The following is a 576,716-nucleotide window of genomic DNA, read 5'->3' on the forward strand; positions in this document are numbered from 1 at the left end:
CCCACGCTAACACCCGTGTGGTGCATTCAAACACTTGTGGACAAATTTAAACCACAGCACAAAGACACCATCTTCCAAATTCTCAACTTCTGTTTAGTGGTCAGGGACCTGATAGGCCATAACAGCACCATGTGATCTAGGGCGGATCTTGCAGCATGAGGGGTTGGGCTTTGAGGGTTTGCCTGGGTTGCCCTTCTGATGTCATGAACCATGTGGTGTTGGTGTCACACACCACGTGTTTGGGGTCAGGGGCGGAGTTGCTGATGTCACGCACCATGTGATTGGGTTCAGGGGCGGAGTTGCTGATGTCACACACCATGTGACCGGGGTCAGAGGCGGAGTTGCTGATGTCACGCACCATGTGACCGGGGTCAGGGGCGGAGTTGCTGATGCCATGCACCACGTGACCGGGGTCAGGGGGTGTGGCTGATGATGTCACACACCATGAAAGGGGAAAGGGGGTGGGGCAAAGGGGGTGGGACTTCCGGTCCCGCCCACCTGTCACATTTGCATTGAAGGGCGGAGAGCCATATACTACTGGCAAAGTCATGATTCATCCACTAAAAGGGACCCTAGTTTCACACCAGAAAGTAATTGGATTTCTCTAAATCTTCTGTGTTCCACACCTTTTTGAATTTCTGAGCCTAGCACATGGCTTACCTTATATACTCAAATGAATAGACTCTGACAAGATAAATTCCTTTCTGTATTGCATATAGCCATAAACAGTATTATGTCTGCACCCCTCAGAAATCAAATATTTAGATAGTTTCTTTGGTAGCTTTTACTGCCAAAAGCCATTTTAACTTCTTTATGCTTTTTCCATCCTAAATTCCTGGTGCTTCTTCAGGGACGTGAGTGCAAAGAAAACATCACTGGAACCTTCAAGAAGGTTTTTAGTTCTCTCACCTCCTGTGGCACTGTACATGTGTGAAAGACCTGCACATCTCCCTGCATTGCAGCTGTCTATTTTCTGTATGGTTTTGTAAAGATTATCATTGTTTAGCTTTCAAAAATTAGCCTGCTGCTCTTAAAGAGACACAACAGGTAACACACAGTGTGTTGAGTATGAGACCTTGCTTCACTTGACCAACTATAATAAAATCCTGATCCAAAGGACACATTAAAATTACCAAATCAAATTCCATTGACTTCAGTGGGCTTTGTATCAGGCCTCTACAAATCTGGAAGCTTTGGTGGCTAGCTATTCATCCCTTTGCCCATCTTTATAAAGCCAGTGGGACTAATCATGGAGTACTAATGAGCTATCCAGTATTAAAAAGAAGCACAGAATCTGACTCTTTTGAACAGCACCTAATGCTGGCCCCATCTATGCTAAGCTTGTGCATTCCAATATGGACAGCTATAGGTGCCCAAGAAGGACTGTCTATACTAGCTAAATTTGGCACATCTCAGTAAACTGTAACCTGTTTTAGGTATTTAGGTGAGACTAATCACTATTGTGTCCCTATTATTGCTGCTGGGAAACTCAATGTGAGATCTAACAGTATTTGTCCAGATTATTTCTCTAAGTAGGACTTCCAGTGCCTGGCTGGGCTCAGGCAGATTGCTGTTGTACTGCACTATGTCACATGCTTATAGAACAGGCTATACTTACCAGATAAAAAATTGCCTATCTGCTTCTATTCCCAGCAGACCATGGCTATTTCCAGTCGTGAGAGCTAGCATTAGATTATTTGTTCCAATGCTGTAATGGCTTCCTCAAGTCAAATATGACTTGCGGAAGAAATGTACCTTTTGAACTCACTGTATTTTGTTTCAAACTACCCAACACGATGGAACTGATCTTTATTTATTCTTAGTGTTTTTGCAACACTTAGACCCCCATTCATGGATTCATTCAAAGGGGATATACGGGCACAAAATGAAAAGAGGGTTGTTGTACCAAAGAGCTTACAATATTGGAACCCTGAGTATTACTGACCTTTCATGGTAGGGCTTAGATGGGAAGGAATTTGAGAGTGAAAATGCTGGGAATTAGAGCAAAAAATATTTCCTACCAAAAATGGGGAAATGGGGTTAATGCTATTTAGGAAATTGTTTAGATAAAAATGTAAATTTTCTTTTTATTGTTTTTATGAAAAAACATTCTAAATGAAACAAAAATAAAATAGTATTTGATGTAATTTTGTGAAGTACATTTCATTTTGAATTTCAGGAAAAAAGAATGGTCTGAAATGTCAGGTTTTTAATTTCTTTCTCCTTTTTCTTTTTTCTCTTTCCACCACAAATGCAAAAAATTAATGCTGATTGTTTTTTGTTTATTTTTTAAAATTCTCTCATTTTCAGATATATAACTTTAAAAACATCCTTAGCTTTGGAAAATGACAGAGTCCCAGACAGAATGAATATCCAAGACAGAGTCCCAGACAGAACCAACTTGTTGTAGAAAACCATGAGAACTGAAACTGCAGAGTTTCACACAGTTATAACAAACAACCCATTGGAGGGCAGCTTAAGAATGAGTAGGCTTCTGGTTAAGAAGTTCCAGATCTCTAAAATCAAGGTGAGGTTGAGTCTTTTCTAATTCATACTAAAACAAAGTCTCTTCATAGGTCCTCTCAAGAAAAGAGATGCCAAGGTAGCATTCTGTGTTCTGTTGTTAGTCACTGTCCAATAATTGGCATGCAGTGACCAGAGTGGGCAGAAACATAGTACCAGGAGTTCCCCTTACATGCTTCCTGAAGATGGAAAAGCCTTTCAATGCATTACTTCATCATGCATTACCTTTTGACTCTGATCTTTTTAGAAACAAGAAGGCCTTGAAATGGGTTGTTTTCAAACCATAGGTGCTATAGTTGAATGAAATTTTGCTTTGCTTTGTTTTGTTTCCTTTTAATTATTGTTTTCTGCAGAAATTTGAGTTGAATGGGAGATTGCTTGACCTAACAAGGCTGTTCAAACCCCTGACAAGAGTTCTGGAACAGGGGTAATTGAAGAAGTTAAATAAAGATGTGATCTTACCCTTTTCAGATAGTCCTATAAGTGAGCTGAGAGAAAATTCATTGTAAAATCTGTTCTAAGAAAGTAACATTTTACTGTATTAAAAAATGGTGCTTTGGAAAGGGCCTTCCTATTCAAGAAAGGAACAGTTTAATATATTCCAAAGGCATTTTATTCCTTTCTTCTGACTTCCCTTAAGCTGCTCTCTTTTCCTCAGAAATCCTAAAGACTGGCAGAAGCCACTGGGTTTCTCCTTACTACAGAAGAGGGATTCCTAAATTTTTGTTCATGGAGGACTACTTAGTGGGTAGGCCATCATGCTGGAAGCTTGATAACAATGTGAATCTGCAGAGCAATACCTCTATGCTCAATAGGTGTAACATAATACATTTTATATTCAAAATTACAATAAGGGAAATCCTGAATCATTGCTTAAGCAAATTACAAGGGGGGCCTGTGTACTTGAGATGCTGTAATGCGCAATAGCCTATTTACTGCACATTAGCACATCACAGCAAAACCATGCTAATGTGCTAATGCACAGTAGAATTAGTCCAGTGTGCATTAAGCATGACAAAAAAAAAATTTGCCTTTGCTACTGCGCATAAGTGTGGGCTAATGCAGGTTACAGGGGTGGGTCGATGAGAACAGGATGGGGTTCAACACTGACAAGTGCAGGGTAATGCACCTGGGGAGGAAGAACCAGCAGCACACCTACAGGCTGGGGAACTCCCTTCTTGCCAGGGTCAAGACAGAAAAGGATCTTGGAGTCATCATTGATGCCACAATAAACATGGGCCGACAAAGTGGGGATGCGGTCAGGAAGGCCAGCCATACCTTGTCGTGCATCCACAGATGTGTCTCAAGCAGGTCCAAGGAGGTGATCCTCCCCTTCTATGCAACACTGGTCAGGCCGCAGCTGGAGTACTGCGTCCAGTTCTGGGTGCCACACTTCAGGAGGGATGTGGACAGCATTGAGAGGGTTCAGAGGAGGGCCACCCGCATGATCAGGGGTCAGCAGGGCAGGCCCTACAAGGAGAGGCTAAGGGACCTGAACCTGTTCAGCCTCCACAAGAGATGGCTGAGAGGGGATCTAGTGGCAGTCTACAAATTAGTCAAGGGGGACCAGCAGGCATTGGGAGAGTCCCTGTTCCCCTGAGCACTCCCGGGAGTTACAAGCAACAACAGACACAAGCTAGCGGAGGGTAGTTTCAGGCTAGACATTAGGAGGCACTATTTCACTGTCAGGGTCGCTAGGACCTGGAACCAACTTCCAAAAGAAGTGGTGCTGGCTCCTACCCTGGTGGTCTTTAAAAAAAGGCTGCACGAACATCTGGCCAGGGTCGTTTGACCCCAGTACTCTTTCCTGCCATGGCAGGGGGTCGGACTAGATGATCTCCTCAGGTCCCTTCCGACTCTACCAACCAAGAAACTATGACCGCACCTGTAACAGAGCCGCAGCCGCGACGCGGTTACTAAAATGAGGGAGCAGCTGCCAGAGATGAAGACATCCAGGAAATGGATGACGGAATAACCTCAGGCAGCCAATAAGGAGCCAGGAAAGGGAAATAAAGAGGGGAGGAAACTTCCCAAGGGCGCCTTTGGACACGCACGTGTGAGGAGGAACCAGAAAGGACACACTCCTAAACAAAGTTGGGACTTCTGGAGGGAATCGAGACGTCCTTCCCCGGATCGCATCATAACTGGAGAAGACAGCCTCAACTGTGAGTTAGAAACGGAGTGGTGGCGCAGAAACCCCCACAGCTCCGAAGTCTCAGTGGGGGTAGATTCCCCTGAGCGAGGGGGAAGAAGACGAAAGAAAGAGGCAGAAAGGAAAAGGGCAAAGAAGCCCCGACACTGCCCTGTAGCCCCTGTAACCCAACCCCGCACAGGAGGGTGGAGGGGAAACAGAGGCTCCAGAAAGTGAAAGGAAAGAGAAAGGAAATTGACGGAGCCGCGCTCCACAAGCCGGCACAAGCTGCAGCTGGGGAATCCCCGATCAGCGTTAATCAGCCGCTAATTGCCTTGTTAGTGGCTGATTATTGAAGAACAAGCAAACAAGTAGCCCTGCGTGGTTCCCAGACTGCAGGCAGTGAGAACCCCGGAGGCGGTCGCCTAACTTTAATAAAGCACTGGCAATTAAGACTTGACCCGCATGTTCATTACCAGGGTACTGGTATATAACAACTGTTCCTCCCCACCCAAAATTGAATTTGGATGAAGTCGTGGCAGGCGGGAATCGGGGGAGCTACCAGAAAAATGGGTACCCAGGACGGACACGCCGACAGCACCTTTATGTAGTACCTCATATTACAGCTGCTAAACTTAATGTACAGTACCTAAGGCACATTAATGAATGTATAGATACACCTGGGATATCAGTAACACTTAACATTGGATCACAGGGCTGCTGCTATGGTTTGTCAGTCTCATGGTAATGAACAGTCTGTAGCTACAGTTTTGCTGATCAGCTGATCTTGTTGAGGTTGGCCACCGTTATGAAGTCCCTTCATGGGAGACATAAACTCTTTAGAGGCTGCAAGTGGCCTGTGGGATGGTCTTTGGGAAGCCTTGCTGTAGAAGTTAGACAACATAAAAGATTTCACGTGATGTGTGACCCATCAAATGATAGTTGACATTTAATCTTTAGTTATTGAGCATCTCCTAGTCTTATGAGCTTTTTATAGAAAAATATGAAATTAGAAAAAGTTCCTGTGACCCATGAATGACTGGAGGAACTATTCCAACTCCCCATTCCTCTCAACTGCCTTTCTATCTCCTTGCTTGCAGTGAGACATAACCTGTGAATAACTTCTTCTCTCCCTCAGAGTCCAGAGATGCAGTTAAAATTGAGTATTGAGGAGATCCTCCACCTTTACCATGTGACTAAGATTTGGACAACCTGGCCTGAGTGAATCAAACTAAATTCAAAGGAAACTGTATGCTGCACTCAGAAATTCTATGAGGAGAAAGACGCACTTCTTCTCTACAGACTGTTTCCTCGTAGTTGGCTCATGCATGTGCTCCCCACTCTTTCTCTTACTACATTGAGTATGAATCGCACACATGCACGCACAAGCACAGAGCTCCATTATAACATCAGCATAGTACTTTCCATTCTCAGCCCTCTATCACTCACCTACTGAGCACACCTAGGTTCTAAAGTGACTTCACCAAGTAAAGGGACAGGAATCCTAAAGCAGGAAATTACCAAGAATAGGCAAAGTTCTTGTTGTTTTTGGTTGCTGTAGTAATGCCAGGGAGAGGACTCATTTTCCTGAATCCAACTGAGAACTAAGCATCCCACAGATTTTTATTACAATTTGCCTTGGAATTGGCAGGAAAATGTAACAGAGGCACAAGCCATTTCAGTCCTTATTATCTCAGAGCCAATGAGCTGAATTGCTTAGGGAATCTGACATTTTTAAGACCATGTATGAACATGCATTGTGATCCAAACCCCACTGCTGCCATAGAGCACCACCATTATGTGCTTGTATGTAGGTTGCATGTGGAAATGCTGTTAATAATACTATAAGGTGGAAAGAGTATTATAGAATGCCTTCATGATGGGTGCTTCTCAGTGGGTGTGTCTACAAGTGCATTTGATCTAGGAGCAGTTTACTCTCAAGTAAACTACTCAAAAGTAAACACTCCAGGGCAGGCATCTACACTGCAGAGAAGCAGGAATAGATTTCCTGGGGCCCTGTAATGGGCCCCTGCTACCACCAGGGGAAGCTGGAGGCTCTGGCTGCCGCTGCCTATGGCTGGAGACCACCTTTAAAAGGCAGCCCCGCTCCCTGCTCCTGGGCCAGCTGCTTCTCTCGCCAAAAGCAGCATGCACAGTGCAGAGGCAGCATGTGGCAGCTTTCTCATTGCAGTGTCTGCCTCCTCGCACCATAGCTGCTCCAGCCCCTGCCCTTGGCAGCAACGCCCAGTGTCCTGAGCTCTTGCTGGCCACCATGTTGGCCCTGCAGCTCTTCCCACTCCTGGAGTGCCAGTACATCACCACACGGACACCCAGGTGGCCATCACCCTGCTCAAGCTGGCCATGCCCACCAGTCTCTGCTACATTAGGCCACCTCATCAGCATGGGCAAGACACCACTGGGGAGGCAATGGAGGTGTGTGGCACCCTCCAGGACATGGTGGGGCACATGGCGCACAATGTGCATAATCTCCTGGTGGTGGTAGCATGGGTTCTATGCCCTGGGATTCCCCCAGTGCATTGAGGCCCTAGACAAGGCCCACATCCTCATCACCTGCCTGCCCCATGGCAACCACCCCTACTACAGCCGGCAGGACTTCTACTCCATTGTGCTCCAGGCTGTCATCGATTACTGCAGTGCCTTCACAAATGTGAGTGCTAGCTGGGTGGGCAGTGCCTATGATGCCTGCATCTTCCAGAACTCTGCCTTGCCAGCCCTGGTACAGAGCAGGCACTCCAGCTTGGCATGGTAGTGGTCCCACCCCTCCCCATCAGGAACCCTGAATACCCACTCCTCCCCTGGCTCATGTGGCCCTACATCAGCTACCTGACCATGATGGTGCAACATGGTTACCAACTGCGGCCTCTCCCTTTGTGCAGCTGCAGGCTCTGTAGAGCCATGAGAAAGAAGCTGTTTGCAAGAGTTTGTAACATGCCTGAGAAGATGCTGTACCAGGGGGCCATGTAGTGCCTGGCCTCAGATCAAGGGTCTTGTGTGCACGGGTGCCCACGGACCATGGTAAGTTTGTTGGGCTGGCCCAGGCCCAGGTGGCTGCCAACCGAGCCCCCCATACCTGCTCACTCACCAAGAGCCACTGGGGCACCGGGTGATGGCTGCAAGCAGCCTGGCTTCCATGCCCCATTCCCAGTTCAAGATGGGCCTGGCTTCTGAGCTTCAGATCCTCCCAGCCCTTCTCCTCTGGCAGGCCAATGGTGCCCAGGCTTGTGGGGGGGCATGGGGCTTCTGGATGACTGATGTGGAGCTGCTTATGCCCTCCCCCTCCCTGCAAGCCTCCTCTCTAGGGAGGTTCCCCAGAGCCAACCCCCCCCCCCCAGCCAGTCTGCACCCTGAGCATGTCCCATCTGTGTGTGTCCCAGGAACAGTGGAAGGAGCTGTTTGCATGGACTGAGAGGTGCCTGACCCACTATGCCCTGCTGCTGCTGCTGGCCATGGTGCTCCAGGTATAATTGTGCACCTGGCATGGGACCCTGAGTTTTGACGGTGTTGGGGGCCAAGCCTGTGCTGCCTTGCAACCTTTACTGCCACCTGGAGGGCTACCTGTGGCTGTGCTACACATCCCTGCCTCCTGCAGCTGACGATATCACTACTGGCATTGATGCATTCCTTGGTGTGTGTGAGGCCCATACCCACCTAGCTGTGGGGGCACAGGCCGCTCAATAAAGTTTTGCATTGTCTCCCACCTCCTTGCTAGCAGTCAGGGTGGGGAGGGAATCTAGGGGCCAGGGGAGTGTGGCTGGGCTGGGTGGGGAGGGGGGCAGGGCAGGGGCCAGGGCACAGAGGGCCTCTCTAGTGTGGGGTTTACCATGTGGGTGTGGCTAGCATGCCCAACAGCTCAGGTCAGTTCCCACTGGCAGTGACAGCATGTGGCTCCCAGCAGCGTTGTCAGTCAGAGGGGCCTGGTGTGCAGCTGCCCAGGCAAGGGCCCCCCTCCCAGGCATGAGGATGGCATCCAGTTGCCAAATGAAGGGCATGGACTTGCAGGCAGTTCCTGACTGACAGTTGTGGTCGGTGATGGTGGCCCACTGTGTCTGCAAGGCCTTGACCTTTTTGTGGCACTTCCATGCTGACAGGTCATGCCCATGCTCCATGAATTCAGCATGACAGCCCCTCATACACATGCGCATTGGAGTGCCTGCCCCGGACTACCTCTGCACCTCAACCTCACCCCACAGTGCCATGAGGTCCCCAGTCGCCTCCTGTGACCAGTTCAGGCTCTGGAAGCAGCCTGTGATGTCGGCGAGGATGCCGTCCTGGATCCTACAATGGTTTTCCTCCACACAACTGTCCTGACACTGCTGGCCCTAGACAACTGCCTGCAGCACCAAGCACAGGGACACAGCATGAGACTAGCAGCCTAACAGCAAGGTGGTGCCAGGCAGCAGCTGCAGGGTCCAGGCAGGGTTTTGGGGGTTCCTGTGGCCAGCTGGATCTAGCCCTGGTGACCACAAGCTGGCTGCAACTGGGCCCAGGCACTGGCAGGCCTGGCAGGTGCCTGCAGCACCCTGTGCAGCTGAATGGAGAGGCCCTGGCAGCTACACAGCACTGCAGTGCCAGGAAGCAGAGCTGGGGTGCAGGCCAGCTAGCAAAGCTGGCCTGCAGCCTGTGCAGGGGGTCACGGTGGCCAGGTGTGGAGACAGGCTACCTTCCTGTGCCCCAGGGCTCCCAGTGCCTGCAGGCTTTTAAGGGGCTGCCATGGAGCTGTACTCGGAGTAAATTAGGATAACAATATCCAACTCTTTGCTTCCATATACACAACCTTTCAACATCACATCTACCAATTATTTTTATTTAACTGGGCCCAGAGTTATGAAATACTCATTTTACTGGGAGTACAAAAGTCTTACTCCAGTAGCTTAGAATCTTTTTGTTTATCCAAATATCCTAAACTGCATTTTAAAAACTTAACAAATTGAACCTTGCATCTCTCCTGATTTAGAGAAATATTATTTGTTTTCTCTATTTTATAAATGGGGAAATTGAAATGCACCAGGTAAAATCTTCAGAAGTGTTTAAATGATTTAGGGGATAGATTCCTTAGGGGACCTAAGCACCTAACTCTCCCTTCAGGTTTCTAAAACCAACATTAATGCCCCCCTGGGCACATCTACATGAGATGCCGTAATGCACAGTAGCTTATTTTATTGTGCATTAGTGTATCTCGGCAAAAACCATGCTAATACACTAATGCACAGTAGAATTAGTCTACTGTGCATTAAGCATCACAAAAAAAAAATAAAATCACCTTTGCTACTGTGCATTAGTGTGAGCTAATGCACCTTTATGTAGTACCTCAAATGAAAGATACTGAACATAATGCCCAGTAACAAAGGCTCATTAATGAATATGTAGATGCACCCACTGAAATCCTAACCTTCTCCTGCCATCTAATCCCCTACACACTTAAGTTTCATTGCAAGCCCTGGAGCACTGGGATGTGGAGCTGCTATTTAATCAGCCCAGCTCTAAGAGAGAATTCCTGGCTGAGAAACCCAAGTGGAAGGAGGTGCCAAACTACTTAGTGTTTCTTGGCTTGAGCTCCCCACTCAGGTTCTATTTTTAGGCACCTAACTTTCCTTATACCATATGTAGGAAACAGCTTAACTCAAGGTTGTGTATAAATTCAGGTGGCAAAAGGGCACCCAGGAGTTAGGCCTTTTGGTGAGTATGAGCCACTTGTGAATCTAACTCCATGAGCCTACATTGCACTTAAAGACAGTGCAATCTAAATTCTTAAGTGATTGAGATGCTCTTGAAATTTTTATCCAGAATTAGCAAATCACTTACCCATGCTCTCAATGAATCAGTAGCAGAGGCAGAACAGAAAGTAACTGCCCTGACTCCAAACCCCTTCTTGGACACTGGGGCTCAGACTTTGAAATGGGCCTGAGAAAGAGAGGTGCCCAAATCAACAGGATGAATCCAAACAAATGAACCGATTGGGTACTTAATTCCTTTATGACTATAAGAATCAGGTGCTATGTCAACCATTCCTCTGCAATTATATCCATACTCACATATGAACAAGTTAGCATTCATTCAGGCTGTTTCCTTTGCCCTTGCCTAAGAAAATGCCTACCTGATTTGCTTAAAGAAATGCCATTTGAGCGCGCACACACATATATGCAACTGTGTGGGTATAACACTGAAAACACACAAAATCATGCTCACACAGATTTGAGCATAAAAAAAGAGAGTGCAATTTTAGAATCGAATCCTTTTCAGCAGTTTTGGACAAGGTTGCAGGAACAAAGATGCCAAATACATTCCGATGATCGTAATAAAGTATAACCATGAAGGGTATGTGATAAAAGTACTTTCAGGGCTGCTCTCTATAACCCCCAGTATAAATCCTAAATGGATGCAGAGATATCAGTAAAGTTATTTGTCATTTACATCCATGTACCTGAAAGGAGTATCTGTCCCCATGTAGCAATGCCTATTATTTACAGGTGAGAGATGACCTAGAACACAACATCCTGATCCTTGTATTTATAAGAGATATATTCAATTGCAGGTTCATGCCATTTTATTCATCTCTTCGAAACTGTTCTTTTGATTCAAATGTCAGCAGGCTTTATTTACAATATACCATACGGCAGATAATACAAGGGCACATTCTGAAGAGAGAAGGGCAAGATTGCTAGGTTGTTTGTATGGGTAAATGGATGCAGATGTTAAAGTCATCAAAATGATGATGTCACAGACAGGTGGAGTGAATCCATTTACTTAGTTTGGGCTAGTTCTCTCAAGCACTCTGAACTTTGGGATGTTTATTAACCTAATTGTACTTTTATTTAGTGAGCGTGGTCTCAGTTCTGTCTCCAAAAGGATTGCATTGCCTTTCTAGATCCTCTTCTAGCAAAGCCAGCCTAATTTATGCTGATTGCACAGTAAATACAAGGGTGAACTTTTAGTAGAAACTGACTCGTACTCTTTATCCTATCAAAAGTAACTGTCGTTTTACAGCCATAGCTATCTCCCAGTACAAAAATTCATCTGAAAAGCAATGAAATGTACATTAATTAGATACTGAAAGTAGTAAAAGTGTTGCTTTCTTGCATAGACCTGCAATGTGAGAGGTTTCACTTCATAATAACATTTTAATGTGATTACATTCCAAGGAACAGTATTATACCAACTAACTACCGTCAGTGGTGTAAAACAGGTGAGGGAACCACTGCTAGCTCACTATAAAATCAAGGCTGTTTGAAGTTAGTCCTCAGGCATCATCTATACTGTTTACTCCAGTAACTAGACAAGTTGGAGACATTGTGATTTGGAGACCTGGAAAAAGAAGCAGAAGGATTGTATTCCTACCCTGATCATCATTGAAAGGGTACATTTGCCCTGCCTGAGTATCCTGAATGAATAAATGGGGTGCATTCATTTTTTTTTTTTTCACTCCTTTCCTGAGTTTTGGTTGCAGAATCATTGCCTGGATATTAGACAGAGTCTGTTTAGATTAGAGTTGGTTGAAAAATGGTAATACATTTTCGAAAACATTTTCAGTCCACAGGTTTGCACAATGTCTTTCCCCTGAAACCAATATATTAAAAAAGCTTTGTGTTTGGAAGATGTCAGTTTCATTCCTCTCTCTCTCACACCTTTTTTCCTTTTGTTCCATTAAAAAGGAGGATAGAAAATCATAACCAAGCACTTCAAGAAAAAAAAAGAAAGAGAAAGAAACAAAATGGTAAAAAAACAAAAACTGAAAAATGTTATTTTCATGTTATATTGTAAAAAGAAAAGTTAAAAAAAGTGGAAATAATGCTGATTTGTATTTTAGAAACAATATATTTTGTTCAACAAGTTTTGAACAACTTCAGGTTCTGACGTAGTTTAAAAATGGTGTGTTTGGTATAATGTCCAGTTAAGAAGAAGAAAGCAAAATTCTTTCAGAGCTTCTGAACATTTCCCATCAGTCTGAGAACAAAAAGTGCTAAATGTGTCAGTACTGTGCAGGTTGCTGACTATGTGCTATAGATTTAACATGTAGTACATAGACCTGGGTAGTAGAAGGAACCTTCTAAAGGAACAGAGTCCACTTAAGTAAATGCTCATGATCAGCATTGTTTTATTTTCAATCGGAAGAACAGTCCAGGTCCTTCACCAATACATTTATAATGGCCATCAAAATAGCTAAATTTCTGCTAATAATCTATCCCACTGGTGTCAGGAAGAACACATCAGACTCAGCAGCATGGAAAAATCTCAGTGGTTGCCTAAAATTAAAGTAATTTTAAAAGGGTTTAAAAATTGAAAACATTTCTTATCAGCCAACTTCTTTTGCTGTTATTTTCCTGTGTTTTGGAAGAAATGACACTAAGTGCTGGGTAGTTCACCCTAAGTCCCTCACAGATCATGCCTCCCTATTATTAAAGATGCAGATAACCCATGGAACCCTTAATTGGGCAATTTTTGGATGCTTTTCCTTCCCCAAAATATGGCAGTGGTATGTGAATTGTTGGTGAGGCTGACAGAAAAGACAGAAAGGCTGCAGTCAGTTTTCATTTTTCTCAGGGAGGAATTAAAGTGTTTACACTCAAGGGGTGAGCCCTTCAAGCTGAAAAGAAAATGGATACCATGGAAACTATTTCAGATGAAGACAGAGCTGAGGCACAGAAACGAACTTTCCAAATCCCTGACCCAGGGCAATGTTGCAACACAATGAAGGACTGAAATTTCAGCATATCAAGTGCGGTTACAAATAAGAGAGTGCTGGGAACTCCACATGAGGTAGGATCTCCTGAGCTAATTTTACTTAGGGAGACAGCAGGGCTTACTTCTGCTACTATTCCTTGGTGCTTTAGTCCCTGGAGGTTCATTCTCTTCCCACCCCCTTTTTTTTCTGTCAAGGGTATATTTTACCTATTGCTGGTAATTCTTGTTAAGAGCTCTTAGGCCTTGGTCTGTGTTATCACCCTATCTTCTTTCTTTGGCCATGATGCCAAACATCATTGGAAAGACCTACTGAGACACTTAACTGATCCATCTTCTGACTTGTAAGCACATACACTGCCCACTGAAGCTGTTAGGATTTTACTATTATTTAGTAGACTTGGCTCTTCATGGACATCCTGCATTTCCTTATGAAATCTTCTCTGCACATTGTTTTTCTAAATGACCTCAAACAGTTTATTTTAAAAGATATTATGCTGTCGGTCCTTCTTAATAAGTGCCCAGTCTAACAAACATATATTGAATATAATAAAAGGCTTAGTCTGTCTGTCTACCTGCAATACTTCTGGCCAACTGCACATGTGCCCAGCTGGGCAGCCTGGGCTGCGTGGGCCCAAGTTTGTGCAGCTGCTAGGGAAGTTCGGTAGTGGGGAACACACCCCGGCTGCCCGAGCAACGGGGCTTCCTTCTACCTCCCTGCCTAAGGGCAAAGGTGGGGGTCACGGTGGAGATGCCCCCCAAAGCAGAGAGGGGGAGGCAGCAGGGAGGGAGGAAGGGGAGCAGGGAGGCAAGTGGACATGGGCCAGGTGTACCGAAAGTTGGGGGGGGAATGGGGTCAGACCCAAAGTGGCAGGGCAGGAGGCAGGCAGGGTGGGAGGGAGGGAGGGGAGTGGGAAGACAGGCTGGTATGGGCCAGGCAGGCCTGAAGCAGTGAGGGAGGGGGAGGGAGAAGGGGTTGGACCCAAAGCAGCAGAAGGTGGGCGGGAGTGGGGCTGGACTTGAAGTGGAGGGGAGGGAGAGAGTGGGGTTGGACCTGAAGTGATGGGGGGAGGTGGGGGGGGGGGAGTGGGGCCAGACCAAAGTGGCAGGGGGGAGGGGGGCAGCAGGGCTGGACCTGAAGTGGAGAGAGGGAAGTGGGATCAGACCAAAAGCAGCAGGGGGATGGGGGGAGAGCGGGGTTGGACTCGAAGTGGTGGGGGACAGGTGGCAAAGTGGGGCTGGACACACAGTGGCTGGGGAAGGAGGGAGAGTGGGGTCAGACCCAAAGTGGTGGAGAAAAGAGGAGGAGTAAGGTTGGACCTGGAACAGCGGGGGAGGGGGGGAGCAGGGTCAGACCCAAATTGGCGGGGTTGGAGGGGGCAGGGAGCAGGCTCAGACCTGAAGTGGTGGGGAGCTGGGAGTGATGAGCCGAGTCGGATCTGAACCAGGGGGTGGGGAGAGCAGGGTTGGACCTGAAGCGGCAGTGGGGTGGGCGTAGAATGGGGCCAGATGAGGAACAGGCAAGAAGAGGGGTTCAGGGCCAGATGCGGGGCTCCATCCCTGCTGTCCCCCTCCTGCACCCCCATCATTCTTGATGGCCAATTTGCTAGTTTAAAATAATAGGCTTTATAGTAGCATTGTATAGCTATAGTTTGGTCTTTTTCAGCATTTGCTTACAGGTAAAACTTCTCTGCAGACAAAAATAAAAGGCATTACTGTTTCATTACCAGGTAGAATTTCATCCCTCTTTGAACTGTTAAGTAATGAATATTACTTAACAGTTATTATAATAGCTATTTAAACTGTCTAATGTTTTGATATCTATGATTACTTATGACATGTCTTTTCAAAGATTTCTTTGTCAGCTTGTACCTATTTTTACGGTTTTGTCTTCATTGATGTGAAGTTCCATTTTTTTTCTGCATTCTCCAAGTGCCCTATCATCTTTTCCACCTCTGCTACTATAACCAAAACATCAGTACATCCAAAAATTGTTGCTGACCGTTTGACTTCATCTCTTCCTGTGAAGACTTCATCTCCAACTGTTCACATAGGTTCTTCCAACCATTCATGTAGGTTCTTAACCTGCATGCAGGACTTTCACCTAATGTAGGAGGTATATGGTCCCACTGGGGGAATGGCTTACTGGACTTGGTATTGGCTATGGGGGAGGACCTAGTAGGGGAGCTGCAGATTTGTGGTCATCTTGGAGACAGTGACCACCAATCAATCAAATTCACCATATGGTGTAGGGTGGGTAAGATAACTAGTAGGGTGGAAGTGCTTGACTTTAGGAAGGCTAACTTCAGTGTGCTTAGGAGTCTAGTCAATGACACACTGCAGGATAAGAGTATTGATGAGATGGGAGTCCAGGAAGGGTGATTGTTTCTAAAGGAAGTGATCCTTCGGGTGCAAATGGAGACTATCCCAGTACGAGGGAAAAGGGGGAAAGGAGCCAAAAAACTTCCTTGGCTGAACAGAGAAATCCAGGGGAGCCTAAGGGCAGAAAAGAAGGAATATAGGCAGTGGAAACAGGAGGAAGCTACCAAGGAGGGGTATACCTACTTGGCCCGCACTTGCAGAAAGGCAGTTAGAAAGGCCAAAGCAACTACAGATCTGAGGCTGGCAACACAAATTAAAGACAACAAAAAGTCTTTTTTTAGTTATGTATGGAGTAAAAGGAAGGCTCAGGGCAGCATAGGACCCATACTGAACAAGAAGGAGCAATTAGTGACAGAGAGGGGGGACAAGGCTGAGCTATTCAATGAGTTTTTTGCCTCTGTGTTCCTGAACAGGGGTCAAGATCAGTCTCCTAATGAGTTCTTAGATGGGTATCAGAGGGACACCAGACTACCAACTGTCAACGCTGACTTGGTGCAGAGTCACTTGGATGGACTGGATGTGTTTTAGTCAGCAGGCCTGGATGAGCTGCATCCAAGAGTCCTGAAGGAATTGGCTAGTCTCATAGCAGAACCACTGGCACAGTTGTTTGAGTGCTCCTGGCACTTGGGTCAGGTCCCGAAGGACTGGAAAAGGGCCAATGTGGTCCTTATTTTCAAGAAGGGAAGGAAGGAGGATCTGAGTAATTATAGATCAGTCTCACCTCCATCCTTGGAAAAGTCTTTGAAAAGATTATGAAGGATCATATTTGTGGGAGTCCCGTGGGAAAAGTAATGCAGCAGGGAAACCAGCATGGATTTGTAGCAAGTAGATCATGCCTGCCCAATCTCGTTTCATTTTATGATGGTCACAAAATGCTTAGATTCAGGAATAGAGGTGGATCTCATTTTCTTGGATTTTAGCAAGACCTTTGATACGATATCTCATCCTATTCTCATAAATAAATTAAGAGGCTGTGACATAGATGCTTACATGGTCTGATGGGTTGCAAATTGGCTTAGCAGTCGCAAGGTTGCGGATGATACTAAATTGTGGGGTGAAGTGCACACTCTGGAGGGTAGGGAATGATTGCAGGCAGACCTAGACAGGTTAGAAGAGTGGGCAGTACACAGTAGGATGCAGTTCAGCAAGGACAAATGCAGAGTGCTGCACCTAGGGCACAAAAATATCCAGCACACCTACTGGCTGGGAAGTGACCCTCTCAGCAGCACAAAAGTGGAAAGGGATCTCAGAGTCATAGTGGACTCCAAGATGAACATGAGTCATCAGTGCGACAAAATCATCATCAAAGCTAACCGCACTTTATCATGCATCAGCAGATGCATGACAAATAGATCTAAGGAGGTGATACTTCCCATCTCTGCAGCACTGGTCAGACCAGTTGGAGTACTGCAACCAGTTTTGGGTGCTGTACTTCAAGAAGGATGTTGATAGACTCACAAGGGTCCAGAGAAGGGCAACTCATATAGTATGGGGCTTACAGGACAATCCCTATGAGGAGAGACTAAGGGACCTGGACCTCTTCAGCCTCCACAAGAGAAGGCCGAGAGGTGATCTTGTGGCCACCTACAAATTAATTAGGGGGACACAGTATGGGATCGGAGATGCTCTGTTCACCAGGGCGCCTCTTGGGGTAAGAAGGAACAATCGTCACAAACTGACAGAGGGCAGATTTAGGCTAGATAGCAGGAAAAACTTCTTCAGGGTAAGGGTGGCCAAAATTAGGAATGGGTTTCCAAGGGAGGTTGTGCTCTTCCCTACCTTGGGGGTCTTTAAGAGAAGGCTGGAAAGGCATCTGGCTGGGGTCATGTGACCCCAGCAATCTTTCCTGCCTAGGCAGGGGGTTGGACTCTATGATCTGTTGAGATCTCTTCCAACCCTAGCATCTATGAATCTATGAATTTTGAAGACAACTGCACAAACTTTTACATAATCACATTAATAAGTACCAGGAACCAAGTATTTCCTAGCCTTAATCCTGCATTGGACTCACTCCTAATTCAGACTCCACTTTCTGAATCATAAACACACCGCTGTTCCATCTCAATCATTTTATCAGGGATTCCAGAATTTTTAGTCATTCATAGATTCATAGATGTTAGGGTTGGAAGGGACTTCAATAGATCATCGAGTCTGACCCCCTGCATAGGCAGGAAAGAGTGCTGGGTTTAGATGACCCCAGCTAGATGCCTATCTAACCTCCTTGAAGACCCCCAGGGTAGGGGAGAGCACCACCTCCCTTGGGAGCCCGTTCCAGACTTTGGCCACTCTAACCGTGAAGAAGTTCTTCCTAATGTCCAGTCTAAATCTGCTCTCTGCTAGCTTGTGGCCATTGTTTCTTGTAACCCCCGGGGGCGCCTTGGTGAGTAAAGCCTCACCAATTCCCTTCTGTGCCCCCATGATGAACTTACAGGCAGCCGCAAAGTCACCTCTCAGCCTTCTCTTGCGGAGGCTGAAGAGGTCCAGGTGCCCTAGTCTCTCCTCATAGGGCTTGGCCTGCAAGCCCTTAACCATACGAGTGGCCCTTCTCTGGACCCTCTCCAGGTTCTCCACATCCCTCTTGAAGTGCGGCGTCCAAAATTGTACGCAGTATTCCAACTGCGGTCTGACCAGCGCCAGATAGAGGGGAAGTATCACCTCCTTGCTTCCGTTCTTCATGCATCTGCTGATGCACGATAAAGTGCTGTTAGCTTTTCTGATGACTTCGTCACACTGACGACTCATGTTCATCTTGGAGTCCACTAGGACTCCAAGATCCCTTTCCACTTCCGTGCCACCAAGCAGGTCATTTCCTAGGCAGTAGGTATGCTGGACATTTTTCCTCCCTAGGTGCAGCACTTTGCATTTCTCCTTGTTGAATTGCATTCTGTTGTTTTCTGCCCACTTGTCCAACCTGTCCAGGTCTGCTTGCAGTTGTTCCCTGCCCTCCGGTGTGTCCACTTCTCCCCACAGTTTTGTGTCATCCACAAACTTGGACAGAGTACACTTCACTCCCTCGTCCAAGTTGCTGATGAAGACATTGAAGAGTATCGGTCCAAGGACCAAGCCCTGCGGGACCCCACTGCCCACACCCTTCCAGGTCGATACCGACCCATCCACCACGACTCTCTGGGTATGACCTTCTAGCCAGTTCACCACCCACCGGACTGTGTAGTCATCCAAGTCACAGCCTCTTAACTTGTTCACCAGTATGGGGTGGGATACCATATCGAAGGCCTTCCTGAAGTCTAAGTAAAAGACGTCAACCCCTACTCCTGCATCTAGGTGTTTTGTAACCTGGTCATAAAAAGACACTAGATTAGTCAGGCATGATCTACCTCCTACGAACCCGTGCTGGTTTCCCCTCAGCATAATTTTTCCTGCCGGGCTCTTGCAAATGTGAGCCTTGATAATTTTTTCAAAGACTTTGCCAAGGATGGAGGTGAGACTGACTGGCCTATAGTTGCCTGGGTCCTCCTTCCTCCGCTTCTTGAAAATGAGGACCACACTGGCCATTTTCCAGTCCTCCGGGACCTGGCCCATGTGCCATGAGTGTTCAAATATTCCCGCCAGTGGCTGCGCAATGATGTCAGCCAGGTGGGTTAACCAAGGTTAACGTAACCAATGACGTAACCAAGGTGGGTTACCCCCTTGTAGGGCTCATGTCCTAGGGCTCCTTACAAACAATAATGCTGAGCATCATATGGATTCTATACACTGTTTTCATTTTTAGAGCTTCATGGAACTTCACAAAGCTAGGGCTCTAACCACTAGGTTATTCTACAAAAGTGGGATTGCAGCACTTTACCCATGTCAGCGCCTGCACTCTGTGCCACTGCAACTTTTTGTCACCCCCTCTGCCGCTTCAGTGAGGGCACAGCTTCCAGCCAGTAGGGAGCTGTATTGGGACTGATCTATACACAAAGGGATAGAATCATAGAAAAAAGGGGTTGGAAGGGACCTCAGGAGGTCATCTGGTATGACCCCCTTCTCAAAGCAGAACCATCCCCAACTATATCATCCCAGCAAAGGCTTTGTCTAGCCAGCTCTTAAAAACCTCCAAGCATGGAGATTCCACAGCCCTCCTGGGTAACCTGTTCTACTACTTTACTATGCTCCTAGTGAGAAGTTCTTCCTCATATCAAACCTAAACTTCTCTTGCTGCAACTTGAGACCGTTGGTCCTTGTTCTATCTTCTGCCACTACTAAGAACAATCTAGCTCCATATCAGAGGTGCCTCAGCTCAAGCAGTGGTCTTGGATTTTGGCACCTAGGTCCCCACCTCTCTACCTGCCTGTGGCAGGGTACTATTTGTGCCTGCCACTTTAAGGGCCTAAATACAGCCACCAGCAGCCATTTTGGATTCAGGGCTGCCCATATAAATATGGTATTTTGCTGCTGGAGGTCAGGCAACAACATTGCCTGGCTGCAGGGCTGCTGGTATCAATCTGGAGGTAAGGGAGGAGCTGTAGGGGATGGTCAGGAGGCTCCTGGTCCTACGCATGACCTAAAACTGCACCCTGGCAAGAGTGGGTGGCCTGGTGGGGCTCTCAGTGGTGTGGAAGCCCCCAGGAAATGCCAGGCCAGTTACCACCCCAGTGAAAGGTGGGTCGGGGCACCTTAACCCCAGCTCCCGCAACTGGGTGGGTTACCCCCTTGTAGGATCTGGAAGGTGGACCCCAGCGAGAGAGTGGGACCATAGACTCAAACTTGTCTTGACATCCCCTGACTGGTCCATGCTGGGGCCAGGACTGGAAGGGTCAAAGGGCCAGGGGCCCACCACGAGGGATGCCCAGAGCTAAGGGACTGGGGTTCTGACTGGCCTGGAGGTGGGCCAGGGCCAGTAGAGCCAGAGGTCCCAGGGGGACCACACCCATAAGGGGGAAACAGCTGAGGGAGCTATGCAGCCTGGAATGAAGGTGGAGTAGGCTGTCAGAATGGAGGGATCCAGGTGGGGTTCAAAGAGTAGGATTCTGGGGCCCAGTGTGGAGCTGGTGATATTGATAACATCTGGATGCCATCTGTGACGCTTGGGCTGTGGTGTAGGGGAGGAATGGAGCTGCAGATAGTGCCCCCTGGCAAGAAATGGGCAGCCTCCTGCTTAATTAACATCAATTAATTAATTAAAAACAAGGCATGGCAGATGAGAAGGCAGGCAGTTAGCCCAGAAACAGGTGGGTGGGCCTCAGGAAAATCAGTCCTGAGAAGGGTCCCTGTTATATTGCCCCTTCTTTAGCATTTCACTCCTGGTTAGCTTAGGCAGCCCTTGGTCAGCTGGCCAGTTTTCAGCCTCCTTTCCCTCTAACTCTCTCACTGATTTCAAAGGGGAACTTAGACACTTCAATCAGACCTGAGGATTTCCTATATGGAAGTTCCTGGGAGTTACATTTCCCCATCTGTATAAAGGGGATATTAGCACTGCCCTACCTAATGAGGTGCTGTGATAATATATCCATTAATGATTGTGAAGTGCTCAAATAATATGGCGAGGAAGCCATACTAGTGCCTCAAACAGAAAATATGAATAGTGAGAAGCAACAAATAACATGGTTCTACAGCTAAGGGTGCATGGAACTGGCCAGTTATTTTTGCAAAAATATTTAACTAGCACTTTTTACGTTCTTTGACCTGCTCTACTTAAAAATAACACCAGTAGAATAAAAGAAAATAGACAGTAATGGGAGACAGTAATGTGCTTACAATATAATAAGCTAACCCCACTACAAATAAAATCCAAAGCAATTACTTTCCAGCTATTATGCTTATTTATCAAATTGCAGTTGAAAGTCAAGAAGAGTTGAGGATACAGTGATAAAATGTCTGATCTAAAATTGGACTCAAAATTACCTTTCTGGCCAGCACACTTCTTCATCCAGAAAAAAATATTTTTCTGATCTCCCCCCTTCAAAAATCAGAGTTCAAGCTGATAATTTTGTACTCCTCACATATTCAAATAAGTACTTTGCATGTATTCTGTGTTGTATAATTAGATACTGAGAGTGCAGAAGACACTTTGGAGTGCTGTGCCAATCTAACACAAACTGTGTTTGGTGAGGGATCAAAAAGAAAATGGAAGCAAAGCTAATGTATTTTAGAAATGCCTGCCCAGGACAAAGATCCTGGTACGGGTACTTTAATACTTGACAAAAAGCAAGAAATTAAAGACCAAAATGCTGTCCTTGGTGCTGGCATGCAACTCCCAGTGGCTTTGACTAGCTATACACATACCCAAAGGCAGGCTCCGGCCACCTAAGACTTGGGTCATTGTGGGCGAGTTGGAAGCAATTTTACCTCAGCCCTGGGAGGGCAAAATAGAGTTCACTAGGTCAAGCCCTACACCCAGTTGACCTGGGCTATGAGTTTCAGCTGCTGCTGTATTGCAACCCTGGACTGGACTGCTGCACCATTCAAAGGACTATCCTTGAGGCGACATGGTAAACTGATTTTATGCTGGGGTAGTCTAGCTAAAAATGAAAAAAAAATGGTGCTAATCTGTGCTTTCCTTAACTACACAAAACTATAGGTTTCCAGACTGAGAAGATTATCCTTAAGCCCTGGTTAGTAATTTTTTTACATAAACCAAGGAAACCAAGAACTAAATTCTGTTTGAGCCCCTTCCTGCCCCCCTAGATCTCCAGCTCCCTAGCAAAGTGTCTTAATCAACACGCCATACATTTGGCATTACCCACCCACCTTCTCTAGCCCTCCTCATGACACCAGGGCCCTGGGTATTCAAGAGAAGAAAATATATGTAGCCAGGAAGAAGCAAGCAATCCTGAAAGTGTTTGGCCCAGTAAGATGGATATGACCCTTGCTTCTAATGGGCTGAAACATCCCAGCATTCTTTATTCTATGATACTAGCCCTTGCCAGCCATTATTTTCTACTACGCATATCTCTGTAGATCTTTTATCATGATTCACTATGGCCATGCACCATGTGTCTTTGTTTACACTCAGGATATTAGCATTCCTATGAGATATGCCTTGAATGTGGTTATTAGAATCCAAGTTAACTTTTCATTTAGTTGAATTTACTGCTGGCTAATAATCATAGAATCATAGAACCATAGAAAATTAGGGTTGGATAGGACCTCAGGAGGTCGTTTAGTCCAACCTCCTATTCAAAGCAGGACCATCCCCAACTAGATCATTCCAGCCACCACTTTGTCAAGCCAGGTCTTAAAAACCTCCAAGAATGGAGATTCCACCACCTCTCTAGGTAACCTGTTCCACTACTTCACCACCCTCCTAGTAAGAAAGTTTTTCCTAATATCCAACCTAAACCTCCCTTGGTACACCTTGAGACTCCTTGTTCTGTCATCTGCCACCACTGAGAACTGATTAGCTTAATCCTTTTTGGAACCACCCTTCAGGGAGCTATCTATCACATAGATTTCATAGACATTAGGGGCTAGAAGGAACTTCATGAGAACATCAAGTCTAGCCCCCCTGCCACAGGCAAGAAGTCTGCTGGGATCAAATGAATCCAGCAAGATAAACATCCAAATGCCTTCTGAATGAATCCAGAGTAGGTGCTTGCAACACTTCTGGGGGGAGTCTATTCTATACCCTGGACATCTGGACTGTAAAGAAGTTTCTCCTTATGTCTAGTCTAAACTGTCCTTCCAGGATTTTGTGGCTGTTAGACCTTGTTATACCTTGGGGGCCCTGGTGAACAACTGTTCTTCCAGGTCCTGATGTACCCCCCTTATATACTTATAGGCAGACACCAAATCCCCCCTGAGCCTTCTGTTCTCCAGGCTGATGAGTCCCATGTCCCTCAGCCTCTCCTCATAAGGCTTACTCTCTTGGCCTTTGATCATATGGGTAGCTCTCCTTTGGATTCTCTCAAGCTTATCCAAGTCCCTCCTTAAGTGAGGGGCCCAAAACTGAACACAGTACTCCAACTGTGGCCTCACTAAGTCAGAGTAGAGTTGGAGGATGATGTCCCTGGTTTTGCTTGAGATGCATCGGTGGATGAATGCCAGTGTTTGGTTTGCTTTGCCGGCCATGGCATCACATTGGTGGCTCATGTTCATCTTGAGGTCAATCAAGATCCCTAAGTCTCTTTCAGTCATGGTGCTTGTGAGCGAAACACTGCTGAGCCTGTAAATATGATGCTAGTTCTTCCTCCCAAAGTGGAGCACCCTGAACTTCTCTACATTGAAGACCATCAGGTTTTGGTCCACCCACATTGCTAGTGTGTCCAGGTCGGCCTCTACCTTCCAGTGTGACTGCCTTCCCCCATAGTTTAGTGTCATTCGCAAACTTTGCCAGTCCGCAACTGATGCCTGAATCCAGATCATAAATGAAAATATTGAAGAGTACTGGCCCTGAGTACTGAGCCCTGATGGACACCACTGGCTACCTCGCACCCTGTTGATTTGCTCCCATCAACTAGTACTTTTTGGCATGACATGCCCTTGGTGAATCCATTCTGACTTCTTGATCACTTTATTCTCTCTCAAGTGCTTAGCAATGGATTCCTTGAGGACCTGCTCCATAATTTTGTTCAGGGACTGAGGTGAGGCTGACTGGTCTGTAGTTCCCTGGATCCTCCTTCTTCCCTTTCTTAAAGATGGACAATATATTTTCCCTCTTCCAAATCATCCAGGACCTCCCCCAATCACCACAAGCTTTCAAAAATAATGGCCAATGGCTCTGTAATCACATCAGCCAACTCCCTCAGCACCCTCAGATGCATTACATCTGGACCCATGGACTTATACATGCCCAGCTTTTCTAAATACACCCTAATCTGTTCTTTCACCGCTAAAGGCTGCTAAACATCTCTCCAGACTGTGCTGCCCAGTGCAGTAGTCTGGGAGCTGACCTTGCCTGGGAAGACTGAAGTAAAAACTGCAGTGAGTACTTCAGTCTTTCCCACACCATCTGTCATCTCCCCCATTCAGTAAGGGACCCACACTTTCCCTAACCTTCCTCTTGTTGCTAACATACTTGTAGAAACCCTTCTTGTTACCCTTCATGTCCCTTGCTAGCTGCATCTCTAAGTGGGATTAGGCCTTCCTGACTTCATCCCTGCATGCCCAAGAAATGTCTTATACTCCTCCCTAGTCATCTGTCCAAGCTTCCACTTCTTGCCAGCTTCCTTTTTGTGTTTAAGATCACCAAACAATTCTCTACTAAGCCAAGATGGTCTCTTGCTACATTTGCTATTCTTCCTGCACATTGGGATGATTTGTTCCTGTGCCCTCAGTAAGGTTTCTTTAAAATACAGCCAGCTCTTATGGACTTCTTTCCTCCTCAGACTGGCCTCCCAGGGGATCTGGCCCATCAGTTCCCTGAAAGAGTCAAAGTCAAATTTTCTGAAGTCCAGGACCCATATTCTGCTGCTCACCTTTCTTCCTGAATGCAATTATCTTGTGGTCACTGTTGTCCAACTTGCCATCCATTTCTACATTCCCCATCAAATCTCCCTTGTTTGTGAGCAGCAGGTCAAGAAGAGCATGACCCCTAGTTGGTCTCTCCAACCCTTGCAACATGAAGTTGTCTCCAACATTCTCCAAAAAAACTCCCTGGCTTGCCTGTTCACTACTTTATTACCTTCCCAGGAGATGTCAAGGTGATTGAAGTCCCCCATGGGAACCAGGGCTTGTGATCTGGAAACTTCTCCTAGTTGTCTAAAGAAAGCCTCATCTACCTCATCCCCTTGATCTGGTGGTCTATAGCAGACAATCACCACAACATCACATTTGTTGCTCTCCCCTCTAACTTTAACCCAGAGACTTTTAACAGATCTATCTCCAATTTAGTTTAACATGGAGCAATCATGCAGCTCTTTTACATATAGTGCAGCTCCTCCTTCTCTTCTCCCCTGGCTGTCCTTCCTGAAGTTTGTACCAATCCATGACAGTGCTCCAACCATGTGAGCTATCCCACCAACTCTTTGTTATTCCAATCACATCACAGATCCTTGACTGTGTGAGGACTTCCAGTCCTTCCTGCTTGTTTCCCAGGCTCTGTACATTTGTGTACAGACACCTGAGGTGACTAGCTGATTGCTCTACTTTCTCAGGAAGAATGAGGCGGCCCCCTCTGTTGCCCCCTCTTCCTTGTGCTTACTCCAGGTCTCCAACTTCCCCACTTACCTCAGGGCTTTGGTCTCCATTCCCCAGTGAACCTAAATTAAAGCCCTCCTCACTATGTTAGCAATCCTGTCTGCAAAGATTCTCCTCCCTCTCTTTGTCAGGTGGATTCCATCAAAGGAATATCAAAACATAGCTTTGCTTTACATTCCAAATATATTCAGTGCTGGCAAGCATGGCAGCACTCTTGTCCACATTTGTGAGTGGAGTAATTATATTTCTGAATGTCCTTGGACAAACACAATGTGTAGCAATTACATTTTTCAAACCATAAGGTCAGAAAGTTACCCAGGGTACCCAGGCAGGCTGTGGAATGTCCATCATTGGAGACTTTTTAGAGCAGGTTAGACAAGCAACTGTCAGGAATGCTCTAGGTATAATTTATCCTACTGTAACCATCCTGGGGTGTCTTGATGTAGGCTGCAGCCCCTTGATAGTCAATTCCAGCCTGTTGACCCTGTTGACCCTTTGTGCCTACCAGTCTTCCATCTGCTACAACTTGATGATACTGCAATTATGTAGCAGGCCCTAAGTTCTGTAGGACAGGAGCAACTTTGGGTGCTTCTCTGTATATGCACATCCCTGAGCCACCTTTGCCTTGTCCTCTACAGTCCTGCAGACTCTCTGGCTCAGATCTATATCCCAGAACAATCTACACAACAAAACAGCTTGGATCAGGCCAGGATAGGCACCTACCCTTATTATCTAGGTATTGCCTTCCCCTTTCAGCTACTTCTCACCACCTCCTACTCCAGGCAGTCAATTCCATGGGTCTTAGCCACCTCACTCAGTTTCACTGGTCTCAGTTTCCCTGAACTCAGTTCTACCCAAGGTGTCTTTTCCCAACTCTATACAAGCTTCAACCCCAAACCACTGTGGACTTCCATACCACAACCATCCTAGATATACTTATATCAACTAAGTCCCAGAACTGCTTCCTCCAGCTCTGCCTGGGCCAGACTCCCCCACTCAGCCCTTGGAGCTGAGCTTATATACCCAAGACACACCTTTTCCAGCATCCCAGCAGCTCACCTTAAAGTGCAGTCCCTATTTTTTATTCTTACACTGATTCTCTAGTGGCAGGGTGGAGTCCCCTGTTACACCTACTTTTAGGTAGAGCCATGACCTATGTGATTTCTTGAGGTCCCGTCTAACCCTATTGTCTTTGATTTACTGTTACGTATTTAGAGTGGGTAATGCTCTTCGCTGTTTCCCAATGGCCCTGAAATTTGCTAAATGAAGTTCTTTGCTTTGATCCTAAATGCATAAAATTTTCGATATTACTTGTCATCATTGTTTTCAGTTGATTTCTATCATCTTAATAATAATAACAACACAAACTTAACAAAGACAAAATATTCTTCTATCAGTGTACCAGTGTGGCACCAGAGACTTCCCTATGCCACACACTTAGTCAGGGTTCATGATACACTTTGCGGTAAACACCTAATGTAAAGGGCACAAAAGGTGGGCATTTTAACAAAGAAAATGCCAAAGATGAGTGGTCCAAGGAGATATAGCTAGGAGTAGTGCAATGAAACAAAAGAATATTCTGGCTGAATATTAGGTGAAATTTCCTATGGAATAGGCTCCTAGATGAAATGCATTCTTTTTAATTATTTTAAGCTGTACTGGGAAATGTATTTCAGGGGACAGTTTTTATATTGCCAATGGGACAGAGTAGACAATGATAGTGTTCTACTATTTCTAACTGCCATGATCCTAATGGGCAGGATCCCCTAGGAGGCAAGTCTGTTGGGAAAAGAAGTATGGGAGAGTTGGCTATAGTTTAAGAAGGCTGTATTATAGGTGCAGCACCAAGCCATCTCAATACAATGGAAGAAAGGTAAGTGGAACAGAAACTGGCCTGTTTAGACAGTGATCTCTTCAAGGATCTGAAACTCAAAAAAGGAGTCCTAGAAAAAGTGAAAACTTGGTCATATTACTAGGGAAGAATATAAGAATACTGCTTAAGTATGCAGGGAGAAAAATCAGGAAAGCCAAGCCTGGCAAGGAGCATAAAAGGCAAGAAGAAGGGATTCTCCTTCTTCAGCAATCCCTTACAGTCAAGGATGATTGTTTTCCATAATTGTCTTATTTTTGTGTCCAAAGATGGCTGATGAGCCCTATCCAGCATCAACATACTCTTTGCAGCTCAAACATGTGTTTCTGTGTGGGGTGGGTGGCTCTGAATTTTTTTATTTGGTCCACAACACACTGTTTCTGCTGCTCCCACTTTTCCATCTCCTGTTGTTGTCATGAGGTTTCCAAGTACTGAGATCCCTGCAGCAGACTCTTCCTTCACATGGGGCGCTCCTAGGCAATAGTTTCCCAGGAGCTGACCTTGATGTTGTATTTTTTTTAAGTTAGCCTTCGGGATGCCTTCAGGATGTCCATGAAGTGCTTTCTCTGTCCTCCTCTTGAGCGTGCACCTTGATGAGCTGGGAGAATAAAGCTTACTTCGGGGGTCTGGAGTCAGACATCCAGATGACAGCCCAACAATGTTGATGCCAGATGATAATTTCCTCTATACTCATGGCATTTGCTTGCAGGAGCACACTAACACTGGTGCCTCTCTCTTCCCACTGGATTTGGAGGATATTCCACAGGCAGCATTGATGGTACTTCTCCGGCAACTTTAGATTGTCTCGGCCAGGCTGAACCGACTCGAGGTGATTCAGAATTTACCCGTTCGTCAGGGCGGGCTGGTGAATAGAGAGGCTGACAAGCTTAATGGTTGCAAAAAACTTTACTTACGTCACGGGTGGCTGCGACGGAAACGGTTCGGTCGTCTGGACAACAATGTGAGTTGCTCCAGCTGGCAAGGCCAATGCCAGTAAACTCGTCCGTATTTCAAGCCGGCGGGAAAAGGGTACGTCTGGGACTGCGTTCGGCGACGGGAAGAAGGATCGATAGGTGATCAGTCTATCGATCAGCTAGCCGCAAGTCGGATCTCTAAGAGGCACTCTGCAGCGTGCTCAAAGTTCTTCGACTTGGGCGGAAGTCGCGCTAGTTTTTAAACGGCCAGCAAGCCAATTACCGGCTGCCACGTGTGAATAATTTAGCACTAGCCAATTGCGGGGCACGAATTTGCATCCGAATGGTGGGAACTCTTTGCACCGTGCACCTCCGTGCTGCAAAGAGAAAATGCATCCTGCAAAGGCAGCTGCAAAAGTGGCGGGAACTCCCTCCTGCACACGGGTTCTTTATGCAGCAAAAACCCTCGCTGTGCAAGAGGCTCTCGTGTGTCAAGAAAATTCCATAGTGCCGAGGCACCAAACTCATTGGGTTATGACACAGCTATCTACTGTACATTGTCCACATCTCCACTCTATACAGAAAAATGGGGATCACAACTGCTTGATAAACAGGGATCTTGGTTTTCTCTGTTTAAAAATCACAAGGTCTCTGATTAAAAAAATCTCAAATTGTCTGATTAAAAAACAAAAAACAAAATCCACGATTAAAATGAAATGCCACACTATATTTAGGTATCAATTGAACACAATGTTTTATTGATATATGTACAATTTTAAAGTAATTTGAAAGCCTACCAGTGCTATCATAAAATAAATTCTAAGTACATGTAAATTTTGGTATTTGATTTTGGGTTTTTTTACTATGAAAAATGAGAGCTCCCCCTGTCCACTTTGCTCACCATGACACAGGTCCAGGCCCCTCACTCCCAAGCCACAGCTCTCCAGTCCTGCTGGTGCCCCTGAGTCTTCACTGACAGCTCCCCACCCCCTGTAGCCCTGCCAAAGAGGGGCCTCCACCTGCCAGTTCTACAGGGCCAGGAACCAGGTTCTTCAGCCCCCTACCCACTACAGCAGCACCTAAGCCCTGGCTGCTGCCCACGTGAGGTGGTGCCTGCTGCAGTGGAGTGGAATGTGGAGCCCAGCTCCCCTACCACATAGGCAGCATGGCTGGAGTAGAGTGTGTGGTGGGGGCAGGGGTGGGTGCAGCCTGCCCACTACAGACTTGGGCTCCCCACTATGCTGCTTTCCCCCTGGGGCCTCCGGGGCTAAATGGGCAGGACCCAATGCATCAGGACAGAGTGGGGCTGGGTGGGGAGGCTCATTGCCATTGCTGGGAGCTCTATGCCACCTTGGTGAGGTGCCCCCTGCCTGCCAGCAGCTGCGAGGGACACAATTCTGTTCCTCCAAACCTGCTGCTGCAGCCAGGTGGACAGGGGATCCTTAGCCAGGGCAGCATGGATCTTGCAGTGGTGGCAATGAGCTTCCCTACCCTGCCTCACTCTGCCCTGCTGTGCTGGGTACCACCCACTGGGATGCAGAGGCCCGGGGTGGGGGGTGGAAAGCAGCTGGATGTGGAGCCTGACCCCATAGCAGGCAGCCCACATCTGCCCTGTGTAGAAGTCTGGGGGGCATATGTCTCCCATGCATCCTGGGAGTGCACATAGCAGGGAGCCAATTCCAACCCCCACCCCCCAGACGAGATGCCCGTGGCCCCATGCCACTCCCCACCTGGGCCCTGCAGCTGTGCATTCTGGCCCTGGGCCCTAAGCCCCACACATTGCTTGGGCTGGGCAGCAGCCCCAGCCCAGCCCTGCCCAACTCTCTCTCTCCCTCCCTATGGGGGCCTCAATCCCTGCTTCCCCCCACTGCCAGACTTACCTGTGAGAACTACTCTCCAGACTGCCTGATGGCCATACGCATGTGTGAGTGCACACATGCACATGCCACATCCTGCCTGATCACCCTTCTCCCGCTCCCCACAGCCCCTTGCAGGCTTGAGCTTTGCCAGCCTGAAGAGATCTCTTTGCAAAAGTGGAAAATCCATGTCTCTCTGTTAAAATGAAATATTTGCTTTTTTTTCCCCTCAGTTAAAAGGGAAAATCCATGGGGTTTTTCCATGGGAAATGCAAAACCTAGATCCCTGTTGATAAACCATGAGCTTGATTTCAGATCTCATGTCATGATCTTTGAATGCCCATTTCTTCAGGCATCTAAAGGCTGCATTTGCATATTTGAGGCCATGTTGGGTTTCTTCATCAATGTCAGCCTTCTGTGAGAGATGGCTTCCCAGGTATGGGAAATATTCAGTGTTCTCCAGAATCTCATCATGGATATGGATTACTGGAGTTGAAGACTGTTCATTAGGAGCTTGTTGGTGGAGGACCTTAGTCTTCTGAATTTTAAGTGTCAGTCCCATTTTCTTGTATGCCTCGGTAAAGACGTTGATGATTGCCTGAAGATTTGCTTCCAAGTGAGTGCACACTACAGCATCATCAGCATACTGGAGCTCAGTGATTGTTGTTAGTGTGGTCTTGGTTTTGACTTGGAGTTGACTGAAGTTAAATAGCTTACCTAAGCTCCACCCGGACTTTGTCCCACCAGCCATCCTCAGCAGCCACCTGGGTTTGTGCCATCTTGGGTTGGCAGAGGTGCAATTCTTCCAGGCTGCCCCACAGTTTTCCTGGCAGCTGGAGCCCTTGTCTGGCTCCCAACACTGGCAGCCCTCCCCCCATAGCTTCCTGAGCTCCCCAGCAGTCCCTCTCCAGCACCTCTGGTTCACCGAGCCAGCTCCCAGTTCCGTCCACACCTTCTCTAGCTCCCCTGAAGCCCCAGTCCTAGTTTCCCTCTCCCCACTTACCTTTTGGCTCCCCAGTAGCTCCAGCTTCAGTCCCAGCCTTTATGTCGGCTTCTCTCTGGCATCACTCCCCCGTTCTGCAGGCTTTGGGCATTGTCCTTTAATCAAGTAAGGTCAATTAACCTAAAGTTACCCCAAGCCTGAGTTCCTCAGCCGGCTTCTCTGGAGTCTGCAGTTCTATTCCCGGTTCTGGCAACTTTCACTCCCTACACTTTAACTCTCTCTCTCACCTTAACCTCCCCCCCCGGTAACCCAAGCACCCCAGCACAGGTTTGTGGCGGGCAGATCGTGCCTGACCAATCTAGTCTCTTTCTATGACCAGGTTACGAAACGCCTGGACACAGGAGGAGGGGTGGATGTCGTATACTTAGACTTCAGGAAGGCCTTCGATACGGTATCCCACCCCATACTGGTGAACAAGCTAAGAGGCTGTGATGTGGATGACTGCACAGTCCGGTGGGTGGCGAATTGGCTAGAGGGCCGCACCCAAAGAGTCGTGGTGGATGGGTCGGTCTCGACCTGGAAGGGTGTGGGCAGTGGGGTCCTGCAGGGCTCGGTCCTTGGACCGATACTCTTTAATGTCTTCATCAGCGACTTGGACGAGGGGGTGAAATGTACTCTGTCCAAGTTTGCAGATGACACAAAGCTATGGGGAGAAGTGGACACGCCGGAGGGCAGGGAACAGCTGCAGGCAGACCTGGATAGGTTGGACAAGTGGGCAGAAAACAACAGGATGCAGTTCAACAAGGAGAAATGCAAAGTGCTGCACCTAGGGAGGAAAAATGTCCAGCACACCTACTGCCTAGGGAATGACCTGCTGGGTGGCACAGAGGTGGAAAGGGATCTTGGAGTCCTAGTGGACTCCAAGATGAACATGAGCCGGCAGTGTGACGAAGCCATCAAAAAAGCCAATGGCACTTTATCGTGCATCAGCAGATGCATGACGAATAGGTCCAGGGAGGTGATACTTCCCCTCTATCGGGCGCTGGTCAGACTGCAGTTGGAGTACTGTGTGCAATTCTGGGCGCCGCACTTCAAGAAGGATGCGGATAACCTGGAGAGGGTCCAGAGAAGGGCAACTCGTATGGTCAAGGGCCTGCAGACCAAGCCCTACAAGGAGAGACTAGAGAAACTGGACCTTTTCAGCCTCCGCAAGAGAAGGTTGAGAGGCGACCTTGTGGCTGCCTATAAGTTCATCACGGGGGCACAGAAGGGAATTGGTGAGTATTTATTCACCAAGGCGCCCCCGGGGGTTACAAGAAACAATGGCCACAAGCTAGCAGAGAGCAGATTTAGATTGGACATTAGGAAGAACTTCTTCACAGTTCGAGTGGCCAAGGTCTGGAACGGGCTCCCAAGGGAGGTGGTGCTCTCCCCTACCCTGGGGGTCTTCAAGAGGAGGTTAGATGAGTATCTAGCTGGGGTCATCTAGACCCAGCACTCTTCCCTGCTTATGCAGGGGGTCGGACTCGATGATCTACTGAGGTCCCTTCCGACCCTAACATCTATGAATCTATGAATCTATGAATCACACATGTACCCACACCGTACCATCCAAGTTAGGAACTCACCTGTGTCTATGAGTAGGTGGGTGGCTTGTGTGCAAACTGGTGAATATAGATATATATGTCATCATGTGTGTGATATATGAATTAGTGATCCATGTATGTGTATTAGGTGTGCAGGTATGGACAATTGATTTTTGTATAACTTTTGGTATGTATAGGTGCTCGAATTGGTGATAGGTCTGCATAGGCCTAGACTGGTAATTTTGGATGTGTATGTGCCTGAGTTGGTAGTGTGTGTGTGTGTGTGTGTGTGCGCACACGCTGCTGGTGGGGGTGTATGTACCTAGAGTGTGTGTGTGTGTGTGTGCCTGGTAGGGATGTATGCACCCAGAGTGGGTGTATGCGCCATGTGTGTGTATGCGCTTAATTTATTTTTGAGTGTGTGCATGTGCAACTGTATACCATGCCCTCCTAACAGCATGATATTGGGATCCTGAGCATTAGCCTGACCCCACAGGGCAAAAAATATAATGTCCATTCCCCAATACTTATAAGTCCCCAGTCACACATCCTTTTGCATCTCAGGAACAAAACTCGTTCTTTGGGTCTCTGGAGGAAACTCTGATGCCATAACCACATCCAAAGCAGTGTCCTCTTCATCCTCCTCCTCATCTGTCCTACTCTGTAAATCAGAGGGGAGCCTGGGGTCATGACCAGGGTCACCTCCTCTTGGTCATTCTTCTCATCCAGCACCATGGAGCTGTCACCCCACTGCTCCGACATACTCATGGTTTCTGTCTCAGGACACTCTGAGGCTGCTTCCTTAGGTGTTCTCTCCAAGACAATGCCAGTTCCAAATGACTAGAGACAGGAAGCCTCCTTGGAGAGAATGATGGACAGCTGGTAGTAGAAAGGAGCAATTGTGCGCCTTGCCCCAGAATGTGAGTTCTTATCCTTGGCCCAATTAAACACACATCTCAGAGCCTTGATCTTACTCTGATGCTGTGTCCAGTCCTGGTTGTGCCCTTGTGCCTTCATTTCTTTTGCTCTTCTGGTATACACTGGCTTATTACTCCTACTTTCCAGCTGCTCTATGATCTTTTCCTCTGACCAAATGTTGAGCAAGTCCTTCAGATCATTCTGGGTCCCGCTGGGGCCACGGTTGATGGATGTATCAGGCTCCTGCTCTGTTACCGGCATACTGCTGGACTTGGTTTTCTGAGACATCAGGGAAGCTGTTTGTGCCAAAGTAGGTGTCAAGACTGAGGTATCCTGACAATAACAGAGTCATGAAAGGTCACTGGCAAACTTGGTGGGGCTATTATATAGACATTTCTTGATGACATTTCTGCTGTGCCATCAAATCAAGGGCACTGTGCCCTTGACTGCCAGAACCCCAGCTTTTTTTGCAATCAATGAAATGAACAATGGAACTATATTGGGGGTGGGGGGAACAGAACTCATTCTAACAGGGTATGGGGGGGAGAGCGGGGTGCAGGAGGCTGCAATGCTCATACAGCACTACAAATACAGCATGTCTGCTAATGAAGCTCCATTCCAAAACCGTGGGGGGGTCAAGTACGGATGGACATTTGTTGGGAGAGGACTTGATGGTTGTGGTGCTTTGATGCCTGCCTTAGTTCCTGAGGTGTTAATGGTAGCTACTGAGAGAGCAATGTCCATCACACATCCCTGCTTCAAACCTTAGCTAGTGTGGGAGAAGGCTGTTTTCTGGGTAGATGTTGCTTTCAAACCAGGATTTTTGTAGGCCTGGGCTCTTTTCTGTGGAGAATTTGTTTTCAAACCAGGGATCTTGCACAGGGCATGGCTGTTCTCTGGGGAGATGCTTTCACTAAACCTGGGCTAGTGAGGGGCAAGGCTCTTTTATGGGGAGATGTTTCTTTCAAACCAGGGTGCTTGCAGGGCATTGTTTTCCCTCAAACCTGGGCTAGTGTGGGGCAAGGCTCTTTTCTGGGGAAATGTTTCTTTCAAATCAGGGTTGTAGCAGGGCAGGTATGTTTTCTGGGAAGATACTTCTTTCAAAGGACAACAACCCGAGAATGAGTAGGCACACCCAAGATCTACCCTTCTTGGGTGTGCCTATTCATTGAACCAGTAAAAACCAGTATTGTGCATCCAGAGCACATGAATGGGTTCCAGGGGTCATCTTAAAGCCCACATTTAAGTTCAAAGTGAATGGGTGGTACATCACCTTCCCAACACCCACCCACCATGGTAAAGGATAAAGGATCTGCTGCACCAGCACCCAGCACACAGACACCTGATCAGGGTAATTATTGACATGCAGCTAGGAGGTCACTTGCAATGCTAATTATTCAGCTCTTGTTACTATTCAGAGCCTCTCCCTCTCCCCCTATCCCCATGAACCTTGGTGGTAGTGCTGTGTGCTGAGAAGCAGACCTGCTGCATACATGCAAACAACCTGGCTTCCTGGAATCCAGACAGGATGAGCAAGAAGGATGAAATGGAAATTCCAGATGAAATACATGAAGACATGGACATGAAGAATTGTGACAAAATTAGCGAGGAGGCCAAAATGGAGAATCTGGACAAAATGGGTGAGGAGGAGGAGGGGGGACTGTTGTTAAGTATCCTGCTGCTGGCCTTGGACTTACTGCATAAAACAGAGGTGCAGCTAATGATGGCAGTGCATGCTACCTTACTACTTGTAAACACTTCTGATGAGATGCCAGTGCGTAGAAGTGCCTCACAAAAAAAGGAACTTAGATGTGTGGTGGAAGGGGATAACCAAGAGGCAGGCATAGAAGAAGATGCTGAAAGGGCTCTGTGGATTACCCTCAGGAGTAGCAACTGCAGGGTCTGGGCCCATGTGAGCAGCACAGACTTGTGGGAGTGAATCGTACTGACCACTTGGAATGATCAACGGTGGCTCAAGTTGCTCCAAAATACCAGGGAGACATTTAATCACATTGTCTTGATGCTGGGGCCAAAAATTTTGAGGCAGGATACTGTTATGTATCAGGCCATCACTCTGGACAAGACGGCACCCATGGCTATCATGAAACTGGCCACCCCTGCCAGCCTCTGCTACATCATGAACCGTTTCAGCATGGCTCCCTGAATGGCCAGGCTGGCAACTCATGAGGTATGCTAGCTGCTGCAGGACATCATGGAGAACAACTTTATTTGCCTTGGTAACCCCTAAGATGTTAGTGATGGCTTCAATGCCATAGGGTTCCGTAACTGAGTGGGAGCTTTAGACAGCACATCCCGCGCCCCCCCCCCCCCCCCCCCGGCGCAATCCCCCTGGGGGGGGGGAGGGGAGGAGAAGCAATCATTCATGAAGAAGAAGGGATTTGTCTCAGTGATCCTGCAAGCCATGGTGGATCACTTGGGCTGGTTCATGAACATTTATACAGGGTAGGCAGGCAACACACATGATGTGTGTGTGTTTACAAACTCTCTACTGCCTGCCTTGAGGGAGAAAGGATACTATGCACCCAGAGTCCTCAACACAGTGATCCATGGTGTTGCCTTCCCCTTGCTTATAATAGTGGACACTGCTTACCCCCTCATGCCCTGGCTCATGAAGCCTTATGGAGGCCACATTACCAACCCACAGAAGATGGCTTTCAACTACCATCTCAGCAAATGCAGATTGGTTGTTGAATGTGCCTTTGGCTGCCTCAAAGCACAGGGGAGGGTGCTGAACTGCAGGCTCGAGTTGGAGCCAGGAAACATAATGGCCTTTATAGTGACAGCCTGTGTGCTCCACCATATTTGTGAAACCAGGGGAAAGGTTTTCAGTGAGTTGTGGGCTGATGAAGCACTGGAAGCAGTGGCCAGACAGTGACAAGGGTGGGCAATGCATGGCACCCAGCAATACCAGCATGGAGATACTGGTCAGGCGGCCCTTGTGTGGGATTGCCTGGCCACACATATTATGGATGCTGCCAACAACTAGCACTGACTGGTTCTTCCCATAAAAATAAAATTCCTGTCTATTTACACCAGAAAACATCTATGTCTTTAGTACATTTTTGTCTGTAGTGGTAGGGAAGAGGTTTCAGTGAGGAGGGTGGGGGGGTCCCTGGGGTGGAGGACTAGGCAGGGGGCTCCCTGTCGACAGATGCGGCTTCCCACAGTGACCTGAGTAGCTGGGAGCCACTGGGGACTGCAGCAGAGCATGGGGGGAGAGTGGGGAGTAGCTGCCTGGCCTGGGGAATGGGGTTATTGTTTGCATGCTGGCATTTGGGGGTGGGGGTGAGGTCATGCACAACTTTGTGCCTGACATTTTGTCACCTAGTCACCCTGGATGGACCATGATCTGTGAAGGGTTAATTAAACCTCTCCTTGTCCAGGCAGGGGAGGTGGGTGACAGTATGAGCATCCTGCAGGAGTCCTCAGCTTTTTGGTGGGGGGGCATTTGCCAGCTTCTTAGCCACCTTTTAAGACTATATCCAAATAAATGACCAAGAATGCTTTTTGGAGTAAAGGAAAGGTGTCCATTTATTATGTTTCTCAATGTGCTGAGATGCATCTACATGCCATGCCATTAGGTCTGAAATAAAGATGGGGGGGTGGGGGTGGGAAGCAGTGCCGGCTATAGCCACCATTCCACAGAGCCGTGCGCATTGCCACATACAGTCGCACGCGTGTGTGCAGGTATTCACAGCATCACAGTGCAGGCCTACCTGCAGCAGGGGTCCCCATGGAAACCATCCCAAGCCCTAACTGCTGAGGGGTGCTGGGAAATGTAGTCCTGAAACACAGAAAACAAAGTGTTGGATGGACACGAGTTTTTGGTCTACCTCTCCGTGATGTATTAACCTGTGGTCCTGGTGGTGCATGCACTGCCACCACCACCACCATGGGTGGTGTACATCCTCCCCCCACTCCAGCCGCAACCACCACCAGCAATGTGGAGGAGGATGAGGAGCATGCGGGTCACCCATTCCTCACCCTGTAACAATTTATATTTATATATTTATAATTAAAATTATATATATTTTACACACACGCGCGCACACACACACACACACACACACACATACATTTACATTTGTTTTCTTACATGGGAGTTCATGTAGTTGGGGGTGTTGGAGGGGATGCATGCAACTTGTCATGGGGGGTCCCTGGCATGGGCCACCTGCTGGAGATCAGAGCCTAGAGGGGTGCAAGTGGCAAGGGGCCTATTTGGGCAGGTTGGGGAAGCTGGAGGGTCCCCTCACTCCCCCCCTCCCCAGGTGGGTTTGGGGGTGGGTGGGATGGGCTTATGATTACTGTGGGTTACCATGGGGATCCCTTGCTTGGAGACAGGGGGGCATTTTGAGGACCCTTTAAGGGGCTTATAGGGGGCATGGGAGGAGATGGGGTAGGGGTGGGAGTTCACGTGGGATGAGTGAGTTCACAAGGGGTGGAAGTTCACATGGCTTCAGGGTACCCACGGTTTGACAGAGGGGGGGGTTAAGGTGGGGTTAGCATAAGGCTCCCAGGGCGGGGGTGGGGCGTTGGGAGTGAGAAGGAGGGGATTAGTGGTGTATTACTGGCCTACATACACCCCCAGCTGTAATTCAGTAGTGAAGACAGCAGCCGGGTAGATAGGTATGTGGCTCCCCCCTGCTGGAATTTACAGAGAATTGCATACCGGGCTTAATTCATTCTAAAGCCTAGTACATGCAAACACTGATGCAATGCTCTAAAATAAATAATTTTCAATTTTATAAACCTATTTAATTTAATGAGGATTAAACCCCTGGATCTGAACAGGCACCCACTGTCCTTACATATGCTCCAGGTGGGGAGGGGGTGCTTTAATTAGAGGCTGTCTCAGGAATTGTTCTAATTAAGGAGCCCACAGCATCTCATATATTCAGCATCCCACACTTCAAAATGTTGGCAGGGGCACTGTAAGTGAAGTTCTCCCAACAAGCTTTAGTTAAAGCACCCTGCCACCATTTTGAAGCATGAGGATGCTGAATACTGAGACGCCAAGGCTGATAGAGCATGCTAATTAGCCTGCTCCAGAAAACTTCATTAATCAGTTCATCAATTAATCAAACCTGCTCTCCCACACTATAATTACAGTGCATTGGAGCAGGCATCTTACACCTCTACAGGCACCCTGAAACACCAACTTGTAAGATTCTAATTCTTTTATTGTATTTAGTCTCTATGCCCTGATCCTTGATTTTACTTAGGCACCTAGCTCCCAAACCAACAGGAATTAAAGCATATATGTCTCAGTTCCTTATCTTCATGAAGTTGTGGGCACCAGGCCAGGTACCAGAGGACTGGAAAAGGGCCAGCGTAGGGCCCTTTTCCAAAAGGGCAGTCTCTTTAAAAAAGGTAAGAAGACGGACTTGGGGAATTACACACCAGTTAGCCTCACCTCAATATTTGAGACGTTACCATAGCATATCCTAAGGAAGGCCATTTGCAAGCATCTGGAGGAGAAAAGGCTGATCACAAGCAGCTAGTATGTGTTTATGAAAAACAAATGGTGTCAAGCAACCTTGATCTCCTTCTTTGACAAAGTAACTACTTGGGTAGATAAAGGGAATGCTGTGGACATAGTGTATCTGGACTTCAGTAAGGCTTTTGACATGGTTCTGCATGACCTTCTCATAAACAGATTGGAGAAATATGGCCTAGATAAAACTACTATAAGGTGGATAGATAAATGGCTCAATATCCACAAGCAAAGGGTAATATTTAACATGCCTGTGTCAGAATGGCAAGAGGTTTTGAGTGGAGACCCACAGTGTTCTGTCCTGGGCCCAGTACTGTTCATTGTGTTGATTAACAATTTGGATGCTGGAATATAAAGCTTCTTGAGGAAGCTTGCAGATGACATTAAACTGGGAAGGACTGAGAACACACTGGAGGATGGAAGCACAATGCAAAAGGATCTCAACAGATTGGAAAGTTGGTCTAGAGCTAATAGATGAAATTCATTGTGAACAAATGTAAGGTGCTACACCTCAGGAGGAATAATTAAAAACACAAATATAAAATGTGTGACACCTGGTTGGATGGTAGCACAATGAAAAAGGACATGGGAATCTTGGTAGATCAGAGACTCAGTATGGGTCTGCAGTGTATTGCAGCTGCACAAAAAGGCAAATGTGGTTTTGGAATGCATCAATAAAAGCATTAAGTGCAAGACAGGCTTAGGCCTCCTCAGGAGTACTGTATATAGTTCTAGGCTCCACATTTAAACATTAAAAAAAAAGGACATGGAGAAGTTAGATAGGGTCCAGAGGCAGACAGCAAAGATGATCAAAGGCTTAGAAGGCAGGTCATATGAGGAGAGGCTGAACGAGCTTGTAGAAGAGGTGCTTAATAAGGGACACAATAGCAGTCTTCAGGTACATGAAGGGCTGCCATGAAGAAGAGGAAAAGCAACTTTTCTTTCTTGCTGCAAAGAGAAGGACATGGACCAATGGCTTGAAGTTGCAGCAAGGTAAATTTAGAATGGGTGCCTGGAACTTCTTCACTGTTACAACAGTGAGGCAGTGGAATAGGTTACCTAGGGAAGTTGTAGACTATACATGACTGAAGGTGTTCAAGAAGAGGTTGGACAGCCACTGGTTGGATATGATCTAGGCATAGCTATGCCTATGCTCTACCATGGATATTTTTGATGCTTATAGACTTTGCTGGTTGCCATCTCCCACTCTCCCCCCTTCTCCCCCTCCCCCCACCTCTTTTTCTGCTACATGTGTCAGGCTGTTTTTAAGTTTCCCAGAGGCAATGGGTGCTGGCTATAGCCTAGGCTGGGAACTTTGATTGGAATGAGCGAATGCTCTTGTTGGGACCAAAGCCAGAGGTTTTTATCTAGAGGGTCTTGACCCTCTGCTCCAGGTCAGACCAATTGCTATATTTGGGGTCAGAAACAAATGATGTGACATGGTCAGATTAGTACAGATTGGGTGCATCTACATGAGATGCTTTACTGTGAAGTAGAGCTAATTACTGCACAGTAAGCATCCACATCTACATGTGCAGACACTTACTGTGCAGTAATTGGTTCTAATAGTGAGTAAAATTGCTGTCTGCAAATGCAAGTAGCAAATTGACTCATGATTAGTAACTGCACAGCAGCACATGTGTAGATGCCTCCTGGTCAGCTGGGCAGCAGAGGATGGGATCTGCCACCAGAGCCTGGGTGGGGACAATGTCATCCTGCCCCAGCAGCAAGGAGGTCCCAGCTTCCACTTCATGATCACAGAAAATCCTTATCTCCCAGCATCACCTTCACAGTCACAGGGCTAGTGCTGGGATATCTCTGGCAGCAGGAAGCTCCTGGGGGCAGGGATCAATGTCCCAGCCCCCACCAGGAGACATCTGTCTCCTGGTGCCTGAGACAGGAGGGTTGCAGGGCCACGGGGAGTAGGAGCAGTCTGCTGCTAAGAGCAGCAAATCTTCTCGCACATCTCTGCATGTGTAGACATGTGCTCAGGAGAGTATACTCTTAAGTAGTTTACTGTAAAGTAAACTGCTCCTGGATTATTTGGATATGTAGGTTTTTGCCTTCCTCTGTAATGGGAGGCATGGCCCTTCACCCAGGATCTCTTGAGCACATATTGACAACATTTTATAGAAGTAGGACATTAGCTGCCATGGTTTCTCTGCTTTATCCGTGGCAGGTTAGAATGTTAGGTCTGTGTTGTGTTAGGGTTGATGGTAGTTTTATGTAGAGTTTAGATGATAGATTGTATAGGTTGGTTTTGATAGGGCTGATTCTTCCTCAGGCAGGGTGTTGGGACTAGATGACCTCTGGTGGTCCCTTCCAGCCCTACTTCTCTATGATTCTATGGTTCCATGATATGTAAAATAGGAATAATCCCAATGTGCTATCTCAGAGTGCTGTTATGAGGATACAAACATTTAATGGATGCTCTCATAAAGGAAAAACCATATACATGCCTCACATAAATTGAGTTTTGCTTTGTATGGTCCTAAAGTGGATGCAGTCTACCTATCAACATGTTTAGGAAGAGTATCAAGGTCTTCTCTCAGCCATGAGGGAGATGACATTAGACTCTTGGGACTAACATCATCTATAGTGGAAATTTATCAATTTGTCCAGACTCTGGAATTTAGTAGAGGTTGACTGCATGCTTAATGTTTTAGCAGGGCCACACCCTCTGGTTCTACCCTTTCAATGTAACTACTCAGAGTACTCTCCATTTCATATCCTGGCTGTGTTATGGAGTCATTACAGGCATGGTGTTTAGCAGTTCTTTGCCTTCACCGCTAAGCAGCACATTTTTATTTTGACTTTCTTCCCCTTGTGCAGTTCTTGGAATTACTGACATGATCCCTGTCTTCTGGGTAGAGAGGAAACATTGCTTCCACCTGTCTCTCTGGAGTGACTGCCATGTATGATGTTTAGCTGGCAAATTGAATACAGCCTAGGTAAACTTGCCATTGTGAAATTTTAGGGAGTATGAAGGATTAAACTGATCTGGAATATTGTCTAGTCCCATCCTAATTCCTCAGATCTTGTAATAGCCAGTAGGCACATCTACATGAGATGCTACATCACCATAGCAATGAGCTACAGTTGTTTAGTCCATTGCTATGGCAACATAGCATCAGCAGGCACAAGCGGTGACACTGCTGCTACTGCACAGTAGTTCACTGCTACTGTGCAGAAGGGTTGGAAACAATCTGTGCAGCACCAGCACTGCAAAGTCATTTAGGACTTGCTAGAGCAAGTCCTAAATTACTTTTTACTAAATGCTAAGGCAAGTACTAAATGACTGCACAGTCAGGCACATGTGTAGACATGCCCAGTGACCTGTATCTGATGAACTGACTTCCCCACAATTATTGTCACTATGCCCACAGAGACTTGGAGATTACTGAGGAAATGATCTTTTTGTCAATGCCTGACTACAGAGGACAGTGGAGAAGAGGAGGTGGTGCAGGCCTGCAATGTACTGGATAACAGTTGAATGATTTAATATTGTTTTCCCTCTAGTACAGTTAATCTTACATCTAAATGCACAGAAGCAAGACATTTGTTGCTTCCCATGCGCATATTATTAATCCCTTTTGTTCTCATTGCACTTCCATCTGTCTTCCTTCCCCCTCATGCCAATAATTTCTAGAATAATGCTGCTTTTTTCCAGGAGAGTGATATCTATAAGGTTACTGCAAAATGACCTTCTGCCATGTAAGGAGAAGGATGGGAAAGTCAGGCACTTGTGGGAGGGGTTTTATAATCCTTTCATTTTCACTAGGAGGAAGTGGAATTGGTGTGTCAATACTTACCTGCAATTTCTACCTTTTATAATCTCTTCTTTAGTTCTTAGAGAATGGCAGGCAAGATGACTAAGATTGGCTTTTGGAAGCTATGAGGCTGTTTGTAGGGCTATTGCTGATCTGATTGTGAAAATGATTACTTGCCGTAGTGAATGTGAAATAGAACCGTGACATATTTGGATGCTCTAGCAAAAGTTGGGTAGTTTCCTGGAAATATAATGTGACTCTAGGTTACAAATGTTATCATGCCTGCCCCAGGATTAGTCAATATTCACTGCCCCCAATGCCACTATTAAACCAATGAAACAAGGCTCCAGTCTGAAGGAGTTTTCACAATGTCCTCTGGGCTGTGAGTATTGGAACATGCACAGTGGGCGTATCTACATGAGACACTTTACTGTACATTAGACTAATATAATTCACAGTAAAACATCACCATCTACGTGTGCACAGCAATTACTGCTCAGTAGAGTAATGCACCATTTCCTAGTACCTGTAGATACACATACTAGAAATCAGTGCAATAAACTAATGTGCCAAAGCCCGGGTGTAGACATTGACCAGAAGCAAATTGCTTCCTGTTCATCCTGGGCAGAGCGGGCCACAGGGGGTGGGGAGAGGTGTCCCAGCTGCCAGGTAGCTGCCTTCCACCATGTGGAGATTGGGACCAGCTCCCACGCCCCCTGCCAGCCTGGAGCTTCCCCTCATTGCTGCAGGAGGGACAGAACAGGGTAGGAGCAGCTCTGGACTGAATTGCTCCTGTCAGGAGCAAATTTGCTCCCAATGGGTGCACTTTCAGATGCATGCAGGGGCACAGTTTAATACCCTGGAATTTTCCATACAGGAAATTCAGGTGTATTAATTGCATATGTAGACATGCCCACAGTGTGCAGGTGGGTGTTTCAAACGTAAAATGAAGACTAGGTTGATACATAGAAATCTGCAAGTCCTTATGGTCTGCTGGGATGTTTGGGATTGGCATCTTTATTTGACTCTCCTTCACAGAAAGTGAAGTGCTTGGAAACCAGTCAGATATACTGGTTTCAGTGAGAGTATGTTTCATAGCTTCTAGCAGGATTATTCCTGGCGTTTTGTTGCACTTTGGAAATCTGGTAACCCAATGTCTGTGAACTTGGATATCTTGAATGAAAAAGAAATAAAGTTGGTTGGGAACGATATATGTCCTGTAAATCAAGATGGATTTCCTTCTTATCCTTGTTCTTTTCATACTTATGGAAAGTGGAGAATACGAAGACCCTTAAATCTTCACAAAACGTAATCTTCACAATGTGATGAGCAAAGTGTAAACTCTTGTTCAGTGGCCCACACATGTTTGTCCAGTGGACCTCAAGATCAGCTATTACTCCAAATAAGTCATCATGCTAAATTGGAAGGTGGTTAAATTAAATTAATAGTTTTCGAAGCCAGATGAGGACTATTCTGATCATCTACACTGGCCTCCTGCATAACATAGCCCAGGTCATCCTGTAATTTCTGCATTAAGCTCAATTTGTCTTCTAGGACCTGGGTTGTCTAGCAAATAATTTCATAGAAGTCACTAGATGCACACAAAATGGGAACAACCTTATTTTGCTGAAGACATAAGAAGACTTCAACCCTTTGGCTTGGTGTGAAATCTTAGCCCCATCTGAGCCAGCTGAAATCTCACCATTGTTATCCATAGTAAAAGTCTCCAAGTCCCATTACCTATCTGCTGAACCAGCCTGCTATAATTTTCAAATTCCCAGAGCTACACTCATGTTACATAATATAATATTAGCATTCAAGCACCCTCCTTGAAACACATCCTAGCTTCTTGCTGTGATATTTCAAGCTATGTTTTCATCTTAATGGTCTGTTTCTCCTATTTTAATAATTGCTAGGTCTGTGCAAAGCTTCAGTCACCAATTCAATTTGGTGGAGATTCGCCCTGATTCCACGGCTGAATCTCCAAATCTGAAGTGAATCAGGAGACCCCTTAATCTCTCCGAATCAAATTGGAACCCTCCAAATCGATTTGGAGAGATTCAGAAAGGTTTGGTGATTTGGACACAGACACAGCTTTAAATGTTTTTTCTACATACCTCAAGGTAGCAGGCAGCTCGTGAATGCTGCAATGCTGTGGTGGATGGAGCATTCCACAAGAGTGCAGGGGGCTCCCCAGTGTGCTTGGCTGCAGACCCAGAAGTGGACCAGAAACACTTCCGGTCCACTTCTGGGTTCGCCGAGGAGTGTGCCGGGGAGCCCACCCTTGCCCTCCCAGCTCAGTGACTGGTGCCTCCTGGGTCTGGGGGGGCACCCAGGGTCCCCCTGCAGTCAACTGCCAAGCTGGGTGGGACACGGGAGGAAGGGGAGGCTCCATCCGCCCCGGCATTGCAGCATTCACAAGCCACACCTGGTACCTCGAGGTATGTAGAAAAAGCATTTAAAGCTGTGTATATGTCCAAATTGCTGATTCTCCAAATCAGCATCAAATCTTCAGATTTGGATTCAGCCAAATTGAATCGGGGACAGTGATCCAAATCAACAAATCAAATCACTATCCCCGATTTGGGCCAGATCTGAATCTGAATCAAATAGAGCCCATTTCTCACACCCCTAATGATTGCATATTTTGAGGAAACCTCCTGCCTCTGATATTGGAAAATAATTATCTGCTTGACACCAGAAACAAAAACTTGTCAAGATGTTCTCATTTGACATGTTCTTTAAGAAATTTTATTAGTCTCCCAGGTTCAATTTTAAAAGGGATCTAGCTCAATAGTGGTAAAAGGGATGCAGGGTTATGCAGATCATCATCATGCAAGAGTTTTACATTTGTTGTCTTACTCAAAAGCTCTTCCCTCTTGACCAGACCTCTGTAGTCATTGTGAATATACTCACCATTAGTCACACTGAGGAAATAATGCTGATTTCTGCAGTGATTTGACTGTCATTTACATTTTTCTTCACTGGTCTAGGACAGCCAGATTTATTTTAATTTATACCATCATCAGGAATAAAATACATGGCCATTGTGTTTGATTGGAAGAATAACAGGACCTAACAGCTTTACACCTCATTCGTTATTTCTCATAATGGAGGGGTGGGGGTGTGAAAGGAATAGACAAAAGAGGACTGGAACTTCTGCATTAATGGTATTAATACTGTAATGGACAGTTTTGTGATGGAGTTCTTACTGCATCGCAGTTTTCTCTCTCTCACACACAGGGAAAGTAAATATCTTCAGTGGAAAGAACTTGTGCTTTCAATATTATGCCAACATCAGAAACTGGTAACATTATAGATTTTATAATAAACTGATAGCAGGATGAATTCTTGACCCACATAGATTCTGTAAAATATATGCAGTTACCCCATAGCTGAAGACATACCAGAACACCTGGTCATGCCCACATACAATAGGAAGCCTCAAGGAAGCAACAACCTACCTAGAAAGTAATATTTGTGAGTAGAGGTTGGCCCATCAGAAAAGACTGCTAAAGTTTTACCAAAATGGGTTACTGTGTTTCACAGAGAACATCAGACACACTGACAGTGGTGGCCAGAGATAAAAGGTAAAGAGTACCTGTTTGTTTTCATTGCAAGAAGTTACCAGACTGAGGTGAAGAGTGGTATGAATCAGTGTATAACATGCATAAATATATAAAAAAACTAAGACTGATAGGAATAGCCTTCATTTCAAGGATTCATATAAATAGGAAAAGGGAACAGTTAAAAATTCAGTTAAGAGCATATTTCTGTAAGGGAGATTCGTTGTGACTGGATGGCAGAGCAGTTATGGTGACTTGCTAGGCCTTCTGAGGTTTGAGTTTAAGCTTTGTTCTTAGCTCCAACTACAGATTACCCCCAGTTGACCCTCCAGTAAATGGGGATGTGATTGTTCAGGCCGGGGAGCCAAAAGTGGCCTGATGTCATGCTAGCCACATCCCTCCCTTGTGTGCTCTTGGCTAAGACACTGGTGTGCCTTAGCCACCATGGCCTGTCTGGTCTGGAAGGACATACCATCCCATTAGGCTGGCCCAACTGCATTAGGATTGCTTTGTGGAAAACAGTAAACCTAGATGTGTTCTGTAATTACTGGGATTGCATCCCCGAACAACCTTAATGCTCTCCTGGTGTAAAGTCGTGAATATGTTGCATTCAAAAGCTTGTTTAACTCTATCTAAATGACATAGTTGGTCCAACAAAAGATATCACCCTAGCAAATCCTTGCCTCTTGCCTGAAGATGGAAAAAAATATTTAAAAAAAAAAAGAACTACTGGAAGCATCTACATGAGAAACTACTGTGCAGTGGTTACTGCACATTTATTGAGAACTTGTATAATCAAGTGTGATGAACTAGTTGGTAGTGATTTAGCCCAGGGGTTTTGAAAGGGTAAAAGATGATTGGAGGGCTTGGGATTCCCTTTTCTCACCAATCAGGCCCCAGAGACTCACCCTCCATGTCTCCTGATTGGCCCCTTGGGTCACCTGGAGGGGGATAAAAGGGGCAGTGCTGCTGACTGAAGGGAGACCAGTGAGGGACCACAAGGAAGGAGTTTCAAATAGCTGGCGAGAGCTGGGCCAGCGGGGCAGGAGCAGTTGCCCCAGAAGAGCCTGAAGGAGTGGGACCTACAGGCAGCAGTTGGACCCTCAGCAGTGCGGCGTGCGGCCAGCAGTAGAGGCTCCCTGCTGGGCTCTAGGATCCCCTACGAGAGAGTGTGGCCAGCGGGAGAGATTCCCCAGCTCCAGCAAGGATCTGAGCAGTGACCTGAGAGGTTCCCAGCTCTGCTTCCAGCTCCCCCAGTAAGAGGCCAGGAAGCTTGAAGTGAGGCAGGGGCTCCGCGAAGGTCAAGACCCCTAGCAGAGTGGAACAACATAAGCCCTGGTAGCTGTGTGGTAGTGTTTTTGTCTACCATGTGGGTGATCTGAGTTCAAGTTCCCAGTGGGATCACTTAGGTTGAGTGAAGTGACAGGGAGAAATTCTTGTTGCAGTGGAAAGAGGTCACTGTGTTTTCCCTCCCCCCTGCCCCTCCAGGTACCTAGGCCCTATATTTCTTATTATTTGACATTTTGTATTTTCTACCTTTTATATTTCACCAACCAGTATTGTATGTTATGCTGTTTGTGCTTTATATTTTGTCAACCCTATCTTTTGTTAACTGGATGAATATGCCTATGATTGTAAGTGTCTAACCTTTATTGAATCCTGCCCCCTCAGGGCCTTGTAGTGTCCCCTATACCCCATGGTTTATACCTGTTATGTTCCTGCTACTGTTTTCTCATTAAAAGGTATATGGTTAAGCCCCACTGGTGATCTGGTACTGCTCTATAGGGGAAGGAGGGTCTCTATACCTCCCACAGTGCTTGTGCACCTGCTCTGATCCCTTCAATTGGAGAGGGGTTTCAACTTGGAGTACCGCCTGGGTTACACAAGGACTAAATAAATGCACAGTAACTGGAGTTACTTCACAGTAGCACCAGCAAATGCCTTTTAAATGACACTACTGCGCAATACCCTGACATCTGCTGGGAGGAGCGGTCAGCCAAATCCAACCGTTCACGTAGGTTCTTAACCTGCATACAGAACCTTCACATAATGCAGGAGTTATACGGTCCCACTAGGGGGAATGCCCTACTGGACTTGGTGTTGGCTCTGGGGGATGACCTGGTAGGGGAGCTGGAGATTCGTGGTTACCTTGGGGACAGTGACCACCAACCAATCAAATTCACCATACAGTGTACAGTAGGTAAGATAACTAGTAGGGTGGAAGTGATTGACTTTAAGGAAGCTAACTTCAGTGTGATCAGGAGTTTAGTCAATGACACACTGCAGGATAGGAGTATTGGTGAGATGGGAGTCCAGGAAGGGTGGTCATTCCTGAAGGAAGCGATCCTTCGGGCACAATGGGAAACGATCCCAGTGTGAGGGAAAGGGAGGGAAAGGGGCCAAAAAACTTCCTTGGCTAAACAGAGAAATCCTGGGGAGCCTAAGGGCAAAAAAGAAGGTATATAGGAGGTGGAAGCAGGGGGAAGCTACCAAGGAGGAGTATACCTACTTAGCCTGCACTTGCAGGGAGGCAGTTAAAAAGGCCAAAGCAACTATGGAGCTGAGGCTGGCAACACAAATTAAAGACAACAAAAAGTCTTTTTTTAGGTCTGTAGGGAGCAAGGAAGGTGCAGGGCAGCATAGGACCCCTACTGAATTTGCATGCTCCAGCAGACTTAATTACTCGAGTCTGCTCCAATGCGTTGTAATTACAGTGCATTGGAGCAGCACCCCTGAATGTCTACAGGCACTAGGGCTGTGTGAGGCTTCGGACCGTGCTTCAGATCCAGAGAAGATTCGGACACTTCGGATGCTGAAGCAGCATGTCGAAATCGAAGCGCTGGCTTCTTTAAGCTTTCTGAAGTCATTCAGAGCTTCTGAACTGCTTTGGAAAAGCTTTGGAGCCGCTTTGGTTCTTGAAAACATCAGTTCCCCCCAGCCCCCTACACCTATCTTCCTGAAACCTGGCAGGCTTTGTGGCCTCTGCAGTGGCCACCACCCCTGCAGTTTTCACCCCCCTGTGGTGTAACACATACACGTGACATGAATTTTGCTTTCAAGAATTTGGGGTGCAGTTTTCCCCTAAACCCCTATACCTATCTTCTTGAATCTTGGCAGACCTCATGCTCTCAGCAGTGGCTACAACCCCTGCAAGTTTCATCCAAATCAGACAAAAAACAACAAAGTTATAGATATTTCATTGATTCCCCATTATACCCTAAGGCCGGATCTCTGAAGCGGCTCCAAAGCTTTGTAGCCTCTTCTGCTGAATCAAAGCAGGAAACTGATCCGGAGCTCTGGATTAGATCACTGGCATCCGAAGCGGCTGGGTCCAAAACTGAATTGAATAGCTGCCTATTCACACAGGCCTAACAGGCAGCCCTTGCTTTTCTGGTTTTCTTTGGAGTGTGGCTGCTTTATTTCACAACAGAGGGCACGTTTACCCAAGATGCCTTACTAGAGATTAGAAAAAAATGCTGCCCAGTAAGCATCTCTGTCTATATGTTCAAATGCTTACTGCATAGTAATTTGCTCTAATCATGAGTAAATTTGCTACTTGTAAATACAAGCAGCAAATATACTCATGATTACTTACTGCATCATGCGGCATTTGCACTTGTAGACACACCCAGAATTGTTATGTTTGTTATGGATTATAGACATGGCCGGGCCAACTATTCAGACTATTCTTAAATGGAGCCATTGTAATATTAAACACAATCAGTCATCACCCTTGCTTAGCTGTCCTGCCACTCTGACCCATTTTGTGGTTGCACCCCAATTTGGAAGTTTGTTCTTGAAAACCTTGCATCTCTGCAGGAATGTATGAAGATCCATCAAGTGGAAAGACACTGTGGTTTTTCAACCTCAGCTCTGGTCTGTATCCACTGCACACCCCGCCCCTTCTGCCCTTCCTTGGTGCTTTCGGGCCCAGTGGGGCAGTCCAGCAGTGTATAGAGAGAGTAGGCAGACACAGTAGGGGCCACAGGGTAGGGGGAGGCCCAGGCAGTGGCTCTGGAAATCCTGTGATGGTGGCAGAGGTCACTGTGGTAAGCACAGGGCTGGGGACTGTGGCAGTGACTGGTGCAGCCAGCTCCCTTCCCCTCCCTCCCTCCAAGTTGGCTTCACTCCGCAGCTGAGAGTAGAGTTTGCCAGCAGCCAGCTTCTGCATCCACAAAGGCAGCGGCAGAGCCCTGTGCTCACAGACGAGATCCACCTGCAGCTGCTCCACCCTGGAGCAGTGGCTTCTCCATCAGCAAGCTGTCCCTGACCACACAGCAGCCAGTGCTAGCTCTCACTATGCTGCATGTGAGTCAGGTGCATGGAGCAGGGTGCTTCTGGAGCCATAGGGCTGGAGACTGGGGTTTGCTGAAGCCCAGTCAGGTCTGAGGGCTCTTTGGGGATGGCCTCACTCTTCCCTGCTACCCAGGGCTAGGCAGAGGAGGGGAGGGTACTGGCTCCAGCACTGGACTCAGTGCTGATCAGGAAAGGTACCCCAGACCACTGTTCCAGGACTCGGGGGCTGGAGGCTGGAGGCAATAGAAAAGCTGCAGCTCCAATCCCAGGGCCACTCCACTAAACAGCCAGGTGTGTGAAAGCCTACAGAACAGGAAGGTGGATGACGGGACCACTGTATCCTGGGATATTGGAGGACTTCAACTTGAGTGGCACATCTATGGGGAAGGGTGACACATGAATGGAACAGGAGCTGGGTTGTATGGATCAGAGATAATCCTGCCCTTGAGTGGCATAACTTTGAGCTGCAAAACAAGTGCTTTAAACCACTTAAAGGTGTTAATGTGTGGACAATTTGGAGGTTAACAGCTCCAGAAGCTGCCCAAAATTAACGTGTAACAGGCCCTAAAACTGCTTTGCATTTTCACACTTTGTTTCCTTTTAGCTGAGCTTGTTTTTCTGGAAATAAGCTACAGACAGGGTCAGACCAATAGCTCAGCTCATTCTGAAGTGAATCCTTTTCACACTGGTCATAATTTAGTCCTATATTGAAGTCAAATAGGACTGTGTGTAAAGTAAAACCTTTGCCAGAGTGAGTCAATGTGGCATTGGTCTTTATGAGTACATATTGGTGCTGCCCGCAAAATAAAGGAAGAGACTGGTTTATTTCTACTTTTCATATATTTTATTATAAAGAAAGGTAAAATAAGCATTATGAACTGAGTGTGCAGGTGCTGAGAAAACAGCACCATTGAAAAAATAACACCCCCCCCAAAAAATGCACCTTATGATAAGCTGTAATTATGCTTTCTAATTCTTCATAAATAGACAAAATCATTGTCAGCAATTTTAAATAGATGGACATATGGCTGAAAAAAATAATAATGCCATACAACATAGATATAAATTGTCCATTTCTTGCTGTACAAATAATAGAAACAAGTTTGGCAGGCTTTGTTGTTGTTTTGTTTTTATACACATCTCCCTTCTATGTATAACTAAAAAATGTGCTACAATTAATATAAAATGCTTTTACTATAAAGTAAACTACTAATTTTTTTCACAAAAAAATCTTAAAGATGTCTTTAGCACAGTTCTAAAACACTTAGTAAACTACTTACAACTATCCATCAAATTATATTTGTCATTATCTTTTTCACATTTTCCTTCTTGTATTTTGCCAGTTGCTCTGTCCACCCACATACCTAGGAATAATTTTACTTTTTTATTTTATTTTACTTTTTTTTGTCAGACATCCAAGGCCTTTGCATGTACAATATTCACACAAATTTCACATTTTTTTTGCACAAAGTTTAGTGCTGTTAGCAAGTCAAGAGTGCATCCTCCTATTGAGCTGGCCTAACGTTTCAGGACACCAGATCCTTGGCCTATGCTGCAACTAAAAGCAGTTCACTAGGAAAAGAGTCCATAGCTAAGCTGATGGCAAGCAGAAAAACTGTGTCCTTATACATTTTTGTTTGTTTTGTTTTTGTACTTTTTTTCTTTTTCATGATTTATGAGGCTTGGGCTTCCACAAAAAGGAGACTTTAGAGTTAAAATAATGAAAGAAAACTGCTCTTAGAGCCTGGAAATGAAACCAGCAACGAGGTGCATTAGATCAACTCTCTTGCCTATCTGACTTGCTTGATGTCCCTCTAGGTGGTCCATGTTCAAGACCCTCTTAAGTGTCCTTCATTTGACGCTTATTTAAAAGTGATGTCAGGTTTTAGGTGAGGTAGAGTGACTTATCCCTTGGCAGCATGCTGCAGTGGAAACAAAAGACAGAGGTACAATAGATGGGCAACAAAGCAATTCTTAAATAAACAGCTGTGGAGGAAGGGGCACTGCGGGGAAAAGCCAAAGAAATGAGCCATTATGCAGATGGTAGCCATGGCTTCTGGGTAGGTTTACAATTTTTACAAAGCAGTTTTTAATGTGAGCTGTTAAGTGCACTAGGTGGCTTGGTGTGGTGGGGGAAGGGCAACATTAAGGTTTGATGTAAGAAACAAGAAGGCAATTAAAAAAGCAGTGACACCTTTCATTCTTAATGAACTTTAACAGTAAACCTTGCTAACCCTCAAGCACAAGACCAACGCCAGTGCCACCATCTGCTTTTAAAAGGGACTTTGCTATGGCAGAGAAAATGAACTTGTGCCATTTCACCTTTTTATCATTTTTTTTCTCCCTCTCCAGTTTTCATACAAGTTTTTCTCCAAGCAAGTACTTTATTTCATAGATTTCATAGACATTAGGGCTGGAAGGGACCTCGGAAGATCGAGTCCAGCCCCCTGCCCAAAGGGCAGGAAGTCAGCTGGGGTCATAGGATCCCAGCAAGATGAGCATCCAGTTTGCTCTTGAAGGTGTTCAATGTAGGTGCTTGAACCACCTCCGGTGGCAGGCTGTTCCAGACCTTGGGGGCTCGGACAGTAAAGAAATTCTTCCTTATGTCCAGCCTGAAAGGGTCTTGTAGTAGTTTATGACCATTCGACCTAGTCGTCATCCCTTGGGGCGCTCTGGTGAGCAAACGTTCCCCCAGATAGTGGTGGTCACCCCTGATAAACTTATAGGTGGCCATCAGATCACCCCTGAGCCTGCGCTTTTCCAGGCTAAAGAGCCCCAGGGCTCTCAGCCTGTCATCGTAGGGTCTGCTTCCCTGACCTCTGATCATGCACGTGGCTCTTCTCTGGACTCTCTCAAGCTTCTCCACATCCTTTTTGAATTGTGGAGCCCAAAACTGGACACAGTACTCCAGCTGCGGCCTCACTAAGGCCAAGTACAAGGGGAGAATGATGTCCCGGGATTTGCTTGAGAAGCATCTATGGATGCAAGCCAGCGTTTTGGTCGCTTTACTAGCCGCAGCATCGCACTGCAGGCTCATGTTCATCTTGTGGTCAATGATGACCCCCAAGTCTCTTTCTTGCATAGTGCTAGCCAACATAGCACTGCCAAGCCTATAAGGATGCTGTGGGTTTTTCTTCCCAAGGTGGAGAACCTTGCATTTATCGGCGTTGAACACCATCAGATTCTTGTCTGCCCACTTGCTGAGCCTGGCCAGGTCAGCCTGGATCACCTGCCTGTCTTCTGGTGCGGATGCTTTTCCCCAAAGTTTGGTGTCATCAGCGAACTTGGCCAGTCCGCTTCTGACTCCAGTGTCCACATCATTAATGAAGATGTTGAACAGTATGGGTCCAAGGACAGAGCCTTGGGGGACCCCACTGGTCACAGGACACCACGATGAGTGACTTCCATCAATTACTACCCTCTGGGTTCGACCCCGGAGCCAGTTTTCCAGCCAGTGGATCGAAGTTAGTTTCTAATGTGTATATGTGTGTGTGTGTCTGTCTATGTGTGTAAGAGAGCAAACAAAAGAAAGCACTCTGGGTGCCCAATGCCCATGGCAGAAAAACCTGATACTACATCTCTTCCTGAGGTGTGACCACTGCTTTCAGGTCCTGGTTTATGAGATGGTGTACAGGGAAGTGCAGCCTTAGTATTGACTCTATCTTGCCCTTTCAGAGCATGAAAGGAGCAGTCTCAGCACTACATAGGGAGCAGGAATAGACTTCTCACGTAATGCTAGGCAGATCTATTACCAGTATTTCCAGGCCCCACATATATTTAACAGACCTCCCTCTCATGGCTGTCCAGACATCAGTTTTAAAAGGTATACCAGAGAAGGGGCTGGATAGTGGCTCCTTGTGATGGGGTGGTTAGAGTGCTGTGCGGGGAAATGAGAGAGATAGGTGTGTTGGTGGGAAGGCTGAGATACCAAGACCTCCAATGTCTCAGCTGAGTACTCTAGCCACTGAGCTGTTTAGTGGAAAACATGGGAGAAGCACTCTCACTCACCTCTCCCCCTTCTTAGTCTACATGGCTATGTAGCCATCCACATGTGCAGGGCTACATATCCAGAGATAGAATAAATAGAGTAAGTGCCCAAAATACCCTGAATACAACCAAAAAATGACCATGTGGATTAGGAAAGCATAGAATGCCGCATTTACCAGCCACATTTACATTGCTATGGTATAAGACAAATGAAAGAGGTGTCTCAGATCCATTTTCCAAAGTCAGACAAATAAAATACTACAGTGTGCCAAAAAAAACCATACAAACTTTGGAAGGTAAACTAACGGTTGCAAGAAAATGACATAACTTTGGGAGATTTTGGCGCATGTAATTATTAGTTAGAATAACAGAGAAAAAGGAATATAAACATCAGGGCTAGGGACAGAAATTGCACATCAACTGGTAGAAGTGATCAGAAACCGGTTCAAATCTGTAACACAACAGAAGTTTAGTTCAGATAAACCACTTTCAAAATGTCTGAAACTGGTTTCAGATAAACCTGGATGGATGCAATATCAGACTTAACTGATTTAGGTTAAATAAGTTTACTGAAATTCTGTCTTAGATCACCTTGATTCAAGTTACTTCACAGTCCCCCAGCATCCCAGGATGCTTTGTACCTCTCCCGCAACCCACCCCTCCGCCCCCTTGCAGGGTGTGCAGACTAGCCTTGGCCCAAGCTGTCTGCTCCAGCTGAGCAGGGAGCCAGACTTTAGCACCCCCGAGCTTCTAGCCTGAGTCACGGCAGGCATGTGGCTGCATTTCTGGAATCAAAAGTGAATGTCTGTTCATTTACTTATTGGTTCAATTTATACAGCTTAGAATAACCTGCAAAGACTGAATGAATTCAGCCTTGGGCTTTTGACTGTCTGTACTTAGCCGAAAAAACACCAGATTGATACACTTTGCTAATTTAAACATTTTATAATCTGCACTTAAAATGTAGAGTCTTTCCCTGCTGCTTGCAGAAAAAATCCAATACCAATGGCCAGGAGTGAAGTATTCTTGTCCTAAAACTTCATTAATTTTACACAATACAGTGAAGAACACTTCCCAGTATATTACAAAGTATTACCATAAATTCAATGCAAACTCAATGCATTTATTATGTATTATCTTTTAATTTTTATGGTCACTGATTCAGCAAATTCAGTTTTGGGACAGGTCTCTATCATTAGTATCACTTAACAAGATATTCTTCATTTGGGTACACCAAGTATATACAAATCTGCAGGTCTGGGTGATCACTGCTTAAATCACGATAATTAGTTATGTGGATCATGATGGTTTGGACATGTGACCATATATCTGAGAACTAGACAGGTACCGCATAACTGGAATCAAAACACGTACCAAAGTTTAAAGGGGGAAACTCATGAATACTGGCAATCACCTTCTAGTAAAATCAGTTCCTACTAAAAGAATGCACCAAATACAAAATGGAAAGCTAGAGTATTGAGACTCAAGATGTGGCTTTGGAGCTTAATGTGCCTTTAAGCTTACACAGCAACTCTTGCTGAGCACCTGGATCTGATCAAAATCTCTGGCTATGCACGAGACCAAGCTGAGCCGTGAGTCCAAAAGCACTTCCCAGTTCTGTGAAACTGCAGGGGCTCCAAAAAGGGAGAATAAATGGAATAAAGAGGGAAACCTCCCCTGTTCTCTCCTAGTAAACTCAAGGGGAAAGTAGGAGGGGAGAAAACTTACTGAAACACAGGAAATATGAATCTGAAAGTAAGGCAGGACTGCCTGTTTCCAAAGGGTTGTTGGTATAATCCTAGCTAATCCTGAGTCATAACACCACAAAACATTCATTTTCTTACCAGCCAATTGCTGATTTCATTCTTCAGATTGTTGCTTTAATTACATTTATATTGTGCAAAATCTTGAGGCTGAAATGAGCAATTACATATTCTAGAGATTTCTTGACTATTGTGCTGATGAATCAAAACCAATACCACATGGATTCTTTTTATTACAGAGCATGCATTGTAGGATTCTGTCAAAGCAAAGGCAATTTATTCAGCTGCCCACACCAAAGAATAGAAATGACGGGAGAAAATTGGGGACAAGTTGTGTCCATCTTAAATTTCAGTGGGGTGTGTTAATTATTGTAAGAAATAGAGGTATATATATATACTAAGGCTGTGAGAAGCTTCAGGTGCTGATTTGATTCAGAGGAGATTTGGCCTGATTCAGTGGCCAAACCTCTGACTCCGAATCGAATCAGGGGACCAATAAAAAGCATGAGGCGGGGGAAGGGGGGGGGCAGTGGGGATCGCCCCCACCTGGCACCACCTGCTGAGTTGGGGATTTTTTCCCCCGAGTGCCGGGAGCTGGGGTGGGCAGGGCAGCCATTGCTGGGCTGAGAAAATGGGCAGGGTGATGGGCCTGGGTGATTTAGCCAAATTGATTTGGGACAGTGATTCCAATCACCGAATCGAATCACTGTCCCCTGAATTGGCCGAATCCGAAGCAAATACTAGCTGCTTTGCACAGGCCTAATATATACCTATATAGATGAATGGAGTTTTATACTCATTGAAACATACAGGGGCAAGCATTCAAAGTTAAGCAAAATAGGAACTCATCCAAACATGGCTTGTACCATACAACCTTTACTGTACCCCTATTGGAGGTTCTGTACCATACACCTTGGCAACAAATACCAGGGATCAGCATATGCATGGGGTGCAAGGTCATTTTTGTGGACACTATTACTTCTGACAAACTGTGCTATAATGCAATGAGAACTTGGCTCTAAAACATGACAAGACAACTTTGAAATGTTGGCTTCCAGCAGAATGAATCTTTCTGTACTGGGAGGCTTCCTCTTTGCTTGGCAGAGATTTTTTCCGCACATAGAGCACCTCTGCTGTAGTGGAAAGACAGGAGGCACAGTCCACAGATTGACTCATGCTCTGCACAGTTCATTGTTATAAACTACTAAAATTGCTATCTGGCAGTTTATGCATAATCTGCCTGGTTTTAATATGAATCTGATATAAAACCGTGAAATTTGATATTTTCACTGTGACAAAGGCATGAAATGCATAAGCTTTGATCACAAATCACATGAGGCCTTGTGCTTATAATACAGCATTTTGTTAGGTTGTTAAAGAGATTGTTTTAGGTAAAAACAAAGATCATACTGGCCTTATTACATTAATGCTTCACTGGCTACTAGAGTCTCCCTAGGATTCTGCATAATACAATTTTTATCAAATTAGCTATATCAGGATACATGAAGAGGCACAATGGAGGGACTTCCATCTCTACCCAACCCTCAGAGTTCTCTGAATGAGGTCTGGTTTCCGGTAGTATTTCACCAAAGATAAATGTAGAGATTTATAAAACAAACTCCAGTGAAGTCCTGTGTTAACTGCTTGGATGACACTCAGGAGAGCCTTGATGCTGATATTCCCAAAGGGCACCATTTTCTTCACTCCTGAGGTTCCATACATAATGTAACAGCTGGACCCCACACCAGTGTGGCCTCCTAGGAGAGCAACAATTCACTTTGGAAGTCTCTGTGCTACTCAGATCCCCAAAGGATTAGCAGTGGGAATCAACTGTTTTCAGAATGCCAGCTTGATTGTGCCAGAAGACCATGTTGTGAAACCCTTTCTGCCAGGTAGAAGGCATATGATGCTGGTAGAATTGAAGTCTCAGGCACTGGGAATGTAAAGATTCTGTTGCTGTGGTTGGATTTCGGATCTTTTTGCTTGGCTTGAAGGGGAGAAGACTGTTTTGCTTTGTTTTTTGTTTACACTTGTGTTGGGTGTCTGTGGCTCACATTTTGAAAACTGGCCAGTGATTTTGCATGTGTTAAACCTGAATGCTGGAAATGTGAAGTTTTGGATCTGATATTCATAAAAGCCATAGACTGGTAGGGGGTGCACATGCCCCCCCGATGGGACTGGTGCCCCCTCAATGGCTGACACTGATGCTGTCGGTAAGCCATCAGTGGGTGCCCCCACCCCCCAGATTCAGGAGGCACCAGTCACTCATGATAAGAGTTTATAGATTCATAGATTCATAGATGTTAGGGTCAGAAGGGACCTCAATAGATCATCAAGTCCGACCCCCTGCACAGGCAGGAAAGAGTGCTGGGTTTAGATGACCCCAGCTAGATGCCTATCTAACCTCCTCTTGAAGACCCCCAGGGTAGGGGAGAGCACCACCTCCCTTGGGAGGCCGTTCCAGACTTTGGCCACTCTAACCGTGAAGAAGTTCTAAATGTCTAATGTCTAGTCTAAATCTGCTCTCTGCTAGCTTGTGGCCCTTATTTCTTGTAACCCCCAGGGGCGCCTTGGTGAGTAAAGCCTCACCAATTCCCTTCTGTGCCCCCATGATGAACTTATAGGCAGCCACAAGGTCGCCTCTCAACCTTCTCTTGCGGAGGCTGAAGAGGTCCAGGTGCCCCAGTCTCTCCTCATAGGGCTTGGCCTGCAAGCCAATAACCATACGAGTGGCCCTTCTCTGGACCCTCTCCAGGTTCTCCACATCCCTCTTGAAGTGCGGCGCCCAAAATTGCACGCAGTATTCCAACTGCGGTCTGGCCAGCGCCCGATAGAGGGGAATTATCACCTCCTTGCTTCTGTTCGTCATGCATCTGCTGATGCACGATAAAGTGCCATTAGCTTTTCTGATGACTTCGTCAGACTGACGACTCATGTTCATCTTGGAGTCCACTAGGACTCCAAGATCCCTTTCCGCTTCCGTGTCTCCAAGCAGGTCATTTTCTAGGCAGTAGGTATGCCGGACATTTTTCCTCCCTAGGTGCAGCACTTTGCATTTCTCCTTGTTGAATTGCATTCTGTTGTTTTCTGCCCACTTGTTCAACCTGTCCAGGTCTGCTTGTAGTTGTCCCCTGCCCTCTGGTGTGTCCACTTCTCCCCACGAGTTGAGGATCTACAACTCTAGCTAAAGTCAGTGCGCTCTCCAGGGGATCAGCATGTCCAGAAACGAAGCCCAAAGGTCTAATTTTTATTCAGATTGTCAGCTTTTGAGGATAGGATGCTTTGTTCTGTTTTTATCCAGTGCCTAGATCATTGGGAGCTGTTCCAGGAGCAGGGCCTCTTGGCACTGCTGTAGTACTGATACTGAATAACTAATACCAGTAATACACAATCTCAAAACTAATATCTTCATGGTGGCTTCATGTTTACTTCGAAAAATCAGGACCTTTTAATTTATTTTGATACCTAGAACGTAGATGTGTACATCTAATTTAAGCACTCAGGTTTCAGTATGCTGGCCTTAATAGGATGAGGGAAGCAGTTTCTCTTTTTTCACTCTGTTTGTACAGATAGCAAGAAGGTCCCCTCAAGGTTTCCTTGGAGATCCTACAATAATCCATGTAGCTGAATTCTCTCAAGTAGACAGAATTCTGGAGAGCATTCTACTGGCTCAGCAGATTATTCCCCCCCCCCCCCCAAGAAATAAAATTTACGTATTATCTGAACCCAATCCTCTGATTATTAGTGCATTGCTGGTACAGATGAGTTCGGTATTTTGAAAGGGCTCTAAGTGTGCTATTACCTGTTGTGAAAGCATTCTGTTCCAGTACAGCACTGTACATCAGTTAAATCAAAACAGCACTCAGAAAACTGCCATCCTTCCCCCTCTGTACTTGCTGTCTGAGTGGACTGCATGTACATCTTGCAGGGTACACGTAGGGCGCTTGTCCATGTTACAGCTCTCCTGTTATCATGTTATACTTTTCCCATGTCCACATGACAAAAATCACCATTAGGCTAGTTAAATAGTGCCTATGTATCCACACTGTCAGCTGATTTTATCATTTAAGATTTTTTTTGTCATGGTAATTTAAAACACCTCCAACATGTTTTATTTTTAGCTCCTGAATTTTTTCCATGAGGGTTTTTTTGTAGTTTTAAATTTTCAACGTGGATCTGACTTATGCCTGAAAACATGATTTTTCCCTACTGTGCAACTGTTACAGCACCAGGTGCCACTTGGATTCACTCGATAATCCATGGAAATCCATTGAATCTCTACTGTAATACTTCAACAAGACTCCAGGTGCTAATCTTGTAAATTTTACTGGTGATTTATTTCAAGGTTCAGATTAATGAAAAATAGAACTTTTTTGGATTCCAAAAAAAGTGTGCCTCATGTTCACATGCACTTAGTGGCAAAGATCAAATTGTTATGGGTCAGGCAATCCAAGACTCAGGTTAATTGAAATTACTTTTTGTTGGACTGGGTTTTTGGTTTGGCAGAGCTGGGGGGGCAGGTCAGGAGTGAGGGGGCTGGGAGGATAGGGGTAACCCCGGTGGTTAATGTAACCCAGGTGGTACTCAGATGAGATACCCCCTCTCCAATTAAAGGGATTTAGCATATGTTAGTGAGCTATGGGAGGGGGTAGCCGCCGATGGGGGAGCAGCTCTCCTCCTATCCCCTACAGCTGAGACCAGTTGGAACATAGCCATATAAGGGTTTAATAGGGAAAGAACAGAGTGGAATATAACACATATGTGGGGGGCAAAGGGACCCTAGGAGATAATGATACCCCCACTTTGGGCACTCGCGGGGTGGGGAGCAGAGGGGAGTCAAAGGGATTTTAGGTAAACATACACATATAACTGAGACAAATCAACAACAGACTTGAGGCGCAGGTTTCACAAAATATGAAATTCAGTGTTTCCCAAAATATGAGGTGCATATCTCACAAAATTTGAGGCACAGGTAACCCAGTGGTGTGGGTTAAAAGAGGTGAGGGGAGCACCCTCTCCAGTGGGGATGTCCTTGTGCAGGCAACTCAAGCCTCTGGTGCCCTGGCCGGGAATCAAACCCAGGTCTCACATGTAGCAGGCAAAAGCTAGGCTACTGAGCTATCAATACCTGAACCATTTACTGCAGCTGTCTCTAGTACCTATGGTATCCTCTATGTGCCATCTGCACACTGAGCTACCTGACTTCATGCCAGAGGGGGTCAGAAAGAACCTGAGCTGCCACCTGCAGCTCAGGGCTTTGATCCCTCCGGGACCCACCACACACCACTCCTAGGAGGGTAGGGAGCTGTGGATCAGGAGTGAAGGGCCCTGGAAGTGAATGGTGAGGGCTGTGCTAAACTGTTATATGTGGCTGTTGCATCCAGCTCTGGGGCGTATCTCAGCCCTCCTCATACACTGTTATATGCAGCTGTTACACCCCAGAGCTGGGCACATATGTGTCATTTCCATGCACTGTGGCTATGTGGCTATTACACCCCAGAACTAGGTCTACCCCATGCCGTGCCTCTGTGGCACTGGGAGACTCACTTGGACCAGGGGCTTCACATCTCATCTATCAACCTTGCTGGGGTGCTGGTTTTAGGATGACCCCACTGGTCACCCAGGAAGTTCCCTAATTGCCAGGACAGCTCCCCCTGACACTGACCACAGTTGTCATCTCTCCGGACACAACTGCATTGACCCAGGATATTGTGAGGGCTGTGATGAAATGTTACATGTGGCTGTTGCTCCCAGCGCTGGAGTGTATCTCAGCCCTTCCCATGCACTGTTATATGTGGCCGTTACACCCCAGAGCTAGGGCCACCCCACGCCATGCCTCTGGCACTGGCGACTCTCCTGGACACCCCTGTCCATGTGGGCTAGCCCAGGAAGGATTTTAAGCTGCCATCCCAGCCCAAAAAACAGTTCCTTATTGAAGCCCGTATACTTAGTCTAGTGTGCATGGGGGGCTGTGAGTTGGCAGCCTGGCATGAACAAACAGTACTTTGGGCCAGGCAAGATTCTAGTCAGAGATGTCTGAGAGAATCCCCCAGTGGCACAAAGTCATGGTGTGGGGGGGCCTAAGGAGGATTTCCATTTCTAATCCTAGCCCAAAAGAAATTGCTTATTCAAGCTCATATACTTATTACAGTGTGCATGGGGGGCTGTCAATCAGGCCATGCTTTGGGCTGCGCAAGACTCTGGTCAGAGGTGTCCACGGGAGTCCCCTGATGGCACATGGGCATGGTGGATGCAGGAAATTAATCTACATATTTGGTAAATAGGCATAGCTAGTTAAATTCTCTCTCTTTAGAATACACAATTCATTAATAAGAAGCTTTTATTGGGTATAGGTTAGCTTTGAAAAAGGAACCGGGAACCAGGAATAAGGATTTGGGACTTAAAGGAACAACTGCATCCTCATGAACCATAGCATGTAGCCTTGATGTTGGCCGCCCCAAAACAGTGGACTGGAAGGCCGGTCACTGCCAGGCAGGGGTCCCTGCACCACACCACTGGGGTGGGGGGGGGGGGGGGGGGGGGGGGGACACGACTGTGTGGTGCAGATGTTCCTTGACCTTCAGTAGAGGCAGGCAGTTTGAATTTCAGGGAGCTAACCCTAGCATGTGGCCTGGGATGCCCCAAAACAATGGATGGTGAGAGCAGGCCACTCACTGTGAGCAGGGGGTCCCCCACAGCCCCAGACCCAGGCAGAGTGGGGACTGAAAGGGAATTTTGCAAGTGAAATGTTCCTGGGACCTCAGAAATGCCGGGGGGAGGGGGAAGGTGGCTGACTAATAAACAGAGAAAATAAAGTGCATGGCTTGCCAAGTGCAAGTCACAGCTAAGCAGGCTTTTGCCAATTCTGGGAGAGAACCCTAACATGTAGCATTGAGTGCATGTGATATGGGTTGGGTAGCTCTGGGTAATTAATCATGAAATAGTCCTTTGGCATACTGGAAGGTAATGCAGGGATTTTTCTCTGTGGACTGCTTGTTAGGGCATGGCTGTAACAGGGCCCTGTCCTGTTACTAGGGGTCCGGGGCAGTCTGAACAGCCTCACACCCCAAAAACACCTCTACAGACCCACTCCAGACCTGGGAGAACTCAACGGAGGCTGGGGAATCAGGTCCTGGGATATACGGAGTCCCTCAGCCAGGGAGCTGACACAGGTGTGGGGAGTGAGAAAGGGTTAGCCATGTGAGCCCAGAGCAGGAAGAATAAAAGACTTTGAAAGCAGTCTCAAGTGGCTGCACCAGGCCAGGGAGCAGGCTGCCTGAAGCGAAGTTACCAGGGGTTAAGCAGCCACCGGGAAAGCCCAGAGCCTGGCTCTTCTCTGTTTGCTTATTTGTTTGCTCAATCATTTGGTTTGTTGCAGAATCCCCCAGGCTCTGCAGAGCCTCTGAAAGATAAGAGGCAATCAGAAGGTGAAGCCTGGAAGAACCACTGGAAGATAGCTAAGTGCTAACTTATTTGTTTAACTTCTTTTATTTGTTTTGCATCACTAAAAAGCCTGGGGTGGCCTCTGGGTATTATCTACTAGCCTGGCTGCAGCAGAGCCAAGGGCCCCGAACAGTGGGTCCTTGGCCAAAGCCAGCAGCAAAAGTAAAACTGGTCAGTGTAACTAGCTTGACCAAACATACCCTGCTGTGATCTGCCCAGACTCTGCCCATAGCAGCCTACAAATTATTTCTTTGACCAGGAATCTTCCCTTTTCTTTTGCTGCTGTGGTTTAAAGGCAGGGACAGGCAGGCTTTCTAGGAAGGCCGGTGGGGGGAAAAATGGAGCAGATACTGCAACAGGGAGCCGAGATGATAGGGATGCTGCAAATGCAGGTACAGAGCACTAAGCAGTTATAGGCGGCAGTGGAAGAAAACCAGCAGGTGATAGCTCAGGCCCTAGAAGCTGCCAGGCAGCTGGATCTGGGAAAATGTTATGCCTAACCAAAGATAATAACCCCAAGATTTTTTTAGAGGCATTTGAGTGGATAGCCAGCCAGACTCAGTGGCTAAAAGATGCCTGGGCACCACAACTGGGGCTCTTGCTGATGGGTGAAGCACAGGTGGCCTATGGCAGGATGCCCTTGAGGCCCAGGACTATGATTAGGTTAAAAGGGCTATCCTACATCGGCTAGACGTGACAGAGGAGGTACACCAGCAGAGATTCCAAAAGCAAAAGGCAGGAGCTATGATCCCATATCAATTATCACAGACTGTCTGGGATGAGGCTCAGCGATGGCTAAAGCCAGAAGAAAGGGATGCTGTGGAAGTGGTTGAGAGGGTGGTACTGGAGCAGTTCATCTGGGATCTGGAAGGGGGGACAAGGACCTGGGTCCAGCAGCACCAGCAAAAGACAGTGCAGGAGGAAGAACAGTTGGCAGAAAACTTCTGGGCACCCAGGAGGAAGCATGCCCCATCAAGGGGGGAGACAGACCCTGCACCCACAAGAGGGACCCCAGTTCCCTGAAAGCAGACAGAAACCCAAGAAGAGGGGTCAAGGCAAGGGATTAATGTTACATGTTTTTGGTGTGGGCAGTCAGGGCATTATGTCTGAAGTTGTCCCCAGGGCCTCCTTCAGACATGGAGTAGAGAGAAGGAGGCAGTGAGGAGGCATGAACCTTCCCCAGTAGAGAGCATGGAGTGGGCTTGGGGACGCTGCCCCTAGAAGGCTGGGGAAGCTTACAATAGGCAATACTGGCATTATGGTGGAGGCCTGGGTTGAGGGGCAGCAGGTGACTGCATTGGTTGATATGGGATCTGCCCAGACAATAGTGAAGTGGGTGCTAGCGAAAAATGTAACATCTCGCTTTGCAGACCGCTCTGAGCTACGGTGCCTGTATGGGCAACCATTAGTGTTTGAACAGGCCTGGGTCCAGCTTACTATCGGAGGCTGTAACCACCAACTACTGGCATGCCTGGCTATACAGCTATCTTGTCTGGTGTTTCTTGGGCAAGACTGGCCCTCACTCCGGGAGCTATCAGGCACATTAGCTGAAGGACCCAAGCCTACTTCCAAGCCCAATAGGAAAAGGCTACTGGGGGAATCCCCCGCTAAAGAAACCCAAGGTAGAGAAAGATACCCTAGAATGGAGGAGGATGATATTGGACCAGAGCTGGAAGCAGGTCAGTTTGCAGTTAAGCATACTCATGAGGATGGGTTCAGAAACGTGTATGAGGGAGGCCTGGCTAAAATTGAGGATGAGGTTGTGTGACTTGACCTAGCTCAAATGGTGCTTTTTTTTGAGGTGAGACATGCTTTGTTCTACCATAACGATATGGGGCGAGGGCTGGGGGCAGAAACTGCACAGCTATTTGGGGCCAAAAAGGTACTGACAGGCCCCAATGCGAGTAATGCATGAATTTCCCTTGGGAGGACAGTTAGGGGAAGATAAGATCTGTGAGCGGCTGCAGGATCACTTCTTTTGGCTGGGGGTTAGGCAGGAAGTAGGCCAGTTTTGTCAGTCCTGCCCACAGTGCTAACTTTCCCACCCACAATGGCCACTGCGTGCACCCATGGTGGCTACCACTCATGGAGGAACCATTTGAGAGGGCAGTGGTAGATATTGTTGGCCTATTGTCACAGAGTGCCTCCGAGTACCAATTTATTATGGTACTGATTGACTACACCGCCCGGTCCCCAAAGGCTGTACCCCTGCAGTCAGCAAGTGTGGAAAAAGTAGCAGAAGAGCTGTTGCGCATCATCACTGGGGTAGGCCTCCCCAAGGAGATTTTAACAGATCAAGGAAGCAATTTTATGGCCTAGGTTTTTAAGGAGATGTGTGACACCCACTGGATTTGACACCTGAGAACGTCAGTTTACCATTCACAGACTGATGGCTTTGTACAGTGGTTTAACCACACTTTGAAGAGCATGCTTACAAATTTGCTGGGTGGGCGAGGCATCCAATGGTGGGACAAGCTACTCGGGCCTTTAATATTTGCATACCATGAAGCCACACAAAGTGCCACAGAACAAGAGGCAAAGCACTGCTACGAGAGGCAAAGCGCTGCTCGACCTGGCAACAGGGGATGACTTAAATAGCGACCTAATGATCAAAGGGAAGCGGCCTAATAATCAAAGGGAAGCTTCATCATCTGCCGCAAAGCAGGCAAGTCAGTCAGCAAAGCATAAGTCCTTGACTTCAGGGAAGCTGATTTTAAGCTCAGGAGGCTTGTTGGCGAGGCCCTAAGGGACCACGACCCAAAGGGGAGGGGAGTTCAGGAAGAGTAGATGCTCCTCAATGGAGCGATCCCGGAAGCTCAAGCAATGTCTATCTCGTCTCGGAGGAAAGGCAGCGAAAGTTTCTCTGTAGGGAACTAGTGGACCTCCTGCATCTAAAAAGAAAGACCTATAAAGGATGCAAGCCTGGATTCACCCCAAAGGAGGAGTATTCTGCACTGATCTGGACCTGTAGGGAGTGAACCAGGAAAGCCAAGGCTGTGAATGAACTCCAACTGGCTACACATATCAAGGATAATAAAAAGTCCTTTTTTAGATATGTGGGGAGACAGAGGAAAAGCAAGGGTAACGTTGGACCCCTGCTAAACCATATGGGTCAACTGACAACCGACGCTCAGGAAAAAGCCAACTTGCTTAATGGGTATTTCATGTTGTTTTTTCACCAGCCCCAAGGGACGGCCCTGCTCAATATAGTATGGGATGGCCAGAACAAGGGAGAACTATTACCCTTCATCAATGCTGACCATGTGAAGGAACACCTTGAGAGGCTGGACACCTTCAAGTCAGCTGGCCCAGATAGCTTACACCCCAGGGTACTTAAGGAGCTGGCAAGCATCATAGCTCTGCCACTGGAATGGATCTTCGAGAACTCGTGGCGCTCAGGCGAAGTGCCAGAAGATTGGAAGAAGGCCAATGTGGTGCCTATCTTCAGGAAAGGGAGGAAAGTAAATCTGGGGAACTACAGGCCCACCAGCCTGACCTCCATCCCTGGGAAGATCTTGGAAAAAATAATCAAAAAGACCATTCTTGACAAACTGGCTGAAGGCAACTTCCTGAGGGATAGCCAGCATGTGTTTGTTCTGGGTAGGTCTTGCCTGACCAATCTCATCTCCTTCTATGATCAGGTGACATACCATCTGGACAAGGGAGAAGTGATTGATGTCCTATATCTTGACTTTAAAAAAGCTTTCAATCTGGTATCCCATGATCGTCTTATAGAAAAACTGGCCAACGCGACCTCGCCTACATCACAGAATGCTGGCTGAGGAATTGGCTTTGAGGTCAGACCCAGAGAGTGGTAGTTGATAGAAGTCAATTATTGTGGTGTACAGTGAGCAGTGGGTCCCCCAAGGCTCCGTCCTTGGATCTATCCTTTTCAACATCTTCATTAATGATGTGGACTTTGGTGTCAGAAGCAGACTGGCCATGTTCACTGATGACACCAAACTTTGGGGTAAAGCATCCACACCTGAGGACAGGTTGGTAATCCAGGCCAACCTTGACAGGCACAGAAAATGGGTGGATGAAAACCTGATGGCCTTCAATGCTGAAAAATGCAAGGTACTCCACCGTGGGAAGAAACACCCGCAGCATGCTTATAGGCGCAGCAGCGCTATGCTTGCTAGCACCACGGCCAAAAGGGACTTGGGGGTCATGACTGATCACAAGAGGAACATGAGATACCAACGTGATGTTGCAGCCGGCAAAGTGAGCAAAACTCTGGCTTGCATCCATAGATGCTTCTCTAGCAAATCCCAGGATGTCATCCTCCCGCTGTACTTGGCCTTGGTGAGGCCACAGCTGGAGTACTGTATACAATTCTGGGGTCCACAATTCAAAAAGGATGTGGAGAAGCTTGAGAGAGTCCAGAGGAGAGCCACAGGCATGATCAGAGGGCAGGAAAACATGCCTTATGATGAGAGGCTGAAAGCTATGGGACTCTTCAGCCTGGAAAAGCACAGGTTCAGGGGGGAACTGGTGGCTGCCTATAAGTATATAAGTGGTGTACATCAGGATCTGGGGGAGCGCCTGTTCACCAGAGCGCCCCATGGGATGACAAGGTCAAATGGTCACAAACTTCTCCAAGATCGTTTCAGGCTGGACATAAGGAAGAACTTCTTTACAGTCCGAGCCCCCAAGGCCTGGAACAGACTGCTGCTAGAAATGGTGCAAGCACCTACTCTGGACTCCTTTAAGAGTCAATTGGATATTTATCTTGCTGGGGTCCTGTGACCTCAGCTGACTTCCTGCCCCTGGGGCAGGGGGCTGGACTTGATGATCTTCCGAGGTCCCTTCCATCCATAATGTCTATGAATCTATGAATCTACTTTCCCCCTTTGAGCTGCTGTATGGTCATTGCCTGTGGGGGTTGTTAGACTTGGTTAAGGAGGGATGGGAAGGACAACAAGGTTCTGCCTGCCGCCTGTTGGCCCATGTCTTACAGATGAGGGAAAGATTGAAGGTGGCCTAGTCTATGGCCAAGGAAAACCTATAAATGGCCCAAAAGCAATAGGCAGCCGGGTATGACCTCAGGGCACGTGACAGGTGGTTTGACGAAGGTGACTGGGTATTGGTTTTGTTGCTAGATGAGACATCTAAATTCCTGGCCCGGTGGCAAGGGCCATATGAAATAACCCACAGAGTTGGCCTGGTAGACTATGAGATATGGCAGCCAGGCAGGCAGAAGACTGGTCAAATTTATCAGGTAAATCTGCTGAAAAGATGAGTCAATACGGAAGCCCTCTTTATTGCCACAGGCCCACAGTAGCAGGAGTTTAGGCCAGATGTGGCTGAGGTCCAGAGGCCATACAGCAGGGATAACAGTTAACTGCACTCCAGCGGCGGCAGCTAATGCAGTTAATGAAGTCTTTCTTGGAGGTTTTCACAACTTGCCCAGGGAAGACCACCTTAACCGAGCACCAGATACAAACACCACTAGGGGAGGTGGTCCAAGAAGGATGGTGAAGGATCCCGCAAAAACTTGGGCAAAGGTAGAGCAGATGTTGGCCTATGGGGTCATTAGGGAATCACAGAGTGAATGGCTCAATCCTACTGGCATGGTCTCCAAAAATAATCAGACCATGCAACTCTGGAATGATTTCCGCAAAGTTAATCATATGGCCCGCTTTGATGCGTACCCTATGCCTTGAAGAAAATAAGTGGGGGGCATGCTTCATATCCACCCTCAATCTGTCAAAAGATTACTGGCAAATACCCATGGAAAAACACTCCCAGGAGAAAACTGCATTTGCCACCCCTTGGGGTTTATATGAATTCATGAGCATGCCCTTTGGGCTACATGGGGCAGCCACAATGTTCCAAAGACTGATGGACAAGGTGTTAGCTCCACACTAAGGCTATGTGACGGTTTACATAGATGATGTGGTAGTCTATTCACAGTCCTGGGAGGAACACCTAAGACACCATAAGGTTATGCTCCAGGATCTACAGTCTGTGGGGCTAATGGCCAAGCCAAGGAAATGTGCCCTAGGGCAAAAAGAGATCCAGTGCTTAGGATTTTCCATAGAAGGAGGCCACTGGCCTCCTATTCAGCCACTGGTAGATAAGGTGCAAGCCCTACAGGAGTACCCAAGGCCATGGACAAAGAAACAAATGCCCTTCTTGGGACTCACCAACTACTATTGGCACCTGGTACCCAGGTTCTCAGACATGACCGCGCCATTGTCAGAACTAGCTAAGGATGCAGCCCCAGGCAAGACCAGCTGTACACCTGAGACAGAGCAGGCATTTCTCCAGCTCAGATGCTTTGTGTACCCTTGTGTAGCCCTAAGTGTACCCCACACCCAGCACCCGGTGCAACGAGTGTGCAGGAAAAGCCGGGGAGGCGGGCAAAACTGTTTCAGGACCAGGTTTGGGTAGGGGGATAGCCCCTTTGGGAGGCCTTCTATACAGACTCAAAATGCCAATCCAGACTTGTGAAGGGGAGGCAGGCAGGCTCACTCTTGCGGACCTTTGCATGGAAAGATTTTCTGCCCTAACCAGCAGTGTCCCGTGCAACAAGTAACGAGTGCCCAGAAAAAAGCAGGAGGCCTTCCAAGGGAGATGGGCAGCACTGCTTATTGAACTCAACCTCCCCCCGCCACCAAAAAACCTCCCCAACAACCTGTGGCTCTCAAGCCACCAAAAATTCCTTGCAAAAAAGCAACCCGGCACAACCCAAGAAAATAAACTGAGCAAAATATCGAATCTTGTCCTAAAACGCCACCTGGCAATACAGTAGTACTGAAAGGGCAGGAGGGTAAAATTGTTCTGACATGCCCCCTAGCACATTTTATTAGTTATAGCATAATAAACCATTACATGGTAAATCACATCCACGTTACTGAATTAGTCATCATAAACTAAGAAAGGAAAATTAAACCAGGAACATTTTTAGCGAGTAAATGCTGATTACGTGCACAAGCACACATAATGGCTTGGAAACTGCTCACCACTGCATTTTATTGCCAAAAGCAGTGGATTCAGCAGTAGCAAGAGTGGCTTTACCACCACCACCCACCATCAATTTGGAGAACAAAGAGCCTTCCAGAGCTTTAGTTTATTTTCCCCCTTAGAGTTCAAATGTCACCAAACTGAACTTCTCATTGACATGTTGTCAATATCAGAGTTCTTAAGGTGTAATGGGAAAAAGCTCTCTCTAGTCCTGTATTATTTATGGGTCTCCTCCTGAGAGATGAGAAAAACCTGTAATGTCCTTTGCATGTGTGTATAATACATGATGCCCTCTGGTGATTAGCCCCACAACAGAAATGATAAGGGACCTACTATTACTACTACTACTGTTAATTTGGGGAGTTCTTCTTTAGTTCTTTATCATATGCAGCAATAAAATGGTGATACCACAGCTCCTACTAAAGTCAAACATCTCTCTGTGTAAGGCCCTGGAAATCTGAATACCTATAAAACACAGAAGTTATCTAGGCAAAAGTAAAATCTAGTTTTCTGAAGGGTATGGGGCTACAAACCAGTAGGCCTGTGTGAAGCTTCAGTCCCTGATTCAATTCAGCAGAAATTCAGCCTGATTCAGTGGCTGAATCTCTGAACCTGAATCGAATCAGAGGACCCTTTAATCTCTCCAAATCGAATCGGAACCCTCTGAATTGATTTGGAGAGATTCGGAAAGATTCGGCAATTTGGACATAGACACAGCTTTAAATGTTTTTTCAACATACCTCTAGGTAGCTGGCAGCTCGTGAATGCAGAAATGCTGGGGTACATGGAGTGTCCCACAGAAGCATGGGGGTTTCCCCAGCATGCTCAGAAGCAGACCCAGAAGTGGACAAGAAGCACTTCCGGTCCACTTCCAGGTCTGCTGGGGAGCATGCTAGGGGGCCCCCCTCCCTCCCCCTGGTGCCCCAGCTCAGCGACTGGTGCCTCCTGGGTCTGGGGTGGGGGGGGCACCTGGGGTCCCCCCATGGCCAATCACCGAGCTGGGGGGGCAAAGGGGGGTCCCCCAGCACGCTCCCCAGCAGACCCAGAAGTGGATTGGAAGTACTTCTGGTCCCTTTCCAGGTTCACTGCTGAACATGGGGGGGGGGCTGCGCTCCTGTGGGATGCTCCATCCGCCCCAGCATTGCAGCATTCATGAGCTGTGTGGGTACCTTAAGGTATGTAGAAAAAACATTTAAAGCTGTGTCAATGTCCGAATCACTGATTCTCTGAATCAGCATCAAGTCTTCAGATTCGGATTCGGCTGAATCGAACCAGGGACAGTTATCCGAATCAACGAATGAAATCACTGTCCCCAGTTCAGGCAGAATCAAATACGGCCCGCTTCGCACACCCCTACAAACCAGCCATCCTCTGGTTACAGGAAGCAGCCCCCTTTGGTTGACCTGCGCCTGCTGGAGATAGATGAAACTTGCTAACATGTTTCCAGTGCATAAGGCAGGGACACAGACGGCTGCTCTGTCCTGCTCTAGAAGCACACCTGCTATTATTGTTCATTTACTTGACAGATGAAAACAAAAATGTATACAGTGTGGAAAAAAATTCTGTGTTTTCAAAGCATCTGTTTATGCTGCCTGGCTGACAACAGGCTGTGCAGGAGGAACAATTTTGCTGCTTCTTTTACCTAATTATCAGTTTGGGTAGAATGTCAGCAGGTACAAACTACTAGTACTCCAACAATTCACACCAGTTAAGGATCTGTCTCCCTTTTGGAGTTTGTACATCAAAATTCCTGTTTAAAACTTTGCTTAAAGGAGATGGAAAATGCACTAGAAACTGTAACTGTTTCCACATTTTAGGAATGAAAGTCAGCTAAAGTTAAATAGAGTTAGTCCTCCATTGTATTATCCTCTTTAGTTCTAAGGCTCCAGTGATTGTGTAGAAGACACATTCCTGGAAGTTTACTAAACAAATATGGCATGATAATGTTATAAGCAATTGCATTTTTTTTTGGAACATGGTATTTTCATGTCTTTATCATTTTCCATTCTTTTACTTCAGTTGTAACCTGGTGGATGTTTACAGTTCAAATAGCTCCCTAAGCAAGGTAATAGCACCCTATTTTGTCTACTGACCTGCAATGGTTAATTCCACACTCTCTGCTTGGGTAATCACTTTCCCAATCACTATTTCCTGGGGGGTTTGATGCACCAGGTGATCGAGGTCCGACACTGTTTTGAAACTCAGGTGGAATGTGTGAAAAGTCCTATGGGGGAAAGGAACCAAGAAAAAAAAAAAGAGGGAAAACAGGAATTACAAATGTACAAAAAAGCAGAAGCAGCAGAGGTTTTGATTAACCTTTGTTGTAATCAAGTTCAAATATCCTATCCAGAGAGCAGTAAAATGGATGGAGAGCAGAGCTCTTAAGCATTTATATAGTATCCTAGAATCCATGGAACTTAAGCACATGCTTAATACATGCTTAATAGCTGAATAAGGACTGTAGCTCAACTGTTGTAGAATGTAGTACACAAAGGACCCAATACAGCCAAACTGCTTCACATCTCTCTTTCTCTCCCTTATTTTTAAGGACCTTTCTTTAAAGAAGAGCTTTGGTAAATGGCTATAGAATATTAGAAGTACCAAAAGCCTTTGCCTCAGCATTCTGGCAATCAAAGCCATTTTTCTACTTCAAGTACAGCTCTCTTTGCGGTAATGCATTAGCCCATCATAATGTACAGTAACAAGGTAAAGAAAATCCACACAAGCAATATTCTCTCCATCAGCTGTTACTGCTTGCAATTTATCAGGGACTGTGGGAAACCATATTATCGGAAAAAGCATCATGCTACTATTTGCATGTGACCTAATTAGCAACATACATTAAGACTGGAATCCAGGCAGCTAATTGACTGAGAATGTAGTTTTCTCCAAATCATTCATTATGAAGTGTTTTAGTATGCTATTTTTTTGCTAACAAAATATTTGTAATTAAGCTGCCAAATAATCTGCCCCCAACATTGACTAATATCTCCACTTTAAATGATCATGATGTGATCTCCTATAATATACACTATTGGATCTGAGTAAGTGCAAACTCCATATCAGCAGTCATTCTGATTTAGATATAGCTATGCCATGCCAATATTATTGTTTTATCAGACTCTTAAAGTATGCCAGATTCTGGCTTCTGTTTCAGGATACAGCTGTGTTCGATGCAGCTTTTAATAGCTCAGGGATATATTTGCTACTTTGATCTTTTTCACATTGTATTTTTCTCAATGCTCTGTATGTTAAGGTAAACAGTTTACATTTCCTCAAAGCTGGTCATGAACAAACTGAATCAATTAACAGATGAAAAGCTCTATTCATTAAACCCATTTAAGCAAATATATGATGCAAAAAATTGTTCAATCATTGGGTGATTAAAGCAGTTAGAATATTTGGCAAATTCATTGCATTTCAGCTGTGAAATGTATAGCCTAAGTCCTTTAATATGAATAGTTCACCAGACTTATCTCATGCTGGCATAATCTGAGAACTCAAGAATTTAGAGATGGAAAAGTTCTGTAGATCACCCTGCCCATAAAGAAATTCCCTCTTCAGAGCATGGGACGTGCTTTACTCCATTGATCAAAAAGCCCATTTCCCCTCCCATTTCAATTCCCTTCTTATCAAATTTGAAAGAGAACTCCCTTGTCTGAAACCCATGACCAACTCCTCTGCATGTAGGCCAGCTGGCTGAGGCTGGGCATTGCAAAGAAGAGTCTGTTCATCTTAGAGTAAGCAGCCTTTACATAAGGAATGACTCTTCATATGAAATTTTTCATGGCTAAAGCTGTTCACAATAGGTCACAGAGTTGTTGCCTCAAATACCAAGTAACGGGCTCCAGGGGGACCAAGAGAAACTTAAACCAAGTGTGTAGGTTCTGATACATGGAACCACAGGTGACTGGCAGGGCGGGCATGTTTCCCACCCTGAGACTGGCACAGAAGTATAGGCAGTGCTGGATTTAGGCACAAGCTAAGAAAGCTGCATCTTAGGGCTTCACATTATGAGGGGCATCTAAGCCAACCCCCAGACTGGAAGTGATCACGGACACACAGAGCCAGGTGGAAAGGATGCAGCTCCTCCTGCAGTGCCTGCAGCAGCTGCATTTGAGGTTTGGGCCCACCCTTCTGCCTGGGGGGTGAAGGTAGCTTTACCTGCGTTCTGGCCAGAAATTCTGGCTGCAGGGCTCTGCATGGTGGTCCACAGTTTGCTGGGCTGGCCTCTTCTGGTCATATGGGGCTTTTGGCCCACCCGTGGGCCCACCCACAAATTGTGCCACCCCACCAGATGCAGGAGGCACCAGTCACCCCTGCATAGAACATCTAGTATTGAAACTATGCTCCCTTGCAAACCAGTTCTAAGGACCCAGAGCACTCACCTGCTGCCCTGGAGGTGAAGAGCTCATCGGGGGCTGTACCTGTAGTGCCATGGAAGGAGACAAGATGGATTGCTGTGGGACCTGCTGCATGTTGAGTGATTGATTGAGGATGGAGCTCTGTGGGTGATGCAAAGACAGTTGCTGATGGAGAGGAGGACTGATCTGGAAAGAAGGAGGTGGCGAGGCACTGATGCTAGGCAACATGGGTTTGGAATTAAGGGTTCTGGAGAGGCTGGGATGAGGATGTCCACGGTAACTCTGAAGATCTGATGCGGACAGGAATGAGCCTAAACCAGGATAAGGTGATGAGGCCTGGGGTGGCATAGTATACATGGGCTGTTTTGGTGGTATCATTTTGGAAGGTTGATTGGTTTGGGCACTTTTCGTCTCACCCTGATCGGCAGAGCTCTGTGAGAAAATGGAAGAAATGTCAAATGAAAAAAAATGTTCCTTAAATGATGAACATGTTATCCACCTCTGGTCATATCCCCAACCCTCTCAATCACACTTAAGATGATGTTTATCAGAGGAAGGAAAGATACAATTATTTAAATAAGGAAAGGCTGCACTGCTCTCCCTATATTACTCTTCACCCCTGAAATCTTCCAGCAAAGTCCTTTTATTTCCTAGATTCCTTTTCTTTCATTTTACATTATTTCTCACACAATATAGCCTACTCTTTCCCATGCACAGACTGGCATCCTTACCCACTGCTTTCAACAGGTCATTAATAGTTTGTTTTCCTGTTTCATACCCCTTGTTGTAACTTTTAATTCCTCATGTTGGGTACATATGAAGATGCAAAGGCAACATCTTTTCCTGTCAAAACAGCAGACCTAGTCAACTTATGTGTGTACACTGCCTATGTCCTGTTATGTAAAAGCAGTACTACTACAGTATCCAAAGAAGGGAAAAATACAGCCCAGTAACTCATCAATGGTTTCAACACAGCCTGGAGCACAAGAAAAGCATTAAACAACTCGGACAGAAACTGCTGCTTGACTGCAGTTTGTTTTTAAGCCCAGAGAAATGTATGATAGAATCACTTTCTTTTCCAATAAAAAAAATAAATAAGATTGTAAAATTTTGCTTCTTTAATCTTGTGCATTCCCAAAATCCTGATAGGGTTTTATAAGGCATAATACAATAACATCCTCAACTCTGGGAAAAAGGAATAATCATGATAATCTTAGGCTTAAGCAACCAGGATTGTTCATGTTGAAGGCTCTATAATGGAATGGCTGGTCTTTTCCATCCTGCAATGAGGGAGCACTCCCTGTTCTTATTTTTATTCCCAACAGCACTACTGTACAAAGAACTGTTTTTTGGAGAGACTGACAATAAGAAAAAAATTCTTCTCCCCTCTTACATTTTCACACAACCTTTCTGCAAAGGCATCAAAATAGTAACAGCAGTAGATGTGGTTTCCTTGTGAAGAGCAGTGATTCTTTTCCATTCATTTCATCCTTCTTTTCCCACATTCATTTCCTGTTCCTGAGACATATCCTTTTCCCCTCATTCCTGCTGCTCCAGGCTTTATGCCTGGCTACAGAAACTCTCTATTGGAGATAGATAAAACTCTGTGGGGATATTTCCAGTGAGTATTTCTGCATATAAACAGTGGCTCCACCAGTGATGAATTTGGAGTGCCAGGTGAGAAGACTGTGGTGGTGTTCATTAAAGAAGAATGTACTCAGAGGGACTAAGCACCCATCTCTCCCCTACTGTCTTCTCATATCTGCTTCTGTATTTCTCAGATTCAAGGCTCAATGGCTGAAGTAGCACAACCACAACACTGGCACCTCATACATCAGACACAGAAATGAAGCAGCATCTCCAAATTCTGTCTTTACTCCAGAAAACACTGTTCTAAGCAAACCCTGCTGGTGATCTAGTGTCTTCTTTGTTAAGTTGGTTAGTTCACTACATATTATCATTTCAATGAACGATCCTTGGAGTTTCTCTGGACATGTTTTAGAGAGGGACTGTTAAGCTAGGTAGAATTTTTAACTTCACCAGACTTCAAACAGCCCCTTATGTCCATTCACGTTTGTTTCATCTTTTTTGGCTGTTCTTACCTGGCTTGCCTACAATGAAAGCTACTGTGCACATGGTGCCAAGGATTAGGACTTTGTTGTAGGACCAAGGAGAAGAAGTTGGGCTGGGAGGAAAAAAGCCCTTATACATACATGTACACACACAAAAATATGCATGCAGGATTTTCCACCACACATTGAAGTTTTGCTATCGGCCCCAAAGAATAGATGATCAAACCCATAAACACATGCACACAGACCTGCACATGTGCATGTACTCAGGAACTGCAGACATTCTAGGGATGCTTTTAAAAGTCTGGTAGTCTTGCGTGAGATAAAATGACTATTTTATCTCCCATCCACATGCAACAGGGCAGGAGTGACTAGGACTCAGTGCAGGAATGCAGCTCAGTGTCTTAGGATCAGGTACACAAAGTTTCAAAAAAACTACTGATGACTAGCACAGTTGGATGGGTCTTGTTAGTATTGATGAGGGTATAAATGTGTTTGGACTGTATCTTTGGGAGAGTAGAAACCAGAGTGGAAAAGAGAAGGTCATGTAGGGAATTACTAGCAATAGCTATGTTGGGGAGAAAGCTAAGATCAAGTTTACATTTTGTTATTATCTGAAATACCAATAAAGCTTCTCCCCTAGCTGGAGGTTAAGATGGAACTATTCATTGTGTATATTATATATGGAGCATCCTGCCAATATAAGAAAATAGAATAAATGTGTCCTCACTGCCAATGCCCCTGGTACCACTCTATGCTCACAAGAACACTGCAAGTTCTGAGTATACCTAACTGCAAATAGTTTTTGTCAGTCCAATATGCAGGTTTCTGAGGCAGACACTTGCCAAAGGAAATTTCTTTGCCTATAAAATGCTCTCATTTCCAAGTTTATTTAAATATGAAAGTCATCCTTTAAAACTCTCTCTTGAAAAATAAAATAACCTCACAACAGTGATTATTGCTTCCTTGCTGTCTGCAGAGATACTGCACCACTGTATTATAGGTGGCATGAACAGAATACCAATATCAAAATATCCAGCCAAGCTAGTACTAAATACATTCAGAGCAGTTAAGAATCTTTTAAAACACTTAAAACCAATGAAAGGGGCTTAGATTACTTCCTTTTTTACCTTTTTGCCACAGCTCTTAATCTTCAAAGTGTGGCTGAATTAGGCAAGACTCCTCAGTACTCAGTTCACAGCATGAAGCACATGTTTACTTCAGCTGTAATTAAATCCAATTTCAAGTGATATGGGTTTATTTGTAAAATTAAAGATTGAACTGCACAACTAGCAGTTGGCATCACTGAAGTCTCAGTTTGACACAGCATCATGCAAGTGACTGTCAGACCCTTACAAGTTTTACAGGTTCCCAGGGCTTTGCTAATATCACTTCTCAAAAGAAAGCTAATATTTTCTGTGGTGGCACCCTTTTTGAGGGAAGAGGAGATTGCTAAACTTAGTTCCATTGCCATACACTGGCCAATTTATTTGGTTTGGTATGTACAAGCATAGGCGAATTAATGCATGGGCAGCAGAACCCAGGCTTAGGGGCCCCTGCCAATCAGGGGCCCCACTTGTTGCTTGCTCCTCATCAGCAAGGAAGCAGAAGCCATGGTTTTAAACTTGGCACCATTTTTTTTGTTTCCTTGCTGTCAGCAGCAAGCAGCAGGACTGCTGGGGCTCCCCAGCCAATCAGCAGCAGGGAGACAAAAATGGCACCAAGTTTAAAACCACAGCTCCTGCTTCCCTCCTGTTGATGCATGGTGGGGAGGAGTGGGGAGTGCTCAAGACTGGCCCTTTCTAGGAGCACTGGGGGTGCAGTGCTAGACATACCCTTGTGATATGGATGGCGCGGGTAGAGGGGAGAAGGACAGAGAGAGAAAGAAATGGAGATTGAAAGCTGGTACTTTTTAATTTAGATACTCCTGCAATTTTGAAGTGAGTTGGGCTTCTCCATGGCTGACTGATATTAAAGGGAAACACTTATTGGTGATTTGTCTCTGTGCTTCTCATTTCTTTGCAAAGGTTGATACAAATGCTTAGGGTGTTTGGATATCATTGGCTGAAGCCATGTGCAGTAGCTGAATAATGTCAGCTGGCCATATATCTGGAACTGTCATGTCTATAGAGCTGTCTGACAGGCATTTGTGACATTAGCTTACAAGGGCCATGGACACATGGATCTGCCTTTGCTTCTTCTGGAATATCAGCAAGAGTAGAGATGTACAGAGAAGGAGAATGAACACCCTGTGAGGACAGGCAGTCCCTGTTGGCAATGAACTAGCAAGGAAATAAACATAAAGGTGGAATTCCAGCAATAAAACCCATGTGTTTATCCAAACCTGTCAACTTTTCCATCAGTCCTTATCTCTTGTTTCTCCCCACTAGGTTTTCTGCTCCTCCTTTGCCAACCTGCTTCCAAGTTTTGCCCTTATCTTCCTCAGCTGGGTGGCACTTGTCCCTAAGCAGTCCTAGTAATCTCTGCCTTTTGGTTAGAACCTGTTGGTTGGTTCCTTTTCTCTCCCCACTGCCACAATGTCTTTTGTCCTTTGTTCTTATTAATTATCATCAGTTTTTTGTATCATTGTAGCACCTAGGAGCCACACACCATTGCGCAAAAAGAAAAATGTTCTTTACCCATGTCCCTAGCCAACATTCTGAATGTCCCACAGAGTCACAGAAAGTCTGTCTGTCAAATCCCTACTGTGCACTTGACTTAGGTCATCACTCAGCTCATCAGAAGGCACAGTGCCTTCTAGGGACGCTTTGGAATCCATGTGATTTGGTCAGAGCTGACATGGAACCAATACCTCAGGGCCTTCTTTATTCCTTCCTCCTACTTTCTGCTCCAGAAGATGTTGGGGGGAATGAAAAGAAACTTAGGTATGATAGAGAGAGGAACTGCTGGAATCGCTCCCTCCCCCCATCCCTCTTCCTTCTGGGAAAGGACTAAGGGTCCAAACCAGGGTACCATCTTGGCCACCTAAAGTGGGCGGAATGATCTGGCAAGCCTGCAGACCCTACAAGCTGGCAGGTGTCCTTGGGCAGGCACCAAGGAGAGGGGAAGGGGAAGGGAGGGAAACAGAGGGGTGGGGAGTTAGCTGCATTTGTTGTGGGGACGGGGTGACAGCCACAGCCCTTCTGTAGAAAAAGGGGTGCATGACTGGATCTTCCCTGGGATTGAGGCAGGGTGGTGGGAGTTGGTGTGTGGGACGTGACAGGGGCAGAAAAAGATTTCTTGTATTTGGGTGTAAGTGACATCTAAGATGTGTGGTTGAGACTAGCAACAGGGTTTGCTTGTTCAGGGACTTGGGCAGGGAAGCAGCTGTTGTGGGGAGGGAGGAAGTTGGAGTTCTCAGGTTTTTTGTTTATTGTAAGCTGCTCTGAGCCCTTTAAATAGGGTAGGATATAAATCTAAAAATAAATAAAATTAATGTATATGATGATAAAAAAGGCGAGGCACTCAAGCAGCAGCAGCAGCAGCAGCAGAGCTTGGAACTGGAGGTACTTATCTCCTGTAACTTCACTGCAACTCAGTCTTATTCTTCCACAATGAAAACTGAAATATGTGCTCATATGCTGATAGCTGCTTATTGGTCTCCATCCTTATTCCCCTGTAGTGGTTTCCTTCTCAGGTCTCTGCTCTACAGCATGGCTTGTTTTGCTTTTGCTCTGACTATTGCCATGTGTTGTTTACTCAGCTCTCAGCTGTTATGACAATAGTTAGGTTTTCATTTCTTCATTGTTTGGGATAGTTCACTTTCTCATTCTATACTAATTCACACATATTTCTCATAGCCTTTTTGTTTCACCTGGCTTGGGGAAACAGCACCTTTTGCCTTTCCTTGAACACACTGCAGATTCCTATGTCAGTCTAAACTGCTGACTTATCCCTGAGCAAACACCCCGAAATTCAAACCCTTCATACATCTCTATTGGAAGGAAGAACAAACAGAAAGGAAGCTGGGAGGTCAGATCAGCAGGCTCACTGACAATTTCCACTACAATGATGGTCCACATGAGCCTGGTGGTACCTGTTTGTAACACCCCTTGCCTGATCCAGCACTTGTCAGTGGGACAGCAGGGCACAAGAGAATCTGTGTTATTTGTAAGGTACTACTGACTATGGTATCTATGTATTTATGTTGCTGCCACATTCTGTATTATCCAATGATCTGGCGATTGCTGGGGTTTCATTTTCTGCACTAGTGCCCCCATTTTGAGGTTCTTCAACAGCTACCATCTCAAACTGTGCCCAGAATTCTCTGCAATGCCTGCAGCATATCAAGAGAGAGGAAGGAAGCCACCTGGGTGTGCTTTGTAGGGCTGTATGAAAAGGGAAGTATTCAATTTGGATTTGACGTATTCAGAAGACAGTGATTCGATTTGGAGATTCAGATCACTGTCCTGAATAGAGTTGGCTGAATCTTCTTTGGAAGATATGGTGCTGATTCGGAGAGTTTCGGTGATTTGGATCAGCCGGGGACAGGCAGGCACAATTGGGCAGCTGCAGGTTCTCCTGCGGCTCCTTTGGCAGTGCCTGCCTCTCCCCAGGCGGGGGGAGCCGTGGGAGAAGTTCCCATGGCTGTCCTGCCCAGCCCCATCCCCTGCCTGGCTGGTCCCAGTCTAGTCCTGGCATTTAAAAAAAAAAAAAAAAAAAAAAAAAAGCTCCACACTCACCGGCTACAGGAGCAGCAATTGGGACCTCTGGGCGCTCATAGCAGAGTCCCCCTGTGCAGTACGGGGCAGTGGGAATCGCCTTCCCTGCTTGGCACCGATGTAGCAGCTGTCGCATCGTGCAGGTACAGTGTGGCTTGGCAGGCTGGGAGGGCTGGGGCTGAGCAGTGCCAGGCTCTAGCTGAGAGGTGGAGCCACCCCAGTTCCCAGGCAGTGTGCAGTGCCCTGCCGAGAACCATGGGGCATCTGCAGCATGGGTGCCAAACAGTGGGGGCAATCCCTGCTGCCCCTCACTGCCCCACACTGCATGGGGGGGCTCTACCATGAGTGCCCAGAGGCCCCAGTCACCACTGCCAGAGCTGGTGAGTGTGGGTTTTTTTCCTTTTTTTTTTAAAGTGCCAGGAGGCTGGGCCAGGCAGGGGATGTGGCCAGGCAAGGCAGCCATGGGGGCTTCTTCTGCGGCTCCTCCAGCTGTGCCTGCCTCTGCCCTGGCAGAGGGAGCCATGGGGGCTATGCCCTACTGCCACTTGCCCAGACAGCATGGGGGGCGCAGAGCACAATGCAGGCACAGCATGCTCCCATAACTGCTGCACCCATATCAGTGCTGGAAGCGGGGGCTCTCCCCTGCTGCCACTTTCCAGCCAGTGCAGGGAGTGTGCGATGCAGGCGCGGTAGCTCTTCCCTGCTGCCACTTGCCCCCTTCTGTCTGGAATGAGCTGTGCCTGCATCCCACCCCCTGCCACCCCAGCTGGGCAAGTGGCAGCAGGGAAGAGCCCCCGATCCCAGTGCTACCGCACCCTCATCCCACACACCCCCTGCCCCTCTCCCCAAGTAACATGCCCCCCCACTCCAGTTGGGCAGCTTGTCCCAGCCCCAGCCCCAATCCCTTTCTCCCCACTCACCCACCACAACACACTTACCAGCTGGAGGCAGCTGTGTCAGCTGCCTACTTAGTCTATGGCCCTATCTTCAAAGCAGCCAAATCTTTTCTGAATCGATTCAGATGCTTCAAATTGATTCAGAGCTTTTAATTGGTCTCCTGATTCAATTCAGATTCGGAGATTCAGTCCCCAAATTGGGCCAAATCTCCTCTGAACCGAATCAACTACCAAAGCTTTGCACAGCCCTAGTTCTTTGTGACATGTTGGACTGGCACACACAAATTGTGCCCTAGTCTGGATAGACAGCCCCTTACAGTGCCATATCTCAAAGGGATGCCATTATTTTGTGGGGACTTCTGATCCAGAAAAGAGACACCAGGTCAAGACTCCCCTCAACAACATGTCAGATCATCCCCAGAGCACGAGCTATAGGAGGAAGCTAGGTTGCCAGGAGGCAAACTCCTGCCTAATGGAGATGAGATGGGAAAAAGGGAGGTCAGGGAATGGGGACAAAGAGATGAGGAAGGCTGTGGAATGTCAGGTGGTGAGCAAAGAAATGCTGGGTGTTTGGAAGGATTGAGGAAAGAGGGATATGGGAGAGAGGTAAGTAGGAATGCACCCCATTTTGAAGACTACAGAGGAGAGTCACCAGAGATCTCCTCTGCTAAGGGAACAAATATAAACAACACATATCAAGACAATGGTGGATCCCAGGAGGGATCCACTCAGCAAGCTGTCTATTCTGCACTGGGCTAAGAAACACAAAAGCAGATGCTGGCCTGAGTCCAGCCTGAACTCAGTTTGAATCTGTTTGGGGTAGATGCAGGAAGTGCTGCTGGAAAGGGTGGGGGAGGGGTGGGTCCGTCCATGAACAGAAAGGCTTTGTTTTTTCTTCCTCCTAGTCAGGTACTCCTTACTGTACAATAATGCATTCACTGACAGCAGTGTGACTTCAAAGCAGAAACTGATAAGCAACTGCTGTGACTGTACATTTACACTGGTGTAGGTGGAGCCAGATCAGTGTGACTCTTCTGTGCCTGCTGGGCTCAACCAGGTTTCCTTCATGGTTTAGTGAATGTGACAGCTAGGAGGCACAGCTCTGGAATAAGGTACATCTACTTATTGAGCTTTGAGCCCCTTCTGAGGGCCATAAGCATCACCCCTGCAGTGCTCACTGGTCCTCCTGGCTCAAGGACTAGCAGAAGGACTCTGAGATGTAAGAAAGCAGTTGCTGGAGGGCAGTCATAGTCATCAGGCACCTTCTCTCCTCCTCACTGGCAGAGATGTACTACTCTCCACTGGTGATATGGCACCTGCCAATGAGGACACATGGTGAATGGCAGGCTCTTCAGTGAAAAGCCAGGAGTGGAAAGTGGGGAATACACATATCTCCACAGAGATGGGTAGAAGGTTTGTGGATGACTTGCTTCTTCCCTCTCAGGAACTGAATCCTAACAGATGGATATTTCTTCCTCTTACTATTGATGGCATATATTGAGTGCCTGATCAGTGGCAGTGGGGGATTATAGAAGTATGTCTGGGAGAATGCAGCATCTATGTTAGATTCCGGGAGACACTAACCGTTGAGATGGGGGATCCTGGGCTTGGGATGGGAAGGGTTATTTATATTCTGCACAGTTCCATGGGGGCTTTTCTATAATATATGGAGAAGCCTACAAATTTCTTTCTTGGAATACATATGAAACCCCTGTTGGGAACTTGGAAGGGACCTAACTGTCAAAGATTTATAAAAGCACTGGCCCAAATCTTCTGCTGCTATAAAACTATGGATGGTGTTACACCAGCTCACACCAGGTGAAGATTTGACCCACTGCTTTTTGTGGCCTCGAACAGACATTTATTTCTAGCAAATTTTCCACAGTCTGGGGAGCAGGCAGAGAGCTTTGAGAGCTGCTCCAGTGCCCTTCTGGACTAGTCTGGGAAGGGACTAGAGCTCCAGTGCCCTCAAGGACCACTCCCCACTCAAGATCATACTGGGAGGGAGTGTACATTCATTCAGTCTTATGAGAGAGTTTCTTGTGCAATGCAGATTTTCCAGGTTGACACCTTGAAGATCTTTCTCTTGGAGGGGGTATATTTCCCCCAGGAGAAACTAAGTGAACATCTGTACTATTGTAGTTTTTACCAGAAGAGCAGTGATTCTCCTAGGAGAAAAAAATGCCTGTACATGGCCAGTGCCTGGGTATCATGTCCGCATATTGCTGGGATACTAAGTGGAAGCAGAGTGCAAAGAATTTGAGCATTGATAACATAGTGCAGAAAATTTAGTTTCACTGTGATTTCATGGAGGTATCAAGATAAAATGGAAACCTATCTAAACTTGCATATGAAATTTTGCAGTCAGTGTGGTTTAAAAAAAAGCAATCCAGCTGCAGGAAATATCACAGAAGCCTGGCCTTCAAACATTGCAATGTGCCAGAATAAACAAGATTTTATTTTGGTGTGTTAAGGAAAAAAACTGGCTGCATTGTGTATGCTCAAGCTGTGCTGCAGATCATTTCATTTAGCTCCTACAGAAGGTAGTTAACATTGATATTAGTTTTGATAGCACGGTTACAGTGTATTTCTTATAAATGTGCTCCTCCCCAGAGATTTCCATGAGTTGCAACTAATTTATCATTGCCACATCCATAGAGACTCATGTATAAAGCACATTGTCTGTTACCTTGGAAACCAAGCTGGCCCTGTAGGCTGCCAGCGCCTTTAGATACTCCTTCTTCGCTGCTTCTGTTTTCCTCTTATATGCCTGAAAGGACCAAACAATGAATAATAATTAATAAAGCAAAATAGGGTGCTGTTTTGCTTTGCTACATTTTACCCACTTTATATACCATTCACACCTCCACTCAGCCACATTTTTTGTTACAACAAGTAGGGACAAGGCTGAAAATATGTTACCAAATTTGGGAAGAAGAGAAATTTGCCCACTTGGATGGCCTCATATTTCAGGGAAGTTAGGATCTGGAATTGAAGCCTTCCTGTGTCTACCTAGATATATATGCAGTACCTTGACAGCTGAGAGTGTGACTAGCTGGGTTGAAAAGACAGCTTCTTTCTCAAGTAACATGAAAGTTGAGACAGTTTTGTGGTCTTGGTATTTGCCAGAAAGGAACAGCTCTATCAATAGAGTGAATTTACTAAAAATATAATCCCAACAAGGATTCCAAACTCCCTCACTGCCCATTCAGAGAGCTTCTGTTTCAGAGAAAGAAACACACTCTGATTTCTAGTCATAAGCGCTTTCAAGCTGCAATAATGTAAATGAATGAGATTTTGGTTGATTCCATGAAACACACGGGACAACCTTTCATGGAAAAAAATGTCTAGGAGGAAGCAGATTCTGCACTTAAGATGTGAAATCAGTGAAATCCCTCCATACTGATATATCTGATGTGAATGAGAACACAATCTGAGCCCAGTATTTTAAAAAATAAATATATATCATGAACCAAGTACCTCCAGATCATGTGACTGGCTTAAACTTGTAACACACTAAATCCTGAATTTCACAGGGTTTTGTCTCCTAGTTTTGAAGCCATTAGAATTCACATTTTCAAGTTTTTCTGTGGCATGTTGGGAGATAAAAACTTTTCCTTGCCACATACAAGTTGAGATTTTTCATGATCTCACAATTCCAGGAACTGGGTTTAAAGTAAAACACTGAATAACAAACAAGCAAGCAAGCAAACATGGAAAAGTGGCACCAAAAACAGCTCCTGGATAAGGTAGGATAATTCCCTGATGGAACAGAAGGCTCTTAAATCAGAATAGATTAAAATGATCAATTAAGAAAAAATACTTTAAAGTGAAGAGAAGTTCACACGGAGAAGGAAAGTATTGAAATTTAAATACCTGACAACCCTTCCCCCACACCATCAAAACCCCAAGCTCTCATTAAATCAAATCAAATCAAATAATTTCAATTAGAACAGATTTGCTTACATTTAACTCTGCTCAGAAAAACAAAACAAAACACTCAGTACTTTACAATAAATATCCTGAAGTCTAGTGAGGATTTTCAGTTATTTTCTGCTGTGTATTTAGATGCATTAGAGTCAAATCATACATTAGAGTCAAATCATGTAAATGAACAAGAGTTCAATGTTGAGATCTGCTGTGTGCGTGCCCAAGAGAGCAAAGGAATACAAGAATTCCCTTGTATACCTCTGTTTGAGCTACCAGCATCACCAATGAGCTGCTACTCATTGGGCAAATCTGTGCAAGATGGTTATAGTAGACTAATTAGCTGTGCAGTAAATGTCTCAGCATCTACAAGTGTTCCCCTTTTAGGCTGAGTAAATTACAGCAGCAGGATAGTACTTGTAAGTACTTGCAAAAAATTCTGCAGCAGCACACATGTAGATGCTGCCCTGGCTGGCTGGGGCACAAGGGTGCTTCAGTGCAGGGGTTGCCTGCTGGTAGTAGAATATAATACACTTATTCTAATGGCATACCATAATATGTCATAATTGTTGGCATTTTTAAACATTTATATTTGATTTTATTTTTAAAGATTTTAAAGGCAGCTACTATTAAGGACTAATTGATTTGTCTTATCTTTTTTCATAGATTCATAGATTCATAGATGTTAGGGTCGGAAGGGACCTCAATAGATCATCAAGTCCGACCCCCTGCATAAGCAGGAAAGAGTGCTGGGTCTAGATGACCCCAGCTAGATCCCCAGGGTAGGGGAGAGCACCACCTCCCTTGGGAGCCCGTTCCAGACCTTGGCCACTCGAACTGTGAAGAAGTTCTTCCTAATGTCCAATCTAAATCTGCTCTCTGCTAGCTTGTGGCCATTGTTTCTTGTAACCCCCGGGGGCGCCTTGGTGAATAAATCCTCACCAATTCCCTTCTGTGCTCCCGTGATGAACTTAAAGGCAGCCACAAGGTCGCTTCTCAACCTTCTCTTGCGGAGGCTGAAAAGGTCCAGTTTCTCTAGTCTCTCCTCGTAGGGCTTGGTCTGCAGGCCCTTAACCATACGAGTGGCCCTTCTCTGGACCCTCTCCAGGTTATCCGCATCCTTCTTGAAGTGTGGCGCCCAGAATTGCACCTCCCTGGACCTATTTGTCATGCATCTGCTGATGCACGATAAAGTGCCACTGGCTTTTCTGATGGCTTCGTCACACTGCCGGCTCATGTTCATCTTGGAGTCCACTAGGACTCCAAGATCCCTTTCCACCTCTGTGCCACCCAGCAGGTCATTCCCTAGGCTGTAGGTGTGCTGGACATTTTTCCTCCCTAGGTGCAGCACTTTGCATTTCTCCTTGTTGAACTGCATCCTGTTGTTTTCTGCCCACTTGTCCAACCTGTCCAGGTCTGCCTGCAGCTGTTCCCTGCCCTCCGGCGTGTCCACTTCTCCCCATAGCTTTGTGTCATCTGCAAACTTGGACAGAGTACATTTGACTCCCTCGTCCAAGTCACTGATGAAGACATTAAAGAGTATCGGTCCAAGGACCGAGCCCTGCGGGACCCCACTGCCCACACCCTTCCAGGTCGAAACCGACCCATCCACCACAACTCTCTGGGTGCGACCCTCCAGCCAATTCGCCACCCACCGGACTGTGTAGTCATCCAAGTCACAGCCTCTTAACTTGTTCACCAGTATGGGGTGGGATACTGTATCGAAGGCCTTCCTGAAGTCTAAGTATACGACATCCACCCCTCCTCCTGTGTCCAGGCGTTTCGTAACCTGGTCATAGAAACAGACTAGGTTGGTCAGGCATGATCTGCCTGCCACGAACCCGTGCTGGTTTCCCCTCAGCATAATTTGTCCTGCTGGGCTCTCACAAATGTGAGCCTTGATAATTTTTTCAAAGACTTTGCCAAGGATGGAGGTGAGACTGACTGGCCTATAGTTGCCCGGGTCCTCCTTCCTCCCCTTTTTGAAAATGGGGACCACGTTGGCCCTTTTCCAGTCCTCCGGGACTTGGCCCATGCGCCACGAGTGTTAGAATATTCCCGCCAGTGGCTCTGCAATGATGTTGGCCAGTGCCTTCAGCACCCTCGGATGGAGCTCACCCGGGCCTGCCGACTTAAAGTGTTCTTCCAAGTGACTCTGCACCATCTCAGGGTCTACGCATGGTAGTCTGGCGCCTTGCTGCTGCCTCTCTACAACCCCAGAGAGAGAGTTGTCGTGTCCCTCGCTTAGGAACACTGAGGCAAAGAACTCGTTGAGGAGTTCAGCCTTGTCCCCCCTGTCCGTCACCAATTGTTTCTGCCCATTTAGCAGGGGTCCTATTCCTCCCTGGGTCTTCCTTTTACTCCCTATATATCTAAAAAACAATTTCTTGTTGTCTTTTACTTGGGTTGCCATCCTCAGCTCCATGGTAGCTTTGGCCCGTCTAACTGCCTCCCTACAAGCATGAGCAGAGGAGGTATATTCATCTTTGGTGATCTCTCCCTGTTTCCACTTTTTATGTACTCCCCTTTTGGCCCTTAGGCTGCCCTGGATTTCTGTGGTCAGCCAGGGAAGCCTCCTGGCCCCTTTCCCTCTTTTGCCTCGCTCGGGGATCGTCATGCTTTGTGCCCGAAGGATCGTTTCCTTAAGGCACAGCCACCCTTCTTGGGCTCCCATCCCTTCAAAAATCCTACTCTGCAGTGCATCCTTGACTAATCACCTGAGTTCATTGAGATCAGCTTTCCTAAAGTCTAGCACTTTCACCCTACTAGTTACCTTACCCACTCAACGTCTTATGGTGAAGACGTCGAGTTGTGTAAGTTGTGTTTGACTCCAAGGCAAAATGTTACCACTCCTGAAGATACCTACAAACAACTATGCTAAGTGACCTACTGTGTTCGGGTTGCTAAACAGTCAGAATTGTGAATATTAACACAGTTGTTTGTAACCTTGTTTAGAAACAGTAACCTTTCATAGCATAGGCCTGACTTCCTGGGTGAAATCCTGGCACAACTGATGTCATTGGCAGAGCTCCCATTGATTTGAATTGGGCAAGGAATTGACCCATTAACTTTAATAGGAATCATGTGGCTAAAACACCGCTCTTCATTTTGAAAATGCAGGTCTTAAATGTGAATAGCAGGTCCGATAAGAACTACTTCAAAACCCTCTGTGCAAATGGAGCTTTGAAGCAGTATTTATGACCTTTTAAAATTTTAATTTAAATATTGACAGAACCATGTTACTTTCTAATTAAATCACATTTCCTCCAGGGGATTTTAATTTCAAAGTCATTTATCAGATTTAAAGATCCTCAAAATATTTTGCATGTTTTCTGTATAACCTGCCATGCCTGCTGATTTATTTTTCTTATGCAAAGCAGGAGGATTCATTAGTCATTAAGGGAGTGGGTGGGTGGTGAAGGGGGAAGCAAATATGGTTAGTGAATATGAAAAAAAATCAGAGCTGTAAGAAGCATATGTTGGAGTTGTAATCTTGACACCTCTGTGTCTCAGCAAAGCAGCTAGTAATTGTACCATAATGAAATGTTCTTGTTTGATAACCAGTTAATTAGTAGAGACAATTATTCCAAACCCTACTGACGCCCACGGAACTGCTCTGTAGCGCACACACACAATGACAGGAATAGCTGTTATCAGTAACCTTTGAATCCCAGCCTGGCTGCCTGAAAAGAAACAGTTTCCTGTTCCAGCAGAGGAATGAAAAAGAACCAAAACTCTCAAAAGGAAGGAAGGAAGGAAGGAGACTTTTTAGACCTGTATTATAAAAATATTGAAAAAAAAGTAAAAGTGCAAGTGTGTGGCTCTCCCAAGGGCTAAGCATGAAACACTAGTCAGTAACAAAAAGAATAAGAATTCTTGGTATGCGTGATATGTTTTATCAGACCAAATAGATATTTTGGGGAAAATAAATAAATACATACATATATATTTAATTGCCAGCTTTCAGGCACAGGAACAAAGCACCCTTCATCAGGCATAGGAGAAAATATTGTAAAATGATTTTACCACACCTTCCACTCTCCTATGAAATATGAACCTTCATTTCTACCTAAGATAACTTTTACAATCTTTTCTCCTATGCCTGATGAAGGGTGCTGGTGCCTGAAAGCCTGCAATTAAAGAATTTGTTTTTGCAAAAATCTAGTTGGTCTAATAAAAGATATCACCTCTACCATGAGTTCTGATTCCTTTTGCCTCTAGAGCAATATGGCTACAACCTGGATACCTGTCAGTAACAAAAACATTCATATCACCTGAGATTGAAACCCTCTTTCCTTCAACAACCTTCACAGGGTTATACTTTTAGGAATAGCTGTCCATTTTCTATCTGGCAGAGTGCCCTGTTGATGGCTCAGGAGAAGGCAAAATGGTCTGCATGTTGTTGCAAGGTGAAGTGCCCAAACTCAAATGAAATGCACACCCTTACCAAGAAACCAAAGTTAAAGGACGTTGTTGGAGCTGGCCCCTGTGAGGCCAGCTCTTGGCTGAGTGAAAGTTGCCCACCCCACAGATGCACTTGCTGCTCTGGAGGACCATCTTCCCATGTGATAAGCCCTCCTCAACAGTAGCTGACTAGACAGATCCACCCATTGCTGCCTATTTCTCCAGATAGGGACAGGGATGAGGGTGGTGGGTCTGGTACCCTGCTGTCCCTCCTCAGGCCCAGCAGGAACCATGGTGGGATCATACTTCATCGTTCTGTCTGGGAAGGCACTGTACACGTGGACAGTCAAAGTGCATCGTGCCCAGGTCTTCACTGCCCCCCTTGACATGACTTGGAGGAGATGCCTAGTGGCAGCAACACTAGAGCAAGACCACTGGCCTGGACCACCCTGTACAAGCTATTCAATACCAAGAGAACTGGTGACCACCAGTGGTGACTGCTGCACAGCAATCACCAGTGGTGACTGCTGGCCACAGATACCTTTGTCAACTAGTGAGCTGCTGCTGGGAAAGGTTAATCATGTATGAAGGTGGTCCTTCAGAGCAGCAAGTGCATCTGGGGTGGAGGGGCAGCTTTTACTTCAGCCAAGAGGCACGTTAGTCAAAAGCTAGCCTCGCAGGGGCCGGCTCCAACACCATTTAACTCTTAATTATTAAAACTCAGTGATGTCAGTGACCTCCCCTTTTTGGAAGGATAAAGTGAAGGAGACTCTTCTATGCCTTCCTGGACTCCCCCCCAGTCATGCTATGCTTCCCTCAGCACTCTGTTTGGTGTGCTGGACTTGGGACTTCTCTGAGACTATGTACATTCTCTCTATCCTGTATTAGGTGGCTGAGAGGAAGGAAGGAAAATGTTTTACACCTTGGAGTTTGGCTTCATTTTACCACAACTACCACCAAGCCTGATTGCTTTTACCTAGTCAATCTAGATCTCTCTTTCTGGAAGTCACCTTTTAAAAAAAAATCAAATATGTTACTTTTCAAAAAGGAGCATTTATGCAATCTAATGAACCCCAAATCTCAAAAATGTAATTAAAATGGCTGGATTTAATTTGAAGATTAATTTGGGGCCAGTACTCTTCAACATCTTCATTAATAATTTGGATTCAGACATCAGGTGTGGACTAGCAAAGTTCTCAGACAACACTAAAATATGGGGGAAAGTGTTCACACTGGGATTCACATAGGCTGGGGATACAGGCCAACCTACAGGATACTCTTGAAAGGTGGGCAAACCAAAACCTGATGGCATTCAATGTACAGAAGTGCAGGGTGCTCCACCTTGAGAGGAAAAGCCAGCATCATACTTATAGGCTCGGCAGCGTTTCGCTCTCTAGCACCATGACCGAAAGAGACTTGGGCGTCTTGATTGACCACAAGATGAACATGAACCACCAATGCAATGTCATGGCTGGGAAACCAAACCAAACACTGGCTGCATCGACCGATGCATCTCTCGAGAAACCAGGGACATCATGCTCCTGCTCTATTTGGTCTTAGTGAGGCTGCAGCTGGAGTACTGTGCCCAGTTTTTGGTCCCCCATTTCAGGAGGTCTTGCAAGCACCTACTCTGGATTCATTCAAAAGGTGTTTGGATGTCTATCTTGCTGGGATCGTTTGACCGCAGCAGACTTCCTGCCTATGGCAGGGGGTCTGGACTTGATGATTTCACAAGGTCCCTTCCAGTCCCTAATGTCTATGAAGTAGCTGATGCATCTGGTTGAAGAAGCAGATGTATTGGATTGGATGGGTAATCTATTATATTCTTCTGAGTAATTTCGTCCTTGGGTGATTTATCCATTTATCTGCTTCTTGGCCTCTTGAAGGCTCAGATCAAATGTAAGCTCTGATCAATTCCCATGTACTGGGAGCATCATGTGTGCATTTTGCCGGGAGTACTATATGTAGCCGCTTGGCATAGTGACTGTGTTTCTTTCTAGGTGTAAAACAGCCATAGTGAGATATATTTCACTTAGTCATTTGTGCAATCCAATGAACCCCAAATCTCAAAAATGTAATAAAAACGGCTGGATTTAATTTGATTTTGCATTAAAACTCTGACAAATGGTGAGTTTCATAACAGGAAACCCTACGTTAGTCCAGGTCCATTTGTTGAGTTTGCTTTTGATGATCCTGGTGTGAATTTCAAATGCTTAGTGAGATACCAAACCTACAATGCTCCTATGTTCCCAGGTTCCATAATGAAATTCATATACATCTAAGTTATTTATCTACAGGATGATCTAATATTTTCTGGTCTTTTCCTTTTCTGATGTACCCCTATCACTAGGTCCCTAAAAGAGAGCCATTTGGATTTTATTCCCTAGAACCAGACATGACCTTTGGGAATATCAAGGAGAGAATGCAGTTAGGGAAGAAAAAGGCTAAGAGAATGTGAGAGCAAAGAGACTATCCTTACCTATTCCTATACATGACAAAGCAGGCTGTCACCTGTGAAAGTTTATGCCAAATTTACTTTCTGGGAACAGCAACACCTGCTCAATGGCAAATAAATGGCTACAACACTGATGTTGCAGTCTATATAATCATTAGTAAACCAAATGACAAAGGATTAACCCTCTGTATGCTGTCAGAGGTACTGGCCAAAGGGTGGCATTTCATTTCAATTTGTAGAAATGCCACATATAATAAACACTATTGATCAGCCAGCTATATGACAGTATTACATTTTGTCTGCCTGGGAGACTTGCACATGGCTACCCTCTCTGGTTAGACAGACTGGATACATTATTTTGTAATCCTAGCTGAAAGGTACAGGCACATAATATTCACAGCTCATTCTTTACTGGTGCAGAGATAGTGAATAGGTTGATTGACTACTGTGCATACTTCTAAATTCAAGACAAAACTGGGGCAAATTGGCCAATACGTTTGTGGTACCCAATGTAAAATGGTCAGCCTTGGCAGTGGGAGTTGATACTGCAATAATTAGTCTCTAAGGTACCACCATGCCTTACCATCTGTCTTAACTTAGGTAAGATTTCAGTGTTTCATAGTAGTTTCATAGTAGCTAGGGTCAGGAGGGACCTAAACAGATCATCTAGCCTGACCCCCTGCCACAGGAAGGAATGAATGCTGGGTTCACAAGACCCCAGACAGGTGATCATTCAACCTCCTCTTGAATTTGCCCAAGGTAGGGGCGAGGACCACTTCCCTGGGAAGTTGGTTCCAGATTTTGGCCACCCTAACTGTAAAATATTGCCTTCTGATCTCTAACCTAAACCTATTCTCCATCACCGTATTACCATTGTTCCTTGTCACCCCAGGTGGTGCTGGGGAGAAAAGGGCTCTGCCTATTTGCTGTTGATCCCCCCTGATGAGCTTGTAGGCAGCCACCAGGTCCCCCCTCAGCCTCCTCTTGCTGAGGCTGAACAGGTTCAGGTCCCTCAGTCTCTCCTCATAGGGCCTGTCCTGCTGCCCTCTCACCAAGCGAATGGCCCTCCTCTGAACCCTCTCCAGGCTGGCCACATCCCTTTTGAAGTGTGGCGCTCAGTACTGGACGCAGTACTCCAACTGCATCCTGACCAAAGTCACATAGAGGGGGAGTATCACTTCTCTGGACTGGCCTGAGATGCACCTTTGGATGCATGACAAGGTATGGTTGGCTTTGCTGGCTGCGGTCTGGCATTGGCGGCTCATGTTCATCTTGGAGTCAATAATGACTCCAAGATCCCGTTCTGCCTCTGTGCTTTCAAGAAGGGAACTCCCCAGCCTGTATGTATGCTGTGGATTCCTTCTCCCAAGGTGCAGCACCCTGCATTTGTCTACATTGAACCCCATCCTATTCTCGTCTGCCTATTCTCGTGTTGATGAGAACACTTCTAGATTTATCAACCTAATATCACCTCTCAGCTTTTGGACAGTCAGATATTGTTACCTGCCAACTGCCAACTATAGGTCAGTTAGTCTCACCTTGGTCCTTGGGAAGACCTTTGAGAAAATTATCAAGGAACACATCTGTGGGGGCCCAGCATGGGAGGTAATGCCCAGAGGCAACCAACACGGGTTCGCTGCGGGCAGATCCTGCCTAACTAACCTTGTTTCCTTTTATGACCAGGTCACAAAGTCCTTGGATGCGGGCACTGAGGTGGATGTCATCTATCTGGACTTCAAGAAGTCATTTGAAACTGTTTTTCACTCCATTCTCATAAAAAAACTAGGTGACTGAGGCTTTGATGCCTACACAGTCAGATGGGTGGCAAATTGGCTTGATGGTCGAACCCAGAGAGCAGTGGTGGATGTGTTGTTTTTGACCTGGAAGGATGTGGGCAGTGGAGTTCCTCAGGGCTCAGTTCTCGGGCTTGTGCTATTCAACATCTTTATCAGTGACTTGGAGGTAGGCATGGAAAGCATGCTGTCCAAATTCGCTGATGAGAATATCTAAATTCACTGATGACACAAAGATGTGGGGAGAAGTGGGCACACTGGAGGGGAGGGACAGAATCTAACTAGATCTAGACAGGTTACAGAGGTGGACAGATGAGAATAGAATGGAATTCAACGCAGACAAGTACAAGGTGCTGCATCTAGGGAGAAGGAACCTGCAACATACCTATAGGCTGGGGAACACCCTTCTCAACAACACAGTGGCTGAAAGGGATGTTGGAGTCATTGTTGACTCCAGGATGGACATGAGCTCCCAGTGCAAGGAAGAAGTCAATAAAGCTAACTGCACCTTGTTGTGCATCTACAGAAGTATCACAGGCAGGTCCAGGGAGGTGATCCTTCCCCTCTATGCGGTGCCGGTCAGGCCGCAGTTGGTGTACTATGTCCAGTTCTGGGTGCCACACTTCAGGAGGGATGTGGCTAACCTTGACAGGGTCCAGAGGAGGGCCACTCGCATGGTAATGGGGCAGCAGGACAGGCCCTACAAAGATAGACTAAAGTGCCTGAATCTATTAAGCCTCCACAAGAGAAGACTGAGAGGGGATCTGGTGGCTGTCTATAAACTCACCAGAGGGGACCAACGGAAAATAGGTGAGGCTCTGTTCCCCCAGGCACCACCTGGGATAACAAGGAATAATGGCCACATATTGATTGAGAGCAGGTTCAGGCTTGATATCAGGAGGCATTAGTTTATGGTTAGGGCTGCCAGGCTCTGAAATGGGCTTCCAAGGGAGGTGGTGCTCTCCCCTATCTTGGGGGTCTTCAAGAGGAGATTGGATAGACATCTGGCTGGGGAATTATGATCCTAGCACTTGTTCCTGCCCAGGGCAGGGGGTTGGACTTGATGATCTGTTCAGGTCCCTTCCAACCCTAGAAACTATGAAACTATGCTGTCAGGTAGAGACTACTTATACAAAGCTGAGGAACAGGAGAAAGTGATGATCATTTGGGATCTTCCACCCTTATTCCTCCTTTTGAATATGAATAAAATACCACTGAAAGAAGGCTAAATCTAGCCCTAGTTTACGCCTGATACCTCATTGCCCACAGCAGAGTTGCACTGGGAGTGAGGAAGGGTAGAATGTGAGCTACAGTTTTAATTTGGCAGTGCCTCTGAGAAAACTCCACAGACATGGAGTGGAGTGGGGGAGGTGGTGCATGGCTGGATGCGGAGCAGTGGCAGTGCAGGGTGGTGGGTGGTGGTGGCAGCAGCCACATACGAGCTCCCCCTCCCTGCATCTGGCGAGCTGGGTGCTTGTTCTCCCTTTCCACCCTGGGAGGTGGTGGTGTGTGGTGGTAAGTGGCAGCGCTCCGTCCCTGCCTGCCTGCCTGCCTGCGCGTACCCCCTAGGGCCTTCCCAAATACCCCTGACAACCTCTGCATTAGAGCCACAGTACCAGAGCAGCAGTGAACAGATGGAATAGTTACATTGTTTCAAATAACATGAGCTCTCCAGCAGCAAGTCTTCCCTTAAAAACAAGTGTTATGTCTGTCTGTGAACTGTCTGTTCTAAGGCACCATCTTCTCTGCTGAATTAATAGAGCTCATTTCAAGCTAGTTTTTGAACCTGCTACAGTTAGTGTCAAAATCAGCCTACTTGTTTAAATCTCTGTGTTTAACATTATGAACACTAGTATATATCCATTTATTAAAAAAATTACATTGAGGCAAACATTGTGTGAACCTAATATAGGGAGCTGGGAGCTAAAGGCAGATTATTACAGACAGGTACCCTTTCAATGATAATAGATGAATTAGCATTTCTGGTTTTTAGTAATATATATGCTATCTCTACAGGAACAGCTGCTAAACTATTTGAAAAGTTCAAAGAGTGTGTATTTATTTTTTTAGTGTCACATTCTTCAGATTCCCATGTAAGCTGTTTAGGAAGGACCATGCCAGTTGTTGAAAAATGAAGATTATAATTTCTTGCAAATGCAGTGGTGGAGATATTTAAAGTTGCCATTGTTGTTGTTGTTCTTATTATTACTATTGCTAGCATGTGGCAAGTACAATGTTGGAAGGGGTTAAGGTGGGGAAGGAAACTGTGCAACTTGCTGAACAGGTGTCCTTGAGCACTACTCAAGGATAGGGAGATTACTAATCCTGTATTCCATAGCATGATCAAATCACCAAGCAACAGATATAAATAAAAAAGGCAGGAAATGAGGAATTTAGATACAAGTGTGTCAGAGGGAAAATGAAGATTCATTGTGAAGAGGCTGGGAAAAGAAGAATGAACAATATGACAAAAGCACAAGTGATAAACCAGAAAAAAGGAAAGAGAGAAAAAAGAGGGGAAAAAAACCTTTTATGAAATACATGCCTCTGACAGCAGCATCCAAATCAAAGATGTTCCTTGATTATATGTTTTCTGCATAATGCATTCTGCTTCCTATTCTGTGTTTGATTTTCAGCTACTGCATGGAGGAAAAACATATTTGAAAGAGGATGCGAGCAACCTTTATTTTGCTTATTTTATCAGCAGGAGAAAGCAAATTTACTTTCTGGGAGCAAGCAACACCTGCTCAATGGCAAATAAACGGCTACAACATTGATGTTGCAGACTATAAAATCATTAGTAAACCAAATGACAGGAGATTAACTCTCTGTATGCTGTCAGAGGTACCTGTCAAAGGATGGAATCTCATTTCAATTTATAGAAATGCCACATATAATAAACACTATTGATCAGCCAGCTATATGACAGTATTAGATTCTGTCTGCCTGGGAGACTGCCTGGGAGACTGGCACTTGGCTACTCTCTCTGGTTAGACAGACTGGATATATTATTTTGTAATCCTAGCTGAAAGATACAGGCATATAATATTCATGGACCATTCTTCACTGGTGCAGAGATAGTGAATAGGTTAATTGACTACTGTGCATACTTCTAAATTCAAGACAAAACTGCGGCAGATTGGCCAATGTTAGCGGTACCCAATGTAAAATGGTCAGCCTTGGCAGGGGGAGTTGATACTGCAATAGCCATACTCAAACATTAATGGACTTATCAGCCAACATGCTTTAAACCTGTTCCCTTGCTGTTCCCCTCCTGTCCTCATTCTGAGCATTCTTGGGAAGTGTTTCCACCAAGCCAGGTAGGAAATAAGAAATATTATTGTAAGAAGAACTCACATCTTCTCTGCACCTTACTTCCCCCATCTATTAAAGGAATATATAAGAATCATTATGTATCTGTTTACCAAGAAGTGTTTGAGTAAATATATTAATGTTTGAATCATGCTTCGAGATCATGAAGTACTAAACAATGGCGCAGTACCAGCCCATACTGCTCTGTGCCAGCAGTGCACAGTTATTTTTAACTGCTATATCACCATAGCAATGCGCTATACTGAGGGAGAGCGTTGCTACGGCGATATAGCAGCAATGTCACAGTTTTTGGAACATACCGTCATGTGTAGAAATGCCCTTTATGTTCTGACTCAGTGGTTCATAAACTTCTGAGACCCAAGGCACCCCTTGTTAGACTCAAGATACCCCTGGGAAAATGTCAGCTCTCAGCTTTCACTCATTTCTTGACTGGAAAAATAATACAGTAATTCTTTCATTGCAAAGAACTCAGAAAAATGAAAATGCTTTTGACACTATGAATTGTGTGGCGGTTCATGACACACTTAAAAAGATCTCTTAGCACCTGAGTGCTTTGGCATCATGGCTGAGAATCTTTATTCTAAACATTAGTCAGTATTTGCATATATTAAAGAAGTTTGCTTCTATAACATAATTTTTTTATCCGCCTTAGCATTGGCTGGGAATACTGGCACCATGGCCAGGAGAAAGAAAGCTAAATATGAACTAAAGCCATAACCCAGCCTTGCCCTTCAAGAGTTAACATGTCCCAGCTCACAAACCACCAGTGTCAGTCTCTGTGTCAAAGTAAATATTGTCCCCACTGCCAAGGCTAGAGGTGGAGAAGGTAACTGTGTCTAGGAGAAATGTGTACAGATGGAGACAAAACTAGGAAGTTAATATTTAAGTATTCAGACAAGGAACAAATGACTTAATTATATCAATTAGATAGAGAAATCAAGCCATTTAAAAGCATGTAAAGAAACAGCAAGCACTGCTCCTATCTTGTAAAAGAAAAAACAGGAGAATTAGCAGTGAAAATAAATGGTTGAGTTTGATCTGTTTTGTTACTCAGAGCTGAGTAACCTTGCTAAGTTTGCACCTTGCTAAGTCAGGGGTCATACCAGTGTTTCCATTATACAAACCAAATTTTCAAGCTTGCTGAGATGAAACTAGGTCACCTGCCTATAGAATTTTCTTAATATTTTAACAAGATTAAGAAAAAAGGAGGTAGTTTGGGTTGCAGTTATATGGCAGGAATAAAGGCAGAGCAAATGTCTGTTTCAGAAGCCTAAGCTGGGTTTCTTCTGTGCTTCTGTTATTGAGAGGTGACTTGGCTTTGTATAGTGAATTGTGCAAATATCTGGCCACAGAGATGAGAGTGAAGCAGGTGTAGGCTGGATGAACCAATGTTACATAGATTCTCCTGTTCCTCCCTGCCATGGGATGCTGCACAGACTCCTAGCCACTAGGCAAGAGGAACCTTTGCAATGTTGTGCCATCACTGATCATTGGTCTGATAGTCCTTTCCCTTGGCCTCCTGCATTATTAGCATTTCACAAGCGACCGTAGCCTATTAAATTCCATAAAGTGTCCTAAATAGCATGATGTCACAGGATGATTTACTTTGAGATTCAGTCATGAGCTAGAGAGGAAAGAAAAGTTTTAACTGAATATTTAGGAATAGAAGCTCAGGAGATGAGAGGGAAAGAGAGATTTCCAGAGGCAAGGTGCAGCCTAAGCAGATAGCCCAAGCAGCCCAAGCAGAAGGGAAAGTGGGAGGGAAGGGAAGGTGCAGCTCAAGCAGCCTAAACAGATAGCATGGAAGAGGAAGACAGAGAGGAATCCAGACTAGAAAAGTGTTCTGTGGGCTATATTCTTTTTCTGGCTAAACTTTTGCAAGTCAGGAGTAACTCTGGAATTCCTTCTCTCCTACATCCTGGCACCTGAGATCAAATCAGGGTAGGCCCCCCTGAGATCAAATCAGAGGCCAGCAGGTAGGACGCTGATTGGTAGGAGGTCAGGTATCATAAAGCTATAGGTGGATCTGAAATTTGCAAAAGCCATTCTGAATTTCTTTTATGGGGAGGTAGGGCAAAGGTGACAGTCATGATAAGAACAATACAATTTCTGGTCCCAGAGACCATCTTTAGAAAACACAGGAACTGCCAGACCTGACCAGACAAATGTATCTACATCAGTGTGTCCAGTATTTCACCTCCAACAGTAACTAGATGTAGATGAATCAGAAGAAGTTCTACTTGCAATAGACATTTGTGGGAAGATCAGCCAGAGTAAGTTTCTTTCTGACTCCATTATTGGGAATTGGCTCATATCCTGAAGCAAGATGGTTTATATTTTTCCAAAATGAGGAAGTGTTTGTTTAAAAAAATTACCATAGTAGTGTGCCCCAAGATGTTCTTTTAATCCATCTTCTGTGGATTAAAAGAATCCCGTGCGCAGATGGTGCTCATGCACTCCCGGGAGGACTCTGGAACACCCCTACAGCCCTTCTGGGGGTAGGCCCTCAATCTACACACGGGATGACAGGAGCTGGGTGCTGCTGCCTGGGACTGGTGGCAGCACCCATCTTCCTGGCACTGGTCCCAGCTGGCAGCACCCAGCTCCTCTCATCCGGTAGGCAGATTGGGGGCTCACCTGCACCCCCGGGAGGGCTGCGGGGGCTGTGCCAGAGTCCTCCCGGGGGTGTGTTCCCCCGATCTGCCTACCAGATAATAGACCAGCACTGGGCACAGCCCACACCCAGCACTGGGAAGATCAGTGCTGCCACTGGCCCCAGGCAGCAGCACGTGGCTCCTGTCATCCTGCGCAAAGATAGGGGGCATGCACCCCTGGGAGGACTCTGGCACAGCCCTTGCAGCCCTCCAAGGGATGCGGGCAAGCCCCTGATCTGAGTGCCAGATGAGAGAAGCCAGGTGCTGCTGGCTGAGACCTGCACTGAAGCCAGTAAGCCTGGCTTTGAGTTCCCTTGTTTCATTTTGAAGCTGTTTCAAAGGCTTTTGTTTCATTTTGATTTCACTGTTTCAAGTTCAAAATGCATCAAAGCAGCTTCAAAACGAAACGCTGGGTGAAATTTTGCATGGCCCTACTCGATAGCAACCAGCTATAAAGTTAGTACACCTTTTCAAGACCTAACTTTATAGCTTGTTGAAGCTTTTTATGGCATGACAGGTACTTTGCACGGCTAGCTGGTATAAAAATAAGTGTACAGTTAATCAGTTATGTGTGTGATACCTGCAACATATAGAAGCAGCCTGAGTTTCTGAAATAAATCATGTGCCTTGTAATGAAGTAGGAACATAGCTTCCTAGACTCACCAGACTTCAGAGAGCAGCATTTTAGAAAGACAAGATTCATAGTCAAGATTACGGCAGGATTAAATACTTAGTCAGATGCAAGTTCAAGGTTAGGTCAAACCCAGCAATGTTCAGGAGATGTTGTTGATCATGAGAGACAGTTAAGATGTGTGAGGACAAAGAACCCAAGATCAAATCAAATAGATTCCAGGTTGTTTAGCTTTGAAAGCAAAGTAGAAGCGACTTTTATGCAACAGCCAAACCAGAGATCTGGAAAAGGGCAGTTTTTACTTTGGGGGAGTACTTCCGTCTTTGGATTTTTGGGGAATAGGAAGCTATAGCATAGCAGCAGAGAGAGAAATGAGGCAACAATAACAGCAAGGGATCACATGTGTTAGAAAGTAATTTGCAAGAGTACATTCAATAAAACAGCTGTTAAGCCCACTGTAAATAATAACCAAAGTATTGACTCAACTTCGAAACAACTTGTCACACTACTTGTAGTCTCACCAAATCTTGTGGCACTCTGCATCAGAAGCATTCAGTGATGGGGGCGAGGGCTGTGCCACTGAGTTACATCAAAAGAGCCTGTCTTTTCTATTAAAAGAGCCTGTGAATATTGGTATATTATATTTTGATATTTGCACATGTTAATGATTTCCTTCAGAACTACAGAGAACAAAATACATCAGGGGATGACAAATAGGAATGGTATGAAAAAGAGTATGGAAGTATCCGGCAGCCTTATAAACACTACTCATCTGAAGTCAAACATCCTTGCAGTTCAGCAAAATGGCTTTTATCCCCATTTTATATATATAATTTATATCTGACACAAAGCAAAATGAGACATAAAACTACTCCCCAGCATGTGTCAGTTTTACATTAGTTTTGTTCTATCTGCTGCACCTTTCCTAAAAGTTACTGCTAAGAATCCTTTCAGTGAGTTCTCAGTGACAGGTGGATCAGGCCCTAAGTTGTTGGCCAGTGTTTAAAGCAAGAGTCCATGCTTTGGGGCAGAATTGTGAATTTCTGTAAATGTGAACTATGAAACACACAGGAGAATACCAGATCTCTCTTTGACTGATAATGAGAAACCCCTACCGGACTGGAGCTCTACCCGACTGGAAGGGGCAGGGCTTAGGCAGTATATAAGCCTAGGGCCTGAGTCAAGTCAGGCAGTTTGGCCCAGTAAGCTTCACAGTGAAGAGCTCCTTGTCTGGAAGGCAGCAGAGGGATACCTGGCTCACTTCTGTGCTGCCCTGGGGACTACCTGTAAGAGGCTGGTGCCTTACAGAAGAATAAACTTAGGGTAAGGGGAAGCCTTACTGCAAGGCCACGAACTACTATTGATGTGTGCACCTAGAATAGGCTAAATGTATGTTATAGTCAGTACGCTTATTCCTTTGTTACAGTTTAAACTGGTGGTTGGGACTATCAGGGGTTGGCAGAGATCCCAATAGCGCCTGAGGGCATGCAGATGTCCCAAGCCTGCCACGTGCTAGAGGCCCAGGACATGGTGTGGCCTTTAGCTCAAAAACAGGTTGCAGCCAAGAGAAAGAGGGTAGCTTAGCTCAGGCGGAAGCCACGCAGAGCCAGGGGACCCAGGCACACAGACCCAAAATAGGTTCAGCACCCAGAGCAGGGTGGAGATAGGGCCCAAACCAAGTCAAAACAGGCTCATTGCCCAAAGCAGGGCTGAAACAGCTCATTACTCAAACCAGTACTGAAACATGGCTAGGGGGCCCAGGCAGAGCTGAAGCAGGCTCACCACTTGGGTAGAATGGAGATAGGGCCAGGGGTGCCCAGAACTAAAATAATCAAGACAAGAGCTGGTGCCCCAAAGCCAGGTCCAGCACAGTAGGCCTGGGTTAGAAGGCCCAGCTATACAAATGGGTTAAGGCCAAGAAGGCTGGGGCCCTGACAAGAGAGTGATGGTACAGTAACATCTGTGAGGCATAGGCATGGCTGCATGGGAGGTTGGAGGCCATGAATAGCCCTTAAGGCTACAAGTGCCCTGTGTGGTATCAACAGGTCAGGCAGGCCCACTAAGCCCAAGAGGGGCACAGCTGAGACCCGTGGGGAATGGGAGAGACCTGCTGACTGCCAGGAGGACTGGGGCTTGCTCTATGACCCTTAGGCAGCCTCCCTTTTGATCATCCAAAGGATACATGAAGGTGTAGCAGGTGAGCAAGAAGGGGCAGATACCCTAAAGCTGGAGCAGGACAGGGGTTGCGTGATCACCAGACGGTGTCACAGCCACCCCTAGAACCTGAATCTTACTACAACTTGCTTCAAGTAGCAATGGGTGTTAGGGTGGCAATATCTGGATCTTGGGGAACACTGGATTTGCAGCTGAATAAAAGGCCTAGCAGAGCTGCTGACCACAAGGCAGAATGATATATTAAAAGTATACTGCAAGACACTTAGGCAAACAGATTTTGCTTATGAATGCTTATGCTAAGCCAGCCATTTGCTTATGATAAGTAACTATCTTAACTGTGTCAACCATTTTTAAATGAGTCTGTGTGAGTCTGTGTGCTGTGAATGAGGTGAAGTCTCATGTAGAAGATGGTACAACCGAGAACTGAAAAACAGATTGGAATGTGAAAAACAACATGTAACTGGTAACAGAATCCAAGACGAACATATGAAAAAAGGGTAAATGGTGACTGGTGAAGAAGTTTCCAGGTTTTGGTCAAAGTCCACCCATTGACCAAAGAAGTAAGTTCATGGCCTTGGACATGAGCTCATGGCAAAAAGGCATGTAAATGAATAAAATGCATAGGCAATTCCATGCTAATGAAGCAAACAGTAAACAGAGGTAGAGCTTGAGATGGGAGGAGAAATGGGTGGAACAGAAGGAGGGGTGAATCTTAATGAGCATAGACCAAGGTGTATAAAATGTGGAAAGAACCATTGTTCATGGCGCTCCTCAGTTTGTTGTTTTTTTGGGAGCTAGTCCAAAGCTGTCTCCATTTTGAATAAAGCTGCTGCGAGCAATGTATGTTGGTGTTTTCTCCCTGCTTGGTCTGGCTGATGAGTAACAGGACCCATGAGGAATTGGATCGTCGTTTCCCTAGTCGTTGGGGTCTAACAATGGGCACTTATATAAACACACTCAAAATAGCCTCTGTTTCTGTGCATGCACTTTTAGGTGCCTATATTCCTTACTATACTTCTAAAATGCTCTGCAATTCTATAGCCCTCTATATTGTTTTAACAGGGGAAAAAAAACCCAATTCAACAGCTTCAATAAATCGGGTCAGAAACTCACTTGCTTTTGTTCTTCTCCCAAACTGTCCCACATTGATGCAACAATTTTTGATACATCTCCAAAGGTAGCATTGGGGTTTTGCCCTTTGATAGCCGCTTGTGTGTCTCTGAAAAACAGGGCATAAGCTGACACAGGTTTCTGTGGCTCATTTGGGTCCTTCTTTTTCTTCTTCTTTTGGCTTTTGGGCTTTTTGCCCAGGTCTGCTGATGGTCTCTTCTCTCCAGTAACCTGTAAAACCAAGAGCTACCTGTTAATGATTTGTTCACTTCCACTGAGGTTAAAGATTCTAGTAAAATTTGTATGGGGAAAACAAGGAGGCAGGAAGGCAATACAAGGAGAGTTCTTACCACAGACACACAGTAGCATAACTGGGGTAAAGCAAGTGGGCACCAGTCCTAGGTCCTGACTTAGAGGGGGCACCGGTATGGCCACCTCCCCCAAACAGTTTTTGCCACAGCAGGCACAGCATAGCCATAGGAGCTGGGCAGATACAGCTCCATGCCCAAAAATATATCTTGCGGGGTAAATGGGTGCAGTGACCCATAAGAGGCAGAGCCCTGCCCCAGGGAATGTGGGTTGAACAGAACATCAGGAGCAGTCCCCTGGGGAGCCCATGCTGCTGCCTATGCTTCAACAGCAGCAGCCTGACCCATGCTGCTATGGCAGCAGCAGTAGCAACTGCCACTCAAAGGAGGTGAGCCCTGGCAAATAAGACTCCTCTCCCTCTCCTCTCCTTCCCTCCACCCCCAACTCTCCACTTGTCAGCATAATTCACACCCATCCTCCACCCCAGGTGCTGAAAGACTGCAGACAAAGGATCACACCTGATGATACCCTCTGAATCCATTCTCACTTCTATACAAATGCCTTGTAATTCAAAGGGGTGAGGAACAAATCTAACTGCTTAGGGCCAGGCCTACTGAATTCTTCCTTCTCACTGCCTCCCTAACCTTCCAAGGCATCTTATTCCCTGCCTATGGCATCTACTGCTATCCCAGTCCTGCCTCCCACAGAACTCTGTCCTGTTACTGCTGTCCTGCACTGTGACTTTCCATGCGTATTCCTGTCTCCAGGTTATCAGTTCTATACAGAATGAACAAACCTGGAATGGAAGACTGTTTTCTATCTGCCTCACACTTGATGTCTTACCAGCACTTCTCTATGTCTTCTCTACCCATTGCTGCTCCTATTGTTGCTGCTCCAAAGATATTAATCAGGTTAGTTAAACATGACCTCTCTTGGGATATCCTGTGGAGTTTTAGTGCTCAGTCATCTCTACCTGGTTTCCCACTGCATGCTTGATCAGTCATTCAGGAACATCTCCTAGTCATTCAGGAGCATTCCCTAGACTTCCTGGTCTGAGTTTTCCACAGCTCTTTCACTGATCTCTTTTGAATAGGAGGGCCTCTCAGACTGGCTTCTCACTCATTTTCCACTCTGCTTCACTCTAGCTGTGCCTCAAGTCCTGTATTTTGTATCTATCCCAACTACCTGAACTGTGAGACGCAGCCTTGGAAAATTCATTACTTTCAATCATAGTGCTGCAATCCTCCCTCTTCATATTAGTTTCATGAGCTCCTCATTGTTGCTCCAGCAGTGCATTTTCTTCTGTGGGGTCATATTTATTTTCTCCTGTGAACATCAAGACTGAAATGGTAGTCTGCTACAACCTACCTGCTACCCACTTCTTTTACACAACTTTCCATTAAACATGTCCCAGGTGTTTTTTCACTTGCTTTTGCTAATTTCCTCATATTCCTTCCTAACTCTTCCCATTCTTTATTTGTTTTGCTTCCCTGTAGTTTTTAGTCAGTAGCACACACCCCATTTTTTTCTTCAAAATGTGCTTCTGTATTGTTAATTCCCTTGATTGATTGATTCATTCAGTCTTATATTGTTTTCTCAACCAGCTCTAATCCTGATTTCAAGCCTAATAAAGTTATCATTCCTCTTTACAAGTTCTTCCCTACCTTTCATCATCCTATGTTTTGTGTGGGTGTTTCTTCATACAGTAGAAACCTTGCCCAGCACCAGTCAGGCAAGGGAACCACATGCACTTGTAGAGCACAGAGAAAATAAGCACACATGATCATTGTGCTTTTTCAGAGACATTTGACATTTGAAAGGCAACTGTGCCTCACCCCTGTTGATGCAGACCATGCAAATTGCATGAACATGTGCAGACAGGTACGCACACCAGCAGGAAAATTTCACCTCTGGGGTATTCACAAAGCAAACTGTGACACAAGTTTAGGAAAATACTCAGTGATCAACTTAATGAGATACCAGTTTTTTCCTTAAACAAATACATACAGCTGCTTGAATGCCATGGGCTTTAGGAATGCTATAAATACTGAGGTAACATAAATTGATTTTTCTGTAACACCTAGGAAGATTTCAAGGGAGATCCCTACAGCATGGGTCTAGCCCCAGAATTCATGTTCTCCACAAATGCCCACTGAATCTGGTGGGAATTTAGAATGTATAAAATGCACTGGATCAGTGCTGCTTTCAATTCATCTGGGATTATCTTGGCTCATGGGATCAACTGTTTTGGGTAGGCCATTCTGTGGGACATTGGACTATAACTGGGTGGGTCTTTTGTGGGGGTCTAGACTCAAGATATAGACATAAAAACAACTGACTGCAAGGTGAAAAGTGGCAAGGATTATTATGTACCAACTGCTCCACAAAAACTGTCATTTACTCAATATAGGTAAATAGAAGTTAAGCCAGAGAGCCTCAACCCTCAGTGACAGAGGCTTTTACTTACCATAGAAGAAGAGCAGTTACCAAGAAGCCGCTGCACTGCAGTAAAGCCATGGCCCCTTCTTACCCCATGGAACACTATTTACATGCCCATACCCTCTGCTTACACAGAGGTTGAATCTTTTGCTCCCTTTTAGTTTGTGCCACTGACCAACTTTTTCTGACGATAGGGTTAGACTTCAGATTGCATTAATACCCCTTGCTGAACCTTGCAACCCATATTGCTTAACTGTGACTGCTTTTTTGAGACTGTTCTGTACTTGTACCCCTAGGCCTTCCATAATTACAAGATAGTGTCTGACATCTGTGATAGCTGATAAACAGAACATATAGTCACCCTTGAAAGTAGGGGAATATTATTATCTCCATCTTTTAGAAGGAAAAATGGAGAGACAGAGAGATTGACTTGTCCAAAGGTAACAGCTAAGCCAGGAAAATAACAGGATAACTGTCTGCCAGTCCCATATTCTAGCTTCTGGAAACATTTTCCCTGAACCAAAAAGATAGTGAGTCTTCGTGCTTATGAAGCCCCTGCCATTCACAGGCTACTAAGCAATTATATTAAAGAGTTACCACTTGATCAGGAAGATTTGTTTTAAACATTTAAAATAGACACAGACCTGAATATGAATTCATTAAGCATAAAATGTAATGAACCATGACTGACTGTCTGGCTAAAGAAGGTCCTTGTTATGATGGTTTTGCTGATTTGATTGCAATGCTAAGAAACTGTAGAGTTTTTAAGAGGATTCATTTTAGCTGGCACAGTTCTAGTCATGGGGACTAAAGGGCAGTAGTACTAATGTTCTCTGTTCATCAGCTCTTGACTGGTCATTAAGTCCTATTTCAGTGTAGTGAGATTTGTCAAATGGACAGTTGCCCATTAGCAAATGAGCAAGGAGACTAAAAAAATTGCACTTAATTTAAAATTGCCAAACAGACTTGAATTGGAGTCCCTAGAGGTGAAAGGCCACCTAATTAGTTGGAAAAAAAACATAAGAAGGGTTCTCCCTACTGGTGAGTGTTTCAGCTAATTTTAATCTTATTTGATCTTTTGCACAAATCAGGATGGGAGGGGGAGGGAGCAACCACCCTGCAGTTATTATATTCATTCCCCTTCCCCACCCTCCACCTGTCTATCACCCATTGACTACCTCAATTTACATTTTCACTGACTGGCTTTCTCACATGCATGCTGGCTTCTGGCTTCTTTACTATTCCATCCAGGAAGAGCATAGACCAACTGCAGATGGTTCCTCAGCCTGACAAAGGGTATTGGTACCCAAAAGCTTGCAAAGAAGAATTTTTCCAACTATTTGAGTTGGTCTAATAAAAGATATTGGATTTACCCAAAGGACCTTGTCTGCCTATGCCCTTAGACCAACATGGCTACAACCTACACCCCTGGCCAAAGCATGACATTAAACCAAATGGCCAAGAACAACCATAAATTATCAGAAATTCTTATGAATTCACGATCACTTCCATAACCATTCATGATACTTTTCAGCTAAATGAAAGACTATGTGAGGGCTTATAGCTTATACCATTGGAGTATCTATAATTTTCATAATCTGTGCACCAAGAAATAGACTATGGTTTGAGTTAATATTCTGGTGAATGAATCTGGTGCAGTGTAGTAAGACAGTCTGAGTATATGCAGGTCTCTTGAAGGCAGGTCACATGCAGGCTTTCCACATACAGGGACTCCCAAAACATGTGTAAATAACATAACACATTATTACTGGCCCAAGTCAAAACTGAAGAGAGGACGCATCTCACAGTCACAGCAGGTGAAAGTGGAAGGACCTAGTCAAACAGTGCCATAGGGCTGTTTATTTCAACTGGCTGAATTCCCTCGAACTATTGCATCACTTTTGTCCCCTTCCTAAAAGTGCTGAAGACAATCAAGCTGCAATCAGAGAAACACACTAGCTGCTCCTTCCCAGCCACTTCACTGCACAGAAGGCCGAAGGAAGTCTGGCCATTTTCTCTTTTTGTAGGATTACCATATGTCTGGGTTTTCCCTTGACATGTTCTCTTTTCTGGACCCCTGTGTTGTGTCCTGTCTGGTTTTTAAAATAACAGCACATATCCGGGTTTTCTGCTCTCCGGGGCTGGCTGCTCCAAGCTGGGAGCAGTGGGCAAGGTTGGCTGTTGGGGGTCACGTGCTCCCCGTGTGGGTCCGACAAACTCGGTGGAGAGAGAGAGAGAGAAAGAGAAAGAGAGCGCTCACAGCGAGGGAGCTGCTTGGGCAGCAGGGCTGGGGAGGCAGGGGTCTGTGGGTTGGGAGTGAGGGGCACTGGAAGGACTAGGGGACAGGGGCTGCAGATCAGGAGTGAGGGGCATGGGGTACAGGATGGGTGACTGTGGGTTGGGTGTGCAGGGCACTGGCAGCACTCGGGGGCTGTGGGTTGTGAGTGAGGGGCACCAGCAACGGGTGGGGGGCAGGGTACTGCTGTTTGGGAGTGAGGGGCACTGGCAGGGCTGGGATCAGTGGGTCTGGAGTGAGGGGCAGTAGCAGGGCTGTGGAGGTGTGACTTATCAGTGAGGGGCCATAGAATGGGCAGGGGTAGGGCAGCAGCATGTCACTCCCCCCCGCCCATCCCCCACACACTATCATATTCCTCCTGCCTGCCCCCACCCCCTGGTGACAGGTGTCTTCTTTTTTGGACCTGGAAATATGGTAACCCAAAAAGATGGTGCATCATGCATGATCCCATCAAAGCCTGGGGAGCTTAGCAAGGCATCCCTGTAGGTGTTTCCTGGATAGGCTAGCTCCACCTGAGTGATCCAGTGCTTTCCTGGTACAATCTGGCTCACTGAGCACTCTTGTACTCTCCAGATATGATACATGAGCTTACTGCTTGGTGCAGAGGGAACTGTTATGAGGGTTGAATGCCTCTTGGTAAAGATCCTAAATAATAGCTGTGGGATGCCTCCAAAAGATACTGTTTGGGATGCGTGTACATCTTAAGGTGTTTCCTGAGCTGCAACTGACTTTCAGATAACTGTCAATTTTATTTAAACATGGTAAAGCTCTTTGCTATTTATGAAATTGTAACCGATCTGTAGTAAAATATTTTCTTCCCTTGGAGAGGCAGAACACTGGGTGTAACCAAGGAGTAAGACGGGACAATTCACAGGTTAGAACTATGAACTTATAAATAGGATGTTCTGGACCTCTGGACTTCCACAGGTTACCTTTTGACTTCATAAAATAAGGAAGGAGATTTCTAAAGTATTGATGATGGAGGCTATAGAGAGTCCTGGCCCCCCACACTGGGAGAGTATGGCTTTGAATGCATCTTACTTCTACAGTCAGGCCTGGAATTTCCAAGGGGATTAGACACCCCAAATCCACTAAAATTGCTCTTAAATTTTCCTTTGAAAATCCCATCCCTGGCAATATAATGGAAGCAATTTCAGACCACTGCTCTTGGATGAAAGAACACAGATTCAAGGCTGTTTAGCTTTCAGGACACAATGAGTGAAAATAAAACCACTACATTTTCTGATTTCATGCAAGCACTAGCCCTCACTTTTAAGCTTTAAATACACTGGAAGTGAGGTCAATTAAGTTATGTCTCTACTATCTCCCACTAAGACTGGGAATGCTCCCAAGAAACAAGTCCGCAAGCACATTTGATCCCACTCCTTGAGTGGCCAAGCCTAGCAATGAGCACATATAGAAGCTCAGAGGGGAAGCATGGTGGAGGAGGCAGCTGGTGGGCACATGAGCTCCTGCGACAGGCGGCTACCAGGCTCCAGGACTGCCAGCACCTCCAAGCTGGCCTTGGCAGCTGCAGGCATAAAGGACTTGTCCTTCATGGCCAGTCTGGCTGCCTAGGCATCTGCCCACAGCTGCAGCAGCATTGCCTCTGAGCCGCTGTCCTGCCAGCCGCTGCCTGTGCATGCTGGGCCAGGCTGTCATGGAGCTGCAGCTCGCTGGGAAGGGCCCACTATCCACCTGGCACACCCAGGGCTGAATCAACCTGGCAGCAGGCACTGGTGAGGACAGGTGTGAAGGTGCTGGCCTGGGCTGGGCTGTGGGGGCAGCTCTCTTCCCAGCTGGCTGTGGCTCCTTTACAGTCTGGGCTGACCTGGGCGTGGGGAGCTGGAAGCAATCCGGAGCTCCTGCGGCCCAGCCCAGGCCGGCCCTTCCACGCCCACCCTCAGCAGGACTTGTGGGCAGACCCTGACTGGGGTCCCCATGCCTGTACGGGGAGATAGGAGAGTTTAATCCCCCTCCCTGCTCCCTACCCCCGCTTCGCCTGAGAATGCTGCCCTGGCCAGCTCTGGCCATGCCCCCTGCTGGATGAGCGGCTAGTATGGCAGAAATTCAGGCAGACCCTGGCTGGGGTCCCCATGCATGTGGGAGAGAGGGGAGACAGGGAAGTTTAATCCTCCTCCCTGTCCCCACTTTGCCTGAGGTGCTGTCCTGGATGGTGTCTGGCCACCCCCTACCCGGGGACTATCTTGGCATGGCTGCTTCCCTCTTTGCCCTCCAGGCACACCCTGGCTGGGGTTCCTGCAGGGCAGGGTAGGGATTAAAACCCCTCCCCACTCATTCTCAGTGGCCTGCCAGGGCCTGGCCATGGCCCGCCCCCCAAGTCAGCTTCCTTCCAGTCTTGCAGCTGCTGCCGAAGGGAACTGAAGGCTGCTCTAGTGCCCAGCCCCCACCCAGCTTCTAGCCTAAGCCACTGCAGACATGTGGCTGCATTTCCAGAATCCAAAGTGAAGGTCTATTCACTTGCAAATTGGTTCTATCTATTTAGGTTAGACTAACCTCTAAAGATTGAATCAATTCAGGCTTGGGCTTTTTGAATGTCTGTACTTAGCTTAAAAGTTGCCTTAACTGTCTTGTAAGAATCTCACACTTCCTCCAAATAGTTCATTATCACTAACATCCATCATTGACACAGTGGATGTATAAGGAATGTATCAGCAAATAAAGAGTGATTTTACAGCCTAGTCCTATGGTACTGCATTATCAGACTGAAACTGGAAGAGATATATTGGAGAACAATGAAGCCGACACAGAGTAAGTCTCAAACTCATACTGCATTGACAAGGAGAATTTTAGCTGCTAGCACTGTGCCAAAAAGTCACCATCAAATTCCAACACTGCAAAATCTGAGGAATTCAGAAAATCCATCTGTTTTTAGATAAAAATGTCAATTCTTGCAATTTAGTTCCTATGAAGATCTACATCCACACACAATGCTCTGATATATCATGTTCTGAGGTGAAAACTGCCATTTATGGAAAATTAAATGAAAATAGAGAATTTTTTTCCTGAAATCTCATGAGGAAGGACTTGTTATTTTTGCTTAGCCCTGGTACTACTACATCTCAGTTGTCACTGTATTATTTGTTAACCCATTTATACACACAGAGCTTGTCACAATTTGATTTTCAGAAAGTTTTTCTTTTGAAAATGTGGTTGCACTGCCAACAAATTACTGATCCTTGTAAAAGTGTGTAATCATTTGAGACCTTAGGAATGACAGTCTGGCTGCATCCAGATGTGCAGGGGTGTGTGCCTGTAGTGGCATAAATAGTAGTGGCACAAATTTGTGCCGCTTTGTAATGCAGCATATGCCCCTGCATGTGCACTTTGTTGCAGGACACAGTGTCCCACTTGGGGCAAACTGCCTTTGTCCAGCTCCTCCCAAAGCAGCCAGGGTATGAATGGAGGAGTGGAGATGCTTTGGCCAGCAGCCACATCATTTCCCTGGAGGACCAAGCCTCTGTTTATTCCAGAGCATGCTATTGTAGCATGCACCATGCTGGTTTTTTTTCTGTTTTTATTTATTTTTTTGCTGCCAGGAAATCCTGGTAACAAATTTTGTCCCCATGCTGCAAATTTGCAGTGCGGGGCACATTTTAATATTCCATGTGTGCAGTTTGTGGAGCCAAACTGCATGTGGGCTCACGGCCTTTGTGCTCAAAAACTTGTCTAACATTTCTCTCAAATATAGAGCTGGTCCAATAAAAAGATATCACCAAAAAAATCCTTACCTTTCATTTATTTCCTAGACCATCCAGGAAATAACAATACTTCAACACTATTACATCATTAGAAGTAAGTAAAAGACTTCCAGGGGTAGTCTTTCCATGAAAGTCTTTAAAGAAGGGTCAGCATTATCCCACAAAGTTGCTAGTTTAAGCATCAAAGTACTGAATGATCAGTGAGCGCCCACGAACACTGTAGCTGTGCCATCACTATCACTACGCTCTGCCTGGGCAGGAGGAGTTTGCTCTGCTGGTGTATTATCTAAGAAAACTGTAGGATGACTAAAGTGGTCTAGAAGTCTTAGTCCAAGTTCTCTTTTGATCCTTCTTTCCTATCAATCCCATTGAGGCAAATTATTTTTACTCTATAATCTCTTCTATGTATTTAATCCTGCCTTCTCAACATTTTGCATATACCAAGTCACCTCATCTACTGAACACACTTCACATCTACCAGCTTTTGACTGGCAGTCTAATAATAATAGCAAGCAAATTTCACAAAAGCCAAGATGTTTATTGACACTAGGGGTGTCAAATTCATCTGGCTCTGTGGGCCAGATGAACAGGATAGGGCTGGTCCATGGGAAGGATAAACGGCATGTGGCCAGCTCCATGGGACAGATTGGGCCCATGAACCTACTCCCTCCTGCCCCCACCCCTGTACACTGGATCCAGTTCAGGCAGCACTTTCTCTAGCCAGTACAGGACACACATTACACCCACTCCAGCTTGGCAATGACCCATGCTACACATGGCACCCACCCTGGAGCCAGGGACACGCAGCACCAGAGGCCAGATGATAGGACTCCACAGGCCAGATCTGGCCTATAGGCCATGTCTCTGACACTTGTGGTCTACGCTGAGATGACTACAGTGTACTATACTCATAATTGAACTAGCTTTAATATAGCTGGCTTGAGAACTGGTAACACTCTAACCAATGCAACATGGAACTCACTGGGCATGCCTACTCATGCCATTAATGTGCAGCAATAAACTCTGGAGAATTGCTGCTGGGAAGCTCCCAGGCATACTATTTACATGTGACCCTGGACCACAACACACTGAGATGGGCTGGAGCAACCCTAGCTGGCAGGGGGCTGAGGAGGGTCAGCCTGCCTGCGTGGGGCTACTCCAACCAGGCTCAATGTGATGTGGAGGGGCTGGCTAGAGCATGAGTGCTGAGCTAGCTAGCAAGTAGCCCCCACATTGAAGCCATCTGGGTCAGTGTCTACATGTGTGCTGCTGTGCATGAGAAAACTCTGCAGCAGGATAGTACTTGTATTTACAGGGTAGTATTTACAAGTACTACCCTGCTGTGGAGTTTATTGGTTTCCTGTGTCCCAATAAGGGTGCACGTGTAGACAGCGAGACATTTACTGCAGAGCTAATTAGTCAGCTCTGCAGGAAACTTCTTGTGCAGATGCATTGACTGAAGCCAATGCTTTTTTGCTTGTTGTGACTGTTGTGTAGATATGCCCTGTGTCATTATCAGTTTACTGACTGTTCTAGCTAAAAACTTTTGGCTAAAAAGCTATCCAGGTGAATTAAAAGATAGATGTTTCTCTGTTATTTGACATTTGTGCTGCTATTGTTAGCTAACACATACAACTTCCAGTGGGCTAGTTAAGCTCCTGGCTCGATTTTTGCCTTTTGCCCCTTATTCCCCCCCAAAATCTGATATGTGTTTGCAGAGCAGTCTTGCAATTGGAAAAAAAAATCAAGCATTAAACAATGTATTTATTATCAAAATCCTATCTGAAAAAACACTGTAGCATGATGAATCTGGCAATTGCATAAGATCAAAAATCTTTTAGGGGAAGAGATTTCTCTCAGAATTAGGGGCCTTCACTATGATTTGCAAACCTGTCATGGTTTCCCACTTCCCAGCTCAGAATTGCTCTCTGTAACCAATCTCCCTGTCTCAGGGAAAGTCTCTTTTTTGTATCCAACAGAAAGACAAAGGCATATCCTCTTATTACTGCAAGTTATTTCTATAACTGTAAAAATCATCTCTCATTCTCTTACAGTATGTCTGTCAAAAGAGGCATGGCTGCACGTACCTTATAATGTGATTCTGTCTCCTCTTCCTGAGTAGAACTGGAGGGAGAAGGTGTAGCAGATTTACTTCCTGGGGGTGATGGGGAACCATGGGTAACACCGCTCCGCATACCCATCTGAGAAATCAGCTGTGACTGGCTGAGGGCAGTCATGGGACCGGCTAACATCCCTGGTCGATTGATCAGGGGAACTTGACGGTTGGAATCATAGGAAGTGGCATCCGAATGGACCATCTCCTGGATCTGAGTTAGGAGAATATTACTTTTTAATTAAAATGTATTTATATAGTATAAATTTATTATAAAATTACTTTCTGTTGAATTTGATTGTTTGCTTTAGAAATTCTATGTAGAACTGGTTAAGAAAAATCTTTCCTGCCCTTTTCCAAAACAAGAGAAGAAAGCAAATCGCCCAATGTTTACTCAGTGTTTCTACTTCCTGGAATTATCTTTTCTGCTGTGAAGAAGTCTAAGGGTAAAAATAGACACCATATTTCTTCCAGGACAAAGCCTTTTATTACACAATTCTATAGCTATACAAGCTCATTGTCTCATTTAAGTACCTGTGAAATATATCTGAGATAACAGTTTTTCCCTGCACAGTTGAAGCTAATTTGAGGGGGGGGTATTTTTATTTTTCCTTAGTACCCAAGATCCACAAAACTGGCAACTCAGGATGCCCCATTATCTCTGACACCATCATTGAGGGAGTTTCTGGCTATCCTATTCCTGACTCTGCCCTATTTTTATACACTACTTGGGGCAAGAGCTATTTGAAAGACACCCCGTATTTCCTAAAGAAACTGGGCTCTATTGACAAGTTTCCAGCAAACACTATATTATCTGCTATGGATACCATGTCTCTGTTTACCACCATCCCCCACGAGGATGGACTAAACGCCATAAAGAACACGATCCATAATGAGGACACTGCTTTTGTTTCCATTATACTCTCCTGATTTGTCCTCACACACAACTATTTCAGGCTGGGGACTCCCTATACCTATAAATAAAAGGCATTGCCTTAGGCATGCCTATGCCCCACAGTATGCCAATATATTTATGGCAGACCTTAAAGTCTGTTTCCTCCATGGCAGCCCACTCAACCCTCTCGTATACATTAGGTACATCAATGGCTTCTTAATAATATGGACACATCAGAAGGAATCTCTAGAGCAATTTCACTAGGACTTTAACATCTTCCACCCCTCCATCAAACTACTTCTGGAATACTTCACAAAGCAGATTCATTTCCTAGACAGTACAGTGAAAGTCTGAAGTGCTTACATCATCACCACATTGTATAGGAAACCAACCAGCTGCCACAGCTACCTTCATGCCACCAGCTTTCACCATAAGCACACCACTAGATCCATTATCTACAGCCAAGTTCTTTGTTACAGCTGTATCTGCTCTGATCCCACCAACTGGGATGCACACTTTAATGCTCTGGAGCGGGGATTCCTACAATTACAATAAAATCCCAAATTTATGGCCACTCAAATCAACAAAGCCAGAGCCAGACCTCATTCTGACCTGCTACAATACTAACCGTAGGACAAGGACAACATAATCCCTCTGGCTGTCATTTGTAGCCCCCAGTTTGAACACTTCAGACACAAAGCGTGCTTGCAGATGTAAAAAAAAACAAATAAAAAATAGTGCTTTACTTTAAACTTGACACCTTCCTGTGCTGAGCCCTGCTCATGCCTCAAAATGGTAGTGCGTTACTTCAACCCAGCTCACTGGATTTCAGCAAAGGTCCAGTGCGTTAGGGGAGATTTTTGGTGCTTTTATCTAATAGCTCATTGAATCAGCTTTAGTTAAAAGCTCCAAAAAGCCCCACTGAAGCACACGATCTTTATAGACATTGCAGAGCCAGGCTGAAGTAACACCCTGCTTCTTTTGGTAAAGCACGTTTGTTTTTTAACTTCTGCAAGCAGCCATAATTAATGACCTCCAACCCCTCCTGGAAAGGGATGACTGTCTCAAGGTAGTCATGGGGGACAAACCTATCTTGGCTTACAGACAGCCCTCCCACAACCTCAAACTGCATCTCTCAAGCAGCAGATTAATTAACTCCCATCCTCACTGAGTCAGGCTTTGCAATAGACCCAAATGACTTCTATGCCCCACATCAGTAGAGATCACATCATCACTGCACCAAATAACAAGGAGTAAACATCTAAGGTTCATTCACCTGCAGCTGTATATATAATATATCCCACCACCTTCTTATAATGCCCGCTTGCTGTTTATATTGGACAAACAGTGTGATCTCTATGTGTAAGAATGAATGAACACTAATCTGACATCAAGTGCAGAAAGACACAAAGGCTCCCTATACATGTGCTTGGGGGTGGGTAGGCAGGGTACTAAAACAGTACCCAGAGGGTGGGTAGGTGGGGTGGTAGAACAGTTCCTGGACAGGCACTCTAATTAAAATGGCTCACTGTCACATGTATTAAGGCCCCGCACATTTTAAAATGGTTGCAGGACACTTTATCTCAACTTCATTCAATGAGGTTTACATAAAGCACCCCCACAGTTTAAAGTGCACGGGGGCTTAATACACGTGACTGTGAGGTGACACTAGAGCATTCTAATTAGAATGTGAACAAGCACAAGTATAGGCAGCTGAAGGTCTGTGCCAGAACACTTTAACCTCCCTGGTCATTCCTTCACTGACCTCAGTATTGTTGTTCTTAGGCAGCAAAATTTTGAAAAATAGTTTGAATGGCAAACAGTGGAACAAGAAATCATCCACAAACCAGGTTGTGTTAAGCAGGGTTTAAACAGGGACTATGGATTCTTATGCCATTACCTGAATTTGCTTTTGTGACCCCTTTGTTCCTATATGTTCTTTATCTGTATGCCTCTCCCAGCACTGCCTCCCTTCCTTTCCCACTCCCTCCTTCCTTCCTACCTTTTCTATTCAAATCACTTCACTTTATACACTGCTCTATGCTGCCCTTTCATAGCATCTGATAAACTGAGCTTGAGTTTGTGACAACTTATGCTCTTTATATCTTTTTTAGTTGATCTATAATGACCCAACACCTCCCTACCTGCACTGCTACCTTATATTGTGGAGAACAGCTGAATGTGTGTTATATGGCACTGCAGATGTGTCTGTGCTGCCACATACTGCACAGCCACGCTTGTCTGGATGTGGCCCAGGTGTCAGGACAAAACTGTTATGTGGGCTTTCCACCCTCAGCCGAAGCATCTGATTCTGGTCCTTGGATGCCAAATCAACTGAGCCAATGGTGTGAGTAAATTCATATGATATGCAGGCTTGTTTCAGGCCTGCATGCTTGAAAGCTCAGCCCTGGTGTACTCGGTAACATAGCTTTATTAAGTTCTGATTACATATGCACTACATATGAACAAATACAATTGACACTCTAAAAAAGAGCTTCCAGTTTTAAAAGTTGCCAAAACTTCTTATTATGTATTGTTATTTATCTGGATCCTTAGTTTTCTCTTGGGCTTAAACTGAGATTTAAAAGTATAAGTAAACATAACATGATGGAGCAGAGCAAGTGGAAGCCCTCCCTTTCATCTCCTCGACCAGACATGCCTGGGTTTGGCTTTGGGACACGAGACAATGTATAAATAAGTTTTGTTGTAAAATGTGTTCTTTGGTCTGAATACAAAACTAAAGGAAAAAAAAAGGAATTAAAAAAAGAATGATCATTTAGCTCAAAATACCATGGGCCAGATCCTCAAAAGTGCCAGCCACTGCAGTTCCAGTGAAGTTTATGGAGGCACTATAGCAATTTACAGTTAACATATTGTGGGCTTTCAGGGAGAGTGTGCTCCCAGGGGCTACACTGGCTGACAGGTGCACACAAAAGAGGGCTTTAAGTATGATGCAAGAGACTGAGCTCCAAACCTCTTTACCTGCCACTGCCCTGAGTGTAGTATGAATTTCACAGAGGGTTTCTGGAATATATTTTTATTTTTTAAATAACAGATACAACTGATTAACTCATTCACTAACATCAGGCCTCTGTACTTAAAACAAGGGGCTCCATTCAGGTAGGTCTGAGCCCGCCAAACCGCCAGAGAAGACAAAAGTTTCTAACTGTAATCATAAGTTTAAAACCTTCCACCCAATGCCCTGGAACACAGAACTAATGGCAACCTTTGCCTTAAAACATGGGGAAAAATGTGAAGTTAGAGTCTCTGAAAGGGCTGGAAACCATTAAAAATCAAACTGTGCAAGAAGGACTAAAAAAAAAGAAAAGGAAGAATTCCATTTTTTTCTGGGTAGAAAATCTGTACATCCAGTTTGTATGGAAGATAGAACAGACCCTTATCATCAGTTTAACTGCAAATCCTATCTGTAGAAGGTGCTACGTAAACCATCAAATAATACAGCACTAGTAAAATACCAAATGATCCTTAAGGTGTGCTATGGAGTGTGGCTATATGGAGAAACATTATTGTAGAGAAGCTGAAATTCATGATTTATACCACTAAAAAATATTTCTTGTCCTGCTGTTTCCAGTCTTATCATGCTGCCATTCATTTCTCAAAAATTCTTGATAGATTCTATCTATCTATCTATCTATCTATCTATCTATCTATCTATCTATCTATCTATCTATCTATCTATCTATCTAACCAGCCTCCATTTAGATGTCTGTCCTTTGAATATGATCTTCTCTGGCTGCAAGTTTTCTACTGAGGTATCACAGATATCCCAGCACCATGGTGATAGGCAGAGTATGGGAACCCACTTGCTGCACACAGAGTGAATAGATAAAATACATAGATAAAGGGCAGATGTTCATGTGGTGTAAATCAGGGTAACTTAGCCAAAATCAATAGATCTATGCTGATTTACAGCTGGTGAACCTGGCCAATAATCTATCTATTAAAGATGTTACTAAATCAGCCTGTCACAACAGTATCTGAGTACCAAGTGACTTTAACTCAGGTTTAGGAACATGATTTTTTTTCATGAAGGAGAAATCTGGAGCAGATTAAGCCACATGATAAGAAGACAGTTTTCACTGAGAGGAGAAACACTATTAGACACTTCAGGCTTAAGAAACTGTGCTATTTGTATCCAAAGAGAACCCAAGGTAAGGGCCATTAACCCCATAGCAGTGCCTATTTTATTCAAAGTCTATTTTCAGGTTTTATTGTTTGATGTTTCAGAACAATGTCTACAAGGTACAGAATCATGTACAAAAGCTAAACATTCAAACTCCATTCCATGTACACAAATATTACGCTTGTATTATATCTTGAGGTTCTTTGTACTAATTTCCATTGGTAATGTCACCAAAGGAAGCACACACAGTTGCTACTGTATATTTGCATGGAGAATCTTCCTCTGCTATTGAAAACTTTGCCCTGTAATAAATGCAGAATTGTCAGATAGAGAAACTCAGGAGGACAAATCTGAATCCTTATCCTGCCCTGCTGCATGCCCTTGTACTTTTCAAGGATGACTTTTCTGGAATCTGCTTATCTGGCATAAATACTCTAGCAGAAGTACTACATAATGGTCCTTGTTTGGATCTAAGGTTGTAGAGAAATACTGAAAATTATGTTGCAATACTTGAGAATGTTGCACACATATAATTAAATACCATACTATAATGAACAGGCACAAGGAGGTAGTTAAGATTGAAGGTCCAATCATAGCCTTGAAATTTACTGACATTTGAAACTTTAATGATTTAATAGAATTTAATATCAAATACTGAAATAATTTCTTTTTTTTTTTCACCCTAGGGATTGGAAAAATAAGAAGCCTTTTACACAAGGGCTCCAAACCAGCCAAAGATGTGACATTACTCTGAAGCAAGATGGCTTCACAGCTAGCAAGTTCAGAAACAAATCTAAATTCATTTTAAGATGTAACTCAGATAACTCAAGGTGAAAGGTGCTTTTCTCACACATGATGGTTGCACCGCTGGCCAATATGGATACAATTTTCTTTTGAGACAGCTCTTCAAAATTTCAAAATTGCAGTCAGTTCTGATCACATTTAGGGAAGATTTAGGAGAAATAAAAGGTGTCCAGACAAAGATAACAAAACATATCAGAGGCCTGGAAAGAGTTCCATGTGAAAAAGAACAGGAAAGATGAATACATAGTTTTCAAATGAGATTTAGGTGAGGTGAAATGCCAGAGCTGAACATAAAAATAAACCGCCTACTTTAAAATTAAATTTACATTTGTTGTTTCTCACAATTCAAGAATGAGGTGACAGGTGATAAAACTGAAAGGCAATTAACCGCAAACAGAAAAAAGGATGCATGAACACTGCATAACTAATTTGCAGATGTACCACTGCCTCCAGATATTATTGGGCATGTGTAGACGAATTGAGGGGCATGTGTGAACCACGCTGTAAGGCTGGTTAAATGCTTTTGCACTGCTTGAATGGTGCTAGTGTTTGCACATGTTGGCGGCGTATTGCACATTAGTTCTAGCCGCTTTAGCACATTCGGTGGCATAATGTGCCTTAAATGACTTGGGGTGCAGCAAACTAAAACACCTCCAGGGCAGTTTTAGTTTGCTGCCCTACAGCCATGGAGTGAAGCACTGGGCTTCGTGCAGGCAGCCTGGCAGCAGCCGGGGAAGGCAGGCTGCACTGAACTAAAAAAGAAAAGTGGCAAGCCTGCCTGCCTGCATGAGCTGTGTGGGGATCCGGTCCTCTCCTCCGTGGCTGCAGTGTTCTCTGGGACTGCCTGAGCTGGGTGCCTGTGGGTGGGTGCTGCCTGGGGGCGGGGGCTGCCGCTGCCGCAGGGGGAAGCACCAGTCCCTCCTCTGCCCCTCCCCACTGCAGCCCAGGGACTGCTCTGCCCACCAGCAGCTCACCCTCCCCACCCTGCTGCTGGAGACACAGGTAAGAGATGGGTGTACATGACACAGGGGTTTACTTCGCCTTAAACTGTAGTGGTATTTTAAAAAACTCACTGCTCCAATTTAGGGCTCCCATTTCTTCTACACACCCACATTGACTCCAGCAATCTTGGATGATTAAAAAAAGAATGAGATGTACATGGGTAATGAGAACCTCTACTGATACTTTAGAATAAAATATTTTAAGGGACATAAAGCATCAAGGTCCATGGTGTAAATCAATCTTAAATTGGCTAGGGCTAGAAAGGAGTATCTTGCATTGTGCAAAGACAGCTTGAACCAGATAGGTACAGAAGTCCTCACTGTAGTACCAGCTACTAAACAATGTTGGTATTTCTGGAAAAAGAATACCAGTTTGTATAATTCTTCTTCAATAAACCCAGTATCACTTCACTGGGGTATTCTTAAGCCCTGATTCTGAAAAGATATTGGAATGCATTCAGCTCTCCAAATATGAGAGATAGGAGACCCAGGTGTTCAACATCACTATAGCCCTGATTCTACAAACACATCAGGGATCTGTGCACATACAAGCAGTCATATTTCATTCAGCTGAGCTACCCATATGAATGAGAACTACTTAGGTGAATGAGGCTGGCAAGTCAAAATTCACTGTTACCCAAATAACAGTGGCTTCAGATGTGCCAAGAAAAGACTAATCAACTTAAATCTGTGCTGCCTTCACCAGAGAAAATCCAGCCAAGGTTCATAGGGAAGTTCTTTGTTCCTTTCCCCTTCTTGCACACAGATCAAAAAAGTACACTTTTGCCCTACAAATGAGGCCTATCCACATGTCATTGTTGGTATCAGTGTATCAGAGTTCCCTGACTAACTTCAGAGGCAGAGTTAAGCCAACTACTTCTGGATGATCTGATTCTGCCATAGAAGAAGCCAGCAGGAGGGAAATCAAACACTGTCCTAAACATTTTCCACACTTTTTATTTTTATATTAATCTGATTAATGTTAATTTGAGTTTAAAGACCCAGGGCTTTATTTATTAACAATCTTCATTTCCAATAAGCCCATGGAGGTGCAATCTCCCATTAACAGGGGAGGCCTGCCAACTCCATTAATAGCAAATAAAGTTAGAAATAGAGGGAAGATCTGTAAAGGCTCAGTAGCCTTCAGTAAAAATAAATCCCAATGTAGAAGCAGATTTACTGCCATGGGCCAGGAATTGGGAGCTTTACCACAATGCTAGACAGCACACTGTGCTCTTACATTCAGATTCCTACGTGTGTAGGAGACCAGAGGGTGGGGAATAGATTTTACCAGAGCAACCTGTTTCCGTGCTAATTACTAAATGCTGGGTTTTAACCTGAATGCGGGAAATATGTCCTGCATTGAAATAACAAGAGTTTGATTTAGGATGACTGTGATTCATATCCTTCAAGGTCAAGCTGAATCAGTGTATTTGGCTCACATAGCTATGAAAAATTCAAATATATAAAAGGAGAAACACTGATGAAACCGGCCTTTGCTATCAACCTGTAAGGAGCTATCTGAATCTGGGTCATTTTAGATGTCCTTAACTCTGACCAGGGCTTCTTGGAAGTTGACTGGTCACAGAGATTGAGCCCATCCTTGTTTCCAAAGGCTAAAATGGCATAAAGAGACACTTACAAATACACCAAATACTTGTCTGTTAGAGTGAACTGCTGCAGTTCACCACAGGAATGGTGAACAATCATAAATGGGAGGGGAGGTATAACTGAGAAACCTTGTGCATGGAAATGTGGTCAACGTTATGAAAGAGTTTGTGAACAGCAGGTTCCTTTGGCGAACTAATCTCAAAGGCTATCTCTGGCCACAAATACAAAAGAGATGATTGGGAATGACGTAGGTTCCTGTGGGTGTGTCCACACGAGATGCTACTGCACAGTTGTTACTGTGAATTAATTCAGCACTTGTATCAACAAGTACTAAATAAATGCTCAGTAACCAGAGTTTCTGCACAGTAGTGCCAGTGAATGTCTTTTAGGTGATGCTACTTGCACAGTAGCCTAATAATACTGTGCAAAAGTGTATTAGCACTGTCTGTGCTGTGACGCATTACTGCACAGTAGTTTTTGGCTACTGCACAGTCAGCATCTCATACAGACGCGCCCTGTGTGTATCAAACAAAATACCTTATGGCAGGCAGTATCTGTTTAAAAAGGTTCAGAAGTAGGGCCCAGTTCAGCAAGTTATTTAAATATGTGCCTCACTGTAAGCATATGAATGGTTCTATTGACTCTAAAATTAGGCATGTCCTTAAGTATCTGATGAATTGGGGCCCTAGCCTTGGACCACCTGAATAGAGATTGTCTTTCATATGGTCTTTTGTTTTACCGTTCTGACAGTTGGAGGATTAGAATACTGGACAGACTACTCAGGGAAGTGGTGGATTCTTCAAACTATACCTGACTGCCTTTTTACAAAGAAGGCTTTAGCAAAATACAAGTTACTGATCTCAATAGAGAGGTAACAGGGAGAAGTTCTCTCACCAGTGTTGCACAGAAAATCAGGATGGTTCATTCTGGATGGAAAACATACAAAAATCTAACTCTAAATCAGGATTGTGTTGCAAACACACTGACAGAAAGGGGTAGCAATCCTAGAAAAGAGTAGCAGAGATTACTGCAGATATCAACATGGGGTGTATTGGCAGTAGACGGAATTTCCCCTACAGAGGGGTAGGACAGGCTGGGAATAATAACTGAATGACACAGGAAAGAGAGAGGTGAGTGGAGAAGCTAGATGGGGAACTTGTATGGACCCTGTCTGGCTCACGAGCAGTGAGTTCACTTGCAAACCGTGAAGGAGAAAATGGTAAATATGTCTTGATTTTTGTTAGTTTAATCCAGACCTTTCATGTTTAAGATGATCTGCTAGCCACTAAGGAAAAGAATAATTCATTGTCCTCATTTTAAATTTAAATGAAGAAAGGTTTACAAGATGGGAGTTTTTATAAATGGGAAGGCTATGAAATGAGGTTTAAAAAATCCTAAAATTTAAAACAGCTCATTCTCATTTACAGTCTTGTCAGTCTCCTGGGTAAATGCTGTATTAAGACATTTTTTTAAAACTCTTATTATATGGTCAATAGACCACAATGGCTCCATTTATCCATTAACTATGTAATCATACACTTTTTCTTTAAAGTGTATATTATTTATGCATCAGAGCAGAACAAGCCTTAGAGCGTAATCATGGATATGGGGCACATGCTGCACATTCTTATGAAAATTTGTAGGAATAAGTTAAGGCCTGAGCCCATGCCCACTGAAGTCAATGGAAAGAGTCCAATTGACTGCAATGGACTTTGGATCAGGTGCTCACAGAGCCTATTCAGCAGTCAGAATGGAAATGGCAACAGCTCCACCTTCTCATTGTCTTTCAAACACTTGAGCATGAATTTTATCACCAAATGCCATTGAATTCTAGGAGCAACTGGGATTCCAGGAGTACACCAAGAACTGTGAGCCTCCATAACAAGTGCTGAGTGAGCTTCTACTTAAAGGGAATAGGTATGTTCCCTGACTTAGCCTCCAGACTTCTCCTTAACCCGCTTTGCTCCAATTAGACTTCAGTCAACCTCCCACCTAATTCCTAACAACAGGTAGGTGTTTGGAAAACTGATAAACTGAACCAGCTGCACCCACAGATGGAGGGAGAAAATATTATTTGGGGAGGTTGAGAGCATGCATCAGCATAACTACAACTTCCATTGTGCTCTGCATGGTTAGCCTATTCTTCCTCAGCTGTGTGGAGCTAAGCACGCATGGGGTTCTGGCCTGGCAATATGCTGAGTGGTGCTATGGTGCTGCTGGTGTCACTGACCACTGCAAAATTAGTTTCGGAGGGGGGGGGGGGGGGCTATGCCCCCCAAGCCCCAGTCTTCCACTGCCTACGGCTGCACCCCTTGAAAAGGAGAGAGCACTGCATATCATGTTGGTAGCACTACACCCATGCCACATAACATTCTTCTTGAGCAGTCCATATATACAATGAACAGAGGATCGGAAGTCCTGGGTGTCTTGCAGGACTAATTAACCCTCCTAACTCCCAGAAGAAAGCATCATTATTACCCATTTTACACAAGTGAAAATTGAAACACACAGATGGGAAGAAATTAAATGAAGTTTAAAAACAATAAAATTTAAAACAGCTCACTCTCATTTGCAGTCTTGCCAAGTAGCAACCATTTGTTCCAAACCATGTATGTATCCCCTTCGAAGAAGAAAGGACTCCAGTTTCATAGTTTGAAAACAAGCAAACATGTATTTTGAAATAATCCTAGAGCACAGAAAAGAAGGAACAGAACCTGAAAATGGGAAAAGGACGGACAGACAGGTGGGTTATCAACAGAACATGTCCTGCCACTCAGCTCAGAAATCCCAGATGCAGATGGTAACATCAATGACTGCAGTAAACAGCAGGAGGCAGCTTCTTATTTCAATATCTCCCAACATCTGCAGAATTAAAACATTTTAACTAGCACCTAGTCAAAGATGAGCAATGGAGGCCAAGGGCCAAATACTTCTAATACCTCTGAGGCTGGGGACACTACCTGGAGCTGCTCAAGTAGAAAGTGTTTCAGTAATGGGAGGTAAAAGTCAAAGAATCATGGAAAAGCAGGGAAGGTCTCCTTAGCCCTCATCAAAGACAGGAAGACCCTTCTGGGTAATCAGCATTTAAAGGCTTTCTTTTGTTTCCAGGAGCTTCCACTATTCAGCACAGGAGGAGTATTTGCATTCTTTCTTTCTCAAGACATTCCTTTTCCCACTTACCTTCTTTTCTCTTTCCTTTCCTTTCCTCACTACTTCACTCCTTCCTTCTTTCTCTCTCAGTCTTCAACAACTCACTAAAGTAATTATCTGAATAACAATAATGAACACAGAAGGCAACAGTCTGGTCCCTAATCTCCTTGTTGACTACATTAATAACAGAGAGTTCCCACTTATGACTAGGCCCTGAATCACATGGGTATGCAGTGTCAGCACTCTGTACCCAATGATCAGTTGTACTAAATGCCATGGGCTATTCAAGCCTGCAGGATCTGATCTGCTATCCGTCATTCACATTCATTTCCTTCTTATAAAAATAGTTCTTTAAAATGAGTCCTGAAACTGCCCCTGCATACCTGTTTCCCTTCATTTTCCTTGACTTACTTTTATTTCTGTTTATCACAATTGCTGATATTTTTATTAGAGGACAGGAATGATTTTGATGGTCTCCAGGCACTTTCTAACAGCAGGTGTTTATCAATAATATTCACTGGCCACATTCGGCAAGGAAAGAAGTCTTTCAGGCTCCAACCTTTCTGATCTCTTCAAAAAATGGTCCACCTGCCTAAAATAGCCTAACTTGTTTCTAGCCTAAATAAATGACAAATACAGATACAAACCAAAACTAAAAAAAGATGACAAAGACAATGGCTGTCTTGTAACAGGAAGTGTCTCTTCACCTTCTCTTGAGTAAACCTCTCTCACTTGCCTGATGTAATCTCCTCCATGCTTCCTGTCATGTTGAATGCAATCTACATCATAGGCTCAGTGGGGCAGGGTCTATGCAGGTATGCACTGTGAGGCACAGACTGTCCCTACAGAGCCATCTGCAAATACATTCATAATTAAATAATCATCACTAAGACATTAAAAATGGAAAGGTGAGAAGACAGTGTAGTAGTGAGTAAAACAAAGCACAGATCTGGGTCATAAGGTAGTTAGGTACTAATCCTAGCTCTGTCCTAAATTTCCTATGTGATTTTGGGCAAGCGACTTCCCATGTCCATGCCTCACTTTCCCCAGCTGCAAAATTAAGGGAATACTTTAAATTCTGCCTCCAATGTGTGTACGTAGTTTGCAATGATTTACATGGAAACTCTGTGTGAGTATCTGAGGGGAGAAATTGGCCCTTTATATTTACTAGGGGCATTGGCATCCTTATAGCAAAGCACAATGGAAATACAAAATTTTAGTCTCCAAAGGACACATTTGCTGCCTCTGCTTATAAGATGTTATGCATCTCAGAGGAAATATGAGATGAAATGTGATGTAGTAGTTGCTAAAGTAATTAAGTGCATCTTACTTAACAGAGTCCCAAAGGCTGTGCTAACTCAAAGAGAGCCTCCTTTTTCACAGTAGTTCAGGTTTTTTTAAATGAATATGCATATCAGGCATATAAATGTTCCGCTAATCCTCTAAAAGGAAAGAAAAATACGTTGATAAGCCACACATGCGTTAAACTCTTTATTTACAAGAAAAACAGTAATCTATGTTTCTGCAGCATGAGTGGCAAAACACCATTAGAAGCAGTAAAGATTCTGATTTGGGAATTGGAAACTGGCAGCAAAGATAATGTTTTTAAATCTATCAAATGTAGTTTTATGTTAACTCCCAGTAAATTCACGGGTAAAAGGCACCTCTTTCCTGCAGTAATGCAGTTCAGCACTACCCAATCTGTCCAAATAGACAGTATTTTCTTATTCTAAGCAGCCTCACACTACAGAGAGTGGGATCAAGAATTATTTCAGAGTGAGCAGCAAAACTCAGTTGTTTTACCACTTCTGGCCTTGTTTTGCAAGACTCAGGGTGATAGCCCAAGCACTGGCTGAATTCTCCCTTGGTAATTTCGTTCTAAAAGTCCTGTGGCAGGGCCCTGTTGGGCACCTGCTTGTAGCAGGCCCTGTGGTGCCTGCCATTCAAAGGGCCTGAGCAGGCAGCAGAGGCAGCCTGCAAGTCACTGCATTCCACAGTCAGGAGTCACATGGCCAGCAGGAGACTACCTGACTGGGGAAGAGGGCTCAGCTGCTAGCCATAAGAGCAGCCTTGAGCAGGAAAGCCAGCAGTAGTTACTGCAAGCAGCCAGAGGCAGAACTTTGCCCAGTTGGAGCTGCTGCTCAGGGACATCCAGAGGACAGGGTAGGAACTATGGGAATAGCAGGTGGTTCCTGGTCCTGGGCATGACCTAAAACTACACCCTGCTGGGGCTGGATGGTGTGATGGGGATGATTTTGGCAGAGCAGCTTCCAGGAAATGCCACATCTGTGCCTCCCCAGTGAAGGGCGAATATGGGATGCCAGAAAGCTTCAGCCCCCACTGCCTTATGGGTTACCCCGTGGAGAGGAAAGGCTAGGGGAGTATACCCCAACAGAAAAGCACAGGGTCCGAGGCCCACTGCATGGGGCCTGAGGTAGGGTCCAGGTAAGTCAACAGATGCCTGAACAGCCACAGGCTGAGTTAGTGGTTTAAACCTGTAAGTCATCAGATGCCTGAGGAGAGGCCCCAGTGAAAGGGCAGAGTTGTAGGGACCTGGCAGCCATGTAGCATAGGGCCTAAGATGGTCTGAAGGGCTGCATAAGTCCTGAGTAGACTAGCTGCACCTGGCAGCAGTGTAGAGTAGGTCCTGAAGATGGACTGCACAGAAGCTGACCAGGATAGTTGGAGGAGAGGCCCCAGTGAGGGGCATGAGTTAAAGGCCCAGGCACATCTCTGGATACCTGAGGCCTATTTTAAGCCAGAGGCCAGAGCGGCCCAGAAAGGAGCCAGGGGAGTAGTGGAACATTTGGGTGCCATCTGCGAGGCTTGGGACACAGTATAAGAGCAAGTTTGGAGCTGTGTAATACACCTTTGGCATCAGGCTTTAAAATGGGCAGCCTCTTGTTTTAAAAATAAGCAACTTATTGTTTACATCAAGGTGTGGCAGACGAGTGTAGGCAGGCAGGTTGCCCAGACAGGGAGGTGGGCCAGCCTGGTGCCCGGCCCTGATAGTTCCCCCATTATAGTCCGTGTTTCTTTCTTTATGGCATTTTCTTTCTGCCCCTAAACTGATATGTATGTGACTTGTGCTGTTATAACTGCTGTTATTTTGTACCTCAGATTCAATCATGCTTTGGTGGTTGGAGGTCAGATCCCTTTATATACCATAAAGAAGGTAAAATCGTCCTCTCAAACCACTTTTCCTCCAAATATATCTATAATATATTTTACCTCTTCTTCTTCATGTAGAGCCAATAGTTTCATATCAATGAAGGTTCCCCACACAGAACGCTGGAGAGAAGTTTGCCCTCCAACAGATTCTAATTTTGCTAAGCAAAAAGAGGCAAAACTACAGTTTGCAAAAAGGTGTTAGCTAACTCTGACTTCACACAGATGATTTTACCTAGCTTTAACAAGCCCTGTGTACCTGATAAAAAGTTGCTATGTAAAAACTTAAAGGTGATGGAAGATGAGATGAGCCACAGATATCAAAGCAGACAAGTTGTCTATCCTTAACCAACCTCCACAAAAAACACCCTACATACTAGTAGGTGAGGAGAAAACTCCAACTTGGCAGGTCTTCTATGAGGAATTCCTGCAGCCTGTCTCAAAAGGCAAATTCTTATATTTTCAAATATTCTCCACAAAGTTATACATTTCTATGTCTGTGGCTAACCAAAAACTATATCACCCTGAGGGAAGAGTGACTATTTCAACAGCAGATTATTCAAGGGTTCCTCTGACAATCCCCATCTCTGTAGATTACGTCTTTTTAGGCTTATTTCTGGGAACAAGAAATTGCAATCACAATTAACCAGGGAGAGAAATTCACTGAACAGCTCTGAAGCTTTGTTTTTCCAGCAGGCTTTTTCTGTACTGAAGTTTAAATGTAAACACCTCACCATAGCTGAAATATTTCAAGATGATTTACTTTAGAGAGAAATTGATAATATATATATATATATATATATATATATATATATATATATATATATATGTTTTTCCCCAATTGCCACCACTCCTGTTCCTGATGTGCAACTGCTTCTAATAAACTTTCATGGTATATGTAAAATGCTCTAGTGCAGTGACAAATTTCTGCTGGAATTTGAGATAGCTATTACTCTGAACAAGACATCTCACACAGGTGCCCAGCTGCTATTGTAAAATCAGCAAGCAGTTAATTGAAACAAATGACTATAATAATAGTACATTATCCCTGCAGGTTTATAGCTATAACAGTTTTAATTATTGAGTTAAGAGTCAAACTAATTTATCCCTTAAAGTAACAGCCACATCTTTGGTTCCACTGATCATCCTATTATGAGGGGAGCAGTAGGGAAGGACTTAAAAAGGAAGCAACTTATTTTTGTAGGGGCTGCATCTATAATTTGCTACAATCTTCCTAGTGGAGAGGTCCCCAGACATTCGTTTGTAAACTACTGTTGCTACTTCATAGTAATGGCCTCTCCTCCCAGCTGTAGGGGCCAATCATGCAAGCTAAAAGACATTCAGTGCACATAAACCAGTTTGAAAATGGCTAAAACTGGTTTGAAATAAACCTGGTTGAATATAGTATTAGACTTAACTGATTTGGGTCAAATCAATTTATGCATTGTCTGTCCCAGACCCCTTCCTGGTTTAAGTTAAACTAGACTCCCTCAGCATCCTGGCATGCTCTCTGGGCTGGGTGGGGCTCTCTGCTCCACAGCAGAGCTGATCCCTCCCCTCTGCTCCCTGGCTGGAGCTTCAGCAGACACTGCAGGCTACTTCCTTCCTGCCTCCTCATCACCCCTGATAAGCAGGAATTCTCCCCTCCCCTCTGCTTTGCTGAGAGATGTCTGTGTATTAGCTAGCAGACCACATGCTGGCTATGATCCCTGCTGTAGCAGATGGGACAAAGGCAGAATCAACAGGTAGCTGGTCATGTCCCTGTGTTGTTTTCTTAAAGGGGTGATAAACACTGAGTTAGGTGTGATAAACACTGTGTCATCAATTCCCTGCTAGGCTGGTCGGGGTAGGGGGGAACCCCTCCCTAATAAGAGCATCCTGCCAGGGCCTGGTCATGCCCCCTTCAGTTCACCACTGTGGAAGGGAATGGAGGGTTGCTCTAGTGCCCCCCAGCTTCAGGCCTGAGCCACTGCAGGCATGTGCCTGCATATTTGGGATGTCTGTGATTTAGCCTAGCCAGGTCAGACTAACCTGAAACGATTGAATCATTTCAGTCTCTGCCTTTTTGAATGTCTGTTCCTAGCTCTGGAGTCTGTACTGTACCTCAGATTCTGAAGAATGGACCTTCCTTCTGAGCCCCTAGTACAGGAGTTGTCAACCAGGGATAAACATACCCCTAGGGGTACTTAGAAAGGTCATAGGGGGTATGCGTGGGTGGGCAGAGACAAAGCGCACCCTGGGGTGCAGCTTCTCCCCCACTGCATTTCCACTCTTTGCCTCTTACCCAAGGGAGGGGCACTGCAGCAGCAAGCTGCAGCAGCCTTGCAGGGCTCTCTTCCCTTTGGTAGAGGCTGGCAGGCATGCTCTAGCGCCCCCTGGCTTCTGGCTTGAGCCACTGCAGGCATGGGGCTGCATTTCCTGAATCAACTGTCTGTTCATTTCCTTGCCAGTTCAGTCTCTGTGGTTTAGACTAACCTGGGGAGAAGTGGCTGTAGGGGAAGGTGGTGGTGGCAGCAGCAGCAGCTGGGTTGGACCTGAGGAGGGTTGTTCAAGGCTGTGGCTTCAAAATGTTGCACACCACTGGTTTTGACCAAAGCTAAGGTAGATAGGAAGATAGATTGATTCACCACTCTTGATATATTTGGACTTCCTTTGACAAAACAAGAATGCCTCCTGTGTACCAAGCTGTATTAACTCTAACTTGAGCGACAGCATGGAATTAAGAAAACACATTCAATTTTGATTTTGAAGTTCTCAGTGATGAAGAATCAACCTTAGATTTTGGCAAACTGTTCCGGTAGTTAGTTGCCAGTAGGGGCAAAAATCTGCACCTTGTTTTTAGTCTGGATTAGCCTAGCTTCAATTTCTACCCATTAGTTATTACTGTTCCTTTATTTACTGATTGAAGAACCGTCTCAAAAACTTTCTGTTTTCCATGTATGCACTTATGAACTGTGATTAAATAGCCCTTCAATTGCCTCTTTGATAAATTCACCAGATTTAGCCCCTGAAGTTTTGCACTGGGCAGACTTCCCATTTTAAATCATTGTTCTGATCTTTCTCTGAACACTCTCCAATTTATCATTATCTTTCTTGAACTGTGGGTATTTGTCTTGGACATATTGGTCCAGAAACAGTTGCCTAAGAGCCTTATGCAGAGTTAATATAACCTCCCAACTCCTGCTTGATATTTCTTTATTCATACATTCAAGTATTTCATGTACCTTTTGGTCCAGAACATTGCACTGGGAGCTCACATTCACCTGGCTATCTACTAGGATCTCCAAACCATTTTTGGAGTCACCCCTTCCCAAGATAAATACTTCTTTTCTGTAAGTGTGGCCTATATTCTTTGTTTCTAGCGTGTGACTTAACATTATATGAATATAAACACTGAGGGCTAAATCCTATCGCATCCTGTGACAAAAATAGAATCACCCTGCAGGTGGAAGGCCAGAAATAAAGTGGAAGAGTAAGATGTAGTCTAATAGTCTAACTTAAGAGTCAAGAGTACTCACCTCACTCTGGGAGAAGGACCCCCCAGAACTCCTTCACCCAATATTTTCAGGGTGCTGTATCCATAAGACCATAAACTAGGAAATATCCAGGGGCCTTTCCAACCTTCCTCTTGAAGTTGGCATATTGCACCTTGCATTTGATACTCATTGGATAAAACTGATGTGCAGCACTGGCAATCTCTCTGCCCTAGGCTAGAATTCAAGGACCCCACCTATCCAGGGCCACATTTTTCTCACTGAATCACACACACTCTGGCTTCTCCTCTGCCTCCTAACCCCACTTATTTCCCTCTCTTGGTGGCCTACAGGCCACCTTCAAGAGAAGGGTTACAGAAGGATTCAGTGGTTAGAGCACTATGATGGGAAGCAGGAGATACAGATTCAAACACCCTGTGGGTGAGGTGGGCCTAAAACTTGGTTCTCTAGCTCCCTTAGCAGATGCCCTGAACACTGAGTGATATAAGGCTGCCTAAAGTGTTAGTTATGGATGTTGGCCAGCTACAAATTGGGACTTACCAGGCTTTATACATGTATCTAGGGGATCCTATTTTGCCACGCAGCTGTGCGCCACAGTTGAGTCCCACTGAGTATGCTCAGTGGGCCTGTGTGAACTTGTACAACCAGAGCTCAATCACAAACTCTGGATAAGTGCCCAAAACTACAGCTACACAGCTGTGTAGATGCCATTTAAGCCCATAAAGTGAAATAGGATTTAATCCTTAATGTTTGTTTGTGAGCAGTCTACCCAGTGATCCAGAACTCTTGTATCCAAGACTTTTCCTGTTTCTTACCCATCCTCCATTCCTTGCGTCATTGGTAAACTCTTATTGGTACTTATTTTATGCTCTCTTCCAGGTCACTATTAAAATATTAAATAGATTATGGCCAAGAATTGATACCTGAGGGACTCCCTAGAAACACAGGCAGTTACTGGTGATTCCTCATTTAATTTATTTTTTAATACACTTAACCTGCACCACATTGATTTGTATATTGTTTTAGTTCTCATTCAAAAAACTTTTTGGTACCATGTCATGCCTCATAGATGTCTAAATATATTATATTAACTCTCTGTTTTTTATCACTCAAACTTGTAATATTATCAAAAAATATATTAAGTTACTTGGGCAAGACATTTTTTCCCTAACTCCATGTTGACTGGCATTAATAATATTATCCTCCTTGAATTCTTTATTAACTAAGGCCAGAATCTTCCATCCTATTACTTAGCCTTGGATTGATATCAAGCTGACAGGCTTATAATGACCTCAGCTGTTCTATTTCCCTTTTTAAATATTTGTACAACTTTAACTCTCTTCCAGTCATCTAGAACTTCCACAGTGTTCTAAGACATACTGAAAATAAGTATTAACATTTCACATGGCTACTAAGCCAGATCTTGTAAGACTCTTGAATGGACGTTTTCTAGACCTGCAGATTTAAAATCCTCTAACAGTTACCTGTGTTCTCCCTATATCTGAGAAGAGGAAGCTTTTAAGGTTTACTTAAAAAGTTAATTGTCTTAAACCCTGACATTTTTTTCTCTCAAAGGTTCCCCTACCTCAGATGTGTCTATTTTTGCATCATCACGTTTAATGTTTTTGTATTGCCTTAACCCTGAAAGTATTAGGAATGTCTACTCTGGTTTCTTCTGATTTTGCAGAGTTTAGGGTGGTTCTTAGAGGATGTATAGAGGTACTTTTATGCCTTAATTGACTGAGTGATAGTTGGACATTTTAACATAAAGCTCCTTTTTCTGAAATACTATTTAGTCACAGACTCATATAGGTGTTAACAAAAGTAAGCATTTTGCTCAGTTCTCTCATCATTTCACTAGTTTTCTAATCACTTCAGTCTTTAAAAAATCAATAGGATCTGATAATTGTTTATATTAAAAGGAGGGGGGGAAAAGAAATAAACATTGAATACTCCAACAAAACCCTTCCACGTATTATTTTGCCCAAAGGAAAGAAGCAAAAAAGGCACATCACATTTTTTCCTTTTGCAGGTCACCTTTAAATCAGGATATGTAAAAGTATTGTATTTTGCAAGCAGTGTCAAACCAAAGGACATTTTTAATATACCATAGAGCATAGGCCTGAAAAACACTTTAGTATGTATGCAACTTACTCATGTGAGTACCCTCATTGACTGGAAAGAAACTACTGACATGCTTAAAACATTTGCAGAACCCAGCCTTAATACATTTACGGAAAGATTAATTTAATGGTCTATATTTCCATCAGTGAGCAGTGTAATAATTCCATAGCCTTTCGGGAATTACTTCACCTCCCAGCAGAGTGCTTTAATTCAGAAGGGAATCTGGCTTGATGTATAATGATATGGGAACAAGTTTACAGGTAAGGGAGGCATATATTTATACATGCTTATTTATTTCCACATTTGAATATCCTTTGACCAAATAAATATCTGATAACCAGAATCACAGATTTTAAGTAACTTATGAAAGGTACCCCAGAATTTTCTAACATAAAATGGTCTCCATAGAAATCATAATGCAGCTTTGTGCCGTGATCCCAAAGATAAAAGCAATTATATATGAAGAATATAGAAGATGTACATGTGAGATTACATCATCAGTGCTGTATAAGGCCTAAGTACTTGGGCAAAACATTTTCTATGGTCCTTATTGGGGATCTCAGTTTGCAGTCCTTATAAAGACTTCAGTAGGAGCTTTACTTGAGTATAATGATGGGAAAATTGGGCCCCGTATATGTCAGTTTTGACCATAATTTGAAATGGTTGCTAAGTTAACAGTTATGATAAATGGGTAGCTGTACATTTTTAATCAGAACAAATGTTATCACCAACTTACTCAAAAAGAAAAAGGAACCTGGTATTGTTTTGGAGCATACCTGCATAGTAATCTGAAGTCAGCATTTTGACAGGTTACGATCTAGTGTCGTTATCAAGGATCTTGGTTTTCTCTGGTTTTCTTCACATTTTTCCACGATTAAAATGAAACACCACTAATATATACATGTGTGTGTATGTATATGTGTGTATTAGTGGTGTTTCATTTTAATCACGGAAAAATGTGGATTTGGGGTTATTTTTTTTATATCCAAAAATTTGGGATTTTTTTTGGAGAAAACCAGGATCCCTCCTTATGATATCCTACTATTACCAGGTAAATAATCATCCAAACACAATTAACACTTCATTATGAAAATAAATCACTGTAACTTCTGTTCAAGAAAAGCAATGGAAAACAGGATGGAGACAACATTTAACAACTGAAATACATCTCTCATTTATATGCTGACTTCTTTCTGTACTGTAAGGGCATGACCAAGAGGCTGTTGGGAGAGCTAAATAATATTTTTTCATATTACACAAACATGCCATTGTGTAAATTTGCCAATATGAATATTGCTGGTGACTAAAGCAGCAGAACAATCCATAGTGATACCAAATCTGATAAATGTCAACACCCGGGAAGGTACGTTACTCTTTTTAACCAGGAAATCTTTGGGGCAAGCAGAGTTCTTGCATAAACTACATCATGATTTTATCTTTCACGAAACATGTTTCTGGGGATTCAAAAGAAATAAAAGTATTTAGTCAACTGGTCTCACTTGTTCCACCAGTGCCAATGCAAACCAGAACATGGACAAATGTTCACTAGGAGAGGGTTTCACAAGAATGTGGGGAGCTGCTGCTGCCCCAGCCTGTGAAGCAGCTGATATGCTCTAACTCCATGATGGGCTGGAGGCTTCTAGTATTCCACACAGAATGCACTTCCAAATAGAATCAACACTGTGTTATTCTACACCCAGGTCTGCAAGTGACTTCTGAGCAAGCTTGGGCGAGTCACATCATCTCTTTGTAGCTATCCCTTCCCATTCTTTGATGCCTTATCTGTTTAGACTGTAAATTCCCTGAGGAGGAAGGCCTACCTCTCACTATGTACATTGCCTGATGGGCTTCAACCTCAGCCCAGGCTTACAGAAATTACTAGAATACAATAATAATAATTATAACCTGAGTGCGAGGCATAACAGCTGGGTTTAGTGTTAACAGCTAAAGTACTTACAGCTGACATTGAAAATATGGGGGTGAAAAGGACCATAAGGTGCCTTGTGTTTTATATTCATTCAACATATATTTATTTGAATGAAATAAAAATAATAACAGAATGATTTTCAGGGTTGCATTCCACTCTTTATTGATGTAGTAAACTGGAACAGAATTTGGGACAAAAGGATTTTCTCCTGGATATCCCAATCCAGGGAACAAAGTATCTTTGACACATTCTACAATGCCTGTGAGTTGCCCCTGTGTTACCTTGGCCTGTGTTAGCTATTTCTTTTCCTTCCCCCATTTCTCTATTTCACATCTGCAAGTGTGGGTTTCCATAGACATTTAGGCACACGTATTTATGTACTTATGTCTTATTAAAGATCCAGGAATTTACTGTATTTTATATTACACAATGCTGTCTGGGAAAAGAAAGCATTCTGAGATTTATGGGGAGCCCTGTAGAGAGTGGGTTTTATAGGAAACATCTGGAACTCTGTAGAGAAAGGAAAGCATTTGACTGAGTTGGGGAACAACAGGGAACTAACTAGGTATTTTCATTATTCAAGCACAGGTTTGAGTCAGGGGTAGAATTGTATAGGACTCCAGCATCCCCTCCTCTGCTAAAAGCTTCCTCTACTAAAAGCAGTGTAAGATACCCACCTTGAGATAATACCACAGCCCCAGACCTCCCTCTCTTAGGGGTATGTTTCAGAGAAGTTTCCTCCAGCTTCATTCTGCTTTAATTATTATCCTGAATCTCATTTCGTTTACTTGTCAGATGTCAGGATACTGAAGTGTCTGTTCACCAGTTACCATTCTGGAGTTTAATCACTGCACTTACTACCCCCTAAATCTGCCTGAAGGTAGATGTGAGAAGTTCTGAGCTATGCTCCTAACATATAATACTTTCCGCACCCACCACTCTGAATTAGGAGGGTATTATAAGATTGGAGGCTCACTCAGGAACCCTGTGGCAGCCTCCTTTCTACAGCAGAAAAATAATTCCATCAAGGCATGGCAGGAGAGAGAAAGGAGAGTACCCTGGGGCAGAAGCCACATAGCCACCAGGGGGTGTCATGGCCATCACTGGGGCACAGTCCTTTTACAACTGGGAAACATACTCTTGAGAAGCCCCTAAAGCAGTGGTTCCCAAACTGTGGGTTGTGACCCCAGATGGGGTTGCAACATCAATGGGTGGGGTCACATCCCCCTGAGATTTCCATGCCCACGGTGGGGTGTGGGGCTGCAACAGGGCTAGACCAGCTCCTGGTGGGAGCCACCTCCATGGCCCAGTGGGCAGGACCCAGTGCAGGAGGGAGCATCACACCATCATGGCCACCAAGGTGAGGTGTGGCAGCAGTGGTGGCATGGAGCTGTGCCCCCACTGCTGCCAGGAGGGCAGGGGGCACCTCAGCTTGGTGGCTTTGGCAGCATGGTGTTCCCTCCCATGCCAAGTCAGGAAACCTAAAGCCCACAGCAAGCAGCCTGCATCCTTCCCCTGATGGGCTCTGCTCTGGCCATGCCACCCACAGGGGAAAGGACGGGTGAGGGGTGCAGAAGCTGGGCTCCAAACTCTGCTCTGGCCACAGCAACTGCTGCTTTCTGTGGGCGGCAGCCAGGGCTTGGGCGCTGCTGGGGGACGGGGAGCAGGGGGCTGCTGTTCCTGGCTCTGGGGTACCTGGGAGTTGTGGGGAGATGCAGGTTGGGAGGGGCACCAGCAGGACCAGGGGGCTGTGGGTTGGAAGTGAGGGGCACCTGGGGGGTGAGAGGCCATGCTAAGGAAATGGGATTATGCCAAGAAAAAGTGTGCCTTAAAGTAAACAGGTTATTGCAGTCTTCGGTAGTCAAATTCTTTGAGTGACCCTTAAGTGTTACCCAGTGTCTGGATGTGACAGAGCTAATCCCAGTAGTTTAATTTTGGAACACTAGTACTAGAAAGATTTTTGCCCCTCATTTAACAGAAGCAAGATTAAGACCCTAAACAACTCAATGGTAACCATTTCTGGTTACACTCACTCAAACAAGAGGGCCTGAAACTGCCTGCAAGTTTCTCCATGCAAACTGATGTTCTAAGTGCAGACAATTATCATAGTAGACCATTAAGAAACACAGTACTGAAATGCTGATACTTGAGATGAGTCAGGTTCATGTTGCACACTCTAAGTAATCAGGATACATGAGTCATCCAGTTAGGATCACTCCAGACCTCAGCTAGAGAATGTCAATTAATATTCTTCAAATAATGGATTGTAGTGAACTTAGTAATATTAAATATATATATATATTCAGGTGAATTTGTTTAATTATAGCCAACTAAATCACAAAAATTATTCAAAAAATATATTTGCAAATAATCTTTTCAATTAATTTCCATAGTATTTGTACATTCATTATTTGATCTTTTTAAAGTCATCTCCAGATGAAGACAATAGAAACTTACCCAACCATAAAACCTCTGCATCACAGTGATGAGCCAGGATTTCTTTTTCATGTATATAACTGTAATTATCTCCTTTTACTGTGATGGGCAGTTGGGAAGTTAATTAATTAAGGCCAGATTCTGAGCTTACTGCATGGGCCCAGAAGGCAATAATAAAGCAAAAAAGTTATATTTCTTCTGGGTAGGTTGGAGAGGCAAAAAGAGAAGTGTTTTGTTTTAGGGGCGAGTCATGGGGTGCCACACATGGTACACACACAGTGGGCACATCTACACATTAATTTACTCCAGTCTAGATTTACTCTAGTGTAAACTAAGATGGAGTATGGGTGTTTAGGTAGGTGTCTACACATGCAGGGATTAGGGAGACAATTTGCACCCAGTTCCCTGTAGCCCTGCCATGGGCCCTGTGGCCACTGGGGGAAGCTCCAGGCTTCCCCTGGGTGCTAGTCCAGGGCCCAGCCAGGAGCACCGGGCCAGGAGACAGATGTCTCCTGGCCCCAGGGGGCTGCCTGCTGCAGGGGCAGGGACAATGTTCCCCTGCTCCAGCAGCAGGGAGCTACTGGCCCTGGCTCCCTGTTCAGGGGCATTGGGCTTGGAAAGAACTGCAGAGGAGGGGCATGACCCAGCCCCTTGCCCCGATCCACCAGTAGGGCAGCTAGCAGCTACTGGGACCTATCCAAAAGTGGGACCTATTCCATCCCTGCAGCACTTTCCAAGCCCTGTGCCTCAATCACCCAATCAGGGCATGGAGCTGGGACCTGCCCCTGACCAGGATAGTTTCCAGCCAGGCCTGGGCTGCAGGGGGAAATCTGAATGTGTAGCCCGGATGGGCTGCCCAAAACAGGACAGTCACCAACCGCCTCCAGGCTGTACGTGCTTTGCTGCACAGCTTGGGGCTGGCTGGGAACTGTCCAGGTCAGGGTCAGGTCCCAGCCAGCTCCAGGCTGGGCAGGGAACTGTCCCCATGTAGGGAGCTTCCAGGATTGCGGGCTGGGGAGCTTGTTCCCAGTCTCCACTCCATGATTGTGGAGCTGGGGCTGGGAACAATCTCCCAGCCTGTTTCCAGCCCTTAGCTCCATGATTGCAGAGCTGGGCAGGGAGCAGGTTCCTCTGCCCCTGCCAGCAGGGAACTCTCAGCCTGAGCTGCACGGTCAGGGGCTTAGGCTGGAAGACCCTTATCTCCTAGCAGTGGCTCCATGACCATGGGGTTCTGTGCTGCCAGGGCAGGGGGTCATAGTCCCCTGCCTGAGCTCCTGTGGTGGAGCCCACAGCAGCAGCAGGCAGCTTCCAGGGGCAGGGAGCAATCTCCCGCTCCCTGGTGGACAGAGGACTGGCAGCAGATTTTGCTCCCGGTCAGGCATCTACACAACTGCTATGGCGCCATTACTAAGCTTGTGTAAATTTGCTACTTGCCTTTGCAGGTAGCAAATTTACTTGGGATTAGGGTAAATTTCTGCAAAGTAAGCATGTACTCATGTAGACACACATGCTTACTTTGCAGTAAGCTATAGTAATGCAAAGTTAAATGTCTTGTGTAGACGTGCCCAGTAAAATGTTTTTCTTCAAATATGTGTATTAAGTTTGGTTTTTACTTAGTTCTGGCAAGGCCTTCACTGGCCTTGGGACTCAAAATTCTCATCCAAAAAAAAAAAAAAAAAGCGAAAACAAATAAAAGAGATTACAGAGGAGAGAAACAAATAAAGCTTTGAAAATAAGATCAATGAGAGAAGGCTTGCAAAACCCAGGCATATGTTTTGTAGAAAAAAAGCTTACAAGAGACTTTGAAAATGTCTGCAAATTTGTAGGGAAATTGCAAAAAAGGCAGAGGTCAATCATTTAAGCAACAGATTGGAATATTCCAGTTAAATATTTGGAGAAGTTTTAAGAAAACCTCAGCAATATGACAAACTGCCCCAGAAGAATGTCATTACTGAAACATGGAGAACAAAGACCAGGTGCCCCTCGTTAATAATGAGGAAAGAAGGAAAGGAAAATTAGCAATCAGACTGCCCAGAGGAGGTACCATATTCAACCGAAACATTCCTATCAGCACTGTTTCCTATCTTCTGGATCCAGGCAGGGCGAACTCTGATGTCTCCAAACAAACTGCCGGATTTACTTACAGAAAAGGAGAGAATCTGAAACTTCCACTGAGGTTATGATAATAAATAATAATATTTTTGCAGTTCTATGTGCCTTTTACCCCAGAGACTCCAAATGCTGTGCCAGACAGTAGTCTGCTTTGGTACTGCAAAGGAAGGGAAGAGAAATTTAGGGCAATTAAGTCTTCTTTGCAGCACTCAAGTGACAAATTATTTTGACAAATACCCAGCAAAAAATGTCTCCTGTGCAGTTCAACTATTAGAACTGCCTCTTATAAAGGATACCTCCACACATCTTCCTGAGATATTGGAGGGTATGTTGGACACATGAAGGGAAATGGCAGAATGCACTAGCTATGCTTGATCTTTTTCTCACATCAGGTGAGAGGGAGAACATGAACCAGTGGCATAAATTAGGGCCATGCCTCAGGAGCTCTAATATGTCTCAGAACTGGCAAAAAGAGGTTGGGGGACTGCATCTATAGACCCTCCACCCCTTATTTTTGGAGGTTTTCTGGGACAAAGAATTTCACCCTCAAAGTGCTAATAGCTAAGTAGTTAGGGCACTCACCAGGATGTGGGCGAACTGCAGCCATTGGTCTACCTGATACAGAAAAAGGATTTGAACTTTACTTTCCTCCATCCTGGGTGAGTGTTCTAAGCACAGGCCTACAGAATCCGTTCCAAAGTTGCCAAAAACGTATATGTCCTACTCTGTATCCTAGTGGATAGAAACTTAAGCTAGGATTCAGGAGACTTGGTTTCTGAACCTAGCTTAGTCACTGGGCTGCCGGTTGACCTTGGTCAAATTATTTTATCTGCTTGTGCTTCAATTTCTCCATCTGTACAATGGGGATAAGGACATGGACCTCCTTGGTAAAATGCTTTAAGCACTAATGATGTAAAAGAGCTATATGACAGCCACGTATTTCTGAGTGAGGGAGAGCTGGCCACTACAGCAGCTTAATGAGGGTTCTCACTTGCAGTATGGAAGTCCGTACTCTGGGACCAGTAGAGTAGGGCTGTGCGAAGCTTCGGTGGCCGATTTGATTCGGAGGAGATATGGCCTGATTCGGCGGCTGAATCTCTGAATCTGAATTAAATCAGGAGACCCATTAAAAGGTCTGAATTGAATCAGAAGCCTCCAAATCAATTTGGAGAGACTCGAAGATTCAGAAGCCTTGCAGCAAACAGAAACTGAGAAGAGGGAGGGGGATGGGTTGATCTTCCATATATGGAAAAGGCTGAGAAGGGGGAAAGACTGCTCTTATATTGACATCTGTAGATTCCAGTGACTGTGCTCTTTCTCCGAGTTCCCTTCCAATCACAGTGCTCTGGGGGAGGGACATAGAAACAACATATAAAGCTGTATCTGAGGTGATCTGTGCCTTTTGTAAGCTGTGTCTCTCTTGGAGCAGCAACGTCTGAAAGGCTTAGTCTCTTACTAGCTAGTCTCTTTTCCTGTAAGTTGTTACCCTTACCTACAATCCCTATTGTTATCCCTATCCATTCTTTTCAGTTTATTCTTCCTGTGCTTATAATAACTTCCTGTCTTCCTTCTGTGTTTTCCCTGACAGTGTGTCAGCACTGGGGAGGAAAGCACAACATATATTACATATATTATACACACACACACACACACACGCACATTTTGCAGCACACCAAACATCATGAAACGTGCTGGAAAGGCAGGTGCCAGGTCTTCTGGCAAGGGAGGGAGAGGGAGCAGAGAGAAAGTTGCAAGTTCCCCCCCACCCCAAACATAGATGCACCCTCTTTCCTGGAAGTAATGAGTCTTCTGCTAGTGGGAGCAAGGAGGTGGTCAAGGTGGTGCATGATGCCAACTTCGTTGGCATCCGCTGTGTGGAAGTTCCACCTCATAGTTAGAGATGCCTTGGAGGGGCACAAGGCTCCCAGTGATGGTGCCATTACTACCACAACCATCCAGCTCATTTCAGAATGCAGGAAGGTGGTGGGTTACTTCTACCGGAGCATCAAGCAGGGCAAGATGCTGTGGAAGAAACAGGCAGAGCTGAGCATCCTGGAGCACAAAATCATGCAGGATGTGGAGACTTGGTGGAACTCCACATACCTGATGCTGGCAAGGCTGGCAAAGCAACAGAAGGCCATTCATGAGATGGCCTTGCTCAGGGAGATTGGGATCATGGGCCCCTTAACAGAGCTGAGTGGGGTACCATCTCCCAGATCTTGGTGGTCCTCGAGGCCACCGAGAGCCTCAGTGCTTCTGATACCCCACCTTTGCGAGGTGATCCCCATAGTGAAGGAGCCTGAGAATCAATTGGAGAAGTTCCAGGGGATCGATGTTCCTAGCTGAGGCAGGAACACTTTCACCAGAGGTGCAGGCACTGGTGAAGTAGCTGAAGGAGGGCATCAAAAAATGGCTGGATCTGTTGCAGTCCAGTACAGTCCACATGCTGGTGGGCATGTGTGAGTCAAGGGTGAAGGGGAGCATCTGCAGCAGCAAAACCCTTGATCACTGGACAAACCTTTGATCCCTCTGCTGGTGAACAGAGACAGGGAGGCAGAAGGGCAGAGCGGGGGGATGTGGAAGAGGGGTATCTACTGTCCCGTGCCAGCACCCCAAGCACCAATCAATCTTCTCCACCACAACTACTAGCAATGTGGGCCAAAGGCATGGCTTCAATGTTGGGGTCTAGAGGCACCAGACCCCAACACCCAGCAGGTATCATGGAGGCCTCGGTGGCTACATATCTCGCCGAGGATGTGGAGCCACTGCAATGCGACCCCTTGGCCTACTGGGCAACCCACAGCCAGATGTGGCAGGATCTGGCTGTGGTTGCCTGGGAACACCTGTCCTGTCCACCAACAAGTGTTCCAAGCGAGAGGGTGTTCAGCATTGCTGATGATGTTCTGATACCCCATTGCATCTCCTTGGATCCGGTTTGATGGAGCAGCTGGTGTTCCTGAAGGTGAACCTCCTGCTGCTGGGGTTCCCCAAGCTCCACGTGTAGATGGAGTGAATGCCACCCTCCTTACTTGGCACTTTTTAAATTTGTTTTCAGAACCTTGAGGTGCACTTTCACAGAAACCCCTGCACCAGTCTGCCTGAAACCTGGAAGGCCTCATAACTACATGAGGGGCATCCCTGCTGTTTTCATCACTCTCTGCCTTAACACACACAAGTGATATAAGTTTTGCTTTCAACAGTTTGAGGTGCACTTTCACAGAAACCCCTGCACCTATCTCCTTGAAACCTGGCAAGCTTCATGCCCTAAGAAGGGGCTTCCATCCCTGATGTTTTCATCCAAATCTGAAAACACTTGACAAAGTTATAGGTATTTTAGCGATTCCCCATTATAGTCTATGGTCGAATCTGAATTGGCACCGAATCTTTGAATCTGAATCGGGACAGTGAATCGAATCATCAAATCGAATCACTGTCCCTCTGAATTGGCTGAATCTGGTGCATTTCTGAGAAAAATGTCAGTTTTGGTTCTTCCAGTGGAAAAATATATTTTGTTAATTATCCCTTTTTCTCATAAGTCAATCCATTAACATTAATTGGATTACTCAGGTGCTTAAAGTTACAGGTGTGTGTGTGTGTGTGTGTGTGTGTGTATCTATATATCTATCTTGTTCAGGAGTGGGCAGATAGCTTTGAAGATGGTAAAGGAATCTAGAGAAACACAGGGTTTGAATGCTTGGCTCTATAACCTTGACATTCTTTGAACATAGTATTTTGCAAATAACTCTATACCTAAAGAGCAATTTAGGCCTCAATCCTGAAAAGCCTTAGGCACTAGGGCTATGTGAAGCTTCAGCCCCTGATTTGATTCAGCAGAGATTTGGCCCAATTCGGTGGCTGAATATCTGAATCCAAATCAAATCAGGAGACCCTTTAATCTCTCCGAATCGAATCAGAACCCTCTGAATTGATTCAGAGAGTTTCAAAAATATTTGGAGATTTGGACATAGATACAGCTTTAAATGTTTTTTCTACATACCTTAAGGTAGCAGGCGGCTTGTGAATGCTGTGAAGCTGGGGTGAATGGAGCATCCCACAGGAGCATGGGTTGGTCCCCAGCGTGCTCAGCAGCAAACCCAGAAGTGGACCAGAAGCACTTCCAGTCTATATCTGGGTTCACCGGGGAGTGCACCCCCTGACTCAGCAACTGGTGCCTCCTGGGTCTGGGGGCACCTGGGGTCCCCTCACAGCTGATTGCCGAACTGGGGAGACCCTGGGGGGGCCCCGTGCACTCCCTGCTGAACCCAGAAGTGGACCAAAAGTACTTCTGGTCCACTTCCGGGTTCGCCACCGAGCACACGGGGGGGCCCCTGCACTCCTGTGGAATGCTCCATTCACCCCAGCATGGCAGCATTCACAAGCCATGCCTGATACCTCGAGGTATATATAAAAAACATTTAAAACTGTGTCTATGGCCAAATCGCTGATTCTCTGAATCAGCATCAAATCTTCAGATTTGGATTCGGCCGAATCAAATCGGGGACAGTGATCTAAATCAACGAATTGAATCACTGTCCCCAATTTGAGCCAAATCTGAATCGAATACAGCCCGTTTCTCACACCCCTACTAGACACGTAGTTTTATGCACTGCTATTACCTCTGTTGATTTTACTGGGGTTGCCCATTGTGCAAAAAGTTAAGCCCATACCTAAGTCTTTGCTGAGCTGGACACAAGGCATATTATTTTTCTGCAGCCATAGGTACAGAGCCTTATTTTATATCTACATGGTGAAAATGAAACCAAAAGAAAGTTGAAGTGCTTAGTTAACTGCACAGAATAAAAGGGAATCATGTAACACTGTGAAACATTGGTGTGGCCACTGTCAGCTGCAGAAGATACCTGACTAAATGAACCACTGTCTTGTTCTGGTCTGGCAGCTCTTATGCTCCTGTGAAAACCTCTCTTACAGTGCACCAAGCTGGATCATCCTCTTCCATGGAAAAGTCCACAGGAGTTAGGATAGCATGCAGTTCACTCCAGTTGCAGAATTAAGAGTAAGGGTGTTTGGAGCTTCTGGGAACAAGAGTGACCAGAGACATCTAAAAACAATGATCTCATTGAACTCAGGGAGCTATTTACCTTGTGAAGCTCCATAAGAATCTGTACTTTAGCCCAGCCCATGAAAACTATGGGAATTAACAGTGAGTGTGTCTACATGAGACACGTTACTGCACAGAAGACTAATCTACTGCGCAATAAGATGTCACTATTTAACTTGCACAGCAGCTACTGCACAGTAAATTAGTCTAATGTGTGGTCTTCTACTACCTGTAAATACAGGTAGTAGATTAACTGTGCATTAGCTACTGCTCAGTACTGCTTGTGTAGACAGCTGACTGACAGCAAATTGTTCCCGGTCAGGCAAGGCAGCAGGGGGTGGGGGAATTGTCCTTTCCCTCGTAGCTGTTTTCCAGCCCCCTGCAAGGGAGGGAACACGCTCCCAGCCCTCTGCCCAGATCAGCCAATTGGGAGAGGGGGTTGGGGAACAGCTGCAAGGGAGGCAACACTTTTCCAGCCCCCTGCCCTAATTAGCTGATCAGGACAGGGGGCTGGGAAAGTGTCCTGATTAGGACACAAGACTGGGAAACATTTGCCTGGGAGGCAGGGCATCCACCCAGAGCTCAGGCCTAACCCTGGTGCCCCCTGCCAGCTCAGGGCTGGCACCTGAGGGATCTTAGAGCTCCCCCTGGCTACTGTATGTAAACAGAGGAGGGCAGGAGTATGCCAGCCTTGAGCTGTTCCCTTTGGGAACAAATTTAATGCCAATGGACGTACGTGTAGACATGCTCCCAGGAAAAGCTTACTGCGCACTATTTCACTGTACAGAGAGCTTTCTGTGCATTAATTGCACATGTAGATGTGCTCGGTGACATCAAAAAAACTCCCATGGGGATTAACATAGGAAACCAGGTGGGGCTGATGGAAGAAGATGCTAAGAAGCATTTCCGACTTTTCTGCCACACGGTCACACTCTCTTTTACCCAAAGAGATCTGGCCAGGACAGGAAATCATACCAAGATGGCTCACATCTGTTCCCTCAACATTTATGGGCCACTTGTTGCATAGTTTCTGCTATTCCATTCCTCCCACATCATAGAGAAAAAGGAGTGACAGGGTGTACAATGGTTATTTAGCAATGAATAACATTGCACCCCCTCCCACATCAGCTTTTGCATTTTATTAGACTTTTTTTTGCTCAGTTCCACCCACCCTGTTTTATGTCTCTCCTGGCCTTTCCCAGACATCTTCGATATTGCATTCCCATAAAGTCACAGGCTCAAAAGTAATGACAGGCCTCCAAGTTTTATTGCATGGAGCATGAAAAAAAAGAGTGATTTTAGAACCCAACAGGAAAGATGGGAGGACTACACAGAAAAATCACCCCTGTGGGACTGTGCTCTGTGAATTAATTTTAAAAGCACTCTTTTTTCATTGCAAAGTTAAACAACTCAGCTTTCAAACATCATAAAAATTATTCAGGAACATAACACTGGCCATGTCAACATGTGCGCTTAGCTGTGGAGTAGACTAATTAGCTGTGAAGTAAAGCATCGCCATGTATATGTGCAATGCTATTAGGCTGTAATACTAATTAATGCTGCTGTAAGACAGTACTGTGAGGGACAGTATTATCTTATGGCAAGGTAATTAACTGTGATTAAACACACATGTGGATGCTGACCTCAGGCATAAATTGTGCCCGATTAGCCCAGGCAGCAGGGGGTCAGACTCCTGCCTGCTGCCTTGCCATATGGTCTACACTTTCAGCACCTTTGTGCCCCAGCCAGCCCCTCCGTTGCCTGACACTGCTACCTGGAGCCCAGGGTTGGCCCCCCGCTGTGCCTCTGGTCCTGACCTAAACTGCTCCACCCCAGCTCAAATTGCTGCTGTCCCATGTAGACACTGTGCCCAGTAGTTAACTCTGGCTCAAACTGCTCCAGAGTTTTTTGCTTCAAATTAATTGAATGTGTGGATGTGCCCAGTGAAGACTAAACAGCTCTATAGGGCCCCTGCAAAGAAACAGCAATGTGGCACCCCAAAATGTATCGCATGTAGTCCACACCTGGGATAAACTGAACCTTCTGCTACTTCCCAGACAAGCACAACAAACTCACTGGAACTGCACAGCAAACTCACTGGAACTACAATTAAATTTAGGAGACTTTTGTCCCATTTATGACTATACTGGAGCTGTTGCTTTGCAACGTGTTTTATTATAACACTGCTGACTTGCCAGGAACACAAGATTATGCGGGGGGAAGGGGGTGAGGAGTGGGGGAGAATGGTCCTATGGTTAATGTGCTCTATTGGAACTCTAGACACATGGGGCATTTATATGTGCTGTCCAGGAGGCGGGAGGAGGGGCTTTAATTAGTGCAGCTCTGAGGGCCACAATAATTAAAAATGCCTAGAGTGTCACATGTATCAGCATCCCCATGCTGAAAAATGACAGTGAGGCACTTTGAACTAAACGTTTGTCAAATGAGCTTTTAGTTTAAAGTGCCCTGCTGCCATTTTTCAGTGTGGGGACACTGATACATGTGACTCTGGAGTCTGCTGCAGCATGGTAATTACCACGCTGCAGCAGACTAGATTAATTGAGTCTCCTCTGACACGCTGTAACTACAACATGTTGGAACAGCCTCCCTGCACATGTATAGGAGCCCATGGTTTCCAACCTCTGGTGCAACACATAAATCTTAAACAGGTCACTTACTCTCTGTGCCTGTTCCTCTTCTGAAAATGGAAATGAGGATATTTGCCTGTCTCACAGGGGTAAATCCAATATCCTGGAAGGTGCTCAAATATAATTGCAGCAACAGCCATATAAGTAGATAGCAGACTAGACAAACAATCCATCTAATGTGGTATGGATTACTTCTAAAAGGGGTGTGAAACATCTGTCAAGCTCTGATATGTCCAGTAGTAACACCACGAGGAAAGAGACACAAGGGAATTACCCCTTTAACTTAGATGCTAAGCAGTTCAGTTTCTTTTTCATTTCATGATAATTGATACGCTCTTGTAGTTTTTGCCCCAGCCAAGAGAGGTGCACTGATACATTGGTCCAATATTGGATTGGTACTGATATAAAGAAAATTGGCTGTATCTGAAATTGGCCCAGTGGGGCCAATAATTTGGCCAATAAATGGCAGTGCATAAATGCAGCTGCAGTGCAGCACTCAGTCAGTGAAGAGCAGAGCCCGACAGCGTGGAGAGCTGCCTCCAGCTGGTAAGTCCGTTGTGGTGGAAGGGGAGGGGCGAGGGAGGGAAGCGGCGTGGTGGGCGTGCAGATCAATGCCCGCGGTGAAGGAGGAGGCAGGGGCAGGCATTGCCCAGCTGGAGTATGGCAGGGCATGGGACGGAGTCATGGCTCATGGGGGGGAGGGGGCTCCCACCGCTGCTTGCACTCCAGGAGGACATGGGGGCAAGGGGGCATGTGCCCCTGGATCTGTGCAGAGTGGGGCGGGAGGGCTGCAGCTGTGGGCTGGATCCAGGGCTGTGCCGGGCTCTTCTCACTGGGGGTTGGGCTCAGGGAGGGGGTGATGGAGGGGGCTGCAGCCACCCCAAATTTCACTGTAGCTCTCTCCCAGCACAGCTGGTGCAGCCCTGGCTTTCCTGGCTCAACTCCTGCCCCCACCCACACTCTGGGAAGAGCCAGGGCTGCACTGGGCGCACAGCTGCAGTGGTGCTGGGAGGGAGCTATAGTGAAATTTGGGGTGGCTGCAGTCCCCTCTGTAGCCACCACCCGGAGCCCAGCCCCTAGTGAGAAAAGCCCAGCACAGCCCTGGCTCCAGCCAGCAGCTGCAGCCTGCCCCAGCCCTCCCAGGTTTTAAGCAGCAGTGGAAGCCACGCCTCCCACCCACATGAGCCACGGTTCCATCCCGTGCCCTGCTATGCCCTGGCTGGGTAGCACCTGCCCCTGTCCCTGCCCCCTCCCTCACCGTGGGTGTTGATATGCCCCCCCAAGCCCTCTTCCCTCCCCCCTCCCCTTCTACCACAACAAACTTACCAGGCGGATATGCCTCGTTAAAAATCGGATATTGGTATTGGCCCCAAAAATCGATGCATCCCTACCAGCTAGTATAATTGCAGATGCTATTCAGAGACTAGACTAAATGCAAGAAACTATAAAACTGAAATATTAACATCACACAAACTGTCAGAAAATACCATGTTTACAGTTAAAATCTGTAGCATTTGGTATACCTATCCTGACAGTAATAATTTATTAAAGGGGACCTAAAAAGGATTGTTAAAAATTGGGCTTCTGCTCTTTTTACTTTGAGGTATAACAAATAAATTAACATTTTCCTTCTTTCCCCTCCCTTGTTAATATCAAGAAAGTCAAGGCAGTTTTACTCCTCATTTGAAATTCACTGGATCTAAGGATGTCCTGGATTTCCTATAAGAAGAATATTTCAACACACAATTTCAAGCCTTAATTAATCAAGATAATGGTCTTATACTTAGGTCATCAAAACCCCTCACTCCTAACTACTTCTAAATGTTTACTCCCAAGAGGAAAACATAGAAGAACATGTGACCCTATCTCAGTTTTGTTTCTCCCACTAGGATTACATCTGGGGGAGTTTCAAACTCCAGTCAGTAAGTGTCAAGTACAACATAATGCATTGTAGTTACACTATTCACTTTTAATACTACATAATCCCAAGCAACTGAAGGGAGATGTGCTAAACTAGCAATCAAAGTCTGAGGGTATTTCTACCCTTTATTCACTGCTCTGACTTCATGTAGATGTACCCAAGATAGCTTTAAAAGCAGCTTGAAAAGCTAAGTAAATATTCAGGCAGCTGGAAAGTACTGAGCTCTGTGCTACCATAACTAAACTGCCAGCAGCAGTCAAACTAGTAAGTTAGTTTTCTCATACTTGCATGTGCCCCAGTCACAGCAGAGACTGTATTATAAACATACCTTCAGTCACACAGTAACAGGAAAGTTCTCTCTATCTATAATGTAACAAAACACAACACTATGTGGACACGGTATTGCATTTGTATTTTGGAACCACAGTGATCAAATGGATGCTGATTTACCACAAGCACTAAAGAACAGAACAAAGCATTTTTTCAAAGCCCTTGGGGAGGCAAAAAGAGAAGGCTTCAATTTTGGTATTGCCCACATTATACTTGACAGAGAACTACATACTTAGGAGAAATAGTAAAACTTGAAGGCAACAGCAAACATTTCAATTAGGCCCTTTAGAAAAGACACCTCTTTTTGCCTTATATGTCAGGTCAGAGTGCCACACACAACACTGTATTTGCATTTCCATCCAATTAGACATTAAGGATCCATGCCAAGTCAATGTCTATGTGATGGGCCAGCTGGCAGTGACCTAGCCCAGGGGTTTTCAAAGGGCAAAAGATGATTGGAGGACTTGGGATTCCCTTTCCTCACCAATTAGGCCCCAGAGACTCACCCCTCATGTCCCCGGATTGGCCCCTTGGGTCACCTGGAGGGGGATAAAAGGGGCAGCACGGCTGACTCAGGGAAGAGACCAGCGAGGGACCATGAGGAAGGAGCTTCAAAGAGCTGGCAAGAGCTGAGCCAGCGGGGCGGAAGTAGTTGCCCCAGAAGAGCCGGACCTGCAGGCAGCAGTTGGACCCTCAGCAGCACGGTGTGTGGCCGGCAGGAGAGGCTTTCTTCTGGGCTCCAGGATCCCTTATGAGAGGCTGTGGCCAGCAGGAGAGGCTTCTCCGCTCCAACAAGGATCTGATCAGTGACTTGAAAGGTTCCCAGCTCAGCTTCCAGCTCCTCCAATCAGAGACCAGGCAGCTCGACATGAGGACAGGGCTCCAGGAAGGTCAAGACCCCTAGCAGCTTAGAACAGTACCAGTACTGGTGGCTGTGTGGCAGTGTTTCTGCCTACCAGGTGGGAGATTTGAGTTTAAATCCCAGCTGGGGTGACTGAGCTAAGAAGGAGAAATTCCTCTTGCAGTGGAAAGGAGCCATTGTGTTTTCTCCCCTTCCAGGTACCTAGGCCCTATATTTCTTTGACACTTGGTATTTTGTGCCTTTTTATATTTCCCCAACCAGTATTGTTTGTTCTGCTGTTTGTGTTTTATATTTTGTTAACTCTGTCTTTTGTCAATGATTGTAAGTGTCTAACCTTTGTTGAATCCTGCCCCCTTGGGGCATTGTAGTGTCCACTATACCCCCTGATTATGCCTGTTATATTCCCAGTATTTTTCCCTCTTTAAAAGGTATATGGTTAAGTCCCCAGTGGTGGTCTGGCTCTGCTCTATAGGGGGAAAAGAGTCCCTACACCTCCCACAGCACTTGTGCACCTGCTTTGATCCCTTCAATTGGAGAGGGGGTACCTTTTGGAGTACCGCCCAGGTTATAGTTACATTCTAGATCAAATGGCACATTCCACAGATTTTATTAACCTGGTGACCTGGTATTAATACCACCTACAAGGGAAAAACTTTCATTTACTATAAACCAGTGGTTCTCAACCTATTTGCCATAGCAGGACACATTTGTAGCTCTCAATGTGTTATGTGGGCAATACCCACACAATTTACTTCCTGTGTATCCATTTAAAAAAGGTTTTAATAGGATGTCACGTGGACTGCAGCAGTGTGCTGATTGGGCCACATGCAGCCTGCAGGCTGTGGGTTGAGAATCATTGCTATAAGCCAAAAACTATCTTCCAAATCTTCATGTCAGGCACTGAATAGGGCTGTGTGAAACACCATCATTTCGTTTCAACATCCATTTCACTGTTTTGAAGGGACAGTGTTTCGTTTTGTCATTTAATTTTGTTTAAAAGCACTGTCCTGTTTCGTTTTGTCGAAACTGTTTTGCTGTTTTGACGTGTTTCGACATTTTGCCCGTGGGCTATAATGGGGAATCATGAAAATGCTTAAGATGATGTCATTTGCTGCCTGATTTGCATGCAAATTACAGGGATGGTAGCCACTTCTGAGGGAATGAAGCCTGCCAAGTTTCAAGGAGATAGGTGCAGAAGTTTCTCAGAAACTGCACCTCAAAGTCTTGAAAGCAAAACTTGGGAAACTTGCCAGCAGTGGCAGCCTCCTGTCATCCGGGTGCAGATCTGGGAGCCCACACCCCTGGGAAGGCTGCAGGGCTGTGCCGGACTTGTCCTGGGGGTGCGGGCCTCTGGATCTGTGTCTGATGACAGGAGGCTGCCACTGCTGCCTGGGTCTGGCACTGGGTGCAGCCTGCACCTAGTGCCAGGGAAGACAGATGCTGCTGCTGGCCTCAGGCAGCAGTGGCAGCCTCCTATCATCTGGGCACAGATCCGGGGGCCTGCACCCCTGGGAAGGCTGTAGGGCTGTGTCAGACTCCGCCTGGGCGTGTGAGCCCCCAGATCTGCACTGGATGACAGGAGGCTGCTGCTGCAGCCTGGGATCAGTGCTGGGCACAACCCACACCTAGCGCCAGGGAAAACGGATGCTGCCACTGGCCCCAGGCACAGATCCAGGGACCTGCACCCCTGGGAGGGCCGTGGGGCTGTGCCAGACTCGTCCTGAGGGTGTAGGCCCCCGGATCTGTGCCAGATGACAGGAGGCTGCTGCTGCTGCCTGGGACCGGTGCTGGGGGCAGCCTGCGCCCAGCGCCGGGCTCCATGGAGCTCAGTCCAGTGGTGGGAGGTGGAGTACAGCCCTAGATCTGCCCACCTACCACTGCCAGGCTGCTCTCTGAGCAGTTCCACAGCCCCACGGAGTTCACCCCGGTGGCAGGAAGCAGAGCGCAGCCCCGGCTCTGCCCACCTTCTAGCCCCGTGACAGGAGGCAGGGGAGAGCCAGGGCTGCACTCCGATCAGCTCCACCAGCCCCATGGAGTGCAGCCCAGTGGTGGGAGGCAGGCAGAGCCAGGGCTACGCTCTGCCTCCCACCACTGGGCTGAGCTACATGGGACTGTGGAGCCACTCAGAGCACAGCCCTGGCTCTCCCCGGCCTCTTGCCACTGGGCTGCTTTGAAATTTGAAATGTTTTGAAACTTTCAAAACATTTCAAATATCCTCATTTCATTTCAAAGCTGTTTCAAAGTTTTTTGTTTTGTTTCAATTTCACTGTTTCAAGCTTTGAAATAAAATGCTCGGTGAAATTTCGCACAGCCCTGCTGAATATGTCCTGCCTAGCATAACCCTAAAGCTCTGTGTTCTTTAAAATATTTACTAATTTTCATTGTCCCCTGAATTTCACTACTCATTTTCAAGGCCCTTCAAGAAATTCAGCTGTCTCCATGCAGATGAACAGAGTACTGTTTTAGAGCTGAGAGGAGTATGCCCCTATACCAGGCTGAATTGATGATGGTAGGTTGAGGGAAGCAGCCAGAAAGGCAGACTGAGGTAACATCAGCAGTTTAAGTTTAAAGAGTGAATCTGACAGTTCACCGACACTGTTCAATGTTACCACCACAATTACCCCATTAGCTTTATACTGTCTGCATCCAGGCAGGAGGTTATGATCTTCCCTTTCTAAGACAAGGAATAGCTGCAGAGGTTTCTCGGAAACGGCACCTCAAAGTCTTGAAAGCAAAACTTGAGACACTTGTCAGCAGCGGCAGCCTCCTGTCATCTGGCCTGTTATTCATACTTTTGTTGCCAGAGGAGTAGACCATTATGATGTTCTCCATATGAGGCTGCACCTTAAATCCATTGGAGATGGATGCTGGTGCAAAATGCAGATGCATTTACTTAACCAGGCAATCTCACTGGAAGTATGTGACTCCAGTGCTCCAGAGGGTGTGTGGGCTACCTACTGACTTCTAGTTGGAGTTTAAGATGTTGATTATGACCTTTGAAATTATAATGGCCTAGGACCAGCCTACCCAAGGAACCAGCTTTTTTCCTGGGCCATAATATCTCATCTGCAGTTAGCAGGGGCATTTCAATTAGATCCTCCTTGTTTGAATGAGGGGTGGTGTCTGACAGGGTGTTACACACAAGGAATCTGAGGCTGTGGGACATGCATACAGGCCCAACCCCAGTCTAAAAAGAACCTACATTTCCTGAATTCATTGGTGCACTACAAAACATACATTTTGACAGGGTTTTACAGAAAGCTGAGAGCATGTTCCCCCTAACAAGCATAGGACAGCAAGGAATTTCTGTGGGTGTCTGGCTGGATGGTTACACATAAAATGGTGATTTTAATGCTGCTGTGATTTTACTATACTGTTATTGATGTGATGGAGAGCCTACACCTTCAGATTGGTGTAAGTTCATTATTTTAAATCTAAATAATTAAATAAATAATAAAATAACATTTTCAATTTAGCTAAGTAATGATGAGCCCAAGTCTGTTCCATATAATGGCAGCACTGTAAATCACAGAACACTCATCTCCTGGATTATCCTTTCCCTCTATTTATATCCTGATTGACAGAAGCAGCTCATGTTCTGGTAATCCACAGACAGCCATTGAAGAGCAGAACTCCAGTGCACAATCTGTATCTGATACTTTTTACATGTCTTCCCTTTGATCTCTGTATCACTGAGTTTTATTTTCATACTTATACCCTCAACCTGAACCTGCATTCTGCTTCCCTCCACAAGGATGGAGAGAATGAGGCTTCTAGAACATACTGAACCTTCTTCAGCTTTCTTAGTATGTTGAATAATTGCAAATGTTACCTATAGCTTTGTCTACTCTCTCCAAAATGGTTATTACATTCTTGTTATCAGAGGCTCACTCCTGGGCATCTCTCAGTATCCTTGACTGCAACAATCATCACTCTTTATGGGGGGTACTCAGGACTTCACAGTAGCCCTCAGCACCTTGCTGAATGTCATGAAGCCCACTTCAGTACAAAAAGGAAGGAACAATTCTCAAACCCACAATCAATGCTGGTTGTACAGCTGTACTCCAGGTTCTCTGCTATGATTTCAACCTGCTGCCAAGGCCAATCTACATGACTTGAAATGTGAGGTGACCTCCTTTCATGGTAATATTTAAGTAATGTAAAAATGGCAAGGTTGTCCCCTCTGTGATATTGGCACATAGCAGCTGGAGCTCCTTCTAACTTGGCAAACACACAAATATCCAACAATGAGCACTTCATAAATATGCCACAATGGTGATGAACCATCCATCACAGGGCCTGGTTTCACAACTCCACTGTGCCAAACTTCAAGTGTTATTGAGAACAAGAGAGAACAAGCCAACCACATGCAAAGAGCAGAGCACCAGGCACATATCCTTCCAACAACCAGACTATCCCTCCACAATCAAAGATCTCATCTAAATAAAACTAAACTGAACAATGAGAGAAAAAAGGAAAGGCACTTTAACAGACTCAAACAGAGAAAGCATGGCTTGTTAGCTCATATGCAATACCATACTAACATGGCTATATTACTCCTGGTTCTGTAGACATACCTGATCTGTTAGAGATAATATCAATAGATATTATGTTCTTTAGTGCTTAAAACTTTATATTTGAAATATTTCTTTAATGAAATATGGCTTTTTATTTTTGGCCAAAATAGGCATTTCCCAGGAAATACCAGTTTTCAACCACATTTTTCTGAACCCTCCCCCCCCACCAGAAAACTATCCAGAAAACTGTCCATGAAAAACAGAAAACTGTCCAACAATGAAAACTGAACAGTTTCAGCTGAAACTTTTTGGTTTTGGAGTTTTTCCTTTTTAAGAAAAGCTAAAATGTTTTATAGAAAAATGTTGATGATTTCTTTCTCATTTATTGAAAGTTTTGCAACAACATGAAATCTTTCCCAACCACCAATAACTGTATCAAAGAGGCAACACATTAAGGTTAATAAAACTTAGGCACAGGATCAGGACTGTGGGAATCTGTTATCTCTCCCACTCATGACACTACAACTTCAGGTAAGCAGCTCAGTTTCACTGTTGCTCAGTTTCCTAAGATAAAAAAAGACTAATTATGCTTAATTGTCTTTTTGAGTTACGGGCAATTATTTTGGGCAGAGGGCCGCTTGAGTTTTGGCAAGGCATCAAGGGCCGCATGACAGGCAGCCAGGGGCAGATAAATATTAACTTTCTAAAATTTTTAGGGGCCCTGTGGGCTGGATAGAATGACCTGGCAGGCCACATCCGGTCTACAGGCCGCATTTTGCCCAACCCTGGTGTAAGCACTGCTTTTCTAGATGGCAAAGAGTTGCAGTTACTGGGACTGTTCTAAAACAGACATCCTGTATTTGAGAATCAGGGGGCATATCTACACATGCAATTAATGTGCCTGAATGTTCTCCACTGAAAATTCAGGTGCCTTAAACTGCATCCCTGCACGCATCTGAATGTGTGCCTGTAGGGAGCAAATTTGCTCCCAGTGGGTGCATCCAGACGAGTGTGGCCATGATGTATGTGATGCCACAGACATATCTGCAGTGTCACATAGGTGTTCTCTGTGCTGCAAGGGCGTGCTCCATTTTTTTTCCCTCTATGGGTTTTTTTGACTCCTGGATATCAAGGGTCAAAAGAACCTGTAGAAAAAAAACTAAGAGCAGCACACAGATGGGTAGCATGTACCCCTGCAAAACTGAGTTAGACTGACCAGAGCTGCGCTGCAGCTGCCAGCCAGGCTCTGCCTGGCAGGTTCGCTGCTGCTGCAGCCCTGGAAGGACCCCAGGACCCCAGGTAAGGCTGCTAGGGTCAGCACAGTGCTGGCCCCCAGCCTTTCCTACCATGCCAGGGGTAACTTGCCTTGCGCTAAAGTGTGTGGCACAGGCATTCCCTGGGTACAAGTAGCTGCGGTGCAAGGTGCGCTGCTGCTACTTGTACCTGGGGAATCAAACGTCTGTACTCATCTGGACATAGCCAATGGGAGCAGTTCAACAGGACTGCTCCTGCCCTGCTCTGCCCCCCTGCAGCAGCTGGGGAGAGCTTCCGGCTCTCCTGGGTGCCAGCCCCTGGCTGGCAGGGGGCACACTGACTGGTACCAATCTATGTGGGATAAGGGAGAGGTGTCCTGGCTGCTGGGCAGCTGCTTGCCAGCCATGTGGATATTGGGATGGCTCCTGATCTCCATGGGACAGGGAGAGCTGCCCCAGCTGCCAGGCAGCTCTCTCCTAGCCACATCAAGATTGGGATCCATCTCAGTCTCCACGTGGTCCTGGATGCTGGGCAATGTTGAGATTGAGACCTATCCCAATCTCCATGTAGCTGGCAGGCAGTGTCCCGCTGAGCTGGAACAGCTCTCCTGGCTCCTTGTGGCCCCCTGCTGCCTGGGCTGACCAGGAACAATTTGTTCCGGGTCAGCATCTACATGTGTGCTTCAGTACAATAGTATAACAAGCGAATTTCTAGTGCCTGTATATACAGGTACTAGAAAATGGTACATAAGACTAATCCACTGCATAGTAATTGATGTGAACGTGTACACAGTGATGTTTTAGTGCACATTAGATTAGCCTAACGTGCAGTAAAGCATCTTGTGTAGACACACCCAGGATGTCAAAAACTAAACATAAAAAAAAGAGAAATACATTATCTGGGAGGAAAGGGTTACTTTTCAGTTGAAAAATAATGCACTGCATTACAAATTAACATGTGAGATAATTAAAACCATCTTTCCAATGAATTTATTATAGGATATACAAAGCTAATTATAAATTCTCTGTTGCTAATCCCTTGCAGTTTGCTAATGCAGCGTTGAAATCTCTTTGGCCACACTTGTTTAAATTATTCATTAGACATAGCAACAGTTGTGAACTGTAATTTAAATTGGCATCTCATGAATATTCAATTAATATAATAAACATTAGAATGTTTTACTGCACAGTGCTCAATATTTTCTGTTCCATCCTGTGTTTACACATTTTTATTAACTCTTTATAAAGGTGTTACCTATTTATGTCACTGATTACAATGAGTATAAAAAACCCCACTCATAAATATTTGTGTTGTTGTCTTAAGAGAGGCAGTGTGATTAGGCAAAGCTTAAAAAGTCATAATTAATATCATGCAGATATTCTTCTCCTACTGTTTTGCTCTGAACTTGTGGACTGGCACAAATTCAAAACCTGTCCAATTTTCATACAAGGTAACTGCAGCATCACAGATTTCCTAAGCAGCTAGGACCAAAACTGCCAATCCCACCCTCCCCTTAGTAGGTGCAGCTGGACTACCATGGTTTCACTGCATAGTTATACACAGAAACCACAAAGCACAGCTCTATGTCCTCTATTACTGTGGAGTGGTCTAGGCCAGCTTTCTTAGCAACCATGAAGAAAACTGGGACCTGAATGTATGTATCCTCTATCCTGAATCTAACACAGTAGTTGGGCACATCCAGACACGAGAGCATATGCCTCTTGCAGCATTTCAAAACAGTTTGAGATGCCACAAGAGGCACACTGGGAATAAAAAAAATATTCCCCGCGCTGCATATTTGCAGTGTGGACTCTAAATTTGATATCTGGAAATCAAGGTATTAAAAAAAAAAAATGGTATAAAAAAGCGGCGCAGGGTCCCATAGTGTGCCCTAAGGCAACCGGAGGCTGGGTTCTCCAGAGAGACACCCTGGCAGCTGGCCAAAGTGTCTCTCTGGCTGCCCCTTTCCCCAGTGCTCCAGTACACTGCCTCAATGGGTGGGACAAACAGGAGACAGGCAAAGCTACAGCGCTGACCTGGGCCCAGGAGCTGTCCCAGGTAGGTAGGGATGTGGGGGGTGGGGGACTGTGAGGGTGTGGGGGATGTGTGTGAGTATGTGTGAGGGGAACCATGTGAGGGGAGGACTGCTCAGGAGGGGTGGGTCCCCTGCCTTCGCCCTGCATGGCTCACAGCCCCGCTGCAGCAGCAGCAGCTGTGAGGATGCTTAGGGTCCGCTCCTGGCAGACCCCTCTGCAGCACAGTGTTGCGTGGCCCTGGCTGCCTGGCACCCGGCACTGCCTGTGCCACATTGCGTGGGACCAGCCCAACCTGGAAGCATATGCCTTTGGGCAGGACCAGGCAGCTTTTGCTGTCACCTGGGGTCCTGGCGCTGCTTGCAGGGGCCAAGTACCAGTGAGCCAGCCCGGGTCCTGCCTCCATGGAGCTGGCTTGAGGGTGCGCAGGCCCTGTGAGTGGTGCCATGACTTTAGCCGACAGAAAGAGCGGCCCAGTCCTGCCCAAAGGCATACGCCCCTGGGTCGGGCTAGACCTGCACGGTGTGGCAAATGTGGCACTGCATGCCAAAAGGCCAGGGCTGCACTACGCTATGCTGTGCTATGGAGGGGCCCTGCCAGAAGCAAGCCCCAAACACCCCCATGGCTGCTGCTGCTACAGGGAGGCTGTGGGCCCTGTGGGGGGTAGGTGGGGGGCCCACATCTCCTGAGCAGTCCCTCCCCAACCCACGCAGTCTGCCCCCAAACCACCCCCACAAACTCCCCACTCACATACTCAGGCACAGACTTCACACCCCCCAAACCCACGCACAAACCCCATACCCCCCAACAAACCTTACACCCACCTCTAATCTCCCTACTCCCCCTACAAACCCCATACCCATTCCCCACACCCCTTCCCCCCCAAACTCCACCCCCCCACACACAAATTACACCCTACATGCCCAGCTGGCCACAGGTGATGGGATGGGACTTGCTGGCAGGAGCTGTGCCTGCAGGGGCAACTTCCAGCCTGCAGCCCTGCCCCATAACCTCACCAGTGCTGGGACATGAGGCCTCAGCCTGGGGTGGCTCCTGGTCCCAGGATCCACTTGTGTGTGTGATGGGCTGGGGGGAGGGGTGAAGGTGGCAGCAGAGGTGCGGGTGAGAGAGATGGGGTTCAGGGGTTGGGGAGAGCTCTGGGTAAGAGAGGCTACCAGAGCTGGGCTTAGAGTCCCCCTACTCCATGCAGGAAGATTCTGGCCTGGAAGGGAAGGGCCTAGACCAGTCTAGTCCCTAACCTCCAGTCAAGGGCTTCCCAAGAACAGTACAGGGACCTGGGCACAGGTGCAGGGAGCAAAAAAGCAAGGGCTGGCACTGCTCAGAGCCACAAAGCAGCCAGTGAGACAGCTACAGTTGGACTCATGTCCTGGCGCTGGGACAGAGATGTGGCTGGGAGGGAGCTAGTGGGGGCAGGCAGGGGCTGCAGCTCAGGAGTGAGGGGCACTGGCGGGCTGTGGGTTGAGAATGAAGTGGCAAGGGCAGGGCCAGGGCACTGGCATATCAGTACTGCTCAGTGCTCCAAATCCTGGTGAAGAAAGGGGGCAGGGGCAGCTCTGATTTTTCTATGGCAAAAATACCAAAAGCAAATGTTAAAGTGTATAAATATTTAGAATTAATTTGTTATGAAGACAGAGGCACTGGTAGGCTTCCAAATTGCTTTAAACTTGTAAATATATCAATAAAACATTGCCCAACTGATCTCTCTCTATATAGTGGTGTTTCATTTTCATAGCAGAAGAACATGGATTTTGAGTGTTTTAATAAGAAAATTTGGGTTTATTATCAGAGAAGTTGCTATTTTTAAACAGGGAATACCAGGATATCTGCTGATGAGGCAAGGGATGAGATCCAGGCAGAGGAACCTGCCCAGGGACAGCACCAGGAACCCAGCTGGAGGGCAGACGAGGTGGCTGAACTCTTGGCCATTTGGGGCCAAAAGGACACATTTTGGCAGTTCAGTGAGCCACTTCAAGGAGCACATCTTCTGGGTTATAGCTGCCCAGAGGCAGAGCAGGGTCACCAGAAGACATGACAGCAGTGCTGCCCAAAGGCCAACTTCCTGGCCACAGCCCACTGGCAGCTGGCCCAGAGTTGCAGGAGTCTCTTCTGCAGTGGCCCATACTGCAGCCCAGGTAGCCTTGCAGTCCCTGTCCAGGTCTGGCAGGCACACAGCCATGGAGCTACAGGTCCAAGAAGACAGATGCTGTTGCAGGTGGCAGCAGGTCACAGCCAGGCAGCAGTCCCCACTGCCAGACTGCTGCAGTGGGTAGAAGGTGCAGGGGCCACTACAGGTTAGGGCTGCTTCAGCAGATCAGCTGGCACAAGGGGTAGTGTCCCCAGATACCAACTGGCTGGGTCTCACAAGGTCCTGAAGGCAAGTAGCCCTGAGCTGCTCACCAGAGCAGGTTTTCATACTGCTGGTGCCAGCACAGGACAGGTGTTTATACTGCTGGGGATAGCACAGGTGCTGGCCTCAGCCTCTAGCTCCCCCTGGCTGAAGATTTGGGAGGACCTGGGAGTGGTCAGTTTGGCCCAAGTGGCACAATTTGCCCCATACCAAAGTGCATGTTCAGCCATGTGTGCTGAGGCAGAAATCCCCGGCACAAATTTGTGTCCCTGCTATTTGAGCTGCTGGAAGCGCACATGTCAGCATGTGTGGATGCACCCTATAGAAACCTGTGCTGTAGCTTCGTACCTTGAGCAGAAATTATATCACCACATCCCCTAGGGAAGTTTACACAAGACATGTCTGCAAAGGTTCATATGTGAGCATTGGCTTAAGATTTGACTGGATGTGAACAGTGGCTTCAGAAGTCAACACCTAGTACTCATTTAGGACTTGATCCTTCAATGTACAGAGAACTGATCTCAATTCGTCTTCCCTTTCCTTTTTAATTGAATATTGGGTTTGGCTAGATTTGGTATAGATGAAATATTATATTTATTGGACCCTAAAAAGGTTCAGAGCAGAGCTGTTGGTAGTAAAAAATTCTGAGAATCTTTATCAAACAACTTTTAATACTAAGTTTGAATTTCTATATGATTATAACAAAATCAAAGATTAAGAAATCATAGAGGGCTATACATAACCATAATGAAGTACAATTAATTAGACAGTTCAAACAATGAACAGATAAGAGCAGAATCCAATAGAGCAGTAGTTCTCAACCCAGGGGTTGCAACCCAAAAGTGGGTCACAAGAATATTTGAAAGGGTTGCAACCATCACAGAAAAACATGGGAAACCATGGGTTTCCCCTTGCAAACTGGCAGAATCCCAGCCTACAAGGGGCTGCTTGGTGCTCGTGGAGAGTAGAAGGAGGGTGATTAGGCAGGGGGTGCCATGTGCATGAGTATGTGCACACATGCACATGGCAGTTAGGGTGAAGAACAGCTCTCACAGCTCCCTGCAGATAAGTCTATGGGGCTGGGTGGAGGGCATAGATGATGTGTCAGGGGAGTGAGGAGGGGCACAGGTAACACATCAGGGTCGGGGGGCATGTGCCTCCTGAGATTTGTGGACCTGCAGCAGACAGTGGGCTGCAGCCTGGCCAGACTGGCACAGGCAGGAGCTGGCTCCATGGCCCAGCTGGTGGGTCCCAGCACAGAAGGGCAGAGCAGAGTAGTGAGACTTGTTGCTGCCACTGTGGCCACCATTAACCCTGGGCCAACTGCAGTGCTAGCAGTGCAAGGAGTAATGGATGGGGGGTGAGGGGAGGCATGCTGACCTCACCTTCTCCCACTGCCAGCTGCTTGTGTGCCGGGCCATGGCTCTACCCCACCACCATAGCCTGGCTGTTGCCGCCACTGCTCCCCTCAGGCTGCTGGTGCTGCTCATCACCCCAACTCCCCTCTGGGGTACAGCCATGGTTTGAGGGAAGCAGTGGTGGTGGCAGCCAGGCCATGGCACAGGGTAGAGCTGCAGCCTAGCACACAAGCGGCTGGCAGGAGGAGGTGAGGGCAGTGCATCCCCCTACCTCCCCCCATCCATTAATCTTTGCGCTGATGGCACTGCAGCTGGTATTGGGTTCATGGCCACAGCAGCAGCAGCAACAAGTCTCGCTGCTCAGTTCTGTTCTCCTGTACTGGGAACCAACCACTGGGCCACAAAGGTGGCTCCTGCCCATGGTGGTTCAATCAGGCTTCAGCCCCATGCCTGCAGTGGGAGCATAAATCTGGTGAGCATGTGCCTCCCCATGCCCCACACCCTCCCCCTGCCCCACACACCCAACCCCAGCCCCACACACTGAGGGACTGGGGGGTGGGAGGCAACACTTTGGGAGTGAGGGACACCAGCAGGGTTGGGAAGGTTGGGGTTGTGGGCTGGGAGTGAGAGGCACCATCAGGACCAGGGTGCTGTGGGTCAGGTGTGAGGAGCACCTGCAGGGCCAGGAACCTCTAAGTCTGGAGTAAGGGACCTGTAGGTCAGGGCCAGGGGGCGTGTGGGTTGAGCGTGGAGCACCAGCACAGCCAGGGGGCTGTTTTCTACCTAAACTATTTACCGGGTAGGGACTGGCTGTCAATGTTTACAAATCAGTCCTTGTATAAAAAAGGTTGAGAACCACTGCAATAGAGTACCAGGATGTGCTTGAAGTTGGAGACCCAAATCTCAAAAAACCCTTTTAATACTATTCTCCTCCATTACTAAGCCTACTTGGTTTATTATATTAAGTTTATACATGTGTGTCAATATCTAAAATATGAATTACTAAAGAAAAGGAAAAAAAAAACCCAATTTGTCCTGGAGCTTAAAAACATGGTACATTTCAAACTCTTCATCTGTATTTTTTTCATTTCCCAAGGGCAACAAAGATCAGTTGTAAACTTTCCAAGGTCTGAAAACCCTCATTCTCTTGTTTCTATACCTGGCAGTGCTTTATTTGACCTAACTCAGCTTTGCTAAAAACTATATAAAAATTATCTGTTCTTTCTTAAAACGCTTTTGGCTGGCAGATTAAATTTTTGGTAACACATATTTAGGCCAACTGATTCCCTGGGCCTACTTACACGCTTAAAAAGTAAGGTTATATTGCCATGCTTTGTAGGACCAGGGCCAATGTCCTTAGCATCCTATAGGATTGAGCTCACAGGCTAGGGACAGACATTACACATACACCAGTTTAAGTGATCAGAAACTGGTTTTATCCTGTAACAGAACAGACATTCAGTGCACATAAACCAATTCCAAAATGGCCGCAACTGGTTTACGATAAACCTGATTGAATGTACTATCAGATTTAACTGATTTGGCTCAAATTAGTTCATGCAATGCCTGTTCCAGACCCCTTCCTGGTTTAACTTAAACCAGACTCACCCAGCATCCCAGCATGCTTTCTGAGCTGGGCGCTCTGCTCCAGCCCAGCCAGGCTGGTCCTGCCCTTCTGCTCCCCAGCTGGAGTAGGCATAGGCAGGGGGTCTAGCCAGAGAGGGGTTTAATTTCCCCCATCCTGTGCCACTGGCAGGGACCTGAGCTGGGTCTGCTAGATGCTCCCCGCTCGCTGCTGCAGCAGTGGGGCACCATGGCCCCTGAGGCAGAGACAGGTGGGGCACCGTGGGGCACCATAACTGGGCAGATCTGTGGTGGAATACGGCCCCTGCTGTCCGCTCTTCCAGATGCTGGAGGGAGGGTGAATAACTCCCATCCCTCCCCCATCCAAGGGGCCCTGCCCACCAGCATCTGGCCGTGCCTGCCCCGCCGCTGCACCCTGAGGGGACAGGGCCTTTGATGGGGGAAGAAGCCCCTGTCATGATGGGAGCGTGATCCCCTTCCTGGCAGAGGCAGTGCATTGCAGGGTTGGCAGAGCTGTGACGGACTGCACACAGCACTACTGTGGTCCAGAGAGCATCAGAACCCTTCCAGCCCCCCTCCCTCCACTCCGCCCCCAGCATTGCCATGCTCCACATCATCTTCCCTTGACCACAATATGGCTCCACATTGGGAAGGGGCTCACACTTGAGGAAAACATGATGAGGGCTGTTGTCCACCACAGTCACTCCCCCTCACTGCTCCAGCAGCTGGGGGCAGGGGCAGGGCCAGGGCCAGATGCCACCTGCAGGGCCTCTGGGGGGGGGCACAGGGAGTGGGGTTATTCTCTACTCTGTCTTTGGGGCACAACAGCTGGGTCTGCCCAGCCCGGCTGCAGCTGTCACTTGTTCTGCACTCGGGGTAGCGTCCAGTGGAATAAGCCCCCTCCTGCTGGGAGGGGGCTAGCCCCAAGTGCAGACCAAGCGGTGAATGCAGACTGTGAGACGCTCCCCAGTAGGGAGCCATGCTGTAGGGGAGCTGGGAGGGCTCTGGCCCTCTCTGGACCCTGGTGCTGCTGCGCATAGCCCACTCCAGCTCTGCAAGCCCCACAGCACAGCGCCCCTACCAAGAAGGGGTTTGCGCTCCCCGACATTATGACAGGCTGCTACACCCATCAAAGGCCCTGCCCCTTCCCGCTGCAACAGTGGGGTTGGACACAGCTGAACACCGGTGGGCAGAGCCCCTTGCGGGGAGGGGGTGGGCAGGGTTGGAGGTTACTCCCTCTCCTTGAGGCATCCAGCAGAGGGGACAGCAGGGGGCTTATTTCACCGCAGGGAGTGAGTGTGGTGGCTTTGGCAGGCAGACCCAGATGTCAGTGGGGGTAGAGGGGAGACTAACCCTCCTCCCTATCCCCCTCTGTCTCAGGGGCCATTCTGCCTTGCTGCTGCAGCAGTGATGGGGGAGAGCCTGGCAGACTCGGGATGGGTCCCTGCTGGTGGCACAGGGAGGGGGGAATTAAACCCCTCTCTGGCCTTTTCGGCCCGGACTGGCCATGCCCCCCCTGCACACTTCCCTGCAGCTGAGGGTGCACTCTAGTACCTCTGGTGCCTGGCCTGAGCAACTGCAGGCATGTGCTCAGTTCCTCAGTCCAGAGAAAATGTTTGTCCTGTTACAAACCAGTTCAACCTAGGCAGGTTAGACTAACCTGCAAAGGCTGAATCAATTCAGGCTCCAGCTTTCTGAATGCCTGTCCCTAGCCATACTGGCTAAGACTGCTCAAGGGGGTTTGATTTGGCTCTAGAAGTGCGATATTGTTGACCCAACTGGGTCACAGTACACTAACAGAAGGTGAAATTCTAGGACAGGATTTTTAGAAGGGCTGAGCACAAGCAGCTCTCTTTGGCACTGACTGGAGTCATTGGTCCTTACCACTTCTGAACAGACTCTTATCAGAAACTGCTTTTGCTAATAATAAAGGAGTTATGTCTTTTGATAGGCAGGATACAAGAGTAAGAGACACTGCCTCTCACTGCAGACTGCCAACCACAATGAGAGTAATGAGAAAGGTCGTGCCTTTAAATTGAAATGTATCTGAAAGATCTTGGCAAACTGACTTGTAAAACAAAAGCGCACCCAGGAATTTGCCAATCCTAGCTCTGCACTTTGGTGGTGAGTGAGACTGAAAGTAATTAGCCCTGACATCAGCAGGAGCTATTTTATTGTAGATATAAATATTTACTCCCTGGTCTCAAGACCTGGGCCTGCAAAAATAAGTAAATAAAATGCATCTGGAAAAGAAATCCCAGAGTGCAATAGCTTGACAGAATTCTATGGTGACATGCTACCTATTAATGGGCCATTTTTAGCAGCAGCACTAACAAATAATTATCAAGTGTTGTATAATTCAGCGTGTATTTCTATTTGTTGCTTTTCAGTGGCACCATATAACATTTGCTCAGTTAATAAATTAAAAGATTTTCCCATTACCTGTCACTCCTGAAAACTCAACTTGGGAACTGAGAATCAGGCTGGGTTATTTCAGACTTAGTTGCTCCCCTTATTAAGAAAGGTTCAGGAAACTATATTAAATAAAGTACGTAGGCTCATAATTAAGCTCCATTACTTTCAACAAACAATTAAAAATTTGTTTATGCATTTTATATTTAAGAGTCATTGGATGAAAAAAGAAATAGTTTTGGGACCAGAGGCCAGTACTCCTATTTCCAGGGGAGCATCCTAACCCCAAACTACAAAGGTGTCTTCTTTGTTTGCTCACCGTCTGGATCCAGGACTCTTGCATTCCTTTCTACCCAATGATACAGCTTTAGCTGGGGATCTGCTATAGCCTGGTGATTAGGGCACTTTTCCTGGAGGTGGGAGATGTGGGCTTGAATCCCTTTAGGCTGAAATGGGCCTAGAATCTGGTTCTCCCATTTCTGAATGAGTCCTACTTCATGTGTGACCTTACAAGATCATTAGGTCCAGCCCCCCTGCACTTGGGCAGGAAAGACTGCTAGGGTCAGATGACCCCAGCAAGGTGGGCATCAAGATGTTTTTTGAAGATCGCCATGGTGGGTGACTATACCACTTCCTGCTCCTAACGTCTATGAATCTATGTACAAAAGGCCACTACTGAATGAAAGCTGCTGTTCTGTTTTCATCTCAGCTCAATGCTCTGAGGGCCACTCAGGGATACGCTCACTGCTGCCTTGCTTCTGGAACCCAATGCACCATACCTTTCTCAGGCAAGGTGCCAGACAGCTCAGATTGTGACAGTTCCACGCTTGTGCAGAAGCAGAACTGCAAGTGCCTTGGGAACTTTCAGGTCAGAAAGGAAGGTGTTTATTAGATGTCTCCAGGGATTAGAGTTTCCTGAACAGGGATTTTTTGTTCCACATTTTTGAACCCAGGCAGACATAAGTGTTCCTTGGATCTGGCCTGCAGGTTCCAGCTTAGATCTTGTGCTGTTTCCTGTACAGGATTATTTCTATTTATAGGGAACAGAGCTATGGAGTAAGAAGGTGCTAATTTTACAGTCATTTCCAGCCCATAACTGCATTTCCAGCCTATAACTGCACTCCAAATGGTCCTTTTCCAGAGAAATAAAAAGAAATTTCACACCAAACACTCCATTGCCACAGTCTCACACATAATAGGGGGTTTGTTTGTTTGAGTGATATCATCACTGTCCCTCTGTTTTATGAAGTAATCCGATGAGCAAGTGGATAAACTAAGTCAAAGGCCAAGCAGTTTATGACAACAAGGGATTTTGGTTAATTGCTGAGATAATCAGAGACTCTATGACATTGCTGCTATTTTAAAGTGAGGGTATGTAACACAATAGTAGGTCACTAGACTAGAACTCAGGAGACCTGAGTCAAATACCACAGACTTCCCAAGTGGTCCTGGGCAGATTACTTTACTTCTCTGAATGCCAATTTCTAAGTATAAAAAAAAGGATAATAATTATATTCCTGCCTCCTGGGGATGCTGTGACTGCGGAAAAGCTGATGACTACTTGCAAAGTAGTTAAATGCTATGCTGAAGGGACCATATGCTTACAGAGGCTTCAAAACTTTCACCTGTAAAAATTAGTTAGTTCACCTGAAATCTTTGCATTCAAACAAATAGAGAACTAACAAAAGTATCAGCAATATTGTTTTTGTATCAAAAAGCGTAAAATAATCCTGTTGGAGAGCTTTAAAAGCTTCTGGTATAAATCACAGTGACTTTTAGGTGTGTTCAGGACTTTACAGTCTGCTTATGCTCTTCTATATAGTCCTTTAACTGGTACCCCTAGGAGACATTTACAATTCTTTTCTAAAATGTTTCTACTTTTTGTTACAAGTAAATATGATTAACACAAAGGAAACACCATTTCTTTACTCTCCATAGGCACTGGCCAACAATCATCTTGCCAAAATCTAACACCAAAACTCCACAATAAAGTTTTTGTGTTTTTAGGCAGGATAAAAGTCTGAAGTCTATGTTATAATTCTGCCTCTGCTTTCTCTAATCTCTTTTGCCAAGATCACATCTTTCTCTTTTGCTTTATATCTGGTAATCAAACTTGTACACATCTGTCACACTGAAGCAGTGCTGGTGATTTTCCATGTTGCAGCTGTGTTGCTGTGTAATTCATTATTGCTAGGGTAAGTAATTTTCACTTGTTTTTTCCCCTTTTTTGAAGCAAATTCTTCACCCTAATATTTCATATGTACTGTTTGCTTGTGCATATTCATGACTAGACACCTCATGATTAAATTAATACGTTTTAACAATGCCTAAGAATTCTTTAATTTTGAACTGTTGTCCTCTTGTCTATTTTTATAGTCTTTGGAATTCTCAGGCATATCAACAAAGAATTTACGAGCTTAATCATAACCAGAATTTTATCTTCAAGTGCCACTATTAGTGATTAAAGTTCATTAGAATTATGTGGTCACATGGCATATATTAATTAGGATGCTGTCCCATGGGATGGCAGGTTGTTCATGTCATATCATATGTTCTGGCTACCCATCTCTGTACAGAGATCCTGCACTTGTTCAGTACTTGCTTAATATTACTACAGTATTCATCTCTAGTCAACATACAACTTTACCAGGTCTCCAGCCAGTCTCAGGTATCCTTCACATACTCTTTCCAGTACCAATGTTCTAGCCCCTGCAGAAACGAGTCTCTCCTATGACTACTTCTGAATTAATATTGCTTTTTACATGGGAAATAAAACAGATGTCAATTGATTAATTATTTTGTTTTATATTCAGCTGTGTCTATTTCCACTCATTCCCAATTTCTGGTAAAATATCTCACAAGACTACACTAGGCTATTATGCACTAGTACTGATTGTTCTAAATCATCTGGTTGTGGGTCAACAGTAGGACACACAATCTTGATGCTGCTGCTGCATTACTAGGTGTTGCCCTGGCTTGAACTTCAAGGATCCTTCCAAGTAATTACTGAATCTTTATTGATGCGTCTTCAAGCATTACCTTCTGTGCTGCATTCAGCAGCTTATGGATATGTCGCAGGGCACCTCGGTACGCCTGCTCCTAGAGTGGAGAAACTGCCAGGGAGCGAGTGAGCGCGCCCTGGCCTGACATAACGAGCCCAGCTGAGCATGCTCAGGTAATGAGCGCAGCTGCGGGTTGCCGGAGCAATCAAGCAGAGCCAGCTGCCTGTAGGGGGCAGGGCCTGGCCCTTATAAAGCCCAGGGCTGAGGCCAGGCTGGCAGTTCTCTGCCAGCAGCTGGAAAGGCAGGAGCTCCCTCAGCTGAGATATGGAAAGGAGCATGACTTGCAAGTACAGCTTGTGATAGCCCTGAGAGGATTGGACACTATGGTTTAGCCAGAGGGCTTTATGTTTGTGTTATAGCCAGGAGGCTCTAGTTTACGTTTGGCTCTGTTGTTACACCCGGAGGCTTGGGTGAGGCTGTAGGGGTTGGAGGAGGCCTCAACTACAGGGACCCCAGAGAGTGTGGGGTGCCCTAGCGCCAAGAGGGCGCCTAATCTGTATAGCGCCAGGGAAGGCGCAGGCGCCAGGGAAGGCGCAGCTCGCACGCCACTGCGCGAGCAGCTGGCGGCGAGGAGCGCGGCCAGTGGGTCGCGGGCGCAACCCGTAGGTTGCGACAGGGACCCCAGAGAGTGTGGGGTGCCCTAGCGCCAAGAGGGCGCATTATCTGTATAGCGCCAGGGAAGGCGCAGCTCGCACGCCACTGCGTGAGCAGCTGGCGGCGAGGAGCGTGGCCAGTGGGTCGCGGGCGCAACCTGTAGGTTGCGGACGGGGACCGAGACCCCGGATTGCGTGTGGGGAAACATAGCCCCCCGGCCCCAGGAAAGGGGCGGTATTGCTGAGTAGCCCAGTGTGGGCGTGGCGAGCCCCAGAGAGGGGGAACGCCATTGCGTATTATTGAGCAGCCCAGTGCGGGCACGGCGAGCCCCAGAGAGGGGGAACGCCATTGTGCTTTGTTGAGTAGCCCAGTGTGGGCGCATGGGCATAGCGAGCCCGGCCGCAGGCCAGTGCGGCAATCCCCCCCAGACCAAGGCAGGGCGCTGCGGTTGCCCCTGAGAAGACAGGAAGTAGCAGCGCGGGGAGCCAGAGTCAGGGAGGGTATCTGTGCGGTTGGCCCATAGGACCGGAGGCCCGCTAGAGAGTCCCGGGGCAGAACCACACTGGCAGGGGAGGCCCAGAGTGGGCCAGACGAGAGTCCCAGCAAGAGGCTGGGCATGAGAGAGGGAGCCCAGGGTGGGCCACAGTAGAGAGACAGACCGGACAACGTCCTTTACATCTGCGAGGCTTGGGACGTGGTATCAGGGGAGGTAGGAGCCACGCATAGCCCATAAGGCTGGGGCGCTTGGGTAGCGCCCATTGTACGGGGAGACCCACGAGGGGTCCAGGAGCTGACAGGCCCGAGGAAACACAAGACAGCCTCCCTATTACATATTCCATCAAGACGTGGCGGGCGAGAATGGAGGGTGCCCTCGGGCCGGAGTAGCGCAGTGAGAGGGCCTCAAGGAGATCACGGCCCTCTGCGAGGACCCCGCCGTGACAGGATAGTTTTAGCTTTGCAACTAGGCCACAGAGAAAATGATGATGTTCTGGACTGCCACATTTTTGGGGGTTTTGGTCTGTGAATAATTTCCTATACCACTGTCATACTGCTCACAGCATACATTAAAGCAACCCAGTCCCTTGTTGCTGTTCCAATACAACTCTGACAATAAGTCAAAGAGCTCCAACACTATTGATAGTATCAATGTATGCTTCAAAGAATTCAAACCATTTTCAGGCACTGGCATCTCTGCCCATTCTGTCTCTAAGGAGTAAGTTGTTTGAGCTACACAGATGAGTATGAACTTATCAACACACCACTAATATAACATGCACAGCAGTTTCTGAATCCCCAATGAATCTTTTGATCTCTACTTGATCTCTGTACCTCAACTCTTAGAATTATCAGCCATTATTCTCATTGAGGTCACTTTCTTTCCTATGCAGGGGATTTTACTCATTAGAAACTGATAGCACCCTGGGCAACTAAAGCATTTTTCTTTCTCCAGTTTTGACCGAGCGCTCCCCAAGATTGTGCCTGGTACCCAAGAACTAAGTTGGCGCAGTACACTTTCACTCCCTCAACAGTTCTACCTTCAGGAACACTGAATACTTCTGCTGCTGACTATATTTCTGAAGGCAGTCTCCAGAATCAGTGTCAAATGAATGGTGTACTGAAAGAGCAAATGTTGAAGCATTCTGTCTCAGTGGGATTCTACCAAAACCCTACTAAGTCATTCTGATTTTTGTAAGAATTTGGTTACTGCCATCTTGGCAGACATCTTGTTCCTTGTGGGCAAGTCAAAATATTTCCTTTATATGTCCTTGCTCAGCTCCCTGAGGTCAATATAAAGTCTCAGTCTCCATCTCATGTCCTCTACAGGAGTATATCCAATTTGTTAATTCTCATGCAAATTATGCCATCAGCTGCAATGTTTTATAGCTCTTCTTCTAGGTTCCTTTACAATGTCCGTGGGATGTAAAAGGTTCTGTGTTCTCCCACAACCAGATCTTGTATGTTACCACAGGACAACCTTTTCCTCTGAATAGAACTTCATACCATAAGACAAGCCCATTCTCATTTTTTATTTTTCTACCTACTATGGCCTTTATATTCAGTTCAAATTGTTGCTTGTAACCATACCATGTTTCCTTAGCATGCCACATGGCTCTCTATGGTGCAGCCACACAGACTTTGCAGCAGTCATTTTTAGTTTACGTTTTTTCTGGCTGACATTGGCATAGCTGTGCTCAAACAGATAATTTTGCTGATCTTTTCCAAGATTCACCAGTACTGTGGGTCTGAAAGAGCACTGATGGTCCAGTGATTTAACCTGCCTTCTCTCTCTGTCCCATTCTTCAGTTAGTTTCATAAGCAACTGAAGCTGTAAGAGTCAAGACAAACTGTGGCAGTGCAAAATGTCCTTCAGGACCAACTTTACATTTTCTGCTGAGATCTGTCCATTTAAAGTATTCAGAGCTCCTCATTCAGAGAAACTCACCCCATCTGAGTGAGGTGCTTTGATGGGTAAGTTTTATTGTGACCAATAAAAGAGAGCTCCAAGAGCCTTTCTGAGCAGACAGCTGTAGAGGCTGGAATGTAATCAGCAAGCAAGGATTGCTCCTGTGAATACGATAACAATAGCATCCTGTGTTATAATCTCTGAAGCCAGAAACCTGAGTTTATTCACATAACGTGCCACTGCAATCATCTAAACAGGAAAAATGCTCAAATTACTATCTAAATTGTTTCATCATTAACTACAATTATTCTTATGTTGAATCTTGACTGGCTGAGAGGCCTGGTATACTTGTGTTATATAATTAAATATACAAAGATTGATATTTACCAGGGATAAATGAGTAAGTAAATGTTTAAGTTAAATATTAGGCCAGGTTTTCATTTACATAACACCACTACTGATCACTCTGGCTGTGTAAAAGGACCTTAACATGGGAATCAATTACATTTACCATATATCTATATTCCCAGGATGTCCCCATAAGGATGCTCCTGAGTGTCCCCTACCCACTAATTTCTGCTTGCGTGCTCAAAATCTGAGGTTTTGACAGCAGCTGTAGGAGAAGCTTCTGAAGCAGGTACACTGTTGTATTTCCAGGTTTGGTATGTACACTGGCCCAGTACAGACATGCCCTTATACTCATATACTCAACTGCACCACAGCATCAGAGCTGTAACTGCAATTCAATTATTATTATTTATTATTTGTACAGCTGCAAAATGCGTGGGTGATTGACTGTAAAGGTGTCACTGTATGGGCACTTCCCCACAACACATCAAACCTTCTTGTTCTCCTAATCATACTGTTAAACTCCCCTGGAAGATGATCAGTTAAAAAATACAAAGCTACCACATAATTATAAAATATTTATTGTAAAAATTCTGCTCTTGCATCCGCACAGTGAATCTCAAGTTGCACACTCTGCTTAATGTATGTGTACAGATCTTCCAGGGACCACTGAATAGTGGAGTCCGGCTATGCTCTGAGGATGTGACAGCGGAAGCCTAGCTGTGCTAACTAGTGCCTTTTGGCCACTTGTGGGTAACAGGGAAAATCAACATGAAATTCAGATGAGCATTACCACTTCAATGTACTTCTCTTCTTCGAATGGCTCAAAATAAATCTTCATGGCCAAGTTGCTGCTGACTGAACAAAATTCATTGTACCGTATATGGCTTTTCTACATTGGTGAAAAAGCAAAACAAGAGGCAATGAAGAAAGCTGTCACTCAAGAGAATTCCAGCTTCAATCTACCATTACAGATGATGAGATCCAGATTTTCAAAGGGGCCTCACTCCAGTCTTTGATTCTGAAGTCATATGATCCAAAGGATAAAATCAAAAGACAGCATTTGCATGGACAAATAATCTTCCTGGGTCAATTCTGTCACTGGCAAATGGTCATGTGTGCAACCCTTTCATTAGACGCAATGTTCTGAAAAATGTGGTCCTGTATAAATGTACCAGTTTCCTTCCCAATTTCATACGTTTCACAGAAATTAAAGTTGAAAGAGACCAGAAGATCTTAGCCAGTCAATGCCCTTAAAGTTCTGGGGGCCTAAGCAGCATTACTGCTGCTTCTCCATGAGAAAGTTCAAGCTAGTTTTAAATTTCTCAGTCATTAGAGCTTCCACTGTTTCCCATGAGAGACTGTCCCACAGATAGCCAGGAAATAAATATTTTTTACTTCAGAACAAATATTGTCTAGACTAGTAAAGGATATGTTTACAGGACTGTGAGGTTCAGCAGCACACAAGTGTCAGAAAGTAGCCATGACTTGTCCATTTCACTGCTGTTCCCTAGTCAGGACATACTACTCTGCCTTTGGCTTTGGATTTTGTCCACTCAGGAACTCAGTTATTCATAGAGTCATGTGACAGAACCATACCTACCTAAATAATAGGAAAGTAGATGTCAAACATGCTGTTCAGACACAAGAGAAGCAGCAATGTCCTGCATGCAGGGGCAGCACATAGGGGGTGCATGCAGGTGCACCCCCTGAGTGCAGTACACCCCCTACAAAAAGGTGCTGCTGATAGTGTTGGTGGCGCCTGCGGACAGTTGCCTCTTGCCACTCCACCGCCGACACTGCTGGCGGCATCTGCAGGCTGTCCGTGATCCTTGCTGGCGGCCAGGGGGCACGCCGCCATGCTCAGGGGGTTCACATGCACCTGTGTGCAGCCCCTACATGTTGCTCCTGCACGCAGGACTCTGCTGCTTCTCTTGCATCTGAACAGCATGTTTGATACCCACTTTCCTATTATTTAGGTAGTTATGGTTCTGTCACATATGCAGTGCCCCTATGCATCACCTGTCGATGCTCCTGGCGGTGGCTGCGGGTGGTCGCCGACTGTTGGTCGGCACTCGCTATCCCCCCCTCCCACCGACAGGGTCGGTGGCATCTCCAGAAGCTCCCCTGCTTACTGCCACTGCACTCCCGCCACTGCCATGTCCCCCCAGTCACTAGGGGTATGCATCATTCATGCCTGCATGGGACACGAATCTGTAGAAAACTGCAGTGGCTCAGGCTAGAAGCCAGGGGTGCTAGAGCATGGCTCTCTATTTGTGTGTTCACTTCCTCTTCCTGCTGCCCCCTAGGTCTCTGAGATTTGCAGTCAGGACTCTGCAGGATTGCTCATCACTTCCTCTTCCTGATTCCAGGTGCCTCTGGGATTTGTAGTCCATACTTGCAGCCAGGGGCAAGTTTGAGTGGGGGAAGGGGTGTTTAACACCCCTCCCAGGCCCCAGACCCCACATGGGGTTTGCCTGCAGGGAGAGGGTGAATCCCCTCCCTGCAGACTGGGCTGCATCCCTAGCCAGACTTGCACCCCCACGCACCCTCTTATCAACCAGCCCTCACTGCTTCAGCTAGGGATCAGAGGGGTGGGCCCAGCCTTGCTCTTTGGACCAGACAGCACAGCCCAGTCTAGGCCTAGAATGCATGCTGGGATGCTGGGGGACTGTGATTTAACTGAAGCAGGAAGGGTTCCAGGACAGAAGTTTCATAAACAGGGTTGACCCAAATCAGTTAAGTCTGATACTACATTCAACCAAGTTTACTTTATGTTCACTGAACTTAAGTTCTGTTACAGGTTTAAACCAGTTTCTGATCACTTAAACCAGTTTACATCTAACTTCTGTCGCTATCCTGACTTTCTGGTATGGATGCAAAGTACAAAGGGCAGCTGTTGCACTAAAGATGGGGGGGGGAGGGCGGCAATCCTTTTGGCTGGCAGATCACAAATTAGCCCTGCACATTCCCCAAGTACTGCTCTGATCCCTTTCCCCTGGTTTGATCTGCTGCTCTGCTTTCTTCTCCCTGTCCTATGCTTCCTGCTTGATCTGCTGCTCTGTCTGCTGCTTACCCTAACTGCCGCTATGCTGTGCATCTCCTCCCTGATCTGCCACATGCCACACGCACAGGATGCCTGCATCATTTGTGGCACTTGTACTACAGGTAGGTCCCCTCTGAGCTAAGAAATCCTCAAAGCTTCCCAAAAATCCATAGCTAGTTTTTGGACTATGAAGAGGATTCTTTCTCTGGTAAGTATATTTTCCAGGAGAGCTACTCTGGGAGGGTATATGACATGCTTTGTTCTGTGTAGCTGTCCATCCAGAAAACAGCCTTCTGAGTATGTTCACTAGCCATGTGGGTACTTGCAGGTCTGTACCACACATGCAACAGGACTGCTAAGTTTAAGTGCCAAACAGTGGCTATTCAGTTGGGTAGGTGCTATTTGGGCACAAAAAGTAAAACAATATTCTGCCTGTAGACCCTCCTGGTCTGCTGAGTGCTTTGGCAAGGGTGAGTTCTATTCTCAGTTTTTACTACATGAAAAGTAGGAGGCCACTTCAGGAAAGGAAAGAACCTCAAACAGAAGCCTACTACCCAACAGTAGATGGGTCTTTGCACGTGGAAAAGAATGTTATTACTCAAAATCTGATGGAATTTTATTATTCCAAATCTCATTCCTTGCAGAGAATGAGTTCCCAAAAGTGATGACTCAGCTTTTGCATTAAGCAGGTAATATTGACCATAGCCCAGTCATTAAAGCCTAAACTGCACCATTCTCTACCATGGGGAAGACTAAAAAAGTTTTTTTTCCTTCTTATATCGCTTGTTCTTGGAGTAAGACCAGGGAGATCTTATACCTCACTGGACTGCCTGGTTATGTGGGTTCAGAATCTGTCTTTATAAGGCTCTTTTTGCTCAGCCCCCCATTCCAGCACCATTCTCCAGCTCTTTGCTCAGTCTGACATATGTTCAACCCAACTCAACATTACTATACAAATATACAGGAGTCTTCTTGAAAAGGAAAGTGATTCTACTGTAGGTGGGTAATCTGCCTCATAACACAAGTTATTGCTTACCAGCCTGTTCCTATTTTGTTCCCACTAAATACAGTGCTGAACTGTTCAGAAAAAATCTAGGACAGTCACAGAAAACCAATATAGGCCATGACTGAACTAATTCACAATAGGAAATCCCACGGAAATTCTAAATAAAAAACAAACAAACAAACAAACAACTAAGAGCAGTATATCAAATGGGCAGAACTGTTTTGCAATAAAACAGTTAGCTGACAAAACCAGATATGGTTGCTGTCCCCAAAGAGAATATGAAACCTGCAATGTATTAATAGTACAAACTTAGATCTTCAAATGACCAGATTTGTTAATGCAAGCCAGGTGAACATAAAACTATACCTCTGAAGACCAGGGTTATGACTTAGGAAGCATGCTAATTGGTTGTTATTATCACAAATTAAAAAAGAGGCATGATACTGGCCTTCCCTTTGCATTAGAAAGAATAATATTCATAGGACATAGGGAAGAATTGTTGAAATTATTAATATTACAAGGTTTTATCTGGATGTGTGCCCATGTTTCCTCCTCTCCTCTCTTCTTCAGGGTAAAGAGGAGACAGGGTTTGTAAACTTCAGTAGCAAACCACAGCCAATACTGTGTCAGCCACATTATCCAACAATGATCCAGGGCAAATGAATATACTCAAAGCAACCAATGGCTGACAAAAGGTATGGACTGATATATTTTGTATACACCCTGTTCTGTTCTGCTAAAAGTCATCACTAAATTGCAACAGAGGAACATAGGAATTGTTAGGCTGGATTAGGTCCAAGGTGTAGCTGGTCAAGTACCAGTCACTGACAATGGCAGGAACCCCACTATAGGCAGGGGTAGGAAAAACAACCTGTCACCAGGGCCATGTTACAGACATTACACTTTTATCAGTCTAAGTGATCAGAAACTGGTCTATACCTGTAACTGAACAGAAATTTGGCACACACAGACTGGTTTAAAAATGGTGGGACCTAGTCTAAAATTGGCCTCACCCCACCAAAGGGGGGATGGGTGTTCTGTCCTGGGCGTGTCCACAAGAGCGTGCATGTGCCTCTTGCAGCATCTCAAACCCCTTTCAAACACTGCAAGACACATATGCGGGAACAAAAAAGCATTCCACACATTGCATATTTGCAGCACGGGCTCAAAACTTGGTGAATAAGTTTTAAAATAAAACCTGGGCAAAAAAAGGGGGGCATGGCATGGTCTGGGACTATGCCCTGAGACAACTGGAGGCTTGGGCCTTCCACAGAGATGCTATGGTAGCCAGGCAGAGCATCTCTATGGCTGGCCCTTGCTCCGGTGCTGAAGCACACTGCCTGTCCATGCAGGACAAGCAGCTTGTGGCCTACAGGGACACGGGCTCTGCTCTGTGCCAGGTAACTAGGGGTTGGGGGGAGGGCTGGAGGAGGGTGGAAGGGACCATGGGAGGAGCCCCCACCTGGCCCCAGCCCCCTGCTTACTCTCCCAGTCACCCAATTGCTCCCCCGCCCAGCCCCCACATTGCTCCCCCAGCCCCTGCTTGCTACCCCAGCCCCTGATCACTTCCTCGGCCCCCACTCACTCCCTTAGTCCCTCTCCCAGCTCCTGCTCACTCCCCCAGCCCCTGCTCGCTCCTCCAGCTCCCCTGATCACTCCCCCAGCCTTTGATTGCTCCCCAACCCAGCCCCAGCTTCCCCACTCGCTCCCCCAACTTCCTGATCACTCCCTTGCCCGGCCCCAGCCCCAATCACTCCTCCGATCACTCCCTTGCCCAGCTCCAGCCCCCCGCTGATTGCTCTCCCAGTTCTCAATCGCTCCCCCAGCCCTCCAGCTCACTCCCCCAGGCCTCTGCTCGCTCCCCTGCCCCCCCCCACCTAGCCTCAATGTCTCTGTACTCACCAGCTGCAGAAGCGGCCATTGGGGCCACTTGGGGCCTTGTGCCACAGCCCCTCTGTGCAGTGAGGAGCAGTGCGGGGAATCAGGGCTTGGTCCCATCTGCCTGGCACCTGTGCTGTTGCTGCCACATTATGTGGGTGCAGCCTGGCTTGGTAGGGTGCCGCCTGGCACCACACACTTTCAGGCAGCTCAGGGCCATTCGGACTGAGTAGTGCCAAGCTCCGGGTGACAGCTCCAGCAACCCTGAGCTGCCAGAGAGCATGTGGTGTCATGTGGTGCCCTGCTGAGCCAGGCTGCACCCACACAATGCAGCAGTGGCAGCAGGGGAGCAAGGCAGCTGGGGCTGAGCCCTGCTGCCCTGTGCTGCGCAGGAGGGCTGTGCCATGAGGACATGAGTGGCCCTGACAGCTGCTGCTGCAGTTGATGAGTGTGGGGATGCTGGGGCTAGGTGGGGGGCAAACAGGGCTTGGGACCAGCTGAAAGAGTGAGTGGGGGGATGGGGGAGTTGGCGGGGACCAGAGGCCAGGTAGGGCAGTGAGCAGGAGGGGCTGGGGGTGGGTGGGGGGCATGTGGGCCCTGCAGGAGGCTGTAGCTGCTGTTGGTGGAATTGGGCCCCTGTTGGGGGGCTGTAGCCACTGTTGGGGGACTTGGGCCCCTGTTGGGGGGCTGTAGCCCCTGTGGGAGGAGCTGTGGCCCCTGTTGGGGGAGCAGTCTGTGAGCTATGTGGGGAGACTGTGCCCTGCAAGGGCAGGGGACCCACCCCTCCTGAAAAGTCCTCCCACATGCCCCTCCATACCCACAGTTCCCCCACAGTTCACCTACAAACCCCACACCCCCAAGCCACCCCAACAAACCCCTCACTCACATACCTGCCCCTGTGGGTCAGGAGTGAGGGGAATGAGGTGGGGGACAGGCTGTGGGTTGAGAGTGAGGGGCAGGAGCAGGAGCTGGGCACTGGTAGGGATGTGTGAAGTGGGCCCTATTCAATTTGGATTTGACCTGAATCAGGGACAGTGATTCGATTTGTTGATTCAGAACCCTGTCCCTGATTTGATTCGTCCAAATCTGAATCTGAAGATCCAATGCTGATTTGGAGAAAAAGCAATTCGGACATAGACACAGCTTCAAAAGTTTTTTCTACGTACCTCGAGGTACCAGTGAGGCTTGTGACTGCTGTGATGCTAGGGCAGATGGAGCATCCCAGAGGAGGGCAAGAGGGCCCTCTATGTGCTCAGCAACGAACCTGGAAGTGGACCGGAAATACTTCTAGTCTACTTGTGGATCTGCTGAGGAGTGTGATGCGGGGCTCCTCCGTGCTCCCTGGCTTGGTGATCGACCACGGGAGGACCCCAGGTGCAACCCCCAGATCCAGGAAGCACCAGTCGCTGAGCCAGCACCCCACAGTGCACTCCCTGGCAGACACAGAAGTGCTTCTGGTCCACTTCCGGGTTTGCTGCCAAGCATGCTGGGGAGACCCCCATGCTCCTGTGGGATGCTCCATCCACCCCTGCATCGCAGCATTCATGATCTGCCTGTTACCTAGAGGTATATAGAAAAAAACATTTAAAACTGTGTCTATGTCCGAATCACCAAATCTTTCTGAATCTTTCCGAATCAATTTGGAGGGTTCTGATTTGATTCAGAGAGATTAAAGGGTCCTCTGATTTGATTCAGATTTGGAGATTCGGCCATTGAATCAGGCAATCTCTGCTGAATCGAATGAGAGACTGAAGCTTTGCACAGCCTTAGGTACTGGCATATTAGTGCTGCTCAATGCTTCACATCCTGGTTAATGAAGGGGGCGGGGGCAGCTCTGATTTTTCTATGACAAAAAAGCCAAAAGTAAATGCTAAGCTATATAGATATTTTGCATTTTTATTATGATGATAGAGGTACTGGTAGGCTTCCAAATTGCTTTAAAATTTTAAATATATCAATAAAACATTGCCCAACTGATTTGATCTCTCTCTCTCTCTACATATATAATGGTCTTTTGTTTTAATTGTGGAAGAAAATGGATTATTGGGTATTTTAAAGAGTGACTGTGGGATTTTTTTTATCAGGGATTTTGCAGTTTTTAAATAGGGAACACCAGAATTCCTGTTAGTGAGGCAAGTGGCAGGACTCAGGCAGATGGACCTGCTCAGAGCTGGCACCTGGGACCCAGCTGGAGGTGAATGACCTCCTGGCCAATTGGCGCTAGGAGGACATGCTTGCTTTGACAGTTCAAATCAGGCCCCCGCATTGAGAACATCTGGGTGCCCAGATAGCTGCCCAGATGGCCGGGCAGTGGCGCACATGGCAGTAGTGCCACCCAAAGGCCAGCTGTGCAGCCACAGCCCACTGGCAGCTGACCCAGAGGTACAGATGCCTCTAATGGTCATGCAGTCCCCATCTGGGTCTGGCAGGCATGCAACCTTGGGGCCACATGTTGTCACAGGATGGCAACAGGTCACAGCCAGGCAGCAGCCCCCACTGCCAGACTGCTGCAGTGGGTAGAGGGTGCAGGGAACTCTCTGGGCTGCTTCAGCGGTCCAGCTAGCACAAGGGGTAGTGTCCCCAGGTACCAACTGGCTGGGCCCCAGAAGCTCCTGTCTATTTGTAACGCATACTGCGGACCCTAAGGCCTACCTGGCTAACTAGTAACCCCTTGTGGGGCTAATTAGTGAGTGGTACAACTAAATTCTTGGGACAACTAATGTAAAAAACCAGGATAGGAGTGTTGTGTGGCTTAAAGGGTCAAAATGTGAAAATAAGTGCATCTGAGGGGGACACCGAGCGGAGCCCCCCAGGCTGCACCCACCAGTCCTCAAAGGCATCCAAGGAGCTGGTGAACACCGCCAACTGGTGGTCTGCCTGGAAACAAGTGAGAAGAAAGCGGCTCCACAATCTCTGGGTACCTTCCTGGCCAGAGCCTCCTTCCTTGTCAAGTACAGGGCCCACTTGGCAAGGGCCAGGAGAAGGTTGACCAGGAGATCCTGGGACTTGGTGGGGCCATGGGTAGGGTGACCAAAACCAAAAGGTGGGGGGTGAAATTCAACCAGAACCTCAAGAGGAGGCTCTGGAGGTGGAGGGGCTGCAGCTTGGCCCACTCAAGAGTCATGTGTGCCAGGGTCTCCCTCTGCCTGCAGAAGGGGCAGGAGACCAGGGTGTCTGTGAAACTCACCACATACACGCCCATGGCAACACATCCATGGAGGATCCGCCAGCTGAGGTCCCCAGGGGCTTGTGGGATGAGGGTGGAGTACAGACTCAGCCACTGGGTTGCCCCAGCCACGCCCTCACTGAGCAGGTCCCACCACTTGGTGTCTGGGCAGGACATAAGGGCGGCATGATGGACAGTGCAGCACACAAGCATGTAGAGGTGGCAGCGATGGACAGTGGAAAAGTGCACCAGTCTGGTGTCCTTCAGCTGGCTCAGGTGTTGGAGCAGGGAGCGCCATGAGGCCGGGCAAGGTGCTGGCCCCACAACAAACTCTGGTGGGCTGGAGGACAAAGGGGCAGGGGGTGGGGACTGCAGCCACATAGAACCTGGTCAACAAAGGCAAGGGCGTCAGGAGGCATGGCAGATTTCACCTCCTGGACCAGACGGCAGGTCGCACGTGTTGTGGGCAGACCCATGCACCAGGCCAGTGCAGTGGGCCCACCCACTCCTACCCATCATAGTCCAGGAGGTCTCCAATACTCATGACACCAGCCAGGATCAACCTCACCCAGTTGCAACTGGAGTGCCTCTGCTGTTGGCACCTCCAGCTGGGGATTCCAGAGGAGGGGTTCAATGAGCAGGTCATCACCCTGGGCGACTGTTGTGAGGGAGGTCCTGGTAGAAATCTGACAGCCCTCACAGGTCCTGCAGGGAGAAACCCTGCAGGCTGAGGAGCTGCCAGTTGTATTGGATCCCCTGGAAGTGGTGGATAAAGCATGCCCCAGGTGGCCCCATGCCACGTGGCTACCAACACTGTATAGCAGTCACTGCAGGGCCTGAAGGCAGAATGCCAGGACCAGGCTGCGCAGGCAAACCAGGCCCTGGCCACCCTCCTGCAAGGGGACGCTTAGGACCTCTGCAGCAACCCAGTGCCATCCTGGCCAGGAAAACTCCTGCATCCATCTCTGGAGTCCTACCAGGACCTCAAGGGGCACAGGTAGGGTGTGTAAGCAATGCCAGAGCATGGAAAGGACCAGCTGGTTCAGCACCAGCACTCTCCTACGCAGGGAGAGACATCCCCAGAAGTTCCTGAGAGCTAGTAGCCCTGAGCTACTTGCCAGGGCAGCTTTTTATACTGCTGAGGCCAGCACAGGTGCTGGCCCCATCCTCTAGTTCCCCCTGGCTGCAGATCTGGGAGGAGCCAGGCAGGGTTATTTTGCCCCAAGTGGCACAATTTGCCCCACACCAAAGTGCATGTCCAGGAACCTGCACTGAGGCAAAAAGCCCTGGCTCAAATTTGCTTCACTTCTGTTTGAGCTGCTGCAAGCACGCATGCCTGCATGTGTGTACATGCCCTACCTGACTAAACGATGCTGTTTAGAGAAAACCACATAACTTGGATTGATTCTGCTTCAGTCTTTTTGAATGTCTGTACCTAGCTCAGAGGTCTCAGCTTGATCTCTAGTAGCTCGAGGCTAATTTAAGCCCTGAATTATGAAGTTTACTATCCTTGTTATACTATTTTGACAAAATTAATTCTAGATATCCATATAAATGCCCTTGCCCTTTTCAATCTCATTAAGTTCATGACCTCAAGTATTTTCTGTAGCTGAAAGTTCCACAGTTCAATTCCACAGTGTTGTGTTCTAATCACTGTTTTGAATTTCCCAACTTTTAATTTAATTGAAGTTTCCTTCTTCTGATATAATGAAACAGAAAGAAAATAAATTCCTGGTTTTCATTATTTTATAATCGATTAACATGTTCACTCTTATTTTCCTCCTTATTAAGATACTAATTCCATCCTTCTCAGTCTCTTACTCAATAAGACTAAAGACATATTAGCTTTCACCATTAAGTTTTAGAAAATGACCTCCTTGCTAATATAGCTCCAGCACTGTAACAGCATTGCTCAATAAAGATAACTATTCAGCATAAATTGGCCACTGCTTGAAAGTTAGAATATTTATTTCCACTCTTGCCTCCCTTACAAATACAAAAGATGTTAGGATTCTGCATGGAGAAACAGGATCATATCTGAGGTTATATCTAAAAGCTTCTAGTGCTGAGGAAGAATTTTCTCCCTCAATTCTGGAAACTATTCTTGACAATATCAACCTCTGGAGATATCAACAGGAGTTCAGAAGGCCCAGTATGAGAATGTGAAATTCTAGAAGTAGCGTCTCACACTCTTGGGCTTAAATTATACCCTTGAATGAACACACAAAGTTCCATAACCTTTTTGTTGATTGTACCTATTTCTAAAGGGACCATTGGACTCTATCCCTGGAAATTAAGTTTCATGTCTCCATATCAGGGGAGTATTTTGTCTACAAAGCAGTCAAAAACATACTGCAGCAGACTTTTCACTAAAACTTTTTAGTAAAGGACAAACTTACACATACTTTAAACAGAAGATTTTTTTAATAGAATAAACTCAGAGAAAATATGAGCAATCCCAGAATATTTGAGTGCAAAGATAAGCTGTGGTTTCAGTTGTTAGATATTCATAACGCTGGGCCCAAATCTCAAGATAACTGAAAATATTAAACAAGAGAGAGTACACATTTAAATAGGTAAATCCAGAGACAAAGGGATGGGCAGCAACTGAAGTGACCTTAGTCAATATCCACTCAAAGCTCCCAGGCAGACTATATGAAGCACTCATAAACTAGTTACCAACATCTCAGCACACTCCTTCCTTGCTTGCCTTGAGACAAAAGACTAAATGGACATGGTGAGGGAACCATATGGTCACTCTCTAGGCCATGGATGAAACAAGGCTTGTGTGAAATGTTTTGCTAGGATACTGAACAAATACAAAATCAGGGTAGATTTAGATGTTATTCAAACTGATGAACACTATCCCAAGCCTGCAAACATGCAGTGGGCTGCAGAAAATACAATTTGCATACCTCCCTTAAGCCTCTGGGCCTTTTGGCATTTCTTGCATTAATGGTTAGAGACTGGTCCAACTGTTCCAGATATACTTAGTCATCCTTGACCTTCCTTTCACCAGAATACATGAAGAGAAGAATAAACCTGGTATGGGCTGTTATCTTCCCTGAAAACATATGGGACTCCTACATTTAAGGCAGCAAGATCTGAGAAACAGGAGAACCAAGGCCCTAATGCTAGTGGAAGGCAGAACATCATTATCTAAAATCAGGGGTCTACCCAACTCAAGAAGGTGGCCAACCAATTTTACAGAAAGATTCCAGGGCTGGCTGCCATTTTCAAGGGCTTATTATGACAGGCCCCCCACTACACCTCTGATTGGCTGAGGGGCCCTGCTGATTCTGTCCTCACCTCTGACTGCCTGAGAGGGCTGTCTATCATGCAGCCTCACCCCTCACTGCTGATTGATGGAGAGGGGTGGAGGCGCACACAGGGAGCCCTCCCATCCAGTCAGCAGTGAGGGGCGAGGGGGCGGCAGGCATCTTGCCTGCTCACCTTCATGCTGGAAGCTGCCCTCTCCTCTCCCCCCCCCCCCCCCAGTGGGCTGCACAGCTGGGAAGACTACTGGCTCCCCCTGGGGAGTCAGCATTTATTTTTAGTACTTTTTTTCCTGTGGATTTTGCAGAGATTGCCTGATTTTGCAATTTCCAAGAAATCCATGCAATCGTGATTTGGGTAGTTCCCTATCTATAATGCTAGTAAGCCACAGATCCCACCTGCAGGAATGTTGCAGCTGCATACCATGACAGTTTCTGTAGTTACTAGCTAGCATTTAGGGTTAAGATAGGTGGAAGCTTGGAGATTTAAATTCTACAGAATCCAGATCTCCATGACAACCACTAGAGATCAGTGCCCAATCTCTGTGAATGAGGTTTGCAAGATTACTGCCAGCCTAGGTGAGGCTGATAGGTAGGACGGTATGGGAGTATCTGATACATGAGAGAGACAATGAGTTGCCTTGAATCCAAAGGTATGTCCCACTTGACCATGCCGGGCCGCTACAGAGCTCTCTCACCTGAGTCTTCAAGCTTTCATGTCTCTTCCTTATGGGCACAGCTGCAACATACTTTTTGAAGACAAGGGTCTTTCTTTAGGACTTCATTGCCAGTGCCAGTTGCTGGCAGGAGATTCTGCTTTTGCATAGAGCAACCCTGGTACCCATTTGGTCTAACCATGTCACATGTACAACAGTATTCAGCAACACTAACAGGAAGAGCTCTGGAACTACATCACTATTTTTAGTAGAGGAAAGAAAGTGCAGATTGTTAGGCTCCAACAGCACAAATGTGTTTTAACAGTTGGCTAGAACAGGTTGCTGGACATCTCGATCTATAATAAGAAATGAAGATTTGGAGGAAGAGATAAGTGAGAAGGATGATACTGGCAATTTTTATGGATGTTGAAGAATTGCAACAATACAATTTCCCCTTCTTTCCAAGACAGTTCTGAGAAACCAAACAATTTCCATAGTGTAAAAAGAAGTTTAGTAATGGGATTCTATAGAGCTGAGAGACAAATATAATAGCCACATACAGCATAACAGGACACTTTATAACCAACAGAGCCAGAGAGGAATATTCAGACACATAACATTACCAACTGGTTTACTGCCATGCATCAGATATTATGGAAACGCTTCTCTCCCCCTCTCTCTCTCTGATGAGCTGTATCTGTAGCAGTCATCATAATTTATCTTGCTATTACATACACCTTTTTATGGTAGCAGGACTCAAGAAGGATTCTTTATTTAAATAATAGCTAGTCCTTGTAAATTTAAACTGTTTCAACCTATGCCACTGAGGCACAGCGAAGAAGTTTCAGGAACTATATACACTGGGTACATTTCTGGATGGTGGTGGTCTAGAATCTCTTTTCAAGGCTGTCAGATTTTGCACCTGCAACCAGGTACCTCATTATGTCTGCAATATTCAGAGTTGTGCTGTTAGCTCCCTTGCTAATGCAACAGCATTTTTAACCTTGCCCCGCATTAAAAATGTATCTACTGAGTCCATGGACAGGGCAAAACAGTGTAAAGAGGTTAGGCTTGCCACTGATATTTATCAGCTAAGAAATTCTTACTCAATTAGAGCCTCTTTCTTAGTTCACTTAGCATATGCAGAGTGGCTGATCTAGCTCTTTGATCTACTCATTGCATAACAAAGCATTTTACAACCTATTATTTTTCTTGCAAGTATTTTCTGTTATTTGCCTGTAAAAATGGTTCACATTTAAATAAAAAAAGACTTGTTCAATGTACATACACCTACACCAGTGTATAGTCGTCATAACCCCTACATCTGAAACAAAAGCCCTGCAATTCTCCATTCCGCTGTGTTATTTGCCTAGAGTATATCTTTGCAGCAGTTCAACCATAGGGATGGCATGCAGGCTGTGAGATTCCATATGTTGTATAAACAAATGACTTGAAGATTTGCTTATAAAACTTTCCTAAAAGAGGTTAAAAGAAAGCAATTGAACACAACATATATTTTGATTGAAAACAGGTTCAAGAAGTTGGTTTAAGCCCACTTCTTAGTACGTACACTCAGACCATCTTCAGCAGCTATACATAAATATTGTGAACACTTGAATCCAACTTGCTAAGATACTAATAAGAGGCAACTGTAAGCAATGAGATAAATAATCTTCAGCTGAAACAATTTAAAAAGACAGGCAAAACAAGTTGTTAAGGGTTCTGGAAACAACAACAAAGACCATGAACAATTACAGTGTGGGGTTATTTACAAAGTACTTCTCAACCTATGAGATGATGCTGTTTAAAATTTGCAAAAACATTATTTTACTTCAACAACCTACTGCACTTAACACAGGAGTTGGCTGAATTACCATATTGTGTACACAAGCGTATGGACATATAAAGACTTTAGGAAATCAAGATACAAATTAAAACCATAATTTATACTATTTTTCCATAGCATTAGAACATACCACAAAACTATACCAATAAAATAATAATGTTATTTCTGTGATAGAGATCAGAAGGCAATATTTTACAGTTAGGGTGGCCAAAATCTGGAACCAACTTCCCAGGGAAGTGGTTCTCGCCCCTACCTTGGGCAAATTCAAGACGAGGTTGGACGATCACCTGTCTGGGGTCTTGTGAACCCAGCATTTGTTCCTGCCTGTGGCAGGGGGTCAGGCTAGATGATCTGTTCAGGTCCCTCCTGACCCTAGCTACTATGAAACTATGAAACTATGGTAGCTAATGTACATCAAAAGGGAGAGAGCAGTGTAAGACACAAAAGGAACAGAAATTACACATAAATCGGTATAAGTGATCAGAAATCAGTTGAAATCTGTAACATAACAGAAGTTCAGCAAATATAAACTGCTTTCAAAATGGCAGAAAATTGTTTAAGATAAACCTGGATAGGTGTAGTATCAGACTTAACTGATTTAGTTAAATCAATTTATTGAACTTCTGTCCCTGGTCCCCTCCAGATTCAAGTTAACTCACAGTCCCCCAGTATCCCAGGATATTTTGTACTTCCTCACAAACTCCACCTCACAGGGTGGGTGGCCTTGTCCCAAACTATCTGCTCCAGCCCAGCAGGGAGGCGTGGTCTAGTACCCACTGGCTTCTAGCCTGGGCCACTGCAGTCATGTGGCTGCATTTCTGGAATCAAAAGTGAATGTCTGTTCACTTCCTTATCAATTTAATCTATGCAACTTCGACTAACCTGCAAAGACTGAATTAATTCAGCTTCAGGCTTTTTGACTGTCTGTACATAGCCAAAAGGACAACAAACCCACAAAACAGGTGGCACAAACAGGCTTTGAGAAAGTGGAGCAGGGCCATTTATTTAGAATAACCAGCTCTGCCCCTTTCTTGATGCGTAATGAATGAAAGTGAGATACAGTACAATGCTCAGAGCCACAGGCTTTGAGAATTATTGTCATGTGGCAATTACCACTGCAGCCAAAGAACATCTGAGCAGAGAGGAAGTAAATATCTGTGTCTATAAAAGTTAAACACTTTAGAAACATCTTTTGCCCCCACTTATAGGCAATTAACTTCTGATTAAATGTCTCTTTTTTGTTCCTGCCTTTGTAAACACTGAAAATTATTATCTTTATTTATTATTTCTGAAGGGGTTACAGTCTAAAACAGTGATTCCCAATGTTATGGAGCCATGACCTCGCACTGGCCCAAGGCTATACAAGGTAAGTGAGTCTCTGTGAAGTCTGACCCCATTGATAAAGGGCAGCAACCTCATTTTGCCACCCTCCTCTGCCCCAAACTGTAGATTTTAGACTTGTGCTAGGGACAGAAATTACACATAAACCAGTATAAGTTATTGGAAACTGGTTTAAATCTGCTACACAACAGAAATTACTTTCTGTTAAATTACTTTTACAGAATTTACTTTTAAATTACAGAAATTACTTTTACACATAAACTACTTTCAAAATGGCTGACACTGGTTTAAGATAAACTTGTATGGATGAACTATCAGACTTAATTGATTTAGGTTAAATTGGTTTATTAAACTTCGGTCCCAAATCTCCTCCAGATTCAAATTAGCTCACAGTCTCCTAGCATCCTAAAATGCTTTGCACCTCCCCTGCAAGCCCCTTCTTGCAGCTGGGTTATCCCTGGACCAAGCTGTCTGCTCCAGCCAAGCAGGGAGTTACACTCTAGCACCCCCCAGCTTCTAGTCTGAGCCAATGCAAGCATGTGGTCACATTTCTGGAATCAAACTGAATGTCTGTTCCCTTGCTTACTGGTTCAATGTACACAGATTAGACTAACCTGCAAAGACTAAAACGATTCAGTCTCGGACTTTTAGAATGTCTGTACTTAGCCCTGCTGTCCAACAACTAATGTATGCAGGTTCCAGATCCTGAAACTAAAACTGGTCACCTTTGAGAAATTGCAATCTTTTCCTAAGCTAATTCTGATGTTTTATATAATGGTAAATAGTATGCCATCATGACATTTGTAATATCCTTCCTAATGTATATATAAGAGGGCCTGAAATAAGGCTTCAGGGGCAACCAGAAGTTTGATGGTTCCTTGCATTTGAGTGCTTTTATATGCAACCTCAATACTCTTTTGAAGTAAGTTTTTAGATGTAATTTCCTAAGCTAAAAAAAACTGATAAAAATGGAAATTACATCATATGTAACCATACTGATCCCACCCCGGTTCACCAGCAGGGCAAGAGGTTTTTATGAGTCCATGTATCTCCTGCAGGCTGCTGTCTGCTTAGCTGCTCAGTGGGAACGGTGTATGTGGAATCCAGTTAGCAGGCAGGCACTACAAAGAAATGGAGGTTACCTGGTATTGATAAAATCTTTGGACAATGTAGCTTCTAAAACCCACAAATATGCCCTTCAGGTAGCATGAACTGAAATCCCTGTTTCAAAGCATGGAGTTGTCTATCTTCACATTCCCAAGGGAAGAATTTTTCATGCGGGCAAAATATTTTTTCTCATCTCATGCTGAGCTATAGCCAAACTTTTGCTGAAATAAAAAAAAAAATCAGCTCAAGGCAATACCTGACATAAGAAAGTTAAACCCAAAGAGCTGTGTATGCATGCATATGCATAAATATTCATATCTGAGTATACATACAAACACACAAAGACATTTTCCAATCATTATTGCACTAGAAATGGAACACTGATTCCCTAACCATATTTCCTATGCATGTTTCTGGCCATTTTACATTGTGCCTGAAAATCTCCTTCATTCTGCATTCATCTTCTTTATTACAGTAATTCATAGTTTTTAGTTTCCACAATATTTTTAATTTATATCACAGTTTATGTATATTACTGACTTTTATTAAATTGAAATGTCAAAATTGACATGAGCATTACACATATAAAATAGGCTTCTTACTATCAACCTGGTATAGAAGACAAAAAAAAATGATTGAAATAAATCTTGGATTTTATGTTGGCAAGGCATTTCACACAGAGGAAGTGACATTTCTCAGCAATACAAATTGTACATTAAAAGATAGTTTTCAAAACACAACACCAAATATACACTTGAAGTGCAACTCCATTATGCAGAGTAATACTGAAGCTGTGCTTTAACAAATGCTGTTGTAATTTTGTAGTAGTTCAGCTTCAGGATTCCATCAAGCCTTGTGAGTAGATTTAGGAGTGATTAAGTTTACTGTGCACAAAAGCCAGCTATTTGGCAAACTGTCAACATAGTGTAATTGATATTTTAATTACACTACTAATACATACATGCTGCTACTCACAATGAACCTCTTCATTGGTGTTAGACAAACAGCTTATTTACAGCTTTGATTATTGTTCCAAAGAAGTTTGCATTTAAATTGGTAATATTATAAATTGCTATAAAAATGAACCAAATTGTTCTGCAAATTCCTAATGGCAGGCAATACATAGTACAATACAAACAGGAACAACTGTCTCACTTGACATATGTTCTGTGGATGATGCTCACGATGCTCTTCATATTTACAGCATGGTTATTTTACAGCTGATTAGATGACTCTCTCTAGCTGGCAGGACTGCACCTGGATCATTGGCTTACCAGAATATGTAGCCAAACCTGAGGGAATTCAGAGGATGACTTAGGGGCTTGGAGGGATTTGTGTAGAATGGTTTAAAGACACAGTTGAGTGAAATCCTCATCTGATATAAACATGCTTGGTTTGTTGAAGACAAAGAGCTACACTGCTTTATACTAGTTAAGCATTTAGTCCAAAGACAGTTTTTCAGCTAATTATTGAATATGGAAATGTATGATTAGAGTTTACATTTCATGGGTGGAAAACAAAATAGAGAGAGCAACTGATCAGGACAGTCTGAGATACAGCCCTGTCATTTTCTATAAAGGCTAGTTTGCATATTGGACCCCCATGTGCAAGACTCTTTACACAAACAGAAAGATGCAGTCCCTCTAACGAGAAGCACCATTTTGGCCTGTTTCTGTGAAATTTCCTTTCGTCTCTGCTTCAGGGATCCTGAATCTCCTTTGTTTGTGGGATGGGTATAACGAATGATGAGCAATTCAAGTTGGCTGTGCCACGTAGCACAGCAGAAGCCAGGGAATTAGACTTGGGGAAAATAAATGAATAAGGAAATGTGGGCATAAGAGAAAAAAAACCTGCTTATTATTTAGTAACCACCAGTTTCTGCTTTTCTGTCATGTATGTTTAGATTGTACATTTTCAAGGCAGAGACTATCTCCTACTATATGTTTACACACTCCCTAGCACAACAGACCTGTGATCCTTAATGCTACTGTAATGGAAATAACAGCACTAATGATAATGATGGTGATGAGATGAATGGGACAAAGGGACTTACACCTGTACATCCAGGAAAATTTCCTAAGGTAGAGCTCTATTTGACAGTAAAATAATTTCTCTCAAGTGGTACAAGTTTATTCTTCCAGACATATCAGATAAATGCTGAAGTGCTGCAAAATATACTGTAGACTAGAATTGTGCACCGACTGCTGGAAGACTTCAAAGGCCCAGCAGATACCTTTTCTGGTTATGCCTTTGTGATCGTGGGAAAAACTATATGAATCTCATATAACATGGACCTCTGGTCCTCCCTGAAGTATGCACATTAAAAGGGAGAGCAGAATTGATCCACACCAGTAGCTGGAAACCACCTATGGCACATGCTGGAGGTTGTGGTCAAACCCATTTCCTTGGAAGGATCAGATGACAGGATGAGTTTATTTGAACAGGGAGTTACCACATTTATAAAACATAGAGGAGAAGATTTTCAAAAACAAAATGGGTGCCATGGATTTGAATGTAAATTGGGTACCTACTTGTCCTGTGGCCCATCATTTTTTTAAATACACATTTAACAAAAGCTACTGCCAGCCAGCTTCTGGGACCCTATTCCCTCCTCTCTCCTCTGACTTTTCAGAAGGCACACTACAGACAAGTGCAACCAGGAGGCCCAGCAAAGTTAAGGCAGCTTACAATAAGAGACAGAAAGAGGATTTTAAATGAATGAAAAAGCAAGTCAGTTTAGTGCAAATTAAAAGCTATGCTGAAGATAACATTACTCCTTGGATAGAAGGACCCATTGGCCATGGTAGCAGAGGTGGAACTGAGATAGCTAGTACGTATAAAATCTCTTGAATTACATCTTCCTCCATTTGATGCCAGAAGGACACTGAAATGCTCTGCCAGCCACTCTTTTAGCTACGATAGGGGTTATCAAAGCAACATCAGTCACAAATGAAGATGATTCAGCATATCCCAGGATCCAAAGTGCCTGGGGACAGTATGACTGTAGAATGATCCAGGCACCAATGCTTTGGATACATTAAGCTATGATATGTTGTGGAGAAGCTGATACGCGCAGCAGGGGTCATTCACTGCCATAAAGACTACCAGTAGCTTCTTACACAGGCACATTCTCCATCGTTTGCTTGGACTGAGCTCCCCTGTGTTTTAGCCACATCATGTTGCCACCTTGTTGAAACAAAGGTCTTATCTATAGGTGAACATAAAGATTTATTGAAAAAAAGATCTCATACAGTTGCCCCAGCCAGTCTGTTCTCAGCAGTTCAATTTTAGCAGTATCTGCTTATTGTCTGAGCATCCATTGTCAGGATCTGCCATTAATATCACCCTGGTGTTGTCCATGTGTCCAACTGGCAAACTGCCAAGCCCCCCTCTAGTGTGTCTTACACTAGCTATTGACATAGATGAAGTACCACTCTGAGTTGCAGCTGCTTCAGTGGAGGTTATAGTGTGTAGAGGACTGTTGGATGGCACAGAGAAGGCCCTCTGCACAACTTGAGCTGAACAGAATCCATGCTAATACACAAACTTTCACTGTGCAGCTCTGGTCTGATTTTCAGCCTGCCTAGGCATGTGATAAATCTTTGAATACACACACCAGCCCATGCACCTATAAACTCCAATGTGCACTAGTTGCTGGGAAAATATGACCATTAGCTACAGAGTTTTGCCTTTATCTTCCGTAATGCAAAAAAGATCAAGCATGAGTGCAAAGCTGAATTTTGTAACTAACTTCTTAAAAAGGCATGTCTCTATAAACTAGGAAGAGTAAAGTATATGCTTTTTAAAACATCTATAAAAACAATTTACTCCTAGATTGGGAATTTCATCATCCAGGGTCCAAACTGGAGTGAAGTTTTATGGTGAAATAAGTGATAAACGAAGAGATTTTCAGATGAAAATGCCACTGGATTCTTAATGAAAGGAGTATGTGTGGGTGATGCCAAATTAAGCTTGCAAGTAGGTGGGGCAAATGACTTAAAAGAGTTAGTGAAGGTAAAATAATGTTCATTAAAAATAGAAAAACATCTGAAAAAAATATCCTTTGTATTCAACTTCACACTCGTACATCATAATGTTCCAGTAAAAGCCCATTTTCCCTTGAGATAATAAAAGAATTGAATTTTTCCTTATCGGTCATCTATTTTTCTAGCTAAAGCTATTACTCCCTCTCCAAGGTTGCTAGGCAACAAGAAATATTAATAGCAGCTTTTATTAGCTTAGCTTTAGCAGCGGAGTACCAGAATGAGAAAATGGAAAACATAAATGTGTTACATAAATCTTTCAACCTTTCAGGGTTTGTGTTAGTCTCTGTTTTCATAATGATTTATTGAAGTGATGGTTCATTTATGAGAAAAAGGAGTGTGAAATAAGAAAACGGAACATTACCCTGAAGGACTGTTTGAAAATAAATAATTATAGGAGGTGAAGAAAAGCTGTTTAAAACCATTTTTCTGAGTTTTATAAAATTTAAAAAGACATATTTCTTTCATTTATTGCCTTTGAGAAAAACACTAGCAGGGTATTGCAAACAGGGCCCTATTTAATACAAAGAAACCTTCATGTATGATTGTATTATTACTGTTTTCCACCAAGGGTTTATGTTAAGGAATTTAGGCTTTACATACCGAGTCATTAATGAGAAGAACTACAAATTAGTTAAAACTTATGGCAGCCAACTTGAGAGGGGAACAAAGCAATCTCTGATAGAAATGTAGGCTTCACTCACTCTGTTGAACACATTTTTGCCACTGGTTACACTGCCAGACCCAGTGTTGACAAAGCCTGTAATTACATTGAACTGCCCCTATATTGCTACTATTTATTTTATTTTTAAGACTGTTGATTTAGAATTTAATTTTTTGTGAATATTACTTTGTGCAGTTTCATATTCTGTTTTATGGCAATTTTCCTCAGCAATCCACCTGGTAGCTATGACACTGTGTTTACATGCTCATTTATTTGTCTATCACAAATGTTTCTAAACTTTGTAACTCAGGGAAGCAGATCTGCTTGACCGCTGTAGAGAAGATTAAGACATACAGTCCTGACACTATCATTCCATCTGCTCTCCAAAGGCTTTCTTGCATACCAGGTGCAGACCCATTTAATAATATTGAGTTCCAATTAAAAAAAATATACAGGCATGATGTGAAATCTTGGCTCCATTGAAATAAGTTGGAGTTTTGTCCCTGACTTCTTTGGTGCATGCATATACGTGTATGTGTGCACACACACATACATGCACAATTCCATTTATACTACAGTAACAGAACAACCAGTGGGAGCTATATGTTTCCCCTGAGCGTTGGCCCTCTCCCTTTTCCCTTATGACTCTTCATAACTAACCAGCAGAATCTTGGCTTCATCAAGGACCTTCTACAACATCCAGGCTAACAAGATACAATGACACAAAGGATTTTAATTTCACTTCTTTCATGTCTGAAATTCTGTCTGGGGTACAGCTAAGATCTGACCCATTATTTTGACCATGGGGAACACAAGGGCTGTCTTCTACTGAACAAAGCAGTCAGTCCCATTCTACAGCATTTTCTAGGTTTTAAATGGATATAATGTCCCTTCTGGGACACCCTTCTGAGCCTATTTGGATCCTTCAGGAACTCAAGACCATCAAACCTCAGCACCTTCCACTCTTAAGTGCAAGGTATATTTCTTTGACCTGCCTTCTCTAACATAAATACATAGCCATATATATAGTTAAAAACAAAACAACTACACAAATCTCCACAAAGACAAAAATCAGTACTGCGATTGCTTCTCATGGCAGAGACTCAGAAAGCTAAACATGTGACACATTACTCATGTTGCTTCATGTACTTCTAGAAGGCACTCAGATACTGTGGTGATCAATGTAGGATAAAAACTTATGTATAATGGAAAAGAACTAGAAATGAAAGTACGTCGCCACAACTTTCACCCACATGCTACACGTTGTAGGGTAGACAAAGAGAGCAAGGCTGACAACCAGCTTATTTTCTTGATGCATGAAATGCAAAAAAGAAAGAGAGAGAGAGAGAGACAGGGAAAGCTAGAGTTCGTTGTTCAATGAAAATAGTTTAGTTTTACTAATCTAAGCCATTTGGGTAAATTTGAACTATGGGATGCCACAATGATGTATATCTGGAAAGGGAAGGGATCTGGCCTCAGATTCACACACTGCTGTAAATTAAACAGATATTTAAATTAAAAGTATGTATTTTAAATAAATATTGTTTAAATAAATTATTTTTTATTTGTCCTTCAACCCTATGCCTGCCTTTCTTATTTAGACTGTGGGGAAGGACATGTTGCTTATTATCTGTTTGTACAGCACTTAGATCTTTAGATGCTGTCATTCCAACAGCAATAACAATAATAAAAATATTAATGACGTACTTCCTTTAAATCTTCTTCTAAAGGGATGGTACTGCACTGCAAGTAATATTTTAGTATATTTTAAGTAGATAACATTTAAATAGATAATGGTTTAAAATATGTGGTTGAATATTTATATATTTAAAGTATTTATTAACAATGCACAAATTATGCTATCATGCTAGAAACTACTTCAACAATTTTCACATCTCCAGGAAAAGACTGACTTGTATCACTTGCTTTCTAGTCATTTTCTACTCAGTTCCCAGCACTCATCAAAATCAATTACAGTAAGATTGTAAGTGCTGGAAGGAAGGACAGTTTTGGTCTAAGTTCCAGAGGCATAACAAGTTCATTCAGCACTCAGTGTGGGGGAGGGGTGGTATGCTCATCATTTCAGAGTGGAGAGCAGGGGAAGTCTTACTTTCCCTGGCTCTGTGCAAGGAACACAGCTGGTACTGCTGTTGCTGCCTTCACTGTATGAAGAACCCAGGCAGTAGCAACCATGGGGTGTGGGATCCCTGGACACCTGGGGTTGTATTCGCTCCCCATCTCCCCAGATATACTGCTGGGCACAGGACTGCACCTGCTTTGTGAGAAACTCCCTGGGAGAGAGCATTCTACTCTCTCCCTGCCCCTGATGCACTTCTGGGTGTGGTGCTGCTCCTATGGCTGAGCAAGGGCAGTGCAAGGCTGTCTCTGCTGTAGTAAAGATGCATGGCGGGATTCTGACATCCTTGTGTAATCCCCACCCAGGGCTGTTGCCTCACTTGCCCCACTCTAGTTAGGCTACTACTACATTCATACATTACCTAGTACAATGGGGTTCTGATCTATGGAAAATAGATCAGATCTGGAGTGGCACCGGGGGGGGGGGGGGGGGCGCTTGGGAGTGTTATAGCCACCCTAAAATTTGCCTTAGTCACCCCATAGCCACCCATACCAGCACCGCCCCAGCACCACCTCCCCTCCCCCTCCACTGCCCACCCTGCACAGCTGAGTCCAACTCGCTGCCACCTGCAGTTCGTAGGGCCTCAGCCCCCACTCAGCCCCCTCACCGGAAAGAGGTTGGCACCATCCCTGTCTATGACTGAGAATGTTGACCAACGCAATGCAACGCAACACAACACAACAGGAAACAAATAGTCATTAAAAGTAAAGTACTAAAACTCCCATTGACATTTGGACCAGACCTGACAAAAACATAACATTATATGCACTATACATCTGACTCAGGAGGGCAAGGATGTAGAATAGAGTATGTAAGAAGTCCTGGGAAAAGGAACAGAGATGAGCAAAGGCCTAATCCTGCAAAAAGTGATATCTATCCAGTCCTGCTGACAATGTGGAGGAATAGCTGTATTCATGGGAAATAGTTATTTTTAGGATTGGGCCACAAGATACTAATTGCTGCAGGAGGGGAAGCTGGAAGAGAACCAAAGGGGCTCAGAATTGCAGCACTTTGGAAAAAGGGCAAAAGAAATAGAAAGGAAGCAATAATGAGAGAGAGCTGGAAAGAGGGACACAGAACAATGGCACATTCAGCAATGCAAGAGAAGATGGAGAATGAGAGACAATAGACACACACTCACAAGGCCCTCCAAAGGTTACAAACAGCTATTATCAGGTGCTGCTAATAATGTAGGCTGTTTATAGACATTATGAGCATTTATACACGTACCTTTGTCTACTCAGGCACGCCAGAAATCCAGTGCATCGGAGCAGATTTGATTAATCTTGTCTGCAGAGCATGCAAGCTGACGTGCCTGGTGCTGCATCATCATGTGCATTTGTATAAATGGCAAAATGGGTGTCAGTATGCAGAAAACGGCGATGATGCTCTTTTGAACTAAAACACCTTTTATATCTTTTAGTTCAAAAGTGGGCCACTGCCATTTTCTCAGTGCTGATGCACATTTCACCATTCATACACATGCACATGCCACAATGCCAAGTGCTTTTAAAAGCACCCGGCGCTGTGGCACATGCATGTGTACAAATGCTCTATGTTTTCCTAGGTTTAATCCAAACTACAGCCATCACTATATACACATGGATGCCCATAGTCTGAATTAAAATTATCTCCAATCCAAATGAACTAATCCTTATTGAGTGAGGATTAAGGTTAATGCAGGCTAGAGCAGTCCAAATTAGGCCATTTAAACTGTATTAATTAACATGTATATATGGTGTTGCTTTTAGGAAAAAACAGTCCTTAGAAACTCAGATAAGCATTCCTCAGGAATGCAGATAAGTATTGCAAATGTGAATCCTGTCAAGGGAAATTCAATTCGGTTTCTGTAACACAACAGAGGCTATCAGGCTCAAAGTAACACCTTTACAAAGTCAAATGTGCCAACAGCACCTCACAGTGACTAAATATCAGCCAGAATACTGACTGATATCAAATATCCATCAGGATACTGATCCTGACTAAGCTCCCATGGCTCCCCAAGCACATGGGCTATGGGTCTGTGAAGAAGAGGGCAAACTCCTTTGATAGTCCCTTAATTCAGATTGAAATTTGATTTGAACTATGTGATGCAAACAGTAAGTACGTCTACAAATGGTCCTATTTATTATTCAGAATTTAGTCAGTCTCATGCTTGGCAAAGCATAAGGAACCCTGCCCCAGTGAGTTCACAAACCTTGATAATCCTTTACATTTGAATGCCCCTAGGATTTGAAAGGTGGTCTCTTTCTGAGAGAGCTCTAATTTTCTGCCCCCCAATTTTTGCTCACGCCTTTGTAAGACACCAACCCCAACCAGAGGAAGTGGCTATGTTTAGTTTCCATTTCTCAGTAGGAGATAGGAATATTGTTTATGTAGCCCAGGTAACTTGTATATACTCTCCTTCTCCAATTGAAGGGAATTGTTAGCTGGCAGGTGTGTTGTGGGGTGAGAACTGCATACCTCTCAGTTTCCCTCCGTCCCTATAGATCCAGGCCAGGACAGTCAGGGGACTTAACTATATACACATTTATTTACATTAACTTATCACAAGGGAAAGGAACATGGATACAAACATATGTACTATATATATATATATTTATAACATATCTAAACCAGGAACACAAACAATACCCTCTGAGTAAATGACAGAAAACCTTATACCAGTGCTCCAGATACAGGTAAGTCATAGGTAACTATCTGATCTGAAACAGGTAAACCCCAAAGATAAACTCAATCCTGAGGGAAAACCCCAATGCCCTTGGGCTTTTCCCAAGCCCTGCAAAGAAGCTGGTAACTTTAGGGGGGCCCTCTCAGTGGGACCTCCCCTTTCAGAAGCCCTTAACTAAAGGGGGGGGAACTCCCCTCCCATGTGAGGATCCTCTTTTCCCTGCAACTCATGGCTCCCAGACCTGGAGGGTGGTCCTCATCCTTTGCGCCAGGCTGCTCTCTCGCCTACAGTGGGCTTCAGGGGGTCGCTGTACTCAGGAACAGTGCTCTGCTATGCAGGGCTTCTGAGGCCTCTGGCTTGGCCCTGTCAGCTAGCTCAGTAGCCCGATCACCATCTGGCGCTCTGGACTCAACCTTTTGCTGTGGGGCGGAGGCCTGGGCTGCCTTGTGTAGCACCAGGCTCGGTCCCCTCCTCGACCCTCCATGCAGTGCCTCCTGCACTAAGCTCCCAGCCTCGTTCTGGGGGTTGAGGACCTGAGCTGCCCAAGCGCTCCAAAGGTCCTACTCTGTGCACCGTCCTGTGCACCGTGTCTCTGGCCGCATGCCAGACATTGCAGACCTGAGCCACCTCACGCAGCTCCCAGGGTCTGGATGCCCTGTGCCATGCTGCATACTGAGAGCCTAGCTGCTGGAGCCGTCCGCCGTTCCCCACTGATGGAAGTCTTCAGGGGCACTTCTGGGCTACTGCTTCGCCCTGCTGAGCAGTTCTCCTCAGCTCTTCTAAGCTTCACTCTTCTCTCTCCCGGAGGTGCTCCCCTCATGCTGGGCAAACAGCTCCTTTTATATGCTCCAGGGCTCCGCCCCTGAAGTCTTCTGGACCTGAGTGTTGCAGTCTTCAATCAGGTCCAAGGGAGGGGGAAGGGTGGAACTCCTCTCCTCCTCCCCTCAGGAAAGGGGCATGACTGAACTCCTCTTGCTGCCTCCTGATTGGGGAATGAGCTCCACCAATCAAAACAGCAAGATTTCAAGCCTGGGACTCAACCCAAGCTCCAAAAGGCAAGCCTGCTACATTTAGATTTGGGTTCTTTCATTTGCCTTCATTTGTATTTCTTAGACCCTGCTGCAATATTAAAAGGTTATTTAGGTTACAAAGTCAAGCAGTTCATTCTTAGGAAATCCCAAATTTACATTTACCTTTGCAATCTTAGTTCTGCCCCCTTGTGCCAGATGAGTCAGGGTCATGTACATAAAACAGTGTGTCATCACAGTGCATTTATACAAGAAGACTCAATATTTCAGAAGCAACCAGAAATTTATATTAATTTGTGAATGCCTGATTTCACAAAATTTATGGTCTTTGAACAAAATGGGCTTCTTAATGTACTTTCCAATTTTTAAAGGGAAAAGGTAATCCTATTCTTTGCAAGTGAAGGAACTCCCTTCTTCACGAAGCAGGTGTAAGCCCAAAACCCTCTGTACTGCAGATCAGACCCGTACCATCTGAGCTGCAGATCTACTAACAGAAGATGGCTATGATCCCAGTGGTACGAGGCGTGGAGCCCAAGGAAGAGGTAAGAAAAGACCAAGGTAGGTATTCTTTCCCCATTAAATTAAGGAAATTTCCATTCCATGTGCCCCAGAAAGGATTGGGGGAGGGCTGGGCAACTGAGGGTATGTGTCATGGCTGGGTGCTGCACTCTTGGAAGAGAGTACCCAATCCAACTTAACTTTTCATTGCATTTATCACTACAGCTGCTCTACTAGTTTCTGGGCATTGTCAGTACAGTGGCTACTGCCCCTGTTACTACTACTTTGGCAACAGTGTGGGACCAGTCTTAGAACCTGCACAATCACATCAGCAGACTGCCAACATTTTCCCGAGGAACACAAGGGAAATAAGTGGCTGCTGATTTTCAATAGTTTGTATCTCAGGAAAACCTGAACAGAATTTCATGGGATAAAGAATGGGCACTTGTTTAGTGAAAAGGCTTTAAGGAGGCATATTGGCCAATACTGATCTGATTTCCGATACAGCTGCCTCCAGCTGGTAAATCCATGTGGTGGAAGGGGAAGAGGGAGGGAAGGGGCATGGGCGGAGAGATCAATGCCCCCCACATTGAGGCAGGGGCAGGGGCAGGGAGTGGAGATGCAGTGTAATTTGGGGTGGCTGCAGCCCCCTCCCAGAGCTGCCAGCACCCACTCCAAGCCCAGCCTCTGGTGAGAAGAGTCCCATGCAACTCCGGCTCCAGCCCGCAACTGCATCCCATTCGCCCTGCGCAGATCCAGGGGCACAGGATCCCCTGTGTTCTCCTGAGGTACAAGCAATGGCAGAAGCCACCTCCTCCCCCATGAACCATGCCTCCATCCCACACCTGCCCCACCCCAGCTGGGCCGATTTCCAATACAGCCAATTTTCTTTATATCAGTACTGATCCAATGTCGGACCAAAGTATCGGTGCACCTCTACCTGCTACAATCAGTGGAGTTATTAGAACTTCTCAAATACAATCAAAAGAATCATTTATCAGGAAAAGTATTAGACAACCTAGATACAGACATCTTCACTAGCCACTTTTATCAGACAGAAGTTATCACTTAAATGCCAGTACTTGCAAAAATTATCATTTCGAAGTTCCCCAAATACTGATGTTCCCCTCTACACAATAACATATGGAATAGCAATGCTAATTTTTTCTGTGGTAGAACCTGCAGGAGAGGAGCAAAGGGGAGATATTTCAGCAATGGTACCTGCAATATTTAAACCCACTCAGTGTATCATGTTGTCTGCCATAATCCAAGGCAAGAAAGCCCTATTTATTTCACACTTGCTGGAAACGTCTACATGAGACGCTTTATTGGGCAGTACACTAATCTACTGCACAGTAAAGCATCACCATCTACATGGTCACAGAATTTACTGCACAGTAAATGAGTGTACTATGCAGTTGGCTTCTATCTGTAGATACAGGTACAGCAAAAACTCTGTTATCCGGAATCCCCTGGGAATGAGGGATGCCAGTTAATCAAATATGCCGGTTAATCAAATGTGCACCTTCTGGTGCACTCCTTGGCGTCAGTGTGCTGGAGGATAGGGAGAGGGCCCTGCACAGGCTCCTTTGCCTCACACAGGCTGCTTTGCTCCAGGCCATGTGCCAAAAAAGTGAAGGAGAAGAACTCAGCTTGCGGCTGTGAAAACAAAAGTGGGACTTCTGGTTTTGCTTTTGCAGCATCCCTTGGATGCCGGTTAGTGGAGCTTTTCAGTTGATAAAGTGCCGGATAACACAGCTCTTGCTGTAGTAGATTATCCATGCAGTAACTACTGCGCAGTAGCACACATGTAGACAGCTGACTGGGAACAAATTGCTCGCAGTCATCCCAGGCAGCAGGGGCTGGGAAACTGTCGCCTCCCAGCATCTGCTTCCCAGCCCCACACCTTGATCCGCTGATTGGGGTGTGAGGCTGAGGCAGCTGCCCTGGAGGTGAGACAGCTACCTCTGCCCCCTGGAACCCAGGCCTGACCCTGGTGCTCCCTGCCAGACTGGGGCTAGCACCCAGGGGAGCATGGAGCTGCTGTAGGGGGGCAGAGCAAAGCAGGGCAGGAGTAGCCCTGCACTGAACTGCTCTCATCTGGAACAAATTTGCTCTTGATGGGCACATGTGTAGATGAGCTCCCAGGGAAAGATTCCTGTGCAGTAAGCTTACAGACCCCCAGTGTTGTAATATACTTTGCCTGAGATTGTGTTAGCGCTGGATTGTAGAACAAGGAGCCAGTGTCATGGGACTGGTGTTTCTCTTCCTAGTGTTCAGGGACATTAATCTTCTAAGAGCAGGTTTGAAACAGTGCTACCCTCTTTGATTCTAAGGGAAAGTGACAGTCAGGGATGCACTCCCAAACTGGGCCCAAGAAATATTGTACCTGGGATCTGAGCCCCTCAGCTGACCAGCAGGGTCACTATGAAGAGCATGAGAGGTATGGGAATTGAACCATTCCACAGGCCTTGCACTTTCTCCCTTTTGCTGTGTGAACTGTGGGGGAAGAAGAGAAACCCAGTACAAAAGGGGTCTGGGTGGTTCTGCATACTGAGAGGGAAAACCAGCCCAAGGCAACGCTGGAGGTCTCAGGAGGAACAAACATGAATGACAGTTCTAATCTCTGTTCAATGACATTTTGCCCAAGTTCCCCACAGAGCCCACCCTCTCATGTGCTCTGGGTGCAACAGAGAGTACCTTTATGGATAGAGCATGGTCAAATGCTTAGTGACTCAGAGGATAGTCATGTACAATAAGGAACACAGATATTTTGAGACTTGTTCAGCCTGCGATCTAATATTTATGGAAATATGTTTGCATTGCACTGGAAATTCTTTGGATCTGACCTTTATCACCCTTTGTTTCTGTCAAATATGTTCTGCCAAATCCCTTCTGAAAACTCATTTATTCACAACAGCTCTTTAACCCAGCATGCTCCTGACCTCACTAGCTATCTTAGCCATTTTACCTTGGGTTTTCTTAGGTCTGGTTCTGTGCTACCTCCGGTCACTTCCTTCTAAGCTGCAATGTTTGTGACATGCTATTTATTACCTGTAATAATCTCAACTTGGACATGATCCTCATCTAAGACACCAAAGCATGTGTTCCATGCTTTCCCTATCACTTCATCCTTTTGACTGTAGAGCAAGATGAGCAGTGGCTCACTCCAGCCAGAAAAAGTGCTGATCAGAGCTTCTTCATAGTATTCTGCCAAAACTACATATTTTTTTTTTGTCAGGAGTAGCTTCTTTCTCCTTAGTTAACATTTCTACTGGGAAGTTTTCTTTCTTTTTTCAAACCGTTTAATTTCTTAACAACAGAATATGTTATTCAGTTTTTTTTCTCCCCCTCTCTCCTTTTTTTCCTGCTCTCTCCCTGGTATTTTGAGGGTTATGATGGGGGGGGGGGGAGGGGAGGGGGACTGTTAAAAACACCAAAGAAAATATCTTTTCCCACCAATACTTTTTTGCCTCTCCTACTAAATCACCTTCTAATTTTTCTGGGCCCTTTGCCAGTCCAATACAGTCTGTTCTCCTGTATTCTTTCTGCCTTTTCTACCTTATTTCATTTACCACCTTCCACTCTCTTCCCTCACCTGTGACTGAAACATTCCCCATCCAATTCCTTTTTTTCACCATCCTTACCACACCAGAGTTAGAAATTTCTGTGGACTTCAACGGAGAAAGATTTTACACATGATCCTTTTCTGTAACCCTTGTACTTCCTCCCTGGGTACATCCACACATGCAGGCATGTGTGCTTGCAGGAGCTCAAATAGAAGCAGTGCAAATTTGAGCCAGGCCTTTTTGCCTCAGCGCATGTGCCCGGACATGCACTTTGGTGTGGTGCAAGTTGTTCCACTTGGGACAAAATAACCCTGCCTGGATCCTCTTAGATCTGCAGCCAGGGGGTGCTAAAGCCTGGGGCCAGCAGTGTAAAAAGCTGCCCTGTCCTGGCCCCATCAGTACAAAAAGCTGCCCTAGCAAGTAGCTCAGAGCTACTCACTCTCAGTAGCTTCTGGGGCCCGGCTATTTGGTACCTGGTGACACTACCCCTTGTGCCAGATGGACTGCTGAACAAGCCCTGAGTTCCCTGCAACCTCTACCAACTGCAGCAGTCTGGCAGTGGGGGCTGCTGTGTGACTGTGACCTGCTGCCATCTGTGACAGCATGCAACAGCATGTGGCCCCAAGGCTGCATACCTGCCAGACCCGGATGGGGACTGCACAGCCAGTAGAGGCATCTGCCATCTGGGCCAGATGCCAGTGGGCTGTGGCTGCAGAGTTGGCCTTTGTGCGGCACTACTGCCATGTGTGCCCCTGCCCTGTCATCTGAGCAACTATCAGCTGGAAGATGTTCCAGGTGTGGTGGCCTGCTTTGAACCATCAAAACATGTCCTTCTAGACTCAGTTGGCCAGGAGGTCAGCCACCTCCAGCTGGGTCCAAGGTGCCAGCTCTGAGCAGGCTCTTCTGCCTGGGTCCTGCCATTTACCTCCCTCGCAGGAATTCTGGTGTTTCCTACTTGAAAACTGAAAAATCCATGATAAAAACAAATCCCAAAGTCACTCTGTAAAACACCCCAAAATCCATATTCTTCCACAATTAAAACAAAAGACCACCATATATAGAGAGAGAGCACGAGAGAGAGAGAGACAGAAAGACAGTGATCAGTTGGGAAATGTTTTATTGATAGATCTACAGTGTTAAAACAATTTGGAAGCCTACCAGCATCTCTATGATCATAATAAAATGAATTCTAAATATCTATATGTTTTGCTGTTTGCCTTTGATTTTCTTACCATAGAGCAGTTAGAGATCCTCCTGACCCCTTCAGTAGCCAGGATGTGGGGATAACTGCCCCTGTAGCCACAGCTCTGGCCAGCTGGTCTCATCCTGTCTGGCAGTTGGGCACTCAGGGTGTGTGCTGAGGAGATGTGGGGTTTTCAGGAGGGGGGTGGAAAGAGGTGTGAGGGGATGTGAGTGGCTGTGGAGGGATGTGGGGAGCTGTGGGGTGTGTGGATCATGTGGGGAGGGAGCTGCTCAGGAGGGGTGGGTCCCCTGTGGCCTGCAGGGTGCAGTCCCCCTGCACAGTTCATGGACTTCCCCCCGACAGGGCTACAGCCCCCCAACAGGGGTCACATGCCCCCCTCAGGGGCTAACACCTCCCCCAGCAGGGCCCATGTGCCCAACCCCCGCTTGCTCCCTCAGCCCCCCAGATTGCTGCCCCGCCCGGCCTCATCCCCCACCAGCATCTACAGCCCCTCTGATGGCTGCCCCACCTGGCCCCATCCCCTGCTTGTACCCCCAGACTCCCCAATGGCTGCCCCACCCAGCCCCAGCCCCTGTTTGCACCTGCAGGCTCCTGATGGCTGCCCCACCCAGCCCCAGCCTCCAGACCCCCCACCCCACGCTTATCGGAGCCCGGGTCCAGCTCCCTGTGGCTTCAGCATGGGGTGAGGACCAACCACAGCCTCTGACTGGCTACCAGAGCATCTCTGTGGAGGACCCAAGCCTCCAATTGCCTCAGGGCACAGTCTTGGACCATGCCCTGCCCCACTTTTTTTCCATGGGCTATTTTTTGACCCTGGATATCCAGGGGTCTAATTTTGCCCCCGTGCTGAACATTTTTTTGTTCCCACATGTGCCTCTTGCAGAGTCTCAAAGGGTTTTGAGATGCTGCAAGAGGTACATGCACACTCATCTGGATGTGCCCCTCAGGGGCATTTGACTAAATAAAAACAGACAGGGTGAAGAGGAGATGAAGAGAAGAGGAGGCTTTTGAGAGGATGTGAGGATGGTGAGGAATAAACAAATTTGAAGGTGACTCTGGTTTTGGTTTTGCAAAACCTTCTCTGTTAAGATACAGCTTTGGGGACCCTAATGCCAGGGCTTTAGAAAATCCCCAGTGTCACCAAGAAATGATTCCCATTTTGACATGCCTTTGAAACATGACGGTATGGCACCAGGAGTCAGAACACCTATATTCTATTTTGGCTTGTTATCAATTCACTGTGGTACTTTCTACAGACTGTTTCACCTCTCTGTTTCAGTGGCCCTGCAAGATGGGAATAATTTTTATATCTCAGTGGGGAGTTGTGGGGCTTGTTTAAATATACAGGGAGTGTTATGATGTTCTTGAATCAGAGGCAAAAAATTCTATGTTCATACTTTTCTTATTAATTTTTTAAGCTATGGAGTGAAATGAAACTTCCCGTTGCTCTCAGTGATGCCTACCTCATGTCATTTTAGTGGTCTTGGATTCTCAGAATACATGAAGAAACCTTTACTACTAAAAGTAAGCCCTAACCAATATTTATACTTTTTACCCTGAATTTCTCTCAGTGTTTTTTATGCTTTTACAGAAAGTACTCTTACCTTAGAAATAAAAATGAAACAAATGGCAGAAAACATACAGATTTACCACATGTGGCCCAAAAGAACATAAGCTATTGCAAGCAGAAGCATAGCTCAAATCTCATCATACTACTTGCTTAACTCTCAATCAAGACTCATTTTCCAGATTGGCTTTCCATCACTGCATACAGAGCAATAAATGCTCTGGTTCTGAAATGTTAATAAACACATTCCTCTTATGGATGAATGCTTCCTGTGGCAAATATCTATCTGAATGTGGTTAACTTTCAAGTAGGATTGCCACAGTTCAAATGCCCTGCAATGTCACACAAGTGATATCTGAAGCACAACTTACTTCATTACACCATTACCAACCAGGATAGAGCTTGATGGACAGAGCCAGCCTTAGGGGTGGGCGACATGGGTGACTACCCAGGGCATCATGGCCAAGGGGGTGCCAAACACACACACGAGCACACACACACATACACACACATGTGCACAAACATGCACATGTGACCTGCCCACGCTCACAGCAGCACTCTCCACCTTCCCTGCCCTGGCTGATCCATGCACCAGGCAAGAGAAGTACTGCCCAGCTCAGCCCAGCCCATCTCCTGCCTCCAGCCACTGCTCAGGAGGAGACAGCCAGGAACATGCAGGCAGGGTGCTTTCCCATCTGGTGTACCATGCTGCTCCACCTCCCCGCTGGACTGTGCCCTGGGGTCACCAAACTATAAATTCACCACAACTCCAATTAATGCTAATAGGAATTACAAATGCACATTGGGATAAATGATACCCTGTCATGTGCACAAATTGCAATGAGTGGGGACCCTTTCTGTTCATCCAAAAACACAATTTGGCTTATCTCTGTTGTGGAGAAGGATAGAAAACCTCTTTTGCCTTCAATAAAAAGTTTGATGGCAGAGAAAAAAACATTTGGCAGCAGGGCAAAAGAGGATTTCATTTTGACCTAAAATTGCAGCACAGTTCGTTCCCTCATCTACCCTCATATCTTGTTAGGACCCTTGAAGATAAATTGTACCTCCAAAGGCTTTGGTTTAAAACCAAACACTTTCAATTCACTATCAACTGAAAAATTCAGGGTTCACTGGATTTTTTATTTTAGTTGTAAGGGGGAAACAAATCTTAGTCTCTCTATTCTATGTTTAAAGCACACTAAGCCCCCTTCTTATCTTCCATGCCTCAATCCTGATTGTCACAATGTTGCATTTGTAAAACAGAACCATAAAATAAGAAAGAGAACATTTTCCAAGGACTACTCCAAAATAAATTATTTCAGACATACAGAAGCTGCTTAATAAATCCCACTATTTTTGTTTCTTTGGGTATTTTAAAAACTGATTTATAAGTGCAATATCACCTCTTAAAAATGAGACAATCAACAAGGATAAAATGATCATGTTATGAAAATAGGGGTCAAGCACAGGGGCTGCACTTTAAATTCAACTATGGAAAAATCTTTCATGCAAAATTGACTCTTTTTTGTCTCCGAAATGAATGTTTTAATCACCTAAGAACCTACAAGCTAAAGAGGAGCCTTATGTAATATTTAATTTAAAAAAGATGTTTATTTTCAATGTTGATAGGCAAAACATGAGCTTTTTCTTAAGCATACCAATTTTAAGACAAAGAAAGAAAGAAAGAAAGAAAGAAAGGAAGGAAAAAAGAAAAGTGAGCACACATCAAGAATTAGGGGAACTTTGGTGACAATATCCCTTTTGAATATTATTTCTTCCTAAAATCTTATCTATTAAGAGAAGCAAAAGCAAATGTTCTTTAGCCAGGATTGCTATGGAGTTGTTAGCATGTTAATTAAGCAAAATCATCTCTGTTTGATATTGATGTATTCCAGTGACACCCATGGAAATCAATGATCTTAAAAGCAAACAATATAGGAAACCTACTAGTACTTAAATCTGCTAAGAAAGAAAACACTATTTAACAACTTCATTAAGAATTCAATGCTGCTGGTGAAATAAAGGCAAAGCCCTGCATAACATTGTTGCTTCAACGCTGAACACATCTCAGTCCTGCATTAAATCAATCCATTGGCTTTTTCTCAGATCTACATTTTTAATTAATTATCCGCATGTTCCTGAACTAGAGTAATATGAAACTTCAGATGGTATTACCTTACTCCCCAGTAATCCAAAAGGTAATTTAAATTTGAAGGTATGGGGATGGATTCTACTCCATTTCCACTAAGCTACAAAGCTTCAATGACTGTCAGGAGAGCAAAAGTTGGCCTGTAGATGGACCATTTTCTTTTGCTGTGGGCTTTAAAACTATACATTGGCAACGTGTAAGGGGTGCACGTGGGTGGATGTGTACCCCCTGAGATTGGCCGTGCACCCCTTGGAAGTGCCAGCTGCAAAACCGGAAGTGTACTTCTGGTTTTGCTGCTGGCTTGTTGATTGGTCACTTGGGACCCCCACCCAGGTTGGCGATCGGCCGCTGGGAAACCCCACCCCCATCAGCAATCTGGTACCCACCCCCAGACTCGGGAGGCACCAGTCACCTGTGAAACCATACCATAAAGTACAGCTTAAGGTATGCAACTGGCCATCAGCCCAGTGAGATGTGCCTTCCCATTACACAATATTAGGAATGAAGCTAATGTTACATGTATTATTCAAAAGATTTTTGGCACTGCAGTGGCCTGGGGTCTTTTTGGGAGTTTCATTGCTGGTGATCAAACCAAAGTATGTAGGAAAAATAAAGCATGTGCACTTCACAACCTTCACATCCAGAATGCATGTGTAAGACATTATGCACCAAGTACAAAATACAAAACCAGCCCTTTGAATACTACTAGAATATTAACAGGATCTAGGAAGTCACAAAATAAAATAAAATAAAATAAAATAAAATAAAAAGTCATGCTGAACACAGACATGCAAATGATTGCAATGGAGTCAATCATACCATCTATATCTGTATCTTTGAAATGCATTCCCCATTGAATCAAAAGCAGCTTTGGCCTAAGCTAACTGACTAATTTGATCCCAGGTTCATAAAGTCTATGTATGAATATCCTTCTCAAATCAACCTTATCACAATGTTGATGACCTTCAGTGCATTGTATGCATCAAATAAAACAGGGTAACAGGTGAAAGAAGAAAAATTACTTACAGTAGGTAGTTGGTTAGAGAGGAGATGTCCATCTTGACTCAACATATTTGATACCATGATGGCTGGAAGGTCCATGTTTTGATAGGAGTATGTTGGTATCAGGCTAGTTGGAGGGAGGCTGTGGCACAGTGAATGATATCCAGTTTCATGATCCACCAAGTGAAGGAGTGAGGGGTCTGGGAGATTAGGAGGAGTTATAGGAGGGATTTCATAGTCTTCATTATTCTCGTTTTGACCATTATATGTCTAAAATATTAAAAGGACATTTTCACAATACAGTATATTACTCTCCTGCTACAGCAACCCCCACCCAACAATTTACATAAAGAAATTTCAAAGCACACCCCCATGATAAAATAATTGTCACAATGACAATCCCCGTCTCAGATGCAGGCACACCTTTTCTCTTTTGCTGAAGACATGAACGTAGCTTGAGGTTGCAGCAAAGTAGGCTTAGATTGGGTTCCAGGAAAAATTTCTTCACTGTTTAGAAGAAGAGTGAAGCAGTGGAACAGACTGGCTAAGGAAGTTATGGACTCTCCATCATTGGAGGTGTTCAAGAAAAGATTGAATAAGTATTGGTAAGGGATGATCTAGGAGTAGTTATGCCTGTGGTATGCTATGGATATTTCCTGTGTTTCTGGGTTTTGTTGGCTGCCATAAGGGGCCAGAAAGGTTGGGCAAAGGTTTGAACAGTACCGCTATAGACTCTGAGGGGGTTTGCCTTCCTCTAAAGTGGGAGACATGCCTTCCTCACCTTGGATCTCTGTAGTATATTTTAACAATCCTTGCAGCAGCAGGGTACTGCCTGCCACTGTCCCTATGATTTTCTCATGGCAGGTTAAGGATGCTGTGCCACCTAATAGGCACCTAACATGTGTGACAGGGCTGACTGTGTAGTTTTTAGTAATAGGTTAGGCAAACATTTGTATGGGATGGCTTGGATAGGGATGATCCTGCAGGCAGGGTGTTGAAGTAGATGACCTCCAGAGGTCCCTTCCAGCCCTATTTTTCTATGATTCTAAGTCAGGGGTGGGCAATTATTTCAGGTGGAGGGTTGCTTAATGAGTTTTGGTGAGACATCGAGGGCTGCAAGGGTAGCTCAACCCTTTGGCAGGTGCCCTGCCCCCTGGTCACCATTTTGTGACCAGAAGTCCTGCCCTGGCCCCTGACCTTTGCCACTGGGAGTCTTTCCCCTTGCCCAGGAAGTACTCCTTTTGGGGCAGGGGACAGTTTGTTTGTATATTGTGTGTGGAGGGGTAGGGGAGGGGTGTGGTTGGGGTAGTATGTGGTTGGGGGGGATGTGTAGGGTGTGGGTATGGTGCAGGTGCAGTGTGTGGGGGCATAGGAGGGGTATGAGTGTGGGGGGAGTGGGGGTATGTGTGCATGTAGGATGTGTGGGGGGGTGTGGGTCTGGTTGAGGTATGGGATGTGTAGGACTTCTGGATGAGTGTGGGTATGGTGCGGGTGGGGTGAGTTTGGGGTAAAACGTGGATTTGTGTGGGACTGTTGGATGTGTGTGTGGGTATGATGAGGGGGTAAAGTGTGTTAGGGGGTGTGGGTGCATGTGTGGGGAGGTGTAGGTGTATGTGTGGGTGTGGGGTGTGTGTAGGGAATGTGGGGTGCAAATGTGGTTCAGGTGTGGGATGTGTTGGTGGGGCAGCAGGTAGGAAAGGGAAGCATTGAGGGGAGTGGTGCTCTGCCTGCAGCTCGCTCTGGTCCTGCTTGTGCAGGGCAGGGGAATGTGTATGAATGGACTGGGGGCAGGGGGTGTGAAGGAGCTTGGTTGTTCACAAAGCCCTGCAGGACAGACAGGGACAGACAGGAGGGGGGAGCAGCAGCAGCAGAAGCCAGGGTACACTTGGTGCAGCCCCACTAGGCAGGCAGGTGAGAGAAGTAACAGCAGCAGGAACCAGAGCATGCTTGCCTGCAGCCCACCAGGCAGGTGTGGGACAGAGACTAAATGAGCTTGTGATGCCAGGCTCAGCTACCTGTCACCTCTCTCCTCTCGCACAGGCTTCTGTTTACTGCCCCTGGTGGCAGCTGTTTTCCTGCCCTTTCCTGAGTTGCTGGAGGCTGGGGGAGCCCAGCAGTTCCCTGGGAAGCGGCAACAGCAGGAGCCCTGCTCAGAACCTGTACCTGCTGGTGGGGAAGGCTGGAAGCACAGCATGCTCTGCCTCGAGCAGGACTCAGCCACAGGCAGAGCACAGCAGGGGCAGTCGCGGGTAGGGCCGGATACAGTCAATTGGTCAGTGCCTGCCTGTGAGCTGGATCCAATCAGCTGGCAGGCTGGATCCGGCCTGCGGGCTGTATTTTGCCCACCCCTGTTCTAAGTCATAGTTCAGCATCAGACTATCACAGCATGCTGTGCTTATTAATATCACAAATAGCCAAAACCAAGGGCATTCTTCTCTGCCTACCATACTCAGCCTTAGTTTTTTACCACTGGATATAGCATCCTGCCTTCCTCTGCTTTGCAGAACAGTTATTGGCTTCAACAGAGTATCCTGAATGTATACCAAGGTCGAGATAGGACTAATAGAGCAAAATTTGCAAAAGTATCTTACCATTAATTATTAATTAGCACTTGCATGCAGGGATCTGATAGTCATAGTTACTGCATTAGTGAGTGCAACTGCCTGTCTGGATGCACAACTGAGTGCTTGTGCAGTACTTACGCTGAGATTTTTAAGGGCAGTTAAGGCAGCCAAATGCCCAACTTCTATGGAAAGTCAGTGGTGTTTGGGCAACTAATTCCCTTAGGTTCTTTTGAAAAACTCAGCACCAAAAGATTAGTTGAGAACCCTAGTCAGAAATGTGGCTCAGGACATCCCCTACCACAAAAAAAAAAAAAAAAAAAAAGCAAAGGGCTCATTTCACAGTTTCAGGCATGCAGACCAGTTCATATTTACTTTTTTATGCAAGGGTACTTAAGAATGAGAATAGCGGAGAACTAGCTCTTTTTCCAGTAAATCTGTCCTCAAGACCACAAAAGTGAACAGATAATTTTACCTTGATTATTTCCCATTTGGTGGGATTTATTTTTTAAAAGTTGCCCCAATTTGTGTTAAAGATTAATCTGGCATCGCACCTGTGCAATTCTACTAAGATAAAATATGTTCATATTACAGCATGTTTGGAATAAACATGAATCTTACAAAAAGATTGTTAATTGTCAGAGTAGGATATAATGGGTTCTAGTTTAAAAAGAAAGCTTATTTTAAATTTCTACTATTTCAGAATGGACTATAGCATATTAAGTTCTGATTACTTCTAGTACTATACACAAGGCATTTAAAGTACATTTTTCACATCGCCTAGTTTTATGGTTGGATTTTAACTTAATATTTGACTTAAGAGCAGAAATCCATATGTGTATAAAGCTGGTTAAATACTTTAGATTTTATTACACCATTGTCCACCAGTCTCACAGTTAAACCTTCACCCTCTATCTCCCAAGATTAAAAAAAAAATGTAATAAAAACGAAAGATTTATTTAACCTGCATTCAAAAGTCATTATGAAGTGCAATAGGGTCCAAGTGAAGAACAGATGCTTTCAAATGTCTCCTGATCATAGAGAGTGTCTGCTGGAGTGTTCTGGCATGTTGTTTGGAGAAAGGCATTGACTGCAAATGTGCCAACCCATTTTCACTTCAGAAAGGATGCAGGGAATTTAAAGTGGTTCACTATCATTAACTAAGTCAATACCCCTATCTTTCCTGTTTTTCTAAAATTGTTTGTGTGGCCTCATTGTGACAATGAGAGGAGCACTCACTCTGAGTCTATTCCTGCCATTTATACTCACTCAAAAATTCCCATTCGTTTCAGGAGGAATACTGAGTACACAAGGAATGTAGGATCACACTTTATACTACTTTATATTATCAACACAAATACTGATAAGTTTAAATTCGTATCCTGTTTTTATTTTTTTTTCCAGATAGCTTCTGCCTATCTCATCTCCTATACTGGAAGCACTCAGAAATGAGAGGTTTTACATAAACAATATACACCAGCTGGGTCCCATTTAATACGTGTGGTAGTTTTTATCCAGGCTACACTGTTAAGAGGTGTACTGATTCTTTCCTACTTATTAAGAGGATTCCATTCCATGATATACAGAGAGAGATTTAAATAAATCATTGCAAAGCAAACTTATTCCTCCAATTGGCTCATTTGCGTATAAGGTATATAACAAGTAGCTTTGCTGCGCTTAGCTAAATTATGTAAAACCAACTCAAAGTTTCCTAAAGCTCTCTTCAAAAATAAAAAAAGTTTATTGTTTACTGAAAAATAGGTCACTAAAAGACACTGAGATGGTGTGGGAAGGAGTATAAAAACCTGTCACTCCTGTACATCCCATACATATTTTTGCCTCTTTCTTCTATTCAGCTTGGTGGGGGGAGGAGGGGGCAGGAAGGGGGAAGGAATTGTTTAAATCACAACGCTTTCCAAATCACCACTGTATCATCATTGTATTATGCAGACATATCAAAAATAGGATCAAAGCTGTACACAATAAAAATGAGATTAGACAATATCCAATCAACATAATCAGACTTCATGCCTGCATGCATTCACACCATATCACTAAGAACCATTTTCCAAGGCAGGCTATGTTTACTCTATAAGTTTTAAATAGATCACCAAAAAGATATGGGAAAAGAGATTCAACAGACACTGGCTATTGGTGGAATCTGTGATGATGATGCATTGTAGTATACACTGTTTTATCGTCATGTGCCTTAGACAATAGCATCCTTACTCACCAGTGGTGGTCTTCAGTCACATGACTGAAGAAATGCTGCCAGCTCAACCTCTTGTACCAATAACAACCGATTGTCATTTCCCCCATCATTAGTGGTATGTTAAAGATTACATTCCCTGGGCTATTTTTTGACCCTGGATATCCAGGGGTCTAATTTTGCCCCCGTGCTGAACATTTTTTTGTTCCCACATGTGCCTCTTGCAGAGTCTCAAAGGGTTTTTTGTATGTTAATGCTATCATAAATTGCATAGTAAATTATGTGCTATAATATACATTCCAGATTAGATTACAGACTAGATTACATTTTAAATATTTACGCACATAATTTTTCCTAGTCCCTCCCTCCACTCCACCAAACTCATGCATCTCAACAAGGACTGATAAACAACAACAAAAGGTATTCATCTTAAAAGGCTGCTTGTTACTTCACAGATAATGAAAGGAACCGGTTTTCCACTATCAAATATATGATGATGATGATGACGACTGTGTTCACGGATTCTTCCTCACCAGTGTAAAAAGTTCCACTGAAATGAGGGTCTTGATCTTTGCAAACTTCCCGCTGGCTTCCATGCAGAGGTTGTTCTGGGCCCATTTTAAAGAGGAGTAATGATACCAAAGCACTTTAAAATAGATGATAGGAATTCCATGTATCTTTGCAGTATCTCTGCTGAAGGATAAAAATAATGGAACATCTCTGGTTGTATCTATTCTTCCCTCAAACTTATCTCTATATTGTACTCAGACCCTTTAGGGCTAGAGTTACAAGATCAGGTATGATAAGCTTAATTTATAGAAAACAAGCTATTACCCCCATAGGGCATATCCACAAATGTGCATGGACATTTGGTTTCCCAGGAACAAGTAGCAGTGGCGCACCTTGCACCACTGCTACTTGTCCCTAGGGAATGCCCGTGCCACATGTGCTTTGGCAGGCAGCAAGTTGCCGTTGGTGAGGTAGAGGAGGCTGTGGCGAGCACTGGGCTGGCCCCAGCATCCTTACTTGGGGTGCTGGGGGCCTCCCAGGGCTGCAGTCATGGTGATTCTGCTGTGCAGAGCACAGTTGGAAGTGGAGTACAGCTCTGGGCAGCCTGGCTCTGCTTTTCAGCAGTGCACACTGGCTGAACATGAGTTGCTTTGGGGTTTTTTCTGTGGTTTTTTTTTTGACCCCTGGATATCCCTTGCAGCACAGAGAACACTGGACTGTGAGGTGTTTGCATTGCCACATACCACATGACCACGCTCATCTGGACACACCCATAGATATTACTGGGACAGCGTCTGATTTCTAGGCATTAGAGGGCACTGTTGGATTATTTTTAATGTATACTCTCAATGGCGCAATTAAAGTAAACATTTTTTTTGCATCTATAGTCCTGAGTCTCAAAGACCATGGTTACTTTGGGGCATATCCAGCTTTAGTCTGAAGTTAAGTGTGAAGTAGAAGAGTGTGGTGCTCACAGGAGTACAGAGAGGATTCTGAATGATTCAGCTCAAATTTATTCGAGGTAGCCATGTAGCTGCAGCTTCTCTGATATCTTTCCCTCAGAAACACCTTTTCTCCATACTAGGTCAGTTCAGTCATGACCCTATACTCACCCTCACTTTCAGCCCCCTTTGGCATAAGTAGCACAGCAGAGTCTTGGTAACAGAGAATATGCCCTTCATTCCCTCCTGAGATGATAAAGAGTTCCGATGCAGGGCTTTCTCCTCTATTCCCAAACACAGAGTTATATTCATACAAGACCTGAACTATAGTTTTGATCTAAATTAATTGGAGAGAAAGCAGTTGGTTAGGGTAAAAGTTCATTAATGGTGATTTATAAACATGGAGGAGGATTCAGAACTGCATGGGAGCAGTGGTTTAAGCCAAGAACCCAAGAGGTCATGCTTCTTTCATAGATAGTAAGACAGCAACATTCTGTTCAGGCAGAGACCTGGAGAATAGGGCTGTGCGAAGCTTCGGTCCCTGATTCAATTAGGTGGAGATTTGACCTGATTTGGCAGCCAAATCTCTGAATCTGAATCAAATCAGGAGACCCTTTAATTTCTCCAACTCAAATCAGAACCCTCCAAATTGATTCAGAGACATTTCAAAAGATTCGGCGATTCGAACATAGACACAGTTTAAAAATTTTTTTCTACATACCTCAAGATACCAGGGGGCTTGTGAATGCTGTAATGCTGGGGTGCATGGAATGTCCCACAAGAGCTGGGAGAGGGGGGAAGGAGCATGGGGCTCAGTGACTGGTGCCTTCTGGGTCTGGGGGGGGCATGCTCCATCCACCCCACCAACTCAGTATTCATGAGCTGTGCGTGATACCTCAAGCATGTAGAAAAAAACATTTAAAGTTGTGTCTATAGCTGAATCGCTGATTCTCCGAATCAGCATCAAATCTTCAGATTCAGATTTGGCTGAATCAAATTGGGACAGTGCTTCGAATCAATTAATTAATCCGAATTGAATAGGGCCCGTTTCACACACTCCTACTGAAGAACTGTGTCATGGGGAGATCCCAGGGTAGACGCCTGTGATTGGCCAGGGAAGGAGGTGAAAGCTTAGAAGATTTAGTGGAGATATCCCTGGGAGAAGGGCCTGCCCACGTTACAATGAGTCTATTCAAAGATGGAAAAGAAGGAAGGCTCATGGCTAAGGGAACCATCAATGCTGCAGAGGTGGAGAGTCACAGGGAAGACAGAACTGAATCAACAGGGAGTAATGCTTGACTCCCAATCTGGCTTCTAAATTGGAATAAACTTGTTTCCTTGAAAAAGCATTCTGGGTAGAACAGCAGAAGAGGTAATGAAAAAAATCAGGCTCAACACTGGATTCAGGGAGGTGGAGAAGAGTTTCCAAAGGAGAAGGCAGTGCCTGGCACAAAAACTTGAGGAGAGGCTTTTATGGTTCCTGTAAGCAGTTGCTAGGGGATACCTGAAAGGTAGCAGATCTTTACCTGAAATGTCAAAAGGATGCAACTAGCGCTAAAGAAAGCAGGTATCCTGAGTGACTCAGTGAAAAATGCCAATGAGGACACTATGGCCGCCTCCAGATGAGCAGGGGCATGCACTTGCAGGAGCACAAATTGCCTTAGTACACACCTCCACAAATCTTAATGCCCACTATCAAGTCCCTTTCTCCACGCTCCCCTTGCATTCTTACCCATAGCGCCTCATTTTGCCCCTCCTCTGACCCCATCCTGATCATTGAGGACCTGTGCTGGCCCCAGCAGTCATACCTGGTGGCCTGGTTGCACCACACACGTAATGCAGCAGTGTCAATGCGGGTGCCAGGCAGACGAGGTCAGTCCCTGCTGTCCCCCACCACAAAGGGGGGGGGGGGCTGTGCCATGAGGCCATGAGTGGCCCCCACTCTGGAAAAGTCCCTGTCTCCCTCCTACTAAACTCAAAGCACTCCACTGAACAGGACTGTAGTGGGTACCTTAAATCTAACTTAGGTGCCTTTAACTGCCATGCTGTAGAACTTACTACCCTTTCAATAAGAGGCTCTGAGTCCAGTAATCTTTTGGGGACCCAAAAACACCACAGAAAGAGATGGTCTGTGGATAGCTTGCCCCTCTGAAGTTTCTCCAAGATACACACAGTTTTTCAGAGATCCATTCTTTTGAGGGCCTCAGGCCCCTGCAGGTTCTTCATATACTTCCACACATCTTCATACACCTCCATACATGGGAGTGAGGGAAGCAAAGACCTATCTTGACAAAGTGGCTCAAGTAGGAAAAACTGAGAAGAGAACATTGTAGGTCTCTGGTGTGTCAGCAGCTCACCTACCAAATCTGGGCACAATAACAATATGTGGAAAATTACTATATCAGAGCAGCATTATGCATAAGATTTTAAAACTTTTCCATTGTCAGGAAAGTCTTGCTTCCATAGAGCAGATTGATAAATAGAAGGAATTTCCCACAAAAATTTTAAAAGGAAAAAAATTGACAGAAACTCAATATTTTTGCTGATTCCTCCCTCCCTTTTTTCAACAGACCCCCCCCTGCAAAAAAAACCCCCAAAACCAAACAAAAAAATAACAAAACAAAATGTTTAAGTCTTAGGTTAGAAAAAAACCCCAGAAAAATAAAACATTTTTTCCACACATTAACTTGACTGTGAAAATTCGGCGGGGGAGGTTGAAACAAGTTTAAATGGAAAAATTGTGATGGAATTTCCCTATCTCCCTTGATATCCAGTCCTAAGATTTCCAAAGCAATGTGATCTCAGAGGTCCCCTCTACACGTTCAGGTAAAAGCACAATGGGATCTAATGTGCAATCCACATAATCTCCCCTTCTGCCATGCTACACATGCAGGCAGGTGGCGGGATGGTGGGATCATGCATTAGGTCCCAGAACCAAATCTTCTCTCTCCAAGCAGGACCTCTCCTTTGGGTGAGTTTGGCTATGCTAATTTAGCTTACACACAAGGGGTTTCCATAGTTTAAGATACATAACCTTAGCTCTTCAGCTTCTCCTCTTGTGTTTCTCAATCTGTTGCTTGTAGGCAAGTTGTCAAGCAATGTCCAAACAACATGCAATATTATGGGGGTTGATGCTATCACAGGCAATGTAACGTATTGGTGCTTGCTATGAAGTAGCTTTTAGTGTATAGTAAATTTGTGATAATGGATCAGCTGTAGGCAAGGTTTACAACTTAAAGACCTGCACTACCCTGGAGTACATGTGGTCAAATTCTAAACTATGCCATCATCTTTGTATAACACTCTGCTTCCTCAGTTTTCTCTCCCATGCTGCACCTGTTTTTGATTTTCAGAAAAGGTCAGGCATTGTCAATTCCCACTCAGTCCTCTACTAGCAACAACACTGTCTGCCTCTGTGACTCTCAGCAGCAAACTCCAAAGCATAAATCAGGCTTCTCCCACACACCAGCATCTCAATAGTAGAGATAAGGGATGGCTCATCTGTGTAGGGCTCTGGCTTGTGAATCAGGAAAGCCACATTTCATTCTCAGGTTTATAGAACCCTCTCATCCTGCTAAAGTCTATCTGCATTGGGTGACCCCCAAATAAGGAACACAAAAATGCCATTTCACAGGAAACTTGACATGCTGTGGGCTTTCTTTCTTCAGTGTGAATGGCTCTAGTACCTCAGTGGCATGAATCTTGAGATAGACAATTTTCAATGTTAAAAGCGTCAAAAGTCGACCCAAGCCTAGGTGGCATATCAGGGTAGTGCGGATAACATATGACAGTTTCTTTAGCTATTGCACAAACAGGAGTGATGGGGATAGCATCGCATCCAGCTGGCTTTGACTCTTCAGTCCTACAGAATTAGTACCCTCTTACAGTGAGGTCAGTTTGAGAGCAGCCTTCATCATGACTCATGAGCAAGGCTCAAACTTATACCTCTGGAGCCATAGCAAGATGCTTTAGCTGCTCTGCCAGCACATGCCAGAAATATAAGTGTGGAGATACCAAATTTGTGTAGAATGTAGGGAACTTTGGACGTCAATTTGTCCCTTGACATGACAGATAATTGAGAGGTGTGGCTTTGTCATTAACTCACACCATGATATGTGGGTCCCCACAGTCAAATTTTGTGAAGCCAACACCAAATATAAGTTTGGTTATGACCTTCACTGAGTACTATAACTGTCACTTTGGACTGCACCATCACTTTTGCATTAGGGCTGTGCAAAATTTTGCTGGCTGTTTCATTTCAGCACTGTTTCAACTTGTTTCGAGCTCAAAACAGTGAAATCGAAATGGAACAAAGGGCTTCAAAACAGCCTTGAAATGAAACGAGAGCAGTCAAAGCGTTTCAAAAGTTTCAAAACATTTTGAGTTTTGAAGTTAAAGCAGGGCTTACCTGCAAGGAAACAGAAAGTAAGGAGAGGGAGGGGGAAGAGAGGGGAAGGACTGCTCTCATAGTGACTGTGTAGCTGGCCAGTGACTGTGATCCTTCCTCTGAGGTCCCTTCCAATCCCAGTTCTCTGGGAGAGGGATGGAAAAACAGCATAAAAGGTAGCATTGTTTGAACTGGCCTGCTTTCTGCCTTGGGGTCTGACAGTTACTGAGCTATCTTCCGGCAGCTCAGGAGCATTAGAAAACAAAAGTTACTACTAGCATTGATTTGAATGATTTCCTACTTGCTATTCTAGACTAGCAAGAGGGATTCCAGAATACCTTTTTCTTTCTTCTAGATGCTTTTATTATTATATTCATTGATTTATTCTTTCCAATGTTATAATTATATTGGATATTACACTATAGAATTTAATTTATATAGGAAGGGAGATCCATTTATATTTTATTTCTATACATTTATACCTTGCAGTGTAGACTACACACCTTATAAAATGATTATAATATAACCTTATAAAATTTATAACCTTATAAAATGCAGATACGTTTATACCTTGTGACATAAAAGACTACACACCTTAAAGAATTTATATAGGAACATGGATACATTTATACTTTGCAGCATAGAAGACTACACACCTTACAGAATTTACATAGGAACGCAGATACATGTATATATTTGTATAAAAGCAAGACACTATAAAACACACCGTGAAGCATGGTGGAAAGGCATCTGGTAAGCATTCAGGGAGGAGCGGAAGAGGGGGTAGAGGGAAAGGTGTAAGCTCCCCCCACCCCAAACTGAGATGCAGCCTCTTTCCTACAACTAGCAGGGATGAAGCTTCCACAAGCAGCAAGGGGAAGGGAGCAGTGCCAGCGCCACTTCCTGTGCCTGAGACAGCATCTCAAGAGAATCAGCCATAACCTCCCCCTCCCCCCCACACCATGAAAACAAGCAGCACCAGCACCAGCATGACAATCTCCTCCACCCCCATTTCACTTCCCATGCTGAGCCTTCCAGTGCCAGAGGAAGAATTGGAGCTGGAGCTGGATCTGAGTGCCATAGCAAGGACAATTCTGGGGAAGGAGGGGGAATCAGCTGAGTTTATGCTCTATATCCCTCAAGTTTCCCCTAGAGCCAGGTCTCCTTCCCCAGAAAGCACTTCGGAGGTGGCTGAGGTAGAGGATATGGAGGCAAGTGGCTCAGTTGAATCTGATCCTCCTGTTCCTGTGCCTCTGCCTGCTGAGGAGGGGGGGAAGGCAGCATTGCACATGCACCTGCACCTCAGAAGTGAGCAGGTAGTGTAGTCTGGGATCATTTTGAGCTGGCAGGTGATCCCACATACACTATCTGCCTGTACTGCTGAGCCAAAACCACCCGGGGCAAGCGAATAAAATATATGAGCATTACAGGGATGCTGATGCTTCTCTGCAGGCACCACCCCCTTGCCCTTGCTCCTCCTTAGCCTGGCACAAGCAGGAGCATGCCCAAAGGGAAGTTCCCCTTTCACCCTAAAGCCCCCATCTCTCCAAAGCAGAGGAAGGCCACCCTGGAACAGTGAGGGAAAGGCAGACAGAAAGCGGGGCACGTTGCAAGGGCGAGCAAGATCACCCAGAGCATTGGGGAGATGCTTGCTGTTGATGGCCAGCCCTTCTCCTTAGTTGAGTGACCAGGGTTCAGGTGGCTCATGGCACTTGTGGCCGCATCCTACCAAGTGCCCACATGCACCACCTGCAGCAGGATGGTGGTGTCCTCCGTGTATGAGGCATTCAGGGAGTACCTGAGGAAAGAGCTATGCAAGGCAGGTCTGTAGGTGGCCTTACACTTCACCTCAGACATCTGGAGCAGCCAGGGTGGAGATCACACCTACCTCTTCCTCACAGGGCACTGGTGTGACTAGACAGGCCGTCAGTGGGCTCTCCTTCAAGCCAAGGTGATGGATGAGTCTCACATGGCAACCGAGATCATGGGGGCCATGAACCACTTGGTGCAGGGGTGGCTTGTTGGGGAGGGTGAGCTCACCCGTGGGTTCATGGTCACTGACAATGGCACACAAGTTGAACCACATTGTCAGGGATGCCTTGGAGGGAGACAGGGCTGCCACTGACAGTGCCAGCACCACCAGCAAGTTCATTTCCAAATGCAGGAAGGTGGCAGGTTACTTCCAGCAGAGCATCAAGGGGGTCAAGATGCTGTGGGACAAGCAAGCAGAGCTGAATGTCCCACAGCACAAAATCATGCAGGATGTGGAGACTCAGTGGAACTCCACATACCTGATGCTCAAGAGGCTGGTGGAGCAACAGAAGGCCATCCATGAGATGGGCTTCCTCGGGGAGATTGGGATCAGTGGCCCCCTTAACAGAGCTGAATGGGATACCATCTCTTCAATCTTGGTGGTCCTCAAGCCCTTCCTCAAGGCCACCGAGACCCTCAGTGCTGGCGATGCCCTCCTTAGCCAGGTATGGGCCAAGGGCATGGCTTCCATGATGAGGCCCAGAGGCACCATACCCCACCATCAGGCAGGTAGCACTCAGGCCTTGGTGGCTGCCTCTCTTGCTGAGAACGTGGACCTGCTGCTGTGTGACCCCAGGCCTACTGGGCAAGGTGCAGCCAGATGTGGCTGGATCTGGCCACAGTTGCCTGCAGACACCTATCCTGTCCACCGACCAGTATTCCAAGTGAGAGGGTATTCAGCATTGCTGGGGATGTAGTGACACCCCACCACAGAAACCCCTGTACCTATCTCCTTGAAACATGGCAGGCTTTGTGGCCCCAGCAGGGGCTACCATCTTGGTAAGTTTCAACTAACTCAGGCAAGAAATGACAGTTATAGGCAGTTTTGTGCTTCCCCATTATAGCCTATGGGTGAAACATTGAAACAGCAGGGGAACAGCAAAACAGTTTCGACGAAAGGAAATGAAACAGGCATAGGAGAAAAGATTGTAAAGTTCAATGTAAAAGTTCTCCTATGCCTGCTAAAGAGTTTTGTGCCCGAAAGCTTTCAATTAAAGAAATGTTTTTACAAAATTCTAGTTGTTCTAATAAAAGATGATGTCACCTCTACCATGATTCCTGATTGCTTTTGCCTCTAGACCAATACAGCTACAACCTGGATACTAGGGCTGTGCAAAGCTTTGGTCTCTGATTTGATTTGGTGGAGATTCAGCCTCTTTCGGCAGCCGAATCTCCGAATCCAAATCAGATCAGGAGACACTTAATCTTTCTGAATTGAAACAGAACCCTCCAAATCAATTTGGAGAGATTAGATGATTCGGACATAGACACAGCTTTAAAAGTTTTTTCTACATACCTCAAGATACCAGGTGGCTTGTGAATGCTGAGATGGGGGGGGTATCCCATAGGAGTGCGGGGCGGGGGTCCCCAGCACACGTCGCAGTGGACCCAGAAGTGGACCAGCAGTTCTGGTCCACTTCCGGGTCCGGTGCAGAGCGTGAGGGGGACTCCCCCCCCCCCATCAATGACTGGTGCCTCCTGGGTCTGGGGGGGCACCCGGGATCCCCCCATGGCTGATCACCAAGCTGGGGGGGTCCCCCATGCACTCGGCAGTGGACCCAGAAGTGGACTAGAAGTACTTCTGGTCCACTTCCAGGTCCGCTGCCAAGCACGCCGGGACCCCTCTTGTGCTCCCGTGGGATGCTCCATCCACCCCACCATCTCAGCATTCATAAGCTGCACCTGGTACCTCAAGGTATGTAGAAAAAAACATATAAAGCTGTGTCTATGGCTGAATCACTGATTCTCTGAATCAGCATTGAATCTTCAGATTCAGATTTGGCCTAATTGAATCGGGACAGTGATCCAAATCAATGAATTGAATCACTGTCCCTTGATTAGGGCCAAATCAAATAAGGCCTGTTTCACTCACCCCTACTGGATACCTGTCAAAGTTATGTGCTTGTAGAAAGGCATCTTTGTAAAATTTCTCTTCCTACCTTGCTTTCCTATGTGCTATTCCCAACTTTTACAATCTTCATCTTTCAACTTTTAGCTACAGTTCAACTTTTACATTCTTTTTTCCTATGCCTTGTGAAGGGTGTTTGTGCCCCAAAGCTTGCAATTAAAGAAATTCTTTTTGCAAAAATCTAGTTGGTCTAATAAAAGATATCACCTCTACCATGAATCCTGATTGCTCATAACTTTTACAGGAATTTCTCCATCACGTTAAACACAAACACCATATCATGAAGAACAACTTTTATCTCGTTTCTTATTCAAATATATTTACTGTAAGCAATGTAAGAGAAATCTTACTCATCACCTTGCAAATTATAATGGTAATTCCCTCATCTATACCGCCTTTATGGAACTGGACAATAAATAAAGCAAAGAATATAGTGAGATGAGAGTTGCCAACTACCTCCCTCGTACTTCACCTCCATCCATCCCCAGCCGAACTTATGTCTTGTCCTCTGAAATGTCTTTCTTCCCTTTTCAGAGGTCAACCCAGAATTCAAGGGAATGCCAGATGAAGCATTGCAAAGGATACAGCAATGAGCCAAGGATTCCAGACAGAAATACTAGTAACGGTGGCAGCAGAAGCTAGAAAACATTTGGATATAACCATGAACTCATGCCTCCTGAGGCTGGGGGGAATGGAGACTGCCTGCAGGTGGTGGTGGCAGCACAGGTGGCTGCGGTGACATCAACAGTGATGGCGAGCCGAGCAGGGACTGCCCATAGGTGGTCACAGTGATGGCGGGGGCAGGCCAAGCAGGGGCCGCCCGCAGGTGGCCATGATGGTGTAGGTGGCGATGGGGGGATGGCGAGCAACTGCCCACAGACGCTGGCAGCAGCAACAGTGATAGTCAATTTCGGGGGGGGGGGGGGGCACATGCCCCCCATCCCGTGCCTGCCCTATGCATTGTCTATGGATATAACAGATTCAGCAGAAATGAAAAACAGTAGAACAGCCTCTGTGTATAGCAGTGGAAATGATACATTGTTGAAATAAAGTCAACTCAGAGATGCTGGAGTAAAGTAACTGACACGTGAAGAGTCTTGTGACACCTTGTATATTTGTCACAAATGTCAATCCATGTTAGTGCTATCTTGGAGTTTGGAGCAGTCACACCTTCAGTTTAGAAACCTCTTCTGACTGTCCTCCACCTGCACAGCTGTGATTTGCTACTAAAGACTTGGTGAGTAGGGAGGTCTTTTCCAGCCTTACTTCTCTATGTTTCACCCATCCCTCACCCACTGCAAGCAGCAGTGTTCTAGACTGCAGGGAGGGGAACAAGGCAATGGGGTCCCTCAAGAGTGAGGCTGAAGCACTCATCAGGGGGCTGTGTGGGGAGCTCGCTGCCCACCCAGCTCCCAGTGCCCACATGTTCAGTCAGAAACGTCCTGGCATGTCTCTCAGCCACACGTGTCCCTCAGGCTCTTCCTGGGAAACTTCAGCCTGAGGAAGCTCAACTGCTCCCCTACTTTTTTCCCCACTCCTCATCACCCCCCCCCACTTAGCTCTGCCCTGTATCACTCCCACTTCCTTGGTGCCCCCAGGTCCAGCAGGGCCAGGCCAGCAGCACACAGGGTGAGTGGACACATACCCTCAGGTCCCAGGCTGGGGGTGGTCCAGACAACAGCCCTGGGAAGCTATTGGCAGTAGCAGTGGGTGTGGGGCCGGGGCAGCAACAGCTGGTGCAGCGAGCTCCCCTCCCCCCCCCCCAAAAGTGGCCTTCACTCCACAGGTGAGAGTGAGGTCTGCTTGTAGCCAGCTTCTGTGTCCACATGGGCAGCAGCATAGCTCTGCTCCTGCAGCCCAAATCCACCCACAGCTGTCTCAACCCAGAGCAGCAGCTTCTCTGGCAGCAAGCTGTCCCTGATCTCACAGCAGCTGCCACCAGCTCTTGCCATGCTGCATGTGGATCAGGTGCATGGAGCAGCGTGCTGGAGTTTGGGGCTCACCAGAGCCCAGCCAAGTCTGCAGGCTCTCTGTCACTGACCACACTTTCTTCCATTCCCAGGACATGGAGTCCAGCAAAGGCTACCACTCAGACAAGCTCAGTGTTGGTGGAAAGGTGCCCTGTGCCACCATTTCTGGACCCAAGGGCTGGAGACTGGGGGAAACAGAAAAGCTGTGGCTCCAGTCCCAGAGCCACTCCACTAAGCAGCCAGCAGTGTGAAAGTCCACAGAACAGGAAGGCGAAGGAGGGACCATTGCATCCTGGGATACTGGAGGACTTTAAACTTGAGCGGCACATCTGTGAGGAGTGAGGACGTGTTAACTGAACAGGAACTGGGGAGTATGGATCAGAGATCACTGTGCCCTGGAGTTTTGTAAATTGGAGTCACATAATGAGTACTTTAAGCCACTTAAAGGTGTTAATGCACAGACAATCCAGGGGTTAAGAGCTTCAGGAGCTCCCCAAAATTAACATATAACAAGGCCTAATCATTCATGTCCCTTTTGTATGAAGTCTACACGGTATCAATGGAGAAGGGAATCTACACTTGTGATTTCCAAGCCTTCAGCCAAAGAACTGAAGCAGCACTGATTTTATGCACCAGCAGTTCTCTATGTGTTGCAAATGGAAATTGTTTTGCTTCATTTTATCATGTTGAGGTCTAGCATACAAACTGCAAGACCTATGACTTACATGAGGTTGAACTGGTGAATACTGTAAAGAAGCATGTATGTGTAATCGCATACAAACCATAAGGGGTCTTTGACAGTATTCACAGACCCTTTACTCACTTCCTGCAAACTTTAATGTGCATAGACCACTGTATGTAAAATGGGGCTGGGCATCACAAATATATGCACTATGGTATGTTTGCACTTGAATTTTTAAATAACAAGTAAAAGGAGATGAACCTAACCCAGCTGCAGGAGTCATGAAAGCTAGTGCAAGTTGGAGGCCTGCTGTCTGTTTAGACCTCTGCACCTATCTCCCTGATATTCATTCATACATGTGTAGCATATTTTTAGTGGAGCTAGGTACCAGAGGTGGCAGGATATCCCCCTGGTGATCTTTCAGTTTCTGCCTCTGGCTCTTGGATAGCTCCCTTTTTATTCACCTGCCACACCTCTGACAACACTTTGGCAGCTCTCCCAACTACTTTTTCTCCTAATGTCCCAGAATATCGCTGGTCTGGTCTACTCATCCACAGAACATCTCTGGTCATATCATCATCTATTGATTATCCGTGGCCTCCTACCTCTCCTCTGGCCATGCCCATGCCTCACAAGTGTCATCAATCAATCAGTTCAGCAGGCTTTCAGCGCCAGACTTTTCCTCCATCCTGCCAGGAACATAAGCTTGTGAACAGTATCTGCCCCTCCTGGGGCCATGGAAGCTTGGCCCTTGCCTTCACCCTTCTTGGGCTGCATGCTCCTGGCCCTAGTCTCTGCCCTTTTTGGGGCCGCAGGTTCCTCACCCTAGCTCTGCCTCACTCTGGCACTGGGCCTCTGGTGTAGTCTTGGTCTCCTCCCCACTTCTCCACACACTGGGTGCCTGGCTCTGGATGTCCCTCTCTTAGTGTATACTGTTGCTTGGGTCCCATTCTTGACAGGCTCAAGCTTGGTCATGTCCCTGGGAACTGTTGGGGCCTCTTCCTTCCTTGACCAGTCCCAAACTCGGTCTACAAATCAAAAAAGTTTGGCCATCCAGCTATAATCAAAATCAAGTACTCTGGCTGTGTAAGAAAGTTCAGCTCACAGGCAATTCAAAGGTAGAGCCCCCTCTTTGGCAGTGAAGCAGCTAGGGTTTCTCAGGCAGTCTCCCAGTCACAGTCATCATGGAGGAGCTTCTTCCCTGGTAATCTGCAAAGATAGGCTACCTTGTGGTTTCAAGTCCTGTTCTTATATAGGGCCTAGGTTCTGCCCCTCCAGGGCTTGTGATATCCCAGCCACCATAGGTTTCTTTCTTTAAGCTAACTAGCTGGCTGTCAGAACCACTCCCAGATGCAGGTGAAATGAGCTATCTGCCCTGCTTTTCCAATACTACTGTGGTGCAGCTAGCTTTGAAGTAGGTAGACCACAGCCCTCACCCTTCTCTGCCCTACTAGACTACTGCAGTGCTATTAACTCAGCAATAAGCATATCTTAAAGCCTAGGATTCTGGTGGCCTGACCACATGCCACTCTTTAGCGAACAGCCTAGTCCACCTGGATTCTTCCCCACTGCCATCGCCTTCTCTATAGTAACAGGGAGCCCATGGCTTCTTGTTACAGTGTTGCAATTCCAAAAGATGTCTTATCTTGCCTGAATAGAAATCAAGTAAATGTGTCATGGAAACTATGGGACTTCAAGTCCTCTACCAAGAAGTTTCCATTTGTGATTCTGCTTCTGTTAGAACCCTGCTTTCTTATTTCTGGACCATACCCAGAAGTGCCATCACCCTCCCTGGGGTTGCATTTCCCCCAGTAATAAATGTAAGAAAGTGGAAGTGGCTCAGTTACTAGGGAAGGAACAATTTGTCCCCAGTGATACTGCTGGAAAAGCCAAGACTAGATAGCTGAGAAGTCTGCATGAGGCATGAGATTTTGCTGGTGCTTGCTCTGCTTTGTGAGGCATTGGGAAGAAGGTAAAGGACCAGGAACAGGGATTGGCTGGGTTTAGAGATTAGATAGAAATGACTGTGAAGCAGGGGATGGATGAGTTTGTCATCCTAGGTTTATCTTCAGGAAAAAAATGCAACAATTAGAGAGGGAGATACCCTAAGGTCTCATTCTTGTGGCTAGTAAAAGGACTACAGTTTTGCTTTGTTTTTTTTAAATGAGGTGGCAACTTGAAAACTTGCCACCCGTTTCAAATTTAAACTATTCTGACATTCCTAATTCACAGATGAATTCCCAAGGATGCTTATTCCTGCCTTACCACCAAGTCCTAGACTTTTAAAAGATCTTCTATATAGATCTTGTAGACATTTCTACAACAAGTTGTTACTGAGAAGAGAAGTAGTGAGAAATGTGGTAAAAATGTTGCAAGTTTGATGAGCCCTATAATCCTGCATCTTCAAAACAGCATCTTCAAATCTTATCAAATATAGGAAAAATGTCTGTGTGCTAGTCATGGGCTATACTTCTAAAATAAGATGGGGAAACGGCTTTTCTAAAGGCTTTGAAGATTAATATCAAGCTTGTAGTGGAAAGCAAGCCTCATTCTTAACTATGGTTCCTCTGAATATATTTGTCTCCAAACAGAACAGAACACCTACTTCGTTCAAATAATGTGTTTTTAAATATCCACAAGTTTATGCTTCTTTTTTTTTCCCCTCTAAAGGTTCATTTAAATAGCAGTAGAATAAGAAAGTGTGTTGTTAAAACATCCTGGGCTGAACGTGTATATTTGTACCCTGCATATATTGGTGTGAAATAGGGAGGGCAAGAAATTGTAAAACTCTCTATTAGGTGCATTCAAAGACCACATCAGGATCAAGATCCCATTGGGCTGGAAGCATGTACAGTCTTTGTATAGGAGACAACTTCTGCCCAAAGATCTTGAAACTGCAAAGTCAAATAGTGCTAAAACCATTCTGGCACATCTGTTTCTATCGCCAATGACAAAAGAGAGTGACATGACTAGCATCACATTCAGCCACCTCTGATTCCTCAACCCAAATGACCAGGTAGCCATTCACAGCTGGATCAAATGGGGCAGCCTTTGGCATGAGTCCAGGGCAGAACTTAAACTCACAGCTTTGGAATCCTAATAAAATGCCTTAACTCCTCTGCTACTATGCCCCTAAACTGCAAAGATTTTAATCAAATGAGACAACTCATTAAGCATACAGTTAAACATGTGTGTTAATTTCTGCAGAACTGAGCCATAAGTAAGAGCTTACAATATAAATAAGAGCTTACATTTACTCTTGTCTTTGATTACTCAAGCTCTGGGTTACTTAAATCACAACCTTAACCAGAAAGTTAAAAATTATGTGGTCCAATGTGCAATTTATAGCAAAAGACACCAACCTTATCGTAGGCTTTTAAACAGTCTCCCAGCTCCCTCCTTTTTTTAAACAGTATCATATCCAAAATTGAAATTCTGTCAAATATACTGGATAACAGAGAACTATAACTTCTTATTATGTGTATAGTTATTTTATGAATTCAGCAGGGAATGGAATGCAATTTTGTCAGACTTGTCTGTGTTCATAATGACCAAGTCAAATTAATCATCGTGGATAATACTCCTGTGTCACCCATTCAAGAGATTTTTAATAGAATTTTTCTGATTCATGCCTTGCAGTACATCAGATTTGTAGTAATGCAGCACTTCTAAAAATCAGTGCAATTACAGTTTCTTGTTGGCTTGCCATTTTTCTGGAATAAAAATGTCTCTGCAGAAGTCACATGTTGTACATAAGCCAAAATGAAAAACAAAAATATAGATACAATTACACTTGAATTTTTATCAGATTTTTTAAAAAGTTTTTTGAGATCATTATTTACATGCAATATATAAACCTACAATACGTGATGCTGAAGATGGGCTGTTTTATTGGAACACATACCAATTTGGTGTTGGTTGTCATTTTTCCTTTGATTGCTCTATGAGATAGTGTTTCTGTGGGCATGGAAATGACATCTCACAGAATAAACAGGTAATGGGTTTGTAGTCAACTTATTGTGTTTATTAAAAAATGTATCCTGGAAAGCCCACACAATTCCCAAAGGGCTCTGCTTCAGAAAAAATTCTGGTTCAAGAAAAGGTTACAGTTACCATAAACGTAGATATACATGCATAGAAGCAGCAATGCAGCATGGAATGGTATATAAAGGATTAGTAAAGCTACTTTTATCCTTTTGAGTGAGGATAGAGACCTAGAATTCCCTGATGACAAAAGTAGAAATGAGTTTTGAAAGTAGCTACCCTAGGAATAAAGAGGAAAAAATTGTAATCTATCATAGATCCCAACCTGCTCTGCTTTTATCACTAGACATATTCCAGTACATTTTTTTGGGTAAATGGGTACACAAGAGCAGTGCCCAGTAAAGTTGCAGAATGCTCAAAAATAAATATGAGGAGACAAATTCTCCCTCCAGAGTTGTGTTCTCAAACCCACTGACTTTTATGTAAAGGGAGAACAGCACAAAAAAAAAAGAACTGGAGGAAAGAATGGAAACCACACACAACATATGATTCTTCTTGTAGGAACACAGAAACTGCCATAAGGAATCAGACTAAATATAGTTGAGTAGCCTGTCTTTGGAATTCACTAGTACTAGATGCTCCTGCAGAAAGTACAAAACCATAATGAGCAATTGTAGAGTAACTTCTCCTTAGAGAAAATTTCTTTCTACCATTTTTTCAGCCAGTGGTTGGATTATATCTAGGAGGCATGAAATTTATTCTTCCCTTTTACTAGTTAATCTATTTATCAAATATAATTTAATATTAAATTTTCTCATATGCATATGTAATATCTTAAAACTTCTTTTCAATTCCTGGCTTTGAAATCTTGGGGTGATGAGTTCCACTGAATTTTTAGAAGATATGTGAAAAAATATTTCCTTCAGTAGTTTTAAATGCATTTCTGTTTCCATTTCCTTGAAGTATCCCTTCTTGAGAGGGTAAGTTTAATTGGTTGATTTGTCTTTTTTATTGTATACATTATTGTGAGCAACTCTTGTGCATTCCTGTGTATCCCACACTGAGTCTCTGTAGCCAAGTTTGGGATTCTGATTCCTATTACATGCTTGGCTGTTCCTGAATTCCTAAGCAGCCTCTGTGACCCAGGCTAAAGACAGACATTACACATAAACCAGTTTAAGTGATGAGAAACTGGTTTAAACCTATAACAGAAGTTCAGTGCACATAAACCAGCTTGAAAATGGCTGAAAATGGTTTGAGACAAACCTGGTTGAATGTAGTATCAGACCTAACCAATTGAGGTCAAACTGGTTTATGCAATGCCTGTCTCAGACCCCTTCCTGGCTTAAGTTAAATCAGTGTCCCCCAGCATCCGGCCATGCTCTCTGGGCTGGGCAGGGTTCTCTGCTCCAGAGAGCAGGGCTGGCCCCTCCCCACTGCTCCCTGACTGCAGCTCCAGCAGAAACTGCACATAGAGCTGGGTCTGCCTGGCTTCCTCCTACTGCCCTCTCACCCTCACCACTCCCTGCTTAAGCAAGGATTCCCCACCTCCCCTCTGCCTTACACAGACACCTCTCAGCATTGGGTAGCATACCACATGCTGGCTATGGCCCATGCTGTGTCAGACAGGACAAAGGCAAACAGGACTGTGTCAGCTTAGGGCTTTTTGGAGTTAATCAACAGGTAGCTGGTAATGTCCCTCCATTCCTTCCTTGGAAAAGCTGTTTAAGAGCTTGAACTAATGAAGAAAGGCTGTTTGTTTTCTTAATGAGCTGATAAACACTGAATTAGGGGCAATAAACACTGCTAACAACTTCCTGCTGGGCTCCTAGGCGGGGAGCCTCCCTAATCAAAGCATCCTGCGGGGGGCCTGACCACACCCCCCCTCAGGTCAGCACTAATGGAAGGGAAGGGAGGGCTTCTCTAGTGCCTCCTGGCTTCTAGCTTCAGCCACTGCAGGCATGTGCCTGCATTTTTTCAGTCCAGAATGGATGTCTGTACAGATAAAAACCTTTTTAGCATAGTCAGGTTAGACTAAGCTGCAAAGATTGAATCAATTCAGGCTCAGGCTTTTTGAATGTCTGTCCCTAGGCAAAGAGTGATGTTCCCCACCTGTTTCTGAGAAGACTATAACTATTTCTTTAAATGACCTGTCTTGGTCCTCTCTCTGACTATCTTTGCTGTCTTTGAAGCTTTGTGGTCATGCTGTACAGCTCTAGGGCTCTCTGTTTACCACATCTGGAACCACTTTAGAGAATACTGTTGGATGTAAAATGTTCACTGTCGTGTGATTTAGGCATGCCCTTTGGCACAGCCTGTATATTTTGTCACATGGGACTTATTAGACCCCTTAACCTTTCTCTTACGGTGTTTGAACATAATGGATTACACATCCAGTGCCAGAATTAAGTATGCTAAAACCTGGCGGAGTTCCATTTAAATCAATGGAATGACACCAATCTACACTAGCTGAGGGTTCCACCCCTAACATTAGCATATGCCAGGAGTCTATCAAACTTGCATAAGCACTTTCTCCCTCAATCTTGGAGCACCCTCTCCACATTCGCAGATGATACCAAGTTATGGGGCAAAGTTAACACACCGGAGGGCAGGGAGCAGATATAGGCTGATCTGGACAGGTTGGATCAATGGGCAGAATGAAATAGGATGCAATTCAATGAAGATAAATGTAAGGTACTCCACCTAGGGAGGAGGAATCCTCAGCACACCTACAGGTTGGGGGAAGACCTTCTCAGCAGCTCAGAGGCTAAGAGGGATCTTGGAGTCATAGTCGACTCCAAGATGAACATGATCCGGCAGTGTAACAAGGCCCTCAACAAGGCCAATTGCACCTTGTCGTGCATTAGCAGATGCATAACCAACAAATCGGGGGAGGTGATGCTTCCTCTGTATGCGGCATTGGTCAGGTTGCAATTGGAGTACTGTGTCCAATTTTGAGTGCCGCACTTCAAGAGGGACACAGAGACTCTGGAGAGGGTTCAGAGGAGGGCCACTCACATGATTAGTGATGTTCATGAAAGACCGTATGAGGGGAGTTTGAGGGATCTGGAGCTCTTCAGCCTTCACAAGAGACAACTGAGGGGAGACTTTGTAGCCGCCTATAAGTTTATCAAGGGGGGACAACAGGGAATTGGAGAAGTGCTATTTACCAGAGCGCCCCAGGAGTAACTAGGAATAACGGGTACAAATTAGTGGAGAGTAGATTAAGGTTAGACATTAGGAATACATTTTTTACAGTAAGCGTGGTCAAAATCTGGAATGGGCTTCCAAGGGAGGTGGTACTATCAACTAACTTGGAGGTCTTCAAGAGGAGGCTTGATAGTCACCTGGCTGGGGTCATCTGACCTCGGTGCTCTTTCCTGCCAGGTGCAGGGGGTCAGACATGATGATCCTTTGTGGTCCCTCCCGACTCTACAATCTATGAATCTTAGTATCATGCCAAGGTTCTTTGTATTGTGGTGCGTAAGAAAATATTAAAGTGTTATGCTCAAGAATATCACCAATATATGCATTTTAAGAAATGATTTGACAAATACAAATATTATATAATTGTCTTTTCTTTTGGTTTTATGGCATACAGCACATGCATAATGAGATCACTGTACTACATAGAAAATCATTGTTGAACCATGCTGGTTTGGTATTTTGCACTCAACAAATGCTACGGTATATAATTATATATAATATACAACATGCAGGTCAAAAAGATAAAGCTGCTTGAAAACAGTAGTGGAGTTCATGCAGGAAAGAATTAGTAACAATACTCTAAGAAATTAATTCATCCTGGCTCCAGTGGAGCAGGAAAATAAAGTATCTAAAGCAGGAATAACACTGTTCTGCTCTATGAATGTTCTCTGCCCATTTCTATCTTACATAATATTTCCCTAGTGTGCCAAATGTAAGTAGTTCTAAAAAAGTTGTGCCACAATTTTAATGGATACCTTAGAATACTTTTTAAGGAGCATTATTTCAAAGTACATGCTGCTCATATCCCATTGCACATGGTCAACATACAACACAGAGGGATAACAGAAATTTTAGAAAACTGCTTTATCTAGGTTTCTAGAGAATCAAAACCTATAAGCCCTGCTATAATGAGGGTTACAGACAAACATGATGCACCCATGTTCCTCCCTTTTCTTTTCTTTTTAAATCATCAATAAAGATCCAAGACCTAAAGGAATCAAATTCTAAAAAGAAGCCATGACAGCTTCACCCACCAAAACCTGTAAACATTCACTGTAGCCATAAAAACATGGCATGTGAATGAGAAAAGGCTGATTTATATGTAGATAGTGATGTGTGACTCAAGGTCCATTCACAGGAGCATGTTAATTTTTAAGGGTATATTAGTGACATTCTCTTCAAAAAATAAGACATCATAGGCACATCCAGATGAGCACGCACATGCATTTCCCTGGGGACAAATAGCAGCAGCACATAGTTGTCCTGTGCCTTACCAGGGGTCCTGGGGCCTTCCTGGGGCTGAAGCAGTGGTGATCCAGCCATGCAGAACCTGGTTGGCAGCCAAAGTGTGGCTTTGGCTGGCCAGGCTCCAGTTTTGGGCGGTGCATACTGCAGTCACATCCATCACCCCGCTTTTTTTTAAACCATTTCTTTTACATACTGGGATTTCCTGGCATCTAATTTTGGCTCCACACTGCAAATTACAGTGTGGAGAACCTTTTGATGTGTACTGCAAAGCACACATACGTGCTTGTCTGGACACACCCCTTAAGTTGTACTTTAGGTATAAAGTGACTTCCTAAGTAAATGCCTCACCAGGATATAAGGCACACTTCAGTCATGTATATTATATATTAAATTAATTACATGCATATGCAAATATATGGGCATTTATGCATCATATAAACCATATTTATCAATGATCGTTTATACATATGGGCAGCTATATCTATGTAAAATACTATATTTTATAAAAAACAAATAATTGTTATTATAATGTTGTAATTATTGAATGATTTAATATAATAGAATATATTATAACAAAATTATGTTGATTTAAAAAAAATGCATTATACAAATAATAATAATATGAACATACACAAACCTCCCATGCTTTTCGCTGCCATCTCATTATTGTTCCTGTTGCCACATTTTACCTCCACCCTGTTCCTATCTTGTCTGTTTATACTTACCATGTCCTCAACTGAGTTCAGCACAACCAGGTTTTAGGCTTATAATAAACCCATGTCTTTAAGAAGTAAGACCTTTTCATTTGGGCAGGCTTCTAGCCTGAGGTGGGGCTAAGCCTTGTGTGGATTTGGGGGAATTACTTCATTATTTTATCTGTTTTTTATGACTTTTCATTTCAAGCCATGCTGAGCTTTTTTGAGGGAGGGGGGCATAGAAATATAAATAAATATGAAACTGCTGAGTTAAAGCTGAGACATAACCAAAACATAGTGAGCTAAGCTATGTCCTGGTAAAAGCAGAATGTGTTAACATAGACGGAGGAGCAGCAGTCCTGTCCTCCTATACTTGGATTCTTTTCCCCAGTAACTCAGCTGAACTTGGTAGTTTATACATATGTATGGGACCTGTGTGAACAGAATATTCCAGGCATTATTTCAAGCACTCCTGTAGTACGGCCAAGTAATTACAAGCAAGTTAGGGTAGGGATTTCCAAAGAAGTCTGAAAGACTTTGGGTTTCTGCTCCCACGGAAGGTATCTACTGTTTGTGCTACAGTGGCCCTTTCATGAGCCAGGGTCCCACTGGGTGTATACATACCTACATGACTTTGGAAGCTCCCTTTGAAGCTTTGAACTCTGGCCTCAACTGCTATGAATGCATGGCCAGAGTTCAAAGCCACTTCTTTCAAAAGTAAGGTCTGGGTCTAAAAAGCAAACTATTCTTCTTTCCAACATCTAAACAAACAAAGTCTAATGAAATACATTGGGGGAAAGTGACTGTTCCCCTCCCCCTCGTTCCAAAATTTGACACATCTGATTAGCAGAAGGAACATAGTGATCTCAGGGAAAGCTTGCATAATATGGTGCAATCTAGCACCTCCCCTAGGGTGCCCAGCTGCTGCAGAAGCAATTTCACAGCTCATCATCCATTATGAGATTAATTTTTTTTTCCTTCCGTGAAGTATTAATAAATTGTGCAGGCAGCCCAGAATTAGTGCCATTTATGCAAACCGTACTGAATCACCCACCTAGTTACTTCTTAATGGATTGAATATATGTATTTCTCCTTATCTCATAATTTAAGAAACCAAATATACAAACCCGAACACATGGCTCTTTGCTTGCATCATCAGGCCTTGCATTACTATGTGGCAGCACTTGCTATTGGGGTAGTACCAGGGTAACCAGGGCTGAGGAAAGGGGAATAAATGCTCAGGTAGATTCCCCATGGTAAGTATATAAATTCATGGCACTTACTACAGAATGACACCATATTTGATCAATATAGAAGAGTAAATGCACTTTAAAAATTCTGAGTCTGTATTCAGACTTTTTACAGAATTCACTTACATCCTCTTCTTGGGGGCAAAATCACTGAAGCAGCACTGATATAAGTCAGGCTCCTTAGATCATTAAAGCTGTAGTCACATTGCACCACTAATGTGTCTTTGAATACCTCTGCTTTATTTTAGTATCACACAAAGCAGTTATGTTTAAAGTTTAAACTTCCAATGACAAATGCTTTCAACAAATATGTTTTATGTATTTATCCAATACCTCTTAAGTGCCCGTCTCCCTAGCAGCTAGGTGCTCCTTTAAAAAAAAAATTAAAAGCATACTAATGATACATAAAATGTTCCCCTACACATTTGCTGAAAAGAGTAGTCTGAAATGCTTTCCCAATCTATCCACTGCAAGAACATCTTTAGAATGTCATAAAGTCGAGAAAAACAAGTTAACTAAATCACTCACAGGAATATAATTGCTTTTCATGTTGCCCTGAAGATCATCAAATTCAGACTCAAGCCTTTTATAAGAGGGGGAACTACCAATGATGGGGGCCCTCTGTGCCTGGCTGGCAAAGCTAAATCCTATGAACAGTCAATAGGAGCCTCCTAGCTGATCTGTGCTGCTATAATTGCGTTTGTGTGAGAAGTTGTCTCAGGCAATGGGAAATTTGGACTGTGTCTGTAATGAAGCACACACTGCTTATGTGAGGTTAGAGATGAATTCAAAGGCTGTCTACCTAAAGGATTCACATGTCCACAGCATTGCTAATAGTGTTCAAAATTGTCAAAATCCATGAGGAAGCCAACCCAAAAGTTCATGAGATTTGATTTGATTCTGTATTTGGCTTCGGGTTTTTGAGCCTTTAGCAGCCCCACTCTCAATTTTCCTCAGCAACTGTAAGAGACAGGAAAAAATTAAGAATGAAAACTGAGATTGATATGTAATCACAAAACTTCAGGTGCAGGCCATTAGGACAAGCACTAGTTATCATGAGACCATAATAAAACTGTGATAGCTGCTAATTAGGGCTGTGCAAAGCTTCGGGTGCTGATTCAATTCGGAGGAGATTTAGCCCAATTTGGTGGCCAAATCTCCAAATCCAAATTGAATCAGGAGACCAATGAAAAGGTCTGAATTGATTCAAAGATCTCCGAGTGATCTGGTGAGTGCGGGGCTTTTTTTTTTTTTTTTTTTGGTAAAGAGCTGGAAGCTGGGGGGGGCGGGGCTGGGAGAGCTGGTGGGGGTATAAAAAGGGGGGTTTGTGGCAGAGCCCCACATGCAGCGTGAGGCAGCAGGGTGCAGTGGGGATTGCCCCACTGCCTGGCAGCACCAAGTGAGTGGGGTTTTTTTGGGTTTTTTTTTTTTAAAGAGCTGGGGCTGGGAGAGCAGTCAGGGGATGGGGGCACATGACAGAGCCCCCTGCATGCAGCGCAGGGCAGTGGGGGGCAGCGGTGACCCCCCCCCCCCCAACCTGGCAGCAGCCAGAGAGTGCTGGGCTTTATTATTATTATTTTTTTAAAGAGCCAGGCGGCTTGGGCTGGGCGGGGCAGCTATTGACAGGGTCGAACCCGATTCAGCTGAATCGATTTGGGACAGTGATTTGAATTACCGAATTGAATCACTGTCCCTTAAATCAGCCAAATCCAAAGCGAATACTAGTCGGTTCACACAGGCCTACTGGTAACATCATGTAAAGCTCAGTATCTAAACTCTCTGTGTAGGTGTAAGAATTTCAGCCTAAGGCCAGAATAGGTGAATTTGGGTTCCTTAATAAAAATAGGCTTATGAATGATACATAAAAAGAACAAGTAGCATTGCAGGCTGTTGCAGGTAGCTATTTTAACTTTATCCTAAAACACAAATATTAGTCAAATGTCATAGCTGGTTCTAAGTGACCTGGGATGAATGAGCAGTTAGAATGGGTGTCATCATTCCAAGAGGAAAAAAAGTAGAAGAGAAAGAAACAGAAACAACAATACAAATAGTGAGGAAATATTTTCCATGGGGCAGAACTGTAAATGCACTAGTTTAGTTAGAGCCAAAAAACTAATCATCAAATTCCCATGTGCTATATATACACAGCAGGATGAAACAAAAACAATTTCCAAAGGCATACTACACAATCAAATCCAAGTGTGTCTACATGCTTGGAGTTCAACAAAGCAGTGATACGGAGCAAATGACCAGGCGGGCAAACACATGGTAGAGTGCTACAATTCAAACTACATAATGCAGCACTATTACAAAAGAAATGTGCAGTAATACAACTAAAGACAATTATAGAAAATAGAAGTAAAGCTTGTTTCAGGCAATGTGGGGGGGGAGGTGAAAATTCTAGGTTATTAACAGATACAGGTTTAGTTGTTTAAAAAAATAGTAATTAGTTACTGTAAGTCAACAGAAATTTCTGAGTCACTTGAAAGTTTCTTTTGAAGATTTTGCCTTTATATAACCTAAAATGTACTACATTAATCTGATAATACAAGGGTGAAGTTCTGGATCATCAGTATTGCTGAGTGAGTGGAGAAAGAGTGGCTCTGAATGATATTACTGTTTTCTAATTCTGGAGCCAGAACATCAAAAACCAGAAAATAAATCAGACTGGAGTCCTCACTATGTTATATCAGCTCAAGCACCCAGTAGCTCAGTGCTACGGTCAGCTACAGAATTGCCAGAATGCTGTTTATTGTGACTCTGACTGACTCTCTAAGTATAGAACATAAAAGAATGGGAAAAAAGACAAGGATTTTTACTTGCAACAAAACTTCAGTGGCTAAAAAAAATTATCAAATACCAGATTTACAAATACATTAGGAATAAAGATAAATTAAATTGCTCTCCATTAAATATTATTACCTACTACAATATTTTATCTGTTTTCCAAGTAGGGGGAATGTTTTCTGCTGTTTTTACCAGGTGTGATGCGCCCCTTTGTAGTCAAAAGAGTATACTTAGAAGAGATAAAGTAGCCGGAAAGGAGGTAAAGGATTATAAGAAGAGGTATTAAACTACAAGCTACAGAATGGCTATGCAAATTAGATCACATAAAGTTAGTAATGAAGTCAAGGGTTATGATATGTGCTAAGGGACTCGATTTTCCCCTTTGTGTTCTGGGGTCACACCTCAAATCTACCCAAGATTAGTCTGGACAAGGCCTAAACATTTCCTTAACCCTAAACAGACTCAGGCAGAGCAACTGTTTGTACTGTTTATAAAAGTACCAATCCCCCTTTCTAGCCAGCTTGCCTCCTGGATGTATACTCAACTCTACTAAAAACACATATATTCAATACCCAGTCCAGCCCCAAATCTTATAAGAATGCAACAGATTCTTCCAGATGCACTTATCAAAGAAACGTGGATTTGAGCCAATCTCCTCGGTCACTCATCTAGTTCTATCTTCCCCCCACCCCAACCCCCAACATGGGAGAAAACATCTTTTATTTTGTGATAGCTAGCTAGATCAGTAAAGGAAGAATAGCTAACCCTTTATAAGCCTTGAAGCGGAATGAAACAGAATTTAGGAATCATGGATCGCTAAGAAGGAAAACAACTGAAAAAGTGTAGGTGGTTTTAACTCATGTATTTCTGCATGTGCTTGATATTGAAATTTCAAATAAAGGGCAAGCAGGAGCATTATGCAGTATATTCAAATCCCAGTGTTCAATGTTGAAAAATTAAACACCATAGCATGATCTGCTGGAAGGAACCTTGTCTGCCTATGTCTTTAGACCAACACGGCTACAACCTACACTCCTGCAACATGGAAGATATCGAATTCAGCCATCTGAAATGGAAACTGTACAACATGAAAAAGAAAGAAGCCAAACTCAACAGTGACATATATTTTCTAAGCCTTTGCAGGAAACACAACTTCATTCCCCGAGGACTAAACATCCACAATCCCCTGACCACTACACACAACTCCAAATACGCTTCACAGCTATGCAGAAGAACTTCAGAGAACATTAGAAATCATCTACTTCACCTACTCTACTCCAAAAGAGACCAACTCAGGAAGGAAATCACCATATACTACAACAACTTAAAAGACAGAAATCCATGCATGTTCCCTGACAATATACAGTGGATAGAAAGAGACTATGAAAAACTTTCTACAGCATTCATTCTACATAAAAAGAAGAAATGGAACAAATTACTCCAAGACCAAGTTCCCCAGCCACAAAACAACCATCCGAGGAGCAACACCAACACCATACAACATTCCAACCTCAGACTTGATAAAACTGAAAGCAGCAACCAACCCACAAATATTATCAATCTCTCCACACACACACTTACCAAAACTGAAAAATCTGTCCTTTCTAAAGGCCTAAATTTCTGTCCAGAAAAATACCCTAATAAAATACTTCAAAGTGGAGAACTAGAAGAATTATTCCGATGCCTGCGCCTCAAAGAATATTTCCACGACCAAACTGAACCCACTCCCAATAACAACTCATCCTCTGACAACATTCAGGAAAGGATCAATGCCAAAAAGCCCCAAAAAAATCAGATTGGACACCTCTCAGTGGATGAAACCCTAACATTGACCGTTACATTGACTGCTTCAGGGAAAGAATGAACAATGAAATAATCAGCAACACAAGCCACCACAACAACCTTTCTCTACCAGAGAAAAAGGCCATAGAATCTCTAAGATCTAACCACCAAATAGTAATAAAACCAGCAGATAAAGGAGGAGCCATAGTCATCCTAAACCGTGAGGATTACATAAAGGAAGCCAAGAGACACCTCTCTGACACCACCTACTACAAAGAACTACAAGAAGATCCTACTCCCCTTTTCACCAAAAAACTCAACAATACCATCAAATCATTTTCATCAAGACTACAAGAAAAACTACAGACCCTGATTCCCCCCGCTACCTAAGTCGGGGACTTTTTACATGCTCCCTAAAATCCACAAACAAGGAAACCCTGGCAGGACTATCATATCCAACCATGGGACCCTAACTGAGGAAATATCAGGTTTCGTTGAATCAATCCTAAAACCGCTTGTCACCCACAGAGCAAGTTTTGTACAAGACACTACAAACCTTCTACGGAAACTTAAAAACATAGACCACCTTCCCAGCAACACACTCCTAGCCACCATGGACGTTACCAGCCTATATACCAACATCCCACACCAGGATGGCATCCAAGCCTGCCTTACATATCTACAGGAACAAGATTACAACTCAGAATACAGGCCCAAAGATATTACTGACCTTATACACTTCATCCTCACACACAACAATTTCACTTTTAATAATCAACACTTCCTCCAGATGATGGGAACAACTATGGGCACTAAAATGGCCCCACAGTATGCCAATCTTTTTATGAACCACATGCAAGAAGACTTCCTCAAGAACTGCACCATCAAACCCTTGCTATTCTTAAGATACATTGATGACATCTTCATCATTGGACTGAAAACCTACAATCTCCGATTGAGTTCCATCAGAAATTCAACAATCACCATCCCTCCATCCGACTTTCTTTAGAATACTCCAGCACCAACATCGCCTTTTTAGACACAATGATCAGTATCCAGAAGGGTAAAATACAGATCACAGTATACAAGAAACCCACAGACCAACATACATATCTGCACAGAACCAGCAATCACCCTAAACACACCAAAAAGCTGTGATATACAGCCAAGCCCTCAGATACCACCGCATTTGTACTGAAGAGAACACCCGGGATTGCCACCTCACCAATCTTAAAAAGGCTTTCACCCAACAACCTAAACCCCTTCACCCAACAAGGACACTTGTCCAGAGAGATAGATCGCACGTTTGAAAGAGCCACCCAGATACCACGTGAAGAACTGCTGCAGTACAGAAGAAAAACACCCACAAATCGCACACCGCTGGTTATGACATATCACCCCTCCCTTGAACTTGTACAGAAAATCCTCAAAAAATTGCAAGCCACACTAGAAAGAGACCCTATTCTTAAAAAGATCTTCCCAGAGCCACCCATCCTAGCCTTCAAACAAGCACCGAACCTCACCAACCTCATCACCAGAAGCAAACTTCCTCAAGCCCAGAACACACCAAAAGGATCCAGACCATGCCATGACAAGAAATGCAAAACCTGCCAACACATCTCCACCACCCCCACAATTACTACACCCCACAACAGAGCCATCAGCATCCCTGGATCTTACAGCTGTACCTCCAGAAATGTAATATATCTCATCCAATGCACCAAATGCCCTGATGGAAAATACGTAGGAGAGACCAAACAACAACTGTGCACCAGAATGAATGCACACCGGAAATCTATCAAAGACAGAAATACCCAATTACTGGTGGGGGCACATTTCTCACAGGAGGGCCACTCTCTCTCCAATCTCTCAGTCCTGATCCTCAAGGAAAACTTACACAACACTTCCCAGAGACGAGCCTATGAGCTCCATTTCATCAACCTGCTGGATACTAGAGATCATGGACTAAACACAGACATTAGATTTTTGATACATTATAATCTGTCTGGCAACTGACTCCCCAGCCCAGCCCCTGGCTTCTTTACTTTTCATTCCATCCAGGAAGAGCACACACCAACTGCTGAAACTTCCTGAGCCTGACGAAGGGTTTTTGAACTCAAAAGCTTGCTTAATAACTATTCTCCAACTATTTGGGTTGGTCTAACAAAAGATATCAAATTCACCCAAGGAACCTTGTCTGCTTATGTCCTTAGACCAACACAGCTACAACCTACACCCCTGGAGAGCTTTCTGCATTTTACACATTTGCTTTCTGTTTTTGATTCACATCATCCCTACACAAGTATGATAAATTCATTCCCTAAGTTGCATTCAAGTACATGATAATTTCCATTCTTTATATGCAGATTTCCATTTGACATTGATGGGCCTATTTTCCCAGAAAATCTTACTGATCTCTACTTACAGAGTTTGTCTGCCTAGCTATGTGTGCATACATGAACACACGTGACTGCAAATACTGATTGGCTATGGTGCATGGGGATGAATAAAATACCCTTGTTGTACAATCATCTCCAGTTAACTGCACTTGCAAAATAGGCATGCGACTATACATGTAAAACTATGCACTGATTTTAAGGCTCAACTTTCTAACATTTTGTAAAACCAGCCTTCTATAACTTCAGCTTCTGAATTGGAGATAGTGTGCAACTAGGGTGGGACATCTGAGGTAGCCACCCTGGATGCCAACTGGGGGCTGGATGGGAGCAGCAAAAAACAGCTGTCACCACAATCGCATAATAGCATCAGTGGCGTGGCAGCAGCTGGAATTCAATGCTATCCTCATGTATGTCAGTTGCCCCAGCTGCCCAGCTGTTTTGTTATATCTCTGGATTTGGCTTTTCTTAATACCAATGGAGCTTCTTTTTCATTTGTCCAGGGGTCACAAATATTGAGGGCACAGAGAACATCTCTCTTCCTTTTGAGCAGGGCAACATTCCAAATACAGAGAACCCAGATCAGTGCCTCAAGGGAATAAGAAATATCTGGTTCAAAGCTGGTTGGACCCCTGGGGTGCATCCAAAAGAGCACGCACATGCATGGGCATGTGTTTGCTGCAACACAAACAGCAGTGGAACATGAATTTTTTGGCACTTTTTTGTGGTGGTTTTTTTGGCACCAGGATCTGCCAGTGTCAAAATGTTGGTGCTGTGCTGCAAATTTGCAGCATGGTAAAAGGCTGCACATGCACTGTGTGCGATTTGCAGCGCCCTGAACAGCTTTGAGGCTCCACAAATTTCACATGCGTGTTCATCTGGACATGCCCCTGGCTCCTACCTGCTCCTTAAAGTCAGCATCCTGCAACAAAAGTGCTTTTCAAGCCACCCTATATATTCTAGAGAATACTGCCCTGTGCTGTCCTACTGTTTCCTAGAAGGGTAGCTTAAGAATGACTTACTGGAGTATCTACCTCTTTGTTGCTGTCAACACTCTTAGCATGTCTATGAATAGTGGGGGCAAGATGTTGCCTGCAGTTTTCATGAACAAATGGGACCTGTGAACCCTGCATGCCACAAACTCTGTCCAAGCCCCAGGGGTAGTCCTGGGCCCTTTTGAACAGAAATAGGCAAGAGACAAACAGCCACTAAAGAATAAAATAAGTGGCTTTTGACACGTCTTACCTGCTGATCTGGCTGGAATGAACTCAGGTCTCCAATGGTGATCAGCAAGTACACTAATAATGTCAATGTCCTAGCAAAAACCTTGTGTCCCAATGGTTTGGGGACCTAGAGAAAAGCCAGTGCACTAGAGCTGGAACATCCCATGGCCCATAACATACATCACATATCAAGCACCCGATTATCAGCGCAATCTCTGTAAAAAGTGACAGTTCTTTGTGAAGTCCCCCCAATGATGTTGGGGTTTCTAACTGCCACTGCCTGTACAAGTGCCCCTCAATCTCTGTTGTCAGAATGTTCTGTGCATGGTAAATTCTCTCCCCAGGGTTGTCTATACTATAAAGTCTTACTATTAGCTATACTGACAGAGCCCCGTAGTGTAGACATAGCATAGAGCCATAGAAGGGAATTTGCTTCGTTACACCTATCGCATCACCTCAAATGATGCAGATTAAGCCAACAACAATACATTTCTGTAGACATGGTTGCATCCATGCGAGGGTTTGCTGGCATAGCATTGGCTAAAAGGTATCGTCTTTTCAAACTCCTAGCTGAAGCAACCATGTCAGCACACTTTATAGCAGTGGGGCCTGTTAGGGTGACAGTATTTGGATCTCAGGGAACACTGAATTTACAGCTGAATACAAGGATATAGCCTGTGGCTCAGCAAAGCTGCTAACCACAGGGCAGAATAATATATTAAAAGTAACACTGCAAGATGCTAAGGCAAGCATTTTCCTAATAATGTGGTAGTGTTGTAAAATATATAGCTCATTGTGTAAGGAGTACAGGATGCAGCCCACCAGCTATTGTTAGGAGATAAGCAGAAGCAAGACCTTGGAGACGGTGAAGAAATCAGCAAGAAACCGCAATTGACCAAAAGAAGCCAGGGTCAGGGTCTTACGCATGCGCTCATAGCAAAAAGACATGTAAATAAGTGACATGCATAGGTAATTCCATGATAACAAAACAAACAGTAAACAGAGCCGGAGCTTGAGATGGGAGGGAATATGGGTGAAATAAAGGAGGGACAAAGGTGGAGTAATTGTTAATGAGCATGAACCAAGGTGTATAAATGTGGAAAGAACTAATGTTCGGGATGGTTTGTTGGAGCTAGTCTGAAGCTGTCTCCATTTTGAATAAAGCTGTTGGTGAACAATGTGTGCAGGTGATGTGTGATGGCATCGATCTGTTGTCTCCTTAGTCATTGGGCGTCGCATAGAGTCAAGGTCTAACAGGGCCCAAACTCTTTGGCAGGCATGCCGTAAATTACCCCTGCACCTAGCCCAAATATCAGTCTGATTCCCTTCCCCTGCCAAATCTACTGCTCTGCTTTCTGCTCCCTGCCCTATCTGCCACGGTGCTGCCTCTGCCCTCCCCAATTTGTCATATGTCACTTGATGGCTGCTTATGCCATTTATGGCACATGTGTCACAGGTTGGCCACCCCTGCTTTATGGCATAGATTCAGTATAAAATCCTGTTCTACTGTGCCTTTGGAACTCTCTATTAAAACCCTCCTGAGGCACCTGAGGCCCAACTGCCTGCCCTAGAGCTGTTAAGTGGAAGAGCAGTCTTACTAAGTGATCTGCTGTGAGTGTATGGTGAAGAGGATTGGAATGAAAGAAAATGTATTCTACTGTTATTTAACTCTCATTTTTCTGAGCAGGGCTGTATACCTACCTCAGAACCTCTGCTCTCTGGGAGCAGATCAAGAATGACAGCACCCTTCTTTGTGGGTAAAAGGTGGGTTCTCAGCATTACAGGAGTGAAAGCAACCTGCTTTCTTCACAACAGTTGGCTAAGAGCCTTACATTATTCAAACAGAACACCTAACACTGCCTTTAATGAGCAATCACAAAATCAAACCACACAGCAGTTCTTGGACTGTAGCCAGGAACATAGCAGAACACACAGCACTCCACTTCTAAGCTTCCCAGGCACAGCTCTGAGGAGAGGGGCATGTTCAAACCTTAACAGTCACATTTGTATCTGTTTTGTTTATAAATCATCTGGAGTTCTTTAAATACAATTACAGAACTGTCTTCCAAAGACTAATGGATTTCTTTCTTCTTAATAAACTTTCAGGGATATCTTTATTGTTATGTCTAATTTTAGAGAAAACTAACATTTCCTGAGATTCAATTTCTCTCATAATTGTTGGAAGGAAACTAAATTGTTTGCTGTAAACATTCACTGTATTGTGTGAAAAGTATCTTTATTACAGTCCACTGGGAATACTAATAAAATTCCCAATCCAAGCCCTTCCTTACATTTTTTTTAGTTCGCTATTTTCTCTTATGTATCCATTAATGTCAGTTCAAATAGTCTGCAACCTAGATATGAAAACTTAAAATATATTATTTAATATTCAAGGATAGAAAAATACCTGTGCACAGTAAGATCTTTTTTGCCTTCTCCTTTTCTGTTTTCTATTACCGAAAATGAGAACGGCTATTCCATTTGTCTGTGTCCGTGCTTAGAGTTGATGAAAAAAAATCTCATTAGTTCAGTCTGACATATACTCAATACAGTATATGTACATTTTTTTTCATTTTATTCTACAGCTGCAAAATGATTCTAAATTTCATCAGTTTGGAACAAAACTACAGACTTGGAACATTTCCCTTTAAGGGTCTTATATTTATTCAGAATTCATGAATCATTTTCCAGTAATACAACTATAATTATTCTTAAAGTGTTATGTTTGAAGGTTTAATATGAAATACTTGCAAAAAAGCTCTTTTTCACTTTGATCATTTGTAATCTTCATGGTAATCAGATCAGTTAGCTCCTTCACACAGCAGCCAGGAAAATACAATTTAAAATGAATCCCCTACTCTTCACTCATGTTTTAATTAAAGTAATAAAAGCCAAGTCATATTTTGCCCTTTACAACGTACACAGACATACAGACCTGAATTATAAGGCATCAGTTCAAACACTTTTGATGATAGCTGATGGATTCCTTTGTTTCTGATATAGCCAATTCAAAATTACTCAAAAAAATGAAAAAAGTAAGAGGTGCCACTAAGAGAACACACACTACATTAGGGATGGCGAAAACATGTGCATGGCCCCTGGAGGATCTGCAGGAAATTTCTGCAGTGCACCCTGAAATTACATTGGCCCAAATTCACTTACTGTTGTAAGTGGACCCATCTTGCTTATTCCATTAGTGATACTAGTGTATATGCACAAAACTGAATTTAGAGCTACACGCCCTGATATATAATTCTTCATCTTTTTCCTATGGTCAAACTTCACTGCAGTATGAAAGATAAGGGTAGCCTTCATTTACTCTCATGTTTTGCTCCCCCTTTGTTTAGCATTGATATAAGCAATATAGTGGTATTCTGCACATAGGCATGGTGTTTTGGATATCAAGATACAATTCATCCCCTGAAGAGGTAACTTCATAGAAGCTAGCAGGTGATCTCACTCACTGCTGGGGTCATGACATGTAATACTATTGCCTTCAACAAGATTGCTCAAGGGAGTAAACAGAACACTGAGTAAGGGACCTTTTCAGGACTGAAGCCTTTGCTGGTGAGAGGGAGGGGGAAGGTAAGAGGTAGCAAGTGGGTTGAGGATTACATATATCAGGCCACAGTTTCATTGATAATGTGGTCTTATTCACTTTGTGTCAGTACTGGATTCCTCAAGAACATCTTCAAAATTGAAAGTCAATGAGATTCATGAAGTAAATCCAAAGTAGAATTTTGAATTCTAAGTCAACTAAGAATCATGTATATAGGCCCCAGTCATCCTTAAGGTTGACATGTTTTACACCACATTAGTTCTGAGGAGTTTTATTATTATTTAGGTTGCACACATCATTTAGCAAGCTGCCAGTATATCTCTTGGCCGAACAAAGATTTAGCGTACCAGCGTGATACCATGTACAGCAAAAAGGCTGCAAGAACAAAACAGGAAAAAATGGAATAATAACCCCAGTTTAAGAGCTAGATGGCCATGCTCAGGGGGAAAAAGAAAGATCCTAGGTCTGTTATTACAATGAGCACAGCAGCATAAACCAAGTCAGCCTGATCATTCTACATGCAGTTTTTAGACAAAGTTCCATAAAAGGTCTTGTCAGTGCTCAATAGATTAGCCATATGGGAATATGATGGTGCATGGGAGCACTGACATTGCTGTCTACTTTTGCATGGGCAATAATAAATCATTAATCTGATCTTAATAATGCTCAAGGGATAGTTCAAGATGCGTCATCTCCAACAAAGAAAGAACAGGAGCTCACACCAACAGTCAAGCCATGAGAACACTCTCATTTTAGTTACCTTTTTCTTTAATTTAGTTCTTTTTGCCTGCGTCCACATGGGCACGGGCATTTGTTTCCCTGGGGACAAGAAGCAAAGGCACACCTTGTGCCACTGCTACTTGTCCCTGGGGAATGCCTGTGCCATACACCCTCTGGTGCACAGCAGGTTACCCAGGGTGGGGTAGGGGAGGCTGGGGCCAGCACTCGGCTGGCCCCAGCAGCCTTACTTTGAGTGCTAGTAGTTTTTGAGTCCTTTGAGCAGGTAGTGTGGTCTGGGATTATTCTGAGCTAGCAGATGATTCCACATACGCTATCTGCCTGCACTGCTGAGCCAAAACCAGCCAGAGCAAGGGAACAAAACACATGACCACCACAGGGATGCTAATGCATCTCCGCAGGCACCAGCCTCTTGCCCTTCCTCCTCCTCAGCCTGGCACCAGTGGAAGAATGCCCCAAAATAAGTCCCCCTCTTTCTCCAAAGCCCCCCTCCTTCTGAAGCAGAGGCAGGCCACACTGGAACTGTGGGGGAAAGGCAAACAGAAAGGGGGGTTCATTGCAAAGGTGAGTGAGATCACCCAGACAATTGGGGAGATGCTTGTTGTGGATGGCCAGCCCTTCCCCATAGTTGAGTGGGCTTAGGCAGCTCATGGTGCTCGTGGCGCTGTATGAGGCATGCAGGGAGTACTTGAGGGAGAAGCTGTGCAAGGCAGGTCCGCCGGTAGTGTTACATTTCACCTTGGACATCTGGAGCAGCCAGGGTGGAGATCATGCATACCTCTTCCTCACAGGGCACTGGTGAAACCAGTCAGACCATCGGTGGGCTCTCCTTCAAGCCAAGGTGATGGACAAGTCCCACATGGCAACCAAGATCAAGGGCACCATGAACCGCATGGTGTAGGGATGGGTCAATGGGGAGGGCAAGCTCACCTACAGGTCCATGGTCACTGACAATGGGGCCAATACGGTCAATCTGCTGTGTGGCACACAAGTTGCACCTCATTGTCAGAGATGCCTTGGAGGGGGACAGGGCTGCCGGTGATGTTGCCAGCACCAACAGCAAGCTCATTTCCAAATGCAGGAAGGTGGCAGGCTACTTCCAGTGGAGCATCAAGGGGGTCAAGATGCTGCAAGACAAACAGGCAGAGCTGAACATGATGCAGCACAAAATCATGCAGGATGTGGAGACTCGGTGGAACTCCACATAATTGACGCTCAAGAGGCTGGTGGAGCAACAGAAGGCCATCCATGAGATGGCCTTCCTCAGGGAGATTGGTATCAGCAGCCCCCTTAACAGAGTTGAGTAATATACCATCTCCCAGATCTTGGTGGTCCTAAAGCCCTTCCTCAAGGACACCAAGAGCCTCAGCACTGGTGATGGCCTTCTTAGCCAGGTGATCCCTGTAGTGAGGGAACTTCAGAACCAAATGGAGAAGTTCCAGGGGATCAATGTTTATGGCTAGGGCAAACCTCTGTCACGAAATGTGTAGGCACTGGTAAGCCGGCTTAAGGAGGGCATTGAAACAGCTTGATCCCTTGGGGCCCAGTACGGCCCATGTGCTGGCCACCATGTGTGACCTGAGGGTGAAGGGGCATATATGTGGCAGCAAAACCCTGAATCACTGGATGGAGGTGCTGGTGAAGAGAGTTATAGAGGCAGAACAGTGGAGGTGGGGGGATGCGGAATAGGAGGATCCACTATCCCATGCCAGCATGCCATCCACCAGCCAGTCTCCTCCTCCATCGCAGGTGCTGCCAATATGGGCCAAGGGCATGTCTTCCATGGTGGGGTACAGAGGCACCAGATCCCACCATCAGGCAGGTAGTGCTCAGGCCTTGCTGGCTGCCTGTCACCGAGGATGTGTAGCCACTGCTCTGTGACGCCTTGGCCTAATGGGCAAGCCGCAGACAGATGTAGCCAGATCTGGCCATGGTTGCCTGAGAACACCTGTCCTGTCCACTGACCAGCATTGCTAGTGATGTAGTGACACCCTACTGTGCCTCCTTGGATTCTGGTTTGGTGGAGCAGTTGTGGTTGCTCAAGGTGAACCTCCTGCTGCTTGGGTTCTCCAAGCTCCAGATGCAGACAGAGTGAGTGCTAGCCTCCTTACTCCATCCATACCTATTTCCTTGCTGGTTGCGGTGGAGTTGTGAGGGTCCAGGTGAGCTCAGCTTAGCTGCCTGGGATGCCAGCTTTCGGGTTGAAAAACCCTTTGTCAGACTAAGGAAGTACCTGCAGTTGGTGTGTGTGTGTGTGTGCTGTTCCTGGATGAAGGAATAGTAAAGAAGCCAGAGGCTGGCATGCAATGCAAGCAAGAAAGCCAGTCAGTGAAAATGGAAATGGAGGCATCAGGGGGTGATGGGCAGGCAGGGGTGGGGGCAGGGAGGGGGAAGGAGGATGTAGCAGGGAAAAGAGGAGGGGTACCAGGGGAGTCAGATGTCTGACAGGTTGTAGTGTGTCAGAATTCCAATGTCTATACTGATTCCATGAGTTTCTGTACCTAGGAGGTTATGAAGTGCAGTTCCTAGGCTTGTCTGTAAAAAGTGGTTTGTAAATTCCCTTTAACAATCAGGCCTGAGAGACTGGAGATAGGTGTAGCAAAACCTACAGTTTCTCTTTTTTTAATTAATTAATTTATTTTAAAATGCATTCCCTCCCCTTCCCCAATCATTTCTGACTTTTTCTCTCCCTCCCTTTTCCCTATAGATAAGTATAAGTAAGCTAAGATGTAGGATAAGCTTTAAACATTTTTATTTTGGTAGCAAGTTTTTGGTTTTGGATATCCACTATTGTATTATTAGCATTTTCATACTGATTTTTATTGTTTCATATGGATAGTGTAGGGTTTAGGCCTGTGTCTGTAAGTGAACCAAAGTCATGTCAAGTTTCCATTTTATATGTCAAGCCTCCATCTTCTGTCCTCTGCCTGGGCATCCCATGTTGCAACTGTATGAGTCACATACCCCTCCCATGTAAATTGGTTCCCCGATGAATAAGTGTGATCGGAAATGATTGAAATACAATGGTAGCAGGCCTCTACTGAATGGCCTGTAATGACTGGGCCATCACTTAGCATTGATTCATCCAGGAACCATGGCCCTCACCCAGGACCAACATTTGAAAGACAAAGCACCCTGCAAAACCAGCAACTCTCACCATTACAGACACCTGAAACTGCACATCCCTGCATGGAGCACACATGCTCAGTACGCCAGGGGCTGACCCTTGTCTGGGCATGCCTCCTATCACTAGGCTCACACACGGTCTGCCCCTATAAAAAAGGGACAGCGAAGACTGACTCCTTGGACTGCCCTCTCCATCTGGACCAGCACCATGCCACACCACCTATCCACCCAGAGGCCCTGCCAGCGACCCCGCTCTGGACAACACCTACTGGACAAGGACCCCTTCCAGCCTGGATAGGTAAATATTACCTGCATACCTCCTCCTACAATTTGGACTTTCTCTCTCTCTGTCTCTCTCCTCCTGGACTTCAGCCCCTGCAACAAGCTTCTTTAACCCCTGCTGCCAGTGTGTGTGTGTGTGTGTGTACATGCAAGGGAACCAATTTGACATTGTGTCACCATCTCCCCTGTTCAATAAAACCACTGTCATTTGCAACCCCGAGTTGGGTCATGTTTTACTGAATCCCAGTCCCTTCCTTATCTTAGCCTCATTCTCTCTCTCTTTCTCAATTCCAGCCCCAACCCCTCTCCACTAGTTTCCCGATCTCCTCTCAATTCCTACTGCCTTTTCCCTGTGACTTTCTGCTGCCTTTCTCTGCTTTCCTGCTGCCCCTGCCACCTTTCGGTCTCTCCTGCTACTTTTTCTGTGATTTTCTGCTGTCCGTCTCTGTTTTGAGGCTCCCCCTCACCCCCCCTGCAGCTTCCCAGACTTCTCTAGCTGCCCCAGAACCATCCTCTGGCTCCCCCACACCCAGAGCCCCTCTTTAATACCCACACTTTCCTTTAGTCCCACTTTCCCTCTCTAGCACCTACCTTTTCATCTCCCCTGTAGCTCTGGCTCCAGTCCCAGACTCTGTGCCAGCATGCCTCCCTGTTCTGCAGGCCTTGGGCGTTGTCTTTTAATCAATTAAGATCAATTAACCTAAAAAGTTACCCCCGAGCCTCAATTCTTCAGCCCAGGCCCCTGTAGTCTACCGGTTCTAATCCTGGTTCTTGTAACTTTAACTTCTTACACTTCTTCTTTCCTACCTTAACCCTTTCCCCAGGTATCCCAAGTACACCAAGCACATGCATAAATACACATTACAACACCCAACTTAGGAATTCACCTGTGTGTATGTGCAGGTGGATGATATGTGTGTGAATTAGTGAATACACATATATATACACACATATATAGATATCATTGTGTGTGTGTTTGGTATATGAATTAGTAATCCATGTATGTGTACTGGATGTGCAGGAGCTGGTAACTGGTAACTGATTCTGTCTAAATGTGGTGTGTGTAGCGTGTATGGGCTTAAACTGGTGATAGGTGTGCATGAACCTAGACTGGTTATTTTGAACGTGTGTGTATCTGAGTTGCTAGTGTGAGTGTGCGTGTGTGTGTGTGTGTGCACGTGCGTGTGTGTGTATGGCATTGTGTGCATGATATATGAATTAGTGATCTGTGTCTAACTTTTGGGGTGTATAGTGTATGTGCTTGAATTGGTGATAAGTATGCATGTGCCTAGGCTGGTTTGGATGTGTATGTGCCTGAGCTGGTAGTGCATGTGTATGCACCTAACTGAATTGTGTGTGTTGTGTATATGTGCAATCGTGTCACACCCTCCTGTCTAACAGTGCAATATTGAGATCCTGAGAGTTGGCCTGACCCCCCAGGGGTGTTCTTGTCTTTGATAGATTTTCGGTGCGTGCTCATTCTGGTGTGCAGTTGTTGCTTGGTGTCTCCTACGTATTTTGGAATTCTGACACACTACAACCTGCCAGACATCTGACTCCACAGGTACCTCTCCACTTTTACCTGTGTTGCTACATCTGCCTTTTCCCCCCACCCCAGCCTGTCCCTCACACCCTAACACCTCTATTTACATTTTTACTGACTGGCTTTCTTGGCATACGACGCAGGCAATCTCACTTCTTGACTATTCCTTCCATCCAGGAACAGCACACACACCAACTGGAGTTGCATCCTCAGTCCGGCTAAGGGTTTTTCAACCCTAAAGCTTGCTAAAATAAATTTCTGTAACTATTCAGCTGGCTCACTAAAAGATATCAGATTGACCCAAAGAACCTTGTCTGCCAGTGCCATGTCCTTAGGCCAGCACTCCTAGCATCTGTTCCCAGTCAGCTGACCAGAAGGAGGCAGGGCCCTGAGCACATCTAAGCCCCAGGGCTGAGGCTGGCAGGGAGAGTTCTCTGGCAGCTGCTGGAGAAGCAGCTCCTGCAGGAAAGGAAAGAAAGGCTCTGTCACAGTTTGGCTGCCTGAGATGCTAGTGCTACTTACCTGCTGTTATTTAAAGTGGTGGACCAGGCTGAGGCTGTAGGGGAGGAGGAAGCCTCATTGGGGCACACTACCATGTCATGTAAAGGCCCCAGCACCAGTGAGGGCATGCTTTAACACGCACACAAAGTCACACGTCACAAGCTTTGCTTGTCAGCAGCTTGAGGTGTAGTTTCCCAGAAACCTCTGCACCTCTCTCTTTGAAACTTGACAGGCTTTGTGGCCTCAGCAGGGGCTACCCTCCCTGCTGTTTTCATTTGAATCAGGCAAGAAATTACAGAGTTATAGGCATTTTTTATGATTCCCCATTTTAGCCTATGGGTGAAACGTTAACACGTGGTGAAACAGCCAAACAGTTTTGATTAAACGAAACGGAATAGTGCTTCGAAACAAAACACTGAAATGGTGAAATGGAAGTCAAAACAAAAAGGTGCTGTTTCACATAGCCCCTACTGGCTGGAAGCCAGAGCATGGCTCTGGCCAGCTAGGCTCTGGTTTTGGGCAGCACATGCTGTCACCATGTATGCTACCCTGCTTTTTTCTGACACAGGTTTTTTGACACAAGGATCTCCAGTGTCAAAACTGGTCTGTGATGCTGTAAACTGCATGCACACTCATCTGGACATGCCTTTTGAGATCAATCTTGCTCCCAGACACATGGGATTAGGATCAACTCCTCAACAGTCATCAATAAGAGGATTTTGGGACTAGAAAATTAACAGAGACTCTGGACCCTGTACTAATGCTAAAGGACCCACAGCAGTGGGTGTTATTAGGGCCAAATGTGAAGCCTCTTAAAGCAGCAAGTTTTTTTGGTAGACTTCAGTGGGATTTGGACTGGGACCTAGGGATGCTGGATTAGAGCCCAAATCCACACTTAAAGTAGAAAGCTGTCATGGAATGTAAATGTCTCTCTCCAAGGCAGGTTTGGATCATGGAATCTTCCTGTTTGCACAGGCCTCCATCCAAACACTGAAGTGGAAAATAATGCTTTCCTGCTTGAAGTAAATGGCTCCCAAGTAACCTCCTGACAGTTAATCACCCTGTTATGACGGAAGACCCAAACACAAACTTGGTCATAGTGCTCAGATATGAGGAGGAGAAGTAATCAATCATTTTGGAAAGGAAACCCCATGGAGTAGTTCAGTAATTTGTGCATTCTCATACTGCCAATGACACAACAATGAAACCAGTAACTACAATTACTTTTATACAAAACAACTCCTCACTGGCATATTTCAGAAGGAAACAAACAAACAAAAACCACCAAAAACCAAAACTCACAATAGGCCAAAATAGAAAATCTTGCTTGTCACAGATAACTGATAACTATGTTATCACATTATCAGAGCTCAGTATCAATCATTAACATGTAAAGACCTGACTTCCAATCAAACTGTGTCACAGTGGGTAATTCAGGAGACAAGCAGTGAGGAATTAGCACAATGAATAGATATGGAAGATCTGGAGATAGAAATAGCCTTAACATAAATGCTACTGAATTACCTTTGTCTGAAGTGACAGTTGCCATTAAAGAAAAATTCAGTGTGATCCTAGAATCCGCTATAACTGACCACAGAGAATGAATTTAATGTGGAGAAAAGATTCTGTATCAGTGACAATACATCAGCAGTTCTTAAGTCATCTGTTCCCTTGGAGGCTGCCATTTTTCCAAGACTCACTGAACCTTCCAGTTCTGTACCCTCCTTACTGACCACTAAATATATCAGCTGTCCTCACAGGACATGTAGTAGTTTCAAAGCAACAGAACTACTAGAGGTGTTGGATATTATAGGACATCTATAATAAACATCTTCTATTGACTTAATGTTACTGCACATCTGTGTATTTTATAGTCACTTCATCAGTCTTGAAGTTTTCTAGACCATAAACTGCTGGATAGCAAGAGTTCATCTCTAAGCAAAGTTAAGAGTCCACAACCTCCTCAGACACCAATGGATCTCTATGGCATTTACTCAGTTGCATTTCATAGTGATCAAAGCAGTGCCTCATTTCCAGTTCCATTCTCCTTCTAAGTCTTAGCACTGAGCAAACATTTTTAAACCTCATGTGCATTTTAAGATCTAAAATGTTAGATCTTAAAACATCTGGATAGTCTTTGGCTGGCAAATACTTGGTTACTGGAGCATCCATATACTGGGCCCTGGGTTTAAAGACACTGCTGATCAGTATGATACCTTTGAGTTGCAAAGTGTTGACTGAAGTCTGTACTCTCCATTCTCAGATTCAATACAATGCAGAGTTCAGCTCTAGAGCTTGCTCAAAAGGTGCCCATACCCTTGCATTGCTGAAAATGCAGCCAATTTTTCACATAATATTCCATTTCTAACCTAATTTGTCTAAAATGCTCACTATTTTAATAGACTGAACTCCAAGTAAGTTAAAGGAAACATACTTATTTATGGCAATGGTGTATTTGGTCTGCTGTCTCTTAATTTCTCACCTCTAGGGGCATATTTTCTTTTCATTTATGTTGGTTTTATGTTAGGGTAATGCCATGGAATGCAATGGAGTTACTCCTGGTTTATACTGCTGCACCCGCCTCCCCCGCAAAAAAAAAATCTGGTTCCCAGGTTTTCTTAGTGCCCCTACATTTGAGCTGCCTTCAGAGAAAATCATTCACTTGTCATGCACAGAAATTTTTCTCAGTTTTGTTGACTCTTCTTGACATTCCTCTTATCAAGATTTTACATGAAGTATATGGGCACCCAAACACACTGGTCACCTCACATACCACCCAAAGTATTGCAAACACTCCATTTTTCTTCTCCCAGCTGTTCCTCAAGAATAAGCAATCCAGCGAGTCTTAGTCTCGTGCCAAAGCAACTGCATCTCTTTGATCTTGAATCTTCAACATCTGATTTGGTTTAACCTCTCACAGCAGTGGAGCTACAACAATCTCTACAGTTTGCTGCTTTAATTCAAAATAATTGTGAAAAATAAAATATTTCATGCTCTCTTTTCCCTCCAGCAAACTATTTCTTAGTCCTTCCCCCTCCCTTAGTCATGTTGCTAAAATGTTTCCTACACTATTGTGGTGACAGCATGTCAAATGTTTTTCTAACAGTCTGAGATCAATGTTCAACTCCCACTGGACCTGAACCCAGCCTCTCCAATACCAGGGTATGTCCTGGTGATAACACAGATCATTGTTCATTCTCAGACAGCAGATATCCATTGTACCAGATTTATTTCAAACCTTCACTTCAAAATCCTACAGCATGTTTTGATCATGCCATGATGTGATCACTTTTTGATAGAATTCACCAGTGAGCATATTCAGCTTTGGTTTTAGCTGTCATATGGCATTGATGCTATTTAGGATTGGGTCTAAATGTCTTCCTGTTCCAATTCAAACTTCAGAGACCTTTGGCAAGTTCTTGGGTGGGGGGAGGGGAATAAAAAAATTAAAACAACTATTCTCTTGAACAACGGAGTAAGGGTCTTTCTTGGGGTCAACTATAATGGTTAGCTTATGTTACAGATACAGTCATGATCTTATTTAGGTCTCAAATTCTAAAGTATTATACTTTGTGATTCTGCTCAGTGTGGCGGTGGAGCCCACGGGCATGGCTGCAGGCAGACTGAGCCTCTCCAGGGGTGACCTGGAAGTACAACAAGCACGTCCAGGGACACTGGTCCCAGGTTGTGCCCAGCTGATAGGGACCCGCCAGGCCCATAGGGAGGGGCGGAACGCAGTGACAGAGTCCACAAGCAGCCCGGACCAGTAGCGCAGGGAGACCAGAAGAGGCTGTGGCAGCACTGGAACAGCCACTCACCAGAGGGAATGCCCAGCAGGGGCAAGTGGTGGGAACCGCAGCAGCCAGCAACTCCCACCAGAGCCAGCTTAGAGGAGCTGGAGCACTCACCTGGAAGCAGAGACTGGGATTGGACAGTGATGACAGCCAGAGGCAGACCAGGACAGCCTGCGGACAGAACAGCCTAGTCATGAGTACAGGAGCTGAGCAGAGGGGAAAGAGAGCTAACTTCCCCTTGCCTCAGCATACAGACAGAGTTTGGATGTGGACTTTGACCTCCTGAGCAGAGAAAATATATCAGCTCAGAAGATTTCGGTACCCTTCTGCCGCAACGTCAGACAACACCAGCTACATTTTGGGTCTGGTCACTCTTTATCCGTATCATCATCAGGGAGGTGCTAGGTGGGGTGTAGGGGAGGTGGAGTTCCGAGATGTGGGACCCATGGCGTCTGTGTGAGGGCTGTATGGGGGCATGGAAAACCAGCCTCTCTATCTACTGTAACATCAAAAATGTCACAGGCAAGAACTTCTAGCACCCACACAGATGCCCAAACCAGCAAACTGTCTACACGCCGGAGAACAGAGACACCTTTTCCAGACAAAAGGTCCCCCCAGTCCTCAAAGAACAAGCATGGGAGACTACACTCAGATATACCTGAGGGTTTCACTCTTCCTATTCTGTGTGCTCCCGCTCCAATTGGTGCTATTTAGGAAAGTTGGTTCTCTGGTGAAATGTAAGTTTCCATTGGTCCATGTATGAAATTCAAACTCAGTATATTGTTTTTCAGTCTTCTTAGTTGGTCTAATGAAAACTATCATCTCTGAACCAAGAGTTCTAGAGTTTTGCATTTCTTTCCCTACAAGGCACTGTTTGCACCATCTGACTGTTTCTGAGATATCTACAGTTGTATAAGATGCAATTTTTTTCTCCAGGTAAATGCAGTAGAAACAGAGACTATTCATTTTGGCTCCATGAGCTGTTCAATTACATTATCTTTTCACTCTGTGATGCTTGGTGGCTGTTCTTTCAAACACAGCCCTATTGTTAACAACTTAGGAATCCTTTGAGACACATGGGTTGATGATGATGTTCATTCTACTATAATACCAAGGGGTTTTTTTTTTCCATTTAAACAATATAGCCAATCTTACAACCAGACATGGATACTTCTATTGCCATGACCTTCATTACTTTCATGGTAAATTACAGTAATACCTTCCTGGCTCACTTTCAAAAAAATTCATTGTCAGAGAGAAGATCATACAAAATTCAGAAGCTTAGATTTTCACTTGTACTAGTGTTCACCTCAATATTATTCCTATTTGGAAGGGTTACACTAGCTGCTTATTCTGCTAAATTAAACATTATTTTCTTAATTTTAAATTAGTACATGATATTGTTGCTCCATAACCTGCTGAGAAAAGCATTTAATATTTATTGATGTAATCCTGTAATCTGCTGATAACAAAGCCCATCCTGATTTTTCTCCATCTACACAGAACAAAGATATATAGTAATATTTGAAGACTTACAGGTTAACAGCAAAGAGTATAAGGCTGAAAGTACAACCTTAACTTCGCATTTCTTGTCTTCTGTTTCATTATGAATTCACAGATGCATCTACACTTGTCACTGTGGTGATGTTGTTATTGCACCGTGATTTAGTACTTCCAAAAGTACTAAATTGCTGCACAGCAACAGCCCGTGCTGTGCTGTGCTGTGCTATGCTGTACACGTGGCACACAGTTATTTTTAGTAGCTACTTCGCCATAGTGGTGCGTTATACCAGGGGAGCGCATTACTATGGCAAAGTAGCTGTTGGTCATGTGTAGATGCTCTGGGTGCTATTTCGCCTTAACGAGCTGCTACAGCGACATAGTGTCATGTATAGACATGTCTTGTGTAACTTTACTGTCAACTATCGTTCATAATAGAATTAAAAATATTTTCCAATCAATTTAAATCTGAAATAATATCTTCACTTTTTTCAGTCAGGGCCTTGGCATACGTCACAGAGCACTGAGGTGCCCTGCTCCCAAAGAGGGGAAAACTGCTAGGGAGGAAGCCCTAGCAGGAAATAAGGAGCCCAGTTGTGGGTTGCCGGGGCAACCAGGGAAGGTCAGCTGACCAGAAGGGGCAGGGCCTGGCTCCCTTATAAACCCTAGAGGCTGGGGCCAGAGGCAGTTCCCTGCCAGCTGCTAAAGAGGAAGGAGTTCTCTGCCCTGGGAGAGAGGGGAAACCTGATACAGGAGCTGCATCCAACATTGCGGAGAGTTAAAGGGTCACTGGTAGGACCGAATGTTGCTAGGGCTGGGTGGCTTCTATTTATGTTATAGCTGAAGGGCTTGCATTTATGTTGTTGTTTGTGACCAGTGGTTTGGGAGAGGCTATTAGGGGATGGAGGAGACCTCATAGGGGACTCACAAAGGAGTGCGAGGACCCCAGTGCCAGTGAGGGCATGGCGTTCAGGGTGCATAGACCCCAGCCCTAGAGAAGGGCAGTTGAGAATCCCCAGAGAGGGGGCAGTACTGAGAAGCCCCAGTGAGGGCATGGTGAGCCCCAGAGAGGGGCGGCCTTATTGAGAAGCCCAGTGCGGGCATATTGAGCCCAGAGAGGGCAGCTTGACAGAGAAGGCCCCGAGAGGGGGCAGCAGTATTGAGGAGCGCCCTGAGAGGGGGCAAAAGCCCCAGAGAAGGGAGCAGTTACTGAGAAGCCCCAGTGCACATGTGGTGAGCCCCGGAAAGGGGGCAGCACTACTGGGGAGCCTCAGAGAGGGGGGCAGTTGCTGGGGAGCCCCAGAGAGGGGGCAGTTGCCGAGGGGGGGCGAAAGCCCCAGAGAAGGGAGCAGTTACTGAGAAGGCCCAGTGCGGGCGTGGTGAGCCCCAGAGAGGGGGCAGCACTACCGGGGAGCCCCAGAGAGGGGGCAGTTGCCGAGAAGCCCCAGAGGAGAGGGCATTATTGGGGAGCCCCAGAGAAGGGGCGGCGTGACTGAGGCTCAGAGAGGACAAAAAGGGACCAGATCATAATTAGAATGAGACATAACATCTATTCCATTGGCGAGGTGTGAACTGCAGTGTAGGGGAGGAAACGGAGCCGCAGATAGTGCCCCTTGGCAGTGGGGCGGTACAAGGGCAGCCTCCTGCTAAGTAACACCAATTAATCAATTAACAACAAGGTGTGGCAGGAGAGTAGGCGGGCAGTTGCCCCAGGAACAGGTGTGCAGGCAACGTTTAGGCCAGCCCAGGTTGTGTACCTGTCACAGCATATTATCTCTTTTTATTGTAAAGATAGTTGACTGTTTTATTGTAAAAGGTTTTAGGAAGTCATCATTTTTCCCCCTAAGATGCATTATACCCAACCTGCCCTCAACTATGTAGCTCAAAAGTATAAAACCTGTGCAGAGTATAAAAGAATGAGGATGAGATTAGGTCAATCATTTAATTCACACATTTTCTTGCTGATGTCCAAGAAGTCAAGTAAAAAAGATGAAATATTGGCTTCCATTTAGACTCACCATGAAATTATGAAGCCAGGATAAAGACTTCCTGTTTTTTAAAGCTTTCTATGATAACATCAGTAGTTTTTTTAGTAACCTGATTAATGATCCTCTGATGCATGATTACCTAAATAAACCAAGATCATTGGACTATAAAGACCCTGAAATAGTGAATCTTCTCCTGAAAGGGTGAACTAGCATGGGTGAATATTAATCCTGAAGGTTCATTAGATTACTTGGAAATCCACCAGGAGCCTTGAACAGAAAACAATGCTACGTGATTTCTTGGCATATGAGGGAATTCAATTTTTTTTTGCACTAATCTGCTGTTTACACTTTAATATTGCAGAGATTTCATAGATTCATAGACTCAGAGACATTAGGGCTGGAAGGAAACTCGCAAAAACATTGAGTCCAGCCCTCTGCCCCAGGGGCAGGAAGTCAGAAGGGGTCATAGGATCTCACCAAGATAAACATCCAAACTTCTCTTGAAGGAGTTCAAAGTAGGTGCTTGAGCCACCTCTGGTTACAGGCTATTCCAGACCTTGGGGGCTTGGACAGTAAAGAAGTTCTTCCTTATGTCCAGCCTGAAATGGTCACGGAGGAGTTTATGACCATTCGACATTGTCATCCCTTGGGGCTCTCTGCCAAACAAATGTTCCCCCAGATCCTGGTGAGCACCCCTTATAAACTTGTAGGCAGTCAACAGATCACCCCTGAGCCTGCGCTTTTCCAGGCTGAAGAGTCCCATAGCTCTCAGCCTCTCATCATAAGGTCTGTTTTCCTGACCTCTGATCATGTGCATGGCTCTTCTCTGGACTCTCTCAAGCTTCCCCACATCCTTTTTAACCCCCAGAATTGGATAAAGTACTCCAGCTGCAGCCTCACCAAGGCCATGTACAGCGGGAGGATGACATCCTGGGATTTGATACAGAAGCATGTATGAATGAAAGCCAGAGTTTTGCTCACTTTACTAGCAGCAACATCACACTGAAGGCTCATGTTCATCTTGTGGTCAATCATGACCCCCCAAGTCCCTTTTGTCCATAGTGCTAGCCAGCGTAGCACTGCCGATCCTATAAGCATGCTGCGGGTTTTTCTTCCCAAGGTGGAGTACCTTGCATTTTTCAGTGTTAAACACCATCAGGTTCTCCTCCGCCCACTTCCTGAGCCTATCAAGGTCTGCCTGGATCACCCTCCTGTCCTCAGGTGTGGATGCTTTACCCCAAAGTTTGGTGTTGTCGGCAAACTTGGCTAGTCTGCTTCTGATTCCAATGTCCACATCATTAATGAAGATGTTGAATAATATAGGTCCAAGGACAGAGACTTGAGGGACCCCACTGGTCACAGTGCCCCATGACGACTGACTTTCATCAACCACCATGTTCTGGGTCTGACCATGGAGCCAATTCCCCAGCCAGTGGACCGTGGTGGACCTGAGGCTGCAGTTAGCCAGTTTTGCCAGGAGGTGATTATGGGATACCAGATTGAAGGCTTTTTTAAAGTCAATATATACAACATCAATCTCCTCTCCCTTGTCCAAGTGATAGGTCACCTGGTTGTAAAAGGATATAAGATAGGTCAAGGAAGACCTACCCACAATAGAACCATGCTGGCTAACCCTCAGCCAGTCTGTTAAGAATGGCCTTTTTGATAATCTTTTCTAAGACCTTCCACAGGATAGAGGTCAAGCTGATGGGTCTGTAGTTTGCCAGATCCACTTTCCTCCCTTTCTTGAAGATAGGCACCACATTGGCCTTCTTCCTATCTTCAGGCATGTCACCAGAGTGCCAGGAGTTCTCAAAGATCTGTCCCAGGGGCTGAGCTATGATGCTAGCCAGCTCTTTGAGTATCCTGGGGTATAGACTGTCAGGGCTGGCTGACTTGAAGGTGTCTAGCCTCTCAAGGTGTTTCTTCATCAGGTCAGCACTGATAGAGGGTAATGAATCTCCCTCACCCAGGCCTCCCTGTCCTGTAATGGGGAGGGGTGTCCCGTGGGACTGGTGAAAGACCAATGCAAAGTACCCATTTAGGAAGTTGGCTTTTTTCTGGACATCGGTTGTCAGCTTTCCCATCTGGTTTAGCCAGGGTCCAGTGTTGCCCTTGCTTTTCCTCCAGCTCCCCACATATCTTAAAAAAAGGACTTTTTATTGTCTTTGATACTTGTAGCCAGTTGGAGTTCTGTCACAGCCTTGCCTTTCCTGGTTTGCTCCCTGCAGATCCGGACCAGTGCAGAATATTCCTTCTTGGAGGTGGATCCTGTCCTCCATCCTTTGTAGGTCTTTCTTTTTAGAAGCAGGAGGTCCACTAGTTCCCTGCTGAGTCAAGGGGGCTGCTGTGCCCTTTTGGTGCCTTTGACAAGATTCAAAATAAAGGTCATCATAGATGCCATTCAGACATGTTTATCGTCCTCTGATTTTTTTTTTTTTTTTACAATATTGCTATATAATGAAAATTTCTATGGGCAATCTAACTTTGAAAGTGCTGGAGGAAATCCCTGTGCTACATCAGCAATGAAGCCTTCCCAAGGATACTTCATTTTATTTACTATACTTACATCTTAATAAATGAACTATTGGTATTTCTTGTGTACATACACATTTTCCTGATGTAAGAATTTGGGCCTGCATTTGTGGGCCTGACATCTTTGGAAACAATAAGATATTTTAAGTTGCCCAGATCCCAGGACAGCAAGGACAGTGGGTAAAAGTACAGCACTGTGAACTGTAGCCATAGGAAACAGGAAATCCCTGATACTGACAGGCTGCCTGGCCTAGCACAGCTCTTCTCCTCTCATCATCCAGCTGGTGACACTACAGTGTGGGTTCAGGTGCTCAGCAGCATTCTTGCCACCCACAAGAATGATATTTTATTGTACATACCTTTCTTTATATGTGCCATCATTTTTCTTCCCTTCTAACCAGCCTAGGACTACACCAACCCTAAAGCAATGTATTGAGACATCATTCTCTGTTGGTTCCTCTCTTTGCAACATTGAAGCCTCCCCTCAACCATACCATTCTGAGCTAAGTGTTGATGTAGCTCAAGTTCCATTCTCTCCTTAAACACACACTGGATCAGTCTCTCTCTGTCCCTGTTCCCTTCCCAGAAGCTACCCAGAACCAGTGTCTATGTAGGAACTGTCCTAACATCCAAGCCCAATGCCCATGTAGAAGGCGTTCTGAGGGGAGTGAAACTCACTGACCCCTCCCCTTCCATTTCAGAGCAGACCTGCCATTCATGGGTCTCTCTGCATGTACCACTCTCTTCTCCATACACATGAACAGAATGAAAGAATACAGTGTCTGCCCTACCTTTGACATCCTACTGCAATCACTGCACAAATCCTGCACATGGCAGGCCATTCAGCTACACAGGACTTAGGTTTGTTAAACATACTGTTCTGCTCATTTCCAAATTCTTAGAGTAATGAACACCCTATACCTAAATGCTTCTTAAATTGACTTGACTTTCAGGTTCTGTAATGGAACAGGAAAAATCCACATCTCTGTGGCTTGTTTATATGCTACAATATTTTTTGAGCACACAAGCTATGCACAGGAAGTAACACCTGAAAAACTAAACAGTATGTAGAAGAGTGGCTAGTACACCCCTGATGGCCAAAGGAACTATTTGGAGGGAATCCAATACCTGGAAGGCCACATACAAGCCCAACAAATATCACTACAAGAGAAAAGCCATGCCATGAGATAGGCTAGGTAAAGGCATATCCTTGGCATACCATGAGACCAGGGAACATCTCACAGAACCATTAACACATGACATACACACCTGGCCTGAAGAGTGGGAAAGTACCCACAAATGTATAGATCTTGGCTAAATTTCTTTTTAAAGCATAGCAGAGAGCAATGAATGAAGGAATAGTGACATAATGGAGGAAAAACAATGGATTAAGGGTTGAAGGTGAGTTATATCACAGAAAAGTGGAGTCACGGAATCATAGAATCAAAGGACTGGAAGGGACCTGTAAGATCATTAACTCTAGTCCCCTGCCATTGACAGGAGATTACTGGGCTCAAACGAGCTTAACAAGGTACTTGCCCAGCCTTGTCTTGAACACCTCCAAGAATGGTGACTGCACCACCTCTATTGGGAGCGTGTTCCAGATTCTAGATACCCATACAGAAAAGAAATTTTTCCTAATGTCCAACCTAAATTTTTCCTCAATTAGCATGTGCCCGTTGGTCCTTATCCTCCCTGGGGGTGCCTTTCTGAAGAGTTACTCCCCTAGATGTTGGTGTTCACCCTTGACACTTGTAAACAGCTATCAGTCTTCTCTTATCACCTCTCAGTCTTCTCTTGCTCAGACTGAACAAACCCAGTTCCTGGAGTCTCTCCTCATAGGGCCTATCCTCCAGGCCCCTAATCATCTGGGTGGCCATTCTCTGTACCCTTTTGAACTTATCCACATCCTTCCTGAAGTGCGGTGCCCAGAACTGCACACAGTACTCCAGCTGTGGCCTCACTAATGCTGAACAGAGGGGGAGAAGCACCTCTCTTGCTCTGTTCCCAACACATCATCTAATACACACCAGAGTTCTATTTGCCTTGCTGGTGACTTTATTGTAATGTTGACTCATATTCATCTTCTGGTTGATTGTCACCCCCAAGTCCCTTTCAGATGCAGTGCCAGCCAGTGTTTCTTTCTACCCAGGAGAAGGACTCGGCATCAGTTTCTCGAGGTCATCTTGGATCCTTACCCTGTCCTCAGATGCGTATGTATTTCGCCACAGCTTTGATGTCATCCACAAACTTAATCATTGCGCTTTCCACCCCCTCGTACAAGTAATTGATAAACATGCTAAAGAGCACAGGCCCAAGCACTGATCCCTGGAGATCATCACTGGAGATGGCCTTCCAGAAGGAAGCCATTCCATTGATTACAACTCTCTGGGATTGACCTCTGAATCAATTGTGAACCCACTTCACTGTAGACTGGTATACAGCAGTACCTTCCAGCTTAATTGAAAGGATCTCATGGGAGACGGTATCAAAGGCCTTGCTGAAGTCTAGGTAAATTATGTCAACCTCATGTCCCTTGTCCAGCTGGTTAGTTACCTGGTCATAAAAGGACACCAGGTTTGTTAAGTATGATTTACCATTGACAAAGCCATGCTGGCTGCTTCTTAATACCCACCAGTTATGACCTTGTGGTTGATGGTCACCTTGACAGTTCTTTCTTCCAAAGATTTTTCCCAGGATTGAGGTTAGACTGACCAGTCTGTAGTTTGCAGGGCTGTCCGTCTTCCCTTTCTTAAAAATGGGTACCATGTTAGCACTCTTCCAGTCGTTTGGGACCACTCCCAAATTCCACAACTCTTCGTACAGCTTTGCCAGAGGCCCTGCTATGAGCTCAGCCAGTTCTTTCAGGACTCTCAAATGCAGGTCACCTGGCCTAGCAGACCTGAACACATCCAGATGTTCTAAAAGTACCCTCACCTGTTCAGGACTGACTTCATGGCGATTGTTGTCTTCCCTATATTCCCTTCACATCTCATTACACCACACTGATGTGAATTAAGTATTTAGGAGCTCTGCCTTTTCACAAGGATCAACTGTGGGCTGCCCCTCCCAATTCAGTAGAGGTCCCACAGTGTTCCCTATGTACCTATAGAAGGACTTATTTTTGTCCTTTATTTCAGTTGCGAGTTTGATCTCTGTGCTTGCCTTGGCTTTTTGCATCTCATACCTGCAGACCCTGGCCATATGATTGTGCTCCTCATATGGAGCACCTTAAGGAAGCTCCACTAATCCTGAACTCCCAAATAATCCAGTTGCTGGTTCCGGAGGGCCTTTCATACTAGACTCCTGAGTTTACCAAAGTTTGCCCTTCTGAAGTCTAGGACTTCTGTTCTACTGGCTGAATTCCCAGCCTTTCGGTGTCAGAGTTTGATATTTTCTCTTGTTTTTTGCTGTCTCTTCCCCTCATCCTTTCCCTGTCCCTTTTTTCTTTCCATACTTCACCCGAAGCTCCATCAACATTTAATGAATGGAATCTCCAAGCCTTAATTTCTTTGGCACTAGTCAGTCACAGGTGTACTTCATCAATTAAACCAGCTTAAATGAAGCACCCCAGGATCCTTGCACTGTTTGGATCGCTGTTTGTCAAACTTTCCTGTTTTGGAGAGGAGAAAGGGAGAAATAATTGTATTCCACCCTCTTCGTTAAGAGCACAAAGTATTGAAAGCTCCTGGTTTTCCTTCCATTATGCTTCTTTATATTATCTGTCCCATTGTGCTTATGTCCCTGAATTGTCACATTGGGAGCATGTTATAAATACATATAGTTACTGTATTCTTGGCTTATGAGGAGGGTGACCAGCTTTAAAGTCAATATGTTTTTATTTTATATACAGTACTTCTGTTGACATGTTGAAATTCAGCTGAGATTGGATCTTCAGGGAGTGGGAACACAGTACACTTACCACTGTTATCACATGGTTTTATGGAATATCTTATAATCTTGGGCTACCAGGATAAGCTTTCTCAAGTCTGTAATGCCAGCAGTATAAAGGGATGTCATTCTCTGGTTCCCAACACCCTTATTAGTCTCTAATTATGCTATTTTTTACTTTTTATATTATTGCTTGTTTACCACAGTTTTATGGTAATGGCCAATTCTTCATAACTAGCTATTGTAATGTTAAAATGAGTGTTGTAAATGTTATTTATGATTTGATAAACCTGGTGCAACCCTGAATGAGGACATTATATGGCAAGAATACTACTTCAAAATCCCATTTTAAATAAGTCACTAAGACAGCTGTGCCTTTATAAAACACATTAGAGCAGCACTCAGAGCCCATATGGCTGAGGGATATATACAAATTATACATTTTTTGTCATTTGATCAAATAAGAGGGATATTTTGACCCTAGAAATGAGTCAAATGCAAGTTGTAATTCAACAGAGGCCATGGTGGTAATGCATCTTGACAGCTGATCAAAGACCCCTGACCATTTGACCCACAAGATAAGGGAGATGGGTATCTACTATGGTTAATACAGACCAGGAGAAGATGTTTGAAGATAGAAAGACATTGTAGATTGAATAGCTATATGCTGTTTTCATCACATCTACACAGGGCATATCTACACATGCATTTACTGCACAATAACTTACTGAGCAGTAAGAGGTTTTTAGGCTGGTGTCTATACATGTAGCCATTAATGTCTTAAAGCACAACCCTGGTCCCAACTCTAACCCCCTCCCCGTGGTGTTCCTGCCTCCCATCTGAGAGCGAACCAGAGACCACTAAGCAGGGCAGCACGTTGTTGCTGGGTGCCATGACACATGCTTCTGCAGATGCTGGAGCCGCAATTCCAGCAGTAGGGAAAGGCCCTCCGGTGACTCCTTGCGGGAATGAGGTTGGCACAGGATGGGCAGGGCTGGAATTATGTTGTTTGTCTGAAGCGTCTGGCACTGCTCTCCCTGCCTTGCAGAGTGAGCTACTCTGCTTGGATTAGCCCAGCCAGGGTTGGGGCTGCATCTCCTCCCAGTTCCCAGTGCCAGTTTCCCTGCAACAACTACCTCTGTCCCAGGCATGCACCAGGCTTCCTTGCCACCAGGACACTGCCTGTGAGAGAAGCTGAGCGCAGGGTGCAGTGCAAGCGAAGGCTGAGCCACGTGGAGCCCCCAGCAGCGCGTGCCACTTCTCTCACAGACAGCATCCTGGGGGTGGGCTCAGCTCCAGCCTACTCAACCCACATATCATTAAAGCAACTAATGCAATGTTAATAGTCTTATGTCCCCTTAAGAGTGCAGGTATAGACATGCCCAGTGTTACTGCGCAGTAAGGTATCTACATGTGACTTATTGCACAGTAACTAAACAGATGTAAATTTGATACCCGCATAAAGCTCAATTCAGTGTACACTGCCATAGTTACTGCGCAGTATGGGCGTGCAAGTATAAATGCTGCCCTTATTGCATAGTAATTTTTAGGTTACTGCACAGTAACATGCCCACAGTGTATAAATACAAACATACAGATCACTTATATTTATTTGTGTGTGTATATATACATACACACATATACACATTTATATAAGCATTCATACATGAAGAAAGAATTCATATTTCATAGACATTAGGGCTGGAAGGGACCTCGGAAGATCGAGTCCAGTCCCCTGCCCCAGGGGCAGGAAGTCAGCTGGGGTCACAGGATCCCAGCAAGATAAGTGTCCAATTGACTCTTAAAAGAAGTCCAAAGTAGATGCTTGCACCACCTCTGGCGGCAGTCTGTTCCAGGCCTTGGGGCTTGAACTGTAAAGAAGTTCTTTCTTATGTCCAGCCTGAAATAGTCCTGGAGAAGTCTGTGATAGTTTGACCTTGTCATCCCATGGTGTGCTCTGGTGAACAGGCATTCCCCCAGATCCTGACGTACACCCCTTATATACTTATAGGCAGCCACCAGGTCCCCCCTGAACCTGCGCTTTTCCAGGCTGAAGAGTCCCATAGCTTTCAGACTCTTATCATAAGGCCTGTTTTCCTACCCTCTGATCATGCCCGTGGCTCTCCTCTAGACACTCTCAAGCTTCTCCACATCCTTTTTGAATTGTGGACCCCAGAATTGGGTACAGTACCCCAGCTGCAGCCTCACCAAGGCCACGTACAGCGGGAGGATGACATCCTGGGATTTGCTAGAGAAGCGTCTATGGATGCAAGCCTGAGTTTTGCTCTCTTTGCCGGCTGCAACATCACATTGGTGGCTCATGTTACTCTTGTGGTCAGTTATGACCCCCAAGTCCCTTTCGGCTATGGTGATAGCAAACATAGCACTGCCAAGCCTATAAGCATGCTGCGGGTGTTTCTTCCCAAGGTGGAGTACCTTGCATTTTTCAGCATTGAAGGCCATCTGGTTTTTGTCTGCCCATTTCCTGAGCCTGTCAAGGTTGGTCTGGATCACCATCCTGTCCTCGAATGTGGACACATTTCCCCAAAGTTTGGTGTCATCAGAGAACTTGGCCTGTCCGCTTCTGACACCAATGTCCACATCATTAATGACGATGTTGAAAAGGATAGGCCCAAGGACAGAGCCTTGGGGGACCCCACTGGTTACAGCGTACCACAATGATTGACTTCCATCAACTACCACTCTCTGGGTCCAACCTCCAAGCCAATTCCCCAGCCAGCAGACTGCGATGTAGCCGAGGCTGCAATTGGCCAGTTTTTCAATAAGACATGGCATACCATATCAAAACTTTTTTTAAGTCGAGATATATGATGTCAATATCTCTTCTCCCTTGTCCAGATGATATGTCACCTGGTCATCGAAGGAGATGAGATTGGTTAGGCAAGACCTACCCGGAACAAACCCGTGCTGGCTATCCCTCAAGCAGTTGCTTTCATCCAGTTTGTCAAGAATGGTCTCTTTGATGATTTTTTCCAAGATCTTCCCGGGGATGGAGGTCAGGCTCCATCTGGGGAACTACAGATCTACTTTCCTCCCTTTCTTCAAGATAGGCACCACATTGGCCTTCTTGCAATCTTCTGGTACCTCACCTGAGCACCATGGGTTCTCGAAGATCCATGCAAGTGGTTGAGCTATGATGCTTGCCAGCTCCTTAAGTACCCTGGGGTATAAGTTGTCTGGGCCAGCTGATTTGAAGGTGTCCAGCCTCTCAAGGTGTTCCTTCACACGGTCAACACTGATGAAGGATAACAGTTCTCCCTCACCCTGGCCATCCCATACCATATTGAGCGAAAAATGACACAAAATACCCATTGCGCAGGTTGGCTTTTTCCTTGTTGTTGGTTGTCAGTTGACCCATATGGTTTAGCAGGGGTCCAATGTTACTCTTGCTTTTCCTCCAGCTCCCCACATATCTAAAAAAGGACTTTTTATTGTCCTTGATATGTGTAGCCAGTTGGAGTTCAGTCACAGCCTCGGCTTTCCTGGCTCACTCCCTACAGGTGTGGACCAGTACAGAGTACTCCTCCTTTGGGGTGGATCCAGTCTTTCATTCTTTATAGGCCTTTCTTTTTAGTTGTAGGAAGTCCACTAGTTCCCTGCAGAGGCAAGGGGGCTGTTGTGCCCTTTTGCTGCCTTTCCTCCAAGACGGGATAGATATTGTTTGTGCTTTCAGGATCACTCCTTTGAGAAGCACCCACTCTTCCTGAACTCCTTTACCCGTTGGGTCATGGTCCCTTAGGGCCACGCCAATGAGCCTCCTGAGCTTCTCAAAGTCAGCTTTCCTGAAGTCGAGGACTTCTGCTTTGCTGACTGACCTGCGCCAGCTTTACAGTGGATGGTGAAGGTGATCAGCTCATGGCCGCTGTCTCCCAGCTTCCCTTCGATTGTTAGGTCACTGATTAAGTCATCCCCCATTGCCAGTACCAGGTCGAGCAGCGCTTTGCCTCTCATTGGTCCATATACTTCTTGAGTCAGACAGAGCTCATCCACGCACATGAGGAAGCTTTGTGACTGTTTGGATGCAGCTGAGTGCCCTTCCCATGAGATGCCTCCACTGCTCGGGTCTGTAAGGGAGCTGTTAGGAAAGATAATGTGGACATAGAGCTAGGACTAGTGTCCAAGATCAAAGATATTTGAAAAAGGACTTTTTATTATATAGGGAGGATGAAGAAGGCACTGGGAAATGTGGGGCCCCTGCAAGATATGCTGGGCAATCTGGTGGTTGTGCCAGAGAAGAAGGCAGACATCTTTAACAAATTTTTCAGCTCTGTTTTCTTGTGCAGGGACTGGGACTCCCCCACCGTGATTTAAGATGGACTCGAGGGGAACACCTCCAGACCTAAGGTTGAGAAGGACCAGGTTAGAGTGCTTCTGGAGGGGCTGGACATATTCAAATCAGCAGGTCCAGATGCTCTCCACCCCAGGGTGTTAAAGGAGATAGCAGGGGTTATTGCAGGGCCCTTGGCACGGCTTTACGAGCGCTCGTGGTGCTCGGGCCAGGTGCCAGATGATTGGAAAATAGCCAATGTGGTCCCCATCTTTAAAAAAGGGAGGAAGGAGGACCCGGGCAACTATAGGCCCGTCAGTCTTACCTCAATCCTGGGGAAACTCTTTGAGAAGTTCATCAAGGAGCACATCTGTGATGGGCCGGCATTGGGGATGATGCTCAAGGGCAACCAGCACGGTTTCATTAGGGGCAGGTCATGTCAGACCAACCTGATTGCCTTTTATGATCAGGTCACAAAAGTATTAGTTGCAGGTGTCGCTGTGGATGTAGTCTTATTGGACTTCAGCAAGGCCTTTGACACTGTCAACCACCCCATCCTCATTAAAAAAAAAATAGACGACTGTGGCATCGATGCCTACATAGTCAGATGGATTGCAAATTGGCTAAAGGGTCGTACTCAGAGGGTGTTGGTGGACGGGTCATATTCAACCTGGGGGGAAATGGGCAGCGGAGTCCCCCAGGGCTCGGTCCTTGGGCCTACACTGTTCAATTTCTTTATCAGCGATTTGGACAATGGGGTGAAAAGCAACCTGTTCAAATTTGCTGATACCAAAATTTGGGGTGAGGTGGGCACGTTAGTAGGGAGGGAAAGACTGCAGAAAGACCTGGATAGGTCGCAGGGGTGGGCTAACAAAAACAGGATGTGTTTCAATATGGACAAGTGCAGGGTGCTGCACTTGGGCAGTAGTAACCAGCAGCACACCTTATAAGATGGGAAACTCCCTTCTTGAGAGCACGGAGGCAGAAAGGGATCTTGGAGTCATCGCTGACTCCAAGATGAACATGGGCTGACAATGCGAGGTCACAGTCGGCAGGGCTAACCGGACCTTATCGTGTATCCACAGGTGCATCTCAAGTAGGGCCAAGGAGGTGATCCTCCCCCTCTACGTGACACTGGTCAGGCCACAGCTGGAGTACTGTGTCCAGTTCTGGGCACCCCACTTCAAGAGGGATGTGGACAACATTGAGAGAGTCCAGAGGAGGGCCACCTGCATGATCTGGGGACAGCAGGGCAGACCCTATAATGAGAGGCTACGGGACCTGAACCTGTTCAGCCTTTACAAGAGAAGGCTGAGGGGGGACCTGGTGACTGTCTATAAACTCGCTAGGGGGAATCAGAAGGATTTGGGGGAGACCTTGTTCCCCCTAGCGCCCCCCGGGATAACAAGGAATAACGGCCTAAGTTGTTGGAGAGTAGGTTTAGATTAGACTTCCGTAAGAACTACTTCACAGTTAGGGTGGCTAGGATCTGGAACCAACTTCCAAGGGAAGTGGTGCTGGCTCCTACTCTGGGGGTCTTTAAGGAGCAGCTTGATGCCTACCTGACTGGGGTCAATTGCGCCCAGTTTTCCTCCTGCCCAGGCAGGGGGTTGGACTTGAAGATCTACAAGGTCCCTTCTGACTCTACTTCTGTGATTCTATGCCAGGGTAGTTGAAATCTCCCATGACAACCATGCACCTGGAGCGTGCAGCCTCAGCCAGTTCCCTGGTGAATTCCTGGTCAAGCTCTTGATCCTGGCTAGGAGGTCTGTAATAGACCCCCACTACTGTGTCCCCTGTGCCTTGTTCGCAATGGATTTTCACCCAGAGTCTCCAATCATCCCCCCTGGGTGTCAATGTCAGCTTGCAGGGATGCGTAGCTTTCCTTGACATAGAGAGCTACCTCTCCGCCCTGTCCCTTTTGTCCGCACGATCTCTCCTGTACAAGGTATAGTCATCTATACCTGTGGCCCAGTCATGGGTGGAGTCCCACCAGGTCTCCATTACCCTATGAGATCATAATCCTTTTGGTTTAACAGGAGGACTAGTTCCTCCTGTTTGTTCCCCAGGCTCCTGGCATTGGTGTACAGGCATGTAAGTGTCCCACTGGGGGCCCTTGTCTTTCCTACAGATCGCTCTGGGGCTGGGGTAGGGGTGGGTTCCCTTAAGTGCCTTAGCCTGCTGGGTTAAGGGAACCCACCCCTACACATATAGACATGTGTGAGATGCTATTTAATTGTGTTGATGTAGAAACCAATATCATTCTGTTAGTATAAACTATGTATAGATGGGTTTTTTTTATTACCTAAAGGTATGATTTGTGTGCCTACTACCAATCTATCAGCCCATTTCTGCATATAATTTTCTCACCATTCAGTGCCCAGTTAGCTGTCAGGGAAACACAAACTGCTTAGAAAGGTCCTGGCTGAACTGTCAATTCACATATAGCAATGGTTTCAGTATTTTAATTTTTGCCTTGCTCTCACACATACTTCACTGATGGAAGAGCTAAGTACAGACAAAAGCAACAGCATTGCTGCACCCAACAGTCCTCCTCACAAAACAGCTATAACCTCTCTAGTAGGATGTCTTAAAAGTCCCTTTCCATTGTTCTGCACTGTGGATCTCATTCACTGTACAAATTACATTGTACTGCTCTGACTACAGTGCATAAGTGGGAAGGCACTGCCTCTGTGGATACAGGAAGGTCTAGGAGTCATGACTGATCCCACTGACTGCTTGAGTACTATGCCTCACCATGTGATAGTTGGCAAGTTATTCTCTGTGCTTGTTTACTCATCTCTAACATAGGGATAATAACTACTTAAAGGGTACTGTGAGGCTTAGTTAATTAATGTTTGTAAAGTACATTTACATTCTTACTTTAAATGGAAAATATAACAGTCTACTATGCATTTCAGATTACACTCTCAATTTCCTTAGCTTTTCCTTCACAAACGTTTATGTTGCTGCATGTTTTGAATTGCTGAATGTTAATGGGACTAGATCTTCAGAAAAGATCTCTCTCATTCAGAAGAGAGCAATATTTTTTTGAAGGTACAGTCCTGCATCTGTCTGATGTTGTACCAGACACTGAATCTATATTCATCAGGATTTTACATTATTTAGCTCCTTATCATTGGGGTTTTTTAAATGACAAAAGGTGAAGAAGGCATTCTGCCAATTTTATTAGACACAACAAATCCCTCGCTCATTCTGGGGGTCAAATGTCTACAGCCATTTAATCAAATGTCAAACTGCATTAATACCATGGCTCTGTTAAGGGCTGAATTACATTGCACATCTGACTCATTTCTGGGGTCAAATGGCTCTCTTATTTGATTGAACAACAGGAATTATTTTCAGGAAGAAGTTTATGCCACTGTGGTTAAGCACCTGTCAGCATTTTCATTATATTCTAGAATTCTATATTCAGAGGTTTAGTCCTCAGTTGTGACAGACTCTTTCTGACAAAGCATGACACGATGTATAGCCAGGACCAAAACTGTTTAAAGCAAGATCAGGAGAAACGTCAGACTGTCTGGCTTTACAATTTATATTGTTATTTTTGTTTTTTTATATACAGTAACATCTCTATTACATAAGGAGTTAAGTGTAAGCAATAAGAGAAAGAAAGTAGGTTCAATGAGGTCCTCTGTTTCAGAATAAGATGCTGCAAAAGCTGCTTAGGACATAATTATGCAAGGTGCTACAACGGGCTGACATCAAGGGAGTTGAAGGCTTGTTTGGAAGGGTTGCTTATTGCAGGATCAGGCTCTCTATCATCCTGGGCTAAATCCAAGTTAACCTCTACGTGACACTCAGATATCCATGTAAGTGACATTTTTTGGCAGTTACAGAAAGTTTGAGTTCGACTTGCTTTCACCTGAGCAATGTCAGAAGACATTGGCCATGCAGGTACTAGGGCAGAACAGAATTGTCTTGGCATATATGTGATGCTGTGCAAGTTCCAACCAGCAGGAAGAAGCAGCAACTGCAGCCTGACCACTTTTTAGCAAATAGCCTTGTAGGTTATGCCCAAGTCCAGGGAGTGGGAGCCCCCTGTTCCCAGGTGCCCTCAACTAGAAGCAGCAGATGAAGTTGCAAAGCAAAGCATCCTAGTTGCCATACTCTTAGCTAGGCATTACCTAGAGCACTTTCCAGCTCTCCTCTTGAAAGCTGGGCAGTCAGTGTGGAGCCAGAAGGATGTGGGCAAGCTAGAAGGGCAGTTCAATGAGTCGAATGCTATTTGGAAGGGAGGGCTGCCCTAGTTCCTGGATCTAATGGATTTTCTATCCCTTGAATTTTATATTTATAAAAGAGACAAACAGCAGTAAGATACTTTTTACCTCAGTGGTTCCCAACCCTTTTTATACTGCGGACCAGCATGACAGAGGGATGGGATGCACAGAGCCAGCTGCCTCCCTCCTGGTGCTGCCCAGCTTTAACCCCACATGACTGCCAGGGGTGGAAGCTGCTCTCCCAGGTGGGCAGACCAGGGTCTGAGCAGGGGGCTTGTCCCACAACCTGGCAGCCAACCCTTTGAAGCTCGGTACCAGACCACAGGCCAGTGATTGGGAACCTCTGTTCTACCTCACTGGAGGTTGGTCTGGAGCCTTCTTTCTGGGGGAGAATCCTCCCATTGGCTTCCTAACATGCTGAACACAGATATCTTCCCCTCTTGGCTGCCCAATGGACAACTTTAAGACGACAACAGAAGAAAAGGATATGAACCATGCCCTTGTCCTCCTACTTTACCTGTGGCAAATTAAAGCATGTTTTTGATGTTTCTGGCATTATGGTAGTTTTGTGTGAAGGTTGTTCCCAGAGTTTTTAAGAACATTACAAACACACACTTGTCTAGGATAGCTTAGATAGGAATGATCTTGCCTTGAACAGGAGTTGAACTAGGTGACCCCTAGGTTTTTGGAATTCTATAAGTACACAGCTCTAACCAGCTGGGGTTTGCACCTGGGAAGCAGGTAATGTAGGTTCAAAGCCCCTGTTGGCAAAACAAAGACCTAAAACCTGAGTCTCCTTCTCCTTGGGTAAGTGTCCTAACCACCAGACTACTGGGCTGTGCAGCAAAAAGGGCTGCCTTCCTCCTGGCAAATATGTTCAGTGGTCCTAACCCATCAGTGGTAGAAACAGAATGCAAACTGTGCAGAAGTTCCCAGAACTGTGCTTAAACAGCTATGCAAGTGTCACTTAGGTACACAAAGATTTAATCTCCTGTGCCTCAACAACTGCAGTTGTAAAATAAAGATAATCTTCATCTCCCTGACAGAAAGTGGAAGGGTCAAGAAGCTTAATTAATTGTTGGTAAAGTACTTACAAATCCCTGGATAGAAAGTGCTAAGAACGTGCAAAGTATTGTTATCATCAAATTTCAGTTGCACACAAGACTCAAGGCAGCCATTTAAATTCAAAAGGGTAAAAGCCATTACATTAAACTCTTTGATTCAGTCAATCTAACCCCCTTTTGGTATTTTGAAACAAAAATGCAAGAAAATGCAGCATTGCACTTATAAACATCAGCTCTGGGAGATAAACAGCTCCAAGGGATAAGTAAGACAGTTATTTCTTAAATCTTAGAGAGAGATAAGGGCAGATTCTCCTAGGCATTACACTACTGTAGTCTCACACTGGTGTAATTTACCTAAGTTTAAAGAAGTTAACAGAGGGTGTGGATAAACACACATTTGAAGGTACAGACAAATGTACATTTTAGATGCTTTAAAAGGAAAGGGGGTGCTGTTGGGGACCACACAGCAGCTACTGTATGATCCATTAGTGAGTCAAGTGAGCTAAATCACCATAACTTTAACCCTGAATGAAGCAGGGTTAAGGTTGGAGCAGTTTTGCTACACCACACATACCATGTGGATATAAGAGTTCACTGTAACAGCTGTTATCAGTACTGTATCCCCTGACATCAGTATATCTGTCTGTACCCAGAGTGATATCAACATCAAACTAATGTTACTCATGGAAAATCCACACAATATTTCTTAGCTAAAGTTTTACTATGGATTTTTAGATTGCTCTAAACATCTTGTGAGCTGTAAAGCTGATTACCCATTAACAAGTTTAAATTTCTTAGCCATTAATGCTGTTTGACTCAAAATATATACTCTGCCCACCACTGAAATGTACTCATCTCTGGGGCGAAACACTGCCCCCAAAGACATAACAATGCAGTGGCCCAATGTATCAGTTTAGGACAAAAACTGCAGAAGAATACCATGTCCATTAATTATAATGGCTATTATAATTAGTACATATGGATTTGTATTCACTGCTATGGAACAGAGTTTTTAATGGATCCCAATGTGTGTTTTAAAGACATATTTGTTCTGGTGATCTACCCGTCTCTCAAATGAGATTCTGAAGCTGTGCTGCTGCCATTTAATACACTCACTCAGGGCTAAACAAAGGTTAGCAAACAATAAATAATATCTGAAGCACTCATTTTAATACAACAGTTGTGTTATTAGCAATGAAGTCATAACCAGTGCAATAAAATGCTCTTTTGTAAACAAGCAATAATGTGAAAGTAAACAGTGACAGGATTACAGACTAGTGAGGGTAAGGAAGCTGGTAATGCAAACCAAACACCCCCACAGACGGCTGTCATTACACATCAGGTAAACCTCCTTCTGGCAATCCTAGGCATGAAATATGTTACAAAATCTAATGATACTACTGGTACCCTCTCAGGGCATGCACTGAATTCCTCATACTCCCTTCAGAGCTCTCTGCTCTTCCTTCCTGCTGGAACCAGTGATCTCATCTCTCCCTTAATCACAATTAGTTATGTACTGAAGGACAGGTTAGGCAGGGGAGAATCACAGTTCTGTGCCTAGATGAGTACCCAAGTCACCCTAAATCCATTCATGAGGCTGGAAATATCTAGGCTGTAAATGGGCATATCAGAGGCATAATGCCAACATTAGCATGGTGCCTTTCACCTCACATCTTGAGCTTGCATGTGTAAAAAGCTCTTGCTCCCTCCACATCTCCACTCCTAACCCCTTCCCATCAGTATACATAGACAAGAATATAAAGGTTTGGCATCAAATGAAGTTACCTAGCATCACTAAACAACGCTCCTTGAGATGCTTATCAAACCAAGACCTTTGTGTCTTCCCCTAGCTCCTCCACATTTTCTCATGTTGCCTCTTGATCTCCAAACAGCTTCTTTCCATTTTCCTATACAGCAGATGCTCACACTCTCCTCAAGAAGCCATACTTTCCTTTTCTAGGGAATACTTCTCACACTGTCCCCAACTGCAGAGATCTGCATACTGTCTCATGCATGAACTGTTCTCTCATGGAGGTTATAACGCCTTAAATTCTAGATGGTCAACCAGGGTTTTGAAGTATCCAAAAGAAAATACAGTAATCCATCCCAGGTTTCATATTGAGTTTATACAAGCTAGAATATGACTTCTGGGCCATGTGCTGCAGAACCCTGGTCAGATGCGAATTATGGATGAGCAGTAACAGTTACACTGGACCCAATGTAGTTTACATGTTCCCTGATGTAGCTTTACCAGATTCTGTTCAAGCCTCTAGTTGATCCCAAGTCTGATTGAAAAGGTGAGCCCTGCAGCACTCTGCCATTCCTTCAATTTCCATCTTTGTCTCCCAGAATGTTTTCTTTTTTTTCACTTTGTCTCCCTTCCCTCACTCTTTCCCTGTTGTCTCTGTTTGCCTCTCATTATACCAATAAGGTACTTCCAAGCTTCCTCAAATCCTTTGTGCTGAGGCCCACAGGGACTAAACAGTACAGGAGGCCCCAACAGGATGCTATAGCACAAGGGTGTGCTTTGCAGACAAAAGGAATATGCTACCCTCTAGATCAGAGGTTCTCAAACTGTGGCCCACAGACCACCACTGGTCCATGAGCTCCATTCAGGTCGTTCGCAGAAAGGTGACCTAAGGCTAAAGCTGACAAACATATTACACCCGGCTTCCCAGAACTTTGCTCAAAAAAACAGGCACATCCATCACATTAGAAAGGTAAGACTACTGATATTAAAATATGAGTTGTGTGCTTTGATTTGTAGAACAAAAAAAAAAAAAAAAAAAGTTTATTAAGTGATCTGCCAAGACCCTCTGCAATTTTCAAGTGGTCCGCAAAAAGTATTTGAGAACTACTGCTGTAGACATCATGGAGTAGGAGCACAAAATGATAGGGCATATTCATTCAGTAGAGGCACCAAACATGGCCCCCACCCTTCCATGTAAAATTGACTATAAAAACAGTTTATAGCACTGCAATAAAAAGAAGTAAAGACAAGAAGCAATAACAGGAAAGCAAATAAAAACCACAAAACTGTCCCAGCAGGTGTGCAGGGAGGGCAGCTGACAGAGGACTGCTGGCAAAACAAAAAGTGAAGAGAAAAAGAAGCTCTGAGCTTTCTCACAGCTTAATTAACAAGCCAGAGGGTCCCAGACAGCAGAAATATTCCCACAAAAAGAGAATGAAGAGTAGGGAAGGCAGCTAAACTGTCATGCAAGTCAGATTGCGAGGCCTAGGACTGGGCTGACAGAAAGCAATACAGAGTGGTAAAATATGCATACAGCATGGCACAGAAGGAGAAGAAAACGACTAGAGGATCCCATGAATTGGCAGTTTCTTTCCTGCTTCCATAACTGAACAGCCATTAACTTCACCTTGTGTATGGCAGTCCTTCTTATACTGGTCTCCTCAAATCTCTCCCAACCAACATGTCTATTTTGATAATTTCCATGATGTTTTCAATCATTTCTAGTCTTCTGCACCCTTCAGCATGAAAGAGCTTAAAAAGGTATCCCTACCCTTGAAAAATAACATACTGAGTGGCAAGGTAGGATCAGAGAGGGCTGGAACTCTAAGGTTTCCCTCATTAAGTTTAAGCTTGTTGCCTCCTCAGGGTTCTTTTAATAAGAGATTAAGGGAAGACTTCTATAAATATAGTGTTGATCCTTCCATGCAAGGATTTTGGTTTTTGGAAATTTATGATGTAATTAAATACAACATAAAATTAAAAAGGTACACTGGGAAGTCCTTTGCCATTGTTAGACTGCAGTGGCATCCAAGAAAGTGGTAGGTATGTTAGAAACACAAGAGGATATATGTTTTCTGCCCAAAGAGAGATTATAGATAAAGAGTGCTAAATGGCAATGGAAAAGGATGCATCAGAGAACTAACACGACCAGTGTGATAAAGGATGATGTAAGGCACACAGTGTACTACTTTTATTATAAATATGTATTCACATAAAGCAGGACTTTCAAAATAATTTAATTGACTTAGGAGCACAACTCCCATTAAGTTTCAAAGAAAGTTGTGTTCCTGACTGGTATGTTTTTGTAAATTTCACATATTTGTTATCCTCAGAAGACTATCTGCCTCATAATAGTTACTTCCTCCTTTTATTGACAGTTTCATTTTTTAAATATTTTATGTTTAATAACCAGGAATCAATTTCCACTTGCATTAACCATTTACTAGATTTTTATATGGTTTTTAACTTAACCTCCATCCAGTTGAAAATTGCATATTAATCCCCAAGTGCATGTTGTTTAATTTTCTCGTTAAAAAGTCATCTCCTCCTGAACCCTGGAAGAGAAATCTACTTGTCGCCTCCTAGCAATGGTTCTTATTCTGGTTTCCCTCAAGCTGCTCACACAATAAGGAAAAAAGATGTCACAGGGTCTGAGATATAAAATAGGAAATACAAATTGTTCCTTTTGGCTGGATTACAAGTCCTAATATAATCCATTCCAATGCATTAGACTTTATATTAAAAAATGGCCAGGTGAGTCACATTACCCACAACAATGGGACCTTCAGACCACTCATGATTAAATTACTAAGTAAAATTATACTTCTGTTGAATTTTTCTAGCATAGATTATCAAGCATTCTTAGACCCTCTTAGCATTCAGCATTAGTTCATGTGCTTTGGCCTTAATCCTAAAAGATGCTGAGTACCAGCAGTCCTATTGACCATGATGGCTTCAGTTTACACACTTCAAAATCATAGATTCTTCTGCACTGACCTTGATAAGCAACAAATAATTTCCCATGGGTGAGGCATTGTGGGTGCTTAGCAATTCTAGATCAGGCCCTCATTGTAGAAATTATTTTGTAATTTCTGATAAAGTCTAGTCATTTTTTAAAGGCTTGCACCCAGCTCATGTACTGATAAGGTATATTTCTACCCTGCCTTCTGCCTAACTTCAAAATAAGGTGGCTAGCTACCTCTCTCTCCACAGTCAAACTCTGGTGTTGGGCTGACAACCTGCCAGCTGCAGTGCAATTAAGATCTGACTAAAGTCAATGTGATCTTGCATATGTTAAATATACTTCAAATGATATTGTTGAACTGGGGCAGAAGTACTCAATGCCTGGCAGAATCAAGCTTTTTTAGAAAAGATATCTAGAAAATTTGACCTGCATCACAGGCACCACCTAAAGGCACCACCTAGAGAATAAGGATGAAGTTAAATTCAGTTCTCTCTACCCCTTGCCCACTCAGTAGGTGTGCATTTCATCCAGGAGTCAGTCACTTATGAGTAAACTACTCACAAGTAAATGCTCCTAGGGAGGCATCTACATGTGAAGGGTCTTGGGAGCAGATTTGCTGCTCATGGCAGAAATCTGCTCCTGCCCCTGCTGACCCTGCACCAACCCCTTGTAGCAGCCAGGGGGAGATCTAAGCTCTCCCTAGGTGCTATCCCAGGGGCTGGCAGGGAGTACCAGGCCAGGAGACAGCTGTCTCCTGGCAGGGGCTAGGGAATTGCTCCCTGCCCCCCAGGGGGCTGCCTGCTACTGGGGCAGGGGCAATGTCCCCCTGCCCTAGCAGCAGGGAGCTCTGGCCCCAGCTCCCCGACTGGGAGCAGGGGACTTGGAAAGAGTGGAAAGATCTTCAGGGGAGGGGCAGGTCAGTGTCCTGCCTCGATCCATCAGTGGAGCAGCTAGCAGTGAGCCCCCAGCTGGTTGAGAATTCCCCATCCAGCCAGATCAGGACATGAGCCCTATACAAACTGGAAGATTGGACCAAAAGAAATCTCATGAGGTTCAACAAGGAAAAGGGCAAAGTCCTGCACGTAGTGTTGCCAGCAGGGCAAGAGAAGTGATTATTCCTCTCTATTCAGCACTGGTGAGGCCACATATGGAGTAGCGTGTTCAGTTTTGAGCCCCCAACACAGACAGAATGTGGACAAATTGGACAAAGTCCAGTGGAGGGCAACAAAAATGGTGAGGAGGCTGGGGCACATGACTCCTGAGGAGAGGCTGATGGAAATGGGATTATTTAATCTAGAGAAGAGAAGACTGAAAGGGGATTTAATAGCAGCCTTCAACTACCTGAAGGGGGGGGGTTGAAAGATTAATAGATTCATAGATTGTAAGGCTGGAAGGAACTTTGCAAGATCATCAGGTGGAACCCCCTGCACCAAGCAGGAAAGACAACTGGGGTCAGGTGACCCCAGCGAGGTGACCGTTCAGTCTCCTCTTGAAGATTTCCAGGGTAGGCAATTGCACCACCTCTGGAGGGAGTTTATTCCACAGTCTGGACACCCTAGTTGTGAAGTTGTTTTTCCTAATGTTGAGCCTGAAATGGTCTTCCAGGAGTTTTTGACCATTGCTCCTAGTTTTCCCCAAGGGTGCCCTAGTAAACAGTTGTTCACCGAGCCCTTGATGTACGCCTGTGATATAGTGGTAAGCTGCTACCATGTCCCCTCTCAGCCTTCTTTTTGTCAGGCTGAAGAGCCCCAGATCCCTCAGCCTTTCTTCATATGGCTTGCCATGCAAGTATCTGATCATACAGGTGGCCCTTCTCCTGACTTTCCCAAGCTTTACTACATCCCTGTTAAAGAGTGGCACCCAGAACTGGATGCAGTATTCCAGCTGTGGTGTCACCAATGCCGAGTAGAGTGGGAGAATCACTTTGTTGGTTTTGCTGGAGATGCATCGATTGATGCATGCCAGGGTATTGTTAGCCCTGCTGGCTACAGTGTCGCACTGCTGGCTCAAGAAGATGGAGCTAGACTGTTCTCAGTAGTGACAGATGATAGAACAAGGAGCAATGGTCTCAAGTTGCAACAAAGGGAAGTTTAGGTTAGCCATTAGGACATTTTTTCTTACTAGGTGGTTAGTTAAACACTGGAACAGGTTACTCAGAGAGGTTGTGGACTCCCTAAGACCTGGCTAGACAAAGCCTTAGCTGGGATGATTTAGCTGGGGACTGTCCTACTTGCAGCATGGGGTTGGATTAGATGACCTCCTGGACTAGGGACAGATGTTCAAAAAGCCTGAGCCTGAATTGATTCAATCTTTGCAGCTTAGTCTAACCTGGCTAGGCTGAACTGGTTTGCAACAGCATAGACATTCCCTCTGGACTGAAGAAATGCAGGCACATGCCTGCAGTGGGTCAGGCTAGAAGATGGGATGGCGGGGGGGGGGTGCTAGGGAAGCCCTCCCTTCCCTTCCATAGTGCTAAACTGAGGAGGGGTATGGCCAGGCTCTGGCAGGATGCTCTGATTAGAGAGGGATTCCATGCCCCCCTCACTGCTCCTGACCAGCGAGGGAGCCAACAGGGAGTTGATAACACAGCATTTAGCATCTCGTGAAGAAAACAAAAGTCACTCTCATTAGTTCAAGCACTTCTTAAATAACTTTTTCCAAGGAAGGAATGGAAGGACATTACTAGCTGACCTGTTGATTAGCTCCAAAAAGTCCTAAGCAGAGACTGTCCTGTCTGCCTTACTCAGGTACCTCTCATCATTAGCTAGCATACCACGTTCAGGCTATGGTCTGTGCTGTGGGAGAGGGGAGGAGGGGAATTCCTGCTTGACCAAGGAGTGGTTGGGTGGGAGGTGGGCAGGAGGAAGACAGGCAGATGCTGCTGTGCCTTCAATCTCTGCCAGAGCTCCAGCTGGGGGCGGGGGGGGGGGGGGGGCAGCCCTGAGCTGGAGTAAACGGTGCAGTTCAGGGCTTGAAAGGATCCAGGATGTTGGGGGACTCTGGTTTAAGTTAAACCAGGAAGGGGACATTGCATAAACTGGTTTGACCCGAATCAGTTAAGTCTGATACTATATTCAACCAGGTTTATCCCAAATCAGTTTCAGCTATTTTCAAACTGGTTTATGTGTACTGAACATCTGTTTTGTTACAGGTTTAAACTAGTTTCTGATCAGTTAACCTGGTTTATGTGTAATGCCTGTCCCTAGCCTCGAGGTCACTTCCAACCCTAATTTTTTTTATGATTCTATGATTTTATGAGCTCCTCTATTGGCTTATTAGGGGATTAATAATTTAAAAATAGAAAATGCTAAATTCCATTTTCTCCCACCAACTGCTACAAGTCCATATATTTATTTTCAAAAAATATCCAGGTGCATATAGAAGAGTAACTATGATATCTGAGCTAACACACAATATAGTCCTATTCTTAATCTCTGTAACAAGCATTTGCTGAATGGAAAAGACCATCAAATCTTTAAGGTGAAACGGGCTCAGAAATACACTTTTTGTTTACCTACTTTCCATTCACCCCCCCTCCCCTTCAGCCCCCACTCACAATATTTCCATTTTATCATAACCTGGCTCAGTCTGTCCTTTGTTGTACTCATGTTAGCACATTGACATCAAGAGTGTGATGTATATGTAAATCTGATCTTGTGTTAGAACCTTTTGAAAGCATCTACATTATTTAGAAGCATAAGCTAACTGGAAGTCAACAGTATTTGTGCTCTTAAATCACTTAGGCCTCCACTTAGGCACAGCCCAAATAAGTAAAGTGACACTTACCTGATTTGCTGATAGGAATTCCTGGTTATTGTCATTCATTCCCACATACATGTTCTCCCCATCAAACTGCAAAGGCAGAAAGAAACAATGGCAAATGAAAGACAGAATGTGTTGCCTTCCTCTGCCACTGAGGACCATTTTGGATCCCACATATTTTTTTACCCTTCAATATAAGAGAAGCACAGTCTCAGGAACAAAACAGTTAGCAGTTTATAATAACTGTTTACTCAGTTTTAATAATCAGAGGTGTCTGAGGCTCATAACAGGTTACACATTCAGCTACCTGAGAATCACCCAAAATAAGCACTCCAAAGGAATCAAGATTAGCCTATAATATTAAAATGTACAGAGAAGTACTCACTTTTCCAAATCTCTTACCTTGCGCTGTTCAGTTACCCCCCTCCCCCCCAACTCTCATAAAATGTCCTCCAGAAAGGGAACACAAGAAAATTCAAGGCAGAATGGTTTGGTTTTGTAGGAAGGAAAATAAAAGGATAAAAACTGTATTTATAATGTAATGAAAGGACAGTTCTACCCTTAATGTGGAGCTGCTAGTCCAGCTGCAGATTGTACAAACAATACTAGTATAAAGAGATACATTAACATAATAAAACTACTGTGAGAGGCAAGGATTTTGTGATTTGTTTTATTGGACAAACTGTGCGTCTGGAAAAGCAGCTGGACAAGCTTACAGGCATCTAGTGCCCTTCTTCAGGTCACATGTTACCTCCACTTGGGCTGCATCCACATGAGTGTGAACATTTGTTTCCCTGTGGACAAGCAGCAGTGGCATACCTTGTGCCACAGTTACTTGTCCCTAGGGAATGCCTGTGCAACGCACCCTAACTAATGTGCAGCAGATTACCCCAGGTGGGGTAGGGGAGGCTTGTGCAAACACTGGCCTGGCTCCAGCAGCCTTACCTAGGATTCTGGGAGCCTCTTGGGTGCCTCCTGGGGCTGCAGCAGCAACAATCCTGCCACTCAGAGCCTGGCCAGCAGCCAAAGCATGGCTCTGGCCAGCTAGGCTACAGTTTTGGGCAATGTGCGACGCCCCTGCATGCGCTGCCCCCCCCCCTTTTTTTTTTTTACGGTTTTTTTTTTTGACCCTGGGTTCTCCTGGGGTCAACCCCCCAACCCTGCATGCTACCTTGCAGCGCGGAGAGCAGCTGAATGTGTGGTATGTGGCACTGCAGACATGTCTAGGACACAACATACTGTACACCCTCACTCAACTGGATGTGGCTTTGATGTCCACAAGTTTCTCCAACAGCTTGTCCATCTATACCGAACTGGTCCAATAAAAGACATCAGAAAAAGTCCTTGCCTCTTATAAATTCCCTGGTCCAACAAGCTACCTCCAAGCCTACCAAAATTGCTGTGTTAATTTTTCAGCAAAATCATTAATTACCCATTCCAATCATCACCATATAAAACAAACCATTCAAAACCATAAATATACCCCCTGAAGCAAATTTTAACCAATGTAAGAGTCTGTTGTAACCCCACCAAACTACAAGGCCCTTTTGTTTTTTTATCCTTTTTCACTATCACTGCTAGCTTCCGAGAGGGGTGGGTCACAGTCACTGTTTCCCAATCAACTTCTCCATATTCCTTTTTTTAGCAAAACTGCATCAATGAGGCATGCTGATACAAGGATTATGAATGGAAGAGTATTCAAGGGCTCTATTTGATTCTTGCATTTTCCCTGGTGACCCCTGCATTACAAGACCACACATGTACAGACACTTATCACTAGCAAGGAACACACTCAGTCTCCTGAGTGGCAATATTACAGGACTCTGCTACTTGAGTTAAAGGTGAGTTTCTTTAGTGGAATGTAAGTTGCAAGGACCTGCTACTCAGGAGCATGTACACTAAACCACTGTATTATATGTTCATTATTGAAGTAAATTCCTTGCACTTTTGGGGCTGTTTGAATTACTTGCAACATCATAATCAGTTACTTTTGTTGTCACACTAGACTCCATTTTGTAGACTGGGAGATCATAAGCACTATGTAGGAAGCAATCCAGAAAAAGGTGGGTGATATAAAGGGAATAATACATTTTATCACTGACAAACTGTAGCCCACAATGAAGGGGAAAGCAACACAGAAAATATACATGGCATGAATGAAGACTAGAGGTGCAGCAACAGAGATTTTTGAGGCTGATACCGATAGACAATGTTTAAAGAGGCATATCAGCTGATACAGATCTAATTTCCATACCAGCCCAGCAGCTTGAAGAGCTGTGTGCAGCTAGTAAGCCTGGTGGGGTACAAAGTGGGGGGGGGGGGGCAGGCAGATCAAGGCCCCCTGTGGTGAGGGAGGAGCAGGGCTGGGGCTGGGGCAAGTGCTGCCCAGTCAGGGTGGGGCAGGAGCAGGATAGAGCAGCCACCTGTCTGGGGGGGGGTGTCCCACCACTGCACGCCGCTGGTCTGGAAGCCGCTGGTCCGGCGGCTCCTGTCACTGCTCTCACCACTTGACCAGGAGAGCATTTATCAGCCAAATTATGGGCCACATCAGGGTGATTTCTGATACGATCTGTTTTCTTTATATCAATGCTGTTCCAATATCGGACCAATGTATCGGTGCCTCACTAATGAAGACTTCCATGTAAAATATAAAGCCAGGAACAAACAACTGCTAGAAATACAACTGTAAGAACAGCTGTTTAAGGGAGTTTTTATGGAGTATTCAGTCTCCGAAAGTTTGCAAGAGAACAGTATTCACAGGTTCTTTAAGTTGGAAGATATGACATGCCATGCAAATCACAGGGCAGGCTAGGTTTGCTTAAACAAATTAACAAACAGGAGCTAAAAGGCCAGCTGGGCCTACTCCAGACCTTAATTAAAGACACTTGACCCTCTCATCCCTAGGCAGGAAAGGCCCTTGCAGGGAACAGCAAGCTACACAGTTACACACACATTTTTCAAGCTGCTCCACTGTGACAAAGGCTTTCCTCTGCTCTGCTCAGGAAACAAAGAGTTCAGCCTACTCAGCTCCAAACAGACCAGGGAACCTTGTAGATTTGAAGACTCACAGTGGGGGTAAGGAACTCAGCAGTAATTCCTGCTGGTACCACGCTGCTGTACCTTTCCTGTTTACATTTACTGCAGAGCTCCATCACTATAAAATACAGTTAATTTGGTCAATATGATAAATAAATTAATCTTTACTGGCTTCCCCAAGGACAATGACTGGAAGAGGATCATTCCCTCTAGGCTCATCCTCTAGCTCTGCACAGGCCCAGCCACACAATTTATACCCCCAACGCTTCCTAGTGCAGAGCATGCAATGAAGGAAGTGCTACTCTCTCTTGAACCCAGTTTGAACAGTTATTTAACCATACTGATCCCTGTCTGAATGAATGTGTGCAACCTTTACCTACTCTTCTGTGTAATGAAGAGAGCTGTGGTAAGATCCTGATTTAAAATCCTGATTGTAATGGGAGAACCCTACAGAATAGAGGGAGATTAACAAATGGGTCCTAAACAAAAATGTTACCACGCATCTCTGTGTTTACTTCTGGGCTTCTAAAGAAACTAACCAAGGGGCAATGGGACTGGTGATGGGACAAAGTAGCCAGCACATGGAAGAGTGTCTTCATGAAACATGGAAGAAGCCCGTGGAACATAGGCCTATGTTCTCTCAGCCTATTTGGCTGGAAGAAACCTCAATTATCCTAGAGTAAGAAAAGCTCTTGATGGCATGAAGAACTTATCTGTCCTTTTCTGTTGAAACAGCTCTGAAACTGACTCACCTCTGTGCTACTTCACTTTCACACCAGTACAATCCAGTGAAAAATCAGATCCCACAACTACAGAAAGCCTTTTTCCTATAGAGTTTGGAAACTCTCAAATCAAACATAATTTACATGTCTCCTCCCTTCCTCCTTTCCAGCCATTTTCAGACAACTAATCCAGTTGTTAGACTTCAAAACCTCTGTGGAGAGCCAGAAAACTCTTACTGTTAATTACATAGAATGGGAGTTTTATATTCTCAGAATGAGAATGGGGGGAAAAAACCCTCCAAAATTGTTTCTGGCTCAAAGTATATAGCTAGGGCAGTTCTTGAAGATAAGTTCACAAATTAATTGTAGCAATAAAATGGAATATGCCATAAAACACTTCTGAGATAGGGACAGAGGTACCAGGTGTAAACTACGTCGCATATTTAATGAGAAGAAGATAGTGCCCTATTGCCCTTACAAGCCAGCTGATGAACTGGAGATTGTCCACCCCTTGTGTGTTTCTTCTGCTCCCCGACATGAAAACAATACCACTTGTGCATTAACAGATTGGCAAAAGCCTAGTGAATGGCTCACATAAAAACAATAAAAAACGAATATACACAAAGCCAGATGAAGGTTTTCATTCTCACCACAGACTATTAATTACACTTTAGGTTCTCACAAGATTTAGCCATTAAAGTCCATGGAGTTCATAAAGCCAATGGGAGTAGTGAAGTCATACCACAGCTCAGTTTCAGAACGGAGAAACACTTTCTAATTGCCAAATTATCCTCTGGGATAGGAGAACAAACCAATTAAAAGAAGCCAGATTTCACTAGATTGTGTGACAACTGTTAACTAATATTAAGTCCAACTGAAACAGATTCCTCACAGCTAAAAGGTAATCCCCCTGCAAACATGGGAAGGACTTTAGGCCTAATGTTGGAGTACAGCAGGGGCAGGCAAAATACGACCCACAAGCTGCATTTGGTCTACCAGGCCATTCTATCTGGCCAGCAGAGCACCTAAAAAGTTGAGAAGATTAATATTAATCTCCTCCTGACTGCCTGTCAAAGCTGATGAGAGCCAGGGGCAGTAGGACCCAGCATAGAGAGAGAGAGAGAGAGAGAGAGAGAGAGAGAGAGAGTGTGTGTGTGTGTGTAGTGAGGGAGGCACAGTGTGTATGTGTGTGTAGTGACAGGCACAGAATGTGTGTGCAATGAGGAATGGAGAGAGGGAGAGAGAGTGAGTGAGTGAGTGAGTGAGTGTGTGTGTGTGTATGTGTGTGTGTGTGTGTGTGTGTTCGTTCATAGGACAAGTCCCACAAGCATACCCCACCATACACATGCACCCCCCCACACTGCCATACATGCAGACCCCCACACCCACACCCCATCACATACCTCAGCCACCCTCCCCCCACAAACCCCATACCCACCCACCCACCCCACACATATTCACACATACCCACATGCTCCCTAACCCCACACCCACCCCTCCACACCTATCCACCCCTCCATAGACACACCCACACTCTCCCTCACATAGCCACAGGCTCCCACACATCTATACCCACCCTCTATGCCCCCTGCCCCCCTACAATGTACAAGAGTAAGACTTCATTTTAAGCTATTGTGCAATCACCTCTATATACACTATACAAATACATGTAAATTAGGGAAAAAAATTAAATTAATGAATGTTGTAGATGTTTGCTTTTTAGAATGTAATTTGGTATTTTTCTGGTTCTGAGATGGCAAAACCCCTTGCTGAAAAGAGTGTTTCTGGGGGCAAGGGGAGGGACTTCTGATGGCAAGGGTCGGGGGTTAGAGGACAGAACGTCTGGACCCAAGATGATGACCGGGGGCGGGACACCTGTCAAGGGGTGGGACTACCCATGCAGCCCTTAACAGATTTCTAAAACTCAGTAAGCAGCCCTCTGCCAGAAATAGTTGCCCACCCCTGGAATACAGAAACCATGGGCATGGCTGAGTGTTTCCCAGACTAACTATGGCCATGCCCAATGAGGTCAGTCATAGCAGGCAATAAGATCCTCCTGCTCCTAATGATTTCCATCGGAGTTGTGGGTATTCAGCACTTCTCAGAAGCTGGCCTTTTACTATTTAATTGGTACCATTATGAACATTTGTAAAGCACTCAGCTTCATATCTCTCTGCTTTTAGTATGATTCAAATTAAAAGGAGTTACGTTTCCCAAATATGAGGGCTGCCAAGCAGCCATGTTGCCCAAATATTCCATCCTCCTCCTGCTACAATGGACCATTAATAGGCAGACAGAAAAAAACTCTGTAGGACAAGCATCAAACCTGGAAGAGAATATTTAATCAACGGAAAGCAACAGTGGGCCTCTCTCAGAGGGTGCAGACTATAAGCTTGGCAATTCTTAATACACATGAGAAGAGACTTTATCAGAGGTGATTTTTTCATTGGGCTGAGCATCGGACTTGGAATTTGGAGAGCTAGGTTCGGTTTGTAATACTGCCATGTGCCAGCTATGCAACCTCAGACAAGTCACTTTTCAATTTTGTGCCTCAGTTTCCTTATTTATAAACTAGGGATCTCAAACCTCTTGTAAAGCAAGTCCTGCAGATGAAAATCACTGGACAAGTGCCAAACATTTCTCAGAGGAAATGCAGTCTTCTATTGAGCTGAAGACTATGCTCATTTACATAACATTTAAAACAGTGTTTGTTTCAATTTGCACAAGTGTGAGAACAGTAGCACAGCTACAGACTATTGATTGCCCAGGTAATGAGATCTCTTTCAGTGAGACTCACCCTGTGTTAAGTGCCAGCACCTATGGAATTCTGCAGTTCCACTCAAACCCTACTTTGAGAATTTTAGTGCATGTTTCTGAGTTGCCTCAGCCTAGGGATAGTTTTCTCCCTTCTGAATCATTTAAACATCTCTGGAAATCACTACATATAAGTATTTCCTGCAACAACTTCCTAAATGAGTGTTGTTATACCTTCAAGAGAAACAATTCACAAGGGATATGAAGGGGTATATGCAGACATCTTCAACTGCCCTCCAGATGGCATTTTAAAGAAATAATTTTCGTTTCTAGATTTTATGGTTGCAAAGTAAACCTTGAAACTATACCCAAATCAAATACATGTAATGACATCTGCCTGAACTTGGAGAGCCTGAAATAATAATCCACAGGTGAAAAATACCTAATTTGCTTCTATGGTGCCAATTAAGATATTTTAAATGTCATAGTAAGGTTGCAGTGTTGTTGTAGCCATGATGGTCCAAGAAGTGTCCAAGAGGCAAGGCTTCATTGCAATCTCTTTTATTGGACCATATTTATAGTTGGAACAGCTGTTGGACAAGCTTTCTGGCATCAAGTACAACCTGAGGAAGGGCACTTGTTGCCCAAAAACTTGTCCAACAAGCTCTTCCAGCTATACAGTTTGTCCAATAAAAGAGATCCCACAAATCCTTGCCATCTTAAAAACCAACAATGTTCACTGTTTCTCTGAGCATCAAAACATAGGAAAAAAAGGAAACAAAGGAAATAATATTAGGGAGTTCCATGCAATCTGCACTGAGGGACTACTTATTTTAGTGAGATTTTAAGAAAAGTGCTGGGACTATTCATTAATTCGATTTACATGCAACTGTAACTGGCTTCATTTTCCCAAAGGCTGGAGCAGCTTGTAGATGTTTGAGACTCACTGCCCTGGGCTGCTGAGAGCTACTTTCACTGCTATCACCAGAACAACCATTGTTCAGAGATCCAGAGTTTGTTGAAGTGAATTCCTCAATCGTTTAGAAACAACAAAGCACAGTGCAAAATTTTCCCTAAATTTTCACTCACATGAGATAGTGTCGCCCACACACCTTCTTCTGCTCTGTGTACATTGCCACAGCCACAGAACTAACAGCTCCCAGGTCTGGCCATGTCTGACTGCTACTAACTGCAGGACGACCTTAGGTTTAACACAGAAAACCTCACTGAAGTCACTGGACCATATTCCAATTTCCATCCCACAAGTGTACATCTGGGTTAGTAACACTAACTTCAGGGGTGATGCATAGGGGGTGCACGTGGCGACGTACCTCCTGCAAAAAGGCACCACCAACACTGTTGGTGGTGCCTGAGGGCAGCCGCTGCTCACCACCCTGCTCCACAATCGCCCCTGGCCACTGCCAACGGTGCCCGTGGGTGGTTGCTGACCTATGGTCAGAACTCGCCACCCTCCCCCCCTCCCTGCTGCCAACACTGCCAGCGGCATATGCGGGAGCTCTCAGCTCACCAGCGCTGGGCTCGTGCCACCGCCGCTGTGCCCCACAGCTGCTGGGGGCACGCACCATTCACGACTAACTTGCACTAGTGCAACTAACAGCAGGATCTGTCCTAGTAGAATAGGACCCATTCACAGCATGACTGAAGTCAGCTCTCAGAATGCTGAAGACAAAGTCTGCTCTCTTTAACTCCGGATTTATACCAATGAGAACCAGTGAGAATCAATCCAGTTTGAATGCCTGCTGTCGTGCACTATGTGACACCATTTACACCTGTGCAGAGTGGGCATAAAGTGCCAAATGATAGCCATTTCTCACCTACTTTGCACTGGCAGCAAGGAGCCAGGTACCCCAAAAAGCCAGACTGTTCTCTAGAAACTGGGTCTCTAGGGCTAGGGGCAAAAGTTACACATAAACCTATTTAAGTCATCAGAGTGTTAAATCTGTAACAGAACAGAAGTTCAACACACATAAACCAGTTTCATGATGGCTGAAACTGGTTTAAGATAAACCTGGTTGAAGGTAGTATCAGGCTTAACTGATTTGGGTCAAACTAGTTTATGAAACTTCTGCCCCAGACCCCTTCCTGGTTCAAACTCTATCACAGTCACCCAGCATCCCAGCATGCTTTCCAGCCATGGGCTGGGCTGCACTGTCTGCTTTAGCAGAGAAGGGCTGGCAGGGGGTAAGAGGCAGGGACTGCCACCCCCCACAAGCAAGCCCCAGCTAGGGTCTGGGACCATGGTGGGAGGTTAAATTTCCCTTCCCTCAAGTCCAGACTGCCCTGCCCTGATAAAAGCTTACTGCTGGCTGTGACTGTGGACTACAAATCCATACATATCTGAAAGCAGGAAGAGCAAGTGATGAACAATGCTGCAGAGTTTTGCTGCTGTGAGTCTGGACTGCAAATCCCAGAGACCTTAGGGGCAGCAGGAAGAGGAAGTGAACACACAGCCCATGCTGGCTACATGCCAGAGAGCTATGCTCTAGCGCCCCTCCCCCCAGCTTCTGGCCTGAGCCACTGCAGGTATGTGACTGCATTTCCTGAAAAGTGAATAGTTGTCTAGGTGTTTCTCAGTTTAATCTCTATGTCTTAGACTAACCTACAAAGACTGTATCAAATCAGATATAGGCTTTTTGACTGTCTGCACTTAGCCCAGTTGTCTAAATTTTGTGGCATTTGTAGAATTCAGAGACTCAATACCTGATTTCAGGTTCATTCAGGTAAAGGGATCAACTAACAGTTCTTCATGCTAGCATAGAAATCGATTAATTTAATGGTGGTCCACCTGGGTAATAAGGGTGGAATTCTATTCCCTTCACAGTCATCTGAATACCAGATGTGGCTGTCTACATAGCTTTATGGTATAGTGATTCGAGCATGGGGCTTAAATGTCACAGTGAGCTAGGTTCAAACACTTCTGGGTTAAAGGAACCAGAAATCTAGACCCTCTGGCTTTTCAGGTGAGTGTTTTATGTACTTAGCTACTAGGTGGAAAAGACAGGAGTGTGTGCTTTCTCTCAGGCCTTCCCAATTTCTGAGTCTAAGTCGTGGTTTTTGGCTGACTCCATTTTGGGGCATTTAAGATTGATGCTGCCTTCATAAGGGGCATGCAGATGTGCTCTAGCTGCTACTGTACAAGCTCAGTTTTATGTGTATGTAGTCATTCAGGGTCATCCCCATGAGTGTAGGGCTAGGTGTCCGGGAACAGAATTCCTCTGAGCATTTGCATACGAAGTAGGCCATGGAGTTGTCTCCATGGCCTACTTCATACGCAATGGATGGCCACTTAAGACAACCAGGAAAGAACAGAATTTCACCCTAACAGCCTCTGCTGCTGGTACCTTCAATGGATCAGAGCCTTGCACTGATCTAAATCAGCAGTGCAGGTGTTCTTGGTGATACATCAAGACAAGCAAAAGCTATGGATTCCTTGAATCCACAGATTCAGATACTGAAGATTAGTCAAACAACAAAGGCCTTTATCAAGCAGTATTGAGTGCATATAACATGTTCTTACTGGTGAAATAATTGTTTCTACCATTGAAATAAATCAGTTATTCCCACAACAGAAATATATATTTCAGAAACAGAAAAATAACACTCTTTCCAAAGTGACAGTATCCCTACCATGCTATAAATAAATATATAAACAGTACACATCCATCTCTAGTATATTTTCATGCACACATGCTGCTCACTTGTCCCCCCATTGAAACCAAACACTTTACAGATCTAGGTTAAGACCTGTTTCTCTTAGGAAACTAAAAGAAAATGGAGCTCACCTAGAAGTTCATAGTTTTAAAACGTCTTCCATTGGAGCAAAATCAAAATAGCAAAGGCTTTTGGATCATTTTATTTGTTAAAACAAATTTGTTTTATTACATCTTATCATTTCTCCCTCACACGCACACATTCCCCTCACTCCTTCGTAACAACTGTAATGAATCCTGTCCTCCAAATTACTGTGCCACTGATTGCCAACCTGAGCAGTCAGGCTGAAAATCAACCCTCAAAATGCAGTGGAAACTTCAGAACTTCCTCACTACTAGTTTGATTTTTTTTTTCTTCCTCCAGGCTATAAGGATGCAAAAAAATTTATTAAAAGTGTGTCAGGATATTTTCCCCATCAGGAGATTTTTTTTTTTCATTTAGATGTTTGCCACTTATGCATTAGCCAGGTACAGTAGATAAGAAATGAGTGCTCTCTTTCTCTCTCTATTCTCATTTTACTACAGAATGCTCCTCAAAACAATCAGTCCCATCAGTCTACATTGATTTACAGCAGAAACAAACATTTAAATATTTCCCTATTGTTATAGTGGTTTTCATCCTTTTCACTTTTGTGTAACTCCTCATGCATGTCAGTATTCAAATCCATTTCCAGATCTGAGAGCATACATTCATCATATTCCATCTCCAATAAAAATTGATCTGGCTCATTTTTAATGATTTGGGCATGCTGAGTAGAGGATACAATTTTCTTTTAGTCCTCTTTAATTTGAAAGAAATTTAGTCTTGTGCTGTTGTCTTAATCATTCTTCTGCTCTTTTGGAATTATTTCATTTTAGTCATACTTTGAAAAAAACTATTTAATAAATCAGTGGGCTGAACTGATTCTTACCTTCTTTGGTTTTTTACTTCTGAATAAAGAAACTATAACAGAGACAAAATGGTTGCCATTGTGGTTAAGAAATATTTCATGCCAAAGATACAGATTAAGATGCAGGCTAGGGACACACATTACACATAAACTGGCTTAACTGATCAGAAATTGGTTTAAACCTGTAATAGAACAGACGTTCAGTGCACACTAAACCAGTTTCAAAATTAATGAAACTGGTGTAAGATAAACCTGGTTGAATGTAGTATCAGAATTAACTGATTTGGGTCAAACCGGTTTATGCAATGTCTGTCCCAGACCCCTTGTTGGTTTAAGTTAAATAAGAGTCCCCCAGCATCCCGCCATGCTCTAGGCTGGACAGGGCTCTCTACGCCACAGCAGGACTTTGGCGTAGAGCTTATAGGCACAGCAGGGTCTGCTGGCTTACCTGTGCCCCCCTCTCCCCCATCTTACCACTCGCTGCTTAAGCAGAGATCCCTTCCTCCTCTCTGACACAGCAGGGACTGTAGCCAGCATGTGGTATGGAAGCTAATGTCAACAGGTGCCTGTGTGGGTATCTCTCTCCAGTTTCACTGGGGCAAACAGACAGAACAGTCACTGCTTAGGGCTTTTGGAGCTAATCAACAAGTCAGCCAGTGAGCTGTTTAAAAAGTTTGAAATAATGTGGAGAGAGGCTATTGTTTTCCTAATCGCGTGATAAAGACAGTTATAACCCTCCCCACCCCCCGCCCCACCCCTGCTGGCTTGCTCGTCTGTCAGTTTGCTGCAGACAGTATGACGAAGCAGGGAGGAAGACTGAAAAGCTCTGTATCATCAACAGATACAAACACTGCACACATCCCCACTTGCCTCAGAGTGCTAGTCCGGGGCTGGGGGCTGGCAACACTCCCGCCCCTTGAGAAGCCAGCAGGGAAAAGCCTGTGACCGTGCAGGCAGACCTTCCTCCCTAACGAGAATGTCCTGTCTGGGCCTGGCCATGCCCCCCTCAGCTCAGCTCCCTGCAGAAGGGAAGGAAGGGCTGCTTTAGCACCCCCTAGCTTCTAGCTTAAGCCACTGCAGTCATGTGCCTGAATTTCTTCAGTCCAGAGAGAATGTCTGTCCAGTTTCAAACTAGTTCAGCCTAGCCAGGTTAGACTAACCTGCAAATCAATCTTTGCAGGTTAGCTCAGGCTTGTTGGATATCTGTCCCTAGCTGCAGAGTGCTATATATCTCTAAACTTGGACGAGTGTTTTTCTTTCTTTCTTTTTAAAATATTAAGGGTCTGATTTTTAGTCTCAATTAAATTAGGAGTGACTCCACTGAAATTAATGGAACTATCCTAGTCCCAGTGAGATCAGAAACAAGGCCCCTACATCAATAGAACTCCCCACTTCTACACAAAGCCCCCCCCCCCCCCAAATTCAGAAGAAAGTCCAGATACCCATGAGCTCTGAAATAAAACATACACAAATAAATGAACATCTAACAGGTACCATAGTTATGCTGCCCACATTGACTCTAAGGCTAGGGCCAGAAGTTGCACATAAATCGGTTTACATGGTCGGAAACTGGTTTAAACCTGTAACAGAACAGACACTGAGTGCACATAAACCAGTTTCAAAAAGCCTGAAACTGATTTAAGGTAAAGCTGGTTGAGCGTGAAAGAGTCCAGGGAAGAGCCACCCATATGATCAGAGACTTGCAAGGCAATCCATACAAGGAAAGGCTGAGGGATTTGGGCCTCTTCAACCTAAAAAAGAGAAGGCTGAGAAGGGACTTGGCAGCTGCTTACTGCTACATCAGGGGAATACATCAAGGGCTTGGCAAACAACTGTTCATCACGGCACCCCTGGGGAAAACCAGGAATAATAAGCACAAACTCCTGGAAGACCATTTCAGGCTTAACACTATGAAAAACTTCACAGTCAGGGTGCCCAGACTGTGGAATAAACTTCTTCCAGAAGTGGTGCAATCACCTACCCTGGAAATCTTCAAGAGGAGACTGGACCATCACCTCGCTGGGGTCACCTGACCCCAGCTGTCTTCCCTGCTTGGTGCAGGGGGCTGGACCCAATGATCTTCTGAGGTCCCTTCCAGCCCCTTACAATCTATGAATGTAATAGACTTAAATGATTTGTGTCAAACCAGTTTATGCAACTTCTGTCCCAGACCCCTTCCTGGTTTAAGTTAAACCAGAGTCCCCCAGCATCCCAGCATGCTTTTCAGCCCTGGGCTGAGCTGGCTCCACCCCTCTTCTCTCTAGCTGGGGGGGGGGGGGGTATGGCCAGATGCCAGCCAGAATGGTCCCCTCAGGCAAAGGGTGTAGCAGCCCATCAATCATTAGCCCCCCTCCCCACTCCAGCAGCGGGGGCAGGGGCATGGCCAGAGCCCACTGCCATCCACCTGCCTCACCTGCAGCTGTGGGGCTGGGGCTGTAGGGCTGAGCTGGGCTGACCCATAGGCACTGCTGAAGGCGGACACAGAGGGGCCAGCCCATTGGGGCCTTTAGCTTGGGCTGGGGGGCATGGGCTGTAGCTGGCTGAGCATCAGGCTGCCTGAGCCAGCTCAGAGCTGCCGGTGGGTCCAGAGCCCAGCAGTCCCCACTGCAACCCTGTCCTGGCCAGGGTGTGAGCTGGCCAGGGCCAGTGGGGTTCTCCTGCCTCCCTAACCTCCAGCTGTTGTTGCCGTCATGCATCTCTTAGGGGGTGGTTGGAAGCTTTAGCCCCGCAGCTTCTGCCGAGCTCACAGAGCTCTGGCTCCAGCTCTTTTAATCGCGCCAGGCAGGCAGAGCTGGAGCCAGAGCTCCAGGCACTGGGCAGAAGCCACCAGGCTGAAGCTCCCCCTGCTTCCAGCAGCACTGTATGGTGGAGCAGAACCAAGAGCCACAGCTGGAGGTGAAAAGAGAAGAACAGCCCTGCCAAGCCCAGTCAGCACTCAGCTTCCCCTCGCCTTCAGCGGCTACTCCTCCTCCCACCTCCCCCTCCTTCTCGCCCTCCCCCTCCTGCCACTGCTGCACTGCTCCAGGTCGTGTGGGATGGTGGGGGGGTGTAACTTTAGCCTAACAGCTTCTCCTCAGAGCATGCAGATCTGGCATCTGCTCCAGCTGCTTTCCACCCACTCCACCCACAGGAACTGCTCATCATGCTGGACAGGCAGAAGAAGGGAGCTGTAGCTGAAGCTAGAGCTCCATGCTCTGGGCTGAAGTAACCCCCCTCCCCTTCGCCTCCTGGAGAAGTACAGCAGTGGCAGCAGTGGAAGGAGGAGTAGTTGCTGGAGGTGAGGGGAAGCTGAGTGCTGGCTAGGGCTGTTCTGCTCCCCTCACCTCCGGTTGTGGCTTCTACTTTTGCTCCTGCCCTGCCGTGCAGCACTGGTCAGGGTGGCGGGAGCTTCAGCCCGGCAACTTCTGCCCAGTATCTGGAGTTCTGGCTCCATCTCCTACTGGTTTCCACCTTCCCAGGCCAGGAGGGGCAGGTGGAAAGCACCCAGAGCTAGAGCCAAAGCTCTGTGCGCTGAGTAGAAGCTGTGAAGCTAAAGCTTCCACCCGCACAGTCTGCCGCAGCTCTGCCGGCCCCACCCTGCCTACACTCCTGCCCCCACCCGCAGCACAGTCCCCCCTCTCGGAAGATGCTTGTACTCCCAGGACAACATGACAGGGCTGCTGCCCCCCTCGCCACTCCAGTGCAGGGCGGGGAGCATGGCCAGAGGCTGGCTGGCATGGCCCCCTTAGGTGAGGGGGCAGGGAAGGGGTTATTTCCACCCTCCCTCCAGCATCTGGCAGAGGGGGCAGGGAAGGAGCTTATCCTGACACTTGCCCCGCACAGGGAGTGATCAGCGGTGGTGGCAGTTGGGGTGGGCAGACCCCGGCTGCAGTCCCCAGGAGGGCAGAGGGGGAATAAACCCCCTTCCTGCCCCCTCTGCCTCAGAGGGCTATGCTGGCCAGCCTCTGGCCATACCCTCACCCCTGCAGCAGCAAGAGGGGAGTACCAGGCAGACCCCAGCTTGGGTCCATGCCGGTGGGACAGGGTGGGGGGAATTAAACCCCTCCCTGGCCAGTTCACTCCAGGCTACTGCTGGGACTGGCCACACTCCCTCCCCCCACCCGCCTAGCACAGCTTCCCTGCTGCCAAGGGCATGCTCTAGCACTCCCCTGCCCCCTGGCTTCTGGCCTGAGCCACTGCAGACATGTGCTTTCATTTCCTGAATGTCTATTCACTTGCACATGGACCAAGTTATAAGCCTGTATGGGCTGGAAGTTTCGTCTGGAAATCTCTCTGAACTGTGTTCCATAGGCACGATATTCTACTACTCTGCACTTTGTCTGGCCATTTCAACCTCTGGAGAGTGGTAGAGTATGCTCCCCTCACCTCCAACAGTGTGAATGAGTGGAAATACATTTGTTCTGTTAGTACAGATGTAAACACTGGCAAGGTGTTAAGCAAGACTTGATACTGTAAGATTCACTCTAGCAATTAGCCCTCTTGAACTCAAAGGGCTTGTTAGCGTAATGATTATGTTCTTGAGTCAGTGTTATAGACTCAGGCACTCAGTCAAGTATTTTAAAGTCCAGAACTCAACACAACTGAAAACAGTTTTAGACCAGCACTGTCTAAGTTCTAAGCAGCTGCAGGGCACACTGCTTTACCATCACTTCTCCTACAGGCCACACTGCTACATCACTACCTTTGCCCTGAATTGCAGCCCCATTGCTGCCTCCCCAACACTTCCCCCAGATTAATGGCAGGAAATAGAAGCTAGAGGACAGAGGGTGAATCCATAGACCAGAATAACCCAGAGGCAGAGGAAGTGATAATAGAATGAGCAAAAATGAAGGGCGGTGGCAATGGCTGGAGGAAATGGCACCAGCACCCATGGGGGAACGTACAGGGAGCTGAGGATGTAATGGCACCAGATGTCCACTGGCTGCAAGTTAAAGCACTTGCAGGCTGCATGCAGCCCATTGGCCACTAGTTGGACAACCCTGTTCCAGACTATTGAGAAATAACCTCCAAGCTTTTTCAAATTTCACTTTGTCAGGGAGAATTTCCAAAAATGCTGATTCTCCAATTCAATTCTTACAATAGAAAAAGGCAAAGGGAACATGTTAATTAATGCATCCTGCACCAGACACTGCTGACTTTTTAAAATACTTTATTTTAATCCTCCTTTGGGCTGGATTTTGTCTACCTTTTTGTGTTGTTGTTTTTGTTCTTGTTGTTTGGAAGGTGATTATTTTTTTACTTGTAAAATGTGCACAGAGGTCACAAAGAGTGTACGATAATAAGACACAAGTGAATTCAAATGCTCAGAAATGTTGCTTGCACACTGAAGCAGAAACTAAATCAAAGCAAGTGTAGAACTTTTGTTCCATGTAAACAGAATATAAATGTGTTGACCATAAAAGGCAGAAAAGTAAGAAATATTATTTGTTCAAGTTTGTGGGACGATGCTAACTTCCAGTAGACAGTGTTGTCAGCTCTCACAATTTTATTGCAAGTTTCATTATATTATTGATGTTTTTCAAGCTCCAGCTAATGTTTTTCAAGCTCCAGGTCCTGGAGTCATGGGTGACATCTTTCATTTATAAGAAAAGAAGTTTCTAACTCTCAGGCTTTCAGATAAATGAATCAAAACATGATATCTAAAGACTCAACAGAATTCCACATGTTTAAAAATGTCACGGTTCTTTGCAGTCTGACTTATGCTTTTTTAACACTTAACATGAAAAGTCAAAAACAGTCCGGGTGCATCTACATGAGATGCTACTGTGCAGTAACACTGGCAGGCACTAACCATGACACACTGCTACTGTGCAATAGTGTCTGAAATAAACTGTGCAAGGACAATACTGTGCAATAACACCAGTTACATAAGCAAGTACTAAATGACTGTGCAGTAACAGCTGCACAGTCCGCCACTCATTTAGACGCAGCCTCTGACTACAAAATGACCAGTGATACAGAGCCTTTCACAACTAGACCACCAAACCACACCCTGCCCAGGTCATCACTGACTAAAAGTTATCATCATTAGGCAGCTGCTTAGTACTTCCTGAGGAATGAGCTGCGTGGTTCAGGTAGTTTACAAAATCCAGGTATCAGCATCGTAAGAACCAGCATCACAACTCTGTCTGTCTTAGGAGAGAAGGGCAGGTAGTGAATTTTCCTCATTGCTCTGAGACAATCATTCCAAAATGGAGGGTATTGGTGAAAGAATCTTGAACTACAATTCTCCAACTTGCCCCTGAGCTTCTTTCTCCAGAAAGGCCAACCTAACAACATTACCATCCCTAAACAGAATGAATAAAAATAATACTGCAGTGAATTCCTTTAAACATCTATGACTAAGTATATAGATGAGAAACCCTATATACATAATAGCCCATTAAAAAACCCTTCAGTTGCATAACAAAAATTGATCAGATCATGTCAGAGGTAAGGAATTCTTAGGGTGATATATTTTAGTGGATCAATTATATAGTTGGGATAAAGTCAGGCAAACTTTCAAATGTAATGCCTAACTTTATCCCAACTACATAGTTGGCCCAATAAGATATCACCCTAAGAAATTACTACCTCTCATCATTTCTGGACCATCATGGTTACAACTACTTAACATTTCAGCGTAACTGCTGTTGAGGTTTACTTGGTTGTATCCAATCAACTCACACTCTAATGAAGATTATTTTTGCTGATGGTGTACTAAGTAAAGCTGTTTCCATCTAAAAATCAAAACCTTTTATGCAGTGCAAAACTTTTTTCTTCCTCAGATGCATTTCTGCCATAACATTTATATCCCATACTATGGAAGTCATCTTACAGGAGGACATTAGAGGCTAAAGTCGTATGGATGTGCTGGAATGCTAACACAAAAAACAAATCTCAAAATGTTTTCAAGAATCCATATTGTCAACACAGATTTCTGTCAAGTCACAGGAATGAGAAATATTTGCTTCTTCCCTACCCCTACTAGACTCTGCTATATGCAGGACCACTAGTGTGATTTCCTACAGGAATAATTTTGCATCTGACTTCTTCAGGGAATATACCACTGGGATTAGCCTAATCTCTTTAACTGCAATTTCTCCATTAAAGTCTTTACACAGCCTCTGACCCACAATGATCTACTTAGCATTATTTAGTTGTCCACAGAAATACTTGGACTTCCCTTCAGTTGGTCCTCTCAAATGGGGTAAAAAGGTCAGAAACAGAGTTACTTAAACCTCCAGAATACTCCTGCAAGGAAAGCAATGACACTTCCATCTGTATCCACAGCACATCCATTCAGTCTTGCCACCTACACACATGCCGCTACAGAAATACTGTGAATCAGTGTCTAATAGTACAGCATGTATTAGAAGTCACATGTTCTTCACATGGTTATACAAACCAAGCTGCTACAAAAGTAATTTGGCTTTTATTTATAGAGAATTTTACTCACAGCTGTAAAAAAAATGTATGATGTTCAAATAACTTTTGAGCACTGAGGTCTAAAAGAGAGGAGATTACAAACTCATCCTTAGACAGGATCAAAACTCTGAGAACAGATATTTTTTAAGATAGTCACACATATGGATTTACTATAGGACTATCTGGGTCCAATTTTCAGTTTTTCTTGTCTTAAAATGCAGATCTAAGACTGATTGCTAGCCCTACTAGAGGGGAAAATTAAAATGAAAGTGGCTCAGAAGAGAAGAATTATCATTTTAGATTTGAAATGCATGGAAAAACTAGGACTCAGTATTTTAAATCATGTTAACAACCAGGGGGAATTATGATTCAAGATCTTTTTATTTTTAACCTCTTTTAAAACATTTAATGTTTACCTATTTAAACTGCATAACCATCCCTGCTCTCCCCCCCCCCCAATCCTTAACTCTTCGCTGCACTGAACAAAGTTTCTGGGACCAGCTTCAGTAGAGTGAGGACACATGCTCTGGTATCTCATTGCATGTTCTAGGGTGGCTAGCTCTCAAGGGAGGTGGGTCTAGCATTGTCTGTGACCAATCAGCAGCCCTCCAGCTAAGTCTGTGATGTCAGAGATCAGATGATATCTTGGAAATTACCTGGTCTCAAAAGGGCAGTCTGAGTTCAAAGAGAGAGAAGGTTCCCTGTGCCAGGGAAGAAAACTCAGTTTTTATACAAGTATCAGACAGATGGTCTGCAGAGAGCAAGCTAAGAGTAGGGGAGCAGATAGCCTATTCCATGGAATTCCACAAGGAGTAGTTGGGATCAGACAGAAGACCCTGGGTTACTTGGAAGGGCCTCAGCTATTATGTTGAACTTATGTTACATTGAAGGTATAAAGCTGAAGACCTAAATGAAAGAGCAACTAAAGTCCTGTGGCTCGAGAGTGCTCTTAGATACCTGATTAATGAACGTGCCCAGTGACTTGCACTAAGGCATGGAGACAAAGTTGAACACATCCACAGAGGAGCTGAATTCCATAATGACTGCGAGGGGCAGAGGGGATGGGGTGGAACCGGATGACAAGCCCATGACTGGGTTTTTGCTTTTAATGTGGAGAAGAACATGAAAATAATCGTTATAATCATGCCTACCCTGTTGTGAATACAGGCAGTCCTTGAGTTATGACTTTTTGAGTTGCAATGAACATTACTAACAACGCTTATAAACTGACATCCTGTTTCAACGTTCTGACGTGGGTTTCATCTTTACAACAGTCTATACAGCTGCATGCAGCTGGTAAGCGTATTGTGGTGGAAGGGGAGGGGGAAGAGAAGGGGCATGGCAGGGGCAGATCACCACCCCCTGCAGTGAGGGAGGAACTGGGGCTGGGTCAAGCACTGCCCAGCCGGGGCCAGGTGGGTGCTGGGGGGGGGCAGTAGCTCCTCATCTGGCAGCTTGACCGGCAATTCACGCCACTGCTCCCACCGCTGGTCTGGGAGGGCATGCGGGGGGGGGGGGGGGGGGGGGGCTTGCTCCAGCTCCAACCTCAGTCCCAGTCCCTCCCTCACCACAGGGGGTGTTGATCTGCCCCTCCCCCATGACCCCTTCCTTCCCCATCTCCTTCCACCACAACACACTTACCAGCTGCACGCAGCTGTATTGGCCATTGTAAAGAAACCAATCCCCCATTTGTAACTCTGTTCCTATGGTGAAAATTAGTTCCGAGTGACGATATTTTGACTTAAGACGCGGTTTTCAGGAACCATTTGCGTTGTAAGTCTGAGGACTGCGTGTACAGCACCTGCAGCACAGGACTGCCTTGGTACAGCATTACCAAGGGCATAAGATATTAGCATTTTTTAGAAAATTATAACGTTTATTTATAATGTTCAGTTTAGGGGAGGAGTTTGGGAGTCAGAAATCAGAGGGACAATTGCAGCCATACACTGAGACTGTTTAAGTCTAGAACACTCATATTGTTTGCAAAGGAAAGAAAACAGGACACAATTTTTTGAGTAAAAATTGTGTGTGTATCATTGGCTCACAACTGCATGACCTTATGTCAGTTATACAACTTTTACGGAGCCCAATGGAGGAAACAGCATCAACCAGAAAAGAGGATGGCATAGGCTGCTAAACAGGAAGGGATAAGGGTGTGAACGGTACCTGTTTAGCTGTAAGAAAGGGGGAGTATTGTGGTCCTATCTTCTTCCTGCTTTTTTCTGGGCGCTTGCCAAGATTGAGAGGTCCCTGTTCACAAGGACTGGAACTGTAATAGAAATTATGATCTGAGACCAGGTTATGGTAGCATATAGGAGCCACTTGAGAAGTATGGTTGAGTGGTTGAAAGAGCATAGGGAAAACCACACAGTGGGCAATAGGTAAAAATGGGATGTATGTATAGATGAGGATTGATTTTTCAGTAGTTTCTGATGTTGCAATTTTTATAATGCCACAAAAACATCAAAACAAATCCCAGCAACCTTTTTACAGACTTCCTTGTTTTACCTTAGATTCAGCACCAAATGCTGTGGTGGTAGAATTACACTTTTCATAATTTACAATATTCTCTCTTATTGCTTAAAAAAAAATCTTGAACGCAGCAAATACTCAAACAACAGTATTTAGTTATCTAGGGAAAGTAATAAGTTTTTCAGGGTTTTTGCTGTACACTATTTTTATTAGGTTTATTACATTATTTGGCAGGAAGGATAACTGAAATTCATTTACCATGGATCTTTCAAAATCTGCAAAGGAGTTTGAGTTCTTCACAAATAAAACCTGTCCACTCAAAGCTATGAGCAGCAAGAGAATTTAGTCTTAAGAATGACATGGAAATAGATTATTTTTTTCCCCCCCAATTCATATTCTAATTACAATCCTTCCTCCTCCCCCCCACTTCTGTTTTCATTACAGTCTTAAAATTGCTCTGCGAATTTTGTACTTTATTCTGCTCTTCCTACAATCTTTGTCATGGAAATGAGAAACAGAATGCATAAGCGTGAAAATATTGCAGAGATCAAAATTCTGAGCTAACCCTTTCATGCCCAACTGTGAGGAGAAAAGAAAATGGCAAAAAACAAAGTGGTGAATCAAATAATTGCATCTTCTTTTGCCCAACCCCAAATCTGCCTTTCCTCTTACCACACTGGGGAAGATTGCAGGGTTGTCACTGAGGCCAGACTGTGGTAAAATATATTAAAATACACTTTACAAAAAAGGAATACAAAAAAAAAAAGGAATGAAAAAAGGAATACAAACTTGATTAAGTTTGTATTCCTTTTTTCAGTTGCCAGACACTCCAACACAACATTCTAATGTGACACTGTCAAGACAGGAGCTTAAGCAGATCATGCGGTACTTTGCAAACTATGAGTGTGATTCTATCTTTGCCTATGCAAGTATTATCCAGTTCAGTTACAGGAACGTTAATACTATTACTTCAGTTTTAAATTTAAATCCAAGCTCAAGTTATTTTCTGGGAGTCTGTGAATGGACAATGGAAATACAATTAGACTTAATATCTGTAGAGGAATCACTTCATCTGCCACTGACATGCAATCATCTCTGAAACACTGGTGAGAGGACATAGCAACTCTTCATAACCTTAGAATAGCAAGAGCATGAAAATTGTTTATCCAACTGAAACAACAATCAGATGATAACAGGCAGAATATAATTACCCAACTGCAATCTGGCCAGGATACCAGGGTTGACACTTTCACCTTTGGACGCAGGGGTCTGCAATGACCATAAAGAATCAGAATGTCTTCTCCAAGAGACAGTATTTTCAGCAGCCCCACACCCTCGCAAGCCATGCTGTATTGGTTTGCTACTGACTAAAGGGAAGAGCACCTTCTACTAACAACATATCTTCCAAAAGCACTGCAAGTTTGCTTTAGGGACCTCCACTTAGGCCATTAATGGGACTAGACACTGTTTAACTTGCAAGACCTGATCATAGCACAAACTGATATGCCTATAAGTCTTACTTGCACTGTTTTCTTTTTGCTACCAAACAACAAATGCATCCACATTGTTTATCTGCAACAAGAGTGCTCCTGGTAAATTGCTCCTTCTCCCATCAAGCAGCCAGGAAGCAAATAACCATAAGGTTTGTGGACCCAAGCTTGAATTCTAAATGTCTTGTGCCCTGCACATTGATGCAGCACATTTACTGGCACTGGATTAGCATGCATGCAATCTGAAACAAATACAATAAGTGATAATGAGAATAACTGTGTTTCCTATTTAACCAGTAACACATTTTGTAATTCACAGGAAACTAGAGAGACAGAAAATGTGCAATGCTTTAAAAGAACCCACAGAGTTTGTATGAGTCAAACATATCTAGAAACCTTGTTTTTTGTAAGATAAAACCTTGGGTTTGAGATAAAAATAGAGACTATATCTGTCCAATTCTAACCTGCTACAAGTGTGGTTCTACTGTGGAAGTCTTTCAAGGAGATGCTGGTTTTGATACAAAAACAAGAGCTCTCACTGCAACCAAATATACAATATATACTGAATGTAGCCACCGGAGCCAAATACTCAGACTGAACATCAGAGAGAGTGCAAGAAAAAAAGTACTTCTGAGTCTACAAGGTTCACTTGCCTCATTTTTTGGTGCATTTGTTGAAGTTCTTCACTGAGCACTCACTGGATAAAAGAACTGTGCCCTGTTCCAAAGAGCTTGCCAAGACAAAATAATTTAAGTTAGAATTTTTAATAATAGATGTGTGCACCTATACAGGCCCAATTTTTCAAAATTATGTGCCTTAAAATATGTGCATTTTGCATGCTTAATTGGTGAATGTAATTCTATGCAAAACTGTGCTGACTGCACAAGCAAATCACCCATTTTATGACTAACTAGCCACCATCATGTAGGATTCCACATGACTTTGGCATAATATTTTTGCATGCATGCTATGCTGAAAATCTGCTGTGTGGTTTTTTTCCAGCCACAAACTTAAAGATTAGGTTATAATTTTAGTAATGCATATTGAAAATTAGCATTCTGAATTCTAATTCTAAGAGAACTGGAACTCTGGAATTAGGAAAGTAAATGCACTAAAAAGAGTAGATTCTTAAAACAGATTAAGCCTTCTATTTTGTTGGCTTGTTGAGTTTTGATATTGTAAATTGTTCAGAACAAGAACTTGGTCCATTTATTTAAGTTTCTAAACTCTAGCCCACATGGGTACTATATACTTTGTAAGTAATCACCCTTTAGCCAGAAAAATAGCATTAATGGTTTGCCTACAGCCACTAGCATTTTTTGGCAAGAACTGAAGCTACTTTCTGACTATCTGTTAATCAGTCTAAAAGTCTGGAACTTTAAGCACATTCTATCTACATAACATGCACAGCCAAACACTGCCTAATGCTTATGGTATTTGAAGATTCTACCAGCCAGCATAGGAAAACCACAGTTCCATCCCCAAACTTGAAAGACAATGGTGTTTCATAGAATTACTGAGCATGAGGCAGAATGAAATACTTTTTTTGCAAATGTTCTTCTATCAGGGTTCTGTCATGGTTAGTAAAAGCTGTAGTTCCTACAGCTAACTCAAGTTAACACATGATTTTAGGATAAGTTTAATCAGAATGGTCAATATTTTGCAAAACCTGTTTCTAACAAAGTATAAAACAAAACAAAAACAAAACAAAACAAAAAAAACTGCAGAAGGTTCAAAGAGCTGACCTTTAATTTTAAATACCGAAGTGTTAATGAAGCAACAGCCCAGCAGCTTCTTTTTCACATTTGAAAAAGTTTGTTTACATGTCATTTGCATTGACAACTTGTGTTGCTGCACATAGAAATGATCATAAGCATGTGTGAAAAGTTTATGTAATCTAGATTTCACTCACTTCTGCATGCAAATGAGTCTTTTATAGGCACAAAACATACTGAACAAAATTACTTGGAAAATTTTACACTACAACTCTTGAAGCATATATTTCCAAAAGAGCCATTCTGACCAAACGAAAGAAAGAAAAGAGTTGGACATTTCTAAGAAATAAAACACGAGTAATGCTGAAATGTAGTTTCACATATCCATTTTTTTTCAAGACCACTTAGACTGCACCTCTAGACACCACCAACGATTCATTGTCATAATCCAAATGTGTATTTTTAAATAAGCGTGACGCAAGTGATAAATTCTGTGGTTGTAATCTCTCTCTCTCTCTCACACACACACACACACACACACACACACACACACACACACACACACACACACACACACACACACCCCCCTGTAAAAGATAGGGGCAATGTTATGAACATTGCCATGATTGCTTTTTTATGAAACTCTTCCCTGCACCCACTCTGAAAGGCAGCGCACAGAATTCAGAGTTTCATGTTACAGTTCCATGTGCCACGATCAGAGATGATCCCAGCAGGGTGCAAGGCCCAGGGCAAGTCAGGATGTGCAGGGCCCTGCCCCCGGACACGAGGAAGCCGGCGGCAGATTCAGTGGTGGGGAGGAGGAGGTGGGGAGTGGCAGGAGGTGCTGGATTTAGCGGCAGATGCAGCAGTGGGGGGAGGTGCCAAGTGGCCACATGTGAAGCCGGCGACAGAGCAGAGTCACCACGCCGCTCTGCCCAGCTCCACAGGGCCCCCTAAAGTGTGGGGCCCAGTTCAGTCACCCCGATTCATGCTCCCCTGCCCCCCGGGACAGCCCTGGCAATGATGACAACACATAAAACCTCCTTATTCCGGTGTGCCTGCTGCTTCTAAGGAGGATGGTAATTATTCCCCTCTTGCAAAGAGAAAAAACCCCAGTCTCTTACCTCTGGCCAAATCTTGAGCTCATTACACAGGTTCCATCACTTCTTTCATCTGCGTTCAGAATGAACAACTGCCTACCCATTTCAAAAACTAAGTACTACCTTGAAACACTCAGGAGGGGCTGCTACAAATACGCCATTTGTACCATCTTGAAAACAGGCAACTGCCTCCAAACAGCACCTGCAAACAACATCCCTATGGTAATATTGTGGCATGTGGGCTAAGGACAGAAGTTAAACTGGTTTACATGTAAGTGATCAGAAACTGGTTTAAACCTGTGCACTGAACTTATGTCCTGTTACATAAACCCATTTCAAAATGGCCCAAACTGTTTTCAGATAGACCTGGTTGAATGTATTATCAGACCTAACCGATTGAGGTCAAACCACATTATGGAACTTGTGTTCCAGACCCCTTCCTGGTTTAATCAGAATCCTCCAGCATCCCAGCATGCTCTGCAGCTCTGGGCTGGTTGGGCTGGGCTGGGCTGTCTGTTCTAGCCAAGCAGGGTAGGACCCTCCCTTCTCTTTCCTAGCTGAAGCACTAACACTGCTCTGGCTGGTAAAGGAAGGGGTGGGGGTGGGAAACCCTGCTCTGGAGTGCTGCCTGGTCTTCCTGGAAAGAGAGCAGCAGCCCTTGCCCGACATTCCCAGCTCCCCCACCCCCCTCGCTGCTCCAGCAGTAGGAGCAGGGGCTGGTCCAGACCCCAGTAGCCTCAGGGGAAGTGGGGGTTTAATTTCCCCATAGCGGGGGCGGGGTGCGACGCAGGCATGGATAGGCTTCGCTTGTACACCCAGGGCCACGGCAGCTAGACCCTAATAGCCTCAGGAGAAGTTGTGGGTTTAATCTCCCCCATTGCAGGCAGCAGTGGTGGGGGCACTGACATGGCACTCTGGGCTATGTCCCTCTGAGGAGCAGCCAGCCATCCACAGAGATGGGGCAGGGAGGGGGGATGTGACCTGACTGCAGGGTGGGGTGGGGGAGCTGGGGCTAGTTATGGAGCCTGACTACTGCTGCCTCCTGCTGCAACAGCACAGCTCAGGGTAGGATGACCCCAGAGGGCCACAGTCACTGCCTGCTGCCTCCCGCCTTCAACCCCACATGGCAGCTATGTTTTGCAGGCAGGCTGCAGCTGGAGCACTGCTTCCCAACCCCCTCCCTCTCCTGGCAGTGGTGGTGGAGCAAACCACTGCAGCAGGTGTAAGTGAGGCACTTGTTAACTGCTTCCTGCTCGTGGCAGCATTGGGGATTTGGGGTAGGCTGCCATGGGCCAATCACTGCCTATGCCTCTCTGCCGTGGAGCCAGGCTGGACCAGGCTGCAATGGTCCATTGCCTCCCCCTGCCACTGCTCTTGGCCCACAACAGCCCACCCCAAGCACCTGGCACCACTTCAAGCAGGTAGCAGGTGACAGGTGCTTCACCTCCACCTGTTGCAATAGTTTGCTCTGCCGCTGGGAGTGGGAGGGAGGCGGGGAGCTGTGGTGTAGCTGCATCCCACCTGCAAACCACAGCCCTCGTGTGGGTTTGGAGGCAGGAGACAGCAGGCACTGACTCTGGCCCCCTGGGGCCGCCCCAGCTCAGGCTGCACTGCTGCAGTGGGAGGCAGCAGTCTTTTGTCTTTTCGGTCCTGGGGGCTTGCCAGCAGTGAGTTAGGCTCCATAACTAGCCCCAGCTCCCCCATCCTGCACCCAGGTCACATCCCCCCGCTTCACCCCCACCCTGTGGCTGACCGGCTGCTTCTCGGAAGGACTGAATCCAGGGCGCTGTATTGGTGCCCTTGCCACTGCTGCCTGCAATGGGGGGATTAAACCCCACTTCTCATCAGGCTACTGGTGTCTGGCCACCACGGCCCTGTGTGCAAGAGTGGAGCCTATTGGTGCCTGCACTGCCACCCCACCCCCCAAACAATGGAGGGATTAAATCTCTGCTTCCCCTCAAGCTACAGAGGTCTGGCCCTGTCCTCGCTCTGGGCCAACAGCCAGCGGGCGAGCAGGGGTGGTGGGGGGGGGGCTGGAGACCCCCAACAGGGACTACTTTCCCCCCTCTAGACAGACTTGTAGGCCAGGGTGGGGGTTTAAAACCCTCCCTAGTCACATTCAGGCCTGCCTGGGGCCTGGCTACGCCCTTTCCCTTAGTTTAGTTTTCCTCCATCCAAAGGCTTGCTCTAGGGCCCCCCAGCTTCTGGCCTGTGAATGTCTATTCACTTGCAAATTGGTTTAATCTACGCAGGTTAGGTGAACCTGCAAAGACTGAATCAATTCAGGCCCGGGCTTTCTAAATGTGTCCCTAGCCTTGGTGTTTATGAAGTCACCAACATCTCCAGCACCAGGAGTAGGGAATTATGGTGGCCCTTCATCACTGAACTACTTCCCCATGGTCTCTCTCCACTGGGCAGATAGTCTGGTGTAAGGTAGTTCTATGTCAATGGAGCAGCACAGCCATAGATAGAGCTCTTTGTTTTTCAGGAGGCAGCACACAAATACTCAGACATTTCTCAGAGAAAAAATGTATATGGTTAATTTGAAGAGCACTTGAAAGCCACATATGGAATGATACAATTCTTTGGTATCCCTCTGAAAAGCAATATTTTGCAGCGAGTTTGGTGTGGGAAGCAGTTTATTCTACTCCACAAATTGTTGAGACTTGCCCGAGTCTAGCAAAGTCCAAAGCAGATAAATAATTTAATCTCCAAGGGAGAGAGTCCTTCAGAGTGAAATTCACCCAGTTAAATGAACTAGCACAATGCCTTGGCACCACTTCAGTATAGGTAAGCCCCACTACACCCACACCTTAACAACCTATTTTGAGAGTCTGTTTCAGAATCAAGTCCAGTGTATTTATTTAAATGTGGGATCCCACATACATGAGAACACTGAAACCATGAAAATCCCACAATGTACATTTATTTCAATGTGAAACCACCAGTGATTCTTCTGAGTGTATTTATACAAACATACACGTACACATACATTTATATATAAAATGAAAATGAGGAGAAAATTCTATGGGTTGTATGTGGCTAACAGCAGTTTTGCAGATGACTTGGTGCAAAAAAGTTGTTAATGTAGCACCAAGCTTGAGATTTTCTATAGACAAGCTCCAAGAAATGCAAAGTTACAGTTCTTACAGAGCTGTAGCTCAGACTTATTTCAAACAGTAGAATCAGAATGAAAGTTATCTCCATATCCACTAATATAAAATATTACAGACAAGGCTGCATTAACAGGATGGGCTAAATTTGCTGAACAAAACCATTATTTTAAACTTCCCAACTTTTGCGAATTATAAAGCTTCAAACATAATATTCCATTGCCTCATTTTTTTAATCATTATCCAGTATTTTTAACCAAAATTGATGCAAATTTACATCTAATTTTAGCACTTTTTTTTTTAGAAAATGTCCAACCTGAACACTTTCTTCTGGATACATGTTTGTGCTCATTCATGTGTAATATTCTGGAATGATTCAGCTGTTGTTTAACTCTGTGATAATAAGAATATAGTTCACTACTTTGAGAAAACTCCAAAAAAAATTTAAAGCCAGAGTATTACCAAAAAAACCCAAAACTGTGTCAGCATTAAAGTGATGTTAAATAGGCAAAAAGGTAGCTGAAACCTGACTAAAGTTAACAAAAGAAATCAGTTTAATAAAAATAAGGATCCATATTACTACTACTACTACATAACTCAATTGTGAAGATAATTGTACAGTATTGATTCACATCTATGAATGAAGGCTTAGCAGGAATTTTAAACAGAATCTAAAAATGATATTTGCAGAGGGGCCTGTGGGATTTAGGGCCTGTATTCCATGCATAATTTGGGATTTGCTCTACCTGTGAAAGGTGACTCATCAGAATAAACTAAGAGGTTAATATAGGGTTTTAATCCTTGCTTATAAAAGCTATTGTGAACCCATCAAATCTTAACCTAGGAACATAGTTTCCTTCTGATTTCTAATAATTACTGTACAAGCCTTGCCTGAAATAATCAATGACAGCAGATATTATTATTATTACCACCACCAACAAAAAGTTTAAGGCAGATTGATGAGATAGTGGAAAAGCAGCTTTGCCTAACTAATTCATGGCTTAAAGAAACAAAAAAACCCCATAAATTGAATCCTCACTGATTTCAGAGAAGTCATGCCTTTTTCTAAACAGTTACAAGTAAGACTGACAGCTTTTAAGATAAACATGCACAATACAAACTTATCCAATGAGTTTACAATCTTTCTCTGCACCACTTCCAGATCATTAAATTATGGCGTTACTATAGATTTAAAGAAAAATTATCTTTTAGCTCAGCTTCTTTTAAAGCTATTTGGCATTTGCTAGTATTTTCTATTATAAATCTAATTGCAGATTCCAAACAGACAAGGGCTCATTAAGCCTTAATTATGCACATGTTGTTTTCAACAAACATTTTCATTTGGACTACTGTGAACTGTAATTGTTCAGAAGGCACTGCAGCCTCAGATTACACACTTTGCTGGAATGGCAGAAGCTACTTTGAAGTAGGTCATGGTTTAGATGAATAAACAATTTGAAACCTGTAGAGTTTTGGTTAAGCATCTTCTTCAGCAATCAAGACAAACCACTTCTATATTCCCTAAATGAACTGGAAAAGGGTAAACTAAGATCTCTGATTTTGTTACCTACCAACCCTCTGGCTAGGGACAGACATTCAAAAAGTCTGAGCCTGAATTGATTCAATCTTTGCAGGTAGTCTAGCCTGCCTAGGCTGAATCAGTTTCTAACCCAACAGATATCCCCTCTGGACTGAAAGAATGCAGGCACATGGCTGCAGTGGCTCAGGCTAGAAGCCGGGGGGTGCTAGAGCAGCCCTCCCTTCCCTTCTACAGAGCTGAGCTGAGGGGGGCATGGCCATGCCCCAGTAGGATGCTTTGATTAGGAAGGGATCCCCGACTCACAGGTCATAAACCAAGGTCCAGCTGCAATCCAATGGCACAATTTAAACCAACGGCCATGCCAATCATCTCACCACATTTTCACAGCTTCAGCCTATTTCCATTTCACAGCTTTTCCTCTTCCTTTGGCTCTAACTAGCAGTACTTACTGATTTTCAGACCCACACAATCATTGTAGGCTTGGAAGTTCAGCACTGCCAAGGTTACTATGTTTGTATTCTGCTTGGGAGACACTAATAAAAAAGAACAGGGACAGATTGAAAGAAATACTAATAAAAATACATGTAATGTCTACAATCTTCAGGAGCTACCCACATGGGAAAGACAAGCTTTTAATCTCAGCAGAGTACATGCTTCCCTTTATGACTGGAAAATCATACAGATTGAAACTGCATGATCATTAACATAACAGGTTTAAATGGCAGGAAGACAAGGTATAGGTCTTATTTGAGGAACCCAGAAGCAACATAAGAAGTTTTCAAACTCCCCAAGTCTCATTCTCTTTTAATCTAAGGCTTTCTTAAGGTGCCTAAATATTGCTGAACCAAGTAAGGGGCTACCATGTAGATAAGATAGTGGTCCTTCCTGTGCCGCAGTCATGGCTGCCCTCACCAGTAAAGGAGGGGGCCTCTAGACAAAACGGAGTAATATAGATAGGGTGGGGTGAATACCTTACAGTGCTCCTTTTCTGGGCGCGTCTATATAAGACACTATGGCACCATAGCATCCTTTGGCAAAAACCGATGCCGTCACTGCATTGCTGTAGCAACACACTCCCTCATTAGAACGTGTTACTATGGTGACGTAGCAGCCAAAAATAACCGTGTGTGGCCAGCACAGCACACTATGGGCTGTTATTGCGCCGTCTTTTAGTACTTCCAAAAGGAAGTACTAAATGACAGCGCAGTAACAAAGGTGCTGTACAGCCACATATAGATGCACCCTCTATGTGACAGAAAGCACTCAAACCTATGCCTGACTTTACCATGTGAATAATGCCACTGAAGTCAATGGGCGTGTGTAGATGAAACATCACTTCAATTTAGGGCTGATTAAAAAACCTGGTCTTATGCACCCCCCCCCCCCCACTGATTTACTTGCCTTTCCAGCGGGGAAGGGAGGGTGAGCTGCCAGTGGGCAAAGAGGTCACTGGGCTGTGGCTGGGGGGGGGGGGGGGGGGGGGGGGGGGGGGGGGGAGTGGCTGGTGCTTCCCTCCACAGCACCAGGCTCGGACAGTCCCAGGAGGCACCGCAGCCATGGAGGGAAGCACCAGGCCCCTGCACAGCTCAGGCAGGCAGGCAGGCTCTGGGGGCAGGGGGAGGAAGATCAGGCTTGCCGCTTTTCTTGGGTGGAGCCTGCTTTCCCAGGCTGCTGCCAGGCTGCCTGCAGGGCTTCCTGCAGAGCTGCACGGCTGCATGGAGCCCAGTCCTTCACTCCGCAGCAAACTAAAACTCTGCAGAGTAGTTTAGTTTGCTGAGGCGCAAGTCATTTAAGGCACATTATGCCGACAAATTTCCTAGAGTGGCTGGAATTAATGAGCAATACACCACTGAGGCATGCAAACACGGACACCATGAAAGCGGTGCAAAAACATTTAACCCACTTTGAAGTGTCATGAACACATGCCTCTTGTTTCATCTACACATGGCCAATGGGTCTATATAGTTTCATATTTAATTAAGCCATTTAATTGATCAGGCCTTTATTATGAAGATGTATTTTTTTCCAGAGGCTTTTACATGGACCTCCTAAACACTGAGTATCTGAGGACCTTCCTAATGGAGGAGTTCAGTTTCCAGGACTGTCAGCTGGGCACTTTTACTTGCTCTGCATTTATTTTCAAATGTTAACTGTAATATTCTCTACTCAGCCAAGAGCAGGATGCACATAAGATTTTTAAAGGGGTCTCATCTTCTAAGGCTGCTTTCATAGCTGCCTAGGTAATATTCATCCTGGGTTTTCATCCTGGCTCCTTGTGCATTATTAGACAAACCTACTGAAAAATTTGCAGGAGCAAGCCTCTGTGGCAGAGCTGGAGGTGCATGGTTCCAGGAAGCATGTAAGAAGTTCAGGGATGAGGAGGCTGTAAGCTAGTTTCATCTTCTGCCTCAATGTTAATGGATATTAGTAGGTTGGCAGATGTTAGCATTTCCTTGAATAGAGCTGTTATGGACTGTGTGTAGATCTTATCTATTTTTCTGGACTTTTGATGGAATTTGTGCATGCAAGCAGTTTTACTGTAGGAAACTAATTAAGGCTAACAAGTTTAAAAGTAGGAACCTGAGACTCACATTCCTATGCTATATTCACGCCCCTGTCTGCTTTTCAAAAGTGCTGAGTTCCCAACAGTTTCAGGTCAGTAAGATCACTTAGTTGGGTACTTAACACTTTTGAAAATCAGACAGGTTCCTAGATATGGAATTAGTCTAATATACTGATTGTAAAATACAGGGAGCAGCATAAACAGCCATTTAATCAATTACATTAAAAATAAATATTTCATTGTTTTCCTAGCTATTTTCAAGTATGGGACACAACAAATTCTTTGCCATGTTTTAAAGAGTTGGGCTGCACTACTGGAAGGAAAATGTGTCTGAGTAAGCATAAAATTATATGGCCTTGCTTAAAAAAAGCAAGGCCATACTATTAAAGCTACAGTCTGACCTAGAAAGGTTTTCTAGGTTACTTGTGATTGCCATTTGTGTGTCCGACCTACTAAATCTAACACAGTAAAATTACAGAATTCATTTCAGTCTGTCAGTGTCAGATCATCATGATCTGAGAGACAGGTCATTCAAACTTCCTCCTCCTCCCCTCCTCTCTCCCTCTTTCTTCTCCTCCCCTTCCACTCTCCATCCAAAAGCAACATTTCTAAACACTTTAAAATACTTCACTGTTAAATGTTAAGCTGAAGCCCTATATGTTTCCATTCTGATCCTCTCTACCTTTGCTAATTATCTATCATTTTTAGTGATACTAGGTCAAGCCCAGTCAACCCTCTGCCCCAAGGTGATGCCACAGGGGAAAACAACCAAGAAGGATAAAATTGTAACAATATCATTTCCACCAGAGTAAGGAAAGGGAGGAGGTTCACTAACTAAAAACCAGGGAGAAGCTGTATGATGAGGAAGACAAGACTGAAAGTATTTACACACTAGATTTAGGTTGGACATCAGAAATAACTTCTTCATGGTTAGGGCTTCCAGAATCTGGAATGGGCTTCCAAGGGAGATGGTGCTCTCCCCTACCCTGGGGGTCTTCAAGAGGAGACTGGACAAGCACCAGGCTGGGGTCACATGACCCCAACACTTTTTCCTGCCACGGGCAGGGGGTCAGACTCGACGATCCATTGAGGTCCCTTCCAACCCTTACATCTATGAATCTACAGAGATTACCTTCATTTAGAAATCTGGATGCTAGAAAAAAAGGAGTTGGAGGTAGGAAGGAGAAACCATCCAAATTCCCCTGCCCCATACATTTCTTCCATGCCAGCATTTTTTCCCTTTTCCTCCCCTGCAGCTTGTGTGCTCCTATGACAACACCTTCATTCTATGGACTTGCCACTACACAATGGATCCTTCTCCTTCCTTCTCCACAGCTCTAGTTCACACACAAGGAACTGAGAGGTTGTTGGGGGGAAGTTCTGTTTTGGATACGCCCCCTGTGCAGCGGCATGTGGACTGCTCTAGGTGATTTGGCATGAACAGTGCCATTGAATGGATCCTTACATTCTTTCCTTTGCTGGAGACAAGGAAATCCACCTGCTTGGTACAGGGAGAGAGGCATTCTGCCCTGTTGCACATGATCCTGAGCATTTGGCCAGCCAATCAAAATGGTTATCAAAAGCTAGATTTATGTCCATGCTTACCCAAAGGTGTGAGGGGGAGGGAGAAAGAGGGGGAGAGAGAGAGAATCATGCCAGTAGGAGAACAACATACCATATTCCTTATACTGCCTCTGGCACAATATTGTTCTGTGCTATCACTCATGTACAGAGCTTGCTATCCTTTCTTTCCCTGACCTCAGTGCAGCTGTCCTCACGAGGACCACTGGTATAATAGGTTATCAATGATTGCCCATTTTACAGCTTTTTAATACAGAGAGGAAGTGCATGGTGCACTGCCAGGCTCTACAGCTCAAAAGATGAAGACATGAAATCCCAAAAAAGCAGTAGTTTTAATTAGAGCAATGTTTTAAGCTCAGATTTAGTACTAAAATCCATCGGAAGGACTTCAGGTTCCAGACGGACAATTCATTCTGTATGCAAAAATAGCAGGAAGGTGACACCTCCTGGACCATCAAGTTCTGGAAAGTAGGTCTATTTGTCAGGTGTCTTGGAAAGTCCAATCCAATTCCTTAACAGTCAGATTTACCCGTAAATAAGATTATTCTTCCACATGGTCTGAAAATGTTTCTGGGAAAAGGAGATTTTAATTTTTCTCTCTGATCCAATTTTTGAATTTATACCAGGATTACAGACCTTCCAGTATGCATTTTTTAAATTTATATTTTGATGATGCCTATTCAAAAAAACAGTTTTCTTCCCAATTTTTTCATAAACATTTAAGATACAGAATTCCCCACAGGCTGAATCTAAATGGAGCAGCACAAATCATTCTAACTGCGCATGCCATATGGTACAACAGGATTAGACTCTGTTTCAGTTAAATTCTAGCACACACACAAAGAAGTTTTTAAATGCAATTTCAAATAAGAAAAAGTAAGTGTCCTAGGGTGCCTCTACACATGATGCTATGTCGCTATAGCAACATGCTACAGCGATGTAGTGTCCACCAGCGTCTACACATGACTAGCAGGGGCCTCTAGACGTTGCCATAGTGACACACTCACCTGGTATAGCACACCACTACAGCAAAGTAGCTGCTAAAAATAACTGTGCTGTGTGGAAGTACTAAATCACACTGGAGTAACAATGCTGCCATAGCAACACATGTATATGCACCCCTAGGGAGGTAATGCTGCCTAATTTTTCTTGCCTGACTGCTCTCTCTCATTCTAAATGAAGTATTTCCTCTATTTCCCACAAGCCATATCCAGCCTGCAATTCCATGTTATTTGGCCTGTGGAGCTTCCCATGGGTCCACTCCCCTGTTGCTAAATACGCAGACCTGCAGAGATCCCCAGGCTCTGTGCACTAGATCAGATGCCCACCCCAGTGTGCAGGGCTGGGCATAGGTAGCAACAGGCTCTGAAGGCCCAATCCCAGCACTGGGCATGTGGGGGTGGCAGTTGACACTCACAGGCTCCTAGGGACCAATCCCAGTGCTAGGGCAGTACCAAACCCAAGGTTCTGATTCTTGAGGCATGTGGCCCAATCTGGCCCATGGACCAGTTCTGCACTACTCATCTGGCCCATGGGGCCTAAAGCTTGCGCGCCACTGCTTTGAAGTTATGCATGCAGCACCTCTGCTCCAGCCCTAATTGGGAACTCCTCGTGCTTGATAATTCAGCACAAGTGAGGCTGAAAGGACAGCTATGTATCACCAGATTATGGTGTGCTGTTGACTACAAAACAGAAAAATTAATTTTCATCTTTGTTTCTGTGAGATGGATTGAATATTTCAGTGATCACATGAAAAGAAAGCAAGTTTGGGTCCTAAAAATGAAACACAACAAAGCTCTAAAGCAGCAGAAAGCCTGCAGCACCTACTTGAAAAAAACATAGCCCCTATGAACTCTAGTAGAAATGACATATAATATCTATGCTCAGGCCTGGATGATGCAACTAGCACGAATGCACACATCCGCAAACTAAACACCAGCTATGCACACTGTGTTTACCTTCAAAACCAGCTGGGACCATAGCCTCAGTTCCTGTTCCACATTTTTTGCTGAAACAATTACTGCAACTACTGCAGCAACCATCATTTCAGTTCACTCTGCCTCCATTTCTGTCCAAGATCCCTGCTTTCCATTTTTAGCATCCCAGAGCCTGAATGTAACACAGGATAAATGCCTAATAATACATAACCTGTGGCAGTATTTGACAGGCTACCACTATCAAGCAACAGCAACTGTTTAATTACCATCTGCTGAACCTTGAAATTAGACTCACTCTCTCCCTTGTACTTTCAGTCGAGCAGAAAGATAAGGCAGTAAAAGTGACTCCACAACTAACAGCGGTCTACACATCTGTTGCACCTTCTGGCTAGGGACAGACATTACATATAAACTGGTTTAAGTGATCAAAAACTGGTTTAAACCTGTAACAGAACAGATGTTCAGTACACATAAACCACTTTGAAAATGGCTGAAACCGGTTTGAGATAAATCAGGTTGAATGTAGTATTAGACTTAACTGATTTGGGTCAAACTAGTTTATGCAACATCTGTTCCAGACCCCTTGCTGGTTTAAAATAAACTAGAGACCCCCAGCATCCCAGCATGCTCTCTGGGCTGGGCAGGGCTCTGTGCTCCACACCAGAGCTGGCCCCTTCCCCTGCTCCCTGGCCAGAGCTCCAGCACAGACTGCAGGTATCTGGCTGCTCCCCCATCCCCTCCGCCTTATAGAAACCTCAGCATTAGCTAGCAGACCACATGCTGGCTAGGGTCAGTACTGTGGGAGGACAAAGGGAGAATCAACAGGTAGCTGGTAATGTCTCTTGTTTTCTTCATGGGGTGATAAATACGGTTATCAACTCCCTGCTGGGCTGTGGGGGGGGGGGAGGGAGGAGGGCGACAACCCCCACCTAATCAAAGGTCTGCTAGGGCCTGCCCGTGCGCCCCTCAGCTCAGCACTGGAAGGGAAGGCAGGGCCTGCTGTAGTGCCTCCCAGCTTCTAGCCTGCACCACTGAAGGCATGTGGCTGCATCTCCTCTCTCCAGAGAGAATGTTTGTTCAGTTGAAAACCAGTTCATAGTTAGTAGGGTTGGAAGGGACCTGAGCAGATCATGAAGTCCGACCCCCTGCCACAGGCAGGAAAGAATGCTGAGGTCAGACCACCCTGGCAAGGTGTCTATCTAGCCTCCTCTTAAACACCCCCAGGGTAGAAGTGAGGACCACTTCCCTTGGAAGTTGGTTCCAGATCCTAGCCGCCCTGACTGTAAAGTAGTGCCTCCTGATATCCATCCTGAATCTTCTCTGTCAGCTTATGGCCATTGTTCCTTGTTACTCCCAGTAGTGCTTGCGGAAACAGGGACTCACCCATTGCCTGCTGGTCTCCCTTGGCCAGTTTATAGATGGCCACCAGATCCCCTCTCAGCCTCCTCTTGTAGAGGCTGAACAAGTTCAGATCCTGTAGCCTATCCTCATAGGACCTGCCCTGCTGCCCCCTGATCATGCTAGTTGCTCTCCTCTGGACCCTCTCGATGTTGTCCACATCCCTCCTGAAGTGCAGCACCCAGAACTGGATGCAGTACTCCGCCTGGGGCCTGACTAAAGTCGCATAAAGGGGGAGGATCACCTCCTTGGACCTGCTCGTGATGCATCTGTGGATGCATGACAAGGTGCGGTTAGCCTTTCTGACTGCATCCTCACATTGGCAGCCCGTGTCCATCTTTGAGTCAATAATGACTTCAAGATCCTTTTCTGCCTCTGTGCTGGCAAGAAGGGAGTTCCCCAGCCTGTAGGTATGTTCCTGGTTCTTCCTCCCCAGGTGCAGTACCTTGCACTTGTCAGTGTTGAAACCCATCCTGTTCTCATCTGCCCACCTCTGTAACCTGTCCAGATTTGATTGCAGCTTGCCCCTCACCTCTAGCATGCCCACCTCCCCCCACATAGATTTCACAGACATTAGGGCTGGAAGGGACCTTGGAAGATCATCGAGTCCAGCCCCCTGCCCAAAGGGCAGAAAGTCAGCTGGGGTCATAGGATCCCAGCAAGATAAGCATCCAGTTTGCTCTTGAAGGTGTTCAATGTAGGCGCTTGAACCACCTCTGGCAGCAAGCTGTTCCAGACCTTGGGGGCTCGGACAGTAAAGAAATTCTTCCTTATGTCCAGCCTGAAACGGTCTTGTAGTAGTTTATGACCATTCAACCTAGTAGTCATCCCTTGGGGCACTCTGGTGAACAAATGTTCCTCCAGATACTGGTGGTCACCCCTGATAAACTTATAGGTGGCCATCAGATCACCCCTGAGCCTGCGCTTTTCCAGGCTAAAGAGCCCCAGGGCTCTCAGCCTGTCATCGTAGGGTCTGCTTCCCTGACCTCTGATCATGCACGTGGCTCTTCTCTGGACTCTCTCAAGCTTCTCCACATCCTTTTTGAATTGTGGAGCCCAAAACTGGACGCAGTACTCCAGCTGCGGCCTCACTAAGGCCGAGTATAAGGGGAGAATGACGTCCCGGGATTTGCTTGAGAAGCATCTATGGATGCAAGCCAGTGTTTTGGTCGCTTTACTAGCCGCAGCATCGCACTGTAGGCTCATGTTCATCTTGTGGTCAATGATGACCCCCAAGTCTCTTAGTCTCATCTGCAAATTTGAACAAGGTGCTATTCACCCCCTTGTCCAAGTCGCTGATGAAGATGTTGAACAGTGCAGGCCCAAGGACCGAGCCCTGTGGAATCCCACCGCCCACATCCTTCCACATCGAAAAAGACCTGTCCACCAGCACTCTCTGAGTAAGGCCCTCCAGCCAATTGGCGACCCATCGGACTGTGTAGAGATTGACACCATAGTTGCCTAATTTTTTAATGAGAATGGGGTGAGAGACAGTGTCGAAGGCTTTTCTGAAGTCCAGAAAGACTACATCCACTGCAACACCTGCGTCCAAGGATTTAGTGAGCTGATCATAGAAGGCCACCAGGTTGGTCTGACATGACCTGCCTCTGATGAACCCATGTTGGTTGCCTCTAAACACACACTCCCCTGCTGGTCCCTTGCAGATGTGCTCCTGGATCATTTTCTCAAAGAGCTTCCCCAGGACCGAGGCAAGACTAACAGGCCTATAGTTTCCTGGATCCTCCCTTCTCCTTTTTTTGAAAATGGGGACCACATTGGCCCTCTTCCAGTCCTCTGGCGCCTCGCCAGAGCACCATGACTACTCGTAAAGCTGTGCCAGGGGACCCACAATGACCTCTGCTAATTCTCTCAGCACTCTGGGGTGGACATCATCAGGACCTGCTGATTTGGACGCGTCTAGTCCCACCAAGAGGTCTCTAGCCAGGTTAGCCTAACCTGTAAAGATTGAATCAATTCAGCTTCAGGCTTTTTGAATGTCTGTCCCTAGCATCTATCCACAGTTCTCAGCAGGCTCTGCCCAAAGAGGGCAGTAGCACTTTGCATAGACTCCTTCCAATGTAATGAGGCAGAATTTCTTAATGGAGTGGACTCAAATGTCAAATCCAGATAAGGTCTGAAGAAGCAATTTATTGGTATTTTAAAGGACTACATAGTAAATCATTCTTAGCACACAAGTGAGGAGTCTTTTCTCAATTTATTCCTGTATAACATATAGAAGTATACCTGACCTAGTAATAGCAAGTGACATAATTAATTGCAATATCTTCAGGAGAAGCTGTATGCCAAAATCTAAGACCATACCATTAAAATTCAGAAAGGGGAGCTTCAAAGTAGGAATATTGCCAAAGAACCTGAAATCAAAAGTAAACTAACTTTAGATTCAGAATGGTACCTACATGAGCAAAGACAACCACATCATTTAAGGCATAAATAAACTGAAGCAGAAAAGTTGAGGAGGTAGCAAGACAAAAACAGTATGGTTATATTTCAAGAAATATTCGAGCTATCCAGGATCTTGCAGAATGCAGAAATCAGTTCAAATGAAATTATCAGGAAAGAGCATAAAATATGGCAGGCAAAATGTAAGCATAAACCAAGGAGACTAAGAAGAAATCTAAAGAAAACAAAGATAAAAACAGACCAGAATTTTTTTAAGTGTAAAGCCTGAAACCTGTAAAATAAAATTGGTGAGACTGCTTGACCCGAGGGAAAAAAAGGTGGGGGAAAGCATGCATTTAAAGAGGGTATGTTTTTTTCAGAGGAAAGAAATGACTTGTTTGTACTTAGGATGCTAAGGAGACGCCTCCCCACAATCCACTTTATCCAAAGTAACAGAGACAAGAGCCTGTCAGAGATGGTAGCCTCAAAAGTAATAGCGCTGGAACATATAACAAAGAGTAACAAGGCACTAGGACTTGGTGGGGTCATGGTGCATAGTCAGCACTTGGTATGAATCCCCAGTGCATTACTGCAGCACAGAGAGCTCCTGAAACCCTTGAATGCACATAAAGCAAATATCTAGCAAAGAGGGAGAATTTATATTATCTCTGCATTCAGTCCAGGTGTGGTTATTTGCTAAACCCCACACCCAGTTATGCTGTGTAAAACTCATGGAGGACTGATGACCAATTAGAGGCAGTTCAAAAACAGAGCCTCAAGAATTATTAAGGGATTAGAAAACAGCCCTTTACAGTTAGAGACTTGAGGGGCTATATCTATTTATCTTAAATGATAGAAAGTTAAGGGAAGATTTGATTACAGTCTATATACCTACATAAGGAACAATACTTTGATAGCTAGCTCTTCAGTTTAGCAGACAAATTTATAATGAGATCCAATGGCTAGAAACTGAAGCTAAAAAAAATTTAGAGGAGGAAGATAGTATACATTTTTAAACAGTAAGTGTACCTAACCCTTGGAAAATTTTACCATGGGTTTTGATGGATTTGCTACCATTACAATTCTAAAATCAAGATTGTAAGTTTTTCTTAAAGATAAGCTCTACTTCAAACAAGAACAAATTCAGAAAGTCCTACAGCTTATGTTTTATAGGAGTTAGACCACATGGTCATAAGAGTTCCTTTTGGACTTACAATATACAAATGTTATTGTCCAAGGTTTTTATAATCTTTTAAGACTGAAGTGGCTGATATGCAATTTCCTATTAAATTAGCAACTATAGTGGAAGCCTCTAGATAGCAGGTGTTACAATTATCTCTGGGTGGCTCAAAACTTCCTAATTCTTGAGAATTAGAACCCATTGAGCCTTATATATCAGTGCTAAAAAAAAACAAAACTGGTGGAAGTGTTCATTAAGAACAGAACACTAAGACACCTGGAAGATCATTACAGTCCCAACTAAAGACTAGCCAGCACAGCTTTTAGAAAGGAAAAAATTACCTTTTACCTCTTCAAAAATCAGTACCAGATTGGATTTAAAAAAAAAAGTGAATCAGCTTTTGTAACTTTTAGGTATTTTCAATGGATCTTTCATAAAATAGTTTCCAAAGAGATCTATATTCAGAATAGCATCTACTTAAACGCAGGTACTGGTGGTGGTGGCAATCCCTCACAGTTGAGGATGATCACTCCCATGGGTCAAGTAATGGGTTATAGATGAGTCCATTGATGGCTAAGAAGGTAGATTCTAGAGCCACACTCTCTGGCAGATATCACAGGTTGTGGTTAAAGGGAAGGTTGGACCACAGATTTCTCAGTCTTGTTTCCTTTCCTTCCATTTCTGTCATTTTCTCCCTCTGTTGTAGCACAGGTCTCCTCAGTGTAAGATGTACCTTCTCTCACAAGGTGGCATCATGTAGCCTTGTTCTGGGGTGGTTTTTCCCAGTTTGTGAGGTCAATGCCACATTTCTTTATGTTTACCTTGAGGGTGTCCTTGAATCATTTCCTCTGGTCCCCTCATGTCCTTTGTCCTTGGCTGAGTTCCATACTGATTGTGTTAGTGTTGATGAGGACACTGGCATTTGTGCAACAATCCTCCCACTTTATGCCACGGATCTTCTGGAGGTAATGCTGGTGAAGCCAATCCAGGCTTTTCAGGTGGTCCCTGTAGGTCGCCTAAGTTTCACAGCCATAGAGAAAAATTGGGGTTACCACAGCCTAATATAATAGGAGCTTTGTTCGAGTCCTGATCTCATGATCATTGAACACATGATAATACAGTCTTCAGAAGGCAGAGCTGACACATCGGGTTCCTATATTGGATCTCTTTGTTGATGTTAGCCTTCTTTGAGAGATGGCTGCCAAGGTATGCAAAGCGTTCAACATTTTCCAGTTCCTGTCTGTCAATGAGGATTTTTGCCAGGGGAGTTAATTGACTTGGATCAGGCCAGTGAAGCATCTTTGTTTTTTCCAATATTAAGGGTCAGTCCCAGGCACAGGTATTCTTGAGAAAAGCAATTAAAGGCTTTCTGTAGGTCGTCCTCAGTATGTGCAACAACAGCACAATCATCAGCATACTGAAGTTCCACAATCAGTGCTGATGTAACTTTGATTTTGGCATGAAGGCAGGAAAGATTGAAAGGTTCCCATCCATTCTGTACTTGATGCCAATGCCATGTGGCAGATGGTCACAGATGAGCATCTTGATGACTGCAAGGACAATGAAAAAGAAAACTGGTACAATCACCTTGACTGCTTGATGCCAGTTCGAATGGCAAAGGGCTCAGTAGCAGAGTTACTGCCTAGGATGGAGGCAGTCATCTAGTCATGAAGGAATCTTAGCATGGTGATCAACTGCCCTGGGCAGTCAACCTTTGACAAGATCTTCCATAGAGTCTCAGATTAAGTGTTGAATGCTTTGCTCAAATCGATAAAGGCCTGGTGCTATTCTCAGCATTTGTCCTGGATCTGTTGGGCCACAAAAATCACGTCCATTGTGCCTCTGAATGGTCTGAAGCCACACTGAGACTTGGGAAAGATTTCCTCAGCAAAAGGGAGCAGTCAGTTCAGCAGAATTTGAGCAAGGATCTTTCCAATGATGGAAAAGGAGGAAGATACCTTGATAGTTTCCAGTCAGCCATATTTCCTCTTTTAAAAATAGTGACAATATTAGCATTCCTTAGGTCAGCGGGAATTTCCTTAGTGCTCCAGAATTTAAGAAAGTGTGTGGAGCTTCTTGGTCATAGTTTCCCCACCAACTTTGAAGACCTTAGCTGGTATGCCATCAAGGCCAGATGCTTTGTTGTTCAACATATGTCTTATCACCTGGTGCACTTCTTCAGAGGCCGGTAGACTGGGAAGTGCTTTCCTTACTGGATGCTACAGGATGGATTCAACTGTTTCATCAGTCACCATCAATTCTCGATTCAGGAGCTTTTGGTAGTGCTCCTTCCAGCAGTTTTTGATGGATCCATGGTCTTTGAGGGGTATGCTGCCATCTTCAGATCTATGTGGGGTGAGTCTGCAAGAATTTGGTCCTTACACAGCCTTGACTGTATTAAAGAAACTCCACATGTCATGATTGTCAACAAATTGTTAGATTTCTTTCTCCTTCTCATCCCACCACTTGTTTTTGATTTTTCAAATCTTCCTCTGAGCTTCAGCTTTCAGTCTTCAGAATGTTCCCTGCTTCTGACTGGACATTGGATGGCTTTGCCCGTGACAGAAAGCTTTCCTCTTCTGATCGTGAAGGGCTTTTCTCTCAGTGCTGTTTTCGTCAAACCAATTTAATGATGGCAGGTGATAAAACCAATTGATTCTGTGCAAGCCTCATGGACGGTCTCTTTTATGTTGAGAAAGATTGGCAAGCTATAAGTGTTATCATTTTCAATCCAGATATGTACAAACATGGGTATATTTGTGAACTGATTTGGTTAAACCAACTCACACTGAAGTGTGGATGCTCGTAATCCAATTTAAACTTTTTTACTGATATAGCTTAATTTGGTTAGGAAACAGCTTAATTTTTTGTAAAGACGTGCTTGATTTAAATAGAATGAGTTGTTTCTATGCTATGTTTTGCATTGTTTTAACAAAATTAGTTTTTAAACCAATTTAAAACAGTGCACTACAAAGTCTAGACAAGGCCTAAACTGGTCATAGGGCAAGAGGTAATTAATGGATGATTTTCAAGGTGGAAAAAAGTTTAACAGCTGAGTGCTCAAAGGTTCTCTGTTTGAACCAATGTTGTTTAGTATACTTACCAATGGACCTACAAACAGGGCTAAGCAATGAGGCAGTAAGTTTGCAGATGAAACTACTAACTTAAACAACGTTGTTTCATCTGCAAATACCGTCACCTGGAATACTGTCTTCAGCTCTGCCCATTCCAACCAATGCACAGGAAAAAGCAAACTTGCTAAATGGGTATTTTGCATCAGTTTTTCACCAGTCCCATGGGATGCCCCTGCCCACTGTGGGCCAGGGAGGCCTGAGTGAGGGAGATTCCTTGCCCTCCATTGAAGCTGACCTCGTGAAGGAACACCTTGACAGGCTGGCCTTCAAGTCAGCTGGCCCTGACGGGTTATACCCAAGGGTATTCAAGGAGCTGGCAAGCATCATAGCTCAGCCCCTGGCACGGACCTTTGAGAGCTCTTGGCACTATGGTGAAGTGCCTGAAGTTGGAAGAGGGCCAATGTCATGCCTATCTTCAAGAAAGGGAGGAAGGTAGATCCGGCAAAAGCTATAGGCCCATCAGCCTGACCTCTATTCTGGGGAAGGTCTTGGAAAAGATTATCAAAGAGGCCATCCTTAAAAGACTACCCGAAGGCAATATCCTGAGGGATACCCAGCATGGCTTTGTTGCGGGTAGGTCTTGCTTGACCAATCTCATTTCCTTTTATGACCAGGTGACCTATCACCTGGACAAGGGGGAAGAGATTGACGTTGTATATCTTGACTTTAAAAAAGTCTGTGATCTGGTATCCCATGATCACCTCTTGGCTAAACCGGCTAACTGTGGCCTTGACCTCACCACAATCCGCTGGCTGGGGAATTGGCTCCGCAGTAGGACCCAGAGGGTGGTGGTTGATGGGAGCCAATCATCTTGGTGCGCGGTCACCAGTGGGGTCCCTCAAGGCTCTGTCCTAGGGCCTATACTATTTAGCATCTTCATCAATGATGTGGACACTGGTGTCAGAAGTGGACTGGCCAAGTTTGCCACAACACCAAACTCTGGGGTAAAGCATCCACACCTGAGGACAGAAGGGTGATTCAGGCAGATCTTGACAGGCTCAGCAAATGGGCGGACGAGAACCTGATGGTGTTCAACACCGAAAAATGCAAGGTTCTTCACCCTGGGAGGAAAAACCTGCAGCATCATTATAGGCTCAGCAGTGCTACGCTGGTTAGCACTACAGATGAAAGGGACTTGGGGGTCATGATTGACCACAAGATGAATATGATCCTTCAATGTGATGCTGCAGCTAGTAAAGTGAGCAAAACGCTGGCTTGCATCCATAGATGCTTCTCAAGCAAATCCTGGGATTTCATTCTCCTGTTGTACTCGGCCTTGGTGAGGCTGCAGCTGGAGTACCGCATCCAGTTTTGGGCTCCACAATTCAAAAAGGATGAGAGGGTGCAGAGGAGAGCCACGCACATGATCAGAGGTCAGGAAAACCGACCTTATGATAAGAGGCTGAGAGCCGGATCACCCCTAAGCCTGTAAAAGCGCAGGCTCAGGGGTGATCCGGTGGCCACCTATAAGTTTATTGGGGTGCTCATCAGGATCTGGGGGAACGTCTGTTCACCAGAGCGCCCCAAGGGATGACAAGATCAAACGGTCACAAACTCCACAGTGACTATTTCAGGCTGGACATAAGAAAGAACTTCTTCACTGTCCAAGCCCCCAAGGTTTGGAAAAGACTGCTGCCGGAGGCGGTTCAAGCACCCACTTTGCACACCTTCAAGACAAATTTGGATGCTTATCTTGCTGGGATCCTATGATCCCTGCTGACTTCCTGCCCCTGGGGCACGGGGCTGGACTCGATGATCCTCCGGGGTTCCTTCCAGTCCAAATGTCTATGAAATCTATGAATTCCGTCTCAAAAAGATATAGAAGAAATACAGAAGGTCCAGAAAAGGACAAAAAAGACCTAGAGGTCTTGGAACAAATATGAGCAAAAAGAAGCAGAACGGAGCTTTTTAGTTCAGAAAACAGGTATGAGTGGTAGAGAAAAGGTGAATCAAGAGCTCCAATTCACCCACTTTTCATGCAGTACTAAACTAGAGAACATTAAATTAAATTGAAATTAACAAATCTAAAAATAATAAAAGGAAATTGCATAAAAAGGAAAAAAATATATATTTAGTCTATGGAACTCACTGCTCTGCAACCTCACTGGGGCCTATGACTGGGGACAATTCAAACAAAGATTAGATGTATACATGGATAATGAAAATGTCTATCACTATAAACCAGGGGCAGGTAGAGGGCTGCTTAACAAGTTTTGGTGAGCTGTCAGGGGCCACAGAGATAGCCCCACACCTTGACAGTTGCCCTGCCCCCTGGTCGTTATATTGGGACCAGAAGTCCTGTCCCCCTAACTCCTGATCTTTGCCACTGGAAGTCCCTCTCCTTGCTGTGCCCCCGCAAATACTCCTTTTCGGAGCGGGTGCTGCCATCTTAGAACCAGAAAAAAAACAAATCTTACACTAGAAGTCACATACTTACTATATTTGAATTTTATTACAAAAAATATTTGCCATAACTTGTGATTGTGTACTGTATATAGAAGGAATTCCATAATAACTCAAAAATAAAGTTTCACTCTTATATTGTGTGTGTGTGTGTGGGGGGGGGGTGAGGTGTGGGGGTGTGTGGGGGAGGGTTTTGAGAGAGTGTGGGGGTGTAGGGGGACATAGGGTATGTTAAGGTGTATGTCTATGTCAGTGGGGGTTGTGGGGACAGAGTGTGGATGTGAGGTAGGGGGTGTAGGAAACCCCCACACACTCCCTCGAAGGCATGCAGCCCCTGCTGCTAGCAGCAACAGCAGGCAGGGAGGTCAGGGTGGTTGTGCCTGGTGCAGGTACCCGGTGGAGCACTGCTCCGGCTGCGCGTGGGGGAGGGAAACGCAGCCTTCCCAGCTGCCTCTATCGCTGGGGCTCCATGTCACATGCCTGCAGCTCCTGCACTTACAGGAGAGGAAGCCCTGTGCTGGAGTCTGCAGGGAAGCAGGGGGAGGGGCTCCCGCTACTCCCAGTGGTGTGTGGGGACCTGAGCACAGGGCGGTGGGGAAGGCAGATGCAGGTCCCCACATACCACTAGAAGTGGCGAGAGCCCCTCCCCCTGCTTCCCTTTGGAGTCCAGCACGGGTCTTCCCTACTGTGAGTACGGGAGCTGCAGGCACGTGGTGCAGAGCCCCTGAGATAGAGGCAGGAAGCACTGGGGGTGAGGAGCGCAGCCTGCCCGGCCACCTCTATCACAGGGGCTCAGTGTGGTGTGCCTGCAGCTCCTGCACTCACAGCATGGAAGCCCTGCGCTGGACTCCATGGGGAAGTGGGGGGCAGGGTTCCCTCCACTCCTGGCCAAGTGGGGGGACCTGCACAGCATGGAGCAGGGAAAGCAGCTGGCTCCAGCATGAGGCTTTCCCTACTGTGAGTGCAGGAACTGCAGGCATGCAGAGCAGAGTCCCACTGATAGAGGCAGCCAGGCAGTCTGTGCTTTCCTCCCTCCTCTCCCCACACACAGCCAGAGCCATGCCCCACTGCCTTCATTGGGCACGAGTGCCCTGACCTCCCCACCTGATGCTTCTGCCAAACAGCAGGGGTTGTAAGCCATGGGGGAAATTTGTGGGAGGGTCCCTCCACCCTCACACCCACACCCTGCCCAACCAAGCTCTGCACTCCAACTGTCCCGTGGGTGTAGGCTCTGGGTTGTGCTCTGTGCTTCTGCCCAGCTGCAACTCCACCCCACCCACCAGCCCCACCACTTCTCTGCTGCCCTGGGTGAGTTGGACTTCCAGGAAGCCAAGCAAGTTCCCATGGGACGGCTGCAGCAGGAGCCCAGCCCAGAAGCTGCTGCTGGCTGGGCAGGACCCTTCCACCCAAGAGGGTTGGAGCGAGGTGCAATAGGGTATGTTTGGGGGGGAGGGAGGGAGGGCGTACACATGGATGCCTCACTCCCAGCCTCATGGAGGGGAAGGACTGGGTGGGGCACAATTTGTTGGGGGGCACCACAGGCCAGATGTAAGTGTCTGGCAGGCTGGATGTGGCCTGTGGGCCATATTTTGCCCACCCTTGCTATAAATAGAAAAATTAAAATAGCATAAGGGTATATAAATCTTCGTTCTTCATGGCACAAACTCACCATTAGCAGACAAAAATATGAAGTAACGTCCCCTATGATCTTGCCCTTTGTTATCCTCTGAAGCATTCAATAATGGTCACAACTGAACTGAGGTTCTATATTGCATTTAAGAAGTCATTCTTTTTATGGTAGTATTAGAGAGATGTTGTAGCAGTGATTGTTTAGGAATTCAGTGAGAGAAATCCTTGCCTTTCACTTTCTTTTTATGAAAAGATTTGCATTTCTGCCTCTTTTGAATCACCAGGATATTTTCCTTGGCCATTATGTGAAAACCCCACTCATACACATTTGGCCAAACCCTCTGTGTTTCAAAACTGGCTGATAACACATACATCATAGTATTTTATAATGATCTTAGTGTGTTGGAAACCATAAGATCTACAATCTATTCCAAAATATGACATGGACATGCTCTGTAACCTTACAGAAGCCGAATATCTTCTCTAAATCAATCTTTCCCACCTGCAAAATAGGAATGATCATACCTGGTTACCCATACAAAGTACTTTGAGTTCTCATCTAAGGATACAAGCTTATGTATGCTACTGAAGTGAAGATAGCCATCTACAAACTCATGACCTGTGAAGTCCTACCAGTTCAGTTTCACACCACCACCAAATAATCAGTTTTATAATTTAGATGCTTTGTTCACACCAGGCTGGGTCAAAGCCATTCTGATTCATAGTGAAGCAAATCAAAGCTTTGATCACTGAAAACAGAACTGCATGCTATGTCACCTTAAGAAATCTCAAAATGGAAAATAATGCCAGTTGGAAACCAGAGGACAAATTCATTTCTGACTTTACAATTATTCACGGATTTGGTCCATAGCTTTTTCTTCAAAGGAAGACAATATCTTTAAGAAGTACAATAAAAACATGCATTGGACCAAAACACAGTAAAAAAATTAGTTATCACAAGCCTTATTTGTATCCAGCTGCAGTCATCATGGGACCTATGGACCTGCAGCTCTCACCTGGAAATTCAGCAAACAGGGATCCTCCTTTTTGCCTTGAAGTACCAGTGTGCCTCACAAAACAGCTGTCCCCTGCCCTGTGTGATGAGCTGGTGGATTCTGCATGGACCATGTTCTTGGCACAAAAACAACAAAACCAAAAATTCTCCATGTGGTAAGCATGACCCGTTCTATGGTGAAATAGAAAAGTGCAGCCTTAAGCACTTTAAGTATTCCATTTATTTTAAACAAAATGATGTTAGAAAGCAATGGGGAATGTTTGGAGTTTCCAAAAGATAATGGGGATCCCTCAAGGAAGGGGAAGTTTAACAAGGGCAAGTAGCAGCCTACCCAAAATGATGATGGGCAGTGTGCAGTCTTGCTAAGTGCTGACCAAGCAAGTAAGAGAGGCATGTCTTACCCATCCCTTTTTCTGAGACTGTCAATATATTCAGTAATGTAGTATAAGCTACATTAAGTTCATTTTGGATAGGCTGTTACTTTCCCCTGTTGGGCAACTACAAGCTCTATTCTGGGAACCCTGCTTGTGAAGCTTCCCTGTTTTTATCAGTCCTTTTGCTTTGTTGTATTGCCTGTTTGTTTTTGCCAATGAAATAGGTAATATTATTGTTTGCATTACAGTATCACCTAAAACAGGACTGTTCAATTTCAGAGGGGCCACAGACAATTTCATGGGCTGCATGCTGCAGGGACTGAAGGCCTTTCTGGCTCCCATGACCCCTGCCATGCAAGCAGGACAGGGGTCAGAGTATTGTTCAATATTACTCAATCTTAATTCTAAAGGCCTTATAACAGTGAGTCTCAGTCAGGGTGTTGTGGCCTGTGCAATGCTGCCAAATCCTTTTAAGGGTGCAAGGTGTGAAGAGATAAGCAAAGTGTGAAGAGCTAAGCAGATAAGCTAAGGAGATAAGTGCAGGCTCAGGCTTGTCTGTACTTGAATAATGCCCCACCCACACTGCCTGGCCCCTCTGCAAGGAAATAGCACTGTAATATATAAATTAGTGTTTGAATTATAGTGCTGCTCAATTCACAGTTATGGAGGCTACCTTGAGTACAGTAAGGAGTGCCTTGAGTCCCAAAAGGTTGAGAGTCATTGTCTTATAGTTATTAGAAGTATTTATTTATTTAGACAAACACTCCCTTCACTGTAAACTCTGAAGCCCAGAATACCATGATACACAAAGGCCTGCATTGGCCAATTTGTGTATCATGGTATTCTGGGCTTCAGTGTTTTCCACCACTGGATTAGTATTGTGAAGCAAAATATCAGTTTCCATGGAAAAATGCATCACTGGTCACTGTGACCAAAAAAGGGTAACCATCAAAATATGAAGTAAAGGTAAGCTAATGCAAAGCTGTGAGGCTGCAAATAGTTTGAAGTAATAGCTAAAAGCAACCTCCTGACTTAATCTTATTGGGAAATTGATACTGAAGTCTAATGACAATTTAAGTGTCAACATTGTCAGCTGCTGATCATTTTACTAGATACACTCAGCTATTATGGCCATCAGAGGACACTGAAAGCTATTTGCTGCCAATGGTTGTTGAGGAGCAAGTAATTCTAGCCCTGTTTAAAAACCAGATGTCTAGATAGCAGTAATTTTGCTTGAAGGCCAAAGGGAAAAGGAGACATAGCGATGCCCTACTGATAAAAGACAAGACCAGGTCCTGAGAGCCAAAACCCCAATCACCCCTCATACCTTCCTGTGTATCAAACCCACAGCTATCCCCTCTGTATCTAATAAAACCTCCAGCTTCACCTCAACACCTTGTACAATGTACAGTTAAGCTACACCTACACAGCTCTGAGCACAAGAAAAATAACATTTTGGGAGAGCAAGAAATGAACTGGGTGGTTAAATAAGTACTAAGAGTCACCTTCATCATTTGTTTTGTTTGGAGATCCACAAAGTCCTTGATTTAAGCAGTTTCTTGAATTTTTATTAGGCTCTATTTGAATCTGAATTTACAAAGTAATAATAATAATAATCCTAGAAGAAGCCTTAAGTAAAGAGAGCATCCAACTCTGTAGCAGATTAAAGCAAAGCCCTGCCAAGCAAACATTTCCAAAAAAGGCTGCCATTCAAATGCTATTTAAGAGTGAATGAAAATGCCAACCGCTGAACTCCACTGCAGGATTCAAAGAACAATATATTCCAAACCTCAGTGCTGTAGCCAAGAATATATTTGCAATGCAGAAACACTGCAGCAGCAACAGAAGCCCTTGCAAAAGTAAATGAGGTTATTTTGGCAGCAGAGCGGATGTAGCAAACAAGCCACTTTAACTGAATATGGTAAACAGAGATGGAGTGATTATAGCAAGAGTGAATGTAATAGGGTTCTGAGTTTCTTTGAATTGCCTTAACTGACCACAATATCTGATAAAACCAATGGAAAAAGTTCTGGTTTCCTCTCACATATAATTGATTATCTTAATACAATCTACAGTTTTTCACATACACACATGAAACTTGAAGTTCAGTTACTTGGTGATGGTGCCAGAAATAACATGAAGCAATGGCGGCCGGATGGTGTTTGTTTTGGTTCAGAGGCTGAGACATGATGCAAAGCCATCACCTGAAATAACCATCTGGGAGCCTTTTTTTTCTGACGTGCATTTGCTCTCATCCAGACCAGCAGATATTGAGGGATTTTTTTAAAGACACAAAAAGTGTGCTCCCTTGAGTGAGTGTTGCATGGTTCACTCCAGTAATCAAATCACTAGAGGGTTTTGTTCCTTGACAAAAAAATTCTGTCTCTGATTTCCAAAGAGGATGAGACTGTATCAGTGGGATGTGACCAGCATGCAAGAGCTGGAAAGGTAAAATGGATGCCCCTTTTAATTCCTTCTGTGTCCTCCTGAAAGTTAAGAGCCCCAGGATGTGTACTCTTATTCAGTTTCCCTTGTGGAGGTCTGCACAGCTGCCAACAGACTGATTCTCCTAATGTGCTACAGCCTGAGAAAGGGGGATTTCAAAGCACAAACTATTACAGAAACCCCTACACTAATCCAAGCTGATCCAGGCCCCTGATCACAGAGATACAAACTGCCACCCTGGAATGAGTACTAGAGGGGTGTGTATCAAATGCCCAACACCATAGGCTTGGAGCAAGGGAAAACCCCTTTACTTGTCAACAAGTAGCCGTTCACATCTTCAAGAGCAGCTCCCAGACGGAAAAAAAAAAAAGCATTGTCACTTGCTCGTGTATTAGACAATAACATGCATCTCTTGATGGGCTTGCCTCACATTTCTAACACAGGTGCAAAAATGTTCTCACCCATTCTTTGCTAAAGAGAGCTGAAATGAGATTATATCAGTGGGTCAGTGACCAGCCTCCTCTCTTGACAGCCCCCAGGTGGCTGGTTTTTAACCAACTACTAAAAGCTACTCATACTCACATAAAAACACAACTTTTATTCCAGATACTGCACTTCTCGGAAGACCTTTGAAATACATTTTGAAATCAGAGACCCACATGTTGGCATAATTCAGAAAACATAGATCAGAGGGAAGAGGAGGTGCACGGGGGAGGCACCGGGGAAGGAGTCAATTTAATGGCTGGAAATTACTAGACAAAACTACAGAAGTTCCTCCATGAGAAAGAGAAAACAGTAACAAGAATGTGATTGAAATATCCTAATACTGACACTGAGTACAAATGCTTTGAAAACTAGGCTCCACTCCACCCACACTTCTGAACAGGTAATGGAAGTAAGGATTTGTATTTGGAGATATTCTGGTTGGCACCATACAGTGTATATCCCGTAGAAGATAAATCAAGGCTAGCTGGAGTCTGGGGAAAAAGGAGCTCCTGAAATAGTCAGCCCATTTATAATTATACATGTAGCTACTCAAACCTAACTGTGGCCCATATGTATAGTCATACCTTTCCACACCTGCAAACTATTCCTACTCTTCGTAGGACTAGAGTGGACAAGGGAAGCGTGCAGTGGGGTGGTATTAGTGAAGATGTAGATGCACACTTATATTGGCTGGGCAACATATTAAAGTACTCAGGTGGTACGAGGGAGCGGTATGGGCGCTGACAGACCTTGCGTTTTGTTGCCCAATCAGCTCCTTGAAGCGCTCTACAGCCATGCCCTGACAGAAGTACATGGCTGCAGAACACTTTAGAAGTGCCCGATCACACGACAATGTAAACCCTCATTACATGGGTTTGCCCAGCCTGTGCTGGAGAGTGGGATGGGTGGATTGGAGCCCCCCCACCTTGGTCTGAGCAAACCCCAGATGTAACTCCCTCCCCTCCCTTCTCTCCCTCTCTAACTTTAGTCCCAATCAGTCCACACACAACATTAATGCATTTTAATGCCTGCACATGTAGACACCTGCCAAAATCGTCTTAATGCATATTAAGCTAATGAGCATTAAATTTAGGCATGCTTAAATGCATGTGTAGACACGCCTGATCTTTCCTGAGAATACTGTACCAAGGTCAAGGGCCAGTTTATTGTCAAAGTATTTTATGGCCTGGGCCTAATATATTAAAAAGACCACCTAATATGAGGTGAATGACTGTAGTCAGCAACCATATTCCCTTGAACTTTCTATAGCAAGGGTAAATCTAATCTGTACAGGAAAGAGAAATTTTGTGTGAGCCAGTTCAAGATTGGAATGAAGCCCCCAGAAATATTACAAACTTCATCACTGTCCACTCCAAGTACAAGTTACATTTCTTTGATCTGGCCTTCTCAGACATAAATAACAACAGAGACAGTTAAATCAAAATCTAAAACCCCACCAAAAGCAAGACACTACTGTATACATGTTCCTCCTTTGGGGAGAGGAAAAAGAAACAAACCATATGGGATAGAATCAGGGCTGGGATCATGATCCTGGGCTCCCCCTGTTCCAGCTCCCAAGGGCTGCAAGCCCTGCAGTTGATGAGGCTCAGTGGGGCTTGCAACAAGGGCAGCACCAGAAATGCTGCCCCTGTTGCGAGCATTGCCAGCAGTGCGACTCTCACTGGGGCCAGCAGGGAGACTACTGCCCCCACCACAAGCCTTGTAAGGTGTGGGGCTCACAGGAGCAGCAGTATTCCTTATTCTGCTGCCACTGTGAGCCCCACAGCCCACATCACTGCGGGGCTCACATGGCAGCAGCAAGAACACTGCTGCTGTTCCGAGCTTCCTGAGGTACAAGGCTCACAGCAGGGGCAATGCAGGGAATGCTGTCACTGCTGAAAGCCCCACACCTCAGACGGCACCCTATAGTGGCAGGGTTCTTTCCGCTGCAAGCCCCGCAGTCAAATACACTGTCCCTGCTGGGAGCTCTTCAGCCAAGAAGGCTCAAAGGGGGGCAGCATTCTCCCTGCTTCAAGCCCCACAGATGACGACATTGCCTTGTCAGTTGCAGGGATGGCAACAGGTGGTGCACCTTTGTGACTGGGAGCCCCTCAGTTGATGGAGCTCCCAGTCACAGGGGAACACTTGGCCATAAGTTTAATTAATAGAACCATTAGAACCTAAAAAGTTGTTACACATTTTTTGTGGAATAGCTTTGTAGCTCATTCCTTTTTTTATCACACCATTAATTGGTTGAACACGTAGCTGGCTCACAGCTTAGGGCATGATGACCTGGTTAGTCACACCTTAAGAATAACATGTAGAGGGGGCCTTAGTTACATTGCTTAAGACACCACTGAAATGTGCTCAGACGCTGTGGTACCAAGCAGAGTATAAGAATGTAGAGTAGTAGAATACGTTGCCTACTGATATAGGTAATCTGTTACAGTTACCATTTAACCCAGGAGTGACTAAAATATGGCTCACAGGCTAGATTCAGTGAACAGAACCATGTCATCTGGTTTGCAGGGCTCTCCTCAGATCCAAGAAACTGGTAGCAGGGGAATGTAGACAGTGTTAATTGATGTAGTTCTGGGAGATGCAACAATGAATACAGCTACCACTTCTCATGCTGCCAAATTTTCGTACCCAAAGGGAGGCCCATGGGCCAGATAACGGGGCTCTGCATGCCAGATCTGGTCCACAGTCTGGCCTCTGGTCCAGACCGGGACCATAACCCAGCCCCATAAACCACATCCAACCTGCAGACTAGCCCCATGCCAATCATCTAGCCTGTGGGGCCAGAGGAATTAGGCACCAATTGTTTAAACTATTCCTATACAATGGACATTAGGTTTAGCAAGAAAGGGCAGCCTATCATACTAGTTGAGTTAGAGAAACCCTGGCAGCCAAGGGAACTGATATGAACAGGTTATTGAACCTCCTTTTTCATTTCAAAGACATTCTTAGACAATCACCAATAATGTCCAACATTTGACCCTTGAGGTAGGCCAGGATGGGGACTCCCTAAGATATAGAATGCACCATTATTCCTTGTAGTATCTGCAACCTACAAAGGATATAGCCAGGAAACAGAAGAGGAGAGGAAAGCTTAGTACAAGAAAAGGAAAGAGGAAGATGGAATGGAAAATAAATTATGTGCTGAATGAAGTGTATTGGGAACCTATTGCATTCACTAACACATCACACCTTATTTCAGCTTTGGAGGACTTGTGCTGCACTGAAAAGGCAGATAGAGAAAGCATATCTGAAAACAGAGGGAACCTGCAACTGTAGGGTTTGGCATTTATGTAAGGAGTTGCATGTTTTGCTTACCACAGACGGAAGGATGTGCACTGTCACAAACATAAACTTGGGACCAAATGCATGGTGGGTGTGGAACTCTACCAACAAAGGCTTTGGCCCAGGCTGCCAGAAAAATCTTTGCGAAGTTAGGTTGAAAATAAAAAGAAATGTAAAATCTGCACAAATAAAATCCTTGTTTAAAATTATTTTACTTACTGAAACACCACTTAGCAGAACCTATGATTAATATTTTCCTCCCTGTGCTCCCAACATGACAAAACAATAATTAATGAAATATGAAACTGAATCTAAAATTACAGCATGTGTAAAAATATTGTTGTTTCCTGCAGCCCTTGTTCTCATTATTCCACACGGAGGTGGGAGATGGGTAGTCATGGATATGATGACAACTGAATTCACATTTACTAGCAGCATTCAGTTTTACTGTAATTCTATTAATTAATTAATATGAGCATGTACTTGGATTCAAGCTTGTGTTTCTGTTTACCAAGCACTTTTCTAAAATAGGGAAACCAAAGGCAAGGTACAGGAACATGGTAACAATGAAAAAGAAACACCACTTCCACAGCTGTTTGACTGACCTTGACAAGTAAAGCAATCTGATTTGCATAAATTAGACATTATATGGGAAAAGATTTATAATGAAGTGTAAATGTCTGCCTGAAACATCTCCACTCCGTTGACAGGTGTTGCTCCTGCTAACAAATGTTAAGTGATTCCTGCGGACTCTGGTGCAGGCGGCTTGTTGCCCAGTTTGGACATAAGGGAGGTGCGGGTGAAGAAACTGAGGAGAAGGTAGGAGTGAGGTGAAGATGCCTTTTCTTATGCATTTTCTGCTAATATAGCCAAATCTTAGGAAGGGAGTGAGTTTGGACTCTGTGCTGTTTTGGGCATGGCATTTGAACATATAAAGCAATTAAATAAAATTATGTCAATGGAGGAGATATTCTGTGTTTTCTCATTACAGCAAAACCCTACATTTTGTAATGTTTGCAGCAGAGTCACAATATCTAATGCTATCCAATATCAGCATGAGTTCCTTTCTTTCCTTTGCTTCTGTCTCCAATACCATGTTGTGCCTTCACATGGAAGAAGACTTACTACCCATTTCTCACGTTATTTTGGACCAAAAGGCACAAATCAATACAGCAAAACCCTATTCTAAATGACCACTGTAGGGGAAGCAAAAAAGCAAAACCAAACCAACCAAACAAAAAAAAACCCAACTCAGGCAAATACCAGGAATGGTTCTTTAACTGTCAGAAGTAAAGATCTGCAGTTGGAGCTTACTCTTCACCTTTTCGCAGCTAGCACTTTCTGTGCAGTGGTTGGCTTCAAAATGAAACTGATTAAGGTTAATAAGTTTCCTTCTGCAGCTAGCTCTTTCACCTGGAGTATCACTTTTGCAAAGGTCTGCACAACACTCCAAAGGCCCAAACCAAATCCAGCAGAAATCAAGAGGAAGCTTTACTGCATTAACTGACAATGAAGGGGCTCTCAGTGAGAAAACCATTAAAAAAACACATAGCACTCTAGGCTTGCAAGCCATAGTCACCTTATGTAAAGGCCTGCTGCGTAGTTCACGTGTACTGTGTAACACCAGCCCTCTAGGGTTAAGTACAGACAGTCAAAAAGCCTGAGGCTGAATTGATTCAGTCTTTGCAGGTTAGTCTAAAATGCAGAGATTAAACTGAGATCAAACTCAACAGACATTACCTTTGATTCAAGAAATACAGCCACATGCTTGCAATGGCTCAGGCCAGAAGCTGGGGGTGCTAAAGCATGGCTCTCTGGCATGTAGCCAGCATGGACTGTGTGTTCACTTCCTCTTCCTGCTGCCCCCAAGTTCTCTGGGATTTCCAGCACAGAATTACAGCAGCAAGACTCTGCAGGATTGCTCATCACTTCCACTTCCTGCTTCCAGGTGCCTCTAGGATCTGTAGTCTACTGTTGCAGCCAGAAGTACATTTAACCAGGAGAAGGGGTATTTAACCCCCCTCCCTAGGCCCAGACCCCAATTGGGATTTGCCCAGGGGAAAGGGGGCAGTCTGTGCTGCATTCCCAGCTGGGCTAGCCCCCCACAACCACTTGTCAGCTAGCCCTCACTACTCACCAGCCCTGTTCTGCTGGAGCACACAGCATATCATATCCCAGCCCAGCCCAGGCCTGCAAAGCATGCTGGGATGCTGGGGGACTGTGGTTTAACTTGAACCAGGAAGGGGTCTGGGACAAAAGTTTCATAAAACATTTTGACCCTAATCATTTAAGTCTGATACTCCATTCAACCAGGTTTATGTTAAACCAATTTCAGCCATTTTGAAACTGGTTTATGTGCACTAACCTTCTGTTCTGTTACAGGTTTAAACCAGATTCTGATCATTTAAACTGGTTTATGTGTAACTTCTGTCCCTAGATGTTTCCAAATTATGTCTCACAGCAGCAGCCTTTGCCTACCTCAGGGATAGGCTTAGAAGGGGAATATCACTGCACAGTGAAAAAGCTGACTGATAGACTAATATTGCTTCCTTCTAGAAAGCAGTCTCTTTCTTTATTAAAAAAAGAAAATACATTTAGTTTTTGTTAAGTTTTTCTTTGTAATCATAACCTAATATCAATTAAATGTTATTAACTAGCATTTTCCATAGCAGTGAAGTATAAATGTTGGGGAAAAAATATTTACCATTCTATATACTCTCATATAAACACACGCACATGCCTACACACACACACTTAGTCTTGTTTGTTTCTTTTTATACAATGCTAAAGTGTTTTAAGGATCTATTTCTCTCTCCTTGTGAACACACAACTTAGTGACATTTCAGAAAACCTGTAGGCTTCTGAAATGAGATCCTGCCAATATCTCAGCTGCCCAGGAAGAGTCCTCCATCTTCGCAGTTTCCCACTTAAATCAATAAGGCCTACAATGTTGCACACTGGCACAGCAGTGGAAGAATAGACCTTTGCCTGTGAGATGTAATTTATGCAAAATGGGCTTAAATTAGTGGCTTCAAAAATGTTCTGAAAACCCTCAGGGAAATTAACCTTTGGGGAATGTGAGCACTTTCAGATTTAAAGTGGTACAACAAGCCAAAGTCCCTGTACTTCATTTCAGAACTGAATTCCAGGATAACTTCAATGTATAATACAAACAGATGTGCACCAGATTTGAGTGGTTTATACAAATGGTGCCATATGTCAGTACAATAATTACAGTACCTGCTCAGATAAAGCCTATTTATTTATTTATTTATTTAGATTCACACATACAAAGGCACCTATTCACATGCACTAGCCATCCCTGCATATCTTAATTATAACTGAAGTGCAGCTGTAAAATTCACTACCAGTACCACAAATAAATAGTCAACTCAAAAACGCCCAGTTCCCTTCAACAACAATCATAGCATGCTGCCATCTGGTGTACCACAGCAATTTAAAGCTTGTCTATTCTGAGGGTTTTAGGATGCTTTTAATAGAGCTTTTCAACTCTTCTCATTTTTTTCCATAATAAATTAAGAAAAGGGGGACTTTTGGCTTAGCTCCCTTTCTCCTACCTCCACTCTCTAACCTCATATAAATAGAAATATCTGCTGGGGAATAGTCTTCTTGCTTTTCTTAGAAGGTATCAGTACTTTTCAGTGTAATGTTTTGTATTTTTCATTGATGACTGAAAAATCAATTATATGGAGTAGAAGAAAAAGACTTAATTTTGATGGCTATAAATAAGATAAAAACTTCAACATTCCAGGCCCAGTGAATGCAAAACTTTGATCCCAATCCTACACCAATTTAATAAAAAATGGCACAACATTCTTCACTGCCTTTAAAATTCAGTGCGAGTCTCATGGAACTGTTTTTATTTATCACGTAAGTAAAGTTTCTACAGTATTTTCTCTGAAAGGAGAACCCTTTGGTTCCACTGATCAGTGACCAACCAGTACAGTGTATCCAACACAGGTAAAAAAAAAAAAAAAGACAGGAAAAGAAAGAAGAAATGTTATGAAAATTTATTCCTAATTAAATATCACCAGCACAGGGTAGCTGGTAGACTAAATCTACAGGCCAGACTGTAGCCAAGCAGTAAATCCCCGCCTTCCTAAACACTCGTCTGGTGAACTATGCAAGGGATTTCAACCAGTGCACTGAGATTTGAACATCCTTTGAGATTCCAATACTCTTAAGAACCTCTGGATATTTGATATATAGTGAACCTAGAACCTTCTAGGCACTAGAAAGAAGGAAATAACTTTTATTTACTTCCTTACCCCACCCGAAGGCCTCCTGACTGCCAAGGTTACGATCTCTGCTGTTGTGCTCCTCTACCATCCTCCTCAGAAGTGCCAAGGTGGGGGACTATGACTGTCTATGTTACTCTACACCAGGGGCATCAAACTCATCTGGCCCCAAATGAATGGTGCGTGGTTGGCTCTGCAGACCGGACTGGATCCACAGACTGCACTTCAGCTGCTCTGTTTCTCCCACTTTCCCCAACCTGCTGGTTCCAATGCATACAGCATTCACTCTGGCCAGTCCAGGACATGTGCCCCATGTAGTGCACACTCAAGCTTTACACTTGAGCACAGGCCAGGACCCAAAGCTGTCTGAGGTGGGGCACATTATGTATAGCATAGGTTCTGGACCAGTTGGATGGGTGCTGCCCAGTTAGGGTAGGCAATGTGTACAGCACAAGTCCCAAACTAGATGAAGCAGGTGCTATGTATGGCCTGGGTATGGTCCACCATGCATCGTGTGCAAGTTGACTCCAGACCCAGAGGCAGCATCGGTGGGGATTAGATGATAGGTCTCTGTAGGCTAGGTCCAGCCCGCGGGCCTTATCTCTGACAACCCTGCTCACTTTCCAATCTTCTGGCATGGATCAAATCTTTCTCTAGAAACTGCAGGGTGAAACATCTGCCACTGCTGTCCACAGGGTTCTAAACAGATAGCCATGAAATTGACCAAGATCTCATGAGTTTTACTGTGCAATTGTTTGAAGAATAAAAGGCAGAGGTTTTAGTTTAAAGACTATGGAAACAGCACTCTATGGGTTCATATTCAGTGCTTATTTGCAATATTATCTTCCCATCACAGGAAGAGCTAGAAAATATATACATGTATTTAATGAAAGCTTAAATTCTGCTGAAAATGATGACTTCACCACTTCAGCCATGCTAGTCACAAGGGAAAGTTTCCTACTCAGCTTTGGTGAGTATATTTTTCAAGCTTGGTAATTAAGACACATTTAGAATACAGTTTCCTTTATCCTCTGAGTCTTAAGATTTACTGTATCTGTTACTTGAATTGAATGTATAAACTTGTACTTCCAGACATTATGTAATGAGGTTTTTGTGGTCCATAGAGCTATTTTTTACTGATCTTTTTATTGATACAAGCAACAGCAAAAATCACAAGTGCAAATGCTTTTAGTAGAGTTTTGGATATCTTTCTTCATGTACCACAAAAACTGTCACATCACAATATACTCTCCCAATGGCAACTATGAGCCCTACCTTAAAATGAACTCAGAATAATAATCTTGCCTTCTGAAGGATGTCAATTTTATGAATTATATGTAAAAGTAATTTCACCCATTAGTTAAGTGCAGTTTTTATCAGGCATGCAGCAGCTGTTCAAAATCTCATGAACTACATAACGGGGTGGGCAGGGTAGGCAGAAGGGAAGAAACATAGGTGAACTTAGGGAGCCAGACTGCATTTCCCCAGCTGGAATTTTGGTGGAATCATGGAGATAACACAGCTACAGTCAGTACCAGGAGGTGTTTAATGGTCACAAGGCATGAGAAAATCAGTTTTATGTGTAAGCTGAAATATAACAGTGCTCCTAATATGCAGGGGCAGTATTTCAGTACCCACTCACAGGAAGAGTATGAAAGCATGAACACCACTTGGGACTGCAGCTGGGTTTTCCCCAAAGGTCTCTCATCTATGTCTCAAACCTACTTTTCCTTCAGAGCTGTGCAGATCACAAACCAAGGTAATATGTGTAACTTAAATCTGCAAGCCAATATTTTCATATTTGGGGTCTCAGGTTGGGAACCGAGATACATACTAAAGAACTGATCTTGTTACAGCCAGATTTTCACAGATGCTGAAAACATGCAACTCCCACTGACTCAGCAGCTTTCAAAATCAGACCAAATATATTCAGGTACCTGAACCTGAGTTTGAAACTCATGACACATGACAAGAGTTTGATAATTTGGGGTGTCATTTCTAATTTTAATTTCAGATAGCAACATTGCTGCCTGAATGGCCACAGGATAAACTGCAGGACTAAATCTACTCAAATCAATATCTGGCTGACATAAAAATGAAACTTCAGCTGATCTGCAAAAATATAGGTCCTTATTTTCAGAAGCATTGAACACCCACATGCCAACAAAAGTCAATGGGAGCTGCAAGGGCCTGTCATCTCTGGGAATCAACCCAATACTTAACAAGAACTTTTATGGGCTAATTTAGAAGCTGGTCTCAGATTAGCCCTGATCTCCATTATTTTTATGTTTGCACATTCTGAAGTCAGTTTTACAGCCATGATTATTTGCTGATCCCATTAATACTATTTAGTCATGTGAGTACCTGGCTGCCACTGCAAATCAAGCACTCAGTTAATGGATGTTAATTATGCCATAAATATCTGTGGTACAAAAAGGGAGGGCACCTTTAAAAATCAGATTTTTAAGATAAACAGTACAACGCACTGTGCTGCAATAAAATCTTGCATTATTTACCACAGTCTCTTTCAGTTGATAAAAAGCAAAGTGTCCTATGAACATTAAATTATGTTAAGGCTCAAGGTAACATTATTCAGTAAATAACTGACTTTTGTTAACTGACTTTTGATAACTGAGCTATGCATTAGCAGACCCATTTTACAGGCTGTGAAAATGAGACAGAGATTTGAAGTAAATGGCCTAATGGTACAATATAAATTAGAGGCAATGTCTTAAAGCAAATCCAGACGTTCTAATTTCCCATCCCTGTTTCTAACCTCTAATCCAGATTTAAGATAGGAAGAGTGGCAACTGTAATTATTTTTTCCTGTCTTTTGTAAGCAATCAAACTGCTTTTGGCAACTTTTTAGATAGTTTTCTACAAACATCAGCTCAATGTGCAGCAGTGAGCAAAAAAAATAATAAAATGTTGAGAGCATCATTAGAAGAGGATTGAAAACAAAATGGAAAACATCATCATGCCGCTCTAAAAATCCATGGGGTGCCCACATCTTGAATCCTATCTGTAGTTCAGGTTTCAGCATCTCAAAAAGGATGCAGCAAAATTAGAAAAGATACAAAGAAGGACAATCAACATGATCAGGGATATACAGCAGCTGCCATACCAGGAGAGACTAAAAGGCTAGGACTCTTCAGATTAAAAAAAAGAAGACTGAGTAGGGCATTAATGGAGGTGTATAAAATCATGAAGTGTGTGGACAAAATGAATATTGAACTGTCGTTCACCAAGTCACAGAATACTAGAGGGGGCACTCATTGAAATTAGCAGGAAACAGGTTTAAAACTAACAAAAGAAACTCCTGCATATGCTGTGCATAGTTAACTTGTAGTACTCATTGCCATAAGATGTTGTAGAAGCAGATAGTAAAGCCAGATTCAATAAGGGACTAGACAAATTAATGGACAATAGATACATCTCTAAACCAATGATTCTCAACCTTTTTAGACTTAAGGTATTCTGATAGATATGAGGCACCACTTGGAAAATGCCAGATCTCAGTTTTCACTCTTTTTTTTACTAAGAAAAATGATAGAACAATTCTTCTGTTGTAAAGAACTCAGAAAGATCACAACAAGCCAGAATGTTTTTAACACTATGGATTTCTATTTTAAATTTATGAATTTATCTTGTGAATCCTGCTTGTGAACCTAACAGTACTAACATTATGTGGCATCCCACACCATCCTTGAAAGGATCTCAAGGCACCCCAGGATGTTGTGGCATCCCAGTTGAGAATCACTGCTTTAGATATACCCTATTCATCTGTTCTCCCTCTAAAGCATCCACTTCTGCCACTGTCACAGGCAAGATACTAAGCTAGATGGTTCATTGGTCTGACCTAATAAGGCACGGCTTATGTTCTTGTTTTCATGTTACCTTCTGCCTCAAGAAAATAGCAGAGCCAAGAGTTATTTGGTTAAAAGAAAACTACAACATACTCTGAAATATTTGGGTATGTTCTCTCTACCCAAATATGGTTCAAGTCAATTGATAAATCAGATGCCCTTTAACTTGTGTATCACAGCTGCAACACTAAAGGCAATAGCTATAACCAATATTTTTACTGACAAGTGATAAATCACATGCCCTTTAACTTGTGTGTTTCAGTTGCAAATTTAGTTAATTAGACATTCATGCTCTCTTCTTTTTATGTATTATTTACCAGTTGATTTATATGAGCTGTCATATTTAAATACTTCTCAGGATTGAGTCCCTCAGATGTTGAACATGCACAAATACATAGAACTTCACTGGACAGCACCAAGTCCTCCAATGCTTTAGTCAGGAAAAATTATCTACTGTGCAGAGAGAGGCTCAGTAGCTATCCTGCAACCAGTTGAGGATCATAAAAATGTTTCAGTGACATGAGAAAGTGTTCTCCTCTAAGTTCACCATGCAAGGAAGAAAATATTCCTTGCATGAAACTAAATGGTAGCCCCAGTGTTACCAATGGAAAATGAAGGAGAAATTCTGCCTAAATTTAAGTGTGGGGTTTTTCACTGTAGTTGTCAAATTTTGTTTTTGAGCAACCTGCCTGTAGATACACAGACTGGATATCACATGTTTATTGGTGTATCAAGCCCAGAAGCCTGGCTCCTGCCAAGAACGACATTTGACCCTTCAAAGTAAAATCCTTCAACAGTAACTGACAATATGAATGTAAAGCTGTCCTCTTTGCAAGCCATTGAGGCTCACTGGGGTAGTGGAGGCAAAGCTCAGCAAAAGAAGGAGGTACCACACTTTACCCCCAGGCATCTCCTGGTACCCAGTGGATAGGAGGCTGGCTAGACCTCAGAACTATTCTAGAAGTGGAAACTCACTACCTTCACCTGGGATCAGACCCAGGTTCTTTCAGTCCATAGCCAGACACTCTACCAACTGAGCTCCATAGCTTCCCAAAAGGTAACATCCCTCAATTTTGCAATGCTGAAAATAAGAAGGGCAGTAGGAATTCCCCTCTTAGCTTTTACAACCTTTTCATCTTGACTTATGTAACAATAAAAAGTTACTCTACACAATAAACTACATAGATCTTTAAAAATACAGTCAGATCATTTAAATTTCACCCTATTGCAGCAGGGAAGTACACAGGCTGCCTAAGGTCTGGGGGTGAACTGTATCCCTCCAAAGGAAGGTGATGGGGTTGTTACAAACTCCCTGTGGCCACTATCTGAATCAAATCCTGAAACAGTGGTTGCTACTACTCCATACATCCACAGTGGGTGACAGGGATTAATGTAAAAACATATTTGTAGTCACTTCAAGAGGGGTGGGGGGGAACTGCAGCCTTGAACTGTGCAGCAGTTGTTATGCTGGAAATATTAAATGTGCATGATCCTGCAACAATGCATGGGTGCACCTACATGTGAAATTAATTTGAAGCAATAAACTTTGGAGCACTTTGAGCTGGAGTAAGTTACTCCCGGGCACAGCATCTATATATGCGCCCAAGACAGCAACAATTTGAGCCAGGGTGGAGTAGTTTACACTAGGGCTGCTCCTGTCCTGCTCTGTCCCAGGCTCCAGGTGGTGGCATCAGGCAGCAGAGGGGCTGGCTGGAGCACAAGGGTGCTGAACGTGTGGAGCCATGTGGCTAGATGGCAGGCAGAAGTCTGTCCCCCTGCTGACCAGACTAAATGGGTACAATTTATGTCCATTGTCAGCATCTACATATGCATTTAATTTCAGTTAATTACTCTACCATAAGATAGTACTGTCCTATTTGTCCCAGACAACACTATCTTACAGCTGTGTTAATTAGTTTGCCGTGGTCTAATACCATCACACGTGTAGATGGTGATGCTTTACTCTGCAGCTAATTGGTCTACAGGCACTCCTCAGACTCACAACACAGTTGGTTCCTGAAAACCACATCTTAAGTCAAAATGTTGCAACTTGGAACCAGTTTTCCCATAGGAACAATGTTATAAATGAGGGATTAGTTCCTTTCCCACTGGACATAGCTTCCTCCAGCTGGTAAATCTGTTGTGGTGTGGGGGCAGATCAATGCCCCTGCAGTGAGGGAGGAATTGGGACTGGGGCTAGAACAGGGGTTGGGGCAAGGGCTGCCCAGCCAGGGTGGGGGTCGCGGGGAGGGGGTGAGTGTCTCCCGCTGCTGTGGGCCACTGGTCTGGGAGTTGCTCATCAGGTGGCTCATCCAGTGGCTCTCACCGCTGCTCCCAATGCCGGACCGGGAGGGCAGGGGCGGGATTGTGCCCCTGGATCAAGGCAGGGTGGGCAGCAGAGTGGGGACTATGTGGGGGCTGCAGCCATCCTAAACTTTGCCATAGCCCCCATCACCTGCCTGGAGTGCAGCCCAATGCTGCCCCAGCCCCGCCTACCCCATGCAGATCTGGGTCCCCCCCTTGCCCTGCCACCACTCGCCCAAGCAGAGCAGAGCGGGGCCGGGCCAGGAGGCGTGGGGAGGCCAGGGCAGCTCTGGCTGCTGTGCACCACTTGTCCAGAGACAGCATAGCAGCTCCACCCAGTGCCCACCTCGGCTGGGCAAGCAGCAAGAGGGCATAGTCCCCACTCCCAGTGGCTTCCACCACCAGCCCAGAGAGCAGCTCGGCCCAGCCCCACCTGCCCCACCCAGATCTGGGGGCACATGCCTCCCCTATGCTCTCCCAGACTGGTGGTGCACAGCAGTGGGAGCCACCCCACCCCCTCCCCGCACCCTTCCCCATCTGCTGGGCATCCCCTATCCCAGCCCCAGTCCCAATCCCTCCCTCGCTGGGGCGGGCATTGGTCTGCCCCATCACACCCCACCACAACAGACTTACCAGCTGGAGGCAGCTGTGTCCACCATCGCAAAGTCAAAACCCTGTCGGAACCTTGAAATCATGTCATAATCTCCAAAGTTTGCACGTGCCGTTTGTCGTAGCTCAAATAGTCATAAGTCGAGGACTGCCTGTATTCCTCAGTAAAGTGCACATGTAGATGTGGCCCATGTTAGCTAAGCTTCCCCAGCTGTATGTCAGCAGAATTAAAATTGGAGCTGTTCTGCTATACTTGTATTGCTGCAGGATAATGCACACAGTCCTGAACAGCAAGACTCCCTCCCTATTTGAAGCTACTGCTCATATAAGTTTGCCCATACCCAGGGCCATTGCATCTAATCACTGTGAAACCTGTTAACTCCAGCACTGTCTTGGAATTGATGCATATTTGGCTGTTTGCAACCAGAACAGAGGCCTCCTATATATGTTGTCTATTTGCTTCCTTTATCCAAAGAAAGACCCTAGGTTCTCTTTGCCTTTACTGAATTTTACCTTAAACAAGAGCAAATTTTGGTTCAGTATTTTAATTTTATTAGCCTGTGGATCAAATTCAGCCCTAAGTTACCCTAGATAGAATCAAGCAGAATTGTCCATTTGGCATCTTTAAAACAAAGCCACAATTCACTCAGATGTTTCACTGCACAAGCAAGGATGGCAAATTTCAACCCTCTGTGCATATGCACAGACATTAGACTAGGCTTTAGACTAGACATTAGGAAGAACTTCTTCACAGTTAGAGTCGCCAAGGTCTGGAATGGGCTCCCAAGGGAGGTGGTGCTCTCCCCTACCCTGGGGGTCTTCAAGAGGAGGTTAGATAGGCATCTAACTGGGGTCATCTAAACCCAGCACTCTTTCCTGCCTATGCAGGGGGTCGGACCTGATGATCTATTGAGGTCCCTTCCGACCCTAGCATCTATGAATCTATGCCTTATTCCTGCCTGTTAGTCCCCAAATAGAAAAGTATGCGTGTAATGGTACCACAATTCAGAAACAAACAATATGGCCATGGCAAATGCAGAAGTGGCACATCTCTAAGCTAAGGCAAATGTTCCAATCATGGCAAATTATATTTTTGGTGTTTGGACTGAAGACAGTTAAAAATTAGCTTACTAGTTGTAAGGGTCTGTCAGAAACCTACAGAACAAAGACAGTGCCTTGTAATACAGATTGCTAAGAGACCCTCCTTATCAAAACCTATTCCCAGTGGGTTCTTTATGGAAAAGTAGCTTCATTGATGTGGGACAGCAAACAAGGATACTTAAGCCCATTTGGGTTCTGTGTATTGCAGTTGCCCACTGTCATCCCTACAACAACAGCTACCAACAAGATTATTTTTATTTGTAACTAATTTGTTTGTTCATTTACTTTTCCATTTGGGAAACTGCACACAGCATCACAAAAACACTTGAAAGTACCAGCTTATATCAGGGCCTCATTGTGAGCTTCCTGCTTTTTTTTTTTTTATTCCTGGCCGTGGGAGTTTTGCTTGTATCTGAGTTGCCATTCTGGACCTGATCCAAAACCTAGAAAAATTAATGGGGAGTATCCAGTGACTCCCAATGGGCTTTAGATCTGAACTAGGTTGAGCAATGGGATCCATCTTTTTCTAATCGATAAATATAATGTAGGCAGTCCTTTCACAGCCTCTGATGAAGTAAGCCCACTGCTTACAAAAGCTTATGCTATACACCTCTGATTTAGTTAGTTTGTAAGGTGCAAACGTACCTTGCTTTCTGCCTGAATCATGCTAACAATGGCTAAAGCCTCTTTTGCACAAATATAATGCCAGAGCAGCACCTGTTGCCACACTGTACTGTAGAATAGCTTTCAGCATCATACTCTATTTACCTTATACTGATGGGCAGTGGTGTGTCTCCTATTTTAATCACAGAAATTCAGAGACTTAAAAAATAGCAGAACATGCAAATTGAAGTTTCTATCAGTATCTGTGCTTCTTTTCAGTTAATCAGTTTAATACAATCTCAAGACTCTTTCCTTTGGCTTCCCCACCAGTGCAGAGGAATAATTCTACTTATTTACCACATAGGGAAGTTGTTAATGAGTTAATGGTTATAAAAACACTTTGAAGATAAACCAAATAAAGGCCTGATCCAAAGTCAACTGGAGTCAAGGGGACTCTTTCCGTGGCAATGGAAAGGAATACAAATATTCACCAGTGAATAGAACCAACATGTTTAACACCTGAAAACTGCAAATGAAGGGCAAACAAAAAGTAAAATACATAAGTAAAAGCATTCAGTCTCTCATCTTGCATTACAGAAAATCTGGCATGCCAAACAGACATAAAAGAAGATACTTGTGTCACAATGCAGTGCCAAGGAGGGTTTCCAAGGACATACCCTAGATAGTGCAGGGCTCTATTACTTTGGTTCTTTTTTTTTTAAATATAGGAACAAGTCATCAATTTTCAGCATTGCTAAAGGTCAATAGCAGTGTGCCTTAAAGTCTGTGTTATGAGGAGCATTGTATAACATATTAAAAAGTAATAATGTAATTTTTGCAGCTCTCAAAGTTCTTTAGATTAGTCTGGACTAGGAAAGATTGCAAGGAGCTTGAGGGGACCCTAAGAAGTGTGGCTAGTGATCAGCACTTTGTCAGATAAAATTCACTGCTGACAGATGCATGGGAATGCATAAAGAATAAATCATATGAACTATACTCACACTTGTTGATGAGTTTAAAATTAACAGTTAATGCTCAGAAAAAGGTGCTGGGGATTACTGTGGCCAGCTCAGTGACAGCTGCTACTCAGCATGTACCACAAACAGAATCATTTTATATATATAGAGAGAGAGAGAGAATATAAAATAATATGTAAAATATTATCATGCCACTAATATGCCATACTAATGGTGTTGTCCTTTGTAAAGTATTGGGTGCACCTATATGCGTAAATGATGTGGAAGCAGTTTACTCTCGAGTAAAGTATTCGCGTAAACTCTCCTGGGCATGTGTCTACATGTGCAGAAATGTGGGAGCAGATTTGCTGCTCCTAGCAGCAGACTACTAGGTTATGGTCATGAGGATGGCACTGGGAGATTCTTATCTCCCAGCACCAGCTCCGTGGTCGCAGAGCTGGCACTAGGAGAGAAGAATCTCCCAGTGCCAGCTCCGTGACCATGGAGTGGTGCTGGGAGAGAAGGATCTCCCAACCTGGGCCCTGCAACCACAGGACTTGGGCTGGGATATAAAGATCTCCCCAGCCTGGGCCCCACAATCGTAGTGTGGGGGCTGGAAGTTCCCTGCTGCCAGGGCAGGGGGACATTGCCTGAGCAATCTCTTGCCCCCTGCTGCCCAGCTGATTCATAGATGTTAGGGTCGGAAGGGACCTCAATAGATCATCGAGTCCGACCCCCTGCATAGGCAGGAAAGAGTGCTGGGTTTAGATGACCCCAGCTAGATGCTCATCTAACCTCCTCTTGAAGACCCCAGGGTAGGGGAGAGCACCACCTCCCTTGGGAGCCCGTTCCAGACCTTGGCGACTCTAACTGTGAAGAAGTTCTTCCTAATGTCTAGTCTAAATCTCCTCTCTGCTAGCTTGTGGCCATTATATCTTGTAACCCCCGGGGGCGCCTTGGTGAATAAAACCTCACCAATTCCCTTCTGTGCCCCCGTGATGAACTTATAGGCAGCCACAAGGTCGCCTCTCAACCTTCTCTTGTGGAGGCTAAAAAGTTCCAGGTTCCCTAGTCTCTCCTCATAGGGCTTGGCACATGTAGCACATGTGCTCCTGGTCAGGAGTTTACACATGTGCTACAGCACAGTAAGCAATCTCAAGTAAACTTGCTATTTGCATTTGCAGGTAGCAAATTTACTTGCAATTAGAGCCAATTACTGCACAGTGGGTGTGTCTACACGTCACCATATGGTGACATTGCTATGGCACCATGCTTTAGTACTTCCTTTTGGAAGTACTAAAGCATGAAGCAGTAACTGCCCATACTGCGTCATGTGCATGGCACACAATTAGATTTCACTGCTACGTCACCATAGTGGCACGCTAAAATGGGAGAGCACACCACAATAGTAACATAGCTGCTGACCATGTGTGGACCCACATGATTGCTATGTCATTGTGTAGTGCCCAGTAAGCATCTGCATGTGTAGACGCAGCTGCTTACTGCTCAGTAATTAGCTCTACTGTGCAGTAAAGCATTTCATGTAGATGTGCCCACAGTGTTGCACTCTAATCAACCTGTCTTAAGAAAGATATACAAGAAATCTATATTTTTATGAGTTTGGCAGATAATATTAATTCTCATTTCCATGCATTTTCTCAGTATTTTTCAACATACATTTTTTGCATTACCAAGGTTATTTTTATCTCTGATACTAATTAATATTTGTTAAAAAAAATCATAATGGCAGAGGATTCATAAGAGATTTAAAAAACAACTCTAATCATAATTTCTCAGTGCTTGTCTGCCAGACAGAATTATCAGCAAAAGTGGGCACCCGTTATCAGCAAGAGGTGACATATGATATATTCTTCATTTTCTCTCTCTGTAAACTTCAATTATTAATGATGGAAATTTTCCCCATCTCTTTTTCTTAGTGGGCAATTACCAGCATTTGCTGATTTAAATCTAATCCTCCAAGTCTACAGGTAGACAAGCCTGATGTATCCTTTGCTCTAGCCAAGAAAGTCTGTTCTCTATAACTAAATCAGATGTCAAACCATGATGTGTCCTGTAGCAAATCTGTGCTGTAGATCTCAATGCTATAAATATGTCACCAGAATTAATTGAAACCACTAACAGGTCAGTCAATGAGCTTCACAAAGCAGAGAGGGTAAAAGTAAGCTACTGCCTAGTAGGGCTGGGTGAAATTTTGACGAGTGTTCCATTTTGAAGTTGTTTCAATATGTTTTGAGCTCAAAACAGCAAAATCAAAACAAAAGGCTTCAAAACAGCTTCAAAACTAAATGAGAGCACTCAAAACATTTCAAAAGTTTCAAAACGTTTCAAGTTTCAAAGCAGCCTGGCAGCTAGAGGCAGGGGAGAGCCATGCTGCACTCTGAGAAGCTCCGCCAGCCCCACAGAGCTCAGCCCGGTGGGGGGAGGCAGCAGGACAGCCGGTGGCGAAGTATGGCAAGGCACTGTTGGTGCCTGCCACTTTATGGACTGAGCCAAGCAGCTGGCAGGTGCTTGATTGCAGTGGCCATTTTAGATCTCTGGCTGCCTATATAAACAGAGCAGTTTGCTGCTGGCAGGCCAAGCAGTAACATTGCCTGGCTGCATGCAACATCACGGAGGTAAGGGCAGTAGCTGTAGGGGATGGTTTGGAGGCTCCTGGTCCTGGGCATGACCTAAAACTGCACCCTGCCGGGAATGGGTGGTCTGGTGAGGCTCCCAGTGCCACAGGAATCCCCAGGAGATACCAGGCCAGTGAAAGGCAGGTCAGGAAACCTTAACACCCCCAGCTCCCACAACTGGGTGGGTCACCCCATAATAGGGCCAAGAAGGTGGACCCAAGTTAGAGACTGGGCTATAGACTCAGAAGCCTAACGTAGAATACCCTTGACTGGTCAATGCTGGGGCCAAGACCAAAATGGTCAAAAGGGCCAGGGGACCATCACGAGGGACACCCAGAGCTGAGGGCCTGGAGTTTCCGACTGGCCTTGGAGGTTGGGCCAGGGCCTGTGTGGCCAAAGGTCCCAGGGGTTCCACGCCCGAGAGGGGAAAGAATTCAGGGAGCTAGGCAGCCCAGAATGAGGGCAGAGTAGGCCACCTGATTGGAGAATTTGGGGGCCCAGTGTGGGGCCGGTGAAGTTACCACCTGGATGCCATCTGCGAGGCTTGAGCTGCAGTGTAAGGGAGGAACGGAGCTGCAGATAGTGCCCCCTGGCATCAGGGCAGGAAATGGGCAGCCTCCCACCTAATTAATATCCTAATTATATCATCAAGGTGTGACAGGCGAGAAGGGGGAGTTGGCCCAGAAACAGGTGGGCGGGCCAACGGTATATCAGCCTCAAGAAGGCCCTCTGTTACACAGGACCATTCAGAGCACAGCCCTGGCTCTGAGTGCAGCCCTGGACAGTGGCTCTCACCTGAATCCTGCCACCAGGCTCAGCTCCACGGGGCTGCAGAGCCTCCTGCCACTGGGCTGTGCTCACCAAGGCTGCACTCTGAGCGGCTCCGCCACTAGCTCTCCCACCATCAGGCTGAGCTCCATGGGGCTGGTGGAGCTGCTTGGAGAACAGCCTGGCTCTGAGCGCAGCCCTGGTGAGCACAGCCTGGTGGCTGGAGGCTCCGCAGCCCCACAGAGCTGAGTCTGACATCAGGAGGTGGTGGGAGGTGGCAGAGACCCAGTGGCGGAGCCGCTCAGAGTGCAGCTCTGACCAGCGACTCTCCTTTGCCTCTTGCCACTAGGCTCAGCTCCATGGGGCTGTGGAGCCTCCAGCCACCAGGCTGTACTCACCAGGGATGCACTTTGAGCAGCTCCACCAGCCCCACAGAGCTCAGCCCAGTGGCACTCCCAGTGGATCTGCCAGCCCCACGGAGCTCAGCCTGGTGGCAGGAGGCCACGGGAGAGCCAGTGGTGGAGCCACTCGGAGTGCAGCCCTGGCTCTGAGCACAGCCCTGGCCAGTGGCTCTCCCCTGCCTCCTGCTGCTGGGCTCAGCTCCGTGGGGCTGTGGAGCCTCCCGCCATTGGGTTGTGCTTGCCAGGGCTGCACTCAGAGCCAGGGCTGTGCTCCAAGCAGCTCCACCAGCCCCATGGAGCTCAGCCTGGAGGTGGGAGGTGGCAGGAGAGCCAGTGGCAGAGCCACTCAGAGCGCAGCCCTGGTGTGCATAGCCCAGCAATGGGAGGCTCCGCAGCCCCATGGAGCTGAGCCTGGCAATGGGAGGTGGGCTCAGAGCCAGGGCTGTGCTTGAAGCAGCTCTGAGTCTGGCACAGCCTCACTGGTTCTTCCAACTCTTTTTGATTAGCAAATGTCTCCCTTGTGTTGTATCTATGATTATTTATGAAGTAACAACAGTGTGTCAAATGCTGTACAAAATATAGGTATCAAGGCAGCCCCTTCCCTGAAGAGTACTCATTTTAAAAGATCTGCACCAAGGAACTTTGTACTCTATGTTCAAATTATCAAATGGGGTTCTTAGTACAAAGTCCTGGTTCAAGAAACAGTTTAAACTTGTGCAGTCCTATTGAAATAAATGGAATTGAATGGTGTGAAAAGTAAAAAGTAAAATTCAAGTAGTGAAAAGTAAAATTCAATCATCAGTTCACTGGAGCTAGCCCACTACAGAACCAGAAGCCTTATTAATACAAAAGAATCCCTCTTTAATCTATCATTTCTAAAACCAAGAATGTGGGTTATCCTCAGAGCTGTTGTTCCAACAGTGGATATAATAACATCCTGTAGTTTGTTGTTGTTAAGAGACAGGTGTACAATAATCTCAGACCACAGAGAATATTGTAACTGTTAGCACTGAAATGAAAGTGAGTGTTTTTAAGTGTATTAATAGCCCACCTTAATCAGGGAAGCAGGCAGCATTTGCCAACAAAAATGGGATTAGTTTTGGGTTCTTGCATAAAACAGGTATTGGTTATGGAATTCCAAAAACTCTACAGCTGCCTTTTTGTTGGTGTAAATGTGATTGCCATTACTTTAGGAGTAACTTTGTGTTAAAAATCCCAATTTTGAATACCAAATATGATTTTCACTTTGTTGATCTTTTTAACCCATGTTTTCTATGTCAGCTTTTGCTTTCTTCAGGGCCACAGAGCCTAACTGTTAGAAGTATTGTCATTTTTGTCATTAGTGTCAACACTATTGTCATAGTGTAGATATAGCACTCAGTCACACCATGATCAGGGCTACAAAAAATAAATGGCCTTCATATTCTTTAATAGCTAGGATGTCTCTGCTCTTAGAAACGTGATGATTATTAGGTACTGCCTACATCCCTGTCCAGCCAGACTGACTGAAGGCTTCCTGCTGTCCAATAAGGAAGACTACCAAGCCAATGCCAGATCCCACAGCAATGGGAATCTCTATGCTCACGCACTACACACAAATTTTATACCCCTTAAAAACCTTATCTATTTAGAAATGGATGTACCACTTTAATTATAGTCCCCTAGAATGGATACAGGTACACCAGTATAAAGATACTCACAGTGAGGTATAACTAAATGATGTATTAGTTGAAGGAAGGAGAAGCTGTGACTTGGGCGACAGGGGCAATAGCACGGGCAAGGCACTGGCATGTCATTGCCCCCCTCCCCCCCCCCCCACAATCATATACCCCCCACCCCAACAGGTGTCCTTTTTTTGAAACTGGAAATATGGTATCCCTAATATCAGCACATAGTATGTATATCAGTAGTCTGTACTAAATGCTGTACTTATTTAACTATACCAACATACAGTCACAACAACATGGGAAGCAATCTCCTCAGTCACAGTTTATGGACCTTTGAGAATGTAAAACCACAGCCCTGGATGGTCAGTTTATTCTTGTAGTCCCCCATGGAACTAATTCATGAGGATATTTCAGCAGCAGCAGAAAAAGGCAGCTAGGGCAGTGATACTCAACCAGGGTGCCATGGCACCCTAGGGTGCATTAAAATCCTTTCAGGTGTGCTGTGGGATGCCATACAATGTTAGCACTGTTGGGTGTGCAAATATGATTCAAATAAAAATGTACAGTGTTGAAAAAAATCTGACCTGTTGTGGTCTTTCAGAGTTCTTTGCAATAGGAGAATTCTGCCATTATTTTTCTATAGTTTAAAAAAAAAGTGAAAATTAGAAGCGGGTACTTTCCAAGGGGCTCCTTGACTCTAAGGAGGGGTGCCTTGAACCTAACAGGGGGTGCTTTGAGTCTAACAAGGTTGAGAACCACTGATTTAAGGATATTTATATGTAAGACTATGAACATTATATGTGACCTGGTCAATGAGATAAAGTTATTGCAACCTGGGTTATAAAACTTTCTGGTATAAACGTATCATTTCAGCTTAATAGGAAACAGTGGAAAGAAACAAAGATGACAATTAAAAGGACAATGGCATGTTTCCAGGCCTCAGGCTGAAGTGATGTAGCTGCTGCACCAATGCTGGTACCTAACTGTTGAAAGGACTGCAAATACTATATTTACAAATCCCCCCAATAATTAGATTCTATATATGGAACATCTATAAATTTGTTATAATTTTCCAGGGACAGAATCTAAGTATTGGAGAGCTGTCTTGAATTTCACCCCTCCCCCTCTCCCCACTGCTACACCAGGGGAGGGTCCGGTGAAGAGCATCTTCACAGGTAGGCTTGCTAACCTAGTGAGGAGGGCTTTAAACTAGGTTCGCAGGGGCATAGACACCAAAGCCCTGAGATAAGCAGTAGGGAAGTGGATGACCTGGAGGAAGGACGAGGGGACAACAGGGGAGGCCTTCTCATTCTTCCTGAGAAAGTAGGGATTTGCACAGAGCCTGGGAAAAGAGCAGAAATAATTGGAGGTCCTTGCACAAATCACAAAACTATGATGTGATTGGAGTAACAGAGACTTGGTGGGATAGCTTGCATGACTGGAGTAGTCATGAAGGGGTATAAACTGTTGAGGAAGGACAGGCAGGGGAAAACAGCAGGAGGAATTGTGCTTTATGTAAAAGAGCCATATGAAGGTTTAGAGCTCCAGTATGAAACTGGAGATAGGCCTGTTGAAAGTCTCCAGGTTGGGGTCAGAGGGGCAAGCAACAAGACTGATGTCATGGTGGGTGTGTGACCGCCAGACCAGGAGGATGAGATGGACGAGGTTTTCTTCAAACAGCTAATGGAAGATTCCATATCACAGGCCCTGGTTCTTAAAGGCTGTTCAAATTACCCTGACATCTGCTGGGAGAGCAATACAGCAGTGCACAGGCAATTCTGGAAGTTTTTGGAGAGTGTTGGGAACAACTTTCTGGTGCAAGTGTTGGAGAGGCCAATTAGGGGCTAGTTTCTTCTTGACCCGCTGCTCTCAAACAGAGAAGAATTAGTGGGTGTAACGGAACCAGTGGCTCCCCCTCACTTTAAGAGGAAAGATGTATCAGAGAGCTCCCCATACAGAGGGAAACACTGCCCTGATGAGCTGACTGCAGGCAATAGGCATCCATGAGGCCAGAGACTATTAATATACAATACATATACTATCTGCTCTACAATAGGGTAAATAGGGCAGAGCCCTGATAAAGGCAGCAAGGGCACTGCCAAAGCTGCCAGAACACTGGTTGCAGGCTGCTCAGAGAGCTTTCCATCAGGCTTTGATTAGAAGCCCCTTTGGGTGGCTGGGGAGCCACCTGACTAGAAGGGACAGAGGCTTATAAACCCAGGGGCCAGAGCCAGGAGTGCAGTCTGGCCCTGCTGTTTCCATGGAAAGGAGCTCCATGGAGGGGAAAAGCTACCTGAACCAGAACAGAGCATCAGAGAGCAGTGAGAGACCAGGTAAAGGCTACTCCCAGAGTGAGGGCTACTCTGGTGGGGGGACAAATGTTCTTCTTAAAGTAATAGCATGCTTTTCCTTTTGTAGTATTTGTTTGCCCAGATGGGAAGGTTTGCGTTGTAGCCAGAGGGCTTGCTATTTAGTAAAGTTAGACCAGTAGACTGAAAGGGAGTATCAGGGGAGGTGGGAGGTCCCAGGTGTGCCCAAGAGGCACATGGCAACTTTGAGTCCTGCCCAAAGCAGGGGATCAGGGTGGTCAGGCCTGAGGCCAAGAGGACCAGAGTACAAGCCTGAGGGGGAAAATAGCAGGCCTGAGGCCAAGAGGACCAGACCACAACACTGCAAGGGGTGGGGCTAGGGCCAGGGCTCCAAAACCCAAGAAGCCTAAGGAGGGTGGAAGGGAGCCCAGCAGGGCAAGACAGGGGCTGGAACCCAGCAGCAAGGTCCTGCACCATGAGCCTAGACAAAAAGGGACAACTTAGAAACAAGGGGCAGAGGCCAAGCAGGTTGAAGCCCCAAAAAGGGCATAAAGAATTGTAGTGGCTAAGTATTGACAAGGGAGCAAAGGGCCACACCTGAATAAAAACAGGTAACACCTGTGAGGCATGGCCATGGCTGTGAGGGAGCTTGGAGGACACAGAACTAGCCATTAAGGTGATTATTGCACTGGAGCACAGATGGGCCAGAAGGGCACTCCTAGCACCCAAGGGGTAAATCTGAGACCCATGGACTCTGGAAGGGACTTGCTGGTTAAGACCACAGAGTGCTCACTCTGGGATCTTAAGGCAACCTCCCTTTCTATCAATTTAAGAAGGTATGGCAGACGAGAGGGAAGGAAGGAAACTCAGGGAGCCGGGGTGGGTTAAGGAGCTGCACAGTCACCAGGGGGTATCATGGCCACCCCTGGGGCCCAGTCCTACTACAGTGGGGGATGTAGAAGTGGATAGCAGTTTGGGCAGCAGCAACCATAAGATGATTGAATTCAGAATCCTGAGGAAAGGAAGGAAGGAGAGCAACAGAGTAAGGACCTGGGATTGCAGAAAGGCAGACTTCAACTCACTCAGACAACTTATTGGCAGGCCATTCTGAGCAGGAAAGGAGTCCAGGAGACATAGTTGTACCTTAAAGAAATCTTACTGAGGGCCCAAGAATGAACCATCCTGATGTGCAGGAAGACTAGCCAGCATGGCAGAAGGCCAGCTTGGCTCACTCTTCAGTGGGTTAAAACACAAAAAGAAAGCTTACAAGAAGTGGAAACTTGGACAAACAACTAGAAAAGAGTATAAGAGCATTTCTCGGAAATGCAGGGATGAGATTAGGATGGCCAGTGCACAACTGGAGTTGCAGCTAGCAAGGGACATGAAGGGTAACAAAAATGGTTCCTACAAGTATGTCAGCAACAAGAGAAAAATCAGGGAAAGTGTGGGTCCCTTCCTGAATGAGGGAGGCAACCTAGAGACTCAGTGCCTTTTTCACCTCAGTGTTCACAGGCAAGGTCAGCCACCAGACTACTGTACCTGGCAACACAGTTTGGGGAAGAGGTGAGCAGCCGACTGGCAAAAGAACAGTTTAGAGACTATTTAGAAAAGCTGAATGTGTACAAGTGCATAGGTCTGGACACAATGCACCCAAGGTTATTGAAGGCATTGGCTAATGTCATTGCACAGCCACTGGCCATTAGCTTTGGAAACTTGTGGTGATCAGGAGAGGTCCCAGACAATTCGAAAAGGAAAATACAGTACCCATCTTTAAGACAGGGAAGAAGAAGGATCCAGGGAACTACAGACTGGTCAGCCTCACCTCAGTCACTGGAAAAATCATGAAGCAGGTCTTCAAGGATTTTTAAATACTTGGAAGAGAAGAAAGTGAGCAGGAACAGTCAGCATGGATTCACCAAGGGCAAGTCATGCCCAACCAACCTGATTGCCTTCTATGACAAGATGACTGGCTCTGTGGATGTGGGGAGTACAGTGGATGTGATATACCTTGACTTCAGCAAGGCTTTTGATACAGTCTCCTACAACATTCTCACAGTCAAGCTAAGGAAGTACAGGTTGTATGAATGGCCTGTAAGGTAGATAGAAAATTAGCTGGATCACTGGGCTGAAAGAGTAGCAATCAATGGCTCAATGTCTAGTTGGCATTCAACATCAGGTGCAGTGCCCCATGGGTCAGTCGACGCTGGTTTCGTTCAATATCTCCATCAGTGATCTGGAGGATAGGTGAGGCTTTGTTCCCCCGGGGCACCACATGGGATAGCAAGGAATAATGGCCACAAATTGATTGACAGCAGGTTCAGGCTTGATATCAGGAGGCATTACTTTACGGTTAGGGCTGCCAGGCTCTGGAATGGGCTCCTAAGGGAGGTGGTGCTCTCCCCTACCTGGGGGGGTCTTCAAAAGGAGGTTGGATAGATATCTGGCTGGGGTATTATGGTCCCAGCACTCATTCCTGCCCAGGGCAGGGGGTTGGACTTGATGATCTGTTTAGGTCCCTTCCGACCCCAGAAACTATGAAACTATGATTGGACGGACTGCACCCTCAGAAAGTTTGCAGATGACACCAAGCTCAGGGGTGTAGTAGATACACTGGAGCATAGGCATAGGATTCAGAGAGACCTAGACAAATTAGTGGACTGGACCATAAGAAAGCTTATAAAGTTCAATAGGGACAAAGGTAAAGTCTTGCACTTAGAAAGGAACAATCCCATGCACTAGTACAGGCTAGGGATCGACTGACTTAGCCAGTCCCCAGGTCTTCAGAAAAATACCTGGGGGTTACAGTGGACAATAAGATGAATATGAGATAACAGTATGCCCTTCTTGCAAAGAAGGCTAACAGCATACTGGGCTCCATTAGTAGGAGCATTGCCAGCTGATCGAGGGAAGTGATTATTCCCCGCTATTTGGCACAGGTGACTGCACATCTGGAGTACCGTGTCCAGTTTTAGGCCCCCCACTAGTTGAAGGATGTGGACAAATAGGAGAGAGTCCAGCAGAGGGCAACAAAATAGTTAGGGAGCTGGGGAACAGGACTTATGAGGTGATGCTGCAAGAACTAGGCTCATTTAGTCTGGAGACGAGAAGACGGAGAGGGGATTTAAGAACAGTCTTCAGCTACCTGAAGGGTGGTTACAAGAAGAATGAGGCCAGACTGTTCTCAGTGGTGGAAAGTAACAGAACAAGGAGCAATGGTCTCAAGTTGCAGCAAGGGAAGCTTCAGTTAGATATTAGGAAAATCTCTTTCACCAGGAGGGTAATAAAGCACTGGAACAGCTACCCAGAGACGTTGTGGAATCTCAGTCCTTAAAGGCTTCTAAGACCCAGGTAGACAAAGCCTTGACTGGAGTGATATAGTTGGGATTGATCCTACTTTGACCAAGGGGCTGAACTAGGTGACCTCCTAAGGTCCCTTCCTACCCTACTTTTCTATGATTCTGTGATTCACTTCTTCCCCCTGCAGCCTTGAACAACTACCCGTAACACACAGATTTAAAAAAACCCCCTCAGTGTGTGTAACAATTCACGAATAGAACGAAGAAGAGATTCAAAAGGAAGAATGCTCACAATAAATACCAAATTACGTTGAACAGAAGATGAGGGCTTTTTTTCCTTAAATCACCACAGAGGAAAAAACCCATGTTTTACATTCACATACAACAAAGCTGCATTAAATACATTGCCTGTCTTTGAACTGCAGATAAATACAGCACATGCTTAGTAGTGAAAACTAACTATGAAGCTCATTAAATGAAGCCAGCACTGAGGTACCTAGCCCATATTAGGCAAACATGGTGATGGGAACCTACCATAAGGCTAGGTTAGTACAACCTACCTGAATAGATTATATTGTAGTGCCCACTGAGTGCAGTCACCCTTAGCACCTACTTGGTTTCGAGTCATGCTGAGTCACCATATAAATGCATTTCACTCGCATAGCCAACCTGTACCTTTCTTTCCCATTTTCAATTATTCCTGTTTCTTCACCAGCCTTAAATGTCTTGCAAACATCACCAAACAGGGCCCCAAAGAGTTCACCCAGAATCCCTCTGTTGCCCCTTCTCTCAGCCTGGTGCATATGATTGGTGGTCTACTACAGACCACCCAACCAAGGGAAAGAGCTAGACCGGGAATTCTTAAGTCAGCTCACGGAGGTAGTTAGGTCAAAGGACGTGGTCATCATGGGTGACCTGAACTTTCCAGACATCTGCTGGGAAGAGCAGACAGCCAGGTCTGACGGCTCACATAGGTTCCTAGCTGAGATACAAGACCTCCATGTAACCCAGGAGATGCACAGCCCCACCAGGAGAGACGCCTTGTTGGATCTGGTCCTGGCCATGGATGACGACCTGGTGAGGGGTCTGCGGGTGCTTGACCACCTGGGCGACAGTGATCATCGCCTGCTGGAATTCACCATCCAGCGCAAGGTGGCAAAGGCCTGCAGGAAGGCAGCAGCCCTGGACTTCAAGAGGGCGGATTTCAACGAGGTAAGGAGAATAGTCGGGGAGGCACTGAGGTCCCAGAGGGTAGGGGAGTCGGGTGTCCAGGAAGAGTGGTCGTTCCTTAAGAAGACAATCCTCCAAGCCCAAAGGGAGGTAATCCCAATGAAGATCAAAGGGGGCAAGAGGGCGCAAAAGCCCCCATGGCTCACCAAAAGCATACGGGAATGTCTCCTAGCTAAAAAGGAGGTGTACACCCAATGGAAGCGAGGGCCATCAACAGGGAGAACTATACCTCGGTTGCTTGGGGCTGTAGGGGGGGGCGGTCAGGAAGGCCAAGGTAGAGATGGAACTGGGACTAGCTACCCAGATCAAGGACAACAAGAAGTCCTTTTTTAAATACATAGGGGGTAAAAAAAAAAGTATCAGGTAACATGGGGACTCTGCAGGACACGCTAGGAAATCTGGTCGTCACAACAGACAGCAAAGCTAACCTATTTAATATTTTCTTTGCCTCCATTTTTCTGAGCAGGGACCGGGTCACTCTCCCCACCGGGACCCCCGTAGGTCCCAGGGGAGGCACACCCAGGCCTAGGGTCAGGGAGGACCTAGTCAGAAAACTTCTGGAGGGACTGGACTTATTTAAATCAGCAGGTCCTGACGATCTCCATCCCAGAGTGCTGAGGGAATTAGCAGAGGTCATAGCGGGACACCTGGCATGGCTTTACGAACACTCATGATGCTCTGGCATGGTGCCAAAGGACTGGAAAAGGGCCAATGTGGTTCCCATTTTCAAAAAAGGGAGGAAAGAGGACCCAGGAAACTATAGGCCAGTCAGTCTTTCCTCGGTCCTGGGTAAGCTTTTTGAGAGAGTTATAGTGGCACATGTCCGCGAGGGGCCAGCAGGGGAGGTTATGCTTAGGGGCAAACAACATGAGTTCATGAGAGGCCGGTCCTGTCAGACCAACCTGGTGGCCTTCTATGACCAGGTCACAAAATCCTTAGATGCAGGGGTAGCAGTGGATGTAGTCTTTCTGGACTTTAGGAAGGCCTTTGACACTGTCTCTCACCCCATTCTCATTAAAAAACTAGAGGACTGTGGTGTCGATACCTACACAGTCAAATGGGTCACTAGTTGGCTGGAGGGCTGCACTCAGAGAGTGGAGGTGAACAGGTCATTTTCGACCTGGAGGGATGTGAGCAGTGGGGTTCTGCAGGACTCGGTCCTCGGGCCTGCACTGTTTGACATCTTCATCAGTGACTTGGACGAGGGGGTAAAAAGCGCCTTGTTCAAATTCGCAGACAACGCTAAGATGTGGGGAGAAGTGGGCATGCTAGGAGGGAGGAATAGGCTGCAATCAAACCTAGACAGGTTACAGGGGTGGGCAGATGAGAAAAGGATTGGTTTCAACACTGACAAGTGCAAGGTGATGCACCTGGGGAGGAAGAACCAGCAGCATACCTACAGGCTGGGGAACTCCCTTCTCGTCAGTGCAGAGGCAGAAAAGGATCTTGGAGTATTACTGATGCCAAAATGAACATGGGCCGACAGTGTGGGGAAGCGGTCAGGAATGCTAACCATACCTTGTCATGCATCCACAGATGCATCTCAAGCAGGGCCAAGGAGGTGATCCTCCCCATCTATGCGACACTGGTCAGGCCGCAGTTGGAGTACTGTGTCCAGTTCTGGGCACCGCACTTCAGGAGGGATGTGGACAATATGGAGAGGGTCCAGAGGAGGGCCACCCGCATGTTCAGGAGTCAGCAAGGCAGGCCCTACAAGGAGAGGTTAAGGGATCTGAACCTGTTCAGCCTCCACAAGAGAAGGCTGAGGGGGGGTCTAGTGGCCGTTTACAAACTGGTCAGAGGGGACCAGCAGGCATTGAGGGAACCCCTATTCCCCCGAGCACTACCAGGAGTGACAAGAAATAATGGTCACAAGCTGGCAGAGGGTAGATTTAGGCTAGGTATCAGGAGGCGCTACTTCACTGTCAGGGCGGCTAGGATCTGGAACCAACTTCCAAGAGAAGTGGTGCTGGCTCTTACCCTGGGAGTCTTTAAGAGGAGGCTGGATGAACACCTTGCTGGGGTCGTTTGATCCCAGTACTCTTTCCTGCCATGGCAGGGGGTTGGACTTGATGATCTGCTCAGGTCCCTTCCAAGCCTACCAACTGTGAAACTATGATTAGTGTGGCCCCACCCTCTATGAGGTAAAGCCAGACCAGGTTGCTATATGCCCAATCTGCATATACAGTTTTGGAGGATCCCAGGACTCATGAACACCTGGATCCAGTCATGAGTGGGGGGCGAATTAATACGTGGATCCTTTGTGGCGGGTATCTGGAATACACACATATACCGAGAAGTGTTGACCTATGGGGTCACCATGGCTTGAAATGCTGTGTTAAGGCTCAGCTCAATAAACTATATGGTAAATCATAAGCCTTTTGGTTTTGGAATAATATCATGCATAATGGGCACGTTAACATGGGATGTTTACTACGCAGTTGATAAATGAGCTGCACAGTAAACAATGCGCATCTACATATACACCCCTATTAGGCCAGAGTAAACTAATTTACTCTGCAGTAAAAAACTCCACCGGAACACACGTGTAGATGGTGCCTTGGCTGGCTGGGGCACAAGTGCGCTTCAGTGCAGGGACTGCCTCGTTGCTGGCCCCACACTGAAGCACTCTCATGCCCTAGCCAGACCCTCTGCAGCACACTGAGCCAGGGGGAGCAGCCCCAGGCTGGCAAGCTGACCCCCAGGACCCCCTGCCAATCCCTGGGACTGTTCCAACTCCGCTCACCATGCTGTGCGTGAATAAGCTCCAGAGCACATTGCACCTTAATTGTCTGTGTAGACATGCCCAGTTTGTACTATATGTAAGCAGGTACAAACATGAAGCATAAAAGTGTGTTTATGGATTATTTGTGCTAAAACTTGCAGCAGTTTCATAGATGGTAAAATGCATCACTTCTAGATTAAGTTTATGGATAACTATTGACAAACTGAGACAGCTATGTTTAATTCAAGGTCATTTTTTTTCAAATTTATTCCTCACTTTCATTGACAGTAAGGAAGAGGGGAAAGGTCTGTAGGCAGGTGAAGTTGTTGGGGTAGAGAGCAAAGGCTACCTGACACTCCAGATTTATTTTCCCTGCTGTAACAGTGGGAGGGGGGCAGGTTCAAGACAAACCTCCAATATTTAGATTCTACACCTGGAAAATTATATCAAATTTATAAATTTTCCATATAAAACTCTAATTCAGAAAATATGGTACTTTGGCAAGCTCTTGTGAAGTCCAAGGTTGTATCCTCTGATATGTTATTGGTCTGACTCAAGCTAGCAGTTGGAAATCTGTAAGAATGAGGCATTTTTGTAGGAGTCTTTTACTTCAGATGAGTCTTATTTAAGGATGTTACATTTCTATTCTGATCAGAAAACTGTTCCTGTTTGATAACTGGAAAGTAAGTTTCTTTGTAACTAGATTCCAATTACAGAACTGCAACAAACCTTTGTCTTAATAATCCCATAATATATTTCCCAGCCTCAAATTTTATTTTCATGTGCACTAAAAAGAGAAAGTCTTATTAATGATTCTTTAGTTACAGTCCAGGGCAAATTTAGATGTAGTATATGTGCGAACATGCAGTTCCACTTAAAGTCAGTAGAGCTGTGTTTCCTTATACCAAGTCCAGATTTAGGCACTAATGTCAAAAGCTGGAGAACAAGATGACCTCAGAACAAGGAGAAAAGATTCCATTTAACCTCACATAAATCGGTAGTATGCAACTGACTGCACCTATGCCAACAATTGGGTTTCCAGTATGAAATGGAAACTTAAGCTTTAGAAAAATGGATCATCAGATAGATGCAGTTAGTTAGGAACAAAAACCACAGTGAAGTTTCTGGGGCATACATCTTTTTTTTTGTTTCAGTTGAGTCATAACATTAGATTTTTGCAGTGTGTGTGTGTTTGTGTTTGAAGATCACTTGGTTCTGCTAATTTTTTCAAGGTTGGGGGTGAGTTCAATAACTACCAGCTGCAATATAAAGATGGCTGCCTCTGAAGTGCGGCTGCAGATTTAGCTCTGCAAATCTTATAGGCTATAATATGAGTTCTTAAGTGAAAGCCCATCTTTCCTTATGAAAAATTGAAGGGATAATTATTGAAGGCCAGTCTATCATGTGCCACCCTCCTTAGCACTACTTATGCAAGTACTGCTTACCGTGATAAGAGCTACACAACAGACCTTAATACTATACAGAAGCCCATAACCAACTTAAACTGATGATACATTAGGAATAGTAAAACGGATTCATTCCAGGTGTACTGTACTGACCTCACTGAAGGTCCAGTCCTATTTACTGAACAAGTATGTATAAAATTTACAGGTCTTCCCAAAGATAATACCTTAATGAAGCTGTGTTGATATTGTATCTGATACAACATTCATCAGAGAAACTCCCCATTTCAGAGGAGACCCCCAATTTTATACCACTGTAGTTTCACTGGCCTTCAGAAAAAAATCAGCCCATGAAGCTGACTTACTAATCTGAAAGAAGGCCATTCCACTTGAGTGAATGTAGTCTTTCCAAATCTTTACTGCTACAAACACTGGAGCCAAGCACACCCCCCCCCCCACTTTTGTGTCCTTAAAGCTGCCCTTTCAAAGCAGTTTTCACTTTCGGGATTTGGGAGCGGGGGGGGGGGGGGGGTCATTTTCCTTCTCTACAATTTTCTGGATGCTGTTTGGTGTGGTGCTCAACAGTTCAGCTGATTCTGTTGCTCTTTTTTAGCAACCAAAAACTTTCTAGACATAAACCAAGGGAAAACAGGTCACACTTGGGAACTCCCAGCAGAAATCATGATTTAATCAGGTTTGAATCTCTTCTACAATTTTTCTGTTGTTACACTGATACTGAATTGATAATGTTTGTATCTGAAGTTATGCTACTTTGAACCCAATAAACTATATTCTGCCAATTTCATCCCTGATGTAACTCCAATGACTTCATCTCAGTTATACAAAAGATTAATTTGCAAATTGTTAAGACCAATCCCTAGCGATAGGGATGAGGGCACAGTGGCACAGATACCTACCATGAGATGAAAAGGATAAACAATGTAAAATACATGTGGACTTCAAGGCTAGGGACAGACATTCAAAAAGTCCAGGCCTGAATTGATTCATTCTTTGCAGGTTAGTCTAACCTGCAGAGGGTGAATCGGTTTACAATTGGATAGATGTTCAGCACATGTCTGCTGTGGCTCAAGCCAGAAGTTGGGGGGTGCTAGAGCAGCCCTCCCTTCCCTTCCACAGGGAAGCTGAGCTGAGGAGGAGGGCATGGCCCCCTGACAGCCGGAAGCAATCCTGGTACACAGGGCTGCCCAGACCCAGAGGAGAACTCTTCCCCCTTCTCCCTGTCCTCCACCACGTTGGGGGAGAGAGCGAAGCCTGCCTTGTCCCCCACCAGGGCTCTGAGCTTGAGCCTGACCATGCAGATCCAGCGCTGGAGCCAGGTGCTTCCCCCACTCTCCACTGTGGAGTCCCACACTCACACTCTGATGAAACTGGAGGGAGCCCTGCCCCTGCTTCCCCACAGAATCCAGGCTGAACTTCTCCATCAGAGAGCGAGCTGCAGGTGCAGTGCAGAGCTGCGGGGATGAAGTGGCCTGGCAGGCTGCGTGGGGCTGTGCTCCTCAACCCCAGCACAGTACTAGCTGCCTCAATCTCCGGGGATTCACACCACACCTGCAGCTCCGCACTGGGGATAGAGGCTCCCCTGGGGATAGAGGCAGGCAGCGCTGTACTGGGAGCAAGGAGCGCAGCCCCACACAGCCTGCCTGGCTGCTTCTATTCCCGCAGTTCTGCACTGTGCCTGCAACTCGCTCTCTTATGGAGAAGCCCTGCACTGGCTGCTCTGTCATTCCTACAATGGGAAGATCTAAAGTTGTGCTTCTTTGAACCTGATACTTGGTGCATCTTTCCCTTGTTTTCCCTCTATTCTATGACTTAGGCCCTATAAACCTAATGCTGACATCAGTGACATCCATGACAATTGTGTAACTGTGTGTTTATCCAGACACTCAGTGCACAGCAGAATTTTTTCAAAACGAAGTTATGCTTGGAAATATTCAGATTCTCAAATTTCTCCTACTCTGGCATCCTCACCTAAGCTGATTCTGAATCAAAATGTGGTTCTTCTTGTATCTGCTATATCAAAAATTGTGACTGAAACAAAAAAACTTTTAGTTTGCAAGAGAGAAGAGGAGAGGAGAGGAAAGGAGAGGAGAGGAAAGGAATTTATTTGCTCCTCCACTTCAGTATTGCATCTATGTTTAACAAACACCTGGCATGCAAACAGCCCTGAGAGAAACAAAAGTTTCAGAGAACTGACTCAACAGCAGCACAGGCACAACAGGAAACAAAACAACTTGTAAGAAGATTAGAATGATGTTCTTCAACAAAGCCCACAGAGCAAATGCCTGTGAACCTTCAGTAAATTCAAAATTCTGTCAGATATACCAGTTAGGTAGTTGTAGTATCACCACAGAGGTCAATAGTTCAGTATCACTGAGCATTATAACTACTGGAGAGAGGCCCAGCAAGTAGCCCAAGGTCCATGCCAGCTTCAAGAATAAACTTCTGGGAGGGGATTAAAATAACAGCAGCACGCATAGACCCCTTTTCATTGCAATAAACCAACTACTAGGTTTCTAAGTTGTCACTTGGAATCTCTCTAAAATAACAGGTTATTTGTTGTTACACTAGGACAGAGGTCTTCAACCTTTGGAGGACTCGAGCCACCCCTGAAAAAAAGCTAACTCTTAGTTTTCACTTGTTTTTTGACTTTGGAAATATAATTCAACTTTTTTTCTGTTGACAGAATTTAGGAGGATCACAATAGGTCAGAATGTTGTTAACACAATTGATTCCAATTTGAAATCTCTGTGAATATCTTATGAATCATGTTTGTACACTTAACAGTGCTAACACTGAATGATACTCTGCAGTAGGGTTTTGTGAAGCTTCAGTCCCTGATTCGATTTGGTGGAGATTCGGCCTGATTCAGTGGCCAAATCTCGGAATCCAAATCAAATCAGGAGACCCTTTAATCTCTTCAACTTGAATCGGAACCCTCAGAATCGATTTGGAGAGATTCAGAAAGATTCAGCAGTTCGGACATAGACACAACTTAAATGTTTTTTCTACATACCTCAAGGTACCAGGTGGCTCATGAATGCTGCAATGATCGGGCAGATAGAACATCCCACAGGAGCGCAGGTGCAGGGGAGTCCCCCCACACACTTAGCAGTAGACCTGGAAGTGGACCAGAAGCCTCCCGCATGCTTGGCGGTAAACCCAGAAGTGGACCAGAAGTACTTTTGATCCAGTTCTGGGTCTGCTGGGGAGCGTGCAGAGGGGCCCCCCAGCTTGGTGACTGGTGCCTCCTGGGTCTGGGGGGGTACGCCCTCCACAGCTGATCACTGAGCCGGGAGAGAGCGCGGGGAGGGGCCACCGTCGAGTGCAGAAGTACTTCCGGTCCACTTCCAGCTTCACTGCCGAGCACGTGGGAGGAGGGCCCCTTGTGCTCCTTTGGGACACTCCATCCCCCAGCATCACAGTGTTCACAAGCCATGCCGGGAACTTTGAGGTATGTAGAAAAAAAATTTTAAGCTGTGTCTATGGCCAAATCGCTGATTCTCCTAATCAGCATCAAATCTTCAGATTCGGATTCGGCCAAATCGAATCAGGGACAGTGATCCAAATCAATGAATCAAATCACTGTCTCTGATTTGGGCCGAATCCAAATCTGAATCAAATATGGCCCATTTCACACACCCCTTCTCTGCAGCACGTTTGAAAGGATCTCAAGGCACCCCAGAATGTCACAGCACCCTGATTAAGAATCACTGCAGGGGAAAAACTCACAAAAATAGAAAATAAGAATAATGAGCATTTTCCACTGAAGAATCTTTCACTTTACAAGAACAACTTAATACACATTAACTTGAAGAAGGCAATTGTTCTTTCCCTTTTACACTTGAGAGGACTGAGGCAGAGAGAAAGTAAGTGACCTGCACCACATCCTCCAGAATCAGTGACAAAGCAAGGAACAAAACACGTATCCTGATTTCCATTCCTGCATTTTAACTATAAGTCTCCTTCGCACCACACATCCTATCATACCTCAGTTAATCCAGTACAAAGGTAATGTGAATAGCACCTGAAATTTAGCTAGTATTTGTTTATTATAAAGCAAGCTGGACACAGAGAGAATGTAGATTTTTTTTCTTTTTGACTTACATGATTTCTGACTCTGGGCTAAATTTAGCTCTTGTTTATATCTATGCAAATTTGGAATAACTCCACAGACTAAATTTACACATGCTGTAACTGAAAACAGAATATAGCAGTTCAGAATAAATATACTATCTGTATCCATAAGGCCAAATACATCAATAACTTATTTTAGTGTTGAATGGGTGATTTGGAAGCTTGAGGAACTGAAAGTACTAACATCAGTGAGGGCTGCCTCCTTTGGCAAGGGAGAGATGTCGTCTGATGGTTTGGTTATTAAAACTAACCAGAAATGTATACTACTTACATATTAAAAACCAAAATAAAAAACAAATAGTTCCTTTAAAAAAAAATCCTAAACACATCTTGTGGCATCATTTTTCAATTACATTGGATAATAAAGTTTAGTTGTCATCCCCAGTTTAATTTATCTGGGCAGTTGGCACAATGACAATGCATAGTGCTGCCTCTTGGGAAGGCACTGCTAGAAAGCAGACCAGAAATCTCAAGCCCCAGGCAAGCTAGGACATTAAAGAGATGATGCATTATAGCAAGGATTTTCAACTGGGCGAACACCGAGCAGGAGGGGGGGAGTGCGCAGCCAGATGCCGAGTGGGGGGGAGGGGAGGGCAGAGGTAGCACATAACCAGACATGGAACAGGGAGGCAGGGGCGGTGCACAGGTGGGTGCGGGGGATGGAGCGCTGCCACCTCCCAGGACCAGGGCTGGTGCGGGTAAGTTCACTGGGCTGGTGTGTGGTGGTGGCAGCTGAGTGCGAGCTTCCCCACCCCACAGAGGGAAGAGCCACTGCCCTCGCCCCTCCCTAGCCCTGCTCCTGAGAGACGGCAGCACTCCGTCCTCGCCCAGCCGCACGCAGCCCCTAGGACCAGTCCAAGTACCCCCAGGGGTACATGTACCCCCAGTTGACAACCCCTGTATTATAGGAACAATGCCAGATGTCTCACTTTTTTATCACCCCCACTGGCTAATTGACAAAGCAATGCTGGTGTCACCTCTAGAAACTGGGAACCATCATAAAACCTAAAGCAAAGCGTGATGCCTGAATGACAGGGAAGAGCAGTACTAGTCATTCCAAAAACAACCTGCTTTTATATTACCAAATACAAATCTGATGCTTGCAGCACTGCAAAAACCAACCAAGAGACCGCATAGTATTACAGAGCTAAAAATTATAATCTCACCAACCAGTAGGCTCCTCTGAACAAAATGTCTGAAACTATATTTAGAAAAATCATTTGACATTATGCTTTTAGAATAGTTTTTCCTTTTTCATAATACAAATTTACAAGTCCAGTTGCAGCATTCTATTCATATACATGCATCTTCCTCACTGGAGCAATAACTGAGCATCTCAGCAAATTTTGCTCCTTCCCACAAAAGCCCAATTTTCAAAGGCAGTGTGCAAAAATGTTGGATTTGCAAATGCAAGGTGAGTACTTCTGTATCTCCTTATTTGGTGTGCATAAAGGCCCATTAGAATGCCAAAAAGGGGGCCTTTTTTTTAGCACAACAAATACTCTCTGTATGTTTGCAAATATGTGACATGCTCTTTGGGGTTAGGGACAGAAGTTAAACTGGTTTAAGTGATCAGAAACTGGTTTAAACCTGTAACAGAACATGAGTTCAGTGCACATAAACCAGTTTCAAAATGTCCGAAACTGGTTTAAGATAAACCTGGTTGAATGTAGTATCAGACTTAACTGATTTAAGTCAAACCAGTTTATGTAACTTCTGTCCCAGAACCCTTCCCTGTTTAAGTTAAACCAGAGTCCTCCAGCATCCCAGCCCTGTGCTGAACTGTGCTCTGTGCTCAAGAGAACAGAGCTGGCCTCTCCCCTCTAGCCCAAGCACGGGCAGGGGTATGGTCATCTGGCCCCTGAGGCAAAGGAAGCAGGGAGTGGGCTGAAAGCACTTGGAACTCCATGAGCTGGGCTGAAGCCAACTACCCCCACCCCGAGTGGTACTGCACAATGCAGCAGAGCCGGTGCTGCAGCTGGAGGTGATGGAAGAAAAACAGCCTTACCAAGCCAAACCAGCTTCTTTTTGCCTCCAGCGGTTCCCTCCACTCCCACTCTTGACACTGCTGCACCATTGCAGGTGGTGGTGGGACAGGTGGTGAGAGCTTCAGCCCAACAGCTTTTGCCCCATGCATGCAGCTCCAGCTGAAGCTCCCAGATGCTTTCCACCCAGACATCTTCCACCTTCCAAAGTATCCAGGAGCTGAAGCCAGAGCTCCATACACTGGGGAGAAGCTGAAGGGCTGAAGTTTCCTGCCACACCCCCCACTCGAGCGGCATGGTGTGACCGCAGCAGCTGGAGGCAAGGGCGGAAGAACAGCCCCGCCAGCCCCAGGTGGTTCGCAGCTGGTTGTGCACCTTCAGCCCCAGGTGCAGGACAGGACAGGGGGCACGGTGGCAGCTGCCAGGCTGAGGGTGCGGTGGATGCTGGGCTCAGGGCCCGCCAGCACCTCTGAGCTGGCCCAAGAAGCCTGCTCCCCAGCCAGCCCCTGCCCATGCTGCCAGGCCAGGCTGTCATGCAGCTTCAGCGGGGTAGGTAGGGCCCTAGCCCCATGGGCTGGCCCTGTGGGGCCCTTCCCAGCCAGCTGTAGCTCCACAACAGCCCCATCCAGCTTAGGCGTTGGAGCTGGGACCTATCTGGCCACAAAGCCCCAGCCAGACTGCCCCTCTGCCTCCACCCTCAGCAGCATCTGCAGGCAAGCTCAGCTCAGCCCCACAGCTCCAGCTACAGCCCCAGCCCTGGGTGGATAGCAGGGCCATGCTGGCTGGCTCTGGTCCCCTGCCACCCAAGCAAGAGCAGGTGGAAAAGCCAGGCAGACCCTGACTTGGGTCCCATGCCTGCCCAGAGACAGGAGAGTTTAATCCCTGCCCCCTACCTTCCTTTGCCTGAGGCACTGCCACAGCTGGTATCTGGCCTCAGGGACAAGCCTGGCAAGGGTTTCTTCCCCCCTCTCCCTCTAATCACACCCCAGCTGGGGTCCCTACAGGCCAGGGTGGGGGTTTAAACTCCTCTGGGGGTTTAGTCATATTTAGCCCCTGCAGGGGCCTGGCCACACTCTCCCCCTCCTCCCCAGGTCAGCCTCCTTCTAACCTTGTGGCTGCTGCAATGGGAAGGGAGGGGTGCTCTAGCACCCCACCAGCTTCTAGGCTGAGCCACTGCAGACATGTGCTTGCATTTCCAGAATTAAACATGAATGTCTGTTCACTTGCAAATCAGTTCAATCTTTTCAGGTTAGACTAACATGCGAAGATTGAATCAGTTCAGACTCTGGCTTTTTGAATGTCTGTTCCTAGAACCTAGTGTTTTTCACACACCAACTGTTATATCTCCATTTACATGGAACTGTCACTTTAAGCCTCTCAGGACACTGTTGGAAGCCATTTTGGATTTCCTTCCATGCAGACCATTATTAAGGATTCACTCATTTCGTGTGCACTTTCATAGAAAACATATATTCTTTTCCTCCTTGTTTCTACTATTATATTATATATGTTTACGACTTACATAAAAAAGCTCACCCTGACTGAAAGTATGTATTTGTTCTTTGTGTATGGAGAAATGTAAGATGGCCCCTAAAGTTTTGATTGTCCATACTTTTCTATGCATCCACAATATAAACTGCCATTACATCTATGAAGTACAATGGTTCTGTTTATAAAACTGACCCTGTACAATTTTTTCCCTCCAGAATGCACACAGGGATGTAGACAGGGATACAAGATAAAATAGAGAGAATATTAGGAAATGCAACCTTCTTTGCAATAAAAGTCCCTTCCCAAACATGAAAACTATAACAAGCAAATGATTGATGGAACAGTCACATTTTCAAACAGTGAAATTGCTCAGATTGTCCTAGAAGTCAAAACAGTCTATAAATGAGCATATACAACTGTCTACACAGAAAAGGGTTAATAATCTTATCTTAGGCTACCAGAAGAAATTCCAAGTAAAACCCACAGCACGTAGGTTTCCTGCTTTCTAAACCAATACCCTATTTTTACCTCTCTTTATTCATAATGCTGGTGACAGCTTTTTCCTCACTATAGGCATGTTTCCTGCTTTTTGAGTTGTGACTTTTCATTTGTAGCTTGTTTCCATAACCTCAAAAAAAGATATTTTCAATAGATCTGTTAAATGTATTGATCATCCTTTTTAAACCTTACTTAAAGTTATTGATAGGGAGAGTAGCAGCAAGTCGACCATTATTCGGCCGATAGACAATAACTTTTTCAAACAGTCTGCCAGAACACAGCAACATTTATCTCTGACTGATAAGGTATGCCTTGTTACTAGAATGCAAATAGCAAGGCACACTTTCAAAATACAAAGTTCCTAATCTAATGACAAATAGACATGTCTGTGTACAATGATCTTCAAAATCTTGAACCATAATCAAACAACACAGCAACTAACTTTTTGTAATCAAGTCTGAGCACTGATCAAGTGCAGCACCAAAGCAGCCTTGATTTCTAGTTTTCAATATTAATGTAGCAAAGAGCTGTAGCCTGCTGCACTCCTGCACAGCCCTGAGATCCCCCCAGGGCTGCTGCCTGTCTGTCTCTGCCAAAGTGACAGCACTTGCTCCCTGCTGCTGCTCACCCCCAGCTGGCTGTCCTGTCCTTGCAGGTCCTGTGGTGAAGTGCCTCTGCTGCACAGCTACCAGTCCCTGGCTGTGCCCCTGTGCTCGACACTGCTGGCCACTGTCCCAGGCCAGCCACACAGGGACATCTGCATGAGGGCCCAGAGAGCTGGAGTGGTACGCACCATTAGCATGTCCTCCCCATTGAGGCATGGCTCCGCCTGTGCGCGCACACCCCAGCCTCCCAACCGGGACCCCAACTGGAGCCAGGAGGAGACTGGAGACCTCATGGCGCTCTGGGGTGATGCAGAGGTGCAGAGACAATTCATGAGGGACGGGTGCTCAAACACCCATATTTATGACCCTCTGTTAGGCAGCTTGCAGGAGCAAGGGCACTCCTCATCGGCGCAGAAGTGGTGCATAAAGATCAAGGGCTTGCAGGCGCAGTGTGGCCGTGACTGACCACAACCATTGGTTCAGTCGTGCCCACAAGAGCATGCCCTTTATGAGGGAAATAACCAGGATTCTGGCAGCCCGGAACCCATGTCACCAGAGGAGGGGACCTCAGGTGTTCAGTGCCCTACCCACATACCCAGCTTCTGCATCCACTAGCAGCTTGGGGAGCCCTGGCTAGCGGCTGCCTTGACAGCTCCGCAGCTCCGGACACAGCCATGAGGAGCAGCTGGCCATGATGCTGCCAGCTGCCAGCAGCACCAGCTCCTCCCAGGGTGGGGGGCCTGGCTGGGCACCAGACCACTGTGCATCGCAGGCCAAGGACATCGAGCGCAGCCGGACACCATCACTGACAGGGAGGCCCACGCTGAGCCATCAGCCTCGTCAGTCCCAGCCACATGGTAAGTCCTGCACTGGGGGAAGGGTCATCCAAGCCCTAGCCCCCACTCCTGCCCCTGTCCCCATCCCTGGCCCCTGCCTTGTCCCTCCACCCAGCCCACCCACACTCCCCTGACCCCAGGTTCCCACCTCCACAGCATGCAGAGAGACGGGACACAGCTCAAAACTTTACTGCACAGCCCATGTCCTTGCTGCTAGGCGGGCACAGGCTTCTCACACCCTGAGGAAGGCATTGATACCAGCAGTGATGTTCTCCTTGGCAGCAGGAAGCAGGACCACTGTCACAGGTAGCCCTCCAGGCAGCAATGGAGGTTGCAGGGCAGTCCAGGCTTTCCCCCATGCCATCATAGCTCAGGGCCCCAACCCAGGAGTGCAGGTGTGCCCGGGGCACCAGGAGGATCAGCAGCACCAGGGCATAGTGGCTTGGGCACCCCTCAGCCTGCACAAACAGTTCATCACGCACTGCCTAGGGCACATGCAGCAGGGGCACATTCAAGGCACCATGGTGGCAAAAGGGGGAGCCAGCCCTGGAGCACCTCCCTAGAGTGGCCCCCAGCAGGGAGGGTGGGGGCACAGCTAGCCCCTCACCCCAGGCAGGAGCCCCATACGCCTTAAACCCAGGTACTGTGGGCTGGGTGGGAATACAGCAGTCTGGTTAGCTGGGTGGGAACACAGCAGAGACAGGCTGCCTGGGGCCAGCCCCCAGCAGGCCACTGGCCCTAGGGGAGCAAGCAGCGATGGGAGGCGACTAATTGTACGTGTAGATGCATCCACTGTGTGCCATACCAACTTTAGTGGGATTGCACAAACAGTAAGTCAGCACAGAATTTGGCTATTAAATAATTAAGGTCAAAAATAGGTGCAAGGGAAAAAAGGAGAGTGGTGAGGAAAAAAAAAACCTTTGATGTGTTTTTTTTTAATATTTGCAAGGTCCTCAGATATAGTGGTGAGTTCAGTTTAAAGTGAAGAGAGAGATACTAACCATTCCTACACACTTTTGAATAGTATAACATGCTATGGACAGAGAGGAATTACTAGAGAGCACAACTGGAAGTAATAGATTAAATTAAGTAAGGGAAAATGTAACTAAACAGCGGGAAAGATGTGAAGATAGCAAACTCTACTAGAATATGAAACAGTCTCTCTGCTGAAGAGACAAAAGCCCCACTGATAGGGACATTTCAAATTAGACTAACCCAAGGCTCTTGAAACTGTCCCATAATTTTACACAGGCCCCAGAGAGAGACTGAAATGATGTAACAGGGCTTTTCCATCTCCTACTCCTATTAGTCTAATGTTGTATGTGAATCAGCTGAAATAACTCATAGGCACTAGATTGTTGGTAACAAGTACCACATGCATCTCAAGGACCTTACACAGCATATATGCAACGTACCAAAATAACAGTACATCCTACAGAACAGGTAAGAAGTCCATAGCAGCAACCGGCAATTAGCACACTCCCCCCTTCTTTGAAAGCTGTAAAAGCTTCCTAACCAACATACTCTTTAAATCCTGGTGCATCACCAAGATTAAAACAACATTATTTGAGAAAATGGCTTTTACTTTTAAATGCAGAGGTCTAAGTTCAGACCTTATGTGTGTGGGATAAGCTACAGGACAGGAACTGGGGTGGAACATTTTCAACTGAGAAGACATCCCTGAACTTTACTGTCTGCTCAGAACATGACATTCCCAGAAGTAAGAGGCAACGTTCTCATCAGCACACCTTACCCTTACACCAGAGGGAATCAGCAGGGAATACAGGCTGCAGAAGCAGCTGTGTAGGTGGTCAGACATCTGGCCATGCCAACAGACTAGCTGATCACATCTCATTGAAGCTGAGAGACATGTCCTCAGCCTACTCTATATTTTGCCATGTTCTTGCTCACACACAATGAAAGAAAAGCAAAGAGTATCTTTTTCATGTCATAATTCACCCACATAAGACACAACAGAAATTACCTTGCAACATGACATGCAGCAGTAGAGACATAAGAACTGCTACCACCAACTAAACCAAAAATTAATCTAGTCTAGCATCCTGTTCCTAACAGTAGCTATTGCTGCGTCACAGGACAGGTCAAGGGAGCAATCATCTGATAATGAGGGAGTTTTTCTGAATCCCAGGCAGTTGGTATGTCTTTTATCTCAGTGCATGAAGTTGTATATCCCAGATAAAACATTTTTATCCCATCTCATTTAACAATGGCTGTTGTTATTCACATACATGTCCAACCCTTTTCTGAATTTTGTCATGCTCTTTGACTTCAATATTGTCTTTCAGAAGTGTGTTCTATGAGCTATTTTTGCATTGTATAAGGGTATTTAGCAATCATCTCAGCTGTTAATTTCCACAGTATGCTCAAGGCCATCCTTTTACCTCCCATAATAATTTGAAAATATTTTTCCTGCTGTTTTCTTTTCTCTACTTCTAGCATCGAAGTGCTTTGCCAACTACTTAAAAAGTGCTTCATTTGAAAAAAAAGACTACTGTAAAGAGGAAAAAATTAAATTCAATCATACCTCTACTCTGCAAAATATGAAAGTTTCAGGATGTTGAGATACAGTGCTTTCTAAAGGATTTAAACACTCAAAAGATTGGACTACAGTGTGCAATTAAATGTGTTCTATACATCTTTGTCAAGATACCCAAAACCATATTTCTCTGTGAGCGTTCTCCTGCTGGGTGCTTGCTCAAGAGGTTTACTTTAGACCTGTATTTCATATATTCTATACCTTTCTCACTTTTATAATTCTTCAATATATGCTAACACTAGCAGAGTTAATAGTAACTGACTAATTTTAAACCCTATGATTATTGGGGCTGATTTATATAGTAGCTTTACTTCACAATACTGTGAATCATGCATGCAGTAATTGCCAAGTTCTAATTTAGCTCTGTCATACTGAAGCATTAGTTTTTATGCTTCAGCTGTTGCTTCCTCCATGCTATAGAGGTAGGTTGATAATGCAATAGGTTTCACTGTTTAATATCATAATATTATGATACTGTATGTCAGAACCTGGCAAGCTTTGTGAGTTATGCATCACCTATTAACTAAATACATTATAAAGATAAAGGATTGAAAAGGTATTTATTATTTTAACTTGCTTAGGCTGTACACTGAACATTGCAAGCTTTTAATTTAATGATTTAATTCACCATCAAAAATGAAGAAGTACATGCCAGGGGGGATACATTAATCAAAAAATTTGATCAAAAGTGGCAAATGATTCAAACCAATAATGTGATTCAATCAAATATATAAGGCAAGACTTCATGATGAAATGTTAAGCAAATCAGTATAGCACAGGCAATCCTAGACTAGATTCTCCATAGACCTCACTGGATTTACAGCCGATGAAAATCTAACCTAGTTTAAGAGACTTGAGTAGGAATTATGAGGACCTGGGTGCATCTACATGTGAAATTAATTTGATGCAATAAACTCCAGTGCAGTTCACACCATAGTTTATTTGAGTTTATATGTGCACCTGGGACTGCAGCGCGTTGAGTCAGAGTGGAGCAGCCCTGATTGGCAGGGGAACTTGGGGTCAGCCTGCCAGCCTGGAGCTGCTCCAACCTGGCTCAACATGCTGCAGAGGAGCTGGCTGGGGCACAAGAGTGCCATAGTGCAGGACCAGCTGGCAGGCAGCCCTGTACTGTGGTATCATCTTGTGCTGAAGCCAGTCCCACATCAGTGTCTATACATGCATTGCAGCAGAGTAAATAACTCCGCTGTAGGATAGTACTTGCATTGGGCAGTACTATCCTATGGCTGGGTTAATTTGTTTAGTCTAGCCTAATGGCACTGCACATGTAGAAGTTGCCGCTTAACTGCAGAGCTAATTAGTCTGTTCCACAGTAAATGTCTTGTATAGACATGCCCACTGTTACCACATTGTCTCATATGTTATCAAAGCCCCCTCCACGTTTCTGTTTGTCAGACATGTCCCCACAACGAGAATATCATTTCTGATATCTGAATGAAAGACAGGAATATTTTACATGGGAGTTATAGATGGTTTTCAGGTAAAAAGCAACCAAAACACCACTGTTTTGTTGGAGTCCTAAAGCCTAATTCTGATCACATAGGTTTCAGCATGATCTCTGCTGATACTTTTGTCCAACTATCATTTTTCTATTTTGCTGCTTACTTGGTATCTGTACAGATATTACTGACTCTGAACTTAATCTGTTTTATCTGTACAGTAAGATCCTAATCCACCTATCAGGCATCCAAGTAGACTTTGATATTTAAGCATGCTTCTAGTCCGCTCTGTTCAAGTCCCTGAAAATCCACGAATACATCTACTTTTATAAGCAGACAAGGTTCCTTGGGTGAATTTGATATCTTTTATTAGACCAACCCAAATGGTTGGAGAATAGTTATTAAGCAAGCTTTCGAGTTCAAAAACCCTTCATCAGGCTAAGGAAGTTTCAGCAGTTGGTGTGTGCTCTTCCTGGACGGAATGTAAAGGAACCTTGTCTGCCTATGTCCTTAGACCAACACGGCTACAACCTACACCTCTACTTTTATAACACACTTCACGAATTGCCCATCAAGAATGATTGGGGGGGGGGCAGGGACGAAGAGGGGAGAAGTTTGCTAACCATAACTCCCCCCCACCGCGCACTGCTGCCGCCTCCCAGGAGCAAGGAGGAGGGCCGGGGAAAGCTTGCCCCACTGTACCCTCCGGCCCCCTCTGACAGCAGGGCCAAGATATGCATCCAAACGCCTTTTGAATGAGTCCAGAGTAGGTGCTTGTACCACCACTGGGGGGAGTCTGTTCCAGACTTGGACTGTAAGTGATTTTTTCCTTATGTCTAGTCTAAATCAGCCTTCCAGAAGTTTGTGGCTGTTAGACCCACTTATCCCTTAGGGAGCCCTGGCGAACAGCTGTCCTCCCAGATCTTAGTGCATGCCCCTTCTTGTATACTTATAGACTGCCACTAAGTCCCCCCTGGGACTTTTTTTTTCCATGTCCCTCAGCCCCTCCTTGTAAGGCTTGCTCTCTTGGCGTTTGATCATGTGGGTGGCTCTCCTTTGGACTCTCGCAAACTAATCCAAGTCCTTCCTGCAGCGGGGCCCAAAACTGGTCACAGTACTCTAGCAGCAGCCTTACTAAGGCTGAGTAGAGTGGGAGGTTTTGCTTGAGATGCATCAGTGGATGCATGCCAGAGTTTGGTTTGCTTTGCTGGCTACAGCATCACATTGGTGGCTCATATTAATCTTGCGGTCAATCAAGACCCCCAAGTCTCTTTTGGTTGTGGTGCTAGCAAGTGTAGCACTGGACAGCCTAATGATGGTTTTTCCTCCCAAGATGGAGCACCCTACACTTCTCTGATCTGCCATCAGGTTTTGGTCCGCCCACCTTGCGAGCATGTCCAGGTCAACCTGTATCCACAGCCTATCCTCCAGTGTGACTACCTTCCCCTATAGTTTAGTGTCGTTCACGAACTTTGCTACTCTGCATCTGACACCCGAATCCAGATCATTTATGAAGATGTTAGAAAGTATTGGCTGAAGCACTGAGCCCTGAGGGACACCACTGGTCACCTTACACCAAGTTGATTTGCTCACATCAACTAATACTCTTTAGATCTGACCCCGGAGCCAGTTCCACAGCCATCAAACCATGAGATGGTTGAGGCTACAGTTCTCCAGCTTAGCCATGAGAACATTATGGCAGACCAAGTTTAAGGCCTTCTTGAAATCCAGATATACAACATCAACCTTGACTCCCTTGTCACCTGGTCTCCCTTGTCACCTGCGTCACCTGGTCATAGAAAGAGATGAGGATGGTCAGGCAGGACCTTCCAGCAATAAAGCCATGTTAGCTAGCACTCAGAAAGTTGCTTTCTATTAGCCTGCTGCTGATGGAATCCTTGATAATTTTTTCCAGGATCTTTCCAGGGATGGATGTCAGGCTGATTGGTCTGTAATTCCCTGGGTCTTCCCTCCTTCCTTTCTTAAAGATTGGGACCACTTTGGCTCTTTTCCAGTCCTCCAGTACCTCTCCTAAGCACCACGAGTTTTCAAATATCTTTGTCATAGGGCGTGCTATGATATCCGCCAGCTCCTTCAAGACTCTCAGGTGCATTCCATCTGAACCCACAGCCTTGAGGATGTCGAGCCTCTCGAGGTGTTCCCTTACTTGATCTATGTCAATTGTGGGCCCATCTTCTGCCCCCTGGATGTTTTGCATCCTATCTGACAGGGTAACCCTTTTCTAATTCATTTATTAATGCACCTTTTCTAATGTGCATTAAATTTAGTACCTCCAATGTAAGGGTGTTTTTACATGTGCTCCAAGGGGGAGGCACTTTAATTAGAGTAGCTCTGAGAGCTACTTTAAAGCACCCAGAGCATCTTGTGTATCACTGTCCCCATGCTTCATAATGGTGGTGGGGGTGCTTTATCTAAAGCTCATTGAATGAGCTTTAGATAAAGCATCCTCACCACCATTTTGAAGCATGAAGACGCTGATACATGAGATGTGAAGGCTGGCTGGAGCATGGTAGTTACCATGCTGCAGCAGACTCAATTAATCAAGTCTGCTCTGACATGCTATAATTATAGTGCATCAGAGCAGCCTCTGTGCTCATGTACAGGCACCCTGAGGTACTGTATTAAAGTGCATTAATCTTTGCTAATGTGCAGTAGGGCATTTACATGCTTTTTTAGTGACAGTGCATAGTAGACTATTTTACTGCACATTAGTGTAATGTCATGGTTTTTTACATGATGCTTTAATGTGAAGTAAAATAGTCTAATGTACATTAAAGTGCACATGTAGACACACTCAGTGTCATCTTACCCTTAAGACTGAGTCATAAAAAAGCAGTGAGGAGGAGGAGGACCCACCTACTTTCTATATTAACAGTTTTTCATGGCCTAGAGCAGGGTGGAACAGGATTGCTCTATCTTCTACATCACTGATTCAAATCCAGATATAGTCAAAGGTAATCTTGGCTATATAGTAGCCTGAATGAACTATAAGTGGTTCTCAGTCCACTTCCCAATATAAATGCTTCCACTCTATAGAAACTGCCATCCCAACTGCCACCCTCAACAGCCAATCAATCGATTTATCAAAAGTAGGCTAGTCTTTGTCTCCTTAGCACTCCCCACAACTGCTATCAACAATGCAGATCTACTACTGGCAGGAATGGAGGAAATACTAATGCAGATCAAGTGCTAGAATGTTTCTTTATGTCATCTAAACACACTTAGAACAAATTTATATTGTAAAAATCAGCTCTCATCATGGCTGCTGCCATTTGGACTGAACAAGCACTAGCAAAACTGGGATAATTAGGTTAGAAAGTCTAGGGCAAACAATGCTAGACAAACTAAACTACCCTGTTGGTCCAAGCATTGGCCCTCCAGAGCAGGGGGAGGTATATTTGCAAAAAAGATGAATGAGGGGGTCTTAGAGCTGCCACAATCGCTGCAGTACCTCTTCAACTGAATCAACACATGCAGCCATTTGTCTGTATGTTAGCTGAAACCTCTTCTTAGCACTTAAACTCTTTTTACTGCTTTTTGTGATTTTTTTTTTAAACAAAGCCTGTTACTATTAAATTTAACAAAAACTTTCAAATTAGGACCTGTTTCTTACCCACATACATATGTGGGTAATTCATGTTGAAAACTGATTTTCTAGCCATTTTAATTGGTGTATATGTACATACACTTTTTTTTACTACAGTCCAGATTCTTTACTCTGCCAAGTTTCTGCTCAGTGCAGCCACCAGCAGAATTTATTAGAAAGGTTAGTACTGATCCCTGATATTCAAGGTACTGTACAACATGAAAGAATAGTGCTCAGGATTAGAGGGAAGGATTTCTTTCCATCAGGAAAGCACATAGACCACCAAAATGGTAACAGTACAATCGACATTGGTTAGATTCATACTGGCAATTTAGAAATTACAGTTTCAAAACCAGTTGCATAGTTTCAGAGACACCCAATCCCAATCCCATTAGCTGTTCTTTTAAAGACAATATTTGGAGCTCGGTCTTCAGAGCCAAGAAAGTCTTCAGCCAGCAAAGAGTGAAATGGAGAAAAGAGAATCATTATCTGTAATCGGTATAATTTAATGCTGAATAATTGCTGAACTGAGCAAGCTGACTGAATTGCTTCTTGCTGATGAAAGGACGGGCCTTCCAAGCCAAAAGCAAGGTAATTGTTTGGTCAGTTTTACATACTGCACCTGTTTGCAATCTACCTAACTAGAAGATACTCTGAACATTTGGGGATTTGTTCTCTACTTTCTCCATCAATATAACCGCTATTAGTTTTAACAAGAGTTATATGAAGGTTTTAAGTGTAGCACAGATGCCTTCACTACAATATACGAAAGATGAAGTGAAAGTAAGAGATAAAAACAATTACAAAGCCAACAGCCTAAAAATGACAAGTCTCAAAAATTCAGAAATATTCTTAATGAATAACTTACTATGATCCCTCAAAGTTATGCATTTGGATGTTATCCCCATCCAGATCAGGGCATAAATGAGGAGTGCTGGTTGATTTTTATTTATTTATTTATTTTTTACTAGAAACTTCCAGGAGTATGCTGCCCTTCATCGTATTTTTGGTGAAGAACATTATTCAAGAATATGCTACATTTTGGTTTGACAAAGAGGTCTCAGATAAACAAAACATGAACAATGTTAGAACAATAAGCAGAATGGCTAGGGACAGAAGTTACATGTGAACTGGTTTAAGTGACCAGAAACTGATTTAAACCTGTAATAGAACATAAGTTCAGTGCACATAAACTAGTTTCAAAATGGCCCAAACCTGGTTGAATGTAGTATCAGACTTAACTGATTTGAGTCAAACCAATTTATGCAATGTCTGTCCCAGACCCCTTCCTGGTTTAAGTTAAGCCAGAGCCCCCCCGCATCCCAGACCCTTCGCAGACCTGGGCTCCCTAGCCAGAGCACTATCACCGCTCCAGCTGACTGAGGGACTGCAGCTCTGACAGGCTTCTCCCTGCACCAGCCCCGCATCCCCATTGCTGGGTACTGAAGCAGGGATCTCCCCTTCCGGCCTTCTCCTATGGCAGGGACACAAGTGCACCAGCATCTGGCCATGCCCTGCTCCCCCCCACCCATTCTAGTTAATGCTGAGAGGTATCTGTGTGTGTCTCCAATTTCACTGGAGCTAGTGTCTTGCAAATACAAATGCACCCTGCAGATAAGAGCTTGAAAGCAATGAGAGAGATGTTGTCTTTTGTAGGGCTTCATGGGCTGATAAACTTTGTTCTGATAAGCAACCTGCTGGCTGCAATCTGTCAGTCTTCAAGAGGGGACAGAGAAAGGTATTAGAAATGACCTGGTTTGCAGACAGTATGAAGAAGCAGGGAGAGGGAGATTGAAAAGCTCAGTACCATCAGCAGACAACACATAAGCAGTCCTCCCCACACCTTGCCTCAGAGTGCTAGCTGGGGCCCAGGGTCTAGCAACACTCCTCACCCCTTGAGCAGCAAGGTATGGCGGAGGAAGCCTACTACTCCCTTCCCAACCCCCCCCCCCAGGCTGGAGACCATGCAGGAAAGGTGGGTATTTAAACCACACCCTAATCAGAGGAACCAGCCGGGGCCTAGCCACGCCCCCCACCCCCAGCTCAGTACTGTGGATTGGAATGGAGTGCTGCTCTAGCACCCCCCGGCTTCTAGCCTGAGCCACTGCAGGCATGTGCCTACATTTCTGGAATGAAAAGTGAATGTCTATCCACCTCCAAATCAGTTCAAGCTCTGCAGGTTAGGATAACCTGCAAAGATTACATCAATTAAGGCTCCGGCTTTTTGAATGTCTATCCATAGCCAATGTGAACAAGTTTACAACAGGAATTGGATAGAAAACATTTACCTGATGAACTTTCATCTAGATTTCAATCTCTTCCTTTTCTCCAGAATACAGTGGGGTTATACAGTCATTGCTCCACTCTGTGGAGACACAACACTTGCAGAGAACCTAAAATCTACACCACACTGATAAATCAGTTTAAGTGATGAGAAACTGGTTTAAGCCTGTAACAGAACATAAGTTCAGCGCACATTAAACCTGTTTCAAAATGAATGAAACTGGTGTAAGATAAGTCTTGTTGAATGTATTATCAGACTTAACTGATTTGGGTCAAATCACTTTATGCACCTTCTGTCCCAGACCCTGTCCTGATTCAAAGTAAATCACAGTCCCCCAGCATCCCAGCATGCTTTCCAGCCCTGGCCTGGGCTGTGCTGTCAGCTCTATCTGGAGCAGTGAAGGCTGGCTGATAAGGCGGGGGAGAGGGGGGGAATCAGGAAGCCCTCCCCCAGGCAAACCCTGACTGGGGTCTGGGGCCAGGGAGGGGGGTTAAACGCCCTTTCCCCCACTTAAACTTAGTGGTGGCTGCAACTTTGGACTGCAAATCCCAGAGGAACCTGGAAGCAGAAAGAGGAAGTAATGAGCAACCCTACATAGTCCTGCTGCTGTAATTTTGGACTGCAAATCCCGGAGACCTCAGGGGCCGCAGGAAGAGGAAGTAAATATATAGCCCATGCTGGTTATGTGTCAGACCACCATGCTTTGGTGCCCCTGAGCTTTTGGCCTAAGCCACTGAAAGCTTGTGGCTGCATCTGTGCAGTTTAGACCAGGGGCAGGAAATTATTTTGGACAGAGGGCCGCTTACTGAATTTTGGCAAGCCATTGGGGGCCGCATGACAGGCAGTCCAGGGCAGATAAATATTAATTTTCTAAATTTTTTAGGGGCCCCGCGGGCTGGATAGAATGGCCAGGTGGCCGCATCCAGCCCCTGGGCCGCATTTTGCCCACCCCTGGTTTAGACTAACCTGCAAGAACTGAATCAATTCAGCCTCAAGCTTTTTGACTGTCTGTACCTAGCCACAAGTAGGTCAGGCACATAAGTAGGTCCACAAGTACCAAAGTGTGTACAAAAGTGCTTGAAGGATCAGGGGAAATAGCCCATAGCATCTCTTTTCTTCCAGGAATGTAGTTGTTCTTCCAATACATGAACCAGAGTGAAAACCACTTCGATGTTGCATTACTTCAACTTTCATTAGGTTTTAGAGACAATTTCTGATATATTTGCATTTGCAGGTAGCAAATTAACTGCCAAGCAGAGCAAATTACTGAGCAGCAAGGGTCAGCACATGTAGATGATGACACTTACTATGCAGTAATTAGCTCTATTGAGTAGTAAAGTGTCTTGTGTACATGCACCCATGGAGCACATCCAGATGAGCGTGCACATGCCTCTCACAGTTTGAGATGCTGCAAGAGGCATACTGGAAACAAAAATGTTCCCTGAGCTGGATATTTGCACCATGAGCTCTAAATTTGATACCTGGAAATTCAGGTATCAAAAAGAAGCCCACAGAAAAAAAATGGGGCAACGCATACTCTTGTAGCGTACCCTGAAGAAACCAGAGGGTGGTCCTCCAAAGAGATGCTCTGGTAGCCGGCCAGAGCATTTCTATGGCTGCCCCTTGCCCTGGTGCTGCAGCATGCTGCCTCCCGTGTGGGGCAAAGAACGGTGCAGGCTGCAGTGATCTGGACCTGGCCTCTGTCCCACATAAGTAAGGACTGGGGGGACTGAAGAGAGGGGATTGTGTGGATGCAGGAGACTATGAATCAGGGCTACTCAAGAGGGGTGAGTCTCCCACCTTCCACCTGCATGACCCACAGGCCCCCTGCAGCGGCAGTGGCCATCAGGGTGCTCAGGGCCCTCCTAGCACAGTCCCCTGTGGCACAGCATGGGGCAGCATGGTGTGGCCCTGGCTGCCTAGCACCTGGTACCACCTTTGCCACATCATGCAGGCCCAGCCCAGCCCAGCCCGAGGCTATGCACCTTCAGGCCATGCACCTTAGGACCCACCACTCCTGAGTAGCTTCCCCCACCCCCACGCAGTCCCCCCACAACCACAGTCTCTCCATACCCACAAACCCCATAATCCATGCACAAACCCCACAGCCCCAAACAACCCTCACAAACCTCTCATTCACATACTCAGCAACAAACCCCAAACCCCCACACAAGCCCCATACTCCCAAGCCTCACCCCCACAAACCCTACACCTACCCACAAACCCTCTCAACCCCACCCCCACACCAATTCCCCCCCAACCCTACATCCATCCCAGAAATCTCACACCCTACATGCCCAGCCGGCGACATGGGATGGGACAGAACCTGCTGGTGGGATCTGTGGCTGCAGAGGCAACTGCCACACTGCAACCCTGCCCCATGCCCACACCAGTGTTGGGACATGCGGTCCCAGGAGCCAGTTGGGGAGTATGATGGGCTGAGGGGAGGGGTGGAGGTGGCAGCCAGGGTGTGTGAGAGAGAGCTGCAGATCTGGGGTGGGAGCACTCCAGGTAAGAGAGGCCACCAGATTCAGGCTTAGAACCCCTGGCCCTCTAGAGCAGCCTGTGCAGGGGGAGGCCAGCCTGAGAGGAAAGGGCCCAGCTCGGTTCCTGATCCCCAGTCAAGGACTTCCCAAAAACAGTATGAGGCAAGAAGCAGAACAGCAACGGCTGGCACTACTCAAAGCCACAAAGCAGCGGGTGGGACAGCTGCAGCTGAGCTCATGTCCTGTTACTGGGATGGAGCTGTGACTGGCAGGGAGCTAGTAGGAGTAGGCAGGGCTGCAGGTCAGGAGTGGGAGGACTGGGGGGGGATGAGGGGGGGCTGTGGGCTGAGTGAGGGGCAAGGGTAGGGGCAGGGCCATGAACATGTGCCCCTGGCAGCTGGCGGGGGGCACAGCTACGCTGACAGCAGCAGGAGCGCGGCAGTGGTGGCAGAAGCGTGGCAGCAGAGGGGGTGTCGGGGACAGGGTGGCAAATAGTGACTGCCCACAGGCACCACCAACAGTATTGGCAGCACCTTTTTGTAGGGGGTGCATCGCCATGCTCAGGGGGTGCATGTGTACGCACCCCTATGTGTTGCTCCCGGGCATGGCACCGGCATATCAGTGCTGCTCAGCACTGAACATCCTGGTAAGTGAAGAAAGTAGGAGCACCTCTGATTTTTCTATGACAAAAAAACCAAAAGTACATGCCAAAGTGTGTAAATATTTAGAATCAATTTTTATTATGATGATAGAGGCACTGGTAGACCAATTTGCTTTAAACTTGTAAATATATCTAAAAAACATTCCCCAACTGCTCTCTCTATATATAGTGGTGTTTCATTTTAATAGCGGAGAACACTCTTTGGGTATTTTAATGAGAGAATTTGGGTTTCTTATCAAAGATTTTGCATTTTTTAAACAAGGAACACCAGGTTCTCTGCTGGTGAGACAAGTGGCAAGACCTGGGCAGAGGAGCCTATCCAGGGCCAGCACTGGGGACCCAGCTGGAGAGCAGATAAGGTGGCTGATCTCTTGACTATCTGGGGCCAAGACAACCCGCTTTGACAGTTCAAAGCAGGCCACCACAAGCAGCACATCTTCTCAGTGGTAACTGCCCAGATGACAGAGATGGGGCACCCCCATCTGGTTCTGACAGGCACACAGCCATGGGGCCACAGATCCAAGAGGGCAGATGCTGTCACAGGTGGCAGCAGATCACAGTCAGGCTGCAGCCCCCACTGCCAGACTGCTGCAGTGGGTAGAGGGTGCAGGGGTTACTCCAGGTTAGGACTACTTCAGCAGTCTAGCTGGCACAAGAGATACTGTCCCCAGATACCAACTGGCTGGGCCTCAGAAGCTCCAGAGGGCAAGTAGCCCTGAGGTGGGGCTGGCACAAGACAGGTTTTTATACTGCTGGGCCCAGCACAGGTGCTGGCCCCAGCCTCTAGCTCTCCCTGGCTGAAGATCCAGGAGGAGCTGGGCAGGGCCAGTTTGCCCCAAGCGCCACAACTTGCCCCACACCATGTGCACGTTCAGGCACATGCTGAGGCAAAAATCTCCAGCACAAATTTGTGCTGCTCCTATTTCAGCTGCTGCAAGCACATGTGTCTGCATGTGTGGACAAGACCTTGGAGGGTAAATCTTTAAAAAGCACCAGTAACTTCTTTCTTTCTCTGGAGCTTGACTCCTTCCTCTTCCAATCAGCACTGCTGATACAAAAGATCAACCAACAAGGCAAACAACATTGCAAGCTTCTTCGTAATGATGCCCCGGTTAATTCCAGTTTTGAATATAAGTGTTTTAACCAATTTGATATGGTGATATGCCTCTTCCCTTCAGAGGTGGGAGAAGGGAGAAGAAAAGACAGGAAGCATAAAAAATTACATCAAGGACCAAATATTCCATCTAACCCTGGGAGACCATTGTGTGATGCACATCCTAACATCAAACTGTCAGCTTCTAGCATACAATCTGATAGTTTAGCTGCTCCAGAGGATGAATTCATTATGCAGGCAACTAATGTACCTCCTTTAAAACAACATTCCTTAACAAAGATGTTAAAACGTTCATTATTTTTCCTGTTTGGGATTAATAGTAAATAAAAGCTTACTTATTTTAAAAAAACTAGCATCAAGAACAAAAAACGGATACTGAACACTCACTGACAAAAAATTATTTTTCTCTCTCTTTGATATACTATGTGTATTCACAGACTCTTGCCATATAGAAAGTATTCTATATGGGATGCTGTCTACTGAAAATATTTTAATACCTGTTTTTTAAAGCCCTTTGCTTTAAAACCACAGAAGAAGAATCTTATAAACAGATATGCGTCATTCCAAGCTCTCCTTTCCCTTATTTTCTAGAAAAGCAGCATTCTAATGGCCTTCTAAAAATAGCAATAGCTCTAAATTATTTCTAAGCAGGATGTACTTGAAAGTACTCTTACTTCTAGGCTTTTATTTCTCCTGCCCATCCCACAATTGTCTAAAATTATCCGAACCCAACTGCAAATACAGTTTTACCAGTGTAAATCCAAAGTATCTCAAATAAAGCAAACGCTACTGTAGCTATACACTGGTGTAACAGCTTTGTAACTGGCCCTTTAAATCCAGTACTCTGGAATCCCGCAGGATGAGGCAATCTGTGATTTAAGTCCTATTTTACAGCAGTTGTAATTTCACATTACATTCAGGATAACTGCACCTGGCTCTAGCTAGCACTAACAGCTCTCTTATTTGTGAGCAATAGAAGTCATCAAATTATAGAAAGCAAGGAACATAGTAGCAATAGCCAACTTTTGCTGGATTCCCTTAGCAGCTGCAATATAACTGGCTTTGAAGTGACTCAACAGAGAAGACACTCACCAGCTGTTTCATGTACCTACAGAGTTATTGTGAAATTTATTGAGAAGTTTGCTGTGGATTATGAATTGATATACTGATTCTATTTGCTTTATGGTATTTCATATTTGCAAGAAAGCTTTTGTAGGAGCACATATCTTTACCACGAATCCTTTTGTTTTTGGTCAAGAAGATTTATCTTTTCATGGTAAGTTGATCAGGAAAAGATTGCCTACAAATAATTTAATTGTAGCTTTCTTAACAGGTGGGAAAATTGTTCCACTGAAATGTCCCCACACTTACCATTTTACAATACATAAGCAGCTGCTCCCCTCTTGGGAGGCTAAAATAGTTGGGTATGGTATGGAGAAATGTCCAAAAGAGTGAGAAACTGTGATCTAGTCATAGAGTGGGTCTGGTGAGTCCTGCAGCCAGCTTCACTTCTCCTATATTTCAAAGCCACAAAAGATGAAACCTCTGTCTCCACCTTCATCCACCTCTGCCACACAGATTCTCCACACAGCAAGGATAAGCAACCTTTAAGGGGTCAGCTCACACCTTTTAAAACTCCCCAAAAGGCAGTCACCTTCACTCCTTCCCAGTTCTTTGATAGAAAATCTTCAGCAACTGTGGATGTGGGGGTGGGTATATATATTTGCCCCAAGGCACGTGAAATGCAGTATCTGCTATATAATACCAATCCTGCCTTCCACTCGCTACCACCCACTGTCCTTGTTTGTGGAAGGGGGACATCTTCTGTGCAAAGTTGAGTAATACAGGTTTTAAATTGCTCCCCCCCCATCTTTCATTTGTATGGCCTTTCATAGCAATATGCATTTGTCCACAGAATAGATACATTATTAAGTGCAACAGCAGGTCAGACTACTCAACATATAATAAGTATCTTGCAAAAGTATTTTAACCCTGAGCTAGACAAGCCACCACTATGAATGGAGCAGCCTCTATGGCTCATCCAAGCCTGGGACCCTCTCCTGAGACTACCAACAAAGACCCCAGGCCTAGGGACAGACATTACACATAAAACCGGTTTAAGTGATCAGAAACTGGTTTAAACCTGCAACAGAACAGATGTTCAGTGCACATAAACCAGTTCCAAAATGGCCAAAACTGATTTGAGATAAACCCGGTTGAATGTATTATCAGACTTAACTGGTGGACCTCAAACTGGTTTATTCGATGTCTGTCCCAGACCCCTTTCTGATTTAATTTAAACCAGAGTCCCCCAGCATCTCAGCATGTTCTCTGAGCTGGGTTCTCTGCTCCAGCGCAGCAGAGCTGGCCCCACCTCTCTGCTCCCCAGCTGGAGCATGGACAGGCAGGGGCAGGGGTCTGGCCAGAGAGGGGTTTAATTCCCCATTCCCTGCCCCACTCGGAAAGATCCAAGCTGGGTCTGTCAGGTGCTCCCCTGTCACTGTGGCGGTGGGCTGGCATGACCCCTGAGGCAGAGGGGGCAGGGGAGAGGTAATTCCCCCATCTACCCCCACCACCCCTGGGAAACTGCAGCTGGGTCTGCCCACCCTGACCACCGCCACTCACTCCCTGCTTGGGGCAAGTGGTGGAATTAGCCCCCTCCAGCAGATGCCAGAGGAGGGGAAATAGCCTCCATCCCTGCCACCCACCTAAGGGGCCCAGACACTGCAGCAGCAAGGGAGCATGGCCCTGTCATAGTGTGGGGGAGCACGAGCCCCTTCCCAGAGAGGGGGCCCCTCTGCAGGGCAGCAGAGCTGCAGCAGACTGCATGTGGCAGCACCGGGGCTTGGAGGGGACCAAAGCCCTGCTAATGCTGTCACCAGCATGGTCTGCAGCAGCTTTCCTAGCCCTGCAGTGCAGCCCCCAACCAGACAGAGGTTTGCGCTTGGGGAAACCATGACAGGGGTTGCTGCCCATGTGGCAAGACAGTAGGGGGTATTCCTGCGCTGAACCACGCACCTCACTGCACCCGACCACCTTCCAGACTCCGAGTGCCTCCCTGGGGGTGCCTCACATCTGACTGACCCCCTTCCTGGAACAAACCTGCTAGCCTGGGGGTAATGCCGCCACCACCCAGGGTTTGGACTGATCCTGGCTCTGTGCCCCCTGAGAAACACAGGCCTAGTAGTCCTTGAGGGTATTCGACCCACTTGAAGAACTTGGGGTGTTTCCCTCAGTCTGAAGCACAAATAGTGGTCTCCCTTAGTCAGCCGAACCAAGGGGAACCCAAGGCATAATCTAGCCCCTCTCTCAATAAGTCTCCCACACTAGATACAAAGGAGAACTTCATTGGTTACAAGGACTAGGTTTGGAATAGAGTACAGGGTAGAGCAATGTCAGAGAAATCCCATAAAGCAAGTAGGGTGGCTGGGTAGCCTTTGATCACGCATCTAAGTTACTGCAAGCTATATATCTAGTTAGATCTCAGGTAGCTTACTCACAAGTATCATCCAAAGGCAGGTGGAGAGTCCTTCTGGAGGCAGGCAGTTCATTGATCATGAGTTTCAGTAGAAAGAGCAAGTTTCAGATAGTCCAGCTTCTCCCTCTGAGTTTTTTCATCATGAATACTACCCCTTCTCCTGGGTAGTCCTTAACTTATATAGACCTTATGACCTCATTTACCTGGTCCAAAGGAGGCCAGCACCTATTGGCTGCCAGCCAACCAATTTGAAATGCATCACTGATTGCCAGGTAGACTGGTATTGCTTAGAACAAGAAGGAACCTAAGCCCCGCACCCAGGTATGTGATGCCAGTCACTCAGGCAGAGGGAGCACGTTTCCCCCCTTCCCTCAGGAATGTATCCAACTCAGGTTACATGAAGAGATGGGCCAGAGGAGTCTGCCCTTTGCAGTAACCATGTTAACCAAGTTGTCACATAGCAGAGTTTTTGGGAAGAGACAGAGGTGGCATTCTGCCACAGCCCCCAACATGATGACTCCCTTCTTGCCACTCTAGCAGCCAGGTGGGGACGGGGCCAGATGCCAGCCAGAAGGGCCCCTTGGGGGGAGGGGGCAGGGATCAGGGTTATGTCCCCCTCTGCCCATGGGGCACCATAGCAGAGTCTACCCAGCCACTGCCACCACTGCTCACTTGGTGCCTGGAGCAAGCCTTTCTGCCCCCCTCCCTCCAGCGTCTGGTGAAGGGGCCTTTATTCTGCCGCTTTCCCCAGGCATAGAGCAAGCGATGGCAGTAGCAGGCCAGGCAGACCCCACTGTTGTCCCCTGGGTTCAGAGGTGGGGATATAACCCCACTCCCTGTCCCCTGCCTAAGGGGCTATGCTGGCCGGCATCTGGCCTCACCCCCACACAGATGCAGGAGCTGCAAGGGGGGAGTGACGGTGTTGAGGACAGCAGCCCCTACCATGGTTTCTCTGAGCACAAGCCTCTTTCTGGGGGGAACTGCACTGCAGATCTGGGAAAGCTGCTGTGCACCGCAGCAACACCGGTGCTGGTACTGGGGGTCGGCTCTGTCCCGCTCTGAGCCCTGATGCTGCCGCACGCAGTCTGCCACAGCTCTGCCTGACCTGCAGTGGGGTCCCCTCACCAGGAAGGGGCTCATGTTCCCCGACACTATAACAGGCACTGCTGCCCCCATCAAGTGCCCTGCCCTCTCGCTGCTGCAGCAGCCAGGCAGGGGCATGGCCAGAGGCCAGCCACTGGGGTCCCTTAGGCAGGGGGCAGGGACAGGGTTATTCTCCCTCCTTCTAGCATCCGACAGAAGGGGCAGCAGCAGGCTTATTCCAACACTTGCCCCAAGCAGAGTGCAGGCGCTGGCAGTCAGACCCATCAGCAGTCCTCCAGAGTCAATGGAGGTAGAAGGGGGAATAACCCCCCTCCCTGCCCCCTTTGCCTCAGGGGCCATGCTGGCCTGCCGCTGCAGCGGTGAGGGGAGATTGCCCAGCAGACCTGGTTTGGGTCCCTGCCAGTGGGACAGGGCGGGGGAAATGAAACCCCTCTGTGGCCAGTTCAGGCCAAGCTGACCACATCCCTCCAGCACAGTTTCCCTGTAGCTGAGGGCATGCTCTAGCACACCCCAGCGCCTGGCCGGAGCAACTGCAGGCATGTGCCTGCATTTCCTCAGTCCACAAGGAATGTCTGTACTGTTATAAATTGGTTCAACCTAGGTAGGTTAGACTAACCTTCAAAGAATGAATCAAATCAGGCTCCGGCTTTTTGAATGTCTGTCCCTAGCTCAATTAGTGCCACTGCAAATGAGATTTATTTTTTACTTCTGCCTTGATAAATCGAGCACAATATATCTATTTAAGAGTTAGCAAAGCAACAGGTGAAACCACTGTGAATGTCCCTAGTTTATAAAAGCCCTTGCTAAGTTAATGTACACCTTGGATATTTTCCCCCAATAAATCTTTTGCTTCTGAAGAACTTAATTTGATTATGCACAGTACAGAGAAGCAGAAATAAAAATGATAATACTTTCTTCTGCTTGTTTCTGAGTCTGTCGCTCATTTCTGTAAATGAATCCAGTGCTGAGTATTATATCAAACAATGCTTCTGAACACCAACAGAAGAGTTTCTTCCTCCCCAAAGGCATATGATGAAGTCACTCTGTGGGCTGTATGTAGGCATAGCATTTAATTTATGAGCAGCACCAGAAGTCCTTACACTGAGGTCCATGTTTCATGGAGTGGGTTAAAACATACTGTGTGAATAATCAAACTGATTTAGGTGCACTGGCATTTCTAATGAGCCACATCTGTGATGTAGAAGCACTTTAAATCCTGGCCTAGTGGCTAGGGACAGACATTACACATAAACTGGTTTAAGTGATCAAAAACTGGTTTATACCTGTAACAACATAAGTTCAGTGCATATAAACCAGTTTCAAAATGGCCAAAACTGGTTTAAGATAAACCTTGTTGAACGTATTATCAGAGCTAACTGATTTGGGTCAAACCAATTTATTCAATGTCTGGCCCAGACCCCTTCCTGCTTTAAGTTAAACTAGAGTCCCCCAGCATCCCAGACGCTTTGCAGTCCTGGGCTGGGCTGGGCTGAGCTGTCTGTTCCAGAGAACAGGGCTGGCCCCATCCCTCTGCTCCCTAGCCAGAACTCCTGAGGAGAATGAAGGCACAACAGCATATGCCTGACTTCCCCCTGCCCTTCCACCGTGTTGCTCAAGCAGGGATCCCCCCTCCTTCCTCCTATCTCCCACAGCACAGATCCCAGCCCCACAGCCCTAGCAGGCATGTGGTATGCTAGCTAATCCTGAGAGGTGTCTGTGTGTGTGTCTCCAATTTCACTGGGACAAGCAGACAGGACAGTGTCCACTTAGGACTTTTTGGAGCTAATCAACAGATCAGCTGGCAATGTCCCTCCATTCCTTCCTTGGAAAAGCTGTTTAAGAAGAGCTTGAACTAATGAGAGCACCTTCTGTTTTGTTGATGGGCTGATAAACGCTGTCTTATTAGTAGGAATCCTGCTTTTTCCTGATAAAAAATTGCAAATTGTCTGATAAAACCCAAAATCCATGATTAAAATTAAAGTTCCCCCCCCACAGCCTCCCTGGCCCTGCTTGTGCCCCTCACTCCCCCACAACAGCACCCCCAGCCCTGTTTGTGCCCCTCACTCCCCCACAGCTCCCACACCTTGCTCATGCCCCTCATTCCTCCCACAACAGCCCCCCAACCCAACTGCTGCCCCTCACTCGCCCCCACCACCCAGCCCTGCTGGAGGGGGCCCCCAGCTGCCTGGGCTATGGGGCCTGGGACCCAGGTCTGCAGCTACCTGCCCTCAACAGAAGGCAGTGGATGCTGCAGCAGAAGAAGCATGGAGCTGTCTCCCCCACTGCTTCCTGCCTGCTGGAGGCGAGGGCAGGGTCATGGCCGGCTCCTGGTGGCAGTGCACACTCCTGGGTGGCAGGGGGACCTGCACCCCCCAGATCTGTGCAGGGGGCAGAAGCAGAAGAGGTGTGTGCTGTGTGTGGCTTCCCTAAGGGCCAATAACACACTGCTCTGGGTCTACACACCATCGGCCAGGCGGGCATTCCTGAGGGAAGCTGGCTGGGGGTTGAGGGAGTGGGGAAAGCCCCATATGGAGTGCCTACCCGCCCAGTGGCACATGGTTCAAGAACAGCACAGTATCAGCCCAAGCGAGCTCTGCGCCTCCATGTGCAGCTTCCCTGAAGGGCCAATACTGTGCTGCTCTTGGTCTGTGTGCCGCCAGCCAGACAGGCACTCCAGGTTGGGCTTTCTCCAACACCTCCCCACTTCCTCAGCCCCCAGGAAGCTTTCCATAGGAGTGCTCACCCGGCCAGCGGTGCGTGGACCCAGAGCACTACCAGTCCTTCAGGAAAGCCGCATATGGAGGTGTGGACCTCGCATGGGCTGATACCATCCCACTCGCCATCCCTGTGCCACCAGCCAGGTGGGCACTCCATGTCTTTACCTAACACCTCCCTGCTCCCTCAGCTTCCAGCCAGCTTCCCGCAGCCAGCTTCCCCCCCAGTCAGCTCAGCCCCCAGCCAGCTTCCCCCCAGCCCTGCCAGTGCCCCCCAGCCTTGACCTGCGACCCCCCAGCAAGCCCCGATTACCTCACAGGCTCCAGGAAGGAAAGTGAGCCTGAGCCAAGCCTTGGATAACTAAGAGCCTCAGGCCCCGCCCTTTCCCCTTCTCCCTCCTGCTTCAGACAGAGTGGAGGGTTTCACGCCCTTTCTGCAATTAGCTCTTGCAAGCTGGAACTCTGCCAGCCAGCAGAGCTCTTTGCAAAATTGGAAAATCCGTGGGTTTATCTGTTAAAAGGTAACATCCATTTTTTCTCAGATAAAATATTGAAATCAATGGTTTTCTCTGTTTTTCCATGGGGAAACAGAAAACCCGGATCCCTGGTTAACGACTCCCTGCTGGCTCCCTCACCTGTTAGGTTTGCAGACAGTATGAAGAAGCAAGGAGGGGTAGGTTGAAAAGCTCAGTATCATCAACAGATGCATGCACTGCACACCTCCCCTTTGCCTCAGAGTGCTAGCTGGGAGCTGGCAACACTTCTGCCCCTTGGGCAGTGAGTGGTAAAAGCCTGGGACTGCAGGCAGGGTGGGGGTTGACACCCCTCCCTAATCAGAAGTCTTTTCAGGGCCTGGCCATACCCCCTCTCTCAGCTCAGCACTCTGGAAGGGAAGAGAGGGAAGCTCTAGTGCCCCCTAGCTTCTAGCCTGGGACACTGCAGGCATGTGCCTGCATTTCCTCAGTCCAGAGGAAATGTCTGTGCATTTACAAACCAATTCAACCTAGGCAGATTACACTAACCTGCAAAGATTGAATCAATCAAGGCTCAGGGTTTTTGAATGTCTGTTCCTAGCCAGTGTGGTTTATGGTGCCCATTCATAGCTTAGGCTAAATTTACTTTAGGTACTGCAATTACTGATTCAGATTCCTCTGAAAGACACTCTCAATATTTCTTTGCAACTAATTAAATCTGAGCCAAATTCACTCATGGCACAATTGCACCAAAGTTAATGGAGTTAGTACATGGATGAATCTGACCAATTATGCCTAGCAGCACCTGATGTTAAGTGTTAGGTTGCAATTCTAGGCTTACATAACACCATCAGAAACTTCTGCAGAAGCACCTGATGTTAACAAGGAAGAAATAAATATCAGGAACAGCAGCCATAGCAAAAAGAAACCCGATGTACCACTCTCAGAGCAAGAACTAAATACATAAAAAGCAATCTTGGACAACAGAGGAAAAAGTGGAAAATAATTTTAAGGGAAAATGTAATCTGAGTTGCTAGAAAGATGACTTGACAAAGTGTCTTCTTATTTGGGTCCAGGCTTTGAATTCCACACTGTTCAGTTACACACTGTAACCAAGCAGCAGTCAGTTACAAACAGGGACATGAAATATAACAAAGTACAATTTTTGCATTAGGACTCAAGGCCACTGAGCATGTTTTGTGAGATGCAAAACAGTCTCAGCTCCAACTGAAGTCCATTCTAATTGAGTGTGCTTGCCACTCCGAAAGATAGTGTCCTGTAAGTGTTCAGATCTAGCGGTAATGTTTTATAACGTTAAGTGCTGTAACCTCCTAGCACAATTTCAGCAACTGCCATAGAGCCATCAGGCTTAGATAAATTTGTTTAGAAAAACACAACTACAATAGCAGCATCTGGTAATATTAACTGTGTAATCACACAAGCTTATAATTTTTAAGCAGATTTAGTGAGTACAAAGAATGCTGGACAGACAGAACTGGAGACCTTGTTTATACAAGAACAGATGCAACAGAAGCAGTCTCAAATGTAAGCTTCCTCACTGTGTCATTAATGGTTTCAGTTCAGGCTCAAATGAGACAACATAGGGATGAGGGCAGCTCATGGCATGTAGCCCATTTAATCCTTTCCCTAACAAAAAGTGCCACTAGCACCACAGGAATGGGATTTATTTGTACCATGAACACCTGTTCACAAAGAACCGGAGTAAGAACCACCAGAGCTGTTTCACACAATCTGCAAGCCTCCATGAAACAGAAATGACATTTCATCATTGCTAACATGGGCCAAGTTTAAAAACAATGATGTAGTGACAGAGAGTTCCATAATAATTCTTAAGATCTCCCTAAGCTCTCCAGCCCACACTGGAACATTTGCATTTATTGGGGACCTACCTGGCTTCCTGAACCCATCTTTTCTAAGTGGAGCTAATTTCCAAACTAACACATGGAACTGGTGTTAATGGCCTGTCACATTGTACACATGTTTAGGACCTAGACCAGTGGTTTTCAAACTTCCTAAAGTCACAGAACCCTTTCATATTTCTTCTTCTGCTATGGAACCCATACCCATATCTATGAAGTTGTGTGACCTAGCCCACCAATGGCAACACACCAACTCCTGCCCCACTCCACCATTACTCCTCTTTGTGAAACCCCTGATGACCTATTGTGGAAGGCCAGGGTTCTGTGGAACAGTTTGAAAAACACTGATCTAGACCATGACTGCAAAAACAGTTCTCCAGACTCCAGGTGAGAGTAGCTAAAGTCCTGTTTTTTTTTCCCTAAAATACAGACTAGGTTCACAACAGAATAGTCTAATGTGTTCAAACTGAAAGTAAATGAAGCAACCCAGCAATGTTTATAAAACTTAAAGGAAAGGAAAGAGTTTGGAATCCAGGTGTCCTGTATAGTTAAGGGAATCTAAAGTAGTGCTTTCCAGCTGATAGACACTGATTGTCTTGTTTTAAATTCTCATATACAGAGAAGTATTCTAAAAATAAGGTAATCTAAATTAATCAGATTAGTGAGACATAGGGAGTTCCCATGTAAACCTTTGATTTGTCCATCACATAATTCCCTCTGATAGTAAAAACTAAGGGCCTGTGCAAGGCCTTAGAAGAAGTAATAAATAACAGGTCTCAAATATAAAAATACTGATTTTTTGCAAGTATAGAAGTGTGCACCCTGAATTTTGGGACATTGTTTAGTTATGTCCATCAGCAAAACATAAACTACGGGATTCCTGTTCATCTGAACATCTTTAAAAAGTATTTGAAAGGCAAAATTGTGAGCTGCTGGCTTGGACTGGAGCTTAAGAACAAGGAAGTCATGTGCTCTGAATAGCATTATACTACTTACTTTGGAAGGAGTTAGAAGGCTACAAGGTTTGGAGAAGCTGATAAACATTTTACATTGAATTTTTCACCACTGACACTCATTATCAGTTCTGAAATTATCTTCTCAGACTTTCACTCCATGACTTCACAAAGAAACTAAAGTAAAATAGGAAATGTTATGTGTAGGGAGAGGACCATTGAGCCAGATCTAGAGCCTACAGTCTGTATTCCTGCATATACAGGATACGTTTGCAAATCTCAGTCAACAATGAATGTTTCCCACAAAAATGAAAAATGTTTCACCTTTAATTCAAAATCATGTTATTTTTCTTACTAAATTTCCTATCTACCATGTGATTGAAGCCCTCACTATCAATGCTTGTATTGGATCAGAACTGCATGTTGAATACTCATGAACGATATACTCTGCATAATAACAATTTCCCTCCTGTGTGTCATACTCAGAATGTTCCAATGAAACCATTTTAAAATCAGCTTTCTTGTGCACAGACTGAGACATGTCACAGAAGCAGAGATACTCAACAACAAGTATTTGGACCACCTCACCATTTGGACCATACAAGTATTTGCACCACCTCACATTTGTAAGAGCTATATCTGACTCTACAGACAGAATCTTGCACCCACCCTGAGCGCCACTAAACAAAATATGAATCGGACATCTGCTCATGAAAAGCTAATTGCAGGACTAGAACCTGCTGGTAAATCAACTGCAAAAGAGATTTTAGTTCCACTAGATGAAGGACTGGTTGATGCTGCTCAGAGAAGATTCTGATCAAATAATGATAAGGATCGCTGTTTAGTTTGCCTCCACAGTAGACAATTGTGTACTTTGCTTTCATAAATTATTAAAATGAAAAAGAGAATTCCATCTGCTTTATTCTTATTAACCTCGGGGAAGGTAAGGTCAAGTAACAGTCATTCTAACAACAAAGTCAGAATCCAAGGAATCATAAAACTAAGAATCATAGAAAAGCAGAGCTGGAAGGGACCGTGGGAGTTCATCAGTTCAACTCCTGGTCATTTTGTCCAAGCCCTGTAAAGATTGTATAGATAGTATTTTTCCTGCCTCAAAGCTCAATACTGAAGTAAAAAACTGACTGAAAATAATTTTCAGAAGTGCACATTTTGATCTAATTTAAATCAAATAATAAAAATTATAACACGCTCCCTGGATAGGCACAAGGCAAGGCAAGATGGCACCTTAGTGAGTCCCCACAAACAAGAACATGCATTTCCCCAGGGACAAGTAGCAGCAGCACATCTTGTGCCGCTGGTACTTGTCCCCAGGGAGCATTCATACCACGTGCACTCTGGCACATGGCACGTTGCCCTGGGTAGGGTAGGGGAGGCTGGGGGCAGCAACTGTGCTGGCCCCAGCAGCCTTATCTGGAGTCCTGGGGGCCTCCGGGAGCTGCAGCCACTGTGCTCCTGCAGCAGGAAGTCTGCCTGGCAGCCAGAGAGTAGATCCAGCTGCCTGAGCTCTGGTTTTGGACAGTATGCACTGCTGTCACATGTGTTACCCCACTTTTTTTAGGTGCGGGTTTGTTCGATCCCAAGATCTCCTGAGGTTAACCCCTCCCACCCCCCGCAAAGTAGTAGTGTGGGGGACGCTTGCATGTGCAGTGTATGTGGCATGTGGCACTAAAAATGGGTCTGTGATGCCACATACTGCATATCAGCACTCATCTAGACACGCCCCTTAGAAACTAACTCATTCAGAAAGGCATATACTTTCATCATAGGCACCAGCTTACTTTACCAGGTGCTATTCTTATCTGATGAAGTAAGCTGTCACCTATGAAAGATTATGGCTTTCTAAATCAGTTAGTCTCTTAGGCTAGAGACAGACATTCAAAAAAGCCTGAGCCTGAATTGATTCAATCTTTGCAGGTTAGTCTTACCTGGCTAGGCTGAACTGCTTTGTAACCACACAGACATCCCCCCTGGACTGGGAAAATGCAGGCACATGTGGCTCAGGCTAGAAGCCGGGGGGGTGCTAGAGCAGCCCTCCCTTCCCTTCCTTTCCCTTCCTTTCCACGGGTCTGAGCTGAGGGGGACATGGCAAAGCCCCAGCAGGATGCTCTGATGTTCTCCCCGTGCCCTCCTCCTGAGCAGCCAGCAGGGAATGTTTATTAGGCCTGTGTGAAGCAGCTAGTATTTGCTTCGGATTCAGCCGATTCGGGGGACAGGGATTCAATTTGGTGATTTGAATCACTGTCCTGATTTGATTCAGCCGAATCTGATTCAGAGATTTGGCAGCAGCTGAATCTCCGAATCAGCCAGGCCAGGCCCATCCCCCGCCCCTCTCCTAGCCCAGCAATGGCTGCCCAGACCACCCCAGCTCCCAGCACTTGAGGAAAAAAAAGCCCCAGCTCAGCAGGTACTGCTGGGTGGGGGTGATCCCTGTTGCCCCATGCTGCATGGGGGGCTCTGCAAGAGCCCAAGACCTGCCCCCTTCTCCCCCAGACCCCTCACGGGTACCCCGCATAGGCCAGCTCTGGCCCTTTAAGAAAAAAAAACCCTGAAGAAACCCCGGGACTCACCGAATCCCCGCTGCCCTGGCCACATGGGAGCTCTGCAGGAGCCCCCAAAGCCCCAAAGCTGCACCAGGAGCAGAGTGTCCTGGGGCTTTTCTCAGCTTTTTTTTTTCTTAAAGGGCCAGAGCCCCAGCAGGCAGGGCAGCTGTGGGGGGTCGGGGGAGCAGGGGGTGGGTCGAGGGGGCTTGTGCAGAGCCTCCCATGTAGCATGGGGCAGTGGGGGACAGTGGGGATGACCCTCCACCTGGCAGCATCCAGTGAGCACCGGGGCTTTTCTTTAAAGAACTAAGAGCTGGGGCAGGCAGAGGCAGCCATGGGGCGGGGCAGGCAGAGCAGGCAGGGTCGGGGGGGGGCTGGCAGGGGTCCCCACATGGTCCCCTCCCCCAACTCCCTCTCCCCTGCCCGTTGTACTTACCAGCTTGGAGCGGCTGCAGCTCCCTGCTGCAGCCACCAGGGACTGCCCAAATCATTAAAGCACTCCAAATTTTTGCCAAAGCTTCGGAGAGCTTTGAATCGATTCAGACCTTTAAATTGGTCCAATGATTCGATTCGGATTCAGAGATTCGGACACTGAATCGGGCTGAATCTCCTCCGAATCGAATCACCACCCGAGGCTTCGCACAGCCCTAATGTTTATCACTCTTAAAAAAGAGTTTATCAACCCATTAAGAAAACAAAGTTTCTCTCTGTTAACTAATGGAGCTCTTCTGAAACAGACCTTCCAAGGAAGAACATTAAGCTACTTGTTGATAAGCTCCAAATACCCTGTCTGCCTTTGTCACCTTCCACAGCATGGACTGTAGCCAGCATGTAGTCTGCTAGCTAATGCTGGGGTGTCTGAATAATGCAGAGGTATGGGGGAAATAATCCCTGCTTAGCAGGGAGAAGTCAGGCAGACACTCTGTGCCTGCAAGTCTCTGTGGGAGCTGCAACCAGGGAGCAGAGGGGAGGGTCCAGCCCTGCTGTGGATCAGAGAGGCCCAACCAGCCCAGAAAAATGCCGGGATGCTGGGGGAGTCTGGTTTAGACCTAGACACCAGCAAGGGGTCTGGGACAGACATTGCATAAAGTGGTTTGACCCAAATCATTAAGTCTAATACTATATTCAACCAGGTTGATCTCAAGCCGGTTTCAGCTGTTTTCAAACACATTTATGTACACTGAACATCTATTCTGTTACAGGTTTAAACCAGGTTCTGATCACTTAAACTGATTTACGTGTACTGTCTGTCCCTAGCCTTAAGGTGTCACCCTACTCTGCCTTCTTCCTGACTTCAGACTAATACAGTTAACTAGCTTCTTTCTGGATTTCACTATCCAACGCAGGGTGTCAAGGGCTTACACCAAGGCTAAAGCCCTTGACTTCAGAAGGGCCAACTTCAATGAGCTTAGGAGACTAGTGGGGGAGGCACTGAGGGCCCAGAAGGTAAAGGAGATGGGAGTCCATGAAGGATGATCATACCTTAAGGGGGCGATCCTCCAGGCCCAAAGGATAACAGTCCCTGAGAGAAGCAAGGGGGGTAAGTAAGAGTGCTCAGAAACCACCTTGGCTCAGCAAGGGCATTCAGCAATGCCTGAGGACTAAAAGTGGGGTGTACAACCAGTGGAAGGGAGGAACTATCACCAAGGAGGAGTACTCCTCCTTGGCCCGGGAGTGTAGGAGGGCTATTAGGAAGGCCACAGCAGAGATGGAACTCAGGCTAGCGTCCAGGATTAAGGACAACAAAAAGTCCTTTTTCAAGTACATTGGGAGCAAGAAGAGGGCACCAGGCAATGTAGGGCCCCTGCAAGACGCAAACGGTAATCTTGTGGCTACACCAGACAAGAAAGCTGATATTTTTAACAGTTTCTTTGCCTCTGTTTTCTTGAACAGGGACTGGGACATCCCACCTACCAGAGGTAGGGACAATCTCGGGGATAGCTCTGTCAGGCCTTCAGTCAGTGCAGATGTAGTTAGGGATCTTCTGGAAGGGCTAGACATTTTTAAATCTGCAGGTTCAGATGCCCTCCATCCAAGGGTATTGAGGGAGCTGGCAGGGGTCATCGTGGAGCCCTTGGCCCGGCTGTATGAGCATCCATGGTCATCTGGCCAGGTGCCGGGAGATTGGAAACTAGCTAATGTGGTCCCAATTTTCAAGAAAGGGAGGAAGGAGGACCCAAGTAACTATAGGCCTGTAAGCCTCACTCGGTGCTCGGGAAGATCTTGGAGAGAATCATCAAGGAGCACATCTGTGGGGGCCTGCAGGGGAGATCATGCTTAGGGCAATCAGCATGGGTTCATCAAAGGCAGGTCCTGCCTTACCAACCTGATTGCCTTTTATGACCAAGTAAATAAATCCTTGCATGATGGTGTCACCGTGGACGTAGTCTTTCTAGACTTTAAGAAGGCCTTTGACACTGTCTCTCACCCCATCCTCATCAATAAATTAAGCGACTGTGGCATTGATACCTACACAGTTGGATGGGTAAAAAATTGGCTGAAGGGGCGCACCCAGAGAGTAGTGGTGATTGGGCTGTACTCAACCTGGCAAGATGTGAGCAGTGGAGTACCCCAGGGCTTGGTCCTCAGGCCCACACTGTTTAACATCTTCATCAGCGACTTGGACGTGGGGGTGGAAAGCACACTGTCCAAGTTTGCTGATGACACTAAGATGTGGGGTGAGGTGGACACACTTAAAGGGAGAGAGAGGCTGCAAATAGATTTAGACAGACTACAAAAGTGAGCAGATGAGAATAGGATGGGGTTCAATGTAGACAAATGCAGGGTGCTGCACCTGGGGAGAAGGAATCCACAGCATACCTACAGGCTGGGGAGTTCCCCTCTGGAAAGCACAGAGGCAGAAAGGGATATTGGAGTCATTATTGACTCCAAGATGAACATGAGCCACCAATGCCAGACAGCAGCCAGCAAGGCCAGCCATACTTGTCATGCATCCAGAGATGCATCTCAAGCCGGTCCAGAGTGGTGATATTCCCCCTCTATGCGACTTTGGTCAGGCTGCAGTTGAAGTACTGCATCCAGTCCTGGGCGCCGCACTTCAAAAGGGATGTGGCCAGCCTGGAGAGGGTTCAGAGGAGGGCCAGCCACTTGGTGAAAGGGCAGCAGGACAGGCCCTATAAGGAGACACTGAGGGACCTGAACCTGTTCAGCCTCAGCAAAAGGAGGCTGAGGGGGGACCTGATGGCTGCCTACAAACTCATCAGGGGAGATCAACAGCAAATAGTTAGAGCCCTTTTCTCCCCAGCACCACCTGGGGTGACGAGGAACAACAGTAATAAGTTGATGGAGAATAGGTTTAGGTTAGAGATCAGAAGGCATTATTTTACAGTTAGGGTGGCCAACATCTGGAACCAACTTCCCAGGGAAGTGGTCCTCGCCCCTACCTTGGGCAAATTCAAGAGGAGGTTGGACGATCACCTGTCTGGGGTCCTGTCTGGGGAACCCAGCATTCATTCCTGTGGCAGGGGGTCAGGCTAGATGATCTGTTCAGGTCCCTCCTGATCCTAGCTACTATGAAACTATGATAGGCAATGACAGAACTACCAAATATGCAAACAGATGCCCTCCCACAATTATTTTGCCACCTTGATGGAAAAATATGTGTTGTCAAATTATTAATAATAAATATGAATTAGTCTTCAGTTTACTTTATGATCTATAACCTTTCCTTCTGAACAGGCTCTTTATCTTTAAAAAGTTGTAATGTTTACACTGCTTTGGTTTTCTTGGCATCCCATAAATGCTGCCTTTGGTTTTAACAGATTTGTAATGCTAAAACAAAAACAAAAACATGTCACCCATGTCCATCTGAGTTTGAAGAGACCAAACCATAATTCCACCATAATTCCAGTGCAGGTCCTTAAGTATACAAAGATTGAAGCTAGGGTGACCTCACTATCTGGCTACAGGGTTTAGTACGTGGCTCATATTGAAATAAATTTATTCTGCATTTAAGGGCTGTTTGATCTTCAGTCAACAATTCTTATCAGTGATAAGGTCTGCCAGCCATTCCTAAAAGCTTGATACCATATTTTTAACATTACATTCTTCTCTTTTTTAATTCTAATATTTACCGACGATAATGGACAGGGGAGAAAGAAAAGTTACCTTTCTGAATTTAACATGGGCAAATAAAGCAGGATTTTATCAGAAATAATGGAAGTGGTAATTAGCTCCCTGAGCTGTTACCAGTCATATTTTTGTCACATTTCTTATTCTTTTCATTTCTTAAACTATTAATGCTTTTTTTTCAAATTACATCCAAATACTTCGCCAACACATTCTGAATACAAAGACAGAGCAAAATAATTTGATTACATTCCATTCCAGATATCAACCAATAATTTTCTTTTAAGGTTTCATAAAATTATAATAACTGCTACACAGACAAAGTCCCTTTCCTGCTGATTAAGGACTCTTGTGTACCCTGTCCCCTTTAGACAATAGGCCTTCAAATTCAGTTGCGCATGGGATAGTCTATGAAACATGCTATGAAATCACTCTTTTATTCCAAACTGGCTGTGTTAAAATGGCTCACCTTAAATTCAATGTCAGCAAAAGAACGGAATCACTTCATATTGCTCTATTATTTTACTTTTGACAGAGAAACATTTTATCTATAAGTTAAGAGTGGTGATTTCATGTAAAAAAATAAAAAAGGTGAAGTCTGTTAATCAAGTGCTGGCAAATCATGCTAGACTGATAGCTCTGGACCTGAGAATATCTATGCAGACAACAGGTTCAGCACAGGTAATAACAACACAAGTCACACACACACACACACACACACACACAAACCCTGACTCACCAGCGAACCTCACCCCTTATTTATTTGTACTGGTGTAGTGTCTAAAGCCCACCAGTCAAAGATCCAGGCACTGAGTCTGCACAATCTAGGATTACATAAAATGTAACATTTAGTTAATTGGACAAATAAAGGTGGGGCCAAGGCAACAATAAAGTCAGGTTAATCGTTGATCTGAAGGGACCATATTTCGTGGAAAGAGGGTAGTTCAAGCTGTGAACAGTTCAGTCAGCCCTTAGCCCTTCCACTGAGACAGCCATAAAGGTTGCCAAATTAAGACCAATAGTGGTAGTACACATACCAATTTGCTGAGGACTGGATTGAGGCCCACTAACTCTTTTCAGGCTAGTTAACGGGAATACAAGAAACAGGAACAGTTTTCAGTAAGTAGCAGCCTGATCTGGATTTGAACAGGTGACCTGGAAGTAAAGTGTTCACAGCATATTTTCAACACCATCATCTACACATTTACTCGTTTAAAATTTTGGAAGGCTGAGTTATTAAATGGCTCCGATTCTTCTTAAAAGTGTGATAAATATCCCATGTTATACCTCCTACTTTCTTTGGGTTAATGCTAGCTGGAATGAAACTCAACTGTTGGGTCAGTGTGGGTGTATGTTGCTGCTGAATAGAAGTAGGTGGTTTCTACAGAAAAAGAGAAAGTAGAAGAAACAGGTAATAAGTCAGGATCTAGGAGACATAAAAGAGAGAGTGAAGATTAAAAGAACAAGCCTTAAAAGGTGATTAAAAGAGGGGTTAGTACCAAATGATAATGCTTTACTCTACTTTAAAGACTTTTAAAGGACTTCCCAAACTCTTAACTTCAGAGGGCTGTGAGGAAGGGAAATACTCTTTCCATTTTACAGTCAGAAAAGCAGAGACACAAGGCTGAGATTTTCATCAATGACTAGCCATTTCAAGACCCTCAGCTTCTATGATGTTCATACTGAAGCTTTGAAAAAAACTCCGATTTTCTAAAACCAGATACTTAGCACTCCCTGCTAATCCAGCCTCATGATGGTATCTGAGACTGGGCAACCAAAAAACTGAGGCAATAAAAAGTCGTTTATTACTTCTAAACACATTGGCCTACAAGATGTGCTAAGGTCGTGTAACAAGTAAATGGCAGGGCCAGGGGTAAAATCCACAACTCCCAATTCTTACAGCACAGGGATCTGGAACACAAAGGTATAGAAGAGCTGAGCTTTGACAGCCAAGTCAGAAAAAGGTAATTAGAGAAGAGAGAAAAAGGAGAGATTCATCTTTGTGAACAAGGACAGACCATGAAAGTTAGGAGACAAAGACTCCTTGAGCAATCCAAACAGAAACTGTGAATCAGACAATTTTGTGTATTTTGTAGGAAGAAAGACTGTGTTGAAGTGATATATTTAATAGGATTAAAAAGTGCTTGCCGCCTCCTGAAAGCTTGAGGCCATAAAAAGTGGGACAGAAATTTCCTTTCACATACATATGTGCAACTTCCATTGAGATCTATGGATTTATATCCAACCCTGATATATGCAATGACATTTCACCAGCGCTGACTTTTTACCTGATGTAAGCAGTAGACATGTACACAGGGCCAAAAGTGTGCCCTATATTGGAATTTTGGAATATTTTTGTTTCCCCAAAACACAAAAGTAGCACAGATATGAATTTAGTAACATTAAGTACCATAGCCATTTGTGCAAGAGTAATGCCTCTAATGGAGTAGAAGTGATGCAAGTACATGAGACGGTCATACGGTTGTCTCTCAGAAGTTGAGGGGGCCAGATCCTCATCTTGTGTACATGAACAATGTTCCACTGACAGTGAGTTACACCTACTAAGAACCTGACCTGATTTTTCCACTTTAATTTGCTTGATCTTCAGAGGTTATCAGATCCTTATGAACTCCAAACAATCTTATCACCGAGAGCGAGAAACTGAATTTTTAAGGTAATACAAAATATCTACATTTTACATTATACATTCACACAATCCAGCTTTCTTGTACCCATTCTATAATTAGCGGTCAAGAAGCTGCCTCAGACGAAAAGTCACCTGGTTTCCTCAGATAAGACTCCTCAGAAACAGCTCACAATAACCAGTACAAACTAATTTTCAAATAATCTTTCCACAATAACAATGACCCTAAATTAACACTTGCCTAATAGATTCATATGCTATAGAACTGAACTGAAATCACACAGTATACAATAAGAGATTTAATTATATCTACAGAGGTCAACCAATCTATGCAAAAGATACAACAGAGGATGGCGTAATGCAAAGACTCAGCTTTCAGGCTAAGCAGCCACCAATTCCATTTTTCAAAGTTGAAATGGCATCCATCCCAACAAAAATGCCAGAAAGAAACAACAAAAAGAGGGATACACATGATTAAAATATTTAAATCTAGTCATATAAGTGAAGCAAATAAATGATTTAATACCACTTTCAATCACATCTTCTTTACAGTGAGTTGATTATTGCTTGTCTCCGTTAAGTCGTGTTATAGGGATTCCCCCTCCTTACAGAAAACAAATTATGCATCCTAAAATATAAGCCTTAATTATATAAAAAGGTGTATGTAAAATCACAGGAATGGAACGTCAGAGCTCCAACATCCACTTAGGAGTCAACGCTAGCAGAACTGGAATCATGGCCCCATTTTACCCATACTTTAGAAATGCAAAATAGAACAGAAAGAAGACAGAGAAAATGTTGTACACAGCAGGTAAAAACAGAAGCCTGATAGTCACTGGATGGAAAATTGTCTAGGAAAACACATTAGCAGCATAATAATTTATTTTTAATGTAGAGCTGTTAGGAAAACACAATTATATGCTTCATTTATACTGAAAGATATAATCCAAGTTATGGTAAAAACATTTAGATCTCAATTCATAAAGAACATAAAGAACATGAAGGTAACTGGGAAAAATTAATTCCAAACTGCTGCTGCTTAAATATCTGTATATAGATCTGGAGTGACCCATCCATTATATACATATTAATAATGAAACAGAGGGAACAGGGATTCTTTACCATTGCAGAAATACCCCTGAAAAGAAAGCAACCCTACTTTATCTATAGTCAATTTTTAAAACAGGCAGAAAAAGTAGGACACTAAAAGAACAGGAATAAAGAGCATTTCATGGGTCACAGGTGTTTTCTGCATTAATAATATAATAATCCCTCAAACAGAAATAATGTGTGCACTATACATTTAAAACCACTATATAGCTTCTCCATTATAAATATGAACTAAAATAGAGTTTGTCACCAGTAATGCTTTTTAGAGTGTCAATGAACTAAACAAATCCTGATCTCTGTTACACCCCTGTCAGTGAAAACTAATTTTATGGAGGACAGTGGAGTTATGCTACATTTAAAGCAGTATAATACAGCTCCAGCCCAGTGATTTCAAAGGAAGATGTTCATAGTCAGTATGAAGCATTATAAATAAGTTAAAGAAACTTGAAAGATTTTGATCCATTATCTTCACACTACCAACTTATTCACCACATGTGCAAAGAACTTTTGTAGATTAGGCCTTTAAGGAAATTAGTCAAAACTGACCTTTACAACCACATTGTTATATAAATCAGGCTAGTCTTCAAAATACCTCTATTATTCCAAAACCTACTGAATAAAGCTTCTTCTCTGCACATATAGCCAGGACAACACTTTCTATGAATGGATGAGCATTCATTATTTGAATCTCTGATTTAATAAAGCCCAAGGCAAAATGGAGCTTCAAACACTTTCTACTATGCAGACAGAATGCATACACCATCAAAGAATATGCTTTAGGAAGCAGAGATGGCCCATTGAGTGACTTAAAGATTTTCTAAGACTCAGTTCTTGCTCACCTTCAGGGCATTATTCAACGTTTGTTATCAACAGGAGTTCCCTGCATCAATGAGAGTAATACAGGCCCTAAAATTAAAATTTTACTGCGCATTTTGTTTCCCATTCCATTTTCCTTTTCAATCCCTCCCTCACTCCTTCTCTCTCTCTCTCTCTCTCTCTCTCTCTCTCTCTCTCTCTCTCTCCGCCTCCCTCCCCAATCCCAAAAGAAAGATTTATGTTTCTTCAAAGCAAAATTGGCTTAGAAAGTAAAATGGAAAAGAAAATATTTTATCTTCCAGCACGGCAAAGCAATAAAACACTGTTTATCACTACAATTTACAATGTACAGTAAAAGTCAAAACAAAATAGAATGTTCCATAAAAATGTATTCATAAGATTGACCCTGTTTTATGCTAGTAGGTCATATTCAATTTGTGATTAGCTCTAAAAAAAAGAAGAAAACTTTCATACAAATTAATACCTCTCTCATGACTAGTGGATTTTAATTGTCTATACTTTATGCAAGTGCATTAGTAAAATAAATTTTATCCATTTGATAAACTGAGAATGCAAGGAAGTTACCATGTATCTAAAGTGAAAAAGTAATAGAGCTCTATTAGGAAGGCTTATAGCCTAGATTTTGATCATGCTTTTGATTTCCAAAGATGTTAGTAATGTTGAGGGGTTTACAGACTTCCCTTGATATGTGCACATCATTCCCATTAAAAATGGGAGGATATAAACTAAGGACAGAATATGCACCTCATGTTTCAGAGAGAATCTCTCTCTACAAGTGACTGAAATGTAATTTGAATTAGACACTACAATGATATCCTTAAGTGAGTACTTTGGATTGTATGCAGAAATTATGATCAGAATGCCTGAAAATTTATTAAGAACTTTTTAAATGCCCACAGAAAGATCTGTATGTAACTTTGTTTATGCAGGAAAAGCAAAAAACATTAATTCATTATCCAATTTACTTCTATGGATAGGAGAGCAAGACATAGGCAGTCCATCAATACATGCAGTACATTACAAATTACACTACCACATGCAGCCTCTAAAACAAAAAGTAATCCTAATCCATCACTCTTACCACTATTTTACTCCATTACTGGCAGTTTTGCTGGATCCTTACATTGTATACTACCTAATTTAAGTATCTGGATGAGTCAATCGCAGACTAATATTTCAGCCAACATAATGCACATTTTCACTAAGGGTTCACTGGGGCGCAAAGGGGGCCAAGGACAGTGTGCATTCCACTTCCTAGGTCCCAGAAGGACTTAATTTACTGTGTTTACTCAAATATAAGATGACCGCCCCTCCCCCCCCATTAGATTCTATAATATGGAAAATGTATAGATTTGTTATAATTTTTCAGGGGATCAGGAGGCATTCTTGCCCTCTGCCCCCTGCAACTTCTTCCTTCTGTGGTCCCTTCCCCCCTCCCCTTATTTTCAGATCCTGTACTCTCTAAACACATAGACATGAGGAGCAAATTTAAAAACAGCAACAATGAAATAAGCATACATGCAGATTACTATGAGTACCCATAGACTTAGTTCATCCAGAATTGATAGACTTTAACTTTTCTGAAACTGCTGCAAGTTTTAGCATAAGTATGCCATAAACACGAACACTTTCGTACCTACTTATCTAAAGCATTAAGTCTGCATGATGTTATTCCAAAGCCAAAAGGCTCATGATTTAACAAATAGTTCATTGAGCTGACCCCCAAATCAAGCTACAGTGACCCCACAGCTCAGCAGTGCTTAATATGTGTGTGTACTCTAGATACCCCCCACACAGGATCCATGTGCTAATTAGCCCCCATTCATGCCTGGAACCAGGCGTTCTTGTCATGAGTCCCAGGATCCTCCAAAAATGTATATGCAGATGAGGCACACAGCACCCTGATCCAGCTCTACCTCAAAGCAGGGCCACACTAATCATATGTGACAGGCTGAGAGAGGGGCCAACAGAGGAATTCTGGGCATAAACGATGTGTGCCCCTGAAGACTGACGGGGCACAGCGACCACCCGCAGGTGGCGGCACTGGCAAGGGCATGGTGGTAGCAAGTGTGGAGCTCCCGGTGGAGCAGCGGTGTTGGCAGTGGGGAGGGGGTGGCAAGCACCAACCGATGCTTAGCGACCACCCACAGACACCGCCGGCGGTGGGGGGGCAGTGGCAAGCGGCGACTGCCCACAGGTACTGCCAGCAGCATTGGCAGCGCTTCTCTCAGGGAGTGCACCACAATCTCAGGGGGTGCATGTGCACCTGCTTGCACCCCCTATGCATTGCCAGTGATTCTGGGTGAATGTTTTGGGAACCCATTTGGTGATGTTTGCCAGACGTTTATGGCTGGTGAAGAAACAGGAATAATTGGAAAGAAAGGCACACGTCAGCTGTGGGAGTGAAGATCAAATTGAAATACATACAATGCAGTATGTTCCATGACTGGAAAAAGAGTCGGAAATGAGGGGGACTGAACTCAATGGCCAATACCCTATATCTTATTCAGATGGGCTACACTAATCTAACCTTCTGGTAGGTTCTCATTACTATGTTTGACTAATATGATCAGTGACAGGGAGCTGCCTTGAAACCGGTCACGACATCAGCCCACCCACCTGTTTAGGGCAGTCCATCCTGCCTTGCTTGCCACACCTTTGATGTTTCCAAAAAATAGGTGTTTATATGTGGGAGGCTGCCCATTTGGTTGCCCTGATGCCAAGGGTGAAATACACAGCTCCAAACCTCCTCTTATACTGTCTCATGGCTTGCAGATGGCATCTAAAATCACTTCCAACTCCCCCAGCCCCTTAGCCTCCACTTGATATGGCCTCAGGTGTCTTCAGATATGCTTTGGCTTCTCCACCCCCTCACTGGGGTCACCACTCTGTCCCCTCACTGGGCTCCTGGGCCTTATGCCCCTTGGACCTCAGGTCCCACTCAATGGGTGTGGACCCTGCTTCAGGCCTCACTCAGTGGCTCTGAGCCCTGTGCTTTTCTGTCAGTGTGAGCTCCCCTAGCCTTTCTCCTCCACAGGATACCCACAAGACAGCAGGGGCTGAGGCTTTATGGCACCCCATCCTCGCTTTTCAATGGGGAGACACAGGTGTGGCATTTCCTGGAGACTGCCTTGCCACAGGCAGCCCCACCACCCCATCCAACTCCAGCAGGGTGCAGTTTCAGGTCCTACCCAGGACCAGAGACAACCACCTCCATCCCCATAGTTCCTACCCTGACCTTTAGATGTTCCAGGAGCTGTCTCCTCAGGCTGTGCAATATTGCTCTACTGGCTCCTAAGGGTAGGGACAGACATTACACATAAACCAGTTTAAGTGATGAGAAACTGTTTTAAACCTGTAACAGAACAGATGTCCCATGCACATAAACTAGTTTGAAAATGGCTGAAACCAGTTTGAGATAAACCTGGTTGAATGTATTATCAGACTTAACTGATTTGGATAAAACCGGTTTATGCAATGTCCCCTTCCTGGTTTAACTTAAATCATAGTCCCCCAGCATCCCAGATGCTTTGCAGCCCTGGGCTGAGCTGTTTGCTCCAGAGGAGAACTGGCCCCACCCCTCTGCAACCTAGCTGGAGCTCCAGCAGAGACTGCAGGCATAGCAGTGTCTGCCTGGCTTCCCCCTGTCCCAACTTCTCCACCACTCCCTGCCTAGGCAGGGATTCCTCACCATCCAGCTCCCAAAACACAGACTGTAGCCAGCATGTGGTACGCTAGCTAATGCTCAGAGGTGTCTGTGTGAGGCAGACAGGACAAAGACAGACAGGACAGTGTCTGCTTAGGGCTTTTTGGAGCTAATCAACAGATCAGCTAGTAATGTCCCTCCATTCCTTCCTTGGAAAAAGTTGTTTAAGAAGAGTTTGAACTAATAAGAAGGGCTTTTATTTTCTTGCTGGGGTGCTAAATGCTGTGTTATCAACTCCCTGCTGGCTCCCTCGCTGGTCAGGAGAAGCAAGAAGGGGGAGAGGGGGAACGGACCCCCCCCTAATCAAAGTGTCCTGCCAGGGCCTGGTCACACCCCCACTCAGCTCAGCACTATAGAAGGGTAGAAGGGCTGCTCTAGTACCCCCCGGCTTCTAGCCTGAGCCACTTCAGGGACATGCTCATAATTTCTCAGTCCAGAGGGAATGTCTGTGCACTTGCAAACCAGTTCAGCCTAGCCAGGTTAGACTAACCTGCAAAGGTTATATCAATTCTGGCCCAGGCTTTTTGAATGTCTGTCCCTAGCCCACATGTAACTCCTGGCTCAGCTCCTAGGGCCTAGGTTTATACCCTGGCTGCCCAGCCCTCATCCAATCCAGGGGTCCCCTTGCAGTCATGTGAACGCCTAATTGCACCTAATGACACTTGCCATCTGCTCCACAGCCTGCTCAAGACCCTTAAAATGACAGGCACCAAAAGTGCCCCGCCACATGGGCCTTGTCTTTTAGGCTAGGGACAGACATTACACATAAACTAGTTTAAGTGATCAGAAACTGGTTTAAACCTGTAACAGAACAGATGTTCAGTGCACATAAACCAGTTTGAAAATGGCTGAAACCAGTTTGAGATAAACCTGGTTGAATGTAATATCAGACTTAACTGATTTGGGTCAAACCAGTTTATTCATAGATTCACACATGCTAGGGTCGGAAGGGACCTCAATGGATCATCGAGTCTAACCTCCTGCCAGTGACAGGAAAAAAGTGCTGGGGTCATGCCGAGAAGTGTCCGTGTGTGTTTCTCCAATTTCACTGGGGCAGGCAGACAGAACAGTGACTGCTTAGGGCTTTTGGTGCTAATCAAGAGGTCAGCCAGTAAGCCGTTTAAGAAGTTTGAAGAGGTTATTGCTTTGCTAATCAGGTGATGAAAACTATTACCAGCCCCACCCCCAACCTCCCTGGCTTGCTCCCTCATCAGTTTGCTGCAGACAATATGACAAAGTAGGGAAGGACATTGAAAAGCTCCATATCATCAACACATGCATATACTGTACCCCGCCCCCTCCTTGCCTCAGAGTGCTAGCCGAGGGCTAGCACTGAGGCACCCCACCACTTGAGTAGCCAGAGGGGAAATGTTTGGGACCACGCAGGCAGATCTTAATGAGAGCACCCTGTGGGGGCCTGACCACACCCCCCTAAACTCAGCTCCCTGCAGAAGGAAAGGGAGGGCTGCTCTAGCACCCCCCAGCTTCCAGCCTGAGCCACTGCAGGCATGTGCCTACATTTTTTCAGTCCAGAGACAATGTCTCTCCAATTTCAAACCAGTTCAGCCTAGTCAGGTTAGACTAATATGCAAAGATTGAATCAATTCAGGCTCAGGCTTTTTGAATGTCTGTCCCTAGCCTTATAGTCTTGTTCAGTTGTTGGCTGCCTTTAAATCAACTTTATAGTTGATTTCTTTTATTGAGCACATGCTGCTTCTGGCATCAGTTTAATGATAAACAGCATTTTCCCAATGAGGGGGAAAAAAACCTCGTCTTATACTTGAGTAAATCTGGTAGTACAGGCTGTCAGAATTTGCCTAACATGCACCAACAGATCATGCTCTTTACAAAATGCCACGGCAACCAGCTTCTTTAAAAAAGCAGTCATAGGAGGAACCACCATTACATAATAGTGTAGTGCTCAGAGTACTCGCCCAGGAAATGAGACACTCCAAAGCACCTCCTCTGCCTGTGAGTTTGAATCTCATTATCACCAGCTTCCTAAGAAAGGCACTCTAACAACCAGACTATATACTATTCAGAGGGAAGTTTGGACTGCTTCTGCTGAAGGTGGGCCACTGTGAAGAAAAGAATTCAAGATTCAAAGAAACAGAGAGCCAAGGGGGGTTGGACTGTAGCTTAGCAGTTATGATACTCATCTCAAAGTGCAGAGACCTTGATTCTAGTCCTTGTTCTTCAGCACTGTTTCTGTTTTAGTTGAAACAGTTGCTGGCTGATATTCAAAAACAGTCCAGCAGGAGACACTGTTCCCTCCCATTCTACCTCATGAACAACCCCACTATTTGTCCAGGGAATCAGGTTGGTCTTGTGCTCTGTCTCTCTGATCCACTGAGTCTTAAACTTTTTTCTACAGAAGGGAAAAACTCCAGCAGGAGTGAAGATGTGCACCCACCAAGAATAGGCAACATCATGGGGGTTGCAAACACTCCAGGCAGGTGGAAATGCAGGCTTGAATTCCAGCAAGTAAAGGAGGGTACTAAATCTGGTTTACCCACATCCTGGTGGTATCGCAGCTATGCTACATCATAGACATAGGCACCAACACTACCTTTCTCTTCCCATGTCCTAAAAGGAAACAGTGTAATCCACTTGATACTTCAAAGAAAGGGCATAGGAGAGGGCTCCTACACTCAGCAGAGGGCTCAGAACTCTGGCATCTAAAAGAAATTAGGTTCTTGGAAGTGGGATTTAAGAATCAGTGGCTGTATCTACAGGAAACATTCACTGCAGAGCTGACTAATTAGCTCTGCAGTAAACTCTCAGCATCTAGACATGCGCCCCTCTTAGGGCACAGTAAACTAATAAGCACCACTATAGGTTAGTACTTGTAAACACAAGTACTATGCTATGGCAGTGTTTAGTGCACTGCAATGCTCATGTCAATTCTGACAGGGGTGGCTGGAGACACAGGTGAAGCACCCTTGTGCCCCAGCCAGCCCCTCTGCAGCACAGTGAGCTGGGTCAGAGCAGCCCCAGGCTGGCAGGCCGACCACCCCTCCACCCCGGGCCCTCTACCAGCTGGGGGTGGTTTAACCCAGCTCAGCGTGCTGGGGTCTTGGGTACACATGTAAACGCAGCACCCGGGAGCAATAAACTCTACCATGAACTGCATCAGAGTTTATTGTGTCACACTAATAGCATGTGTAGATGCACTCAGTGTTTCCTCTCTCAGATACATTTAGGCAGCAGAGTGGGCTGATTTTTATTGGCTCCCTGCTCATCAGGCTGATTCTTGTGGATCATGTACTGAGATGCCGAATTCTCCCTATATACTGGGCACATCTACATGTGCATCAATGGGCCATTGCTATTGTGCATTAAATTTAGTACCTCTAATATGAGGTACTAACTAAATGTCATGCACAGTAGCAAAGGAACATGGTCTTTTCATGATGCTTAATGATCAGTAGACTCATTCTACTGCACATTAGCACATTAGCATGGCTTTTGCTTTGACACACTAATACGCAGTAGAATTAGCCCACTGGACATTAAGCGTCTCAGGTAGACACGCCCAGTATATAGGGAGTCCACCTGCCTCCTTCAGCATCCTCGATTCTACTCTGGGAGACAGGCTCAAAAAGTTATGGGTTCTTGCCTTTTTGGCATCTCAGTTCTTTTTGGAATCTGGCCCTCAAAGAAAACAGTAATGAGGAGAAGACAGGGTAGATTTGTACCCTATAGACTAACTAAATCAGAAATGTCTAAGTTTACATAAAGGGCAGCTTCCTTCATAATATGCTAATATCTGATTAAATATAGTGCTGCTTACAAAGTTTAGGCATCTCTGATTTAGTCTATAAAGTGAAAATCTACCCTGCCTTTTCCCTAACTTCAGACTAATACAGCCAACTACCTCTCTCTATAGTAATGAGCATCAATAAAAGACCCTGGATAGGGAGACACCTGTAGATCCACTAATCATTCGCCTTCCACTGTTTGGGAAGGAAAGGTGCCATGGACAAGTGTCGGTACAGTAAAATCTCTGTTATCTGGTACTTCATCAACCGGAATACCTTATTAACCGGAATTTTGGCGCTGCACCTAAAGCGGCAGAACACAAACAGTGCCGCACCACACCATGTTGCCTCCTGCTGTGTGGGGGGACAAGGGGGAAAGCTCGCATGCGGCGGCCGCTGTCACCACCACCCACCACTCTGTCCTGCCACTGCTCTGCATGCAGCTGCTACCACCCCCTCCCCTGCCCCTGTTCCGCACCCAGCCGGAAACCCTGTGCCTCAGGCAACTGGCACTTTTAGCCTACCAGCACTCCCCATTCTCCACTCATGCCGGATTACAGGGATCTTACTATATTTGCCCTTGAGTCAGCATTCATCACTTTGCACAGCTAACAGAAGGCCCTGTCTGTGACACCCTATAGGACAGCTTCACAAATTTTTGCAGGTAGTACTGAATGTATGACCCCTGTTTTATTATACCTTTAAATGTTCTTGTTCTTCCTAAAATGGAAATGCTGATGCATGGCAGGTACCTCAGTAGCTAGAAGGAGAAATTGAAGCTTACTGCGGTGCACAAATGAGATTGGAAGTCTCATGATAACAATATCATGTTCACTAAGTGCACAGAACAATTACATTAGCATTTCAGGATGCTTTGGGCTAAAGAGTGTTTCCTCAGCAAGCTCACTGGCTGTATTAAAAGTGCCTATTGGCTCAGTGATAGCACAGGCAGAGCTATCATTATGCTCTCAGCTCATGCTATTTATACACAGTAACATTGTGCATGTCTTTCTATCTTGGTGTTTCTCTGCCTACTGAAAAAAGAGCCCATCTTAAATGGAAAGAACTTTAAGGCAAAGAGTTTAAAACTCAATTTTTAAGCTTCTCCTTATCTGTATTATACATTTGGTAGTATTCTCTTGGGTGAAGTGCTGACAGCTTCTCTGACTTCAACTACTAAAAAGGTCTCTGGCAGAAGAAGAAAGAAACCAAGCCTCCTTCCCACCTCCACTCTTCTGGGTCTCAGCTCACTGCAAAAGGAGCAGCGGATGGAATGGTCCCCCAATGTACCAGTGCTCTCCTCATTTAGATCCATCCTAACATGGTCAAGAGAACTCTTCTAAGACAACCCTCCTCCTCCAGATTTTTCCACTGCATCCAACTTTGTCTGGGCTTTTTGGAGCTTGTTGTGACTGTCTTTATTTTGTATCTTATTCAGCATCTCACACATTTCCAGCATTAGACAAATAACAGGCATGGATGAGGGATAGAATCTGTAAATGAAGGGGAAAAAAATCTCATGAAGAGGAAGGGTTTCACTTGGACCCCTCAAATAAGAAGTTCCCACAGAAATAAAACCATATAAGTAATTTATTTTCATGGTGTTCGTTCAAAACAAAATGGACCTGCAGAGGAGAGTAGGGCAGAAGCCCACACCCAATCTTGAATTTCCTGTTGAACAGAGTAGGAGATACTGATAGTGTCCACTCTGTCCTCCTAAAATATATCCCACGGTTGTACTAGATGATGCACATTCCTCTCTGTGCCCTTTGTCAATCTTTTATTAAAATTAATTGCACTGCATCTGCATTTAGTCTCTAAAACAAATTGAACCAATTTTATTCCTGGCCTGCCTCAAGTGGCTTCATACCAAGAGTAAATCTGACCCATGTTACTTAAGCAAATGGTGTTTGATACTACAAAGAAATTCTTAAACATCAGGGAAAAGGCTAGTATTTTCCCTTCTTACTCTCCCTTCCTTAAGATCTTCAGTAGCAGTGCCAACAGCAGCACCTGGTGGCAGTGGTCAGTACCTTGTATGCTCCTCTGCAACATCCCATCCAGCCTTTTCAGCTTGAAGATTAAAAAACTGGCATATTTTATTCATTAGAAAAATGAAGCAAACATCTCCTCCAGATCTTTCTGCTTTCAGTGTATTGCACCAAACAAGCATTTCCCCCATAAACCGATTAACAGCAAGTAGCTGCCAACTAGTCACAACAGAACTAATATCAGGGACTCAAGCCATGGACAACTCCACAAAAATGGGCCTGAAAGTATTCTCACATCAAAGGTTTTGGAAGTACAAGTTAACTTTTATGTTGTGACTTGACTTTCCATTGCAAGGCACTCTTTGCTCTTAAGATGTCATAGAGAAAACATGACAGCCAAGTTACAGAAAAAATGGCATGTACCCCAATTAGACCTCAGGATGTGACACCCTACCTGAGCAACATCTTCTACATCAAACGCTAGGAAAAGCAGCAAGATTTTAGATAATTAAAATAAGTAGAGTTTTAGACCTGCTGCAATTTTCCACTGTGTCTGTTTACAGACTCTTTTACCTCAAGCTCTCATATACCTTAGCAATTGACACTAGTAAGGATTTTATATACACATACATATGTGTATATATATATATATATATATATATATATATATATATGTATGTGTGTGTGTGTGTGTGTGTGTGTGTGTATGTGTTTACACACACACACATATACATACATATCTATCTCAATCAATTGATCGATAGGTATAAAAAGATTATATCTTCTCTCCCAAGGGCCTGGTCATATTTTTAGTACTTTATAAAGTAACCCAGATGTTAATAAAGCAAAGTGCAACTAATAAAAATGGAGCTTGGAAAACAATAATTTCCCATTATATCAGTTTTGGGTTTGGAATAATTAGCCATATTAAAAAAAAATCAATCATTAAGTTTGTTGCATACTAGTCAAGGTATGTAAATGAACCAAATGCAGATCATATTTAAATATATCAAATTAATTCACCGATTCTCTGAAACCATGCTTCTTTCTCTTTTTCTATTTTCTAAACACAAAGTTAGATTCAGCATGTTACAACAGCAAAATGTATGGCCATCCTAACTATAGTTTTGCAATATTAGAACTTTCAATACCTACATTAACTTTTAAAAATAAAATCGTTAGAATTTTGGACCATGAAACCTAGACACAGCTGCATTCAAACTTAACCAAATGAATCATACTCCAAATGGTTTTATTCCAAACCGTTTTGTTACTAAAAGGTTACAGTGCTATCTTCCTCAAACGCATGGCGGGTAGCACCAGTAAAGAACTATTTACTACTGAACATATTATGGCTTTACCCTCTCATTGCCTAAAACACCTCTGGCACTCTCAAATATTCCCCAGTGAATGCCTCCCTCATTACAAAAAGGCTGTTTTTCCATTCAGCAGCAGCAAGCAGAGAAATCTAGGTTAGGAAGATTTTCACGCTGCACTGTAGATCTTGTGAAATATACATAATCCAGGGCTGCCTGCTGTATTTAACAGAAGTAATTGTATTGTGGGGATGAGTACATGAAGTAGATCCCTCCAATGGAGGGACAACAACCCAAAGCCAGAGATCAGAAAAATGAAAACAAGTGTACAAATAACCATAGCTCAGCGGGTAAACACGAGGCCAGGGTGAGGTTTGTGTGGCCTTGCCAAAAGAAAAGAAAATGTAAATCCCTTTGGGAGAAACATCAGGGAAGAGAAATATAAATAAATAAATAAATCACACAAACAAGAATAACATACTCACCCTAAAGCATTTGTGTCCTAGCCCATACATTTTTCAACTTGACCCACTGCCAAGCCCACAAAGTCTCCTGGTCCCATGGAACTGCCCCGACCCTCCGTGAGGTGCCGGCTGCCTGGCAGAGGCCACCGATGTGCCCGCAGCCTGCGCGGTCTCCTAAACCCGGTTTGAAATTCCCTCCCGCAGGACGCAGCCTCCGCGGGGTTAACACTTCTTGTCCCACAAACAGGGAAGTTTCCAGCGTTTCGAGCGGCAACGAGCTGCAGCGAGAGCCGCACGGTTTCGGGGCGCCTGGAATCGGCACGGGACCGGAGCGCGCGCTGCGGGGCTCCGGCCAAGGCCCTGCGCGCAAGGACTGAGCCCTGCCCGGACTCCGCGCGGGACCGCAGCGCGCCGGCTGCCGCCTCATTGTTGCCCGGGAGCTGTCGCGTCCCGGCGCCCGCCCCGCCCCACCCGGCGCTGCCGCTGACAGGTCCCCAGCTCCGCCAGCCTGGCAGCGCTGCGCTCGCTCGGGAAGTTTGCCTCTGCCGGGCCGGGGGGCTGCGGATGCCCCGGGGCGTGTGGCCCGCTGCGTACCCGGGCTGCCCTCCCTCCCCTCCCACAGCCGGTTACCTTGTTGCAGTGGTAATAGTCCAGGGGGCCGAGGCAAGTGGGGTCGGCCCCGGGCAGGGAGCCTACGGCGGTGGGGGCGGAGGAATAAAACCTAACGTCCATGCCGGAGCTGCGAGACGAGGCGGCGGCAGCAGGAGGCTCTAGCGGGCATGGAACCGGCTCCTCCGGCGGCGGCTCTGCCTCTAGCTCCGGGCGTGCAGGCGGGGAGGGAGGGAGGGGGCGGGGAGAGGGAGGGAGCATAACCCAGAGCCGGCTCCTCTCGGCTCTATTGTTCCAGGCGCGAGAGGGGGAGGGCGCGGGGCCGGGATGCCCCTGCCCCGCTCTGCAGCTCAGTCCCGGGTGCACAGTGCTGTTGGGACTCGGCCGCCTCGCCCCGGCGCCCCCAGCTGCAGACCGGCTGGGACCCCAGCTCCCCCGAGTCGCACCGAGGCGCTGGGACGACCTCCGGGCCCCCCTGGAGGAGAGGGAGCGGGACAGCCTCGTCTGCAGTCCCCCCGCTACACAGGGGGCTGGGGTGCCCGGTCCGCTCCCTCTGGGGCCCGCTCGGAGAGGAGAGCTGGGCTCGGGACTCCCCCGCCCAGGGGTCGGGGAGTACGCCCAGTGAGCCCGGAGCAAGAGGCTGGCACTCCTCCGCCCCGCAGCGCCCTCCTCAGCGGCGCCACAGGGGCAGGGGCTCCTTCCCCCTCCACCCCGTTCCAGCTGGAGTGAAAAAGTTGGATTTCTCCGGCCCCAAAAGAGGGCCATGAGAGTACCTGCCCCGTTGTGCAGGGTCCCTGCTTGCCCTCTCCCCAGATAGAGGCTCCATTTCCCACTCTTTTTTGCCCCCACTTCTCCCCAGCTCCTGAACAGGTGCTGGAGTCTCTTCTTCCAGCCCCATGGTCTGCTCTGAGCCTCTGCCCTATCCACTTTCCTCAACAGGGCAGTTTTCTTCTTGTCCCACCCACAACCTCCATGAGGGGCTTAATGTCCAGAGGCCTAATGCCGCCTCCCCTCCCCCCCCCATGTTACCCTGTCTTCTGAAAGTCAGGCCTCAACAAGTGTCTAGACCATTGGTTCTCAACCTCAGGGCACAACTCAAATCAGGGTTATGGGGGGTCCTTAGTAGAGTCATGAAGGGCCCACACACACATGTACACTCATGCATGTAGGCTGGGAGAAGTGGGTAGGGCTGCCGCACACAAAGGGGGCAATGGTGGCTCCCCTGCCCCTGCCCCCAGGCCGCTGCCACCACTGTACTGCATTCCCAGCAGCCCCCGTAGTGCCAGGTCAGGAGGTCCTGTTGGTGGCCAATTTAGGGTTGCAGCAAAAAAGGTTGGGAACCATTGGTCTAGACTCAGCCTTCAAAATGTAGGAACCACTTGTAAGGGGGGGAGGGAATGAGGATTTGTCTGACTCACCAGAGAATAGGAATGGTTATGTGATCTCCCAGCTTACTCCAAGCCATTAAACTGGTTCCTAGATATTTCTGTCTGACAGAGGCAGTCTTTCAGAAAGGCAACATTATCCTACAGGTCTCCTGCAACCACCACAGGTGCTTGTACCTGTTTTCTGGCAATCCTTCCCCTCTTTAGAAAGAGCCATCTCTTATGCCACGCTGCCTTTAGTATACCATAGGGATGGGTCCTTCAGGAATGGTCTGTTCACAGAAAAGATTGTACAGTGCCTTCAAGTTCAGGGTTTGAATTACGGGGGAGCTCAGGGGGGCTGACCCCCTCCCTCCCCAATAAGTTATGAAAGCCCCCTGTAAACTTTGAAAATCATAACCTGAGGGGTCTCCAATTTTATTAGGGCATCATGATGGGCTGCCCAATTTTTTTGCAGACCCCTGCCAAGAGTTAAACTGTAATTCAAACCCTGTTCAAGTTTCAGGCCCTACAGGGGTGGGCCCTATGAGGCAGCTAGACCAGAAAGACAGAGAGAGAGAGGACCATTTATAAAGGACATATGCTGTATATAAACACGTTATTCCCTCTGAAGGGAGGTCATGCAGATGGACTATGACATAGAGTGGGGCTCACTTTATAAAACTATGCCTTGAGATAAATTGCCACATGGGCACCCTTGGACTCTGACACAGCAAGTGCCATCTTCCCATTTTGCTATTTTCTCTACTTTTATCATTTCTGTTTATTTTCTCATTTTCTCATTGCCATAAATTTTCCTGTTCTTTTTTCTCTTCTCTTCTTTGTTTCATTCCTCCCCAAATGTTCTGATTTTCCTCCCGTGCAAAAAGCTACTGACAAGAGAATATCTACTAAAGTCATCTAAAGCTGAACCACCACAGTGCAGAGGAGAGTAGCTTCTGCATATACATCATTGCCTGGGTCTGCACATTAGTACGTGGGAGCTGCTCCTGCGGCTAGTATTACTACAAGTGCCACAGAAAATGAGCGGAGCTCCTGGATCTGGTAATTCAAGGAGGAGCTCAGCTTTCATAAAAAAAAAAAATTAAAAAAAAATTAGTAAGTTTCTAGTAGCCGTAATCATTGCAGAGGAATGTTTGAAAATGTGTCCTAAGTGCAAACCATATACTTAAAATCCACAAGGCAGACAAAAAGAACTTCAAAAGTACTATTTTTTTGTCAATCTTATAATTTTGGTGGCCTGCTTTGTTGTTTTTAAACGCTCAGGGATGGCAATACTCTGTTCAGCCCCATCTGTCTTGTTTAAAAATATTTTTTGTGTTTGTAAAGTGCTTTGAGATCTTTCAGTAAAAGGCACTATAGAAGTGTATAATACTTTACAGAATACTTCACTACTCTATCCTTGCTAATCTGCATACTTTGTAATTCTCATATATGAAAAAATGGCTGTCTCTACTTTTCAGCAGATGCAGTAGTGAGGTGTCATATTACTAAGGCTATGTTATTTTTGTAAAATCTACCCAAGTACCCTGACTAGTATATTGTGAAGTATAAATAATTAAAACTAAACTAGAGCTGTCAAAATAACAAAACCAAATATATTTTTGATGCATTATTATGGTTTGTTTAGCAACAGAATTCAGTAATTAGTAAGCAGCCTCTGCATCATTAATATGAATTAACAAGGCGTTACGGTATTATTATCTTTATTATCATTATTATATTTCATAAATTGTAGAGGCAGTTCTAGGAACTCACTAGTTAAGGTTGCATCCACTTTTTCACTTAAAGCGGGATTTCATTCCTTCATTTCCCATGAAAATCAACACCTTTTTATCACCTTTTTATCACCTACTTACAGTATCTCTTCTGCAGATGCAAACTGCTTTTTTAAATGATCATGATATTAAATTGGCCCCATTGTAAACATTTTAAAATTACTTCCTTTCAAAAGGTAGCAATGTTTTCCTAATGTCATCTTAGATTCCCCTAGAGCATACGACTCACAACACTCAGACATGTCAAACTTTGCACATTCATCTCCCTTCGTTAGGTCTCCTACACATACAGATCTAAAACCAGTCATCGCAAAAGAAAAGCACTGTTCTTACTAATATCCGTAACTGTTTTTTGATATACACCAAAGGAGGCTGGGGAAGAAAGCCCTCATATTCAAACAAATATTCTTATAGCTCATATCTTTTAAAGGATTCAATATGTTTAACAGATAAACTATCAAAAAAGACCTTCGCTCATTCTCCATCTTCTCCTGAACCTCTCTGGCAATAAGGGTCATTGAAGGAAGTTACTTTCTTAGGCTTCCTAAAGTCAGCAGTAAAACTTCCTGGCCGTGTGTGTGTCCTAAGGTGTGCAGGATGGAATTCCTGTCCTGACACACATTGTGTAATCTTACATACATTGTATAATCTTGCCCACTGCCCAATATTCAGTGATCTCTTCTGATGGGTCTCTCTAGTTTCCAATACACAATTCTTCGTTGCTTTGGTCAGTTATTTCTTGTGCTCAATCTAACACATGCAGTCAATATTATTAATAATGAAGAGAAAGTTAAGCATATGTTTAATAAAATTAATATAGACAAAAAAGAGTTCATGAGAATGAAAGGGAAGTTTGGTGACAGTGATCACAAGTTGATCACTTTCTCTGTGCATCGCAAACCTGGCAAATTAGCCAGCAATGCAGAAATCCTCGACTTTAGTAAAGCTGACTTTCACAAGCTCAGGAGGTTGGTTGTTGAGGCCCTGAGAGACCATGATCTGACAGGGAGGGGAGCCCACGATGAATGGTTGCTCCTTAAGGATATGATTCTAAAAGCATAAGGGAAGTCCATTCTGGCCCATAGGAAAGGTAGCAAAAGGGCTGGGAGACCCCTTGGCTCAGTAACGAACTCATGGACCTCTTGCATCTGAAAAGAAAAGCTTATAAGGGATGGAAGTTGGGAACTAGCACTAAGGACGATTATGCAGCACTGGCCTGTACCTGTAGGGAGCAAACCAGAAAAGCCAGGGCTGAAACCAAACTCACACTTGCTACAAGAATCATGGACAATAAAAAGTCCTTCTTCAAATACATGGGAAGTCAGAAAAAAAACAAGGGCAACATTGGACCCTTGCTGAACCAAATGGGGCAGCTAACAACTGACACCCAGGAAAAAGCTAATCTCCTCAATGATTATTTTGTGTTGGTTTTCCATCAGCCCAAAGGGATCACTCTGCCTGACAGGACACAGGACTACCAGGGTAAGGGCGACTATACGCCTATAATTGGTGAAGATCTTATGAGGGAACAGCTTGAGAGACTGGATATCCACAAGTCAGCTGGCCTGGATGGAATGCACCCAGGAGTGCTAAAAGAGTTGGCTGACATCATAGCACAATCAATAGCGAGGATAGTTGAGAATTTGTGGTGCTTGGGAGAGGTTCCTGAAGATTGGAAGAAGGCCAATGTGGCGCCTATCTTCAAGAAAGGAAGGAAGGAAAATCCAGGGAACTACAGACCAATCAATTTGACCTCAGTCCCTGGAAAGATCTTGAAAAAAATCATCAAAGAAACCATCAACAACAGGCTGATAGAAGGCAATGTTCTGAGAGAGAGCCAACATGGCTTCATTGTGGGTTGGTCTTGCCTGACCAACCTCATTTCTTTCTATGACCAGGTAACGCATCACCTGGACAAAGGCGAAGAGGTTGATGTCATATATTTAGGTTTCAAAAAAGCCTTTGACTTGGTCTCCCATGATGTCCTCATGGTAAAATTGGGGAACTGCGGCCTCGATAACCTTACAGTCCAACGTCTGGGGAACTGGCTCTGTGGTTGGACCCAGAGAGTGATAGTCAATGGAACTGAGTCAACATGGCACATGGTGACCACTGGCATCCCCCAGGGCTCAGTACTAGAACCAGTGCTATTTAATATATTCATAAATTATCTGGATTTGGGTGTCAGAAGTGGACTGGCTAAGTTTGCAGATGACACCAAATTAGGGGAAGTGTGGTCACTATAGAGGATAGGATGGCAATTCAGGCCAACCTGTAAAGGCTTGCAAGGTGGGTGGATCAAAACCTGATGGCATTCAACATGGAGAAATGCAAGGTGCTCCACCTCAGGAGAAAAAACCCACATCATGCTTATAGGCTCAGCAGTGCTACACTCACTAGCACCACAACCAAAAGAGACTTGGGAGTTGTGATTGACCACAAAATGAACATGAGCCACTTATGTGATGCTGAAGCTGGCAAAGCAATTAAAACTCTGGATTGCATCTACCAATGCATATCAGACAAAACCCAAGAAGTCATCCTCCCACTTTACTAGGCCTTGGTGAGGCCGCAGCTGGAGTACCACATCCAATTCTGGTCTCCACATTTTAGAAAGGATGTGGAGAAGCTTGAGAGATTCCATAGCAGAGCCATGTGCATGATTAGAGATCAAGAGAACAGGCCTTATGAGGAGAGACTGAGGCATGGGACTCTTCAGCCTGGAAAAGTAAAGGCTCAGGAGTGACTTGGTGGCAGCCTGTAAGTATATAAGGGGTGTGCATCAGGAACTGGGAGAACATCTGCTAGAAGACCATTTTAGACTGGACATAAGGAAAAACTTCTTTACTGTCTGAGTCTCCAGAGTCTGGAATAGACTCCCCCCAGAACTGGTGCAAGCACCTACTTAAAGAAGGGCTAAAGTGATCATCCTTAAAAGGGGTGGGGGGTGGGGGGGAGGAGGAGGGCCTGAGGAATTACAGATTAGTCAGTCTGACTTCACTATTAGGGAAGTTACTGGAGTAAATCATAAAACAATCAGTCTGTAACCACTCATATCAACCAACCTGGATTTGCTGAGAACAAATCATGCCAAACCAACTTGATATCCTTCTTTGAAAAGGTGACCATTTTGGTGAAGAAGGAAACACAATGAGCAAGCATAATACACCTGGACTTTAGTAAGGCTTTTGATACAGTCATATGCCATTCTTGTAAGTACATTGGAGAAATGTGGGTTAGATAGACTTACTGTTAGCTGGATACATACTTAGCTGAATAACCATAAGCAAAGAATAACTATAAATGGATCAATGTCAGAATGGAAGCGGGGTTCAAGTGGTGTTCTGGAGAGCTCTATTTGGGTCTGGAGCTGTTTAACATCTATTAATGACTTGGATTCAGGGACAGAGAACTTGTTGGTCAAGCCTACAGATTACACAAAACTAGGAAGAGCTACAAACACTTAGGAGAATGAGAGGAAAATTCAAAAATAATATTGATAAACTGAAGAATTAGGCTATGGGCAAAATGAAGTAAAGGTAGATGTAAGGAGCTACCTCTAAAGGAAGAAAAAAAAATGCAGAAACCACTGTTCTCCCTTGCTGATGAGGGCAGGGAGTGAAGCAATGGGTTTAAACTTCAGCAAAGCAGATTTAGAGTAAATATAAGTATGGGGGGGGGGGGAATGACACTTCCTTAGCGTCAGAAAAGTAGGATAGTGGAACAAACTGCCCAGGGAAACTATAGAATCTCTTTCAGTGAAGGTTTTCAGAAAAGACTGTTTAAGAACAGTGCATTCTGCATTTACTTAGAGGACTGGAATGGATCCTTTGAGGTCCCTTCCAACTCTATAATTCTATGTGTATTTCTCTAAGGCAATAAAATATTATTTAGATGTCAGGGACAAAATCCATATCAGCACCTTAGGCACCTCTAACTTAGGCTTTGGTATATCTAAAAATTAGGTATAGTGACTCAGGGTGATAGAAAGCAATGGGGTTTGGTGCGTAGGTCCCCTATACAGTCAAGGGGAAGAGGTAGCCCCAAACCCTTCATGCTGAACAGGGAGTTACTTAGAGATCCCTAAAATGAAATGCTGAGCACTGGAGGGTGTCTCAACTCTTACCCCTCTGTGGAGCTTAGATATCCAGCTCAGGGCTATACATTAATTTCCTTGATTCGTTCAGAATGCAGAGCTCTGTGTTTTCTTCTGTAGATAGGCACCAGACTGAGCTGAGCTCCCTCTTTTCAAGACGCAGCCAGTGGTAGTGGCAGCAGCACTGCCACTACTAACCACTTTTATATAAAGGCTGTTCAACTTCTCAGTGGCCAGGGGCTAGATGCCACTCTGGCTACCATAGCAGGGATCACACGACAGGATATTATGGGCCCTGGGGGCTGCATGCCCCCCTACTGAACTGAGTGCCTGGGCACCTCCCCTGCTGTTCCACACATTCCCCTGCTGCTGTAAGCCACACCCAGCCCCCCTGCCACTGCTCCCCATGTTCTCCTGCTGCACTGAGCACCTAGACACCCCTAATGCACCTTATACCTCCCCACTGCTGCTTCTGACACCTCCCTGCTATGCCATGTACCCCCTCCCTATGCTCCCAGCACTTTCTTACTACACCATGTACTGCCATCACTGCTACTTCCAGCAGTCCCTGCTGTACCATGTGTGCGGGCTGGGGGTGAGCCGGGCCCGTCTTTGCGCATGTGGGCTGTGGCCAGCAGCCCGGGCATGTGGGGCCAGAGGAAACCACGTGGCGGCAAGGCACGCACGGGCTAGAATTAGTCACAGAGGCGTAATGGTTGATTGAAAGATTATTTACTTACACCCAAGATGGTCGCGGTGTAGGCTGGACAGTTTCCAGGTGCAGCTCCGCTTAAATCCTCGTTGGAGGACTATGACAAATTCGGTTCTTTGGCCCTGGAGTTGTAAGGCTCCGTGGGTTCGGCAATTCTTTCCCACGGAGTTGTCGAAGCTCCGTGGGCTCTGTTCGGTTCTCAGGCCCCGGAGTTGTTAAGGCTCTGTGGGTTCGAAAATTGAGTATATAGGAAAGGGATATGTCTAGGATTGCGCTTGGCGACGGGGAGAGGCTAGAGGCTGATCAGACCTCTGTTGCCTGCTTAAGAAATGCATTGGGTCCGTGAGGATCCGCAGCGCTTAGAGATCTTCACACAGCGCAAAGTCTCCTCCTCCTGGTGTTCGTGGAGTCCTCCAACTTGGGCAGAAACCACTCAAGCTCTTTATACAGCTAGCAAGCCAATCGCTAGCCGCCACGTATGCATATATTAGAGTTGCCCAATAATGTGGCACGAACTCTTATACAAATGGCGGGAACTCCTTTGCACCGTGCATCTCTGAGATGCAAAAGAAATGCACCATGCAAAGAAGCTACAAATTTGGCGGGAAATTCCCCGTTGCACCGGAGTTCTCTCCCGCAGCAGAGAACTCCACCGTGCAAGGAAGCTGCAATTTTAGCGGGAACATAATTTAGCGTTGCCGAAGTACACACAAACAAAAACTCACAACTTTGGGTTGTGACACCATGCACCACCCTGCCACTTTTTCCACTCCTCCCCCACCCCACTGCACTGTGCAACCAGGAGGCCCTGCTTCTGCACTGCACACTGAGGCACCCCAACTCATTCTTAGCTTCCTGACTGTAAACTTCCCTCCCGAAGCATGCCACTGAGGATCCCCTACCACTGAAGGCTGTACTGTGCAGCCTTAGTCTCTAGGGCAGGGCCAGGAGTGAGGGCAGGGGCAGGAAGTAGAAGCCAGAGAAGGGGGAGCCTGGAACCCCCAGTTGCTGCTGAAGATAGAGCAAATGCCAGAGTGACAGCCAAGTAAGAGCCTGGGGCCACAATTTGATCCCTCGAGGACCACATGGCTTACAGATTGCTAGTTGGACAGCCCTGTTTTATATAATAGCCTAATGGTTAGACCACTTAGGAAGTAAGACACTTGAACTCCAGCTTTGCCTCAGCATGAGGGAACTCAAACCTCTATTTCCTTCTTCTCAGGAGACTGCCTTCACAGTTGCAAATATAGAACAGCTGTCATTGTGTGCCATGAGCCATGGAACAAGTAGGAGAACAAGCAAGAAGGAGCCTGTTAGTTGCCTAGTTAGTTGCCTAGTGGTCAGATCACTCAGCTGGGAAGGGATGTCCTTGGATTGGTCCCTACTTTCAGAGTTAATTATGCATTTTTTACAATGACTATCTAATGCAAAATGTATTAATCCTGGGAGGCAGAGACAACTACCCAGGTTCTAGGTCCTAAATAGAAGCTCTGAGACCACACACAGTGAGTTTGTGCCCTCAACAGCAAACAAAGCCCCTGGTCCATGGTAGAGTGGCTCCAGTGAAACTAGTGAGTGCCCCTAGGTTTCCCTTCATGGGATCCACATTATAGCGGGGATTAACACAACCTGAAAGCTGTACTAACATTTGTGGAGAGTCTCTTAAGGCTGTTGGGTAGCTAACATGCATCTTCTCCTTTGCCTCTGGATATTCTTCTTCTCCCTCCAATCTTTCCTTCCTTAGGTGCAGATACCCAGACTTACAGGGTACGTCCACACGAGTGCGCACATGCCTCTTCCCCCACTTCAAACCCCTTTGAGGTGAGGTAACAGGCACGTGTGGGAACAAAAAAAATGTTCCCTGCACTGCAAGTCTGCAGCGTGGGGAGAAAATTAGACCCCCTCCAGGGGTCTAAAAAAATTGAAGCTGAAAAAGCCAGGCCCTGAGGCAACCGGAGGCTGTGTCCTCCATGGAGATGCTCTGGCTGCCAGAGCATCTCTATGGTTGGCCCCTCGCCCAGGTGCTGAAACATGTGGTGGGCCAGGCCGCATGTTTTAGCATCAGGGCTCCGGTGCCAGTGAGTAAGGGGTTGGGGGGCTGAAGGAGGGGGGAGGGGACCATGGGGGGGACCCCAATGGCTCCGCCCACTCCCCCAGCCCCCACTGACCCCTCCTGGGGCTGGCCCCTCCTCCTGCCAGCCCCTCTGAGGTCCCTGACCCCTGCTGCGGTTGGCTCCTCCCCCTGTCAGCCCCCCCCCCCCGAGGCCCCTGACCCCTGCCATGGCCAGCCCCACCCCTGGAAAACCCCCTAAGGCCCCTGACCCTTGCCCTGGCTGGCCCCATCACCCCATCCTCCCCCCATCCCTGCCTCCCAACCCCATACTTAAAAAAAACAAAAAAAACCTCAGCACTTACTGGAAGTTGGAGCTGCCTGTGGCTGACTGGGGCCCCACCTGCACAGTGTGGGGCAGGCTAACAGCCCCAGTGGCTCCAACCCAAGCCCTGCTGCCACCCCCGCTGCCCTGTGCTGCCCTGGGGGGCTCTACCAGGAGACCCTGGAGCTCCCCCAGCCCCTACTTCTAAGGTAAGCAGAGGCTTTTTTTCCCCATTTTTTTTCTATTCTTTTTCTGGTTTTTTTTTTAAAGTGCTGCTACCTGGGGTTGTAGGGATAGCCTTGGGGGCCTGGGGGTGCAAGGCAGGGGGTGGGGCTGGGTGGGGCACCAATCAAGGGGTCTGGGGGAGCAGGGGGTGGGGCTGGGTGCGGTAGCCATTGTGGGAGCTACAGCAGGTGGGGGGGGTTCGGGCCAAGGGGGGCTGGGGTGGGGCACGTGGGCCTTGCAGGGGGGGTGGTAGCCCCTGTGGGGGTCATTTAGGTCCCATTGGGGGGCTGTACCCCTTGTGTGGGGGCCAACCCCCCTGTTGGGGGGCCAAACCCTTTGTGTGGGGGATGAACCCTCTGTTGGGGGATGAACCCCTTGTGTGGTGGCTGAACCCCCTTTTGGGGGGGGCTGAACCCTTTGTGTGGGGACAAAAACCCTGTTGGGGGTCTAAACCCCCTGTTGGGTGCCAAACCCCTTGTGTGGGGGCTGAATGCCCTTTTGGGGACCAAACCCTTTGTGTGGGGGATGAACCCCCTTTTGGGGGGATGAACCCTTTGTGTGGTGGAGAAACCCACTGTTGGGGGGGGGGGCTGAAACCCCCGTTGGGAGGCCGTAGCCCTTGTGTGGGGGCCAACCCCTTGTATAGGGGCTGAATCCCCTGTTCGGGGGGCAATAGCCTTTGTGGGGGGGACGAACCCCTTCTGTGGGGGCCATCTATGGTAAGCAGAGGCTTTTTTTCCCATTATTTTCTGTTCTTTTTCTGGGGTTATTTTTTAAGTAATGGTGCCTGGGGTTGTGGGGGTAGCTTGGAGGCCTGGGGGTGCAAGTTGGAGGCTGGGGATGGGTGAGGCACCCATTGGGGGGTCTGGGAGAGAAGGGGCTGGGGCTGGGTGGGGCAGCCATTGTGGGGGCTGCAGCAGCTGGTGGGGACTGGGGCCAGGTGGGCCAGCAATTGTGGGGCTGGGGTGTGGCATGTTGGCCTTGCAAAGGGGGTGGTACCCATGAAGGGGACATTTGACCCCCTTTGGGGAGGCTGAACCCTTTGTGAGGGGGACAAACCCCCTGTTGGGGGGCTGAATCCCCTGTTGCGGGGCTGTAGCCCTTGTGTGGGGATCATTGCCCTGTGGGAGGGCAGCAAAATATGTATTCATGAATTCATGAAACGTATTTAGAGTTCACTTTATTATTATGATAAGAGACTTGCTTTAACACTGTAGATATATCAGTAAAACATTGTCCAACTGATCGCTGTCTCTGTCTCACTCTCTCTCTCTTTATAGTAGTCTTTTGTTTTACTTGTGGAGGATCATGGATTTGGGGGTATTTTAGAGAGTGAATTTCGGATTTTTTTTTATCAGAGATTTTTCAGTTTTCCAATAGGGAACACCAGAATTCCTGCTAGGGAGGTCAGTGGCAGGATCTTGCCTGCTCAGAGCTGGCACCTTGGACCCATCTGGCTGTGGCTGACCTCCTGGCCACATGGAGCCAGGAGGACATGCTTTGACAGTTCAAAGCAGGCCACCACACCCAGAACATCTTCCAGGCGAGAGCTGCCAAGATGGCTGGGCAGGGGGCACAAATGACAATAGTTCCACACAAAGGCCAACCCTGCGTTCGCAGTCCACTGGCAGCTGTCCCAGAGGGGCAGATGCCTCTACTGGCTCTGCAGTCCCCATCTGAGTCTGGCAGGTGCACAGCTGGTCACAGCCAGGCAGCAGCCACCACTGCCAGACTGCTGCAGTGGGTAGAGGATGCAGGGAGCTCTCAGGGATGCTTCAGCAGTCCAGCTGGCACAAGGGGTAGTGTCTCCAGGTAGCAATTGGCTGGGCCCCAGAAGCTCCTGAGAGCTAGTAGCCCTGAGCTACTTGCCAAGGCGGCTTTTTATACTGCTGGGGACAGCACAGGTGCTGGCCCCGGGCTCTAGCTCCTCCTGGCTACAGATCTGGGAGGAGCCAGGCAGGGTTATTTTGCCCCAAGTGGCACAATTTGCTCCACACCAAAGTACACGTCTGAGCACGTGTGCTGAGGCAAAAAGCCCCGGCTTAAATTTGCACTGTTTCTATTTGAGCTGCTGCAAGCACACAAGCTTGCATGTGTGGATGCACCCACAGAGGACTGACAGCAGGGTTTAAGGCAATAAGTAGAGATGTTGCCGTAGTTTGCCATGGATGATACTGACAATCTCTGGTCACATAGTTTCATAGTAGTTTGCGGTCAGAAGGGACCTAAACAGATAATCTAGTTGGACCCCCTGCCACTGGCAGGGACACACTGGGATCACAAGACCCCAGACAAGTGTTCGTCCAACTTCTTTTTGAATTTACCCAAGATAGGAGCGAGGACCACTTCCCTAGGAAGTTGGTTCCAGATCCTAGCCACCCTAACAGTGAGATAGTGCCTCCTAATCTCTAACCTGAATCTATTCTCCAGCAGCTTCTGGCCATTGTTCCTCATCACCTCAGGTGCTGCTGGGAGGAATAGGACCCTTCCTATTTGCTGCTGATCTCCCCTAATGAGTTTATAGGCAGCCACCAAATCCCCCCTCAGCCTCCACTTGCTGAGGCTGAATATGTTCAGGTCCCTCAGCCTCTCCTCATAGGGCCTACCCTGTTGCCCTCCAATCAAGCGGGTGGCCTTCCTCTGAACCCTCTCAAGGCAGGCCACATCCTTCTTAAAGTGCGGTGCCTAGAACTGGACACAGTACTCCAATTGTCGCCTGACCAATGGTGTATAGAGGGGGAGTATCACCTCTCTGGACTGGCTTGAGATGCATCTTTGGATGCACGACAAGATGCGGTTGGCTTTGCTGGCTATAGTCTGGCATTGGCAACTCGTGTTCATCCTGGAGTCAATAATGACTCCAAGATCCCTTTCCACCTCTTTGCTCACAAGCGGGGAGCTCCCCAGCTTGTATGTATGTTGTGGATTCCTTCTCCCCAGGTGCAGCACCCTGCATTTATCTACATTGAAGCCCATCCTATTACCATCTACCCACTTCTGTAGTCTGTCTAAATCTAATTGCAGCCTCTCTCTCCCTTCAAGCGTGACTACCTCTCCCCACATCTTGGTGTCATCGGCAAACTTGGACAATGTGTTTTCCATCCCCTCATCCAAGTCGCTGATGAAGATAAGATGTTGAACAGTGTGGGCCCCAGGACTGAGCCCTGGGGGACCCCACTATTCACATCCCGCCAGGTCGAGTATGACCCGTCCACCACCAGTCTCTGGGCACACCATGGAACATGGAAGAGAAACGTTCCTCATTTAGAAGGGAGATTTAATAAGGTTCTCAGTCATTACTTGAACAAAACTCACACTGAAAGAAATAAATAAAGAATGAATTTACTCAGAATAAAGACTCAGGATTTGGCTTCATGTCAAAAGAGTAAATGGAGATAGTTCAAAAATACATTGGGCCATTCAGTCTTGATTTATGTTAGCCAGAGATGTGTGCTTTCTGGAAAGTTTTTAATTGGAAAATTTTACGGAATATTTTCCAATGTCTTAATAGAGCATGATCTGATTTAGCATGTTTATTTGACTTATATTTAGTAAACAAAACTAAAAAAGTACCCCCACTTTAATTTTATGTCCCGATAGCCACAAGTATTTGAACTGAAATATTTGATTAGGTAAAAAAATTAAATACAGCACACTGAATGTGGTTTAAATGCTATATTCACACACATTCAAAGCTTTACGAGGAAAGAAATTATTTATATTGGAATACTTGTACAAATATAAAGATAATACACAAGAACATGTACTTCCCTTACATTGTTTAAATTTAAGAAAAAACCAAAGGCACTGAAAACTGTTGACACACTAATTTTAGCACACCCAAAGAACTGTGCATGATATGCCGTGGTTGTCCACTCATCGACTTCAACAGAGTTTACCTCTCTTCCACTGAGGTCATTGTGGCCCCGCCAGTTTCACAGTCACTATCTGTAAAATCACTTGCACTACTTATTAGTTCCATTTCAAAATTAGATTGAGGCAAATCTGATTCAGAACTACTTGAACCATATTCTCTTTCACTAAAGGATGGTTTTACCAATGAGTCTATGGGCAAGGGCAACTTATCATCACACTGCATCTTCTTCACTAATTGTGCTTCTGACTGATTCTCCAGAAGCAAGAGATTTTGAGAAATAGAAACAAGCTTGGCGGTGCATTCATTTGTTAGTGTGCCCACCTCTTCTCTACCAGGTGTTCTCATGTGGCCTTAGCCCGGACTATCAATCTCGCCTGTCCCGGGCTTGCGAGTGAACCCCAAAGTTTACCTTGGCTGATGTCCGGGGATCCCCTTAACTCACCTGCCATGACTTCGAATGGAACCTCAGTGGAGGAGTTCCCCTTCAAGGCAGCCTCCAGGGAGTTCCCCTTCAAGGCAGCTATCCCCGTTGGGGTTCCCGTCGGCCCCGCCCTTGTTACCAGCTCTCCGGGCTTCCCTGTAGTTGCTCTTGCCTCCTCGGCTCTTGTCTCCTCCTTTGCTCTTGCCACTCACTGCTGCTCCCCTTGTCGGCTTCCCTGCCTCCGCTGGCTTGCCAGTTGGTGCCTTCGCTGGCTCTGTAGTCATTACCTCCGCTGACTCTGCAGCCGGCTTCGCTTCCTCTGCCTCCGTCAGCCTCACTGCCGGTGCTGCTGCCGGCTTCGCTGCTGGCTTCTCTGCCAGTGCCTCCCCAGACTTCACTGCCGGTGCTGCTGCCGGCTCTGCTGCCAGCTTTTCTGCTGTTGCCTCTGCCGGCTTTGCTGCCAGTGCTGCTGCTGGCTCCGCTGCCGGTGCCTCTGCTGGCTCCACTGCCGGCTTCTCTGCCGGTGCCTCCACAGGCTCCGCCCCAGCTGTCCTGGGCTGCCTGACACAGCGGCTGCGCCCCCCAGGATGTGGGCTTCCCCGTCGAGCCTTCATTCACCAGCCGCCTTCCTGTGCCTCTGGGGCTGCCTTTTGTTTCTGCCGGGTGGTGTCTCCAGCTGATGTCACCCGGCCCCAGCTGAATATGAACGTGGCTGACGAGCCGCGTAGGTGGTTTCTCTGCCTGCGCCTTCTCACTCCTTTTGGCCCCTGCAGATAGTAAGTTGGGGCTTTCTTCTATTTTGGGTTGGGGTTCTCCTGCAATCCCAGCACCCCGGGACAGTTAGTCTCTTCCTCTTTTTTGTTTTGATTGAACAGAAAGCCTTCCAGTTCCATTTACAAGAAGCTGCTGGTGCTGAAATGCTTGGGATCCTTACAGCAATCCTGGACAACAGTCGGGTGTTATAGTATCCCTTCCATCATGTGAGAGGAGACATATTCTCTGATGCCTGCCAAATGATGTCTTTGCTCCAAAGTCTTTCTTTTGTGTGGTACTTGGCAATGTGTGTCAATGTTGGGGACGTTGTTTGCTACTTCCATAATTGTATCAAGAGCAGTAGATAATTTATCTTCTGATAAATGTTGTCCTCTGTGTTGAGGATCCAAAAGGTTTGCTGCCAGATGAACTGAATGGGAGCAAAACTTGGATCTCTTAGTAAAGATTTGTTTAACTTTTTCTTTTTTTGGATAGAGGTGAAGAAGGCAAAAGCTCAATTAAATTTTCATTCAGTTGTCTGAATATCTCTGGAATATTTGAAAGGCTTGGTGTATCTCCTTCAAGTTTCTTGATAGCCACTGAAACTGGTAGTAGCAAATTGAATGTTCTTGAACTTGAATCCAGAACACATCATTGTTGAGAATCTGCTTCTGAATATTCACAGGAATAATCTGGGATACTGTGTCATTTATTGAAGCATGCTGCAAACAGTTATCTGTGCGCAGCAAACTATGTAAACACTTCGTAGCCGAGTCCCATCTAGTTTCTCCTGGCAATAAAAGTACACTTTTCCTCCCTTGCTTCTCTTTCTGTAATTTCTTCAAAGTCTGATTAGCAACATGTTGATTGTTGAATCCCTTCACAATAGCTTTGCGGTTTGCCAATATTGTCTTCATTGTATTCACACTTACTATGTCCTTTGCCAAAAGATTCAACCCATGAGCAAGACAGCCAAATACTATTAAATGAGGATATTTTGCAATTAATATTTGCCATGCAGCTTTCATGTTAATCGCATTATCAGTTACAAGGGCTTGTATGCTGGAGGGACCTGCACTTTCAATTTCTTCACTCAGTAATTTGGCTATGTATGTACCTTCACTCAGTAATTTGGCCATATATGACAAGAAGATTTGGTAGCAATTGCTTTCAGGAATATTGGTTCAGGTGTTGCTAGCAGAACGTTCAATAAAGGATTGCTTTGTATATCAGTCCATCCATCTGACATCAGAGTCAGTGATTCTGCTTGATCAGTCCTTTGAATAACCACTGTTTGAACTCTGTCATGCTCTCTATCTAAGAGAGAACGTGATAAGTGATAATGTGATGATAGCTTCTCTGATGGGCAAATTAGTTTGTAATGTTCTGTCCAGTATTGATTTTCAGTTATGGAAAGAGGTGTACCACTTGCAAATATACCTCAAGCTAATGTCTCATCTGCTTTTTCTTGATCTTCTTTTGACATTTTGTCCACAAAGCTTGATAAAAAGCTTGACTGTCTTGAACAGCTACTCATGGTGGATCGCATATCTGGGGACAGTGATCTTGAATGTGAGGATTCTGCTTCTTCTTCCCCTAGACCTGGCAGCTCAACATTTTCATTTTTCATTTTTTGCAAATCTGCATTTCATTTGAGCTACCAAGTTCCTGCAAAAAAAGGGGGAAAATATTTTTATTCTAGTCTATTGTAGCCTGGCCTCATCCATCAGAAGGAGAACAATAAGTGGCAAGGAGCTTGCTTCCCCCTTCCCTGGCAGAAACAACACTCTGCTGCTCAACTTGCTGCTCAGTTGCCCTGGGAGTGCAGAACCAAAGGAAAGTATAGTCTGGCATCTGCCGTCAGTCAGAGGAATAAGCTTGCTCTGCTAGGTTGAAATAGTTAGCTATTGATCTATTATGTAATTTTAAAAAAATATATTGTTAGGGCTAAGCCACTTTGGGTGCTTAGTGCAAGCAGAAAAGCAGAATTCAAATATTTTAAATAAATAAATAATAGTCCAGAGTTGCATTAACAACTTTAAAAATAATAGTGTTTTACAACAATATAGATGCTAGTCTATGCTGTGTGTAGTTTAACATATTAATTTGTTTACTTACATAGGATTCCTGAAATAGACTTTTCTTGGATGATGTTGTTCCACCACTTTGTTGTATTAGCTTTCTGTATATAGCTTGTACTCTTTGAGGACAGTTTCTACACGTTTTTAAATGTTTCTTCATTCCTGTTGCATTGTTAGCCTACTCCTGCCCACAATATTTATATCTACCAACATTTTTCTTTCCTTCAGTGGCTTGAACTTCACTAAAATGATGCTACATGCTACGGTTTTTTCTGATTAGGCATTATTCTGACTACTGCAAACCAAAAGCACTAAAAATTAACAAACCTTATGCAAGCACTTCCAGCTTCCCCAACTCAAGAAAAAAAATGAGATGCTGCTCTGTGTGTTTGCTGAACTGAAAGTGAAACAAAAATCAATTACAGTTTTAGTTTTGGTTTTGCTTTCACTTGCAGTCTGAGATGAAATAAGAATTTTAACTTTGGTTTCGATTTGACCTGCACAGGCAATTAGGTGACTTCATAACTTGATTTTTGGATTATTATGTGAGTGTATTTACCCTCCTGTTTATAAATCAATAAAACATATATGTAGTCTCTCACACACTTCTTAGGGATAATCACCTGAAAAACATTACTTACAACTTTGAAACTGCCAAGCTTGCCTAATATTGTATTGGCAGCTAAAATTTATTACTAATGAATTTTATGAAACAATTCATTTTTAGAACTGGAAAATTTTCCACAGAAAAATAAAGCACATCTCTGATGATAGCACAACTCTAGTACATCAGAAGAGTTGCATTGTTTACACCTGGCCCACAAAAAAACAGACACAATTAAGACAATTCTATTTTTTTCACAATCATTTTTAGATTGTGGGGTGTATTCTGGGAAAAAAAAGTCCTATATGTTTTGTCCTGCTCATGTCTGGAAAGTGAATTTATACAGTTGCATGCATGAGTAGTCACAAGAACTAAAATTTAAATTAACACAAGCAAGCATTAAAAAAAGAAGCTTACCATGTGAGATATCTGACCAATCACATTTAAGCAGCACAGCTTGAATTTTAAGAATCAAATAGTCACAAAGAACAACTTGTGACAAAATATAAGCTTAATATTTTAAACAAGAAACCAAAAGGGACTAACCAATTATTTGAAAGAAATCCAGATTTGCTGGTGAATATATCAAGAACAGAAAAATAATAAATTTGTTAAATAAATTATTTGTTTTGAATTATTTCTCCAGCTCCAACTGTACTTAAATGAAAAATGTATTTGTTTTTCAATGTGTCCTGTAAAATGCTTGTTTAGGTAGGTTTTAAATATAATGTAATGCTTTGTATTTTATACATTCTATTTATCTTAATTTACGACTACATTATGTAGCTATGTCCTGATATATGTGTCTTATCTCCAGTGTCTAAGAACTTCTTATCACACTATTTTATTCAGAACTATACCTCTCATTTCAGCTAGGAAGTGTGTAGATCACTAAATAATCAGTAGTTTCACTGGTTATAAAAATGCTGAACAAATGAATAAAATCAACTGTCAATAACTACAGTGCAAATGTGTACAATTGCAATGAAACTGGATTAAATAAATCCACACTACACCTAGATCTTCTTGTAGCTCTAAATAAAAATAAATACAATTAATACATTTCCTAGTACTTAAATATACACTTGATCCAAAACCCACTGAAGTCAATCAACCAATGGGCACATCCACACATGCAAGCATGTGCACTTCCAGCAGCTCAAATAGAAGCAGTGTAAATTTAAGCCGGAGCTTTTTGCCTCAGCACGCGTGCTCGGACATGCACTTTGGTGTGGAGCAAATTGTGCCACTTGGGGCAAAATAACCCTGCCTGGCTCCTCCAGGATCTTCAGCCAGGGGGAGCTAGAGCCTGGGGCCAGCACCTGTGCTGTCCCCAGCAGTATAAAAAGCTACTCTGTGCTGCCCCCAGCAGTATAAAAAGCTGCCTTGGCAAGTAGCTCAGGGCTGCTAGCTCTCAGGAGCTTCTGGGGCCCAGCCAATTGCTACCTGGAGACACTACCCCTTGTGCCAGCTGGACTGCTGAAGCATCCATGAGAGTTCCCTGCATCCTCTACCCACTGCAGCAGTCTAGCAGTGGTGGCTGCTGCCTGGCTGTGACCAGCTGTGCACCTGCCAGACTCAGATGGGGACTGCAGAGCCAGTAGAGGCATCTGCCCCTCTGGGACAGCTGCCAGTGGACTGCGGTTGCAGGGTTGGCCTTTGTGTGGCACTACTGTCATTTGTGCCCCCTGCCCAACCATTTGGGCAGCTCTCGCCTGGAAGATGTTCTGGGTGTGGTGGCCTGCTTTGAACTGTCAAAGCATGTCCTCCTGGCCCCATTTGGCCAGGAGGTCAGCCACAGCCAGATAGGTCCAAGGTGCCAGTTCTGAGCAAGCAGGATCCTGCCACTGACCTCCCTAGCAGGAATTCTGGTGTTCCCTATTGGAAAACTGAAAAATCTCTGATAAAAAAAAATCCGAAATTCACTCTCTAAAATACCCCCAAATCCATGATCCTCCACAAGTAAAACAAAAGACTACTATAAAGAGAGAGAGAGAATGAGACAGAGACAGCGATCAGTTGGACAATGTTTTATTGATATATCTACAGTGTTAAAGCAAGTCTCTTATCATAATAATAAAGTGAATTCTAAATACATGTTTCATGAATTCATGAATACATATTTTGCTGCCCTCCCACAGGGTGATGGCCCCCACACAAGGGGTTGGTCCCCCACACAAGGGCTACAGCCCCCCCCAACAGGGGATTCAGCCCCCACACAAGGGGTACAGCCCCCCAATGGGGGCCAAATGGCCCCCACAGGGGCTACCACCCCCCTCTGCCAGGCCCACATGCCCCACCCCAGCCCCCCTATTGTTGCCTCACTTGGTCCCAGTCCCCACCAGCTGCCGGAACCCCTCCCAATGGCTTCCCCACCCAGCCCCACCCCCCAACTGCACCTCCTGGCCCCCCAAGGCTACCCCCAGAACCTCAGGCACCATCACTTTAAAAAAAACACCCAGAAAAAGAACAGAAAAAAATGAAAATGGGGTGGTGGGGGGAGGGGCCAGCCCTGGAAGGGGTCAGAGGTTTGGGGGGGGCCTGGCCAGGGGAGGGGCTAGGGGAGGGACCAGCTGCGGTAGGGGTTGGGGGCCTAGGGGGGGCTGATGGAGGTCGCGGGGACTGGGGTAGTGGGCGGGGCCATCAGGGGCCCCCCCACAGTCCTGTCCCCCCTCCTCCAGTCCCCCCGACCATTTACTCACCAGCACCAGGATGAGGGGCAATCATAGAGATGCTCTAGCAGCCAGAGCATCTCTATGGAGGACCCAGCATCCAGTTGCCTCAGGGCATGGTCAGGGAACATGCCATGCCCCGGTTTTTTATACTTCACTTTGTTTAGACCCCTGGATATCCAGGGGTCTAATTTTCTCCCCGCACTGCAAGTTTGCAGCACGGGGAACATTTTTTTGTTCATGTTTGAGGCAGGGCAAGAGGCATGTGTGCGCTCATGTGGATGTGTCTAATAGGGTCTGGATCAGAAAATATGAGAATAATAAAAGCACAAAAGTCCAGATAAATTAGATTTGACCCACAAACAAAGGTTACGCATTTGGCATTTTATGTCACTTATGATCTAATGTAAGAAAGCATATCTCTGCATAAAAAGCAGATGGTATTCACCTTCTTTTTGGCATTGGGTTTTGGTACCTGTCCAAAAAAAAATCTTCCTGACATCCCTTAAATGCATCTATTTTACCACCTGTCACTTTGCTTTAGATGTCCATTGAATTTCTGACAGGAAAAACATTATTTTTTCTATTATTTTGTAACACATGAAACATAACATATACAACAAAGTTTACATTGTGTGAAAATCTATTTTAAAAAAGAGAGGAAAGTTGTTACATAGTACCAAGGCAATTATTCTGTAATTAATGTCACTGATAGAATGCAATATTGCAAAAACCCAAACACAACAAAACAAGCTTCAGTATTCTAGGAAAGCATGAAGGATTGTCACTGTGAAAGGGGGTCATCTTGAGGCTGGTCATGACATCAGCCTGCCCACCGGTCTAGGGCACTCTCCAGCCTCGCCAGCCACACCTTGATATATCAAAATAGATGGAAAATGCAGGGGACTTCCCATTTATTGCCCTGATGCTAAGGGCCAAATACACAGCCCCAAACCTTTCCTCACACCATGTCCCATGCCTCACAGATGGCATGCAGATCCACTATTACTCTCCCGGCACCTTAGCTGGGCTGCACTTTGCCTCTGGCCCAAACTTGGCCTCAGGCATCCTCAGATGTACCTTGGCCTCTCTGCCCCCTTCACTGGGGCCACTATTCTGACTGGCCTACATGCAGTCCTTTAGGCCCCCACAGACCCTACTGTATATGACCTCTGGCTTCCTGTCCCACTCTGGGTCAAACTCAGCTTCTAGCCCCGCTCTCTGCTACTTCTCTACCCCTCATTGGGCCTTAGTCCCCTTGGGCATCAGATGCCTCTTTAGTGGAACTTTGCCCTGCCTCAGGCCCCACTTAGTGAGCCTAGACCCTTCCTCAGGCCCCACTCAGTGGGCCTGAGCCCTGTGCTTTTCTGTCAGGGTGTGTGCCCCCAGCCTTCCCCTTTCACAGGGTACCCATAAGGCAATGGGGGCTGAGGCTTTCTTGCACCCCATTCTCACCTTTCACTGGGGAGGCACAGGTGTGGCATTTCCTGGAGACTGCCCCTCCACAAGCAGCCCCACCACAGCATCCAACCCCAGCTGGATGTAGTTTCAGGTCATGCCCCAGGACTAGGAACCTCCTCCATCCCCATAGTTCCTACCCTTAACCTCCATGTGTTCTGGGAGCTACAAACTGCAGGCCAAGTGGTGCTGTTTCTCTGGCTCCCTAGGTGTAACTTCCCGCTCTGGTCCTAGAGCCTGGGCTTATATTGAGGCTGCCCAGCCCTCCACCAATCTGGTGGCTGCCTTGTAGTCATGTGACTGCCTAATTGGGCCTAATTGCACATGCTGGCTGCTCCAGAGTCCCTTAAAGTGTCCCTTAAAGTCCCTTAAAGTGATGTCCCTTAAAGTCCCTTGAAGTGATGGGCACTAAAGGTGCCCCACCACAATCACACAATAATTTACACTCTTCTTATTCCTAACAAGTAGAAGCATTTAAGATCTAGTCAAATATGGAATACCTCACTGCTGTAGGCATAGGCCTTTGAAACTTCTTCTCATTTAATATCCATAAACATTAATAGAACAAATAAAAAATTCTCACATCATTGGAACCATTATTTTACTTAACTTTACACACAAGCTAAAATACCTTCCTACTTTAGGCCCATGTGCATCACTTGATCCTGATGAAGAACTTTAGGATTTGGCCCAATCACTCGTTTTCTACATGTGAGGTCTGGAAGAGCACATTTTTAATGAACAAAAATTCAAAAGAACATTTTTACAGAACTTTGTGGACTACATTTTGAAAGGTGTGACATAAAGGGCCCCTGTTTTGTTATACAGAATTCCAACATACACAAAAATGTTAATAGTTATTGGGGGTATACCAATAGAGATTTTTTGGCCATGCCACCATGCCCTGCCTCATGCCCCCCAGACAAGCTGCAGCTCAGTACCATGCCTCACCATAGCTGGACAATGCCTGCTCCTGTCCCAACCCCAGCCCCACTCCCTCCCTCACTACTCGATCTGCCCCCACCCATGCCCCTTCCCTCCACGTGCCCCTTCCCCCACAACAGACTTATCAGCCAGACCCAGCTGCTCTCCACAGTCCTGGGCTGAACTCCTGGCTGCCTGCATGCTGTGCTGGAGCTGCGGGCATGCACAGAGCATTTATTGGCCACGTTATTGGCCACATCAGCCAAAAAATTCTAATTGCTGATACTGTCAATTTTCTTTATATTGGTGCCGATCCAATATGGGACCACTGTATCGGTGCCCCTCTAATAGTTATGTAGCTCAGATATTAATATTAACTAAGAAGGGCACATACCAAGTTGGGGTAGAGAAGTAAATGTTCTGAAAATTCACCTCCCAGCTTATGCCAAACAAGCTCCCTTTGTAAATAAGCCTTTGCCTCTGTAGTCTGGAGAAGTCAGGATCTTTTATTTTAAGGTTTTGATTGTCATTATGCATTAAATAATATAATACAATTAAAAAGTATTCGTGACAAAATATTGGTGAAAATTGTTTCATGCAAATAAAATATTTCAAGCTTTATGGAGCCAGTAACTCAACTATTGTGCTATTATCAATACGCCTAGCAGCAAATGTGAGGCAACTCAAGAAGGCGAGGCCAATTTTACTTAACAGGTAGATGTTATCCACACCAAGTAAAGCAGTAGACATATTAATCTGTGCAAAACTATTCTTTCTAAATATTTTTCTTACAAAATCTGTTCTCTGGGACAATCTGAGCACACAGGCATAAAAATGCCAACTGCTAAATTACATGACTAGCATAGAAATATATCAGTTGCCTCTATTGTAAAGTGCCACTGAATGCTGAAGAACACCTTGACAATAGTTGATATAAGATATTAAGATGATTAGCACAAGAAGGTCCTTGTCAACAGACATTTTCTATTTTTTTCCCCATTATTACTATTGCCTAAGATTCGCAATACCTGGGGTGATATCCTGATGCTATGGGAGTCAAAGGGAGCTTTGCCATTTGTACAGTTGAGGCTCCTAAATCCATGTTTAGGCATCTATCTGATTCTCAGCACCTCCCCCCCCAACACCATTCCTGCCCCAACAAAAACAAAAAACCCCCCCAAAAACCTGAGTGCCTAACAGCTCCTAGGGATGTCATGGTTTCATGTGGACACTCATAACTTTTGATAGGTAGACACCTTAATATGAACTTTGGACACTAACATCAGAATCCTGATTTTGAAAATCTAGGCCACAGCTCCTATAGTTAACTCAATCAGAGGCTTTGTGGTTGACTGTAAGTAATTCATTAAATTTCTTAGTGCCTCAGTTTCTTAATTTATTTTTCTCCCAGCAGTGCTTCATTCTTTAGAATGTTGGGAAATAGCTTTAAATTGTGAAATTGTATTGTATTATTCGATGATCTTAATTCAGCAATATTGCTCTACATTTCTATAGTTTTGTATTTTGTGTTTTTTAGTGTTGAGTTTTTTAATATAGAAAGAACTATGGCACACTCTAAGATATGAGTTTTAAAGAGATGATGAAGGCATGCTTCTATTCTGGGATATACACCCCTTGTCCTGGAGTTGACTATTGATTCTGGTGGAGGCAGAGTAAAAAAAGGCCTGAATTTAAGGACAAGATGATAACAGATTCAGGTTTCTTTAAGGTGCTTCAAATCAGGCACCAAAAGTGTAGGGCAGCCAAAACCAACCATCACTTTTTAAAAACTTGGCCATAAACTTTGGAGTTTTTGTGTCTACCATTCTGTATTCCATACACTAACTTTTATGTATTGCCATTATTAATATCATTATGCCAAGTCAGGATTTATAATTCTTCCAAAAATGTAAGCTTTCCCCAGGTAAACTGTAAGCAAATGAATGAACCATGTCTTACAGTATAAATATAGGGTTTTTTTTCTGTACAGAAAGAATTTACAGAATTTATCTTGAATAAGGAGGAAAAGAGTCAGGAAAGAATAAATACTGAGGTGTGTCTTCCATGCCTCTATATAGGCATATCTAGTAAACGTAGTCTCATCTTAGAAGGTTAGGAGGCAGGAGTCCTGGCATGTATTTCTGGTGTTGCCATTGCCTAACTCTGGGCAAATGACTTGACTTCATCTTGTACTTAAATAGTGACTATGTCAAACTCTTGATCTGTGTTACATGGCTGTAAACCAGCTAAATTTAATATAACTTGAGACTAGAATTAATATGGGGTATCAATGTACCCATTCGATGGGTAGGGACACTGAACCAGGCTAAGTAGATAACAGGCTAAGTAGATAACAATCTCAAGGCCAGGGTCAGTGCATTAGATGCAGTGATGGGAACTTCTTTTAATAGCTTGCACGTTGCTGAAGCAGGCACTCCACCGCCTTTTGTGCTGTTTTGACTAGTAACGGATTCTATTGAAACATACTTCTCCACAGTAAAATCTGTAATTTGCTTTGGTTTCTGAAGAATTTATCTAAATTTACACCAATGTAAATGGTATCAGAATTGTGTGCATTTCTCTGGGGCATTGTGAGTATTAATTAATTCAGTGTTTGCCAGGTCCTTTGAAACCCACAGCAAAAGTCACTCCATTTTGTAAGTGCATAGTATAGTAAGTAAATAATGTTAAAGGTCTCTATAACTAAATCTTTCAAAAATAATCTAAACAATTTCTCAGTTTCCGAAACCAATTCATAGAATCATAGAAGTAGGGTCGGAAGGGACCTTGTAGATCTTCAAGTCCGACCCCCTGCCTGGGCAGGAGGAAAACTGGACTCAAATGACCACAGCCAGGTAGGCATCGAGCCACTTCTTAAAGACCCCCAGGGTAGGAGCCAGCACCACTTCCCTTGGAAGTTGATCCTAGCCACCCTAACTGTGAAGTAGTTCTTACGGATGTCTAATCTAAACCTACTCTCCAACAACTTGTGGCCGTTATTCCTTGTTATCCCAGGGGGTGCTAGGGGAAACAAGGTCTCCCCCAAACCCTTCTGGTCCCCCCTAGTGAGTTTATAGACAGTCACCAGGTCCCCCCTCAGCCTTCTCTTGTGAAGGCTGAACAGGTTCAGGTTCCGTAGCCTCTCATTGTAGGGTCTGCCCTGCTGTCCCCGGATTATACGGGTGGCCCTCCTCTGGACCCTCTTAATGTTGTCCACATCCCTCTTGAAGTGGGGTGCCCAGAACTGGACACAGTACTCCAGCTGTGGCCTGACCAGTGTCGCGTAGAGGGGGAGGATCACCTCCTTGGCCCTACTTGAGATGCACCTGTGGATGCACGATAAGGTCCGGTTAGCCCCGCCGACCGTGTCCTCTCATTGTCGGCCCATGTTCATCTTGGAGTCAATGATGATTCCAAGATCCCTTTCTGCCTCCATGCTCTCAGGAAGGGAGTTTCCCATCTTAAGTGTGCTGCCGGTTACTACTGCCCAAGTGCAGCACCCTGCACTTGTCCATATTGAAATGCATCCTGTTTTTGTTAGCCCACCCTTGCGACCTATCCAGGTCTTTCTGCAGTCTTTCCCTCCCTACTAGTGTGCCCACCTCAACCCAAATTTTGGTATCATCAGCAAATTTGAACAGGTTGCTTTTCACCCCATCGTCCAAATCGCTGATAAAGAAATTGAACAGTGCGGGCCCAAGGACCGAGCCCTGGGGGACTCCGCTGCCCACTTCCCCCCAGGACGAATATGACCCATCCACCACCACCGTCTGAGTTTGACCCTTCAGCCAATTAGCAATCCATCTGACTGTGTAGGCATCGATGCCACAGTCGCCTAGTTTTTTAATGAGGATGGGGTGGGAGACAGTGACAAAGGCCTTGCTGAAGTCCAGAAAGACTACATCCACGGCGACACCTGCATCCAATGCTTTTGTGACCTGATCATAAAAGGCAATCAGGTTGGTCTGACATGACCTGCCCCTAATGAAACCATGCTGGTTGCCCTTGAGCATCATCCCTGATGCCGGCCCCAATGTCCCCAATTAGATAATGGGGACAAATTATTCCCAGATGGAACTTCCCTGATGTCAGTGACACTACAGCAGGGATTAATATGACTCCATGGCCTTAATTTTATTGTGCCATATAACAGTGGAACTATTGCTTTTTACCAGTTTGAGTTCTATCTGTGCTTATAGGGACCTGCCATTAACCCAAACCATAAATGCTTTTCCCTTTTAGTCCAGAAGGCACCTGGTAAATCCCCAGAATGATGGCCATCGCACATGATCTTCTTCCCTGCCTGTCTTACTTACTCCTCTTATCCCATCTTTTCATGGCCCTGCTTTATTAAACCCTATTTCCATGTCCTGGTTGTCTCTCCTCTCCTCTCCATGGTATGCTTCTGAGGGCCTAACCCCTCCCCACCCTTCCTACAGTTATTCCATTTGTATTTCTCCCAGTCTTTCCTTCATCTGTCCTCAGCATCTGTCTTCATCTGTGCTCAGCATAACAACAAACTATATAGTCAGTGACAGCTTAATGTATAATTGCAGAGGAAACCAATGTTTAAAGAACATTAAGGTTGCCAAGTCAAGCACTCAAAAGTTAGGAAATGCCTGATTTTAGATGCAATGTTAAGTTTGTATCCTCCAACTTTCATATATCCTCTGGCCTATTATAGGAGCACTGGACTAGAAAGGACCTCCCGTGCCATCATGTGTAGTCCCCGTGTTTACAAGCACGGCAGTGATGTCAAACTCATTTGGATTCCTGGGACAGATCTAGACTGCGAGGCTCCTGGTGGACCAAATCCGGACCCACTTCTAGTGGCAGGGTGAATAGCAGTGGCACATGCTGAGTTGAGTCAGGGGTTTGCTGGGGCTAATATAGTTATTGCTTGCCTCCTTCCCAAATTTCTAGCCCCTCTAACTATAGGCACATGAAGGTACAATATCTAAAACAGCAAGAGATGGTGCCCTACCACTGCAGTAACAGCAATGTAGCTAATTAGTATATGCTCAGGAAAGCACATAGTAGGAATGATCCTAGGAAAGGATGATGCCCACATTAATGAGGAAGGCAAAACCCCTCAGAGTCCTTGCCAATCTGACCCAGGAAAAAAACTCCTAGCTGACCCCAAATTGAATGATTGCTGTCACCTCAAGTAGAAGCACAAGTGCATCTATCCAGGAATCTTTGGGTTCCGAGTATCAGCAGGAACATCAAAACACTCCAGTCAAAAGTCAATATCCAAATATTTCAAAGGAAGGCAACCTGCCTCCCTTGCAAGAACCCAGTAGCAATCCTGAGGAGAAAAAAATACCTTCTTGGCCCAACTGGTGATCATAACAGTCCTTAATCATGAGATTACCAGACACCTTCCATGTTACATGATCATACACTGTTTAATTTCCACAGGATGCTTGACTCACAGACTCCCGACTCAGTCCTTCCCAAATGAACTGTCAAAGGTTTATAATTTAGACAAATTTTGCATATTTTCTAAAGGCCAGCAAAATGCATGTCACTAGGGTGATCTTCCTCCCCCTGCTGCTGAGTTTCCAGTTTCTGCTCCAAAGCATGGGTATGCTAGAGCATTATCAGGAAAACTATTGAAAGAATTGTTTTAATGTTAGCAAAACTATATATTTTTCCTTAATCTTGTTTCCAGAAGTACCTGAACAATTCTAGTAGAAATTATAAAACTATTCAGCCTGAGTCAGACATTTTGCATGGAAAATTTCAGTTTGACAAGTTAGGGTATGTACATACTGCTCCAACTGGGCTAGGGAGTGCCACAGTGAAGCACAACCTGTCCTCCTGTTCCCCCAAGCTCACTACACTAAAGAAAAATGCAAATTAGCTGCTTTTTTATGCAAACCCAATGCTACACTTCAGCTCTTTGTCTCAGGCCTGGTTATTGGCACTCTCCCAGTACTGTTCTAATAGTTGCTACACTATGTTTTCTTGGGCTGTAGCACATGCAGAGTAGGCATATTGAGCTTCACAGTGATGCTCCTTAGCATGTCTGGAGTTAGTACACACATTCCCTGACTGCCATGCAGAGCTATACGTAACTAGAAACATGGGCTCAGAATGAAAAGTGCCAGGTAACCATATCCCTTGGCATTGCTACCTGTTTCATCAATACGTAGTGGTGTTCATGCATGTGAAAAAGCTTTCTAGAAGCATGACTAAGATTGTGATCCTAGGCAATGATGGGGGAGTGGAGACAGACACAATCAAAAAAATACTGTGCCCCATGTGTATTGTTCACACATATAACACACAGCACACACACACATACACATACACACACTACTGGAGAATATTGTTCTGGTATAGCCAAATGTTTAGGAAGCCAAGACTGGGTCTTTTGACAACCTGGTCCAAACACAAAACAAAAAAATAGTCTAAAGAACTGCTTGCATTCTCATGAGAAAGAAAAAACACAGCTCTGTGTCTAGCTACCATGTTTATACTATCTAAGCCTCTCTTCCTCATCATACTGGATTCACCCCTGTAAGGGAAAGAAGAATGAAACAAAGAGAGATTAAAGACATGGTTGAACTCTAGCAGCAGAGTGCTCAGTCACACCTATGAGAAAATAAGCCCTGTTCATATGTTCCTGCTTCACGTACATGAATGCAAGGAATCAGGTGGTAAGGATGGTTTACGAGATACTCACTGTGCTGCACTTAAGACTTTGGTTTCCAGCGTGCTCTGTTTTCTAGGCTGTCCACGCTGCTTTATTTCCTAGTCTGATGTGCATTGAGTGGGGGCAGATGGGCAGAGTTTATTGCCCTAGAAGCTTGACTGAACTCCATTATATAGACACGTCTTTGGTGACTGCAGAGATGTTTATAAACAGCATGTGCAAGATTAGTTTTTCACTTATATCTTGTTCCCTGATTTAGATTTGAGTCTAGGGCCAGGCTGAGGAGGCTTCCTGACCTTGTTTTAAGGGTAGGCTGAGCTGAGAGAAAGATGACATATTTAAGAGGCCTTTTCCCAGCTTTCCAATACCTCCTTCACATATCTTTCTCCTAATGAACACTTAGGGTTCCTGTACAGAAGCCAAGAGCAGAGCATCAGAGCAGACATGATTAATCGATTCTGCTGGAGCATGTTAATTAGTGTGCTCCATCTAGCTTCTGCATCTCATTCTTCAGCATCCTTCAAAATGGCAGTGGGGATGCTTTAATTAAAACTAATTTGATGAACTTTAGATATAGTGCCCCACCACGATTTTGAAGTGTGGGGATGCTGATACATGAGATGCTCCAGGCACTTTAATTAGAACAGCTCTTGGAGCCTCTCTAATTAAAGCACCCCCACCCTGGGAGCACATGTAAGAATATCCTTAGGCTTTTACACACATTACATTTAAGGTGCTATTAACAGGTTAATCACACCTTAAGTTTTAAATTGGCCACACCCTAAACTCATTTTAAATTGATAATATAGTTAACGAACCACAACGTTTTCCACATATTGTGCATAACAACTTTATCAGTCATTCACATCACATCTTAAACTGATCATGTGGCCAGTTGTGGCTGGTCCATAACAGAAGCTGACACTCAGCTGAGTGTCAGAATCCAGCATGGGGCAGCCCTAGGGCCTGGGACAGAACTGTCCCAGCAGCCAATTCCTGTGTCCTTGTGAGCAGAAGGACGCAGGAATTGGCTGCTGGGACAGTTCTGTCCCAGGTCCTAGGGCTGCCCCCAGGGCTGAGTGAAAAACCTGTGTGCTGCTCAGGGGTGATACACAGGGTTTTAATGATCTCAGTGTATAGGGATCCTAGGATTAGGCTACAGCATCCTAATCCCAGGGACCCTGGGCTTATATGGAATTGAAACCCTGGCTGGGGTTTTGACAATCAGCTGACTGTCAGCTGGGGTAGGGGACCTGACTAGTGCCAGTTTCAGAACCCGGTTCAGTCTCTGGACCCAAGTGACAATCAGGTGACTGTTGGCACCTGGATTTTAACTTGCTGGTGCAGGGGGAGCCCAGGATCATGAGCACAGGCTCCCCCTGAACTGGCAAGTAAGTCAGAGTGGGCACATCTGGTCTGGTCCTGGGCAAAGGGGAGGAGCTGGTGAGTGATGTGAGGATCAAGGGGAAGCTTAGTGACAGCAACCGTGAATTGGTCACCTTCTTAGCAAACCCCTCAGTAAAACAGAAGTCCTTAACTTTGGGAAGGCTGACCTTTGCAAACTCGGAGACTTGGTCAGTCAGGCAATTAGAGGCCATACCCTATTAGAAAAGGGAGTACATGAGGAATGGTCATCTTTCAAAAACATAATCCTAGAAACACAGGTGAAGCCATTCCGTCTCACAAGAAATGCAGTCAATGGGCAAGAAAGCCCCCTTGGCTTGACAAGGAACTGTTGGACCTCATTAAACTCAAAAGAGAAGCCTACACCAGTTGGAAAACAGGAAGCATCACCAAGGAGTACTACTCAGCACTTGCCAGCATCTTCAGAGAGAGTGGTCCAGAAAAGCCAAGGCATGAACCGAACTCAGGCTAGCTATGGGAATCAAGGACAACAAAAAGTCCTTCTTCAGATACATGGGAAGTAAAAAAAAGAGCAAAGATAGCATTGGGCCCCTGTGAGAACCAATGGGGCAACTGACATCTGACACCAAAGAAAGGGCTAATTTCCTAAATGACTTTTTTGCATCAGCTTTTCATCCTCCCAGGAGGATCACACTGTCAAAAAGTACACAAACCATTCTGGGAGCAGGTAATGGCCATAAATTGATGTGGATCAGATGAGGGAACATCTTGAGAAACTGGCCATTCACAAGTCCGTGGGCCCACACGGGATGCACATGAGAGTCTTGAAGGAACTGGCAGACATCATTGCATCTGCCTTGGCAGAAGTATTTGAAAATTTGTGGTGTTTGAGCGAGGTCCTGGAAGACTGGAAAAAAGCCAATGTGGTCTCTATCTTCAAGGAAGTGAGGAGGGATGACCCGGGGAATTATAGACCAATCAGTCTGATGTCCATCCCTGGAAAAATCCTGGAAAAAATTGTCAAGGGATCCATCAGCACCAATCTAATGGAAGGCAAGCATCTGAATGTCAGCCAACATGGCTTTGTGACTGGCAGGTCTTGCCTGACCAACCTCATCTCCTTCTATGACCAGGTAACACTTGCCCTGGACAAGGGAGATGACATGGATGTCGTATATCTGGATTAAAAGAAAGCCTTTGACCTAGTTCTCCATGATTTCCTCATGATTAAGCTGGGGAACTGTGGCCTTGATCATCTTACAGTCTGATGGTTAGGAACTGGCTATGGAGTTAGACCCAAAGAGTACTAGTTGACGGGAGCAAATCATTGTGGTTCAGGGTGACCAGTGGTGTCCCTCAGGGCTCAGTACATGGGCCAGTACTCTTTAACATCTTCATTAACTATCTGGATTCGGGAGTCAGATGCGAACTAGCCAAGTTCATGGATGATACCAAATTATGGGGGAGAACGGTCACACTGCAGGACAGGTTGGGGATACAGGCTGACTTGGACTTGCTCTCAAGGTGGACCGACCAAAACCCGACGGCCTTCAATGTAGAGAAGTGTAAGGTGCTGCACCTCAGTAGGAAGAACCTTCAACATACTTACAGGCTCAGGAGTGCTACACTCACTAGCACCATGACCAAAAGGGACTTGGGGGTCTTGAATGACCACAAGATGTATATGAGCCACCAATGCGATGCTGTGGCTGGCAAAGCAAACCAAACTCTGGCGTGTATCCACTGATGCATCTCAAGCTAAACCAGGAAGTCATCCTCCCACTTTACTCGGCCCTGGTGAGACCACAGCTGGAGTACTGCATCCAGTATTGGGCCCCCCACTTCAGGAAGGATGTGGAGAACCTTGAGAGACTCCAGAGGAAAGCCACTCATATGATCAAAGGCCTGGAGGGCAGGCCATACAAGGAGAGGCTGAGGGATTTGGGACTCTTCAGTCTGGAAAAGAGAAGGCTCAGGGGCTACTTGGTGGCAGCCTACAATTATGTAACAGGGGTACACTCTTTGTCATCCTTGCCGTAAGCATCAGGGTGCATCGGAAGGGAGTATGGGATGAGTCAGGAGGGTTTTGCCTCCCCTCTCACACTCCCCAAGGGATAACAAGGTCTAACAGCCATAAACTCCAGGAAGGCTGATTTAGACTAGACATAAGGAAAAAGTTCTTTAAGGTGTGAGTGTCTAGGGTCTAGAACAAACTCCCTGCAGAGGTGGTACAAGCACCTACTCTGGACTCTTTCAAAAAACATGGGGATTTATTTCTTGCTGGAGTCACTTGATCCCAGCTGACTTCCTGCCCATGTTGGGGGGGCTGGACTCAATGATCTCATGAGGTCCCTTCCAGCCCCTAATGTCTATGAAATCTATGAAATCTACATTTGATGCTACATCACCGTAGCAACATGCTCCCTCATTATATTGCAGTGCTATGGTGATGTCGCCACTAAAAATAACTGTGTGCAGCCGGCACGGCACATTACATGTTCTTACTGTGCTGTCATTTAGTACTTCCAAAAGGAAGTACTAAATGATGAAAGAGTAACAATGGCACCATACAGTCATGTGTAGATGTGCTCAGTAGGGATCGCACAATTGTTGGGATTGCAGCTTAGATCCCATGGCACCTTAAACTGAACATCTGTCAGAGGCCTTAGTAAATCCTTTCCTGGCCTACTCTTAGCATGGAGTACCTGCATTCTAAATATTTAATTGGTTATGCTGCTCCATATGTCCATATCTGAGCTCAAGGCCCAAAAAGCCAGGAGGAGAGCTCTCACATGTTTTAACTGAAGAAAGACAGCCCCTCAACATGGTTAGTGGATAGGATCCTTAGCAAGCCAATGGGTGATCTAGGTACTGGTCCCTTCCTGTCACCCTGAGAGGTCTTGAACATGCATTTCTCTGACTTTTTAGCACAGTGCTTTGGCCATATATCAGGCATTATCCAGGCCTCTCTCTAACCCCGCTTTTGAACCCACCCTGTACCTTTTGTTTGATAGTCATTGGATAAAATGGATGACACGCAGTGGGAAAATTTCTGGCCTTTTGAGAGCAAGGGGCCTGGCTAAAGCCCAGTGCATCTTCTTTGCCAGAGTAGCAGTGGTCTTGCTGAGCCACATATTCTCCAGCATGTGTTCTTTTCCTGTGGTGTCACATGTTTTTCTCTCTTAGCTGCTCAGGGAGCCAGTTACAAGATGAGATCTGTAGAAAACAAATGCAATTCCTAACTTGTGGCCTGCTGGTTGGAACATTTGGCTTGGAAGTCAGATATATGCCAATTCACATCCTCTCTGAGTTACCTGCTTCTTGGCCAAGGACCCTAAATATTTCTCTTCTGAGGCTAAAACATGGGAAGAACCTTCTCCTCCTCCAGCATCTATCAGCTATTAATCATGGTTTTTCCTCAGTATAATTTTGTGACTTGTGCATGGCCCAGCACACACTTATATGGATCTGTGCACATGGCAGGCCAGTGAGCGGCCTACTGCACATGCTCAGTAGTCTTGGGATGCTTATGTATCCACACTGCATAGGTAATACAATCTCAAACTGTGTGGAAGTTACATGGCTTGAAGAATCCCATTTTTGTGCACAAAGTAAAATGAATCTACAAGACTTTGCAGCATTGTTTTCTGGGTTTCAGTCTTAAATAACTTGCTTTGTGCAGTTCTTTACATCAGCCCATTGCTTTTATTTTATGCAGTTTTGTAATTTCCTTACTTAATTCCCTTCCATCAAAAAATACTAAAAGGTTGTTCACCTCAGAACAGCCAACAAAGTAAAATCAGTTTGTCCTGTGAAGGCCAAGCCATTTTGGAGTTTCATAGCCCAAACAAATTTAGGACAATTTCAAATAAGTGTACTCATTTTTTGTTTCTTGTTTTTTAAACTTCTCAGAATACTCCATATAAGAGTGAGATCCAGCATGGGAAGTGTCTGAAGAACTGGCTTCTTTTGCAAGAAATGAGCTTGTCTGCACTGAAAAATCTGACTTTTAAAGGGAAACTAATTTCAGTTTGAACTAGGGATCATCTTACTCCCATTCCTTACCATACATTTAATTGCTTGTACATACATGTGCATATACCCAGCCACATATACAAGTAGAAAACAAAATCAGCATTTCTTGAAGGTGTAAAATCTTCAGTTAGTGCTTTATCATACTGGAGTCAATGACAAATTTTGCAGGCACATCACTGGTGCAGGATCAGGTCTGCAGGCAGGAATAATTTGAGGAAAGTATTGAGAGTTATATTCTTTAGGTGTTCTCTCCCCAGTAATGCAGACTGGCTAGTTGACAGGGATAAGACACAGCTAGTAGAACCTCCCTCCATATGTGGGCTCCAGTAGCAATCACAGAGAGGTACATCCACCACGCCATACCTGTAATGGTGGAGAGAGGGTTTCAGTTTAGTCTTTATCTACATTAGAAAGCTCTGCCAGTGGAGTTACGGCCAGCAAACTTACACCATATGGCTGCTGAAAACTTAAGTCTGCTCAGCAAAGATAGTTTATCTCTGCTGGAAGAATTTCTCCAACCACAGAAAAGCTTTGGGTGTGAACATACTGAAAGTGTGTTGGCAGAACTGGAGTTTTGCCAGAAAAAAAAATTGTATAGTAGACTAGGCCATAGCCTCAGTCTTTGACAAAATCATTTATATAAAGCTCCTTCTTGTGGCTTGTGAGCTGGGGGAAAATTTGCCCAACCCTTTCCTTTTCATGAGGAAATTATAGAGGAATCACAAGTTACATTGACACATAATTCCAAATTTGGGCAGTGGACCTAATCCTGCTTTTGGTTAAACAGTCCCTCAGCTGAAAGCTATTTCAAATTTGCATAGCTGTAACACAGAGCAGAATTTGTCCCAGCCACTAGTCTTGCTGTGCAGCTGGAGAATCTTTTAATAAAGCAGGGTTTTGCTACTTGGTACCAATTTCTTAAGATTCCTTAGCCAAGAAACAATATTCTATTATTAAATATTCACCACTGATACTTTCCATGCATGCATTTTATACATTGTCTTTGGTTATTTCTTGCAGCCTGCCAGTCTGTTATGTTTCTGACTTGTCATGTAGCAGGCTAAACACATTGATATAGAACAGAAGTCACATCCTGTGAGTTCACATTTTCCCCTGCAGTTCGGACTCGTTTTCAGATTACAGACACAGCTTTGCCAGTTGTCTGTGAAGCTGGATAAAACATATATGCAATGCAACCAACAATAGCAAATGAATATTTACTATGGCAGTTTTTCTGTTTGTGTGTTTTCTTTTTCAATGCAGTAGTCTATACAACTCACACCAAACCCACGAAGACTACACTTTCAGAGAATGGGACCTGGAGTGTGATTGTTGTATTTGTATATATGCATGTAGCATGTGCATACACTCACCAGGCAGCAGTGAAACTGCTGGTTGGAGGTGCAAGCTGACTTGTTTTTGCAAACACCCACTTGCACACACATTTTTTAAGTTTATATTTATCATGATTTTTGCTTATTCCTTTCACCTCTATTCTTTGCAAATCCAGTCCTAGATGGTAAAATTAAAATCTCTTTAGTGGCTGAGCAAAGTCATGGTTACGCTGTGGCAGTAGCAAGCCTGCAGAAGCAGGTAGATAGACCATGCTAGGGAGTGGCCTGGCTGGGACACACTACTACTATGGGGTAGACATGCCCTAAGTTTTCTTTAGAATCAAGAAGGCGTATTTTGCACAAGCAAAACTGAAGAGAAAAGAAAAGAAAACCTTCTGGGGACATAGGATCAAAGAAAGGAAAATTAGGGAAGGTCTTTTAGTGGCTGTCTATAACACAGTGGCACCACATCCTGGTCAGGGCAGGCCTTGTGATATCTCGTAGCTCAGGAAAAGGCAGGAAGACTTCTTGCTCTCAACAGGACTCTATTGCAACTGCTAACACACACACACACACACACACACAAAGATAGCTGACAACTTCCTGTTGATATCATCATGTCAGCCCTCAGAGAGGGAGTTAACCCTTACTACTACATCCTCCTTTCTCAGGAGAAACTTGAAGGTTTTCCAAAGAACTGCAAAATCATCTTGAGAGGACAGGTTATAATCAGATCATTCTCTTGTGAGTCTTTACCACTCACTTTCCTACAAAAAGAGAATAATCAAAACAGAATCATCAATGACCCTTTTCATTTAAAATGGATAGATTCACAAATCTAGTGTATTTGGTGGCACTGATGCATGTCTTGACTTAGTGTAGTAAACAGGTGGATTATGATGGAGATGCTCTTGATTCTTATGGAGAAGACTTCTAGGTGTCTCCATCCAATATGAACAAGAGGTATCTACCCTAGCCTGGACAGTGCTTCGTACCCCTGCATCTGGAATCCAAACTTCCTGCTTTGAGGAAAGAGTAGGTTTCTTGAGGCATGCCTGATGTTATAATTCCACCTCTGACAGTCCTTTATCAGTTTATCTTTTTCATGAAATTCCTGTGCGTAATCAAGTTTGGAACCAAGTCATCTAACGTAGTTGATAGAGTTGTACAGAGTCAGTGACTCATAAAGAACTCAGCTGGACTCAATCCACGCTGTAATGATGTTGAATGGTATATCAAACTGCTTAAATGCAGATCCAGAAAACTGTGGACCATTATCTGTTTTTAAAACTGAAGGTTTACCATGGTTGGTGTATACAGGTTTCCCTCGATTTATACGGAACGCATTTTATGCGGTACATGCGTTCCTGAAGAACGGCACATAAATTGAATTGGCATAAAGCGAACCCACCTTACAATGTAACAAATAGGAATATGTTCCCATGGTGCTGAAGGAGGGAGGGAGTCTGGGACTAGGGAAGGGGCAGGAGAAAGGGTGCCACTCCCAGGGCTGCACAAGGCAGCAAAGCAGAGGGAACAGAGCGGCACTCACCCCATCCCCGGCTGCAGCGGCTCCGGGAGTGGCCGGCTCCAGCTGCCTGCAGCCACTGGGCTGCACTCTGCTCTGCCTGTCCCCACTCACCTCTGCTCCTGGGCTGCTCCATGCCCTGGTGCGGACAGCTGGTGCTGGCTGCTCCCAGGGCCGCTGCAGCCAGGGCTGGGGTGAATGCCATGCCCTGTGATGCCTGGGGCTCTGCTCATCCTCACTCACCCCAGCCCGTTCTGTAGTGACTCCGGGAGCAGCTGACACCAGCTGCCTGCACCAGGGCATGGCACAGCCCAGAAGCAGAGGTGAGTGGGGACAAGCAGAGCACAGTGCATCCCAGTAGCTGCAGGCAGCTGGCACCACCCACTCCTGGGGCTGCTGCAGCTGGGGCTAGGGTGGGTGGGGCCACAGCCCTTTCCCCTCCCCTCACAGACATACCTGCTTAGCCCAGGGGGTGGGGTGGGGGGGGGAGCATCTATACTGATTTCATAAGAGCAAATTTACCTTGCATATAACAAATGATGGGTCTAAATATGCTCATTGCATAAAAGCAAATTTGCATATAAAGAACCTGCATAAATTGAGGGAAACCTGTATACTTTTCAATACCATTATAACTCTCTCAGCTGTAGTATTCTGTAACTGTGCCATCTCCAAGTAACTGGAGTAATAGTCAATAACAATGTGGTAAACAGAACCTTTCCAGGTCAGTAAATAGGATCCCAGCATCTGCCATGGTGTCACAGAGCATGGTGGTGCCCTGTTCCTGAAGAGGGGAAAACTGCTAGGGAGGGAGCACTAGCAGTGACTAAGGAGCCCAGCTGTGGGTTGCCAGGGCAACCAATGAAGGCCAGCTGACTGGAAGGGGCCAGGCCTGGCTCCCTTTATAAACCCAAGGAGCTGAGACCAGGGGCAGTTCCCTGCCAGCAGCCAGGGAGGCAGGAGCTCCCTAAGCCACGATGCGAGGAGAAGCCTAACTGGAGGTACAGCTTGACCTGAGTTGAGTGATGTTGTTACAGCCAGGCGGCTTATGTTTGAGTTATAGCCAGGAGGCTCAAGTTTGTGTTGCTGTTTGTTAGACCGGTGGTTTGGGTGAGGCTATAAGGGGATGGAGGAGGCCTCATAGGGGACTTCCAGCGGAGTGTGAGGACCCCAGTGCCAGTGTGGGTGCGGCGAGCCCCAGAAAGGGAGCTGCACTATTGAGAAGCCCAAGTGTGGGCATGGAGAGCCCCAGAAAGGAGGCAGCATTATTGAGAAGCCCAAGTGTGGGTACGGCGAGCCCCAGAAAGGGAGCAGCATTATTGAAAAGCCCAAGTGTGGGCATGGCGAGCCCCAGATAGGGGGGCAGCACAATTGGTAAGCCCAAGTGTGGGCACGGTGAGCCCCAGATGGGCTTCCTACTTCTGCTGCCCCCCTAAGTGTGGGCACAGTGAGCCCCAGATAGGGGGCAGCACAATTGGGAAGCCCAAGTTAGGCATGGCGAGCCCCAGATAGGGGGGGCAACATCATTAGGAAGCCCAAGTATGGGCATGGTGAGCCCCAGGACAGGGCAGTAGTTTATTATTGAGAAGCCCCAGTGCGGGCTTGGTAAGCCCGAGAGAGGGCGTAGCATCATAGAGGAGGCCCAGGTAGGACAGGAAGGGCCAAAAGAGTGATAGGATTGAGACAACGGTGATTCCATTGGCGAGGTGTGGACTGCGGTGTAGGGGAGGAAACGGAGCCACAGACAGCGTCCCCTAGTGGCAGGGCAGTATAAGGGCAGCCTCCCGCTAATTAATATTAATTAAGTAATTAAGAACAAGGCATGGCAGGTGAGTAGGCGGGCAGTTGCCCCAGAGACAGGTGTGCAGGTCACAATGAGGGCAGCCCAGAGTGACTACTTGTCACACATGGATAATCTGGTAATTTAGTCATAAGACATGGCTCTACATGGACTGGTTGGTGTTGAGCACAAGCCTTACAACTAGTCAACCATTTCTGTATGTCATCACTGAAAGAAGGCCATCAAACTGTCTGATGAGCCCTGGTTTGACATCTTGTAGAACCCTGATGAGTTTCATGAATCTTCTTTAAGATCTCCTGGCATAGAGCGGAAAGTATCAGTACTGTGTTGTGGAACATGACTAAATCCCTGACAACATGGAAATCGAGCTCCTCTTGTTGGCACAGTCACAATCTTTAAATTCTACTTGAGGCCATCCTTCTAAGCAGTACTTCTTTATTTTTTGACAGAAAGGATCAGCTTCGTGAGCCTTCTGGATTCTTGTCTGTAATGAACCATATATTAGTATCCCCTCCGCTATAAGGTCCACCTAAACAACAACATCTCATGCTTGGCAGAGTTCTTCTGGAGACCATTGTGTCTGTAATAGTGCCCTAAAAGTATCAGTGATTGTGAAAGGGAAGAAAGAGATAGGGGACAAGTAGAGAGCCCTAGAGATATCCCGCTTCTGATACTTACCTCAGCGGTAGTGCAGAGCAACGTCAGGAAGTAGGGTCCTGGGTGACATTTCTGGAGCAGCTGATTTCTCCAGAGTGGCACATGGCAGATCAGAGAAGCTACTTCTGACTCTAGAGAGGAGCCAATGAGAGAGGTTCAGAGCATAGAGAATGAAGGAACACTGACTGGACTCTCCTCCTGAGAAGCACATCTGTGCAGTTACAAAGGAGAGTAGCTGAATGGACATGCTGACAATTGGAGGATCACCAAAGTGAAACCGTTGCGGACCACTGTCTTCCCCACTATGAAAGGCAGGACTCCAGGCACCAAGAGAAGAACAAGGTCAGAAGTGGCTGGAAAGGGGCAGGTGGGAGAGGAACTGGAGAAGGGAAACCCAGCAAAGAACCAGCTCTGCAGATTTTCGCCTCCCTCCCCCGCTTTCCACAGGACTGCAGGGAAGCCTCACACCCTGAGGCCAGTGAGCAGTTAATAGATAGCAGCCCACACTGGGTTAGTCTTCATAGATTTCATAGACATTAGGGATGGAAGGGACCTCGGAAGATCATCGAGTCCAGCCCCCTGCCCAAAGGGCAGGAAGTCAGCTGGGGTCATAGGAACCCAGCAAGTTAAGCATCCAGTTTGCTCTTGAAGGTGTTCAGTGTAGGCGTTTGAACCACCTTCGGTGGCAGGCTGTTCCAGACCTTGGGGGCTCGGACAGTAAAGAAATTATTCCTTATGTCCAGCCTGAAACGGTCTTGTAATAGTTTATGAACATTCGACCTAGTCGTCATCCCTTGGGGTGCTCTGGTGAACAAACGTTCCCCCAGATACTGGTGGTCACCCCTGATAAACTTATAGGTGGCCATCAGATCACCTCTGAGCCTACGCTTTTCCAGGCTAAAGAGCCCCAGGGCTCTCAGCCTGTCATCGTAGGGTCTGCTTCCCTGACCTCTGATCATGCGCGTGGCTCTTCTCTGGACTCTCTCAAGCTTCTCCACATCCTTTTTGAATTGTGGAGCCCAAAACTGGATGCAGTACTCCAGCTGCAGCCTCACTAAGGTCGAGTACAAGGGGAGAATGACGTCCCGGGATTTGCTTGAGAAGAATCTATGGATGCAAGCCAGCGTTTTGGTCGCTTTACTAGCTGCAGCATCACACTGCAGGCTCATGTTCATCTTGTGGTCAATGATGACCCCCAAGTCTCTTTCTTGCATACTTCTAGCCAACGTAGCACTGCTGAGCCTATAAGGATGCTGCGGGTTTTTCTTCCCAAGGTGAAGAACCTTGCATTTATCGGCGTTGAACACCATCAGATTCTCGTCCGACCACTTGCTGAGCCTGTCCAGGTCAGCCTGGATCACCCGCCTGTCTTCTGGTGTGGATGCTTTGCCCCAAAGTTTGGTGTCATCAGCGAACTTGGCCAGTCCGCTTTTGACTCCAGTGTCCACATCATTAATGAAGATGTTGAACAGTATGGGTCCAAGGACAGAGCCTTGGGGGACCCCACTGGTCACAGGACACCACGATGAGTGACTTCCATCAATTATTACCCTCTGGGTCCGGCCCCGAAGCCAATTTTCCAGCCAGTGGATTGTGGAGGACCCAAGGCGAGAATTGGCCAGTTTCTCCAAGAGGTGATCATGGGAAACCAGATTGAAGGCTTTTTTGAAGTCAAGATATATGACATCAATCTCTTCTCCCTTGTCCAGGTGATAGGTCACCTGGTCGTAGAAGGAAATGAGATTGGTCAAGCAAGACCTACCCGCAACAAACCCATGCTGGCTATCCCTTAAGATGTTGGCATCGGCCAGTCCATTAAGGATGGCCTGTCTAATAAACTTTTCTAAGATCTTCCCCGGGATAGAAGGCAGGCTAATGGGCCTATAGTTAGCCGGATCCACTTTCCTCCCTTTCTTGAAGATAGGCACCACGTTGGCCTTCTTCCAGTCTTTGGGCATGACACCAGAGCGCCAAGAGTTTTCAAAGATCCATACTAGAGGCTGGGCTATGATGCTCGCCAGCTCCTTGAGTACCCTGGGGTGAAGATTGTCAGGGCCGGCTGACTTGAAGGTATCCAGCTTCTCAAGATGTTCCTTCACGAAGTCAGCATCAATGGAGGGCAGGGGATCACCCTCACCCGGACTTCCGTCCCATAGCGGGCATGGGGGTCCCATGGGACTGATGAAAGAGCGATGCAAAGTACCTATTTAATAGGTTGGCTTTTTCCTGGGCGTCAGTTGTCAGTTGCCCCATCTGGTTCAGTAGGGGTCCAATGTTGCCCCTGCTTTTCCTCCGGCTCCCCACATATCTGAAAAAGGACTTTTTATTGTCCTTGATGCTCAAAGCTAGTTGGAGTTCAGTTGCAGCCTTGGATTTCCTGGTATGCTCCCTACAGGTCCGGACCAGTGCAGAATAATCCTCCTTGGAGGTGACTCCCATCCTTTGTAGGCCTTTCTTTTTAGCCTCAGGAGGTCTGCTAGGTCCATGGAGAGCCATGGGGCTGCTGTGCCCTCTTGCTGCCTTTCCTCCAAGATGGAATAGACTTAGCTTGTGCATTGAGGATCGCTCCCTTGAGGAGCAACCACTCTTCTTGAACTCCCCTCTCCCTGTGGTCATGGTCCCTTAAGGCCTCACTGACAAGCCTCCTGAGCTTGTCAAAGTCGGCTTTCCTGAAGTCAAGGACTTCTGTGTTGCTGACTGACTTGCCAGCTTTTCAGTGGATGGTGAAGGTGATCAGCTCGTGGTCACTGTCACCCAGCTTCCCATCGATCACTAGGTCACCAACTAGGTCATCCCCAGTAGCCAGTACCAGGTCGAGCAGCACTTTGCCTCTCATTGGCCCATAGACTTCTTGAGTCAGGTAGAGGTCACCCACACACGAGAGGAAGCTTTGCGACCGCTCAGATTTTGCTGAGCGATCCTCCCACGAGATGTCCAGGTAATTGAAGTCACCCATGACAACCATGGTCCTGGAGCATGCGGCCTCAGCCAGTTCCCGGGCAAACTCTTGGTCAAGCTCAGGACTTTGGGTGGGAGGTCTGTAGTAGACTCCCACTGTTGTGTCCCCTGTGCCGTGTTCCCCATGGATTTTAACCCAGAGGGTCTCCAGCCATCCACCTGGTCGCCAATATCAGCTTGCAGGGATGTGTAGCTTTCCTTAACATAGAGAGCTACACCCCCGCCCCTTTTCTCTACACGATCCCTCCTGTACAGGGTATAGCCATCTATACCCGTGGTCCAGTCATGGGTGGAGTCCCACCAGGTCTCCGTTATCCCTATGACATCATCATTATTTGCATTGAGCAGGAGGATGAGTTCCTCCTGCTTGTTCCCCAGGCTCCTGGCATTTGTGTACAGGCAAGCAAGTGCCCCCTGGTGGGCTCCTTCCTTGCCCACAGATTTTACCAGGGCTGGGGCAGGGGTGGGCTCCCTTAAGTGCCTTGAACTGCTGGCTTTGCAAGGACTCTTCTTTAATAAGGACCATGATTCAAGCCGTAAGAGAAGGACTGGGGGTGACTGCATGGTGTACGTACAGTCCCCCTTCTGCAGCCAGACTTCCACCTTCCCAGAATATGGTGGGTCTGCACCATTAGAATGTGGTCTAGGAATACCACGGTCCAGTTCGCTCTTGCTCAGATGGAGTGCTCTCACCTACCATATCTTGATTCTTGGGAGATAGAGAAAATGGACCAACTATAATTTCCAGAGCTATAGGCCAGTCTTCTTATGGGGCTCCAATCTCCCCTTTATTCCACACTAACCATGTCAGATGAACTCTAATGGTAATTCCTGGCTGTATAAAGCCTCTCTTGACTTTCAGTGAGCACAAGCCAGATACAGTGCTTATGTGAATGTAGACTATGACAAGAAATATAGATCCAGCCCATTTGAACAGTCATCAAGTTACTGGTCCAATGCCCATTGCCTGAAAGCCATGCCACTTTCACAGGGCTCAACAGTTCTTTGAAGACAATGTGTACCAGACACACAATTTTTCATGGAACTCTTAACAACAGCCAGTTCTCGGGTGAAGACTTAACCCAAAACAAAAGGGAAAAGAACAGAGCAAAGTAAAAAATGGACAGGCCTCAGCTCTCCATTGCTTTAGGGTCAAAACTCAAGTCCCTTATATAATCTTTGGTTCTTCCCCTTTAACACAGATTCCCCTTCTGGGCTCCTCACACCTGCCAGTGTCTATGAGTAAAGTCCTTAATATAACTGCAGGAGGGATATTTCCTTCCCAAATATGCACAACTAACAATCAGTAAAATGAACAAAAAATCAACATGTTTACTAAAGTTACCCGACTTTACTTATCTGAAATGAGGCTGCTTCTGGTACTCATCATGATCAACATGCCCTGGGTGAGCAGCTTCGGGCTCAGGTCTCTCCCAAGACTGTCTAGAGAGCTTTCATTCCTCCCTCAGGACAGCTCCCAGGAATTGTTCAATGGCCCTCTGGCCACCATCTGCTTGCAGGCTCTTCAACTCCTGTCTGCTGGAGGACTCCCACTTCCAGTTTCTGGCTGTCCTGGAAATGCATCCACATTGTGGATGTGCCATCATCCCTGCACAGGGTACTTTACCAGGGCCTGTTTGGTGCCTCTCCTCTGATCTGGAGTGAGAGGCTAGTTTTAAAACTCTGCATCTTGGGTACAGTGTAGCTTGTTGGCTCTGGGACTAGGTAAGTGGGATGCCTCTATGCATTATAGGGCTTGCTAGTACTGCCCTGAGCTCATCTGCCTACAGAGAGCAACAGGGTAGACCTCGGCTCCGGATCACCAGGTCTGCCAGGAAGTGGATCTTACATTTTCTTATCTGCCACGACTTTGATGACCTATATATTCCTGGGAGGCACTACCCACGATGATCCTGCCTGGTCTTAATCCCTGTGTCTTCTGTAGGGCTCCAAACCTCCCCTTTACTGCAACCTAGCCTCTCCAGATGGTGTTCACGATATTCTTCTGCAGCCAGGTTGCAGTGCTGCCTCTTGTAACCTTATTTTACCTCTACCCCAGGGTGTCCTAATGCCTCTTTTGGGGATACCCTTCCAGGGGCGATTTTGGCCTGTGTTTATATATAAAAAAAAAAAAAAAAAAAAAAAAAAAAATCAAAATAAACAGCAACAAAAAAAAATCACAGAAAACCCCAGCTGCTTCACAGCCTTCTTGTCAGGCTCTGGCAATGTCTCTTTTCACCTTGATCAGGTGTTCAACCTCCCAATCACCATAATCCAGACAAAGCAATCCCTTAGTCCATTCTTTGCTGGTGCTAGCCTGCCCTGCACCCCTATGAATGTTCACAGTCTCTTTGGGTCTCCCCCCTGTGCAGGAAGGCTCTACCTGTGGCGGTAGATTTTTTTCCTTCAGGCCCTCCTCTGGATCCTCTGTTGGAAAACTCCACTCGGGATATTCTCTCAGGCCTTGTGGACTCCCTTGCTTCAGATCCCAAGCTGCAGCTCCGCTCCAGAGATTACCACTAGCCGCACATTTGCAGGCCTCTGCCTGCCTCAGGGTCATTCCTGCAGCATTCCTCAGGCACCTTCTGTAGTTTCTGCCTGCCAAGACAATCAGCTGCTCCTCTCTCTTTGTGGCCTGCAGAGAACTGACCCCCTCTGCCCTTCTCCATGTCCAGAAATACTTTTAAGCAGCCTCCTTCCACCAATCCTGAGTGAGATGCTGCTCTGGAAATTGGGTGGGTATTTTCCTTCCTTTCTGGACTGTGGCTGCAGCCCTGCTGGCCCTCCATGCTGTAAGTTCTGTCTTACTTCTTCACAGTAAGTGCAAGTTTTCATAGGCTCATAAATTCATAGACATTAGGGCTGGAAAGGACCTTGGAAGATCATTGAGTCCAGTCCCCTGCCCAGGGGCAGGAAATCACCAGGGATCATAGGATCCCAGCAAGAGAAACATCCAAACATCTCTTGAAGGCATTCAAAGTAGGTGCTTGAACCACCTCTGGTGGCAATCTATTCCAAACCTTTGGTGCTTGGACAGTAAAGAAGTTCTTCCTTACGTCCAGCCTGAAAAGGTCAAGGAGGAGTTTGTGACTGTACGACCTTGTCATCCCTTGGGGTGCTCTGGTGAACAGATGTTCCCCCAGATCCTGGTGAGCACCCCTGATAAACCTATAGGTGGCCCCCAGATCATCCCTGAGCCTGCACTTTTCCAGGCTGAAGAGTCCCATAGCTCTCATAAGGTCTGTTTTCCTGACCTCTGATCATGCGCGTGGCTGTCCTCTGCACCCTCTCAAGCTTCTCCACATCCTTTTTGAATTGTGGAGACCAAAACTGGACACAGTACTCCAGCTGCGGCCTCATCAAGGCTGAGTACAACAGGAGAATGGAGTCCTGGGATTTGCTTGAGAAGCATGTATGGATGCAAGCCAGTGTTTTGCTTGCTTTACTAGCTGCAGCATCACATTGAAGGTTCATGTTCATCTTGTGGTCATTCATGACTCCCAAGGCCCTTTCGTCCGTAGTGCTAGCCAGTATAGCACTGCCAAGCCTATAAGCATGCTGCAGGTTTTTCTTTCCAAGGTGGAGAACCTTGCATTTTTCAGTGTTAAACCATCAGATTCTCATCCGCCCATTTCCTGATCCTGTCAAGGTCAGCCTGGATCAGCCTCCTGTTAGGTGTAGATGCTTTACCCCAGAGTTTGGTGTTGTGGCGAACTTGGCCAGTCCACTTCTGATACCAATGTCCACATCATTAATGAAGATGTTGAATAGTATAGGCCCAAGGACAGAGCTTTGGGGGACCCCGCATAGGGCACCACAACAATTGACTTCCATCAACCACCACCCTCTGGGTCCCGGCACCATGGAACCAATTCCCCAGCCAGTGGATCGTGATGAGGCCGAGGCCACAGTTAACCAGTTTTGCTAAGAGGTGATCATGGGATACCAGATAGAAGGCTTTTTTAAAGTCAAGATATACAACATAAATCTCTCTTCCCTTGTCCAGGTGATATGTCACCTGGTCATAAAAGGATATAAGATTGGTCAAGCAAGAACTACCCAAAATAAACCTAAGCCAGCTATCCCTCAGGATGTTGCTATTGGCCAGTCTGTTAAGAATGGCCTCTTTGATAATATTTTCTAAGACCTTCCCTGGGATAGAGGTCAGGCTGTCTACAGTTTACAGTTGAGCTGGTGCCATTCCTGGTGCTCCCTTTCAATCCCCCCCTGGCTCCTTTACACATGGGCATAGGGCACAGGATCTCAACCAAGGCCAAAGAAACCCCATTCCTGGTGTGAGAGCAGGTCCAGACTGGAGAGAGATTCTGGGTGCTGTTGGGCTGTTTGTTTTGTTTGCATTCCCTTGTTTTGATTCTCCCCTTCACGGAGACTTAGTACTACTTGGTTTTGGGGATCTGGTTTTTGAATTGGACTAGACGGTGCCCACAGTTTGGGGAAGGCTGTCCTTGACCCTATAGGCCTGAAAGGACTTTAACTGCCAGCCCATGCTTTGTGTAAATAAGGAGGATTGGAAAGAATCTTGACACAGAGATGTGAGGGTTGAGAGGATTGGGGTTGAGGTAAGTCTCATGTCCCTTTTCTCCCCTCCTAGTGAGTTTAAAGATCTGGCTAACATCAAAGGATATGGCTAGGTGGGATGTAGGGGAGGTGGAGCCCCATGAAGATACCCAGGTTGTCAGGCTAGAGTGGCACTCAAAAGAGGAACTGCTTCCCAATAAAAGATAACATCAAAGTCATGGAAGGAAAGGAAGGCAATCCCAGAACTTCTGGGTGCCATAGGATGAAGCGTCTCTTGCAATACATGTTTCTCATGCTGAATCATACTGGCCTAGTATCAGAGATTAGATGAATATTGATTTTTATCTTCCTGAAGGCTGATTGTTGCAGCAGACCCCAGAACCTTATGTTGTTGTCACTTAAAAGGCTTTTTAAAGGTTTTGTTATTGTTGCCAGGTTTGGCACAAAACAGTCCAAAAATATGCCTATTCCTAACAATCTGCATAATACTGGGGCATCCTTGGGTTCTGGTAAACCCTTAATAGATGCAACTTTTGCTGAACCTGGTTGGATTCCTTGGGGTTGATTCAATGTCCCACAGGCATGAGGTGAGAGGTAGAAAAAGTGCACTTTTCATTAATTGTAACCCTCACTTCTGAGTGTTGCATTCAGTCTTGCATCACGTTGTGCCTTGGTGTAGTAAACCAAAAAGTCATCGGCATGACAAAAAGCACCTTCTAGGCCATCCAATATCTGTGATATCTGAAGCTGAAAGAGTTCACGAGTGGGTGAGATCCCAAAAGGTAACTATTAATGGCAATTAATGGTCTGGCTTAGTCCTGTGTCCTTCTGATGCATGCAAAAGCAAGAACTTAATTGTGTACTACTTTGGGTGTTGTTACATGTTACAATTTGCACATGATAACTGTTTAGAATGTACTAAAATTAGAATGTGTTCTGCAGAGTTGTACGTTAAGGATTAATACAATCTCTGACCTGCAGAAATTTGACTTATCATTAGAGGTTGGATGAACAGGGCTGTAGCTAGGAGCCGGGAATCCTAGGTTCTATCTCTGCTCTGGGTTGGGGAAGTGAAAGAGAGCTCTGCTACAAGGAGACCCTTGAGCCAAGCCCATAGATTTAATAGATTTCATAGACATTAGGACCAGAAAGGGACTTTGTGAGATGATCGAGTCCAGCCCCTATGCCAGAGGCAGGAAGTCTGCAGGGATCAGATGATCCCAGCAAGATAAACATCCAAATGCCTTTGGAATGAGTCCAGAGTAGGTTCTTGCACCGCCTCTGGTGGGAATCTGTTCCAGACCTTGGACTGTAAAAATGTTTTTCCTTATATCAAGTCTTAATCGGCCTCCTAGAAGTTTGTGGCCATTAGACCTAGTTATCCCTTGGGGGGCCCTGGTGAACAACTGTTCTCCCAGATCCTGATGCACCCTCCCTTATATACTTTTAGGCAGACACCAAGTCCCCTCTGAGCCTTCTCTTTGCCCAAGCTGAAGAGTCCCATGTCCCTCAGCCTCTCCTTGTAAGGCTTGTTCTCTTGGCCTTTGATCATAAGAGTGGATGTCCTCTGGACTCCCTTGAGCTTATCCACATCCCTCCTGAAGTGGGGGGCCCAAAACTGGACACGGTACTCCAGTTGTGACCTCCCTAAGGCTGAGTAAAGTGGGAAGACAATGTCCCTGGTTTTGCTCGAGATGCATCGGTGGATGCATGCCAGGGTTAGGTTTGCTCTGCCAGCCACGACATTGCACTGGGGGCTTACGTTCATCTTTTGGTCAATCAAGACCCCCATGTCTCTTTCAGTCACAGTGCTAGCAAATCTATAAGTATGATGCTGATTTTTTTTCCCCAAGGTGGAGTACCCTTCATTTCTCTACATTGAATACCATCAGGTTTAGGTCTGCCCACATTGCAAGCATGTCCAGGTCAGCTTGTATCCCCAGCCTGTCCTGCAGTGTTTAGTGTTGTACATGAACTTTGCCAGTCCACATCTGATGCCTGTATCCAGGTCATTAATGAAGATGTTGAAAAGAACCAGCCCAACCACTGAGCCCTGGGGGACTCCACTGGTAACCTTGCAACACGTTGATTTGTTCCGATCAACTACCCTTTGGGTCTGACCCATGGAGCCAGTTCCCCAGCCATCAAACCGTGAGATGGTCAAGGCCACAGTTCCCCAGCTTGGTCATGAGGACATCATGGGAGACCAAGTCAAAGGCCTTCTCAAAGTCCAGATAAATGACATCAACCTCATCTCCCTTGTCCAGGCAATGTGTCACCTGGTCATAGAAGGATATGAGGTTGGTCAGACAAGACCTTCCAGTATTAAAACCATGTTGGCTGGCATTCAGTATGTTGCCTTCTGTTAGCATGTTGCAGATGGATCCCTTGATAATTTTCTCCAAGATCTTTCCAGTTGGTTATTCCCTGCCAACCCAATCTAGTTCCCCTGTGCCAGAGGCCAGGCATCCAGCCTTCCCCAGAGAGGGCTGCATCATTTGCCTGGTCTTACCTCTCAGCTCTGTGTTCTTGGGGAACGCTGACACAGGACGCAGCCTGTCTGACTCACAAAGAGTTCCCCCCTCCCCCCACTCCCCTTCTCTACCTAAACAAAATTGATTAAGATGCAGTGGGAGACATACCTAAAGCCCTCCAGATAAGGGAGCAACTGCCCTAGGTCTCATTTGCATCTGAGATGGAACCAGATGAACATTCACTTACATGGGAGACGGAGAACAGAAAATCTGAAGCAAAGACTGCAGTGAATTCTGGGATCGGAGAAGCAGGGGAGCACTGCATGATGGGGAATCTGTGCTCCAAATGCTAATCAACCAACATTTACACACACCCAGCTCAGCATTTATCAGACCAGTTCTAATCTGGATTTACAAAGGACTTTCTGCCTTCCCCCCCCCCCCCCAACACACCTCTAAGCAGAAGTAGAGTTTAATAGGTATCTCGGGCTGTACATTCCCCAGTCCCACTATGGGAGGCCTTTTTAAACTTGATTGACTTGGTTGCTGGGTTAGGGAATGCTGAGGCAAGAGACTGAGTCAGACGGGGTATGGGCAACATTTGAACAATGGTAAAAGGTTCATCACCGTGTCCAGCCTGTTGGAGCCCTGACCACAAGTGTTGTCATACTTTTCCCGGGATGACTGGTGGAAGTCCTGCCCACAAAAGGTTATGAACAGTCCAATAATTGTCTAAGTCTGTTAAAAGACTACAGTAAGATCTGGAAAAGTCATGGTAAGCTGAGGATTGTTCACAACAAGTAAAAATCCAAAACCCTGATGCTGCAAGCTATCTATTGTTTCTGAAGAAACAATAAGGCATCCCATCAGCATATCTGCTATCCATAGGAATTTCAAGCTGGCTCTTGAGTGTCTTGTTATTCCTTAACCGTATGTTTTTCCTGATTATCAATCAGTTTCTTGAGATGTTCCAAACCAGATAACCCCTTGTCAATAGAAAAGACAATGATTTACACTATTAAGAATGCTTTGAAGAAGCTGAACTGAGGGTATAAATATCTGTAAAAAAAAACAAACAAACAAAAAAAAAAAACCAAAAAGGAGCAAAATCTGTGTGTGTGTGCTTCAAGAGGAGAAGTCTCTCTGACACCATCCACTGTTGTTCTCGAGAAGCTGGAAGAAACAGATCATCTCCCTTCAAGGATTGTGCTAAGAACCTTACCTGTCAGCATTGAAACCCAAGTGCCTTGGACTGGTGAGATCCCAGCTCTTGCTTTCTCTCTTTTTTCTCTAGGCATAGATTTCTGAACCTGAACTGTATTAGTTAAGCTTGAGCTAAGTTTCCCCAAATACTTAGTGAAACCAGAGTAATATTTTAATTGTTTTTGTTTGTTTTCCTTTGCATGTCTATTACTATTAGTACCATAATATATTTCATATACTTAGCAATAAATAACTTTTATAGTCAAACTGGTAGTACCTGGGTATATTTTTCCTTCTCTTCTTCTCCTTCCCCACTTGCTCTACAGCAACACTTCTTTTACCTAAGCTAAAGATCCCTGTGAAGCCCCAAAATACCGTGGGGTCTGCTCATCAAGAGGCTAAAGATTGGGACGTGCTGAGTTTGAAACACATAAAGGGATCAGCTTGTACAGGCTGATTGACCCAGTTTGGCTCAGACATGCCCTAATGAACTGAATGCTGGCCCATGAGGGTGTCAGCTGGACACCCAGCCAGATTCAGAGGGATTCTGTTCACCTGTGTGCTTGTGTCTGACTGCAGTTTATTGTTGCTCAGATGAACTGATTCTTAGCATATGAGAGTGTCAGCTGGTCCATGCTGATCAACCTGGCCAGTCAGGCGTGTCACATGAATCTGTGTGTGTTTGTATGTGTATGACTGATTTGGTGACTGGAGGAACCCAGCCCCATTGAAACTGAGTCCTGCAAGATAGCTCCATTGAGGGTGAGGACTTGCAGAAGGGAGATATACAGCTCTTTATAGAAACACAAGTAACATAAGCAGCACATTGACAGAATTACCAAGACTCTAGAAATGTCTCCCTAATAAATGAGCACACCCCAAAGTGATGGGCAAATCTGGTAACACTCGAGCTGGGAGAAAGCTTCAGGAAAGTTCAGTTAACCATGATTACAAATGGATAATTGAACTTTTCCCATGCTGCCTGGCCACATTTCCCATGAGCTCCCCTGGCACTCCCAAGGCTGTCTCTCTCCTGGGTTCCTTCCACAGCCCCTGAATTCCTGTCCTGGGGTGAGCTGGAGAGTGCTGTGTTGTGGAGAGGCTGTGATTTTGGTCTCCACAAAATCTGGGGCAAGGAGACGCTGGAGGGAGATTTGCACAGAGGAAGCATGGAGCTGCCAGGAGGGAGGAAGTATGCTTCCTGTTCCCACTTTGCTAAACCTTCTCCTGGTGGTTGTGGCTTTGCACTCATAGGGGAAGCTGCCAGAAGGCTTGGGGCAGTGGGAGCATGGAGCCATAGGGCAGCCATGCCACTTATCTGGCTGATGGGCTCTAGGTTGCTGTGCTACATAGGGGCCTGGCTAAGGCATCCCTAGCACTTGCAGGGCTCTGCCTGCCCCCAGATAGTACAAAACCTTGAGGAATAGTGCTTGGGAGGGTGACTAGGTAGCTCATGCAGCGGGATAGGAGTGGCAGGAAGCGATGCCTCCTAGGGTACTGGAGGACCCAAATTGCTCATTTTATCTTTGTGGGTGCCAACTGACATTACTACAACATAAACTGAGTAGCATGACCCAGAGGTATTCTTGCCTGATATACCATAACTTTGAGATGCTAAGAAAGCACTTGGAACACGTTTTCCCTTTCTAACATGTTGATGCTCATGTTTTATGTGCCTTTATAATAGCCTAAAAATACCATGTAACAAGGGCCTTAGATCCTATTCATGCCTTGCCTTCTAAGAGTCATGCCAGAGATTGGGAATAGAGCAGCATCAAGGGTGTGTCTGACTTTAGATCCAGGCTGCTATGGCATTCTGGAGAGCCCAAGCATGGGGACAGTTAGAGAACGTACAGCAGGGTACAGTATTTTTGCCAATGGGAACAGAGTATGCCACTCCTACCTAATGTGATCAGCACATCACAGCTCTTCAGTGTGGCCTAGTCACATCTCCACATCAATACACCACAACTGTTGGGTTTTCTTCAGTCTCTCCTCTCTATTCTGCACTTTCTATTTTATTTTATTTCCTCTTTGTCTAAATTAAACAGCTTTTTTCCTCTCACCTCATTTATGGAACTTTCTAGTTCTTTTTCTTTAGACCCTGACAATTACATTTAATCTTTTCTTCAGATGTGAGCCCAGATGAGCATATAACAGAGGGCAAACAACTCAACACAACACAATACAACACCCAGAACAAAGTACTTTACACAAGAGGTTAGAATCATCATTCCATTTTTGCAGATAAGTGTGGCACAGAGACAGGAATTGAATTGTCCACAGTAATACATCAGGCTAGTTGCAGAGCTGAGAATATAGCCCGAGTCTCATTTATCCACTAAGCAACCTTGTTTTTATAACATTTATCTTATTTTTCCTAAGCATCTATGTGTTGCTGGAACTAGGTGCTGCCTCCTCTGGCCTTGCCTGCAGCCTGCCCACTCCTTTTTCTCTTTACATATGGCTGACAGTCTTTTGTGGCATTGAAGACTGATGGAGATGATGACAGTGGTGGGTTTTACATTTCTTTTGCCCAGTGGGGGAATCTGCTCATAGAAGCTTCTTTCCATGCAGTCTGACTGGGGCAGCCCCACCTATTATGTGTTAAAAATTAAAAAGATATTTTAACCTGGGTTTCAGACAGTGCTATTAATGATTAATACCCAGGAATTTTACATGATTTTCACCATTAACACTCACTGTTTTCATGTTCATTTGATCTTCCCTTTCATATTTATTTTATTCATGCATAAATCCATTCCTCTTTTGTTTATAGGTAAGAAATGGGCACACAAACAAGCTATCATGAAGCAAAGGAAGGTGAAATTCGGCATCTACAAGAGATGCGACATCACCATAGCAACAAGCTACAGCATTGTAGCTCGCTGCTACAGCGATGTAGCATTGGCAGGCATTAACAGTGACACTGCCACTACTGCACAGTGGTTGATGTCTACTGCACAGTAAGATTGAAAATGACCTACGTGCCACTGGAATTGTGGAGTACTGATGGGTATGGTGCAGTACAAACTGAACAGTCAGGGACATCTACAGGCATGCCAGCTGTGTGTCAGCAGCTCCCCAAAGTTGGTAGTATGTATGTTCTTATTTCACTGTAAACTAAAGCCAACCTATATTAGTGTAGCACTCAGTAAAAGATGGGTACTCTTCCATGGATTAACTTTCATCTACGGCAGGGTAAGTGCATGTGTATGGACAGTTATTGCTGAACACTTAACACATGGTAGTCCTGTTCTTTTTTGCCTCGTGATAACTTGTTCATGTGCGCGCTCTTCCCCATTCAGTTTTATGGTGGTACTCTAGCACAATCCTGACATATTTGGTTGTGAGCATGACACGCATTTACTTTTGAATTTAACAAGCCACAATCAGCCATCCAAACCCTAAACCATTTTTACCTTATAATTAAAACAGCATTCTTTTTTCAAACAAGAAATATATGTTGCTTATACATTTTGGAACAGAGCTAAGTTCTACTGACAATGTTTCTTTAAACACTGTCACAAATGCTTTGTGGGTCCTGTTCCCCAAATAGGAAAGACGGACATCCCAAGCTAACCAGATGATGAACATGCCACCTTATTGTATATCCTATCATAGCTACTCAGTGCATTAAAGAAATGGCAAAAGAAAACTTGCATATGGTGGGAGATGTTTCAAAAATGTTTTCCTAGCATTTAATTTTAAACATCTGCTCTGCTGTTAATATTTTCATCCAATGGGACACATTGTCAGATGGGCAGACCACAGCTGACATTAGTAGGTGAGGCAGGTATCTGGCTGTGGACCAGCATGTCAGGAGAAGAGAAAATGAAGTTATAGCTTGCTGAGTACTATCCAAATGATTAATTAATTAATTTTTGTTACTTGCCAAATATTTTATTTGAGAAATAGTATTCAGCCAGTTACAGTCAGTTTAATAATGAAAAACTAATTCACTGCATGATTTATTCACTAAATAGCAGCTAAATTCAGTGAATAAAATATTGGTCAGGTTGTATTCCAGCAGCACTGAGCAGACTCAGTCCTGGGAGAAGACTTTTGTCTACACAATTCATTTTATAAAAGCTGAGGCAAAATCATCTCTCAGCTATCCTGTTAGAATGCCTCTCACAAATATTTTGGTTCATTGATGCAACTGAGAAAAGAGATTGTGTAACTGTCCTTCAGACTAATTTTCAAATCTGTATTTTGTGCCTGTCAATTTGTTAACTGTTAAGCCAACAAAATGTTTCAGCCTCAAGAACTGAATCATTTAATTCTACCAAACTAACATTCAGGTTATTTGTAAATAAATCCTTGACTTGGTTATGGGTGATATAGTAACCCTGTATTCTCAGAGTTTTCAGCTCAGCTGTGCTAGTTAGAGCATGTAGTTATTTCTACATTAATATCTTATTTAAAATAGGCAAGCAACTAGGAACAGACAATTTTCCCTCTTATCAAATGATAACTTAAATATTTGTGTTGAAAATTTTGAAATAGACATGGCTCAAGATATAAAATATTTGTTCAGGGCTGCACAGCATTTACCCTTCTTTCTAATTTGGATTTGCTGTTCTGAATGATTTCAATGTATATTGACAGAGAATTATGCAGCATTGAGAGTTGAACCACTAATAAGTCTACAAATTCTCATAGGCAAGAAATTCTAATCAAAGGATTTAAAAAAAATGATATTAAAATTATATCTCTGAAGTCAACACCAGTTCTAAGTTGATTATGTTCTTTTGGAGTCATGGAATAAAGAATGAGTAAGTTTCTCTGTGAACCTTACTAATTTTGTATTTGCAGAAGAACCATGGATCTGAGAAAAGAGTTAAGCTGGATATGTGAAAGGATGCAAAAATCTTTAGATTTGCATATACAATATTGAGATCATGAGAATGTCAAATTTAAATGCAAAACTCACATGTCTCATGAATAAATCATGAATGGAAGCAAGCCTGATTTATTCTTTTTTACCAATTGTTATTTCTCTCTCCCCGCTGCCCCTCCTACACAGACTCCTTCAATAGGCCCTAATCTGCAAAACAGACTATTTCTTCTTTCCTTCTGTAGGAAATGCATTGATAGATGTAACAGTATAGGAAGCTGTGGGCTCCTTCAGTACTAAAATGTATATTTGTGTATGTATATTATTTATACTTGTTTAGGAAGTAAACAAACATCATTTCCTCTTTTTCTCTCAGTCTCTTATTCTCTCTTTTTCTGTCTCTCTCTCTCACTAAAGAGATACCTCAACACCATGGCAACAGCCTCCAACCCTTTAAGTGTATGATACAACCAGATTTGGAAAAGGTTAGCTCTGTGTTGTAATCAAATCCAGGCAGATCAATCATGTAAGCAGATGACTTTCAATGTACTGTGAAGTAATGAATGACTAGATCTCACAGGACTTTTTTCTGGTGTATGAGATAACTACAGACATTTTCCAGGTTAATGACAAATAAATATAGTACTGAAGGAGTAGAAGAATGTAGTGGGGGAAGGAATAAGAAGGGGTTATGATATAAAAATGGACCTTGTTTGTATCTGTGGAGGAGCAAGCATGGGCACAACCAGAGGGAATGGAGAGCTCCGCTTCTGGAGCTGTTGCCTTATTAGGATAGAAGCTCCAAGAGAGGAGGGGAGCAGTGGGATGTGAGGTCCGAGAGAGAAGAGGGAGGATGAAGGAGAAGAGAGGGGAATAAAGAGATCCTCCAGAAAATCTGCAGAGAAACTGATTATGCTCACAGTTGGTCCTGAAGGGAATGGAACAAAGGGCACATCCCTGGAAAGACTCTGAGGGATGCGGGACATCTGTCTGCAATAGTAAGAAGAAAAAAAAGGGGGATTTGTATTAAAAAAACCTCTCTGTATGTGTTAAAGATTGGTTTTGTATGGTCCCCAAGAGGATTCAAGCCTACAAGTTAAAGACAAGGGTGACTGGTGGCTCCAATATTAATAAAGATAAAAGGATTTCATGCAGACAGACCTGAAGATATAAGACCTCTCTTAACATGGGGAGATATTGAATGAAGTAAAAGAAAGGGAAGAAGATTCTAGGAGAGCACCAGTTCATTAATACTAAGTTCAGTTCATTCGTGTTTTAATTGTTGAAGAGTAAAGTCTTTTTGTGTGAGAAGAGTTACAAAGTTAATACTGTAAGAGATATTTGAAAGTGATGCAATGAACATCTTCTGTCTGACTGTGTGTGGAACTTGAACGAATTTGTAACAGAAAAAATAAAGAAAAGTTATTGATCTTAACCAGACTGTGGCTGGATATCTAACTTCGAGTTCGGTCGTATATACAAATAAGTGGATTAAATGACATATGCATCTTGCATGTGAGCCCCATTAAAAGGTTATAATAAGAGCAAACTAACGGAGAATAACCCTCCCGACTAATAATATCTAAAATTAATATTAGTAATAATAACATCAAAGATGTGGCAGGAGGGAAAGTCAGGGCATACCAACAGCTCATAGAATAGCAGCAAGCGCAGACAAGGAAACCATAAGCTAAATCACAACAGTATCTTTAATAAGTGAAGTAAAGAGGTTAGAGGAACAAAATACAACTCAATAATGTTGGACATTCTGTGAAATGTTCTCTTTGGCAGAGTGCACTGGTTCCTGTTCACACTCACTATGGCTGTAGAACCTAAACTGTTCTCAATACTTGTGCATTTCGTAGATTTCATAGACATTAGGGCTGAAGGGACCTCGTAAGAACATTGGGTCCAGCCCCCTGCCCAAGGCAGGGCAATAAGTTAGCTAGGGTCAAAAGATCCTAGCAAGATAAGTTTCCAAATGTTTCTTAAAATTGTCCAGAATAGTTGCTTGCACCACTTTTAGAGAGAGTCTGTTCCAGGCCTTGGGGGCTCGGACAACAAAGAAGTTTTTCTTTATGTCCAGCCTAAAATGGTCTTGCAGGAGTTTGTGACCATTGGACCTTGTCATCCTTTGTGGGGCTCTGGTGAACAGTTGTTCCCCAAGATCCTGATTCACATTCTTTATGTACTTAAGGCTGCCACCAAGTCACCCTTGAGCCTGCGCTTCTCCAGGATGAAGAGTCCTATAGCTCACAGCCTGTCTTCATAAGGCCCGTTCTCTTGCCCTCTGATCGTGAGTGTGGCTGTCCTCTGGACTCTTTCAAGCTTCTCCACATCCTTCCTGAATTGTTCAGCCCAGAACTGGATGCAGTACTCTAGCTGCGGCTTACCAAGGCTGAGTATATCAGGAGAATGACGTCCTGGGTCTTGCTCTTGCTCAAGATTCTTTAGTAGATGCAAGCCAAAGTCTTGTTCACTTTGCCAGCTACGGTATCACATTGGTGACTCATGTTCATCTTGTGGTCAGTCAAGACCCCCAAGTCTCTTTCGGCCATGGTGCTAGTGAATGTAGCATTGCTGGGCCTATAAGTGTGTTGCGGGTTTTTCCCCCTGAAATAGAGCACCTTGCATTTCTCCATATTGAATACCATCAGGTTTTCACCCATCCGCTTTGCAAGCCTATCAAGGTCAGTCTGGATTAACAGCCTATCCTCAAGTGTGGACACTCATCCCCAAAGTTTGGTGTCATCAGTGAACTTAGCCAGTTCGCTTTTGACACCAGTGTCCAGATCATTTATAAAGACATTAAAGAATACAGGTCCAAGAACGGAGCCTCAGAGGACACCACTAGTCACTGACTGCCATGTTGATTCAGTTCCATCAACTACCAGTCTCTGGGTCCTCCAGTTTCCCAGCCATCAAACTATGTAGTTGAGGCCACAGTTGCCCAATTTTTCCATGAGGACATCATGGGACACCAAGTCAAAGGCTTTTTTAAAGTTCAAATACATTATATCAACCTTTTCTCTTTTGTCCAGGTGATACATCACCTGGTCATAGAAGGATATGAGATTGGTCAGGCAAGACCTACCCACAACAGACCTGTGCTGGCTATCCCTCAGGATGTTGCCTTCTGTTAGCCTGTCAAAAATGGTTTCTTTGATATTTTTTTCCAAGATCTTTCCAGGAATTGCCATTTCCCAATTTGACCAGGAGGACATCATGGGAGACCAGAACAAAGACCTTTTTTGAAGTTGAAGTATATGACATCAACCTCATTTCCTCTATCCAGGTGGTGAGTAACTTAATTATAGAAGGAAATGAGTTTGGTTTGGCATGACTCGCCCATGATGAAGCCATGTTGGCTATCCTGCAGAATAGTACCTTTAGTTAGCCTATGTGTGATGGTTTCTTTCATTATTTTCTCCAGGATTTTACCTGGGATTGAGGTCAAACTGATTGGCCTGTAGTTTCCTGGGTCCTCCCTTCCTTAAAGATAGGTACTACATTGGCTTTTTTTCTAGTCTTCTGGAGTGCCACAAGTCTTCAGATAACTTTGCCATAGGTTGTGCGAAGACATCAGCCAGTATTTTTAGCACTCTCAGTTGTAGTTCATCTGGTCCAGCTGACTTATAGATATTTAGCCTTTGTAGGTGCTCCCCCACAAGATCTATGTCCACTATGGGAGGGTGGCCACCACTACCATGGTCATCCTGTATCCTGTCAAGCAGGCTACTACCCTTGGACTGGTGGAATACCAACATGAAGTATTCATTCAGGAGTTTGGTTTTGTCCTGGGTGTCAGTTAACAGCCATCCCATTTAATTTATTAGGGGCCCTATGCTTTGCTTGTTCCTTTTGTGACTTCCTACATATCTAAAGAAGAATGTTTTGTTATCCTTGATTCCAGTTGCCAATTGATGTTCAGTTTGTGCTTTCACTGTCCTGATCTGCTCCCTACAGGTGTGGGCGGCTGCTGAGTGCCCCTGTTTGGTAGTTGTTCCTGACTTCCATCCCTTGTAGGTTTCTCACTTTAATTTCAGGAGGTTCATGACTTCCCTGTTGAGCCAAGGGGGTCTCCCTGTTATGCAAATAACATAAATACCATCTTGATGTTAGGTAAATAACATGGAAATAGACTTTTGCCTATTGCTTTTAATCTTATTTATTTTCTTGAGTTTTGTATTGCCATAAGAAACTCTATTTGGTATTGCTCTGTAGCTTGACATAAGTGCTCAACCTTTTACTCTTTTGTATACTGTATGGGTGAGAGTGTGTTTGTGGAAAAGGAGAACATCAGCTGGTGACTGGCTGAAGAATGCAGACAGATAACAGACCAAACAAGAAGAATCCACCCCAGAACAGCAAGAGAACAATGGCAATAGACCTTCAAGAAAGAACACAGTGCTAACCCAGCAAAAGCCCAGAGAACTGGGTGACTTGACAAGGCTATAAAAGATGGGGTGAGACATATCAATTCTGGGTCTTGTTCTGCATGTCATCCTGGAGCATCAGTTCCTCTGATGAGATGGACCATCAGGAGCCAGTCCAGCTGCTCCTAGTTGTGACCAACTTGGCTGGCCACTAATTTGATCAGAGCACCAATGAGACTGGTAACATATACCAGTGCAGAACAGAAATAGGGGTATGAATGTGGTGTGTGTGTGTGTGTGTGTGTGTGTGTGTGTGTGTGTATCTGTATCAAGTTCTTAATCAATAAATGTGGCATCTTGCCTTATCCTCCCTCATAAGGTCTCGCTCATGAATTGAGCAATTGGCAATTTGTGTAACGTCACAACTCTTTTGCTGCCTTTCTTGTGAGAAGGAATAGACTTTCTTTGAGCTTTTAGGATTGCTTCCTTCAGGAAAGAACACTCTTCTTGAATTCCCTCCCTCATAGGACCATGGTCCTGTAGGGCCACGTCAACCAATCTCCTGAGTTTGCGGAAATCAGCTTTCCTACAATCAGGGATTTCTACCCTACTGGCTGTTTTCCCTGGCTTACAGTGGATGGAGAAAATGATCATCTTATGGTCTTTGTCGCCCAGTTTCCCTTCAATCAGTGGGTTGCTCACTAGATTGTCCTTGGTTGGCTCATAGACTTCCTGAATTAGATAGAGCCCCTTGACACAAGTGAGGAAGCTTTGTGAGCAATTGGATCTACCCGAGTGCTTATCCCATGAGATGTCTGAGTAGTTGAAGTCATCAGTGCTCCATCAGCTTGCAGCCTCTGCCAGTTCTGTAGAGAATTCTTGATTGAGATATTCCTCTTGGTTCAGAGGTCTGTAATAAACGCCTATGATCAACTCCCCTTCCCCACAATCTCCCCATATCGTGACCCAGAGGGTCTCAAGTCTCCCTTCTTTGCATCCAATTTTCACCTCAAGGGAGGTATAATATTCCTTTACATACAGAGCAACTCCTCTGCCCTTCCTAATACGATCTCTCCTGTACAGGGTGTATCCTCTTATGCCTGTGGTCCACTCATAGGTGGAGTCTCACTAGGTCTCTGTGATCCCTATAAGATCATATTGTTTATTGGTTAGTATGAGGGTCAGTTCCTCCTGTTTGTTTCCCATGCTTCTGGTGTTAGTGTATAGGCAACTAAGCTTGCAGATGGAGGCCATAGGCTTTCTGGTAAGTGGTCAAATAACATGTCCATTGACTGGTGTCAGAGAAGGCTTCCTATTGTACCCTGGGGTGCTGGTTTTGAGGTTGCCATTTCTCAGGTTTGTGTTGGTGGTTGATGGCCCATCCCCCGGCAATGTCAGTTTAAAGCCCTGTCCAGAAATGATATGTATTTATACTCTTACTCCACATTTACACTCAAGACATAATTAACCAGTGAATCACATCTTAAATAATAACCCAGACACACATGCATGCAATTAATGGCATGATAAAAAAGGGAATAAGTCACAAAGTTTTCATTAAAAATATGTGTAATAATTGTGTGGTTGGTCCCATTGTGCCTGAAATAGAATGTGTGGCTAGGCCAATCAGCTGATTGGTGCTACTGGCCTCAGGGGTGCACCAGAGTCAAGGACTCTAATGCTCTCCTAAGGCTAGAAATGATCAGCTGACTGGCATGCCAAGCTGGGCACACTGAGCAACCAGCTTGCTGCTTGCCAGTTCAGGGTAACTGGCAAGCAGCAAGTTCCTTTTTCCTTCTCTGGCTTCTCCAGTAAGTCTGTCTTCAGGACTCTTCTTTGGGTCCCCTCTCTTGGCCATCTACCGTTGCCCTCCCATGTTCCCACAGATCTTTTTCTGGAGTTTTTCTTCTTTTTTCAGGAACTGACTACAAGTCTGATTCCCATTTAATTCTCCCCAGCTGCCTGCTGCATCCCCCACAGCAGCCAGTTTTTCCTTGCTCTCCCTGCTCTCACTTTCCCTGTCCCTGAAGCTTTTTGTTTTTGTTTTCTTCCCTTTTCCAGGATTGCCATATCATTCCTCCTCTCCTGGGATCATTCCCAAGGTAAGTTCCTTTTTTCCCTTCTCTCCCTTGGAGTTCTGTGTTGGGGCAAGTTTTCTACCCTGTCACAATATCATATTGTTCCAATTATAAGTCCTTTTATAAGTCAGTCCTATAGCTTTAGGTTCAGTTTGAAATAAACCATATTTTTCCTGAATACAAGTCAATAACTAGAAAGACTCTGAACTGCTGTTGTCCTTAGAAGATACTATATATATATATATATATATATATATATATATAAAAAAAAACAACTCACTGAAGAAATTTCTGGCTTGTTATTTGTATTGCATGTATTAAAACTCTAGGGTCACCTATAAATGAGCTCTGAAGCATTCTATGTTCTAATTAGAATGCTCTATCATTGCCGCAGCATCATGTGTATAAACCTGAAAGTTTAAAAATGGCCACTGGAGCACTTTAACTAAAGTTCATTGAATGAGCTTTAGTTAAAGAGTCCTGTGGTTATTTTTAAATGCATAGGGGCTTAATACACATGACACTCTGGCATTTTACTCTGGGAACCACTGTAATTAAAATGCCCCCTCCCCCAAGCAAGTGTATAGGCATCTGTACAAGTACAAAAGTCAATACAGTTCAGGGTCCAATTATAGGTTGACCATGTATGCAAGATCAGTACAATTTTTATGGTTCTTCTGGAGGAAAAAGTAGAGAGATATAATCAGAACAATATAGTGCTGTGCTAGACTATACTATACTATACTATACTATAGTTTCTAGACTCTCAACCAAAGTGATGCCGTACCATGGGGCACCTTCAGATCCTTTTAAGGGGTGCCATGCAATATTAGCACTACTAGGTATGCAAACATGATTCACAAGATAAATCTAGAGATTTCAAATAGGAATCCATAGTATATAAAACATTTTAACCTGGTCTGGTCTCTGTGAGTTCTTTGCATTAGAAAAGTTGTACTACTATTTCTCTGTACCAAAAAAAACAAGTGAAAAATAAGGGCTGGCATTTTCCAAGGGGTGCCTCATGCCTATTGAGGGGTGTCTTGAATCCAACAAGTTGGAGAGCCACTGTTCTAGACCTATGGATAGCCACAGCCATCTTCATAGTTGTAAATCTAAATAAATCTATATATACACATTCAAATATTAAAAATTGTATTAAAATACATTAAGACTGAAAGTCAAATACTCAAATGATATTTTATACAAACTCAGTCTAGTTTTCCTGGATGTATGCCTGAGACAGATACAAAGCAGAAAAAAATTCAGCCCTAACATTTAAACTTCAGCAAACTTACAAGCATCTGAAGAGAGTGGTAATGCAATGGAAAATATTTAGCTACTTTATGTATAGGTGATGTGATCAGATCAATCTGTAATCTCTTAATTATCACACAAGCCTTCTTTTGAAATTTCCTCACCTGATCCACATCAATTTTGGGCTGTCACCTGCTCTTGGGATGGTTTGTGTCCTTTCTGACAGTGTGATCCTCCTGGGAGCGTGAAAAACTGTGCAAAAAAGTCATTTAGGAGATTGTCCCTTTCTTGGGCATTGGATGTCAGGTGCCCCATTGGATCTCTTCAGGGCCCAATGCTATCTTTGTTCTTTTTCCGAATTCCCACGTATCTGAAGAAGGACTTTTTGCTGTCCTTGATTCCTGTAGCTAGCCTAAGTTGTTTTTTTTCCTTGGCTTTTTTTGACTGCTCTCTACAGGTGCAGGTGAGTGCAGAGTAATCCTCTTTGGTAATGCTTCCTGTTTTTCAGGTGGTGTAGGCTACTCTTTTGAATTTGATGAGATACAAGAATTCCTTATGCAGCCATGGGGGCTTCCTTGCCTGTTGACTGCATGCATTTCTTGTGCGATGGTATGGCTTTGCCCTGTGCTTCAAGGATTGTTTTTAAGAGATGACCATTCTTCATGTACTCTCTTTTGGCGGGGAGGGGTATGACCTATAATTGCCTGACTGACCAATTATCTCAATTTGCAAAAGTCAGCCTCCCCAAAGTTAAGGACTTCTGCTTTATTGAGGGGTTTGCCTGCTCTTCAGTGAACTAAGAAGGTGACCAATCTATGATCGCTGTCACCAAGCTTCCCCTCAATTCACAGATTGCTCACCAGGTCTTCCCCATTGGCCAGGGCCAGATCAAGCAATGCTCCTCCCCTAGTCAGCCCATAGACCTTCTGGGTTAGGTAGAGGTCACTGATGCACATGAGGAAGCAGGGATGCATAGATAAATGCAGGGCACATAGACAGACAGAGGGGGTAGGTGTGTTGTTAAGTATTTTTACCAAGCCGCATGACTGGTGACCTAAATCATATGGTATTAATTCTGTTTGCTAATTAGATACCCGAAGTTTTACAAACAGGAGTCTGTTCTTTTCCTGCTCCCAAGTTATCCACAAACAATACCATTTGTTCTACATGTATCTATTGTGTGGATAATAATAATAATAGTAATAAAAAGAACTTTGCATGTGGTCTATAGGAACCCTTCCAATATCGATACTCTGGTGAATAAATATTCACACTGTTATTCAGGAGGGTTTTGCTTCCTGCAAATGTTGTCCTGAATAAAATCTTCCCTCACCTAACAGCTTTATATTATGTCAACCTTTTTTATCTGCAGTTGTTAGTTAGACAGGGGGCCCTGATTCTCTCATGTTCTGCACCTGGTGCCATCATTTATAACTGTGCAGAATGCATGTAAACTACTACCAGATCAGAGTTCTGGGCTCAGAACCCTGTCCATGATTTTGTGTCTGTGAAAAAGCCTAAGCCATGCAATATTGTAACCACCCATCGAGTCAGTTTCTGTTAAAAGACATGTTATGTTCATGACACTGGCCAGGGGCAGCTGTGTGTGATTGTTATATAGGAACCACTGGCATATAGGTGGAACAAGGTGGGGAGGCAGTGGCTCTGGATGATACAATTTAAAAAACCTTTTAAAACCTTCCTTGCCATCTGTTTTCTATGGTTCCATGTATTTAATCGTCTCTTGCTAGTTAACTCCCATTTGTTACCTTTAGAAATGTGTTTAGCCCTTTGTAGCTAATTAAAAGGACATTGTCAATTACTCTGTAACTTTTAAAATATTTTCCCACGTCCAGGATCCCTTGTTGGTCTCTGTTTGATTCAATGGGAACCCTTATGGTGGTAGGATCAGGTACATGCTCCCTGATTCAGGAAAGTCCTTAGGCATGTGCTTATCTTTAACCATGAGAGTAAGTTGTACTGATTTAAAAGGGACTTCAGCATGTTCAAAACAGGGATATGCTCCTAAATTTGATATGTAATGAGCATTTTATAAAAGAAAAATAAACATGCAATTATTCTGTGGAACTGTGTGAGGCAGGCGATGGCCCTGTTGAAACACTCTGGGTCAAGGTAAGAGTGGAGAACAGCAAGAGTGATGTCAAGGTGAAGGAGGTGGCAAGACTCTTGTGAAACAACTAATGAAAGAAACCAAATCAAAGAACCTGGTGCTAATGGGGGACTTTAATTACTGTGATGTCTACTGGGAGAGCAAAACCATTTCACAGATCATGAAGGCCCTGCCTATGGCGTGATGGGACTGATTGTATGGGCTCTGGGAAGCTAAGCAGGCCCTGGCCTGGTTTGGACCTGCCTGGGAGCCCCAGGGGCCATAGGCTGCCTGCCCTTTCTTGATTCCTTTTCTGCCCAGGTGGGGGGTCAGACTTGAAGATCTACAAGGTCCCTTCCAACCCTACTTATATGATTCTATGAAGGAAATTCTTGGAGTATGTTGGCTATAACTTTTTGCTACAGGTGGTGGAGAAGCTGACTAGGGAAGAAGCTCTTCTCAATTTGTCACTCACAAACAGGGTGAAGTGGTTGAAAACATGACAGTTACCATGAGATGATAGGGTTCAAGATCCTGAAAAAAGAAAGGAGAGCAGCAGATTAAAAACACTAGTTTCCAGAAAAACTAGGCTTTAACAGACTCAAGGAACTGGTGGGCAAGATCGTCTGGGAGACAAGTCTGAAGGTAGCAGGAGTCCAGGAGAGCTGGGTATACCTTAAGAATATATTAAGGTCAAGAAGGAATCCTATAACAGCATGGGAGTTTGGTCATATTTCTAGGGAGAAGTATAAAACTATCAAAGTCATTCTGAGAGAATCAGAAAGGCCAATGCACAAACTGAGATGAAATTAGCAATGGACATAAAAGGCAATAAGGAAGCATACTATAAGTATGTCATAGAATTATAGAATCATAAAATAAAAGGACCAGAAGGGACTTATGAGATCATTAAGTTCAGTCCCCTGCCACAGGCAGGAGGTAATTGGGCTCAAATCATCTCAACAATGTGCTTGTCCAGCCTCTTCTTGAACACTTCCAGGGATGGTGACTGCACCACCTCTGCTGGAAGTGTGTTCCCGATTCTAGATACCCTTATGGCAAAGAAGTTTTTTCCTCATGTCTAGCCTAAATTTTTCCTCCAATAGCTTGTTTCCATTGGTCCTTGTCCTCCCAATGGATGCCTTTCTGAAGAGTTGCTCCCCTAGATCTTGGTGTTCACCCCTAACATACTTATAGGAGGCTATCAAGTCACCTCTCAGTCTTCTCTGACTCAGACTGAACAAACCCAGTTCCTGGAGTTTCTCCTCATAGGGCCTATCGTCCAGGACCCTAATCATATGGTGGCCCTTCTCTGTACTCTTTTGAACTTATCCACATCCTTTTTGAAGTGTGCTGTCCAGAACTGGGTATAGTACTCCAGCTGTGGCGTCACCAATGCCAAATAGAGGGGGAGGAGCATGTCTCTGGATCTATTGGCAACATATCAGCTGATGCGTGTCAGTTATATTTGCCCTGCTGGTGTCTTCATCACACTGTTGGCTCATATTCATCTTCTGGTAAATTGTCACCCCCAGCTCCCTTTCAGATGCAGTGTCAACCAGTGGATCACCACCCATTATATAGTTATGGTGATGGCTCTTCCTACCCAGATGAAAAACCCAGCACTTATCCCTGCTTAGCCTCATCTGATTGTGTTCAGTCCATAGGACCAGTCTGTCAAGGTCATCCTGGATCCTTACCCTGTCCTCAGATGTGCCTGCATTTCCCCACAGCTTGGTGTCATCCATAAACTTAAACACTGTGCTTTCCACTCCCTCAACCAAGTCATTGATAAAGATGTCAAAGAGCACGGGCCCAAACACTGATCCCTGGGGGACACCACAGTAGATGGCCCTCCAGGATGAGGCCATCTCATTGAGTACAACTCTTTGGGATCAGCCTCAGAGCCAGTTACCAACCCATCTCACTGTAGACTGGTCTAGGCCAGTATCCTCCAACTTAATTGAGAGACCCTCATGGGAAACAGTATCAAAGGCCTTACTGAGTCTAGGTGGATGATGTCAACTTCATGTCCCATGTCCAGCTGGTTAGTTGACTGGTCATAAAAGAACACCAGGTGTGTTAGACACGATCTCCCCTCCACAAATCCATGCTGGTTGCTGTTAAATACCCCACTAGTTACAAGCTTGTGGTTGATGGCCTCCTTGACAATTTTTTCAAAGGTTTTTACCAGGACCAAAGTCAGACTGACTGTTTTATAGTTTGCAGGGTCATTCCTCTTCCCTTTTTTAAAGATGGGTACCATTTTAGCCTTTTTCGAGTCATTTGAGACAACTCCTGAATTCCACAACTCTTCAACCATCCTCATCAGAGGCACCACTATGAGCTCAGCTAGTTCTTTCAGGACTCTCAGATGCAGGTCATCAGACTTAAAAACATCCAAATGTTCTAAGAGTACCCTCACCTGTTCAGAAGTAAGTAAAAGACAAAGGAAAGTACTGGTCCCTTACTGAACACATAGGCAAATTTAATAATCAATGATTCAGAGAAAGTTGAAGTCTTTAATGCATTTTTACTTCAGTCTTCATGAAGGTAAGTTACCAGAGTGGAAGCACAGTTGGCATTGGAAGAAAGGATAAGGTAGGAGATAAGCAACCTAGAGTAGAAGAACAGGTTAGATATTACTTGAAGCTGGATATTTTCAAATCAGGATGGCCAGACAAGATACTCAAGGAATTGGCTGATGTAATTTCACAGCCATTGACTATTCTCTTTGAGAACTGATGGAGGTCAGATTTGTTTCTGGCCATCTTAAAAGGAGCAAATAAAGTGCCCATCTGTTAGAAAGGGAAGAAGGAGGATGTAACAGGCATCGATTCCGAGCCAAGTTGTGGCCCGCTCACCTGTTCCTGCAGCAACCGCCCGCCTTCTCACCTGCCATGTCTTGATGTTAATTAATTAAATAGCGGGAGACTACCCATTATAATGCCCCGATGCCAGGGGGCGCTCTGCGGCTCCGACCTCCCCTAATACCGCAGCCCAAGCCTTGCAGATGTAATTGCTGTTATCTCTATTCTGCCCCCTTTCGGGGGCTCACTGCGCTGTCCCCTTTCTGGGGCTCACTATGCCCACCCTTGGGCTCAATCGCCCCTCTCTGGGGCTGGGGTCTACGCACCCCGTAACCTGGCTGTGACCTGCCTGGGCTTACAAGATGGCCCCCTTCCTGGGAGCTCGCCCCACCCACGCTGGGGCTTCAGAAATGCCCTTCCCTAGGGCTGGGGTCTATACACCCCGTATCCTGCGCCCTCCTGGGCGCTGGGGTCCCTACACATGGCTGTGGGTCCCTACGAGTAGGTTGCGCCCTCACTGGCGCCTAGGTTGCACCCGCAGTGGCGCCGGGGTCCTCACTTTACTGTGAGCCCCCTATGAGGCCTCTTCCAACCCCTAATAGCCTCACCCAAACTGCCGGTCTAATAAACAACACAAAGCATGAGCCCCTAGGCTGCAACATAACTATAAGCCACCTGGCTACAACCACACTGCTCCAACATCTTGGAGCTGACTCTCAAGCAGTACCTGCGGTTGCTTCTCACATCTCTCCTCCAGGAGCTCCTGCCTCTCTGGCTGCTGGCAGGGAACTTCTAGCCTGGCCTCAGCCCTGGGCTTTATAAGGGCCAGGCCCTGCCCCCTTCTGGCCAGCTAACTCCCATTAGTTGCCCCAGCAACCCTCAGCTGTGCCCATTATGTTCTGCCAGGGCTCTCTCTCCCTGGCAGTTTTCACTCCTTAGGAGCAAGGCACTGACGTGCCCTGCGACAGAGGATCTGTGAAATTATAGACCAGTCATTCTGACTTTGATTCATGGAAAAATAATGCAATTTATCATCTTTGATTAGCTTAGCAAACAACACCATTTCATTTCGACTTCTGTTTCACTATTTCAAAGGGACAATATTTCATTTTTCTGTTTTGAATCACTGTTCCATTTCATTTAATCAAAACTGTTTTGCTGTTTTGATGCTGTTTTGACATTTTACCCATAGGATATAATGGGGAATCACATAAATGCCTATAACTTTTTCATTTCTTGTCTGATTTGGATGAAAATTACAGAGATAGTAACCCCTTCTGAAGCCTACCAAGTTGCAAGGAGATAGGTGCAGGGGGTTTTGTGAAACTGCACCTCAAACTATTCAAAGCAAAACTCATATAACTTGCCGGCAGTGGCAACATGCTGTCTTCCCACATGCAAATCTGGGGGCCTGCTCCCTGTGGCAGAAAGCCACCTTTGTCTATCCCCAAAGTCTCTGCTCTGTGACAGTTTGATAAGGATGGGCTCAGCAGAGAGACACATCCTTACCCTATCTCTTTGGGTAACCTGAGCTGGATACATTCCTGAGGGAGGGGGGAAACCTGCTCCCTCTGCCTACGTGACTGGCATCACATACCTGGGTGAGGAGCTTCCTTCCTGGTGGACTAGAGTCTGCCCAGCAACTAGTGATGTATTTCGAATTGGTTGGCTCATAGCCAACAGGTGCTGGACTCCATTGGACCAGGTAAATGAGATCACAAGGGCTATATAAGTTAAGGACTGCCCAGGAGGAAGGAGCCAGCAGCTATGAGGGATACTCAGGAACAAAGAAGAGCTGTACCATCTGAAAATTGCCGTATCTCTCAAAACTCATGATCAAGGAACTGCTTGTCTCCAGAGGGAATCTCCAAGAGCCTCTGGATGATACTTGTGAGTAAGCTAACTGAGATCCAACTAAATATATAGCTTGCAGTAACTCAGTTGCGAGATCAAAGGCTACCCCAGCCACAGGAGTTTGCTCTATGGGATTTCTCTGATATTGCTCTACCCTGTACCTTATTTTAACCCTACCCTCTGTAACCAATAAAGTTCTCCTTCATGACTGGTGTAGGAGACTTATTGAGGGGTGAGTTTAATTATGCCTAGGAGGCCTCTTGGGTCTGCGGACTAAAGGAGACTATCCTTTTTGGCCCCCAACTTGGGGAAGTGCCCCAAATTCTTGTATTGGGTTGTGTACCCATAGGAGTATTAGGCCTGTGTTTCCCCAAGGACACAGGACCTAGACAGTCCCTTCTCGGGGTGGTGGCAGCACACATTACCCCCAGATTTTGTGGTGGGGCTTGAAAGGGGGTCTGCCAGGGCTTACGTGCCCCTGGAGGGACACGTAGAGTTCGGAAGGTGGATGGGTATAGTGAGGTGGGAGGCTCAACGCAGGAGCTCCCCCTACTGGCCCGCCACACTCCCGACAGGAGGAGTCTGGCACAGCCCTCCCAGGGGGTGGGGGTGCAGATCTGGTGCAGGATGACAGCAGGCTGCCACTGTTGGCTGGGACCAGCACTAGCACCGGGTTCTTCCCAGCGCTTCATGTGGGCTGCACCAGGCTGACTTGGGTGCTGGTGCTGGCCCCAGATGACAGCGGCTTGCTGCTGCAAGCTCCCCAGCTGTTAAGTGCAGAACTTAAAAAAAAAACAAACCCCGCATTCACCTTCTCTAGCAGCAGCTATTGGTGCATCTGGGGGCTCATGGCACAGCCCCCTCCCATGCAGTTTCTCTAGTCTCTCCTCGTAGGGCTTGGTCTGCAGGCCCTTGACCATATGAGTTGCCCTTCTCTGGACCCTCTCCAGGTTATCTGCATCCTTCTTGAAGTGTGGCGGCCAGAATTGCACGCAGTACTCCAACTGTGGTCTGACCAGCACCCGATAGAGGGGAAGTATCACCTCCTTGGACCTATTTGTCATGCATCTGCTGATGGACGATAAAGTGCCATTGGCTTTTTTGATGGCTTCGTCCCGCTGACGGCTCATGTTCATCTTGGAGTCCACTAGGACTCCAAGATCCCTTTCCACCTCTGTGCCACCCAGCAGGTCATTCCCTAAGCTGTAGGTGTGCTGGACATTTTTCCTCCCTAGGTGCAGCACTTTGCATTTCTCCTTGTTGAACTGCATCCTGTTGTTTTCTGCCCACTTGGGCAACCTATCCAGGTCTGCCTGCAGCTGTTCCCTGCCCTCCGGCGTGTCCACATCTCCCCATAGCTTTGTGTCATCTGCAAACTTGGACAGAGTACATTTCACTCCCTCGTCCAAGTCACTGATGAAGACATTAAAGAGTATCGGTCCAAGGACCGAGCCCTGCGGGACCCCACTGCCCACACCCTTCCAGGTCAAGACCAACCCATCCACCACGACTCTCTGGGTGCGGCCCTTTAGCCAATTCACCACCCACCGGACTGTGTAGTCATCCACGTCACAGCCTCTTAACTTGTTCACCAGTATGGGGTGGGATACCGTATCGAAGGCCTTCCTGAAGTCTAAGTATACGACATCCACCCCTCCTCCTGTGTCCAGGCGTTTCGTAACCTGGTCATAGAAAGAGACTAGATTGGTCAGGCACGATCTGCCCGCCACAAACCCGTGCTGGTTTCCCCTCAGCATAATTTGTCCTGCTGGGCTCTCAGAAATGTGAGCCTTGATAATTTTTTCAAAGACTTTACCAAGGATGGAGGTGAGACTGACTGGCCTATGGTTGCCCGGGTCCTCCTTCCTCCCTTTTTTGAAAATGGGGACCACATTAGCCCTTTTCCAGTCCTCTGGGACTTGGCCTGTGCGCCACGAGTGTTCGAATATTCCTGCCAGTGGCTCTGCAATGATGTTGGCCAGTGCCTTCAGCACCCTCAGATGGAGCTCATCCGGGCCTGCCGACTTAAAGGCATCCAGTTCTTCCAAGTGACTCTGCACCATCTCAGGATTTACGTATGGAAGTCTGGCGCCTTGCTGCTGCCTCTCTACAACCCCAGTGAGAGACTTTTCGTGCCCCTCGCTTAGGAACACTGAGGCAAAGAACTCATTGAGGAGTTCAGCCTTGTCCCCCCTGTCTGTCACCAATTGTTTCTGCCCATTTAGCAGGGGTCCTATTCCTCCCTGGGCCTTCCTTTTACTCCCTATATATCTAAAAAACAATTTCTTGTCTTTTACTTGGGTTGCCATCCTCAGCTCCATGGTAGCTTTGGCCCGTCTAACTGCCTCCCTACAAGCACGACCAGAGGAGGTATATTCATCTTTAGTGATCTCACCCTGTTTCCACTTTTTATGTGCTCCCCTTTTGGCCCTTAGGCTGCCCTGGATTTCTGTGGTCAGCCATGGAAGCCTTCTGGCCCCTTTCCCTCTTTTGCCTCGCTTGGGGATCGTCTTGCTTTGTGCCCGAAGGATTGTTTCCTTAAGGCACAGCCACCCTTCTTGGGCTCCCATCCCTTCAAAACTCCTACTCTGCAGTGCTTCCTTGACTAATCCCCTGAGTTCATTGAAATCAGCTTTCCTAAAGTCTAGCACTTTCACCCTACTAGTTACCTTACCCACTCGACGTCTTATGTTGAATTCTATTATTAGGTGATCACTGTCTCCCAAATGGCTACCGATCTGGAGGTCCCCTACCATGTCATCCCCTGTTGCCAATACCAGATCCAGTATGGCATTCCCCCTAGTGGGATCATGTACCTCCTGTGTCAGATGGAGGTCCTGTACACAGGTTAGAAACCTGCGTGAGGAGTGGGACTTTGCTGTCTGCGTTTCCCAGCAGATGTCCGGGTAGTTTAGGTCCCCCATGACTACCGCCTCTTTAGCTTTTATGGTCTCCGAGAGTTGCCTCAGCAGCCCCGCATCTATTTCTTCCCCTTGGTGTGGGGGTCTGTAGCAGACCCCTACCACCAAATCCCTTTCTCCTTGCCCCCCATGTAGCCTAACCCACAATCCATCTTCTTCCTCAACCTTGGATTCTGTCTTGCTGAGGGTTGATGTATATTGCTCACTGACATAAAGTGCAACTGCCCCCCCTTTCTTCCCCGACCTGTCCTTTCTGTACAATCTATAGTCCTCAATATGTACTGCCCAGTCGTGGGATGAATCCCACCAGGTTTCTGTTAGCCCCACTAAGTCATAGGTGTTTAGTGCAAGCAGGAGCACTAGTTCATCCTGCTTGTTCCCCATGCTCCTAGCATTAGTAAATAGGCACTTGAGCCTTGCGACTGGTGCCTTTGCTGGCCCCCCGCTCCGAGTCCCAAGGGTCCCATTGTTTCTTACCTTCTTGTTTCTTACCTGTTCTGTAGTGCTGGTCTCCCCATGGCTTTCAGGTTTCCAATGCTCTCTTTCTTCAGGCTGGTCTGTCCTTGTGGGTGCCACATGGTTTGGTGGTCCACAGCTTCCCCTGCCCTCGTACTCCCCTCCCCCCGACGAGCGTAGTTTAAAGCCCGCTGGAGGAGATCCGCCAAGCTAGAAGAAAATTATATATTTACAAGACAACATATAATACTATATATAATATTCCACAATTTAGATATAATACCAAATATGAACCAAATAACTTACAACCTATGCAACACAGTTAACACACAGGGATATTGACCTATATAACCCAAGTAAATTAAGAATAATCTTTTTTAAACCTTCACAAATAACAATACCAATATACACATTGAGGCATTAAAACACATAAACTATATAACCCCCCTTAAAGAATACCCCTAGATATATACCCCTTAACACAATGACAATCTCAAAATAGGGAGTGCACTCAGCACCTCCCTAAGGGGTTTCCTTAGAGCCCCTTCCCTTTAGGGCCTTGGGATGTGGACACGCCCCTCCCGCAATGGAGGGTGGAGGCGGCACACACTCCTCACCTGCATTAGCCTTCTCTGTGGGTCCCACTTCCCCAGTAACTCATGTTTCCTTTCTGGAGAAGTCAAGGCTCATCCCCTGGTGGCCAATCCCGCAAGACCCTCTCTCCAGCAGTGCCTTTGGCTCTCCTTGATGGCCCAGCACCCTGCAATGGGCACCCAGGACTCTCTCTTTCTCAGGTCTTCTCATGGGACCCAAGCCCTTGCAGGCTCTGGCTCCTCAGTCTCACACCAGGGGCTCTCCCTTTTCCTGGGCCCTGCTCTGGGTACCAGGGGTCTTTTAGTTAAAGGTCAAGCCACACTGTGGGGCTCCGGTCACATGGCCTAGTGCCTGGGCTAACTTGAACAGCTGTGAGCTGCTTCCAAGGCAGTTTCTCCATGTGCTGATCCGTGCACCAGGTGAGGCCTGAGCAGCTGCAAGCTGCTCCCAGGGCAGACTCTCCATGTATTGACCTGTGCACTGTGTGGAGCCTGAGCAGCCTTGAGCTGATCCCAGGTCCAGCACCCCATGCACCGATCCACACACTGCTGAAGCTCAGGTTGGGTTCTGAGGATGACTGTATCTGGAGCTCCTCTCTCCTTGCCATCCCTTGTCATCTCTCTCCAGCCTGCTGAGCATGGTACCCTTTTATACTCTTCAGGGGCTCCACCCCTGAAGTTGTCTGGACCTGGCTGGTGCCATTCTATTCAAGTCCAGCTGCTCCTTGCCCCCTCCCTTCAGAAAAGAGCTTGGTATTGCTTCCCTTTGTTTCCTCCAGATTGGTGGATGAGCTCTACCAATCAAACAGAAGATCCTCAAGCCTGGATCTCTACTCAAGCCCCCAAAAAGGTAAGCCTGCTACAACATGATTTAGTCCTGCTAGTTGAGTGGCTGGTGCATTGGCTTAAGGATCCTCCAAGTTGTAGTTAAAGTGCTGTCCTGAGAAGTTAGAGAGCTGCAGGTTCAAGCCCCTTCTGGGCAAGGGGGGGCCTAGAACTTGTCTCTCTCTCTTCCCAGATGAGTGCCCAAAGTACTCAGGTCTTATACTAAAATGTGGGAGGTCTCCCCTCCTTAGATTTGCATGCAGGTACACATGTACATAGTCATTGGTGGGGACAAAGTTACAGGTGCAGGAAATGGAGCCCCAATCTGTGCATGTGTCCCCAGACTCCACTTACATAACTAAAAATTTGCCAGTGAGATAATCAAGAGGAAATAGAATGCTACCCCAGACACAGCAAGGCCAGTGGATAATACCAGCCATAACAGCAACAAAACTTAAATAACCAACAGTATAACTTACAACCCATTTTATCTCATTTCCTGTTCTGATATAGACAAAACTAACATTCCTTTATCTTTCACATTGTTGGCTACAAATTTCCAACTCGGGATCCTTAAAATTCTGGTTTATTAGGTGGATTGAAACACTGTAATGAAGTCAAATCATAAACCTTGGGGCTGGTCCCCACACACACACACACACACACACACACACACATGCACATACACAGTAGCGAGTTACAAGAGTTGGGTATACCTGTCCCACAGGCACTGGAGTCTGCCATCGATGGCCAGTCGAGGCTTGTTCCAGTGTGGTGTTATCCTCCAGAAGGGGGTCGCCGGCTGGTCCTTCTGGTGGACAGGTTGGGTGCTGGTCAAGTTGGAGATCAAGAGGGCGCCCCTGAGGGTCGCTTTTCACTGCTTTTTATCTGTCCTTGGCAGACTTTGGTGACTCCCCAGTTTTCAGGTTTGCCCAATCCAGGGGTCATTGACCCTCGTGGGACTTCCTGCTCAGTGGCTACTGGATGGCATCTGTCAGCCCCAGGGGTCGTCCACATGTACGTGCGGGTTTGGGAGTCAGTTGATGAATTTTGAATAGGGCTCTGGGAGCAGTTGATCTGGAGATATTCAGCCCCAAAAGTTGGTCCCTGGCATTGATTAACTCAGACCAGGGCTTCTAGCCCTTGAACAGTGAAGTTTAGAGAATTCCCAGTTGCTACATTGTCTCCTATTGATTTCTTCCATTGGTTGATCTGCGGTTTCCTTAGGTGTTAATTGCCACCTGCTACTGTGTTACTGTGTTCAATCACTGATTCACTCGCTCTTTCAGGGGCCCACCTGATACAGGGAAGCAGCAGTTTGATTTCTGCCCTTGTTAACATTGTTACAATGTATAACTTACTTCTGAAACTAAAAGGGTATAGGTTCTAAAACTAAAACACATTTAGTTAAAAGGTGAAGAGTATAAAATATAAGCTACAAGAGTAATGCCGTGGCACACAAATAGATAAAAATACCAAAATACAAGGGAAGATACAAAATACACACATACAAACTTTAAAACACAATTACTTATCTTATAGTGAAAGAAAGAGGAAGGGAAAAAAGGTAGAAGAGGAGAAACATATCCAAAGAGGGGAAAGCAAATGCAGGCAAGAGGAAAAGGGGGCTTTCTGCTACAAAATGAGTTGTTTGCTACTTGAATTTTTCAGAAATAATATCCCAAAGTCTCTAAAACTGCTGATTGTGAGAGATTCAAATGTTCACCGTGGGAATTGCTCTGAATAGTTCACATAAGGATTCTTATTGATCACAGGCTCTTCTAACATCACACAGAATGTTATTGCCTTATTCTTTGCGGCCACAACTTGATCTTATTATTTTGCTTAATTTTCACCTCTTATATTTATCTGCTCAGCTATTAACATGTTTCTAATCACAGAGGTCTATGCTCTTTTACCAGCAAATGAAGTTTGTATAGTTTTACATAAACACATGGTGATCAATAGTCATATTTCTGAGGGAGAGTGGGGTGAGGGCAAGGGGAGATTCATTGTTTATTTATGCCTTTTTTATTACTCTTAAAGCATGTGTTGATTTCTACAATCCACACATACTGTAACTCCCTGAATATTTTTGCTTCAGGACCAATTATAGAAGTTTAATTTTTAATACCCTTTACAAACATACCACTAAAATTCATATGTGGAAAAAAAGTCCTACCTCTGTTGATTGCACTAGAGCCAAAACCATACATGCCAGGTATCAATTTGGCTCATGAAGTTCAGATTCAAGGTTCAAATACAAGATATGGTTTGAGCACCACCTCCATTATTCACCATGGAAAAAGGGAGGCTGGTTTATCCAAGAGGCTTAAACTGGTTTAACTTAAAACTATTGGGTACTTGTACATGTGATGGGAGTTTAGTCCCCTAAATTAAAATGGTGGGTTTTTAATTGTGACAATTAAAGACCTACTGTTTCAACTTAGGGGCTTCTATCACTGTTACAGTGAGGGGTCTGATCCTTTTTTTTTTTTGTGGAACCTGCCTGTGTCTCCCATGGCTGGGGGGTGAGCTGCTGGTGGGCTGAGTGGTCCCACAGCTGCTAGGAGGCCCCTGGCCTCTGCAGTAGCACAGTGCCCCCCAGGGTCCCCTGGGTGGGGTGCTAGTGGATCAGGAGCTGCCCCAGCTTGGAGGAGCACTGTCAAGGAAAGATATGCATCCCTGCAAGCGGACATAGGGTAACGTAGGGCCTCTGCAGGATATGCTAGGAAATCTGGTGGCCACACTAGATGATAAAGATAACCTCTTTAACAATTTCTTTGCCTCCATTTTTTTGAGCAGGGACCAGGACATCTCCCCCACCAGGATCTCTGATGGACCCAGGTGAGGCAATGCCAAGCCCAGGGTCAGTTAGGACCTAGTCAGGGAACTTCTGGTGGGACTAGATGTGGTCAAATCAGCAGGTCCTGATGATCTCCACCCCAGAGTGCTGAGGGAATTAGCAGAGGTCATTGCAGGACCCTTGGCACAGCTTTACGAGCACTCATGGTGCTCTGGCGAGGTGCCAGAGGACTGCAAAAGGGCCAATGTGGTTCCCATTTTCAAAAAGGAAGGAAGAAGGACCCAGGAAACTACAGGCCTGTTAGTCTTACCTTGATCCTGAGGAAGCTCTTTGAGAAAATGATCCAGGAGCACATTTGCGAGGGACCAACAGGGGAGATCATGCTTAGGGCAACCAACATGGGTTCATTCAAGGCAGGTCCTGTCAGACCAACCTGCAGCCCCCTTGGCTCTCCAGGGAACTAGCGGACCTCCTGTGTCTAAGAAGAAATACCTACAAAGGATGGAGGACTGGATCCACCTCCAAGAGGAATACTCTGCACTGGTCCGGACCTGCAGGGAGTGAACCAGGAATGCCAAGACTGCGAGAGAACTTCAACTAGCTACAGGTATCAAGGACAATAAAAAGTCCTTTTTTAGATATGTGGGGAGCCAGAGGAAAAGGAAGGGCAACGTTGAACCCCAGCTAAACCAAATGGGACAACTGACAACTGACACCCAGGAAAAAGCCAACTTACTAAATGGGTACTTTGCATCTGTTTTTCACCACTCCGAAGGGGCGCTCCTCCCCATTATGGGATGGGAACACCTGGGTGAAGGGTGATTCCTTTCCCTCCATTAATGCTGACCTAGTGAAGAAACACCTTTAGAGGCTGGACACCTTCAAGTCATCTGGCCTTGACAGTTTACACCCCAGGGTACTCAAGGAGCTGGCAGGCATCATAGCTCAGCCCCTGGCATGAATCTTTGAGAGTTCCTGGCACTCTGGAAAAGTGTCCAAAAATTGGAAGAAGGCCGATGTGGTGCCTATCTTTAAGAAAGGGAGGAAAGAGGATCCGGCAAACTACAGGGCCATCAGCCTGACCTCTACCCTGGGGAGTCTTAGAAAAGATTTTCAAAGAGGCCATTCTTAACAGACTGGCCAATGGCAACATCCTGAGGGATAGCCAGCATGGGTTTGTTGCAGGTAGGTCTTGTTTGAACAATCTAATTTCCTTTTACAACCAGGTGACCTATCACCTGGACAATGGAGAAGAGATTGATGTTGTATATCTTGACTTTAAAAAAGCCTTTGATCTGGTATCCTATGATCACCTCTTAGCAAAACTGGCAAACTCCAGCCTCAGCTTCACCACGATCCACTGGCTGGGGAATTGGCTCTGTGGTCAGACCCAGAGGGTGGTGGTTGACGTAAGTCAATCGTTGTGGTGCCCTGTGACCAGTGGGGTCCTCCAAGGCTCTGACCTTTGGGCAGCACTATTCAACATCTTCATTAATGATGTGGAAATTGGTGACAGAAGTGGACTGGCCAAGTTCACTGATGACATGAAACTCTGGGGTAAAGAGCCCACACCTGAGGACAGAAGGGTGATCCAGGCTGACCTTGACAGACTCAGAAAATTGGCAGACTAGAACCTGATGGTGTTTAACACTGATAAATGCAAGGTTCTCCACCTTGGAAAGAAAAACCTGCAGCATGCTTTTAGGCCCAGCAGTGCTACGTTGGCTAGCACTATGGATGAAAAGGACTTGGGGGTCATGATTGACCACAAGATGAACATGAACCTTCAGTGTGATGCTGCAAAGCAAGCTAGTAAAGCAAGCAAAACACTGGCTTGCATCCATACATGTTTCTGGAGTAAAATCCAGGATGTCATTCTCCCATTGTACTCGGCCCTGATGAGGCTGCAGCTGGAGTACTGTGTCCAGTTTTGGGCTCCACAATTCAAAAAGGACGTGGAGAGACTCAAGAGAGTCCAGAGGAGAGCTACGCACATGATCAGAAGCCAGGGAAACAGACTGTATGATGAGAGGCTGAGAGCTATGGGATTCTTCAGCCTGGAAAAGCACAGGCTCAGGGGTGATCTGGTGGCCACCTATGAGTTTATCAGGGGTGCTTACCAGGATCTTGGGGAATGTCTGTTCACCATAGGACCCCAAGGGGTGAAAAGGTCAAATGGTCACAAACTCCTCCACGACTGTTTCAGACTGGACATAACGAAGAACTTTACTGTCCGAGCCCCCAAAGCCTGGAATAGACTACTGCTGGAGGTGGTTCAAGCACCTACTTTGAACACCTTCAAGAAATGTTTGGACGTTTATTTTGCTGGGATCCTATGACCCCTACTGACTTCCTACACCTGGGGCAGGGGGCTGGACTTAATGATCTTCCAAGGTCCCTTCCAGCTCCAATGTCTATGAAATCTATGAAATCTATGATCTCTTCCCTGAGCCTGCCCAGGGAGCAATGCCTGGAGGGCTTCTAGTGGGCAGGCTTGAGGGAGAGTTGTATATGATGGGGTGCTGCCTCTGAGCTGGGGCATCCCATGGCCTGCTAGTACCCTGCCTGTGTGGCCCAGGAAAGGACTGGGTCCCCCTACACCTCAGGGGATGTGCAGCCCACCAGCAGCTCTTGCAGGCAGGCTCCAATGGAAAAAAAAAAGAAGCAAGGGGCCTATTCCTTTTATTTTGTTTTGCAGAGCCCGCCTGCCTCTTCCGCAGCTCAGGGGGTGAGCTGCCAGAAGGCCATGAGCTGCGGTAGGCCCTAGTCCTTCCATCCACAATGGTGGCACCCCCAGGGGCTGCCTGGGTGGATGGTTAGCGAGCGGGTGCTGCCCCAGCTTGGATGCGGCACCCAGGTCCATCCAACTCTTTCCCAAGCCTGACCTGGGGCAGCACATGGCTCACAGGCAGCCTACCTGGGCAGCCCCGGGGGGCACTACCACCACAGAAGGGAAAGACCAGGGCTGTCCACAGCTCAGTGGCTGCTCGTCCCACTGGCAGCTCACCCCCCAGCCATGGCAGATGTGGGCAGGCAGAAAAAAAAAAAAAAGATGAGGCCCCTTGCTACATCTGCCTTCAGCCCAACTCTCCCACAGTGTGGGAGGGGGATGAGCTGTCAAAAGATTGCACCATTACAAAAAAGCTATGTTGCAAACTAAACTACATGTGGATGTGGTTTAGTTTTCAATGTAACAAACTCATTTAAATCATAAACCCCCCATGCATGTGTACAGCATGTCTCAGTTAAACCCCCAAATGGGCAATTTTTGCCATGTGTACAAGCGTCCATTAAAAAAACAACCAAGTTAAACTGGTGAAAACCCCTCGGTAGACTCATTTAGCTGTTTAAAACTGTCCATTTAGTTTGTATTTTTAAATTTACCAAACCAAGCCTTGACAATGTGAATCAGGTTTAGGCTGATTTGAGAGTCTTCACACATAAATTGCACTAGTTAGTTTAAGCACTTGAATTGGTTTAAGATCATGCTTTTGGTTAAGCTTGTGATGCTTTGGGTATATGAATATAACACATATTAATATCAAATTATACTTGAATGAGCTGCTATGATATAACTACTATGTCTGCATGATTCTGTATCTACATATGTTTAAGGAAACCACTAGAGCTCTGACTCTTTCATTCCGGGCAAAAGTTAGAGTCATCTAGCTCACTTGTATTACTATAGGATCATGCATACCTAGTCACAGCTGATGCGTGCTCCAAGTGGTGGCTCTCCTTCTCCTTTTAGAGCAGTTGCATTAGAAAAGTATGTTTGTCCATGTCCTTTGTATGTAGGCAGGCCTAGCATGCATGTTTACCAACTGATGAGTGACCTATTTCACTGTTTTGGTAGCTTAGCATGGAATGGAAGAGTCCATGAATATGATTATGGGATAATAGGGAGACAATGGAATAGCTTTCTGATTTCTGATCCATGGGGAAAATCTTATCCTTCTTTATAAAGATGCTTTCAAATATTTTAAAACCACTGTCCTCTTTGATATGATTCAGAAAGGATGGAATCTTTTTTCTCTTAGCACATCTACTGGGTCACTTTCCTGGACCTGAATGATTTAAGAAGCTTTGTCACACATTTTAATTTGACTTAGATGATAAGGTAAATGACTTTAGGATATAGTTTTCATCCAGGGTGACAAAGTGTCTGGATTTGACTCCTTCCTGTGCACTTATTAGCCCATAAAACTCAAGCAATTGTGATTTCTTTCACACTAAGGTCAGGATTTCAGTAAGATTATCCTAAAGCTTGGGCCAGCTGCTTTAAGCCTTGATCTTTGGCTTTCCTAATTTATCAAAGTCCCTTGGTCCAATTTTAACCCACCTAGATAATCACTTCCTAGTACTTGGCAAGATGCCAGTAGGTTTAAAATCTGCTACAGTAACTTACTTCTGTTCCTCAAGAAATCAAATAGGCCAATAGATATTACTGCTAATTAACACCTCATTTTCAACATTTCTCCTTGGCTCTGCTAATTAGAAACATTCTGCCATTGTCCAGTCAACTGTTTAGCTACCCAAGGCCATTTGTACATGCCACAGTGTTTGATCCTCGTTAATTTACCATGCCTTAAAAATTTGAACTTGGGTTGTTTTGGTATATCGTGTTTGTGTTTGTATGCCATGGGGTTTTGAATGACTTAAGTCCCATGTGTAATTCCCCACTGATTCCAGCATGGGGAGACAAATACCAGTCTACCCTCAGTAATGTCTTTCCTAATCAGTTACAGCAGGAGGCACCCATTTGCTGGTAAAGTGGCTTCCCTCTACTGTCCCCACTCCCTACCCCACACCGGGAGTCCCATGCTAAGTTCCCTCCCCCCACTCCACTCCAGGCCACAGCCACCCCAAAACCCTGCTACTTGCACCCACCTAGGCTCGGGCCAGTCTCCCAGTAGGTGACCTCATGGTGATCCCAATGACAAGCCATGTGAATCACCTTCTCCCATCCCTTTCCCTTCCCCCCATGTCACAAAGTAATATATGATTTTATTTTACTATATAACTGATATGATATCAGAAATATATGGGTTGAGAGTAGCAGGTGGTGCCACCCCAGGTGGTTGGTAATTGCAGTTGATGGTGGTGGTGAGGTGGACAAGTGTGGGTCTTTCATGTTGTGTTGCTAAAGCAGATGTGTGCCATGAACTCTTAGTGAAAATTAATGATTTACTAATAGTATAGTATGGTGTATGTGGAGGCAGAGGTGAGCTGAGTGGCCCCTCAGCTGCAGGGGACAGTGACAGCTGTTAGTTTTTTGGCTTTTAGGACTACATTTCCCACAGTTCCCAAGATGCCAGGGCTTGGAACAGTTTCCATGGGGACACATCAATGGGGCTGCTTCCCCCACTCCCCTTCCCTGCCCATGTTCTACCATGAGTACCTGCTGCCTTGTCTGTTTGTTTAGCGTGGCATACAGCTTTTGGAAGGGAGTTGTGAAATGTTGTTGAAGTGGTGGGTTTTTGGTGGGCTTGGGGTGGAACATGCCTCCCCCTGCCACACTCCTAAGTCTGACTCCTGCAAGTGGCTCATACCTCTCGCTCCCCATCTGTCGGCCCCGCTCCCAGGTGCCCAAGAGGTATAATTAACCCATCCACAGGACATGGTTCAGGTTGGCTAGGCTCCGGTGTGTAATGAGTCTCCCTCTCCCCCTGACTCCTGCCAGCCTCCAAGCAACAACGCCCTACCCCAGTACACCTCCCCCAGATGCTGTGCTCATCCTCCACCAGCCATCCACTACCTTCCCCCTCACACCCATGCAGACAGACACAGATGTTTATGTTGTAAAGAAGAAAAGAATTTATTGTAATCAAAAGAACAACCACTGCTAGTTGTTGTCAGTATCCATATCCATAATATGTGCTGCCAGGCAATTCTGCACAAGGGCTGCCTGACCTGCTTCTCCCTGTGGATATTTTCTTGGTCCCTGTGCTGCTGCCCAGCAATGTCTCTGTCTGGCTGCTGCCTCTTGTGCTTCTTCAGCCCATGAGTCACTGAAAACTTCTCTGCAGGTGTCATAGATGTTGTGAAGCATGCAGGCTGCCATTACAAAGGCCATGATATTTTCTGTCTCCAGCATGAGCTGGCAGTTAAGCACCCTCCATTGTTCTTTCAGTCGGCCAAAGGCACATTCAATGGTCATCTTGCATCTGCTCAAATGCAAGTTGAAAACCAGCTTCTGTCTTTAATGTTCCCTCCATTAGGCTTCATGAGCCAGGGCTTTATGGGGTAGGCAGCATCTGCTCTTATAATCAGGGGAATGGCAGCACTGCAGACCACTGTCTCATGGACCCTGGGTGCATAGTGCCCTTTCTCCATGAGGCCAGGAAGAGGAGAGTTTCTGGCCATGTGTATGTCATGCATGGTGTTGGCCCAAATGGTAAAAATGTTCATGAACCAGCCCCAGTGGTCCACCATGGCTTGCAGGATCATGGAGGTAAATCCGTTTTTCTTTGTGAAAGACCTCCCCCTACCCAAAGGGGACTGCACTAGGATGTCAGTGCTGTCTAAAGCCCCCATGCAAACCCCATGGCATTGAAGCCATCTGTGACTTCCTGAGGATTCCCCAGGCAAATAGAATTGTTTGCAGTGATGTCCTGCAGCAACTGGCATACCTCATGAGTTGCCACCTCAGCAGTGTAGGGAGCCACACCAAACTGGTTTGCAATGTAGTGGAGGCTGGATGGGGTGGCAAGTTTCATGATAGCCATGGCCACCCTGTTGTCTAGTGGGATGGTCCAATGCATGTTAGTGTCCTGCTTCTCAATTTGTGGTTCCAGCATCAAGACAATATGATAAAATGTCTCCCTGGTCATTCAGAATGTCTCCAGCCACAGCTGATTGTTCCAAGTGGTCAGCAAGATTCACTCTCACCACTCCAAGCTGCTCTCATAGGCCCAGACCATGCAGTTGCTGCTTCTGAGGTTTCTCAACAGAGGGCAGTCATATTCTTTGCATGCCTCTCGGTTGTTTCAGTACTTGTGAGGTGCCTGTATGTGCAGCCTTATTGAAAGCTTGGAGGAACATTAACAATGCATACATTATCATTGTTATCTGGTCCTGCATGTCTTGTATTAAGGCCAGCAGTAGTTAAATCAGCAGCAGTACCACCTCTTCCTCCTCCTCACCCATGTCCTCCAGATTCTCCATGTTGGGGGAGTCTTCACTCTCTTGATCTCCATTTTCCACTTCCAATTCTTCACTCATTTGGAGCTGAATCCCCAGTTGGTCCTCCTCCATCATCATATGCTTCTCAGATCAGCTGTTTTTAAGATCACCAACACCACCAACACTACCAACCAGTGGGGGGAAGGGGGGTTGTGTTCTGGAGCTCTGTCTTGCTGCTGCATTCAATATAGATGACCCCTGCATCAACTCTTATCTGCATTTCAACAAATAACCCCACCCAGGGCACTGGGTGTTTGCGTAGCCTCTGCTTGGTGGGGGGTGTTGTTGGTGTTTCATAGTTTCATAGTTGGTAGGGTCAGAAGTGACCTGAGCAGATCATCAAGTCCAAGCCCTGGCCATTGCCAGGAAAGAATGCTGGGGTCAAACGACCCCGGTTAGGTGATTATCTAGCCTCCTTTTGAAAACCCCCAGGGTAGAAGCGAGCACCACTTCCCTTGGAAGTTGGTTCCAGATCCTAGCCACCCTGACGGCGCCTCCTGATATCTAGCCTGAATCTACTCTCAGTCAACTTATGGCCGTTATTCCTTGTTACTCCCAGTAGTGCTCGGGGGAAAAGGGACTCTCCCCCTTGGACAGTTAGTAGGTGGCCATCAGATCCCCTTTCAACCTTCTTTTGTGGAGGCTGAACAGGTTCAGGTCCCATAGCCTCCACTCACAGGGCCTGCCTTTCTGCCTCCTGATCATGCAAGTAGCCCTCCTCTGGACCCTCTCAATGCTGTCTACATCCCTCCTGAAGTGCGGCGTCCAGAACTGGACACAGTACTCCAACTGCGGCCTGACCAGTGTCACATAGAGCAGGGAGGATCACCTCCTTGGATCTGCTCATGATGCATCTGTGGATGCATGACAAGGTGCGGTTAGCCTTCCTGACTGCATCCCCATATTGGCGACCCATGTTCATCTTGGAATCAATAATGACACCAAGATCCTTTTCTGCCTCTGTGCTGATTAGAAGTGAGTTCTCCTGCCTGTAGGTATGCCGTTGCTTCTTCCTCTGCAGGGGCAATACCTTGCTCTTGTCAGTGTTGAAACCCATCCTGTTCTCATACGCCCACCCCTGTAAACTGTCTAGATCTATTTGCAGCCTTTCCTTCTCCTCTAGCATGCCCACTTCTCCCCACATCTTAGTGTCATCTGTCAATTAGAACAAGGTGCTTTTCACCCCCTTGTCCAAGTCGCTGATGAAGATGTTGAACAGTGGGGGCCCAAGGACTGAGCTCTGGGGGACCCCACTGCCCACATCCCTCCAGGTCAAAAATGACCAGTCCACCACCACTCTCTGGGTGTGGCTCTCCACCCAATTTGCGACCCATCTGACCATGTAAGCATCAACGCCACAGCCACCTAATTTTTTAATGAGAATGGGGTGAGAGACAGTGTCGAAGGCCTTCCTATAGTCCAGAAAGAATACATCCACTGCGACACCTGCATCCAAGGATTTTGTGACCTGGTCATAGAAGGCCACCAGGTTGGTCTGACAGGACCTGCCTTGAATGAACCCATGTTGGTTGCCCCTAAGCATGATCTCCCCTGTTTGTCCCTCGCAAATGTGCTCCTGGATAATTTTCTCAAAGAGCTTCCCCAGGATCAAGGTAAGACTAACAGGCCTGTAGTTTCCTGAGTCCTCCTTCCTCCCTTTTTTGAAAATGAGGACTGCATTGGCCCTTTGCAGTCCCTCAGCACCTCGCCAGAGCAGCATGAGTGCTTGTAAAGCTGTGCCAGGGATCCCACAATGACCTCTGCTAATTCCCTCAGCACTTTGGGGTGGAAATCATCAGGACCTGCTGATTTAAACACATCTAGTCCCACCAGAAGTTCCCTGACTAGGTCCTCACTGACCCTGGACTTGGCATTCCCTCACCTGGGTCTGTCGGGGATCCCAGTGGGAGGTATGCCCCAGTCCCTGCTCAAAAAGATGGAGGCAAAGAAATTGCTAAAGAGGTTAGATTTGTCATCTGGTGTGACCAGCAGATTTCCTAGCATATCTTGGAGAGGCCCTACATTACCCGGTACCTTCTTTCTACCCCCTATGTATTTAAAAAAGGACTTCTTGTTATCCTTGATCCGGTTTGATAGTCCCAGTTCCATCTCTGCCTTAGCCTTCCTAACAGCCCCCCTAAAGTCTTGAGCAATGGAGGTATAATTCTTCTTGGTGATGGCCCCTCCCTTCCATTGGGTGTATGTCTCCATTTTAGCGTTGAGACATTCCTGGATGCTTTTGGTGAGCTATGGAGGCTTTTGGGCACTCTTGCCCACTTTGATCCATTTTGGGATTGTCACTCTTTGGGCTTGGAGGATCATTTCTGTAAGGAATGACCACTCTTCCTGGACTCCCAATTCCCCTCCCCTCTAGGACCACAGTGCCTCCCCAACTAACCTCCTTATCTCATTGAAATCTGCCCTCCTGAAGTCTAGCGCTGTTGCCTTGCTGCAGGCCTTTGACACCTGTGTTGCATGGTGAATTCCAGTAGGTGATGATCGCTATCACCCAGGTGGTTGAGCACCTGCAGTCCACTCACCAGGTCATCTCCCATGGCCAGGACCAAGGCCAACAAGGCATTTACCCTGGTTGGACTGTACACCTCCTGGGTTAGATGGAGGTCCTGTAACTTGGCTAGGAATACGTGAGTGGTCAGACATGGCTGACTGTTTTTCCCAGCAAATGTCTGGATAGCTTAGGTCACCCATGATGACCACGTCCCTTGACTTAACTGCTTCTGTGAGCTGACCTGATAATTCCCAGTCAAGCTCTTCCTCCTGATTGGATGGCCTGTAGTAAACCGCTACCATTAAATCCCTTTCCCCCCGACCCCCTTGTATTCAGACCCATAGCACTTCAGTCTGCCCCTCCTCTGACCCAGTGCTGTTTGTTGAGGATGTGTATTGCTCTTTGACATAGAGCACCACATCCCCACCTTTTCTCCCTGTCCTATCCCTCCTGTACAGCCTATAGTCTCTGATATTTCCTGCCAAGTCATGCATTGGACCCCACCAAGTTTCATTGAGCCCCACTATGTCCAGGTTTGTGTTAGCTAGCAGGAGGGCAAGTTCCCCATACTTGTTTCCCATACTATGAGCATTAGTGTAGAGGCATTTGCAGCCTCCTGGAGGTGTGTGAACTGCCCCACTAATCCCACGACTATCTGGGTCCCTGTCTCTTACCTGGGTATTCCTTGTGCTTGTTGCCTGTCTTGGCTGGGCTGTTCTTGTGGGTGACTCTTGGTTTGGTGTTCCATGGCTCCCTGTCATAGAGCACTGAGGTGCCCTGCTCCTGAAGAGGGGAAACTGCTAGGGAGGGAGCTCTAGCAGTGACTAAGGAGCCCAGCTGTGGGTTGCCGGGGCAACCAGGAGGTCAGAAAGGGGCAGGGCCTGGTTCCTATATAAAGCACAGACTGGAGGCCAGAGGGAGTTCCCTGCCAGCAGCCAGAGAGGCAGGAGCTCCCTAAGCTAGGATACAGGAAGAAGCCTGACCGCAGGTACAGCTTATGGCAGCTCTTGAGACTTGAGCAATGTTGTTATAGCCAGGTGACTTATGTTTATGTTACAGCCCAGGGGCTTGTGTTTTGTTGTTGTTACAAAACCGGTGGTTTGGGTGAGGCTATTAGGGGTTGGAGCAGGCCTCATAGGGAACCCACAGTAGTGTGGGGACCCCAGCGCCAGAAAGGGGGCAGCGTAGGGGGCACATAGACCCCAGCCCCAGAGGAGGGCAGCGTTATTGGGAAGCCCAAGTTGGGCATGGTAAGCGCCAGATAGGGGGCAGCATTATTGAGGAGCCCAAGTGTGGGCACTGTGAGCCCCAGATTCATAGATGTTAGGGTCGGAAGGGACCTCAATAGATCATCGAGTCCGATCCCCTGCATAAGCAGGAAAGAGTGCTGGGTCTAGATGACCCCAGCTAGATGTCTATCTAACCTCCTCTTGAAGACCCCCAGGTTAGGGGAGAGCACCACCTCCCTTGGGAGCCCGTTCCAGACCTTGGCCACTCGAACTGTGAAGAAGTTCTTCCTAATGTCTAGTCTAAATCTGCTCTCTGCTAGCTTGTGGCCATTGTTTCTTGTAACCCCTGGGGGCGCCTTGGTGAATAAATCCTCACCAATTCCCTTCTGTGCCCCCGTGATGAACTTATAGGCAGCCACAAGGTCGCCTCTCAACCTTCTCTTGCGGAGGCTGAAAAGGTCCAGTTTCTCTAGTCTCTCCTCGTAGGGCTTGGTCTGCAGGCCCTTGACCATACGAGTTGCCCTTCTCTGGACCCTCTCCAGGTTATCCGCATCCTTTTTGAAGTGTGGCGCCCAGAATTGCACGCAGTACTCCAACTGCGGTCTGACCAGCGCCCTACAGAAGGGAAGTATCACCTCCTTGGGCCTATTCGTCATGCATCTGCTGATGCACGATAAAGTGCCATTGGCTTTTCTGCTGGCTTCGTCACACTGCCGGCTCATGTTCATCTTGGAGTCCACTAGGACTCCAAGATCCCTTTCCGCTTCCGTTCCACTAAGCAGGTCATTCCCTAGGCAGTAGGTGTGCTGGACATTTTTCCTCCCTAGGTGCAGCACTTTGCATTTCTCCTTGTTGAACTGCATCCTGTTGTTTTCTGCCCACTTGTCCAACCTATCCAGGTCTGCCTGCAGCTGTTCCCTGCCCTCCGGCGTGTCCACTTCTCCCCATAGCTTTGTGTCGTCTGCAAACTCGGACAGAGTACATTTGACTTCCTCGTCCAAGTCGCTGATGAAGACATTAAAGAGTATCGGTCCAAGGACCGAGCCCTGCGGGACCCCACTGCCCACACCCTTCCAGGTCGAGACCGACCCATCCACCACGACTCTCTGGGTGCGACCCTCTAGCCAATTCGCCACCCACCGGACTGTGTAGTCATCCACGCCACAGCCTCTTAACTTGTTCACCAGTATGGGGTGGGATACCGTATCGAAGGCCTTCCTGAAGTCTAAGTATACGACATCCACCCCTCCTCCTGTGTCCAGGCGTTTCATAACCTGGTCATAGAAAGAGACTAGATTGGTCAGGCACGATCTGCCCGCCACAAACCCGTGCTGGTTTCCCCTCAGCATAATTTGCCCTGCCGGGCTCTCACAAATGTGAGCCTTGATAATTTTTTCAAAGACTTTACCAAGGATGGAGGTGAGACTGACTGGCCTATAGTTGCCCGGGTCCTCCTTCCTCCCCTTTTTGAAAATGGGGACCACGTTAGCCCTTTTCCAGTCCTCTGGGACTTGGCCCATGCGCCACGAGCGTTCAAATATTCCTGCCAGTGGCTCTGCAATGATGTCGGCCAGTACCTTCAGCACCCTCGGATGGAGCCCATCCGGGCCTGCCGATTTAAAGGCATCCAGTTCTTCCAAATGATTCTGCACCACCTCAGGATCTACGTATGGAAGTCTGGCGCCTTGCTGCTGCCTCTCTACAACCCCAGTGAGAGACTTGTCGTGCCCCTCACTTAGGAACACTGAGGCAAAGAACTCGTTGAGGAGTTCAGCCTTGTCCCCCCTGTCTGTCACCAATTGTTTCTGCCCATTTAGCAGTGGTCCTATTCCTTCCTGGGTCTTCCTTTTACTCCCAATATATCTAAAAAACAATTTCTTGTTGTCTTGTACTTGGGTTGCCATCCTCAGCTCCATGGTAGCTTTGGCCCACCTAACTGCCTCCCTACAAGCACGAGCAGAGGAGGTATATTCGTCTTTAGTGATCTCACCCTGTTTCCACTTTTTATGTGCTCCCCTTTTGGCCCTTAGGCTGCCCTGGATTTCTCTGGTCAGCCAGGGAAGCCTCCTGGCCCCATTCTCTTTTTTGCCTCGCTTGGGGATCGTCTTGCTTTGTGCCCGAAGGATCGTTTCCTTTAGGCACAGCCACCCTTCTTGGGCTCCCATCCCTTCAAAACTCCTACTCTGCAGTGCTTCCTTGACTAATCGCCTGAGTGCATTGAGATCAGCTTTCCTAAAGTCTAGCACTTTCACCCTACTAGTTACCTTACCCACTCGCCGTCTTATGTTGAATTCTATTATAAGGTGATCACTGTCTCCCAAATGGCTACCGATCTGGAGGTCCCCTATCATGTCATCTCCTGTTGCCAATACCAGATCCAGTATGGCATTCCCCCTAGTGGGACCGTGTACCTCCTGTGTCAGGTGGAGGTCCTGTACACAGGTTAGAAACCTGCGTGAGCGATGGGACCTTGCTGTCTGCGTCTCCCAGCAGATGTCCGGGTAGTTTAGGTCCCCCATGACTACCGCCTCTTTAGCTTTTATGGTCTCCAAGTGTTGCCTCAGGAGCCCCGCATCTATTTCTTCCCCTTGGTGTGGGGGTCTGTAGCAGACCCCTACCACCAAATCCCTTTCTTCTTGCCCCCCATGTAGCCTAACCCACAATCCTTCTACTTCCTCAACCTCGGATTCTGTCTTGATGAGGGTTGATGTATATTGCTCACTGACATGAAGTGCAACCCCCCCCCCCCGCTTTTTTCCCCGACCTGTCCTTTCTTTACAATCTATAGCCCTCAATATGTACCGCCCAGTCATGGGATGAATCCCACCAGGTCTCTGTTAGCCCCACTAAGTCATAGGTGTTTAGTGCAAGCAGGAGCACTAGTTCATCCTGCTTGTTCCCCATGCTCCTAGCATTAGTATATAGGCACTTGAGCCCTGCGACTGGTGCCTTTGCTGCCCCCCCCGCTCCGAGTCCCAAGGGTCCCATTGTTTCTTACCTTCTTGTTTCTTACCTGTTCTGTAGTGCTGGTCTCCCCATGGCTTTCAGGTTCCCAATGCTCTCCTTCTTCAGGCTGGGCTGTCCTTGTGGGTGCCACATGGTTTGGTGGTCCACAGCTTCCCCTGCCCTCGTACTCCCCTCCCCCCGACGAGCCTAGTTTAAAGCCCGCCGGAGGAGATCCACCAACCTAGTAGAAAACACACGCTTACCTTTGGGGGACAGGTGAAGCCCATCCCAGCTGAGCATGTCCCTCGTCGTGATGTGCGGGTCATTGTCCAGGAAGCCGAAGCCTGCCTTGAGACACCACTGCCGAAGCCACCAGTTGGTCTCTCTGATGCAGTTCTCCTGCCGTCTTCCTCGTCCGGTCACTGGTAGGATGGAAGAGAAAACCACCTGTGCACTGAACTCCTTCAGCACGCCACCCAGAGCACTGTAGTCCGCCATCAGGTGATCGGGGGTTCTCCTAGCCGCATCATTAGTATCCACATGGAATAGGACCATGGGGTAATAATCGGTGGGCTTGATCCTGGCCTGGATTACCTCCTTCACATCCCGAATCTTTGCTCCAGGGAGGCAGCATACCTCTCGTGCCGAGGGGTCCTGGCGACAGATGGGTCCTTCCGTACCTCTCAGGATGGAGTCGCCTATGACGAGCACAGATAGGGGGCAGCATTATTGGGAAGCCCAAGTTGGGCACCGTGAGCCCCAGATAGGGGGCAGCCTTATTGAGGAGCCCAAGTTGGGCACTGGGAGCCCCAGATAGGGGGCAACATTATTGAGGAGTCCAAGTTGGGCACTGGGAGCCCCAGATAGGGGGCAACATTATTGAGGAGCCCAAGTGTGGGCACTGTGAGCCCCAGATAGGGGGCAGCATTATTAGGAAGCCCAAGTTGGGCACGGTGAGCCCTAGATAGGGGGCAGCATTACTAGGAAGCCCAAGTGTAGGCACAGAGAAGGAAGGCCCAGGGAGAACAGGAAGGGGCCAAATAGTGATAGAATTGAGACAACGGCGATTCCATCAGTGAGGTGTGGACTGCGGTGTAGGGGAGGAAACGGAGCTGCAGATAGCACCCCCTAGCAGCAGGGCAGTACAAGGGCAGCCTCCCGCCAAGTAACACCAGTTAATCAATTAAGAAGAAGGCATGGCAGACGAGTAGGCGGGCGGTTGCCCCAGGAACAGGTGTACGGTCCACATTAAGGTCGGCTCAGAGTGGATACCTGTTACAGTGGTGTTTTGGCCGGGAACGTAAGGCTGTGCATGGGTAAGGAACCCGTGTTCCCGAGGAGGGAAAGGCGAACCCCAGGGCTAAAACAAAAACTGAGAGAGGTATATAGGAAGGCAACGGCAGCACAGACCTGCAAGGGGAAATGACATTAAAGAAGATGTAGAGGGGGATGTCAAGAGGCCTAATAGGCGCCCTACAGAGAGAGGTCTGCAGCCAGGAGGGATGCATAGAGGAATTGCAGGAAGAGGTGGAGGACTGGCGGCAGAAGTATTTACGAGCAGAGCAACTAGCTCAAGAGCTGTGGGACAAATTATGTGAAAATCAGGCTCAGACTGAAGAAAATGGGAAGGTAATCACCCGGGAGATGGGAAAGGTATTGGCATACATGGCCAATTATGAGGTGCTGAGTGAGCAAAACCAGTCCCTTGAAAGGGAGCTAGAGGACAGAGCTAGAGAGCACGATAGGTTACGGTCCCAGCTGCAGAGTGTGGAGGCGGAAAAAGACTACCTGGGAGATCAGGTACAGTGCCTTAAAGCTCTCTTAGATGATAGCTCAGCTAAAGAGGCAGTGACTAACACAGAGAGGGAGCAGTCACAGCAGCAAATGCAAACCTTAAGGCAACAGATTCAGGCCTTGGAGGAAGAAATTAAAGTGCTACAGGAACAGAAGCAGTCCCTTGAAACGGAGGTGAGAGCCAGCACCAAGGAATGTGTAGAGTTGTGGGCTCGATGGCAAGAAGTAGAAAAGGAAAAGGACCAATTGGGGGAAGAGATCCAGTCCCTGAAGACCCTAGTAAAAGAGAGCACGGCCAGGGGGAAGGCTTGGCGAGGAGAGATCAAGCAACAGCCGGTACAAGCCGCTCAAACGCAGAGTGAAAGACTGACTGCAATAAGCAAGCAGTTGGAAGAGCAGGCATCCATGGTTAAGGTAGGATGTGAGGAGCACCTTCAGGAACTGGAAAGCTTGAAAGAGGTGTTATTAGACACCGAAAAACTAATAGAGACTGCACAACCCACACTCCTAAAGGTCCTGAGATATCAGAAGCCATCCAGCATACGGGACTTGGGAAATCCTAAAGAAGAAGAAGAAACAAGGCAGCAGGAAAAGAATACAAGGAGGGGGGCACTCTCAGAGGTAGACCCCACAATGATACAGGAAGAGATCATCTCCACAGTTATGGAATGTCTAGATCATAAATGGGGGCAGTAGGTGAGCCAGTACACGGAAGACATGAACTGCCTGGGAGAGAAGCTAGAGAAACTTGTCAGCTGGTATGAGGCTGAAAGATTGGCAATACCAAAACAGGGACAACAGATGGAGAGAGATAAGGGGGATGTGGCATTGATGCAAGAGAGTGAACAGATTAGTGGGAGAAACAAGAACTGTGACCTGAGCTATCATGGCCAGATTCAAAAGGAGCAACGTCCAAAACAAAAAGGCCAGAGACCAAAGATGGCCCCAACTCTGGTAGAGGGTAGAACAGATACAGTTTCCAAGGGGAAGAGAGCAGTAGAAGCTCGAAGTAAAAGAGAGCCCCAAAGGCCTGAGATGGGCAAGAGGGGTCAAAACCCCAGGGAAATTAAGGGGGGAGGAGAAGTACATCCCAAGCTCTATCCTAAGGCCGAGATGCCCAGCCCTGCGCTGAAGCAGAGATCCTGCCGAATCCAGACTGCAGGCCAAGCGGAGGAGGCCAGAGACCCCTCAACTACAAAGGAAATTCGGCTGGAGAAAGAACAAAGGGGAAGAAGGCGGCCATGCATTTACGTTAACAACCTCGCAGGACAAGTCAAATGGTGCACCCTGAGGGAAGTAATTGAAGCGAGGGTGGGAGGTGTAGCCTATGTAAAGATTTATAAAGGGCCGAGGGGAAGACCTACTGGCTGGGCGAAGGTAGAATTTTGGAGAGAAGAATATACCCAGAGGGCATTGGAGAGACAGTGGGAGATTTGGGGAAGGCTTCAGGGACTACAGAGAACCATAGAAAAACAAGAGACCAGACAACCTGCATGGAGAAAGAGACCAGGGTATTTAGGGGGGAAGATAGATGGGCCAGAAGTGAAAGGGAGAAGAAACCCTGAAAGACAGGCGAGAGCTTGACCGACAGGGACTGCAAACTACCAAGGTCGGCTAGTGTGGGGGGACTGCCTGAGGCGGGGCAACTCCTGTAAAATCCCACATGGTGCGCCTTGGGTAGCAAAAGGCGAGTAGCAGGCACCTAAAAACCTTCGCCTCTACACGTGGGAAATGTCGGTGGGCCAGCGCAAGAGCACAAGAGAAACAAGATGGGGGAATGCGACCTAACAAGAATGAAGATCCGCCTCGGTGTGTCAGGATCTTAAGGGGGGAGGTGTGTCACAGAGCACTGAGGTGCCCTGCTCCTGAAGAGGGGAAACTGCTAGGGAGGGAGCTCTAGCAGTGACTAAAGAGCCCAGCTGTGAGTTGCCGGGGCAACCAGGAGGTCAGCTGACTGAAAGGGGCAGGGCCTGGCTCCTATATAAAGCACAGACTGGAGGCCAGAGGGAGTTCCCTGCCAGCAGCCAGAGAGGCAGGAGCTCCCTAAGCTAGGATACGGGAAGAAGCCTGACCGCAGGTACAGCTTATGGCTGCTCTAGAGGCTTGAGCAATGTTGTTATAGCCAGGTGACTTATGTTTATGTTACAGCCCAGGGGCTTGTGTTTTGTTGTTGTTACAAAACTGGTGGTTTGGGTGAGGCTATTAGGGGTTGGAGCAGGCCTCATAGGGAACCCACAGTAGTGTGGGGACCCCAGCGCCAGAAAGGGTGCAGCGTAGGGGGCACATAGACCCCAGCCCCAGAGGAGGGCAGCACTATTGGGAAGCCCAAGCTGGGCATTGTAGTGCCAGATAGGGGACAGCATTATTGAGGAGCCCAAGTGTGGGCACTGTGAGCCCCAGATAGGGGGCAGCATTATTGGGAAGCCCAAGTTGGGCACCATGAGCCCCAGATAGGGGGCAACCTTATTGAGGAGCCCAAGTTGGGCACTGGGAGCCCCAGATAGGAGGCAGCATTATTGGGAAGCCCAAGTGTGGGCACAGTGAGCCCCAGATAGGGGGCAGCATTATTAGGAAGCCCAAGTTGGGCATGGTGAGCCCCAGATAGGCGGCAGCATTATTAGGAAGCCCAAATTGGGCACGGTGAGCCCGAGATATGGAAGAGCATTACTAGGAAGCCCAAGTGTGGGCACGGAGAAGGAAGGCCCAGGGAGAACAGGAAAGGGCCAGATAGGGATAGAATTGAGACAACAGCGATTCCATCGGTGAGGTGTGGACTGCGGTGTAGGGGAGGAAACGGAGCCGCAGATAGCACCCCCTAGCACTGGGGCAGTACAAGGGCAGCCTCCTGCTAAGTAACACCAGTTAATCAATTAAGAACAAGGCATGGCAGACGAGTAGGAGGGCGGTTGCCCCAGGAACAGGTGTACGGTCCACATTAAGGTCGGCCCAGAGTGGATACCTGTTACACTCCCTCCATCCTCATCTTCCCCTTTCCCCGATGTGCCTAGTTTAAAGCTCACTGGAGGAGATTGGCCAACCTGAAAGAGAACACATGGTTACCTTTGGGGGAGAGGTGAAGTCCATCCCACCCGAGCATGTCTCATCCTGAAGTATGGGTCGTGGTCCAAAAAGCTGAAGCCCACCTCAAGACACCATTTCCAAAGCCGCAATTTGACCTCCCTGACGTAGGTGTCATGGCATCATCCACGTCTGCTCACTATAAGGACAGATGAAAAGACCACCTGTGCCCCTGTCTCCTTCAGCTTGCTCCCCAGAGCTTGGTAGTCCTTCATCAGGTGATCAGGGCTGCTTCTGGCTGCATCATTAGTGTCCATAACTTGTTCAAGTGTTTTTTCAAGACAACTGTCATCAACCTTTCAAAGATTTAACTCTGCAATGAGATAGATAAAATGTTGCCGTAGTGCTCTCGTGTCAATGTAGGACCAGACAAACTGAATACTTTTGTGAGGTCAGTGAAAAAAGTCTCTCTGCGATTCTCTAGTTGCACTAATAAAAATTTGGCCTTGATTCTGTGCTACTAGGGGTAGACAGGCAAAAACACAAGCAGGTGTGATCAATTTTTGTAACATTATGGGGTATTAACCAGCCATCTAAATGGACACTGGCTTTATTTCACCCATGCTCAAGCCCATCACCATATTTTTGTTGATAAACATGTTGATTCATCACCTTTCGGTGTTGTGAGACACAGGTGATACCTTCACAGTAGTACATTGAATTTTCCAAAATGCTCATTCAAGGCATGTATATAAAGCTGACCCACAAATTTTGCCAGTGACCTTTCATGAATTCAGTTCCTGTTGGGCATGAACTGCTTCCCGATGTCTCAGAATACCAAGCCCAGCAGTATGCTGGTGACTGAGCAGGAGGCTGATGCTTCCAACACCCATGGACACAACTGGACACAACACCGGGTCGGCAAGGACTTCAGGACTTAATTGACATTTAGTGGGAGCAAAAGATCATAGACCAGCTGGAAAGTAGTATGAATAAGCCTGTGTATGCATCCATAGCAAAAGCAATTCAGACACAAGGGCACAACTGGGACTGGACCCAGTTCTGGTGCAAGATCTGAGATGTGCATTTCGCTGTGCCAAGGACGCAAACTCACATTCTGGAAAGGGCGCACAATTGCTCTTTTCTACAACCAGCTGTCCATCATTCTGTCCAAGGATGTGGGCGAGACTCCCTGTGTGCAGTCTTTCAGGACTTGTGTTGTGCACAATGACAGAGGCAGCTCCTCCTTAGCAAGAAACCATGGTGCATCAGTGGGGAGACTGCTCCTTGTTCCTGGATTATGGGGACTGCCAAGAAGGGAAGTACACCTTGATCTTGAGCACAGCATCTTCCCAGGTTGACCACAGCATCCTCCTAGGTTCCATGGATTAGCACAGATGATGGGGTGGAGGAGGATGAACGGGAAGAAACCTTTTCTGATGAGGCTTCTCTTCCCCACGCTCAAACATCAGTTTCTGTTCTCAAGACCCAAGTGCCCAGTGATGTGTAAATATCTTGGAATGTGCCTCTTGACACTGGCAGGGACTACTCATGTTCATGTGGGTTGGGTTTGTGTGAGTAGGGTGGGGGAGAAATGCAGGTATTGCTGGAAGTGTGTCACCATGCTCTTTTGGTGGTGGATGAAGAGTATACTTCATTCTCTTTTGGGTTTGGATAACTGGTAATGTAACATGTAACAAAGTCTCTGACTGGAGCCCTGTTACTTGGATAAACACCTGGATGCCATAAGTGATGACACCCAGTCAGGTGGAGAGAATTATCCACCTAGCTCAGGATTGGCCAATGGACCAGGGATCCTGGGAGTAATATCAGAGGCAGGACCCGGTGGGAACGCTTTCAGGCATTGAAAGGCTGGTAGGACAGCGGTGGATGGATACTTATCTGAAGATGTAGCCACTGCAATTGATCCAGAGGAGCCAAGGCTCTGCAACACAGTCTGTCAGGAACCCTTTGATCAAAGGAGGGTGATTAAAGGAGGGTCCCAGTCTGGGAGAGACCTGTGTCAGCTGTGAGAAAACAGCTGGAGATGCTCACAACTCCAAGGAGTGGAGCTGGAAACAGGGTGCAATGATTGCAGCTGCTAACAAGTCAATTACCAGCAGGAAGTGGCAACACGGGTTGAGGAGAGACAAAGGGGGAATCCTTGAGAACGAGGGAGGCTGAGCCCAGACTGTACCAGGCAGCACCAGCAAAATTGGAAGGTGCTGCCACTGACAAAAGACGCCGATGATGGGACAACGATATAGTAACCGCGCCTCGCCAATGAGTTAATTAGTGGCGTGGAGTCCCACCAGCTACTTACCTTGAGGTTCTCATGGGCGGGGATTCTCCCCAGAGCTGACAGCTGGCTCTGGGAGAAGATTGATGAAGCTGTTGCCTGCAACTTGAGCACCGACAGTAACACTGTACCAATCTCCTTCCTCCCCACATAAGATCAAAGTCGTGACAAGCGAGTATGAGAGGAAACAGGCAGTATTGTGCAATCCCAACAACATAACAGACACCAAACTCATTTCTTTTGCTTGAATTGTTTGCAGCTAGCATGGCAGTGGCAGGTGGAGATGTGGCTCTGAGTGACTGCTGAAAAGTGTGCCTGTGTGATAAAGGTGCTTGCTGAAGGCCGTATGAAGATTAGACCAAGTGTTTTTCTGTATTTGTTTAGATATTAAACTATATGTTGTTGCTAAAAGCCTAATTAAAGTTTAAGATGTAGCGAAGTCTTGTATAAAGTAAGGCGTAGTAAATTTAGCAAAGCCTAGAAGTAGTAAGGCCCTGTGGTTCAGTTAAAATTACCTTATCAAAGGAATGCAAGACTTGTACTGCTAATTGGTCAGTCTAAGGACAGTTGAAGTAAAAGGAATCTGAGTGGTTGTTCATTATCAGTATCATTCAGAAGCTATAAATTAGCTGGAATATCTGGAAACCATTGAAAAGGAAAATACAGCTCTGTGAAAGGAATTAGTTAGCTGTTGCCTGGAGCAGTGGAGCCGTGGACATCGAGGAGCCCAAAGACTGCATTTCAGGGTCCTTCCCGGTACCCTTCAGAAAGCGCTGTTCGGGGACGCCTAACTTCGCTGAATTTTGTGGGAAGAGAAGCTTGGTGTGTATCAGGCACCAGAGGGGACTGCCGATAAGTTGCTGATGTGAATTGCTTTTGTCTGTCATTGTTTGTTTTGTTACTATGCCTAGTTGTGTTTTTGTTAAGTCAATAAACATTTCTTACCTTTCTGCCCTCGACCACACTCTCAATCCCGAACCCTCCGCAGATGGCTGAGACAGCTCTGAACCAGGGACTTGCATGTTTTGGGCACTGTGAATGGTGCCCCACTCTTGAAGGGTTTTTTTTCCATGCCTGCAGGCCTTTCCTTCACTGCAGGGGGGGAGTAGGGGTGTGGAGTTTCCTCCTCTTCAGGGAACGAAGTGTCACCAAACCAGGAACACTTTTTTGTTTGTTTACCAGCTACTGTGCCTGATGCCAGTCGGGAACATGCACCCAAACCTCAGACCCCAGCTCACGCTATAGCAGAGCGGTCAAGGGATATGCACCGCAGGCAGTGATGGTCCCGAGAAAGCATGATGGAGGCTTTGATGGAGTCATCATGAGCCAGAGTGTCAGATGTAGAAGTGTGGTGGCATGAACTCCGGGCATTGCTTTGTTCTGATGTGGAAAACATAAATGCCTTCCACAAGAAGGTGCTAAACCACATTGGTAGTCATGGTCACAGAGTGCTGTGTTGATTCCAGAAGGCTATAGGGCTCGATAAGTGATATCCTGCAGCACTTTCTGTAGCGCCTGTTTAAAAAGCGGGTACCACCCCACAAAAGGCAGGCTCAGCTTGCCTCTGTCCATGCAGTAGCCAGGAACATTATAGTTTAGCCTATTTCCCCAAAAGCAGTGGAGTCAGGGAAGGGGTGGAAGACTACCAGGAGGGCCAGGTGGCCACCACTGTGGTTCAGAGTGCCAGGGCCAGTTCAGGATGATGGTGGGGTAAAGGCAAAGAAGGCCAAATAACCGATTGGTTACAATATTGTGTTGCTTACAATAAAACAATGTTATCCTGGCTTTCTGCATCTGGCTCCATAACTTTGAAGGGCTGTCAAGTTGGGGTGTACGAAGTGGGCCTTATTCAAGTTGGATTTGGCCCAATTTGGGGGACAGTGATTCAATTTGTCGATTCGGTTCACTGTCCCAATTCAATTCCGCTGAATCTGAAGATTCGATGCTGATTCAAAGAATCAGTGATTTGGCCATAGACACAGCTTTAAATGTATTTTTTATATATACCTCAAGGTACCAGGTGCAGCTCATGAATGCTGAGATGGTGAGGCAGATGGAGCGTCCCACAGCAGCGTGGGGGCCCACCGTTGTATGCTCAGTGATGAATCTGGAAGTGGACCAGAAGTACTTCCAGTCCACTTCTGGGTCCACCACCAAGCGTGCGGGGGACCCCGCCTGTGCCGTCCAGGTGATCAGCCATGGGGGGACCCTGGGTGCCCCCCCAGACCCAGGAGGCACCAGTCACCGAGCCGGGGGAGTAGGGGGGGGGGAGAAGTGGACTGGAAGTGCTTCTGGTTCACTTCTGGTTCAGCCACTGAGTGTGATGGGCGCCCCCCCGCCATGACGCTCCCGTGGGACACTCCATCTGCCCCACCATCTCAGCATTCACTAGCCACCTGGTACCTTGAGGTATGTAGAAAAAACATTTAAAGCTGTGTCTATGTCTGAATCATCGAATACCTCTGAATCTCTGTGAATTGATTCAGAGGGTTCTGATTCAATTCAGAGAGATTAAAGGGTCTCCTGATTCAATTTGGATTCAGACATTCAGCCATTGAATCAGACTGAATCTCTACCAGATTGAATTAGTGACCGAAGCTTCATACAGCCCTATTGTTAAGATTCCCTCCTCACAGTGTTGGTTTGGAAGGTGGTGTGGTTGGAGAGGGTCTGGCCTGCACACAATCAGTTTGTCAAGGCAACCACTCTGCAAAATCACCCAGTGGGGCTTCTCCCTGACCAGGCTTTTCTGACTATGGGGGGGCTTCCTGGCTGGCTGGCTGGATCCCCCTCACAAGTCTGCAGTTTGCAAAGGCACCACAAGAATTTTGCCAAGGCGACTACTTTGCAAAGGTCTTACAATAATTGTTCCTTACAGTAAAACCTCATGTTATCCTGGCTTTCTGCATCTGGCTCCATAACTTTGAAGGGCTGGCAAAATCCTCCCTCACAGTGGTGGGTGGGGGAGGAGGGTTTTGTTCATTTTTGTGGTTTATTTCATATATTTTTTCATTTTTCTGCTTGCTGCTTTTCCTGGGTGCTTGCTGCATGGGACACGGAGGAGAGGGGAGGGCAATCTCTCATGCAAAGGTACACAGTGGAGTTGGCTGGGTCACCCCTCACAAGTCTGGCTGGCCTGCACACAGTTCACAAAGGCACCACAAGCATTTTGCCAAGGCAGCCACTTTGCAAAGGCACTTTTCCCACCATTTTTTAAAGCTTTTTTACAGCCCAGCACCAGATTGTCTGGATTTTTTTACACCAAAATTAGGGTGTCATTGGGGGGGGGGGGGGACCTGCCCCAATCAAGGCCTATAAATTGGGGGAGTAGTTATTGGTGTGTGTGTGTACTTAGGTTTGAAGTGGATGAGAGAGGGCAGCACACCAGAAACAAAAGGACTCAGCCCTGCCGGGAGACCAGTGGTGAGAGTTGCCCCAGGGGGACACAGGAATGTGAATACAGTGTTCAAGAAGAGTGCAGGCTGCTGAGGTGAGGTGAAGTGAAGCTTTGAGTGTAGGAAGAGAGCCACTTTGTGACCTGGGACTTGAAACAGGACATCACAACGTGCTCCACAAGTGGCCAAACCTTATGCACTGGTAAATGACACCTAACACTTGGCTGTGCCCTGAGGGTGGGGGTGCATTGTTTACTTCAACTTTCATGTAAATCGTGTTGGTGAATTTTTTGTCATGAAGGAAGGTACACAAGGTGTACAAGAGGTCCGGGCAGGAGGAACTGCATGGTGGTTTTCCAATAAAAATTCCTATGCTCTTTCTATGCATCCTCCCTTTTATTTTTAGTTTCCATTGCTACGCTGAGCTCCCAATGGTGAGAACAAAAGCAGAAGAGAAGAACCTGAGAAGGACCCCTGAAGCCATTTACTTCTGCAGTGTCTCACCTGGCAATCTCAACTGGCCATGCTGCAATGTCTCACTGCCAGGTGCCTATTGCTACCGGTATTAGATTCATACTTAAAAAAGAATTGTGTGAGAGCATGCACATTATGTTTAGTCATTATTAGTCATGAACATTATGATTAGTCCTGATAATGGTAGTAAATAGTGCATGTATAAAAATTAAGCCTCTCTCCGCTGCACCATACAGAGTTTATAAACACAGAGAAAAGGGACCTTACCCTGTGAACATAGCAGCAACTAAACATGTATGTGAAATAATGATTGGTTATTTAAATATATACATTTAAATATATATATTTCATTTTAATATTAACATGTTAATATTAACATGTTAATATTTATGAATGATTAGAATGCTTTGTCTCTTGTCAGGGTAAGAACAGTCTATGCTCTGTGTGTGTGTGTGTGTGCTCTGCTTCCAGTGCTGACTGTCACTCAGCCTACCACCCTACATTGTGTAAAATTTTGAATCATGAAAAATTACAAATGTTCAGGTAGTCTAACCAGGCACTTAATCAAATATGATTCATTACTCTTTTGAAAGATCATGGATTCAATTTCCCTTTTCTTTTTATTTGCTTTATATTTTTTACTTCAATGTAAAAAAAAAAAGCAGAGGGTAGCATACAACAGTAAATGGCAGTTTGGGTTGCTCCTCCATCTCTTAAGTGCTAAGGTAACTAACATTTTGATTTCTTGTGATTATATCAGCTGTGATATAGCACCCAGCATGGTTTTGGGAGCAAAGGCCCTCCTTCCCTCCTCCCTCCCTCTTGTCCACTGCCTGGTATGTTCATTTCAGAATTAAGATATCCCACCCCATTCTCAGAGGTTACAGTCCCATGAAAATTTGCATCTATGTTGCTTTATTTTGTGCTGGTCACAAACCCTACTATTGACCTACCTACTATTGAGATAATTTGCTGAGGGAAATTAAAAACTGCATCTATGCTTCCCCACTTGACTACCAATAGCACTCTCCTCCCCCCCCACCTGGCTGGTGCGTCTCCTTGCTGGCATGGCATTCCCATCACGGGAAGTTTGGGTCTGGGCCTTTACTGAAGCATTATTGAAGGCTTTAGCTTGTAATTTTGTAATTAGTGCTTACCATAAAGCCTATATAGAGAGATTCCCTCATTGAGGGCATCTTGCTGTATCAATTATACACAGTGCTCCAACCACTTGAATACCAATGGCCCTCTACCCCCCTGGCTGCTGGGTCTCCTTCCTACTGCCTTCTTGATCTCAGGTCTTTAATTTTAATGACATGCATTCATATTCATACATGCATACATACATTCTAACACATACATGCATTCATGCATGCATAGATACATTGTATTAGCACCAGAGGAAACCGTTCATTGTCTACATATCTCTATCTAACTTGTTCTTGTTTGGGTTTATTAAAAGGAAGAGTGTTTATTAAAGGGAAGAACCCTTTAATAAAAAGGTTTTATTAAAGTGACTGGCAAATGCATTCCCTCCTGCTTGCCTGCTGCCTGGCTTGGTGCATCTTTGCACCCATCACGGTGCTTAGCACTCAGCATGGCCTGTCATTTTGAAATTGAAATCAAGTAGAATTTCAATGTATTTTGATTTGCTAATGGAAAAATTGGGGGGGGGGGGAGGGATGTGCACATACGGGACTGCGGGTGGTGGTACGTGATTGACCAATTGTGATTGACCAATCAAAAAATCAAATCTGGTAATCTGTACTTAGTCCTGTTGGGCCAGGGCCTGGGCCTGCCTGGTTTGAGGTCAGATGAGGGCGTTCCCACCTTTTCTCATATACATATATGCATGAATAAGATTTCAAAGTATTGTGATTCACCAACTGAAATAGCATTTTAATTAATTTTAATAGCATTTCAATCCCCTTTCCACCTATTGCTAGGGATCATTGTGCTTGATGCACCACCCAGCACTATTCTTTGTCTCTGCCCTGTAAGGATGGGTGGGTGGTTTCTCACTGTGAATGTTTGGATTCACACAAATGTAACTCACTCATGGTTTTACTAATGAAAAGCAAAACAAAACATTAAAGGATTGTTGTGTAAAAGAGAACCTGACTCCTGCCTTTTGTGAAACTATTTGCAAAGCCTGAGCACCAACTGTGGGGCTATTTAAGCAGCAGAGCAGCAGCATTGGGTGGGTGGGTGTTGCCTTTGTGGTGTAGAGGTGGAGTCATGTTAATGTTAATGTTCCTTGGGTAACGGGGATCCCACCCGATGGGGACACAGAGGACACTGCTCCACCTACATTGAATGTTGGAGTGGGGGACTACAAGCAGGGGGAGGGTGTTTTGGAAGTGATGCAAAAAACAAAAGCTAAACCTTACATGAAAGAGTTTCTAATTGCCCTCATTAAAATGTTAAGGAAGGCATTCTTATGCCTGGCCTAGTACTGCTGCTTGCTGCTTTTTCTTGTCTGTCAAGTTCTGGGGTGGATGGGAGGGTGGGGGTGGTCTTTCTTGCAAACAGCATGGAACCTCCCATAACAGTCCACCCTACAACTCTTTCCAGTAATACAATCACTTCATAAATGTCCCCAAGCAAAGGATCCCCTCTGCTGGGGTGGGCAGGCATGGTCATCACCTTTCCCAACCCACCCACACCCCAAACTGCATGGACTGCCATGCATGCCAATCTGCTTGTGGAAGAAAACATGACACACATATAGACACAATTTCAAATCTTTGTTCAAAAAATGTGGTGCATTTTTAAATAAAAAAGACATAATTAAAGCAGGATTTAAATAATACATATATTAAAGAAAAGTTTTTTTAAAAAAAGGACAATAGATAAATAGTAAGAAAAAAGTTGGTATTTTCCTCCCCAGCATTGTTTATTAAAACACTGTCTATACACTAATAGACTCTATATGCTATCTATACACTATTTAAGTATACTCTATTTTCTATAGGACACTATACAATATACACTACTTATTACATACACTCTTTAACAATTACACTATTACTAAATAACTTGCTTCTAGTGGTGGATTCTTGATACTTTTTCCTGATTGATCCTTTGCAATTTCTGACCTTGGAAGTGTTCTGCAGGGAGGGGAAGAAAGAAGAAGATGGGGTTATTGACCATAGTCCAAACACCACCCTTTTGCCCCTCAACCCTGCCTCCTGCGACACAAATTCAGTTGGACATTTCTGATATTACCTATATAACACCCAGGATGCTGCATATCCTGGGGGGTGGGGCTGGCATGCAGCATTCGCCTGCACTATTCCTTATGTTTCTGGAATGAATGGTAACACAAGTCCAAGTTACAAACTTACCATGCTGCTGTCAGCAGTGATGTGGCTGTGCTCGTTGGCAGTTCAGAATACCGTGGTGAACACCATGGTGGGTGCATCAGGTGGGAGTTGCATGGGGGAGGGTGCAGGTGCAGAGGGGAGCACATACAGGACTGCTGGTGGTGATGGTAGTGGTGGTGGTGATGGTACAGGCACAACCACTAGCAGAGGGAGTAAAAAACAGCACTTAGCAATGGTTGCTCCTCCATTTCTTTCTTTCTCTGTATTAATTATTCTCTGCTAGCTGGGGCAACTTTAGTAGAGATAGGTCCTGCACCATGCCCTGGCTACAGGCAGTCAGCTGTGGGAGCAGGAGGAGGGATGACTAGGAGCCCCTGCCCCCGCCAAAAAAAAACCAACAAAAAAAACAACAGGAGCAAATAACAGCAGCACCTACTGGCCAAATGCTTGAACTACAGAAATAACACAGCACCACCTGGTGGCAAAAGAAAGTCATTACAAGTCTTTGAGAAATTGGGCGTTTACTAAGGCTGTGCAAAGCTTTGGATCATGATATGGATTTGGAGATTATTTGGATGATTTAGAGCCCAAATTTATGAATCTGAATAGAATCATAGGAAGCTTTAGGCTTTTCGAATCAATTCGGAGCTTCTGAATTGCCACGGAAAAGATTCAGCGATTCGGCCATAGGGTATAATGGGGAATCAATGAAATATCCATAAATTTGTTGTCTTTTGGATGATTCAGATGAAAGTTGCAGAGATGATAGCCTCTGCTGAGGGCATGAGGTGTGCCAAGGTTCAAGGAGATAGATTTAGGGGTTTCTGGGAAACTGCACCCCAAAGTTCTGAAAGCAAAATTCATGTCACTCGTGTGTGTTAAAGCACAGTGGGGTGAAAACTGCAGGTATGCTATCCCCTGCAGAGTCCACAAAACCTTCCAAGTTTCAAGGAGATAGGTGCAGGTGTTTGGGGAAAATTGCAGACAAGAAAAATTTGTGGGTGTGTTAAGACGCAGCAGAGTGAAAGCTGCAGGTCTGCTAGCCACTGCTGTGGCCATAAAGCCTGCCAGCTGTCAAGGAGATAGGTGCAGGGGTTCTGTTTTCTGGGGCCCTGCACCTCTAGCTGTTGACAGGCAAAACTTGTGTCATGGGTGCTTGTGCAACTGACTGTCTTGGGGCATGTGGGAGGGGAGGGGCCACTGCTGCAGGCCTGGCTGCTAAGCTACTGTGTTACCAATCAATCATGATTCACTCAGGGACCAGCTCAATACACAGTAGCTAGCTAATGCAATCAGTTAACGATCAAGGATTAACACCTACAAAACCACAGACTAAGGAGAGGAAATAATCAATACAGACAATCAACTGCCCCAAGACAGGGAAAGTCAGTTGCAGAAGCATCCATGTTATGAGTTGTGCCTGTCAGTAGCTAGAGGTGAAGGGCTCCAGAACCCCCCTGCACCTATCTCCTTGAAACTTGGCAGGCTTTGTGGCCTCAGAAGGGACAACCATTCCTGCAGTTTTCACACCCCTGTGGTGTAACACATACATGTGACATGAGTTTTGCTTTCAAGAATTTGGGGAGCAGTTTCCCTCAAACCCCTGCACCTATCTCCTTGAAGCTTGGTAGACTTCATGCTCTTAACAGAGACTACTACTACTGAAAGTTTCATCCAAATCAGACAAAAAACCCCAAAGTTATAGATATTTCATTGATTCTTCATTATACCCTATGGCCGAATCAGCTTAGAAGCTTTGGAGCTGATTTGGCCGAATAGAAGCAGGAAACTGATTTGGAGTTCCAAATCAAATCGCTGGCATCTGAATTGGCTGAATCCAAACCCGAATTGAATAGTTCCCTATTTGCATAAGCCTAGTGTTTACATGCCACGAATCCATAGATACAGTGATGTAAGCAATGGCAATGCAAACTAAGCTATCTCTTAGCAGCTTTAGTTTAACACACCAAAAAAACAATTAAAGTGGTGGGAAATATCACTCATGCAAAGACAAATGCAGTTGCAGCGGTGCAAATGGGAAATCTCATGGCATGTACAAATGCCCCCAGGCTATCAGAATTAAACTGAATTTCCATTAGGATTTTATTTTTCCTAAATGAAACGGTGATTTTCTATAAGCTCATTTTGGTGCTTTTTTTCTATCATTTAGTTTGATGTGTTAGTCCTTTCCTGGTGCTTCTTATGGTGGGCGTCACCAGTAGGGCTGTGTGAAATTTCACCGGCTGTTTCATTTCAACGCTGTTTTGATTCATTTCAAGCTTGAAACAGGAAAATAGACATGAAACAAAGGGCTTCAAAACAAAGGGTTCGGTCCTTGGACCGATATTATTCAATATCTCCATCAGCGATTTGGATGAGGGCATGGAAAGCACTCTCTCCAAGTTCGCTGATGATACCAAGTTATGGGGCAAAATTAGTACACCGGAGGGCAGGGAGCAGATTCAGGCTGACCTGGACAGGTTGGATCAATGGGCAGAGAGAAATAGGATGAAATTTAATAAAGATAAATGTAAGGTACTCCACCTGGGAAGGAGGAAACCCAAGCACACCTATAGGTTGGGGAGTGTCCTTCTCAGTAGCTTGGAGGCAGAGAGGGATCTTGGAGTCATAATTGACTCCAAGATAAATATAAGCCGGCAGTGTAATGAGGCCATCAACAAGGCCAATCACACCTTGTTGTGCATTAGTAGGTGCATGACTAATAAAACAAAGGAGGTGATGCTCCCCCTCTATGCGGCACTGGTCAGGCTGCAGTTGGAGTACTGTGTCCAGTTTTGGGCACTGCACTTCAAGAGGGATGCAGGGAAGCTTGAGAGGTTCCAGAGGAGGGCCACTCACATGATTAGTGGCCTTTATGATAGACCCTACAGGGGGAGGTTGAGAGAGCTAGACAGTTGAGGGGAGATCTTGTGGCTGCCTATAAATTTATTAGGGGAGGTCAGTGGGGAATAGGGGAAGCGCTGTTTACTAAGGTGCCCCAGGGAGTGACTAGGAGTAACGGATGTAAACTAGTTGAGAGTGGATTTAAGTTACATATTAGGAATAAATTTTTCACAGTAAGGGTGGCCAGGATCTCGAAGGGACTTCCAAGAGAGGTGGTGCTATCACCTAGCTTGGAGGTCTTCAAGAGGAGGCTAGATAGTCACCTGGCTGGGGTCATCTGACCTCGGTCCTCTTTCCTGCCAGGGGCAGGGGGTCAGACACGATGATCCATTGTGGTCCCTTCCGACTCTACAATCTATGAAAACAGAATCAAAATGGAATGAAGCTAGTTGAAATGGTTTGAAAGTTTTGAAACATTTCAAACTTTGAAGCAGCAAGCCAGGTGGTGGGAGACAGGGGAGAGCCAGGGCTGCAGCCCCATGTGGCTCAGTCTGTCAGGGAGTGCAGCTATGACTCTCCCTGCCTCCCACCACTGGGCTGTGCTCTGTGGGGCTGGCAGAGCTGATCTGAGCACAGTGAGGATTCTGCCCACCTCCCATCCCTGGGCTGCGCTCCCATCAGCTCCACCAGCCCCATAGACCTCAGCCTGGTGGCACAAGGTGGGCAGACCCAATGCCTCCCACCACTGGGCTGAGTTCCACAGGGCTGTGAGTGGCTGGGAACTGATCCCAGCTGGGGGAAGTGCCTCCTGACACTGGGCTCAGTTCCCAGTGGCTCACAGAGCTGGGGAACTCAGCTGGGCTGGGGGAAGCACCTCCCCTAGTTGGGCTGAGTTCCCAAGCCCTTGCAGCACTGGAGAAATCAGCCAGGCTGGAGGAAGTGCCTCCCCCAGCCTGGCTGGGTTCCAAGTCCCTCACAGCACTGGGGAACTCAGCTGGAAGAGGTGCTTCCTCCAGCCCCACTGAGTTTCCCAGTGCTGTGAGGGTCTGGGAACTCAGCCCAGCTGGAGGAAGTGCCTCCTCCAGCCCGGATGAGTTCCCCAGCAGTGCAAGGGGCTGGGTACTCAGCCCACCTGGGGGAGGCACTCCCTTCAGCCTGGCTTATTTCCCCAGTGCTGTGAGGGCCTGGGAAGTCAGCCTGGCTGGAGGAGACACTTCCCCTAGCCCAGCTGAGTTCCCTAGCACTGGAAGGGGCTGGGAACTCAGTTTGGGTGGAGGTGGTGCTTCCCTCAGTCAGCTTCTTTTCCCCAACACTGGGTCCTAGGTGGCAGAAGCAGTGATCTGTGATCCAGGAGGCTGATTGGGGGTGCCTGCCCTGTTACGTCTCAGCTGTGTGTTCTTGGGCAACCCTGGCACAGGATGCAGTCTGTCTGACTCACAAGGACTCACCCCGCTCCCTCCCCTCTACATAAATGAAACTGATTAAGATGCAGTGAGAGACACACCTAAGACCCTCCAGATAAGGGTGACAAGAGTGAAACAACTGCCCTAGGTCTCATTTGCATCGGAGATGGAACCAGATGACCATTCATTTACACGAGAGATGGAGAACAGAAAGCCTGAAGCAGAGACTGCAGTGAATTCTGGGACCAGAGAAGCAGGGGAGCACTGCATGATGGGGAATCTGTGCTCCAAATGCTAATCAACCCATGTTCACACACACCCAGCTCAGCATTTATCAGACCAGTTCTAATCTGGATTTACTAAGGACTTTTCCCCCCCCAGACACACACACACCTCTAAGTTTAATAGGCATCTCGGGTCGTACATTCCCCAGTCCCACTATGGGAGGCCTATTTAAACTTGATTGACTAAAACTCGGTTGCTGGGTTAGGGACTGCTGAGGCAAGAGACCGAGTCAGAGGGGGTATGGGCAACATTTGAACAATGGTTAAGGGTTCATCACAGCGTCCAGCCCGTTGGAGCCCTAATCACAGGTGTTGTCATACTTTTCCCGAGAACGCCTGGTGGGAGTCTTCTCCACAAAAGGTTATGAGCACCGCAATAATTGTCTTAAGTCTGTTAAAAGACTATAGTAAGATCTGGAAAAATCATGCTAAGCTGAGGCTTGTGCACAACAAGTAAAAATTCAAAATCCTGATGCTGCAAGCTATCTATTGTTTCTGTAGAAACCATGAGATATCCCATCAGTTTATGTGCCATCCATAGGAATTTCAAGCTGGCTCCCAAGTATTTGGTTTCTCCCTAATCTTAAGTGTTTCCTGATTATCAATCAGTTTCTTGAGATGTTCTAAACCAGATAACCCCTTGTCAATAGAAAAGACAATGATTTACACAATTAAGGATGCTTTGAAGCAGCTGAACTGAGGGTATACAAATCTGTAAAAAGTGTGCGCTTCAAGAAGACGAAGAGAGAGATGCTTCAGAAAGAAGAAGAAAGAAGAAGAAAACTCTTGTGTTGACACCATCCCCTGTTGTTGTTGGGATGCTGAAAGAACAGATCATCTCTCTTCAAGAATTGTGCTACTGACTGTGCCTGTCAGCTTTGCAGCCTGAGTACCTTGAACTGGTGAGATCCCAGAGCTCTCTCTCTCTTTTCTCTCTAGGCATAAATTTCTGAACCTGAACTGTATTAGTTAAGCTTGAGCTAAGTTTCCCCAAATACTTAGTGAAACCAAGGTAGTACTGTAATTGTTTGTGTTTGTTTTTCTTTTGCATCTGTTACTACTAGTACCATTATATATTTCATATGCTTAGCAATAAATAACTTTTATAGTCAAACTGGTAGTAACTGGATATATTTTTCCTTCTCTGCTTCCCTTTCCTCCCGTGCTCTGCAGCAACGCTTCTTTTACCTAACCTAAAGATCCCTGTGAAGCCCAAAAATACTGTGAGGTCTGCTCATCAAGAGGCCAAAGATTGGGATGTGCTGAGTTTGAAACACATAAGGGGATCAGCTTATACAGGCTGATTTACCCAGTTTGACTCAGACGTGCCCTTATGAACTGAATGCTGGCCCATGAGGGTGTCAGCTGGGCACCCAGCCGGATTCAGAGGGATTCTGTTTACCTGTGTGCTTGTGTCTGATTGCAGTGTATTCTTGCTGTGATGAACTGATTCTTGGCATATGAGGGTGTCAGCCTGTCCATGCTGATCAACCTGGCCAGGTCAGGCGTGTCATGTTAATCTGTGTGTGTTTGTGTGTATGACTGATTTGGTGACTGGAGGAGCCCAGCCCCATTGAGACTGAGTCCTGCAAGATAGCTCCATTGGGGGTGAGGGCTTGCAGAGGGGAGAGATACAGCTCCGTATAGTAACACAAGCAGCACATTGACAGAATCACCAAGACCCTAGAAACTATCCCTAATAAATAAACACACCCCAAAGTAATGGGCAAATCTGGTAACAGCCCATACCCCTGGGAGGGCTGCCAGACTCCTCCCAGGGGTGCAGTCCCTTGATCTGCCTGCCTGAACACAGGATGCTGCTCCTGCTCCCTGGCTCCTACTTGTCAGCAGCCTGAGGTGCAAGTTTCCTAGAAATCCCTGCACCCATCTCCTTGAAACATGGAAGGCTTCATGCCCTCAGAAGGGGCTACCATCCCTGCATGTTTCATCAGAATCAGGCAAGAAATGTCAAAGTTATAGACTGTTTCATGCTTCCCCATTATAGCCTATGGGCAAAACATTGAAACAGCATCGAAACAGTTTCACTGTTTCGATGAAATGGAATGGAACAGTGATTTTGAAATTAAACAGAACTTGAGATGTTCCATTAAAACAGAAGTTGAATTGGAATGCTGCTGTTTTGTACAGTCCTAGTCACCAGGTGATGCTCTTCCTCATATTATTACAAGATTTTCTTCTTTTTTTTTTTTTAATATCAGGTTAGGGGTCTGTACTCTTTGAAGAAATGCTTTGCTTTTTCCATGGACTTCCTTTTGCATGGAACTGAGAAAAGCAGAAGTGTTTTCTTTTTAACTTACTTTCACTTGGCAGTGTAAAATTCAGAGTTGCACACATCGAACTGGTCATTGATGTTTCAGCCAAGATTCCTGAAAACAAAGCAGTACATTTGCTATTTGTGACCACCTCTGTTCAGGGATCATTTTACATTATGTTAACAAAACAAATTTCATAAATAAAATACCCAGGCTCTATGTCACTGATTTCACCTTTCCTGGAAAGAACCATAGCTGACCATTCTCAGTGCCGCTTGGTATCTGTAGTGGCTCAGCTAAGTCTCTTCCTAAAACAGATGGATTTCTAAGAAGTAAGAGCAAGGGAAGTTTGAAGTTATGAAGTTTGTTGTATCATTTCTCTGATTCTAAAGTATTTAAATAAATATCTAATACCAACCAAGAAAGAGGCAGGAATAATGAAGATAGCTGGGGCACTGTCTGGATGGTGGCAGATGATCTGCACAGGATAGGAGTTTTATACTGTCTGTAGAAAAAGCAAGGGATATGTTGCAAACAGAACAACAACTGCATTGGCCCAGATTCTGACCAGAAATAGACAGTATAATCACCCCAATGGGTACACTAGAATTACTAAAGATTTATACCAATGTAACTGGGCCCTAACTAATAAGATCTGGTGCCATGACAAAGCACTTTCATTTTTTGCCAACTCTGTGACAATCACAGGGACATCTCCTTCCTTTCAACTTTCAGCAAGATACACATGAGATCCCTCTTTAACTGGATGACCTATCATCTTGGTATGGGGATAAAGGACCACTTTGATGGAGACATATTCAACCTGTGGAGGCTCCAAGTGAGCTCCAAAGTCTAGACAGCCATGCTTCACAACTTCCTCTTCACTGACAACTGTGTGTTATGCACAGGCTCATAGGCTGACATGCAACTGTCTATGGACTTATTCTTGTCAGCCTGTGACAACTTCAGATTCCCTATCAAAACCAAGAAGACCAAAGTGATGTTCCAACCTGTGTCTGGCACAACATCCCAGGAGCTACATGTCTCAGTTAAAGCCAACAACTGTCAATGATCAACAAGTGTGTCTATCTAGGCAGCACACTTTTCTGTGCTGTCTACATCAATGGCTAAGTCAATGTCAGTCTAGCGAAAGCCAGTATGGTCTTTGGAGACTCTGTAAATTGGTCTGGGACCACGGAGGAATTGGAATGTTGACAAAACTGAAGGTCTACAAAGCCATAATTCTTTCGACCCTTCTTTACACCTGTGAAACCTGGACCATCAACCAGTGTCATGCCAAGAAACTAAACCACTTCCACCTGTACTGCCTGTGAAAGATACTAAAAATGAAGTGGCAGGACAAGATCCCAGACACTGAGGTTCTCAGAAGATCAGCTCTATGCAGTATTCATGCTCTACTGAAACTGGTGCAGCTGAGATGGCCCAGCCACCTTTCAAGAATGCCTGACACTCGCCTGCCAAAGCAAATCTTCTATGGTGAACTGTCAAATGGAGTACATTTTCATGGCATATCAAAGAAGCAGTACAAGAACGCCCTAAAGTTATCCCTGAAGAGTTTTGACATTCACCCAGGATCATGGGAGCAAATCACTCACAACCGTCCATCCTGGAGGTCACCAATCAAGAACAGAGCACTGGCCTTTGAATAGTAATGCACAGCAGAAGCAATGAAGAAATGTTTGGCCAGGAAAACAAAAACCTCTCATACCCAGTCCTTATTGCTCCCCTGCCTCTGCTGCAGAAGATTGTTCAAGGCAAAGATCTGGCTTAAAAGCTACCTATGTATCCATGTGACCTAGCCCTTACCCCCTCCTTTCTCTTTCTTTTCTCCTTTTATCTCCTTTTCCCTTTTTCTCTCCTTTCTCTTTTCTCCCTCCCTTTTTTTCTTTCCCACTTCTTTTCTCTCTTCTTCCTCCTCCGCTGGATTCAGTTGTCTTTGCCTGTGAAAGACAACAACACTATATGGCTAGGCAGGACCTGAGCAGATACCAAGATCTAAACTGTTGGGACTTCTGATCTGTGTAGTAGATCCATGTATTTTTCACTGAACCAAAGGAATAGCTTTAGTTATCCACAGCTAATCCCATGTGCAGCACATCTGAAAATGAGGACACAGAGTTGATTCTAAGGGTGCAGACACATATAACAAATGAAACATCTGTAACCCTTCTGCTGAGCACCTGTTAGCAGCAGCAAGGTCTGGGTTCAATTTTCAGGATACTAAATATATTTTATCATGTCTCAAGCCCCCACCCAGTCTACCTGGGAAACACTAAATGGATTACTATGGTGTCCAATAAAACCAAAATCCCTTTTTCTCATAAGCAGTGTAAACACAAAACCCAGATTTATTACAAAGCATAAAGAAAAGCAAAAGTAACCACTAACAATAATTTTAAAACACTACAAACTACAAAACAAAGTCTATAGGTGGCATCCTCTTGGGGTGGGGGGCGGTCTTTACCCATACCCAGGCAGTCTGAGACTTGGGACTCCCCAATAGGTAGTTCTGGGGGCCTGCACCCCTATACATGTCCTTCAACAATGGGCTGGAAAGGGGGATCCACACCTGAGAGTCCAATGAGCTGGTTCATGGGTCCACTGCACCACAGGGAGCTGCTAGACAGCATAGTCCTTCTGTATTGCATAGGTCCCCTTGTTGCTCCCTGCAAAACTGTTGTGCTGATCCTCAATTCTGCATTGTGCATTTGAGGGGTGAACTGCAATTTCCATAAGCATATCATGCCCCAAAGTTTTTTGTCCTAATCCCAGCTCTGCTGCAGCAGGAAACTTCAAGAGAACTCAGAGAAAAGCCATCCAAACAGCAAAAGAGCCTGAACAGCAACCAGCACCAACCACACTGTATTGGTCAGGACACAGAGGCACAAAAGAAACATGTGCCAAGTCCAAAACATGCCAGGCCCAGACATATAGTAACAAATGTACAGCGGGGCTCAGCAATGCTGAGACAACCTCTGTAAAACAATAAAAGGGGACTCAGGCCTGTCCTGTACCTGGGTCTGAATATACAACAAAACAGTGCCAGGCCTACTTGGTTGCGGCCTGGACATATAGTCTCAGTTACACTTCTGGCTGAGATCTAACAGCTATGAAACAACAAAAGGCTGGGGGGGGGGGGGGAGGCAGGCCTATTTTGTCTTGGGCCTGCACTAGAACTAGTACCCAACCATAGTGCTTGGTTGGGGCATAAACTGCAAAAGGGACAAAAGAAGGCCTATGTTGGCAGGCCTCCACCTGTGCCAGGTCACCTGAGTCCTGGCCCATGAGGAGTATGTCGTCAGCATATGCTGACAGGACCAGCCGCACCACTGGCTCCCAGAGCATCAAGCCCTCAACCCGCCTCCACAGGAGAATGAGGAAGGGCTCCAGAGGCCAGGCATACAGCTGGCCTGACAGTGGACAGCCTTGATGCATCCCTCTCCTGAATGGGATGGCCTCCATCAGGGTCCAGGTGAGCTTGACTAAACACTCTGCAGAGGTGTACAGCACTTGGAGAGCCCACATGAAGCGGAACCCGAAGCCAAAGGCCTGCAGCATGCCCATGAGGTACCTGTGATACACTCTGTCAAATGCCTTCTCCTGGTCCACGGATAGGAGGGCAAAAGACAGGCCCTCCCAGCACACTAGCTCCAGGAGTTCCTGAACCAGGTACAGGTTGTCAAAGATGGAACACCCAGGCACTGTGTATGTCTGGTTGTGATGGATCATGTCCATCAGCATGGACCTCAGGAGCAGGGAGATAGCCTTTGCTGCTACCTTGTAATCCATGCAGAGGAGGGACATGGGACACCAGTTCCTCAGGTTGTGGGGATACCCCTTCTCTGGCAGGAGGGTCAGCATGGCCCTCTGGCACAACAGGGGGAGTTCCCCATTTCCCTTGGATTCATCCTAGACTGCAAGGTCTGGGCCAAGGATGTCCCAGAAGGCCCGGTAGAACTTCATGGTCAGCCCATTGATGCCCAGTGTCTTGTTGCCACGCATCAGGCAGAGGGTGGTCTAAAACACAGCCAGAGTGAGAGAAGCTTCCAGCTGGTCCCTGTCATCCACACCGACCTGCTGGATTCTCTCCCACAGGGTTAGACAGGCTTCAGCATCAGTCAGTCCAGGGAGAAGAGCTCTTCATAGAAGGTTGGATCCATGAGTGAGGTGCCGTCACATGCCAGAAGGCAGATGATTTACTTCTTGGTCCCCCACTTCTTCCCCAGGGCATAGAAGAGGTGAAAGCTGGTGGAGTCCATCTCCTGAAGGAGCTGAACGTGTGGGTGGAAAAATGCACCATGGGCACAGTGGTCGTCCAGAGCACAGAGCTCTTCCCTCCTCTCCCAACACTCCTCAGAGGGACGGGTTGGTTGGATTGGTGGCCAGGCACCTCTCCAGCTCTAGCATTTCCTGCTCAAGCTGCTCCCAGACCGCCTCCTTCTGCCAGGTGTGCCCCTGAGTGTAGCTGCAGCAAAAAAGCTAGATGCATACCTTCCCCACATCCCATCATCTCCAAGCCAAGGGAAAAGCTGACCCTTGCTCCCACCAGGCCAGCCAGAACTCGCAGAAGGCTTCCCTGAAGCCCACATCCTCCAGCAGACTGGCATTGAAATGCCACTAGGCGGATCCCGGGCACCAAGGCCCCAGTGTGGCCTGGGTCTAGACAAAGTGGCGATCACTGAAAGGGGTCAGCCAGATGCCAGAGGAGTGGGCCCAGACAAAGTGCAACAAAGAGATATAAACCCAGTCCAACAGAGAGTGGCATGCCTGCTCCTCCCCCACCCTCATATAGGTGAAGGCAGGGGTATCGGTAGGGTGACAGGCATGCCAGATGTGCACCAGGGTCCATCAGGATCTCCCTGAGGATGCCCAGAGCAGCCTGGTTCCACGCATCTAGGGTTATGTTAAAGTCCCCGCCAAGGACCAGGCACTCATGAGGGCTGAGGGTTCTGATGTATGTGGCTGTCTGGTGGAAGAAATCCATCAACTCTGGATCACTCAGAGAGGCGTACACATCCAGAAGGTTCAGGACCAGCCTCTGCACCTGGACCCAGAGGTGCAGCAGGTGTCCTGGCTCCACCTCAACATCCTGGAAAACCTTTGGCTGCAGGCCTGGGGAGAACAGGGTGGCCACCCAGCAAGAGGTGGCTGAGAGGTGACTAAAAATGACTCTGCCTCCCCACTCCAGCCACCAATTAGGCTCATCAGCTGGAGTCATCAGGTTCTCCTGCAAGAATACCATGGGGTGCCCTTCCTCTTGAAGGAAGGGGAGCACCCGGCATTTCTGGAAACCCTTCCTGCAGCTGTGGATGTTGAGGGTCATGATCTTAAATGACCTCATGGCTGGGGTGGGGTGGAGTAGACATTTCAGCAGGGGCCTTGCACATCTCAATGGCCCACCAGCTCACGCAGCATCCTCCCATATGTATAGGGGGCATCTATGAAACTGTGGGCCCACCTACAGATCTGGGTGTTGCAGCTTTTGGGCCCCTTGCCTTCCCCCACCAGTGCCCTTGCAGTGGTCAGGATGCTGTCAAAACCTTGCAGCTTTCCAAGGTGAGCTGTACCTTGCTGGCAGACCAGCGGGTGTAGTCATGGTCAAGAAATGCAAATAGCTCACCCCTGGGGACAGCCAGGATCTAGAAGTCTGCAGGCTCCATGGAGCCTGCTGGTTCTCAGGCATCCTCCTCCTGGTCCTGGGGCTCAGTGGGCTCCTTAGGCACCATATGAACCCCCTGGTCTAATAAGACCCCAGAATCTGGTTGGGATTGGGAGAGCTCTGGAGCACCTTGGGACAGAGGTGGGGGTGGGGCTCCTTCACAAGATGGTGGGGTAGAGCTGAAGGCCTGGGAGGGTCTCTGCAGGGTCCCTGACAAGATTGGCCTGTTGATTAGGGGACCTCACCATGACCTGCTGTGGTGCAGGACTGGAGGTGAGGTTTTTCTAGGAGAGGGAAGGAAGAGACCCATCAGGCACCAGGGTGGCTTTGGCATCTGCCTCAGTGTCCTGGGAAAGGGAACCTTATTCCTCAGGACTCACCGGGGTGAGCCCCAGGGCCTCTGTATCCCCCAGATTGTCAGAGGGAGGAGGCTGTATTACTGGGCCTTCCTTTGGGTAGGCCAAAGCCTCAGCCTTGGCACCTGTGGTCTCAGGGGATAGGCCCTGGTCAGCAGAATGAGTGGCTTCCTCCATGGGCGCCTGTTCGGGACTGTCTAGCAGCCCCCAAACCTTCTCCATGGGGATCACCCGTGTGATTTTTCCTGGGGGTGGGGAGTCAGGCACAGCTGGGGAGGACCCCAGAGGCTGGGCCGCTTCTTCCCCCCCACCACATGTGGTGGTCTTAGGAGGGGGAGAGGAGTCCTCCACATCAGAGAGCTCCAGCTGCACCCAGGCTTTCCTCTTGCCTTAGCACCTTGGGGGGACCTGCACTCACTCAGCCATGGGGTAGTCCTCAGGTGAACAGGCTTCAGTAGGAGAATGTGAGGGGTGGGGGGTGGGGCAACTATGATGGGGGCATGACTAGGGGCAGAGGGGGCCTGTTTCCCCTCTCCCCTTGGTTGCTACTGCCCTCCCTGGGACTCGGCCAAACTTGTTTGGGAGGCTGGGTCCCTTGAGTTCATGGAGGGGCTCATAGTAGGGCCACCCCCCTTGCTATTGGGACCCATGGATGCCCTCCCCACCTGGCCCATGGGGACACAATGTGCCCCGGGGCACAGCCCTAGAAGCACTGCAGGTCCCCCAGTGTATAGAAAGTCCTCACCAGGGCCCCCTGAAAAGGAATTGCCAGGCACCCCTCAGCTTCCAGCCATGCTCCCACAGTTAGCTGGATCATAACCTGGAGACAGAAAGAGCACACATGGCAGGGGCTGGAGTCTCAGCACCCCAGCAAGAGGGCCACCAACGGGGAGATAACTCTTCCCAGGGTTTGGAGCTGGGGGAGCAGGGCCCAATTGGGAATATAGGGAGGGACAGAGCTTAGGACCACCCTGGTCCCCAGCTCTTCTAGAGTCTTGAGGGGTACTCATGTGCCTTCCACCATTAGTCTCTTCTCCACCACCTTTTGTGCAGTGGCCTCCAAGACAAGGAAAAAGACCCCCTTGCCATGAAAGCGGGAGGCTACAATGAACTTGGGGGCCCCCACTATCCAAGCCAGGGCCTGCACCCAGGTCTCAAAGTGCAGGTTCTCCCACTTGGGCAGTTGGAACTTCACTTCATGCCTGCAGGTGAGTGCCAGAAAGGGGGCCCTGCTGCTTGAGCTGGAAGGGCCAGTGGTGGAGGGTCCCCCACACCTGCCCCCCACAGCTTCTGTCCCCCACAGCTGCCTTTGCATAGCTGCAGTTCTCCCCCCCTGGGGGGGGACTTTCCCCCTCCCAGGGCCAGGGCTAGGGTCAGGGACAGGTTGAGTAGGTCTGCTCACGGGTGTAGTGCACCTGTTCCCCTCATGCACTGGTTGTCTGGGCTTCAGGGCAGGGCCCGTCGCAGAGCACTTAGGTATCCTGCTCCTAAGAAGGGAGAAAACTGCTAGGGGAAGAGCTCTAGCAGTGAGTAATGGGTCCAGCTGCTGGTTGCTGGGGCAACCAGAGGAGGTCAGTTGACCAGAAGGGGCTGGGCCTGGCTCCCATATAAAGCCCAGGGGCTGAGGCTGGAGGGAGTTCCCTACCAGCAGACAAGGGGGAAGGAGCTCTCGGTCATGGGAGAGAGGAGAAGCCTGAGGCAGGAGTGACATATAACACTGCTGTTAGATGAAGAATCCCCAGTAGGCTTGAATGTTGTTATGGCCGGGTGGCTTCTGTTTAAGTTATAGCTGAAGGGCTTGCATTTGTGTTGTAGTTTGTAACCAGTGGTTTGGGTGAGGCTATCAGGGGATGGAGGAGGCCTCATAGGGGACCCACAGCAGAGTGGGGACCCCAGCGCCAGTGAGGGTGCAGCATTGTGGAGAAGCCCCAGAGAAGGGGGCAGCATTGTGGAGAAGCCCCAGCGTGGGTGTGGTAAGCCCAGGGAAGGGCAGTTGAGGAGCCCCGGAGACAGGGCATTGCTGAGAAGCACCAGTGCGGGTGTGGTGAACCCCTGAGAAGGAGTGGCATTACTGAGGAGCCCCAGAGAGGGGTCACTACTGAGAAGCCCCAGTGCGGGTGTGGTGAGCCCAGAGAGAGGGCAGCCTTTATTGAGACGGCCCCAGAGAGAGGGCGGCATTACTGAGAGAGCCCTGAGAGAGGGCGGCATTACTGAGGAGGCCCTGAGAGAGGGCACGGAGAGACACAGGGCTGTGGAGAGCACAAGTGCCAGAGAGGGCGTGGAGATAGAGAAAGAGACAGAACAACATCCGTTACACCTTGCGAGGCTTGGGGCGTGGTACAGGGGTGGTAGGAGCCACACGTAGCCCATAAAGCTGGGGTGTACGGAACACCCGAGACAGGAGAACCATGGCCAAGAAGACAGAAGGCAGCCTTCCTATAGAAATCTATAAAATCAAAGTCGTGGCAGGCGAGAATTGGAGGGTGTGAGTCAGCAGCTTGGCACAGTAAAGGAGGCGGCAGGGGACAGCACGGTGACCCTGACCACCCTCCTGTTACAGGGCCCTTGCCTTTCCACCCCCAGCTGTGGAAGAGGCTGAAGAGAAGCCCTTCCACTGCCTTTGCCTTTGGTCCCTGATGATGGGAGAGGGGGCTTGGGAACCCCTCAGGTGGGGGGCCTGGCCAGGGGAGACCCCCTGGCCCTGTTGGCTCCCTACCAGAGTCATGCCTGCCCCTGCAGCAGATGTTGCAGGCTTCTTTACCCCTGAAGGAGGTTGGCCAGACTCTGCCTCTGGGGTGGAGGCTGTAGGGGCATGCATCTCCTTGAGGGCTTGGCTGGGACCTGCCCCATAGTAGGGGCCACAGGAAGCTCAGCGGGGGCATCTGCCCCCCCCAAAAAAGTTTCTGCCCTGCCATTGTTTCACATGAGGGCAGGGAAGACAATAAAGAAAAACAAAATATCCAGTGTCCCTGGTGAACCTAGTAGGGGCAGGCTGGGGTTGTTGGGGAGAATGGGGATTAGGGAGGAAGGGGGCCGAAGCTCACTGAGATACAGCCCCACAGGAAAAAAACCAGGAGGGCTATGCTTTGATAATGTGGGGGAGGGGGAAACACACACACAAGGTCTGGGGAAACTTGAGCTGGCTTACTCAGCCACACAACAAACACCGGGGCAAGGGGAGTGGACTACAAGACTTACCACACAAGGAAAAGAAACACAAGTAAGGCTGCTGAGGCAGATATAAAATATGTCTGGAGTGGTGGAGGGGCTTTGCTTGTTAAAGATCTGTCTAGGAGCCCCTCAGCCAGGTGCTCAGCAGCAGAGCAGTAGGCAGGAAGACTAAGCAGGATCAGATGCAGTGAGGTAGTAGCTGTGGGGGAGAGCAGGAGTAGTCAGTCAATTAGGGTGTGGTGTTAGGTGGTGCAGCAGGAAATCTCTCTCTCTCTCTCTCTCTCTCTCTCTCCTGAGAGGGGGCAGCAGCAGAACACTTTTCACACACACCCTCCTCCCCCCCCTCCATGTCTGCCTGACCCACTCCACTGGAGCTGTGCACCACCCATCATTCTGGTTGGGCATTCCTCCCTCAGCCTCAGGTGACTGGCAGTGTCAAGGTGTGAGGAGGCAAGTGGTGACTGCCAGCAGGCACCACCAGCAGTGTCAGCAGTGCCTTTTCACAGGGGGTACACTGCTATGCTCAGGGGGCTGGAGACAAGCAGGAGGCTGGAGACAAGCCCCTGGAGGTGAGGTGGAGACTTCCCCTGCTGCCCCCAGACTCCTGCTCATTCTCCTGCCCTCTTCAGCCTCCTGCTCATTCTCTGCTACTGCCTGTGAGTGTGGGGAGCTGGGGGAATGAATGGGGGCTAGGGGGAATGAACAGGGAGCTGGGGGAATGAATGGGGGTGGGGGGAACAAACAGGGAGTTGGGGAAACCAATGAGGGCTGGGCGGGGCCTCCCCCCTGGTCCCCTCCCCCCTCCTCCAGCCCCCCAACCCCTTACCTGGCAGGAATGTGGGTCCAGGTCTCTGCAGCTTGCACTGCTGCCTGCCCCACATGGGCAGGCAGTATGCTTCAGCACCGGGGAACGGGCCAACCACAGAGAGCTCTGGCAGGCTACCAGAGTGCCTCTGTGGAGGACTGAGCCTCTGGTTGCCTCCGGGCATAGTTCAGGACCATGCCCTGTCCCACTTTTCCCCCCTGGGGTATTGTTTGACCCCTGGAAATCCAGGGGTCTAATTTTGCCCCCATACTGCAAATTTGCAGCATGGCGAACATCTTTTTGTTCCTGAATGTGACTCTTGCAGCATCTTAAAGGGGTTTCAGACACTGCAAGAGGCACGTGCACACTCATCTGGATACACCCTTGGTGTCCACATGAAAACCTGAGCTGCTGTAGTATGAACTAGTTCAAAAGAGTGCCTGATTTACCAGGGGTGTAAGTTGTAGCTGTGCTGGTGTTAGGACATAAGCAGACAAGTTTATTTGGGTAAATCTGATGTCTTTTATTAGACCAACTAAATAGTTGGAAAAAATTTTCTTAGCAAGCTTTTGATTTAAAAACAAGAAGACCACTCTCTCTCAATTCTAATCCTCTAAGGGAATCTACAAAACACTTTTTCCCAGATGAGCATAAAACTTCACTTCATCAACCCCCTGGATACAAAAAAAAATCATGGACTAAATATGGACATTGGATTTATGACATTATATCTTGCCTGACATCTGACTCCCCAGCTGCCCCTCTACTATTTACCTGCTACATGCACCACTAACTGGCTTTCTTGCATGCATACCAGGATCTGGCTGCTTTACTATTCATTGCATCCAAGAAGAGCACACACCAGCTGCAGATGCTTTCTCAGCCTGATGAAGGGTTTTTAAATCTGAAAGCTTGCTAAATAAATTTTTTCCAACTATTTAGTTGGTCTGATAAAAGACATCAGATTTACGCAAAGAACCTTAATTTCCCAGATACGGTTTTGAACTATTGTAGATTGTTTAAAATAGTTTAATGTACTGTATGTCTGTCCATTTCAGACTTAAACCACATTTAAACTGGTCTAAGGGCTACATGTGTCCATGTCCTAAGCTATCTTTTTGCCTGCCTCAGTTGTGAAAGTAGCTGGGAACTGGCCCAGACCCATGTGCAAGTTAGAGCAGCCTAAAGGATGTCCTAACTCATGCCAAAATGGCTCCCAGCAGCTCTTAAATCTGTACTCCAGTCAGTTTTCTCAGTGTTCACCAACCTGCTTTTTTCTATTCTCATCCTAGTCCCAGCTCTCCTCCTATGACAGGTGACTGGAGCATTAGCTATCTGTGGCTTTATAAACAGGAACTATCATCTTGAATTCCTCCAGCAGTTAGACGAGCACCTGAAGGTATCTGTGTAATATAGTCTGTGTCCTACTTTAGTTCAAAGGTTGGCAACTTCATTCTGAACTAGTCAGAGCTTCCAATTGCTTGCAGAATCAAACTCAGATTTGGTGCATTATAATTATCAAACATAAAAGTCATAAAAGCATTAGTGACTGATATAATTGCTCTGAAAGGAAAAATGTGCCATCTGCTTGCTTGCTGTGAATATGAGGCAACATGATGTAGTGAGTAGGTCACCAGACTGAGATTAAGATAACTGGATTCTATTTCTAGTCCAACACTGATTTATACCTATGAACAAATCACTGCCTAAATCCCTCATACCTCCATGTAAAACAGGAAGAATAATCTCCCTCCATATCTAGGGATGGGCAAATGGAGCACCAGACCTAGGCACTGATTTAAAGGCTGTGCTAGACTGGTAGCCCCTGGGGAGCTGGTGCCACAGTGTTGTTGTAGCTGGTGTGAGGTAAGCCCATTTCTTCAGCTGCAGTAGCCTGTGGTTGAGCTGCCACAGCAGCAGCCACAGCAGTAGCAGCTGCCACCGGAGTGTACAGAACCTGGGCTGTGGCAGGGAAGGCTCCATTCCCCATTTTCGTCTCCTCCTGTCACTCCCCACCCTGCTCTCCAGTGGCTGGTATAATATTCCCTTTCCCTCCCCATGTGCTGTCCCCAGGGTGCTGAAGGATTTTGCTATACCTCTGATTCATTCCCATTTTATAGCACCCCTCCAACACAGGGATTTTGAATGACACATAAACAAGGAACCCATAGTTCCTCACACTGAGGCTCCCACAGACAACTAATATGTAATCAAGACCATATTCCACACTTGTGCCATCTTGGACTCACCCCACTTTAGGCAAACCCTCTAGGGGGAAGCTACATAGCAAGGTGGGTGTTGGGAAGACTCTCTGCATATGAGTGAATTTTATGCTAAAGTTTAAGCTGAACTAAAATGGATAGAGTAGCTGTCTAAAGACCATGATAGAGTGGAACATCACTGTATGTGTATTTATGGCCATAGTTAGAACAGGCAATACAGGGGGATGAATGTGTCTGCTGTCTTTGTTATATGAGGTTGAAAGTGTATACTGACTAGCAACAGAATTGCATAGTGTAAGTGATATGCAAACCTCAGGACCTACAGAGCAACTCTTGGGGCCTTTGCACACTACAGACACATTCATTAAAATTGGATAGAGTTCAAAAGCTGGTAGGGAGCTTTTCAACAATATTTTTTTTTTTTTATTTCTCAGGAAGATGCCAGTTTGTCAAAACTGAAACTTGTAATAAAAATGTGCTGGTTTTAACAAAAGATCCTCACATCTAGTGTGAGATTTCTTCTCAGAAGCAGAGGCTGAGAGAGTCCCAGGATAGCAACCTAGGAGTTGGTGACCTGACCCGGGATGTGGAAAACCTTAACTAAATCCAGACAAGGTTCTTTGGGTGAATCTGATATCTTTTATTAGACCAACTTAAATAGTTGGAAAACAAATTATTAAGCAAGATGAAGGGTTCAAAAACCCTTCATCAGGCTAAGGAAGTTTCAGCAGTTGGTGTGTGCTCTTCCTGGATGGAATGAAAAGGAAAGAATCCAGAGGCTGGGCTGGTATGCATACAAGACAGGCAGTCAGTGAAAATGTAGATTGAGGAGTCAATGGGTGAGAGACAGGCTGCGGGGGGGGAGGGGGGGGGAGAGAGAGAGAGAGAGAAGCAGGATGAATAGTGGAGGGGTACCTGGGGAGTCAGATGTCAGGCAGGTTATAATGTGTCATAAATCCAATGTCTATATTTAGTCTATGATTTTTAGTATCCAGGAGGTTGATGAAATGGAGTTCATAGGCTCATCTCTGGGAAGTATTTTGTAAGTTTCCTTTGAGGATTAGGACTGAGAGATTGGAGAGAGAGTGTTTTTCTTGTGAGAAATGTGCCCCCACAGGTAATTGCGTATTCCTGTATTTGATAGATTTCTGGTGTGCATTCATTCTGGTGCGCAGTTGTTGTTTGGTCCCTCCTACTTATTTTCCATGGCGGCATTTGGTGCATTGGATGAGATATATTACATTTCTGGAGGTGCAGCTGTAAGATTCAGGAATGCTGATGGCTCTGTTGTAGGGTGTAGTGATTGTGGGGGTGGTGGAGATGTGTTGTCAGGTTTTACATTTCTTGTCATGGCATGGTCTGGATCCTTTTGGTGTGTTCTGGGCTTGAGGAAGTTTGCTTCTGTTGATGAGGTTAGAGAGGTTTGGTGCTTGTTTGAAGGCTAGTATGGGTGGCTCTGGGAAGATCGTTTTAAGAATAGGGTCTCTTTCTAGTATGGGTTGCAATTGGTTGAGGATTTTCCGTACAGGTTTGAGGGAGGGGTGATACGTCATAACCAGCGGTGTGCAATTTGTGGAGTTTTTTTCTTCTGTACTGCAGCAGTTCTTTACATGGATTAACTAAATCCAGGGATTTGAACCAAGGTTTCACATACCTCATGGTCAAAAAAAGCCACTAACTACAAGGCTATTGACTATTCAAGGCCAGGAAGATTATTTCTGTGGTTTTGACTGTGAATTCTATTATGGGCCTGAGAAAAAAGAACCATCATAAACTTGTAGAAGGCTGTTATGCTTCATTAAAAGCAAGAAATTAAATTCTGTTTTCCAACATTAGAGGTGAGAGCTGTGATCCCTGGGCTATAGAGGTAATCTTTCTGGCCTCTGGGATATTTATTTATTTATTATACAAGGGAAATAAGTCACAGAGGAGAAAGTGAGTGAAACTGACTATAGCTACTGATTAAGACACTCAACAGGTTTAAGTTCTTAATTCTAATCAGGTGAAGCTGGAGGCTTTACCATTTGGTCAGCAGTGGTAGCTGGGGTAGCAGTGGCAGTAGTGGTAGCTGGGCCCAAAGCAAAGCTTCTGCTATATTTGCATTCCTCCTTCTCTGAGTTAATGCCTAGGACTGGTACCCCAGTCTCCCCACTACTGGACAGATCAGTAACTTGAACCCAGGCCTGCCATATTTTCTTTGAGAGAAGAAACTAATACCGAAGTCTCTAAATTTTCCATAAAAGGAAATTCTTATTTTTCAGCCAATCCTTATGCTTACAAACCCAGTAAACAGTAGTGATAGGTGCAAGGCCATTACTTCTGGAAAGCTGTTAACTCATGAGCACAAGCAGTGAGAAGAGGCTTTCCCAAGATTCCAGTACTGTCTGGTTCTAGCCAGGCCATGGCCCTCATGATAATTGCTTTCAGTGCTCTGGTTGGTATCAAAACCTCTGTTAGAGAAGCATGGAAAAAATTAAGTAAAATATAGATTCAGCAATCTGAGAATGTCAGCAAAAACCTGAGGTTCTGAAGAGAGGCCAAGGTTGGGCCTTAATTTGTTACTATCAGAAGAGACTACACCAGCTTTGCCAAAAGTAAGTGCTCAAAAGTCTTAAGCAGCTCCTCCCAGTGGCTCTCCTCTGCTTCCTACCACCAGACTCAGGTCTGTGTGGCTGGTGGAGCTGGTCAGAGCACAGCCCTGGCTCTCCCCCACCTCCCACCACCAGGCTGCACTCCACTTGGCTTTGCCAGCTCCACAGAGCCACACAGGCAATGGGAGGTGGAGGAGAGCCACTGTTCAGGGCTGTGCTTGGAGCCAGGGCTGCGCTCCAAGTGACTCCGCCACTGACTCTCCCTCTACCTCCTGCTGCCAGGCTGAACTCCATGGGGCTCGTGGAACCACTCAGAGTACAGCTCTGGAGAGCACAGTTCAGTGGCTGGAGGCTCCACAGCCCCACAGAGCTGAGCCTGGTAGCGGGAGGTGGGGGAGAGCCACTGGCCAGGGCTATGCTCAGAACCAGGACTACACTCTGAGGAGCTCCAACACTGGCTGTCCGACACCTCCCGCTGCCAGGCTCAGCTCTGTGGGGCTGCAGAGACTCCAGCTGCTGGGCTGTGCTCACGAGGGCGGCACTTCAAGTGGCTCTACCAGCCCCATGGAGCTCATCCTGGTGGCAGGAGGAGGAGGGAGAGCCAGTGGTGGAGCCTCTTGGAGCACAGCCCTGGCTCTGAGTGCAGCTCTGGCCACTGGCTCTTCCACTGCCTCCTGCCACCAGGCTGAGCTCCATGGGGTTGGCAGAGCTGCTTGGACTGCAGCCCGATGGTGGGAGGTGGGGATAGCCAGGGCTGTGCTCCGAATGGCTCCACCAGCCCCATGAAACTCCACTGCCCTCCCAGCAATGCTGGACTCCTCCCGAGGGTGTGGGCCCCCAGATCTGTGCGTGGGATGACAGGAGGCTGCTGCTGCTGCCTGGGGCCAGTGGCAGCACTAGTCTTCCTGGACAGGGGTGTGGGCTGTGCCCACTGCAGGTCTCAGGCAGCAGCGGCAGCCTCCTGTCATCCCGAGTGCAGATTTGGGGGCCTGCACCCTTGGGAGGAATCTGGCACAGCCCCGCTGCCCTCCCAGGGGTGCAGGCTCCCAGATCTGAACCTGGATGACTGGAGGCTGCTGCTGCTGCCTGGGGCAAGTGGCAGCACCAATTTTTCCAACACTGGGTGTGGGCTGCGCCCAGCACCTGTCCTAGGTGGCAGCGGCAGCCCCCTGTCATCCTGAGCACAGATCTGGAGGCCTGCACCCCAAGAAGGAGTCTGGCACAGCCCCACAGACCTTCTGGGGTTGTAGACCCCAGATCTGCATGCGGCATGACAGGAGGCTGACACTGCTGGCAAGTAATATGAGTTTTGCTTTTTGCAGTTTGAGGTGCAGTTTCCCAGAAACCTCTGCATCCATCTCCTTGAAACTTGGCAGGCTTCATGCCCTCAAAAGGGGTACCAGCCCTGCAATTTTAATCTGAATCAGGCAAGAAATTACAACATTATAGGCATTTTCATGATTCCCCATTATAGCCTATGGGCGAAACATTGAAACACGTTGAAACAGCGAAACAGTTTTGACTAAACGAAACATAACAGTGCTTTGAAATGAAATGAAACAATGAAATGAAACATTGTCCCTTTGAAGTGGTGAAATAGAAGTTGAAATGAAATGGTGCTGTTTCGTACAGCCCTACTCCATAGCCCCATGGAGCTGAGCCTGGAGGCAGGAGGTAGGGCAGAGCCACTGGCCAGGTCTGCAGTCGGATCCAGGGGTGCACTTGGAGTGGCTCCACCACTGACTCTCCTGCTGCCTCCCACCACTGAGCTGATCTCCGTGGGGCTGGCAGACCTGCCCAGAGTGCAGCCCTGGCTCTCCTCTGCCTCCCACCACTGGGTTGCTTTGAAACTCAAAACATTTTGAGTGCCCTCATTCTATTTTGAAGCTATTTTGTAGCCTGTTGTTTAATTTCAATTTTGCTGTTTCAAGCTCAAAATGCATCAAAACAGCTTCAAAACAAAACAATTGGCAAAATTTTTCACAGCCCTGTTGCACATCTTGTCTGTGTAAAATGTGCTTGGGGAAAATCCATTTGAATTCCTCATTTCTCCATTTGGAGAGAGTATTTCTTGGAGATCCATACAGAGGGCCCATTCCTGTTGTCATTAAACCAGAGTGGAATTTGGGCATTAATTTCTGTTGGACCCCATAAAAAGACAAACCTGGGGATTGTTTTGCTTAAGCAACTGATGTACAGTTAGATAAAAAATCCTCCAAGGCTAGTGAACCTGAATCCTTGAACAGAAAAAACAAGATTTTTGATTAGTTGAATGGAACATCATCAAGTAGTTCCATGTGTGTCAACTTTCCTATAATTTTCCCAACATGGAACTGAAAAAGGGTTAGTCCTGCTATCCTCATTAAAGCACATGTCCTACTGAAATCACTGGCAGTTTTGCCAGGTGAACATTGCAGGATTGGCCCAGAAGAATTATCCTACCACAGGGTGCTCTTCCATGGCCTGTGAGTCTCAAGAGAAGTTTTCCAGAGATAAGTTATTTAGCTCTGACTTGGTCTTCAGTGCAATGAACTATAGCTTTAGGCTACTTGTCTCCTTACTCGGCAGGTATGGATAGTGTTGGTACCATAATTGCTATCTTTCAGTCACTGCTTATGGGGGAGGTATATCTAGAAGCATAAAACCATCATACAAATATTTTATACTAGGAGAGGGTTAATTTCCTTCTGAATGCCAAATGTACTCATGGGAATGGAATGTGTAGTGTTTGTAAGTGGTTGTGCCCCAGAATCCTTTGAGAATCTACTGACTACTGAATGTTAACGATTGGTATTATTAAAGAACAATTGATGGCTTGTAACCAAACAACAGAAACTAATTACTGGAAAACTTTTATTGTCCTTTAATTACTGGGCCTCTTTGTCAATTAGCAAAAGGGGGCTGGGGGTGGGGAGGGAGAGAGAGAGGCTTATTTTATAGCAACAATAAATTTCCTAGAACTACAGTCATCAGCAGCTGAAAAAGTGAGTTTATGAATGCACAATATTAAAGCATGATGCTTAGCTACTAAATGAAGGTGTTTTTCTTTTTAAAGAGTATAGAGTTCTCTGATCATTGATCAGAGTTTTCCTAGCACAGTGCCACTGATAGCATTAATTTTCAAAGTAATTTTAATTCCTAACCCAGGGGATTGCTTCATTGGGATTCCTTTAGTAGCCTGGCTATGTGCCCATTGCAACATCTACACAGCACAAAGTAGCTAATTCATGGGAAAAAAAAGAGGCCAGAAGCTTTAATGGGTGGGCAGATAGCACTGAATTTAGGGGCTGTAATGTGAAAAGGACCAGTTCAGTACTCAGCATTATAAACTTCTTTGTTAGGAGCACCTGGCGCCATCTCCCTTTTAGAAAACAAATCTATAAGGACACAGATATAATTGTGTAATAGGGTCCTGGTACATTAATTTGCCTTAGCTGGAAAAGTCCATTTGTTGGTAAATTCTTGCCTCTTCATTTAAGCACTTAGTACTTAAGCTTGTCCGGTAATATTCACTAGTAGTCTCCTTAACTGTTTTTTCCTCCTTAGTTACTGAATAAATTATTTGTGGACATGTTTTCCTCATTATCTAATCAGCTTTGAGGATATTCAAACTTTAACCATCTAATAAATTAGCCAGAACTTTTTTTTGTCACTCAGTGAATAATTTATTTACAAATAGCATTTTTCTATTTGACTGGCTTGCTTTAATTACTTACCACTTGCCTTCTTGAAGGAGGTATAGTAAGGATGAATAAATGAGAAGGTCATAGTCTCCTGTGTTTACCTCACTGACATTAGTGGAATACAGAATAATTAGGAATAGAGATAACTTGGTGCTGTATTTGTAAATCACCAGAAATACATAAGAATTTCCAAGTACACCATGCAAGAATGCTCATATAAAGTACTCCATAAGGAATCATCATGATCATCATTATTGAAAATCACTGCAAGGGAGCTACAAGTTGGCACAATTGTTGCTATTATTGTCAGAATTAATATAAACTGTATCTGCACCTTTAGGTTTCAGCTAGACAGTTTGGTAGCTACATTTTGAAATCATAAAGAAACAGCAGACTTAACATTTTGTCATGGACAGGATACCCTTTATTAAGGGATAACAGACAAAGCATGTTATTATGAAGAAAAGAGAAAGGACCTTTCCCTACTTGCAACAACCAGCGACTCACCTGCCATGCTGGGAGAACAAAGAATGCTGCAGGAACCACATTTCACCAGCAGTTGTTCGGTCCAAATTGGACAATTCCACAGCTGTGCAGGTATTTATGGCCTGCTGCAGACACCAGAGGAGAGAGGAGACAGGCTGGAGAGGAAAGCAAAGAGACCGGAGGTGCCAAAGAAGAGGCCCCAGAGGAAGAGGACATGGCAGCTGCTCAGCATAGGAACTCTGGAGAGCTCCAAGATGCCGAGAGACACCAGCTTTGAGCCCACCACCAGAAAAGTGGCAGGAGCTGGCAGGAAGCCACAGGAAAGGGGAGAGATGCAGGCTGAATGCCTCATCCTCACCTACAGGCCCACCACCAGTTAAGGGCTCAAGGGAGGCCCACATACAGAGGCATTTAATCCCAGCTGGGAGATGCCAGGCCATCATGGAAGTGCCCAAGACTGGAGCTTCTGTATCAAAATGAGATGAGCCCAGCTAGGGTTTTTCTTTTGTTATCCTTATGGTCCAGAATGGGCCAGCACAGCAAGAAAGGAAGAGCCTCCATCACCCCCTGCTGCCCTATTGGACAGCAGCAGAGGAACTCTGTAAGCTGCTGGGCCCAAACACTGGGAAGCTTACCTTACTTCAAGTTAATTGTTCTATATTCTGCTTTAGTTTCTTTTATGATGCTCCAACAGAGGGCTGTTCGGGCCGAGGTGGCCATCCTATAGGGGAGACTGGGTCTAATAGACCACGAGCCTAGAAGCCTGAAGAAAAGAACAGAAGTCACCTGGTGAGATACAAAGGCAAGACTGACACTGCAATATTAGGGTGGTGCATGGTCAGTGGGCAGGGGAGGTAGGAGCCCCAGAAGAAGGTCCAATCCTTGTGCATCAAAGACAAGCTGTGGTGGAATGAAACACCTTCTGAGTAAAGCATCATATGACTTCAAGATGTGGCAGGAGAAAATTGGGCAATTCTATGGTGTGATTAGAGCAACAGCACTCACACACCCATGGCCCCGTCTGGTCGGGGACAGGGCTGACGAGTCCCACAGCCCTATCCTGTACTGTGCTAACAGTTATGTCCAAGAATAGCATAGTTCATTTTCAGGGTCAATTTCAAAGAACTGACCAAGAACTGTTGTACTTAGAACCCCTGTACTTAGCAAACAGTGGATGTGGCAAATCAGTCACCTAAACCCTAAATCAGCAAGCTCTAACCCTTTTCCAGCAAGGATATATGGTTTAAAATAATCGAAACAAGCATTGGGTATCTGATTTTCCTAAATATGACTTCCTGCCTAGGTCTCTGTCTTCAAGCTCACTTCTGAATGTTCAACATAGTCTCATGACTTAAATTTGTAGTTGTGGTGGGATAAGCAAATAGGAAGCAGCTTATAAATTTATCACGACCTGTCTCATTTCATGTTACTTGAATAGATTGGATTTAAAACTATCTGGAGAATCCTGACTAACTCTTGCAGGTGACCTTAATAGTGACAGTAATCTACAGTCTTTTGACACTTCTATACATAAGTGATGATAGGAAGGAATAATTACTCCTATAAAGAGCAAGCCAAGCTAAACATGATTGTTGGAGTTTACCCACAGGGTACTTTTATGGTGAGATTGAGGTGCACAAATTTAACTTCCAAATTACCTTCTTAGCCACCTTCTTTTCAAGAGGATTTGGGGTAGTCTTTAATAAAAAAACACAAAACTATGCAGAGGTTTTATGCCCAAACTCATTCTATACAGTGATGTACAGGATGTTCAATATCTAGTTAAATATGATATAAAAGTGTGATCCATCCAGAACAATCTCTACTGTTATCTTAGATGACAGGAATGGGCTATTATGTTTAAAGGGTTAATGGTGGGATCTCCTGAAATTGCTTAGGCATCATTGGTTAGGTATGCTACTTGGATAGGATATAGTCAGGAAACTAAAATGAATGCAGGAATTAGAACAATCATTAAAATTAACTCACCAGAAATGTACCATTATTTGTTTTCCCCTGCTTTCATCTCTCTCTCTCTCTCTCTCTCTCTCTCTCTGCTAGCATAAAGCGGCTCACAGGAGCCAGATCCAATGATGCCCACCAACTCTTCTCCTTCCTGAACCAGGTTCATGTCACATTTGAATCTGTACACTTTGCAACAAAATGTGGACCAGTTTGTGTTGGACTGTGCTATCAAGGGGGCTCTCTGCAAGGTGAAAGATGGACAGCTGGTCCTACAGGTTTGACCGCATGGCGTGCATCCACACATGCAAGTACATGCACTTGCAGCAGCTCAAATACAAGCTGAAAATTTGAGCTTAAGCTTTTTGTCTCAGCGCACGTGCTAAGACATGCACAATTTGCTCCACAACAAAGTGCTACTTGGGGCAAAATAACCCTGCCTGGCTCCTCCCAGATCTGCAGCCAGGGGGAGCTTGAGCCTGGGGCCAGCACCTGTGCTGGCCCCAGCAATATAAAGAGCTGCCATGGCAAGTAGCTTCTGGGCTACTCACTATCAGGAGCTTCTGGGGCCCAGACAATTGGTACCTGGGGACAATGCCCCTTGTGCCAGCTGGACTGCTAAAGCATCCCTGAGAGTTCCCTGCACCCTCTACCAACTGCAGTAGTCTGACAAGCGGGGCTGCTGCCTGGCTGTCACCTGCTGCACACCTGTCAGACCCAAATGAGGCATCTTCCCCTCTGGGACAGATGCCAGTGGGTTGTGGCTGCAGAGTTGGCCTTTGTGTGGTCCTACTGCCATGTGTGCCCCCTGCCTGGCCATCTGGGCAGCTATTGCTTGGAAAATGTTCTGGGTGTGGTGGCCTGCTTTGAACTGCTAAGCATGTCCTCCTGGCCCAAATGGGCCAGGATGTCAGCCACAGCCAGCTGGGTCCAAGGTGCCAGCTCTGAGCAGGCAGGGTCCTGCTACTGGCCTCCCTAGCAGGAATTCTTGTGTTTCCTATTGGAAAACTGAAAAACCCCTGATAAAAAAAATCCTAAAGTCACTCTGTAAAATGTCCCCAAATCCATGTTCTTTCACAATTAAAACAAAAGACAACTATAAAGAGATAGAGAGAGAGTGAGACAGAGAGACAGTGATCAGTTGGGGAATATTTTATTGATATATCTACAGTGTTAAACCAATGTGGAAGTCTACTAGTGTCTCTATGATAATAATAAAGTGAACTCAAAACAGGTTTCATGAATTCATGAATACATGAATATATATATTTTGCTGCCCCCCACAGGAGCTACAGGCCCCCCCACCAACATGGGCTATGACTCCCCCCACAGGGGTTACAGTCCCCCACATGGGACACGCCCCCCACAGGGGCTACCTCCCATGCAGGGCCCTTGTGCTCTGCCCCACCCCCGCTTGCTTCCCCAGCACCCTGGATTGCTGCCCTGCCTGGCCCCATCCCCTGCCAGCTCCTGCACCCCTCCGATGGCTGCCTCAACCAGCTCCACCCCCACTTCCCCCAGATGCCCCAATGGCTGCCCGCCTGGCCCCATCCCCCACTTGTGCCCCCAGCCCCCCATGGCTGCCCCCGCAATGCCAGCCTTTGGCACTTAAAAAAAAAAGAAGAAAAGAAAAATAAAAGGAAAAGGAAAAAAAAGCCTCTACTTACTGAGCAGGGGCTGGTGGGGGGGCTCTGGGGCCTCCTGGTAGAGCCCTCCTGGGCAGCACAGGGGAGCAGGGATGGGGCAGCAGGGCCCAGGCTGGGGCCACTGGGGCTATCACTCTGCCCTGTACTGTGTGGGCAGGGCCCCAGTGACCTAGATGGCAGCTGAAGCTGCCAGTAATTGCGGGGGGGGGGGGGGGGTTGTTGTTTTTTTTCCCCTTGATGCTGTGAAGGGCAGTGATGAGGGAGGCTTGGGGGGCTGGGGCTGGGTGGGGAAAGGATTGAGGGGCCTGGGGGAGATGGGGCCAGGTGGGGAATGGATCAGGGAGTTCAGGGGGTTGGGGCGGGGTGGAGCTGGGCAAGGAAGGGATCAGCAGGGCTGACGGGGATGGAGCCAAGTGGGGAAGAGATCAGGGGAGTCTCAGGGGGATGGAGGGGCTGGGGCTGGGTGAGGAAGGGATCAGGGGTCTGGGGGAGTGGGTGGGGATGGTGAAGTTCCCCCCATGGTCCCCTCCCCCCTCCTCCAGGCCCCCAACCCCTTACTTACTGGCAGTGGAGCCTGGGTCCAGCTCTCTGCTGTTGGCACGCTGCCTGCTGCCTGCTTTAGTACCAGGGTGAGGGCTAACCATAGAGATACTCTGGCAGCCAGAGCATCTCTATGGAACACCCAGCCTCCGGTTGCTTCAGGTTGTCCCATGTTTTTTCTCTGCGGGTTTTTTTGACCCCTGGATATCCAGGGGTCTAATATTGCCCCTGCACTGCAAACTTGCAGCATGAGGAACATTTTCTTGTTCCTGTATGTGCCTCTTCCAGCATCCCAAAGGGGTTTGAGATGCTGCAAGAAGCACATGCAGCCTTGTCTGGACATGCCCATGAGGGCTATGGGTGGGAGTGGGTTTCAATCTCCAGTGACATAGATTTTTTTAATTGCTAACAAGTGTTTCATGCTCAGCCTCTGGGAGGGCTACACACCTTTGCACTCTCACCAGTTGTTTTTAATATTTCTATAATAAAGGTTTTAAAAACTTTATCTCATAATTTCATTCTCTTAATTTTCCATATTTTCTTTCTTTTCTAGCTAGGATTAATTTTTCTTTTTGGATTCTTTCCCCCATTTTTTGTCTTCCTATCTTTTAGCTTTTATCTTCCTTTAAAAAGGTAAAAGTATTACAGCACCCCTGTTTGTTCTAACTGAATCTCCTGGTATTAATCTCCAAGCAGACTTGACAAATTCTGCCTATGTGACATAGTGTATTCATTACTTGTGTACCCTATTCAAGTCTCCTGAAGATGGTACAACCTCTGAGGTGCGGGTCAAGCTGTGCAGGTAAAAAAGTGCACATACTGGTTTAGTTTATACCCATATGGAGAGGGGAATATTATAATTGGCACCTCTACACATGCAATTAATGTGCAAAAATAAACTCCAGAGCTTGTTGCTCCAGGATATTTTGCTGTCAGTCACACCATTTGGACATGCACCTGGGAGCAAAAAACTCTGGAGTATATTGCTTCAGAGTTTATTCATGTACACACTAAGGCTGGTATGAGTAGCCTCAGCTGGCAGCAGCTAAGGACTCGCTGCTCTTACTGAGCTCAATGTGATGCGGAGGGGCTGGCAGGGGCACGAGAGTATTTCAGTGAAGGACTCGCTGGCAGGCAGGCCCTGAACTGAAGCACCCTCATGCCTCAGCCAGCTGGGCAGTGTCTGTTGGCTTAGAAAAAGGTATTTAAAGGTTTGCTTTTTGGGAATTGGCTTATAGGTACAGCAAAAGCTTTGTTATCTGGCACCCATGGGGAATGGGGGGTGCCATATAACCAAATATGACAGTTACCTGAGAGGCCCAAACAGGCATCTTTGCCTATTTGGGACACTACCTCTCCCACCATGTGTGGTGCGCTGCTGCCCCTCCCTCCATGTTGCCACCCCTCCCGCTGCATCAGTGTGCTGGGGGATAAGGAAGGGGGCTCCGTGCAGGCTGCTATGCCCCAGGTCATGGGGGCTTGGTGAAATCGGAGGTGCCATGGTGGGCACTTCCTGTTTTGCTTTTACCTTACAAGCTGGCATGCCAGTTAATAGAACATGCCGGTTTGTAAGGTGCCAGACAATGCAGCTTTTACTGTATATGTATATGCATTAGGGCTGTGTGAAGCTTCAGCTGCTGATTCCATTCGGCAGAGATTCGGCCCAATTCGGCAGCCAAATCTCTGAACATGAATCAAATCAGGAAACCCTTTAATCTCTCCAAATTGAATTGGTACCCTCCGAATTGATTCAGACAGATTTGGAAAGATTCAATGATTTGGACATAGACATGGCTTTAAATGTTTTTTCTACATTCTTCAAGGTACCAGGTGACTCATGAATGCTGAGATGCTGGGGTGGATGGAGCATCCCATGGGAGTGTGGGGGGATCCCCAGCGTGCTTGGCAGTGGACCCAGAAGCGGACCAGAAGCACTTCTGGTCCACTTGTGGGTTCACCGCTGAACACGTGCCCCCCCACCCCCACTCCTGTGGGACACTCCATCCGCCTCAACATTGCAGCATTCACGAGCCACACCCGGTACTTCAAGGTATGTAGAAAAAATATTTAAAGCTGTGTCTATGGCCAAATCACTGATTCTCTGAATCAGCATCAAATCTTTAGATTTGGATTCGGCTGAATCAAATTGGGACAGTGATCCAAATCAACGAATCAAATTACTGTGTCCAATCCAGGCCGAATCCAAATCCTAATTGAATACAGCTCATTCTGCACACCCCTAATATTCATTAGAATGGTTCAGAATGGGCAGCAGGGATTAATTGATTTCTATAAGTCTGGGTCACATAGTCACAGTTTCACACAACCTTCGAAGCAGACAGGCTGTTTAATAGAACTAGGCCAACAAGGAAATATTGGCTGTGCGTAGACAAAATGAGAGACGTGTGTGTACAACACTTTAAAGTGGGCTAAATGCTTTTGCACTGCTTTAATGGTGTCTGTGTTTGCATGCATTGGTGGCCCCCTGGAGGCTGCCTGAGCTGCTTGGGGGCCTGGTGCTTTTCTCCATGTTATGTTGCTATGTTATACCCTGGGACCACCCGAGATGGGTGCCTATGGGTGGGTGCCACCTGGGGGTGGCTGCTGCTCCCATGGAGGGAAGCACCAGCCCCCCCGCCCTCCCTCCCCAGCCCAGGGACCACTCTGTCCCCTGGCAGTTTGTCTTCCCCTCCCTGCTGGAGAGGCAGGTAAGTCAGAGGGGTGCATGCATGACACAGGGGTTTAATCAGCCCTAAATTTAAGCGATGTTTTTTAAAACCCACCACTTCAATTTAGGGCCCCTGCTTCATCTACTCATGACCATAGTCTGGAAAACAGAGTGGGCATGTATCACACTATCATAACACAAGATAAGTGTGGCACCAGCTAACAAGGCTTGAGTTGCAGTTTTGGGGGAACAGACCAAATTAGGAAAGGGCTCGGAAAGACCAAATTAGTATGTGTGCATGTGATGGGCTATGTTGACATATGACAATAACACAGAGAGACTAACCAGCGATAGCCGCAGATCACAAGTCATCAAGAGGGAAGGAAAATACAGGAGAGAAGACTTGAGAGTAACAAAAGGTCCTCCCTCCCCCTCATCCCTCCTCTCCATCTCACCCAGGTCCTCTTCCTCCCTAGAGGGGTCACCATCCCTGTCCCCTGGGAAGGGTCCTCAAGGCCACCAAGGACAGAGGGAACACCATCAGCCTGTCTCATCCACCCTACTAGGGGGAGGGGGGATGTGGACCTCAGCATTCCACCTGTAGGCTGCTGACATGCTGACATATGGCACCTAAGAGAGAGCCTCAGAGTGGAGCCTTTGTCCTGGCCAGATGTACTTTGACTCTGATGACAGCCCTAGGATTTGGTAGATATATAGAGAGGTTTGATTATTTGTATTGTTTCTTTACTGTTATCACTGTGTATCAATAAATTTGCCTATTATTAAATGGAAAGGTTGTGGTTGGTCTGGGTCCTAAATCCAGAGCCAACAGTGTCTACACACGAGCTTCTGTGCGCAAAAATCTCCAGAGCAGGCTATTAATTGTATTTATTTATAAGTACTAGCTTGCTCTGGAGTTTATTACTTTTATGTGCCCTAATAGGGGTGCATGTGTAGATGTGGACATTTACTGCAGAGATAATTAGGCAGTTCTGCAGTAAACATCTCATGTGGATGCATCCACTGTATCCAAATTAGGGTTTTTACCAATATAACTATTCCAGAAAAAAAATCTTCTAATTGAGATAATTATGCTGGTACAAGTTTTGATTTTAAATCAGGGTTGAGTGGTCCAACATACCTGCTTGTTCATGCACTTTCTTCTTGATCCATGATAACATTTATTCCTGAAGTAGATATGAACATCAGGTTTTTCCCTGTGGCCAGGAACCCTGAGAGTATTGAGAAATTTTATTTTACTCAGAATAAATGCATTCAACCTACTTTCTGGCAAAATATTTATGCAACTGCTATCCCCAAAATTTGGCTGAATGCTTAAGCACTTAACTTTAATCATATGCATAAGACCCATTGATTTGATGCATTTAAGTGCTTTGCAGAATTGGGCTTTCTAATTTTTATTTCATAGGAAAATGATTCTGCCTTCAGAGTCTGCAAGGGAGCTGATTTTTTCCCTGTTACCTTCTGGGCCCAGGGTAAGCTATAAAGGACCTCTTTGACTAACTAGAGGTGTCAAACACATGGCCCCTGGGCTTGGATCTGTGTCAGAAAGGGGCTGGAAATTGGGGGGGGGGGGGTATGTTGAGTACAGGGACAGGGCCTGCCACCAAAATCCAGGGGTGGGAGTCCCATTATGAAGCATGTCTGTAGCAGGCAGCAAATTGCAGAAGTGTTTTCCCCCATGGCATCACTACAGCTCACCCCACTCTTGCCACATCCAGATCTGGCCTGTGAGGAGGGATGATTCTGACATGAAATAGAAATGCCTTGCTTTGTCATGCTTTTTGCCTATCTTTGACATGCCCCTCCTGTTCCTTATACGGAGGGGGGGGGGGTGGAGTTTCTGCATTCCCAGGCAACCTCCAGCTGCCTTGGGTCCATTTTGTCCCTCTTTAGGTTGCCATTTTCAAAATAATATCAGGCAGGGCAGATTTATTGTATGTAGAATGAGCTAAAGAACATGGGAAGTATATGGCACTGGCCGGGCAGGTATGCACATTCTTTTAGGCAAACATAAGCCCTGAAAATGTAGGTATGGGGAAGAGCCTTCTACTGTCTTATCCCAATAACTTAATGTTTAGGGCACTTATCTAAGAAGCCAGAGATGTAGGTTATAGCCTCCCTCACCCAGACTCTGTATTTCTCTAACTTTGCAGTCATGTTCTAACAATAACACCACAGGTCAGATATCATTCTAGTCCATTCTTTGGCCCTGTATGTGAAGCTGGCAGTCAAGAGAGAAACATATGCTTGGCAAAGAGGGAAAGCAAGGGGGTGTATTGTTCAGTGAGATGGATCTTGCTATTGAAGTGAGGAGGCCCTGGGCTCTAGCTTTAGCACTGCCCTCCATCCATT

General features: G+C 45.7%; 1 protein-coding gene across 4 annotated transcripts; it reads right to left on the reverse strand.

Moving 5' to 3' along the window:
• Positions 1–37,490: 37,490 nt before the first annotated feature.
• TOX2 (TOX high mobility group box family member 2) lies at positions 37,491–434,934 on the reverse strand. Of its 4 annotated transcripts, none has more exons than XM_059733261.1 (9): positions 434,122–434,498; positions 291,357–291,422; positions 214,058–214,303; positions 116,535–116,774; positions 105,685–105,912; positions 85,889–85,969; positions 75,595–76,002; positions 73,300–73,430; positions 37,493–37,702 (listed from the first exon to the last, which is right to left on the reverse strand). In XM_059733261.1, exons 1-9 carry the CDS (start codon positions 434,149–434,151, stop codon positions 37,618–37,620), a joined length of 1,515 nt encoding a protein of 504 aa, XP_059589244.1. In that variant the 5' UTR covers positions 434,152–434,498; the 3' UTR covers positions 37,493–37,617. The 4 variants fall into 4 exon arrangements, with proteins under 4 accessions (XP_059589243.1, XP_059589244.1, XP_019345843.2 ...); XM_019490298.2 differs by lacking the exon at positions 434,122–434,498 and adding an exon at positions 434,731–434,934 and having other exon boundaries at positions 37,494–37,702; XM_006258112.3 differs by lacking the exons at positions 37,493–37,702; positions 434,122–434,498 and adding exons at positions 51,866–52,966; positions 434,731–434,931.
• Between the last annotated feature and the right edge of the window lie 141,782 nt (positions 434,935–576,716).

Source organism: Alligator mississippiensis, chromosome 9, assembly GCF_030867095.1.
Source record: "Alligator mississippiensis isolate rAllMis1 chromosome 9, rAllMis1, whole genome shotgun sequence".
Taxonomy (NCBI): Eukaryota; Metazoa; Chordata; order Crocodylia; family Alligatoridae; genus Alligator; species Alligator mississippiensis.

What these genes read in the sequence shown, in the direction of transcription:
- TOX2 (XM_019490298.2), bottom strand. Translation starts at nt 434,832, where the DNA reads ATGGACGTTAGGTTTTATTCCTCCGCCCCCACCGCCGTAGGCTCCCTG. An exon ending in TCTCTAACCAACTACCTACT is followed by an intron (nt 116,775 to 214,057) that starts GTAAGTAATTTT and finishes CTCCTAACTCAG; the next exon opens with ATCCAGGAGATGGTCCATTC. An exon ending in TGGGAGAAGAACAAAAGCAA is followed by an intron (nt 85,970 to 105,684) that starts GTGAGTTTCTGA and finishes TGGTCCTTTCAG; the next exon opens with GCATATAAGAGGAAAACAGA.